We start from the raw sequence: 576,716 nt of genomic DNA, 5'->3' as shown, positions 1-576,716 counted from the left end.
GATAGAAGCATGAAATCAGTTTGTCCTAACTCCCTGGTTAATCCTTGATATTCCATATAATCCAAAATAGAGAAAATTTGGTATGGTTACTCACTAATATACATCCTGGGTAAATATTATGTGGTATACATTCTATTTACCCTTCTCTGGTGTAATAATTAGCGGGTTCAGTCCATCAGCCGTACTTGGTATATGGTGTGGAAGGAGTTTTGACGGCAAGTCAGAGGGTCATGTTCCCAGATGTATAGACTGGATGTGAGCCCATGTAGCTGCTTCTACCAACGTGTTTTGACACTCAAGCTTCATCAGGATTGTCAGGATAATTTATCCCCTCCTCCATCTCACCTTAAAGACAGAAGAAACCGGGCGCAGAGAAGGCGTTCAGCGGCTGCTGCTGTACCAGACATTTTGGTGGGGGAGCTATACATCTGATAATAGGACCCACTGTTTTGCCAATATTTACACAGGATGTATTTTAGGAAACACCCGTACCGAACTTTGGAGCACCTGGAGGATTCCTCACATACCATAAGGATATTTGTATGACAGGATGGGACTATGATTATGATTTTTATATCAAGGAATTACCCACTGTGAAGATCATCTCCCCTTCTTACCTCAATAAGAAATATATAAGGAACAATATTTCTTGGATTTTTTTTCCAAGTAGAACCTTTTTATCTTTTTCATTTTACTTTTTACTGGCTAAGGTACAGGTCACCATTTGAGAATCCCTGTGAGAATGTCACAGGGATTTTTCTCATGTGGTCTTTTGGAACTAGACTATGCCCCAGAGATGACATAATTGCAGATTGTGAATTACCAGACAGTAATAGTCACTCTTTCCCAAAATCAATAACAGATATTGACTGATACAAAATCCTTCATCAATACATGAAAATTAACTCACTGAATTTTTTTTTAAATCATAATTTTGTGATATTTTACTTCTTGCTCATGAGCTTCTATATGAGATTATAAATATATACCAAATATTTTCTAAAACATTTCTTTAAAGATTATAGTATGGGGAAACTCAATATACTACTGTAGTGCAGTGGCTCCCTGGGGTGCTGCAGGGCACTTGCAGGAGTGCCACGGGTTGGTGATCCAGGACCAAATCAAATGATTTATGGGCAATGTTATGCAGCATGCAAAACCAGTGCTGGCAGCTGCCAATCGTAAAATTTGTGGTGATATAGAAGCACGCCCCTGTCCACCACCACATAACTGCACAGTTTACTTCATTTAATATTTTTTTCTGACTTAATCAGTAGCAACCATTTGGCCTAGGGGTGCCATGGAAAAAAATGCTGATACTCTAGAGCGCCATCATTCAATAAAGTTTGAGAACCACTGCTGTAGAGGGGTCCAGTTTATGACCATTGTTCAATAGATTGAGAGGTGAATACCCAACCATTATAATAATTATAAATCCATATTGTCTTATCCCCATAATCAGTGGTACCCAAACGCAGTCCTCTAGGCACAGTCCAGATTTAAGGATATCCATGGAGGGGAGTAAGTTTATATCACCAGCCCAGAGTCAAAATAGTTGTCGCCCAGTCCTCTCCCTGCTCGTACTCATTACCAACACTCAAATCTCAGCAGCACTGAGACACATGCACTCCAGCCTGTGTCCTGACCCTTTTATGTACATTGGTGCAGTTTTCTTGCTGGAGATCTGTCCCTAGGCTGGGGCCTGACTCCAGGGTGGGGGTCCTGGTAGAGGGAGGCACATGCTTATGCCTGGTCTGAGGAGCATCAATCAGAACCTAGAGCTATGGTGGAAGTCAGGGTGCCCACTTCAGGGCTGGTACCGGAGGTGACCGCCTTCCGTTGTCTCCGGTACTTTCGCCCCTGTATCCATGGCTGAACACAGATGGTTAAATCAAATTGACTGAGGAACTAATTACTGTAAGTCACCTGTGCCCAAGCATGGATATCCTTAAAGTCTGACCTGTTAGTGTGCCTTGAGGACCGAGTTTGGGAACCTCTGCCCTAAACATTGAGGCTTGTAGAAAAGCGATTAGTAGGTAGATTTTTCTGAATACTATACAGATGTATTAATTTTAACCCTAGTACTATTTTATGATCATCTAAGATGTAACCTGAGTCATGGACTTTAGAGGAATTGTAAGTTCAGACAAAACAGCGCACATTGAAGTGATGGTGTTTCCTGACCTCATTGTTTCTGACCGGGTAGACTGTAACAAGATGAAAGCCTGTGGCACACCATTCATTTGCTTCCTCAGAAATAAAGATCTAAGAGAGAGGGGCCACATCCTTATAGCCAAAGCCAAGGGGATGAAGCTGCAACTAAATAAATTAAGAAGGCGTATAATGTAACTCCTATCCAGCAGCTTCACGCATGTATACAGCTTGTAGATTTAATGTATATAATGTGTATATATTAAATCACTGCTGAAGGCAATTTAAACAAACCACAGCTCTGCTGAACTCCACATAAACATAACAAAAAGACATTGGAGGTTGTGTACAATAATATAACATAGTAGCGGAGATAGGGACTGCAGAGAGGACTACAGGTCTGTTTGTCAGATGTATCTTGCGTGTTTTTGCACTGCGCATGCTATGGGTTCGGTATGATTTACCTGTGGCCGGGATGCCGGACATCAGTATACCGACAACAGCATCCCGGCCGCCAGTATGCCGGCAGCGAAGTGAGCATAATGAGTCCCCTTGCGGGCTTGGCGGCTTGCTGCGCTCAACACAGGTTTTGTTCCTGCGCTATGGGTGTCGTGGATGCACACAAGTAGGAATAGTTGGAATTCCGGCTGTCGGGATTCCGGCGTCAGTATCCTGAATGCCAGGACCCCGACAGCTGGCAACTTAAACGTACGCACATGCTACAGAGCTGAGTGTACACAATATGGAGCAGTAGAGGGGTGTTTGCACATAGGCAGTGTTCAGGTTGAGCGTTGTGGCAGAATTATGGGCTATGCAGAGTTCTGCATCCATGTAACCCCTGTTTTCTCACAGATATTTTGCCTCAGGTATAGAGGTGGTGGAAGTGTGAGCTGCTAATGATGACTGCTATGAAACCAAGCTTATGGATAGGGGCGACATGGCCACAGAGGTGCACATTTACCCTTCTGCTCCACGGGAGGTTTCTGTCCTCCCTGAGCTCACCTCAGTGTATGCAATACAGGAGCAATTAGGGCCAATGCATTCATCTCCAAATCAACCACATAATGCTTAGTCGTGTCAGTGCCCCTTTATAGTCAGAGCTTTCTATGGGTTCTAGAGCCGGGATGCAGTCAGTTTACCTCCAATCAAAATCCCGACGTTCAAAATCCCGACACCAATTGACCGATGGTCAAAATCCCGACAAGGTCAAAATCCCGACATGGACAAAATACCGACATTTAAAATACCGACAAGGTCAAAATACCGACATGTAAAATGCCGACAGGTCAAAATACCGACATGAGTTTTTCATGATTTTTTTCATTGAAACTGACTTGTTCATACTTTACCATCCCAGTGGACCTGGAGGGGGAATATAATAGTGTGCCAAGCGCAGCGAGGCACCGTGCCTGAAGCATGGCGAGCGCAGCGGTACACTTTATATGGTGTCCATGTTGACTTATGTCGACATACACACCAAAAAAACAACAAAAAACGCATGTCGGTATTTTGACCTGTCGACATTTTACATGTTGGTATTTTGACCTTGTTGGTATTTTAAATGTCGGTATTTTGTCCATGTCGGGATTTTGACCTTGTCATGATTTTGACCATCGGTCAATTGGTGTCGGGATTTTGAACGTCGGCATTTTGATTGGAGGTATTTCATACCGATCCCCTAGAGCCATCATAGCTATTTCACATATGTATAGGGTCACAGAGCTTACATGATTCAGTAGCTACAGTAGTTGTTATATTTTATTATAGATCATCCAGTAAGAACAGTCAGTCTGTGAGTCTGTGTGTATATGAATAGTGTTATTCTAGTTCATGTAGTCTTTATATAGTTACTTATTAATATTCCTAACTGCATACTTGGAAGCAGTCTGTAGTCTATTGTTTTATCTCAGGCTGGTACATGATCAGTCTCATGTAGCATCTTCCTCCAAGGCTTGATACATCTCCCACAGAGTCACAGATGTGCTATTGGAGAACAGGCTAATTGCATAAACAGTACTATGTTTGCTTAGGCTGGTTCCTGAAAAGCCTCATGTAGGGCCAGATGTACTAAGCCTGAAAAGTGATAAATATCACTGTGATAAAGCACCAGCCAATCGGCTCCTAACTGTCATTTTTCAAACACAGCCTGTGACATGGCAGTTAGGAGCCGATTGGCTGGTGCTTTATCACAGTAATATTTATCACTTTTCAGGCTTAGTACATCTCCCCCGTAGTGTCTTGTTGTTTTGTAGATTATATGTAGTTAGTGTCCATTATTCTGAATTCCCTCTCCTAGCTCCATGTCACATGGGCATGTACAAAGCACACTGCTGTCCACCAGTGCAACCAAATCCTGGCATTGGGGGTCATTCCCAGTTCGCTTGTTGCCATTTTTCGCTATGCTGCGATTTGTTGCTAAATGCGCATGGTACGCAGCGCGCATGCGCTAAGTTATTTAACACAAAACAGTAGATTTGCTAGTGTTCGTACGACGCTTTTCAGTCGCACTGCTGATCGGTAAATGATTGACAGGAAAGGGGCGTTTCTGGGTGGTAACTGAGCGTTTTCCGGGAGTGTGCTAAAAAACGCAGGCGTGTCAGGGAAAAACACGGGAGTGGCTGGAGAAACGGGGGAGTGGCTGTCCGAACGCAGGGCGTGTTTGTGACGTCAAACCAGGAACTAAACTGACTGAGCTGATCGCAATCTGTGAGTAGGTCTGGAGCTACTCAGAAACTGCAAGGAATTATTTAGTACCAGTTTTGCTAATCTTTCGTTCGCAATTCTGCTAAGCTAAGATACACTCCCAGAGGGCGGCGGCCTAGCGTGTACAATGCTGCTAAAAGCAGCTAGCGAGCGAACAACTCGGAATGAGGGCCATTGTATGTACTATCAAGATGGGAATTTCAGACACCTGTAATCTCCCTATGCACTTGTCTTTAATTCTAGCATTATTTCTTGTGTACATTAGACAAGTGATAATGTACAGTGTGTCCCCACAGCTGTTCAACATCATAAGTAAAACTGTTACTATAGGGATAAAATGTATTTCTTACAGGAAAATAATGTATGCAGTGGTACATATTTAAGATTTAAAATGCATAATTCGCTGAATATCCTTAATGGATGTAAAAAAGCTACGATTATAGAAAATATGCAATGTAATGCCTGTCTGAGAATAGGCTTCCCTTTGTTAAAAGAACCATCTATAGCCCTTTGGTTGCTCTCAAAGTCAGCATCTGATAAGCATGGTTATTATACTGCTGGTTTTGCAATTATTGGGTTAGTAACTTAACAATATTACATTATTCTACTCTAGTTTTTAAACTTGTTCTTACTGCACCATTACCACTTAATCTTAGAGAATTATCTGCGGCATCAAACAGCAATATACTTGTCTATGAGTTGACTATAAATTCTACACCATACTGTTGATGCCATTGTTCTCTGTATTACAGTGATGTAGATGTATGGTATCTAGCTTTCATTAAGCATTTACAGCCAATGTTAAATCGAGTTTACAAGATGTTCAGGATGCATTATTGGCCAAAGAGTGCATATAATGGGCAAACTCCATAGTAAGACCACTGACTGGGAAACATTGACACCCCCAGAGAGAGCATAGCAGTCCAGTGAAGTTTCTGTGGTGGGGGCAGCACAGACCAAATTTGAAATGGGGAAGCAACAACTGCTGCTCCCCCAATCGCTATCGGACTGGGGCCTGAATGGTGCATCGGAGGAATGATGTGTTAGGGGCCCACACTTAAGGGTGTGGCCAGCTTCCAGAGCAGGTGTGGCCAGCACCACAGACGCTTGGTTAACCATTAGAGTGTGCATGGTCTGGGCCCGTTTATAAATATATAGTACAGTAAATACTGCTAGTGAATACATGAAAATGTACCAAATTAAAACAGCAATGTACTGTAGAAAATGTAACAAAATCCTGTGCAGTATAATGCAACATATGTATAATATATAATTCAAGTGCACAGTCTGGATCTCGATCCCTAGAGGAGGGGATGGGCCCTCAGGCAGTAGGGCCCACCAGTGGTTTCCCCTGCGTCTCTGTGAGCCAGTCTGACGCTGCCCAACATCACCGTCTGGGCTGTCAGTGTGAAGCCATCAGGAACCATCTGGGAGCTGCAGCAGGGCAGACCCCCAGCCTCTGCTACCAACAGACTTCTATTGGATAACCTTCTGCCGTCCCCCAGACTGTGTCATAAATAGGGCTGGAAGAAGGTTAGTTACCCAATAGAAGTCTGTTGGCAGCAGAGGCTGGAGGCGGGCTAATCATGATCCGATGCTGGTCAGTCAGTGTCCTGTCTGCTCAGATATAACTACTGTGTAAACCCCCCTCCTGATAGGATCTATCAGTTTATCAGCAAGACTTATGGGCCCTACACATTAGGCGACCCACAGCCGAGCTGCCGACGGCCGATATAGCCGGCGGGCGACCCGACGGCGAGGGTGGAGGTGACTGAAGTTTCTTCACTCCCCCCATCACCTGGCTCCATAGCAGCGTATGCTAATATGGATGAGATTGTCCATATTGGCTTGCATGCATAAGCGACCCGGCACCAACGATGAACAAGCGCGGGGCCGCGCATCGTTCATCGTTGGTGCCTACACACTGAACAATATGAACGAGTTCTCGTTAATTAATGAACAAGGACATTTATATCTTCACTGAAATCTTTAGGTGTGTAGGGCCCATTAAGGAAATAGAAGCAAGTATGCTGTAAAAATGAGCATTAGTGGACTGAGACATTTAGTACCTGTACACTGTGCCATCAGAGATACAGCTCCAGTACTGCTCAGTACTTAAAAAATCTCTGAATAATATGATTTAATCATCACAGCTTTTATAATATTACAAGGGCAGCAGAATGCAAAGAGCAGAACATATTCAGCTGCCAAAAAAGATTTGATCAAATAACATGCAATTACATTAGGATTAGGTTTTACTCGGTTTTACTCGGTTCTCAAAACCGAATCTTATTGGCTATCCAAAACACGTGACATCAGTGAGCCAATAAGATTCGGTTTTGAGAACCGAGTAAAACCGAGTAAAACCGAATCCGCTCATCACTAATTAGGTATACTTGTAGCCTCCGTTCTCTTCCATCCCAGCGGCATTTCATGATTGCAGATGATAATTTAAATGAAAACGTTAGCTATGCAGTAAATAGTAAACATTATTAGAAGCTGATTTACAACTACACAAAGGCAAAACCTGCTGCGGAAGAGGAGTGACTGCTGCCCGTCATACCTAATGCTGAAGAAAGTGGGTGCCATCACCGAGTCCTTTAACTTCTCATGATGATTTCAGCCTAATGAAACCATGCCACGGGTGTCAAAGAAATAAGCAATACTGCCATAGACACTAGGGAAGTGTGTACAATTCTGACTCATAGGCTCATGCAGAGCGAGTACTACATTCGTTGGCGGAGTGCAAATTGCATGAAATTGCTCTGCACATGCTCGGAATGGGTCTACTACGTTAGGCAGTCAGAAACCCGGCGCCCAGCATACTGGTGCTGGGATCCCGACCGCTGGAATGCCAGAAGCAGGGAGAGCGCAAAAGAGACCCTTACGGGCTCGCTGTGCTCGCCACACTATTTATTTTCCCTCGTTGTGGACTCCCCAACAGGGAAAATAGTTGTCGGTATCCCGGCGGTCGGTATCCCGGCGCCGGTATGCTGAGCGCCGGGATCCCCACAGCCAGGATTTCGAGTGCCACCCGCTGGGAACAGTATATAAACACTCTTGCGCCCATGCAGATGATCTACCTTATCTATTTCCGCCTGACTCCTGCAGCTTGTGCCTGGATTGGCTGATCTAGTCACGGTGACTGTATTTTGAAGAAGACTAAGGGGTAAATTTACTAAGATGGGAGTTCTATTTAAGATGGGATGTTGCCAATAGCAACCAATCAGATTCTTCTTCTCATTTATCTAGCACCTTCTAGACGATGATAGCTGGAATCTGATTGGTTGCTATGGGCAACATCCCATCTTAAATAGAACTCCCATCTTAGTAAATTTACCCCTAAGTATAGTAAGGGCATGTTCACTCAATTGTTATCACATGCAGAGTTGGAACGAGATTAATCAAAGCTTGGAGAGAGATAAAGTGGAGTGAGAGAGATAAAGCACTATCCAATCAGCTTCTGTCATTTTACAGTCTGTGTTTGAAACAATTACAAGAGCTAGTTGGTTGGTACGTTCTCTCTCTCCACAGTTTGATAAATCTCCCCTGTAGAAATAGATGGAGATACGCTTAGATTTTGTTGCAGGACATAGCAAGCTGCTTGTGATTTGCTGTTTGCAAGGGATACGGTCATTAGGTCAACAACACTTAGGTCGACAGTCACTAGGTTGACATGTACTATGTCGACTTGGAAAAAGGTCGACATGAGTTTATCACAATTTTTTTCTTTTTTTAAACTTTTTCATACTTTACGATCCACGTGGACTACGAATGGGAATAGTAACCTGTGCCGAGCGCAGCTGTAGTGGAGTGAGGCACCTTGCCCGACGCTCGTCATGCGAGGGGACACGATGCACTACTTGGGGTTCCCCGTCACTTTACGAAGAAAACGACACCAAAAAAAGTAAAAAAACTCATGTCGACCTAATGAACATGTCCACCTAGTGACCATGTCGACCTATTGCATGTTGACCAATAGTGGTCGACCTAATTACTGTCAACCTAAGTGTGGTGTACCTAATGACCAATACCCGTTTGCAATTACCCCAATGACACTAATTGGTGTTTCCGTCATCACAGAATACGCTTTTGTGTGTCTAAGCAATTCATTGTTTGGGGTATTTTTTGCATATGCAAAACCATGTATGATACCGATTGGCAAATGCATTTTTTTCACCTGTGGGAAGTGGTTTAAAACATGGAAGCAACTCAGACTTAAGAGTCAGTGACATGTTTCTGCTGTACAGTAAAGCAGGCATACTGTATGTGCCTCAGTTGCAGACTGGAACCCATCTGAAACTCTGCATACAGTATGGAGGAAAATACACTATTTACAGATACAACGTCTATTTGTAATTATACTCCACATGTATGACTGCCTGCGTTTGCACTTTGTTTTGGGGCTCCTGTTCCACCCACTATCCATGGATATATACAGTATCTATGGACTAAGCCAGTGGTTCCCAAACTTATTTGAATCACTGCGCACTAGGGTATCATAAGTGTTTTTCACGACACCCTTAGGACAAAAGTTTCTTATTGAGAAATTTAGAAAGAAATATTACATTAAGTAAACTGTGTTTATATGTCATCCTTAGGGGCAGTTGTGTGGTGAGGGACAAGCTTTGCTTCTGTTTGCCCACATATTTTATGACTGGCAGCCACCAGCATTGGCTTTACCTATTACATTGACCATAAATAATTTGAATTGGTCTGGACCACCAATAAATCCAAAGACTCCCCTGCAAGTGTCCCGTGGCACCCCAGGATGCCTAGGTACACAGTTTGAGAACCACTTGGCTAAGCTAAGTGATGCTGGTTTGTGTACTTTTGACAGCACTACAGTATTTGTTGATGCTATACAGATAAAAGCATAATATTAATGCTCTAATAACAATAACCATTACTATAACAACCTTCATGCTGTATGTCCTTTCTGACGAGCCAGTCTGTAAGGCATCTAGTATGGTGAAAAGTAAATTGAATTATGATTACAGTTACTAAGTAGGACTTATAGGGTGATTGGACATAAAAATATATGATTTCACTTTTTCAGGGGTGAATCTGGTGCTGGCAAAACAGAGAACACCAAGAAAGTCATTTCGTACCTGGCTGTGGTGGCTTCTTCTCTCAAGGGAAAGAAAGATACCACCATCACTGTAAGTACAGTCTGTCAACAATTCATTACTTTGACATCAATGCAGCTGATCTATGATCCACTTAACAAACACTCTGCAAGGGAGGAGCCTGTGGATGAAACATTGCAGCACTAGTTATTTGTTCTCCTGCCAAGTAGCTGACAAGTTAAGGATACACAGCTACATTTCAATCTTCATGTTTATGGAAAGCTAAGACTTTGTTTAACATACTTCTAAGTATTGTATAGCAACCAGGGAGAATCTAGTGTGTGTCCTTTTGACATCACGGTCACTCGAGTCTTCTACCAATATATTTGTCTCAACAAGATGAACGATAGTTTTCTAAATTGTTTGAGGCTATCTTTTCATTGTTCTAGTATAAAACTGCTTTTCAATATTCCCAAATTTAGAGTTAAATGATTTAAGTTTATAAAAAAAATTGTTGAAAGTATGTGCTCTCTAGTTTATTAGCTAATTACATAGAATTTACCTTTGTGAATATACCTTTATCCACTCTAAGGGTCGGATGTAATGCTGCCCCAGTTCGGCAGCTGTTCCGGTCGAACTCAGACTTTTTTTTTAAAGGGGCAATCACTTACAGACAAAACCATGCCGTTATAAGTGTTTGCACCTTAAAAAAAAATGTCTGAGTTTGGCCGACATTTTACAGCAATAACAGATAGTGGATAGAAATACTGTTCCCAAATAATTATAAATATATTTACTTCAGGTATGAAATGGTAATTTTTTGGGTGACTGCTTCAAAATAAATTATTTGCATAGATCTACAGATATTTACCTTTTTTTTCATTTTAATGAATGAAATGATAGATTAATGCTAACATGTGACTAAAATGTCTTGTGCTCGTTTCAGTTCTGTTATGCAATATTAATAAGAAACATGGGAAGTCAACATTTAATTGACTATATGGTGTTATCTATTGATCGTAATAATCCTGCAGTCAAGCTACAGCCATCGATTTTGGGCTTCTGCAGAAACTACCTGCGGCTCAATTGTTGCTGTAGAACTACAATTCACACCATTCAAAGGTTGATAGGGTATGCTGAAATTTATAGTACCAAAACAGCTGGTGAGCCACAGATCGACTAAGTCTGAGGTAGTCTTAATTTGAATAATAATAAATATAATTAAAGCTTAATACGAGCAATTAACTGCCAACCAAGTTATCTTATCATGAGTATGTCAAAGCATGATTGCTCTTTAATTGATGTACTGTACAGTGTATTACTGCCTAGTTGATGAATAAATATCCTCATGACACTCTCTCAGTTGCCCACTCGTCTGACCAGAAGAGTACGATTGGAATTGTAGTATTATAATACCCGATTGTAAGTCATTGATTCATGGAGCTTTTCTGTTAAAATGTCTATTAAAATAGGGACAGAATGTATTTTGTATTATTCTGACATTTGTTTTACTACATTATTCAACTACAGCAAGGCCCATCTTTTGCTTACGTGAGTAATTAGATTGTGCAGTGTGTGTGTTTTAGCACTGAGTGGAAATTTGCATGCTATTGTTGCACATTCAGTACCAGTGGTGGTAGTAGACTTTGTGGTGGTGGTGATATAATAATACAATACAATGCAACAATAGCACTTGTGTTTGACACATACTGGTGTGAAATTAATGAGATATGACAAAAGTAGAACTTTGGTTGTCAACCAGATGACTGGAGCTTTCTAACAATAGGAAGTAAAAAAAAGTGTACATATTATTTAAAAAAATAAATAAAGAACAAATGTAAATACCAATAACAGTCATTAAAATTGTGCAATCCTAATAATACACTATTTTTTGGTGTATGTGCATATTCTGTACTCCAGGCTAGAATTGGTTGAGAATCATTGGTCTACAGTCAGACTCATACTATTCTTTATGTATAACTGATACTATTGGTAGACATTTTCCGACATTCCTGAAAGAGTCAACAGCCTGAATTTGGAAACCTGAAAAACTTGTTCATAATGAGGACATATGAGGTTGAACTTTTAAGGACCTGCTGTGAAATCGTAGTGGGATTGCAATCCAGTATGCATGTTCTGTACTGATGCTCTGATGTGCCCTGCATGATCGCATGTTTTCCGGCTTGCTACTGATTAATATTGTGTGCTTTTAAATATTAACATGTACAACATGCTGATAAGTAAATGTCAGCCATTTTTTAGAAGCATACAAATAGTTAAGTCTTACTTAGCAGAACAGACTACAGTGAAAAGAAATTTGCATAATTGTAAATAAGTAGCAGCTTACAATTCTCCATAATGCTTACACGTTTTGGGAATGGTTAAAAACCTAATTTTAGGTTGTATGTTTTCACATATAATGTGAATATTGCTCACAGGTTGCCGATTCTGCTCAACTTCTTGTAGAATGGAAATCACTTGCAATTCTCGCATTCTTGGCATGGGCAAGAAGATGGGTTACATTATTCTAAAACATGGCACATCACATGCCTTCAGGTCAAAGTAGCCTCTGTGGGTTACTGCTTACTACTTCATTACTGAGTTTACAGTAATGGTGTCTAAGAAAGATTTTAAAAAAAAAGTGTTTTGATTCAGGAGACCAGAACATGCTGAATGCCAAGGATGTAATATGCACCAGTCACAGGCAGCGGAGGGAGGCATTTTGTGAGTTGAACAAATATTAACGTCAGTGAAGCTCAGAAATTCAGTAGGAAGCAATTACATCACTGTGGCAAATTCTGAGTAACATTATGAGTCATGAGGCACCGTTCCTAGAGAACTGGTTGTATATTCATAAATGGTGATTCAGTCCACAAAATGGCTGCCTCAAATGTCCTTAGGCAACATGTACACTTTAAATTTACAAGTGGTGGCACACGTTATATGCAGACTGACTAGCTATTTACCTCTGTTACACGCCAGACACGTACATCTGCCTGGAGTTCTCACTGTCTGATAGCTACATGAATGTGGAAACATACTGTCTGACAGATACATACATGTGGAAGCAGACTGTCTGATAGCTACATACATGTGGGAGCACACTGGGCCTGACTCAGAAGTGCACGCAGTCTCAATGTTGGGCGCAGTTTTTGCCACTGCACTTTTGCCATAGCTGCCCTGCACACACATAGCGATTGATTAGCAGCAGCTCACTTTATGATTATTTATAAAGTGAGTGACAGGTAGTCAGAATTTGGGGGGAGGTAATGGGGGTTGGCTACATAAACTCAGGCATGTAGGTATCATTTTATAGGCATTCCCTAAGCAGCCATATTCATTTGCAGCTGGAGAGGCCACAGCATCTTAGGACAGCCGTTCAGTCTGGGATGGCATAGGGTAAGGGTTGCTTACAGGCCCGATGGGTTGACAGATATGCGTCCGATGCTTATGTACGTGAGCGGTGGATGTGAGACGCTGGCAGTGGGTGTCTCTCTGCACAAGATGGCGGCTGTGCCATTAGCATATTTTTGCTAGTCACTGTGAGTGGAACCGCAGTTGCGCATACAACTTCACATACCTCTGAATGAGGCCCACTGTCTGATAGCTATGTACATCTGGAGGCATACTGCCTGATAGCTACAAAGATGAGGAAACATACCGGATTCAGAGCGGCACACAGTGCACGATGCCAATGTTCACATAGTTGAGTGATTTTGGCAACTGCGCACGTGCAAAAAAAACCAACACCACACCCTCCACCTACAGCATATATGTAACTCAGAGCATATGCTGTTGTACAATCAGAAGGTGCCAGAAATATTGTTGAAACGTGATTGGCATCCCTTGGTGATGACTGGGAGGTGGCTAGAAATGTACATACAAATTGTCCATTCAGTGGGCATTAGGGGAATGTCTCAGGCACGTTAATGTAAGTGCAAGGCGCACATGCATAGGAATCCATGGTCAGATGGAGGAGCTGCACCTGCCATAGGGCTGGGTGCAAGTGTCCATGATGTGACCGATGGCGGTCTATAAGGAAGCACCAATCAGTATTGCAGTACGCTAAAAGTGGGCGTTTTAGACATTGCACATTCAGCTTCGTAGCGGCATTTGCATATAGCTGCAGATGGAGGGTCCGCCAATAGACACTGCTGCGTGGACTCTGCATGCGACTCAGAAGCAGACCCACTGTCTGATAGCTACATACAGTAGGGGAAATACCATCCAGCACCAGAAAATGTAAAATACTTTGCTTTATATTACAGTTACTATGACACACTACTTGCATGGCATGCTATACATTATATATATATATAAAATAACCATCCTGAGTGTTTCTTTGCATGAAAAATCCAAGATAACAGTAAACAACAATGCCTTCTTTCATTTGCAGGATAAATGTTATTGTTTGTCTGTAATGTGGAATGCAGTAGATGCATTCAGGCAATAACAGGGCTGAGCTGGGAATATGGCTGCTATTAAACTTTGTGCTGTGCATTACTGTATAACTTGACCCAATGCTATGCAGAGGTCAGAAGGTTAGTAAGTAAGTAGTCAGCAGGATCTTTGGAGCTTCACGTCTAATATTAGGTTTTGCCAAGAATACCAATCATTCACCTTTGGTTTTATGCCAAGACCAATCAGGGGTATCTCAGTAATGATACTTAGCAGGTGCTGTGCTGGGCCTTTGATCTGTGAACATTACAGTGCTGCATAATAGCTGCTGCTTCTAACTTCATGCTACAGGAGAGAACTATATGTAATTGCACCAGCACATTGAGCTGCCCATTCAAAGGAGTAACTGACCTTTGAACATCGAGTAACATACATATCTTATAGGTAAATCATGCTATGGCCTTAGTCTATGTTACAGTATGGTATAAATCATAATCATTTGTTTATTTCTCGTCATAATATTGGTTGATATGAATTCCAGGGAGAGCTGGAAAAACAGCTTCTTCAGGCCAATCCAATCCTTGAAGCTTTTGGTAACGCCAAAACCGTGAAAAATGACAACTCCTCAAGATTTGTAAGTATCAAACATGTGTCCTGACTATGTTATCTGAAATACAGCACGAACTGGAAGCAGAAAAGCTATCCAGAAATGTTCCCCATAACTATGTGATGCCATTTTTTTTTATATGAAGGTAGATGACTTATTTGGGCACAGATTATTTGCCATACTGTCATCTCTGCACAAGTGGTTACGTCACACACACATATACCCTGATACACTGACACCCAAAAAGTTCATAGCTGCACTGAAATCTCATTTGCAGTTAGTCTTCAGTCAAGTATTAATAATTAAAAATCCACTGTGTAATACAGTAGATATAGTATTCCTTTCCAAGTATGAATTAAAGTAGCATAAAAAAAATGATTTTCAATATATGCCCAAAAAATCATATAAGTGTGAACAATTAAGAAACCACCTAACTAAGCTTCAGAGGCTTCAGTTGGCCAATGAGAAGCAGCTAGCTAGTGCTGCAGGAGGGAGCATAGTGACTGACCAGATCCATTTCTTTCTACGATCCTTAAACCTCTCACGTCATCAGTTACCACACTACTTCAGCAGTGGCGGGATGGTGACCAGCGTATGAGGGAGAAGGGGTAGCAAAGTCCCCAGAGGAAAGTGGGGTGAAGGCAAGGTGAGGACATAATCTCTACAGCCCTTATGATGGTGCAGTCTGAGACATGGTTCTCATTTAAGGGTATAGGTATCAAACCTTTGAGATATTAAAAGTGGAGAACAAATCAGCTACTAGCTATCATTGATCTAGCAAAGGCTGTAAAATAACAGTTAGAAGCTGACTGGTTTCTATAGGAACTTTTCCACTCTCAAAGGTTTGCTGTTATCTAGTATCTCATGAGGGAATGACCCTCAGGCTGCTTTCAGTGCTGAAAGGGTCCTGGATCCTCCAGTTTTATCTCTATCACTGATATATACCTTATTGAGACTGTGCCACTGTGACACCCACTGAAGTTGGCATCATCATATTGTCTTGGGGTGTGACCTGTGTCTCCTTGGCAGCACAGACCACTGGACAAGCTCAGAACAGGGAACTTTGTACCCACTTCCTCCCTTCTTTGCTCCATTGTCTTCAGCCAAAACCAATATTCAGAAGTGCAACACACTAATTATACATTTTCATGAGATTAGCAAAATTTGAAAACTGATCCTTAGAATAAACACCTAATTCCTCATTTGGGCACAGAGAGTTACCTGTTTCTTGAAGATAGTATTTCCAGAAGAATATTCCACACTCAACATTCGAAAAATTCCATTGCAATGTTGCTTATCTGTAATCTTTACCAATGTGACACAGGAGCCAGCATTGTGTATACATCCATTCAGGGGCAATTTAACAGAGGAGGGGGCCATATGCAGACTCCCCTTCTCTCTACAGTGCAGTAGACTCTAGCATTGTGCCAAAGTCTACTGCTCATGCGCAGGTCTGCAGGAACATGCCCCTTCCCCCCCCCCCCCCCCGCCCCATGTTCTAGAGACTAGTCACTACTGGGCATGCACAGCAGCCATTTTGCTGGCAAGTTTTGCTGCAGCTGAAGCGCCAATGTGGGACTCCGGAAAGGTTAGTAATTAGACATGGGTGCAGTGAGTGTAGTGTGGGCCTTCTGTGTGTATCCACTATAGTTACACCAGTGCATCTATTGTATCCTCACTGATGGGAGATGTATAAAGTAGAGATGAGCGGGTTCGGTTTTACTCGTATTTACCCGAATCTCCTTATTGGCTCATGGACATCACATGTTTTGGTTAGCCAAAAAGAAAAATCCAGAAAAAAAGAACTTGCGATAATTCTGGCGTTAAGAACAGAGTAAATCCGAACCCGCTCATCTCTAGTATAAAGCCTTGTGTGCATGCCGTGGTGGAAGTGGTGATGGTGGTGATGGGGATTTATCAAGCCTCTTAAAGAGTGGAGAAATGGTCAAGTGGAGATGCTGTCCATATCTACCAATCAACCTCTATCTAGCAGTTATCAAGAACATTCTATAAAATGAGAGTAAGAAGCTGATTGGTTTCTATAGGCAACTTCTCCACTTATCTAGTGCTCCACTCTTTAGAAGGCTTGATACATCTCCCCCCCCCCCCCCCCCCCCCCCTTCCCCCCCAACTGCCAATAAGATTTTGGTCTGAATAAATCATTGTGGCACTCCATAGGCACTTGTAAGTCAAAATATTTTCCTCAGGGTCCAAATTGTCTGCTTTCTATGTAACTTTTTGTGTCAGATTTATATTAAGGCGTCAGACTGTAGCTATTACTTTTACTATTTTATGTTTATTTTTAAGCATTATTATTCTGACCATTAATACTCATTTTCTTACTTACCCAGGGAAAATTTATTCGTATCAACTTTGATGTCACTGGCTACATTGTGGGAGCAAACATCGAAACTTGTATCCTTTTCTGCCTGCTGTGGAATGCTGGCGAGTCTAGGCAGCCACTTAGATAAACAGATAGACTCTGTATGTCTAAGTAAGGCAAATATCCACCGGAGAGAGGAAGCTAAACATGCGGAACTGTGGACACTGTTTATAGAGACAGTAAATTCTCCGTTTCTAAAAATCCACATTGCAGTAAACGATCGTGTCCCAACATTTCACTTCAAGAGAGAAAATAGTTTACTCATTTGTTGTGAAATAAATATTTCAATGAGATCACAAAATAGTCTTATAAACACAGAATCCCATGTATTAACGCTTTCACAGTTAGGGCCTAATTCAGACCTGATCGTAACAGCAAATTTGTTAGCAAATGGGCAAAACCATGTGCACTGCAGCAGCCGGGGGCAGATATAACATGTGCAGAGAGAGTTAGATTTGGGGGGGGGGTTCAAATTGAAATCTAAATTGCAGTGTAACAATAAAGCAGCCAGTATTTACCCTGCACAGAAACAATATAACCCACCCAAATTTAACTATCTCTGCCCCCGCTCCCCCCATCCTGCAGTGCACATGGTTTTGCCCATCTGCTGACAAATTTGCTGCTACGATCAGGTCTGAATTAGGCCCTTAGAGCCTGAAATTAAACCCATGATACTTAACTGGAAGCCAGTGTCATTTATATTAAGATGTGTTTGATTTGGTTGATAATACTTTATTAACCATCTCCTGATCACCCATATGTCCCAGGGCCATTTTACTAACTGGATAAAGCATTCAATAGCTTTGACCTGCCAGAACAAGTTCTGTAACAAACATGAAAATAGGAGATAAGAAATTATATCTAGACCCTTGATTTTCTAGAAAGACGAGAGAGCCCTGAATAAAAATGGCCCTCCCTGCACCTCTATATTTCTCCAGAAGTTTGCAGAGCAGGATGGCAACATTTGCATAGGTGCAGATGTTTATATAGGCAGAGGGGAAAGTGGGTGGAGTGTACAGAGGAAAAGGCTACTTTTCACCGAAATACTGTCCCTTACACCATATTATGCCCCACACAGTACTGCCCCTTGCACCATATTAAGCCACCACAGTAATGCCCCGGCACCATATTAAGCCACCACATTAATGCACCTGGCACCATATTAAGCCACCACAGTAACACCCCTGGCACCAGATAGCCTGACTCGCCCAAGAAACGCCACTGAGTGTGCAGATAGAGACAGGGGAGTAACTCCCAGAGGCAGTGGAGATACCTGCCTCCGGGCTCAAAGCCCTGAAGGGGCACCTGCATGTACAGAAGCACTTGTGTGGTTCATACCTGATCCAACTATGACCGCTGCTCTTCCAACAGAGCTCTGTGGTGCAATCAATATCCGTCTAAAAAGTACAACATTTGTGGGGAGTTGGACTACGATGTGAGGTCTGCAGTTTTCCATAGTGCTCCTCCATAATCATTTTCCACCTCTCCACACATGGAGGTGCACTTTCAGTTTTTGAAGGTTGCCCACAAGTGTGGAGCTCATCATCATCATCTTCTCTGTGGTTTAGGGGCACAAGTTCTAAGCAAAAATGTCAAATAAAACTTAAGAATAACCCTAAATATAATGAAATCTGAAATAACTCCAAGTGCTTAATATACCAAACTTAGCTAAGTATAGTGTATATCCTTTTTGATCTTCTCAGAATTTATTAATATAATAAACCATTATAGCATTATTTATACATATTCTGTGTGTGAATGCTTATGGAACCTACTAATGTGATCCTTACCCCTAGCTCAAAATATAAACCTTAATGTCGAGGCCAGAAAAAAGTAAGGTGCCAACATTGCTGAGCTATGTGGGACTTGGTTGTGTAAGGAGGCTATGGCAGATGTTCCTCTTCCGAGCATCACCTGTGCACATAGTTTATATGTGAGCCAGTTGGGTTCTAGTCCTAGCAGGAGGGCTTTTATGCCTGCTCCGGTCTATGGAAATTCATATGCACTGTGGAACAAATAATGGAAGTGCAAAAGATGCATGGGCAATGGGCAAAATTTATAAGGAGCCAGGCCAAACTAAAACATCTCTTAATTAGAGTGAAACCATTGTAATGCACAAGTAGCAGAAGTATGAAACATCCAAACATAGAAGAAATTAGTCGTGTTTGCAGATGAATTCTGGAATTTACTCAGGATGAATAACAGATACCATTTTGTGTGCCTAATCGGAGTTAATTTGATATTTATTAAATATAGTGATCTTTAAAAATGGTTGTCTTTCCCAGTTTGGCTCTTTAATAATGATTTAGATTTGCTTGAAAAATCACGAGCTATCCGGCAAGCAAGGGAGGAGAGGACCTTCCACATCTTCTACTATTTGCTCCAAGGTGCTAAGCCTGCTTGGAAGGGTATGTGAGGACCATTGATGATTTAATGCACATTTAATGCTGAACATCTGTATAGTGCCTGATTTTGTGCAAGAATTAAAAAGCCTTGCATATTCAATATTTTTCCCATCATAACAGCCATGATGAACTTGAAGGTAGTGTCATCAGTCTTACAGCTTGGCACCCACCAGCCAGTCTCTAAAACTTAATGAGAACTGCATTAAGTCTAGTAAACGCCAAATACATGCCATTGTAAAGAAAAAGTTAAATTATCTAAGTTATTACCACTGGGATAATTTAAGTGTTGGCTACTTTACAACTACGGGGCCAATTCAGACGTGGATGATGCTATGGCATCAGTCGCAGACTGAAGCCCGGTGAAGTGTGCACATATATATAGTGTATTATCACCCCATACACCCACAATTGGCAGCCTTACACATAATGACCACAGTAGTTATTCTTACTCCATAATGCCCCCAGTATAGTGCCAGATACATGTAATGCCCAAGCATAGTGCCAGTTACACAAAATGCCCCAGTATAGTACCAGATACATGTAATGACCCCAGCATAGTGCCAGTTACATGTAATGCCCCCATTATAGAGCCAGATACATGTAATGCCACAAGTATAGTGCCAGATATATGTAATGCCCCACGTATAGTGCCAGATACATGTAAACCAGTATAGTGCCAGTTACAGGTAATGCCCCCAGTAGTGCCAGATACATGTAATGACCCCAGTAGGGCCAAATACATGTAATACCCCCAATAGTGCCAGATACACGTAATGACAACAGTAGAGTAGTGCCAAATACATGTAATACCCCCAGTAGCGCCAGATACACGTAATGCCCCCAGTAGTGCCAGTTACATGTAATGCCACCAGTAGTGCCAGATACACATAATGTCCCCAGTAGTGCCAGTTACACCTAAAGCCCTCAGTAGTGTCAGTTACATGTAATGCCCCCAGTAGTTGTTACCACTGCTGGGCTTCTGCTGTCACTGCTGCTGGCCTGTCGCTGCTGCTCGTGTCTGAGGAAAGGGGAGGAAAGCTCAGCGTGTGCCTCTCCTTTTCCTCACTGAAGTCCGGTCTCCGGCAACCATTTGAAATATGGTGCCGGCTTGTGAGTAAATCAAAGCTCACGGTCCAGCACCTATTCAGGAGCCAGTTTGCGAGCTCTGATTGGCTGACAGCCGGCAGCACATTAGAAATGGCCCAGTGCCCCGCACAGCTGCTCACCAGGGATTTCCTCTGTACCCACGTGGGCCACCCTGACCCTGGTTTCAGCAGTAGTCTGCGGCATGCACCTAATAAATAATCTTGTGTGTATTTCTGTGATTGTATTTTCAAGCAGGACCCAAAGTCAATAGCTGTACTATATACTGCGCTCTGTTTCTGTTTTTAGAGCAACTACTACTTGAAGGTTTTGGATATTACACATTTTTCTCCCACGGCTACGTGCCCGTCCCTTCACAGGATGATGCGGACATGTTCCAGGAGACTCTAGAAGCCATGGAGATTATGGGATTCAATGAAGAGGAACAGTTATGTGAGAGATTGTCCTAATGTACTAATCTATAGATTTCTTGTGAACCATTCACTGGATGGGTTCTGGATGATAGAGCGACAGTCAATAAGTCGACACCATGTGGTCGACATGCATTAGGTTGACGGGTACAAAAAGTTGACAGGTGCAAAAGGTTGACAGATGAAAAGTCGACAGGTACAAAAGGTTGACATGACGATGGTCGACATACATATGTTTGACACAAGTATTTTGTTTTTGTTTGTCAAATATTTCATCATTTACCATCCACGTGACTACGATTGGAAATAGTAACCTTGCCGGAAGCATAGCGAGTGCGCAAGGGTCCCTGTTTACACTAGTTTGGCTCACATTTGGTTAAACATACAAAATGACACAAAAAGAAAAAAAGTGTTGCCCATTTTCATGGCGACCTTTTCCCTCTGTTGACCTTTTCTGTGTCAACCACATGGTGTCTACCTATTGATTGTCAAACTATTTATTGTCAATGTTTTACCCCACACCCCACTGGACAGGTTTATAAAATACATCATTCTATGATTACACATTTACCTTATTGCTTAGGTGTGTTATATAATGTAATATTACACTGAGAGGTTCCTACAGTATATTTTGTTAGTCTTTATAATAATTTACATCATAGTCTAACATTAAATATGAGAATAAGCCTGTGCAATATTGGCACACTACATTATATGTGGTCAGTGTCTGACTGACCATTAGGGCAATTGTAGTTCCTCAGCAGCTGATAGAAGCTGACTGCAGAATGTATCAGAAATAGAAAGGCTGCGGCTGCTAAGGTTATACAATATTCTGAGTTAAGCTTAACATAAGAATTTCTAGCAATTATAGTCAGTTACTTCTCTTTGAAGTCTCCAAAATCAGCAATTAAACTAATCTTGTGAATTTGAATCACTCATCCTTAACATCAATGTTGGCATTTTTAATATTGTAGGCATTAACCCCTTCCCTGTCAGTGAAGCCAGTATAGGTGTGCTGGTCTGGAAAATGTGGTAAACTGTTCTGCAGACCTAAATTAGCAAAAGGGGCTCATTAGACAGATTTATTGAAAGGTCCCAAACGGCGTAAAACATAGGCAAAGCTGCCTTATGCTGGAGTATAGGGCTCTTCTGCCTATGGAGCGCCTCTTTTATTTTAACACAGGGAAATGAAACTAAAGTTGCAGCCGCAGCCCCTGTGAGGAATGCCAGGGAGGGACTGACTGTGGACCGTATTTCAGCACTGCTGCATAGGCAGAAGGGACCTATACTCCACCAGCGTACAGCTGCACATTGGGAAAGGCCTCCTTCAGTTTGTTCCCATTTTCTGCAAAAGAGAGATTGGTTGTAGTCCGTACCAGGATAAAAGTTGCTGGATTTCAGCCCTGGTCTGTAGCCCAGGCGTTTCTGTTGATTTAAGAGCGGTGTCAGCCATTCCATTGTAAAGATGGTTTGTACACGGCTGCGGAGATTTGGAGAGCAAAGATAGAGGGGAAAAGAAACCTTTACGTGTCTGCATAACAAAAGTTTACATGTAAGCAAAAGTAAGCATCCATTGCCCTTATGGATATCACAGGGTGTGATTGTTCCTATTACTAGGTACACACTACTATCAGGACTTTGGGTGGAGGAGAAATCACAGTATTCTACCTATTACATCACGGAGGAGACTGTTCTTGATTCAAAAAAAATAAATAGAGGCGATTTTACTCTGCCATTGCGATCAGTTCAGTCAGTTTCGTTCCTGGTTTGACGTCACAAACACACCCAGCGTTCGCCCAGACATTCCCCCGTTTCTCCAGCCACTCCCACGTTTTTCCCAGAAACGGTAGCGTTTTTTCACACACACCCATAAAACGGCCAGTTTCCGCCCAGAAACACCCACTTCCTGTCAATCACACTCCGATCACCAGAACGAAGAAAAAACCTCGTAATGCCGTGAGTAAAATACCTAACTGCATAGCAAATTTACTTGGCGCAGTCGCACTGCGGACGTTGCGCATGCGCGTTAGCGACTAATCGCTCCGTTGCAAAAAAAAATAACGAGCGAACAACTCGGAATGACCCCCTTTGTTCAGTTTTTGCAGGGAACGTATGCTAAGCATAGTTTTATGTTCTCTCATGTACAAGCTCTGAGCAAAGGGCCTCATATGACCTTGTATACACAAAACCAATGGTTTACGTACAAATCCAATGGTTTGGGCTCTGCGCACGTGCAAAATAGCTACTGCGTGATAGCTCGCAGTCCTTCCTTAGCCAAAGCATGACTGGCATGATGCGATGTTTGGTGGGTGGCGACCAGGACCGTGGGTCTGCGTAGATGGATGCAGACTCTCTGGACACAGCGGAGGGGTTCTGATGGCCAGTCTGAGTAAGCTTACCGAGACTGAATGAGGACTGTGAGGGTCATTCCGAGTTGATCACTCGCTAGCTATTTTTCGCAGCGCTGCAAACAGATAGTCGCTGCCTAAAGGGGAGTGTATTTTAGACTTGCAAGTGTGCAGTTTCTGAGTAGCTCTAAACTTACTCAGCCCTTGCGATTACTTCACCCTGTCCGGGGCCGGAATTGATGTCAGACGCCCTGCAAACGCTTTGACATGCCGCGTTTTTCCAAACACTCAGAGAAAACGGTCAGTTGACACTCACAAACGCCCTCTTCCTGTCAATCTCCTTGCGATCCACTGTGCGAATGGATTCTTCGTAAAATCCATCGCTCAGCAACGATCCGCTTTGTACCCGTATGACGTGCCTGCGCATTGCAGTGCATATGCATGCGCAGTTCTGATCTGATCGCAGCACAGCGAAAAATCCTAGTGTGTGATCAGGTCGGAATGATCCCCCGTGACGGGTTGCGATGGTAATTTGGTCGCAGCACTCATATCGCACATGTTGACAGGAGACATCTATTTCCTACAGACGCCTTGTGGGGAAATATTGAGCTCTTCAAGTAGACCTTAGCTTCACAAAAAAGCCAGATCAAGTTGTGGGAACATCTGTCATGTATGTGATGGTTTAACAACTGGACTATAGGGGTCAATGTGGCATGACTTCAATGTAAGCCAACCGTTGAATAGATTTCCCATTGATCATGAACTGCATGTGCAGAGCTGGCCCTGTGATCACATTGTAATAATGCAAATGTCTCTGTCTGATTAATAGGCAGAGGCGTTTGGGGGAGAGGGATGGGGGCGGCCAGCGTTGCCAGAAACAGGGGCCTGTTGCTCCCGTTTTCCGGTAGTGGAGAGGCCAAGGACTGTGTCCCAGATGCAGTTTCCATGGCCTCGCAAGTCCCACTGTGACTGCTAGTCTGTGTACGCTCAGGCTTACTCTGCCTGCAGTCGCAGGTGAACATCGAGACCATTGGTTGCGATGTTCATACAGAACTGTGATCACATCGCAGTGTACAGATCGCAAATGCAGGAAGAAAGTGCTATGTACCTCCTCCTGCATTTGGATTGCTAAGGATTGCGTTTGCAGCAGCTTTGCAAATGCAATCCTTACTGAATCAGGCCCAACATGCTGTATATCTCATTCTTCTATCACAGGCCTGGCCAACCTGTGGCTCTCCAGATGTTGTGAAACTACACATCCCAGCATGCCCTGCCACAGTTTTAGCCTTCCCTAATAGCAAAACTGCGGCAAAGCATGATGGGACTTGTAGTTTTACAACAGCTGGAGAGCCACAGGTTGGCCAGGCCTGTTCTATCACATGCTGTTAAACAGAGTATACAGTGCTTCTTAACTTCAAAAAGAAATTCTCACTCTAGATTATTGACTTAATGTTCTGAAGATAAACATAATAAATTATAAAGTTGCACCCCTCAAATGGTGCTAAGTTTTTAGAACAAAATGGCGGTGTATGTGGTGACGCACAGGTATGATTCTGTTGAAACAAAATGATTGAAATGAAATGGTGGGGTGGAATGGAAGCATTTTAGGGCCATTTCCTGTTTTGCAGAAGGGCGCAGCCATTTTCACTCCACAAATAAAACACTTGATATTTGCACCAGGTCACAGCTGACAGAGATCGGGTCTTATCCCACACTATAAGTGGATAATAAAGAGAGGTCAGCACAGGGGTGTTTTAAGAGAGGTGGAGACGTGTGCAGCCTCCTCCGTCCAGGCCCCCTCCTCTCTAGCTGCCAGCTGTAGAGTCTAGGCACCAGGGGCCTAGACTGTAATATGCATGCGCAGAACGCTGGATAAAAATGATGCGTTGGCCATTTCCCCAGCGATTTCTTTATTGCACATGCTCAAAGCGTTGGGAAAATGGCTGCCGCGACATTTTCCAGGTGATGATTTGTGCTCTCTCTGCCATCGATGGGGGACTTTGGAGAGGTGAGTATCACAGAAATTGGTGCAGCGTGTGTGGTGGGGGCCCGTGTGCACCGCACGCACTGCAACCATTATAAACATGGCAGTGGGTCAGTCGTTCCCATACTCCTATGATTTAAATGAGGCTTAACCTTTATTTTAGATGGAAAATGCAAAAACATATTTTATGTAATTAAAGGGGTGATTCTAACGTGGTAGTAGGATGGTCATTTATAAGGCTTTTGAATACGTCACCTCTTCCGAATTTTGTGTTGAAACCTTGCCGTGTGCAGCGCTGCCTCACCATCTACAATAGGTACATGAGTGCACAATGTTACAGCTTCCCGGTGTGCATACACTGTAGTTTGTAAATGAGATCCACTGTCTTTTGGTGGATTCCCGACACCTGAACTATACTGATGGAACCTGATGGTAAAATTGTGTCCTCTGATTACAACCTCTCTTTTTTCCCATCATGACAGCCATGATGAAGGTAGTGTCATCAGTCTTACAGCTTGGTAACATTGTCTTCAAGAAAGAAAGGAATACTGACCAGGCGTCTATGCCAGATGACACAGGTATGGTGATACAATCAATCCGTTCTCGTGATGGGGATTATTATTGTACTGTATCTCTTATGTAGCTTTGTTTTCCTTTTAATGAGATATAGGCAATAATTTCATTGTGGTGAATTTAACTGCACTCAAAAATGAAAGCAAAAGACATACAGTAACATTTATGTCTGCTTACAAATATGGTGTACAATGCCAAGGCCACCGGGTTTATATCCTCCACATTCGCTCGGCCTCCTCTAGCCCCAATATAAAGATATCAGTAAATCAATATAACCGAGACTGGTGGCGATATTAGGTGAAGGTAAGACTTGCGAATAGCAAACAGATGGAGCTAATTATAAGTATGGTAATGAATATTGTAAATTGGCCGCGGACATCATGGACCCCTAGTCTTACAACTGCATTTGGAAACCTATCTCATGTGCATTGTTAAAAATCCAGCTTTGTGTATATCAGATTTGTTTGAAAATACATAACCTTTTCAATTGACCTATTCACTAAACTACCTGATATGGTTCTTGGACTTTAGCTGCTCAGAAATGTTGTCATCTCATGGGGATCAATGTGACAGATTTTACAAGAGCCATCCTTACCCCTCGTATCAAAGTGGGAAGAGATCTTGTGCAGAAAGCCCAAACAAAAGAACAAGTAAGTCTGCATATATTCTTTTCATCTTTGAGTTGTATATATAGCTAATCCTCTATAATAAAAGGTTAACGCTGCTCCTCACCTCTGTGGGGGAATTCAAGTGTCGTGCACAACACAGCCGCCGCCTCTGACATTGCTGTTATCTTGTTCCGGCATTTTGACGGGCTGATAACTAGTCAGGAAAAAAATAGCGCAAGCAGAAAGTAGGACCAACTTTAAATGGATGAAGACTAACACTGAATTGGAGTAAAGTAAAGTAGAGTTGGGACAGCAAGGCATAAAGAAGTGGGAGGATGGAGTTAAATGTAGCAGATATCGATCTATGTGATCTGTGTCCCTGCTCAACCCTCTTAGCAGTGTGTCAATGATAAGAGTAATTAATGCACTGTGACAAACCGTTATTGTTAAAAGGAGGGAAAATTGAAGATCTTGGTTGTAACTTGTAAGGCACAGTGCTTATGATCCATCCATAGCCACACAATCCCTGTTGATAAATGTTTGGTCCAAAGAGAACTGTCCCAGACAACTTGGTATCTTTGGGACAGTTATCTTTGGCCTAAACTTTTATTTATTAACAGTTCTCTAATACTGAACTACTTGACTATGCCATGTCCCAAATTGCTCCCTGATTTGGATGACAGAGATCTCCTTATTGATCGTATTCACCGCCTTCCGTGGCCCAGATCCATATCCTGTCCCCTACATAGAGACCCTCTTCTCCATATTAGTTTTTTCCCACTGAAAAGAAAATATTCCAGGCTGCCCAGATGGCTGGTGGCACTCACCTTTTGGGAGGCCTTTAACGTTTTCCCAATTTCCCAGCTGTTACCATCACCAAATGTAGAGCTTTGTCTTCTATCACTGTGGTATTTCGTGCCCGAGAGATTCCTTTATGGTGCGGTTTTCCTGTGAAATTCTTTGTTCAATATATTTTCCTCTTTATTTTCCAAGTGAGCGTTAAATACTTTAAATTTAGTGTTGCTTTTTTAGTTTTTGTTTCACGATGCAGTTTCATTTCTCTGTGTTTCAACATGGTTGGAGCATGGGTAATGGCGTTAGTGCCACTCCCCCAATTTCTTTGTTTTACTGCACTGTTTCCCTGCAGTGACTACACTGGCCCAAAGTACTGGGCCATTTTGGTTCTCCTCATCCACATTCTTTTTTCTTTTGCGGCCCTTCCCTCCATCTCTTTTTCACAGGAATCTTGTACTCTTTGTTCCGTTCTTGTATTACCTTTATGCTAGTTTATTATGTTTAACATTATAGCTTATGGCATTGGTGACTTCCCTGTTTATTTACTTCTATGGTTCAGATTTTTGTATTGAATGTAATGAGTTGAACTCCCCTAAAAAGCGTAGATTAGCCCTTTCCACTTTCCATAAACATAGTGCAGATCTGAGAGTTCCGAGATTGTGTGACCTCCGTTATCCATTAGGTTATTTTGCTAACAGCCCATTTAAACACAATGGCGTTGCCATTCTTTTTCATACTAATGTGTCCTATATTTTAAAGTTGAAGATAAAACTGCTCTCTTATTCTCACTGGTCTCATGGAGGACTTGGGGGCATAGCCATTTAAATGGGAGCCCAGCTTTAGCACCAATATATCCAATCTCCGTCTCTGCTTAAAGATCTTAAGGAGTGGAATAAACTCCGTCCCTGCATAAAGAACTTTATTTCTGTCAGAAGTACATTTCAAAAACTGCTCCTGTCCTATATTAAAGTTGCTCTTAAGAAATTGTGACCGAAGTTTTAATCTGCTGGTAATAGGGAGGAAGAGGTTATTGGCATGAAAATTGAGGGTCCGCCAAGCTTGTTTTATTCTGTGTTCCGCAAGAACCAAGGGGGAGATGTATTATAATGGCATGGATCGTGATGCTATAGCACTTGATTTGCTTCTTTATTGAGGAGAAGCAGGATGCTACATTGACAAGATGACAAGATGCATTGTCTGACATACCCCATCTGAGCACACAGCGCATCAGCTTAGTGCTGATGCACTGTGTCTCCCAGCTTGGTTTGCTATGCTGGCCATGCGCAAGATCTCGTTATTATCAGGAGACTCCTGTGCAGCCCGGAGCCGGCGCCCGCAACAGTCAGGGACCTCGCTGTCCTTGCTGTGGTGTATAGACAGTGACACCTGCAGCTGTCAAAATCGATAGCAGCAGATGCCGAAACAGTCACTGCCTCCGGTGTTTTCCCCCAGAGATGCTAGAGGTTGTTACCCTCCCTAAACCATGTAAAGATCCTGGAGAATGTAAATACGATCACCCTATCGCCCGCTTGAATGGTGATATTAAGTTGTATGCTAACTTAATAGTTAATCACCTTTGTCCCTTTCCTCCTTCTTTAATTCACCCTGACCATGTGGGGTTCGTGTCAGGCCTCAGACAATACACATTAGTCTTTGACTTAATTTATTCTGTCTTGGCATCGAGGACGGTCATTGTTTGGCTCTCCCTTGACCCAGAGAAATCTTTTGATATGCTACATTAGTTATATATGAGTCATGTTCTTTCTGTTTTTGGAAGACCAAATTTTTCTTCCATATTGGAGCTATATAGCGCTCCTTCTGCTTGGGTGCTTTGGTAATGGTTTTCTCTCTAATGAGTTCCCCATTGTTAATGGTACTAGAAAGGAGTGTCCTCTCTCTCTCCCTAAATGTATGTTATTTAGCGATTTAACCCCTGACTGCTACAATTCATGTTAATGCTAGTGTTCCAGATGTGACCATTGAGACCATTCACAAAGTCTGGCTGTTTGCGGATGATGTTTTTATTGCTAAGGAGCCTCTGACCTCATTGCCATGTTTATATTAGTTGCTGGATGGTTACAGTGAGGCATCCTTCTATAAGGTGAACATCAGGTGCTTTACCTATTAATCTCCCAGAGGCTAGTCTTGCTCTGTACTAAGTATCCACATAATGGCCAAACAACTTCTGTTTTGTATTTAGCATCCAGATTCCATGTACTATTTCTATGGAATTGTTGATTAGATATTGTCTCTTGTCCAATCTTGGTATTTTATGAAGAATCTTGGCTCTTTCCCAAACAGTTCTCTTGCGTGTAAACAGACTTTGCAATTGAGGCAAAAAGATAGGTAGATAGATAGATAGATAGATAGATAGATAGATAGATGGATTTTACACTTCTTGGAACATATAAATCTTTTGTTTGTCTCAGTCTTACCGTAACACTTCTCTCGCATACAGGCTGACTTTGCAATTGAAGCTTTAGCTAAAGCCACCTATGAGCGTCTTTTCCTGTGGTTGCTGAGTCGGGTGAATAAAGCTCTCGATAAGACCAAGCGACAAGGAGCCTCTTTCCTGGGTATTCTAGACATTGCTGGATTTGAGATATTTGAGGTAGGTAAAGTAGGTAATAATAGCTGAGTTCATATTCCGCTTTGTGTATAATATGCGGACATTCCGAGTAGGTTCTGTAAATGTGCTCAGTTTCCTTCACTGAAGATTATTCAATGTTAACACACCTAATACACATGAAAGTGATTACATTAATAAGCACTGATTATAAGTAATGACATCACTAAGCAGATATTCTGTATAGGGAGATGTATCAAGCCTTGGAGGGAATAAAGTAGAGCAATTGCCTAAAGCAGCCAATCAGCTCCTGTCATTTTAAAGACTGTGCTAGACAAATGAGAGTTAGAAAGCGATTGCTTTGAGCAGCTGCTTCACTTTATCTCTCTCAAAGGTTTATGCATCTCCCCCTATTAATTATAGTTTAAAAACATGTTTTTATTCTCTTATGTATTATGACATGGGTTCGGGACTAATAAAGAACACTCTACCAGGCTTTGGCTGTTGGTAATAGGCATTCTGAAAGCAATCCAATGATATTTCATGGGATATGTAACTATATGACATCATTATTTTACCTTTACCATCTGTAACTTTATTTTCATCAATTTATAGGTTAACTCATTTGAGCAGCTGTGTATCAACTACACTAATGAAAAACTCCAGCAGCTGTTTAATCATACCATGTTTATTCTGGAGCAAGAAGAATACCAAAGAGAGGGCATTGAGTGGAACTTCATTGACTTTGGCCTGGATCTGCAGCCTTGCATAGAACTAATTGAAAGGCCTGTAAGTAATTATATCAAATATATTTAAAAAAATTAGTTTTAGGTTTAAAAGATTACAATGATGCTAATGACTGGTAAATGCTCTATCTATTCTTAGAATAACCCACCTGGTGTATTGGCTCTTCTTGATGAAGAGTGTTGGTTCCCCAAAGCCACTGATGTCTCTTTTGTGGAGAAACTGATCCAGGAACAAGGAAACCACATTAAGTTCCAAAAACCCAAGCAACTGAAGGATAAAACCATCTTCACTCTTGTTCACTATGCAGGAAAGGTGTGTAAGCTGTTTTGTTTTAGGACTGTGACAAAAAGTTTGCCTGTTACCTGTTTAAAAATATGTTTCAAAACTGGACGACTAAGTGGTTCATATACTAAAGGGTGGTTTGTCTAAACCACTTATTCTTGCCCATTTTTCTGGAGGTCTTTAAACAGCTGGATTTACTTAAGGTAAAGTCACAGGGCACATGGTTATTAACTTATTCTAAATCCTAATAGACTGTGATAGATAAGCAGTTGGATTTACTTAAGGTAAAGCAGGCGCACTTGCTGCTGAGTAGTTAATTGGCTTTACCCCAGGAGCCCTGCTGACACCTGCTGTAGGGGACAGGATGGCGCTGCAGCAAGTGACGGTGCACCCGTCGCTGCTTCTGGACTGTGAGATGGGACCCACCAGTGAACGCCGATTCTGAATGCTGCAGGTGGCTGAAACTCGTGAGTCTGACCCTGACCAACTGGCCATTGTCACACAGCATTCACTGTGGGCTCCGGTCCCTGTAGACTGGCTGGGAGCGCTATCTATAACTCTGAAAGTTGTGTGTGGTTATGGTGCCTGCCATATTCCGAAGACTAAATTACCTACTGCCCATTTTGGCTGCAATTTTTACTACGATTGCAGTGCCTGACGCTAGAATCCGCAAAGGTAAGTATTCAAATACGGGTGCAGTGTGCGCGGTGTGGGCACCCCCCGGACCACCACATTGCACCCATTAAAGAAACACCAATGTGTAAATATATATATTTATATATATATATATATATATATTCACACACACACACACACACACACACACACACACGCACCATATTTGTGTTCCTTTTTTTTTTTAATAGGGGAGCACCAAACTCCAACATGCCTCCGGGCGACTGGGATGAACTTATGCCCCTGCTCTAAGCCGCAGACAGACTACACTTATCAATAGTTTGGTCATTTGAGAGAGCAGCCTCCAAACCACTGATTAGTAGATCCACCGGTTTGGAGATCAAAACTGATAGCGATGGTGGTGATTTCAAACCGCCGCTAAACTTGACTATTAGTAAATTTCCCCTTAAGTGCAACTTCGATAAAGGAACATGTGTAGTAGATGCTTTAAACATTTACTACAGAGGTGAAACATATTCTTGCTTCCAAAAGGTGGACTATGATGCCACGTCTTGGCTAACCAAAAACATGGACCCCCTGAATGACAACGTTACATCATTACTGAACCAGTCATCAGACAAATTTGTTGGAGATCTGTGGAAAGATGGTAAAAAACTCTTGTTTTCTGTATGTTTGTAGAATGATTAGCTAATATATAATATAAAGCTGAACAGGTTGATTTTTTCGAAAGTGTTTTTCCTACTGATTTTATGATTCTTTTATCCAGTCACAGAATATTTGTGCATCTTGATGGGGCAACCACATAATAAAATTGTTTTTTGTTATAGTTCTTTAAATATTGCAATTGCATTATGTACTAAAGACCCATATAAATAATTTTGTCTTTTTAAACTACAACAACATGTATATAACATCTTTACCATGTGTTGTGTAATTCTAGTTGACCGTATTGTGGGGCTAGATCAGATGGCAAAAATGACAGAAAGTTCCCTACCAAGTGCATCAAAGACCAAAAAGGGCATGTTCCGTACTGTGGGCCAACTCTACAAGGAGCAATTAGCCAAACTGATGACAACCCTGAGGAACACAAGTCCCAACTTTGTCCGTTGTATCATTCCAAATCATGAGAAACGGGTAAAAGCCATTTATACGTGCTTTGGAAGCTGTGTGAATGAATGTATGTCTGTGTCCTTTAATTATTCATCAAACATTCAGGAAGAAAGTTGTAGGCCAGATACAGTTTAAATGTGGCACTCCAACAGGTTACCTACAGCTCTTCTGGGACCTGTAGTTCTACAGCAGTTGGTGAACTAAGTTGCCAAATATTACATCTGTTTATTCATTTTATATATGATATTAGAAACTTCAAACTTACTGTCAACATTGTGTCCTGTTACAACACTTTAGGGTTTTAATGTTGTGTGTGTAGGTTGCATAGGTTCAAATTTACACAATGTATGCAATTCCATACAGTAGCTAATTGGTTCCTGAGGGTTTTAAATGATGCTGTGCCATTTTCTTATTTGCGCCATGGTTACAAAGCAACAAGTAAACTTAATTTATTATGATGTGTAAAATGAGTAAAGTCTACAATACACATTGGGGGTAATTCAGACCTGATCGTAGCTGCAAATGTGTTAGCAGTTGGGCAAAACCATGGGCCCAATTCAGACCTGATTGCTCGCTAGCAATTTTTTGCAGCGCTGCGATCAGATAGTTGCCACCTACAGGGGTGTGTATTTTAGCTGTGCAAGTGTGCGATCGCATGTGCAGCCGGGCGGTACAAAAAATATTTGTGCAGTTTCTGAGTTGAGCAGAACTTGCTCAGCCACTGCGATCACTTCAGCCTGTCCGGGAACGGAATTGACGTCGGACTCCGTCCTGCAAACGCTTGGACGCGCCTGCATTTTTCCAACCACTCCCAGAAAATGGTCAGTTGCCACCCACAAACACCTTCTTCCTGTCAATCTCCTTGCGATCGGCTGTGCAAATGGATTCTTTGTTAAAACCATCGTACAGCAACGATCCGCTTTGTACCCGTGCGACGCGCATGCACATTGCGGTGCATATGCATGCGCAGTTCTGACCTGATCGCACTGCTGCACAAAAAGCTAGCGTGCGATCAGGTCTGAATGACCCCCCATGTGCACTGCAGGTGTGGCAGATATAACGTGCAGAGATAGTTAGACTTGGGTGGGTTATATTGTTTCTGTGCAGGGTAAATACTGGCTGCTTTATTTTTACACTGCAATTTAGATTTCAATTTGAACACACCCCACCCAAATCTAACTCTCTCTGTACATGTTATATCTGCCTTCCCTGTAGTGCACATGGGGGGTAATTCCGAGTTGATCGCGGCATCAGTTTTGTTAGCAGTTGGGCAAAACCATGTGCACTGCAGGGGGGGGCAGATATAACATCTGCCCCCCCCCCCCTGCAGTGCACATGGTTTTGCCCAACTACTAACAAATTTGCTGCTGCGATCAACTCTGAATTAGTCCCATGGTTTTGCCCAACTGCTAACAAATTTGCTGCTACGATCAGGTCTGAATTACCCCCATTGTTCCTAATTCAGAGATATACGCTATGCGGATGTTTTTGCAATCGAGCGATTATCGACAGATTGCACATGTGCTGTGATCGCACTGCGCATGCGCAAAGGTACCTTTGCGATTGCGCTCGCAATGAGCATTCAGTCGCAAAATGATCAACAGGAAATGACCGTTTGGGGGTGGTAACATGGTGTTAGTGGGCAGTGGTTGTAAAAATGCAGGCGTGTCATGGCCGTTTACGGGGCGTGTATGTGATGTCAGCTGCAATCTCCTGCATACAAAAACATGCGATTGGTGCAGAATTGAGCACAAGTGAGTTTTGAGGAAGGATGGTGCGTGTTATCACCCTGCGCATACTCTGAAGCTGAGCATACTGTATGTAAGTACCGCAGTACAGAGTCCAGCGCAGCTGAAGGGGCGTAACTGGGTGCTAACAGGCCCCTTGCATGTAGGCTAAGCTTAGCGAGGTTGTGTTGAGGACGTGTCAATGGAATGGGCTATACAGAATCATGTATACATGCACCAGCCAGAGCCTTGGTGTAAAAAATCTGTCCGAAGACAGGCGCGTACATACCAAAGCTCTGGCTGTTGCATGTGTGCACAGATAATGATATGGATAGAGGCAGTTTGGCCACAAAGATGCTTGTGAATATACTCACTGAGTAATAAAGGGGGGAATTCAGTCAATTTACAGCGGCTAATTGACAAACCCCCCCCCTCCGGGACTATTCAATTGTCCACGAAGCCGTCACTGATCGGGGATTTGTTATTCACCTGCCTGAGGCACATGAAAAAAACAACCTGATAATCACCCCAATTTGCCTCTTTTTCGCGGCTGCGATCATGAAAACACATACTGTAGGTCCGTGAACTTATCAATGTCAAAATTTTCAGGTGCAAAAAACGGGAAATTATTGAATTGTGCAGAAAAAAAATGTGAAAAATCTTAAAAATATCACAAAAAAACCTGTTTTTTTTGCGCATGGAATTTTTTGGGGGCTAGTTGAATTCCCCTCCTATGCCCACAATACTGGTGCAGTTATTTTTGACTTGCGCTCAATTCTGCATTGGCCCCAGCATGCATATCACAGCTAGAACACGTGTAGATGCCGGATTTGGGTACAGATATTTCTTGCTGAGATGTCTCAAATATTACAATGTTCTACTTGTCTCTTTAGTCAGGAAAACTTGATGCCAATCTGGTATTGGAACAGTTGAGGTGTAATGGTGTCTTGGAAGGCATAAGAATTTGCCGTCAAGGATTCCCTAACAGAATTGTTTTCCAGGAGTTCCGTCAAAGGTAATTAGTAAATCAGACTTTTTTTTTTTTTTTAACGATGAGGATATAGTTTTGAATACTAGTGTCAATAGACTAGGAAATAAAGGTATAAAAAAATAACAGACAAGACTATCAGCATGTTGGAAAGGGCACAGGATATAACTGGGGCGGCACTCGATATCCTGGCTGTCAGGATCCCGGAGCTCTGCATACCGGCACCGGAATCCCGACAACTATTCTCCCTAATGGGGTGTCCACGACACTCCTGGAGGAAGAGGGTCTCTTTTGCGTTCACCCCACTGCCGGCATTCCGGCGGTTGGGATCCCGGTGCCGGTATATCGTAGTACACCCGATATGAACAAATGAGTACATTATATACATCTGACGTTTGCAGAGGTGGCTAACAATTACTGTCTGCCAATTACAAACTTTCCTAGCCACAGTCTGGTTGGAGTTACAGTATGTTGTAGTATATACACCACCAGATACAGCACCACTGCCAGACTTCTATAATATTAATAATATATAATAAATCAGTAATAACATACTTCAGGTGTAACAGATACTTTACTAGAATACATGCAGTATTAAAATATAATTTTGTATAATTTCAGCATAGTGTTCTAGTTAACAGAAAGACTACTTATAACAGGTTAAGTATCCCATATCTAAATTGCTTGGGACCAGAGGTATTTTTGATATCAGATTTTTTCCGTATTTTGGAATAATTGCATACCATAGTGAGATATCATAGCGATGGGATCCACATCTAAGCACAGAATGTATTTATGTTTCATCTACACTTTATACGGGTGGTCTTCAGTATGCCGGCTGTCGGGATCCCGGCGCACAGTATACCGGCGCCGGAATCCCGACAGCCGGCATACCGACACTTATTCTCCCTCATGGGGGTCTACGACCCCCCTGGAGGGAGAATAAAACAGCGTGGCGCGTGTAGCGCGCCACCGTGCCCGCAGCGTGGCGAGCGCAGCGAGTCCGCAAGGAGCTCATTTGCGCTCGCCACACTGTCGGTAAGCCGACGGTCGGGCTCCCGGCGCCGGTATGCTGGTCGCCGGAAACACGACCGCAGGCCAATCATACTACACCCCTTATACACACTGCCTGAAGGTGATTTAATACAATATTTTTAATAACCTTGTGTATTAAACAAAGTTTGTGTACATTGAGCCATCCGAAAACAAAGATTCACTATCTCAGTCTCACTAAAAAAAAAATCTGTATTTCGGAATATTCCGTATTTCAGAATATTTGGATATGGGATACTCAACCTGTATTAATGTTTAATACTAGGGAGTTTCGGACTATATGTATTGAATAACTGCCACACTATGATAAAACAAATAATAGTAATATACAATGAGATGTAACATTAATTGGTTCTGCATTGCAGATATGAAATCCTTGCTGCTGGTTCTATCCCAAAAGGCTTTATGGATGGTAAACAGGCCTGTGTTATCATGGTAAGTATGAAACCTAAAGCAATAGTGCTAAAACCCCTTTTAAAATGTGCACACAGACTTTTGTGTGTGTGTGTGTAAGTATGTATGTGTATATAAATATGCAGCTGGTATATCAGTATTCAATAGAGATCTGATCTTTATTGTACAAGAAAAAAATATATAACCTACTAATAGCACACAACGTGTACTCAAGAACGCACAGAATAAGATGCGGATAGATAAGACTTTATTTTCTGTTATACAATATTTGTGATATCCAGTGATGTGCAGTCAGGTGAGGTAGAGTCTCTCCTGCCATATTCCAGAGTTTTGCCTATAAAAATTATAATAAAATACAAAGAAGATATATGTTCAACTCTGGAGTATACTGGTCTATAACAGGTGAGGCACTGCCTCCCCTGCCTACCTTGTCCGCACATCTCTGATCAAGACTCACCAAATTTCCAGCAGTATATACTGCTGTACCTGTGTATAATGCCCACATGAACCCTTGGGTTCATATATGCGTGTGTAAGTATGGCTCTGATACTAGCCAGTGCCTCCCCAGTCATTTACCTCATCGCACCTTCACACAAAGTGACTTGTTCCAGATTATATTTTTCTGTTATGCCTTTTGTGAGCAAGTGTGACACACTACTGCAGAATTATTTTGTCAAGTCCATGATACTGAAAATGGAGACTACTGTGTTATTGAGTTAAGATCGTGCCGGAGTTGATACAGAAATGCTTTATGCCATTCTTTGCTGTCACTTTGATAAAGATGGCTATTCAGATGGAAAAACTCAGTATTTGGTCATTGGTAAATATTATGACTGTAAATGTGTGTGTGTGTGTGTGTGTGTGTGTGTGTGTGTGTATATATATATATATATATATATATATATATATATGTAAATGATGATAACTATATATATATATATATATATATATATAATATGTGCAGATAGAGACATTCGGCACTCCATTAAACTGAAATAATTGCCCGGTGCCTTCTCTGCAGAGACGAATCGCAGTGCATACACAAACTGATGAGAGGCACTCCCAGGACTTTCATAATAAAGAATGGGTCCTCACCCCATGTAAAGCAACGTTTCGGTATTTATTTCAACCGTTGTCAGGCTCAATAAACATTTTTTTCTGTATATGTTTATTGAGCCTGACGACGGTTGAAATAAGTACCGAAACGTTGCTTTACATGGGGTGAGGACCCATTCTTTATTATGAAAGTCCTGGGAGTGCCGCTCATCAGTTTATATATACATATATATATATATATATATATATATATATATATTTATTACATCTGTTCCTTTTTGTGTGTTTTCAGATCAAAGCCTTGGAACTTGACCCCAATCTATACAGGGTTGGCCAAAGTAAAATATTCTTCAGAACAGGTGTCCTCGCCCATCTGGAAGAGGAAAGAGATTTAAAGATCACAGATATTATTGTTGCTTTCCAAGCTCAAAGTCGTGGTTATCTGGCAAGAAAGTACGTAACAATGTGAAATAGTAATACTAAAACCCACTGTTCCCAGCTTTACAGCTAAGGCAGGCAAAGATGATTTACTTATGTATTTACGCATTCCTCCCTTGTGTAGCCTTGCACATTTGTATATACAGTACACAGGTTTCACTTTAATGTTTGTTTATACTTACAGGGCCTTCGCCAAGAGACAACAGCAACTAACAGCAATGAGAGTCATCCAGAGAAACTGTGCTGCTTATCTGAAGCTGAGAAACTGGCAATGGTGGAGACTGTTCACTAAAGTAATTGTCTAATACCCAAGCTTTTCAGAGTTTGTTGGTCAAAGCCAATCAATGAAAACATTCCATCCATTTATATTAATATGTATGCCTGGACAGATGAACTGAGTGATCTTGTGTGGTCTGGAACCCCTTTTAAGGGCCATGCATAACCACCAGCCCAGTACTGTGAGGTGGAACAAAACAGGTCCAGTCTCAACTATAATACAATCATTTACCACATTATCATATCTGATTCCTGTTATGTTCTAAAGTGCAAAAAAAAAAAATCTTTATGCTGTAACATCCATGAATATCTTGCCCACATATGTGCGATCAGAGTTACATACTATACAAATGTAGAGGACCGAGTTGCACACACTGCATATGAGATATGAACACTCTGCTTAAGATAGTGCACCTGACTGGACACTATTAAAGTTACATCTATTGGTGCTAAATACTGACTGATAAAAACTCAGATACAATCTGGAATCATTGTAGTTTTTTTTAAATTGTGTAAAAATAATGGAATTTCTGGGATATATTTTGTTTAAAATGAATGACACAAAGACTAGAAAAAATATATTTATTGAGAGCAATATCAACCTGTGCAATACAAAGTTTCTTAGAAAAAAAGTTCTCATGGTTATCATCAACCTGTCATTAGGTGAAGCCGCTCCTGCAAGTGACACGCCAGGAGGAAGAAATGCAAGCCAAGGATGACGAACTTCAACGAGTCAATGAGAGGTTCTACAAAACAGAGGTTGAACTGAAGGAAATTTCGATGAAACATGTCCAGGTATATTTAGCAAAGAACTGGTTTATTACCCCAATGACTCAAAAACAACCATTAATTGGGGCACTTACTTGATACACTTCATGATATGTATTGGTATCGCCTGTTGTTCCTGCAAAAGAACTCAACGGATTCTTGTTTTTTCATAGTTTAAGGTAGATTGCAATATTTGTGTCATCTTTAAAGTCCGGCCCAAAATTTTGATGAAACATCTGCAATTTACTATGGCGAGTCTCACCCATTATGATTATCCTTTGTCCAATCAGTTGATGGAAGAGAAGAACCTCCTGCAGGAGCAGCTGCAGGCTGAGACAGAGCTGTTCGCTGAAGCAGAAGAGATGCGGATACGGTTACAAGCCAAGAAACAAGAGTTGGAGGAGATCCTTCATGAAATGGAAGCCAGGATAGAGGAGGAAGAGGAACGTGGACAGCAACTACAAGGAGAGAAGAAGAAGATGTTGCAGCAGATGCAGGTATTGAATCACTTGCCATCTTCCTGGTAAAAGACATTTCTATTTTAAGAAACTGCATCCATAATTAGAATTAAATAGAAAAAATATGTAAAATATCATTACTATGTTTCAGGCTTGTTGCAAATTAAGGGTAAATTTACTATGCAGCGCTCTTCAAGCAGCCACGTCTTTGGCAGTTTCGGCTATTGGATATAAAGAGACATTAATATTAAATACAAAACACGCCTGGGTTTGCATTACACATTATTGCCCATTTAAAGCCATTGGACAAAACTAATGAAGACATGGGGGCTTTAAAACTACTGCATAGTAAATTCATAGTATATCCAAGTATCTTCTTGTTTAGTTCTGGGGGACAGGAGGAATTGACTAAGATGCCCACTGCAGCTTTATATTAGGCGTACCCTATGATATAGGTTTTATTCTTAGCTAAACCATCTTAAATTGGTTTACCTGCTTTAAATTGCCCACCATGCTCTGCTCTTGTCACATGTTTGTATTTTATATTTCCATAGTTAGTATAGTAGAATTCATTACAAAAGACAAAATCTGTCAAATCAAATACCATGCAACATTTCAAGATAGCTACAAAATACTAAAATAATAACAGGAAACGGGGTGGATACTGTAATCTGTTAAGAAGCCAAATAATCACTTCTGTAAATCAATGTCCAGGTTTATCCATGATGACTTACATACAGTATCAAATGCAAAAGGTTGGTTGCAAAAGGGGCCTAAAAGGACTCACAGTTGGGTCTATGGCTCCATAAAGCAGTTCAAAAAAGAACAATAAAAAATGGCCTTTTTACTTTTGATTCTAAAGTTAAATATCAGAAGCAGTAGAGTAAACAAATTAGAATACTAATTTCCATGCTTTTGCCATTTTCTTTCAAATGAGTGCATATATGGCATGGTGCAAGGACATCTCTGTATCTGTACCGTGATGTTATGTGTTCTCTTCCAGGACTTGGAGGAGCAGTTAGAGGAAGAGGAAGCAGCCAGACAGAAGCTGCAGCTAGAAAAAGTGACAGCAGAGGCCAAGATAAAGAAGTTGGAAGATGATGTGCTTTTAATGGATGATCAGAACAACAAGTTAGTTAAGGTACATACTTATTTAGAAGTCTTTATTAAATGTATTTACTCCTTTTTCCTAGTAATAGATTAGATTTCTAAATCTTTTTGAAAACAGGAGAGAAAGATTCTAGAAGAGAGAGTGAACGACCTAACGTCAAATTTGGCAGAAGAAGAGGAAAAAGCAAAGAACTTGACTAAATTAAAAAACAAACATGAATCTATGATCTCAGAACTGGAAGGTATGACATCATCAGTCACAAGCAAGCTGTAATAATATCATTACTATGTATGAATGTGCTGCTCTTATTATTTGAAACCCACTCATTCATATTATAATATTAATATATGTTCTGTAGAAGATTACTGTAGGTTTCTCTAACGTCCTAAGTGGATGCTGGGGACTCCGTAAGGACCATGGGGAATAGCGGCTCCGCAGGAGACTGGGCACAACTAAAGAAAGCTTTAGGACTACCTGGTGTGCACTGGCTCCTCCCACTATGACCCTCCTCCAGACCTCAGTTAGAATCTTGTGCCCGGCTGAGCTGGATGCACACTAGGGGCTCTCCTGAGCTCCTAGAAAGAAAGTATATTTAGGTTTTTTATTTTCAGTGAGATCTGCTGGCAACAGACTCACTGCAGCGAGGGACTAAGGGGAGAAGAAGCGAACCTACCTAACAGGTGGTAGTTTGGGCTTCTTAGGCTACTGGACACCATTAGCTCCAGAGGGATCGACCGCAGGACCCGACCTTGGTGTTCGTTCCTGGAGCCGCGCTGCCGTCCCCCTTACAGAGCCAGAAGAGTGAAGAGGTCCGGAAAATCGGCGGCAGAAGACTTCGGTCTTCACCAAGGTAGCGCACAGCACTGCAGCTGTGCGCCATTGCTCCTCATGTACACCTCACACTCCGGTCACTGATGGGTGCAGGGCGCTGGGGGGGGCGCCCTGAGGGCAATATAAGACACCTTGGCTGGCAAATCTACATCATATATAGTCCTAGAGGCTATATAGATGTAAAAATACCCCTGCCAGTATTCCAGAAAAAGCGCGAGAAGTCCGCCGAAAAAGGGGCGGGGCTATCTCCCTCAGCACACTGGCGCCATTTTATCTTCACAGTGCAGCTGGAAGATAGCTCCCCAGGCTCTCCCCTGTAGTTTTCAGGCTCAAAGGGTTAAAAAGAGAGGGGGGGCACTAAATTTAGGCGCAATATATGTATACAAGCAGCTATTGGGGGGAAAAATCACTCAGTTATAGTGTTAATCCCTGCATTATATAGCGCTCTGGTGTGTGCTGGCATACTCTCTCTCTGTCTCCCCAAAGGACTTTGTGGGGTCCTGTCCTCAGTCAGAGCATTCCCTGTGTGTGTGCGGTGTGTCGGTACGGCTGTGTCGACATGTTGGATGAGGAAGGTTACGTGGAGGCGGAGCAGAGGCCGATAAATGGGATGTCGTCCCCTGTGGGGCCGACACCAGAGTGGATGGATAGGTGGAAGGTATTAACCGACAATGTCAACTCCTTACATAAAAGGCTGGATGACGTAACAGCTGTGGGACAGCCGGCTTCTCAGCCCGCGCCTGCCCAGGCGTCTCAAAGGCCATCAGGGGCTCAAAAAACAACAACGCCCGTTACCTCAGATGGCAGACACAGATGACGACACGGAGTCTGACTCCAGTGTCGACGAGGTTGAGATATATATACACAATCCACTAGGAACATCCGTTGCATGATCTCGGCAATGATAAATGTGTTACGCATTTCTGACATAAACCCAAGTACCACATAAAAGGGGTTTTATTTTTGGGGAGAAAAAGCAGCCAGAGTTTTGTTCCCCCATCAGATGAGTGAATGAAGTGTGTAAAGAAGCGTGGGTTCCCCCGATAAGAAACTGGTGATTTCTAATAAGTTACTGATGGCGTACCCTTTCCCGCCAGAGGATAGGTCACGTTTGGGAGATATCCCCTAGGGTGGATAAGGCGCTCACACGTTTGTCAAAAAAGGTGGCACTGCCGTCTTAGGATACGGCCACCTTGAAGGAGCCTGCTGATAAAAAGCAGGAGGCTATCCTGAAGTCTGTATATACACACTCAGGTACTATACTGAGACCTGCAATTGCCTCAGCATAAATAGTGCTGCTGCAGTGTGGTCTGATACCCTGTCACCCTAGACAGGGATAATATTTTGCTAACATAGAGCATATTAAAGACGTCGTCTTATATGAAGGATGCACAGAGGGATATTTGCCGGCTGGCATCCAGAATTAATGCAATGTCCATTCTGCCAGGAGGGTATTAGAGACCCGGCAGTGGACAGGTGATGCTGCCTTAAAAGGCACATGGAGATTCTGCCTTATAAGGGTGAGGAATTGTTTGGGGATGGTCTCTGGGACCTCGTATCCACAGCCACAGCAACAGCTGGGAAGAAAATTTTTTACCTCAGGTTTCCTCACAGCCTAAGAAAGCACCGTATTTTCAGGTACGGTCCTTTCGGCTTCAGAAAAGCAAGCGGGTCAAAGGCGCTTCCTTTCTGCACAGAGACAAGGGAAGAAGGAAAAAGCTGCACCAGACAGCCAGTTCCCAGGATCAAAAATCTTCCCTCGCATCCTCTGAGTCCACCGCATGACGCTGGGGCTCCACAGGTGGAGACAGGTGCGGTGGGGGCGCGTCTCGGGAACTTCAGGGACCAGTGGGCTTGCCCACAGGTGGATCCCTAGGTTCTGCAAGTAGTATCACAGGGATACAGGCTGGAGTTCGAGGCGACTCCCCCTCGCCGTTACCTCACATCAGCCTTGCCTGCTGCCCTCGGAGAAAGGTAGTACTGGCGGCAATTCACAAGCTGTACTTCCAGCAGTTGAAATCAAGGTACCCCTCCTTCAACAAGGCCGGGGTTACTATTCCAAAATGTTGTGGTACTGAAACCAGACGGTTCGGTGAGACCCATTCTAAAATTGAAATCCTTGAACACTTATATACGAAGGTTCAAGTTCAAAATGGAATCGCTCAGGGCGATTATTGCAAGCCTGGAGAATTTCAGGGTATCACTGGACATCAAGGATGCTTACCTGCATGTCCCTATTTACCCTCTTCACCAGGTGTACCTCAAAATTGTGGTACAGGATTGTCATTACCAATTCCAGACGTTGCCGTTGGTCTGTCCCCGGCACTGAGGGTATTTACCAAGGTAATGGCCGAAGTACTTATCCCGTACTTGGACGATCTCCTTATAAAGACGAGGTCCAGGGAGCAGTTGTTCGTCGGAGTAGCACTATCTCGGGAAGTGCTACAACAGCACGGCTGGATTCTGAATATTCCAAAGTCGCAGCTGGTTCCTACGATGCGTCTACTGTTCCTGGGTATGGTTCTGGACACAGAACAGGATAAAAAGGGTTTCTCCCGGAGGAGAAGTCCAAGGAGTTGGCGTCTCTAGACGGAGACCTCCTAATACAAATACAGGTGTCGGTGCATCAATGCACGCGAGCCTTGGGAAAGATGGTAGCTTCTTACGAAGAAATTGCATTCGCCAGGTCCCATGCAAGGATCTTCCAGTGGGATCTGTTGGACAAGTGGTCCGGGTCGCATCTTCAGATGCATCGGCGGATTACCCTGTCTCCAAGGGCCAGGGTGTCGCTGTGGTGGTGACTGCAGAGTGCTCATCTTCTAGGGGGCCGCAGATTCGGCATACAGGACTGGGTCCTGGTGACCACGGATGCCAGCCTTCAAGGCTGGGGGGCAGTCACACAGGGAAGAAACTTCCAAGGCCTATGGAAAAGTCAGGAGACTTCCCTACACATAAATGTTCTGGAACTATGGGCCATTTACAATGCCCTAAGTCAGGCTAGACCCCTGCTTCAACACCGGCCGGTGCTGATCCAGTCAGACAACATCACGGCGGTCGCTCATGTAAACCGACAGGGCGGCACAAGAAGCAGGATGGCGATGGCAGAAGCCACAAGGATTCTCTGATGGGCGGAAAATCATGTGTTAGCACTGTCAGCAGTGTTCATTCCCGGAGTGGACAACTGAGAAGCAGACTTTCTCAGCAGACACGACCTCCACCCGGGAGAGTGGGGACTTCATCCAGAAGTCTTCCAAATGATTGTACACCGTTGGGAAAGGCCACAGGTGGACATGATGGCGTCCCGCCTCAACAAAAAGCTACAAAGATATTGCGCCAGGTCAAGGGACCCTCAGGCGATAGCTGTGGACGCTCTGGTAACACCGTGGGTGTACCAGTCGGTGTATGTGTTCCCTTCTCTGCCTCTCATACCCAGGGTAATGAGAATAATAAGAAGGAGAGGAGTAAGAACTATACTCATTGTTCCGGGTTGGCCAAGAAGAGCTTGGTACCCAGAACTCCAAGAAATGATATCAGAGGACCCATGGCCTCTGCCGCTCAGACAGGACCTGCTGCAGCAGGGGGCCTGTCTGTTCCAAGACGTACCGCGGCTGCGTTTGACGGCATGGCGGTTGAACGCCGGATCCTGAAGGAAAAGGGCATTCCGGAGGAAGTTATCCCTACGCTATTTAAAGCTAGGAAAGAAGTGAACGCAAACCATTATCACCGCATATGGCGGAAATATGTTGCGTGCTGTGAGGCCAGTAAGGCCCCAAAGGAGGAATTTCAGCTAGGTCGATTTCTGCACTTCCTACAAGTCAGAGGTGACTATGGGCCTAAAATTGGGTTCCATTAAGGTCCAGATTTCGGCTCTATCGATTTTCTTCCAAAATAGAACTGGCTTCACTGCCTGAAGTTCAGACTTTTGTTAAGGGAGTGCTGCATAGTCAGCCCCCGTTTGTGCCTCCAGTGGCACCGTGGGATCTCAACGTAGTGTTGGATTTCCTGAAGTCGCATTGAGTTGAGCCACTTAAATCCGTGGAGCTACAATACCTCACGTGGAAAGTGGTCATGCTGTGGGCCTTGGCGTCGGCCAGGCGTGTATCAGAATTGGCGGCTTTGTCATGCAAAAGCCCTTATCTGTATTTTATATGGATAAGGTGGAATTGAGGACTCGTTCCCAATTCCTTCCTAAGGTGGTATCAGTTTTTCATGTGAACCAACCTATTGTGGTGCCTGCGGCTACTTGGGACTTGGAGGATTCCAAGTTTCTGGACGTAGTCAGGGCCCTGAAAAGTATATGTTTCCAGGACGGCTGGAGTCAGGAAAACTGACTCGCTATTTATCCTGTATGCACCCAACAAGCTGGGTGCTCCTGCTTCTAAGCAGACTATTGCTCACTGGATCTGTAGCACGATTCAACTTGCACATTCTGCGGCTGGACTGCCGCACCCTAAATCTGTAAAAGCCCATTCCACGAGGAAAGTGGGCTCTTCTTGGGCGGCTGCCCGAGGGGTCTCGGCTTTACAAATTTGCCGAGCTGTTACTTGGTCGGGTTCAAACACTTTTGCAAGAGTCTACAAGTTTGATACCCTGGCTGAGGAGGACCTAGAGTTTGCTCATTCGGTGCTGCAGAGTCATCCGCACTCTCCCGCCCGTTTGGGAGCTTTGGTATAATCCCCATGGTCCTTACGGAGTCCCCAGCATCCACTTAGGACGTTAGAGAAAATAAGATTTTACTCACCGGTAAATCTATTTCTCGTAGTCCGTAGTGGATGCTGGGCGCCCATCCCAAGTGCGGATTGTCTGCAATACTTGTATATAGTTATTGCCTAACTAAAGGGTTATTGTTGAGCCATCTGTTGAGAGGCTCAGTTGTTATCATACTGTTAACTGGGTATTGTATCACGAGTTATACGGTGTGATTGGTGTGGCTGGTATGAGTCTTACCCGGGATTCAAAATCCTTCCTTATTGTGTCAGCTCTTCCGGGCACAGTATCCTAACTGAGGTCTGGAGGAGGGTCATAGTGGGAGGAGCCAGTGCACACCAGGTAGTCCTAAAGCTTTCTTTAGTTGTGCCCAGTCTCCTGCGGAGCCGCTATTCCCCATGGTCCTTACGGAGTCCCCAGTATCCACTACGGACTACGAGAAATAGATTTACCGGTGAGTAAAATCTTATTTTTTCGTGACAAATACAGATTTGGACCTTAATCAATATTGTATATAACCTACATATATTATATGTAAACTACATACTTACTATGTTTCAATTACAGATCCCTAGAGCACGACATGAGCAGACAACACGTGTATGTACCATATATTCAAATGTAACCTCTGTTTGTCCTTGTTCTAGTGCGCCTAAAGAAAGAAGAGAAGAGCCGACAAGAGCTGGAGAAGGTAAAGAGAAAGCTGGAAGGAGAATCGAGTGACCTTAATGAACAAATTGCTGATCTGCTAGCACAGATTGCTGAACTCAAACTACAGCTAGCCAAAAAAGAAGAGGAACTACAGGCTGCCCTCGCCAGGTGACAAGTTATATCCTACTAGCAAAGCAAGATGGTCAATGGTTACAGGGTTGCTGGATAAATGTTTAAATACAAGAGGAGCTGATTAGGTTAGAAATGTAATATAGAGACAAACATAGAAGGCTGAAGTCATTGTTTTCAGGATGTATCCTAGAATAATAGGATATTTGTTAGCTAAATTCTCACTTTAATTGCAGAGGCTCATTATCTGTGGCTTTCGGTATTAGCGTTATAAGACAGGATGGTACTATACTGCTGTATTTGCTATTATTGACATCTGTTCACACCATATATTTATTGTATATCACCTGTAGACTTGAAGATGAAACTGCCCAGAAAAATAACGCGCTGAAAAAAATCCGTGAGTTGGAATCTCATATCTCTGACCTCCAGGAGGATTTGGAGTCAGAGAGAGCATCAAGGAACAAGGCAGAGAAGCAAAAGAGAGACTTGGGTGAAGAGTTAGAAGCCCTGAAGACAGAGCTGGAGGACACTCTAGACAGCACGGCCACACAGCAAGAGCTCCGGTGGGTATTTCTAACAATGCTGACAGTGTGCACAGGCTATGGATCCCACTGATATTCTTACAGACTTCACTTGTGATGGATGTTTGTTGTTGAGTGAGTGGAGAAACAGGACAATATCATCCAGTTTCTTTAAGAATTTGCCATGGACTCCCGTTAGGCATTGTATGACATTGCGGTTTGAAGTGTTATTTCTGGTTTTGCACATGGCATTCCAGTACCTTTTTGTGATTTGCCACCATATTCCCTCAACTCATTATGGTGGGATCCTCTGGCCTGTACTGAGACTGGGCAGTCGGACTTAATCCCCTGCTGTAATGACTTAATCCCCTGTTGTATTGTTCTCTGTACTGTATTGCAGCTGAGAACAATAGATGAAGGGTTTATGTTAATAAACCATGTTGTGCCTATCCGCAGCAAACTAGCCAAGATAACCGTGGACCCATCTGTATGTTTCTATGGTTTTACTATAATTTTCCAAGTGTTTCCCTAAACACCAACCACACACCTTCTTGCAAAGCTATTTGTCACTGAATTCTTCTGCCTCTTTTGTTTGCCACTTCATATAATTCCTGACAGGGGGTAAAAATCTAGGTTTTATATGGAATTATGCAAGCTTTCAATGATTAACCTAGATTTTTCTTTTTCCCAACACAATTCAAGTCTAATGGATAGATGCAAATGGTCAATCAGAATTATGGACAATATTCTTGAAATCATAATTTGCTCACTATAATTATGCTCATGAATCTACAATTTACTGTAGGATAGAGACACTGTTGGTCAACATGTCATTTATGTCCAGTAGATAAAGTATGAGTATTCACTAAAAATATCAAACTTGGGATGCTTTCTCTAAAACTAGCTACTCTATTCATTGAGCAGATTATGGTTGTGAAGCATAATAATTATATTTTATTATTTATTAAGTATCCTTACGTTTTCCATGTCTCTCTTCACAAACTATTAGCAATTTGTCATTTTCTCCCCAAATCAATCCTCCCCTACTCATTGATACTTAACTGAAATTTGAAGTAAAAAACAAAACAAAAACCATTTTTGAAGACTTATCAAGAACTGGTTCTTCTATACAGTATTTATGACCCTTTTTTTTTTAAAAAAAAGTCCCATCTACATCTATCAGTTACAGTCCATGGCACTTACTCTAAGGGTCAGATTTACTAAGGAGCCAGTTGTCAAGGCTGACAATCATTTGCTTCTTTGAATTGTAGATTTAAATAACAATAGCAATAAATGGTAAACCGGGCATGTTTAGCATTTATTTTATATTGCCGTTTTAAATGCATTCATCAATGGCTCCTATTATTGGCAGCTGGACAACCCACTCCTTAGTAAATCTAACCCTAAAATTCCGTTATTGTTTGTGTTGTTATAACATAATGTTTATCTATGACTGATGCGTATAGTTATAGACAATAAAAGCAATAATCGTAATAAGTTATAGGCAATAGTGTGTTTTACATAGACAGTAAGCATGAAGTTATAATTGCCTTACAGAGCAAAGAGAGAACAGGAGGTAACAGTATTGAAGAGGGCATTGGAAGAAGAGACAAGAACGCATGAAGCCCAGGTCCAAGAGATGAGACAGAAACACACTCAAGCTGTTGAAGAGATAACAGAACAACTGGAACAAGTGAAAAGGGTAAGGTGTCTTCATTTGTAGCACTAAATATGAGGCATTCATTTGCAAAGTAACTTAACATGGTCACAACTTCCTGCCCTTAGGTTAAAGTTAACTTGGAAAAAAGCAAGCAAGGTTTGGAGAAGGACAACTCTGAGCTCACAGTGGAAATCCGGTCACTAAACCAGACCAAGCAAGAGGTAGAGCACAAGAAGAAGAAACTTGAAGTCCAATTGCAAGAGCTGCAGTCTAAGTACACCGATGGGGAACGGGTCAGAAATGAGCTGACAGAAAAATCACACCGAGTACAGGTAGGAAAGTGCAAAATAAAAGGAACTGGAGCACTTCCTCGTCAGTCACCCTTATTCTCAATTATTTGTAGCTGCCAATGCTGTCTCAGTGCTTACCATAAGACAAGTGTCCTTTTATCTGTAGGTGGAACTGGAAAACGTTACTGTTCTACTCAGCGAAGCAGAGACCAAGTCCATTAAGCTTTCCAAAGATGTTGCAAGTTTGGGATCTCAGCTCCAGGACTCTCAGGCAAATTGTTTTACCTTAAATATATATCTATATCTTCTTATTGGAAATTCTTAGATATGTGCATTCTGAGTGAACTTTAATCACTGGATTTGGTTTTGTAGGAGTTGTTACAAGAAGAGACACGACAGAAGCTGAATGTGGCCACTAAGCTCCGTCAGGTAGAGGATGAGCGGAACAGTATCCAAGAACAGCTAGATGAGGAAGTGGAGGCCAAGCAGAACCTGGAACGTCATATCTCCACACTAAATATTCAGGTAATGGATTCAGTAAAATATTACAGTTCTTGTGTAAGACTGGGACTTATATATATATATATATATATATATATATATATATAGCAAAAAATGATACAGCGCCACTTGTGGGGTATGGTCTCAGTAATATATGTAAAAAGTTTGCTAAAATGCTAAAAACACACAAAACCTTATTAGAGGCGTCTGCCAACCCTTAGGATTGCAATACTGGTACAGTACTGCTGAAAGGAGTATAGAGTAGGGGGATAAGGGTACCGGCGACTAGTGTTGTTTAAAAATGCAAATGCTAAAACTTATAATTTATGAGCCAAAAAATACCAGAAGTCTGGTGTGACGTAACGCGTTGGGTTCCCCTGCATTGACCCCCTTGCCTATTTTAAGTTAAGTCAGAACTCCTTACCTTTTATATAAGACCTTTATGTTTTTATCAATATTTGGAAAACTTGTATGTTTTATCCCATTTTTTCTGTGTTATTAAAAAACTGTTTGTTCAATTTTATATATTTTTTGGCTCATAAATTATAAGTTTTAGCATTTGCATTTTTAAACAACACTAGTCGCCGGTACCCTTATCCCCCCCACTATATATATATATGTATATATATATATATCACTCATTCCATTGAATGTAGTGCATCAGTGCGTGTAAATTACTTCCAGGGCTGGATTAAGGCTTGTGGGGGCCCCCACCAACAAAATTGCACTTAGGAAATGGCCACCCATACAGCTCTGCAGTAGCCACCACAGGGACCTTTGTGCAAACATAGCACTCCCGGCAGATGATGAGGCTACTTAGCAGGGTCTGGAGTTGCAACAAGGGTGGATTGGCTGAGGGGTTTCTGGCTGGACTGTGTGACTTTCAGCTGTGTGGAAGCATGCTTTCAGGCTTCCGGCTGATCTTAATGCAGCAGCATCAGTATCATCCGGTCCCTGCACTGATGCGGGTAGGTAACTCAGCTGGTTGGTAGCAGTGACTCCGGCAACAGCCCTCTGGGTCCTAGTGCCCGCCGGCTGTAGCAGGCAAGTAGTGTGAACACAGAGCTACCTGCTACAGTCCAGGACCCGGAGCGGCTGTGAGCCAGCAAGTGAGCAGTGTCTGCGTTAGTGTGGAGGGCCTCAATGTGCGGGGCCACCGGGGCAACCGCCCTATCCACCCCCCATATAATCCGGCCCTGATGACGTTGTTCATAGACTTATCAAGTTGGCCCTGCAGCACAGCTGATGTAGATATATCTTGCTGATATATTGGCATGTCTGGCTGTGTGTACGGGTGACCTGCCCACCGCCCATATACTGGCTGGAGGGACTGACATCACAGCTGGGTGGGCAAATTCAAATGCCCACTCAGTTGAGACATCACGAAGAACACATCAACCGGCCTGTCGGTAAGTGTGTATGCTTACCAAATCAGCCACTATGTCAGCAGATAGGCCTGGGAATGTATTATTTGTAGCTCATTATGTGTAAACAGTAAACACACACTAACTTTTTATTTGAGTCCAATTACCAGAGCAATTAGAACCCAGTCATCTTACAAGTTTCTTTTATAAAATCCAGAAATAAACATGGACAGTCATCCAGATGCAGCTGCCTTAAAATACATATTGAGTGTCTGGGCTCAATAACCACTGAGGGAGTTAAGGAACTACCATGCTTTTACTAGTTTACAAAAATGATGGGCTTTATGTGTTATGGGGTTATCTATAACTGTGCCCTGTGTCTGCAACTGGTACTGCAAACAAAATAGGGTCTTTTTATACAGTGTGTCAGCTATTCCAAAAAGGCAAAAGGAAAAAAAAAATGTATTATGGGCATTATTAAATTCGTACTTGCTCTGTAACTAGTACTGCTTAAATGACACAACTGACACAACCATGTTGTACTCATACTGCCCAAATGTTGTAGAGCTAATGAAGTTAGCAAAACATTCTATAAAGTTAACACACTCTAGTAATACAAGTTCTGACCCATGTGATGTGCAAACCTGTTCATGTTTAGAATTTATTGGACTGTAGGCCGCCACAAACAAAGCATTGCTGATGACTAATTATTGGTAACAAATATATTGGTAATTAAATATACATTAATTACTTAGCTTGTCATACAAACCATACTCTCCTGTTTCAGCTCTCAGATTCCAAGAGGAAAATGCTGGAGTTTACTGCCACTATAGAGGCAATGGAAGAAGGCAAGAAGAAGTTCCAGAGAGACATTGAGGGCATGACCCAACAGTTTGAAGAAAAGGCTGCTGCTTATGACAAACTGGAAAAGACCAAGACCCGGCTACAGCAGGAGCTTGATGATCTTGTGGTGGACTTGGATAATCAACGCCAACTTGTGTCCAGCTTGGAGAAAAAGCAGAAGAAGTTTGACCAGGTGTGTTATAATAGATGGAACTGAAATTGCACTCTATATACATTTTTTGTCTTTATGAATATCTGGCTCATTTCTTTCTTACAGATGTTGGCAGAGGAGAAAAACATCTCTTCAAAATTTGCAGATGAGCGAGACAGAGCTGAGGCGGATTCTAGAGAGAAGGAAACTAGAGCATTATCCCTGGCCAGAGCTCTTGATGAAGCCTTACAATCCAAAGAAGAACTTGAGAGAGTGAATAAACTACTGAAGGCTGAGATGGAGGACTTGGTTAGCTCCAAGGATGATGTAGGCAAGAATGTAAGTAACACCTTCCTGACTACATGTTGATGAATGATGACCAGTTTATAAATAAAGCTCTTGGTCATCCTCTGGCAGTCTATTTATTTTCTATATAAAGTATTAACAAATATTAGATCAGAATTCATAGATACAAAGCTAGTGTAACCCAAGTTCTAATATGCAAATTAATGGTGGAAATGGTTTTTATGATTATTTCCCTGCAGGTCCATGATTTGGAGAAAAACAAGCGAGCCATGGAGCAACAAGTTGAAGAGATGAAGACACAGTTAGAGGAGCTAGAAGATGAGCTTCAAGCAACAGAAGACGCCAAGCTTAGGTTAGAAGTCAACATGCAGGCCCTGAAAGCACAATTTGAAAGAGATTTACAAGCTAGAGATGAGCAGAATGAGGAGAAGAGGAGACAGCTGGTTAAACAGGTAATACATTTTTATGGCTTAGTTCAGTTTGAATTACTGGACATTAGTGGATCACGGGGATTTTTTGCGATTTTTGTTAACTAGAAGATTTTTTTTTTTCATTGTATGACCGACCTGGGTGATCAACATTTTCCTTTTCCAAGGTTCATGAGTATGAAACAGAACTGGAAGATGAGCGGAAACAGAGAACCGCAGCAGCTGCAGCCAAAAAGAAGTTAGAAGTTGACCTTAAGGACTTAGAAGGACAAGTTGACTTTGCCAACAAAGGTCGGGATGAAGCTATCAAACAACTTAGAAAGTTACAGGTTAGTATAATCAGAACCGCTATAAAGTTACAATTTATAGCCATAGAATTATTGTGGATGTTTTATAGTACAAGATGAAAAGGTTCATCTTGTGATCTGTGAGCAATATGCAAATAAAATATCAATAATCACTGTAATTGAGGTAGCATTACTACTTACATAATAAATATGCAGATTTTTTATCAAATGTTTCATATATTTCAGGCTCAGACGAAAGACTTCCAAAGAGATCTTGATGATGCTCGTGCCGCCAGGGAGGAGATATTTGCCACCGCAAGAGAGAATGAGAAGAAGGCCAAGAGCTTAGAAGCTGAACTTATGCAACTACAAGAGGTGAAATATGTTGTCTTTTCTTTGAAGGAAAACTAAACAACTGTTGCATGAGAACACATTATTAATAGTTCCAGAACCTTATAGATGGCATGTATTCTCCTAGGAACTGGCTGCTGCTGAGAGAGCAAGAAAGCAGTCTGATTTGGAGAAGGAGGAACTGGCAGAAGAACTTGCAGGAAGTGCATCTGGAAAGTAAGGATAATGCCAGTGGCCTAGTTATTATAGACTTTCTGGATTAAAGTGGAACCTCTTACCATTGTATAAATTCAGGAGGTGGTTTCTTGGCAGTTAACACTCTGTATTAAGTTTCACACAAAACATTTTGTGCTGAGAAAGAGTATTCTCATATTTACTCTTGCTAATAAAACATTTCTGGTTTGGGGAATATACAGGCGCTGCACCTAGGCTTCATGGTTAAACTATTTATTAAGTTTCTACAGTTTCTCAGGTCTGGTATCCTACAATAGCCATAGTCTTAAATTTAGCCTTATGCCTCCTGGAAGGGGAGGGATTTCTAGTAGTATGTACGGAATGTATATTATAGCAGTAAGCTTTTTTGACCCACAATACAAGTGTATAACTTTTTCGTTGTCTTTGAACACAAGCAATTGGAGCACAGGTACAGTATCTTAAAGAAAATGACCTTGAAATATACACAACAGACAGTACAATATGATGTTGTAGTATACAGTCAGCCAGTCCAATCTTTCTTTAATATTTACTTTGAAAATTTTTATTAACTTTTAACTTGATAAGGCACAGAAAACAAATTATACACTTCTCGGAAAGTATATCCTGTAACGTAAAGGGTAGATATACAAATAAACCAAAGAGAAAAATAGGAAGGGAATGTAAATAGGTAATCCGTAATTTCATATAATTTAGCATAGGCACACTAGAATTCTAGTTTTATTTGACATACAGTGTTGAAGAATATCCTACAAAGTGTAAAGACCCGCCAACACAGTGTTTATAACATGAGCAATAAGATTAAGAAGATATCAGTTTAAATCTACAGAGATACCTATTATCCCCTTTACATCGCCAGTGCCGGATCCCACCAGGGAATTGGCAACGGGTCCTTTCCGGGCGGGATCCTGCATTGGACCCTAACAGCAGGCTTCCTGACTCGGCAATATGCCGAGTCGGGTTGCCATAGCAGCGGGGGGCGGAGCTGGCAGCTGGGGCGTGGCCGGCGTTGGGAGATGAGCTCATCTCCGCGCTGCCTCTCCCTGTGTCGTGAACGGGTCCCGGGTCGCATCGACCCAGGAACCTGTTCACACTGCCACTGACCCGATATTCAACCCGGGAATAACCCTTCTTATAACCCGGGTTGAATTACCAGGTCAGGCGACCTGGGAATTCTCCATGGCCCCATTCACATCACACAGTGACCTGTGTTGACCCAGCAATATAGTGGGTCGATACTGGGTTATTTATGCGATGTGAAAGGGGTATATGACAAGTGTAATATGAATTTTAATAATATGTAAGTATTTCAATAATATAATGTAATAATAATATAACAGTCATTTATAGAATCATGTCATGTGCTTAGATCCGCTCTACAGGATGACAAGCGCCGTCTGGAAGCCAGAATTTCTCAGCTCGAAGAGGAGCTGGAAGAGGAGCAGACTAACATAGAGGGCATGAGTGACAGGATGAGGAAAGCAGTGCAGCAGGTAGATACCACGACCCTGCTTTTCATTTAATTAGAAAGAAACTGGCTGCAATAGACCATGTCCATCTCTTTTGCAGGCAGAACAAGTGACGAATGAACTGGCGGCTGAGCGCAGCACTGCACAGAAGAATGAGAGTGCACGCCAGCAGCTGGAGAGACAGAACAAAGAACTCAAGAGCAAACTGCAAGAAATGGAGGGCACTGTCAAGTCCAAATTCAAATCCACCATTACTGCTCTGGAAGCTAAAATCTCTCAGTTGGAGGAACAGTTAGAGCAGGAAGCCAGGTAGGTAGTGCCATGAGGTAGCAGATATCTATGGATGACACAGTATACTTAGGGACAGTCACAATTCCAGCATCCTGTTATAAAGGCTTGGTGAAGAGACACTGGCAGTCATTTACAACTGGATGACTATATGCTAAAGTCCAGCAAGAAAAGTGTTTTTTTTAAACAATAGTGTTTATTCAGTATTGTAAAGATTCTTGGGAATGATGTGTGTGCAGGTGCTGTTACATAGTAGGCACACACCAGGGGATGACTCAAACTATGTACAGCCCAATTACTTAACCAGTGGTGATGATTTATTGAAGTATAACAGGTACAGCCGTACTCCCTGTTGTATACACAATGGTTCTCATGGATCGAAGTTTCAGTGTAGGGGGGCTCTAGAGATCACCAGCCGGTGAGTGTATGCTGCTTGCAGGTAGTGGTGCAGGATTGTTGAAACAGATTTATACCAGCATGTAATTACTGGTCTCTCTAGAGCTAAGTTGGAGACTTGAGTCTCTACCATGTCACTTCTCACACAATCTTACTGTCACTACAAGATGACTGCAGTCACATGGTGCAGCTGTACATCAAGTTGGAAGACAGACCTCTCAGGGTCCTAGGGCCTAGCATGTATGCACAGTGGGGAGATTTCTATCAATGGTAATATAGGAAAGGAGATTATCTTCTCATAGAGGGTGAGCAAAACAATAATATGAATTAAATACAATTAAGCGCTTCAAATAGTGCAGATTGGGTAAAAAGAGAGAGAGAACAAAGAAAAGAAGTACAAACGATAGAGAAAGAGATCAAGACATCTAGAGCAATACCAATGCAGAGAATAAAGTAACTAAAGCCTTGTTGGAAGTGAGATAGTCATTTGTATTGTATTTTTTTTCCATAGTGATCAGCTTGTGTATCTATCGTACACACATAGGGGTATATGCAATTCCGGGCGAATTGCGGCAATTTTTCGCCCGTTTTTTAATTCGACACATTTCGACCGTCGAATTCCGGCCGGCGGGTGCCGGAATTCGACATATTCAATAAAAAACGGATTCGACAGTCCCGCTGTCGAAAAACGGGCCAATTGTTGGATTTTGATTCGAGTTTTAAAAATGTAAAAAAACCGTGAAAAAAACCCAAAATTTTTTGGCGTGGGGTCCCCCCTCCTAAGCATAACCAGCCTCGGGCTCTTTGAGCCGGTCCTGGTTGCCAAAATACGGGAGGGGAAATGACAGGGGATCCCCCGTATTTTAACAACCAGCACCGGGCTCTGCGCCTGGTCCTGGTGCAAAAAATACGGGGGACAAAAAGAGTAGGGGTCCCCCGTATTTTTTGTACCAGCACCGGGCTCCACTAGCTGGACAGATAATGCCACAGCCAGGGGGACACTTTTATACCACTCCCTGCGGCTGTGGCATTAAGTACCCAACTAGTCACCCCTGGCCGGGGTACCCTGGAGGAGTGGGGACCCCTTCAATCAAGGGGTCCCCCCCCCAGCCACCCAAGGGCCAGGGGTGAAGCCCGAGGCTGCCCCCCCCCATCCAAGGGCTGCTTGTGCCTCCTAAATAGACAAACCAAGTACCTAATCCCTTCTAATATAAATAGATATGCTATTACCAATAAAAAAACACAAAAACAACATGTTTTTAAAATTTTTTATTAGATTCCCCCAGCAAAGTGAGGCGGATTGAAAATGACGAATTTACTGTCTAAAAGCACTGTTGTCGAATTTATAATCTTCAATTGAATATACTTTTGTCGAAATGCCGCATTTGTACCATTGCAGAAATGTCGAATTTGTCAAATGTCGAATTTCAAAAAGTCGAATTTGGAAAGTCCGTTTTTTTGACGAAAAGTACTGAATTGCATTGTCGATTTTTTTGGGGGGGCGAAAATGTCCCGTTTTTCAACATTTTCGGGAATTCGACCGCAATTGCATATACCCATAGCCTATCACACTGGCCAGGTCCCTGCACAGCTTTCTCTGCCCGCAGAGAAAACTGTGCAGGGTTACAGGATACGCAGTTAGCCCTGTGATAATGTTATCTGAAGATAGCATTATCGTCACATGGCTCACTGCAATATTTTTTTTTTACTTGTTTTTTTTTTTTAATTTTCCCAGATCACATTTCCCATTCTAAGTATGGAAAATGTGATCTGATTACTAAACTCCCTTTTTCACATTATTTTATACAAATAAATGTTAATAAATCTGCCCCAGAGAGGTAAGCAGTCATTAACCCGAGATACAGATATTCTGTCTGATAGTTATATGGTGATGAGAGTGCAAAGTAAGCTGGGTGTCTTTAGCAGAAATATTTCGGTAAAATGGGGGTGACCTGGCCATGGGTAGAGACAGCCCAGGATTGAAGGTGTTCTGATTATAAGAGACTGTATCGTTTTTAGTGACACAAGTAGCTTAGATTCTAACATCACTTTATTAGGTGCTGTTATGCTCTAATGATCAATTTCTATATTGTGTAGAGCCTGGAGCTATTCAGTTACTGCCTGTTGGTAAGTCCCTTAGGAGGTGCTTTCTACATGGTAACTGTATAGTTCCAGCAACTTAACCCTGAACCTATGCCTTACCGTGCGTTAGGCACAGTGCTTACAGCGGGATATGGAGGATGCAGGATATAATTGAATAGCTCCAGGAACTTAACCCAGTAAGACCCGCGACTAATTGAATTCCCCCCTTAATCTATCATTGTTAATTGATGGTCAAAGGATCAGTACAGAGGCAAAATACAGAGTTTAAGGTTCTAAGGGGTAAGGCTTAAAATTGATAATAGTAAATGCTGTGAGAAAACCCTTTTATTCTAGCAAGCCATGTACATTTGAGTCACGGGATAACAATATACTATAATCTTGCAGTGTCTGAGCAAAATAAAGCATGAAACTAGACCCATAGCAGTCAGCTCAGTATGGGCTATGGGTTCTTGAGCACCCTCAATATTTGTGCTGCCCCAGTCACTTACCATGTCTATGCAAGGAATTTTTCAATCATGCAGGGGATGGATATAATCTATTATCCCAATCATTTTACACAAGTTGACTCCCAAGACCATATGACATGTTAGGTGGTGTGCCACTTATAACTAAAAATGTTAATGTCACCACCATTCCACCTTCTGTGCTCTTCTACAGCAGCCATAAGCATTTAATCTCATCTCATACAGTTTACCTTAGGGATCTGTTTCCCTTATTACAGAGACAAGACGACATCAGTGAAATCTCTACGCCAAAAAGACAAAAAGCTTAAGGAGGCTCTTCTGCAAGTTGAAGATGAGAGAAAGCAGGCCGAGCAATTCAAGGAACAGGTAAACTCTGTGCAGTGTAGTGGCACTTTCATTGCAACCAGTTTAGGTGTGAGCTTCTAGGCTCTCTAGTACTAAAGGATTCCTTCAGTGTTCATCAATACATGGGTTCAGTATGATTTCCCGATGGATGGGATGCCCACGGTCAGAATACCGACAACGGCATTCCGACCATCATAATCCCGAGTGCCCCCTGTAAAGTACCCTAACCCTCCCCTGCCCCCTACCCTAACCCTCCCTTGCCCCCTACCCTAACCCTCCCTTGTGGGTGCCTAAACCTAACCCTCCCCAGTGGTGCCTAACTCTCCCTTCCCCGCTGCCTAAACCTAACCCTCCCCGCTTGGTGCCCAAACCTAACCTTCCCTTCTAAGGGCCTAAACCTAACCCTCCCTCCCGTTGCCTAACCCTAACCTTCCCCATAACTCTAACCAGCGTCCCACTGGAAGGACATTCGGGATTCCGGCTGTCCGTATTTTGATAACGGTATCCCAAGCAGCGACGGTATGTAGACACTGGGCTTGTGGTGTTCTTCGGGATCCCAGCATTGGTATATCGACCGCCGGTATCCCGTCCTTCGTGAACTTAACTGCATCCCCAATACACATGGTTTAAAGCTATAGCAATTCATATGTTAGGATAGGAGCGGAGCTACAGTATAATGTTTTTGTGAATCATATAGTTACCAGCCCATCAAAAAGATGGCACAATAGAACAGTAATGTCAGCGCCGGTGGCTGTGCCCACTCCAATAGAGCAACACTTGAATTGCTCCGTCACGTGCCATCTAGTGGCTGCTGGCACGCAAAACACTTGAATTCCCCCATAGAGGTGAGGAGCAGCGTTAGCCTTTTCTTATATAGGATGTGATCTCATACACCTAGCATATATACACTATATGGTGCAAGCCGCTCCGAGAGGAGTAGCGTACCGTCTTTGTCTTATTCCCATTGCAGACACAGCGAAATGCCACTCAGTGTATACTAGAGATGCCTGGCTGTGATTTTAACCACACAGGAATTAGTTTTAAACACGTACAAAGTCACAGATGAAGCACAACGGATCTTGGCGTGAGAAAAAACACAGCATCAGCATCGTAGCACTTCTTACACAGATTCAGAATCATTCTCATACAGATATACAAATGTTGCACATGAAATTGATAAGTGTAATCTAGCAGAGTAGTTGTGTCTCCCCCAGTGGTTTCACTCATGTGACTAAGACGCACAATTTTGGGGGGAGAATTCAAATGTTATCGTCCCCGATCTCAAGTTTAAAGTGACGGGAGATTATAGGGGGCATTATACAATTGATGTCCCCTATTGCTTTGATCGCGCCCATTAGTTTGTGTTTAGCCGTGTAAAGTGGCTAAACCCGACTAAACTAAAGAGAGCAATCGGGAAAAGTGCTGTTTGGGCGCTCAAACAGATCACTTTTCACACATTTCAGCTCGCCACCCCCGTCGGGTGCGAGCTGAAATGTAGACACTGGGAGCAGATTGTGCCTGAACGGAGCTACATTTGAATAGCTCCATTCTACGCCTTCTAGTGATACTCGCGCGACCGAGTCACCGGAGATCTTATGCTGTTTTGGCTTGACTGATGCCATATTGTATCAGGAAACATCTAAAGCCTACTGCAACAAGCAGAATAATATCAAAGAAAATGAGTGCATTGTAAAATGTATGGAGCGTACCTGGTATAGTCATAGGCTGTCACTGTTGCTAACTTTAGTGAGCTCAATAAAGGTACATTTAGAAGGTGCAAAACACTTGCTGTGCATTGTGAAACAAGCTTTGTTCTCTGCACTGCATCTCTGCCCTATCTGTCCACCGAGATGCTATCCTATCTTACAGAGACTTCTCCTGAGGATAGGTACATTCACATTGAGAGTGTAAAAGAACCTCCACTGAGGCATTGTAGTTGTGTATATGATTAGGGGAGGATATTCCTTGACCAATGTGACATGTAAATCTGGACTTATTCTGTCTGTCATCCAGGCTCTGGACAATATTTGAGTTCTGTGGACAATCATGTTTTCTTCATTTTAGGCTGAAAAGGGAAATGTAAGACAGAAACAACTGAAACGACAGCTGGAGGAGGCTGAGGAAGAAACACAACGACTCAATGCTTCCCGCAGGAAATTGCAGAGAGAGCTGGATGAAGCCACTGAGAGTAACGATGCACTGACCAGGGAGCTTGGTGGGCTTAAGAGCAAACTCAGGTGAGAGAGCCAAATTTCCTGATTTCCAAGCTTCTTTCTGCTAAAGGCTGTAGATGTTATGCTTGATATCCTATCTATCTATCTATCTATCTATCTATCTATCTATCTATCTATCTATCTATCTATCTATCTATCATTGGTACGGTGGAGGCCCTCAGGTCATAGTCAACGAGACAAAAAATAAAAAAACTTCTGTAGAAAAGGAACGCATGATTTAATGTTTTATACATTTACCTATATAAAATTTTGAAATGTCTGTTACTTACATGCAGTCATTTTTATCTAGTTACTAATATCCGGAGTGACGGCACAGTACGGAATACTGTTTTTGCAGCCATTCTATTACATGGGCAACTGTGGCTCATAAGGTTGCAATCCCTATCATACATGGGGCAGATGTGTTATGCCTGCAGAAGTGATAAAGCAGTGATAAGTACAAGGTGATAACGCACCAGCCAGTCAGCTCCTAACTGTCAATTTACATATTGGAGCTGATTGGCTGGTGCGTTATCACCTTGCACTTATTACTGCTTTATCACTTCTCCAGGCTTAATACATCTGCACCATGGTCACCTAAACACATGTTGGAACTTGTAGTTCCATAGCCGCTAAAGAAGACAAGTTGTGCTGCTATAACTACAAGAAAATTAAACAACAAAAGGCAATGAGCTAAGACTTCTAATCAGGCAACTTGCTATGAGTTCTATAGATGCCCCTGTATTTATGGTATGTAATGGTTCCTTCATCTACCTTCTGGGAGATGAAAACAAAAGACCTTTCCAAGCGTGGGAACAGGAATGGAGATGAAATGGCATTATATATCAGATGGTTAAGTTGTAAGGCATTTTAGGACATATTTGTTTATTATTCTACGCTGTGGCCACTCTAATCCCTTATTAGACCACATTATCAGGGGAATTGAGTGTGCCAGTATACTGTGCCAAAGTTCTCTAACATCTTGTCCTTTACTTTACCTTGTATGGTAGAGGACATGAAGTTTAAATAGTAACAAAGTATTTCTGTCAAGCAAAATTCTACCAAACATTATACTGTAACCACAGAGCTATTCATCTTTTTACACTTGTTAATGGAACTGAAACCCCTGGAAACTGTTATCAAGTTAGTGTGACATTGATGCGTTGGTTGGACTCACAATAGGCTTTTACATTACGATCTCTGATCAGCCATAGAATTAATAAGGTGAATCTAAAAACATTAAATAGTTTTTTAAAAATGTACCTATTGATTTTGGGAAATATTTATATTTGGTTATGAAATTCTTTAGGGTAGGTGTTTATTTTACAGGAGATCTTCAGCACATCTGAGCTGCCCACATAGGAATCTGTATGATAGTACCATCAGGGGCACAGTATATGATATATCAATCTCCTGATTCATTTTAACAAAGGATAATAAGGAGAGTTAATCAGAGATAAGAACCCCCATCTACTCCATAGTTAGAAATTGGTGCTGTACTGACTCCATGGTTAAGCTACAGTATGTCCTATACTGATTAATACTATATATCTTTATGATGCCATGTGCAAGATATATTGCCCACTTACCCGGGGGACCGGGAGCATAATCTCCTGGCCATTGTGGGAGAGTAGCCAAGTATGGTACAAGAGCATGTGATCAGGGAGTAGCGCCTGTCAGTCACTCAGTGGTGGCTGAGTCGGGTCAGTGAATGAACAGATACTGCGTATACTCTGATCAACTGCAGGCCCAGAAGTACCTTACTGGAACATATTCCTAGCACATATAGAGAACCTGGTATCACAGGGAAGGTCTACTTACTATTTTTTTATTTACTACACCTTGATAGAAATGGAAGTCACGCCTCTTTACTATGCTAATCATCCTGGGCAGAGCTCTGTCTCTCCACCCATTGGCTGCATGCTTTTGCACTTACTGGATGGCAGTGTGATCTGTGTCATGCAAGAGCTGCTAGATATCAAGGGAATCCCTCCCAGGTGACACAAGGTGGGACGGGAACATTTGCTTTATTCTCTATCAGTTTGTAATTCTATCAGAGATGTAGCTAATACAGTTGCAGCTGCGATACCATATGCAGCGGATGGGCAAATCTCTGCTAATGCTGGCGCTACCTGGAAATATACTAAGATGCCCACTGGCAGCACCGCATATCCCAGCAACTGTATACAAAGCGCAGCAGTGGTCACAGATCCTTCCATAATCAAATCCCTGAGTAATCCTGTGGTTGCGCAGAATGGTTGCAGGAAATGAGCTGCTGGCGCCATGTTTTGTACATACAAGATCCCAGTTGTAGGCTGAGATGCCCCGAAAACGGTTGCGACATTCCTGCTTTTGCTGCCACTCCCCGATACCTTCCCCAAACACTCCCTGTCAATCATTTTGCAAATAAACATCACTACGGTACCTGGGCAAGTGTGCAGTGCGAATATGAAGCATGCACAGTTGGCCGATAATTGATCAGCTCCATAAATATCGGCATTCCTTACATCTCTGAATCATGCCCTGAGGCTTGGTACACATCAAAACAATGTGGTTCCCGGACGACACTGAACGAAAAATCATTCACAGCCGCATATAGAATGCATAACATTGGCCGCCGGGTCATCACATCTAATGTGCAGAACATCAGATATGAGAACCCCAATATCGGTGGGCAGGAGCGCGCACTCACAGGTGCACATCAGGTGATGTGAATGATATTTTGCCCCGACCTGTGGGATCGGATGACATATCGTCTGATGTGCACCCAGTCTAAGATATCAAAGAATCATCTTTTCTAATTGAACTGTTGTAAGGACCGGTTATAGGACTGAATTTGATTACATTGCAGCAAGGCATACTGTGAAGGAACTGTTTGTTTTATGATGTTCATGTGTTCTTTCCCAAAGGTTGATATAAAGAGTGGCACAATGCAGCATAAAGGGCATACATACAAAAGAATGTGTACTTGAATGTAATTGTACTTACAGTATTTTGTTCTTCTTTATGATGTGCTAGTATAACAGCTGCAGACTTTCTGTTTCAGAGGGACACAGGACACTACGCAATGACTAAGCAGGTACCAACGCCTTCAATTTTGCAGCTCCTCTTGGTCGGGCAATTTCCACCTTAAGCTCTTTACTTTAAAAACACATTGTATGTCTCAAGCTCCAAGTTTGTGGACAACCACATAAAAGAGGATCGTGCTTAGAACACAGAAAGAGTACGCTCATTATGAAAACAATAAATGACTTTTCCAAACATTCTTTTAAGATACAATTGGAGTAATACGTTGGGAAATGTGAAACATGCAATGTGTCTTTAAACACCCACCCTTTCCCTGCAAAATCTGAAGGCTTGGACATCTAATTCATAAGGGAATATTTATATTATGAAGACTAACGTTCCCCACTTATATATACATACTTCAGACAGTATATGGCACGTAACTAACTTAACACACGTCAGTCTCTCCATTGTCATGTTGGAATGTCTCAATCATGCATGATGATGAGCACTATTAAGGCAGAATTAACTGTACTTAATGGGAAAACAGCAACTGTTGGGGGGAAAAAAGAGAGATTGTTGGAAGATGCATATTCTTTATATGTTAACATTATCCAGGCACCCTGGATTATTCAAAGGCCATTTTCATCCCTGGTGTTTTGACGTTATGTTTTAGAGTAGAGTTTCCCAAACTCCCCCATTACAGTCCAGGATTTAAGGATATCCATGCTTGAGTGCAGGTGACTTAATTAGTAAGTCAGTCAATTTGATTTAACCATCTGGACTCAAGCATAGATATCCTGAAAACCTGGACTGCAATGGAGTTTGGAAACTGTCTTAGACCCAAAACAAATTCTTACTTAGCAAAAGTCTAAACATTGAACAAGCTCTGAAAATGCTCGAGTTATTCGGGTTATGTCAGCATAACACAATCTATTTATGTTGACATTATCTGGGCATTCAATGTAATAGGCAGAAACTAACATTACTGTATATGAACATTCTCGGAGCGACTGCCATGCTAAATTGACTCAGGTCAGGAATGAGTAGTAGGGACTAGGTGCGATCTACCTTTTTGCTTCAGTGCAGGAACAGCTTGTTCTATCAGAGTATAGGACATTCTGTAGCAACAGTCCCCACTTACTCAGCTGGGAAATAGTCTTAACTAGCCAAATATGTCTATCGGAGGTGTGACCATAAGAATGATTTGAAGGCTGATTCTGTCTTCCTGTTTGTCTGTGGCATCACACTTCTCTAATCTGTGAGTACAGCACCGGCAAAATTGAGCAAGACAAACTTTATTTACAACATGTCCCTGCTTAAGTGCCCAAAGTTGCTGTGTCAGAGACTTTATGCAAACATCAATCAAATGAAAGGGTGATCACATTCAACCACTCCTTATCTGCAGGCAGTAGTAGTCATATGCCCAATAGTGACTTGGAGGAACAGTGCATTCCGAGTAAAATAGGGTAGAAATTAAGTTAATACTTATGCATTTTGCTTCTAAAATAATCCAGTTTCGGTAGAATTCTCCTCAATCCACGACCTGTTGGGGATACTTGATTAGGCATTAAAAAACGTGATCTGAAAAGCACCAGCTAAGATCCAAGGTGTTAACACACAAAAACATTTAGGGGCAGTGGTGAATTTCCCATTAGGCACGTGAGGCACTTGCCTAGGGGCGGCACTCATTTTGGGGCAGCACTTGGATGCTTTTGTTGGTACTGTCAGCCCAATAAGTACTAGTAACTGAAAAATATTTCCACTGTACTGTACCATATGCCATCATGAGTGTAAGTGTGTAGGACATGCACATGCTGCCCTTGTAAGCTGTCCTACTTAGTTAATATGTATACAAAATTCAAAATAAAAACAATCATAGTATTTGTTTTATTATTCTGTTAAAGTGGCTATCAAATGAGGGCTTATAACCAATAAGCATAATAAAATTAGGCAGGTGGGGAAAGGCCATTACTGTTGTGCCTAGGGGTGCTCTCACCCCTAAATCCGCCCCTGTTTAGGCGGGGAATTCAAATTGACGAGGGATGCAAATTGCTATTGTCATGTCATTTAAACCCCAGCAACGGCACCGCATCCCGCACCCTTCACTCAAAAGAGCTTGCTTCCCTATGGGGCTGTGACCACTTTTGTGCAAGATCAGAATGCCATAAAAGTGTGGCTATTGCCACACTGATTTGGCCTGTGTCTTCACCTGGAATTGAATTCCCCCCCATGTACTTTATTCAGATCTTTAGAAAATATGTTAAGTTTACTGCATTTCACATTATCCAGGGTGCCTGACTAATATGAGACTGTGAGGATATGGCCAGCATTACTGAATTCTTTATAAAATACAGTTTGCTTTAATGAATTGCTGAAAATACTAAACTTACCTCTGATTTGAAACCATGCAACTTCAATGGTAAAATATCAAACTGAAAAGTAGGGCTTTAGTTATCCACTATTTATATACAAAACCTCACAGAAACAAATGATGGAAGTAATATGCCTATCTAGTTTTCCAAGGATAAGACTTTTAGATAATACACAGCAAAAAACGATTGAAATATTGCTGATAATAAATAATGTCAGGAACACAGTCTTGTTAATCAGGTATTAGCTCATTTTAAACCTTATTATTTTACCAACAACTTTAGTTGCCATGATATGTGAGATAAGGAAACTCGTTAAGGCCCCCATCCACTAGGGAGTTTTATCTCAGCAATAAGCTGGATCCATTTTTCCTGTGATCTGGCCGGGAGCTTCCAGGAGCCCTGCGATTGCGATTTGCTACTAGAGTGTGTTGTTTACATGTGATTTATCTTCTGCAATCTAATGTTATTAAACCTATTTCTGTGTGATTGAGATACAATATAACGTGCAGCACATATGATCTGCGATTGTGATGGGAGGTATACGGGAACGCGCATTGCTTCGCAATCGCACGAAAAGGACATGCGATGTTACACTTTTCATGCAATCCGTCTCAGCAATTCGTCTCAATCGCATAAAAACAGGCCATATCGCACTAGTGGATGGGGGCCTTAAGACATCCCGCTAATACTGCATACTATTAACTGCATTGGAATACACCTTTGCATGGACAACCCAGTAACATGACTATCATCAAATACAGAGTGCATGCAGTAAATGTATCTTTTTTTTTAAACTAGGCCATAACGTAAGACTAAATATTATAACATACTGTCACTTTCAAAATGAATGTACTTCCACACTAATCCACTTCTACCTTATTACAGGGGGATCGTGTACAATATATATGCATTGTATCTGTTTTCTACTAGTTCTGAGACAGATACATATATTTAAAGGGGATTTCCACTTGAAAAAAATAAAATAGAGTCACTGATCACTAAATAATTGACATTACATTTACTGTTACGGTTTACTATTGCATACTTGGGGGTCAATTCAATTAGCCGCAGGGTTCCATACTATAAATTCAGGAAATAAAAATTAATGGGCTCCTTAGCGTCTTATGGAATAATACCCCTATGAATAGAGGACAGTCTAAGGGGCCTATGTATTAATAATCATGGCAGTACTACGATTATTAACAGTCTGTGGGCCTAATTCAGACCTGATCGCACCTCTGCGAATTTGCAGAGGTTTGCCATCGGATAGTCGCTACCCAGCCAGAGTGAAAATCCACCCCGTGCAAGTCTGCATATGCCGTGCGGAAAGCTTTGCAAACACCGGCCAGCTGCAAATCCGTTCGTAACCCACTCACCATCTAATGATTTTTTTCAGTCTGTGCATAGCCCAGGACTTACTCCAACAGTGCGTAAAAAAGGCTGATCGTGATCGGGCCGCCCTGAAAATGCTTGGGAATGCCTGCATTTTCCTGTCACTCTCAGAAAACGTCCAGTTACCACCCTCAAACGTTCTCTTTCTGTCACTCAAGCTGCGTACGCCTAGCGATAGAAAAAAAGCAGAATTTTTTCGCTGTTTGGCCTTGCACCTGCTCATTACGATCCATACGCATGCTCAGTCGTTCGATAATCAGCTGCTTTGCACGACAGCGTTCAGGTATGAATTAGGCCCTATATCTCAACAGACTTTATTTTTTTAATAAAAAATTCCCTTCTATTTTCTAAATGTAACTTGCAGGAACAGTGGCTGCGAGAACACTATATATGGGCACAGTGCCAGTTTCTGGACCCGGACGGAGGCTGTGGGACGATCCCTTTCCTGCGAGAATGCCGCCATAGGCATAAAGCAGTTTATGCCTTCTGAAGATGGCATAAACCAATGGTGGCAAACTCGGAAAATTCAGTTTGTAGCGCTAATTAGCCTTTTACACTATTAGTACATAGTAGGGAAATTACAGTTTCTACATAATTTTATGACAATAAGCTTGATAAATAAGCCTCTATGATTCAAAGCATCAGCAGCCTGATGAACTGTATGAACTGGTAATTCTGAGGAATGACCTAGACTTGTGTCTTATTGGCAGAAACAAGTCAACTAGTTTTAAAGTGCAGGGATAGCTCAATGAAAAGTCAGTCTCTCCTGGATTAGGGAATAAATGGTGTAATTCGCTGGTAAATGCGGCACATAAGAAAAATAAATAGAATGACTTGAAAAGGGCAGTTTTACTAATCTAATCATATGTATGCATCATTTTCCATCATATTCACTTTTCATACAACTTGTTATACACAGAAAGTTTATATAATTAGCCATAGAAATACAGGTTGGATGTAGAACCACCCTCTGTTATCTACACAAAAAGGTGCATATTTCACAAGATTTTAATTAAACAGATAAAAAAATAGGACAGATATTCAATTTATACTCTAAACCCTAGGATTTTCTGCTGATCAGTGAAATTAGGACGCGACAGCCATGAAAGGTCTGAGATCCCTTTAAATATTAAGGAGGGTATTTATCAAAGCATGAAGAGAGGTAAATTGGAGAGATATAAAGCACTAACCAATCAGCTTCTAACTCTCATTTTACAGGCTGTGCTTGACAAATGTCAGGAGCTGATTGGTTACTGCTTTACTTCTCTCCATTTTATCTCTCTTCAAGCTTTGATAAATATCCCCCTAAATCCTGATTGCCGGTGACAGAGATTCAGGCGTTGTAAATGTTTGTTTCCTCTGTTTTCCGGCAGCAAAGTCTAAAATAGTGTATTTGTGAATAAATGAGAGTTTAACAGTTGTTCTTATGCCTGGCAGACGGGGGAATGAACCCGCATCATTCACCCCTCCTCGACGATCCGGGGGAAACAGGAGAGCTGTAGATAACGCAGGCGATGGGTCTGAAGAGGATGTGGAAACGCGAGAAACAGATTACAACGGAACAAAAGCGAGCGAATAATGCTACTCATTGTCACATCACGTGCCTTTGGACTGTATCACAAGTTTATTTATCCCCTTCAATCCCCGAGATGCCTGCAACAGTGTTTCAGGCTGCACCGGCAATGAAGAGCATTCCTCCCAGCGCACATGCAATAAACGGTGCCAACTAACTACAGCAGCACAGAACCCATGCAGAAGGTCATGCTCCTATTAAAATTAAAAAATCTGCTCAATGCACAATAACGGTCGCCAGGCATTTGACGAGGCAGCCACAAGCACTTATGTATCAAAGAGGACAAAATGTTCAGCTCTCCAGCTTGCATCACAGGCAGTAATCGTGTGCTGAACTTTTTACCTCTTGGGCAGATTGAATCCTGTCTCTTCAATGTTCAAATCACAAGATTGTAAAGTCTGCAACAGGCCACTGATATTAGGTGTAGCATGTGGTCCATGAGATAAACACCTGTAAACTTAACAAAATGTTATATTGACCTCCCCCCCCCCCCCCCCCCCCCCTTCCCCCTTATTACACTGGCTGACACAAAGGAATTGATTCTATATTTTGAGTCTGCGTCCTTTTATGATCCAGTGTCCAAACAAGTGTCTTAATGCTCAAGATTTCTTAATTGTTGGTTTTTTTTTTTAACTTTTCATGCACTAAGTGCCTTTCTGATCACAAACATTAAAGATAATTTGTTTAAAATAAATCCAGATGTATTAACACAGTTTCCTACTGCACCCGGATTGTGCCAAAGCCACATCCACTGATACAAGTATAAAGCACCAGATTACATTGTAGTGGTCTTCTCTATTCGCTGCACATATTCTAGGGATATCATTAAAGAGGGTATTTTAAGAGTGTTTCCTTGATTTTAACTATAGTGGACTCTTAATCCAGCCCGTTGTGTTACTAATCTATTTTAAAGTGCAAGGTCTTTTGATTTGGCTTCTCTAATAAAGTTCAATTTTATTGCAAGCTCTATGAGATGTGTTCATTGATTTTTAAACCTTTGCTAATAATGACTTTAATGTACATACATTTGGGGTGTAGAAAGGGGGAAAAAAAGGGCAACATTTAATTACAAGATCATTCAACAGTACACACAACACAATTATTATCATGAATAACAATTGAGCAATAAATACATGCTATATTGTTTTATTTTGTGTCACAATTGCTTTATCCCCTTTAAACAATACAGCAGGGTCTCCAATGTGTTTTTTTTTTTTTTTTTTTTTACCAGGTGCAACATATTGATATAGAAAATATCTTTTAATCCAGTTACTAACTATAGCTAAGGCTAATGCCTTTACCTATAATGAAGCCAACTTGATCAGCTATTAAAGCTGTTTAATTATAGATATATTTCTTTATCCATTCCCTTGAACACTTTTTCCTTTCCATATCAATGTGTGAGTTTTAAATAGGATGAGAATCAATTCTATTATCACACCAATGGTGGCAGTAGACACTGATGTTCCTTTTGATTTTAATGCCATGGCTTTTTGGCATAAACAAGGGTCTCCTTCAGAGCAGTAAGTAGAAATTTTGGTGCCCTCCCCCCATATTTAAATCGAGACAGTGTGCGCCTTCGGCGCATGCAAAATATACAGGGGCAGGGCTTCATGGGGAAGGTGCGTGGTGCCAAAATAATACCAATTCATATTGTGCCACACAGTAGTCTCAATTACTAAAATTATGCCACGCAGTAGTGCTACTTATACACCTTACACTGGGTAGAGATCCTTATACACATTACTCCAGGTAGAGCCCCTTTTACACATTGTGCCAGACAGAGTCCCCTTTTACACATTACGCCAGACAAAGACCCTTTTTACATATTATGCCAGGCAGAGCCCCCTTCTTACACATTATGCCAGGCAGAGTCCCCTTTTTACACATTACGGCAGGCAGAGCCCCCTTTTACAAAGCCAGGGACGGAGGGGGAGGGAGAGAGTGAGTGCAGGGCCGTAACTAGCAGTATGCCAGTGCTTCCTGGCTCACAGTGCCAGGGCCATAACTAGGTATGGGCCAGCGGTGCGCTGCACACAGCGCACTCCCATTTTGTTCACCACTCTCGCGCTGCTCCTGAATTCCCCAATGCCGCCTAAAATACAGGCAGCACGAGCCGAGAGGAGATGGGATCAGGGACGTCTTTTCGTGTAGGCTTGGTGGGCAGTTGCCCAAGGACCCCTGGAGTATAAGGGCCCTGAGCTGATGGCTGAGGTCCACTTTTTCCAGGGTTACCAGATTTTTAAAAATCAGCCCTGGGGAGTCGGAGATATCCGACTTCAAAGCAGTGGTCCTCAGTATCTGCAGCGTTCCACTTCCCCTGTGGTTGTGATGCTGCAGCTTCTCTGCTCCATCCAGCCCCTAGACTGTCCCGCCCAGGGCCGAAACTAGGATTTTCATCACCCGGGGCAAGACAGTCATTTGGTGTCCGCCCCCCAACCCCCTCACACACACACAAAAAATAAAAGTGCAAAAAAAAAAAAAAAAAGAAATCCTGTCAGTCTAAAGTAATTAGATCATCAAAAAGTTTGAAAAAAAATAAGAATTTACTTACCGATAATTCTATTTCTCATAGTCCGTAGTGGATGCTGGGAACTCCGTAAGGACCATGGGGAATAGCGGCTCCGCAGGAGACTGGGCACAAAAAGAAAAAGCTTTAGACTAGCTGGTGTGCACTGGCTCCTCCCCCTATGACCCTCCTCCAAGCCTCAGTTAAGATACTGTGCCCGGACGAGCGTACATAATAAGGAAGGATCTTGAATCCCGGGTAAGACTCATACCAGCCACACCAATCACACCGTACAACTCGTGATCTGAACCCAGTTAACAGTATGATAACCGTAGGAGCCTCTGAAAAGATGGCTTCCAACAATAAACAACCCGATTCTTTTGTAACAATAACTATATACAAGTATTGCAGACAATCCGCACTTGGGATGGGCGCCCAGCATCCACTACGGACTATGAGAAATAGAATTATCGGTAAGTAAATTCTTATTTTCTCTGACGTCCTAGTGGATGCTGGGAACTCCGTAAGGACCATGGGGATTATACCAAAGCTCCCAAACGGGCGGGAGAGTGCGGATGACTCTGCAGCACCGAATGAGAGAACTCCAGGTCCTCCTCAGCCAGGGTATCAAATTTGTAGAATTTAGCAAACGTGTTTGCCCCTGACCAAGTAGCTGCTCGGCAAAGTTGTAAAGCCGAGACCCCTCGGGCAGCCGCCCAAGATGAGCCCACCTTCCTTGTGGAATGGGCTTTTACAGATTTTGGCTGTGGCAGGCCTGCCACAGAATGTGCAAGTTGAATTGTACTACAAATCCAACGAGCAATCGTCTGCTTAGAAGCAGGAGCACCCAGCTTGTTGGGTGCATACAGTATAAACAGCGAGTCAGATTTTCTGACTCCAGCCGTCCTGGAAACATATATTTTCAGGGCCCTGACTACGTCCAGCAACTTGGAGTCCTCCAAGTCCCTAGTAGCCACAGGTACCACAATAGGTTGATTCATGTGAAACGCTGAAACCACCTTAGGGAGAAATTGAGGACGAGTCCTCAATTCCGCCCTATCCGAATGAAATATCAGGTAAGGGCTTTTATAGGATAAAGCCGCCAATTCTGATACGCGCCTGGCTGAAGCCAGGGCCAACAGCATTACCACTTTCCATGTGAGATATTTCAAATCCACTGTGGCAAGTGGTTCAAACCAATGTGATTTTAGGAACCCTAAAACTACATTGAGATCCCAAGGTGCCACTGGAGGCACAAAAGGAGGCTGTATATGCAGTACCCCTTTGACAAACGTCTGAACTTCAGGCACTGAAGCCAGTTCTTTCTGGAAGAAGATCGACAGGGCCGAAATTTGAACCTTAATGGATCCTAATTTTAGGCCCATAGACAATCCTGCTTGCAGGAAATGTAGGAAACGACCCAGTTGAAATTCCTCCGTAGGGGCCTTCTTGGCCTCACACCACGCAACATATTTTCGCCAAATGCGATGATAATGTTTTGCAGTTACATCCTTCCTGGCCTTGATCAGGGTAGGGATGACTTCATCTGGAATGCCTTTTTCCTTCAGGATCCGGCGTTCAACCGCCATGCCGTCAAACGCAGCCGCGGTAAGTCTTGGAACAGACAAGGTCCCTGCTGGAGCAGGTCCTTCCTTAGAGGTAGAGGCCACGGGTCCTCCGTGAGCATCTCTTGCAGCTCCGGGTACCAAGTTCTTCTTGGCCAATCCGGAGCCACGAGTATCGTTCTTACTCCTCTCCTTCTTATGATTCTCAGTACTTTTGGTATGAGAGGAAGAGGAGGGAACACATATACCGACTGGAACACCCACGGAGTTACCAGAGCGTCCACCGCTATTGCCTGAGGGTCCCTTGACCTGGCGCAATATCTGTCCAGTTTCTTGTTGAGACGGGACGCCATCATGTCCACCTTTGGTTTTTCCCAACGGTTTACAATCACTTGGAAGACTTCTGGATGAAGTCCCCACTCCCCCGGGTGGAGGTCGTGTCTGCTGAGGAAGTCTGCTTCCCAGTTGTCCACTCCCGGAATGAACACTGCTGACAGTGCTATCACATGATTTTCTGCCCAGCGGAGAATCCTTGCAGCTTCTGCCATTGCCCTCCTGCTTCTTGTGCCGCCCTGTCTGTTTACGTGGGCGACCGCCGTGATGTTGTCCGACTGGATCAATACCGGTTGACCCTGAAGCAGAGGCCTTGCTTGACTTAGGGCATTGTAAATGGCCCTTAGCTCTAGGATATTTATGTGAAGAGACGTTTCCATGCTTGACCACAAGCCCTGGAAATTTCTTCCCTGTGTGACTGCTCCCCAGCCTCTCAGGCTGGCATCCGTGGTTACCAGCATCCAATCCTGAATGCCGAATCTGCGGCCCTCTAGAAGATGAGCCTTCTGTAACCACCACAGGAGAGATACCCTTGTCCTTGGAGATAGGGTTATCCGCTGATGCATCTGAAGATGCGATCCGGACCATTTGTCCAGCAGATCCCACTGAAAAGTTCTTGCATGGAATCTTCCGAATGGAATCGCTTCGTAAGAAGCCACCATTTTTCCCAGGACTCTCGTGCACTGATGCACTGACACTTGTCCTGGTTTTAGGAGGTTCCTGACTAGCTCGGATAACTCCCTGGCCTTCTCCTCCGGGAGAAACACCTTTTTCTGGACTGTGTCCAGAATTATCCCTAGGAACAGTAGACGTGTTGTTGGAATCAGCTGTGATTTTGGGATATTTAGAATCCACCCGTGCTGACGTAGCACTACCTGAGATAGTGCTACTCCGACCTCTAACTGTTCCCTGGACCTTGCCCTTATCAGGAGATCGTCCAAGTAAGGGATAATTAATACGCCTTTTCTTCGAAGAAGAATCATCATTTCGGCCATTACCTTGGTAAAGACCCGTGGTGCCGTGGACAATCCAAACGGCAGCGTCTTAAACTGATAATGACAGTTTTGTATCACAAACCTGAGGTACCCTTGGTGAGAAGGGTAGATTGGGACATGGAGATAAGCATCCTTGATGTCTAGAGATACCATATAGTCCCCTTCTTCCAGGTTCGCTATCACTGCTCTGAGTGACTCCATCTTGAATTTGAACCTTTTTATGTAAGTGTTCAAAGATTTTAGATTTAAAATTGGTCTCACCGAGCCGTCCGGCTTCGGTACCACAAACAGCGTGGAATAATACCCCTTTCCCTGTTGTAGGAGGGGTACCTTGATTATCACCTGCTGGGAATACAGCTTGTGAATAGCTTCCAATACTGCCTCCCTGTCGGAGGGAGACGTTGGTAGAGCAGACTTCAGGAACCGGCGAGGGGGAGACGTCTCGAATTCCAATTTGTACCCCTGTGATACTACCTGCAGGATCCAGGGGTCCACTTGCGAGTGAGCCCACTGCGCGCTGAAATTCTTGAGACGGCCCCCCACCGTGCCCGAGTCTGCTTGCAGAGCCCCAGCGTCATGCTGAGGACTTGGCAGAAGCGGGGGAGGGCTTCTGCTCTTGGGAAGAGGCTGCATGGTGCAGTCTTTTCCCCCTTCCTCTGCCCCGGGGCAGGAACGAGCGGCCTTTTTCCCTCTTGCCCTTATAGGGACGAAAGGACTGGGTTTGAAAAGACGGTGTCTTTTTCTGCTGAGAGGTGACCTGGGGTAAAAAGGTGGATTTTCCAGCCGTTGCCGTGGCCACCAGGTCCGATAGACCGACCCCAAATAACTCCTCCCCTTTATACGGCAATACTTCCATATGTCGTTTGGAATCCGCATCACCTGACCACTGTCGCGTCCATAACGTTCTTCTGGCAGAAATGGACATCGCACTTACTCTAGATGCCAGGGTGCAAATATCCCTCTGTGCATCTCGCATATATAGTAATGCATCCTTTAAATGCTCTATAGTTAATAATATACTGTCCCTATCCAGGGTATCAATATTTTCAGTCAGGGAATCCGACCAAGCCACTCCAGCGCTGCACATCCAGGCTGAGGCGATCGCTGGTCGCAGTATAACACCGGTATGTGTGTATATACCTTTTAAGATATTTTCCAGCCTTCTATCAGCTGGTTCCTTGAGAGCGGCCGTATCAGGAGACGGTAACGCCACTTGTTTTGATAAGCGTGTGAGCGCCTTATCTACCCTAGGGGGTGTTTCCCAACGTGCCCTAACCTCTGGCGGGAAAGGGTATAGTGCCAATAATTTATTAGAAATCAGCAGTTTTTTATCGGGGGAAACCCACGCTTTATCACACACCTCATTTAATTCATCTGACTCAGGAAAAACCACTGGTAGTTTTTTCACACCCCACATAATACCCTTTTTTGTGGTACTTGTAGTGTCAGAAATGTTCAATGCCTCCTTCATTGCCGTGATCATGTAACGTGTGGCCCTACTGGACATTACGTTTGTCTCGTCACCGTCGACACTGGATTCAGTATCCGTGTCAGGGTCTGTGTCGACCATCTGAGGTAACGGGCGTTTTAGCGCCCCTGACGGTGTCTGAGACGCCTGAACAGGCACTAATTGATTTGTCGGCTGTCTCATGTCGTCAACAGTTTTTTGCAAAGTGCTGACATTGTCACGTAATTCTTTAATTACTACCATCCAGTCAGGTGTCGACTCCCTAGGGGGTGACATCACTAACACAGGCAATTGCTCTGCTTCCACATCATTTTCCTCCTCATACATGTCGACACAATCGTACCGACACCCAGCACACACACAGGGAATGCTCTGATAGAGGACAGGACCCCACTAGCCCTTTGGGGAGACAGAGGGAGAGTTTGCCAGCACACACCAGAGCGCTATATATATACAGGGATAACCTTATATAAGTGTTACTCCCTGTTATAGCTGCTGTATTTATATATTAGCTGCCAATAGTGCCCCCCTCTCTGTTTTACCCTGTTTCTGTAGTGCAGGACTGCAGGGGAGAGTCAGGGAGCCGTCCTTCCAGCGGAGCTGTGAAAGAAAATGGCGCTTGTGTGCTGAGGAGAAAGGCTCCGCCCCCTTCACGGCGGCCTTTTCTCCCGCTTTTTTCAGGAAACTGGCAGGGGATAAATGCATCCATATAGCCCAGGAGCTATATGTGATGCATTTTTTTTAGCCATATAGGTTTTTATATCGTTTTTATTGCGTCTCAGGGCGCTCCCCCCCAGCGCCCTGCACCCTCAGTGACCGGAGTGTGAAGTGTGCTGAGAGCAATGGCGCACAGCTGCAGTGCTGTGCGCTACCTTATTTGAAGACAGGAACGTCTTCTGCCGCCGCTTTCTCCGGACCTCTTCGCTCTTCTGGCTCTGTAAGGGGGCCGGCGGCGCGGCTCCGGGACCCATCCAGGCTGAACCTGTGATCGTCCCTCTGGAGCTAATGTCCAGTAGCCAAGAAGCCCAATCCACTCTGCAGTCAGGTGAGTTCGCTTCTTCTCCCCTTAGTCCCACGATGCAGTGAGCCTGTTGCCAGCAGGACTCACTGAAAATAAAAAACCTATTTAAACTTTTACTTCTAAGCAGCTCAGGAGAGCCACCTAGCTTGCACCCTTCTCGTTCGGGCACAAAAATCTAACTGAGGCTTGGAGGAGGGTCATAGGGGGAGGAGCCAGTGCACACCAGCTAGTCTAAAGCTTTTACTTTTTGTGCCCAGTCTCCTGCGGAGCCGCTATTCCCCATGGTCCTTACGGAGTTCCCAGCATCCACTAGGACGTCAGAGAAAAGCAGATACTACTGGACAATATTCCCCTATGTGTCTCAAATGCCCTATGCGTCACATGCACCTCCAGCAGCATGTTCATATACATGCTCCTCTGTGTCCCCATACATTGCACTATATCACTGCACTATGGGCCTAATTCAGACCTGTTCGCTCGCTAGGGTTTTTTTGCAGTCCTGCATTCACATAGTCGCTGCCCATAGGGGAGTGTAGATTTGCTTTGCAAGTGTGTGTACGCATGTGTAGCAGAGCTGTACAAACTGATTTTGTCTCTGAGTAGCCCAGTACTTATTGTAGCAAAAGGAAAGATAACTCTTTTTAATGGGGCACTCTTGCAATGATTTAAAACTCAACTTTTAATATATCAACAAAGACTTACACTGACATACTCACATGTAACATTTAATTATAAAGCAATCTCTGGTGTTTTCCACTAAGCCTCAAAAATGTATCTATGTTAGATTGTAACCTTCTGACTATGTTGGAATCAGTGTATTTAGGTTGATACAAATTCCTGTCTATAAACATATGGTTACATTAATAAAAGTAGTAACTGTTACACATTCACAGCCTGCCAAAAGGGAAACAATTGCCAAATGTGCACTTCTTCCATACAGGATTCAATGGGATAGAATGTTAATTATTAGTCCCAGATTTAGATAGATGGCTAGTCTAGTGTGCTTCTTACCCCCACAACCAACTCCCTCGCTTCGTAGCCCAGGACTTACTCAGCTGCTGCGAACACTTCAGCATGTCCGGGACCGGAATTTACATCAGAAACCCTCCCTGCAAACGCATGGACACTCCTGCGCTTTTCCAAATACTCCCAGAAAACGGTCAGTTGCCACCCACAAACAGCTTCTTCCTGTCAATCTCCTTGCGAATGTCCGTGCGAACGGATCCTTCGCACAAACCCAGCGGCGATCCACTTTATACAAGTGCAACGCACCTGCGCATTGCGGTGCATACGCATGTGCAGTTTAGACCTGATCGTCCGCTGTATGAAAATGCAGCCTAGCGATCAGGTCTGAATTAGGCCCTATATCATAACATTTCATCACTGCACTAAATTACCCTATCCACTGCACTACATCACTATACTACATCCCCTACACGCTGAACTACATCACTACACTACATGCCCCTATATACTGCACTACATCCCCTTATATGCTACACTACATCAGTGCACTACATGCCCCTATATACTGCAATACATTACTACACTAAATACCCTGGCCTATAAGGTACACTACATCACTACACTACATCCCCCTATAAGTTACACCAAATCCCTCCATCTGGGAGGCAAAGCGGAGTTTGACACTGCTAACTGGGAGCACAGTGCCGATAATAAAGTCTGTCTTTAAACTCACCACGAAGTTGCTGTAGTGATACTCGGTGAGATTTGGAGGTTGTCCAGGCTCTAAGTTTCCACTGTCAAGTGGATAGCTAGCAAAGTGAGCCTTTGATTTCTGTAACATCGGTGACTGCACCTGTTAACAAGCATAAGCCTGGGGCAGTGTGTCCTCTCAATGTGGTGTAGTCTGCAGCTTGTTATCGGTTGATGCTGGGCAGACAGATGGGATCATAGCCTGCTGAAAAACACAACACCAACAGCTCGCTTCCATAGCTTGTATGGTGCACCGCACGCTAGTCGCAGCACTGCTTAGCAAAGAGCGTTTAAGACAGTAGCCGGCATAGGAGAAATCCTAGGTACTGGAGATCACCCACACAGTGGTGGAGCCAGCTCTGGGCAGACAGGTGGGTCAGAGACACTGCCCCAGGAGCCGTCTCCCGTCTCACTGGAGCAGCACAGCACTGCTGGTAAACCCCCCTCCCCCCCCAAAAAAAAAAAATAACACACAAAAAACCCTGCTCCTCTATAGCACCGCACATGCCCCCTTAGGCTCCCCCCCCCCTCCCCCTAGTTATGGCCTTGGCCCCGCCTCCCTTTCTACCAGAAGCGTGCTGGGGAAAGCAGGGTTGGCACTGCCATAAGGGAGCCGGCCACTAGGGGCCGGCTGTCTTATGCCGAGGTCGGCTGCTACAAGAATGAAAGATGTCTCTGAAAGAGACATCCTTCATCTACAACTAGAAACATAGAATTTGACTGCAGATAAGAACCACTTGGCCCAACTAGTCTGCCCTTTTTTTTTTTTACATTATTTTTTTATCTCTAACCTTGTTTGATCCTTATCACCACATGATGCTGGTGGTGGCCCCAGGAGTTATGATACGCAGCCACCACCCTCTAGTGTGAACATTACACAGACAGCACTGACATGATGTCATGTACTGCCACTCTGCCGTTACCTGTCCGGCTCCCATGCACTGCTGCTTCCTGCCCTTCCCTCCCAGCCAGGCACACACAAGCTCCGCCTCCCAGATAACAAGGAGCTAGCTGGTGTTGGGAGCTGAAACTGCAAGATGAGACGATCTTTCTCAGTGTGTATTCGGTGGGGGTTACCTGCGGCCAGGGCTCAGATATGGGGCACTTTCTGGCGTGAGCAGCCCATCCCATGCTCCTCCTGATCTGGTCTGCCCTATGAAGCTGCAGTGCTGGGGAGATCACCATGCAAAGATCTACATGTCTTGGGAGGTGTCTTGTATTTATATCTGCATCTGTCCCAGCTTGTCAGCGGGATGTGCTGGTACTTGTAGTGCCACTGCTGCAGTTTGCATAATTGCTATAGTGCCTCTGTTAGGTACAGTAAGCATAATCTGATTAAATGATACTAATTTTTAGTCCTGATTAACGCCACGTCTGTGTTTTTTCTCTCTGTCTTGTTATTTTGGATAGATATTTATTATTTTTTATGTTTGTCAGAGCATTAACTGATAATTTGATGCCAATTGTAGTTTTACACACTGGTCCTGATTCTGAGAAGCACACAATCTGCAGGCAATGTCGATACTCACATAGTGGAGAGATTTGTTGCAACTGCGCATGTGCAAATATATTTGAACTCTACAGCGCATGTGTTGGACAATGACACTACTGCGAGCTGGTCAGGTGGTCTCAGTAACAGGGAGAAAATGAGATGGATATTCGTGGGTGGTGATGAGAGGTGGCTAGAAGCAATTGTTTGTCTCATGAGCGTGTTATGGGAGGGCTGGGGGCATGTACGTGACAGTAACTGGGTTCCCAGATGCACAGCCACACCCACAGGAGGCTATGGTCAGACGGAGACACTGCATCTGATCACGGGTGGTCATTCCGAGTTGTTCACTCCTGGCTGACTTTCGCTATGCTGCAATTTGTTGCTAAATGCGCATGGTATGCGCTAAGTTATTTAACACAAAACTTAATAGATTTGCTGGTGTTCGCGTGGCGCTTTTCAGTCGCACTGCTGATCGGTGAATGAGTGACAGGAAAGGGGCGTTTCCCTTTCTAGCACAGGGCACCAAAATGTCTAGTTACGGCTCTGCACAGCACATACTGTATACACCTGGGTTGCAGGACCATTTGCAACAACTGCTTGGCAACCCCACCGCTCTGTCAGGTCGACCCAACCACCCGCATGCCGTGTACCATCACCGATCAGCTGCTTTACCCGGCCAACGCTTCTCACCGAGGTAGCCGGGCAGCACTGCAGCTCGCTCATCTACCCCCCACCTCCATTTTCTGGGAGAGATGTCTCTCCCAGCCCACCCACAGTGCCCTGTGCTGCGAAAAGCAGCAGCTTTATGGTGGAAATGGCAAAAAGGGGCTGCTGGCTAGTGGATGCTGCTACCCTGAAGCCAAACGTAAATATATTGTGCGCACACACAGTGTTGTAACTACGGTTTGTTTCCTCCCCCCCCCCACTTCGCAGGCAGCTCCTTTAACCTTTCACCTGATACCATCTCTTTTTTTCTGCCCTTCTTCCACTTTGCTTACACATTAAAAGACAACCCTGTGCCAGTTATACAGCGCACACATGTTTGTAACATGGCAGATACAAATCTAGTGATATTAATGAAATGCTACTCAATCAACAGATTCAAATAGGATATTATGGTTCTGCTTGTCCCATGTTTAAATGCGTCAGTCCTGAAATACGAGACAGAATGGCTTGAAAAAAATAGGATTTTAATTACCTACCGGTAAATTCTTTTCTCGTAGTCCATAAAGGATATTGGGGAATTAGTACAATGGGGTATAGACAGGGTCCAAAAGGAGCCAGTGCACTTTACATTATTTCAACTGGGTGTGCTGGCTCCTCCCCTCTATGCCCCCTCCCACAGGCAGTTATAGGTAAAATAGTGCCCAAAGGAGAATGGACATACTAGAAAGAACATAACAATGAGTGGTGAGATTCACACACCAACAACATAAAACGACCAGCAACAGCTGGTAACAAAACAGCAACAGCTGAACAGGTAACCATATAAGAGAAAACCTGCAGAAGTCACCGGACAGAGGCGGGCGCCCTTTATCCCTTATGAACTATGAGAAAAGGATTTACCGGTAGGTAATTAAAATCCCATTTTCTCTAGCATCCATAAGGAATATTGGGGAATTAGTATGATGGGGACGTCCTAAAGCTTCCAGAACGGGCAGGAATGTGCGGAGACGTCTACAGCACCGCCTGCCCAAACTGGGTATTCTCTTTGGCCAGGGTATCAAACCTGTAGAACTTCACAAAGGTGTTCTTCCCCGACCAGGTAGCCGCTCGGCATAGTTGCAAGGTCGAGACTCCACGGGCAGCCACCCAGGAAGACCCTACTGATCTCGTAGAGTGGGCCTTCAGAGACTGTGGAACAGGTAAAGCTGCCGACACATAGGCCTGTTGGATAGTAAGCCTAAGCCAATGAGCAATGGATTGCTTAGAAGCAGGGCAACCCTTTTTCTGCGCACCATAGAGCACAAACAAGGAATCAGTCTTTCTGATCCGAGCTGTTCTTTTGATATAGATCTTCAAGGCTCGCACAGCATCCAATGCCTCCAGAGGAGAAGTGCCAGAACCTGATGGAACCACAATAGGGTGATTTAAGTGGAACACAGAGACTACCTTCGGCAGGAACTGCTCTCTAGTCCTGAGGTCCGCTCTGTCTTCGTAAAAGACCAAGTAGAGACTTTTACATGATAATGCCCCCAATGCTGAGACACGCCTAGCAGAAGCCAAGGCCAACACTACATTCAAATCCCAGGGTGCCGTGGGCGGCACAAAAGGAGGTTGTATGTGGAGTACCCCTTGGAAGAAGGTCTGAACTTATGGCACAACTGCCAATTTCTTCTGGAAGAAAATTGAGAGAGCTGAAAGAAATCTGGACCTTAATGCTGGACCTTAATGCTTACTGCTGGACCTTAATAGACATAAGCCCTTATCCACACCAGCCTGCAGGAAACGTAAGAAACATCCCACGTGGAACTCTGCTGTCAGATACATGCGTTCCTCGCACCAAGAGACAACTTTTCCAGATATGATGAGTGTTTTGGACGGCACAGGCTTCCTGGCCTGAACCATGGTAGCAGTAACCTTTTTGGAAAGGCCTTTGTGAGCCAGGATGTTCCGCTCAACCTCCATGCCATCAAACGAAGTCGCCGTAACTCCAGGTACACAAACAACCCTTGTTGAAGAAGAGCTCTTCTCATCGGCAGAGGCCAAGGGTCTTCGACGGACATGTCCAGAAGATCCGCGTACCACGCCCTCCGAGGCCAATCCGGAGCAATTAGAATTGCCTCGACTCTTTGATTACTGATTTGCTTTAGCACCCTTGGGATCAATGGAATCGGAGGAAACAGGTAGACTAGCCGGTAAGGCCAAGGCGACATCAGTGCATGTACTGCCCTCGCCTGAAGGTCCCTGGTTCGTGAGCAATACCAGCGACGCTTCTTGTTGAGTCGAGAAGCCATCATGTCTATTTGTGGGTAGCCCCACCAGTCGATTATCTTCTGAAACACCTGATGGTGGAGCCCTCACTCTCCCGCGTGTAAATCGTGACGACTCAGGAAGTCTGCTTCCCAGTTGTCCACTCCCGGAATGAAGATTGCAGACATTGCTCTTGCATTTCATTCCGCCCAGAGGAGTATCTTTGACACCTCTCGCATGCAGGCCCTGCTCTTTGTCCCTCCTTGTCGATTTATGTACTCCCTCCCGCTGTGGCGTTGTCCGACTGAACTTGGATCGCATGATCCCTGAGTAGAGGAGAGGCCTGAACCAGAGCATTGTATATCGCCCGAAGTTCCAGAATGTTCATCAGAAGTAGGGCTTCGAGGGCTGACCATCTGCCCTGGAACTGAGCCCCCTGGGTGACAGCTGCCCATCCTCTCAGACTCTCATCTCTCGTGAGGAGGATCCAATACTGAATCCAGAAACGTTGACCTTTCAGTAGGTTTGAGGACTGTATTATCCGGTGCATCTGAAGATGTGATCCGGACCACTTGCTCAGGAGATCCAATTGAAATGTTCTGGCATGGAACCTTCCATACTGGATCGCTTCGTATGAGGCTACCATTTTCCCCAACAATCTTATGCAAAGATGGATGGATATTCGAGTAGGCGGTAGAATCAATCGGACCATCTCCTGGAGTGTTCTCGCTTTGTCCTGTGGGAAGAACACTTTCTGGGCAACAGTATCCAGCAACATTCCCAGGAACAGGAACTGCTGAGTTGGCTCCAGGTGGGACTTGTGTAAATTGAGGATCCACCCATGGTGTAATAGAAGTTGGATAGTGTGGTCTATATGGAGCAATAAAAGCTCACTGGATCTTGCCTTTATCAAGAGATTGTCCAGATAAGGGACAATATTAACCCCCTGGACCCGGAGTTGGAACATCATCTCCTCCATCACCTTTGTGAACACCCTCGGAGCTGTGGACAGGCCGAAGGGTAGCACCTAGAACTGGTAGTGATCGTTCAGCAAGGCAAACCGTAGGCAAGCCTGACGAGGTGGCCAAATCGGGATATGGAGATAGGTGTCCTTTATATCCAGCGAACGAACTCCCGCAATCACTGTTTGCAAGGATTGCTTCTTTAACTTGAAAACCTTTAGGTAAGGGTTCAAGGATTTTAGATTCAAAATGGGCCTTACCGAACCGTCCGGTTTTGGTACCACGAACAGGTTGGAATAGTATTCAAAAGGAGAAAATTTCTGTACACTCTATCAATTGGCGCAAGGGGAATGCTGCCTGATAGAAACTATTGACTCAACCGGATATCACCCCTTAATCCAAAATAAATTATACACATCTAAAAAACAGGAATAGAGTCAATAGCTTCTTTTGGCGCATGGGAAAAGCCTCAGAGATAAGGAAGTATTTGTACTTTCCAGTATGGTGTAATTATTCAGCGTACCCCCACTCACGCTGATATAGAGTAGGTTACACACATCAAGGTATCTTTTATTCTCCCATATCACACTCAAGGTATAATGGTAATCCTGGGTATCGTACCCCAACTCACACAGCAATGAAAGTCAGGACTCCTATCAAGGTTTCTTTAGATGGTTCTTCTCAGAATGGTTCATGGAAGTGTATCCTCAATGTGTAATAGCCTCATAAGCATGAAATCAAAAGAAATAATCAAATGTGTAGTAAATTCTATTAGCTTATACTACATATATGATTTATAATAATAAATCACTCCCGTGCCTAAATTGCACCCTTGCTCCTTCCACCGAATAAATATCCTTATGGTACCATGTGCAATATCGACATGTGAGCCCTTCACCGAAGTATGTATAAGGTGTGCGTACCCCTCACTCACAGAATGAATATGGGGAAGACTCATATAACGGTATCTTTATGTGAAGAGATGTGCCTAGCGGGCATACCCCAACTCACACATGGGTATGAAAGCTGAATCTCATCAAGGTATCTTTATCCAGCCCTTTCTCCCAACTGGTATCGAGTCACCAAAACCTCTATAGAACTTTAAAGGGGGGGAACACTTGACCTCCAAATTCCAAATAAAAGAGGGGGTGTTCAAAAGGATCTTTTCTTTCTCCAAAGTCAAGCAAATCCCAAACGTGAAAAGGAAATGTTCCACAAAAATTTTATTTAAAACGAGCCAATAAAACAATTCATCTAAAAAGCATGCAGATAGTTATAAGTAATTCCGTTGGAAGAATGGCTACTCACACAATGATCAGTCGAATAGTTGGAATAGTAACCCTTTCCCTGTTGTTGCAGTGGCACTGGAACAATGACTTGGGACTGGACAAACTTTAGGATGGCCTATTGCAGTGGAACACGCGTATCCTCCAAAGCTGGTAGGCTTGATTTGAAAAATCGTTGGAGAGGAGCACTATCAAACTCCAGCTTGTAGTCCTGAGAAATTAGGTCTTTTACCCAGGTTTCCTGGCAGGAGCTTTCCCAGATGCGACTGAAGTGATGCAGCCAAGCTCCCACCTCGGGATCCCCTCGGGGTGGGTGGGCACAGTCAGTGCCGAGACCTTAGTGGAAGCTGAACTGGTGCTCTGTTCCCGAGAACCTGCGGTTGCTGGTTTTCTTGTCTTACGTCTGGTGCCTCTAGCTGCATTGAAGGCACCTCTGGCTCTAGATCTAAACCTGTTAGACCAAAGGACTGGGCAGACGGCCACGGGTAGGAACGTCTAGCCGGCAGGGCCCCAGAGGGGAGAAATGCGGATTTCCCCGCAGCAACTTTAGAAATCCACGTATCCAATGAAACCCTGAAAATCCAATCCCCTGAAAAAGGAAGAGCCTCTACACTGCACTTGGACTCTGCGTCCGGTATCCACTGACGCAACCACAAAGCACTGCACGCCGACACTGCCATAGCAGTGGTCCTAGCATTAATATTGCCTATCTCCTTGAGAGAGTCACACAGGACCCGTGCAGTGTATTGAATGTGTTTTAGGAGAGTCACTGTAGTGACCAGAGACATATCCCCCGAGAGGCATTCTAGAATTTGAGTAGCCCACGTATGAATGGCATGCATCATCCAGCAACCCACTATGACCGGTCTTTGTGATATACCAGCCGCTGTGTAAATAGACTGCCGTGTAGTCTCTATTTTCCTATCCCCAGGGTCCTTTATGGTAAAGGAGGCCGGAGCTGGTAGTACCGCCTTTTTAGATAGGCGAGAGACTGTTACATTTATGGCCGGGGGTTCTTCCCAGAGTTTCCTGCCTTCATTTTGTCACTTGGTTATTTTTTTATCTGGATTTTTCCAGGCTAACGTGAACAGGCCATCCAGTTCTTCAGAATCAGGAAAGTGACACAAAGTTTGTTCTGGGTTAAGAAAAACGACTGCTGTGCTGCAGCATCCTTTAGCGGGAGTTTTAACACGTCCTGTATAGCAAGAATGAGGGGCTAAATACCCTGTGAAGAAGGGGAATCCCCAGTAACAGGATCCAAGTCCTCCCCCCTCCTCTTGTATCTCCTCATCAGATTCTAAGAGTAAAGACGGTAATCCACATTTTAGTGGCCCTGATCTAGAGAGGGGATGGGGGTCTGGAACATCTGGCCTTGCAGCTAGGTCTGCAACAGCCTGCTGCAGTTGTTGAGTTTTTTGAGTATTAGCAGTGAGCTGAAATGACATATCTGACATCATAGATTTTAATGCACCTAGCCAGGAAGGCTCTTGATCCTCCCTCCAAACCACCTCACTGAGTTGTGAGGGCTGGCTGCATTGTTCACAGGATATGGAACCAGATGTGGAGGGAGAGAATCTGGTGTGACATACACTGCATAATTGGAGTTTTACCATGTTTACAGTAGACAACACTTATATACACATAGACAAGTAATATAACAGCAAGCCTGCCCTTACTGTATGTGAGAGGGAGACACAGAGGAAGGAACAGCACACCCAAGTTAAGCAGCCCCAGTGAGACTGCAAGCTGTTTTATCACGGTGTAACACCTGAGTTTTTGTCCTTTTCAGGACATAGATCGTGTACAATAGCGGCTCTCCCCATTTGCTACACCTCTGTACCAGTTTTCATGCATATCCCGAGTGTCTGAAGGAGCTGTGTGTGCCTGCTGCTGCAGCTGTAAGCAGAGGAAGGTACCAAAACACCGCTGGCCCCGCTCTGAAGGAAGCTCCGTCCCCTGTAATGTCGCCGGAGCTATGTATATTTTTATACTGGCAATGTCTCCCACAGAGTGTAAAACGAAGTAAAGATACTTGTTTTCACTACCGCTGGCCAGTGTACGCAGGGGGCTATAGCAGATCCCCACAGGGAGGGTTCCGTATGCCGCCCCTGCATTTGCACTGCATCAAGAATTGGGGGACCCCCCCTAGCAGGCACCCCCAGTTTGTACTCAGCACTCTTCTCACCTTCAGGCATCAGTTAGGGGTGTGCGGAGTGCTGCGATTGCAACAGCTAAGGCGCAGTGCCCCGCTGTACAACAACCTCTCAGAGCCGCTTTTCCGCTGCAGGACCACCACCCTGACACCTGAAGAGACCGGTAACTGTCCCGTCCCCCCTAACACCCATGGTGCAGGTATGCTGTTGCCCAAACAGCATACTGAAAAGAATAAAGTTTTAAAATAAACTGAAGAAAACTCTCTGGAGCTCCAGGGTGTGCATCCTCTCCTGAGGGTATTTTTTCTAAACTGCCGTGGGAGGGGGCATAGAAGGGAGGAGCCAGCACACCCAGTTGAAGAAATGTAAAGTGCACTGGCTCCTTTGGACCCCATCTTACTAATTCCCCAATATCCCTTCTCCAGGCTAAATCCATCTGCCCCATTGTTTGTAGAGTTATAAAAGAGGTCAGACAGCGGTTTTCACATTGAACAGGCATTTATCCTCCTTTCTCTTACGTCCTAGTGATACCAGGGAACTGTACTGTAGTACCATGGAGTATAGATCGGGTCCACTGGAGCCTTGCACTTTAAAACCTTTAGTGTGTGTATGTGTGTGCTGGCTCCTCCCCTCTATGCCACTCCTACCAGACTCCGTCTAAGAAACTGCCTGAGGAGACGGACATACCATGAGAGAAGAAAACAGATACAACAGCGGTGAGGCACTAAGCCAACACACAACCATAACCGAAAATGGGCTAAACGGAACAGAGGATTGCAATCCCAATCATAACAAGGATAGCAAAGCTATGCCAACAATATAAGAGGACCGCAACGGTGGGCCAACCAAACACCCAGGTAAGCAGGAAATCGAAGCACTGAGGCGGGCGCCTAGTATCCACTATAGACTACGAGAAAAGGAATAACCGGTAGGTATTAAATTCTTATTTTCTCTTATGTCCTAGTGCAGCGTTTTTCAACCGCTGTGCCGCGGCACACTAGTGTGCCGCGGGCGGTTCTCAAATGTGCCGCCAGAGATGCCCATTGTCACCTCACTCAGGCAGCGCTGGGATCTCCTGAGTTGCCCCGACACAGCCCGGTTCGTGACCTGTAGAGATGCAGCGTGACTTCATAGGTCACGCACGTCTCCTTCCCCTCCGTCTGCCTCTGCCGAGTTACTTCCTGCTCATCGCTGCTGCTCCCTGGCAGACACTCGCGCTGCTGGCGTTGGAATAGCTGCTGTAGGGGGTCAGTATTTTTATTTATTTTATTACATTAGGGGCCAATATTTGTAATTGCTGTGGGGGTCAATAAGTATCATTAGTGTGGGGGCCAATGTGTGCCATTACTGTGAGGGCCAGTGCATTTGTTTTATTAATGTGGGGGCATAATGTGTAATTGCTGTGGGGGTCAATAAGTATCATTACTGTGGGGGCCAATGTGTGCCATTACTGTGGGGGCCAATGTGTGCCATTACTGTGAGGGCCAGTGCATTTGTTTTATTAATGTGGGGGCATAATGTGTAATTGCTGTGGGGGTCAATAAGTATCATTACTGTGGGGGCCAATGTGTGCCATTACTGTGGGGGCCAATGTGTGCCGTTACTGTGAGGGCCAGTGCATTTGTTTTATTAATGTGGGGGCATAATGTGTAATTACTGTGGGGACAGAGTGTTTAAATGCTGTGGGAGAAAATGTGTTTTATTACTGCAAGTGGGCCAGTGCATGTAATATATCTTGATATTTGTTATTATATATTTTTGATGGTGTGCCTCAGTATTTTGAAATCTTGTTTAGTGTGCCGCGACTTTAAAAAGGTTGAAAATCACTGTCCTAGTGGATACTGGGGAACTGTACTGTAGTACCATGGGGAAGTCCCAAAGCTCCCAAATGGGTGCGAGAGTGCCGAGACCCCTGCAAAACCGCCTTACCAAACTGAAGGTCATCCTTGGCCAAGATGTTGAACCTATAGAATTTCACAAAAAAAGTGTTCGAACCAGACCAAATAGCAGCTCGGTACAGCTGTAAGGTCGAGACACCCTGGGCAGTCGCCCAGTAAGAGCCCACAGATCTCATTGACTGGGCCTGAATAGACGTCAGCAAAGGCAGAGCCGCCGAAGTATAGGCTTGTTGGATGGTCAACCTGAGCCAACAAGCAATCGATTGCTTAGAAGCCGGACGACCAATCTTGGAGGCATCATAAAGGACAAACAGCGAATCAGTTTTCCAATGACGAGCAGTCCTTTTGACATAAACCTTCAGAGCACTCACCACATCCAAGGACTCTGGGCCAACCGAAGCGTCAAACACTGGAACCACAATGGGTTGATTCACGTGAAAAGCTGACACCACTTTCGTCAAAAACTGAGGCTGGGTCCTGAGTTCTGCCCTATCTTCATGAAAAATCAAATAAGGGCTCTTACAGGTTAAGGCCCCTAATTCAGAGACACGTCTGACAGACGCCAATGCTATTAACATCACAGTCTTCCAGGTAAGAATTTTCAATTCCACCCTATGTAAGGGTTCAAACCAGGCCGACGCATTCAGATCCCACGGAGCCATGGGAGGCACAAAAGGCGGTTGCAAATGAAGAAACCCTTTCAGGAAGGTCTGTGCTTTTAACAAGAGAGCAAGTTGCTTCTGGAAGAAAATAGAGAGCGACAAAATCTGCACTTTTATGTAGCCTAAACGTAGGCGAAATGCATCAGTTGCTCATCCATTAAGTCAGGAACACAGGAGTGGAGGACTGGACCATCCCCTGATTATTCCAAGCCACTTATCCAATCTTGGAGAACTGAATATCCAGATATTTGCATTAAGGAGGACTGCCCGTTATGCATGAGGAGCTCGTCTATAAAGATTCTGGAGCATACCACCCTCTAACGGTGAACTGCCTATCTCCCACTGGAGTTTTATCCACATTTAGAGAATCTGTTGCTTGGACAAGTACTCTTGCTACAGGGGAACATTATTGGAACGGACTCCTTCAGCTATCCACACTCAGTACCTGACCTATTGGGTAACAATACTCAAATACATGTGTATGAATTCATATACCTTTAGACTTAGTGACATGCATGCAGTTTTATGGTATAATAATTTTAGTCATTATTAAATTGTACAATTTATTGTTCTAAAAAGAAAATTTCAAATCGTAGTACCTATATCACTCTGGTATATTGTTCAATTAATTTATTGGTGTATTAATGCGCAGCCTCCTTTTTGTTTTTGCCATATCCACTCCCGCTTGCAGGAAAAGTAGAAAGTGACCAATTCTAATTCCACGGGAGACACCTTTCTACGTTCACACCACGAAACATACTTTTTCCAGAAATGATGATAATGTTTTGACGTAACCATCTTCCTGGCCTGGACCATAGTGGAAATAACCCTGTAGGGAAGAACTTTTCTGGCTAGAATCTCCCTCTCAACTTTCAAGCAGTCAAACGCAGCCATGGTAAGTCTGGATAGACGAATAGACCTTGCTGAAGAAGATCCTTTTGGAGCGGCAGAGGCCAGGAATCCTCCAGAGCCATGGTTAGGAGGTCCGAATACCACACCCGTGGAGGCCAATCCGGGGCAATCAGAATTGCTTGAACGCTTTCCCTTCTTAGTCTTTTTAGAACCCTTGGGATTAGCGGTATTGGAGGGAACAGGTACACAAACTGGTACATCCATGGCTTTGTCAGCGTGTCCACTGCTACAGCCTGCGGATCCCTCGTTCTGGAACAGTAACGGCGTAGCTTCTTGTTGAGACGAGAAGCCATCAGATCTATCTGCAGACAGCCCCACCGGTGAATCAACTGTTGAAACACCAGAGGATGTAGGCTCCACTCCCCCAGATGGAGGTCGTGTCTGCTGAGGAAGTCTGCTTCCCAGTTGTCTACTCCTGGAAAGAAAATTGCTGAGATGACCTTTGCGTTGGCCTCCGCCCAGAAGAGTATCTTTGACACTTCTTGCATTGCCGCTCTGCTTCTTGTTCCTCCTTGTCGATTTATGTATGCTACTGCAGTGGCGTTGTCCAGTTGAACCTAGATCGTTTGATACCTCAGGATATGGGAAGCTTGCAGAAGGGCACTGTAAATTGCCCTGAGTTCCAGGATGTTTATCGGCAGAGCAGATTCCTGACTTGACCATAACCCCTGGAACTGTGACCCTTGGGTCACAGCCCCCCAATCCCGGCTGGCATCCGTTGTCAGTAGAATCCATGAGTGGATATTGAAACTCCTGCCTTCCACTAGGTGGGGGACTTGTAGGCACCACACAAGAGAAATCCGGGCTTTTGGAGATAAGATCACGTCCTGATGCATGTGAAGGTGAGATCCTGACCATTTGTCTAGTAAATCCAGTTGAAATGGCCGGGTATGAAACCTGCCATATTGGATTGCCTCGTAAGCAGCTACCATCCTGCCCAGCAAGCGTATGCAAAGATTTATGGATACCTTGCGAGGGCGGAGTACAGAGCGGACCATAGCTTGGATAGCCAAAGCTATGTCCATCGGAAGAAACACCTTTTGAGACATTGTATCCAGTATCATTCCCAGGAACTGAAGTCATTGGGGCCGGTTCCAGGTGAGATTTCTGAAAATGTAAGATCCACCCATGATCTGTAAGAAGGAGAGTCGTCAGATCGATGCTGTTCCCTGGACACAGCCTTTATCAGGAGATCGTCCAAGTTTGGGACTATGTTGACTCCCATCATGCGCCGTTGCAGCATCATCTCAGCCATGACCTTGGTGAAGACCCTCGGAGCTGTGGAGAGGCGCATCCCTGACATCTAGAGATACCAGGAATTCCCTCTCCTCCAGACCAGACACCACTGCACGCAGGGATTCCATCTTGAATTTGAACACCCGTAGATATGGGTTTAGGGACTTCAGGTTCAAGATGGGTCGCACCGAACAGTCTGGTTCTGGAACGACAAAAAGACTGGAGTAAAAACTCCTGTTGTGTAACGGAGGAGTTACTGGAACCACTCCTGTCTGCAAAAGTTTTTGAATAGCATCTTGTAAGGTAACTTTTGCTGCGGGTGAAGCTGCTAAACCCAACTTGAAAAATCTGTGAGGAGGAAGTGCTTGAAGTTCCAGCCAGTATCCCTGGGAAATTAGGTCCTTTACCCAAGGATCCTAGCAGGACTTCGCCAAAGTCGCCCTGCTGTTGGGGCCAACCATCACGCGGAAGGCTTAGTGGCAGGGGATCCGGTGGTCAGGTCCAGGGATGCAGCAGCTGCAGGTTTACAGGACTTACCACAAGATCCTATAGGAGTAGTGGATACCGCTCGGCCTCTGCCTCTGAACCTCGCCACACAAAAGGACTGCAAGGAGGATCCTGAGTAAGAACGTCTGGAAGGTGGCGCAGCCGACGGCAGATAGGTAGACTTACCCGCCGTTGCCTTAGAGATCCATTTATATAACTCGTCTACAAACAAGGCATCACCTGTAAAGGGAATATTTTCTACACCCATTTTGGGATCAGTGTCCGCTGACCATTGACGTAACCACAGGAGTTCTGTGGGCCAAAACCGCCATAGCAGTAGTGCGGCCATTTATCTTACACAATTCTTTTATAGCTTCGCTCATAAAAATTTGCAGCATCCTGTATGTGTTGCAGCAAAGTAATGACCTCATCCTGGGGCAGTGTCCAATCCATTAATAATAATATCAGACCACTTGACCACTACCCTTGAAATCCAACCACAAACTATTGTAGGTGCTGCGCTACGCCCGCTGCTGTATATATTGCCTTGAGAGTGGTCTCAATCTTACAGTCAGCAGGGTCTTTTAGGGCTATAGCCCCTGCCTCCCTGGCCAGGGAGTTTAATTCCTTAGACACAGGAAACGTGGCTGAGGATTTGGGTGTTACATTAAAGTACAACTCTTCATCTGGTTCTGTCCCCTGATCAGGTACGTGAAGAACCTCTCTTACAGTATAAATGAGGGCCTCCACCCTGGGGGGGACAGAGAGCTGTCCTCATCCATATCATCAGTGTCATCTAAATCAGATTGGTCAGAATCAGACTGTAGCACCTGTGGCAGTGAGCGTTTACGTGAAACCAACAGAGGGAGCTGAGAAGCCTTTCTGGTATCTGCTGCTTTAGCCATACAATCAACAGACTGTTTTAACACCTGTCTCTCCTTCCTAGCTGCAGCTAGTTCTGAATTCACATTGTGAATCATGCTCTTAAAAGTATCTAGCCAGTTAGGTGCCTGTGAACTGTGTTCCTGTGGAGATAATGTGCACTATTCACAAATGAGGGACCCCGCAGAAGGGGTAGAGGTACAGGCAATACACATAACCTTAACAGACATGATGTACACAATGATAATGCAGCAAAAAACCCACTGAAACACCTCTACACAGACCCCAGGGAGCCCCTGGGAGTGACACAGAGAAAACGGAGACCAGCACACAAACACAGCAGCAGCAGTGTGTAGAAGTATATGTATCGCCTTAACTGCTGATGTGCTCCCCCATGCTATGACCCCCTGGTACCAGTACAGAGTCTGTAACAGCGTGGGTCCGTGAAGGAGCAGCGTGCATACAGCCTAGTGTTCCGCAGCAGTAGGAAACAGTGCCTTCCCGCCTCTGGTCCCAATTTCCATGAAGCCCCGACCCCGTAATGGCACGCGGTCCCACATAGTTTTATACTGGCTGAAAGGATTATACATAGTAAACACAATGCCTACTGACAGTGAGCACCCTGTGGAGCATAATGCCCTGCTGAGCCAGTGTAGTCCGCAGCGGGCACCGCAGCTCGTGGCCCATGACATGCCACCAAACCGCACCGGGGACCCCGGTGTTAACACTCACCGCACCTGCAACCCTTCGGCATCTGTTAGGAGGGTGGCGGCTAGCTACTGGTGTGGGCACACGCAGTATGGTGTGTGAAACAGCACCTCAGTGTCCTGTCAGCTGGGATTACGAACCATTAACCCTCAGGAGGTTGGTACGGTCCTCCCTCTAAGTCCCACGAAGCAGGTAGACTGGTTGTCAACCAGTACTACCTGAAAATAAATAACTAAAATAAAAAATCAAGGAAACTCTCTGGAGCTCCAGAGAAATGCTCTCGGCTCCTTGGGCACATTTTTCTAAACAGAGTCTGGTAGGAGGGGCATAGAGGGTAGGAGCCAGCACACACATACTAAAGGTTTTAAAGTGCCAGGCTCCAGTGGACCCGATCTATATCCCATGGTACTACAGTACAGTTCCCCAGTATCCACTAGGACGGATAAGGAGGATAAATGCCTGTTCAATGTGAACACAGCTGCCTGACCTCTTATAACTCTACAATGGGGCAGATGTATTAATCCTGGAGAAGTATAATGATTGGCTGGTGCGTTATCACCTAGCACTTATCACTGCTCAAAGCTTAATACATCTGCCCCAAGGTAAGTGCACTGGTGTAAGACTTCTGCCTTTATAACCAGATCATTACTATACCCTTCCTCCCCCAGGCCCCTGGACAATGTACTCACTTGTCTGTCTGGGGGTGTGCCTATGACAGCGGTTACGGGGGTGTGTGGGATTACAGTCTCTCCTATGGGATTTAGTATGCAATACCGGCAGTCCATACCAGACGGGGTAAGTATTTTTACCCTCCCCACTCCTAACCCTCGGGAGGGAAGGGGGTGCAGTTATGACTAACCCTTCAGGTGGGGTGGCTATGGCTAACCCCCCCATCCTCCTGGGCACTAACCCTAAGACCTTCAGGATGTCAGCTCTTGGTGTTCCGGCGCCGGTCTCCTGAGTGGTGTCTGTGTTCTGGCATCTGTCACATAACCGCCAGCATCCCATTCCGCCAGTGTGCCAAACACTCCTCCCCCTATGAAGCTGCTGTACTAAAAGAAGACGGTCAGCCCTTTTGCAGCGAGATGTAACTGCCTCCTAATCCACTGCACTCAGAGAGCAGCTAGGTGATGGCTATACAGAATAGAAGCAGTGCAGCCAACAGTAAGGGCTGTGTGAAGAGACTGTGCTGCCCACAGGAACCTACTTGGCACCACAACTCAATCACCCCTAGTTATGGCCCTGTTACTTGCATGCAGGGTAAAAACTGGCTACTTTTGCAAGCTTTATCATTACAATGCAATATAGATTTGAGTGTGGACACACTCCTCTGAAATCTGAATCTTTGTGCACATTTTATATCAGCCCCACCAGCAGCGCAATATGGTCTAACCCAGATGCATAGTTACTTACGTTATTCCCAAATCTGAATCAGACCCTGAATCCCAAGTATCTCTGCAAACTGGACTAGATAGGTTAGCGAAATATTTCAAGGAATTAACAATCACTCAGAATTATTCCCCAGTTTGTGTCACCAGCTGTGAATGGAAAGAATGCTCTCTGTCCTCCCCATGAAAATGTAACTTCTTATTCGGATTGTGATAATGACAGCAGCTTTCACAGCATGAACTCAGATAACATTATACATCAGCTACATTTGGTTCCTTCCTGCAAATGTGACTTATTGAACTGATTGATGGGAAAAGGTAGTGGCAGTGCCCTTGGACGCTGCCAGAGTCTTTGACTTCGCTGAGTGGGAGTATTTGTGGCATGGAAAGTAGTTTATAGCTCCTGTATACAATATCAACACAGGGTATAACTTGTTTAACTAGAATATTCCTGTTTGCCCAAAATGTGAAACTCTCCCAGGCACCTTTTGGCATTGGTATGTGGCTGCCCAGTAGTGCACACATTGAGAAGACATATGCAATATAATTTTATTGATGTCCACACCCCTCTTTGGAAAAGAGAAAGTTAATTTCTTCTGTCTCTCCACCCAACCCGCTCTCAATATTCCAAGAAAAACATTACATAGACATGTATTTGCTTAGTTACTACCATGGAACGGTACAGTACTTTCAGGCCACTACAAAAAATGGCTTCCAAATAGAAAAACACATAAAATGACATTCACTATTTGCTCAGTTAGGTTCAAATACAAAACAGATCACTGACCTTTACTGACCTTGACTGACAGTGTGATAAGGACAGTGAGGACACTATCAGCGGTAAAGAATAGTGGAGTAAATGGCAGTAGCTGCCACCTCTGACTATTGCAACAGGACTCATAGGGCACTTTTCTCATTACCCTATCACAGTGACAAGTCCTAATTCTAAAGTATCACTTATGATGTTTATTAGAATAAATAGTGTTTAACACTAATACATATTTCTTATGTTAGGCGTATGGTTACAAGCACTGGCTTCTTCATTGGTACAAGTGTTTCATAGGCGATAACCATTACAGCGGTCACAAGGTACTATAGTAAAATAAAAATAAAGTGGTCATTACAGCAGAGAACAATGGCTTGCACACAAGGCATATAGATTTTTCCTATACTGAATATTGGCGAATGATATATTGCATTCTGCCATGATTAAATCATTTGGATCCAATTAGTTAAGCTAACTATTTTACTCTGATTTTCAAAAGCCATGTCAGTCTGTATGATTAACTGGAAGTTTATTTTGAACCTAATAGGCTCTACACACTGGCCGATCCGCCACCGAGCTGCCCGGCGGCGAATAGGCCCTACACACTGGCCGATCCGCCGCCGAGCTGCCCGGCGGCGGGGGCAGTGAAGTTTCTTCACTCCCCCGTCACCCGGCTGCATTGAAGTGCAGGCAAATATGGACGAGATCGTCCATATTGGCCTGCATGTACAGCCGACGGGGTACCAGCGATGAACGAGCACGAGGCCGCGCATCGGTAATCGCTGGAGCCTCCACACTGCACGATATGAACGTTCATTAATGAACAAGATCGTTCATATCGTGCAGTCATGTCGGCCAGTGTGTAGGGCCCATTACCCAGAAACTTTTTTTTCATAAAAAGTTTAAAAGTTCTAAAAAAAGAAATAAGATTTTAATTACCTACCAGTAAATTCTTTTCTCGTAGTCCCTAGAGAATGCTGGGGTCCACATTAGTACCATGGGGTATAGACTGGTCCACTAGGAGCTATGGGCACTTTAAGAGTTTATAGTGTGGGCTGGCTCCTCCCTCTATGCCCCTCCTACCAGACTCAGTCTAGAAACCGTGCCCGAGGAGACGGACATACTTTGAGAGAAGGAAATACACAGATAGTGGTGAGATTCACACCAGCTCACACATAAGGCAAACCTAGCCACTAGCTTGAACAAGCCAGCAACAGCTGAACAACAGTACTGAACCAAGTAACAAGGCAGTACTGAACAAAGTAACAACTGCAGGAGAAAGAAGCGCTGAGCGGGCGCCCAGCATCCCCTATGGACTATGAGAAAAGGATTTACTGGTAGGTAATTAAAATCCTATTTTCTCTTACGTCATAGAGGATGCTGGGGTCCACATTAGTACCATGGGCCTGTACCAAAGCTCCCAGTACGGGAAGGAGAGCGCAGAGGCTCCTGCAGAACCGATTGGCCTCTGAGGACCTCAAGTTTGGTCAAAGTATCGAACTTATAGAACTTAGCAAATGTGTTCGACCTTGACCAAGTAGCCGATCGGCAAAGCTGTAAAAGCGGAGTAGAAGCATCATCCCTGCCATTACCCATTACCTTGGTGAACACCCTCGGTGCTGTGGATAGGCTGAATGGCAGTGCCTGGAACGGATAGTGACAGTCCAACAGCGCAAACCTGAGAGAAGCCTGGTGTGGCGGGCCAAATAGGAATGTGAAGGTATGCATCCTTGATATCTTAGGATACCAGGAATTCCCCCTCCTCCAGACCTGAGATCACTGCTCGCAGAGATTCCATCTTGAACTTGAATTCCCTCAAATATGGATTTAATGTTTGAGGTTCAATATTGGTCTGACCGAACCGTCCGGCCCCAGCACCACAAAAAGCTTTGAGTAGCAACCCTGGTTTTCCAGGAGAGATGGAACTGGAACAATGACATTTGCCCTTTCCAATTTTTGAATGGCTTCCTGTAAGATAGCCCTTTCTGTCAGCAAAGCTGGTAAACCTGATTTGAAAAAACTGTGAGGTGGGAGTTCTTGAAACTCCAGTCTGTACCCCTGAGATACAATATCTTGAACCCAGGGATCCAGGCCTGAAGGACGCCCAGACCTGACTGAAATTTCGTAGACGTGCTCCCACCTGTCCCACCATCATGCTGAGGATTTTGAGGAAACAGAACCCGGCTTCTGTTCTTGGGAACCTGCCGATGCAGACTTTCTGGATTTTCCCTGAACACCTCTGAAGAAGGTGGAAGGGGACCTGGACTTCTTAACCTTTGCGGTCCGAAAGGACTGCATTGTAGACGCAGAGGATTTCTTTGGCGTCGGAGTGGCTGAGGGAAGAAAGGTTGACTTACCAGCGGTTGCAAAGCTTCCCCAAACAGAGCCCGACTTGTGAAGGGTAGGTTCTCCACACTCTTCTTGGATTCCGCATCCGCAGACCACTGGCGCAGACAGAGTCCCCTGCGTGCCGAGACAGCCATGGAAGACGTCCGTGCATTTGGATTACCACCATGAAACTGCCGACTCCTGTATGCGACTTAAAAACATTTCAATGTCACCAATATCCATAGTATCTAAATCCTCTAGTAACGTGCCCGACCACTATGGCTTCAGAAATCCATGCACAAGCAATAGTGGGCCTAAGCGCCACGCCTGAAGCAGTGTATATGGATTTGAGCGTAGTCTCGATCTTGCGGTCTGCTGGCTCTTTCAAAGCGGTAGACCCAGGGACAGGTAAAACCACCTTTTTAGACAATCTAGATACAGAAGCGTCTACTATAGGAGGGGTTTCCCACTTTTTTCTATCCTCTTCAGGGAAAGGAAAACCAACCAGAACTCTCTTTGGGATCTGGAATTTTTTCTCTGGGTTTTCCCAGGATTTTTCAAATAATGTGTTTAAATTCCCTAGACGCAGGAACGGTAAGGGATACTTTCTTATAGTCTGTAAAGAAAGCCTCCTCGACCTGTTCAGGTACCTTGTCAGTAATGTGTAAAACGTCCCGAATGGCCTCAATCATTAGCTGCACCCCTTTAGCAAGGGATGCCTCCCCCCGCAGTATGTCCCCATCACTGTCACCCGTATCAGAGTCGGTATCCGTGTCGACTTGCATTACCTGGGCAAGAGCACGCTTCTTTGGGCATATACTAGTGGAGATTGTTGAGGTAGTGGGAGTAGAATACGACAAAACCTCTACAGTTTTTTTAAAACCTGTGTTTCAGTCTCATAATGAGCTATCCTAGATGAAATCTGGGATATCATACCCTTAATAGAAGCCACCCACTTGGGTTCGGGTTCAGAGGGCTGAGACAGTGTACTGCATTCCTGAGTACATGGAATAGACTCTTCTGGAGAAGATACATACTCTGCAGCACAAGATACAGAGTCCTTAGACATGGTAATGTGAGATATATAGCATACACACAGGAAAATGTCACAGTTTCCCTCAAGTACCTTCAGAGAGACACAGAGTTATGGAGCCAGCCCACACAGCGCCCCAGTAGACAGTTATATAATAAATGCCTGGCGCTGACTGTGCAACCTTAATAGACTCGCTACACAATTAATGTGAATAAACACTCCCCCCCCGCCCCCCTTCTATAACCCCTTGGTACCGCACAGGATAGTTGGAGTTATGTGAAGGGTCAGCGCTCCCTGTCAGCTTCTCTGTAGTGTGATTTGCAGGTAGAAAATGGCGCTGGTGAGTGCTGGATCCGCCCTGAGAAGCTCCGTCCCCTAAAATGGCGCATGTTCCCGCACTTCTAGAGATTATACAGGCCTGAGGTAATGGTTGCTAGCAGCAGTACAGTGTCTCCCATAGCCTCGGAGAACAGTGTAAGGGTATTGTGCTGGCCCAGGCCGCCCCTCACAGCGCCGCACACTGTGCCTCTGAGCCCTCCGGAGCACAGCCTCAGCGCTGCGCTCCCACCCCGATGCAGCCATTCTCACCGGATCCCCGCTTGTCGGGGCGCCGATGTCCAACTCCCCACGGACGTCTTCTGGCTGTTAGGGGGTGGCGGCAGTGCTGCGGGAGCGAGCGGTCACCTCGGGGGCTTGGGATCGACACCCTCAGGAGCTCAGCGGAGCTAGTGGCCATTAACCTCAGAGGGTTGGACACTACTCCCCCCCCCCCCCCCTCTAAGTTCCACGAAGCAGGTAGGCTGTTGCCAGCAGTCTCCGTGTGCCTAACTATAATAAAAACAATAAAACTAGAAAAACTCCTATGGAGCTCCCCTAGCTGTGACCGGCTCCGCCGAGCACATTTTCTAAACTGAGTCTGGTAAGAGGAGCATAGAGGGAGGAGCCAGCCCACACTATTAAACTCTTAAAGTGCCCATGGCACCTAGTGGACCTGTCTATACCCATGGTACTAATGTGGACCCCAGCAACCCCTAGGACGTAAGAGAAATTAAATGTATTTAAAAAAATAAAAATAAATTAAAAGTAGTAATAAAATAAAACCCAAACACATTACAGGTTTAGGAGTTTTTAAAAAATTGACTCGTGTTAACATTTTAATGTAACTAATTACACTAAGGCAAAACAAAGCACAGACATTAGTCGGTATAACAAAATTATGAGATGTAATCTTTGATGCCTTCATTAAATTATCTGCACATTCTTAGATTATAACACAGGTAAGTAGTAAAAAATGGCAAAACATTAACAGAGTACACGTAAAAAGGTTATAAAGCTTGAAAACATGAGGAGACCCCTCATGATTCAAGAATATAGATGTGTAATTAGCCCTGCAGATCTGCATGAGGTGGCTGAAACACGTGAAATGTAACCTGCTCTACACTTACAGCTATAGCACTGATCTAAACATTCACTAAGTACACTTTTACAGCTGTATACATAGAATGTGTGCGTGGAAAGGAATACCAACAGACATGCTGGAGGCGGCAGTGGAGGCCTCGTTTCTGTGCATATAAGTGTTTGGAAACCAGCTAAACATTCTAAAAAAAAAAGTCACAAACCTTGCTCAAACTTATTTTACCAAAATTATGGATACTGTACACAAATCAGATAAGTGTTGTAGAACAGACTCAAGAAAGAGATTAATTTGTCCAGGCATAACAGAAAAGGAGGGACGGGCGAAAAGTAAAAAAAAAAAAAAAAGTAAAATGAATCTACTCAGTGATCTCTTTCTAATGAGAACTTGTTACGGGGCTATTTAACAGTCCACTACATGATGGCTTGGGTTATTTAGTTTTTTCGACAGTTGCAACTAAATCTGTACCCAATATATTGTATTAATTCTATTTTAAATGTACAACTTTAAAGAGGAGTGCACCCAGTACCTAGATTTACAGTTTACTTTAGAAGACATTCTTATCATTTATGTGCACATACATTAACTACTAGAGCAGAGGTTCTAAAACACGGTCCTCAAGGAACCCCAACAGTCCAGGTTTTATTTTTCTCCAAGGCCCAGCACAGATGGTAAAATCATTAAGTCACCAGTGGCTAAGTGTGGATATACTTAAAACCTGGACCATTGGGGTGCCTTGAGGACCACGTTTGAGAACCTCTGTACTAGAGGTAGATCCTTTAACTAGAGTGTGACCATATTATCCCTTTTACCTGGGACGCTCAAGGATTACACAGGTTCTGTGGCTGGCTGACTTCAAGCCTACAATTCAGCTGGTTTTAATCGGCCACAGAAACTGTGTAATCCATGAGCGTCCCAGATAAAAGGGATAATATGGTCACTCTACTTTAACACCATCTTCAAAATAAGGATCTGTTATAAAAACACCACAAAGTGAAACAAATCAGTTGAAGCAACTACAGTGCATGATCACCATTATTGGTTTCTTTTGGTTCCTGCGTGGAACATTATTACAGACTAGCAAGATCCTTTCTAACATTTCCTGTGCAAGCTTCTTTCTTGACCCGATTCAATGCTACTAAAATCAATAAGTTAAGTTTATGGTCGCTAAACGTCCTACAGTATCATCTTGACTACGCCTTGAGGTGAGTGCATCCCTTGCACAGGCATATTTTGAGACACCGATCCATACTCCAGTCGTCTAATTAACCTGGGGAAAAATAGTAAGAGGAATGTTAGCATAAAATAAACACATAATGACATATTATAGTTACATACCTCCCACCAATATATATATATATATTTTTTAATTTCTAAAATAAAAAGTAACCAATTTCCACAATTTCACTTAAAGTGTGCCCAACATCTCAACTGGAGACTGCGAGGCTGTAGTTCTTTACCAAGACCCAGTCCCAAATTGCAAAAAGATGACCAGCCTCCAGATGGTCAGTATTTAACCACCAGAGAAGGAAGACGAGTTTGAGGGGAGATATGGGAACAGAACGGGAAGGACCGGACTGCCTCCCCTGTCAGCTGAGGAGGCGCCTCAGAATTTGGAGCGAAAATTGAGGGAATGCACGAACAGCGAGAAAGCCGTGGAATGCAAAAACATGGATAAGGAAGGCTAACCCCCCATAGCGAGGGTAATCATTTTGTCCAGCTCTGGGCCAAAGATGACGTTCACAGAAAACAATAGAGCCTCCGGGGTGTGTTTAGACTTCCCTGCCAGGCTCAGGCAAAAGGGGAGATAAGCCGCCACAGTCGAAGTGGAAATCCTGGAACATAACTGTCTGGCATCAAGCGCTGTGTCTCCAAGATAATTCACTGATTCCCTAATATGCTCTGCTAAAGGTATGCGTGGGATAAGCTAGAATTTAGACCTTTGACTAACTGTTCCTCCCACTTTTCTGCCACTTCGTTAACCCATGCAACCACTGGATACAAGTGTAGAAAAATTCCAACTATGGTGTAAATGGTTTTAAGAGTGGACTCCAGTTTCCTATTTGACCCATCCCGAAGGGAAGTGGATCACAGGACATGAATAGTCGTCGTCTTATACCCTTTTCAACTAGAACTGTAAATCCTGTGTCATTGCACGTGAATCCATGATTTTTGTCAGTGGAAACCGCTCCACCAGGGCCCAGTCACTCAGGAATCCTTCCCTGATCCCTTGCAGGATTTTATAAGGGAAGGTCCCGGGTAAGCTGCAGTGTAAACGGGTTACCCGGGTCGTCCCATCCTGGACCCGTTTCCATCAAGGGGAGAGCAGTATTTTGGTGCAAGGAGATGTCCTCTCCAAGTGCCAGCACTGCACCCGTGGAGGAAAAGGGGTATGTATTGGATCTGACATAGCTTGTAACGGTGTTCCAAATCTCAGGTCGGACCAGGAACCTCAGTGGAAAAGGGGTTTCTCCTTCATCCACTAGGGGCCACTGGAGCGTAGTTACAATGGGGAAATAGTAGGCAGTAGTTGGGAGCTGGCACTTTAAAATTCTCACACTGTGGCTAGCTCCTCCCCTACTATCTCCCCTCCAAGCCAGTCTTAGTTTAGTGCCCGAGGTAGCTGGTTCACTTGGGTTTAGCTGAAGAATTTTTTCTTTTTTCTTTATTATTTTATTTTTCTTTCACACACTCACAGACTGGCAGCTCTGCCACTGCCAGTCTGCACCGCGGGAGCTGCCGGCGGGGTCCCATCGCAGCTGCGTGCGGCTCGGGATGGGCCCCGGCTGAGGGAGACACTGAGCTCTCCTGAGTTGGCCGGATACCGCTGCGTACGGCGCGTGTCGGGGCCACTCCATCCAGCAGAAGATTCCGGCAGCATGTCCCCCGCTCCCCGGGCCACTGAAAGCTCCTTTCCTCGCCTGGCTGTGCAGGGAGGCTTCTTTACATGTATAAGGTATGAAGGGGGTGAAGCTTATTCCCCCCGGCGGCAGCTCCCAGCTCTCATGGTCTCTAGGCAACACACCTGTCTCTGGAGTTTGTAGCTTTTCTGTGCAGTGTGCTGCAGAAATATTGTTACATCTTGCTTTGGCTACATTCCTCCCTGCAGGGGAGTCCTCTGCCCCATTTCAGACATTTAGATCAGGGAATCTGCTCTATTACAGGAGCTGGGACTCAGCTCATTGATAATTAAAAATCTACTGTGCAGTATTTCTTTACCCTACAAATACACAGTATTTATCTACCCTATTAGGTGCACAATATTTATCTACCCTATTAGGTGCACAATATTTATCTACCCTATTAGGTGCACAATATTTATCGACCCTATTAGGTGCACAATATTTATCTACCCTATTAGGTGCACAATATTTATCTACCCTATTAGGTGCACAATATTCATCTACCCTATTAGGTGCACAATATTCATCTACCCTATTAGGTGCACAGTAATTATCTACCCTATTAGGTACACAGTATTTATCTACCCTATTAGGTGCACAGTAATTATCTACCCTATTAGGTGCACAGTATTTATCTGCCCTATTAGGTGCATGGGTTCACTGTGGTGTGTGTATATAGATAAATATTGTCGAAGTCAGAAAAAATGTCTCTATGCACGTTGCCATATTTGCACCGCACACTGGTCCGTGCTGCGCATGCGTGCGCTCTCCCGTGGAGGCGCATACCCGCAATAGCGTGCACTCGCAGGCGCGGTATGCGTATTTACGGTAGAGTTTACGTAGTCGTAGCGTGCGACCCATTCGTTACAACTGTTCACAATTAATGTAGTTTATAGATCATGGTCCCTTTGATAGATTCTGAAAGTTTGGTTAAAATAGAATGTCCCTGAGCTGAGGAGTCCCTCTTTGCATCGTACGAAGGGTCTAACAGGAATCATACAGCAGTGTTTGGTACCCATCGGAAGAGTATTTAATTAGCAATATTCCGGTGTTGGTTTGGAGCGTATTAATTGCTCGTGCGAATAGTTATGGACATAAGAAGTTATGTCCATTTATTTATTATTATTTGTTCTTACTTAGTCATGCATCTGAACAGTTGGAGACAGGCATCAGTAGGTCTCAAATGTCTCTTTGACCTCAGAGATCCCCCAAACAATAGTTTGCATGTTAAGAGGGCCTCATATCTACACATGCATAAGGTAAACACAGGAATAGTAATTGAAGATCAATTGTACTCCAAATCAGTATCTTTCCCGCAGACGGAGTACAATAGCCTTTAATTACACTGAGCTTTTGAGACTCAATAAGGAGGGCCAACACCTGTGTTTACAAATGGGGCTGGATTTGTATACAGGAGAATGAGGGCTGAGATGTCATTGTCTCAACTGAAAGTGGACATCATGAATATAGAACAAAACCCAGACAGGATTCTGTTTTGTATTCGCCAAACAATAGCTTCTCACTAGACAGGAATGTGTTGGTCATCACCCATTGTGTTACATAACCAAGGCCACTGATGCAGCTGGCTCACATGCTGGGAGGGACACACACTTCCTGTGGTTGACACCCCCCCACAGCTGGAATGCAGGTATGATATACCCACTGGAGATCACAGGGCTGACTGACACTCAGAACTAAGCTAGCATCAAGCAGCATGGCGGCTACATCCCCAGGACAGAATTCCTTCCCAAAGGCTAAGTATAGAATCACATGGCTATAGAAGGAAATATAGACATATTGCTTTCTGGTTTAAATAGGATATTGTAACTTGGCTGTGATGATTGATGGGTGTTAGTGTTGGTGCCCTGTGGAATCTGTGATGGTAGCTGGGATCTTGTTAATCATAAATACCACCATGCAGTACTTTTGAATATGTGCTGGTAGCAATGGCAGGCTGATACTTGTGAGTACCTGGTGGTCTGGTCTTGTGATAACTCATATGCTCTGGTTATAGAGATACTGTGTTTGCTTGAAATTGTGAAAGGTGATTTAGATTGTTTGGAATTGTAAAATCAGAACATATGCATTGTTTTGAGGCTTGGACATTTTGGAATAAAATGGAGTCTAGCTTCTGCCCCATGCGGCATTGTAGGGACGATTGTGTAGCTGGGTGTTGTGTATATAGGGACAGGCAGCATGGGTAAGCTCAAGTACTTTCTAAACAAAGATTCTCAGCATTGATTAACTGCGCAGCGATTGTTCCTCACATGTGTAAGCTTCGCTGCAACCATATTGTCTTTTAATGTTATTGTGAGCCAATCTCTCTCAAATCTCTCTCTCTCTCTTGTCTTCTCATCTTCTCTTATTTCTCCTTAAACTTAACTGTATTGTATTGTAGTGTGTTTCCTGTATAGTTATCTGGTTAGGTGGTTTATGTTATACTGTAGTGTATCATTTGTACTGTGATTCCTTTTTGCAAGTATATTAGTTATAATACATAGTTAATAGGCTTTGGAACCTAAACCAGTATCTGTGTATTTTCTATAGTGTTAAGTGTTCATTTGAGCGTCGGTGACGCTCAAGCAGCTTTGTAGTTAGTCAGGTTACACAAGGTTGCACTTACACCCTGTACTCACATTAAGGTATTCAGTGTATTTCATTGGTATAAGGTTTTAACATAAAGGTATAGTGTTGTGAGCGTCTGCATCGCTGGTGACCTCCTCGTGGTCTCGAGCATAGGCTACGCTACAGCGAATCATTCCCCTAGACATAACCAATAACGTGTCCTGTGATCACTGGGCCGTGAGCGAACGTGACGCTTGAGCGTCTCGCCTACGGCTTAGCGATCGTTACGCAGATAGCGTACCCATACGGTATTTCTTAAGCAAACAGCGTACAGTGTTCTTAGCTTCATAAAGGGTTGTTTATACGACAAAAGTATTTAGCATTGTCAATTGGGAACTCGTCCTATACTTCTCACATCTGCACTAGGTAGATCAGCAGACATTATCCCCCAGCAAAGGGTGGGAGATTGTCTCATAGTGCTGGCGGGATAAGCGTCTGCTTCGCTTAGATAAAGAGTGCTGAAGGAACCCGGTAACCGGAAGTAAGAACAAAACGCTTGTGTCCTTTTAAAACTGTTTATTTTTCTTTTGTCTTGCGTACGCACGCATATATCTGCATTTCTGTTTCATTTTCGTATATCACTATTCCTGTTTGCCAATTTTATAGTTGATAGAAAGTGCTAAAAAGAGATTTGCTGTTATTTCATAGTAGAGGTAATAGTTAAAGTATAGAACAACACACGGTTTGTCTGAGATACGAGGCAGTCAGTGTGGATTGCGGTAGATGATCAGGGATCATTTACATTGATAAAAATAAGAATTTACTTACCGATAATTCTATTTCTCGGAGTCCGTAGTGGATGCTGGGGTTCCTGAAAGGACCATGGGGATAGCGGCTCCGCAGGAGACAGGGCACAAAAGTAAAGCTTTTACAGGTCAGGTGGTGTGTACTGGCTCCTCCCCTATGACCCTCCTCCAGACTCCAGTTAGGTACTGTGCCCGGACGAGCGTACACAATAATGGAGGATTTTGAATCCCGGGTAAGACTCATACCAGCCACACCAATCACACCGTACAACTTGTGATCTAAACCCAGTTAACAGTATGATAACAGAGGAGCCTCTGAAAAATGGCTTCCTAAACAATAACCCGAATTAGTTAACAATAACTATGTACAAGTATTGCAGATAATCCGCACTTGGGATGGGCGCCCAGCATCCACTACGGACTCCGAGAAATAGAATTATCGGTAAGTAAATTCTTATTTTCTCTATCGTCCTAAGTGGATGCTGGGGTTCCTGAAAGGACCATGGGGATTATACCAAAGCTCCCAAACGGGCGGGAGAGTGCGGATGACTCTGCAGCACCGAATGAGAGAACTCCAGGTCCTCCTTTGCCAGGGTATCAAATTTGTAAAAATTTACAAACGTGTTCTCCCCTGACCACGTAGCTGCTCGGCAGAGTTGTAATGCCGAGACCCCTCGGGCAGCCGCCCAAGATGAGCCCACCTTCCTTGCGGAATGGGCCTTAACAGATTTAGGCTGTGGCAGGCCTGCCACAGAATGTACAAGTTGAATTTTGTTACAAAACCAACGAGCAATCGACTGCTTAGAAGCAGGTGCACCCAACTTGTTGGGTGCATACAGTATAAACAGCGAGTCAGATTTTCTGACTCCAGCCGTCCTTTAAATGTATATTTTTAAGGCTCTGACAACGTCCAACAACTTGGAGTCCTTCAAGTCGTCTGTAGCCGCAGGCACTACAATAGGCTGGTTCAGGTGAAACGCTGATACCACCTTAGGGAGAAAATGCGGACGCGTCCGCAGCTCTGCCCTATGTCGAATGGAAAATTATATAAGGGCTTTTATAAGACAAAGCCGCCAGTTCAGATACTCTCCCGGCCGAAGCCAGGGCCAGTAACATAGTCAGTTTCCATGTGAGATATTTCAAATCCACATTCTTTAGTGGTTCAAACCAATTGGATTTGAGGAAATCTAAAACTACATTTAGATCCCACGGTGCCACCTTAGGCACCACAGGAGGCTGTATATGCAGTACTCCTTTGATAAAAATCTGGACCTCAGGGACTGAGGCCAATTCTTTGTGGAAGAATATTGATAGGGCCGAAATTTGAACCTTAATAGATCCCAATTTGAGACCCATAGACAATCCTGATTGCAGGAAATGTAGGAAAACGACCCAGTTGAAATTCCTCCATCGGAGCACTCCGCTGCTCGCACCACGCAACATATTTTCGCCAAATACGGCGATAATGCTTCGCGGTGACTTCCTTCCTTGCCTTTATCAAGGTAGGAATGACTTCTTCTGGAATGCCTTTTCCTTTTAGGATCTGGCATTCAACGCCATGCCGTCAAACGCAGCCGCGGTAAGTCTTGAAAAAGACAAGGACCCTGCTGAAGCAGGTCCCTTCTCAGAAGTAGAGGCCACGGATCGTCTGTGACCATCTCTTGAAGTTCCGGGTACCAAGTCCTTCTTGGCCAATCCGGAGCCACTAGTCTTACTCCTCTTTGCCGTATAATCCTCAATACCTTTGGTATGAGAGGCAGAGGAGGAAACACATATACCGACTGGTACACCCAAGGTGTTACCAGCGCGTCCACAGCTATTGCCTGCGGATCTCTTGACCTGGCGCAATACCTGTCCAGTGTTTTGTTGAGGCGAGACGCCATCATGTCCACCATTGGTTTTACCCAACGGTTTAATAGCATGTGGAAAACTTCTGGATGAAGTCCCCACTCTCCCGGGTGAAGGTCGTGTCTGCTGAGGAAGTCTGCTTCCCAGTTGTCCACGCCCGGGATGAATACTGCTGACAGTGCTATCACGTGATTCTCCGCCCAGCGAAGGATCCTGGCAGCTTCTGCCATTGCCCTCCTGCTTCTTGTGCCGCCCTGTCTGTTTACATGGGCGACTGCCGTGATGTTGTCCGACTGGATCAACACCGGTCTTCCTTGAAGCAGAGGTTCCGCCTGGCTTAGAGCATTGTAGATTGCTCTTAGTTCCAGAATGCTTATGTGAAGAGACTTTTTCAGGCTCGACCACACTCCCTGGAAATTTCTTCCCTGTGTGACTGCTCCCCAGCCTCTCAGGCTGGCATCCGTGGTCACCAGGATCCAATCCTGCATGCCGAATCTGCGGCCCTCCAATAGATGAGCCTCCTGCAACCACCACAGAAGGGATACCCTTGTCCTCGGCGACAGGGTTATCCGCAGGTGCATCTGAAGATGCGACCCTGACCATTTGTCCAACAGATCCCTTTGCATGGAATCTGCCGAAAGGGATTGCTTCGTAAGAAGCTACCATTTTTTCCCAGGACTCTTGTGCATTGATGTACAGACACCTTTCCTGGTTTTAGGAGGTTCCTGACCAGGTCAGATAACTCCTTGGCTTTTTCTTCGGGAAGAAAAACCTTTTTCTGAACTGTGTCCAGAATCATCCCCAGGAACAGCAGACGAGTTGTCGGCATTAATTGGGATTTTGGAATATTCAGAATCCATCCGTGCTGCTTTAGCACCTCTTGAGATAGTGCTAAACCCATCTCTAGCTGTTCTCTGGACCTTGCCCTTATTAGGAGATCGTCCAAGTATGGGATAATTAATACGCCTTTTCTTCGAAGAAGAAATATTATCTCGGCCATTACCTTTGTAAAGACCCGAGGTGCCGTGGACAAACCAAACGGCAGCGTCTGAAACTGATAGTGACAGTTTTGTACAACGAACCTGAGGTACCCCTGGTGTGAGGGGTAATTGGAACGTGGAGATACGCATCCTTGATGTCCAAGGATACCATAAAGTCCCCTTCTTCCAGGTTCGCTATCACTGCTCTGAGTGACTCCATCTTGAACTTGAACTTCTTTATGTATAGGTTCAAGGACTTCAGATTTAGAATAGGCCTTACCGAGCCATCCGGCTTCGGTACCACAAATAGAGTGGAATAATACCCCTTCCCTTGTTGTAGAAGAGGTACCTTGACTATCACCTGCTGAGAATACAGCTTGTGAATGGCTTCCAAAACCGTCTCCCTTTCTGAGGGGGACGTTGGTAAAGCAGACTTCAGGAAACGGCGAGGTGGCTCTGTCTCTAATTTCAACCTGTACCCCTGAGATATTATCTGCAGGATCCAGGGATTTACCTGCGAGTGAGCCCACTGCGCGCTGTAATTTTTGAGACGACCGCCTACCGCCCCCGAGTCCGCTTGCGAAGCCCCAGCGTCATGCTGAGGCTTTTGTAGAAGCCGGGGAGGGCTTCTGTTCCTGGGAAGGAGCTGCCTGTTGCTGTCTCTTCCCTCGTCCTCTGCCTCGTGGTAGATATGAATAGCCCTTTGCTCTCTTATTTTTAAAGGAACGAAAGGGCTGCGGTTGAAAGGTCGGTGCCTTTTTCTGTTGGGGAGTGACTTGAGGTAGAAAGGTGGATTTCCCGGCCGTAGCCGTGGCCACCAAATCCGATAGACCGACCTCAAATAACTCCTCTACGCATCGCCTGTCCACTGTCGTGTCCATAAAGCTCTTCTGGCCGAAATGGACATAGCACTTACCCGTGATGCCAGTGTGCAGATATCTCTCTGTGCATCACGCATATAAAGAAATGCATCCTTTATTTGTTCTAACGACAGTAAAATATTGTCCCTGTCCAGGGTATCAATATTTTCGATCAGGGACTCTGACCAAACTACCCCAGCACTGCACATCCAGGCAGTCGCAATAGCTGGTCGTAGTATAACACCTGCATGTGTGTATATACCTTTTTGGATATTTTCCATCCTCCTATCTGATGGATCTTTAAGTGCGTCCGTCTCAGGAGAGGGTAACGCCACTTGTTTTGATAAGCGTGTTAGCGCTTTGTCCACCCTAGGAGGTGTTTCCCAGCGCTCCCTAACCTCTGGCGGGAAAGGGTATAAAGCCAATAACTTCTTTGAAATTAGCAGTTTTTTATCGGGGCACCCCACGCTTCATCACACACGTCATTTAATTCTTCTGATTCGGTAAAAACTACTGGTAGTTTTTTCACACCCCACATAATACCCTGTTTTGTGGTACCTGTAGTATCAGCTAAATGTAACATCTCCTTTATTGCCAAAATCATATAACGTGTGGCCCTACTGGAAAATACGGTTGATTCGTCACCTTCACCACCGGAATCAGTGCCTGTGTCTGGGTCTGTGTCGACCGACTGAGGCAAGGGACGTTTTACAGCCCCTGACGGTGTTTGAGGCGCCTGGACAGACACTAATTGAGTGTCCGGCCGCCTCATGTCGGCAAACGACTGCTTAAGCGAGTTGACGCTATCCCGTAATTCCACAAATAAAGGCATCCATTCTGGTGTCGACCCCCTAGGAGGTGACATCCTCATATTTGGCAATTGCTCCGCCTCCACACCAATAACGTCCTCATACATGTCGACACACACGTACCGACACACAGCAGACACACAGGGAATGCTCTATACGAAGACAGGACCCACTAGCCCTTTGGGGAGACAGAGGGAGAGTCTGCCAGCACACACCAAAAAGCGCTATATATGACAGGGATAGCCTTATGATTAAGTGCTCCCTTATAGCTGCTTTTATATTAATATATTGCCATTTATTCTGCCCCCCCTCTCTGTTATACCCTGTTTCTGTAGTGCAGTGCAGGGGAGAGACCTGGGAGCCTTCCTGACCAGCGGAGCTGTGACAGAAAATGGCGCCGTGTGCTGAGGAGATAGGCCCCGCCCCTTTTTCGGCGGGCTCGTCTCCCGCTATTTAGTACATTTAGGCAGGGGTAAATATCTCCATATAGCCTCTGGGGCTATATGTGAGGTATTTTTAGCCTTTTTAAAGGTTTTCATTTGCCTCCCAGGGCGCCCCCCCCCAGCGCCCTGCACCCTCAGTGACTGCCGTGTGAAGTGTGCTGAGAGGAAAATGGCGCACAGCTGCAGTGCTGTGCGCTACCTTAAGAAGACTGCAGGAGTCTTCAGCCGCCGATTCTGGACCTCTTCTTGCTTCAGCATCTGTGAGGGGGCCGGCGGCGTGGCTCCGGTGACCATCCAGGCTGTACCTGTGATCGTCCCTCTGGAGCTTCATGTCCAGTAGCCAAGAAGCCAATCCATCCTGCACGCAGGTGAGTTCACTTCTTCTCCCCTCTGTCCCTCGTTGCAGTGATCCTGTTGCCAGCAGGAATCACTGTAAAATAAAAAACCTAAGCTAAACTCTCTAAGCAGCTCTTTATGAGAGCCACCTAGAATTGCACCCTTCTCGGCCGGGCACAAAAATCTAACTGGAGTCTGGAGGAGGGTCATAGGGGGAGGAGCCAGTACACACCACCTGACCTGTAAAAGCTTTACTTTTGTGCCCTGTCTCCTGCGGAGCCGCTATCCCCATGGTCCTTTCAGGAACCCCAGCATCCACTTAGGACGATAGAGAAAATATATTGTGTTACGGTGGATCCTTTGCATTGCGTACACGTGTCGCTAACAAAGACTAGCGTACGCAATCCAAAAGGCAGACGCACGCAGTGTACATTACGCAACGTAGCGTCCGGTTACGCCCACGTAGCTCAAGTTGTGATAAAGTGAAGTAACGCAAAGGCGATAATTAACGCACAGCGGTAGATAACGCGAAGCGGTAAATAACGCAAATCTATTTTTGGAAAATCTGAAATTTAGTTTAACAGATCCTGCTCCTAATTGGTAACACTTTTGGCCTAAAGACAATTTCTGCGCAGAAATAGATATAGAAACAAAAGTGTACATGTGTTGAGTGAGTGTGTTTTGTATACAAAAGTTTATATAACTGTAAGGTGGAACCAAAAGGAAAGCCGGGTACTCGTCAAGGGACATACGTGTAAGTGACATATACGGTGGCTAGGGAGGCATCCCTGGTTAAATAATATTTGAGCATTAGAGTATAGCGGACCATAAGGTAACAAGACCAGGAGGTCATAAGGTAACAGACCAGGAGGTCATAAGGTAACAGACCAGGAGGTCATAAGGTAACAGGTAAAATAGACAAAGAGGTCCGCTATAAAAGTCCAGTGGCACAACGCCTGGGGTGTTGGTGCAGAACCCATATAGGCCATACAAGCTCTTGCTGAAGGAATCGCGGCCGGAAACATCGATTCCATTGATCTTTCAGTACATGACAAGTAGTGCTCGTGTACTGAACGATTGGACCGCACGTAATTGTGTGCAGTAGTTAGTAATCTGACCTAATACCATTAGAGTAAAGTGGTCACAAACGCTATTTGTACATTCTGACGTGATTTGTGTAATTTTTTATTTTTGGAAGGGAAGTTCGCTGGTCACTCAGGAACTATCCAACAACCGATACTTGCTGGGGAACGCGCCCCAGTAAATAAAGGTTCACAGGGGCCCTGGGTTGGGTACAGCAGCTCTGGTTACAGTGATTGCAGCACAGGCCAACGTGGGCGAGAAGTAAGTGGGGTACTTGATAAACCACCACCGCCGGCCTGCCCAAGGACATCTTGGTTTGTTTGTAAGGGTTCGCTGAAAACCTTGAGATAAAGATCCAAGGAGGAATAAGCAACGCCTGCAGATTATGGGGGCCAGTTGTTCAGGTAGGGGGCGATCAACCTCGGTTCGGGTTGATTCAGAGAACCGACCAGTTGGGTCGGCACGATATGTAATGTGTGAAAAATACGGTAGTCACACAGAGGTTTTAGGTGATGAATGGGAGAGAATGACTGTACAAGACAGGGACAAATTCCCAAGAATAGGTAGCTTCAGTCCAGTAGTGTTACAAAATTTAAGGAGGAGGATAAGTCTCATTGAACCAACGAAGAGACAAAATAAACATTATGAATATTTACAGTTATGGCAACAGGAAAGTGAATTACAAAAAGAGTCTATTGACTTTTCTGACTCTTATCTTGAGAGGAGAGACAGTGGCATCAGGAGAGGGGTTGATTGCGGAGAGAAAGACACAAGGGTGAACAATAAAAACGCTCTTAGCAACTGTAATATAGATTATAAGAATAAGTGTAATAAATGTAACAATGATTATTGTAATACTGTTGAATGTACAACTATTAACCTGTGCAAGCTGCACCCCATGTCAAACCTCCCTCAGGAATACAAACAAGAAAGTGAGCCCAGAACGATGTCGGCACCTCTTCCAGAAGCCATCCTACAAGACATCCAGGTGGACACGACCAAATTGGTAAAGGCAATAATCAAACCCCCTAACGGAGGGTCAGGTGAGGTCGTGTCCACAGGTACGTACAATGTTTTATATCACGCACAAACAAATGTACCCCATATTATAAGACCAAAACAAGGTGATGTAATTGAGTTTAGTCCTGTCAGGGTGATCACAGTCCCCAATGGGAAGACTGACGATCAGGGAACCATTCCCGTCAAGGACAGTGCAATGCGCCATCCCTGGTCCCGGACAGAATTGAGATCAATCATGTCTGATTACCCAGATCCTAGGAAAGATCTAACTGTATGATCAAAGATTCACAGAAGGTATATCAACTCCCTGGACAACGACATAATCATGGTATCCAAGGAATCAGGTAGGTACAGGGAAAGCGGTTGATGGTGATGAGCATCCAAGCGTTTGAGGAGGCATCAAATCAACCAAAACCCCAGGCCATTGGCACATGGAGGAACTTAAGGATTTGTGATCTGTGCAAAAGAGAAGGGCATTATGCCAGTAACTGCAGCAGCCCACATAAAATCAGACCCCCTAGACATGAAAATGAGCAAAAGTTAGGACACACCAAATTATAATCAGGGATCATATAGGAAGGATTTTGAGCCACACCCATAATATATAGTCAGGAAAGGTGATCCTTAGGACTGATGGTAAGCCTGAGGTAACGGTTAATAAATTGGGAGGTCATTCACTGAAAGACACAGGAATGACCAGGTGAAACGTTGTAAATGTATCAGTGAAATGTTTTTTTCTCTCTCTCTCTATCCCCATCTCTGACTAGTAGTGGTAAGAATTCACACATTGCATACCCACTTGGTCCTTGCAGAAGTCTACCAAACCCCAGCATGACCTCCGCCACAATGTATTTCTGGCCAGATACAGACAGTGGAGTAATGCAGGTGCTGGTGGGGAGGGACTGCTCAAGGAGACCAGTAGACACATAGATATGACAGCCTAATAAGTCTGACAATGTTTTTCTAATGCTAACAATGTTTTCTTACAATGTTTAAAAATGCTTTGTTTCTCTTTTCTTATTGATGGTTATTGTCGAGTTATGTAATGTATATATGCACATGAATTGTTCTCTATCTCTTTTGTTTTTTTTTATTTTCTCTCTCTTCTCACTCATGTTTCCATGGTTTAAAGATGCTATGTCACCCCTCAGTTGGACCAATGGTAATGCCAGATTTTTGCTCCTTACAGAAAGATCGTCGGTTAGGAAGGAATATTGCATCACCAGAATGATCGTTTTTGAAGACAGAGACAACACCTTTGAGAGGACAGCAGAACAAGAAGAACAACAAGACGAGAGAACTTATTATCGTAACGAGTTCTCTCCCCCTCAAACTGATTTTCTTATACCCCATTTACAAATTTCTTCTTTTCTCCTCCTGTAAGATGGACTTGCCCCAAGAGACTGTGATATGGATTTTTCCCGTTAACCATGATGTTGACCAGAGCAGTCTGTTTCGGTGAGAGTACCAGTGAGGTCGAGAAAGGATCCAGAAAGGTCCTGATGACTGAGACGGAGGTGTAAATTTCCAATAGCAACCCAATCACCAAGCAAAGGCGAGTACCGGGCACGATCTAACAACCATGTTATTTGTAAACAACTGTGAAGGAATGTTAGTTCAAAAAGAAAGTTGTATCTGTAGGCTCTGTAACAAAGAAATGCCAATCCAGTTTTAATATCCATATGGACCGGCATCCATTGAGTGACTATCACTCTCTAGTGGGTAACGTGTTAAACCAAACAGATTGTTGGGTATGCTCTCAAGTACCTCAGGGTCACAGCAAATCAGGGCTAGTACCATTTCCTTTAACGTTAGGGGAGGTACTTGAGCTAAGTGGTGGGAGACCGGTGGACCGGAGGTTTAATATCTCCAGCCCTCCTAGTTTGAAGCTCCACCAATACCATGTGGATAGGTCCCTATTATGTTTTAACATCTCCAATCCCCGAAAGCCGGGAAATTGGGAAGTGTCATGGAGCAACCTAACCATGACCTTTTCGCATAGAGCAGATAGAATGCCTACAGATACAGAGCTGGTACGCCACATAGCCAGTAGAGGAAAATCTTTCCGGTATCGATATACCTTAGGAAATAGGATTACTAGAGTTGGAGAGGTATCACCAGGATACTGTGCACATATCATACAAACTGATACGTGCATTAGGCAGATGGAAGAATTAGGGTCAGGAGATTTCACCTGGAAGGTTTGTAACATGGTCATGTCCTTCTCCGTCCCATATGTTCTCCCCGATGATGCATATTTCATATGCGGGAGAAAGGCGTACAAGTGGCTTGCCCCAAACTCTGAAGGATTGTGTTATATTGGAAAAGTATTGCCTGAAGTGATGACTGTTACACATGACAAAATGAAGGACATACACCGTGGTGCCCAAGCTCCTTATACTCACACTCATTACGAGCACCGAGTTAAAAGACAAACTGTCAGAAAGGTTAGAGCATCCGGCCTCCGATCTTATCCATGAATCCACCGGGATTCAGGTTCTGGTAGCGTTAGATTTCACTCGTACCGCTCGAGGAGTGATGAATTATAGATACATTTCCGCACTCGCCAATTTGTTAGATAATATCACTGAAATGTATGATGACACGTTTAGATACACTGGAAGAGAACTTCAAGCTTACAAAACAGAACTAGTTCAGCATAGGATGGTTCTTAATTATCTTACAGCAGTAACAGGCGGATATTGTGTTACATTGGCAACACAGTACGGCATAAAGTGTTGCACGTATATCACAAATAGCACCGAGGATCCGGTAGAGGTCATAGACCAAAAGATGGACGATATTCTCCAATTGAAGTGGGAATTTCGTCGAAAACACAATCTCACCCTTGCTGCTGTAGGTAATGAGCTGACTAGTTGGGTGTCATGGTTGAACCCGCGAAATTGGTTCTCCGGTTTGGGAGAATGGGCTCAAGGAGTCAAAGGATGTTGGAAAGTTTCTACTATGTATCTTGGGTGTCGTTATATCAATTGGATTGATATTTAGATGCGGGCAGGCTTTAATGAGGTGCAAACAAAGTACAAAAGTGATGAGCTTGAGGAGTGAGGAAACTGTAATTAACCTGGATTTGATTTATGACCCAATGATAGAAACCAGAATGTGATGAAAATGCGATTATACGGTCCGTTTCTTTCACCTGTTTTTCTGCTTTTCTCCAAGATACAAAGACCCCCTTGGACGAGGAAGCTGACGAGACGAGATGTATACAGACAACGGATTGACCAAAGAAGAAGATTTGACAACTTTAAATATGGACACTTGATGAACTTTGCCATGGATCCCCAGTTTCCCTAGTACTTTTAAACTCACGCTAGCCCAACATTTTTGTAAATCTGATGGCACTGACAAAGCTTGTTGCTCATGCCTAAGGAGCAAAACAGCGCAAAGAAGACGACTCTCAACAGATACCGAACACAACTTCAACAACAGATGTACATTTCCCTGACATAGAATATCATTGCATTTTTCGTAAGTGTTCTTTATCTTCATCTCTACAACCCTCAGGTAACGACACACATAGTCGATAGGGAATACAGGCACAGATATCAGCAACCACATACCTCCCCCATTCATGTATCATCAACTAAAATGTGCATCCCCATTTTGTTACAACCACAGCCGAAATGAGCTCGGTAGAGTTTGACAGCCCATCCACAGACCTGTACCACAGGATAAGAAGGAATTCAAATGTATACTTCGCAATACCTCGAAGCTTGATTTACCACACGTACGGCACGATGATACATGACCCTCCAAACATGGACTCATACACACGCTTCTACTCTCTCACTAGGTCATACCCTTTTCACACCTACTCCTCTCTTCTTCCTTACCCCACCATGGAAATCAATTAACCCCTGACTTACATTTTTCTCCTTAAACGTTTTGTGGCAGTTATTATTGACTGCCAAAGGGTGGACTGTCGAAGTCAGAAAAAATGTCTCTATGCACGTTGCCATATTTGCACCGCACACTGGTCCGTGCTGCGCATGCGTGCGCTCTCCCGTGGAGGCGCATACCCGCAATAGCGTGCACTCGCAGGCGCGGTATGCGTATTTACGGTAGAGTTTACGTAGTCGTAGCGTGCGACCCATTCGTTACAACTGTTCACAATTAATGTAGTTTATAGATCATGGTCCCTTTGATAGATTCTGAAAGTTTGGTTAAAATAGAATGTCCCTGAGCTGAGGAGTCCCTCTTTGCATCGTACGAAGGGTCTAACAGGAATCATACAGCAGTGTTTGGTACCCATCGGAAGAGTATTTAATTAGCAATATTCCGGTGTTGGTTTGGAGCGTATTAATTGCTCGTGCGAATAGTTATGGACATAAGAAGTTATGTCCATTTATTTATTATTATTTGTTCTTACTTAGTCATGCATCTGAACAGTTGGAGACAGGCATCAGTAGGTCTCAAATGTCTCTTTGACCTCAGAGATCCCCCAAACAATAGTTTGCATGTTAAGAGGGCCTCATATCTACACATGCATAAGGTAAACACAGGAATAGTAATTGAAGATCAATTGTACTCCAAATCAGTATCTTTCCCGCAGACGGAGTACAATAGCCTTTAATTACACTGAGCTTTTGAGACTCAATAAGGAGGGCCAACACCTGTGTTTACAAATGGGGCTGGATTTGTATACAGGAGAATGAGGGCTGAGATGTCATGGTCTCAACTGAAAGTGGACATCATGAATATAGAACAAAACCCAGACAGGATTCTGTTTTGTATTCGCCAAACAATAGCTTCTCACTAGACAGGAATGTGTTGGTCATCACCCATTGTGTTACATAACCAAGGCCACTGATGCAGCTGGCTCACATGCTGGGAGGGACACACACTTCCTGTGGTTGACACACCCCCACAGCTGGAATGCAGGTATGATATACCCACTGGAGATCACAGGGCTGACTGACACTCAGAACTAAGCTAGCATCAAGCAGCATGGCGGCTACATCCCCAGGACAGAATTCCTTCCCAAAGGCTAAGTATAGAATCACATGGCTATAGAAGGAAATATAGACATATTGCTTTCTGGTTTAAATAGGATATTGTAACTTGGCTGTGATGATTGATGGGTGTTAGTGTTGGTGCCCTGTGGAATCTGTGATGGTAGCTGGGATCTTGTTAATCATAAATACCACCATGCAGTACTTTTGAATATGTGCTGGTAGCAATGGCAGGCTGATACTTGTGAGTACCTGGTGGTCTGGTCTTGTGATAACTCATATGCTCTGGTTATAGAGATACTGTGTTTGCTTGAAATTGTGAAAGGTGATTTAGATTGTTTGGAATTGTAAAATCAGAACATATGCATTGTTTTGAGGCTTGGACATTTTGGAATAAAATGGAGTCTAGCTTCTGCCCCATGCGGCATTGTAGGGACGATTGTGTAGCTGGGTGTTGTGTATATAGGGACAGGCAGCATGGGTAAGCTCAAGTACTTTCTAAACAAAGATTCTCAGCATTGATTAACTGCGCAGCGATTGTTCCTCACATGTGTAAGCTTCGCTGCAACCATATTGTCTTTTAATGTTATTGTGAGCCAATCTCTCTCAAATCTCTCTCTCTCTCTTGTCTTCTCATCTTCTCTTATTTCTCCTTAAACTTAACTGTATTGTATTGTAGTGTGTTTCCTGTATAGTTATCTGGTTAGGTGGTTTATGTTATACTGTAGTGTATCATTTGTACTGTGATTCCTTTTTGCAAGTATATTAGTTATAATACATAGTTAATAGGCTTTGGAACCTAAACCAGTATCTGTGTATTTTCTATAGTGTTAAGTGTTCATTTGAGCGTCGGTGACGCTCAAGCAGCTTTGTAGTTAGTCAGGTTACACAAGGTTGCACTTACACCCTGTACTCACATTAAGGTATTCAGTGTATTTCATTGGTATAAGGTTTTAACATAAAGGTATAGTGTTGTGAGCGTCTGCATCGCTGGTGACCTCCTCGTGGTCTCGAGCATAGGCTACGCTACAGCGAATCATTCCCCTAGACATAACCAATAACGTGTCCTGTGATCACTGGGCCGTGAGCGAACGTGACGCTTGAGCGTCTCGCCTACGGCTTAGCGATCGTTACGCAGATAGCGTACCCATACGGTATTTCTTAAGCAAACAGCGTACAGTGTTCTTAGCTTCATAAAGGGTTGTTTATACGACAAAAGTATTTAGCATTGTCAATATATATATATACAAACATATCTATATATAAGTGTGTGTGGGTATGTATATAGATATATCCATACAATACCATATATAGGGGATAAAACAAACACTTCCGCAATGTTTTCTAGAAACAGAATACCCCACCTTGCCACATAACATTTCCCCCCATCTTTTCTCACAGGCTGGTCACCATTTTGAAAAGCCAGCGGAACCTCTGAGAAACATCTGGTGCACCTTAATTAGCGGTACACTACATACAGGGAGGGGTGTTGCCTTCCCTTTATTATTCCTTGGTGTCACTAGTTACTAATGCTATTTGTAATTGGGGAATGTGTGTAAGGCATCAGACAAATAGCGCTGTGGCTCAGTACGCTAGTAGCGGGTATCTGAACAGGGGTTTGAATCCAAACAAAACTTTAAGGGGAGCTCCTATAGCCTAGGGCTAAGACTCCTGTCCCACAGCGCAGCACTACTGGTTCAGGTCTCCGCTGCTCCAGAAAGTTTATTTGAATCGTGTCGGTCACACATTATAGCGCAGACCTTACATAGGGCTGTGTTTATTTAACCCACCTTTTCTCCTTTCGTTGGTCTCACCTGGGATAGTCAAAGAATTCCCTCTTAGGTGTGAAGTATGCGGTGGAGCCATCTGCTTAGCCCTCCACGAACCTGCAGGACGCTCCTGTTTGAACAGCTCAGATTATACAGGTAATGTCACTGGTAACCAGAGACCTTGTACGTCATTTCACCTCTCCAGGTTTCTAAAGGAACCTTGCTAACCTTCCATGTTACAATACTGATGATGTCTGTTTTCTGTGGAGTCTGAACCAGTGTCTCAGAATATCCAGGTGCATTATACAGCAGTTCGTCTGAGACTGCAGGTAAAGGAGGCGGACACGTCAAGTCCATCAGGGTTCGACGCCAATGACGAAATGACAGCAACTGGTCCAGTTTCGGATGAGCTGGGCAGGCTCCGGTAGACGGCCGGCAGACACCCGAATACACAATTTCAGGTATCAAACAATGTTTGTTTTCCTATCCTTTCCCCGCAGACGGCAGGAAATGGTATCAGTACCTCTCCAGGGTATACCCCTCGATGTATCACCGGTCCAACAAGCTGCCGTTTTCCTGAGGCAACCTTGCCCATCGAAGACATATACGGCAGCAGGGTTCTACCTTGTCCGGAGCAGGTAGGTTGTGGAACAATTGTCCTCTAGGTTATAGGATGTTTCGCATCCGGATCAATTGATACTTTGGTACGAGTCAGAATCACGATTCTGCTTTATGTTCTTTGGAGGTCTCCACGTCTGCAGTCTCGGAACCTGCATTTTCGCTTTGGGCTGTCTTAACCCGACGACCTCGGGGGCTGCGACAGTGACAGGTGAACATGAGATCCTACGGGGCAGATGGTTCAGGGGAAGGAACTTTCTGCAGGATTTCTTGAACCATTGGAGGCAAGTCCACTTTGCTTTCTCCTACTTCTGCCCCAGCTCCAAGACAGACCTTTACCGGTCTTTCCTTTAGATTTTTACCGTGCCCTTTCAGGCTTCCGATTCCACACGGGCGATATCTCTGTCGCCAGGGGATCTCAGAAGGAAAAAAAAAAAAAAAAAAGCTGAAGCAGAGGCTCAGCATCCTCGGTCCAGTCTGATTTTACATCATCCTATACACACACTAAAGGTCAGACTTTCCTACCACCTGGAGGGTCCCAGGGTAGGCGCAGGTCGGTGGAAGAAGGCTTGGGCAGTTACAGACTAGATTTGGGAGTACAACCGTCTCGGGAGTCCCTCGGCAGGGGTCGGCCGATTTACGATGACAAGAGAGTCATAATGCAGGCGGCGCTCCATATGCTTCTAACCGCAAAGGGTGTTGATCCCTGTTTTGTACATATCATTTGAATCGGGACAGTTCTCAGGCCTTTGTTTTCTTTTCACGTTCCGAAGCCAGTTGGCTCGGCCAGGCCTATTCTGGCCTTAGAATCCTTTCAGTCTGTGATTGCTAGTTGAACAAGAAAGGGAGTTTTACGCGTCCCTTGTCTTCAGGGATGCCTGTTTACTGATTTCCGTTGGGTTTCCTCATCGGGCTTTACTCAGTCGCATTACAGGATTCTCATTTTCACTGTAAGTCCTTTTCTTTCGGTCTCTCTTCCGCTCCCACAGGGTTCAGGAAGATCACAGAATAACTCTTTTTCAAGGGGTTGACGTTGGTTCCCTAATGGGACAATCTACTGCTACTATCCCACTCTGTAAATTACGTGGCTTCTGAAGATCTGATTTATGCTCCTCATAAACGTTTTCTCAACAGGGTCCGTCGGAGAATTTTTCCTTCCTCGGTACCAGGTACTCTTATTTCTTCAGTCAAGCTGCGACGCAATGAGTGGTCGCCTACATTCCCCTTTGAGCGGGGGACAACAATCTTCTTTCCAGATCAGGCCACCAGGTCAGACTCCTGGGTGAGGGAACATTCCCCGGAGTTTTGTCAGCTGGTCTGCTGTGGGCGGAGATTTCGAATCGACCTCAGGGGGTTCTGACTGACTCTTTAACCCTTTACTACTCACCGACGTGAGCTCTGGTGGCAGTAGCCGAGGATGCCCTCAGGGCTCCTGGGAGTTTCTGGTTATTCTATCCTGCCTCCTTTTCTATTTCTACCTCACTTTCGGTAACACAGGAGGAGAATATGCATGCTAGTCCTCTCGGTGGCTCTGGTTGGGCCACCCATGACTTGAAGATACGGCTACAACTGTTGTCGGTAGAGGAGCCTTGGCTCCTACCTCGACTGGACTGTCTACTTCAACAGGGTCCTTTTCTTTGTTCAATCTTACACTGGTTTCATTTAACCGTGTGACTGTTCACGAGCCCTCAGAAGGGAGGAGTTCCCTAGTTCGGTTAGGCCTACTAGGCCCCGATTTCAGAAGTCTGTTACCTCTTCTCGCTTTTGCCACTTTTGGAAAGCTGTATGGGACATAAGGATAAAAGGGGGTTTTCCCCTTCTTTCAGTTACCATTCAGCCGTAATCTTTGGTTTCTCTGGGAGGTTTTGCTCCGCTGCGCTTCAAACCACATTGACCTGAATTTTCGGTCCCTACCTTTTTCGGTTTTCTTCCAAAAGAAATTAGCCTGGCGCCCGTAAGTTCGGGCTCTCTTTCAGGGAGTACTCTATTAGCAACTCCCCCGGCTGAGCTTCGGCCTCAGCGGTCGTTTCTCCCAAAGGGCATGTCCGTTTTTCATATAAATCTGACACTAGTGTTTTTCAGTCCTCTTTGACTGTTGTCAGGGCTCGCTGACTTTCTCTACAGAGGTCTTAGGCTATTCGACGAAGGGTTTTTTCTTCTTTATTCTGTACGATGCTCCCGTACTAAATAGCCAGGGTCCCAGCATATGCTGGGCTGTTGGATACATCTGACCATCAGACAGTCTTCTTGGCGGTTGCTCGGGAGCCTCCGTTTTCCATTTCAGCGCACTTTACGTGCGTGGTGGGACCTTCGTGGGCAGCTGCCCGTGGGGTCTCCATGAATACTTTAGGTCGGGCGGCTACTTGGTCCGGCCGTCATACGTTTGTCAAATTCTACAAGTTTGACACTTTTGCGGCCTCTGCATCTCAGTTTGGCCGAGTGGTTTTACAGAACTCTCAGCGCTCTCCCACCCGTTCTGGGAGCTCTGGGACGTCCCCATTGTAACTACGCTCCAGTGGCCCCTAGTGGATGAAGGAGAAATCAGGATTTTGGTACTTACCGATAAATCCCTTTCTCCGATTCCACAGGGGCCACTGGACGCCCGCCCAGCGCTGTTCCTCCTTGTTTTTTGCTTAACGGTTTGCAGATCACCATATGACTGCTTGTTGAGTTCGGGCTAGCCGGTTGTTTCTTGGGTTCTGTTCCAGGTTTGGTTTGTGTTCTCCTGGTTTACAGGGCTTCATTAACCTCCTCTACCTTACGGTTTGTTTATTACAGCTCTCCTCGGGCACAGTTTTACGTAGACTGGCTTGGAGGGGAGATAGTAGGGGAGGAGCTAGCCACAGTGTGAGAATTTTAAAGTGCCAGCTCCCAACTACTGCCTACTATTTCCCCATTGTAACTACGCTCCAGTGGCCCCTGTGGAATCGGAGAAAGGGATTTATCGGTAAGTACCAAAATCCTGATATTAGATAAACGGGAGACAGATGGGTCCACCAAGGGTGGCGTCTCCCACTTTGACCGACAAAAACGGATACAGAGCAAGTAAACTTCGGAACATCTAGAACTTCTAATCCGGTTGTTTCTCGGGGGATGGCAACTGTTCCTCCAACTGAGGGGAAGAGTGAAAAGACAGCAATCGCTTATTCTTTTTCACTCTTCCTCTCAGTTGGAGGGGAATCGGAAATGCTAAGCACCTGATGGACAGCCTTATTCAAGGCTTTCACCCCCTGGGCATGAATAGGTTGCATCTCCGGTCCCTTGGTCACCCCCAGCAAAACCAGACACTTCTACTCGGTTGGAAACCTGCAGAGAGGCCACTAACTGCTGGGACAATTCCAACATCACTCCCATCAATGTGGTCACCCAGGATGCTAGATCCGCTGGCGGAGGAACAGACTCAAGAACTGACGCGGGCTGGAGTCACACACAGCCCCCCAATCTGAAAAAATTCTTACATTTAGAGCAAGCAAATACCTTCTGCACAGAAGTCCCCTTGTCAGATGGGACTGATGCTGCATATCCCTGAGCCCCAAGCCTTCTTCCCGCTGTGGCACTATTTTAATTTCTTGGCAAATAAGCAAGTTTTCCAGATTGCAGATATTGGAATTGGGCAACCTGTAAGCGCTCCCCTCCTGCTGTTCCCATATCCCAAAAGCTGGAGGCATAACACGACTTAACACCTACCCTTTGCTAGCCTAAGGGTGGGCTATACTACCACTGCTCAGCCTGCCGGTGCATGTTGGGCACGCAGTGTCTTATGACCCTTGCAGCCAGGGACCTTTACACTCTCGGCAGGTGGCCATGGCAGGTCCTCTCAGCGGCTTTCCCTGTTGCAGGCAGACTGCAGCAGCCTTCACAGCCTGCCTAGCTGATATCCTCAAGCAGGATAAACTTAAAATAAATATTAATAAAAGTAATGATGATAGGCTATAACAGCAGCCCAAAAACACACATCCACCTCCCTCAGGCACATAATCTAAACTGGGGACAGTGGGGCATAGAGGGGGAGGGACCAACTCAAATTCTTAAGAGAAATGAAGTGCCATGCTCCACTCATCACCCATCTATAACCCAGTGTAATTCCGGTGTCTTCCAGTGGATGAAGGAGAAATCCCTGTTAAGTGCAGCCTGCGGGTTGACTTCAGGGCTAATTGAACTGCTCTGTGGGATCAATTAGCTCGCAGTAAATTACCATGGCTAATTAAATCCCCCTATAATCTGCAGACTGACACCCAGCAGATATCATGGCCATACACAGATATACAGTTTCATAGTGTATAGCTATGCGATATCTGCGCTCCTTCCAAGTCGAAGAGATATTTCAGCTGTGTAGGAACAATGATTGGATCAGTTGGGCATTTTGAAAGACTGATCCCTGATTGGTTGTGGCCACAAACTATGGAGCTCCTTCAGCTTGGATCGCTAGAGACAGAAATTTTCTCAATCCTGCTTCTGCTAAAAAACGCATGTGAAGAGCCACCCAGAAAAGGTAAAAAAGACACCCACTGATACATAACTGCGATGCATACGCAGAAATTGAGCACCATCAACAGTTGAAGATAACCAGGGCTACTCTGAAAAATGAGAATGCAGTCACGCCGGCGCCATGTTTATAGTCGCAATCCACTGCAACCGATGTCAGATACACACCCTGAAAACGGCCATGATCCACCTGCATTTTTCCAACCACTCCCCACAAATGCCATATTAAACACCCACAAACAGTCACTTCCAATCAAATAGCGATGACATTTCACTAAATATGCAATCGCATTTTACACATCGCGCATGCGCAGTCTGCCGATAATCGCCCGATTCGTGATTTTGCAACCAGGTTAAGTACCTTTTAAGTAAGAAAAATTTCTCTTTGCTCTCCTACAAATGATTAACTCATTTCAAAACCACTGTAGAGGAAAACCAGGTATGACTGCCAGATACACTCAGCAAGAGATATGATGGCAGAGGAAGGATGCGACTGCAATGTGATGGACAGTGGCGGGCGTTTGCGGGGCGGCAACACTGTGTTGGAGAGGGGGACGTTGGGAGGTTCCTGCACTCGCTGCCCTGCTTAGCAGAGCAGCAGGGAATAGACGTGTGCACATGCGCAGAGTATATTCACGGAGACGAGAGAGACTGGGGGCATGCCAGCAGCTCACTGAGTGCTGTATATGCCCCCATAGTGATGAAATATGGGGTTTGGCTCTCGAACCTCCAGCGAAGACACAACCCATTTTCTATAAGCCATGCCCCTTTTCATCCGTGTGCGGCTTCACCGTACGAGGGTGTCCCACATTCCCCTCTATAGAAGTTGGGAGGTATGCTGTATCTAGCCTCCTCCATATTTGACACCATCCTGCTATAGACAATGCGGACTACATACTTATTGCCGGCGGGCAGAATGCCAGCAACTAGGAGAGCATTTCGATTCCCCTTGCGGGTTCAGTGACTCGCGATGCTTGCCACTGGTACTATTCTCATTCTATGGGTGTCGTGGACACTCACGAGTGGAAATAGCCCCTGTGCATCGGTATTCCAGCTGTCGCCTGATGGGATTCCGGCAAATTGATTGCAACCCAACAAAGAATGTGCCCATTTACTGGGGTCAATGGGGCTGTGAGAGGCCCTAGTAGGTCTTGAGATCCAAACACCCCTCACTCACCCCTGTCGGACTTCTCCTCATCGGGATCCTAGCATTGGTATTATGAATGCCGGGATCCCATCAGCCCATAGGATGTGGCTCATTCTCCTTACACTCATTATTTGGGGGAGGGGGTTCAGTGATGCACACACACATTATGAACCCAAGGGTTCATGTGGGCATTATACACAGGTGCAGCAGTATATACACGTGGGCATTATACACAGGTGCAGCAGTATATACACATGTGGGCATTATACACAGGTGCAGCAGTATATACACATGTGGGCATTATACACAGGCGCAGCAGTATATACATCTGGGCATTATACACAGGTGCAGCAGGATATACATGTGGGCATTATACACAAGTGAAGCAGTATACACATGTGGTCATTGTACACAGGTGCAGCGGTATATACACATGTGGGCATTCTACACAGGTGCAGCGGTATATATTACTGGAAATTTGGTGAATTTTGATCAATGATGTGCAGACAAGAAATGGGGATACTATTGTGTGGCCACTCCCTTGTTTGTGAAACCACACCACCTTTTTTCAATGCTTACTGTCCCTTTGTAAAATATGGGAGGGTGCAAATTTATAGTTTGCAGGGGTGGCGCCGAACACCCTAGCACCGGCCCTGGTCAGGCGGTTCCACAGAGGAGGATTTGCCCCAGCAATCCCAGGAACAGCAAGGCTCTATCTGTAATGGCCGCTGACCAGGAGTGAAAGAGAAGGAAGCAGTTCCAGGGCGGGAACATTGAATAAATGGCGCCCTGGGGCTGGAGGGAGGGGCCTCAGGTCCGGCCTGTTCCCCCTGCTGGCATCCCCACAGGGTGTGCGGACAGAACAACAAAACGTGGGAACTGGTACTAAATCCCCCTGACCTGTGCCCAAAATAATACCCTGGTGGCTAGTGGAGCAGCTGCCCAGTACTCAGTGTCCACGCCAGCGTGTGGCCCGCCTCCTACGGCCGCGCTGGATCACGGTAAAGTGCGGCACAGGAGCCCCTTACCTCCCCCTTGTCTGCGGCCCCGCGATCTGGGAGACGGCGGCGTGTGCGACTCACATTTAGGAAGAAGCCAGCGTCTCCGCTGCAGTGACCCGGCAACCCTGGCATAGGAGTACACAGTGCCGCTGGGGGTGATGGAGCTGCACGCTGGAAAGTCTCTGAGACTTTCCAGCAGCAGCCGTTGAAGTCTTCATATAATTCCTCTGTTCAGTCTTAGTAAAATAACTGTGAAAAGGCTGCTTAAGGCAACCACCTGTAAAGTGCCTGCATACTGCAAGGCACCAACTTACAAACTGAGCTCCTGTGCACGGAGGCGGGGTGATATAGGAGGCGGTGCTATGCATCTTGGGAAGAAGGTCAAAGCTATGAGCCTGTTGGTGCCTCGGATCAAGATCCTACTCTACACCCTGATGTTATTCCTTGTGGAGCCCAGTGTACCCCGCAGCAGAAACACTAATATCCAATTGATAGGAGGCACATTACTACGAACAGTATATTTCTCAATCACCTTCAGTAAATGTTGTAATAGTAATTGTGGATAAATCAATCATCAACTAGAACGTCCACCAAACAATCTGGAAATCAATCTGGCACATTTGTATTGCCCCATATTTTGTCCCCCTCTGACAGGTAAGAACAAGGTTTTTAGTTTTATGGATGGTATGGGGAAGCTTTGCCTGGGAGACGGAGGTCGGGGTATATGCTGCCACTGGAAGGTGTAATAAATTACTGGTAAATGTAATAAATCTGGTCCTTTCCGGGCATTGTCCAAACAAACTAATTAGTGGTAAGTACACAACTATCCAATGGAGCAAGGCAGCGGTTCTCAAACTGGGCACTTGCAGGGGGTGGCACGGTTTGGAGATCCAGGACCAAATCAAAATATTTGTGGCCAATGTGACAGGCAGAGCTAGTGCTGGCAGCTGCAAATCATAAAATGTGTGAACAAACACCAGCACAACCCTGTGCACCAAGGGTGACAGGCAATACAATTTACTTATCTGAATTTCTCAATAAGAAACGTCTGGCCAAGGCGTGCTGAGAATAATAATGCCGATACTCTAGGGCACCGTGATACAAGAAAGTTTGGGAACCACTGGGCAAGGAATAACTTAAGATAATTCTAGAAATTGGTATCCGCTACATGAAACTATTTATACAAACAATGGTGGCAGATTAAAAAATAGTAATAACAAAGGCAGTGATGTGCCAAAGGCTAGACATTAAAGCTTTACAACATAACTGAAGTTTGCCACATGAGGTCTGCCAAGAGCCAAGCAACAACATCAGAATAGAGAGGAAATAAACTCAGTAGAATGTTTCCCCCCACCAATATAAAATAGATTGTAAAGGACTTACCCTTTTTCCGCTGGTGACACAGACATGCTGAGCCTGTTCTCACTGCTTTCTCTTGTCTTGTTCATGCGAGCCGACAAGGGAGACACCAGTCTGTTTGGGGATTGTTCATAAACAAAGTTTCTGCACGATGCTAGCTTGGACTCCAATGCCTGTGAAGAGAGGCCTTAAATAATCAGTCACAAGTTGAAATGTATTTCGGACCAGTGTCTTAAATATTCAAATGGACGCACGTCTGGAGCGGCGGCATTTGGTTAGGTTTACACTAGAAACTGTAGTCAACTAATTACTACACAGATATAGCACTTAGGCTAAACCAAGCACTGTGTGTGTTTTGGTGAGTTATGTGCTAATAAGGATGATCAACAGATAAAAATAAATAAATATATATATATATATATATATATATATATATATATATATATATATATATATATATATATATATATATATATATATATATATATTTTTTTTTTAAAATAAATAAAAATAGGATATTAAATACCTACCGGTAAATCCTTTTCTCGTAGTCTATAAGGGATATTGGGGAGAGAATTAGTACGATGGGTATAGACGTACCATGCACTTTAAATTTCTTCAACTGGGTGTGCTGGCTCCTCCCCTCTATGCCCCCACCCACAGGCAGTTATAGGTAAAACAGTGCCCGAAGGAGAAGGGACATACTTGAGAGAAGGAAACATGATAACAAGAAGTGTGGCGAGATTTACACACCAGCACACCATAAGATAACCTGGTCAGCAACGGCTGGCAACAGAAAAACAGCAACAGCTGAACAAAAAACACATAACAGATAACCTGCAGAAGTCATCACACAGAGGCGGGCGCCCAATATCCCTTATGGACTACGAGAAAAGGATTTACCTGTAGGTATTTAAAATCCTATTTTCGTTAGCATCCATAATGGATATTGGGGACAGAATTAGTACGATGGGGATGTCCCAAAGCTTCCAGAACGGGCGGGAACGTGCAGAGACTGCTGTAGCACCACCTGTCCAAACTGGGTATCCTCTTTGGTCAGGGTATCAAATTTGTAGAATTTCACAAAAGTGTTCTTCCTCGACCAGGTAGCCGCTCTGAACAGTTGCAAGGCCAAGACTCCACGGGCAGCCACCAAGGAAGAGCCCACTGACCTTGTAGAGTGGGTCTTCAGAGACTGAGGAACAGGTAAGGCTGCCAACACATAGGCCTGTTGGATAGTAAGCCTAAGCCAACGAGCAATGGTCTGCTTTGAAGCAGGACAACCCTGTTTCTGCGCATCATAAAGCACGAACAAGGAATCAGTCTTTCTGACCCGAGCTCTGCGCCTGACATAGATCTTCACAGCACGAACTGCTGTCTAGTCCGGAGCTCCACTCTGTCCTCGTAAAATACCAAGTATGGACTTTTACACAATAGGGCCGCCAATTCTGAGATGCGTCTAGCAGAAGCAAGTGCCAATAACATCACTGTCTTCCATGTGAGGTACTTGTCTTCTACCGTCATCATAGGCTCAAACCAGGACTGTAGAAATTTCAACACTACATCCAAAGCCCAGGGTGCCGTAGGCGGCACAAAGGGAGGTTGTATGTGGAGTACCCCTTGTAAGAAGGTCTGAACTTCTGGCAACACAGCCAATGTCTTCTGAAAGAAAATTGAGAGAGCTGAAATCTGGACCTTAACGGAACCCAGGCGTAAGCCTTTATCCACACCAGCCTGCAGGAACGTCCCAAGTGAAACTCCACAGGCGGATATGTGCGCTCCTCGCACCAAGAGACATATCTCCTTCAGATATGATGATAGTGTTTTGACGTCACAGGTTTTCTGACTTGCACCATAGTGGCAATGACCTTTTTGGAAAGCCCTTTGTGAGCTAGGATGTTCTGCTCAACTTCCATGCCGTCAAACGAAGACGCCGTAAGTCCGGATAGACGAACGGTCCTTGCTGAAGAAGATCCTTTCTTAGCGGCAGAGGCCAAGGGTCTTCTATGGACATGTCCAGAAGAGTTGCATACCACGCCCTTCGGGGCCAATCCGGTGCAATCAGGATTGCTTGTACTCTGATGTACAATCCGCTGGAGCACCCTTGGGATCAACGGAATCAGAGGAAATAGGTAGACCAGCCTGTAAGGCCAATGCGATGTCAGTGCGTCCACTGCACTCGCCTGAGTGTCTCTGGTTCGCGAGCAGTAGCAGCAAGGCTTCTTGTTGAGGCGAGACGCCATCATGTCGATCTGCGGGTATCCTCACCTGTCGACAATCTGTTGAAACACCTGAGGATGTAATCCCCTGAAACACCTGAGGATGTAATCCCCACTCCCCTGGGTGGAGGTTGTGGCGACTCAGGAAGTCCGCTTCCCAGTTGTCAACACCTGGAATGAAAATTGCGGACAGCGCTCTTGCATTTCTTTCCACCCAGAGAAGTATTTTTGACACTTCTCGCATGCAGGCCCTGCTTTTTGTCCTTCCTTGTCGGTTGATGTATGCCACAGCCATGGCGTAGTCCGACTGAACCTGGATCGCCTGATCCCCGAGTAGAGGGGAGGCCTGAATCAGAGCATTGTAGATAGGCCAAGTTCCAGAATGTTGATCGGGTTTGATGTTGTTTTTTTTAATACACCCTTTGCATCACTGAAGACTCCGAGTGCAGCAGCTCTTTTCTTTCCATGACAATACCTCATTCCACACTGGGGACAATACATATACACACACACACACACACACACACACACACACACACACACACACACACTATAGCAAAGTAGCTGGCACTCCACAGTAACATCTAAGATACTTGATCTGGTACTCTCCTAGATACATAAATGGCCATATATCAAGTATGCCAGGCAGCACTCACAGGTTTTTCGAATAAAAAAAATAAGATTTTACTTACCGGTAAATCTAATTCTCGTAGTCCGTAGTGGATGCTGGGGACTCCGTAAGGACCATGGGGAATAGACAGGCTCCGCAGGAGACAGGGCACTTTAAGAAAGAATTTGGATAATGGTGTGCTCTGGCTCCTCCCTCTATGTCCCTCCTCCAGACCTCAGTTAGAGAAAATGTGCCCGGAAGAGCTGACAGTACAAGGAAAGGATTTTGGAATCCAGGGCAAGACTCATACCAGTCACACCAATCACACCGTATAACTTGTGATAAACTTACCCAGATAACAGTATGAACAACAACAGAGCATCAGATCAACCCTGATGCAACCACAACATAACCCTTATTTAAGCAATAACTATATACAAGTATTACAGAAGAAGTCCGCACTTGGGACGGGCGCCCAGCATCCACTACGAGAAATAGATTTACCGGTAAGTAAAATCTTATTTTCTCTAACGTCCTAAGTGGATGCTGGGGACTCCGTAAGGACCATGGGGATTATACCAAAGCTCCCAAACGGGCGGGAGAGTGCGGATGACTCTGCAGCACCAAATGAGCAAACACAAGGTCCTCCTCAGCCAGGGTATCAAACTTGTAAAACTTTGCAAAAGTGTTCGAACCTGACCAAGTAGCTGCTCGGCAAAGCCGTAATGCCGAGACCCCTCGGGCAGCCGCCCAAGAAGAGCCCACCTTCCTTGTGGAGTGGGCTTTTACCGATTTTGGAAGCGGCAATCCAGCCGCAGAATGAGCCTGCTGAATCGTGTTACAGATCCAGCGAGCAATAGTTTGCTTTGAAGCAGGAGCACCCAGCTTGTTGGATGCATACAGGATAAACAGCGACTCAGTTTTCCGGACTCTAGCCGTTCTGGCTACATAAACCTTCAAAGCCCTGACCACATCTAGTAACTCGGAATCCTCCAAGTCACGAGTAGCCACAGGCACCACAATAGGTTGGTTCATATGAAAAGATGACACCACTTTTGGCAGAAATTGTGGATGGGTCCGCAATTCTGCCCTGTCCATATGGAAAACCAGATAGGGGCTTTTATGTGACAAAGCCGCTAATTCTGACACACGCCTAGCTGAAGCCAAGGCCAATAGCATGACCACCTTCCACGTGAGAAATTCTAACTCTACGGTTTTGAGTGGCTCAAACTAGTGTGACTTCAGGAAACTCAACACCACGTTAAGATCCCAAGGTGCCACTGGAGGCACAAAAGGGGGCTGAATATGCAGCACTCCCCTTACAAACGTCTGAACTTCAGGTAGAGAAGCCAGTTCTTTTTGAAAGAAAATGGATAGGGCCGAAATCTGGACCTTAATGCAACCCAATTTCAGGCCCAAAGTCACTCCCGACTGTAGGAAGTGAAGGAAACGGCCCAGCTGGAATTCCTCCGTAGGGGCATTCCTGGCCTCACACCAAGCAACATATTTTCGCCATATACGGTGATAATGTTTAGCCGTCACATCCTTCCTAGCCTTTATCAGCGTAGGAATAACCTCATCCGGAATGCCTTTTTCTGCTAGGATCCGGCGTTCAACCGCCATGCCATCAAACGCAGCCGCGGCAAGTCTTGGAACAGACAGGGCCCCTGTTGCAACAAGTCCTGTCTTAGAGGCAGAGGCCATGGGTCCTCTGTGAGCATTTCTTGCAGATCTGGATACCAAGTCCTTCTTGGCCAATCCGGAACAATGAGTATTGTTCTCACTCCTCTTTTTCTTATGATTCTCAGCACCTTGGGTATGAGAGGAAGAGGAGGAAATACATAAACCGACTGGAACACCCACGGTGTCACTAGTGCGTCTACAGCTATCGCCTGAGGGTCTCTTGACCTGGCGCAATACCTCTGTAGCTTTTAGTTGAGGTGGGATGCCACCATGTCCACCTGTGGCAGTTCCCACCGACTTGCAATCTGCGTGAAGACTTCTTGATGAAGTACCCACTCTCCCGGGTGGAGGTCGTGCCTGCTGAGGAAGTCTGCTTCCCAGTTGTCCACTCCCGTAATGAACACTGCTGACAGTGCTCTTACGTGATTCTCCGCCCAGCAAAGAATTCTGGTGGCTTCCGCCATCGCCACCCTGCTCCTTGTGCCGCCTTGGCGGTTTACATGAGCCACTGCGGTGATGTTGTCTGACTGAATCAGCACCGATTGGTCGCGAAGCAGGGTCTCCGCTTGACTTAGGGCGTTGTATATGGCCCTTAGTTCCAGGATATTGATGTGAAGGCAAGTCTCCTGACTTGACCACAGCCCTTGGAAATTTCTTCCCTGTGTGACTGCCCCACACCCTCGGAGGCTTGCATCCGTGGTCACAAGGACCCAGTCCTGAATGCAGAATCTGCGGCCCTCGAGAAGGTGAGCACTCTGCAGCCACCACAGGAGAGACACCCTGGCCCTGGGGGATAGGGTGATCAGCCGATGCATCTGTAGATGTGATCCGGACCACTTGTCCAACAGATCCCATTGAAAGGTCCTCGCATGGAACCTGCCGAAGGGAATGGCCTCGTATGATGCCACCATCTTTCCCAGGACTCGCGTGCAGTGATGCACCGACACCTGTTTTGGTTTTAATAGGTCTCTGACCAGTGTCATGAGCTCCTGAGCCTTCTCCATCGAGAGATAAACCCTCTTCTGCTCTGTGTCCAGAATCATGCCCAGGAAGGGCAGACGAGTCGTAGGAATCAACTGCGACTTTGGAATATTTAGAATCCAGCCGTGCTGTTGTAACACTTCCCGAGAGCGTGCTACGCTGATCAGCAACTGCTCTCTGGACCTCGCCTTTATGAGGAGATCGTCCAAGTATGGGATAATTGTGACCCCTTGCTTTCGCAGGAGCACCATCATTTCCGCCATTACCTTGGTAAATATTCTCGGTGCCGTGGAGAGACCAAACGGCAACGTCTGGAATTGGTAATGACAATCCTGTACCACAAATCTGAGGTACGCCTGATGAGGTGGATAAATGGGGACATGAAGGTAAGCAACCTTTATGTCCAGAGACACCATAAAATCCCCCCCTTCCAGGGTTGCGATGACCGCTCTGAGCGATTCCATCTTGAACTTGAACCTTTTCAGGTATATGTTCAGGGATTTTAAATTCAATATGGGTCTGACTGAACCGTCCGGTTTCGGTACCACAAACATGGTCGAATAATAACCCTTTCCCTGTTGGAGGGAGGGGAACCTTGACCACCACCTGCTGAAGATACAATTTGTGAATTGCAGCTAACACTATTTCACTCTCTAAGGGGGAAGCTGGCAGGGCCGATTTGAGTTATCGGTGAGGGGGCATCTCTTCGAATTCCAGCTTGTATCCCTGAGACACAATCTCTAGTGCCCAGGGATCCACCTGGGAGTGAACCCATTGTGGATGAAATTTCGGAGCCGCGCCCCCACCGGGCCTAGCTTCGCCTGTGGAGCCCCAGCGTCATGCGGTGGATTTAGTGGAAGCCGGGGAGGACTTCTGTTCCTGGGAACTAGCTGTGTTGTGCAGCTTCTTTCCTCTGCCCCTGCCAAGAAAGGACGCACCTCGGACTTTCTTGCCTTTTTGTGATCGAAAGGACTGCATTTGGTAATACGGTGCTTTCTTAGGTTGTGAGGGAACATATGGCAAAAAATTTGACTTTCCAGCAGTAGCTGTGGAGACCAGGTCCGAGAGACCCTCCCCAAACAACTCCTCACCCTTGTAAGGTAAAACCTCCATGTGCCTTTTTGAGAGTCGGCATCGCCTGTCCATTGCAGAGTCCACAGGACCCTTCTGGCAGAAATCGACATTGCATTTATTCATTCTAGAGCCCAGAAGGCTAATGTCTCTTTGAGCATCTCTCATATATAGGACAGCGTCTTTTATATGCCCCAGGGTCATTAATATAGTATCCTTGTCCAAGGTATCAAGTTCCTCAGATAAGGTATCCGTCCATGCTGCTACAGCACTACACACCCAGGCCGACGCAATTGCCGGCCTTAGTAAGGTACCTGAATGTATATAAATGGACTTCAGGGTACCCTCTTGCTTTCTATCCGCAGCATCTTTTAGGGTGGCCGTATCATGTGACGGCAGGGCTACCCTCTTGGATAAGCGTGAGAGAGCTTTGTCCACCCTAGGGGAGGATTCCCAGCGTAACCTGTCCGTTGGCGGGAAAGGATACGCCATAAGCATCCGTTTGGAAATCTGCAGTTTTTTATCTGGAGATTCCCAAGCCTTTTCACATAACTCATTTAGCTCATGTGAAGGGGGAAAGTTCACCACCTGCCTTTTTTTCCCATACATATGAACCCTCTTGTCAGGGACTGGGGTTTCCTCTGTGATGTGCAACACATCCTTTATTGCTATAATCATATAACGGATGGCTTTAGCCAATTTAGGCTGTAACTTTGCATCATCGCCATCGACACTGGAGTCAGAATCCGTGTCAACAATTTGGGATAGTGGGCGCTTCTGAGACCCTGACGGCCTCTGCGACATAGGATCAGGATGGGCTGAGAACCTGACTGTCCTAAGGTTTCAGCTTTATCCAACCTTTTATGCAAGGAATTAACATTATCATTTAAAACCTTCCACATATCCATCCAATCAGGTGTCGGCGGCGACCCCACATTCATTTGCTGCCGCTCTGCTTCCACATAGCCTTCCTCGTCAAACATGTCGACACAAGCGTACCGACACACCACACACACAGGGGATGCTCTTTTTGAAGACAGTTCCACCACAAGGCCTTTTGGAGAGACAGAGAGAGAGTATGCCAGCACACACCCCATCGCTATATGTCCCAGGAATCACACAGTAACTTAGTGTTAACCCAGTAGCTGCTGTATAATAAGAATTTACTTACCGATAATTCTATTTCTCGTAGCCTGTAGTGGATGCTGGGAACTCCGTAAGGACCATGGGGAATAGCGGCTCCGCAGGAGACTGGGCACAAAAGTAAAGCTTTAGGACTACCTGGTGTGCACTGGCTCCTCCCCCTATGACCCTCCTCCAAGCCTCAGTTAGGATACTGTGCCCGGACGAGCGTACACAATAAGGAAGGATTTTGAATCCCGGGTAAGACTCATACCAGCCACACCAATCACACCGTACAACCTGTGATCTGAACCCAGTTAACAACATGATAACAGAGGAGCCTCTGAAAAGATAGCTCACATCAATAATAACCCGATTTTTGTAACAATAACTATGTACAAGTATTGCAGACAATCCGCACTTAGGATGGGCGCCCAGCATCCACTACGGACTACGAGAAATAGAATTACCGGTGAGTAAATTCTTATTTTCTCTGACGTCCTAGTGGATGCTGGGAACTCCGTAAGGACCATGGGGATTATACCAAAGCTCCCAAACGGGCGGGAGAGTGCGGATGACTCTGCAGCACCGAATGAGAGAACTCCAGGTCCTCCTCAGCCAGGGTATCAAATTTGTAGAATTTAGCAAACGTGTTTGCCCCTGACCAAGTAGCTGCTCGGCAAAGTTGTAAAGCCGAGACCCCTCGGGCAGCCGCCCAAGATGAGCCCACCTTCCTTGTGGAATGGGCTTTTACAGATTTTGGCTGTGGCAGGCCTGCCACAGAATGTGCAAGCTGAATTGTACTACAAATCCAACGAGCAATAGTCTGCTTAGAAGCAGGAGCACCCAGCTTGTTGGGTGCATACAGGATAAACAGCGAGTCAGATTTTCTGACTCCAGCCGTCCTGGAAACATATATTCTCAGGGCCCTGACTACGTCCAGCAACTTGGAGTCCTCCAAGTCCCTAGTAGCCGCAGGTACCACAATAGGCTGGTTCAAATGAAACGCTGAAACCACCTTCGGGAGAAATTGAGGACGAGTCCTCAATTCTGCCCTGTCCGTATGAAAAATTAGGTAAGGGCTTTTATAGGATAAAGCCGCCAATTCTGAGACACGCCTGGCAGAAGCCAGGGCCAACAGCATTACCACTTTCCATGTGAGATATTTTAAGTCCACAGTGGTGAGTGGTTTAAACCAATGTAATTTTAGGAACCCCAAAACTACATTGAGATCCCAAGGTGCCACTGGAGGCACAAAAGGAGGCTGTATATGCAGTACCCCCTTGACAAACGTCTGAACTTCAGGAACTGAAGCCAGTTCTTTCTGGAAGAAAATCGACAGGGCCGAAATTTGAACCTTAATGGACCCTAATTTTAGGCCCATAGACAGTCCTGTTTGCAGGAAATGCAGGAAACGACCCAGTTGAAATTCTTCTGTAGGGGCCTTCCTGGCCTCGCACCACGCAACATATTTACGCCAAATACGGTGATAATGCTGTACGGTTACATCCTTCCTGGCTTTGATCAGGGTAGGGATGACTTCATCCGGAATGCCTTTTTCCTTCAGGATCCGGCGTTCAACCGCCATGCCGTCAAACGCAGCCGCGGTAAGTCTTGGAACAGACAGGGTCCCTGCTGGAGCAGGTCCTTTCTTAGAGGTAGAGGCCACGGGTCCTCTGTGAGCATCTCTTGAAGTTCCGGGTACCAAGTCCTTCTTGGCCAATCCGGAGCCACGAGTATAGTCCTTACTCCTCTCCTTCTTATGATTCTCAGTACCTTGGGTATGAGAGGCAGAGGAGGGAACACATACACTGACTGGTACACCCACGGTGTTACCAGAGCGTCCACAGCTATTGCCTGAGGGTCCCTTGACCTGGCGCAATACCTGTCTAGTTTTTTGTTGAGGCGGGACGCCATCATGTCCACCTTTGGTTTTTCCCAACGGTTCACAATCATGTGGAAGACTTCTGGGTGAAGTCCCCACTCTCCCGGGTGGAGGTCGTGTCTGCTGAGGAAGTCTGCTTCCCAGTTGTCCACTCCCGGAATGAACACTGCTGACAGTGCTATCACATGATTTTCCGCCCAGCGAAGAATCCTTGCAACTTCTGCCATTGCCCTCCTGCTTCTTGTGCCGCCCTGTCTGTTTACGTGGGCGACTGCCGTGATGTTGTCTGACTGGATCAGCACCGGCTGACCTTGAAGCAGAGGTCTTGCTAGGCTTAGAGCATTGTAGATGGCCCTTCGCTCCAGGATATTTATGTGAAGTGACGTCTCCAGGCTTGACCACAAGCCCTGGAAATTTCTTCCCTGTGTGACTGCTCCCCAGCCTCTCAGGCTGGCATCCGTGGTCACCAGGACCCAGTCCTGAATGCCAAATCTGCGGCCCTCTAGAAGATGAGCACTCTGCAACCACCACAGGAGAGACACCCTTGTCCTTGGTGACAAGATTATCCGCTGATGCATCTGAAGATGCGACCCGGACCATTTGTCTAGCAGATCCCACTGGAAGGTTCTTGCGTGGAATCTGCCGAATGGGATTGCTTCGTAAGAAGCCACCATCTTTCCCAGGACCCTTGTGCATTGATGCACTGAGACTTGGCCTGGTTTTAGGAGATTTCTGACTAGTTCGGATAACTCCCTGGCTTTCTCCTCCGGGAGAAACACCTTTTTCTGGACTGTGTCCAGGATCATCCCTAGGAATAGAAGTCGTGTCGTCGGGATCAGCTGCGATTTTGGAATATTGAGAATCCAACCGTGCTGGCGCAGCACTATCTGAGATAGTACTACTCCGACTTCCAACTGTTCCCTGGATCTTGCCCTTATCAGGAGATCGTCCAAGTAAGGGATAACTAAAACTCCCTTCCTTCGAAGGAGTATCATCATTTCGGCCATTACCTTGGTAAAGACCCGGGGTGCCGTGGACAATCCAAACGGCAGCGTCTGAAACTGATAATGACAGTTCTGTACCACAAACCTGAGGTACCCTTGGTGAAAAGGGTAAATTGGGACATGTAGGTAAGCATCTTTGATGTCCATAGACACCATATAGTCCCCTTCTTCCAGGTTTGCAATCACTGCTCTGAGTGACTCCATCTTGAATTTGAACCTTTGTATGTAAGTGTTCAAGGATTTTAGGTTTAAAATTGGTCTCACCGAGCCGTCCGGCTTCGGTACCACAATATAGTGTGGAATAGTACCTCTTTCCCTGTTGCAGGAGGGGTACCTTGATTATCACCTGCTGGGAATACAGCTTGTGAATGGCTTCCAATACTGCCTCCCTGTCTGAGGGAGACGTCGGTAAAGCAGACTTTAGAAAACGGCGAGGGGGAGACGTCTCGAATTCCAATTTGTACCCCTGAGATACCACCTGAAGGATCCAGGGGTCCACTTGCGAGTAGGCCCACTGAACTTCTTGAGACGGGCCCCCACCGTGCCTGAGTCCACTTGTAAAGCCCCAGCGTCATGCTGAGGACTTTGCGGAGGCGGGAGAGGGCTTTTGTTCCTGGGAACTGGCTGTTTGTTGCAGCCTTTTTCCTCTCCCTCTGCCACGGGGCAGAAATGAGGCGTCTTTTGCCCGCTTGCCCTTATGGGGCCGAAAGGACTGCGCCTGATAATACGGCGTCTTCTTAGGTTGAGAAGCTACCTGGGGTAAAAATGTGGATTTTCCAGCAGTTGCCGTGGCTACCAGGTCTGATAGACCTACCCCAAATAACTCCTCCCCCTTATAAGGCAATACTTCCATGTGCCTTTTAGAATCCGCATCACCTGACCACTGCAGAGTCCATAAACCTCTTCTTGCAGAAATGGACAGCGCGCTAACTCTTGATGCCAGTCTGCAAATATCCCTCTGTGCATCACGCATATATAGAAATGCATCTTTCAAATGCTCTATAGTCAGTAATATACTGTCCCTATCTAGGGTATCAATATTTTCAGTCAGGGAATCCGACCACGCCAGGCCCGCACTGCACATCCAGGCTGAGGCGATTGCTGGTCGCAGTATAACACCCGTGTGAGTGTATATACATTTTAGGATATTCTCCAGTTTTCTATCGGCAGGTTCCTTTAGGACGGCCGTATCAGGAGAGGGTAGTGCTACCTGTTTAGACAAGCGTGTGAGCGCTTTATCCACCCTAGGGGGTGTTTCCCAACGTGCCCTATCCTCTGGCGGGAAAGGGTACGATGCCAATGACCTTTTAGGAATTATCAGTTTTTTATCGGGGGAAACCCACGCCTCATCACACACTTCATTTAATTCCTCGGATACAGGAAAAACTACAGGCAGTTTTTTCTCACCAAACATAATACCCTTTTTAGTGGTACTTGTATTATAAGAGATATGCAATACATTTTTCATTGCTTCAATCATGTAACGTGTGGCCCTAGTGGAAGTCACGTTTGTCTCCTCATCATCGACACTGGAGTCAGTATCCGTGTCTGTGTCTGCCATTTGAGGTAACGGGCATTTTAAAGCCCCTGATGGCGTTTGAGACCCCTGGACAGGCACAAGCCGAGTAGCCGGCTGTCTCATGTCGTCAACTGTCTGTCGTAAAGAGCTGACACTGTCACGCAATTCCTTCCATAAACTCATCCACTCAGGTGTCGACTCCCTAGGGGGTGACAACTCTATAATAGGCAACTGCTCCGCCTCCATCTCATTTTCCTCCTCAAACATGTCGACACAATCGTACCGACACACCGCACACACACAGGGAATGCTCTGATAGAGGACAGGACCCCACTAGCCCTTTGGGGAGACAGAGGGAGAGTATGCCAGCACACACCAGAGCGCTATATATAGACAGGAATACCACTATAAAAAGTGCTTTTCCCTTTATAGCTGCTGTTCGTATCAAAACTGCGCCAAATTAGTGCCCCCCTCTCTTTTTTACCCTTTTCTGTAGTGCAGGACTACAGGTGAGAGTCAGGGAGACGTCCTTCCAGCGGAGCTGTGATGGAAAATGGCGCCCGTGTGCTGAGGAGATAGGCTCCGCCCCCTTCTCGGCGGCCTTTTCTCCCGCTTTTTGGTGAGTTCTGGCAGGGGTTAAAATACATCCATATAGCCCTGGGGGTTATATGTGGTGTATTTATGCCAGCCAAGGTGTTTACATTGCTGCTCAGGGCGCCCCCCCCTAGCGCCCTGCACCCTCAGTGACCGAAGTGTGAAGTGTGCCTGAGTAACAATGGCGCACAGCTGCAGTGCTGTGCGCTACCTTGTTGAAGACTGATGTCTTCTGCCGCCGATTTTTTCGGACCTCTTCTTGCTTCTGGCTCTGTAAGGGGGCCGGCGGCGCGGCTCTGGGACCGAGCTCCGAGGCTGGGCCTGTGTTTGGTCCCTCTGGAGCTAATGGTGTCCAGTAGCCTAAGAAGCCCAATCCACTCTGCACACAGGTGAGTTCGCTTCTTCTCCCCTTAGTCCCTCGATGCAGTGAGCCTGTTGCCAGCAGGTCTCACTGAAAATAAAAAACCTAAAACTAAACTTTCACTAAGAAGCTCAGGAGAGCCCCTAGTGTGCACCCTTCTCGGCCGGGCACAAAAATCTAACTGAGGCTTGGAGGAGGGTCATAGGGGGAGGAGCCAGTGCACACCAGGTAGTCCTAAAGCTTTACTTTTGTGCCCAGTCTCCTGCGGAGCCGCTATTCCCCATGGTCCTTACGGAGTTCCCAGCATCCACTAGGACGTCAGAGAAATAATGTTTTTGCGCCCAATTTATGTGCCCCCCTCTCTTTTTACCCTCTTCTACCGTGAATCTGCAGGGGAGAGCCTGGGGAGCTTCCTCTTAGCGGAGTTGTGGAGAGAAAATGGCGCTGGTGAGTGCTGAGGAAGAAGCCCCGCCCCCTCAGCGGCGGGCCTCTGTCCCGCATTTCTGTGTAAAATTATGGTGGGGGCTCATGCATATATACAGTGCCCAACTGTATATATGCCCAACTTTTGCCAAGAGGTCCTAATTGCTGCCCAGGGCGCCCCCCCCTGCGCCGTGCACCCTACAGTGACCGGAGTATGTGGATTTAATGTGGGAGCAATAGCGCACAGCTGCAGTGCTGTGCGCTACCTCAGTTTGAAGACTGGAGTCTTCTGCCACCGATTTTGAAGTCTTCTTGCTTCTTTCACCCGGCTTCCGTCTTCCGGCTCTGCGGCGCGGCTCCGGGATCGGACGACAAAGGGTGAGATCCTGTGTACGATCCCTCTGGAGCTAATGGTGTCCAGTAGCCTAAGAAGCAGGACCTATCTTCAGTGAGTAGGACTGCTTCTCTCCCCTCAGTCCCACGCTGCAGAGAGTCAGTTGCCAGCAGATCTCTCTGAAAATAAAAAAACCTAACAAAATACTTTCTTATAGCAGGAGAGCTCACCAAGTAGCACCCAGCTCGTCCGGGCACAGATTCAAACTGAGGCCTGGAGGAGGGACATAGAGGGAGGAGCCAGAGCACACCAGTATCAAAATTCTTTCTTAAAGTGCCCTGTCTCCTGCGGAGCCCGTCTATTCCCCATGGTCCTTACGGAGTCCCCAGCATCCACTAGGACGTTAGAGAAATTCAGATCAACTGTTTACTTGTCAAACATTATCAGTCCCCATGACGTATATAAATAAAGTGTGAGTGCCGCTTGCAGTACCTAGATGGCGGCTGCACTGTGCCCCGCAACCCAGTACATTGAGTGGTGTACTATACAGTATAGTATTGATCTTCTACAAATAGCATAAAATTTCATATAACATGATTTGTGGATAAGAATTCTTACCCCAACTTTTTTAAGAAGATCCCCAACAATGTTCAATGCAGATATGCGTGCGGAAGGTGTTAATGGTGTGCCACTGCCACTGTACCCTTCATCCAAACCTGGAATAAAAGCCAGAAAATGGTCAGCGCAGGAAGCAGCCCAGATGAAACAAACCATTTTAGATTAATTCTGTAGGAACATATCTTGAAGCAAACTCCCCTGACTTCACTATGTCCCCTTGGAGGCCCACTTGATAGCTTCAGTAAACCTATGAAATATAAGAGATGAAAAAGACTACACTTCTCCTAGTACAGAGCACATCAATATGACATAAGAATTTACTTGTGGAAAGTGCTCCAACTTCTGTTGGGTAAACACATCTATATTGGAAGCAGCTATGAAACATGCTACAAAATAAAGAGAAAAACCACTACTAAAAAAAGAATACTTTATATTAAGCTGGTATTACTACTGCAAGAAGACTTACTTCCATACATTGTGGAACTGTAGTAGTACTCGACCCACTGATCCAATGGAAACACATGTAGCCTGTACTCCATTGTGTGAAAACATTGTGGCCGATTAGCTATAAAGGGGACATTTACGCATTGTACATGGGGCTGTTCCCAATCTTCCAACTAATAACAGTTGTGTCATTCCACGTCCATTCAACCAGCTATATCCACCACCCATCTCAAATTTTTACTAAAGTGTTTTAGTGGAGAGAATGGCAGAAAAAAAACCCTACTATTTCTTACAAATATCTTGACTGTCTGCCCATTACTTTCCAAAATATTGATTTTTCAATTTAGTAAACTATTTACAAATCGCGGCTTATTTATTCCAGTTTAATTGAAGCATCACGGGTGTTTATTAAGGAATCAGCACGAAATTTAGACACCAAGGTAACTTTTCTACCCGAACCCAAAACTGCAAAGCAAAATTATTTTCGCTACTTACGTTTCAAGTTAGAGCAAAAATGCATGCTTTTGAAACAGAATTAAAAACAGATCGATATACCATTTTTTTTAAAGGTGCTTAACAAAAGGTAAACATTACTACATTAAAAAAAAATAAAAAAATATTATTATTATTATTATTATTATAAGTAAATAAAAAAAGCAGCATGCAACTTTCTCATGTTGGAGAAAATAAATAATGAAGTTGACATTCGATTACTGATTACCGCATACATTATTTACACAAGAAACCATGAAACTTAAAAACTTAAACATAACAGAAGCCGAGTCAATCACTTTAATTTCCCCTGGTTGGTAATCTGTTGTAATGACATGTAATTTTTCTTAAAGTGACAGCGGACTGTGTAAACTGCCTTCCAGTACTTCCTTGGATAGTAGGCACTTCTTATTATACATAAAACTTGAATAATAAAAAAAAAAAAAAAAAAAAAAAAAAAAAAAAAAAAAACACACACACACACACACACACACACACACACACACACACACACTTATCTCTTGAAGGCCAGGAGAACACATTTGTTGGTTTCATTTCACGAAGTGTACCAGCACACCTTGTTCCGTCACATTACACTGAATAATATATACACAATGTACTTAATGTTATCACACACTGTTGCTATGTATGTTCCAGGTTGGCATATCTATGCCCGTTTGTTCTTTACAGTGTGACAGTTGAATTCTGCAGTTTGGCCAAAGTTTCTTTTCCTGGCTTAATAACAGCATGAAGTTGACACTCACCCTGTGCTTTGGCCCACTTTAGTGACACAACTCTTAAGATTGTTATGGCTTCTTTCTTGCAAAACAAGAAAGGTTTACAGAGGATTTTCTGAAATTCTTCATAGTATAACAGCAGTACCTTCTCATGATGGTTGCAGAATCACTGGTTACTGCATTTGAAACTTCAGTTCTTAGAATCAAGTTATTTTTCTTCATCTGTAAACGTGGACTATCGTTGTCTCCCTCTCTTTCTCTGGAAGGTTCCAGTTTGGAAACGGAATCCCCTTCCCATCAATTTATGTTAACCATCCTATACAGAAACTGAAAGTTATCTCATAGCCTTTTGCTCACTTTTTTGGTATGGATTTTAACAGCATGGTTTCTTGTGTAAGTTATGCGGTACAGTAATCGAATGTCAGCTTGATTTTTTTTCCTTCCACCATGAAATAGGAGTACCATTCTGATTTTTTTTGTGGTAGTAATGTATACCTTTGTTAAGTATCTATAAAAAAAAAAGGGATATCTAATGTTGCCTTAACCTAGTATTTTTAATTCTCTTCCAAAAGCTTGCATTTTTGCTGCAACCCAAAACAAAAAAGGCAGATACAGTAATTTTGTTTGGATTTGGGAGGAAAAGTTACCTTAGTGGTCCAAATTTTGTGGTGATTCCTTAATAAACACTGTGATACTTCAAATAAACTGGAATATATAGCTTTAATACAATGAAAAATCAATATTTCAGAAACTAACAGACAGTCGAGATATGTGGCAAAAAATGTTTTTGTTTTACATCCTCTTATTAAATAAATAAATAGTTAAAATAAAATCTGAGATGGGTGGCGGACATTTAAATTTTTTTTTTTTGGGGTGATCCGATGTGGAAAGACCCAGTTATCAGACAACCAACTAACGACAACACATTAGCATTAAACATTCACCTAATATAAGATGGGAAGCACTAGTCATAGTTTGGGCCTCACTTTTCAATTATTTCTACAGGTATTAACCATCATGAACGGTCTACTTACATGTTCTGAATTGCATTGGCAAGCTTAATCCAGATATTGACCCTCGGTGACCGACAGGTGTTGATGGAAGAGATGGAGAAGCTTGGACAGCTGTATCTATGCGTTCAGCTTCTGGGCCATCATTTGTAACAGGTTTCACTTTCTCCTGCTTATGCTGAACTGCTAGCTCTTGTCTTAAGTCTACAATTCACAAATATACAAAGTTTCAGGTAATGAAATACAGAATTAGGATAGTATTATGAAGTTTTAGAAATATAAAATGATCACCATTCAGTACTAGGCAACTTCAGGCTCAGTTAGTGGAGGGAAAGTAACAACCTCTTTAAATATGGAACTGAAACTGCAAGGGAAAATCAGAATACCACAAACTCTGGAGGGGATTCAGACCGGATCGTTGATGTGCTAAATTTGCGATCAGTTTCTCTGACATGCGGGGGGACGCCCAGTACAGGGCTAGTCAGCCCTGCATAGGTGCGAAAGCATTGCACAGCGGTGATGCTTTTGCACCCACCAAGCAGCAGCCTAGCTGGTCTGGCAGGCGGTTACATGCCATGTTCTGGGTCGCAGCGACTGCCGCGGCCCGTCCAAGCAACCGTCCGGAGACACCTGCATGTCCAGACCACGCCAATGGCGTTCTAATGCCGTTGGCATGTCCCCTCCTGCCCCATGACCACCTCTGCCTGTTATTTAGGCAGAGGCAATCGCACCAGTGACATGCTTTCGCATCTCACTGGGTGCGCACGCTCAGCACTTAGGGCTTCAGAGTGCGATTGCTGTCGGTGCAGCGTTCGGCTCTGAATTAGTCCCTCTATTCATAAGCTTCAGGGGTAACACTGATCACATGGTATATTTGTTGGCTGATGAGTCAGTAAACCACAGAAGTATAAGCCACTGTACTGCAGCCTTTATACACTCACAAGTCAATGTGTGACATACACAGTACGATGGGATGTAATGGAGTCAGGGATTGCCCGAGGGACAATTTTTTGATTGCCCGGCATCCCGCACCTCCGACGATCTCAGACTCCATTACATCCCGCGGATTGCTGTAAAAAACGGAAAAAAAAATAAAAATAAAAAAAATGGAAAAAAAATAACGCAAACCACTGCTTAAAAGGGAAAGTGAAATACCCTTTGAATCCATGGCTACCAATGCAGTTAAATAAAAGGCATGCTTCAGATTTTTGGCATGTTTAATAAAGCATGATGTAACAATTACAGTATAAACTGTGAATTACGATTGTAATAATGTGTTTAGTGAATCCTTTTTTGTTAGCAATATTTACAGCATGCCATGATCTATCTTTCTTATATGAAACTCCCTCGCAGTTTAGTTAAGCATTAAAAGCACTGGAAAGCATTAAGGCATCTTACACAAAAAATGGTTTAATACGGTCATCTATGTGACAGTACTCGGTTTTCTATTCCAAATGTGTGTCTAGGATATCATCTTACCTCGGGTTTCATCTTTCAACCTCTGGATACATTCAAGATGATTTTCCTTCTCATCAAGCTCACTTTCAAGGAATGCATTTCTTTCAATGGCCTGATTTAAACGCTGCTCAAAATCCTCCAATGACGTGATGGTAGATCTGTTAAAAGTAGATAACTGTAAGTTAGAAGTCCCTACAACATGAAAGTAGGGTAAAGCACATGCAAAGTGAAGCATACTAGTTGAGTAGAACAGGTAGGCACTGACTAGTGGTTTACATTTCCATGTACAAAAGCAGGATACATGAAACAGCAAGAATTAACAACGCCCTATAACTCTCCTGCTCCTTGCTTGGGTTTGCTCCTGAACAAAAGCGAGTACAGTTCTACTGGTCTTACATTACACCCGAATTTACAGCATTGTTCCCTCCTCTACAGAGTCTGGCTGGCTAATTGTCGATGCTCAATCCCCGCAGTGAAACTGCATGTCTGGAAGCAAAAACACTCATCAGGTGTATATTGAACTCCAATACGAAGCACCATCCTTTGAAATGGGGTCAGTCATAATTTCTTCTGATAAAAGGTCAAGTTACAGGTTTAGAATATTTGGTTAATGGCAGTTCCAGATGAAACCCTGTAACCCCACTACTTTCAGTTAAAAATATATTTTTCTGTAGCAGGGTACACTGGTATTCCACAGGGAATAACATCGGGGTGTAGAGTTGGATATTGATCCGAGGCACCAACAGGCTAAAGATTTGACTTTTCCCAGGATGCACTGCACCGCCTCCTCTATAGCCCCGCCTCCAGGCACTGGAGCTCAGTTTGTAAGTCTTCAGAGGCCAAAGTATCGAACTTGTAGAACTTAGCAAACGTGTTCGATCCTGACAAGTAGCCACTCTGCAAAGTTGTAAAGCCGAGACACCCCGGGCAACCGCCCAGGAAGAACCCACTATACGAGTAGAGTGGGCCTTAACAGATTTTGGACACGGCAAGCCCTCCGTAGAATAAACATGCTGGATAGTACACCTGATACAGCGAGAAATGGTCTGCTTAGAAGCAGGCCACCCAACCGTGTTGGGATCATAAAGTTCTCTTCACATAAATCTTCAAAGCCCTTACACCTATCCAAGGATTTTGAAGTAATTGAGGAGTCAGTAGCCACTGGCACCACAATAAGTTGGTTGATGTGAAAAACAGACACAACCTTCGGAAGAAATTGCTGACACGTCCTGAGCTCAGCTCTATCTTCATGGAAAATCAAGCAGGGGTTCTTGCATGACAATGCCCCCAATTCCGACACACAGATGCTAATGCCAACAGTGTGACACCTTCTAAGTAAGGAACTTGACATCAACCTCCTGTAAAGGTTCGAACCAATCCGACTGCAGGAACTGCAGCACCATATTAAGATCCCAAGGTGCCATAGGAGGCACAAAGGGAGGCTGGATGTGCAGAACCCCTTTCAAGAAAGTCTGAACTTCAGGGAGGGCAGCCAATTGTTTCTAGAAGAAAATGGACAAGGCTGAAATCTGGACTTTTATGGAGCCCAACCTCATGCCCACATCAACACCTGCTAGCAGAAAGAGGAGAAACCGCCCTAGTTGAAACTCCAACGTAGGAAACTTCTTGGATTCACACCAACACATACTTTTTCCAAATTCGATGGTAATGTTTAGACGTTACTCCTTTCCTAGCCTGTATCAGGGTAGGAATAACTTTGTTCGGAATGCCCTTCCGAGCCAAGATCTGGCGTTCAACCTTCATGCCGTCAAACATAGTAGTGGTAAGTCTTGATAAGTGAACAGCCCCTGTTGCAGAAGGTCCTCTCGAAGAAGAAAAGGCCTTGGATCTTCCAACAGTAACTCCAGTAGATCCGCGTATTAAGCCCGTCTTGGCCAGTCCGAAGCAATGAGGATCGCCTGAACTCTTGTTCTTTTTATTATTTTGAGAATCCTCGGGATGAGTGGAAGTGGAGGGAACACATACACCGACTTGAACACCCACGGAGTTACCAGGGCGTCCACTGCCTGTGGGTCCCTCGACCTGGAACAGTACCTCCGAAGCTTCTTGTTGAGGTGTGAGGCCATCATGTCTATTTGAGGTACGCCCCAAAGACTTATCACCTCTGCAAACACCTCCGGGTGGAGGCCCCACTCTCCTGGAAGGAGATGGACTTCCTCAGCAGACACTGCTTCCCAGTTGTCCACTCCTGGAATGAAGATTGCTGATAGCGCCACCACGTGCTTTTCCGCCCAGAGGATGATTTTGTTACCTCTGACATTGCAGCCCTGCTCTTCGTTTCGCCCTGTCAGTTGTTGTAGGCCACTGTCGTTACATTGTCCGACTGAACCTGAATGGCCTGATCTTTCAGAAGATGTGCCGCTTGCAGTAGAGCGTTGTACACGGCCCTTCGTTCCAGAATGTTTATCGGAAAGATGGATTCCAGACTTGACCACCTTCCTTGGAAGTTTTCCCCTTGGGTGACCGCTCCCCAACCTCTGAGACTTGCATCGGTGGTTAGGAGCATCCAATTCTGAATCCCGAACCTGCGGCCCTCTAGTAGGTGAGAAGTTTGCAGCCACCAGAGGAGTGATATTCTGGCTTTCGGCGACAGACGTATCCTCTGGTGCATGTGAAGATGAGATCCCGACCATTTGTCCAGGAGATCCAGCTGAAAAGACCGTGCATGAAATCTTCCGTACTGTAGAGCCTCGTAGGAGGCAACCATCTTTCCCAGAAGGCGAATGCACTGATGAACAGATACCCGGGATGGATTCAGGACATCCCGGACCACTGCTTGCATCACCAACGCTTTCTTCTACGGCAGAAACACCCTCTGTACTTCCGTGTCGAGGATCATCCCCAGGAAGGACAGTCTCCTTGTCGGCTCCAAATGCGACTTTGGAAGATTCAGGATCCACCCGTGATCCTGGAGTAGTAGAGTTGTGAGAGCAATGATCTGTATCAGCTTCTCCCTGGAAGACGCTTTTATCAGCAGATCGTCCAGATAAGGAATATTGGGGTAGATGTATTAACCTGGAGAAGGCATAAGGAAGTGATAAACCAGTGATATGTGCAAGGTGATAAAGGCACCAGCCAATCAGATCGTAACTGTTAATTTACATATTGGAGCTGATTGGCTGATGCCTTTATCACCTTGCACATATCACTGGTTTATCACTTCCTTATGCCTTCTCCAGGTTAATACATCTGCCCCTATGTTCATGCCCTGCTTTCGGAGAAGTAGCATCATCTCCGCCATGGTGAACACCCTAGTTGCCGTGGAAAGGGCAAACGGCAGTGCCTGGAACGGATAGTGACCGTCCAGCAGCACAAAATCGGAGATAAGCCTAGTGAGGCGGCCAGATCGGAATGTGAAGGTACACATCCTTGATATCCAGGGATACTAGAAATTCCCCCTCCTCCAGACCTGAGATCACCGCTCTCAGAGACTCCATCTTGAATTTGAAATCCCTCAAATAAGGGTTCAATGACTTTAGATTTAATATTGGCCTGACCGAACAGTCCGGTTTCGGTACAACAAACAGGTTTGAGTAATAACCCTGGTTCGTTAAGCGAGGTGGAACAATAACATTTGAACTTAGTAATTTTTGAATGGCTTCCTGTAGGATAGCACTTTCGGTCAGCAAAGCTGGTAAGCCTGATTTGAAGAATCTGTGAGGGGGGAGTTCTTGAAACTCCAGTCTGTACCCCTGTGCAACAATATCTTGTACCCAGGGGTCTAGGCCCGATGACGCCCAGACATGACTTAAATTTCTTAATCTTGCTTCCACCTGCCCGATCTCCAGGCTGGGAGGTACACCATCATGCCGAGGATTTTGAGGAAGCAGAACCGGGTTTCTGTTCCTGTGAACCTGTTGGTGCAGGTTTTCTGGATTTCCCCCAACCTTCTCTAAAGAAAGTGGAAGGGGGTTTAGACTTCTTAGCTTTCGTGGTCTGAAAGGACTGCGTGGTAGACGTAGGATAAGATTTCCTAGCAGGTGGTGTAGCTGAGGGAAGGAATGTTGACTTACCCGCAGTTGCCATGGAGATCCACGCATCTAACGCTTCACCAAACAGAGCCTGACCTGTGATGGGTAGGTTCTCCACACTCTTCTTGGATTCCGCGTCCGCAAACCATTGGCACAGCAGAGTCCCCTGCGTGCTGAGACAGCCATGGAAGAAGCCCTCGCATTGAGATGGCCAAGGTACTTCATGGCCTCCACCATGAAACTATGTGACTTAAGAACAATTCAATGTCACTTCTATCCATAAAATCTAATTCCTCTAGTACTGTGCCTGACCACTTTACTATGGCTTTAGAAATCCACGCACAAGTAATAGTAGGCTTTAAAGCTACGCCAGTAGCGGTGTATAAAAATTTGAGTGTAAAACCACTTTTTTAGACAACCTAGACACAGAAGCACCCAGAACAGGCGGGATTTCACACTTTTTCCTTTCCCTGAGGAGGACAGGAAAAGCAATGAGAACCTTTTTTGGAATCTGGAATTTTTTCTCCGGGTTTTCCCAGGATTTTTCAAATAATGCGTTTAATTCCTTAGACGCAGGGAATGTAACTGAGGGTTTCTTAGTATCAGTAAAGTAAGTCTCCTCTGTAGGCTCAGGTACCTTATCAGTAATGTGTAAAACATCCCTAATAGCCTCAATCATAAGTTGCACCACTTTAGCAAGGGATGCATCGCCCCATCACCGTCCCTTGTATCAGAGTCGGTATCCGTGTCAACTTGCATCATCTGGGCAAGAGCACGCTTCTTAGGGTAATTAAGTAGGGTCTTTGAAGAGGTAGTGGGAGCTGAATACGACAAAACCTCAACAGACTTTCAAAACCTGTGTTTCAGTCTCATTATGAGCTATCCAAGATAAAATCTGGGATATCATTCCCCTAATAGAATCCATCCATGGGGGTTCGGATTCAGAAGGCTGAGACAGTATAATACAGTCCTGAGTACAAGGAATAGACTCTGGAGAAGATACACACTCTGCAGCACAGGATACATAGTTTTTAGATATGTTTATGTGAGCTATACGAACAGACACACACACACAGGAAAAAGTCAGACACAGTTTCCCCCAGAGTACAAGGAGCCAGCGACACAGCGCCCCAGTAGGCAGTTTATACAGTAAACAGCCGGCGCTGACTGAATAACCTTAATAGATTAAACAGTTAATATCTCACTCCCCCTGTCTATAACACCCTGGTACCGCAGAGGTATGCTGGAGTTGTGGAGGGCAGCACTCCCTGTCAGCGTCTCTTCAGTGTGATCTGCAGGGAGAAAATGGCGCTGGGGAGTGCTGGATCCGCTCTGAGGAAGAAGCCCCGCCCCCTGTAATGGCGCATCTTCCCGCACTTAGAGATTATACTGGCCTGAGGTAAATCTGCAGCAAACAGTGTGTTAGACCTTGTAAGCTATACTTGACCAGAGTAGGGTATTGCGCAGGCCCAGGGCGCCCCACTACAGTACCGCTGAGCGCTCCGGAGCGCAGCCTGTCAGCGCTGCGCTCCTACCCCTGTGCCGCCATTTCCCGCCGGTGACTCGCTTACCGGGGCACCGGCGTCATACTCACCACTCCATCTTCTGGCTCTGTTAGGGGGTGGCGGACGTGCTGCGGGAGTGAGCAGTCGCCCCGTGGGCTTGCGATCAGCACCCTCAGGATCTCAGTGTCCTGTCAGCGGAGATAGGAGCCATTAACCTATAGGGTAGGATCCTACCACTCCCCTAAGTCCCACGAAGCAGGGAGGCTGTTGCCAGCAGCCTCCCTATACCTAACACTCTAAGAAAAAACAATAAAACTAGAAAAACTCTTAGTTCTCCTAGCTGTGACCGGCTCCACCGGGCACAGTGTCTGGTAGGAGGGGCATAGAGGGAGGAGCCAGCCCACACTATTAAACTCCTAAAGTGCCCATGGCTCCCAAAGGACCAGTCTATACCCCATGGAACTAATGTGGACCCCAGCATCCTCTAGGACGCGAGAGAAAGAAAAAAAAAATAGACAAGGCTAATATTTGTACCTTCAGCGAACCCAGACGAAAACCAGCATCCAGCCCAGCCTGCAGATAGAGAAGGCGGGAAAGCTGGAAGTAGAGGAGAACCCCCTGCCTCACACCATGCCATGTGAGACTTCCAAATGAGGTGGTAGCCTGCAGCTGTCACCAGCTTCTGGGTTCGAAGCATGGTAGGTATAATCGCTTTTGGGATACCCATGTGCCTTAAGATCGTGGCTTCAACAGCCACGCTGCTAAACACAGACATAATTTGGAGTACATGAAGGGACCCTATCAGTGAATAACCGGCTTGATCGGCAGAGGCCCATCTGCAGGAAGCAGAATGTCAGAGTACCACGCTTGACGAGGCCAATCCGGAGCCACCAGGATGACTGTGGTGGACTCGTGCTTGATGAGCTTGAGCACCAATAGCAGAAGAGTAAAGGGTGGAAACAGGTATAACAGGTGATACTGCCACAAAACGGCCAGAGCGCTCACCACCTACGCCACTGAATCCCGCATCCTGGAGCAATATCTCAGCAGCTGGCCATTCTGCGAAAAGGTCAGGAGGTTGATCAGAAGCCTGCCCTAACGTCAGACCAGCTGCTGGAATACCTCTAGATGAAGGGCCCATTCCCTGGAGTGGAGATCCTGGTGACTAAGATAGTTTACCTCCCAGTTCTCAACTCCAGGTACGAACACAGTGGATATGGCCATGGCAAGCTTTTCTGCAGGATGCAGCTGGACTCCCGTATGGATATGCGACTGCGAGTTCCACTTTACCAATTTATGTATGCCATAGACGTGACGTTGTCTGACTGCACTCGAATTGGCAGTCCCTGCAGAAGCAAGACGCTGCGAGGAGGGGAAATCAGGTCAGCTCACGGGACATTAGACCTAAGGTTCCTGACCAACTGTTCTGCCCATCTTTCTACTGCCTTATTCACCAATGCTGCAACTAACGTCAGTCTGAGTGAAATTCCCGATGCCATATAAATGGATTTTAGGGTTGCTTCCAACTTTCTATCTGATCCATCTCGCAAGGACGTGGCCCCAGACGTAGTCTTTTTGGAAAGACGGGATACAGAAGGATCCACCTGAGGTGGAGTCTCTCACTTGGCCCTGTTAACAGATGGAAAAGGGAAGAAAATGCATGGAAATGTGGAATTTATCTGGATGTTTCCAAGCTGCTGACAGCTGGTCCTCCAACTGAGGAGGAATTGCATGTTTCTTTTTCTTGCTCAACAGAGAGGCATCCTGAGACTTTGATGCGTCTGAGATCTCAAGGACTTAAATGACTGCCATGATAAGGGACTCTATCCCCTGGGCGCCTTTAGCCACCTCTAGAGGCAAGGATTCCCCCAAGTCAGAGTCCTCCAAAACATCACCATCCACCCATGAGAGGAGCAATCATAATCCGATTTGTCTCCAGATTGAAGGCCCTCAGGCAGAGGTCTTTACTGAGACAGACGCATAGCGGACCACTGTGAACATGTGGAGAAGAAGGACTACATCATTCTGTCTCCTAGCCACTGTAAAGTTGAAGAGACCTGCATTAGACTTTCCAACTGAGCGGGCTAACCCCTGAGTCCAAGCTGGCTTAGACATTTGTGAAGAAGGCAGTGAACTGGAACCTTTCTCCCTTGTGGATCCCATTTCCCAGCGGGAGACTGCTAATTCATGAGACAGCTCAGACATGTTACCTACTAATGTGCCACCCATTCCCTTGCTAATCAAGGGGGGTTGGGGCATACTTATTGCTGCCAGCCGCCGGTCTGCACACAGGGTCCCAGACACCGGCCTCAGTAAGCCGTGGCGGACCCATCCAGTGGCTAAACCGTCCAAGCAGACTGCAGCAGCTCGCAGTCTGCCTGTGCAGACTTCAGTGAAGCTCTCCATAAAGAAAAGAACGAACAAACAAAAACAAACAACCCCCCCCCCCCCCCCCCCAAAAAAAAAATAATAAAAAAAAAAAAATGCTGGAGACAGCCTAAAAAGCACCTGGCTCTCTTGGGCACATAATCTAAAATGAGTCCAGTGAGGTATAGAGAGGGAAGAGCCAACTTCAATTCTAAAGAATTTTTAAAGTGTCAGGCTCCACTCATTGGGGTCGATTCTATTCGGCAACTAATGAATAGCGCCGGGAATTAGCTCCCGACGCTATTCAATTCAGCAACTAGTTACGTCAGCGATGGCCCGTTCTCGCCGACAAAACAGGTAGTTTTGTCGGGAGAACGGGCATTCTCCGACTTAACTCCCCGGCGCGAGGCTGATTCCCGACAGAATCAGCCTCGCGCCGGCCGCGAGGCAGCACTTTTGTCGGGTTTCTCTTCTCATCCCCCGGGGATGAGAGAAGAATTCCCGACAATTGCAGGTAATTAGTTGCTGAATTGAATAGCGTCGGGAGCCAATTCCCGGCGCTATTCATTAGTTGCCGAATAGAATCGACCCCATTGTCTATACACACCAGTGTAACTCCAGTGTCCCCTAGTGGATGAAGGTGAAATATTATATGGTCATATCATTTTCATTTTGTAGCCAAAGTAAAAGTCACTGACCGCTTCGTCCTTTCCAAATCATCGTTGGCTTGCTCCAGTTCACGAACATATTTCTGCAGTTGGTTTTGGACGGCTTTGGTCTGAGAAAGATCACTTTCTAGTGTGGAGATCTGTATATAGCTGCCAGCATGCTGTTCTTCATACTTCTCCTAGTCATTGAGAGAAAAAGTAAAAAACACAAAAAACAGCTTTGTTAGGGGATGTTGTGCAAATACATATATAGGGTATATTTAATGGCAGTATAAACCTCCAAATCTTAAGCAGTACAAAATGGCAGCTTTGTTTGATACATAAATAGCTTCAGTCATGTTACTGGACTAACACTCAGGAGAATGCAGCCTATCAATTCACTAGCAGCCAGTGAAATTCCCAAAGCACTTGGCAGGGCTGATCCTGAGGGATGCAAAAGTTATTCACACAGGACAATAACCATCCGAATATCTCTGTGGTCCCACACTGAGCACAGTAATTACACAATCTGAGTAGAGCAGATTATAAAATACGCTGGCAAATGCAGTAAGAACATTATAATTGTCGGATGGAGCGCAATGAATTTGGTCAGCTAACGTTGTAAGTGATCCTATTGCTCTGGGCTGAGCAGCAGAGTGTGTATATGGTGTATTAACTAGCAACCAGTGACATTACTGCACCAATAAACACAGTCTGTGAGATTACCGAAATATTACAACTTTTGGAACAAGAGTATGAGAGATTTATCTGCTCCTTCTCCAGTCTCATATCAACTGAACAGACAATTATAAACGTGGCATATTTCCCTTCCATTAGTAGACACTAAATAGGGCAGACGGTCATTTAAAAATATAAATAAAAAAAATAAAAAAAAATAGTGAAATAAGTATTTCACTAAATAATTTGTATCACTAATGATTATATATAAATCAGAATTACTGAAGGTACTACAAACCCTTCTTCTACAGAAAATAATTACATGTATATTATAAAGTGTAATTGTAAAGTACGCCTAGCGCATCCCTGACTTGTAAAGTTAATTTGCATTACTCCTAGCCGGACTAGAACTGACTAAGCAGCTCTACCAGCTGCCGTACAGTGATCTGGCAAAGCAGACATTTATTGCTTATGATCTCAGAATGGTTGCTGTTCTGGCATGGGAACATCAGCACTTATGACAGGAGGCTAGGTTTGGACAGGAAGCAAAATTTGCCTCTAAAGTGACCAAATAATAAGATTTTACTCACCGGTAAATCTATTTCTCGTAGTCCGTAGTGGATGCTGGGAACTCCGAAAGGACCATGGGGAATAGCGGCTCCGCAGGAGACTGGGCACAACTAAAGAAAGCTTTTAGGTCACCTGGTGTGCACTGGCTCCTCCCACTATGACCCTCCTCCAAGCCTCAGTTAGGACACTGTTCCCGGACGAGCTGACATAATAAGGAAGGATTTTGAATCCCGGGTAAGACTCTTACCAGCCACACCAATCACACTGTATAACTCGTGATACAATACCCAGTTTAACAGTATGAAAACAACTGAGCCTCTCAACAGATGGCTCAACAATAACCCTTTAGTTAACAGTAACTATGTACAAGTATTGCAGACAATCCGCACTTGGGACGGGCGCCCAGCATCCACTACGGACTACGAGAAATAGATTTACCGGTGAGTAAAATCTTATTTTCTCTGACGTCCTAGTGGATGCTGGGAACTCCGAAAGGACCATGGGGATTATACCAAAGCTCCCAAACGGGCGGGAGAGTGCGGATGACTCTGCAGCACCGAATGAGAGAACTCAAGGTCCTCCTCAGCCAGGGTATCAAATCTGTAGAATTTTGCAAACGTGTTTGCCCCTGACCAAGTAGCAGCTCGGCAAAGCTGTAAAGCCGAGACCCCTCGGGCAGCCGCCCAAGATGAGCCCACCTTCCTTGTGGAATGGGCTTTTACTGATTTAGGATGCGGCAGTCCAGCCGCAGAATGCGCCTGCTGAATTGTGCTACAAATCCAGCGAGCAATAGTCTGCTTAGAAGCAGGAGCACCCAGCTTGTTGGGTGCATACAGGATAAATAGCGAGTCAGTTTTCCTGACTCCAGCCGTCCTGGAAACATAAATTTTCAAGGCCCTGACTACGTCCAGCAACTTGGAATCCTCCAAGTCCCTAGTAGCCGCAGGCACCACAATAGGCTGGTTTAAGTGAAAAGCTGATACCACCTTAGGGAGAAACTGAGGACGAGTCCTCAATTCTGCCCAATCCATATGGAAAATCAGATAAGGGCTTTTACATGACAAAGCCGCCAATTCTGACACACGCCTGGCCGAAGCCAAGGCCAATAACATGACCACTTTCCACATGAGATATTTTAGATCCACGGTTTTAAGTGGCTCAAACCAATGTGATTTTAAGAAACTCAACATCACGTTGAGATCCCAAGGTGCCACTGGAGGCACAAACGGGGGCTGAATATGCAGCACTCCCTTCACAACGTCTGAACTTCAGGCAATGAAGCCAGTTCTTTCTGGAAGAAAATCGACAGAGCCGAGATCTGTACCTTAATGGAGCCTAATTTCTGGCCCATAGTCACTCCTGCTTGTAGGAAATGCAGAAATCGACCTAGTTGAAATTCCTCTGTTGGGGCCTTTTTGGCCTCACACCAAGCAACATATTTCCGCCATATGCGGTGATAATGCTTTGCAGTTACATCTTTCCTGGCTTTAATCAGCGTAGGAATTACTCCCTCCGGAATGCCCTTTTCCTTCAGGATCCGGCGTTCAACCGCCATGCCGTCAAACGCAGCCGCGGTAAGTCTTGGAACAGACAGGGCCCCTGCTGCAGCAAGTCCTGTCTGAGCGGCAGAGGCCATGGGTCCTCTGAGATAATCTCTTGAAGTTCCGGGTACCACGCTCGTCTTGGCCAATCCGGAACCACGAGTATTGTTCTTACTCCTCGTTTTCTTATTATTCTCAGTACCCTTGGTATGAGAGGCAGAGGAGGGAACACATAAACTGACTGGTACACCCACGGTGTCACCAGCGCGTCCACAGCTATCGCCTGAGGGTCCCTTGACCTGGCGCAATATCTCTCTAGTTTTTTGTTTAGGCGGGACGCCATCATGTCCACTTGTGGACGTTCCCATCGATTTACAATCAGCGTGAAGACTTCTGGATGAAGTCCCCACTCTCCCGGGTGGAGGTCGTGCCTGCTGAGAAAGTCTGCTTCCCAGTTGTCCACTCCCGGAATGAACACTGCTGACAGTGCTAGTACGTGATTTTCCGCCCATCGGAGAATCCTTGTGGCTTCTGCCATTGCCATCCTGCTTCTTGTGCCACCCTGTCAATTTACATGGGCGACTGCCGTGATGTTGTCTGACTGGATCAGTACCGGCTGGTTTTGAAGCAGAGGCCTTGCCTGACTTAGGGCATTGTAAATGGCCCTTAGTTCCAGAATATTTATGTGTAGGGAAGTCTCCTGACTCGACCATAGTCCTTGGAAGTTTCTTCCCTGTGTGACTGCCCCCCAGCCCCGAAGGCTGGCATCCGTGATCACCAGGACCCAGTCCTGTATGCCGAATCTGCGGCCCTCTAGAAGATGGGCACTCTGCAGCCACCACAGCAGAGACACCCTGGTTCTTGGAGACCGGGTTATCAGGCGATGCATCTGAAGATGCGATCCGGACCACTGGTCCAACAGGTCCCACTGAAAGATTCTGGCATGGAACCTGCCGAAAGGAATTGCTTCGTAAGAAGCCACCATCTTTCCCAGGACCCGCGTGCAGTGATGCACCGATACCTGTTTCGGTTTCAGGAGGCCTCTGACTAGAGATGACAGCTCCTTGGCTTTCTCCTCCGGGTGAAACACTTTTTTCTGGACTGTGTCCAGGATCATAGCCAGGAACAGTAGACGTGTCGTCGGAACCAGCTGTGATTTTGGAATATTCAGAAACCAACCGTGCTGGTGTAGCACCTCCTGAGATAGTGCTACTCCCACCAACAACTGCTCCTTGGACCTCGCCTTTATTAGGAGATCGTCCAAGTACGGGATAATTAAAACTCCCTTTCTTCGAAGGAGTATCATCATTTCCGCCATTACTTTGGTAAACACCCTCGGTGCCGTGGAAAGTCCAAACGGCAGCGTCTGGAATTGGTAATGGCAATCCTGTACCACAAATCTGAGGTACTCCTGGTGAGGATAGTAAATGGGGACATGCAGGTAAGCATCCTTGATGTCCAGGGATACCATGTAATCCCCCTCGTCCAGGCTTGCAATAACCGCCCTGAGCGATTCCATCTTGAACTTGAATTTTTTTATGTATGTGTTCAAGGATTTCAAATTTAAAATGGGTCTCACCGAACCGTCCGGTTTCGGTACCACAAACAGTGTGGAATAGTAACCCCGTCCTTGTTGAAGTAGGGGCACCTTGACTATCACCTGCTGGGAATACAGCTTGTGAATTGCCTCTAGCACAGCCTCCCTGCCTGAGGGAGTTGTCGGCAAGGCAGATTTTAGGAACCGGTGGGGTGGAGACGCCTCGAATTCCAGTTTGTACCCTTGAGATACTATTTGCAGGATCCAGGGATCAACGTGTGAGCGAGCCCACTGATCGCTGAAATTTTTGAGGCGGCCCCCCACCGTACCTGACTCCGCCTGTGGAGCCCCACCGTCATGCGGCGGACTTGGAAGAAGCGGGGGAGGACTTTTGCTCCTGGGAACCTGCTGTTTGTTGCAGCCTTTTTCCCCTACCTCTGCCTCTGGACAGAAAGGACCCGCCTTTTCCACGCCTGTTTTTCTGAGTCCGAAAGGACTGTACCTGATAAAACGGCGCCTTTTTAGGCTGTGAGGGAACATGGGGTAAAAATGCTGACTTCCCAGCAGTTGCTGTGGAAACTAGGTCCGAGAGACCATCCCCGAATAACTCCTCACCCTTATAAGGCAAAACTTCCATGTGCCTTTTTGAATCTGCATCACCTGTCCACTGGCGAGTCCATAAGCCTCTCCTAGCAGAAATGGACAGTGCACTTATTTTAGATGCCAGCCGGCAGATCTCCCTCTGTGCATCTCTCATGTATAAGACTGAGTCTTTTATATGCTCTATGGTTAGCAGAATAGTGTCCCTGTCTAGGGTGTCAATATTTTCTGACAGGGAATCTGACCACGCAGCGGCAGCACTGCACATCCATGCTGACGCAATAGCAGGTCTAAGTATAATGCCTGAGTGTGTATATACAGACTTCAGGATAGCCTCCTGCTTTCTATCAGCAGGTTCCTTGGAGGCGGCCGTATCCGGAGACGGTAGTGCCACCTTTTTAGACAAACGTGTGAGCGCTTTATCCACCCTAGGTGGTGTCTCCCAACGTGACCTATCCTCTGGCGGGAAAGGGAACGCCATTAGTAACTTCTTAGAGATTACCAATCTTTTATCAGGGAAAGCCCACGCTTCTTCACACACTTCATTTAATTCTTCTGATGGGGGAAAGACTACGGGTAGTTTTTTCTCCCCAAACATAATACCCTTTTTAGTGGTACCTGGGTTTATATCAGAAATTTGTAACACCTCTTTCATTGCTTCAATCATGCAACGAATGGCCTCAGTGGACATTAGACTAGACTCATCGTCGTCGACACTGGTGTCAGTATCCGTGTCGACATCCGCGTCTGCCATCTGAGGTAGCGGGCGTTTTAGAGCCCCCGAAGGCCTTTGAGACACCTGGACAGGCACGAGCTGAGAAGCCGGCTGTCCCGCATTTGGCATGTCGTCAAATTTTTTGTGTAAGGAGTCGACGCGTGCACGCAATTCCTTCCATAAGTCCATCCACTCAGGTGTCTGCCCCACAGGGGGTGACATCCCTTCTATATGCAACTGCTCCGCCTCCACATCATTATCCTCAAATATGTCGACACAGCCGTACCGACACACCGCACAGGGAATGCTCTAACAGAGGACAGGACCCACAAAAGCCCTTTGGGGAGACAGAGTGAGAGTATGCCAGCACACACCAGAGCGCTATATAATGCAGGGACTAACTGAATTATGTCCCCTATAGCTGCTGTTATATATACTGCGCCTAAATTTAGTGCCCCCCCTCTCTTTTTTAACCTTTTCTGTAGTGTAGACTGCAGGGGAGAGTCAGGGAGCTTCCTTCCAGCGGAACTGTGAGGGAGAAATGGCGCCAGTGTGCTGAGGGAGATAGCTCCGCCCCTTTTTCGCGGACTATTCTACCGCTTTTTTCTGGATTCTGGCAGGGGTAATTATCACATATATAGCCTCTGGGGCTATATATTGTGGTATTTTTGCCAGCCAAGGTCTTTTTATTGCTGCTCAGGGCGCCCCCCCCTAGCGCCCTGCACCCTCAGTGACCGGAGTGTGAAGTGTGTATGAGGAGCAATGGCGCACAGCTGCAGTGCTGTGCGCTACCTTGGTGAAGACTGATGTCTTCTGCCGCCGATTTTCCGGACCTCTTCTTACTTCTGGCTCTGTAAGGGGGACGGCGGCGCGGCTCCGGGACCGAACACCAAGGCCAGTTCCATGCGGTCGGTCCCTCTGGAGCTAATGGTGTCCAGTAGCCTAAGAAGCCCAAGCTAGCTGCAAGCAGGTAGGTTCGCTTCTTCTCCCCTTAGTCCCTCGCTGCAGTGAGCCTGTTGCCAGCAGGTCTCACTGTAAAATAAAAAACCTAAATATATACTTTCTTTCTAGAAGCTCAGGAGAGCCCCTAGTGTGCATCCAACCTCGGCCGGGCACAAAATCTAACTGAGGCTTGGAGGAGGGTCATAGTGGGAGGAGCCAGTGCACACCAGGTGACCTAAAAGCTTTCTTTAGTTGTGCCCAGTCTCCTGCGGAGCCGCTATTCCCCATGGTCCTTTCGGAGTTCCCAGCACCCACTAGGACGTCAGAGAAAAAATAAAATAAAACAAATCTATTCATACGAGAATATTTAAAATGAAGTGCTTATAAAAAGTAATGACATGAGGCACTGTGTAGACTTATATTTGATCTGCGATACTCAACCACAAGCCTACAGCGAACTATTCTAAGGACTATTTAAGAGAAAATAAACTTTGCTGTGACAGTTCGGTTGTGCTTAGCTAATTCATTAATGTAATTTACAGCAAAGTGCTGAGAGCTTTAGATAAGAACATATAACTAGCTCATGGTTTTAAGTTCCCTGTAACAAGGATTATAATGAGTGGGAGAGAGACAAGCGATGCCATGCTATTGTTTAGTGCCATCTGGTGCTCCCCTCAATTGAACCACTGTTTCACAATGCTCTTTTGTGACATTTCTCAAGCTTCACACTACATGATTTGAGGCAAGACATGGAAAATAACTTACTTTAAGTTCTATTTAATGGCACAGAAAATGTAAATTTATTCCTAAAACAATCTGCTAATTAGTATAACAATTTTATATTATATATATATATATATTTTTTTGCAATAGTTTAGATCAATTGAGATGCTCTGTAAAACATCACATTTATATTGGTCAGAGGTATGGGATGTTAAAGCAGCATGAGCATCAGGACCTTGCACCTAAACCTCTCTGGGGAAGGGAGGAGGGGGAATTCAAATGATTTCCCCCGCAGCCGCCACTAGATGGATCAATTTAATTGTTGCTCTGTTTGGGCGCAATTAGTTATGGGGGACACATTTGAGCTTGCAGCCCCAGAAGTTGGTGACCTGAAATGTGAGAAAAGTAATCTGTTTGCACTTTCCACGTCGATTCCATTCTGCGTCAAACAGCACTTTCTGCGTCGATCCCTTTACTTTAGATCGGTTTAGCAGCTTTATGCAACATGTGCAATAAACCCATTTGTATAGCACCCTCCAAGCTGTGTTTGCTTAGGACCACCACGAGAGTTAGGCCCAGACAATAGTTCAGAAAACTATTAAAAATAGGGATTTTTGTTTATTTACCGTAAAATCTCTCTCTCCGAGTCCATCTGGGGGATGCTGCGCCATTACTTGTGGGTTAGAGGTGTGTGGTAGTGGAGTTTGGCACAGAATCTATCAAAAGCCGTCTCCTCCCCCCTCCTTCCTGCTCAGCCATCACTCAGTTAACGTTTAGCCAAGCCAAAGGAGATAGACCCGAACAAAAAAAACACCAAATAAACCAGACAAAACTACGGGAGAGATCGCAGCGTCCCCCAGATGGACTCAGAGAAAGAGATTTTACGGTAAGTAAACAAAAATCCCTATTTCTCTGTCATCCATCTGGGGGACGCTGCGCCGTTACTTGTGGGATTTCCCACAGCAAGCTAATGAGAGGAGGGAGACGTTGACGGCATAGCCATCTGTAAAATACAACGCCCAACAGAGGCAGTCTCCAAACCAAAAGTATGAAAACGGTAAAACTTTGTGAAAGTATGTACGGACGACCAGGTCGCCGCCCTGCACAGCTGCTCAATAGATGCACCACTGCGGACAGCCCAAGATGCTCCAACTGCTCTAGTCGAATGAGCCCTAATTGAGTCAGGAACCGAAACATTTGAAGACACGTAAGCCTGTCTGATGGCCGAAGTTACCCAATGGGCCACAGTGTTCTTGGAAGCCGGCCAACCTCGTTTGGGAACATCAATCAATACCAACAAGGTATCCGTACGACGGAAAGACTCCGTGTGAGACAAATAAATACGTAAGGCCCGAACAACATCCAAGAGGGCCAAATGGGAATTCTCCCCCGGAGAAGACGACGGAGTAAAAGCTGGAAGGACAATGTCCGGATTTAAATGAAATGCTGAAACAACCTTTGGAAGGAAAGAAGGCTTAGTCCGCAGAACCACCCGGTTCTCATGAAACACTAACAAGGGTGGCCTGCAAGAAAGAGCCGCCAACTCAGACACTCGTCTAGCGGAAGCAATAGCCAAAAGAAAAACAAACTTTTTGTGTCAGATAACGCAGTTCCACAGATTCCAAAGGCTCAAATGGAGATTTTTGAAGGGCCGTAAGGACCAAGTTTAAATCCCAGGGAGGAACAAAAGGTGGTTGAATTCGAAGTACTCCCTGAAGGAATGTTTGAACCTCTGGAATGATAGCTAGTTTCTTTTGAAAAAGAACAGACAAAGCTGAAACCTGACCCTTCAGTGAAGAAAGCCTCAGGCCCTTAATCGAGACCCTCCTGAAGGAAAGGGAGCAGGCGAGGAAGTCTGAACAAATGCGGAGTCAAACCCCGCTTTTCGCACCAAGCAATGTAAATACGCCATACCCTATGGTAAATGCCGGAAGTCACCGGCTTCCTAGCCCGAATCATCGTCTGTACAGCAGAACGCGAAAGACCTTTTGCTTTTAAAATCTTGGATTCAAGAACCAAGCCGTCAAAGCCAGCAGACTTAAATCTGGGTGGCGACAAGGCCCTTGAAGAAGAAGATCTGGTCACAGGGGAAGACGAAAGTGGTCTCCGCCGACCATGCTGCGCAGAAGAGTGTACCACTGTCGGCGTGGCCAATATGGAGCCCAGAATTATGGCAAGACCTTCTCGCCGAATGCGTTGAAGTAGACGTGGAAGCAGTGGAATCAGCGGAAACACGTAACCCAGTTGAAACTGCCACGGAGCTGTTAGAGCATCGATTAGAAATGCTTGAGGATCCTGAGTCCGCGAGCCGTAGTGAGGAAGTTTCTTGTTGAGTCGAGACGCCATTAGGTCTACGTTGGACAGTCCCCAGTGGTCCACTAGAGAGAGAGAGACACTTCCTGGTGAAGTTCCCATTCTCCCGGATGTATCGTGTGACGACTAAAAAAAATCTGCTTCCCAGTTCTCGACTCCTGGAATGTGAATTGCGGATATTACGGGAACCCAACGTTCCGCCCACGTGAGAATCTGAGCGACTTCTCTCATTGCGGACCAGCTGCGAGTTCCTCCCTGTTTATTGATGTAAGCCACTGCCGTGGAATTGTCGGACTGCACACGAACCGGATGACCCTGTACCATGGTCTGAATCTGAAGGAGTGCGTACCGGGTCGCCCTCAATTCCAGAATGTTGATCTGTAATTTTGACTCCTGACTGGTCCAGCGCCCCTGGAAGTGATGAGTCTGGAACACTGCTCCCCAACCGCTGAGGCTTGCGTCCGTGGTGATCATCAACCAAGACCAAACCGTAAACGGTGCTCCTTTTCTCAAATTGTGACTCTGAAGCCACCAGTGAAGCGACTGACAAGTCTTTTCCGACAAGCGGATCAACTGCAATTCGAGACGTGGATCCGGCCGAGCCCAACAGCTGAGAATTTGAGCCTGAAGAGGTCGGGCATGAAATCTGGCGTAGGGAACTGCCTCGAAGGAGGACACCATCTTGCCCAACACCTGCATGCATCTGAGGACCGACACTACCGGTAAGGGTAACAGGGTCCGGATTCTGGACTGTAGATCCTGAATCTTGTCCGTAGGAAGAAACACCTTCTGGCTGTTGGTATCGAATAGAAGTCCCAGAAAAAACATTTTCTGGGAAGGAAGTAAAGACGACTTTGGAAAGTTGATTATCCACCCGAATGACTGCAGAGTCTCTATCGTTAGACGCAGGTTCTGAGTGAGAATCTCCGCTGACGGGGCCTTGACCAACAGATGGTCCAAGTATGGAGTGATGTTGACCCCTTGACAACGGAGAACCGCGACGACATGACCCATTACCTTTGTAAAAACCCGAGGAGCCGTAGAAAGACCAAAGGGAAGAGCCTGAAATTGAAAATGCCATGGCCCGACTGCAAATCTCAGAAGAGGCTGATGACCTATCCAAATCGGGACATGTAAGTAGGCGTCTTTTATGTCTATTGAAGCCAAATATTCCCCTGGCTCCATGGCGGCGATAATTGAACGAATGGATTCCATCTTGAATTTTTGGGTTGAGAGATACGGGTTGAGGGCTTTTAGATTCAGAATGGGTCGGAACGAACCATCCGGTTTGTCCACGAGAAAAAGACCTGAGTAAAAACCCCGACCCCTCTGAGGAGAGGGCACCGGAATGATTACTCCATTTTGTAAGAGGGTTGCTGTTGCCTGAAGAAGAGCTTGATGTCTGGAGGGAGAGGTGTGACGAATAGCCGGAATGGGGCTGTCTCTTCGAGATCCAACATATATCCTCTGGATATGACCCCCATTACCCACCGATCTGGTTTCGACAGGAGCCACACTTCCCTGAACTGAAGTAACCGAGCCCCAACCTTCATCGATCCCTCCGGAAGACCTGAAGCGTCATGCCTCAGGCTTGTCGGCAGGCTTACTGGCCGGTCTGCGAGTAGCTTGAGATCCTCTACCTCTGAATGCCCCTCTTCGTGGAAATCTGGAGAAGGCACGAAATGACTGGAAACCACCTCTGCCCTGCGTACGAAAGGACCGAAACCTTGTAGGTTTCGGTTTGTGAGGAGCAGATGGAAGAAAGGGGCTCTTTCCTCCAGTAGTATCCGAAATAATCTTCTTTAACTCCGACCTAAAAAGAAACTCCCCTTCAAAAGGAACTGCCGTCAAGGTCTGCTTTGAGTCCGAATCAGCATTCCAAACCCTAAGCCAAAGAGACTGTCTTGCTGATACTGTCAAGGCAGAAACCTGGGACTGTAGCGCAACAGAATCTAACAAGGCTTCACCTACATAAGTAAGCGCCTCCGAAATCTGTTCTGCTAACTGAATGGCTTCCGACGGATCGTCCGACTGCATTCCAGATATGACCTGTGCTAGCCATTCATCCACGGCCTTAAGGACCCAGGCACCCGCCAGAACTGGACGGAGAGAGAGAGACACCTGATAAAGAAAACATAGATTTTAGTAATGCTTCTATTTTCCTATCGGTAGGGTCTTTTAATGTCACGGACTGTACCGAAGGAATAACCGTAGCTTCTGCCAAATGTGAAATAGGAGCGTCTACCTTTGGGGCTGTCTCCCAAAATTTTGTATCTTCCTCCGTAAAAGGGTATAGAAATTTTAAATTTCTTAGGAGCCTGGAAACGAGAATCCGGTTTAAGCCAGGGTTCTTTTAAAATAATCGGCAAACTGAGAGTAAGAAGGAAAGGCAATAACCTGTCTCTTCTGCCGTTTGAAGAAGGGAGAGGAAGTCTCCGCCACTGCTGCATCCTGAATATTTAGAGTCTGACGAATGGCTTCTATTAGTAATCTAACACCTGAACTAGTAGATAGCTCCTCATCTTCCCAAGGCGAAACCTCTTCCCATTCAGGATCTACCTCCCCTTCCTCCAATGGAGATGTCAGAGAATCCAACTCCTCTCCCGGAAACGCTATAGCGGGTAACGGCTGTGGTCGTTTAGTAGCAGCGGAACTGCTGGCAGAATTAACAAACTTATTTAAAGAATGGGTTAAATCAGTAAGACACTTGCCCATATTTTGGGCCCACAGAGGCTCCACCTGAGTTTGAGCAGATTCAGCCTCCGACCTAGACTGACGCAAATCTGAAATGGCATCCACCATGTTCTTGACCCATGGGGGCATAGACTGATCTGTGGAACTTCCCTGCTGATCCGCCACTGATGCACCAGAGCACGAAGTACAGAGGGTACCCGCGTCAGCACTACCCTTAGCCAGCTTTGAGCCACACTGAACAGGAAAAACAAACAACTGAGGCAGTTTTTCCCTTTGTAGCCTTGTCCGGTTTACTGGCCATTCTAATTATGTTTAATATATAAAAGCAGTAAACATGTACTATAAATCCCCAGACAAGTGACCTAGCAGTTATCTCTAGTGTCCCCAAGAAGACTAACTGCTATCTCCCACTAGGGCTAGCCCACCATATACTTGCAGTTTAGATGTGACTGTAATAAAAAACCTGTCCCTGGAGACTAATGCTTCGTGTGCGCCTGCACAGCGTCCCCCAGTCTGCAGCCGGATAAGATGGCGCCCCGGAGTCTTCAGGAAGCTGCCGAACAGTGCGCGCGCGGCAGAGCAAGGCGGGAAGCCGTCCCTGCACTGCTGACATAACCGGCGCGGCTATTCTCTGAATAGCTTCCGAAACCGGAAGTTCGGGCTCATGCGCGCCGCTACACACAGCTCTGTACTGGCTCCAGGGGGTGTAGAACACTCTCCCGGACGTTCCGCAAGTCCCCTCCTAATCAGTCATTCTCACTGCGGGGGGGGGGGGGGGGGGGGGGTGGGATAAGGCTCCGATGCGACGGATGGCTGGCCGGCTGGGGGTTTGGTGAATAAAATGAGAAAAATAACAGAGGGGACAGCCCAATACTGTCAGTGACAGATTGTGGCTGTCCTGTACCTTATTCCTGCCGTCCTGAAGTGGATAAAGGCCCCAGTGACCAAAGTGTGGTGGCCTCCTGCAGCAGCTCAGAGTGGGATGCTAAACCCACTCCAGTAGTACCTGTCACCTGTAAACAGGGACTAGGTACACTTGAGAATAACTAAAAAAAAAAATAGATAGATAGATAGATATATATATAAGGAGAAAGAAAAACTGTGTCTGTACTCCACAGGCACAAAATTAAAACTGAGTGATGGCTGAGCAGGAAGGAGATGGGAGGGGTTAGAGGGGGGAGTAGACGGCTTTTGAAAGATTCTGCGCCAAACTCCACTACCACACACCTCTAACCCACAAGTAACGGCGCAGCGTCCCCCAGATGGATGACAGAGAAAGGGCAATGCTGGGTACACGGTGCGATTTTTTGCACCATAAGGAGATTTATGGTAGTCTTCCCATAATTAAATCTCTTTTTGCGAGGTACACTGGGTTCCACAGGGAATATATCGGGGTATAGAGTTGGTTCTTGATCCAGAGGCAGCAACAGGCTAAAGCTTTGACTGTTCCCAGGATGCATTGCATGGCCTCCTCTATAACCCCGGCTCCGGACACTGGAGCTCAGTTTTGTTATTGAGTCCAATGCAGTAGCAGGTAGAGAGGATTTTGGTACTTACCGATAAATCCATTTCTCCGAATCCTCTAGGGGACACTGGAGTCCTATACAGTAGGGGTGTGAAGCTTGCAACCGAAGGTGTGGCACAATCTAAAAATTAGCATTGTCTGCACAGCCGGCTCCTCCCCCTTCACATCACTCATCCCTCAGTTTGGAAAATTTGACTGCGAGAACAGGACATGATACTATAGCACATGGCGAGGAACCGAACCGTACAACATATCAAACAGCATCCAAGAAAAAAAACGAACGCTGTTTGCACGAACTGTTTGAACAAGAACTTGTAACACAGCAGGTTAACAGCACCAAGGCGGGCGTCCAGTGTCCCTTAGAGGATTCAGAAAAATGGATTTAATCGGTAAGTACCAAAATCCTCTTTTCTCTTTCATCCACTAGGGGACACTGGAGTCCTATACAGTAGGGGACTTCCCAAAGTTATCCCCCAGGAAGGGAGTGCTGTCGGTGGCCTGCAAAACTAAACGTCCGAACTTAGAATCTTCGGACGTAAAGGTATAAACTTGAAAAAAAATTGCAAACGTGTGGGCTGAGGACCACGTCGCCGCTCTGCAAACTTGAGTAGTGGAAGCACCTCTGGCAGCCGCCCATGAGGCACCCACTGATTGGGTGGTATGAGCACCCGTCTGAACCGGAACCTGTTTACCACAGGAAATATAAGCTTGCCGAATGGCAAGTCTAATCCATCTAGACACAGACTGCTTAGATGCTGGTCAACCCTTCTTTGGCCCATCATAAAGAACAAACAAATGGTCCGACTTTCTGAAGGACGACGTAACTTGTACGTATACCTGCAATGCTCGGACAACATCCAAGGACACGTCCCCATCTGCGAGACCCTGGAAAGATGGGACCACAATTGACTGGTTTACGTGAAACCCCGAAACAACCTTAGGAAGGAAATCTGCTCTTGTACGGAGTTCTGCCCTATCTTCATGAAAAATTAAAAAGGGACTTTTACACGATAAGGCTCTCAACTCAGAAACCCGCCTGGCCGAAGCCAAGGCAAGCAATAATGTGACCTTCCAAGAGAGATATTTCAGGTCTGTTCTTGCCAACGGCTCAAAAGTTGGTGATCTCAAAAATTCCAACACCAAATTTAAGTCCCATGGCACAGTGGGAGGACGAATAGGGTGTTGTATCCTCAGAACCCCCTGTAAAAAGGTTTGAACCTCTGGCAAGGATGCTAACCGCTGTTGAAATAGGAAGGAGAGAGACGAAATTTGAACCTTCAGAGAGCCCAGCCTCAGTCCTACATCTAGACCGGCATGAAGGAAAAGTAGAAGTCTGGATAAGTGGAAGTTCGTCGAATTCCACCCACGTTCTTGACACCAGTCTATGTACCTCTTCCAAATCCTGTAGTAGTGCATGGCTGTGACTGGCTTCCTAGCAGCAATCATCGTAGGAATGGCCGTTCTTGGTATCCCTCTGTTTCTTAAGATCCAGGTTTCAATAGCCACGCCGATAAACGCAGCCTGTTCAGGTCTGGGTGTTGGAACGGTCCCTGAGATAGCAGGTCCTCTCTCTGAGGTAACCACCAAGGATCTTCCGCTAGTAACCCTCGCAGGTCTGAGTACCAACTCCTGCGGGGCCAATCTGGTGCTATTAGAATCGCCCACACTCGTTCTCGTTTCAACCTTTTCAGAACCCTGGGTATGAGTGGGAAAGGTGAAAAAATGTAAACCGTCCTGTAACACCAAGGAAGTGTTAATGTGTCCACTCCAACTGCTGCTGGATCTCTTGTCCTGGACACATATCTGTGCAGCTGATGGTTTTGCCGAGACGCCATTAGGTCGACTTGAGGTAGACCCCATCTCCTCACCACCATGTCGAAAATCCGTGGATGTAGGCACCACTCTCCCAGATGCATGTCCTGGCGACTGAGATAATCTGCTTCCCAATTCTCCACACCTGGAATGAACACTGCCGAGAGGATGATGTTTCGCCTTTTTACCCACAACAAGATCTTTGTGGCTTCCTTTAATGCCATCCTGCTCTTTGTTCCTCCTTGACGGTTTATGTAAGCCGTCGTCGTGACATTGTCCGACTGCATCTTTGTGTGTTGACACATGACTAGGTCTTCGGCTAAGAGAAGCGCATTGTAAACTGCTCTCCGTTCGAGAATGTTTATTGGTAGGCTGCTCTCCAGTAACGTCCATCTGCCTTGAAACTGATGTTCCTCTAAGACGGCACCCCAACCTCTGAGACTGGCATCCATTGTCAGGATCCTCCAATCCCAAATGCCGAATCTCTTGCCTGCTGCGAGATTCTTGTGCAACGACCACCAAATTAAGGAGGTTCGTATGCGCGGTGGAAGTCGGATTCTCCGATGTAGCAGCCAGTGTGAACCTGCTCCCTGAGCAATGAGGTTCATCTGGAATGGTCGGGAATTAAGTCTGCCGTATTGGAGAGCTTTGAACGACGCCACCATCTTTCCGAGAAGTTGCACAGAGAGGTGTAGAGAGACCGTTTGCGTCCTCAGTACCTGAGCCACTAATCTGTGTAGGTCCTAGACTTTGTTCTCTGGTAGGAATACTCTCAATTGTACCGTATCCAAGATGAGACCGAGGAATTGAATCCGCTGAGTTGGCATGAGGTTGAATTTCTGGAAATTTACAATCCACCCATGTTGAATGAGAAATTGATGAGATGTCTGAACATCATTGATCAGCTTTTCCTGAGATGCTTTGATCAGTAGATCGTCTAGATAAGGTAAAATCGTGACTCCCGACACTCTCAATCCTGCAACCATGATTGCCATGATCTTCTTAAAGATTCTTGGGGCTGATGATAGACCGAACGGCAAGGCCCTGAATTGGTAGTGATCCGTCACCAGTGCGAACCTTAAGTAAGCCTGGTGAGGAGTCCAGATTGGGATATGCATCCTTTGTGTCCATGGATACCATGAACTCGCCATGTTCTAAGCCTGCAATGACCGACTAGATTGATTCCATCTTGAATTTGTAGACCCTTAGAAACTGGTTTAAAACTTTTAAATTGAGTATCGGTCTGACCGTCCCGTCTGGCTTTGGCACGACAAAAAGATTGGAATAGAAACGCTTTCCTCTCTGAGAGGTGGGAACTGGAACAATGACCTGTGACCGTAACAATTTTTGAAATGCTGTCAGTAGTGCTTTTGCTTTCTGAGGGCACCGAGGCAATCCCGTTGTAAAAAACGGACAGTGAGGCCTCTGTTGAAAATCCAGTTTGTACCCCTGGGAGATCATGTTTATCCAAAGTTCTGGTGAGGTTTTGGCCCAGATGTCCCGAAAACCTTCCAGACGTGCGCCCACCAAGGAGGACCCCCAGGTGAGCTGGTAGGCCGTCATGCCACGGTTTTGTCAGCAGGTTTATCCTGCTTTCTGGTTGCTGCCTGTGAGCGCCCTCTACCTCTGCCCCCACGTACTTGTGTACCGAAACCTCTGACTCTGGCTCGAAAGGACTGTGATCTAAATGAATTTAACGCTGGTCCCGAATAACCTCTCCTAACCTGTGGAGTGGCTCTTGTATAAGGAGTAGGCAGAAAGTTGGGACTTCCCTGCTGTAGCTTGCGAAATCCACTTGTCCAACTCTGGACCGAAAAGCATCTCACCCCCAAAGGGGATGGATTCTACCACCTTCTTGGAGTCAGAGTCTCCTTGCCATTCTCTGAGCCATAAAATCCGTCTAGCCGATATGGCTGATGCGGAGATGCGCGATGCTATCCTGCTAATATCCTTTGAGGCTTGACACAAGTATGAAGCAGATTCTCGAATGTGTTCCGCCAGTTGGGTAATCTTTTCTAAGCTATTATCCTCCTCAACAGCCTGTACAATACATCCAGACCATGCTCCCATGGCCTTGTTGACCCAAGCACAGATGATCGTAGGTCTCTGTGCTGCACCTGCTGCTACAAAAAAAAATAGGATTTTAATACCTACTGGTAAATCCTTTTCTCCTAGTCCGTAGAGGATGCTGGGGACTTCAAAAGGACCATGGGGTATAGACGGGATCCGCAGGAGCTTGGGCACACTAAAAAGACTTTTACTGGCTGTGAACTGGCTCCTCCCTCTATGCCCCTCCCCCAGACCTCAGTTATAGGAACTGTGCCCAGGAGAGACTGACATTTCGAGGAAAGGATTTTTGTTAAACTAAGGGCGAGAAACATACCAGCCCACACTACAAACATACCGTACAACCGGAATTGCAGGAAACCAGATAACAGTATGAACTAACAACAGCAACAAGCTGAATATAACTGATACACAACCCACGTGTAACCAAAAATAACCAGTATCAATACAACTGCAAGGAACAGTCCGCACTGGGATGGGCGCCCAGCACCTCTACGGACTAAGAGAAAAGGATTTACCGGTAGGTATTAAAATCTTATTTTCTCTTACGTCCTAGAGGATGCTGGGGACTCCAAAAGGACCATGGGGTCTATACCAAAGCTCCAGACCGGGCAGGAGAGTGCGGACGACTCTGCAGCGCCGATTGAGCAAACATGAGGTCCTCATCAGCCAGGGTATCAAACTTGTAGAACTTCGCAAAAGTGTTTGAACCCGACCATGTAGCTGCTCGGCAAAGTTGAAGTGCCGAGACCCCTCGGGCAGCCGCCCAAGATGAGCCCACCTTCCTGGTAGAATGGGCCTTTACTGACTTCGGCAACGGTAGCCCAGCCGAAGAATGAGCTTGCTGAATCGTATAACAAATCCAGCGTGCAATAGTTTGCTTAGAAGCAGGATTTCCAATCTTGTTGGAAGCATACAGGACAAACACAGCCTCTGTCTTCCTAGTAAGAGCCGTTCTAGCGACATAAATTTTCAAAGGTCTTACAACGTCAAGAGATTTTGGGACCGCTACAGCATCTGTAGCCACAGGTACCACAATAGGTTGGTTTATGTGAAACGAAGAAACCACCTTCGGCAGAAATTGTTGACGAGTCCACAATTCCGTTCTATCCGAATGAAAGATCAAATATGGGCTCTTGTGAGACAAAGCTGCCAACTCGGACACTCGTCTGGCAGACGCCAGAGCCAAAAGCATGACCACTTTCCAAGTGAGAAACTTTAACTCAACCTTACGCAAAGGTTCAAACCAGTGAGACATAAGAAACTGCAACACCACTTCAAGATCCCACAGCGCCACGGGTGGCACAAATGGAGGATGGATATGCAGCACTCCCTTCACAAAAGTCTTAAGCTCAGGAAGTACGGCCAATTCTTTTTGAAAGAAAATAGATAAAGCCGAAATCTGCACTTTGATGGAACCCAATTTCAGGCCTGCATCGACGCCTGCCTGCAAAAAATTGAGAAAATTACCCAAGTGAAACTCCTCCGCAGGAGCTGCTTTGGTTTCACACCACGACACATACTTTCTCCAAATACGGTGATAATGTTTCGCCGTCACCTCTTTCCTAGCTTTAAGGAGAGTGGGGATGACCTCCCCGGGAATACCTTTCCGAGCTAAGATTTGGCGCTCAACTTCCACGCCGTCAAGCGCAGCCGCGGTAAGTCCAGAAACACGCAGGGCCCCTGCAGTAACAGGTCCTCTCAGAGAAAGCGGCCAAGGATTTTCTACAAGCAATTCCTGAAGATCCGGATACCAGGCCCTCCGTGGCCAATCTGGAACGACGAGTATTGCCTGAACCCTTGTTCGTCGTATGATCCTCAGCACCTTTGGAATGAGACGAAGCGGAGGGAACACATACACCAACTGAAACACCCACGGAGTTACAAGGGCGTCGACTGCTACTGGCTTGGGGGTCCCTTGACCTGGAACAATACCTCGGAAGCTTCTTGTTGAAGCGAGACGCCATCATGTCTATCAGAGGAATTCCCCAATGCCTTGTCACTTCTGCAAATACCTCTTGATGAAGAGCCAACTCTCCCGGATGGAGATCGTGTCTGCTGAGGAAGTCTGCTTCCCAGTTGTCCACGCTCGGGAGGAAGACTGCTGACAGAGCGCTCACGTGCTGTTCCGCCCAGCGAAGGATTCTTGTGGCCTCCGCCATAGCCGCCCTGCTCCTTGTTCCGCCTTGGCGATTTACGTACGCCACCGATTATGTTGTCCGACTGGATCAGGACAGGGAGACCCTGAAGAAGGTTCTTCGCTTGCAGCAGGCCGTTGTAAATGGCTCTTAACTCGAGAACATTTATGTTGAGACAAGCTTCCTGGCTTGACCATTTTCCCTGGAAATTTCTTCCTTGCGTGACTGCGCCCCAGCCTCGGAGACTTACATCTGTTGTCAGCAGGACCCAGTCCTGGATTCCGAATCGGCGTCCATCTAAAAAGGTGAGAGCCTTGCAGCCACCACAGGAGAGAAATCCTGGCACTGGTAGATATTTATCTTCCGGTGCATGTGCAGGTGAGACCCGGACCATTTGTTCAGCAGATCCCACTGAAACACCCGGGCATGAAACCTGCCAAACGAAATGGCTTTGTAAGCCGCAACCATCTTCCCTAGAACCCGAGTGCATTGATGAATCAACACACTTGTCGGCCTCAGAAGCTCCTTGACCATGGTCTGGATTTCCAGAGCTTTGTCCTCCGGAAGAAACACTCTCTGTAGCTCCGTGTCTAGGATCATGCACAGGAAGGGCAGCCGAGTGGCCGGGATCAACTGAGACTTTGGCAAATTTAGAATCCAACCGTGATGTCACAGAACAGACAGGGAGAGATCCACATTTCTTAACAACTGTTCCTTGGACCTCGCCTTTATCAGGACATCGTCCAAGTACGGGATAATTGTGACCCCTTGCTTGCGAAGGAGAACCATCATTTCTGCCATAACCTTCGTGAAAACCCTCGGGCCGTGGAAAGCCCAAACGGCAACGTCTGAAATTGGTAATGACAATCCTGCACCGCAAATCTCAGGAAGGCCTGATGCAGAGGATATATCGGGACGTGTAAGTAGGCATCCTTTATGTCGACTGACGCCATAAAATCCCCCCCTTCTAGGCTGGAGATCACAGCTCGAAGAGATTCCATCTTGAACTTGAAAGTTTTCAAGTATGGATTGAGGGATTTTAGGTTCAGAAACCATCCGGCTTCGGTACGACAAAGAGGCTCGAATAGAACCCTTCCCCCCGTTGGGGCGGGGGAACGGGGACAATGACCCTCTGTTGACACAACTTTTATATCGCGGCATTTACCACTTCTCTTTCTGGAAGAGAAACTGGCAAGGCCGATTTGAAAAAGCGGCGGGGGGGCATCTCCTGAAACTCCAGCTTGAACCCTTGGGACACTATGTCTAAGACCCAAGGATCCAGGGCTGATTGAAACCAGACCTGACGGAAGATTCGGAGACGGCCCCCCACCGGCACGGACTCCCTCAGGGGAGCCCCAGCGTCATGCGGTGGACTTGGTAGAGGCGGGGGAGGACTTTTCGTCCTGGGTGCCTGACACTGCAGGCGACTTCTTTCCCCTTCCTCTACCCTTTGAAGAGAGGAAGAACGAGCCCTTACCTCGTTTGTATTTATTAGGGCGAAAGGACTGCATCTGCTGATGGGGCCCCTTTTTCTATTGAGTGGGACCATAAGGAAGAAAAAATTACTTACCCGCCGTAGCGGTAGACACCGGGTCAGCAAGGCCGTCACCAAACAATACACTACCTTTGAATGGGAGAGCTTCCATATTTTTCTTGGAGTCGGCATCAGCATTCCATTGATGGATCCACAGCGCCCTCCTGGCCGAGACTGCCATGGCATTGGCTCTTGATCCCAAGAGGCCAACATCTCTCGCCGCATCCTTTAAGTAATCTGCAGCGTCCTTGATATAACCAAGAGTCAAAAGAATATTATCCTCATCAAGGGTATCCATATCAGAAGCTAAATTATCAGCCCATTTAGCAATAGCACTACTCACCCATACCGACGCCACAGCAGGTCTGAGCAATGCACCAGTATTAACAAAAATGGCCGTCAAAGATGTCTCCAGCTTGCGATCCGCCGGATCCTTGAGAGCAGCCGTGTCAGGGGACGGAAGCGCCACCTTCTTGGACAAACGGGATAGAGCCTTGTCGACATTTGGAGAGGACTCCCATTTTTCCCCGTCAGAGGGGAAAGAATACGTCATAAAAATTCTCTTGGGAATCTGCCACCTCTTGTCCGGCGACTCCCAAGCTTTTTCACAAAGAGCATTCATTTCAGGTTTTTCCCCCTTAAATAGGCAAATCCTTGTGTCCTGAACAGCAGGTTCGTCAGAAATATGTAAAACATCTTTAATAGCCACAATCATGTACTGAATACTCTTAACTACCCTTGGGTGTAAAGTAGCTTAATTAAAATCGACATCGGAATCAGAGTCCGTGTCGGCATCTGTATCTACCATCTGGGTAAATGAACGTTTTTTTGACTCTGAGGGGGTCTGTACATGAGCCAAAGCATCCTCCATGGATTTTCTCCATGTTTGTGTCTGAGAATAAGATTTATCAAGCCTCTTAGACAATAAAGCCACATTAGCATTAAGTGTACTTAACATAGTAACCCAATCAGCAGTCGGCTGTGCCGACAGAGCCATTTCTATCTCCTTTTCCGCGCCCCCAGTAACTTCCTCCGGGGAGGAACACTCAGCCTCAGACATGCCGACACGTAGTACCGACACCCCCACACTCACACTGGCCAAATAAAGGGGACAGCCTACAGCATGCATGTCCAAACTGCGGCCCTCCAGCTGTTGAGAAACTACACATCTTAGCATGCCCTGACACAGCTTTAGCATTCTCTGACAGCAAAACTGTGTCAGGGCATGCTAGGATATGTAGTTTCACAACAGCTGGAGGGCCGCAGTTTGGACATGCCTGGCCTACAGGGAAGCCTGGAGAGAGAAACACAGAGGGAGTATGCCAGCTCACACCCCAGCGCCCATATACCACACAACTATAATATATGTCAGTAGCGCTGTAAATAATAAGAAAGCAAACAAAAAGAATTTTTGTCAAATCGGCGCAAAACATCAAAAGAGTCTTACATGACAAGTATCCTAATAGGCTTAATAGGATGTAATCCTAATGAAGAAGTTTCTGTGTTCCAAAAGTCCCGTAATTCATATGCCCTTTCGTTCTGTGAGTCAATTTCCTTATCTCAAACAAAGAAAAAAGATCATGGTGCAGATCGACTTTAAAGGGGACAAAGGATTTATTTTACACAAGAAACTCACAATTTATACATATAAAACAAGCATATATCCACTGCAAGTGGAAATGCGGGGTGCTGTCGTTACTGGTAGTCAGAGGTACCCTCCCAAGATGGTCTTAAGGCTGCACTGAAGGTTCCGGATACCATAGAAGTGCAAAAGGCAGTTTTAACGTCCCAGGTCAGACCACCCTCAGTCCCAAATCACCAACTGCTCAGAGCAGTTTTGCTCCCTTTTACTTGTGAGGAGCTTGGAGGTCCGGGCCAGCGTCTCTGCAGCGGCTGTGGAAAGAAGAAAATGGCGCTGGTGAGCTGTGCGGCTAAGCACCGCCCCTTCCCGGTGCGCTTCAGTCCCGCTCAAATTTGAAATATTTATACTGGCGTGGGTATTATATACGGTGCCTGGGCACCAAATATGCCTTAAGCCAGTCCTAATGACCTCAGTAACTGCTGCCCAGGGCGCTCCCCCCCAGCGCAGTGCACCCTGTAAGTGCCGTTGGTGATGTGTGTGGGAGCATGGAGCACAGCGCTACCGCTGCGCTGTACCTCCGTTACTGAAGTCTTCAGCCGTCTGAAGTCTTCGGTTCTTCTAATACTCACCCGGCTTCTGTCTTCTGTGAGGGGGATGACGGCGCGGCTCCGGGAACAAGCAGCTAGGCGAACTAAGTGATCGAACCCTCTGGAGCTAATGGTGTCCAGTAGCCTAAGAAGCAGAGCCCTTAACTAAGAAGAAGTAGGTCTGACTTCTCTCCCCTCAGTCCCTCGATGCAGGGAGCCTGTAGCCAGCAGGTCTCCCTGAAAATAAAAAACCTAACAAAAGTCTTTCTAGAGAAACTCAGTAGAGCTCCCCTAGTGTGTGTCCAGTCACTCCTGGGCACAAAATCTAACTGATGTCTGAGGGAGGGGCCAGTTCACACCCAGTAAAAGTCTTTTTAGTGTGCCCAAGCTCCTGCGGATCCCGTCTATACCCCATGGTCCTTTTGGAGTCCCCAGCATCCTCTAGGACGTAAGAGAAATTTGACTTTAAAGCTGTGTCAACCTTACAATCTGAAGCATCCTTTAAAGTCGTTACATTAGGTATTGGTAAGATTGTCTTCCTCGACAACCTTCCTAGGGTAGCATCCACTACTGGTGGAGTCTCCCACTTATCCATCACACCCTTAGGTAGGGGATAAGTTACTTGAAACCTCTTCGGAAATTGAAAGCGTTTGTCAGGTTGTTTCCAAGCCTCCTCCATTTGAGATTGGAGGGATTTAGGAATGGGAAACTGCTGAACGCGGTTTTTGGGATTCGAACAATTCGAAATCTTCTGGCTCCTTTACCTCTTCTACCTTAAAAGTTTAGGATCTCCTTTACCGCGTCAATTAAAGAATCAAGACCCTAGATTGCCGTGTCCTCTTCCGGAAAATCGGTGTCTATGTTAGAGTCAATTAACTCACCTTCCTCTGTATCAATGAGAAGACCCTCTTCCTCCCCTGATTCCGGTATAATAGGAAGAGGTCTTTTAACCGCCTTGCGCACATTCGTTTCTGCTTGTGCGGGCGGTGTTAACCTGATGAGAAATTCATCCATCGTCTTTGAGAATCCCGCAGCCCATTCTGATTGCTGCTTGCGTGATTCTGCCATCTTCTTGGAGATTCTATTTGCAAGGTTGTCTTCCCATGACCTAGACGGAGCACTGCTCCCAGGTGGAGCGTCCTTATTTAAGCATGAGTCGCACACCCCAGAGCTGCCAACCCGCGTGCTCTTCTTGTTACATTTCATACAAACATAACAGGTCTTGGAGGTCTTGGTTGGTGCTTTAGACATGTTGTTTGAAACCCATACCAGGGTATTACGCAGCACTTTCACCCTTTAAACTAGGAAGAGAAAGACTGAGAGATGACGGAAACAAAGGTATCGGATCCGGCTGGAATGACTTTACCCTTCTTTATATAGGAAAAAAAAATACTTGAGAACGCTGCCCAAGGTGGCTCCTGATTGGCTACAGGGGCTGCCTGGGAGATGTATAGCACCCAGTACACAGACTATCAGTTAAAACTTCCCCTTCAGGTAAATCCATGGCGTAAGCACTGCATAATAACAGTCTACCTGCCATTGCAAAGCCATCCAATAAAGATTCCTAGGCAATAAGAAAATATCCCCAACACTTCTTATGCTGCCTTCACATGGATGGAGCACCTAATTCAGGATCCAAACTTGATGCAATGCAGCATTCAGGGCACAAGCTGAACAGCCACATATTTGCTGGCCTCACTGAAGCCGGTTAGCGAATTCAGAAGATGACAGCACACAGACCAAAGCAGTCACCTTACAGATGGATTTACCACGTTTAGAAAACATTGTTGATTCTGATCTACTTACAGCGCTCATTTACTGTAGGAATGAATACCCTGTCAATATCACAAAGTGTGGTCAGCTGTACAAGGATGCTGGGAAATAAAAGAAACTAAATAAAATGTCTACAACAGGTTGCTTGAATAATAAAAATAAATAAATACAGAGGTCTGTTAATTACCTTTATAGACTCCAGATCCATACGTAAACGGTTATTTTCCAAGAGGAGTTCTCTGTTCCTGCCCTCAGTTTGATGGAGTTGTGCCTCTAGCTCCGCTTCATATTCCCGACTGGCCTCTTGAAACTCATTCAGTTCTTCCTGGGCTTCTCTGGCACTAGTACAGAACAGTGTTAGTTCCACAAACCATATGTAGCGGGGACCCCCTTCTCCCTCATGGACAAGCCACAATTTCTTTAGCTGAAGCAGCAGAGGTGGTACCAGATGTCGGGAACTGAGGGATAGGAAGTAGTTTGAATATGGGATTTAAAACCCTCTCCATGAGGACATGCGTGGGCAGAAGAACACCCAAAAACTATCTCCTGCCACTGAATAAAACGTAAAAGGTGTGTGCTGGTTTGGGCTCATTTACATTTATGACTAAAGGAACTGGACTACCTGTGCATACAAACTATCTGAAGAGACCATCAAAGTCCCATGTAAAGTGTGAGTGACAGACACACAATCTTTATGTGATGTGTACAGTTCTCTAAAGAACTTTTGATGAGTACTAAACATTACTATTCCTTAGGCTTCTGCTCTACACATTGAATATGCTGCTGAAATTTAGTGACCTACAAAACCCCCCCAAAAAGGACAAAAACAAAAAGGACAAAAAATAAAAAACACTCATCCATCCCCTGACAACCCTGTTCTGAACCCAACAACATGAAGCTGGGAGTGGTAGACTATTCTATTACAGATCACCATGGTGGTGGGCAATGGGCATTTATAGCTGCCGAGTAACAGTGGGAGTGGTCTGTTAATGATGGAAAGAAGAACCTTAGACAAAATAGTAAAACAACTCCCCTGACTGGGTGGCAGTGAAAACCTATCCTTCCACTCCAGTATTCAAGCCCTCCATACAGTTAATAGTGGAATAATACCAAAACACATACCATTTCCTATAGTTTGTTGCCAGACTTTTCCAATATAGTATTTCTTCCGCCTCAGAATCAAAGGTGTTTCGTTCTAAATCATCCATAGTGACAATTCCATTAGCACTTTCATAAAGATATATCACAAATTCTGTAACGATCAAGTTTTAAACCAATTTAGAGCATACAATAGTATTTAGTTACAGTAGTGTATTATAGTACAATGCATAAAATTAAGTTACAGTAATCTGTACAGTTACATTAACAGTAGTATTCATGTAGTGTTTTATTACACCTATCCGCTGTTAATGCCTCAAAAGCACATCATAATATTATTATTAATATCACCATATCATTGTAATGATACCTATTCCATGTCCCCATGTTATACAATGAGCCATGAGGTTTGTCTTTTGCATAGTGCGTCTCTCAGATTTGCCAGCCTCCCTGCACAGCCAGGCTCAGCTGTGGTAAACATTAGGGTGCTTTGTTGAACACGAGGGCTCTTCATAAACCAAATCCACAGAATATTATGCACATAAGGGCTGACGGCAATTTAAATATATGCCCATTTGCCAGGTACTAATTCAAATGGGCTATGGAGAATCATTTTTCTTCTTCAGTCCCCCATGGCAGTCATGCATCAAGCCCATAAGTTATAATTAATTACAGTAATACTACCCAGTTTTATAGTAGTAGTAAACATAGGGTAACACCACCCTGTTTAAGGTACACAGGTACAGATATGGCAGTATGCGTCATAACATTGGCATAGAACAGTCACAGTAATACTGTAGGTAGAGCACAGTACGAATATGTAGTCATTGTAACATTAGCACGCATGTACTGTATTAGAGGTGTGCACTGCGTACCATGACAGTAATAACACTGGTATTGAACAGGATTTACAGTACTGCATTAAACTGCATAGCTAGAGCAACAACTTGCATGTACAGAACCATACGTACTCATTGTGTATTGTCATAGTAACGGCACCATGCTCTATAGCTACAGTAACTGCATTGTGATAGAACAAAGGAACGCATACTTAAGTTTTAGGAAACTACTAACAATGCAGTAATTTCTAGAAATATGTATACACTGCCAAAAAAAACCCAAATGAATTATAAGATATAAAAAACTGAAGACGTATCAACAAGAGTTGCTTGCAGACTAATACCACGTTCACACTGCCTTGAAAAATCCGGGTTATTGCATATGAACGCGCAGTAATCCGGGTTTAAGTGCAGTGTGAACGGGGGTCCTGACAAATTCCCGTGTCGTCTGACCCGGTATTTCAACCCGGAAATAAAGAAGGGTTATTCCCGGGTCAATACCGGGTCAGGCGCAAGTGTGAACGGTGTTAAGTGTCCCCGGGTCGATGCGATCCGGGACACTTCAACACTATTGGAGCTGGCGGTGCTTGTAGATCATCTGATCTCCAAGCGCCACCCCCGCATGTGACCCGGTGACGTCATCGACACGGCAATATGCCGTGTCGGGGCCGCCAGTCTGAACGGGGTCTCAAGCGGGTTGCACCTGGGAAGGTCTCGTGCACGAGTCCCGGGTGCAACCCGCTAAAGGTCATTGTGAACATGGTATAAGATGGTTATTCAGTACGGATCGCAAATTCTGCTTAAAGTAGAATCTGCAATCCTTTCTTCCGCGTGCTGGGGGACCACCCATCGCAGGGAAAGGCCGACATGTGTGCAGAATGGCCTGCACAGCAGCTGCGACCGCAATTTAATTGTGATCGCAGGAACTGTGGAAGACCCCCTGCAGCTAGGCTGCGGCCATTTTTTTTTTTACATTGGAGCGGCTGTGTGGGACATCACGCAGCTGCCCCCAAAAAACGCCACCAACCTGTCACTGCCCACTGGTCCTGCAAAAGCCTTTACCTGTCAATCAGGCAGAGGCGTTCATACTCATTGCACGCCAATCGCATTCAACGACCACACACGTGCAGGACAGTAACTGCACATACACAGTGGTGCCGCCGCCGGGGTTATTATGGTCGCAGCGCTCAGCAATGCGACTTGAATAACCCCCTAAACTCCTTCTGATGCATATAGAGGGGTGAAACTTTACTTCCAGAACCTGCTGGCTTAAAGTGCAAATAATACAGTGCACTGAAGTTGCAAAGAGTTTCCACAATTAGCAGGTATTAATCTATCTTCAGGACTGTAATTATAGGGAAGAATGTTATACACTATGCAGACAAAAGTGATTGGACACTGACAGCAAATAGATCAATTACATTTTACTTTACGTCAGTACAGTTACAATAAGGAGCACTATGAAGCAGTTATTAGTGACTATAGTATACAGTTTGTAGTAAGGAGCAATATGCGGCATAGTAGCAGTGACTACAGCATGCACTGTGTACAGCAAGGAGCACTATGCGGCACAGTAGTGGTAATTATAGTACACGGGGTGTACAGCTACAGCAAGGAGCACTGTGCGGCACAGTTGAAGGGACTAGAGCAAGCAGTGTGTACAGCAAGAAGCAATATGCAGCACAGTACGCGCAACTACAGTATACAGTGTGTGTAGTAAGGAGCAATAGTAGTAGTGACTATAGTATACAGTGTGTACAGTAAGGAGCACTATGCGGCACTGTAGTAGTTACTATAGTATACAGTAAGGAGCACTATGCGGCACAGTAGCATGAACTATAGTATACAGTGTGTACAGTAAGAACCACTATGTGGCACAGTACCAGGGACTATGGTATACAGTGTACAGTGCGTAGTTACACTAAGGAGCACTATGCAGCACAGTAGTGGTAACTATAGTACACGGGGTGTACAGTTACAACAAGGAACACTATGCGGCACAGTTGAATGGACTACAAGCAGTGTGTACAGCAAGAAGCAATATGCGACACAGTAGTAGTGACTATAGTATACAATGTGTACAGTAAGGAGCACTATGCGGCACAGTAGTCGTAACTATAGTACACAGTGTGCAGTTACAGCGAGGAAAACTATGCAGTACAGTTGAATGGACTACAACAAGCAGTGTGTACAGTAAGGAGCAATATGCGGCACAGTAGTAGTGACTATAGTATACAATGTGTACAGTAAGGAGCAATATGCGGCACAGTAGTAGTGACTATAGTATATATACAGTGTGTACAGGAGTAAGGAGCATTATGCAGCACAGTAGTAGTGACTATAGTATATATACAGTGTGTACAGGAGTAAGGAGCATTATGCAGCACAGTAGTAGTGACTATAGTATATATACAGTGTGTACAGGAGTAAGGAGCATTATGCAGCACAGTAGTAGTGACTATAGTATATATACAGTGTGTACAGGAGTAAGGAGCATTATGCAGCACAGTAGTAGTGACTATAGTATATATACAGTGTGTACAGGAGTAAGGAGCATTATGCAGCACAGTAGTAGTGACTATAGTATATATACAGTGTGTATATGAGTAAGGAGCACTATTCAGCACAGTAGTAGGGAGTACAGCATGCACGGGGTGTACAGTTACAGTAAGGAGCACTATGTTGTGTAGTGTTACCGACTACGGCAGCGCTTCCCTAAGTCGGTCTCCTAATTACTGACCAGGCTTACGGACAGGAAGAGCAGGCGGCGGCGGCCGAGCAGAGCTGATGTCACGCAGGTACCACGGCAGTAAATAAGGAAGCAGTGTGACTGATAAGCGGATATACCGGCACCGGCAGTCTCAGTCCGTGCCTCCCCCTCTTACCTCTCCTTTCCCCGTCGCGCCCTCAGTGCTGGACAGGCAGTACTCCTCCTGACACAGATCCGCCCAGCAGCCGCGGTCCCGGACCCTCACTCGCCAAAACCCAGAATCAAACTCAAACTTTCCCGAATTCCCATTGGCTAACACTTCACAGAGACGTCACAACCATCGTCCAATCCACTGAGGCGCGGGGCGGTATCATATTTAAATGTACACCTTTTTTTTGTAACAACTTTATTGACTACAATAACATTAGAAAACGAGGGAAGTTTATTATTGGACTGCGTATGACAATGTTTTCACCGCTGTAATACACATGTAGCGCACGGTAACGCTAATAGTGTAGCGGCTTCTCCCTGTGCAGCGGTCACTGAGGGAAAAGGGCCACAGTCACTGAGGGAAAAGGGCAACGCCCACAATCAAAATGGTTTGTTTGTATCACGTGACATGACGCTCTGTCCAGCAGCTTGCTGCTCTGTCCGTTATGCAGCCCTGCCAGACAGTGGCATGTTGGTGAGCCACCAGTGCGGCAGAGATATACCGAGTGACTGGCGTGCTCCTGACAGGGACTGGACGGAGCTGCAGAGACTGAGAGTACACGGCCGGCAGCCCCTCCCCCTCCCGGGGCCGCCAGTGATGGGCGGGGAGTGACGTCGCCCGGGCGTGCTGCTGCGGACAAGGAGAAAGCACAATAAGGGGAGGCGCAGAGCGGAAGTGTGCGGGCAGCACCGATACACGGAGGGAAATGTGAGCGGAGGTTGTGGGTCACAACGGGCCAGGTGAGCCGGAGAAGCCTCCGTGCGGGAGGTGGTGGTGGTCGCCCAGAGGGGTTGTGTGAGCCATCGTCCTCTGCCCCGGGCATGCAGCCTGGGGGTCTCCTATCGCTGCCCCTTCCCCAGTGGGCATACTGGTGCCCCTAGCAGTCACTGTCCTGCGGCGCTTTCACGGTGTACATGTATCAGAGATCCTTGTAGTCCATGCATTGTACGAGGAAGGGGCGTCCGGGGTTCTCATGCTTTCAGGGTGTACGGTATGATGTCCGGGTGCGCTGCCCTCCCTCTGGGAGTCCTGTACAGTGAGACCCTATGGTCTGCTGTCTTTTCAGCCTAGTGTTACCATGTCCTGGGTGTGATGATGTTTATTACATGTGTGTTTTGCACTTGCTGTATGTGGGGCTGGCAGTGTGAGGAGGGTGCACAGGTGTTTATTAGCACCCTTGACTTATTTCAGGTGCCCAGAGCGCTCAATTGATTTTATTTATTAACAGTTTTTTTTATATAGTGCAGCATATTCCATTGCGCTTTACACTTCGAACAACAATGATGGGGGTTACCTATTGCATAATGGTCCTGCTGGATTGCAAAGGTTCTTAATGGGATGTATGATATAATCACATGGCAAGGTTGGCCAAAGTCTGGGGGATATGAAAGTGAATAAAGATGAAATATGTCTGGTTATGTGTGGACTGTACAGAGAGGATGTAATGATATAGACACTGAAGGATACGTAGGGCGGTCCAAAATTTCAAAAGCTTGCCTGTAGAGGTGAGTTTTCAGGGAACGCTTGAAGGTTTGGAGACTAGATGTGAGTCTTATTGTGCGTGGGAGGGCATTTCACAGAGTGGGTACAGTCAGGAAAAAGTCCTGTAATTTTGAGTGGAAGCAAGCAATGCTTGTGTAAAGTGCCGCATACACTAGAACGATAATGCCCGATTTCATCCAATTTCGGGCATTCGGGACAATATATCGGGTGAAATCAGGCATTTTGGATGTGTTTCTGATCCGATGGTCCCCGTGAGGGTCGGTTCGGCTCCCCTAGATCGTTAGTGCTGCACTTGTGTTATGTCGGTTCCCGCAGATATGGCTGGGATTGCATACGATATCACATGCAATATGTACCAAATCGTATGAAACCGCTCCCGGGAGAGTTCAAGGGTAATCGCCTCCAACGTCAGCCTCAGACATATCGTAGTGTATGGGGCATTTAAGATATGATCGTGTTTTGGATATGTTTCTTAGATGTATTTAACATGATTTTGAGATCGATTGAATGTGGTGAACAAAAGACAGTTCAGAGTCAAGCATTGAGTTATCAACAGTGATAGAGGTATGAGGTTGGTAACTATTATTGGCTCAGGTAAACGTAATTCTGTTTTGGAATTAAGTTTGAGGTGGCAAGATGACATCCCAGATGAAATGGCGTAAATGCATTGTGACACAACCCAATACAGGGGTATATTCGGATCGTGCTGGTTTTTCCGTCAGCTGGAAAAACTGCACTTTCCGACAGTTTTAGGCCGAATTTGCATTCGACCTATTCAATGAAAGTGTCATTTTTTTCGACTGCCGAAAAACTTGTGGATCGGCGAGTTACACTCCAATCCATTTGTTTATGTCAAAAACGCAGCTGTATTCAACAGTTTCCTGCTGATGTATTCGACTTGTAATCAAGTTGAATCTGCATTTGTCGGACTGCTGGCCGGAATGGCAGTTTCCGGCCAGCATTTAATAGTGATGTCGGATCCTCTCCGACTTCAATTTTATATACCCCACAGATGATGACAAATCTGGGGAGACTAGGTAGATTTGAGTATCATTGGCATACAGATGATACTTAAATCCGAAAGAGCTGATTAATTTGCCAAGTGATGTGGTATAGATTGAGATGAGCAGAGGACTTAAGGTGCAGAGAAAGTAAACAATGGGTGGGATTCAAATCTTTTATTGCCCTCGATCTCCCGTCTAAAGTGACGGGAGATCGCGGGGCGATATTCTAATGACCCCCGTTCTCACGCTGATCATGCCCACAAGAGACTGGTTTAGCCGCATAAAGCAGCTAAACCTGACTAAAGACATGGGCGCGATCGAGAAAAGTCCCGTTTGGGCGTCCAAACGGGTCACTTTTCACGCATTTCAGCTCACCACCCCTGGGGGTAGCCAGCTGAAATGCTGATATCGCACCCATCGGCAGTAACATTTGAATACTGCCGGCGGGCGCGAGAGGGGGCAGAGAAGATTTGATTCTCACCCAATGTCTCTTATTTCACCCTTCCCGAGCGACGTCGTTTACTATATTGGCCAGTGTGTACGCCACCAAGCGATGCATGGCCCCACAGGTTAACGACCTTCGCTGTCGGCCGTGCTTGCAGCTCAATTTGGACTGTTGTCCAAAAACTGCATGCCCGGCCACTGCGCAGTGTCACTGAGCGATATGGTCATCCTATCGCTCGGTGTGTATGCACTGCCGCCGACTGTGACGGGAGGAGAAACACTAGGTGACGTCGCTCATAGAGCTCATCGCCTATTGTGTACCCACCTTTAAGACTGAGCCTTGCGGTACTCCAACTGATAGAGGTAGTGAAGAGGAGATGGATTCAGAAAAACAAAAACTGAAAGAGCGATTAGATAGGAGGGTTGAGAACCAAGAAAGGGTAGTGTCTGGAGACCTAGGGATTGTAGGTTTGTATGAGAAGAGTGGTCAACTGTGAAAAGCAGCAGAGAGAACAAGAAGAATAACAAGTGAACAATGGCCTTTAGATTTAGCAGTGACCAGATGATACACTACCTTAGTGCTATCTATGTGGAGTGTTGGGCACGAAAGCCTGACTGAAGTGGGTACAACAATTTTGTGAGGTAAGAAAGTGTGTGAGGTGAATGTAGGCAAGTCTCAAGAGGTTTGGATGGGCATGGGAGCTGAGAAATGGGACAGTAATTTCAGAGAGAGTTAGGGTCAATTTTGTTTGTTTTTCAGAATAGCAGTAATCGCTGCATGCTTGAACAGGGATGGAAAAATACCAGTCGATGGAGAGATTACAGATTTTAGTTAGGGTTGGTATGAGAACAGGAGATAGAGCTTTACTTATTTGTGAGGATATTGGATCAAGAGGAGAGGTAGAGTAGGCAGATGAGAAGAGTGTATATACTTCATTTTCATTTGTGGGATCAAATGAAGAGAAGGTGCCAGAGGGTTCAGGAAGGGAATCACTGGCTGTGGAAGAGCATACCATTTCATTTAGGATCTTCTCAAACTTGTCCTTGAAATAGGAAGCGAAATCTTGTGCACTGATAGTGGCTGATGGGATTGGTAAGGGAGGGATAAGAAGTTATTTAAATGTGTTAAAAAGTCACTTGGGGTTAGAGCAGGGGTGGGTAATTATTTCAGCTGAGGGGCCCCTTAACACTTTCCAATGAGTATTCAAGGGCTGCCATAGGCACATGCCAAAAATATAGGGGTGTGTCTTCATGGGGAAGGGGTGTGGCCACAAAATAATACAGATTCAGATTAGGCTGCACAATAGTCTATTATTCAAATTACGCTGCACAGTAGCGCCACTTACACACATTACGGCAGGCAGAGCCCCCCTGGTTCACATTCTGGACCCCTGGACCCATATAGCAGCATCTCACTCCCCCTCTCACCTTAACCCATGTAGCAGTCACTATCACCCACCCACTGCCCTGGGCCCATATAGCAGTCACTCCCCCCCCCCCCCCCCCCCCCCCCCCCAAGCTATATAGCAGTCACTATCTCCCCGCCCCCCTCCGCTGGACCCATATAGCAGTCTCTATCCTCCCCTGAACCCAATATAGCTGTCTCTACCCCCCCCATGACCTGTACAGCAGCTTTTAAACACCAGACACATCCCTTTACCAACCTTTGATGGGTTTTTTTTTTTTTTAGCAACGGCAGTTCTGCTGCCCAGATGATCCGCTGCACAGAGCCGCTGCTGTTCTCTGCACATATCCACACTCCTGCTTTACACCTGTCTTGGATGTGAGGTGTAGTGGAGGATGCAACCTACTATCATTCATAGCAAGCGTAAAACATCTGCTTTTGTGTGATTGTCATTATAGTGCTATGTTTATTTGTGATCTTATTTGTCTTTCCCTTCTGTTCCCACTTTTTATTCAGTTTTTACACCTGTATGTGCTGCAGTACAGTGCTGGGCAGCAGTTGACTGGGGGCCTACCTCATGCTGCCCTCCAAGATCTCACTCGTGGCCTCCAGCTCCTTCCTACTTTGTCATGTTTGTTATAGCTTTTAATGATAGTTTAAATTTTATTGATTAAATATAGCTTACTCCGGAGACTAAAGGGCCCCATACACTACAACGATATGTCTGAGGCTGAAGTCGGATGTAATTTCCCTTGAACTCCCCCGGGAGTGATTCCATATGATTTGGTACTTTTGTGCTATTTTTGCATAAGATATATCGCATGCGATTGATGAAGCCGCTATACATCGCATGTGATATATCGTACGGCATACAGTTGTACCATGAGATATATCTGATGGGCTGGATAGAGGGCTACCGGGGGCTTGGAGTGTCCTGAGAATGCCAGTCAAACTTCCCTGTGATACATCGCATGCGATATATCACATGCACAAAAAACACACTTTTCTCTGACGTCCTAGTGGATGCTGGGAACTCCGTAAGGACCATGGGGAATAGACGGGCTCCGCAGGCGACTGGGCACTCTAAAGAAAGATTAGGTACTATCTGGTGTGCACTGGCTCCTCCCTCTATGCCCCTCCTCCAGACCTCAGTTAGAATCTGTGCCCGGCCAGAGCTGGGTGCTCCTAATGGGCTCTCCTGAGCTTGCTAGAAAGAAAGTATTTGTTAGGTTTTTTATTTTCAGTGAGATCTGCTGGCAACAGACTCACTGCTACGTGGGACTGAGGGGAGAGAAGCAAACCTACCTGCTTGCAGCTAGCTTGCGCTTCTTAGGCTACTGGACACCATTAGCTCCAGAGGGTTCGAACACAGGGCCTGACCTCGATCGTCCGTTCCCGGAGCTGCGCCGCCGTCCCCCTTGCAGAGCCAGAAGACAGAAGAACAGATGAAATCGGCGGCAGAAGACTCCGGTCTTCATTAAGGTAGCGCACAGCACTGCAGCTGTGCGCCATTGCTCCCACAGCACACCACACACTCCGGTCACTGTAGGGTGCAGGGCGCCCTGGGCAGCAATTAGAATACTTTTTGGCACAAATTACACACATACAGTCTAGCACTGTATATGTGTGAAAACCCCCGCCATTAAGTCACACAAAACGTGGGACAGAAGCCCGCCGCTGAGGGGGCGGGGCCTTCTTCCTCAGCACACCAGCACCATTTTCCCTTCACAGCTCTGCTGGAAGCACGCTCCCCAGGCTCTCCCCTGCAGTATCCAGGTACAAGACGGGTTAAAAAGAGAGGGGGGGCACATAAATTTAGGCGCAAATCGATACAAACAAGCAGCTATTGGGAAAATCACTTATTAGCAGTGTAAATCTCTGTGTTATATAGCGCTGTGGTGTGTGCTGGCATACTCTCTCTCTCTCTCTGTCTGTCTCCCTAAAGGACTTTGTGGGGTCCTGTCCTCAGTCTGAGCATTCCCTGTGTGTGTGCGGTGTGTCGGTACGGCTGTGTCGACATGTTTGATGAGGAGGGTTACGTGGAGGCGGAGCAGGGGCAGATACATGTGGTGTCGCCCCCGACGGGGCCAACACCTGATTGGATGGATATGTGGAAGGTCTTAACCGACAGTGTCAACTCCTTACATAAAATGTTTGATGACGCAGCAGCCTTGGGACAGCCGGGGTCTCAGCCCGCGCCTGCCCAGGCGACTCAGAAGCCGTCAGGGGCTCATAAACGCCCGCTAGCTCTGATGGTAGACACAGATGTCGACACGGAGTCTGACTCCAGTGTAGATGAGGATGAGACAAATGTACAGTCTACAAAAGCCATCTGATGCATGATTACTGCAATGAAAGATGTATTGCACATTTCTGATATTAACTCGGTTACCACCAAAAGGGGTATTATGTGTGGGGAGAAAAAGCAGCCAGTGACTTTTCCCCATCTGATGAATTAAATTATTTGTGTGAAGAAGCGTGGAGTTCCCCTGATAAGAAACTAGTGATTTCTAAGAGGTTACTGATGGCGTACCCTTTCCCGCCAACGGATAGGTTACGTTGGGAAACATCCCCTAGGGTGGACAAGGCGCTAACACGCTTATCTAAAAGGGTGGCACTGCCGTCTCAGGATACGGCCGCCCTAAAGGATCCTGCGGATAGAAAGCAGGAAGCTATCCTGAAGTCTGTGTATACACACTCTGGTACTCTACTGAGACCTGCTATTGCTTCAGCCTGGATGTGTAGTGCTGCAGCAGCATGGACTGATACCCTGTCAGACAACATTGATTCCCTCGACAGGGATACTATTTTGCTAACCATCGAACATATAAAAGACGTCGTCTTATATATGCGGGATGCACAGAGGGACATTTGCCTGCTGGCATCTTGAATTAATGCAATGTCCATTTCTGCCAGGAGAGTATTATGGACTCGGCAGTGGACAGGTGATGCTGATTCTAAAAAACACATGGAGGTTTTGCCTTATAAGGGTGAGGAACTATTTGGGGACGGTCTCTCGGACCTCGTATCCACAGCAACTGCTGGGAAGTCGACTTTTTTGCCTCAGGTTCCTTCACAGCCTAAGAAAGCACCGTATTATCAAATGCAGTCCTTTCGGCCTCAGAAAGACAAGCGGGTCAGAGGAGCAACCTTTCTGGCCAGAGGCAAGGGTAGAGGAAAGAAGCTGCACCAGGCAGCCAGTTCCCAGGAACAAAAATCCTCCCCTGCTTCCACTAAGTCCACCGCATGACGTTGGGGCTCCACAGGCGGAGCCAGGTGTGGTGGGGGCGCGTCTCCGAAACTTCAGCACCCAGTGGGTTTGCTCACAAGTGGATCTATGGGCTGTACAAATTGTATCTTAGGGATACAAGCTGGAGTTCGAGGCGACTCCCCCTCGCCGTTACCTCAAATCAGCCTTGCCAGCTGGTCCCAGGGAAAGGGAGGTGATACTGGCGGCAATTTACAAGCTGTACCTCCAGCAGGTGATAATCAAGGTCCCCCTCCTTCAACAGGGCAGGGGTTACTATTCCACAATGTTTGTGGTACCGAAACCGGACGGTTCGGTGAGACCCATCCTGAATTTAAAATCCTTGAACACTTATATAAAGAAGTTCAAGTTCAAAATGGAATCGCTCAGGGCGGTTATTGCAAGCCTGGAAGAGGGGGATTTTATGGTGTCGCTGGACATCAAGGATGCTTACTTGCATGTCCCCATTTTCCCACCTCACCAGGAGTACCTCAGGTTTGTGGTACAGAACTGTCATTACCAATTCCAGACGTTGCCGTTTGGTCTCTCCACGGCTCCGAGAATATTTACCAAGGTAATGGCCGAAATGATACTCCTTCGAAGAAAGGGAGTTATAATTATCCCGTACTTGGACGATCTCCTCATAAAGGCGAGGTCCAAAGAGCAGTTGTTGGTCAGCGTAGCACTCTCTCAGGAAGTGTTGCAACAGCACGGCTGGATTCTGAATATCCCAAAGTCGCAGCTGATCCCTACGACGCGTCTGCTTTTCCTGGGAATGATTCTGGACACAGAACAGAAAAAGGTGTTTCTCCCGGAGGAGAAGGCCCAGGAATTGTCATCTCTGGTCAGGGACCTCCTGAAACCAAAACAGGTGTCAGTGCATCACTACACGCGAGTCCTGGGAAAGATGGTGGCTTCTTACGAAGCAATTCCCTTCGGCAGGTTCCATGCAAGGATCTTTCAGTGGGATCTGTTGGACAAATGGTCCGTATCGCATCTTCAGATGCATCGGTTGATCACCCTGTCCCCAAGGGCCAGGGTGTCTCTGCTGTGGTGGCTGCAGAGTGCTCATCTTCTCGAGGGACGCAGGTTCGGCATACAGGACTGGATCCTGGTGACCACGGATGCAAGCCTCCGAGGATGGGGGGCAGTCACTCAGGGAAGAAACTTCCAAGGACAGTGGTCAAGTCTGGAGACTTATCTACACATAAATATATTGGAACGAAGGGCCATCTACAACGCCCTGAGTCAAGCAGAGCCCCTGTTTCAAACCAATCTGTACTGATTCAGTCAGACAACATCACGGCGGTCGCCCATGTAAACCGCCAGGGCGGCACAAGAAGCAGGATGGCAATGGCAGAAGCCACAAGGATTCTTCGATGGGCGGAGAATCACGTGCTAGCACTGTCAGCAGTGTTCATTCCGGGAGTGGACAACTGGGAAGCAGACTTCCTCAGCAGGCACGACCTCCACCCGGGAGAGTGGGGACTTCATCAAGAAGTCTTCACACAGATTGTAAACCGTTGGGAACTGCCACAGGTGGACATGATGGCGTCCCGCCTCAACAAAAAGCTAAAAAAATATTGCGCCAGGTCACGGGACCCTCAGGCGATAGCTGTGGACGCACTAGTGACACCGTGGGTGTACCAGTCGGTTTATGTGTTCCCTCCTCTTCCTCTCATACCCAAGGTACTGAGGATAGTAAGAAAGAGAGGAGTAAGAACTATACTCATCGTTCCGGATTGGCCAAGAAGAACTTGGTACCCAGAACTACAAGAAATGATCTCAGAGGACCCATGGCCTCTGCCTCTCAGACAGGACCTGTTACAGCAGGGGCCCTGTCTGTTCCAAGACTTACCGCGGCTGCGTTTGACGGCATGGCGGTTGAACGCCGGATCCTAGCGGAAAAAGGGCATTCCGGATGAAGTTATTCCTACGCTGATAAAGGCTAGGAAAGACGTGACAGCAAAACATTATCACCGTATATGGCGAAAATATGTTGCTTGGTGTGAGGCCAGGAAGGCCCCTACAGAGGAATTCCAGCTGGGTCGATTCCTGCACTTCCTACAGTCAGGAGTGACTATGGGCCTAAAATTAGGATCCATAAAGGTCCAGATTTCGGCCCTATCTATTTTCTTTCAAAAAGAACTGGCTTCACTGCCTGAAGTTCAGACGTTTGTTAAGGGAGTGCTGCATATGCAGCCCCCTTTTGTGCCTCCAGTGGCACCTTGGGATCTTAACGTTGTGTTGGATTTCCTGAAATCACACTGGTTTGAGCCACTTAAGACCGTGGAGCTAAAGTATCTCACGTGGAAGGTGGTCATGCTGTTGGCCTTGGCTTCAGCTAGGCGTGTGTCAGAATTGGCGGCTTTGTCATGTAAAAGCCTGTATCTGATCTTCCATATGGACAGGGCAGAATTGAGGACTCGTCCCCAATTTCTCCCAAAGGTGGTATCATCAGCGTTTCATTTGAACCAACCTATTGTGGTGCCTGCGGCTACTCGGGACTTGGAGGCTTCCAAGTTGCTGGACGTAGTCAGGGCTTTGAAAATCTATGTAGCCAGGATGGCTGGAGTCAGGAAAACTGACTCGCTGTTTATCCTGCATGCACCCAACAAACTGGGTGCTCCGGCTTCAAAGCAAACTATTGCGCGCTGGATCTGTAACACGATTCAGCAAGCTCATTCTGCGGCAGGGTTACCACATTCTAAATCGGTAAAAGCCCATTCCACTAGGAAGGTGGGCTCTTCTTGGGCGGCTGCCCGTGAGGTCTCGGCTTTACAGCTTTGCCGAGCTGCTACTTGGTCGGGTTCAAACACATTTGCTAAGTTCTACAAGTTTGATACCCTGGCTGAGGAGGACCTTGCCTTTGCTCATTCGGTGCTGCAGAGTCATCCGCACTCTCCCGCCCGTTTGGGAGCTTTGGTATAATCCCCATGGTCCTTACGGAGTTCCCAGCATCCACTAGGACGTCAGAGAAAATAAGAATTTACTCACCGGTAATTCTATTTCTCGTAGTCCGTAGTGGATGCTGGGCGCCCGTCCCAAGTGCGGACTCTCTGCAATACATGTATATAGTTATTGCTTAACTAAAGGGTTATTGTTATGAGCCATCTGTTACTGAGGCTCAGTTGTTGTTCATACTGTTAACGAGGTATGGTTATCACAAGTTGTACAGTGTGATTGGTGTGGCTGGTATGAGTCTTACCCTGGATTCCAAATCCTTTCCTTGTTGTGTCAGCTCTTCCGGGCACAGTTTCCTTAACTGAGGTCTGGAGGAGGGGCATAGAGGGAGGAGCCAGTGCACACCAGATAGTACCTAATCTTTCTTTTAGAGTGCCCAGTCTCCTGCGGAGCCCGTCTATTCCCCATGGTCCTTACGGAGTTCCCAGCATCCACTACGGACTACGAGAAATAGAATTACCGGTGAGTAAATTCTTATTTTTTCATCCGATTCCATCCAATTCCGATATATCATTAGTGCGGCACCAAAGACCTAGGGGATCCTATGCAATAGCCACGGGGGCATGCATCAGATTGGATACAATCTAAAACATGACTGTACACAATTTCATACAATATATCAGACGGATATATCGGAATTGTATGAAATCGTATAAAATCATACTAGTGTATGGGGCCTTTAAGTCATATGCAGTGCTTTTAGAGGTTAGAGGGCTCCCCCGTGGCTTCAAGTTCATGGCCAAATTGCATAGACCAAATAATAGTCTGTTTGCCCAAATGGATTCTTGGGGACTTTACCTGTTGCTTCATATGTTCATCAGCTATGGGCTTTGTGTTCTGTAGTTTAAAATGGAATGTGATTAAGATTGTACAAAACAAATGTTATAAAGGCCAAACATTTGGTGTTTTGAAAGGGAAAAACAACCTGCAGAAGAATCTGATATTTACACGATGTTACAATGATATTTTACTATTCTGGTTTATTTGCAGCATTTTTATATAAACATGAGTGGTTTCCACACTTTGTTTTCTTCTGAATTATTAATTCATGTTATGATGTATGAGTAATAACTGGTAAGGACTTGGCTATAAAGGTTGAAATCATTCGCTACTTTGTCTTCGGAAGGAATGATGAGAGAAAGAAGGCCCTATAGGGTGCTCAAGTGCTTTGCGTGGCTGTATGATGGAAGGGAATGAGAAGGCAAACCTCTGTACGAAGTCTGTCGGATGGCTTCAAAGGCAAGACAAGGATGCTGAGCCCTGGGTGTGGAAACTCTCAAACTGCTTCTCAGCTGTCAATCCGGCATTACCTATTCCTGGAGAGAAATCGGTAAGGTGACGATGTACACTTATGAAAACTGCTAACCCTGCTTCCTTTCTCCTTCATCCACTAGGGGCCACTGACTACCTAAAAAAAAAAAAAAGGGAATTGATTTTTCAAATGAGAACTTGTCTTTGTTTTCTATATCCTATTTACATTTTGGTTTGAAGATCATGTTGGGAAGACCAAAGTAAATACTGTAGTTATACAGGTTGAGTATCCCATATCCAAATATTTTGAAATACGAAATATTCTGAAAATCAGTTTTTTTTTGAGTGACAGTGAAATAGTGAAACCTTTGTTTTCTGATGGCTCAATGTACACAAACTTTGTTTAATACACAGTTATTAAAAATATTTTATTAAATGACCTTCAGGCTGTGTTTGTATATAAGGTGTATATGAAACCTAAATTAATTGCGTGCTTAGACTTGGGTCCCATCGACCATGATATCTCATTATGATATGCAATTATACCAAAATATGGAATAATCCGATATCCAAAATACTTCTGGTCCCAAGCATTTTGGATAAGCGATACTCAACCTGTTTACTCTGTAATAATGAAAAATAAGTGCAATTATTTCTTCTTAGCCTGTTTGCTTGTTTTCTGGCATCGTTGAGGTTTGTGTTGTATTATTCATCTACTAGTCTAACTTTTTTTTTTGCTTCCAGAAAGATTACATGGAGGGCACTAGACCCACAATGGAATTGAAGGATGTTCCACCTCCTCCCCCACCCACCGTTCAACCACGCACCAATATCTTCCCCCTGTCCAAAATCCAGCCGCCTCGTGTAAAGTCAATCCAACTTCAAACTGCCTCCAACGTAAGCTGTTGTGCACTTTGTTCTAATGGCACCTCTTGCACGTCTGATGTTCGCTTCAGCGGGAGTGGTTTCATTCAGCCTAACCCTATTTTGGACAAAAACATTGCTGGCACTATTACCTGTCAAATAGCCCCAGGGCTATCCTTCTCTCCAGAAAGTCCCTTCAAAAAAGTGTCTGTCACAGGACCTTGCAGCAGCCACCCACCCAACTGTTCAAATGTGTGTATGGAAAACCGTCTTTCTCCCTGTCAGCTTCACCAATCTCACCCGGTTCCCTGCTGCACCAGTCTTCATTTAAACCCATTTCACGGTGATCTACATAAGTTCCAAGTCCCTGTCCATGGCACTTCTCCTGGATATTGTTCTTATTCAGACTTCACTAGTGGGGCTACACAGCATTTAAAGAAACATCTTGCACAGTCTGAAATTCTGTCACATTTTTGCACGGGTTCTTTTCATGTAAACACTGCACCTTCTGTCTTTTTCAAAGGCTCTTCCTTTTGTGAAGTCTGCTTGGAAAAGGTTTGTTCAATTAGGGTTTTTGTGTTTTTAACTGTACTAATATCTAGTGTGTGTGTTTTTTTTTGTTTTGTTTTTTTTCCGTTTGTTTTTCTTTAACCGATTTAGACATTGAATGGTATTGTAGAACGTGAGGGTTAACTCTTTGGGCACAGGGTAAATAGTAATATTCATCCCAAAGTATAGCAATGTGAGAGGTCCTTGATTGTAGGACTTTGTGTCCAAAGTGAAAGAGACTGTTCCAGCAAATGATTCATTTTGAAATAATGATGGTCCTCTTCATCACGCAGCGGTGGACACTTAGCTGGTGCTTGGCATTGCTCTGGTGCAGGTACTGCTGCTCCGAAAGGCAGCTCTCCCTGCAAACCATAACTCTGCTACTAGTGCCTGGTCTTCCCAGTACACATGGGTGACCTGAGTTTACACATGCGCACAGCCGCGGGTCACTCGCTGCAGAGGGGTCCTTCTACGTGACCCTGGCCCTCCTTCTCATAGGAAGAAGCAGGGTGCAGCAAATCTGCTACATCTGGAGATGATGGTGATTCTCACAAGCATGCTAATGAATGGGGCCAGTCACTTAAAACATGTGGAAATTTGCGTTTCTGCATGTTTTTCGGGCTCTTAAGTGATAATGAATAAGCCCCTAAATGTCTTATAATAGAGGGGTCTCCATTGATTCAGCGTGCTTTGCATGCCGCTGCCTGCTTCTCTAGATAATGGAAATGTACTGTAATTAGACATTACAGTATATACAGTATTAAACTTTGCTCTCCTCATGACACACATCCACTAGAGTGGCACCAGATCTCGAACTAAGATTATGAAGGTGTACATTCCAACTACAGTCACTACTGTACAGTATTAACATAGCACTTCAAATTGAACAAATGTGAGTGAAAGTAGCGTAATATTAGTGGAGAAGTAGTAAAGAGCATGAAGGCTAATCAACATTGCTGTCTATACAGAAGGCTGAATGAGGCTAATAACATGGTGCACTATTATATCCAACACTGGTGTGAGACGAGTATTTTGCACAATATCTTAGTAAGAACTCGTCTGTACTACACAGTATTCTTGTAAAAAGTATTAGAACAGTGTAAAAGGTCATATAAACTATAAATAATACTGTATAAAGATGTTCTGCAGGCCATATAAAAATAAGCATTAATTACATTTGTAAATTGCCAAGGGACCAAATAGGTGTTCTTAAATATAATAACATTTGTAATTTACCATGGGGTCAGCGATTATAAGACTGTCACGATTGTAATAGATTGCCATACAAAACATATAATACTGCATGGCATTGATCTAGAGGCAAATTTATCATGTAAAACATGCTAAACTCACTACATAAAATAGCCTCTAATATAAAAGGATTGCACATTTTAACAGGTAGTATATTATGATGGTAAAACTTTGAAAAACTCACAAATTATGTTGAAGACCCACCGAAACCCTAAGGGTTACCTAAATACAAACTGATGGTAAAATTCAGAATAGCCTTGCATGCCACCCTAATTCTCATATCCAAGTGTTACTGGTGTGATGCGCCTCCCCCATTTTTAGAACAGTGGGGCAGATGTATTAACCTGGAGAAGGCATAAGGAAGTGATAAACCAGTGATAAGTGCAAGGTGATAAACACACCAGCCATTCAACAACTGTTAATTTACATATTGGAGCTGATTGGCTGGTACGTTTATCACCTTGTATTTATCACTTCCTTATGTCTTCAGGTTAATACATCTACCCCAATGTCTGATAGCTTCAGCTTTGTGACCCCATATGAGATCTGTAGTTATCAAATCATTGGCACACTGTCTATGCATGAATCTGCAAATCTACACTCAGATTTTCTGCAGATACAAGCTTGCCTTCCTCATTGCATTGTTAGGGAAGCACTTTTCTTCTGTGACCAATATCAGGTGCGGAGATTAGCTCAGAATCTCTTTTGCTCCGCTTTTGCCCCACTGCTAGTTATAGAAGGGATGTGTTCAGCATCCTGATGGATGGGATGCCGGCGATCATTTTATCAATGCCGGAATCCCGATACCACTCAGGAGACCGGCACTGGTGGAGCGTCAGCCAACATTCCTATAGCAAGTATCGGGGACACTGTTATGGTTAGGGCCCGACTGCAACGATAGTATTCAAGAACACCTCTGTATGCATGCAGGGAAGATTAGCTGGGCAGCTGGTATTGTTTGCCCTGTGAGCACAAGGGTTGATCTTCGCTTGCAGCTGATTTAGGATGATAAATGACTTGTTCTCTCTGCAGAGGCTTTTAGAGGTATGTATGACCACATCGCCTCATTAGGGGCCTTATTCAGACCTGATGCAGCAGCAAATTTGTTAGCTAATGGACAAAACCATGTGCACTGCGGGGGGAGGCAGATATAACGTGCAGAGAGTTAGATTTGGGTGGGTTATTTTGTTACTGTGCAGGGTAAATACTGGCTGCTTTATTTTTACACTTCAATTTAGATTTCAGTTTGAACACACCCACCCAAATTTGACTCTCTCTGCACATGTTATATCTACCCCCCTGCAGTGCACATGGTTTTACCCATTGGCTAATAAATTTGCTCCTGCAATCAGTTCCGTCTTAGGCCCTAGGTCCGATAACCACATCTGCAATCCTTTCTGCTTGTTTCCGAATTGTAAGCTTTGACTTTCTACTGTTTCGCTTTGCTTATACAGTCCCATGGTGATGGTGTAATTGATGCAAACAAAATATGGCCTAATATTCCTCCTCCAAGCACCCAGACTGTGGCTCTCCCAATGTGCAATGGCTGTGGAACACAAGGAAACATGAAGGATACGACCATTGTACTCGCTAAGAATTTCTGTAATGCATCGCAAAAATATGGTAAGAACCTTTCACTACTTTCATTGGGCCACAGTCTTGATATTTCAGATTTTGTTCAATTAATTTTACCCATAGTGTCAAAAATGTTTTATTTGCAGCTTTTAATAATGGGTGTGCTATGTATTGTAGGTTCCCCAGATTTGTCAGCGGCTGGCCAGGTACAGGAAAATTTGCCTCCCATTGGTGTGTTTTGGGACATTGAGAATTGCTCTGTTCCCAGTGGCCGCTCAGCTGTAAGTGTAGTAAAGCGGATTCGTGAGCGGCTTTTCAAAGGTCGCAGAGAGGCAGAGTTCATTTGTGTCTGTGACATCAGTAAAGAAAACAAGGAAGTTATTGAGGAGCTCAATAATTGTCAGGTACATTTTTATAGGCGTGTGTATGATGCAAATTGTGATTCTACCTATATTTTAAACTTCTGCACGCCACACATCCTTTCTTTATTGTGGGGTATTTTCGGTCTTTTCCCCTTGGCCAATCCAAAGTAGCTGTTGCTTACGCTACACTGACAAAACAGTAACTTGCCCATATGCGGTTGCTTCTTAATATCTTATCGCATTTGCTCCCATTTAAGACTAACGCAAGTTAGTCAGACCAGAGTTGCAGAAGTAAACTGAAGAAAAATCCAGTTACAAGTTAAATGTATCTTAGAACCTTATTCTGTATAGACTTACTTTTCTCCTTCATCCATGGGGACACTGAAATTACACTGGGGTATCACAACAATTCAAGGGGATGTAGACTTGTATCACTATGCTTAATCCATAGGTTCCCAAACACGGTCCTGAAGGCACCCCAACAATCCAGGTTTTAGGTATATCCATGGCTCAGCACAGATGGTTAAATCAAATTGACTAAGGTGCTAATTAAGGCACCTGTGGCCAAGCATAGATACATTTAAAACCAGGATCGTTGGGGTGCCTTGAGGACCGCGTTTGGGAACATCTGGCTTAATACCTAGTTTTCTCTAACGTCCTAGTGGATGCTGGGAACTCCGTAAGGACCATGGGGAATAGCGGGCTCCGAAGGAGGCTGGGCACTCTAGAAAGATTTATGACTACCTGGTGTGCACTGGCTCCTCCCACTATGACCCTCCTCCAAGCCTCAGTTAGATTTCGTGCCCGGCCGAGGTTGGATGCACACTAGGGGCTCTCCTGAGCCCTTAGAAAGAAAGTATAGTTTAGGTTTTTTATTTTCAGTGAGACCTGCTGGCAACAGGCTCACTGCAGCGAGGGTCTAAGGGGAGAAGAAGCGAACTCGCCTGCTTGCAGCCGGATTGGGCTTCTTAGGCTACTGGACACCATTAGCTCCAGAGGGATCGACCGCAGGCCCAGTCCTTGGTGTTCGGTCCCGGAGCCGCGCCGCCGTCCCCCTTACAGAGCCAGAAGCAAGAAGAGGTCCGGAAAAACGGCTGCAGAAGACATCAGTCTTCACCAAGGTAGCGCACAGCATTGCAGCTGTGCGCCATTGCTCCTCATACACACTTCATACTCCGGTCACTGAGGGTGCAGGGGGGGGGCGCACTGAGAAGCAATAATAACACCTTGGCTGGCAAAAATCTCCACAATATATAGCCCCAGAGGCTGTATATGTGGAAAATACCCCTGCCAGAATATGGAAAAAAGCGGGAGAATAGTCCGCGGAAAAGGGGCGGAGCTATCTCCCTCAGACACACTGGCGCCGTTTTCTCTTCACAGTGCAGCTGGAAGAAAGCTCCCCAGGCTCTCCCCTGTAGTTTTCAGGCTCAAAGGGTTAAAAAGAGAGGGGGGGCACTAAATTTAGGCGCAATATTGTATATACAAGCAGCTATGGGGGAAAATTCACTCAGTTATAGTGTTAATCCCCACATTATATAGCGCTCTGGTGTGTGCTGGCATACTCTCTCTCTGTCTCCCCAAAGGGCTTTGTGGGGTCCTGTCCTCAGTCAGAGCATTCCCTGTGTGTGTGCGGTGTGTCGGTACAGCTGTGTCGACATGTTTGAGGAGGAGGCTTATATAGTGACGGAGCAGATGCCGATAAATGTGATGTCGCCCCCTGTGGGGCCGACACCAGAGTGGATGGTTAGGTGAAAGGTATTAACCGACAGTGTCAACTCCTTACATAAAAGGGTGGATGACGTAACAGCTGTGGGACAGCCGGCTTCTCAGCCCGCGCCTGCCCAGGCGTCTCAAAGGCCATCAGGGGCTCAAAAACGCCCGCTCATTCAGATGGCAGACACAGATGTCGACACGGAGTCTGACTCCAGTGTCGACAAGGTTGAGACATATACACAATCCACTAGGAACATCCGTGACTTGATACCGGCAATAAAAAATGTGTTACACATTTCTGACATTAACCTCTAAAAATGGGTTTTTATGTTTGGGGAGAAAAAGCTGGCAGTGTTTTGTTCCCCCATCAGATGAATGAATGAAGTGTGTGAGAAGCGTGGGTTCCCCCTGATAAGAAACTGGTAATTTCTAAAAAGTTACTGATGGCGTACCTTTTCCCGTCAGAGGATAAGTTACGCTGGGAGATATCCCCTAGGGTGGATAAGGCGCTCACACGGTTGTCAAAATAGGTGGCACTGCCGTTTTAGGAACGGCCACTTTGAAGGTACCTGTTGATAAAAAGCAGGAGACTATCCTGAAGTCTGTTTTTACACACTCAGGTACTAGACTGAAACCTGCAGAGCGTGCTGCTGCAGCGTGGTCGGTGACCCTGTCAAACATACTAGTTTGCTAACATGAGAACATATTAAAGACGTCGTCTTATATATGAGGGATGCACAGAGGGATATTTTGCCGGCTGGCATCCAAAATGAATGTAATGTCCATTCTGTCAGGAGGGTATTAGAGACCTGTCACTGGACAGGTGATGCTGACTTTAAAAGGCGCATAGAGATTCTGCCTTATAAAGGTGAGGAATTATTTGGGGATGGTCTCTGGGACCTCGTATCCGCAGCAACAGCTGGGAAGAAATATTTTTACCTCAGTTTTCCTCACAGACTAAGAAAGCACTGTATTATCAGGTACAGTCCTTTCGGCTTCAGAAAAGCAAGCGGGTCAAAGGCGCTTCCTTTCTGTACAGAGACAAGGGAAGAGGGAAAAAGCTGCACCAGTCAGCCTGTTCCCAGAATCATAATTCTTCTCTCGCTTCCTCTGAGTCCACAGCATGACGCGGGGGCTCCACAGGTGTAGCCAGGTACGGTGGGGGGCCGTCTCAAAAATTTCAGCGATCAGTGGGCTCGCTCACAGGTGGATCCCTGTTTCATTCAAGTAGTATTTCAAGGGTACAAGCTGGAATTCGAGATGTCTTCCCCCCGCCGTTTCCTCAAATATGCCTTGCCGACAACTCCCTCAGGCAGGGAGGCTGTGCTAGAGGCAATTAATAAGCTGTATTCCCATCAGGTAATACTTAAGGTGCCCCTACTTCAACAAGGACGGGGTTACTATTCCACACGGTTTGGGGTACCGAAACCGCATGGTTCGGTGTGACCCTTCTTTATATTTAAAATCCTTGAACACATACATAAAAAAATTCAAGTTCAAGATGGAATCGCTCAGGGCGGTTATTGCAAGCCTGGACGAGGGGGATTACATGGTATCCCGGGACATCAAGGATGCTTACCTGCATATCCCCATTTACTATCCTCGCCAGGAGTACCTCAGATTTGTGGTACAGGATTACCATTACCAAGTCCAGACTCTGCCGTTTGGACTGTACATGGCACCGAGGGTGTTACCAAGGTAATGGCCGGAATGATGATACTCCTTCGAAAAAGGGGAGTTTTTAATGATCCCGTAGTTGGACAATCTCCTTATAAGGGCGAGGTCCAAGGAGCAGTTGCTAGTCGGGGTAGCACTATTTTGGAAAGTGCTACAACAGCACGGTTGGATTCTAAACAGTCCAAAGACACAGCTGTTTCCTACGACACGTCTACTGTTCCTGGGGATGGTTCTGGACACAGACCAGAAATAAGTGTTTCTCCCGGAGGAGAAAGCCAAGGAGCTGTCATCTCTAGTCAGAGACCTCCTGAAGCCAAAACAGTTATCGGTGCATCATTGCACGCGAGTCCTGGGAAAAATGATAGCTTCCTACAAAGCAATCTCATTCGGCAGGTTCCATACAAGAACTTTTCAGGGGGACCTGTTAGACAAGTGGTCCGGATCACATCTTCAGATGCATCGGCTGATAACCCTGTCTCCAAGGACCAGGGTATCTCTACTGTAGTGGCTGCAGAGTGCCCATCTTCAAGAGGGCCGCAGGTTCGACATACAGGACTAGGTCCTAGTGACCATGGATGCCAGCCTTTGAGGCTGGGGGGCAGTCACACAGGGAAGAAGCTTCCAGGGACTTTGGTCAAGTCAGGTGACTTCCCTACATAAATATTCTGGAACTGAGGGCCATTTACAATGCCCTGAGTCAGGCAAGGCCTCTGCTTCAAAAGGCCGGTCCTGATCCAATCAGACAACATCACGGCAGTCGCCCATGTAAACCAACAGGGCGGCACAAGATGGCAGAAGCCACAAGGATTCTCCGATGGGCGGAAAATCATGTGTTAGCACTGTCAGCAGTGTTCATTCCCGGAGTGGACAACTGGGAAGCAGATCTTCTCAGCAGACACGACTTCCACCCGAGAGAGTGGGGACTTCATCCAGAAGTCTTCCAAAGGATTGTACACCATTGGGAAAGGCCACAGGTGGACATGAAGGCGTCCCGCCTCAACAAAAAGCTATAAAAGATATTGCGCCAGGTCAAGGGACCTTCAGGCGATAGCTGTGGACGCTCTGGTAACACTGTGGGTGTACTAGTCGGTTTATGTGTTCCCCCCTCTGCCTCTCATACCAAAGGTACTGAGAATAATAAGAAGGCGAGGAGTAAGAACGATACTCGTGGTTCCGGATTGGCCAAGAAGAGCCTGGTACCCAGAACTTCAAGAAATTATATCAGAGGACCCATGGCCTCTGTCGCTCAGACAGGACCTGCTGCAGCAGGGGCCCTGTCTGTTCCAAGACTTACCGCGGCTACGTTTTGATGGCATGGCGGTTGAACGCCGGATCCTAAAGGAAAAGGGCATTCCGGAGGAAGTCATTCCTACGCTGATTCAAGCCAGGAAAGATGTAACTGCAAAATATTATCACCGCATATGGCGGAAATATGTTGCTTGGTGTGAGGCCACAAAAGGCCCCAACAGAGGAATTTCAACTAGGTCGATTTCTGCATTTCCTACAAGCAGGAGTGTCTATGGGCCTAAAATTAGGCTCCATTAAGATACAGATCTCGGCTCTGTCTATTTTCTTCCAGAAAGAATTAACTTCAGTACCTGAAGTTCAAACATTGTAAAAGGAGTGCTGCATATTCAGCCCCCGGTTGTGCCTCCAGTGGCACCTTGGGATCTCAACGTGGTGTTGAGTTTCTTAAAATCACATTGGTTTGAACCACTAAAAACCGTGGATCTAAAATATCTCACGCGGAAAGTGGCCATGTTATTGACCTTGGCTTCGGCCAGGCGTGTATCAGAATTGGCGGCTTTGTCATATAAAAGTCCTTATCTGATTTTCCATATGGAGAGGGCAGAATTGAGGACTCGTCCCCAGTTCTCCCTAAGGTGGTGTCAGTTTTTCACTTGAACCAACCTATTGTGGTGCCTGCGGCTACTAGGGACTTGGAGGATTCCAAGTTACTGGACGTAGTCAGGGCCTTGAAAAATTATGTTTCCAGGACGGCTAGAGTCAAGAAAATTGACTCGCTATTTATCCTGTATGCACCCAACAGGCTGGGTGCTCCTGCTTCTAAGCAGACTATCGCTCGCTGGATCTGTGACACGATTCAGCAGGTGCATTCTGCGGCTGGACTGCCGCATCCTAAATCAGTAGATGCCCATTCCACAAGGAAGGTGGGCTCATCTTGGGCGGCTGCCCGAGGGGTCTCGGCTTCACAACTTTGCCGAGCAGCTACTTGGTCAGGGGCAAACACATTTGCAAAATTCTACAAATTTGATACCCTGGCTGAGGAGGACCTGGAGTTCTCTCATTCGGTGCTACAGAGTCATCCGCACTCTCCCGCCCGTTTGGGAGCTTTGGTATAATCCCCATGGTCCTTACGGAGTTCCCAGCATCCACTAGGACGTTAGAGAAAATAAGAATTTACTCACCGGTAATTCTATTTCTCGTAGTCCGTAGTGGATGCTGGGCGCCCATCCCAAGTGCGGATTGTCTGCAATACTTGTAAATAGTTATTGTTAACTAAAGGGTTATTGTTGAGCCATCTGTTGAGAGGCTCAGTTGTTTTCATACTGTCAAACTGGATATAGTATCACGAGTTGTACGGTGTGGCTGGTAAGAGTCTTACCCGGGATTCTAAATCCTTCCTTATTATGTCTGCTCGTCCGGGCACGGTGTCCTAACTGAGGCTTGGAGGAGGGTCATAGTGGGAGGAGCCAGTGCACACCAGGTAGTCATAAATCTTTCTAGAGTGCCCAGCCTCCTTCGGAGCCCGCTATTCCCCATGGTCCTTACGGAGTTCCCAGCATCCACTACGGACTACAAGAAATAGAATTACCGGTGAGTAAATTCTTATTTTCCATAGGCTGAACATGTTACTCTATATAATAATATAGTTCTGCTTAAGGTGGAGAGCACCAGATGGAAGACCTGCGTACTTGAGTACACTTAACCATTTTACCTTTGAAAACCGTTCATATAGGTTTTTATTTATTTATTATACAGGTTGAGTCTCCCTTATCCAAAATGCTTGGGACCAGAGGTATTTTGGATATGGGATTTTTCCGTATTTTGGAATAATTGCCTACCATAATGAGATATCATGGTGATGGGACCTAAATCTAAGCACAGAATGCATTTATGTTTCATATACACCTTATACACAAAGCCTGAAGGTAATTTTAGCCAATATGTTTTATAACTTTGTGCATTAAACAATGTGTGTGTACATTCACACAATTCATTTATGTTTCATATACACCTTATACACATAGCCTGAAGGACATTTAATACAATATTTTTAATAACTGTGTGTATTAAACAAAGTTTGTGTACATTGAGCCATCAAAAAACAAAGGTTTCACTATCTCACTCTCACTCAAAAAAGTCCGTATTTCGGAATATTCCGTATTTCGGAATATTTGGATATGGGATACTCAACCTGTAGTAGTATTTTTAATCTAAAATATTTTTTTATAAGTTATATTATGCACCTCTGCAAAATGGATATCCTTGTTATGGATATACTGGGGTGAATGGCAGAGTCACGTGATCTGACCATGCCAGTTAAGTGGTTCAGTAATGCACCTCCTCAAACTTGTTTAGACTTCTACTGTTTCTATTGTCTCCACAGGTTACAGTTGCTCACATTAATGCCACAGCGAAGAACGCTGCAGATGACAAACTCAGACAGAGCTTGAGGAGGTTTGCAGACACACACACTTCTCCAGCAACTGTGGTTTTGGTTTCTAGTAAGTGTTTTATTTTAGTTCATTTTACGTTTTGCGGAGAAAATGTAGATTTTAGTTATATCACATAATTAGGTTTAGCTAATGGTTCCCCTTTCTGGCTAAAGGCCATTACTCACCAGCCGATGCGGGAGAGATGTGTGCTCAGGGAACAGCTCAGCACACATTCTCCCGCCACTCAGCACAGCGCGATGTGTGCTGAGCGTGCGGGGGGAGACAGGGGGGCTGCTCATTTCACCCAATCTAGCACCAGCGATAGCGATGCGCAGCCCATCGCTGTGGGGGCTACACACGGAGCGATCCTGCTTAAAATCCAAGCAATCTAGTCAGATTGCTTAGATTTTAAGCAGCGATCGCTCCTTGGGTACCCCCCTTAAAGCACCCTGCACGAGTTTGAAAGTGCTCAACCTGAAACATGTTTAGCTTAGCTCTTGTATTACTTCAGCTGCTTGTACATATAGGTCTAGCCATACGTATTGCCAATATTAAATGAGTTTGTTTCCCACATGATACATTTTGTCTTAATAAATGTAGTGTGAATTACAGGCACTTCTTCACAATTGATTGTATTAAAAAAAAAAAAAATTTTTTTTTTATTGTAGCTGATGTCAACTTCGCTCTGGAGCTCAGTGATCTCCGCCATCGGCATGGTTTCCATATCATACTTGTACACAAGAACCAGGCATCAGAAGCATTACTTCACCACGCACACGAGCTCATCTGCTTTGAGGAGTTTATTTCAGATCTTCCTCCTAGATTACCCCTAAAGCCCCAGGTATAATATTCCTCTGTACAAAAACTGCCAGAACATCAATGTAATTTCTCTGACGTCCTAGTGGATGCTGGGAACTCCGTAAGGACCATGGGGAATAGACGGGCTCCACAGAAGACTGGGCACTCTAAAAGAAAGATTAGGTACTATCTGGTGTGCACTGGCTCCTCCCTCTATGCCCCTCCTCCAGACCTCAGTTAGAATCTGTGCCCGGCCAGAGCTGGGTGCTCCTAGTGGGCTCTTCTGAGCTTGCTAGAAAAGAAAGTATTTGTTAGGTTTTTTATTTTCAGTGAGATCTGCTGGCAACAGACTCACTGCTACGTGGGACTGAGGGGAGAGAAGCGAACCTACCTGCTTGCAGCTAGCTTGTGCTTCTTAGGCTACTGGACACCATTAGCTCCAGAGGGTTCGAACACAGGGCCTGACCTTGATCGTTCGGAGCCGCGCCGCCGTCCCCCTTGCAGAGCCAGAAGACAGAAGAGAAGCGATGAAATCGGCGGCAGAAGACTCCTGTCTTCATTAAGGTAGAGCACAGCACCGCAGCTGTGCGCCATTGCTCCCACAGCACACCACACACTCCGGTCACTGTAGGGTGCAGGGCGCTGGGGGGGGCGCCCTGGGCAGCAATTATAATACCTTTTGGCACTTAAAATACACATAATACAGTCTGAAAACTGTATATGTGTAAAAAAAAAAAACTCCATTAAGTTACATAAAACGCGGGACAGAAGCCCGCCGCTGAGGGGGCGGGGCCTTCTTCCTCAGCACACCAGCGCCATTTTCCCTTCACAGCTCCGCTGGAAGCAGCTCCCCAGGCTCTCCCCTGCAGTATCCTGATACAAGAAGGGTAAAAAAGAGGGGGGCACATAAATTTAGGCGCAAATAAGATATTTAAGCAGCTATTGGGTAAATCACTTTTTATAGTGTAAATCCCTGTGTTATATAGCGCTGTGGTGTGTGCTGGCATACTCTCTCTCTCTGTCTCCCCAAAGGACTTTGTGGGGTCCTGTCCTCAGTCTGAGCATTCCCTGTGTGTGTGCGGTGTGTCGGTACGGCTGTGTCGACATGTTTGATGAGGAGGGTTACGTGGAGGCGGAGCAGGGGCAGATACATGTGGTGTCGCCCCCGACGGGGCCGACACTGGATTGGATGGATATGTAGAAGGTCTTAACCGACCGTGTCAACTCCTTACATAAAAGGTTCGATGACGCAGCAGCCTTGGGACAGCCGGGGTCTCAGCCCGCGCCTGCCCAGGCGACTCAGAAGCCGTCAGGGGCTCATAAACGCCCGCTAGCTCAGATGGTAGACACAGAGTCTGACTCCAGTGTAGATGAGGATGAGACAAATGTACAGTCTACAAAAGCCATCCGATGCATGATTACTGCAATGAAAGATGTATTGCACATTTCTGATATTAACCCGGTTACCACCAAGAAGGGTATTATGTTTGGGGAGAAAAAGCAGCCAGTGACTTTTCCCCCATCTGATGAATTAAATGATTTGTGTGAAGAAGCGTGGAGTTCCCCTGATAAGAAACTAGTGATTTCTAAGAGGTTACTGATGGCGTACCCTTTCCCGCCAACGGATAGGTTACGTTGGGAAACATCCCCTAGGGTGGACAAGGCGCTAACACGCTTATCTAAAAGGGTGGCACTGCCGTCTCAGGATACGGCCGCCCTAAAGGATCCTGCGGATAGAAAGCAGGAAGCTATCCTGAAGTCTGTGTATACACACTCTGGTACTCTACTGAGACCTGCTATTGCTTCAGCCTGGATGTGTAGTGCTGCAGCAGCATGGACTGGTACCCTGTCAGACAACATTGATTCCCTCGACAGGGATACTGTTTTGCTAACCATCGAACATATAAAAGACGTCGTCTTATATATGCGGGATGCCCAGAGGGACATTTGCCTGTTGGCATCTAGAATTAATGCAATGTCCATTTCTGCCAGGAGAGTATTATGGACTCGGCAGTGGACAGGTGATGCTGATTCTAAAAAACACATGGAAGTTTTGCCTTATAAGGGTGAGGAATTGTTTGGGGACGGTCTCTCGGACCTTGTATCCACAGCAACTGCTGGGAAGTCGACTTTTTTACCTCAGGTTCCCTCACAGCCTAAGAAAGCACCGTATTATCAAGTGCAGTCCTTTCGGCCTCAGAAAGGCAAGCGGGTCAGAGGAGCATCCTTTCTGGCCAGAGGCAAGGGTAGAGGAAAGAAGCTGCACCAGGCAGCCAGTTCCCAGGAACAAAAATCCTCCCCTGCTTCCACTAAGTCCACCGCATGACGTTGGGGCTCCACAGGCGGAGCCAGGTGCGGTGGGGGCGCGTCTCCGAAACTTCAGCAACCAGTGGATTCGCTCACAAGTGGATCTCTGGGCTGTACAAATTGTATCTCAGGGATACAAGCTGGAGTTCGAGGCGACTCCCCCTCGCCGTTACCTCAAATCAGCCTTGCCAGCTGCTCCCAGGGAAAGGGAGGTAGTACTGGCGGCAATTCACAAGCTGTACCTCCAGCAGGTGATAATCAAGGTCCCCCTCCTTCAACAGGGCAGGGGTTACTATTCCACAATGTTTGTGGTACCGAAACCGGACGGTTCGGTGAGACCCATTCTGAATTTAAAATCCTTGAACACTTATATAAAGAAGTTCAAGTTCAAAATGGAATCGCTCAGGGCGGTTATTGCAAGCCTGGAAGAGGGGGATTTTATGGTGTCGCTGGACATCAAGGATGCTTACTTGCATGTCCCCATTTACCCATCTCACCAGGAATACCTCCGGTTTGTGGTACAGGACTGTCATTACCAATTCCAGACGTTGCCGTTTGGTCTCTCCACGACACCGAGAATATTTACCAAGGTAATGGCCGAAATGATGATACTCCTTCGGAAGAAGGGAGTTATAATTATCCCGTACTTGGACGATCTCCTCATAAAGGCGAGGTCCAGAGAGCAGTTGTTGGTCAGCGTAGCACTCTCTCAGGAAGTGTTGCAACAGCACGGCTGGATTCTGAATATCCCAAAGTCGCAGCTGATTCCTGCGACGCGTCTGCTTTTCCTGGGCATGATTCTGGACACAGAACAGAAGAAGGTGTTTCTCCCGGTGGAGAAGGCCCAGGAATTGTCATCTCTGGTCAGGGACCTCCTGAAACCAAAACAGGTGTCGGTGCATCACTGCACGCGAGTCCTGGGAAAGATGGTGGCTTTTTACGAAGCAATTCCCTTCGGCAGGTTCCATGCAAGGATCTTTCAGTGGGATCTGTTGGACAAATGGTCCGGATCGCATCTTCAGATGCATCAGTTGATCACCCTGTCCCCAAGGGCCAGGGTGTCTCTGCTGTGGTGGCTGCAGAGTGCTCATCTTCTCGAGGGCCGCAGGTTCGGCATACAGGACTGGGTCCTGGTGACCACGGATGCAAGCCTCCGAGGATGGGGGGCAGTCACTCAGGGAAGAAACTTCCAAGGACAGTGGTCAAGTCTGGAGACTTCACTACACATAAATATACTGGAACTAAGGGCCATTTACAACGCCCTGAGTCAAGCAGAGCCCCTGCTTCAAAACCAATCTGTACTGATTCAGTCAGACAACATCACGGCGGTCGCCCATGTAAACCGCCAGGGCGGCACGAGAAGCAGGATGGCAATGGCAGAAGCCACAAGGATTCTTCGATGGGCGGAGAATCACGTGCTAGCACTGTCAGCAGTGTTCATTCCGGGAGTGGACAACTGGGAAGCAGACTTCCTCAGCAGGCACGACCTCCACCCGGGAGAGTGGGGACTTCATCAAGAAGTCTTCACACAGATTGTAAATCGCTGGGAACTGCCACGGGTGGACATGATGGCGTCCCGCCTCAACAAAAAGCTAAAAAAATATTGCGCCAGGTCAAGGGACCCTCAGACGATAGCTGTGGACGCACTAGTGACACCGTGGGTGTACCAGTCGGTTTATGTGTTCCCTCCTCTTCCTCTCATAACCAAGGTACTGAGGATAGTAAGAAAGAGGAGTAAGAACTATACTCATCGTTCCGGATTGGCCAAGAAGAACTTGGTACCCAGAACAACAAGAGATGATCTCAGAGGACCCATGGCCTCTGCCTCTCAGACAGGACCTGTTACAGCAGGGGCCCTGTCTGTTCCAAGACTTACCGCGGCTGCGTTTGACGGCATGGCGGTTGAATGCCGGATCCTAACGGAAAAGGGCATTCCAGATGAAGTGATTCCTACGCTGATAAAAGCTAGGAAGGATGTGACAGCAAAGCATTATCACCGCATATGGCGGAAATATGTCGCTTGGTGTGAGGCCAGGAAGGCCCCAACAGAGGAATTCCAGCTGGGTCGATTTCTGCACTTCCTACAGTCAGGGGTGACTATGGGCCTAAAATTGGGGTCCATAAAGGTCCAGATTTCGGCCCTATCTATTTTCTTTCAAAAAGAACTGGCTTCACTGCCTGAAGTTCAGACGTTTGTAAAGGGAGTGCTGCATATTCTGCCCCCTTTTGTTCCTCCAGTGGCACCTTGGGATCTTAACGTTGTGTTGGATTTCCTGAAATCACACTGGTTTGAGCCACTTAGGACCGTGGAGCTAAAGTATCTCACGTGGAAGGTGGTCATGCTGTTGGCCTTAGCTTCAGCTAGGCGTGTGTCAGAATTGGCGGCTTTGTCATGTAAAAGCCTGTATCTGATCTTCCATATGGACAGGGCAGGTGGTATCAGCGTTTCATTTGAACCAACCTATTGTGGTGCCTGCGGCTACTCTGGACTTGGAGGATTCCAAGTTGCTGGACGTAGTCCGGGCTTTGAAAATTTATGTTTTCAGGACGGCTGGAGTCAGGAAAACTGACTCGCTATTTATCCTGCATACACCCAACAAGCTGGGTGCTCCTGCTTCAAAGCAAACTATTGCTCGCTGGATCTGTTGCACGATTCAGCTGGCACATTCTGCGGCTGGACTGCCGCATCCTAAATCAGTGAAAGCCCATTCCACAAGGAAGGTGGGCTCTTCTTGGGCGGCTGCCCGAGGGGTCTCGACTTTACAGCTTTGCCGAGCTGCTACTTGGTCGGGTTCAAACACATTTGCTAAATTCTACAAGTTTGATACCCTGGCTGAGGAGGACCTTGAGTTTGCTCATTCGGTGCTGCAGAGTCCTCCGCACTCTCCCGCCCGTTTGGGAGCTTTGGTATAATCCCCATGGTCCTTACAGAGTTCCCAGCATCCACTAGGACGTCAGAGAAAATAAGAATTTACACCGGTAATTCTATTTCTCGTAGTCCGTAGTGGATGCTGGGCGCCCGTCCCAAGTGCGGACTTTCTGCAATACATGTATATAGTTATTGCTTCACTAAAGGGTTATTGTTATGAGCCATCCGTAAAAGGAGGCTCAGTTGTTGTTCATACTGTTAACTGGGTATGGTTATCACAAGTTGTACGGTGTGATTGGTGTGGCTGGTATGAGTCTTACCCTGGATTCTAAATCCTTTCCTTGTTGTGTCGGCTCTTCCGGGCACAGTTTCCCTAACTGAGGTCTGGAGGAGGGGCATAGAGGGAGGAGCCAGTGCACACCAGATAGTACCTAATCTTTCTTTTAGAGTGCCCAGTCTCCTGCGGAGCCCGTCTATTCCCCATGGTCCTTATGGAGTTCCCAGCATCCACTACGGACTATGAGAAATAGAATTACCGGTGAGTAAATTCTTATTTCTCTTTCATCCATCTGGGGGACGCTGCGCAGTTACTTGTGGGTTAGAGGTGTGTGGTTGTGGAGTTTGGCACAGAACTATTAAGAACTGACCCCTCCCCCCTCTAACCCCTCCCATCTCCTTCCTGCCCAGCCAGCACCTCAGTTTTAGTTTTGTGCCTGTGGAGTACAGACACAGATTTTTCTCTCATGAAGATTTTAGTTAGGTATTTTATTATTTTATCACTTGGAGTGCCTAGTCCCTGTATACAGGTGACAGGTGCTACTAGAGTGGGGTTAGCTAGAGATTCCCACTCTGTTCTGCCGCTGAAAGCCACCACACTTCGGTCACTGGGGCTGGATTCCTGTTCCTAAGAAGTCGGCAGTGAGGAGGTACAGGATAGACACAATCTGTCTCTGACAGTATTGGTCTATCCTTCCCTATATAATATAGAATATATAATATAGAATATTTGTATTTATACTTGTGTGCCTCTTCTCCCCCCCCCCTCCTCCCCCTCCGCTCTCTCTCCGGAGGTGAGCGTTGGAGTGCAGTACCATATTCCACTGTGTTTTGACCAGACATTCTATAGACTAGAGGGCCAGTGCTCCTTCCCTAGCTATAAGTAGACTGTCACTGGCTGTAACTGCTGGTTCACAAAGTCTGGGCAATGTTACATTTAACTGAAGGAAAGGGGAAGAGAGTGGTGAGTCACTCTCCGGGGGATCGCTAGAGGCTGCCCGCACAGAGCCGCTGTATGTAGCGGTGCGCGGGAGCAGCTGCCCGAACAAAGCCGCTACCCGAACACAGCCGCTGTATATAGCGGTGTGCGGGTGCCACTGCCCGATCAGAGCCGCTGGGGAGCCGCTGGATGTAGCAGTGAGCAGGAGACGCAGGCTTCCGGCTATAGCAGGGGGACGCGGCGCTTACTTCAAAAGGACGGATTCCCGCCCTGCACTGCCTTGCGCGCCCTCCCGGCCAGCGTCTGCAAAGCACCGGGCGCCATCTTCTACGGAGACAGTACAAGGGGCGCTGTGCAGCAAACACCTAACAGCAAGTATACTTTGGGGGCATAGTGTTACTCTACACTTGTAATGAGAGTTAACAGATTTAATTTTTGCACAAATTACTCTACTGAGCTTATAGTTCGTTTGTAGTGCACTTGTTTAAAGAAAATAAATAAATAAATAAATAAAATAAAGTTTAATTATGTCAATACGTCAGAAGGATCTACAAAGAGGAAAGACATCCTCGGTGGTTATTTTTCTGCTTTCAATGTGAGTCAAGGCTAGCTAAGGGTAAAGCGGATGCTGATACCCTCTGTGCTTCATGCTCTGGTGCATCTGTGGTGATCCAACAGGGAGTTTCCGCGGATCAGTCTATGTCTGCTTGGATCAGAGACATCTGGTGTGGGCTTAAAATATGGGCAGATGTCTTGCTAATTTAATTCAATCCCAAAACAAGTTTGTAAACTCTGCCGGCAGTTCTTCTGCTACAAAACGGCCATAGCCGTTGCCGCTATAACTTTCTGGGGGGTTCTGATTGACACAGCGCATGTGCTGTCTGCATGCACCTAGAACAATGTTCAGGTGTAGTTTTTATAAAAAGGGGAAGTAGACCCAGAGTGGGGCGAGATTTTGGTCTGGGAAGATGACTTTTCTACTAGCTCAGCTGTTAGATTGCTGATAGACTCCATCCGTCACCTTAATAACAGGGATATTTTAAAGGAGCCTGACTTAAGCCGGATTCTCGTTTCCAATCCCCTACGGCATAACAAATTTCTATATCCTTTTACAGAGAGGATATCAGATTTTGGGAAACAGGCCAAAAGGTAGACGTTCCCATTTCAAATTTAGCAGGAACTACGGTTATTCCTTCTGTACAGTCTGTGACGTTGAAAGATCAGATGGAAGCAATGCCTAAATCTGTTTTCTTTATCTGTTTCTCTTCAACCACTTTTAGCTGGCGCTTGGGTCCTCAAGGCCGCGGATGACTGACTAGCACAGGTCATCTCTGGAAGGTAGTCTGACGATCCATCGGAAGCCATTCAATTAACAGAACAGATTTCAGAAGGTTCTTATGTGGGTGAGGCCTTGGTTGATCCTGCTGCACCACAATTCCGTATTTCTGCCTTGACCGTGACAACAAGACGGTCTCTTTGGTCTCGGGTTTGGAAGGCCGATTTTGACCCCAAACAGACCTTGTCGGCGGTACCCTTTGAAGGTGAGTACTCTTTAGGTCGGAATCAAAGAAGATTATCTCACATTCTACAGAAGGAACCCCTTTCTTCCAGTTGCTCCTCCGAAAACCGAATTCTACAAGGTTCCGGTACTTTCATATACAGGGGATACCCACGAAGGGAGGCATTCAGAGGTAGACGTAAACCTGCCAACAAACCTACTGCATGACGGTTCACGATCCTCGGAGGAGTCAGTGACGGTTGAGACTCGGTTACTACAGTTCAAAGAAGGGTGGTTCCTATCGAAACGAGGACCCAGTCCCATATCGGGTGTTCATCACACCTCTTTCAAATGGTTCCTTCGGACGTCGAGCTCTTCATCATGCAACAGCCATTTTGCTTACGAAATGAAGTAATTCTTCTAGGTCCCGCTCGGCAGAGAGGTCGGGATTTTACTCGTGGACAAACTGGAGGGTTCATTTCAACCCAAAAGTTCAAAATGGAATCCATCCTCTCGGTTATTGTCGCCAAGGAAACGGGGATATTTGGCCTAATTGGACGTAAGACGCCTTTCTGCTTGTTTCTATTTGGACGGGTCATCAATCTCTTCTGAGATTCGCGGTCGGCCTTGACATTTTCAGTTTCAGGCAGGGAATCAACATTATTCTGTATTTGGGTAATCTGTTGATCAAGGCAGGGTGGATTCTTCATCAGAACTTGCGTCTCGCTATGGAGTCTCTGCGGTCATTCGGATGAATAATTTATTGTCTGAAGTCATCTTTGCTTCCTTCCCGGAAGATGATGTTTCTGGGACTTTTATTCGACACCAACAACCAGAAAAGTGGTTCTTCCTCAGGACAAGATTCAGGACATACAGTCCAGAATTCGAACACTGCTACATTTACCGGTGGTTTCGGTTCTCCGTTGCATGCAAGTGAGACAAGATGGTGGCAACCTTCAAGGCAGTTCCATATGCCACGTTTCAGACTCGACCCTTTTCAGACTCGACCCTTTTCAGACTCAGATTCTCAACTGTTGGACTCGGACAGGGCCTCATCTTGAATTACTGTTGGTCCGCGTGTCTGTACAGACTCGTCAGTCGCTTCGCTGGGGGTTTCACAGATACAATTTGACCAAAGTAGTTCCGTTCACAATTTGGTCTTGGGTGATGGTCACCACAAACACCGGCCTCAGAGGTTGGGGGGCGGTGTTTCAGACTCATCACTTTCAGGGACTCTGGACCAGTCAAGAGTTAAAGTTGCAGATCAGCATCTTGGAGTTACGGACAATCCGGTATGCACTACTTCGGATTCAAACCATGGTTCAAGGTCATCCAGTGCGGATTCAGTCTGACAGCGCCTCAGCAGTTGCTTACATAAACAAGGAAGTAGGTACTCGAAGCTGATCCGCAATGAAAGAAGTCGCTCAGACTCTCACATGGGCGGAACATTGGTTCCTGGCCATATTCGCGATTCATATTCCAGAAATCGAGAACTGGGAAGCGGATTGCTTAAGCCGTCACACGATGCATCCGGGAGATTGGGAGTTTCACCAGGAGGTGTTTCTGACTCTAGTAGCCCGGTGGGGGTTGCCCGATGTAGATCTGATGGCGTCTCGTCTCAATAATAATCTTCCTCTCTACGGGTCGCGTACTCAGGACCCTCAAGCAATTCTAATCGATGCACTGACAGCACCGTGGCACTTTCAACTGGGATATGTGTTTCCACCATTTCCACTGATTCCACGTCTGCTTAAACGCATTCAGTAAGAAGGTCTCCCAATCATTTGGGTAGCCTCAGCTTGGCCACGCTGACAGTGGTACATTCTGCGTCACAATATGGTCGTCAAGGAACCATTCCGACTCCCTCTGTGTCCGGATCTTCTGATTCAAGGACCAGGTCACCGCCCAGATTGGGTCGGCTGGCTTTGACGATTTGGTTCTTGAACCCAACCTTTTAAGGGAAAAGGGTTTTTTTCTCGTCTTGTTGTGTAGACAATGTCTCCGGCTAAAAAAAACAAAACAAAAAAAAAACGGTGACTTCTAGAGTATACCACCGAGTATAGCGTATTTACATTGATTGGTGTCAAAAGCGTGGTTTAACACCAGATTTGTTTCGTATTCCTCGTCGGTTTATACTTCCTTCAGGAGGGTCTCAATAAGGGTCTGAGACTTCTTCACTGAAGGGTCAAGTTTCTGACTTATCGGTTCTTTCTTTCAAAAGAGACTGGCTATCTTTCCAGAAGTTCAGACGTTCCTTCAGGGAGTTCTTCGGATTCAGCCACCTTTTGTTCCTCTGGTTCCCCCTTGGGACTGTAACTTAGTCTTTACGGCTCTTCAGTATTCTCCATTTGAGCTATTTGGAATCTGTAAAATTGCGGTATCTAACGTTCAAAAGTTGTCTTCCTATTGACAATTGCCTCCGCAGGGCGAGTGTCTGCATGGACAGCTCTTTCTTGCAGACCACCCTTGTTGAGGTTTCATGATAGCCGGGTGATTCTGCGAACAAAAACCTTCCTTCCTTACGAAAGTTGTGTCAGCGTTTCATCTAAATTAGGACATTGTCCTTCCAGCGTTTACTCCTTCTCCTTCCGGGGAGGATTCCCATTTGGCTCTCTTAGATATGCTCAGGGCCTTACGGATTTATTTATCTTGTCCAAATCCTGTCGGTCGTACGGCTGCATTGTTAGTTTTTAATTGATGCGCCCAAACGAGATTGGCCGGCTTCCAAGAACACAGTGGCTCGTTGGGTGATTTCGCCATAAAAACAGTTTTCTGATATTTCAATTTCTGAATCGATTCCAGCTCATTCGAGTTGGAGCTTCTTGGGCTGCTCGCGGGAATGCATCTATTGAGCAGCTATGTAGGGCGGCGACTTGGTCGCCTGTGCATACGGTTCAAAAAGGGTTTACCGTTTTTTTCATATTTTCAATTTGGAAACTGCCTCTGTTGGGCGTCAAATTTTACAGACGGCTATGCCGTCTACTTCTCCCTCCTCTCATTAGCTTGCTTTGGGAAATCCCACAAGTAACTGCGCAGCGTCCCCCAGATGGATGAAAGAGAAATAGGGATTTTTGTTTACTTACCGTAAAATCTTTCTCTGATTCCATCTGGGGGACGCTGCGATCCCTCCCATATGGTTGTCTGGTTTAACCAGTAAAAATTTTTCGGTCTATCTCCTTTGGCTTGGCTAAACGTTAACTGAGGTGCTGGCTGGGCAGGAAGGAGATGGGAGGGGTTAGAGGGGGGAGGGGTCAGTTCTTAATAGTTCTGTGCCAAACTCCACAACCACACACCTCTAACCCACAAGTAACTGCGCAGCGTCCCCCAGATGGAATCAGAGAAAGAGATTTTACGGTAAGTAAACAAAAATCCCTATTTTTTATCTTTCTCATTAGAACAAAAAACAAAAACATTAACAGCATCTTTAAAACAGTCCTAATGAACATTTTGAGTTATGTTGGGACAAACTTTTAAAAGCTGTATGAATGATTTGCATCATGGGCATAACTAAGACTTTGTGGCTCCAATGACACACTTTGTAGTGTTCCCCAATGTTCTGAGATCCCTCTCCCAAGCCCCCCCAACCCCCCATATGTTTGTTCATTTTATGCCCCTCTGTAGTGCCCCAGGTTGATATTGGTGGCCTACTGCTTGTGACAATGTGTGATCCCCCTAGGCCTCTTGGTCCCATAGCACCACGCCTGTATAAACTAGTTACTCCCCTGGCTTTCATCACCCCTACTAGTTTCTTTACACATGTGCTTCTCATTATTTTTTTTATTTGTTTAACTTGAAATAACTGAGCTTTTTCTATTTTTCCTACACTTGCAGCAGTGCCACACTCTGTTATATGTTTATAACTTGCCAACAAACAGAGATGCAAAAAGTATCACCAACCGCCTGCGACGCCTCTCTGATAACTGTGGAGGAAAAGTGATGAGTCTTTCGGGCAGCAGTGCCATTCTTCGCTTTATCAATCAGGAAAGTGCAGAGCGGTCACAAAAGCGCATGGAGAACGAAGATGTGTTTGGCAACCGGATCATAGTTTCTTTTGCGCCTAAAAATCGAGAGGTTACTGAAGCAAAAAACACAAATTGCGCCAGTGGGGACAAATCAAAGTCTCCCAAAAAAGTGAACAAGAACACCAAACTGTGCCTTGCAGCTAAAGAGCAATGTGACCAGTCAGCCAATGCCAAAGGTGCTGCAAGCAAGGCCGCTCACAGCTCCGCTATCAAAAACTCAATTGTGAAAAGTCTGCAGGTAAACCATGCTCCGTGATTAACACATTTAGAAACTAAACTTTCTTACTATTCAGGTTATTTTTAATATTATAATATGGATGACAGGTGTGCAACAGTTTCTGAGGAGCAGAGTCACAGGCCAGCAGGGGTATTGAAACTTACACTGCCAGTTCCATCTACAGATCAGAGTTGACAAAACATATCATATAGCACACACTCCCTGTATATCAAATTAAGGTGGTCTTTGTACTTGATATATTAACGCCCCCCTTTCCAGTATACAATCTTACCAGATAGACTTGTACAGTAACTTAATTGCACTTCTTTCTTTTCTCACTCTTCTTATTGCAGGAGCTGTGTCAAATGCAGTCTGAAGCCAGTAATCGGGCAAATGCAAAACCTCAAGATAAAGACAAAAAGAAAACTGGCGATAAAATCAATTCTCTCTGTGAAAGCAACACTTCGGTTTCCAGCCAGGTGTCCACGAAGAATGTTCGTACAGAAGAAATTGTTTTTAAAAATATTCAGAGGTATGTTGAACCACATCCTTTTCCTTATTTCTGCCCCCTCTCTCTATTTTGTCAGAAGTCGGTGTTCCGCTTCTATAGGGTTTTGTGTTGGTCTAAAGTATGTCCCCCTCTCACATACAGTAAGGGCAGGCTTGATCATTTTTACTGCCTGTGTGTATGTCATTGTGATTTATTGTGAACGTGGGTAAACACAGACTATGCAATGTGTATTACACCGGATTCCCTTACCTGATTCTCTTTCATGTGAACAATGCAGCCAATCTTCACAACTTGGTTAGGGGGCTGGGGGAGAGGGTCCAGAGCCCTCCTGGCTGGGGGCCCTTAAGAATATGATGTCTGATATGTCGTCACAACTGAAAAGAAGAAAGAGGGAGATGCCCAAAGGGGGCAAACACTAGAACTCTATAGGTGGTCAAGCACTCATTTTTTGGAGAGATAGGAGTAAGATAAAACTTAGCTTTTAATAATACCAATCTTAAAATTCCCTGGAATAGTGTGTATGAAAATAGGCGAAATACAGACAGTTGACATAGAGAAACATGTATATAATGAAAAAATGGTTTGCTTTTTCATTACTCACTTAAAAAAAAAAAAAGAGAGAGCATAGACAGGACTACTCGGGTGCGTTCGGAATTCTGCTTCTCCCCCATTTGCCTAGGCATTGAATGAGGGGTGAGAGATCCCTATTGTATTGATACCAGTCCTTAGAAAAATTAGTTGACGTAAGAAAGAGGGGGACGTTTTCTTTCTGCTTTTGGCTGATTATAATTATCAGTGCAGCCAATAAGAGAGAATTACTAAGTCACCCCTTGTTTCCTACTGAAATTAGAATAATGGCAAGACAGTCAGGTAAACAGGTTCTGGATATTCTCAAAATGCATATAGCTTTTTTTCATACATTTATACAATAATTGTGTATGATTTACTTCTGGTTTTAAAGACTTAATAGTTGTATCCAAATGTCTCTATTTAAGGAATAAATTCTCAATTAAATAAAACAAGCATAACAGAGGGTTTTTTAAATGTCTCAATATGTTCTATAATCTTATTGCCAGTTGCAAGCATGTAGTGACCAGACATTAGAAGTCATATACAGTTTGTTATAGTGTAGTAAGCTTGCTAATTTGTATCACAGTATTCTCAAAGTAACATATCAAATACACTTCCAAAATTACAAGTAAAACGAAGATTTCTAAGTTATGTGGACACCACAGTATATAATGTAGTCTTATCGGCTATAAGCATATAGTGCCCAGACACAGAGCAAGCAACACCAATTTCTTTTGTAGGCATAGACTTAACCCGCTGTTGCCAATGGATCTGGCTATTGGTAAATACTGAAAGTCCGTTTGAAATGGCTTAAATTAGCGGCGACATTGGCAAAAAGCTTACTGGACCTGAAGGCTGGGGTAGTCCGCTATGTGCAGATCGCGGACATACATGTTCCTGGACGTATGTTTTGCCGAGTGACAGGGCTTTTTCGACAGGAAAGAGCTCACTCTGTGGAAACGCCACCACCAATTTAATTACTCTGTGGAAGCACCACCACCAATTTAATGAATAATTTCGTTTTTTACGATTGGTATAGTACTTCTCTATAATTCACTTTATTAGAAGTGCCTGTGCAGTGTAAATTTCTTTTGTCATCACAACTCACTGCTAATGTTCAGAAAACTCAGCTACTACAACAGTCTGTTGCAGACTTAGCTGCTAGGGCAGATGTTACACAGCCCCCCTCTCTAACTCAGGGCCACAAAAGCGTGGTTTACCTGCTCTACTCTCGGATTCAGATGAACATATACAGGATGGGGAGGACTTGGATCCAGTTAGTGGGAATTCCGCTTCTGCTCAGGGTATTGAACCCCTCATTCTGGCTATACGGGACGGGTTAAAGCTCCCTCTAGAGGACGCTGCGTCACAGCAGTCGTTTTTCTTTACACAAAACAAGCCTAAAGTCACTTTCCCTGATTCTGCAGTTACATGACCTATTTAAGTTAGCCTGGAAAAATCCAGACAAAAAATACTAAGTGTCAAAAAGATTTTTGCACACTTTCCCATTTGCTCCTGAAGGTAGAAAATTTTAGGAAGAACCCCCGGGAGTTGATGCATCAGTCTCTCGACTGTCAAAAAAGGAGGTGCTGCCTGCCCCGGGCTCCATTACCATAAAGGACCCTTGGGACAGAAAAATAGAGACTACACTAAAGTCTATCTATACAGCAGCAGGTGTATCGCAAAGGCCGGTCATAGCGGGTTGCTGGATGCCATTCACGCGTGGGCTTCTCAAATTCAGGAGTGCCTCTCCAGGGATATGTCTCTGGTCTCTACGGTGACTCTCCTGAAGCACATTCAGGACACTGTACACATCCTGTGTCACTCGCTCAAGGAGATGGGCAATATTAATGCTAGGATTTCTGCCATGGCAGTGTCGGCGCGCAGGGCTTTGTGGTTGAGTCAGTGGATAGCGGACTCAGAATCCAAGCGCAGTGTGGAATCTCTTCCCTTTTGTTATGGGGAATGGTTCTTTGGGCGGGATACGTGGATTTCCAAAATCACTGCAGGGAAATCCACGTTTCTTCCCTCTGGGGCCCCGACGGCTAGGCGTTCCTACCCGGGGCCATCTCTTCAGTCCTTTTGGTCTAACAGATTTCGATCTAGAGCCAGAGGTGCCCCCAATGCAGTTAGAGGCACCAGAGGTAAGACCAGAAGACCTGCAAACACCGGTTCTCAGGAACAGAGCACCAGTTCTGCTTCCGCTAAGTCCTCAGCATGACAGTGCCCACCCATCCCGAGGGGATCTCGAGGTGGGAGCTCGACTGCGTCACTTCAGCCGCGTCTGGAATGCTTCCTGCCAGGATACCTGGGTCAGGGACCTCATTTCTAAGGGCTACAAGCTGGAGTTTGACTGTGCTCCTCCCCAACAATTTTTAAAATCAAGCTTACCAGCTTTGGAGGATACGCAAGTTACGTTGGAACAGGCCATCCAAAAGTTGGTCTAGTCCCACGTCATTGTTCCAGTACCAATACCACAACGAGGAAAGGGTTATTACTCAATCCTGTTTGTGGTACCGAAGCTGGACGGTTCGTTAAGACCCATTTTGAATTTAAAGTCCTTGAACCCTTACCTAAAGGTTTTCAAGTTCAAAATGCAATCCTTGAGAGCAGTGATTGTGGACCTGAAAAAACAGGAATTCATGGTTTCCTTGGATATCAAGGACGCCTACCTTCATATTCCAATTAGGCCACCTCATCAGGCATATCTGAGAGGTTTGCCCTACTGGACGATCACTACCAGTTCCAGGCACTGCCCTTTGGCCTGTCCACAGCTCCAAGGGTATTAACACAGGTAATGGTGGAGATGATGTTTCAGCTTCAGGTCCAGGGGGTCAATGTTGTCCCTAACCTGGACAATCTCTTGATAAAACCAAGATTCAGGGAGCTTTTTATTGTGCGGTCGATATGGAGCAATCTAACTTCTGTCACACCATGTGTGGATTCTCAATTTACAGAAGTCCCAACTGGAGCCAACTCAGCGGCTCCTGTTCCTGGGGATGTTGCTGGATACTGTGGCCCAGAAGGTGTTCCTCCAGGAGGACAAAGCGAGAACACTTCAGGAGATGGTCAGCATGGTGCTCTGACCCGCTCGAGTATCCATCCATCTTTGCATAAGATTGTTGGGGAAGATGGTTGCCTCATACGAGGCGATCCAATATGGGAGGTTCCATGCCAGAACATTTCAATTGGATCTCCTGAGAAAGTGGTCTGGATTACATCTACAGATGCACCGGATAATACGGCTGTCACCTCAGGCCAGGATTTCCCTCCCGTGATGGCTGCAGTCCTCCAATCTCCTGGAAAGCTGGAGTTTTGGGATTCAGGATTGGACTCTCCTCACGACGGATGCAAGTTTGAGAGGATGGGGAGCTGTCACCCAGGTGGCTCCGTTCCAGGGCAGGTGGTCAGCCCACGAAGCCCTCCTTCCGATCAACATTCTGGAACTTCGGGCGATCTACAATGCTCTGCTAGAGGCCTCTCCTCTGCTCAAGGATCACGCTATCCAAGTACAGTCTGACAATGCCGCAGCAGTGGCGTACATCAGTCGGCAAGGAGGGACAAAAAGCAGAGCCTGCATATGTAAGAGGTGTCAGATACTCCTCTGGGCAGAAAGAAATGCAAGAGCAATGTCTGCAATCTTCATTCCAGGAGTGGACAACTGGGAAGCGGACTTCCTGAGTGGTCACGATCTCCTCCACCAGGGGGAGTGGGGATTCCACCATCAGGTGTTTCAGCGGATCATGGACTGGTGGGGCTGCCCACAAATAGACATGATGGCATCTCGACTCAAAAAGAAGCTTCACTGGTATTGCTCACGAACCAGGGACCCTCAGGCATGGGTAGTAGATGCACTGACATTGCCATGGCCTTACCGGCTGATCTACCTGTTTCATCAGATTCCGTTGCTCAAGCGAATCAGAAATCCGGGAGTCCATGCAATTCTGATGGCCCCGGATTGGCCTTGGAGAGCGTGGTACGCGGGTCTTCTGGACATGTCCGTCGAAGACCCTTGGCCTGTACCACTAAGAAGAGATCTTCTTCTTCAACAAGGGCCGTTAGTCTACCCGGTCTTACATAGACTTTGTTTGACGGCATGGAGGTTGAGCGGAACATCCTAGCTCGCAAGGGCCTTCCCAAGGAGGTTATTGCTACCATAGTTCAGGCCCGGAAACCTGTGACGTCAAAACACTATCATATCTTGAGTAGCTATGCCTCTTGGTGCGAGGAACGCACGTATCTGCCTGCAGAGTTCCACTTGGGACGTTAATTGCATTTCCTGCAGGCTGGTGTGAATAAGGTCTTGCGTCTGGGTTCCGTTAAGGTCCAGATTAAAGCTCTCCGTTTTCTTTCTGAAGAAATTGGCAGTGTTGCCAGAATTTCAGACATTCTTGCAAGGGGTGCTCCACATACAACCTCCTTTTGTGCTGCCTACAGCACCCTGGGATTTGAATGTGGTATTACAATTTCTACAGTCCTCCTGGTTTGAACCTCTGACGGTAGACGTGGAAGACTGATATTACTGGCCCTGGCTTCTGCTTGACGTGTCTCGGAACTGGGGTCCTTTTATCGTGTAAAAGTCCCTACTTGGTCTTTTACGAGGACAGAGCGGCGCTCGGGACTAGGCAGCAGTTCCTGCCGAAGGTTGTCTCTGCGTTCCACTTGAATCAAGCTATTGTGGTTCCGTACAGTTCTGGCACTTCTGCGCCTCCAGAGGCATTGGATGCTGTGTGAGCCTTGAAGATCTATGTCAAGAGAACTGCTCTGATCAGGAAGACCTATTCTTTTTTCGTGCTCTATGATACGCAGAAAAAGGGTGGCTCTGCTTCAAAGCAGTCCATTGCTCGTTGGGTTAGACTTACTATCCAACAGGTCTATATGTCGGCAGCCTTACCTGTTCCTAGGTCTCTGTAGGCTCTTCCTGGGTGGCTGCCCGTGGAGTCTTGGCCTTGCAACTATGCTGAGCTGCTACCTGGTCGAGGAAGAACACTCTCTTGTTACGTTCTACCAGTTTGATACCCTGAACACAGAGGATACCCAGTTTGGTCAGGCGGTGCTGCAGCAGTCTCCGCACGTTCTCGTCCGTTCTGGAAGCTTTGGGACGTCCCCATCGTACTAATTCCCCAATATCCATTATGAATGCTAGAGAAAATAGGATTTTAATTGCCTACCGGTAAATCCTTTTTCTCTGACGTCCTAGTGGATGCTGGGAACTCCATAAGGACCATGGGGAATAGACTGGCTCCGCAGGAGACTGGGCACTCTAAGAAAGAATTAGGACTACTGGTGTGCACTGGCTCCTCCCTCTATGCCCCTCCTCCAGACCTCAGTTAGAATCTGTGCCCGGCTCGAGCTGGTTGCACACTAGGGGCTCTCCTGAGCTCCTAGAAAAGAAAGTATTTATTAGGTTTTTTATTTTCAGTGAGATCTGCTGGCAACAGACTCACTGCTACGAGGGACTTAGGGGAGAGAAGCGAACCTACCTGCTTGCAGCTAGCTTGGGCTTCTAGGCTACTGGACACAATTAGCTCCAGAGGGATCGAACACAGGCCCAGCCTCGGTCGTCCGGTCCCGGAGCCGTGCCGCCGTCCCCCTTGCAGAGCCAGAAGACAGAAGATACCGAGGAGAAAATCGGCGGCTGAAGACTCCGGTCTTCATTAAGGTAGCGCACAGCACTGCAGCTGTGCGCCATTGCTCCCCATGCACACCACATACTCCGGTCACTGATGGGTGCAGGGCGCTGGGGGGGGTGCCCTGGGCTGCAATTAGATTACCTTTAAAAATGGCAAAAAAACACATATAGTTTATTAGACTATATTATATGTGTAAAAATCCCCTGCCATAATATTAATATAAAGAGCGGGAGAAGCCCGCCGAAAAAGGGGCGGGGCTATCTCCCTCAGCACACTGGCGCCATTTCCTCTTCACAGCTCCGCTGGAAGGAAGCTCCCCAGGCTCTCCCCTGCAGTTTCCAGGCTCAATAGGGTAAAAAAGAGAGAGGGGGCACTAAATTTAGGCGCAATACTGTGTATTATAGCTGCTATAGGGAAAATCACTTTGTGTAGTGTAAATCCCTGTTTATATAGCGCTGTGGTGTGTGCTGGCATACTCTCTCTCTGTCTCCCCAAAGGACTTTGTGGGGTCCTATCCTCAGTCAGAGCATTCCCTGTGTGTGTGTGTGTGTGTGTGTGTGGTGTGTCGGTACGGCTGTGTCGACATGTTTGATGAGGAGGCTTATGTGGAGGCGGAGCAGGTGCCGATAAATGTGATGTCACCCCCTGTGGGGTCGACACCAGAGTGGATGGATATGTGGAAGGTATTAACCGACAGTGTCAACTCCTTACATAAAAGGCTGGATGACGTAACAGCCGTGGGACAGCCGGCTTCTCAGCCAGTGCCTGCCCAGGCGTCTCAAAGGCCATCAGGGGCTCAAAAACGCCCGCTACCTCAGATGGCAGACACAGATGTCGACACGGAGTCTGACTTCAGTGTCGACGAGGACGAGACATATACACAATCCACAAGGGGCATCCGTTGCATGATTACGGCAATAAAAAATGTGTTGCACATTTCTGACATTAACCCAGGTACCACTAAAAAGGGTATTATGTTTGGGGAGAAAAAGCAACCAGTGGTTTTTCCCCCATCAGATGAGTTGAATGAAGTGTGTGAAGAAGCGTGGGCTTCCCCCGATAAAAAACTAGTGATTTCTAAAAAGTTACTGATGGCGTACCCTTTCCCGCCAGAGGACAGGTTACGCTGGGAGACATCCCAGAGGGTGGATAAAGCGCTCACACGCTTGTCAAAAAGGGTGGCACTGCCGTCTCAGGATACGGCCGCCTGAAAGGAGCCTGCGGATAGAAAGCAGGAGGCTATCCTGAAGTCTGTATATACACACTCAGGTACTATACTGAGACCTGCTATTGCTTCAGCATGGATGTGCAGTGCTGCAGCAGCGTGGTCTGATTCACTGTCTGATAACATTGATTCCCTTGACAGGGACACTAGATTGCTAACCATAGAGCATATTAAAGACGTAGTCTTATCTATGAGAGATGCACAGAGGGATATTTGCCAGCTGGCATCTAGAATAAATGCAATGTCCATCTCTGCCAGGAGAGTATTATGGACTCGGCAGTGGACAGGTGATGCGGATTCTAAAAGGCACATGGAGGTTTTGCCTTACAAGGGTGAGGAATTGTTTGGGGATGGTCTCTTGGACCTCGTTTCCACAGCGACAGCTGGGAAGGCGACATTTTTACCTCAGGTTCCCTCACAGCCTAAGAAAGCACCGTATTATCAGGTACAGTCCTTTCGGCCCCAGAAAGGCAAGCGGGTTAGAGGCGCGTCCTTTCTGCCCAGAGGCAGGGGTAGAGGGAAAAAGCTGCACCATACAGCCAGTTCCCAAGAACAAAAATCCTCCCCTGCTTCCACTAAATCCACCGCATGACGCTGGGGCTCCACTGGTGGAGCCAGGTGCGGTGGGGGCCCGTCTCCGGAACTGCAGCAACCGGTGGGTTCGCTCACAGGTGGATCCCTGGGTTCTACAAGTGGTATCTCAGGGATATAAGCTGGAATTCGAGACGTCTCCCCCTCGCCGTTACCTCAAATCAGCCTTGCCAGCCACTCCCCTGGACAGGGAGGTAGTGCTGTACCTCCAGCAGGTGATAATAAAAGTTCCCCTCCAACAGGGACGGGGTTACTATTCCACAATGTTGTGGTACCGAAACCAGACTGTTCGGTGAGACCCATTTTAAATTTGAAATCCTTGAACACTTATATAAGGAGGTTCAAGTTCAAAATGGAATCGCTCAGGGCGGTTATTGCTCCCCCCTGGAAGAAGGGGATTACATGGTATCACTGGACATCAAGGATGCTTACCTGCATGTCCCCATTTACCCACCTCACCAGGTGTACCTCCGTTTTGTGGTACAAGACTGCCATTACCAATTCCAGACGTTGCCGTTTGGTCTGTCCACGGCACCGAGGGTATTTACCAAAGTAATGGCCGAAATGATGATACTCCTTCGAAAGAAGGGAGTTATAATTATCCCATACTTGGATGATCTCCTTATAAAGGCGAGGTCCAGGGAGCAGTTGTTGGTCGGAGTGGCACTATCTCAGGAAGTGCTACAACAGCACGGCTGGATTCTGAATATTCCAAAGTCGCAGCTGGTTCCTACGACGCGTCTGCTGTTCCTGGGTATGATTCTTGACACAGAACAGAAGAAGGTGTTTCTCCCGGAGGAGAAGGCCAAGGAGTTGTCATCTCTGGTCAGAGACCTCCAGAAACCAAAACAGGTGTCTGTGCATCACTGCACGCGAGTCCTGGAAAAGATGGTAGCTTCTAACGAGGCAATTCCATTCGGCAGGTTCCATGCAAGGATCTTTCAGTGGGATTTGTTAGACAAGTGGTCCGGATCGCATCTTCAGATGCATCGGCTGATCACCCTGTCCCCGAGGGCCAGGGTGTCTCTGCTGTGGTAGCTGCAGAGTGCTCATCTTCTAGAGGGCCGCAGATTCGGCATACAGGACTGGGTCTTGGTGACCACGGATGCAAGCCTCCGAGGTTGGGGGGGCAGTCACGCAGGGAAGAAACTTCCAAGGACAATGGTCGAGTCAGGAGGCTTCCCTACACATAAATATTCTGGAACTAAGGGCCATTTACAATGCCTTAAGTCAGGCAAGACCCCTGCTTCAAAACCAGCCGGTGCTGATTCAGTCATACAACATCACGGCGGTCGCCCATGTAAACCGACAGGGCGGCACAAGAAGCAGGATGGCGATGGCAGAAGCCACAAGGATTCTCCGATGGGCGGAAAATCACGTGATAGCACTGTCAGCAGTGTTCATTCCGGGAGTGGACAACTGGGAAGCAGACTTCCTCAGCAGGCACGACCTCCACCCGGGAGAGTGGGGACTTCATCCAGAAGTCTTCCAACTGATTGTACACCGTTGGGAAAGGCCACAGGTGGACATGATGGCGTCCCGCCTAAACAAAAAGCTAAAAAGATATTGCGCCAGGTCGAGGGACCCTCAGGCGATAGCTGTGGACGCTCTAGTGACACCGTGGGTGTACCAGTCTGTTTGTGTTCCCTCCTCTTCCTCTCATACCAAAGGTGCTGAGGATAATGAGAGAGTGGAGTAAGAACTATACTCATCGTTCCGGATTGGCTAAGAAGGACTTGGTACCCGGAACTACAAGAAATGATCTCAGAGGACCCTTGGCCTCTGCCTCTCAGACTAGACCTGCTACAGCAGGGGCCCTGTCTGTTCCAAGACTTACCGCGGCTGCGTTTGACGGCATGGCGGTTGAACGCCGGATCCTGATGGAAAAGGGCATTCCGGATGAAGTCATTCCTACGCTGATAAAAGTTAGGAAAGATGTGACAGCAAAGCATTATCACCGCATGTGGCGAAAATATGTTGCTTGGTGTGAGGCTGTGAAGGCCCCCACTGAAGAATTTCAGCTGGGTCGATTTCTGCACTTCCTACAGTCAGGAGTTGCTATGGGCCTAAAATTGGGATCCATTAAAGTCCAGATTTCGGCCCTGTCTATTTTCTTTCAAAAAGAACTGGCTTCACTGCCTGAAGTTCAGACGTTTGTTAAGGGAGTGCTGCATATTCAGCCCCCTTTTGTGCCCCCAGTGGCACCTTGGGATCTCAACGTTGTGTTGGATTTCCTAAAATCACATTGGTTTGAGCCACTTCAGACCGTGGAATTAAAATATCTCATGTGGAAAGTGGTCATGCTTTTGGCTTTGGCTTCAGCTAGGCGGGTGTCAGAATTGGCGGCTTTGTCCTGTAAAAGCCCCTATCTGATTTTCCATATGGACAGAGCAGAATTGAGGACGCGTCCCCAATTCCTCCCTAAGGTGGTATCAGCGTTTCATTTGAACCAACCTATTGTGGTGCCTGTGGCTACTCGGGACTTGGAGGCCTCCAAGTTGCTGGATGTAGTCTGGGCCCTGAAAATCTATGTTTCCAGGACGGCTAGAGTCAGAAAGACTGACTCGCTATTTATCCTGCATGCACCCAACAAGCTGGGTGCTCCTGCTTCGTTCTAAGCAGACTATTGCTCGCTGGATCTGCTCCACGATTCAACTTGCACATTCTGCGGCTGGACTGCCGCATCCTAAATCAGTCAAAGCCCATTCCACGAGGAAGGTGGGCTCTTCTTGGGCGGCTGCCCGAGGGGTCTCGGCTTTACAACTTTGCAGAGCTGCTACCTGGTCGGGATCAAACACGTTTGCAAAATTCTACAAGTTTGATACCCTGGCTGAGGAGGACCTTGAGTTTGCTCATTCGGTGCTGCAGAGTCATCCGCACTCTCCCGCCCGTTTGGGAGCTTTGGTATAATCCCCATGGTCCTTACGGAGTTCCCAGCATCCACTAGGACGTCAGAGAAAATAAGAATTTACTCACCGGTAATTCTATTTCTCGTAGTCCGTAGTGGATGCTGGGCGCCCATCCCAAGTGCGGATTGTCTGCAATACTTGTGTATATATAACTAAAGGGTTATTGTTATGAGCCATCTGTTAGTGAGGCTCAGTTGTTGTTCATAGTGTTAACTGGGTATAGTATCACGAGTTGTACGGTGTGATTGGTGTGGCTGGTATGAGTCTTACCCGGGATTCCAAATCCTTTCCTTATTGTGTCAGCTCTTCCGGGCACAGTTTCCCTAACTGAGGTCTGGAGGAGGGGCATAGAGGGAGGAGCCAGTGCACACCAGTAGTCCTAATTCTTTCTTAGAGTGCCCAGTCTCCTGCGGAGCCCGTCTATTCCCCATGGTCCTTACGGAGTTCCCAGCATCCACTACGGACTACGAGAAATAGAATTACCGGTGAGTAAATTCTTATTTTTCATAGTCCATAAGGGATATTGGGCGCCTGCCTCAGTGCATTGACTGTTCTGCAGTTTCTCTTTTCTATGGTTACCCGTTCAGCTGTTGCTGTTACCAGCCGTTGCTGGTTGTTGTATGTTAGTGGTGCGCTGGTGTGTAAATCTCACCACTCATGTTCTTTCTCTCATATATGTCCTTCCTCCTTCGGGCACAGTTTTTCCTATAACTGCCTGTGGGAGGGGGCATAGAGGGGAGGAGCCAGTACATCCAGTGAAGAAATTTGAAGTTCACCGCCTCCTTTGGACCCCGTTTATACCCCATCGTACTAAGTCTCCCCAATATCCCTTATGGACTACGAGAAAAGGATTTACCGGTAGGTAATTAAATCCTATTTTTATTAATGCATGGTGAGGACGCTCATGGTTATACAGTTAATGCTCTATAACCAATACTGTTGCTAACTACACATGACCTACATTGTATACTATTTCTTTTTAATCCACTAGGGGTCACTGGAGTACTCTTAGGATATGGATGGTGTGTTAGCAGGAATAGGCACATTTAAATATTTAAATGTGTAACCCTCCTACCCCTCCATACTCCCCCAGAGACCTCCGTGTATTTTATGTGCCTCGTGATGGCACATACTGGACTCAGGTTCCAGATATTTTAATTTTTTAATTTTTTTCATTTTTAACCACAGCCCTTCCCAGCTTATTAAGAAGCTTGGGTCTGGGTCTGTGTGTACTGCTATGAGCAGAAGAGGCTTGTCGGCACTCAGGCAGAGGAATCCCGTCATAGACCTAAATCCGCTTTAGCTGATTCATCCTCAGGCTGCAGGAGCTGGACGACGTTTGGATGTAGAAGCCCCGTCAGAGCCTCCACTAACTTTTCCAGATGCAGGTACGAAGCGGGCAGGAAGTTCACACTGCCGTCGCTCCGTTTTACATTGTGCAAGGTTTACTGGGGAGCGAGGCGGTCAGCTCCTGCTACCGCCCTGCCATGCTGCTACATTGCTATACGTTACAGTGCTCGCGGTCAGCCACGCCGCCTGCCGCTCCCCTCACTACTCACCCCGCTGGGCGCCCGCCTAACAAGCCGCAGACATCATCACAACTGCCGCAGCTAGCCCTCATGCTCCGGCCGCGGACAGCACAGCTCACTCTGCTGCTGGCCGCTGTCACTCTCTCACAGGCCCGCAACGTCACGGCAGCTCAGGGGGAAGCGGCCGCAGGCAGCTCCACGGCTGCAGCGGCTCGTCTCTCCCTGCTATACCACTCGCTGTCCTCGGATGCGGATATCTCTCTGTGCTGCGGCCCGTCGGCTCCATTCCTGGCATCGCTGAGGGGGGAGATCGAGGTTCTAATAGCCGAGGTGGAGGCTTATAGCCGCAGCGTATAGGGGATAAGTGGCGGGGAGGTATGATCCCTAGCGACGGTATCTAAAGTTTATATGGAGAAATATCTCTAAAACACTGCTTATCTGAATAAGGGAGTGTTTGTATATGGGCAAAAGTACTTCTATAAAAATATTTTTTACATCTGTGCTCTATTATACATAAAAATGTGTACATACATGAAAACTGTGCTTTTATTATACATAGAGATGTGTAAATACATGAAAATTGTGCTTTTATTATACATAGTGTGTGTGTGTGTGTGTGTGTGTGTGTGTGTGTGTGTATAGATATAGTATGTATGTGTATTTATTTATTTATAGGTAGCACATGGCTGCAGGCCATTTTAACACAACTTCCTGGTTCTTCTTCCAGGAATTTAGTGTCGCCTACAACACTTGGCCACTGGAGGTGCAGGGGTGTTGGCAGAATTTCTGTAAAGCACATGGTTCATAGATTTTAGTGTGTGCCAGGGGCAGAGCACTTCTGGCTTATACATGACTGTACTTAAACATGGGGATTGGTCTTTCACAGTATACCGGTCTCTGTGCAAAATGAGCGCCTTGTTGGCAATGCCGGTGCAAGTGTAATCTAATTGATCCACTTTCACAGTGTGTCTTGAAAATACAAGTCCAAATGCGGACATCTACCCTGATCCTCCTTGGCCGATGCTGACAAGTGTGGTGACTAAGTTTTAAAGTTGGCTGCTGCGCGGAAAGTTCGTAATGTGGCTACATCTGATTCTAGGTTATACCGTCTGAGCTGCCTGAGTGAGCTCAGCAGATGTCAAGGACTTTGTAAGGTTACAAAAGTCCAGGTCTAGATCAATTCCTAACAGTAGTGATCGTTGCATGGTTTACCAGTTTTCAGTGGTGTTGCATTCTAAAATCCAAGGCCAGCATTCGGATAGTCAAGTTATTGTTGACCCGGCCATTAATAATCTCATCAGTACGCCGGGTTCTAAATTTTACTAAGACACCTGTGTTTGTGGGTGTGTGGTTTCTTTATTCAGAGTCTCTTAAGCGGTTTTCTATGCCTAGACGTTTCTGTCCAGCAACCCATTCCCAAAGTCTAGGGCAAGTAAATGGGAGAATCCACTAAACAGTGGATTCCCCTGTGTCAAAACTTTTAAAGAAGTTATCCATTCCAGTCCCAGCTGCAAGTACGCTTAAAGACCTGTCAAAAGCGTAAGCTAGAAGCTATGCTAAAGTCACTGTATACAGCAGTAGGGGTGTTGCTTAGACCTGCTTTCGTTGATGTTTGGAAGGCTGTAGTTGCATAGGAAATGCCGCTTAAGTGGGCCTACTGGAGTTTCTACTTCTTGCTGATCACATCTGTGAATCTGCTGAGTATTTAGGTACGGCTTCTATGGAAGCTTCACTATTTGCGGCTTGCCGACATTCTTGGCAGGCAGAGTCAAAATGAAGAATATAAGCATTGCCTTACACTGGCAATATCTTATTTAGTCCTACATTGGAAACGGGTTTCTCAGGCTACTGGGGGAAAAGTCTGTTTACTGCCATTGCCGCACCAGTTCCTAAAAGGAAACGTGCTATACCAGCGTTCAAATCCTTTAGACATCAGTCCTTTTGTGGCCGTGCTACAGGAACAACTATACAGAGTAGACGTAGTACAGAACGTGGCTTTTCAATAAACCACTAACCGTCGTCAGGACACACAGGCCGCTGACAAGCCTGTGGCATGACTGGCTTCCAGCCCATCTCTGATCTTCAGTGGTGGGAGCACGCCTTCAGAGGTTTCACTTGGTGTGTTTCAGACATTCACAGATCGGTGGATCCGCAATTTACTGTTCAAAGGTTACAACATATAGTTGGAGTGGACAACTGGAAAGCAGATTATTTCAGCAGTCAGAATTTTCATCCAGGAGAATGGGCTTTGAAGCCAGAGGTGTTCCATATGTTAGTCAAGCGGTGATGTTCCCACAGGTTGATCTAAGGGCATTTTGCCAAAATCATCAAACACCCCAGTAGGTGTCAAGAACAAGAGATCCAGGGGCAGCGGCTTTGGATGCTCTCACAATAGCGTGGCCGTACAGCCTTGTGTATCTGTTTCCACCATTTCCGCTGCTTCCTCGGTTGTTAAAGCAAATAAAAAGAGAGAATTCTCGACTGTCATACTAGTGGCGTCTCATTGGCCTCGGAGAGCGTAGTTCTCAGATCTACGTGGGCTACTCGCAGAGCATCCATGGCCGCTTCCGCTACGTCCAGACCTACTATAACAGTGTCCATTCCTTTGCCCCGTTTTAGCGCAGCTGCGTTTTGACGGGGTGGCTGACGAAAACGATCTTATGACGAGAGGGCATGTCAGAGTCTGTTATACCAACCATGTTACGTGTTAGGAAGCCAGTTACAGCAGCTCATTATCACAGGATTTGGCGTGCTCATATAGGTTGGTATAAAGCTCGGAGGTTTCCGAAATCTTCTTCCCAGTTATCCGTCTCTTGCTAGTTTTAAAGACGGGGTTAGATGGAGGACTACGTTTAGCAACACTAAAGGTGCAGGTCTCCGCCTTATCAATTTTCTTTCAAAGGCGTCACCCTTTCCTGCAAGGTGTCCTCAGAGTTCACCCTCCATTTATACCACCTACAGCGCCATGGAACTTGAATCTAGTTTCTCTTTCATCCACTAGGGGACACTGGAGTCCTATACAGTAGGAGTGTGAAGCTTGCAACCGGAGGTGTGGCACAATCTAAAAATTAGCATTGTCTGCACAGCCGGCTCCTCCCCCTTCACATCCCTCCTCCCTCAGTTTGAAAAATTATGCTGGGTGTACAGCACGTGGAGCACAGAGCTCCTGACTAAAATCTAAAACAAGTGTGCTGCGTCCACCTAATAAAAGGGAGACCAAGCCTGATAATACTGAGAGACAAAGATCCCTTTTGAAAGGACCTGCATCTCTCACAGGAGATCCTCTTTCAACAAGACTGTGAGTACTGGTTGCTATAAAATAGAAAGAAATGCTACGTCTCCCTAATGAAAAGGAGGACAAAGCCTGATATTATGTGAGAGACAGAGATCCCTTTTAAAGGGATCTGCATCTTTCTACAGGAGACAAATAGCTTTAGGTTTTTTCTTATTTTCCTACAGGGTTTTATTAGAAAGACTCCCTCTGCTCTTACTAACATGACAGGCGCCACTATAGTTAATACCTAAACAGATACCCACAGCGGCGCGCCGGCCAGCAGTCAGTGTGGGGCGGGCCGGTATCCCCTGTCAGCAGGCGCCGCAACGGGACCTGGAAGAGAGTGGTCCCAGCGCACTCCGGCCAGCGGTCGCAGTGTGGGGCGGTCCGGTATCCCCTGTCAGCAGGCGCTGCTACGGGACCTGAGGAGAGCGCCCCCTGCGCGCGCCGAACAGCAGAGACCAGAGCAGTGAGGTAGTGCCGCGCGGCTGAGGAGATCCCCCAGCCGCGTGTGAAGGCGGGGATCGGGAGCGCACAGTAGAGAGTGCGCTCAGTGACAGAATAGGAGGGAGCGTGGCCATTAGCGCCAGGGCTCACTTTTACATAGCAGCACATTATATTACAGCCAGGAAGTGTCCATGATATTTTAGGGGCGGCCATCTTAGTGTTTCCAGACAGGCGCCAGATCTAAGGGGTATGGATGAGCCCTCCCCCTCTTAGATGAGAATTTTTAGTGTGGTGACAGCTCCCTCTGCTGGGGAAACTTAGATATCAGAGGGATTTTTATTTTAGTAAAAGACTCTCCCTCTGCTGGTGAAGTTTATATATGTGCTATGAGGATCTCCTGATAATTGATTATTTATATTTTTAAAGGAATTCTATTGCAAAGATCCTAAAGAAAATACGAGGAAGCGAGTGAATACCAACTTTACCATCGTAACTGACTTACAGTTGGATGTATGAGGTTTGCAAGTCGGCTGGTGTTAAAAATAATTTTTTATTTAAATTTTTTCTCTTTCTTTCTCTTTCTATTCTATTTAAGAGACGGAAAAGTAACCAGCCAGGCAATCCGATACTTTTAGCTTCCGCCATCTGTCAGTCTTTCTCTTCCTAATTTAAAGGGTGAAAGCGCTGCAATATAGTCTCGTACGGGCTTTAGTCAACATGTCTAAATCAACCAAGACCTCCAAGACCTATTACGTTTGCAGGTGTGCGATTCCTGCTTAGACAAGGACGCTCCACCTGGGAGCAGTGCTCCGTCTAAGTCATGAAAAAAAAAAAAAAAAAAAGAGAAACCTTGCAGATAGAATCTCCAAGGAGATGGCAGAATCACGCAAGCAGCAATCAAAATGGGCTGCTGGAAATAGGTGGATCCAGTGTACCTTTAATCCCATCACCCGTTACGGTCTTTCTGTTCCCATTATAAAGGGGGAAAGCACGGTGGAGCGCTCTATGGGGTGCGGCTTCAAAAGTCAAAAGCGCTTACCAAGAACACTAGAACTTATTATGTATACAAACTGTAATAAGATGAGCGTTAGTTTGGGTGACCCCCGGGTATGCGTTCCCTGTTTAGTTAAGGGCGCTCAACCCGGGAGCAAGGCTCCGCCAAGATCATGGGAGCAAGCCCTGACTAATATTTCAAAGGAAATGTCAGAATCCCGCAGCAGTCAGTAAGGGCTGAGGGATTCTCCAAGACCATGGAGGAATTTCTAATTTAAATTAATCCCTCCTGCGCAAGCATTAAGCAAGGTGAGAAAGGCGGTTAATAGAATCCTTCCCATCTTACACGATGGAGGAAGAGTGTCTTATTATAGATGAAAAGGCGAGATAATTAAGTCTGCCTTAGATCAGGAGTTTTATGGTGATCCTATGCTTCAAGAAGTAAGGAGTTAAGGAACCAGAGAGTTTTCCATTTATTCGTATCAGGAGAAGACAATGTCTATGCCTCAAACTCTCCAGACTGATAAACGTTTAAACACACAGCGGGGCGCTTAGGAAGCGGGGAGAAGACATTGTCCCCTATGCCTAGCGTGAACATTTTAAAGGATATGTCATGTCGCGAAGGTAGACACTGCATTAAAATAAATTTTTGTAGCAGCACATTGTCGCATGGGCTGGGCGTAAGAAAATAGCCTGGAGGAAAATTTTCAGCGGAGCATATTCGAGAATCGGCGACTTGTATGTGCCAGGCTCCAAAGGACGCTAGTAAAATAGCGTCCCACATCTCGGTTTCGCCCATTTCGGATAGAGGAATTTTATGGCTCAGAGAAGGGTGAGTGGACTCCTTTCCCAAGAATAGAGACTATTACATTTGGAGGTTAGATGTTATTGGTCCTCAGTTAGACGAGTGGATTTCGCAGACAACTACAGTGAAATCTACCTTTCTACCTACTTCTTACTCGAGAGGTAGAGGTCGTTCACAGTTGACACAGAAGGCAGGACAAACCTGCTGACAAACCCGTGGCATGACAGTCTCCCTGCTCACCTGGGGCCCCCCTTGGTGGGCGCAGAGTTGGAAGGTTTTCGGGACGCTTGGGCCAAAACCTCACCAGACGTTTAGGTCAAGGATACAGTTTCAAAAACGTCCACACAGTCCGTTTCTTTACAGCTTGAGGTCCTAGGTGCCCGTTGCGAGCAGGAGCATTACAGACGGCAAATTCAAAGACTCCTGCATACAAGGGGTTATGTCACCAGTCCCGGATTCTTAAAGAGGAACGGGATTTTATTCAAATCTTTTGGTAGTGCAAAATACCTTCATATCCTGATTTGGACCCCCCGCCATGCTTACTTAAGGTTGCACGGGTGAAGGATCACTACCAATTCAGGGCCCTGAATCTTTACAAAGATCATACCAATAATGGTGACAGGATTGAGACAGTTAAGGGTCACGATCATACCTTATCTAGACTATATACTGATCAAGGCCTCATCTCCGGAACAGCTGATAAAGGATGCTCAAACATCTCATCAATTTTTCATTCAATATGGGTGGATTGTGAACTTCCAAACAATCCAACCTCATGCCAACTGGACACGGTACAATTGAGAGTATTCCTACCAGAGAACAAGATCCAGGACCCACAGAGGTTAGTGGCTCAGGTACTAAAGACACAGACTGTTTCTCTACACCTCTGTAGGCAACTTCTAGGGAAGATAGTGGCGTCGTTTGAAGCTATCCAATACGACAGACTTCATTCCCGACCATTCCAGATGAACCGCATTGCTCAGAAGAGCAGGTTCGCACTGGCTTCTACATCGAAGAATCCGACTGCCACTACGCATACGAACCTCCTTGATTTGGTGGTCGTTGCACAAGAATCTCGCAGCAGGCAAAGAGATTCAGCATTTGGGATTGGAGGATCCTGACAACGGATGCCAGTCTCAGAGGTTGGGGTGCCGTCCTGGAGGAACAAATTCCTCAAGGTTTGCAGATTCAGGATGGACTAAATCCAGTCAGCTATTGCAGGTTTGGAACCAGGAGAGTTCATGGTATCCATGGACATAAAGGTTGGAGGTTACAGGAGAGCAGCCTACCCATAAACATTCTCGAACTGAGAGCAGTTTACAATGCGCTTTTCATAGCCGATGACCTAGTCATGGGTCAAGACTAAAACATACAGCCGGACAATGTCACGACGATGGCTTACATAAACCGTCAAGGAGGAACAAACAGCAGGATGGCGTTAAGGGTAGCCACAAAGATCTTGTTGTGGGCAGAAAGGCGAAACATCATCCTCTCGGCAGTGTTCATTCCAGGTGTGGAGAACTGGGAAGCAGATTATCTCAGTCGCCAGGACATGCAGACGGGAAAGTGGTGCCTACTTCCACAGATTTTCGACATGGTGGTGAGGAGATGGGGTCTACCTCAAGTGGACCTAATGGCGTCTCGGCACAACCATCAGCTGCCCAGATATGTGTCCAGGACAAGAGATCCAGCAGCAGAAGGAGTGAACGCATTAACACTTCCTTGGTGTTACAGAAGGGTTTACATATTTATACCTTTCCCACTCATGCCGAGAGTTTTAAAAAGAGGTAAAACAAGAATGAGTGTGGGCGATTCTAATAGCACCAGATTGGCTCCGCTGGAGTTGGTACTCAGACTTGCGGGAGTTTCTAGCGGAAGATCCTTGGCGGTTACCTCTGAGAGAGGACCTGCTATCTTAGGGACCGTTCCTATACTGACCAAGCTGCGCTTAACGGCGTGGCTATTGAAACCCGGAAATTAAGAAACCGAGGGATTCTGAGAACGGCTATTCCTACGAGGTTTGCTGTTAGGAAGCCTGTTACAGCCATGCACTACTACAGAATTTGGAAGAAGTACATGGACTGGTGTCAGGAAGGTGGATGGAATTCGACGAACTTCCACTTACCGAAATTCTACTTTTTCTTCAAGCTGGTCTAGGTGGAGGACTAAGACTAGGTTCCTTTGAAGGTTCAGGTTTCAGCTCTCTCCATACGTTTTCAACAGCGGTTAGCATCCTTACAGGAGGTTCAAACCTTTTTACAGGGGGTTCTGAGGATACAAGCTCCTTTCCATCCTCCCACTACGCCGTGGGACTTAAATTTGGTGTTGGAATTTTTTCTGATCACCAACTTTTGAGCCGTTGGAAAGAACAGACCTGAAATATTTCTTTTGGAAGGTCCAGTTATTACTTGCCTGGGCTTCGGCCAGGAGAGTTTCTGAGTTTGTAGCCTTATCATGTTAGACTCCGTTTTTAATTTTCCATGAGGATAGGGCAGAACCCCGTACAAGAGCAGATTTCCTTCCTAAGGTCGTTTCGGTTTTCATGTAAACCAGCTGATTGTAGTCCCATCTTTTCAGGGATTCGCAGATGGGGGAGTGTCTTTGGATGTTGTCCGAGCTTTACGAATATGCGTACAAGTTACGTTGTCCTTCAGAAGGTCAGACCATGTGTTTGTTCTCTGATGGTCCACAGAAGGTTGGGCCAGCATCTAAGCAGTCTTTGTCTAGATGGATTAGACTTGCTATTCGACAAGCTTATATTTCCTGTGGTAACCAGGTTCCGGTTCCGACTAGTGCTCATACCACCAGATCAGTGGGTGCCTCATGGGCGGCTGCCAGAGGTGCTTCCACTACTCAATTTTGCAGAGCGGCGACGTGGTCCTCAGCCCACGCGTTTCGCGAAATTTTACAAGTTTGGTGCTCTTGCGTCCGGAGACTCTAAGTTCGGACGTTTAGTTTTGCAGACCACCGACGGCACTCCCTCCCTGGGGGATAACTTTGGGACGTCCCCTACTGTATAGGACTCCAGTGTCCCCTAGTGGATGAAAGAGAAAAGAGGATTTTGGTACTTACCGATAAATCCATTTCTCTGAATCCTCTAGGGGACACTGGACGCCCGCCTCGGTGCTGTCAGCCTGCTGTGTTCAAAGTTCTTGTTCAAACAGTTCGTGCAAACAGCGTTAGTTATTCGATTTAAGAGTTCTTGGATGCTGTTTGATATGTTGTACGGTTCGGTTCCTCGCCATGTGCTATAGTATCATGTCCTATTCTCTCAGTCAAATTTTTCAAACTGAGGGAGGAGGGATGTGAAGGGGGAGGAGCCGGCCGTGCAGACAATGCTAATTTTTAGATTGTGCCACACCTCCGGTTGCAAGCTTCACACCCCTACTGTATAGGACTCCAGTGTCCCCTAGAGGATTCAGAGAAATGGATTTATCGGTAAGTACCAAAATCCTCTTTTTACATTTTTATTTGCAGTCTTCAAATTTTGAACCCTTACAACAAGTGGATGTTAAGTTATAACTTGGAAAACCGTTTTCTTCTAGCCTTAGCTTCAGGAAGGCGTGTTTCACTATTGGGTGCCTTGTCATGCAAGCCACCGTATCTGGTATTTAATGATGACAGAGCGGAACTTCGGACAAATTTGTTTTTTTCTACCTAAGGTAGTAACTGCTTTTCACATCAATCAACCATTCGTAGTTCCTGTTTTTCAGAAAATTCAGAAACTCCAGCTACTTTGGATGTGGTACGCGCACTTCACGTTTATGAAGCCCGAACATCAGCAGTATGTAAAACAGATACATTCATTGTTCTCTTTGATGCAGTCAAAATAGGTTAGCCAGCTTCCAAGCAGACCGTGGCCAGATGGATTAAGCGGACCATACGTCAGGCTTACTTTTCATTCTAGTCTACAGCCGCCTGCATCCATTTCAGCCCATTCCACACGTTCTGTGGGACCGTCATGGGCAGCAGGTCGTGGAGCTTCTACGGCGCAGCTTTGTGAAGCAACTACATGGTCATCAGTGCACACATTTGTGCGCTTTTACAAGTTTGATACGTTTGCGGCATCAGCATCTAGCTTTGGCCATCTAGTGTTACAGGTGCCAAACAGCTCTCCCGCTCAAGTGGGAAACTTTGGTACGTCCCAAGAGTACCCCAGTGGACCCTAGTGGATGAAAAAGAAAATAGGATTTTGGTACTTACCAGATAAATCCTTTTCTTTGAATCCACAAGGGGGCACTGGATGCCCACCCATAGCACTTTCACCTGGCTTGTGATAAGTTCAGTATATGTTATGGTAACACATTCTCACCGATTTTATTAAAACGTTAAGGTGATTGTTATCTATTGTCGTGTCAACTGTTTAGTTGTCCGTTATGTGTCAACTTTATGGTTGTCCGTTATACTATAATGTTATATGTAATTCTCCATTGTTCATCCTCTTTCACTCCTATTCGGCTTAGTAAAAAACACTGAGGTCTCTGGGGGAGTATGGAGGGGTAGGAGGGTTACACATTTAAATATTTAAATATGCCTATCCCTGCTAACGCCCATCCATATCCTAAGAGTACTCCAGTGCACCCTGTGGATTCAAAGAAAAGGATTTATCTGGTAAGTACCAAAATCTTATATTTGCTTGTATGGTGCAGATTATATAAATGGGAAATGTATACTTAATATAATACAATGAGCCTAATCCCAGCACAGGTGCGGAAACATCGCACGGTGGCGATGCTTTCGCACTCGGCGAGTAGCTCCCTGCCTGCGCAGCCTAGCTGTGCTGGCAGCAGGCGGCTACCCAACATGTTTTGGGTCGCAGTGGCGTCATGCAGCCTCTGCGGCCCTCCACAGCACCGGTCTGCACACGCCTATGTTGTCTGGACTGCGTGTCCCCCCAACGGCATTGTAATGCCGTTTGCACCCCCCCCCCCCCCGTCCCACCCCTCGACTGCCTCTGCCTGTCAATCTGGCAGAGGTGATCGCACCATTGAGATGCTTTTGCATTTCACTGGGTGCGCACGCTGCGCGAGCGCAATCCAGAAGGGGCTTCAGACTGCGATTGCTGCCCTGGCAGCTATCTGGTCTGAATTAGGCCCTGAGAGTGTAATATACAGAATCTAGGAATGTATGGTGTATATCAAGAAACCTAGGATGTAATACACAAAGATTTGGGGAACATATAATTTATAAAATATAGTTTTGTATATTCATCAAATATTCTACTTTCTCCTCATTGTATACACATAATCAGCAACTCTAATGCAATGAGCTTCTAAAATAATTATAAAGCCTGTAACCGTGACAGAGTAAATAACATTTACTGATATAAAAGGTTGACTCAATACAGGAGACAATCTTTAGATTTGCAGATATGATTAGAGAACCCTAAAGCTCAGTACCCACGGGCCGATGCAGGAGAGATGTGTGCTGAGCGAATCGCTCAGCACACATCTCTCCTGCCGCTCAGCACAGCGCGATCTGTGCTGAGCGTGCGGGGGGAGACGGGGGAAGGGGGGCGCTCATTTTCACCCAGCGGGTGAAGTGAGCGACCCGCTAGATTGGCCTGCATGCAGGCCAATCTAGCAGCAGCGATAGCGATGTGCGGAGCCGCGCATCGCTATCGCTGAGGGGGCTACACACGGAGCGATCATGCGGATATTGCTCCGTGAGTACCCCCCTTTACACCACTCCTCCATACACCTGGAATGACAGTAACTTGAATCTAATAAAAATACTATTGCATTCAATGAAATAATTAACAACCTAAGATTGGATATTTTTGTAACAGTCTTTAGAATAACTAAGCATCTTGGTAGTCTAATAAGTACTTAAAAAAAAAAAAAAAAACCCCCGTAAGTCTTATAGGTTATAATACGATGCAATTCTGGTACCTGTTTTTAAGAAATAAATTAATAAAGTAATTTAGTGCACCCAACCATATCCAGTTCCCCTTTTCCACTATTTGATTCAGTCTGCATTTTGAACTGGAGGGTAGCAACTAATTCGATTGGCCACATACAGGAATACATGTACAAGTGTCTATTGAAAGACTTAGAACTGTATATTATTTTCAGTGATATTTCTTGGTGAGGGAACTCTACATATGAAATCTTTTTTACGTTATCCACTCTAGGCGGGAGGAACCCAGCATTGAAAGTGTTTCCAGATCCCCTGTTGAGAAACTTGAAAATGAGACTACTTTTCAAATTAGTAACCCATCTGCCTTCAGCAAACTTGCAGGATCTAGTCCTCTTCGTTCATGCCCGAGTGGATGGACTTCCAGGTAAAACCTATTTTTCATGTTCATATAAGCAAGTCTTTAGCTTTGCTGTGTGTTTGTTTTTTATTGCTTTTTTCTCTAACATCTATATGGGATACTGGGGTCATTCATTAATACGATGGGGTATAGAGGGTCTCCACAGGAGGCAGGGCACAAAGTCTTCAGCAGGGTGTGCTGGCTCCTCCCCTCTATGCCCCCACCCACCAGGCAGTTTAGAAATATGTGCCCTCAGAGGATGCACACTCTGGCGCTCCAGAGTTTTCTTCAGTTTCTTGTAAACTTTTATTATTTTGGGTATGCTGTCTGGACAACAACATACCTGCATCGAGGGAGCCCAATGGAGGGGGGCGGTTACTGGCCTTTTAAGGTGCAAATCCTATCACCGCTGCAGGACCACTGTCCTGAGGGGGTGTTTGTTATCACTGGGCATTGCGCTCAGTGAGCTCACCGGCAGCACGCCCCAAGCCTGTGGGACATGTCTGAAGATGCGTCGAGTGGTGAGTACACACCGGGCCCGCCGGTGAGGTGCGTAAAAATGGCAGGTGGCGGTGGAGGACTTCCCGGAGTGGGTCCCCCGGCCTCCCCGCTTCACTGGCATGTAGGTGGTAGCCACTGGACCACCAGGGGGACTTTCACACAGTAAAAAGCTGGAAATAGCCAGTATAATCATATACAGAAGCTCCTGCCGCCATTAGGGGGCGGAGCTTAACTCGGAGATCAGAAGCTCTGCTGGCGCCTCCCTGTTTCTTCTCATTCAGCAAGGATGCCGAGCTCCTCCACAGGCACTACAGACAAGCTGAGTACAGGGTGTTGAGCGGTTAAGCAGCGTTGGCCGCATATAAACAGCGCTGATAACTGCTCTTTATATAATTTAGAGCTCTCATAAACAAACACAGCAGCCAGCATTCACACTGGGGGTGCTAGGTTTTCTTGGTGTGCTGGTCTCCATTCATCTGGGTTCCCATACACATACCACTGAGGTGTTACAGTGCCTGCATAAAGTGTGTTTGTGTGGGTGTACACTTTTTGCAACATGGTCAAAAAGCTTACTTGCATGGTTTGCAGTCCAAAATTCTCCCCCATGTCTACCTCACAGGTCACATGTGAGCAATGCATGTCCCCTCCGCTTAGTGGGATTTCCAATGCATGTCCCCTCCGCTTAGTGGGATTTCTGCAGGGGAGTCGCAAGAACCACCATGGGTTAATATTATAAAATCCATGATAGACAAAATGTCCTCACAGTGTGGATAAATTTACCCCTTCCCCGGGACAAACACGTAAGCGTGGTTTGTCAGCCATTACCTCAGATTCTGAGGAAGTAGTGCTGGAAGAAGGGGAGGGGGAACCTGACTCGCTTGCGGAGTCCCAGTCCTTGTCACGGCATGGAGCCCTTAATTACGGCTATAAGAGAGGTATTGGAAATACCATCAGCAGACCCTGTGGTAGAGGACCCCTGTTTTATGTTACAGAAAAGTGCCAAAATATATTTTTCTGAGTCAAAGGCTTTAGAGCACACATTTAAGATAGCCTGGCAAAACCCTGAGAAATTTCAGGTGTCAAAACAGTTCATATCTGCTTTCCCCATTGAACCGTCAGGGAGGAAGGTGTGGTAGAGCCCCCCGGGAGTGGATGACTCAGTCGCACGCCTGTCAAAGAAGGTGGTGCTCCCTGTCCCAGGTACATCGACGCTAAAAGATATAGGGGATAGAAAAATAGAGGCTACGCTTAAGTCTATGTACACAGCGAGCAGGGCATCTCAGTGCCCAGTCCAAGCTACTTGCTAGATGTCTTAGGCTATATATACCTGGGCAACGCAGGTTCAGGAGGGCTTTTTAGGTGACATGTCTGTCGCGAGCGGGCGTATTGCTCAAACAAATCCAGGATACCTCTCGGGTCCTGTGCGAAGCGCAGAAAGAGCTAGGAGCTATTAATGCAAGAAATACTACCATAGCGGTGTCATCCCGTAGGGCACTATGGCTGCGTCAGTGGATCGCGGACGCAGATTCAAAGCGCAGCGTGGAATCTCTTCCCTTCTCTGGTGAAAGGTTGTTTGGAAGTGAGTTGGATGACTGGATTTCCAAGGCTATGGCAGGGAAATCCACTTTCCTTCCATCTGGAACCCCACATGTTAGGCGTTCTTTTCCAGGACCGTCGCAGCAGTCCTTTCGGTCTGTCAGGTTTCGGTCAAGAGCGAGGTAGCCTCCAATGCAGTTAGAGGCACCAGAGGAAAGCTTAAGTCAGCAACTACAGGATCTCGGGAGCAGCTGCTTCCAAGATCTCAGCATGACTGTGTTCCCCCACCCCGAGAGATACTCGAGGTGGGAGTGCGTTTACTTCACTTCAGCCAAGTGTGGGAAGACTCTTGCCAAGATTCCAGGGTCAGGGATCTTATTTTTCACGATTACAGGCTGGAGTTCGACACAGCTCCTCCCCAACGATTTTTCCAATCGGGCTTACCAGCCTCGGAAGACTCTCAGATTGTCCTACAACAGGGCCATAAAGAAATTGGTCCAGTTCCAAGTGATTGCTCCAGTACCAATCCAACAACAGGGTCAGGGTTATTATTCCAACCTGTTTGTGGTAAGACCCAACCTTAATTTAAAATCACTAAACCCTTACCTAAGGGTTTTCAAGTTCAAGATGGAAACCCAAAAAGCAGTGATCCTCGGTTTAGAAAAAAAAGTTTCTGGCGTCCTTGGATGTAAAGGACGCGTATCTCCACATACCAGTTTGTCTGCCTCATCAGGCATACCTAAGATTCGCTTTACAAGACTACCACTATCCGTTCCGGGTGTTGCCATTCGGACTATCCACGGCTCCGCGGGTATTCACAAAGGTGATGGCGGAGATGATACTCCTACTCAGGACTCAGGGAGTCAATGTGGTTCCTTATCTGGACAACCCCCTGATAAAGGTGAGATCAGAGGAGCTTTTAGTGCTCTGAGTCAACCGCACTATTCAGAATCCATCCGTGATGCGAAAGCACCTGAATTTACAGAAGTCTCATTTGTTACAGTCTCAACGACTCCAGCTTCTGGGAATGATCCTGGATACAGTGGAACCAAAGGTGTTCCTCCCGAAGGAAAAGGTGACAACACTCCAGGACTTGGTCAAAGATGTTCTGCGACCAACTCTAATTTCGGTCTTTGCATCCGCTTGCTGGCCAAGATGGTGGCCTCGTACGAGGTGATACAATACAGAAGGTTTCATGCCAGGACCTTTCAGCTGGATGTATTGAACAAGTGGTCAGGATCACTCCTACATATGCATCGAATCATACGTCTGTCACCACAAGCGAGGATCACACTCCTGTGGTGGTTGCATTCTCCAAACCTTCTAGCCGGCCGGAGCTTTGGGATTCAGGATTGCATACTCCTCACCACAGACGCAAGTCTGAAGGGATGGGGAGCAGTGACCCAAGAAGTCCAGTTCCAGGGCCGGTGGACTTCGCTAGAAGCCTGACTTCCTATCAACATTCTGGAGTTGCGGGCTGTGTACAATGCTCTGCTTCAGGCCTATTCTCTACTTCGGAACCAGGCCATCCAGGTCCAGTCGGACAACGCAATGACGGTGGCATACATCAATCGTCAAGGTGGAACAAAAAGCAGAGCTTGCATGAGAGAAGTATCCAAGATACTCTCCTGGACGGAAAAACACGCAAGGACTGTTTCAGCCATCTTCATTCCGGGAGTGGAGAACTGGGAAGCGGACTTCCTCAGTCGTCATGACCTGCATCCCGGGGAATGGGGACTCAATGAACAAGTGTTCAATCAGATTGTGGCTCTGTGGGGTCGTCCATAGATCGACCTAATGGCGTCTCGGATCAACAAGAAGCTCAGCCGATATTGCTCGAGAACCAGGGACCCTCAGGCAGTGGCAGTGGATGCACTGACAACCAGGTGGTCCTAATGACTGGTGTATCTGTTCCCTCCAATTCCATTAATCCCAAGGCTGTCAAAGAGCAGAGGCGATCCTGGTGGCCCCAGATTGGCCTTGAAGGACGTGGTTCGCGGATCTTCTGGACATGTTGGTCGAGGATCCTTGGCCTCTACCTCTAAGAGAGGATCTACTTCAACAAGGACAGTTTGTCTACCCGGACTTACGGCGTCTTCGTTTGACGGCTTGGTGGTTGAGCAGCAGATCCTAGCTCAAAAGGGCCTGGACAATGAAGTAATATCCACTGTGCTCCAGGCGCGGAAACCGGTGACATCGTCACATTACTATCCTATCTGGAGGAGATATATATCCTGGTGTGAGGAGAGACTTCCACCTGCAGACTTTAAACTAGGACGCTTCCTGTGTTTTCTGCAGACTGGCGTGGATTTGGGCCTGCGTCTGGGATCTCTTAAAGTTCAGATTTTGACCTTTATCACTATTCTTCCAGAAGAAATTGGCAGTTCTACCTGAAGTGCAGTCCTTTCTCCAAAGGGTTCTACATATACAACTTCCCTTTGTGCCTCCGACAGCACCATGGGAGCTGGATGTTGTGTTGAAGTTCCTACAGTCATCATGGTTCAAACCTCTGACGTCAGTGGAAGACCAGTACCTTACGTGGAAGACTGTGTAATGTTGCTGGCCCTGGCACCTGCCAGGCGTGTTTCAGAATTGGGGGCCTTGTCGTGTAAGAGTCTTTAGTTGATTTTCCATGAGGATAGAGCAGAGCTCAGAACGCGGCAACAGTTCCTGCCGAAGGTGGTCTCGGCATTCCACCTTAATCAAGCTATCTAGTTCAGGGTACCCTGACATCCCAGAATCGCTGAATGCTGTTAGAGCCTTGAAGACCTACATCAAAAGAACTGTTCAGGCTAGGAAGACTGATTGCCTCTGTGCTTTTACGATGAGCAAAAGGGTTACCCTGCATCAAAGCAGTCTAATGCTCGTTGAATTAGGATGACCATTCAACAAGCGTATGTGTCGGCAGCGTTACCGCTGCTTAAGTCTCTGAAAGCCCACTCTACAAAAGCGATGGAATCTTCCTGGGCAGCTGCCAGAGGAGTCTCGACCTTACAACTGTGCCGAGCGGCTACCTGGTCGGGGAAGAATACGTTTGTAAAGTTCTACAAGTTTGATACCCTGGCCAAAGAGGATACCCAGTTTGAGCAGACGGTGTTGCCGAAGTCTCCGCACGTTCCCGCCCGTTCTGGAAGCTTTGGGACATCCCCATCGTATTAAGGAATGACCCCAGTATCCCATATGGATGTTAGAGAAAATAGTATTTTAATTACCTAACTGTAAATCCTTTTCTCGTAGTCCATATGGGATACTGGGCGACCGTCTCGGTGCAGAGTTTTCTGCAGGTTCTTGTTCAAGTTATCCTGTTCAGTATTACTGTTTGGTAGACTAGTTGCCACATGTTATGGCCAATGTGTTAAAAATGTATTTCCAGTTGTTTTGGTTTGTGTTATGGTGTGCTGGTATGAATCTCACCACATATTGCACATATGTTCCTTCTCTCAAGTATGTCCATCCTCCTACGGGCACAGTTTTACCTTACCTGGCTTGTGGGTGGGGGCATAGAGGGGAGGAGCCAGCACACCCTGCTGAAGACTTTGTGCCTTGCCTCCTGTGGAGACCCTCTATACCCCATTGTATTAAGGAATGACCCCAGTATCCCATATGGACTACGAGAAAAGGTTTTACCGGTAGGTAATTAAAATCCTAGTTTTGTTTTTTCCTATTAAGGAATGCTTCTGTGAGTCTTTCGAACGGTTCATCTCCCTTAACAACTGACGATGTTCCTGATTTATCCGTTGATCCATTTGCAAATGGTACTGATATTCAGATTGGAAATCTGGATTATAGGAGGTCTAGAAAGGAGCTTCAACAAACATTATGGGAAATATTTACCAGACATGGGAAGGTACATATTTTATTTCTCGAATGTTTTACTTTCATCATAGGGTCTGTGTTGTAAATGTCTCACACAGAGAACATGTATTAAGAGTTTGAAAATCTGAGGGGGGGTGGGGGCTTTAGTGCCTCCAGAAAAGGGCAAAGGCTCTTGGTGACAAGCATCTTTGCTGATTTGGTGAATATTTTCTGCCATAATAGGCTGTAATGTGCGCAGCCAATGGATTCCTCATGAGGTTGTACAATATAATACAGCGAGTGTTTGAAATATTAATTTTTTTCTGGGTTCCATAGGGATCCACAGGGATAACATTGGGGTTATAGGTGGTAGGATTAGGGCACCATACAGTTGAGTCTTGCAGATATCCCAGGATGCTCCTGTTCCTCTCACTATAACCCCCGCCCCCATGCTCGGGCAAGTACGTTTTTTGTATGGTGCGCCAGTACCAAAGAGTTTTCTACTTTTTTATTTTATTTTTTTTCTATTTTTACACTGAGCCTGTTAGCGCTGGATGTGCAGCTGCTGTAGCTTAGCAAACAACCCTGGACTGCACCCTGGAGTACAGGGAGACGGGATAGGCGGGTTCTCGCTTGCATGAACCAGCGTCTTTCATGCAGTCCTACCTCTGTTCTTGGGAGACAGACCAGAGGTGCTGATGTTAGCCTGGGAACCCACTAGACCACCAGGGCTAATGTGCTGGAGCAGAGTTTCCTCACTTGAGGCCAGGGAACATGTGGTTGTTTTTCAGTATAGCTGCGGTCAGCTCTCTCCTTGCTTCCCCCTCCCCAAGCTCAGGGTGCCATTCCATTGCGATCTTCCTGCCTCTGATCTGCTCCTCCCTCCACTCAGAGACCCACGGCAGCCATTTTCTTTAAGCAGCAACATGTCTCTGGGAATGCTGGTTCCAGTCTCCCTGTATACCTCTACTAGGATCCAGGTTATACAGTGCCATATCCTACAAGCTACTGCAGTTTGTGTGGTCTATTTAGTGCCCATTGCAGTCATTTTATCTTGTATTGTGCATTGTCGGTGACTTGTGATAGTTCTGTCTTATATTTTTCTACAGTCTGCTTTATACCTGTCCCTTTTTTTTCTTTTCTTTTTTTCTTAAGTAACAGGTGTTTAGGGGTTTAACCTACTCCACTGCTACCAGTGTTTGAAGATTGTCATGGTACTGTAATTGTTGCACACTGCCTAGTGCCATATTTTGTGTTATACTATTCTTGCAGCTATGTCTAGCAAAGACAATGGTCACAAGGAGTCTGCTGCTCCTATGCTGGTCTCGTGCAAGTCCTGTTTGGCGGGAATCGCCCCTCAGGACGTTGTACAGGATGGTTTGTGTGCATCTTGCTATATTTCACCTAACCAGCCAGCCCCTCCAGCTCCTGTGCAGGAATCCTCCTGAACTTCTTTTTCACAGATACTAGCACAGATAGCTGACCGCCTAGCAATGCCCGCTAGTGGCTCCCCCTGTAGGATTCCCCCAGTAGGTGCACCCTGCTGTACCAGTCACAGCTATGCCACTTCCCTGGGTGGATGTGCTTTCCACCGCAGTACAGAGTCTAGCTACTACCTCTACTGCATTTCAACAGATGTTACAGCGTGACAGCCACTAGGCGTGCTGTGCCACCCTCAGTCTACACAGCTTTCAGATTCTGAGGTGTCATCTGGAGAGGTAGAGGAAGCAGACTCACTGAGTCCCCCTCAGGGGAGGAGGAACATCAGTCTACCTTAGATATGTCTGCTTGAAAGGGCAGTCAAATCTATTCTTCAAATAGAAAAGGAGGAAGCCCGCTCCTCCACCAAAAAAGTGCCCACTGTTGAAGCGCCAGAAGGTAGTTAAGGCTGAATTTCCTCGCTCTGAGCAACCTGCTGAACTCCTCTGTGAAGGGCGATAGGTTTGCCCAGATCCATGATTCGGACTATGCTTCAGGCCAGAAAACTGAAAGGTGACTTCCAAATTTTATCACCACGTTTAGAGGTTGTATCTCCTGGCGTGAATGTCTAGGCCTTCTGGCTGAAGTTTTTTCGGCTGTCGCGCATCTAATCTTTTCTTCAAGACTGCCTGAACAAGGGCCTTCATCTTTCTTCTCTGAAAGGTACGTTTTCGGCTTTATCCTTTTTCAGAAGAAATTAGCCACCTTTGCAGTAAAGTTGAGCATGGCTACATCTGTTATTCATATAGAGGTTGAGTATCCCATATTCAAACAATATAGGAACCAGCGCTGGCTGTAAAAAATTTAGACAATCTGGACGGTTTGTTGTAAAATTAAATATTAGACAATTTTAGTTATCAATACACATTCAAAAGAGTATATATAAAAGGGTATACGTTTGGACTAAAAACTTTTAGTAAAATAGACAATGCCAGCAAATTGATAAAATAAATAATGCCATCAGATTGGAATATTTGATTCTCAGCCACTCCACTATATTGGCTCCTAAAAGTAAATTCTCATTAGGCTAGGACCTCCTCCAAAGGATCACAGTCAGCATATAAGCAATGGATATTACCAGAAATTGGTTATGGTCATCCCTTGAGGTGCTGTCAGCCTTAAGAATTGTCCATTTGTGGTCAGAAGGGAATCCAGATGAAAAGTGCTTAGCTGCTTATCCAGATGGTGGAGCACAATGTCCAATTGATGCCAGAGATTGATGACAGGAGTCCGTGATAGTTTGTTGTGGTATCGGCTCACAGATTCAGGCTCTACGCGTTTCGCTGGTTAAGACATCCAGCTTTATCAGGAGCATATCCAAAATGCTTGGGACCAGAAGTATTTTGGATATTGGATTATTCCGTATTTTGGAATAATTGCATACCATAATGTGATCATGGTGACAGGACCCAAGTATAAGCACAGAATGCATTTGTTTCATATACACCTTATACACAGCCTGAAGGTCATTTTAGCCAATATTTTTAATAACTTTGTGCATTAAACAAAGTTTGTGTACATAAACACAATTCATTTATGCTTCAAATGCACCTTATACACACAGCCTGAAGGTCATTAAATACAATTTCTCTGACGTCCTAGTGGATGCTGGGAACTCCATAAGGACCATGGGGAATAGCGGCTCCGCAGGAGACTGGGCACAAAAGTAAAGCTTTAGGACTACCTGGTGTGCACTGGCTCCTCCCCCTATGACCCTCCTCCAAGCCTCAGTTAGATTTTTGTGCCCGGCCGAGAAGGGTGCACACTAGGGGCTCTCCTGAGCTTCTTAGTGAAAGTTTAGTTTTAGGTTTTTTATTTTCAGTGAGACCTGCTGGCAACAGGCTCACTGCATCGAGGGACTAAGGGGAGAAGAAGCGAACCTGCCTGCTTGCAGCCAGCTTGGGCTTCTTAGGCTACTGGACACCATTAGCTCCAGAGGGACCGAACACCGGCCCAGCCTCAGAGCTCGGTCCCGGAGCCGCGCCGCCGGCCCCCTTACAGAGCCAGAAGCAAGAAGAGGTCCGGAAAAATCGGCGGCAGAAGACATCCGTCTTCAACAAGGTAGCGCACAGCACTGCAGCTGTGCGCCATTGTTACTCAGGCACACTTCACACTTCGGTCACTGAGGGTGCAGGGCGCTAGGGGGGGGCGCCCTGAGCAGCAATGTAAACACCTTGGCTGGCATAAATACACCACATATAACCCCCAGGGCTATATGGATGTATTTTAACCCCTGCCAAAACTCACCAAATGCGGGAGAAAAGGCCGCCGAGAAGGGGGCGGAGCCTATCTCCTCAGCACACGGGCGCCATTTTCCATCACAGCTCCGCTGGAAGGACGTCTCCCTGACTCTCCCCTGCAGTCCTGCACTACAGAAAAGGGTAAAAAAGAGAGGGGGGCACTAATTTGGCGCAGTTTTAATACTAACAGCAGCTATAAAGGGAAAAGCACATTTTTATAGTGGTATTCCTGTCTATATATAGCGCTCTGGTGTGTGCTGGCATACTCTCCCTCTGTCTCCCCAAAGGGCTAGTGGGGTCCTGTCCTCTATCAGAGCATTCCCTGTGTGTGTGCGGTGTGTCGGTACGATTGTGTCGACATGTTTGAGGAGGAAAATGAGATGGAGGCGGAGCAATTGCCTATTATAGAGTTGTCACCCCCTGGGGAGTCGACACCTGAGTGGATGAGCTTATGGAAGGAATTGCGTGACAGTGTCGGCTCTTTACGACAGACAGTTGACGACATGAGACAGCCGGCTACTCAGCTTGTGCCTGTCCAGGGGTCTCAAACGCCATCAGGGGCTTTAAAACGCCCGTTACCTCAAATGGCAGACAGACACGGATACTGACTCCAGTGTCGATGATGAGGAGACAAACGTGACTTCCACTAGGGCCACACGTTACATGATTGAAGCAATAAAAAATGTATTGCATATCTCTGATAATACAAGTACCACTAAAAAAAAGTATTATGTTTGGTGAGAAAAAACTGCCTGTAGTTTTTCCTGTATCCGAGGAATTAAATGAAGTGTGTGATGAGGCGTGGGTTTCCCCCGATAAAAAAACTGATAATTCCTAAAAGGTTATTGGCATCGTACCCTTTCCCGCCAGAGGATAGGGCACGTTGGGAAACACCCCCTAGGGTGGATAAAGCGCTCACACGCTTGTCTAAACAGGTAGCACTACCTTCTCCTGATACGGCCGCCCTAAAGGAACCTGCCGATAGAAAGCTGGAGAATATCCTAAAATGTATATACACTCACACGGGTGTTATACTGCGACCAGCAATCGCCTCAGCCTGGATGTGCAGTGCGGGCCTGGCGTGGTCGGATCCCCTGACTGAAAATATTGATACCCTAGATAGGGACAGTATATTACTGACTATAGAGCATTTGAAGGATGCATTTCTATATATGCGTGATGCACAGAGGGATATTTGCCGACTGGCATCAAGAGTTAGCGCGCTGTCCATTTCTGCAAGAAGAGGTTTATGGACGCGGCAGTGGTCAGGTGATGCGGATTCTAAAAGGCACATGGAAGTATTGCCTTTTCTCCTTCATCCACTAGAGGCCACTGGAGTGTAGTTACAATGGGGAGATAGTTGGTAGTATTGGGAGCTGGCACTTTAAAAATTCTCACACTGTGGTTAGCTCCTCCCCTACTATCTCCCCTCCAAGCCAGTCTTAGTTTAGTGCCCGAGGGAGCTGGTTCACTTGGGTTTAGCTGAAGAAATTTTTATTTTTTCTTTATTATTTTATTTTTCTAACTTACACTCACAGACTGGCAGCTCTGCCACTGCCAGTCTGCACCGCGGGAGCTGCCGGCGGGGTCCCATCGCAGCTGCGTGCGGCTAGGGATGGGCCCCGGCCGAGGGAGACACTGAGCTCTCCTGAGTTGGCGGACACCGCTGCGTGCGGCGCGTGTCGCGGCCACTCCATCCAGCAGAAGATTCCGGCAGCATGGCAGCGGTGAGTATAAAAAATGGTCGGACACCGCTGCGTGCGGCTTGTGTCGGGACCACTCCATCACAGAAGATTCCGGCCGGACACCGCTGCGTGTCGGATCCACTCCATCAGAAGGACAGCGGTGAGTACAATCTCCCCCCCCCCCCCCCCCCCTCCAGACTGATGGGTGATTTTACAGAGTGAGACTCTTAGATGTGATGGTCTTTACTGTGTTTCTAATCCACCCAGGATTTAGCCTGGTGGTGAGAGCCTCTGACTTACAACCAGTTGTCCTGGGTTCAAGTCCCACTCTATCTTAAAGAACAGTGTTTGAAATCTATATGGCTGCGGTAGCTCAGGGAATAGATGACCAGACTGCAGCAGAAAGAGCCACACTTGGCGCCATTATGTGGGGGGCGGAGCTTCAGCCCGCTCTGTAAGCGGGCTCAGTGCTCTTCAATCCCCGGCTGCAGCAGACAGGCAGCCGGGTGATACATTTACACGGCCGCACAGACAAGCTTACAGGCAGCCGGGTCATAAACTGATTAAAGTTATAAGTGGCGCCGGAGCAGAGGGGCGGAGCTAACTCCCGCTCCGTCCGGCGGGCTCAGACTCTCAGCACCGATCCCCGGCCGCAGCATATATTACAATATGCAGACGGCAGCAACAAACAGTGGGTTACATTTACTCCGACCGCAGCAAGGCGGCCGGGGGATAACATTTGCGCGCCGAGGCAGGGGGGGCGGAGCTAACTCCCGCTCTGTACGGCGGGCTCTCTCCGCTCCCCGCGCCGCTGCAGCACGCCGCTCCAGTGTGTGCTCACACTGAAGGCTCATTCCTCTCCTGGCTGTGCAGGGAGGATTTCTTTGCAAAGAGGGGTGAGTAAAGGCTTATAACCCGCTTTACTCAGCGGGCTCCCAGGTCTCACTGTCGCTAGGCAACAGACCCTGGCTCTGGAGTTTGTAACTTTTCGATACTTCATGCTGCTGAAATATAGCTACATTCCTCCTGCAGTAGAGTCCTCTACCCAGCATTTCCCTACTTGCAAATCAGGAAATCTGCTCTATTACAGGAGCTGGGACTCAGCTCATTAATAATTTAATAATCTACTGTGCAGTATTTATTTACCTACAAATACACAGTATTTATCTACCCTATTGGGTTCACATAGATAGTATTTATCTACCCGGTGGGTTTCACGGTGGTGTGTGTGTGTATATATACATATATAATTATGTTTGTATGTGTGTAAGTATGTGTGTGTGTGTGTGTGTGTATATATATATATATATATATATATATATATATATATATATATATATATATATATATATATATATATAATATATATATTTATATATATATTATTATTATTATTATTATTATTATTATTATTATTATTATTATTTATTTTTTTTTTTTTAAGTGTGTGTGGGTATGTATATAGATATATCCATACAATACCATATATAGGGGATAAAAAACACTTCCGCAATGTTTTCTAATAACAGAATACCCCACCTTACCACATAACATATTCCCCCATCTTTTCTCACAGGCTGGTCACCATTTTGAAAAGCCAGCGGAACCTCCGAGAAACATCTGGTGCACCTTAATTAGCGGTACACTAAATACAGGGCGGGGTGTTGCCTTCCCTTTATTATTCCTTGGTGTCACTAGTTACTAATGCTATTTGTAATTGGGGAATGTGTGTAAAGCATCAGACAAATAGCGCTGTGGCTCAATACGCTAGTAGGGGTATCTGAACAGGGGTTTGAATCCAAACAAAACTTTAAGGAGAGCTCCTAAAGCCTAGGGCTAAGACTCATGTCCCACTGCGCAGCGCTACTGGTTCAGGTCTCCGCTGCTCCAGAAAGTTTATTTGAATCGGGTCGGTCACACATTATAGTGCAGACCTTGCATAGGGCTGTGTTTATTTAACCCACCTTTTCTCCTTTCGTTTGTCTCACCTGGGATAGTCGAAGAATTCCCTCTTAGGTGTGAAGTATGCGGTGGAGCCATCTGCTTAGCCCTCCGCACACCTGCAGGACACTCCTGTTTGAACAGCTCAGATTATACAGGTAATGTCACTGTTAACCAGATTGTACGTCATTTCACCTTTCCAAAAGGGAACCTTGCTAACATTCCATGCATTACTGATGTCTGTTTTCTGTGGATCTGAACCAGTGTCTCAGAATATCCAGGTACATTATACAGCAGTTCATCTGATACTGCAGGTAAAGGAGGAGGACACGTCAAGTCCATCAGGGTTCCACGCCAATGACGAAATGACAGCGACTGGTCCAGTTTCGGATGAGCTGGGCAGGCTCCGGTAGGCGGCCGACAGACACCCGAATACACAGTATCAGGTATCAAACAATGTTTGTTTTCCTATCCTTTCCCCGCAGATGGCAGGAGATGGTATCAGAACCTCTCTAGGTTATACCCCTCGATGTATCGTCAGTCCAACAAGCCGCCGTTTTCCTGAGGCAACCTTGCTCAGGGATCCATCGACATATGCGGCAGCGCGGTTATACCGTGTCCGGAGCAGGTAGGTTGGGGAACAATTGTCCTCTAGGTTACAGGATGCTTCGCATCAGGATCAATTGATACTTTGGTACAGGTCAGAATCACGATTCTGCTTTATGTTCTTTGGAGGTCTCCAGGTCTGCAGACTCGGACCCTACATCTTCGCTTGGGCTGTCTTAACCCGACGACCTCTGGGGCTGCGACAGTGACAGGGGAACAGGAAATCCTACGGGGCAGATGGTTCTGGGGAAGGAACTTTCTGCAGGATTTCTTGAACCATTGGAGGTAGGTCCATTTTGCTTTCTCCTACTACTGCCCCAGTTCCAAGACAGACCTTTACTGGTCTTTCCTTTAGTTTTTTCCGTGCCCTTTCAGGCTTTCGACTCCACACGGGTGATATCTTCGTCGCCAGGGGTTCTCGGGGTAAAAAGGCTGAAGCAGAGGTTCAACATCCTCGGTCCAGTCTGATTTAATGTCATCCTATACACCCATTACACAGACTTTCCTACCACCTGGAGGGTCCCAGGGTAGGCGCAGGTCGATGGGAGAAGGCTTGGGCGGTTACAACCGTCTCAGGAGTCCCTCGGCATGGGTCGGCCGATTTACGATGACAAAGTCATACTGCAGGCTGCGCTCCATAGGTTTCTAACCGCAAAGGGTGTTGAGCCCTGTTTTTCACATATCATTTGAATTAGGACAGTTCTCAGGCCTTCGTTTTCTTTTCACGTTACAAAGCCAAGTGGCTCGGACAGGCCTATTCTGGCCTTACAATCCTTTTAGTCTGTGATTGCTAGTTGGAACAAGAAAGGGAGTTTTACGTGTCCCTTGTCTTCAGAAGGGAGGAGTTCCCTAGTTCGGTTAGGCCTACTGGGCCCCGACTTCAGAGCCTACGGCCACACCACCCTGAACACGCCCGATCTCGTCTGATCTTGGAAGCTAAGCAGGGTCAGGCCTGGTTAGTACTTGGATGGGAGACCGCCTGGGAATACCAGGTGCTGTAGGCTAAAAGTCTGTTACCTCTTCTCGATTTTGCCACTTTTGGAAAACTTTATAGGACATAATAAGGAAAAAAGGGGTTTTTCCCCCTTCTTCCAGTTACCATTCATCTTTGGTTTCTCTGGGAGGTTTTTGCTCCGCTGCGCTTCAAACCACACTGACCGGAATTTTAGGTCTCTGCCTTTTTCGCTTTTCTTCCAAATGAGATTAGCCTAGCGGCCGTATGTTCGGCCTCTTTTTCAGGGAGTACTCTACTGGCAACTACCCTGGCTATGCTTCGGCCTCAGCGGTTGTTTCTTCCAGAGGGGATGTCCATTTTTCATATAAATCTGGCACTAGTGTTTTTCAATCCTCTCTGAATGTTGTCAGGGCTCGCCAACTCTCTCTACAGAGGTCTCAGGCTATTCGATGAAGTGTTTTTCTTCTTTGCTCTGTACGATGCTCCCGTACTAAATAGCCGGGGTCCCAGCATAGGCTGGACAGTGGGATACATCTGATCATCAGACAGTCTTCTTGGCGGTTACTAGGGAGCCTCCGTTTTCCATTTCAGCGCGCTTTACGCGCATTGTAAGACCTTCATGGGCAGCCGCCCGCGGGGTCTCCATGAATATTTTGTCGGGCGGATACTTGGTCAAACCGACATTCGTTTTGTCAAATTCTACAAGTTTGACACTTTTACGGCCTCTGCATCACTGTTTGGCCGAGCAGTCTTTACAGGACTCTCAGCGCTTTCCCACCCGTTTTTGGGAGCTCTGGGACGTCCCCATTGTAACTACACTCCAGTGGCCCCTAGTGGATGAAGGAGAAATCAGGATTTTGGTACTTACCGATAAATCCCTTTCTCCGATTCCACAGGGGCCACTGGACGCCCGCCCAGCGCTGTTTCTCCTGATTTTTGTTTGATTAACGGTTTGCAGATCACCATATGACTGCTTGTTGGGTTCAGGCTAGCCTGGTTTTTGTCAGGTTCCGTTCTAGGTTTAGTTTGTGTTCGCCTGGTTTACAGGGCGTCGCTAACCTCCTCTGCCTTACGGTTTGGTTACTACAGCTCTCCTCGGGCACAGTTTAACGTAGACTGGCTTGGAGGGGAGATAGTAGGGGAGGAGCTAACCACAGTGTGAGAATTTTTAAAGTGCCAGCTCCCAATACTACCAACTATCTCCCCATTGTAACTACACTCCAGTGGCCCCTGTGGAATCGGAGAAAGGTATTTATCGGTAAGTACCAAAATCCTGATATAAGGGGGAGGAGTTATTTGGGGTAGGTCTATCAGACCTGGTAGCCACGGCAACTGCTGGAAAATCCACATTTTTACCCCAGGTAGCTTCTCAACCTAAGAAGACGCCGTATTATCAGGCGCAGTCCTTTCGGCCCCATAAGGGCAAGCGGGCAAAAGGCGCCTCATTTCTGCCCCGTGGCAGAGGGAGAGGAAAAAGGCTGCAACAAACAGCCAGTTCCCAGGAACAAAAGCCCTCTCCCGCCTCCGCAAAGTCCTCAGCATGACGCTGGGGCTTTACAAGCGGACTCAGGCACGGTGGGGGCCCGTCTCAAGAAGTTCAGTGCGCAGTGGGCCCACTCGCAAGTGGACCCCTGGATCCTTCAGGTGGTATCTCAGGGGTACAAAATGGAATTCGAGACGTCTCCCCCTCGCCGTTTTCTAAAGTCTGCTTTACCGACGTCTCCCTCAGACAGGGAGGCAGTATTGGAAGCCATTCACAAGCTATATTCCCAGCAGGTGATAATCAAGGTACCCCTCCTACAACAGGGAAAGGGGTACTATTCCACACTATTTGTGGTACCGAAGCCGGACGGCTCGGTGAGACCAATTTTAAACCTAAAATCCTTGAACACTTACATACAAAGGTTCAAATTCAAGATGGAGTCACTCAGAGCAGTGATTGCAAACCTGGAAGAAGGGGACTATATGGTGTCTCTGGACATCAAAGATGCTTACCTACATGTCCCAATTTACCCTTCTCACCAAGGGTACCTCAGGTTTGTGGTACAGAACTGTCACTATCAGTTTCAGACGATGCCGTTTGGATTGTCCACGGCACCCCGGGTCTTTACCAAGGTAATGGCCGAAATGATGATACTCCTTCGAAGGAAGGGAGTTTTAGTTATCCCTTACTTGGACGATCTCCTGATAAGGGCAAGATCCAGGGAACAGTTGGAAGTCGGAGTAGCACTATCTCAGATAGTGCTGCGCCAGCACGGTTGGATTCTCAATATTCCAAAATCGCAGCTGATCCCGACGACACGACTTCTATTCCTAGGGATGATCCTGGACACAGTCCAGAAAAAGGTGTTTCTCCCGGAGGAGAAAGCCAGGGAGTTATCCGAACTAGTCAGAAATCTCCTAAAACCAGGCCAAGTCTCAGTGCATCAATGCACAAGGGTCCTGGGAAAGATGGTGGCTTCTTACGAAGCAATCCCATTCGGCAGATTCCACGCAAGAACCTTCCAGTGGGATCTGCTAGACAAATGGTCCGGGTCGCATCTTCAGATGCATCAGCGGATAATCTTGTCACCAAGGACAAGGGTGTCTCTCCTGTGGTGGTTGCAGAGTGCTCATCTTCTAGAGGGCCGCAGATTCGGCATTCAGGACTGGGTCCTGGTGACCACGGATGCCAGCCTGAGAGGCTGGGGAGCAGTCACACAGGGAAGAAATTTCCAGGGCTTGTGGTCAAGCCTGGAGACATCACTTCACATAAATATCCTGGAGCTAAGGGCCATCTACAATGCTCTAAGCCTAGCAAGACCTCTGCTTCAAGGTCAGCCGGTGCTGATCCAGTCAGACAACATCACGGCAGTCGCCCACGTAAACAGACAGGGCGGCACAAGAAGCAGGAGGGCAATGGCAGAAGTTGCAAGGATTCTTCGCTGGGCGGAAAATCATGTGATAGCACTGTCAGCAGTGTTCATTCCGGGAGTGGACAACTGGGAAGCAGACTTCCTCAGCAGACACGACCTCCACCCGGGAGAGTGGGGACTTCACCCAGAAGTCTTCCACATGATTGTGAACCGTTGGGAAAAACCAAAGGTGGACATGATGGCGTCCCGCCTCAACAAAAAACTAGACCGATATTGCGCCAGGTCACGGGACCCTCAGGCAATAGCTGTGGACGCTCTGGTAACACCGTGGGTGTACCAGTCAGTGTATGTGTTCCCTCCTCTGCCTCTCATACCCAAGGTACTGAGAATCATAAGAAGGAGAGGAGTAAGGACTATACTCGTGGCTCCGGATTGGCCAAGAAGGACTTGGTACCCGGAACTTCAAGAGATGCTCACAGAGGACCCGTGGCCTCTACCTCTAAGAAGGGACCTGCTCCAGCAGGGACCCTGTCTGTTCCAAGACTTACCGCGGCTGCGTTTGACGGCATGGCGGTTGAACGCCGGATCCTGAAGGAAAAAGGCATTCCGGATGAAGTCATCCCTACCCTGATCAAAGCCAGGAAGGATGTAACCGTACAGCATTATCACCGTATTTGGCGTAAATATGTTGCGTGGTGCGAGGCCAGGAAGGCCCCTACAGAGGAATTTCAACTGGGTCGTTTCCTGCATTTCCTGCAAACAGGACTGTCTATGGGCCTAAAATTAGGGTCCATTAAGGTTCAAATTTCGGCCCTGTCGATTTTCTTCCAGAAAGAACTGGCTTCAGTTCCTGAAGTTCAGACGTTTGTCAAGGGGGTACTGCATATACAGCCTTCTTTTGTGCCTCCAGTGGCACCTTGGGATCTCAATGTAGTTTTGGGGTTCCTAAAATCACATTGGTTTGAACCACTCACCACTGTGGACTTAAAATATCTCACATGGAAAGTGGTAATGCTGTTGGCCCTGGCTTCAGCCAGGCGTGTCTCAGAATTGGCGGCTTTATCCTATAAAAGCCCTTACCTAATTTTTCATACAGACAGGGCAGAATTGAGGATTCGTCCTCAATTTCTCCCTAAGGTGGTTTCGGCGTTTCACTTGAACCAGCCTATTGTGGTACCTGCGGCTACTAGGGACTTGGAGGACTCCAAGTTGCTGGACGTAGTCAGGGCCCTGAAAATATATGTTTCCAGGACGGCTGGAGTCAGAAAATCTGACTCGCTGTTTATCCTGTATGCACCCAACAAGCTGGGTGCTCCTGCTTCTAAGCAGACTATTGCTCGTTGGATTTGTAGTACAATTCAGCTTGCACATTCTGTGGCAGGCCTGCCACAGCCAAAATCTGTAAAAGCCCATTCCACAAGGAAGGTGGGCTCATCTTGGGCGGCTGCCCGAGGGGTCTCGGCTTTACAACTTTGCCGAGCAGCTTCTTGGTCAGGGGCAAACACGTTTGCTAAATTCTACAAATTTGATACCCTGGCTGAGGAGGACCTGGAGTTCTCTCATTCGGTGCTGCAGAGTCATCCGCACTCTCCCGCCCGTTTGGGAACTTTGGTATAATCCCCATGGTCCTTACGGAGTTCCCAGCATCCACTAGGACGTCAGGGAAAATAAGAATTTACTTACCGATAATTCTATTTCTCGTAGTCCGTAGTGGATGCTGGGCGCCCATCCCAAGTGCGGATTGTCTGCAATACTTGTACATAGTTATTGTTACAAAAATCGGGTTATTATTGTTGTGAGCCATCTTTTCAGAGGCTCCTCTGTTATCATGCTGTTAACTGGGTTCAGATCACAGGTTGTACGGTGTGATTGGTGTGGCTGGTATGAGTCTTACCCGGGATTCAAAATCCTTCCTTATTGTGTACGCTCGTCCGGGCACAGTATCCTAACTGAGGCTTGGAGGAGGGTCATAGGGGGAGGAGCCAGTGCACACCAGGTAGTCCTAAAGCTTTACTTTTGTGCCCAGTCTCCTGCGGAGCCGCTATTCCCCATGGTCCTTACGGAGTTCTCAGCATCCACTACGGACTACGAGAAATAGAATTATCGGTAAGTAAATTCTTATTATTTTTTAATAACTTTGTGTATTAAACAAAGTTTGTGTACATTGAGCCATCAGAAAACAAAGGTTTCACTATGTATCTCGGTCCTACTAAAAAAAAATTGTATTTCGGAATATTCCGTATTTCGGAATATTTGGATATGGGATACTCAACTTGTATTTCTAATATCCTTGAGTGGACTACAAACATTAATAGTGTTGACCATTATCCTGACCTATGTACCGAAGGTAGAATCTTTCCACTTAAAACAAGAGATCACCTTAGTTTTGTTCTCCAACCTAAGAGCAAAAGGGAAGCGAAGCTACGTACGCTGGACCTTGTAAGAGCCACCTCAATTTATCTGTCAAGACTCACTCTGAGGTCCCGAAAGGCTTGGGCATCGGTGAAGGATCTTTGCAGAGTCACAACAGGGTCCTCTGTTCCCACACTTAGAAGTTGTTATGCTCTATATAGTTTGGCCTTACTGAGACATGAAGAGAACAGTAGTAGCTGCCCTATATAGGGGAAGTGTGAAGTTTGATCTTTTCCCTGTCTCTATCCTAAGGTTCCTAACCTATAGTTTGGCTGTCATGGATTAAGTTAAAGAAATGGAATTACCGGTAATAAAAATCCACTTTTCTGTATGGTTTAAGGCCATGTTCCATGCATGAAAACCAGTTTAATGAAATAAAGGGGTTTCCACCTTTTTGTTTCACTGTGGAGGATTGTGTTCCATACACCCCTTCAATAGATCCTTGGGATCTCTACCTGGTTCTGGCATCACCCTCCTTTCGGATGGTGGCATTGATGGTCCTCACTGAGGTCTTGGCGGTACGGGCACTCCTCCTGTTGGTCTTTCTTCTCTTCCATGCTGATGTGGCTGTGCTTAGAGGTTCACTTCTTTTCAGCAAAAAGCGGTTTCTGTGCGTCATTTGAACCAGGAAATGATGATCCTGATCTTAGACAGGGATGTGTTTCTGGACAACAAGGGCACTACATTTTTATTTATTTTTCTTGTTAATTTAGTGACCAGGATCCCTAAATCACACCTATACCCATATTTATAGTGGACTATTAGGAAAGGATTTAGCCAAAGTACAAAAATGATCAGGGGGGGGTTAATCTTTTTTTATGGCCTGTTTTTTATACTGTTGTCTTGTTCTTGTTTTAGGTAAAACAAGTTGAGCTCAGCCCTCACACAGATTATCAGCTAAAGGCCACCATTCAGATGGAAAACCTCCAAGAAGCCATTTGTGCAGTCAACAATCTACATAGATACAAGATTGGAAGCAAAAGGATCCAAGTGTCCCTGGCCACGGGGGCAGCAAATAAATCCCTCTCTCTATTAAGGTAAGTTTCATAATTAATGGACTAGCCCTGCACAATATTTCACACCTTAGTAATAACATGCCGAGTGATACTTTGTCATAGTCCATGCTTTAAAACTAACAAAATCTATATTTCGATTTCTTTCCCAAACAGCTTTGGCACCATTTCTATCCTTCAAGATGCTCCAGCTTGCTGTTTACCTTTGTTTAAACTTACAGAAATCTATGAGAAAAAGTAGGTGTCCTAAAACTGCAGTTTTTAAATCCGGTTTTCTTTCCCCAAATGTCCTCCATTGTGTTAGAGGCACTAATGCATGCATTAAACCAAGAGTTGGTACAGTAGTGTTTCACTTCTGGCTCTGCTCTTAGGATTCCTGGGTTATTCCACACCAAATCAACACAGGTTTCAGACTGACCGTTTCAGATTGTGATGAAATTTGGTTTTATAAATGCTGCCGTGATCCCCAAATTTTAGGCAGATATGTTCAATGGTCTTGAAGTTATATGCCTTTTTTGTAAATTTATTTTTATAAGGCTGCATTTTTATTTTTTTCACGATAAAGTAGCTATTAACATTTTATTTTTTTAAATTGCACTTACAAGCTCACCTTATTGAGATATAGAGTTGGGCAAAGTCTAATTTTAAACCTCTCTTTATGGGCTTTCATATGATATAACACAACCGTATGTTTTCATAACAGTTTAAAAATGCAAACTTTTTTTTTTATTTTTTTTAGAGTTTCTCAATAAGTCACTTAAAAAAAAAAAAAAAAAACTCAAACATTGTTCATACTGTTAATGAATCCCCAAAGTTTTTTATTTTGGGATCACATGCTAAAGAGCTTTCATTTTTAAGGGATTCATGAAAATTGTATTTAAAAATCAACAAACAATATTTTATCCAGTTCACTACATTAGAGTAATGCTTGTTCCTCTTCAGGTATGTTTGGGGACGAGATTCTACAGACAGCGCCTGCTCCCACTTCTGTGCAGGCGCTCAAAATCGGGTGGAAAGATATACATGTGGAAACACTCTTCAATTGTGTTGAATGGGCCCACCTGTTACATTTTCCTGGACCACTACAAGTGGTCCAGGGACAGGATAGGTTTGGGTGGGCTTTAAATAGTGAAGTAAGCCCACTGGTCACTAAGTTAAGTCCACCCATACCTAACCTGTCCCTGGACCATTTGTGTTAAATTACAGAGGAGTATCAGACTGGGAGAATGTGTTCTGGGAGCAGGAAGGAATAGCAACTTGGAGAATGGTTGCTGGGTGGAGGGACATGGCAGACTGGGAGCAATACTGTACTCACAAGAAGCCTCAGTCCACCGGCTATCATTGAACCAGTGCTCAAGCTGCTGTACAATTCTCCCATTTGTGGTGTATTACAAGGGAAAATAACAACTGCGCATGACTTGAGTTTTTTTTTTTTTAATTTTTTTTTTTTAAACATTTTAAATATTGGCTTTTTTGAGAAAATAAAGTGTTTTTGAGAAAAAAATTTATTGTCAGTTTTGCTGTGTTATGTCATATTGAAGCCCATAAAAATGTTTAAAATGATACCTTCTCCAGCTCTCTAGCTAAATTTAAGTGAGCTGGAAGTGCAATTTTAAAAAACGTTAATAGAACTTCAAAACCGTTGAACATATCAGTCTAAGAATTGGGGGTTTTCATTACACCCATGGCAGCATTTAGTATACCAAATTTGTTTACAATTTAAAACGGTCAGTCTGAAACCTTTGTTCATTTGGTGTGGAATAACCCTCTTCCATTGATGTGCCAATTGTGATCTAACCAATTGTATCAGATATAGGGTATAGATCAGAGGTTCTCAAACTCTGTCCTCGGGGGCCCACACAGTGCATGTTTTGCAGGTCTCCTCACAGAATCGCAAGTGAAATAATTAGCTCCACCTGTGGACCTTTTAAAATGTGTCAGTGAGTAATTAATACACCTGTGCACCTGCTGGGTTACCTGCAAAACATGCACTGTGTGGGCCCCCGAGGACCGAGTTTGAGAACCTCTGGTATAGATATTTCAGAATGAGTAATGGTCCACTAAACACTTTCTCCATGTTTTTAGGTTTGGACACAAGCTGATTGTGTCAGATCTGTACAGGTTAACAGACGCTCTTACTATCCGTGACCAGGCGAATGGTAGGTTAGTGTGTCTGTTGCCAAGCTTTCAGACAAGGCAGAGTCCACTGGGATCTTCCCAGTCACATGATGGCTCCTCAACAACTTGTAGTCCTGTGGTGTTTGAAGAGTTGGAGTATCATGAACCTGTCTGTAGACAACATTGCACCAATAAGAAATTCAGGTATGGTGCACTTGACTCTGTTACCTCAATCACATGTTCAAGTTTATAGTGTCACCTTTATTAACATCTATTTCTCTAACGTCCTAAGTGGATGCTGGGGACTCCGTCAGGACCATGGGGTTTAGCGGCTCCGCAGGAGACAGGGCACAAAAATAAAAGCTTTAGGATCAGGTGGTGTGCACTGGCTCCTCCCCCTATGACCCTCCTCCAAGCCTCAGTTAGATTTTTGTGCCCGGCCGAGAAGGGTGCAATCTAGGTGGCTCTCCTGAGCTGCTTAGAATAAAAGTTTAAGTTAGGTTTTTTTCTTTCAGTGAGACCTGCTGGCAACAGGCTCACTGCTACGAGGGACTTAGGGGAGAGAAGTAAACTCACCTGCGTGCAGGATGGATTTGCTTCTTAGGCTACTGGACACCATTAGCTCCAGAGGGAGTCGGAACACAGGTCTCACCCTGGGGTTCGTCCCGGAGCCGTGCCGCCGACCCCCCTTGCAGATGCCGAAGTTGAAGAGGTCCAGAAACAGGCGGCAGAAGACTTTCAGTCTTCATAAGGTAGCGCACAGCACTGCAGCTGTGCGCCATTGTTGTCAGCACACTTCACCAACAGTCACCAACTGTCACTGAGGGTGCAGGGCGCTGGGGGGGGCGCCCTGGGCAGCAATGTATAATACCTTTTTATGGCTAAAATACATCACATATAGCCCTTGAGGCTATATGGATGTATTTAACCCCTGCCAGATCTCACAAACTCCGGGAGAAGAGCCCGCCGAAAAGGGGGCGGGGCCTATTCTCCTCAGCACACGGCGCCATTTTCCTGCTCAGCTCTGCTGTGAGGAAGGCTCCCAGGCTCTCCCCTGCACTGCACTACAGAAACAGGGTTAAAACAGAGAGGGGGGGCACTTATTTGGCGATATGATTACATATATGAAAATGCTATAAGGGAAAGGGGTTGTCCCTGTATAATTATAGCGTTTTTGGTGTGTGCTGGCAAACTCTCCCTCTGTCTCCCCAAAGGGCTAGTGGGGTCCTGTCCTCTATCAGAGCATTCCCTGTGTGTGTGCTGTGTGTCGGTACGTGTGTGTCGACATGTAGGAGGACGATGTTGGTGAGGAGGCGGAGCAAATTGCCTGTATTGGTGATGTCACTCTCTAGGGAGTCGACACCGGAATGGATGGCTTATTTAGGAATTACGTGATAATGTCAACACGATGCAAGGTCGGTTGACGACATGAGACGGCCGGCAAACAAATTAGTACCTGTCCAGGCGTCTCAGACACCGTCAGGGGCTTGTAAAAACGCCCATTTACCTCAGTTGGTCGACACAGACACGGACACTGACTTCAGTGTCGACGGTGAAGAAACAAACGTATTTTCCTTTAGGGCCACACGTTACATGTTAAGGGCAATGAAGGAGGTGTTATATATTTCTGATACTACAAGTACCACAAATAAGGGTATTATGTAGGGTGGGAATAATCTACTTGTAGTTTTTCCTGAATCAGATAAATTAAAGTGTGTGATGATACGTGGGTTTCCTCCGATAGAAAATTATTGGAGGTATACCCTTTCCCGCCAGAAGTGAGGGCGAGTTGGGAAACACACCTTAGGGTGGATAAGGCGCTCACACGCTTATAAAAACAAGTGCCGTTACCGTCTCCAGATACGGCCGCCCTCAAGGAGCCAGCTGATAGGAAGCTGAAAAATATCCTAAAAAGTATATACACACATACTGGTGTTATACTACGACCAGCAATCGCCTCAGCCTGGATGTGCAGCGCTGGGGGGGCTTGGTCGGATTTCCTGACTGAAAATATTGATACCCTTGACAGGAACAATATTTTATTGACTATAGAGCATTTTAAGGATGCATTTCTATATATGCGAGATGCGCAGAGGGATATTTGCATTCTGGCATCAAGAGTAGATGTGATGTCCATATCTGCCAGACGATGTTTATAGACACGACAGTGGTCAGGTGATGCAGATTCCAGACGGCACATGGAAGTATTGCCGTATAAAGGGGCGGTCCATCGGACCTGGTGGCCATGGCAACAGCTGGAAAATCCACTTTTGTTACCCCAAGTCACATCTCAGCAGAAAAGGACAGTCTTTTCAGTCTCAGTCCTTTCGTACCCATAAAGGCAGGCGGGCAAAAGGCCAGTCATATCTGCCCAGGGTTAGAGGAAAGGGAAGAAGACTGCAGCAGGCAGCCCATTCCCAGGAACAGAAGTCCTCCACAGCTTCTGCCAAGTCCGCAGCATGACGCTGGGGCCATACAAGCGGACTCAGGTGCGGTGGGGGGTCATCTCAAGAGTTTCAGCACGCAGTGGGCTCACTCGCAAGTGGACTCCTGGATCCTACACGTAGTATCCCAGGTGTACATTGGAAATTCGAGACGTCTTCCCCTCACAAGTTCCTGAAGTCTGCTTTACCAACGTCTCCCTCCGACAGGGAGGCAGTATTGGGAAAAAATTCACAGGCTGTATTCCCAGCAGGTGATAATCAAAGTACCCCTCCTACAACAAGGGAAGGGGTATTATTCCACACTATATTGTGGTACTGAAGCCAAACGGCTCGGTGAGATCTAAAAGATTTGAACAATTACATACAAGGGTTCAAATCAAGATGGAGTCACTCAGAGCAGTGATAGCGAACCAGGACGATATGGTGTCACTGGATATCAGGGACGCTTACCTACATGTCCAAATTTTGCCCTTCTCACCAAGGGTATCTCAGGTTCGTGGTACAGAACTGTCACTATCAGTTCAGACGCTGCCGTTTGGATTGTCCACGGCACCCCGGGTCTTTACCATGGTAATGGCCGAAATGATGATTCTTCCTAAAAGAAATATGGACGCTTTCCTGATAAGGGCAAGGTCCAGAGAACAGTTGGCGGTCGGAGTAGCACTATCTCAAGTAGTTCTACGACAGCACGAGTGGATTCTAAATATTCCAAAATCGCAGCTTTTTCCGACGACACGTCTAATGTTCCTAGGAATGATTCTGGACACAGTCCAGAAAAGGATGTTTTCTCCTGGAGAAGAAGGCCAGGGAGTTATCCGAGCTAGTCAGGAACCTCCTAAAACCAGGAAAAGTATCAGTGCATCATTGCACAAGGGTCCTGTGAAAAATGGTGGTTTCTTACAAAGCGATCCCATTCGGTAGATTTCACGCAAGAACCTTTCAGTGGAATCTGCTGGGAAAATGGTCCGGATCGCATCTTCAGATGCATCAGCGGATAACCCTGTCTCCAAGGACAAGGGTGTTTTCTTCTGCGGTGGCTGCAGAGTGCTCATCTATGAAAGGGCCGCAGATTCGACATTCAGGACTGGGTCCTGGTGACCACGGATGCCAGCCTGAGTGGCTGGGGAGCAGTCACACAAGGAAAAAAATTTCCAGGGAGTGTGATCAAGTCTGGAGACTTCTCTCCACATAAATATACTGGAGCTAAGGGCAATTTACAAGGCTCTAAGCTTAGCAAGACCTCTGCTTCAAGGTCAGCCGGTATTGATCCAGTGGGACAACATCACGGCAGTCGCCCACGTAAACAGACAGGGCGGCACATGAAGCAGGAGGGAAATGGCAGAAACTGCAAGGATTCTTCGCTGGGCGAAAAATCATGTGATAACACTCTCAGCAGTGTTAATTCCGGGAGTGGAAAACTGGGAAGCAGACTTCCTCAGCAGGCATAACCTCCACCCGGGAGAGTGGGGACTTCAGCGGGAAGTCTTCCACATGATTGTAAACCATTGGGAAAAACCAAAGGTGGACATGATGGCGTCCCGCCTGAACAAAAAACTAGACAGATATTGCGCCAGGTCAAGGGACCCTCAGGCAATAGCGGTGGACGCTCTGGTAACACTGTGGGTGTACCAGTCAGGGTATGTGTTCCCTCCTATGCATCTCATACCAAAAGTACTGAGAATCATAAGAAGGAGATGAGTAAGAACGATACTCGTGATTCCGGATGGGTCAAGAAGGACTTGGTACCCGGAACTTCAAGAGATGCTCACGGAAGAACCGTGGCCTCTACCTTTAAGAGAGGACCTGCTCCAGCAGGGGCCTTGTCTGTTCCAAGACTTACCGCGGCTGCGTTTGACGGCATGGCAGTTGAACGCCGGATCCTGAAAGGGCATTCCAGATGAAGTCATCCCTACCCTGGTCGAAGCCAGGAAGGATGTAACCGCAAAACATTTTCACCGCATTTGGCGAAAATATGTTGCGTGGTGTGAGGCCAAGAAGGTCCCTACAGAGGAATTCCAACTGGGTCGTTTCCTACATTTCCTGAAAACAGGACTGTCTATGGGCCTAAAATTAGGGTCCATTAAGGTTCAAATTTCGACCCTGTCGAATTTCTTCCAGAAAGAACTGGCTTCAGTGCCTGAAGTTCAGACGTTTGTAAAAGGGGTACTGCATATACAGCCTCCTTTTGTGCCCCCAGTGGCACCTTGGGATCTCAATGTTGTTTTGAGTTTCCTAAAGTCACATTGGTTTGATCCACTCACCACTGTGGAATTAAAATATTTCACATGGAAGGTGAAGATTCTATTAGCCCTGGCTTCAGCCAGGCGTGTGTCAGAATGGGCGGCTTTATCATATAAAAGCCCTTACTTAATTTTTCATTCTGACAGGGCAGAATTGAGGACTCGTCCTCAATTTCTCCTTAAGGTGTTTTCTGTTTTTCACGTGAACCAACCTATTGTGGTACCTGCGGCTACTAGGGACTTGGAGGACTCCAAGTTACTTGACGTTGTCAGGGCCCTGAAAATATATGTTTCCAGGACGACTGGAGTCAGAAAATCTGACTCGCTGTTTAGCCTGTATGCACCCAACAAGATGGGTGTTCCTGCTTCTAAGCAGACGATTGCTCGCTGGATTTGTAGTACAATTCAGCTTGCACATTCTGTGGCAGGCTTGCCACAGCCAAAATCAGTAAAAGCCCATTCCACAAGGAAGTGGGCTCATCTTGGGCGGCTGCCCGAGGGGTCTCGGCTTTACAACTTTGCCGAGCTGCTACTTGGTCAGGGGCACACCCTGACTGAGGAGGACCTGGAGTTCTCTCATTCGGTGCTGCAGAGTCATCCGCACTCTCCCGCCCGTTTGGGAGCTTTGGTATAATCCCCATGGTCCTGACGGAGTCCCCAGCATCCACTTAGGACGTTAGAGAAAATAAGAATTTACTTACCGATAATTCTATTTCTCGTAGTCCGTAGTGGATGCTGGGCGCCCATCCCAAGTGCGGATTGTCTGCAATACTTGTACATAGTTATTGTTACAAAAATCGGGTTATTCTTGTTGTGAGCCATCTTTTCAGAGGCTCCTTCGTTGTTATCATACTGTTAACTGGGTTCAGATCACAGGTTGTACGGTGTGATTGGTGTGGCTGGTATGAGTCTTACCCGGGATTCAATATCCTTCCTTATTATGCACGCTCGTCCGGGCACAGTATCCTAACTGAGGCTTGGAGGAGGGTCATAGGGGGAGGAGCCAGTGCACACCACCTGATCCTAAAGCTTTTATTATTGTGCCCTGTCTCCTGCGGAGCCGCTAAACCCCATGGTCCTGACGGAGTCCCCAGCATCCACTACGGACTACGAGAAATAGAATTATCGGTAAGTAAATTCTTATTTTTGCGCCAGCGTATTCTGTTGTGCTTTACTATTGTGTACACAGTGATAAAACAGTACTAGTTGTTAACAAAGGTAAGCTTGCAAGTTTATAATATATCGGTGAAAAAATAAGATTTTAAACTTACCGGTAAATCTTTTTCTCCTAGTCCGTAGAGGATGCTGGGGACTCCGTAAGGACCATGGGGAATAGACAGGCTCCGCAGGAGACATGGGCACTAAAAAGAACTTTAGATATGGGTGTGCACTGGCTCCTCCCTCTATGCCCCTCCTCCAGACCTTAGTTAGAGAAACTGTGCCCAGAGGAGACGGCAGTACGAGGAAAGGATTTTTGTTAATCTAAGGGCAAGATTCATACCAGCCCACACCATCCACACCGTATAACATGGATATACGAACCAGTCAACAGTATGAAACAAAACCGCATCAGCCCGAGACTGATCAAAACTGTAACATAACCCTTATGTAAGCAGAAACTATATACAAGTCTTGCAGAATTTAGTCCGCACTGGGACGGGCGCCCAGCATCCTCTACGGACTAGGAGAAAAAGATTTACCGGTAGGTTTAAAATCTTATTTTCTCTTACATCCTAGAGGATGCTGGGGACTCCGTAAGGACCATGGGGATTATACCACAGCTCCAAAACGGGCGGGAGAGTGCCGATGACACTGCAGCACCGATTGAGCAAACATGAGGTCCTCATCAGCCAGGGTATCAAACTTGTAGAAGTTTGCAAAGGTGCTGAACCCGACCAAGTCGCCGCTCGGCAAAGCTGTAATGCCGAGACACCTCGGGCAGCTGCCCAAGACGAGCCCACCTTCCTAGTGGAATGGGCCTTTACAGAATTTGGTAACGGCAATCCAGCCGTAGAATGAGCCTGCTGAATCGTGTTACAGATCCAGCGAGCAATAGTATGCTTAGAAGCAGGAGCGCCAACCTTGTTGGCTGCATACAGGACAAACAGTGCCTCTGTTTTCCTAACCCGAGCCGTTCTGGCCACATAAATTTTAAATGCCCTGACCACATCAAGGGACTCGGAATCCTCCAAGTCCTGCGTAGCCACAGGCACCACAATAGGTTGGTTCATATGAAAAGATGAAACCACCTTGGGCAAAAATTGAGGCCGAGTCCGCAACTCCGCTCTATCCACATGGAAAACCAGATAGGGGCTTTTGTGAGATAAAGCCGCCAATTCCGACACTCTCCTTGCCGATGCCAAGGCCATCAACATGACCACTTTCCAAGTGAGATACTTTAATTCCACCGTTTTAAGAGGCTGAAACCAGTGAGACTTAAGGAACTGCAACACCACGTTAAGGTCCCAGGGTGCCACTGGAGGTACAAAAGGAGGCTGGATATGCAGCACTCCCTTCACAAAAGTCTGGACTTCCGGAAGAGAAGCCAATTCCTTCTGAAAGAAAATGGTTAGGGCTGAAATCTGAACCTTAATGGAGCTTAATTTTAGGCCCAAATTCACTCCAGTCTGTAGGAAGTGAAGGAAACGGCCCAGATGGAATTCTTCCAGAGGAGCATTCCTGGACTCACACCAAGATACATACTTCCGCCATATACGGTGATAATGTTTTGCTGTCACGTCCTTCCTAGCCTTTATCAGAGTAGGAATGACCTCATCCGGAATGCCCTTTTCCGCTAGGATCAGGCGTTGAACCGCCATGCCGTCAAACGCAGCCGCGGTAAGTCTTGGAACAGACAGGACGCCTGTTGTAACAGGTGCTCTCTGAGAGGAAGAGGCCACGGATCTTCTGTGAGCATTTCCTGCAGGTCCGGATACCAGGCCCTTCGAGGCCAATCTGGAACAATGAGAATTGTCTGTACTCCTCTTCGTCTTATGATTCTCAGTATCTTGGAGATGAGAGGAAGAGGAGGAAACACATAGACCGACTGGAACACCCACGGTGTCACCAGGGCGTCCACTGCTACCGCCTGAGGGTCCCGTGACCTGGCGCAATACCTCTGTAGTTTTTTGTTGAGGCGTGACGCCAACATGTCTATCTGAGGCAGTCCCCACTGACTTGCAATTTCTGCGAAGACTTCCTGATGAAGTCCCCACTCTCCTGGATGTAGTGTCTGCTGAGGAAGTCTGCTTCCCAGTTGTCCACTCCCGGAATGAAGACTGCTGTCTGAGCGCTTACATGATTTTCCGCCCAGCGAAGAATCCTGGTGGCTTCTGCCATTGCCACTCTGCTCTTTGTTCTGCCTTGGCGGTTTACATGAGCCACTGCGGTGATGTTGTCTGACTGAATCAGAACCGGTAGGTCGCGAAGCAAAGTCTCCGCTTGACGAAGGCCGTTGTATATGGCCCTTAATTCCAGTACGTTGATGTGAAGACCAGCCTCCTGGCTTGACCAGAGACCTTGGAAGTTTCTTCCCTGTGTGACTGCTCCCCAACCTCGGAGGCTCGCGTCCGTGGTTATCAGAACCCAGTCCTGAATGCCGAACCTGCGACCCTCTAGAAGGTGAGCACTCTGCAGCCACCACAGGAGAAGATACCCTGGCCCTGGGGGACAGGCTGATCATCTGATGAATTTGTAGATGTGACCCGGACCACTTGTCCAGAAGGTTCCACTGAAAAGTCCTCGCATGGAACCTGCCGAACGGAATGGCCTCGTAAGACGCCACCATCTTTCCCAGGACTCGAATGCAGTGATGCACCGACACCCTTTTTGGCTTCAAGAGGTCCCTGACTGAGTTCTTGGGCCTTTTCCATTGGGAAATAAACCCTTTTCTGGTCTGTATCCAGAATCATGCCTAAGAAAGGTAAACGGGTCGTCGGAACCAACCGTGACTTCGGGATATTGAGAATCCAGCCGTGCTGCTGCAACACCCTCAGGGAAAGTGATACGCTGTTCAGCAACTGCTCTCTTGATCTCGCTTTTATTAGGATATCGTCCAAGTACGGGATAATTGTGACACCCTGTTTGCGCAGGAGCACCATCATTTCCGCCATTACCTTGGTGAAAATCCTCGGGGCCGTGGAAAGCCCAAACGGCAACGTCTGAAATTGATAATGACAATCCTGTACAGCAAATCTCAGGAACGCCTGATGATGCTGATATATGGGGGACATGAAGGTATGCATCCTTTATGTCCAGGGACACCATATAATCCCCCCCCCCCCTTCCAGGCTGGCTATGACCGCTCTGAGTGGTTCCATCTTGAACTTGAACCTTTTTAAGTATAGGTTTAAGGATTTTAAATTTAAAATGGGTTTGACCGAACCGTCCGGTTTCGGAACCACAAACAGGGTTGAGTAATACCCCATCCCCTGCTGAAGCAGGGGAACCTTGACCACCACTTGTTGAAGACACCAATTTTTGAATTGCATTTAAAACTATCTCCCTCTCTGGGGAAGTAGCCTGTAGGGCCGATTTGAAAAACCGGCGAGGAGGCACCTCTTCGAATTCCAGCTTGTAACCCTGGGAAACAATTTCTATTGCCCAGGTATCTACCTGTGAGTGAACCCAGACGTGGCTGAAAAGTCGGAGACGTGCCCCCACTGGGGCGGACTCCCTCAGCGGAGCCCCAGCGTCATGCGGTGGATTTTGTAGAGGCCGGAGAGGACTTCTGTTCCTGGGAACTAGCTGTAGTTGGCAGCTTTTTCCCCCTGCCCTTACCTCTGGCAAGAAAGGAAGATCCCCGTACTCTTGGGTTTATGCGAACGAAAGGACTGCATCTGATAATGTGGCGTTTTCTTAGGTTGTGAGGAAACATAAGGCAAAAAAGTTGATTTACTTGTAGTAGCTGTGGAAACCAGGTCCGTGAGACCTTCCCCAAACAATTCCTCACCCTTGTAAGGCAAAACCTCCATATGCCTCTTCGAGTCGGCATCACCCGTCCATTGTCTGGTCCATAGGGCTCGTCTAGCAGAAATCGCCATAGCATTGGCTCTGGACCCCAGTAGGCCAACGTCTCTCTGAGCATCTCTCATATATAGGACAGCATCTTTAATATGACCCAGGGTCAATAAAATGGTTTCCTTATCCAGCGTATCTATATCGGCAGATAAGGTATCTGTCCACGCTGCTACAGCGCTACAAACCCAAGCCGACGCTATCGCCGGTCTGAGTAATGTACCAGTATGTGTGTAAATTGACTTCAAGGTAGTCTCCTGCCTGCGATCAGCAGGATCCTTGAGGGTTGCGGTATCTTGAGATGGCAGCGCTATCTTTTTGGATAAGCGTGTCAACGCTTTGTCCACCCTTGGAGGATTCCCACCGTATCCTGTCCTTAGCCGGGAAAGGATACGCCATAAGAATCCTTTTGGGAATCTGCAGTTTTTTGTCTGAAGTTTCCCAAGCCCTTTCAAATAACTCGTTCAGCTCATGAGATGGGGGAAAGGTTACCTCAGGTTTATTTTCCTTATACATGCGCACCCTCGTGTCAGGGACAGAGGGGTATCTGTGATATGCAACACCTCTTTTATTGCAATAATCATATAATGAATACTTTTTAGCCAATTTTGGCTGCAACTTCGCATCATCATAGTCGACACTGGAGTCAGAATCCGTGTCGGTATCCGTGTCTACAACCTGGGATAGTGGGCGCTTTTAAAACCCAGAAGGCCCCTGCGACATAGTAAAAGGCAGGGCTAGACTCCCTGTACATTCCCTGGACTCTGCTTTGTCCAACCTCTTGTGTAATAAATTTGCATTTAAAACATTCCACATATCCACCCAGTCAGGTGTCGGCGTTGCCGACGGAGACACCACACTCATTTGCTCCACCTCCTCCCTAGAAGAGCCTTCCGCTTCAGACATGCCGACACACGCGTACCGACACCCCACACACAGGGAATCTCTAATCTGGAGACCGTTCCCCCACAAGGCCCTCAGGAGAGACAGAGAGAGAAGAGAGTATGCCAGCACACACCCAGCGCCAATGACTTTGGAAAAAATTCCCAGGTTTCACTTTCTCACTCTCACTAAAAAAATTCCGTAATTCGGAATATTTTGTATTTCGGAATATTTGGATATGGGATACTCAACATGTATGTATGTATGTATGTATGTGTGTGTGTGTGTGTGTATCCTGATTGCGCCAAATTATGTGCCCCCCCCCTTCTTTAAAACCCTCTGTCACCGTTTTCAGTAGGAGAGTCCGGGGAGCCAGCTTCTCAGCGTGTGCTGTGGAGAAAAATGGCGCTGGTGAGTGCTGAGGGATCAAGCTCCGCCCCCTCAGCGGCGGGCTTCGGTCCCGCTCGAATCCATTCAAAAACTGGCGGGGGATAACTCTTATACAGCCCACAGAGCCGATATATCTATTTTTACCAGTCCTAGAGGTGTAAATTGCTGCCCAGGGTGCCCCCCCCCTGCGCCCTCAGTGCCTGCCGTGTGTGTTCTGTGTGGGAGCAATGGCGTGCAGCGTTACCTCAGTGAAGATCTGTAAGTCTTCTGCCGCCTCTGAAGTCTTCTTATACTCACGCGGCTTCTATCTTCCGGCTCTGTGAGGAGGACGGCGGCGCGGCTCCGGGACGAACAGCGAGGAGAGACCTGCGTTCCGACTCCCTCTGGAGCTAATGGTGTCCAGTAGCCTAAGAAGCAGAGCCTAGCATTTAAGTAGGTCTGCTTCTCTCTCCTCAGTCCCTCGATGCAGGGAGCCTGTTGCCAGCAGGCTCCCTGGAAATAAAAAACGTAACAAAATACTTTCTTTCAGGAAACTCAGGAGAGCTCCCTGTAGTGCACCCAGTCGCCTCTGGGCACAGTATCAAACTGAGGTCTGGAGGAGGGGCATAGAGGGAGGAGCCAGTGCACACCCATATCTAAAGTTCTTTTTAGTGCCCATGTCTCCTGCGGAGCCCGTCTATTCCCCATGGTCCTTAAGGAGTCCCCAGCATCCTCTAGGACGTAAGAGAAAGGAGGTTCATGCTAAGTGTTACATATTGCACATTAGTCCAGCCAGAGTACAGGATGGTATGTGCCTATTGGGCTGTCTGATTCATTCATACAGTCATGCTAGCCTGGGATCAATGGTATGTTTGATCATTGGGCAGAATTCAATTATCCGCAGGGTTTACCCTGAGGCTAATTGCTATGCCGGAGGTATTCAATTATTGAGAATTACCTCACAAGCAAGACGTAAAGTTTGCGGGAAAAACGCAATCTGGTTCACACGTGGGAGAAAAACATTAATTTCTAAGTTTACGCGGAATCTTTGTTTCCACGTCCTGCATCATGATTTTTTTTCAGAGTGGGAAAAAGGCTATTTAATTGAATAGTCTTTCCCAGCACAGCAAGGAGTTTTTACGGCACAAATTCCCCCCCTACCCCCGTAGAAAGCAATCCCTTATAACGTCTGTGTATACTGTTTAGAACGGTTACATTTGTCTTGCGTAGCTTAGGGTGGTTAAGTGTGTAGCTCTGAAATTTCATAGACTGGCTGGTATCCGTTCAGATGGTTGACAGTCTTAAGGTCGATACTCAGTAGGTCGCCCACTATTGGTCGACATTGACATGGACAGATGAGCGACACATGGAAGGTCGACACATGAAACGGTCGACATGGCTTTAAAAAAAAAAAAAGTATATATTTTTTTTCTCCATACTTTACCGTCCACGTGGACTACGATTGGGAATACTAACCTGTGCCGAGCACAGTGGTAGCAGAGCGAGGCACCTTGCATGCAAGGGGACGTGGTACACTAATTGGGGTTTCTGGTCATTTACGGGGAAAAATGACACCAAAAACAGTTCAAAAAATCAATGTCGGCCTTTCATGTGTCGACCATTTGTCCATGTCGACCATATCAATGTTGACAGATAGTGGTCCGACTATCAACCTTAACATTGTTGACCATTCATACTGGAATTGGACAGGCTACAGGAAAGTCTTGAGTGAAGGAGGGAATGCCACAATGTGGGTGCAGCATAAAGAGGGTTCTGTAACTGGTAAAGTGAACCGTTAATGAGTTGGGATAAATGCAGCTCTAATGGAGAGCAGATGGGTCATGATGGGAGATTTTGTGAAACAAGTGCAGTCTTATTTATGGCCTTGTACTGTATGTTGTAAGTATTATGTTAGATTTGGTAAAATGCAGGCAATCTGTATAACTGACTTAGAATAACCATAGCGAGAACTTTTTGAGAGATCTGTCTTTTTTTTTTTTCTTCTACATTCAAAATATATTGTATGGGTAAATGTCTGGTATGAGGAAGGCCAGTAAGATGGCAATACTTTTATGTGGGAGACAAGTGCGTGAATTTAAAATTTTGCATGTTCATTTGTGAAAGGTGCTTATTAGTAAAATAGTATTTGCATTGTTGTACAGATGTGTCCTGCCTCAATACACCATGCAGAGCGAGATGCCTGGTGTGAGTGATCAGCCAGGTTGGGTTCGGTATGAATAACTGATTGCTGGGATGCCAGCCGTTCGTATGCGGACAGCGGCATCCCGGCCACCAGTATGGCGGCAGAGGGGTGGGCTCGCTGCGCTCTCCACATGAACACCCATAGAGGGAGAAGCACCGGTATTCCTGCGCTGGCATTGTACCGCTGTGCGGGATTCCGGCATCTGCATTGTGATTGACTGGATCCCATGTGGCAGTATGTTAACCGCTTCCCGCCAGGTCCCATGCAACGCGAATGTCAGACCAAAGAGGATTTTGGTACTTACCCGATACATCTATTTCTCTGAATCCACTCTGGGATACTAGAACTTTAGACAGCTGTTGGTGTGAAGAATGGAGACCTGAGGTGACACAATATATGTAAAATAATTGCAGTGCACAGCTGGCTCTTCCCCCTTCATGCCCCCCAGCCCTCCAGTTTGAAAAATTGACGGAAAACTTTAACCAATTATCGATCAAACTGTTATCTGACAAAAAATTAGTTTGAACCAAATAACAAGAACACACAGGCTGGCAGCACCGAGGTGGGCGTCCAGTGTCCCCGAGTGGATTCAGAGAAATAGATTTATCGGTAAGTACCAAAATCCTCTTTTCTCTGTCATCCACTAGGGGACACTGGAACTTTAGACAGCTGGGGACGTCCCAAAGATACTCCCACGAGTGGGAGTGCTGTCCGAAGCCTGCAGAACCAAACAGCCAAAATGTGAATCCTTAGCTACAAAAGTATCAAATAAAAAAATAAAAAAAAGAGTGAATGTGTGTGCGGAGGACCACGTTGCAGCTCTACAAAGTTGGACCGTAGAAGCTCCTCTAGCAGCCGCCCAAGAAGCTCCTACTGACCTGGTGTTATGAGCGCCCACCTGAAACGGGACTTTCTTACCACTAGACACACATGCCTGTCTAATGGCGAGTCTCGTCAATCTGAACAAAGTTTTTTTCGTAGCCAGCCAACCCCATTTTGGTCCATTATACAGTACAAACAAAACTTCCAACTTTCTAAGGGAACTCGTAGTTTGTATGTAAACCCTTAATGCCCAGACGACGTCCAGAGAACTGTTACCATCCGATATCTGAAAGGATGGGACCACAATAGGTTGGTTAATGTGAAAACTCGAAACCACCTTAGGTAGGAACTCCGCCCTAGTATGGAGTTCTGCTCTATCATTGTGGAATTCCAGAAAAAGACTTACAGGATAGGGCTCCTAATTCCGATACCCTCCCTGCCGAAGCAGATCCCAGTAGCAAGATTGTCTTCCAGGACACGTACTTAAGGTCTGCCATCTCTAAAGGTTCGAAAAAGTCAGATCTTAAAAATTCTAGCACCATGTTTGAATCCCACGGAGCCGTGGTAGGGCGAAATAGAAGTTGTAGCCTCAACACTTCCTGTAAAAATGTGTAACTCCTGTAAGGACGCCAGACGTTGGAAGAAAATTGAAAGGGCAGAGACTTAAACTTTTAAGGACCCTAACCTCAAACCTCCATCTAAACCAGCTTGTAGAAAGCGCAACAATCTGGTAAGACAAAGCTGTCTAGGGCTCCAACCCCTAGGCTGGCACCAATCCATGTATCTTTTCCAAATTCTATGATAGTGTGCTGCAGTAACCGGCTTTCTTGCCGCTAACATTGTAGGGATAGCTGCACTGGAAATTCCCCTTTCTCTAACGTCCTAAGTGGATGCTGGGACTCCGTAAGGACCATGGGGAATAGCGGCTCCGCAGGAGACTGGGCACAACTATAAAGAAAGCTTTAGACTACTGGTGTGCACTGGCTCCTCCCACCATGACCCTCCTCCAGACTTCAGTTAGATTCTTGTGCCCGGCTGAGCTGGATGCACACTAGGGGCTCTCCTGAGCTCCTAGAAAGAAAGTATATTTAGGTTTTTTATTTTACAGTGAGATCTGCTGGCAACAGACTCACTGCAGCGAGGGACTAAGGGGAGAAGAAGCGAACCTACCTAACAGGTGGTAGTTTGGGCTTCTTAGGCTACTGGACACCATTAGCTCCAGAGGGATCGACCGTAGGACCCGACCTTGATGTTCGTTCCCGGAGCCGCGCCGCCGTCCCCCTTATAGAGCCAGAAGCATGAAGAAGTCCGGAAAATCGGCGGCAGAAGACTTCGGTCTTCACCAAGGTAGCGCACAGCACTGCAGCTGTGCGCCATTGCTCCTCATGTACACCTCACACTCCGGTCACTGATGGGTGCAGGGCGCTGGGGGGGGGCGCCCTGAGGGCAATATTACACACCTTGGCTGGCAAATATACACCATATATAGTCCCAGAGGCTATATAGGTGTAAATTAATACCCCTGCCAGAGTTTCAAAAACGCGGGAGAAGTCCGCCGAAAAAGGGGCGTGGCTAACTCCCTCAGCACACTGGCGCCATTTTTCCCTCACCGCTCCGCTGGAAGGAAGCTCCCTGGCTCTCCCCTGCAGTCTACAACTACAGAAGGGTAAAAAAGAGAGGGGGGGCACTAAATTTAGGCGCTATATATATCAGCTATAAGGGGATATAATTCAGTTAGTCCCTGTATTATATAGCGCTTTGGTGTGTGCTGGCATACTCTCCCTCTGTCTCCCCAAAGGGCTTTGTGGGGTCCTGTCCTCTGTCAGAGCATTCCCTGTGTGTATGCGGCGTGTCGGTACGGCTGTGTTGACATGTTTGATGAGGAGGCTTATGTGGAGGCGGAGCAAATGCCTGTAAATGTGATGTCACCCCCTGCCGGGTCGACACCTGAGTGGATGGTTCTGTGGAAGGAATTACGCGACCGTGTCGACTCCTTGCATAAAAGGTTTGACGACATACCTACTATGGGACAGCCGGCTTCTCAGCCTGTGCCTGCCCAGGCGTCTCAAAAGCCATCAGGGGCTCTAAAACGCCCGCTACCTCAGATGACCGACACAGATGTCGACACGGATACTGACTCCAGTGTCGACGACGATGAGACTAATGTAACTTCCAATAGGGCCACACGTTACATGATTGAGGCAATGAAAAATGTGTTGCACATTTCTGATGTTACCCCCGGTACCACAAAAAAGGGTATTATGTTTGGAGAGAAAAAACTACCAGTAGCTTTTCCTCCACCTGAGGAGTTAAATGACGTGTGTGAAGAAGCGTGGGCTTCTCCTGATAAGAAACTGGTAATTTCTAAGAGGTTACTAATGGCGTACCCTTTCCCGCCAGAGGATAGGTCACGCTGGGAAACATCCCCTAGGGTGGATAAAGCGCTCACACGCTTGTCAAAGAAGGTGGCACTACCGTCTCCGGATACGGCCGCCCTGAAGGAATCTGCGGATAGAAAGCAGGAGGCTATCCTGAAGTCTATATATACACACACAGGTGTTCTACTGAGACCAGCTATTGCGTCAGCATGGATGTGCAGTGCTGCAGCTGCGTGGTCAGATTCCCTGTCGGAAAATATTGATACCCTAGACAGGGACACTATATTGCTAACCGTAGAGCATATTAAAGACGCACTTTTATACATGAGGGATGCACAGAGGGATATTTGCCAGCTGGCATCCAAAATTAGTGCAATGTCCATTTCTGCCAGGAGAGGGTTATGGACTCGGCAGTGGACAGGAGATGCAGATTCCAAAAGGCACATGGAAGTTCTGCCTTATAAGGGTGAGGAGTTGTTCGGGGATGGACTCTCGGACCTCGTTTCCACAGCAACAGCTGGGAAGTCTACATTTTTACCCCATGTTCCCTCACAGCCAAAGAAAGCACCGTATTATCAGGTACAGTCCTTTCGGCCCAATAGGGGCAAGCGGGTTAAGGGCGCGTCCTTTCTGCCCAGAGGCAGAGGTAGGGGGATATAAACTGCAGCATACAGCCAGTTCCCAGGAGCAAAAGTCCTCCCCCGCTTCCTCTAAGTCCACAGCATGACACTGGGGCTCCACAGGCGGAGCCAGGTACGGTGGGGGCCCGTCTCAAATATTTCAGCAATCAGTGGGCTCGCTCACGGGTGGATCCCTGGATCTTTCAAATAGTATCTCAGGGGTACAAGCTGGAATTCGAGACGTCTCCCCCCCGCCGTTTCCTCAAATCTGCCTTACCAACCACTCCCTCAGGCAGGGAAGCAGTGTTACAGGCAATTCACAAGCTGTATTCACAACAGGTGATAGTAAAGGTGCCCCTACTTCAACAAGGACGGGGTTACTATTCCACAATGTTTGTGGTACCGAAACCGGACGGTTCGGTGAGACCCATTTTAAATTTGAAATCCTTGAACACATACATAAAAAAATTCAAGTTCAAGATGGAATCGCTCAGGGCGATTTATTGCAAGCCTGTACGAGGGGGATTACATGGTATCACTGGACATCAAGGATGCTTACCTGCATGTCCCCATTTACCATCCTCACCAGGAGTACCTCAGATTTGTGGTACAGGATTGTCATTACCAATTCCAGACGTTGCCGTTCGGTCTATCCACGGCTCCGAGGGTCTTTACCAAGGTAATGGCCGAAATGATGATACTCCTTCGAAAGAAGGGAGTTTTAATTATCCCGTACTTGGACGATCTCCTGATAAAGGCGAGGTCCAGGGAGCAGTTGTTGGTCGGGGTAGCACTATCTCGGGAGGTGCTACAACAGCACGGCTGGGTTCTAAATATTCCAAAGTCACAGCTGATCCCTACGACACATCTACTGTTCCTGGGGATGGTTCTGGACACAGAACAGAAAAAAGTGTTTCTCCCGGAGAAGGCCAAGGAGCTGTCATCTCTAGTCAGAGGCCTCCTAAAACCAAAACAGGTGTCGGTGCATCACTGCACGCGGATCCTGGGAAAGATGGTAGCTTCCTACGAAGCAATTCCATTCGGCAGGTTCCATGCAAGAACCTTTCAGTGGGACCTATTGGACAAGTGGTCCGGATCGCATCTTCAGATGCATCGGCTGATAACCCTGTCTCCAAGGACCAGGGTGTCTCTGCTGTGGTGGCTGCAGAGTGCTCATCTTCAAGAGGGCCGCAGATTCGGCATACAGGACTGGGTCCTGGTGACCACGGATGCCAGCCTTCGAGGCTGGGGGGCAGTCACACAGGGAAGAAACTTCCAAGGACTATGGTCAAGTCAGGAGACTTCCCTGCACATAAATATTCTGAAACTGAGGGCCATTTACAATGCCCTAAGTCAGGCAAAACCCCTGCTTCAAAACCAGCCGGTACTGATCCAGTCAGACAACATCACGGCTGTCGCTCATGTAAACCGGCAGGGCGGCACGAGAAGCAGGACGGCGATGGCAGAAGCCACAAGGATTCTCCGATGGGCGGAAAATCACGTGTTAGCACTGTCAGCAGTGTTCATTCCGGGAGTGGACAACTGGGAAGCAGACTTCCTCAGCAGGCACGACCTCCACCCGGGAGAGTGGGGACTTCATCCAGAAGTCTTCCAAATGATTGTAAACCGTTGGGAAAGGCCACAGGTGGACATGATGGCGTCCCGCCTAAACAAAAAGCTAGAAAGATATTGCGCCAGGTCGAGAGACCCTCAGGCGATAGCTGTGGACGCTCTAGTGACACCGTGGGTGTACCGGTCGGTTTATGTGTTCCCTCCTCTTCCTCTCATACCAAAGGTACTGAGGATAATAAGGAGAAGAGGAGTAAGGACTATACTCATTGTTCCGGATTGGCCAAGAAGAGCTTGGTACCCGGAACTTCAAGAAATGATCTCACAGGACCCATGGCCTCTGCCGCTCAGACAGGACCTGCTGCAGCAGGGGCCCGGTCTGTTCCAAGACTTACCGCGGCTGCGTTTGACGGCATGGCGGTTGAACACCGGATCCTGAAGGAAAAGGGCATTCCGGAGGAAGTCATTCCTACGCTGATTAAAGCTAGGAAAAAAGTAACCGCAAACCATTATCACCGCATATGGCGAAAATATGTTGCGTGGTATGAGGCCAGGAAGGCCCCAACGGAGGAATTTCAGCTGGGCCGTTTCCTGCACTTCCTACAGTCAGTGGTGACTATGGGCCTAAAATTGGGTTCCATTAAGGTCCAGATTTCGGCTCTATCGATTTTCTTCCAGAGAGAACTGGCTTCTCTACCTGAAGTTCAAACTTTTGTTAAGGGAGTGCTGCATATTCAGCCCCCTTTTGTGCCTCCAGTGGCACCTTGGGATCTCAACGTGGTGTTGAATTTCCTAAAATCACATTGGTTTGAGCCACTGAAAACCGTGGAATTGAAATATCTCACGTGGAAAGTGGTCATGTTGTTGGCCTTTGCTTCGGCCAGGCGTGTATCAGAATTGGCAGCTTTGTCTTGTAAAAGCCCTTATCTGATTTTCCATATGGATAGGGCAGAATTGAGGACTCGTCCCCAATTTCTCCCTAAGGTGGTATCAGCCTTTCATCTGAACCAACCTATCATGGTGCCTGCGGCTTCTAATGACTTGGAGGCTTCCAAGTTGGTGGACGTAGTCAGGGCCCTGAAAATGTATGTTTCCAGGACGGCGGGAGTCAGAAAGACTGACTCGCTGTTTATCCTGTATGCGCCCAACAAGTTGGGTGCACCTGCTTCAAAGCAGACTATTGCTCGCTGGATCAGTAGTACGATTCAGCTTGCACATTCTGCGGCTGGACTTCCGCATCCTAAATCGGTAAAAGCCCATTCCACGAGGAAGGTGGGCTCTTCTTGGGCGGCTGCCCGAGGGGTCTCTGCTCTACAACTTTGCCGAGCAGCTACTTGGTCGGGGTCAAACACGTTTGCTAAATTCTTCAAGTTTGATACCCTGGCTGAGGAGGACCTTGAGTTTGCTCATTCGGTGCTGCAGAGTCATCCGCACTCTCCCGCCCGTTTGGGAGCTTTGGTATAATCCCCATGGTCCTTACGGAGTTCCCAGCATCCACTTAGGACGTTAGAGAAAATAAGAATTTACTCACCGGTAATTCTATTTCTCGTAGTCCGTAGTGGATGCTGGGCGCCCATCCCAAGTGCGGATTGTCTGCAATACTTGTATATAATTATTGCCTAACTAAAGGGTTATTGTTGAGCCATCTGTTGAGAGGCTCAGTTGTTATCATACTGTTAACTGGGTATTGTATCACGAGTTATACGGTGTGATTGGTGTGGCTGGTATGAGTCTTACCCGGGATTCAAAATCCTTCCTTCTTGTGTCAGCTCTTCCGGGCACAGTATCCTAACTGAAGTCTGGAGGAGGGTCATGGTGGGAGGAGCCAGTGCACACCAGTAGTCTAAAGCTTTCTTTATAGTTGTGCCCAGTCTCCTGCGGAGCTGCTATTCCCCATGGTCCTTACGGAGTCCCAGCATCCACTACGGACTACGAGAAATAGAATTACCGGTGAGTAAATTCTTATTTTCCCTCGGTATCCTGGTTTCAAGAACAAAGGGAATGGCTTCTACAGCCTTCTTTGAGTTCAAGTCCACCTGCCAATCTCTAAGCCATAAAATTTGCTTTGCTGACACTACTGAAGTACTTGACGCTGTCCTACTAGCACCCTTTGCGGCTTGGCAAAGGTAAGTGGTCGACTCACAGATATGCTCTGCTAAGCGAGATAATCTCTTCCTGGTTATTATATTCTGTTATTGCACTGACTATCTGACCAGCCCAAGACACATTGGTCTTACTTACCCAGCCACCCACCAGCGTTGGTCTGTGGGATGCCCCAGCTGCTACAAAGATGGACTTAAGCGCCGTGTCCATCTTGCGGCCCAAAGCGTCTTTTAATGTAGTTACATTTGGTATAGGTAAGATCGTCTTTTTTGACAATCTAGCTAAGGACGCATCCACTTTAGGTAGGACCTCCCATTTCTCCGGCAGGGTCCGCAGGTTATCAACAGGATAACAATGGGATATGATGAAGCAACAGCGGATTTGCACCAATCGGTCAAAGCTTTCCGGCCTCCCAGCATGCAACGGGCCTGTCCATATAGCCCCTTCTCCTGGCTCAGGCAAATCAGTTTTTGTTTGGTGCGGCAGGAGCCGGACCATGGTCAGAGGGCTGCTGGTTTTTAGCAGCCCTAAGCTTTCTTATTATATTTTTGTAGTCTTACTATTTTTCTGAGCAATCTTTCTAAACAGCATCTTATACGTACCTTAGAGTTGCTCCAACAACTCTCCGCTTGGTCGCGGCAACGCTTACCCACGAGTACAGTGCTGTTTCGGCAGGCGTCTGTGTCGGATATACTAGCAGGTTCAGCAGACGTTACCAGGCTGTGGCCGGAGCACGGGGAGAAGGTAAGGCATCTGCTCAGCTTAGATGGGGAATACGTATACAGCCGCTCTGTTTTGGGAGGAGACTACCAAACAGTCGCTGACGCGGCTACCACCTCTGTTGCACCAGCGCTAGGCCTTAGGGATCATAGGCTCCATAAATAGTATGAGGCTGCGATCCCTAGGGTTGATGGCAGCAGTGGGGAGTCAGACGCTCTCCTGATCACTCTTCTCCCCCCCCCCCCCCCCCCCCGGTTCATGAGCAGTTACCTCCGAGTCTCCTGCCATGAACTTTCCCCCACTTCCATCTCAGATGCTGTACACAAAGGGGACCCAGTCGCAGCATAGGCGGCTGTGTGACTGGTGCGTTTGTGTTCACTATAGGTTCATGGAGCGGCAGTGTACACTAGTAGCGTCTGGATCCACTCAGAATTCGCTAACTTATTGATCGGTCCTGGAAGTGAGGCGAGTCTCCCTGTATCCCACTCTGAGTACGGGTAATACAGCACTAAGTCTCTATCTACCTTTTTGAGTATTAATATTTAGATAATATGCCTTTTGCATATGAGTCTATATACATTTACTGCTTTCGCAATGCATCTGAATATGGTAGATCTGTTTAAACATGATTCAGTAATATGTTCTACTACATACTTGAACTATAGTTGATGATGTGCTCATATTGTTATTATACTAATGTATAACATGTGACTGACTGCTAGTGGGATTGCTGACTTTACTATATTCTGTTCTATTACGATCCTCAATGCTGGTGCATGGATAGGGTTGGATTATATATCACTTTAAAAAGCTTAAAGTGATTACAGTCACAGATTGTGTAGTACACTGTGGTAGTGTTGATTATTTATCATGTCTAAGAGTGGCAAAGGTGAGGAAGATACTCACAACAACACCCATCATGTTTGTCTTGCAAAGCTGTGTTATCCTCTCAGGATCTGGTTCAGGATGGTTTGTGTGCAAATTGTTTTAGCTTTCACCAGGGGTTCTTGAAAAATACAAAGAAGATTCAGGTGCAGGTTGATCCACCTTGGGCTATGTTTGCACAGACTTTATCCAGTATAGTTGAAAGGATAATTCCTCCAACTCCTGTACCAGGGATAGGTTACACGATTAACCCTTACATGCAGCTTACCACCTGTGGTGCATCACTTCCAGCAGCTGCCTCTCAAAAGAAACAAGCTGATAAGCCTGTGGTAAGTAAATCTTAATCCTCACAGGCTACACATTGTTCAGATGAGGATTCATCGGAGGGTGAAAGCTGAATTCTACTTCGGCATAACAAGAGGAGGAGGACGGTCTCGGCTCAGTGGATATAGCTGAGTTAATTAAAGCAATGAAAGCCATTCTATCCTTAGAGGATTCAGCCGAGCCTGTGTTAAAAACCAAGGCCCCTGTGTTTAAACGTCCCAAAACAGTTAAGACTGCGTTTCCGGGATCAGATCAGCTGGCGGAAATCATGCAAGAGGCTTGGGCTATGCCTAATAAGTTTAGAATTCCTAAGAAATGGAATTCCAATTATCCTCTTCCAGCTGGGGATTGTTTAAAAAGGGAGGGTGCTCCTAAAGTAGATGCGCATGTGATTCGATTAGTGCGAAAATCTACATTACCTTTGCCTTCAACATCATTAAATGATGTCACGGATAGGAGAGTGGATGGTTTTCTAAAAAACATTTTTCCCCCTGTCTCGGGCAATCATAAGGCCAACATGGCTTCAGCTTGAATTGCAAAGGCAGTGGCTGCCTGGGCTGATGCATTGGAGGGGGATTTTTCAATGGCATCTAGAGAGCAAAAATCCCATATAGCACATATAAAACAGGCTGCAATGTTCTTGGAAGAAGCAGCATTGGATATGGGTACTATTGCCTCCAGGGCATCGGCTTCAACAATAGCTGCTCGTAGAGCAGTTTGGCTACGTATGTGGAAAGCTGATTCAGAATCTAAGAAGGTTTTGGAATCTTGGCCCTTTTCTGGAGATATTCTTTTTGGTAAAGAATTGACAAATATTTGAGTCAGAAGCAGGTTCCAAGAAAGTAAAGTTTCCTTCCACATACAATTTCAAACCTAAAGTTCCGGCTTTTTGGCCTTTTCGGTCTCAAGGAAAAGCTAAAGGTAAAAGTGATAGCAGGCAGTCCCAATACAAGAAGTCTGATAAGACTAAAAAGCATTGGGCTACCAGAGGACTGGTTGGTAAAACAGATGAGCCATCAGCCTGATGGTGCGGGCCTCCACCTGGGGGATACCAGGGTGGGGGGCTGACTTCTTCCGTTTGCACAGATCTGGCAGCAGTCTACAACAGATGCCTGGGTGCAGGAAGCTGTATCTTTAGGTTATGCTTTTGCCTTCAAGAAGCACCCTCCTCAAAGGTTTTTTTTGCACCAGCCCATCTCTGGTAGAGACTAAGGCCAGGGCTTTGCAAGAGGCAGTTCAGAAATTGCTTCAGTCAGGAGTAGTCATTCCAGTTCCTCATGCACAACGAGGACAGGGGATTTACTCCACTCTGTTTTTAGTTCAGAAGCCAAATGGGTAATTTCAGCCCAATCTCTTTCTGAAAGTGCTGAACAAATACATTTGGGTACCTTGATTTCACATGAAGACTTTACGTTCCATCATTTTGGCCATGGAGCCAGGGGATTGTATGGTATCCCTGGATATACAGGATGCTTGCCTACATGTTCCTATAGCACTGTCCCATCAGTGCTATTTCAGGTTCGCTATCCTCCAACAGCATTTTCAGTTCCAGGCCCTACATTTCTTTATCATCCACTAGGGGTCACTGGAGTACTCTTGGGATATGGACGGGCGTAGCCGAACAAAGGCACTGAATATTTAAATTTAGGACTCTCCCCCCCCTCCATATCCCCGAGTACCTCAGTGTACTCTCTGTGTTTTTTCGGTGCTCACAGCATGAACATCGGCTTGTGGGAATGCCCACATTTGAGAAGATTTTATTAAATTTTTCATTTTACTTTTTATTTTTAATTTTTACACTTCCCGTCCCAGTTTCTTGAAAAACTTGGGTCCGGGATGGTGCCGCTGCAAGGCAGCGTATGGCGTGTCGGTCCTCACAAAGAGCACCCTCACAGCCACAGGCGCTGCAAGGCAGCGCATGGCGTGTCGGTCCTCACAAAGAGCACCCTCACAGCCACAGGCAGCCACTGTCTCCTGCAAGCTGGACGGAGCTTACAGAAAACCCCGTCACAGCCAAGAAGAGACAAAGAGCTGGAGGGAAGCCCCGTCACAGCCAAGATGAGACGGAGCTTACAAGAAAGAAGCCCCGTCACAGCCAGGAAAGCCCGTCAAACTGAAACAAGGTATGGTGGGGTGTAAGGACGGTCAGCTCACGCTGCCGCCCTGCTGTGTGGGGAAAAGGTATTACTTTACTGCGCTGATTACATGAGAGAGCCGTTAGTACAGGCACTCGCCGCCGCTGATTAGACACGCTGTAACCAGCCGAGCCAGCCACTTTACGAGATCGCGGGGACACAGCTCTAGGCGGCCGCACGTCACTCAAAGACGCCGGCCGCTCTCCCAGCGGCCGCACGTCACTCAAAGACGCCGGCCGCTCTCCCAGCGCCACCGCAGCCGCCGCTGATTACCCGGCCACTGCTGTAGGATGAAAGGCGCTACCGGGGACACAGCTCTGAGCGGCCGCTCTCCCAGCGCCACCGCAGCCGCCGCTGATTACCCGGCCACTGCTGTAGGATGAAAGGCGCTACCGGGGACACAGCTCTGAGCGGCCGCACGTCACTCAAAGACGCCGGCCGCTCTCCCAGCGCCACCGCAGCCGCCGCTGATTACCCGGCCACTGCTGTAGGATGAAGGGCGCTGCCGTTCGTCCGGACCACAGCTCCCCGGCACTTTACAGCAGCGCTTCCCTGCTTCATCTTGGCTCCCTGCACCCGCTCCCGTCCGCTGCAGGTAACACAAGCAGCGCAGCTGCAAGGGTGAGGGGGAGTAAATGCCATAGCAGCAGCACCATAAAGGCTGCATGGATAATAAGATAGGCTGTTCACTTTTAAGCTAATAACCTAAACTATGTTTCTGATGTAAACACAGGCATTTTTAACATGCTTCCTGTTTTTTCTGTTATGGTTACCATATAATGTTAATACAACAGTGTTTCTATTAACTGGGAAGCTAAAATGATTATCACAGTTTAATAGGCTATTAAGCCTATATTAACTGTATAATAGGCTATTAAGCATATATATTAACACTGCAGCAGGAATCCTGTCGTGATTTTCAGTGTATGCATGGCATGGAGGGCCAGTTTAATCATTACTGTTTCTTCCAGTTTATAATTCCAGAACATTCCGGCCATACGCCTCTACTCCACAAGGAGGCGCAGGGGTGTTAGTGGGAATTTTTTGTTCAGGTTTTCACATAATTCTGGAACATTCCTGCCCTACATCTCTAAGCCACTAGAGGCGAAGGGGTGTTAGTGGGAATTTGGTTCGGATTGCACATGGCCATGTGAACTTTTCACATAAAGAATACTCTGGTTTCTCTTCAGAGAGAATAAATCTTTCGCCTTTTACTAAAGATTTCCGTAGAGAGAAACAACCATGAGTTTCATATAATTTTTTGATGCCTGGCTACGGCTGCCTTTAATATGCTTTTCAGCAATAAAAATATATATATGACACAAAAGAACTTCAATAAGTCGTGCAAGTGTCTGTTCGTTGCCTATTTTGGGGTCTGTCTGCATAGCGAGTAAGGCTCTAGCGCAGACTAAAAATCATTTTAAAGATCCTATGTTAACATTGGCAATTCAAATTTAAAGAGCGGTAAAAATCCGAGTCTCGGATACTCCGCCTGCTCTAACTAAAGACAGTCGTTTCAAAGGGCCAATTCCCTTTGGGTACCAGGGTGTTTATTTAACTGGTCTTATAATTTAATGCACGATTCTATGTCAGATCTCACACCAATAACTACGAGTGAGAAGGGTGCATTACACAGCACGCATATAGTAGGGTTTTTTTGACAACATACATTGCTAAATCCCAGTGCGTCACTGTCTTTATTTGTACAGAGACTGAGTACACTCTAAGCTCTATTTAATCGTTTCCAAAATGACGCGATCCGCCATTGGTAAATGCGTCTGTGTCAAAGAATACATTTCAGTTACTAGACTATATGTATGGAAACAGGGACGATCACGGTTTAAAGAAGCTGCAGAGTATAGCTGTAAAGCTTCTGCTAACGCCGGTCACTTTCATCGTCGCTAGTTTAACCATGACAAGGCCATAGCTTGTTGGTCTTAAATTTGACATTACTGCAGCCAGTATCAAAACGGAAATACTTGTGCCGGCGTTTAATTCCTTTAGACTTCAGTTTTTTAAAACAAAAACAGTCACGCCTTGTAAAGACGCTATAGTCTGCAAGCCAGTGGCTTGATGACCTCTTAGGCCATCTACATGTTCCTATTGTGGAGCGCGTCTTTACACGTTACATTGCGGGAAACATCAACTCATGAGGTCTCAGCTATTTACAGATTTGGCAGGTTGCCATTTAGTCTCTGCTGGTTTTCAGCTGTTTTATATCCAGTCAGTAGTACACCAGCAGAGTCAGGGTTACTTATTCCCCTCTGTTTGGGGGAACAAACAGCAAGTCACTTAATGCAGTTTGAAAATGGATTTTCTGCGGTTAGCATTTGCATATTGGAGCCACAACATTGCATAATTGCATTTGATCTTCACAATGCGTATTTACCCATTCTGGTTGTTAATAGGTTCTAACCTTGGCAAAACGCCACAACTATTAACCATTTCAGGTCTACCGTTTGGTTTCTGGTCAACGCCTCGGGTATTTACCAGAGTGATGTTGGTGGTAGCTCATCTCAGAGTCCTGACAGTGACAATCTTTCCATACTTAGACTATCTGCTCGTTAGAACTCTGTATCACCAGAGTGCCTCTAACTTAGATGATCTGCTCATAAAAACTCTGTCTCAACACAGTTCCTCTAATTTGCGCTACTAATGTATACTGCGGTGGCAGATCATGTTCAAAGCGATTCCTAGGTAAGATTATAAATACGGTAAATCAAAGACATTTACCTACTACACATCTAGTAATTAGTGCTAAACACGCACACTAGCGATACATTGGTGTATTCGCCTGTTAAAAATAATGATGTGTTTCAAAGCGCTTTAAGTTCGCCGGCCTTCACTCGCGTTTCCCACAGAGGGCCGAGGGTGTATATACTCTGGACGACAGTCTCAGAGGTTCAGGAGTTGTAGTTAAAAAAGAGGTTCTAAAAGCACGACAGATTGCTGTCGATAAAAGTCCTGGAACTCCGTGCATTTTACAATGCACTACATGCTTCGTTTTCAGTCTGACCAAGGCAGTCAGACAAGGCAACGGGAGTTGCATACACAACAACAGGGAGAACCAAGAAGCCGCATGGCAATGCGGCAGGTAACTCAAATCCTCAATGGCTCAGAACACCATTATGTGAAAATGTCAAGAGATCATTCCGTGACTGCACATCTGTTAGACAGATGATCTCACCCGTCAGGATTGGGATCCTGAAAACTGGACATTAAATCCAGAGGTGTTTCATATGCGAGTCCACAGAAGGGGGTTACCCTCAGGTATACATGATGGCATCTCGCCAAATTACAAAAGCTCAGTATGTGTACAAAACAACAGATCACAAGGGCAGTGGCAGTGGAGTGTTTCACATTCATGTGGTCATTCAGCATCGTGTATCTGGCTCCACCATTTTCCGCTGCTTTTTCCGTTGCCAAAACGGATCATAAGACAGTTCGTCACAGTCATACTGGTGATATCTCATGGGTTTCGGAGAGCTTGCTTCTCGAATCTCCAAGGAATACTGGCACACGATCTTGGGCCGCTCATAATACGTCCAACCTGTTACATCAGGGAACGTTCTTTTAACCATAGTTACAATGTACCTATTACCCATGTACCGCAGCTGCGGTTGACGGAGTGAGGGTTCAGACCGCCCTCTTAAGAAATAGAGCGTTACAGTATCGGTTATACCAACCAGGTTACGAGCTAGTAAGCCGCTTTAGGCAGCTCATTATTACAAAATTTCGTGTGGTAGACCTCGGAAGTTTCCGACATCATCCTTCAAGTTACCCGTATTCTGTTAAACGGGGTGGAATGGAAAACTGCGTTTATCTGCACTAAGGGTGCAGGTATCTGTGTGGTAAACTTATTTTCAAAGACGTTTGCCTCTATTACGTCTGTACACACTTTTCTACAAGGTGTCATCAAAGTTCAAGACTCTATTTATCCCACCTACAGCGCCAGGTGGCCAGGTGGCTTGAAGTTGGGTTCAGATTTCTTATAGTTTTCATATTTTGAACCCTTACAACAAAGGGGGATTAAGTTTCTCACTTTGGAAAACATTTTCCTTCTAGCCTTGGCTTCGGCAAGGGTTTTGCTTTCATATTTGAGTGCCTTGTTTTCCAAGCCACCGTATTTGAGTTTTCTCATGATAAAGCAGATCTTCGGACGAATTCCGCTTTCGTATTCTTCACATCAATATACCAATAGTGGTTCATGTGTGGACAGCACATTCTAGAATTCTGAATGTGCTACACGCATTACGCGTTTATATATGTCCCGAACGTCTACAGTACGTGAGATGAATACGTTGTTTGTTCTCTATGATACTGCCAACTGGGGTTAGCCAGTTTTTCAGCAGACATTATCCAGTTGGATAATAATAATGACTACAAGTCAGGCTTACTTTAAGGCTAAGTTACAATCGTCTACGTCAGTAATAGCTCATCCCACAGGTTCTGTGGGAATGTCAGACCCAGCGGGTCGTGGAGTGTCTACGACGCGGCTACATAGCCTTCAGTGCACCACGTTTGTGCACGTTTACACGTTATGAATGGTGGCGCCATCAGCATCTAGCTTTGGCCTGCCTACTGTTACAAGTATCAAACAGCTCTCCCGCCCACGAGGGAAGCTTTGGTACGTCCCAAGAGTACTCCAGTGACCCCTAGTGGATGATGAAGAAAATAGGATTTTGGTACTTACCAGGTAAATCCTTTTCTTTGAATCCATAGGGGGCACTGGACGCCCACCCAGAGCAGTTTTACCTGGGTTGTTTTAAGCTCAAGGGAGCTTAGGGTAACAAGTTTTACTTGATTGATATTAAGCTCAGAGGAGCTTATGGTAACACATTTTCACCGATTGGTTCAAATTATAAAGTTCTATCGGTTATGGTGTCAACTGTTTAGTTGACAGTAAGGTTATGGGTCAACATTGTTGTTGTCCGTTATGTTATAGGTATTCTCCATTGTCAACCTCTCTATATAGTTCCTGTTCGCTCAGTAAAAAACACTGAGAGAGTACACTGAGGTACTCGGGGATATGGAGGGGGGGGAGAGTCCTAAATTTAAATATTCAGTGCCTTTGTTCGGCTACGCCCGTCCATATCCCAAGAGTACTCCAGTGCCCCCTATGGATTCAAAGAAAAGGATTTACCTGGTAAGTACCAAAATCCTATTTTTGGGATTGCCACAGCCCCCAGAGTATTTACCAAAATTATGGTGGTAATAGCAGCTTATCTCCGCCAGCAGGGGATAAATAATTTTTCCATACCTCGACAATCTTTTTAATCCTGGCACAGTCGCAGAAATTGCTCCTATGTCATCTGCAACAGACAATAACGTGTCTGCAGAAGCACGGGTGGCTCATAAATTGGGCAAAATAGTCTCTGGTTCCGTCACAGCGGATGATTCACTGGGAGCTGTACTGGATTCAAGTCTTCAGAGTAATGTTACCTCTGAACAAGATATCAAAGGTTTAGTCAAGGATTCAGGACTTGCTACACAGTCAAAAGGTATCCATTCACGCAGCAATGCGTGTGATGGGATTGATGGTGTCAACATTCGACATGGGGGAGTATGCACAATTCCACTCTGCCTCTGCAGCGTCTGAGTCTTGCCAAATGGAATGGGTTGCATCAGACGATTAAAACAGACTGGTTCTTACAATAGAAGTAAGAAGGTCATTAGCCTGGTGGCTGCAGACATCCCACCTGGACAAGGGGAGATCCTTTTGGGAAATTCTGGCGACAGATGCCAGTCTCCGGGGCTGGGGAGCAGTGTCGGGAAGGTTGTGTTTTCAGGGGCAATGGAGCAAGGAAGAAGGTTGTCTGCCAATAAAATATATTGGAACTTCGGGTCATATACATGGCACTGATTCAGGCAAAGGACATTCTTCAGGGAAAACCAGTCCAGATCCGCTCGGACAATGCAACGGCAGTAGCGTACCTCAACCATCAGGAAGGAACTCGCAGCCGAAAAGCGATGAAGGAGGTAAGTCGTATACTAAAGAGGGCAGAACTTAATCATCCAGCCTTGTCCGCAGTGTTTATTCCGGGAGTCCTAAACTGGGAAGCGGACTTTCTCAGTCGACACGCCATTCAGGCAAGTGAATGGGCTCTACACCCGGAGGTCTTCCAGGCTCTAGTAGATAAGTGGGGGTTGCCAGAGAGAGATCTCATGGCGTCCCGTCTAAACAACAAAGTTCTCACATACGGGTTACGAACAAAGTATCCCAGAGCGATCTTTGTGGATGCCCTGTCGGTGAGATGGGACTTTCATCTGGCTTATGTATTTCCTATTACCCAGGGTGGTGAGAAAGATAAAACAAGGGAAAGGTACCGTGATACTAATGGCTCCAGCTTGGCCCAGAAGGCATTGGTACACGGATCTTCAGAGGATGTCGATGGATGCTCCACTTCTGCTCCCTCAACGTCCAGATCTACTGATGCAGGGTCCTTGTTATCACGGACATCTGGATCGACCGTCTTTGATGGCTTGGCTCTTGAAACCTCCTATCCTGAAGTCAAGAGGATTCTCGCAACAGGAAACCTTCCTCCGCTTGCATTTATCACTGAATATGGCAAACCTATATTCATTGGTGCAGTGAACGGAAAAAAATGAACCCTAAATCTTTCAGAGTTTCCAGGGACTTAGCATTCCTTCAGGCAGGAATGGATAAAGGTTTGAAGGTGTCTTCCTTGAGAGTGCAAGTGTCGGCATTAACTGCGTGGTTCCAAAAGAAAATTGCCAACTTACAGGATGTGCATACTTTTTTCCAGGGACTGCTGTGCATTCAACCTGCTTTTGTTCCTCCTACAGTGCCTTGGGACTTAAGTCTAGTCCTGAAAACCCTTCATGTTGCCCCATTTGAACCACTTAATAAAGTGGATCTTAAATGGTTGACAGCTAAAGTTCTCTTTCTACTGGCTATGGCATCAGCTAGAGTATCAGATTTAGGGGCATTATCATGTCGTTCTCCATTTCTGATTTCTTTTCTTTTTTTTTAATCCCGATAAAGCAGTTCTCAGAACTAGATCTGGGTATCTTCTGAAGGTGGTGTCTAAATTCCACCTTAATGAAGAAATTGTAGTCCCGGCTTTCCAGGTACCGGGCCTTTCTGCGGGAGATGCATCGCTAGACGTGGTCCGTGCATTAAGGATCTACGTGGATCATACCAGTGTCATCAGAAAGACATTCTTTTTTCATTCTCTACAGATTTCACATGAGAGGATGGCCTGCCGATAAGCAAACACTGGCAAGATGGCTTCGGATGACTATTTCAGAAGTATATTCTCAAGCTGATCTCCTTGTTCCTGCTAATGTCTCAACTCGCTCTACTCGTAAGGTAGGTCCATCATGGGCAGCACAACGTGGTGCTTCAGCAGAACAGATATGTAAGGCAGCCGCATGGTCTTCCATTAACACATTTATTAGACATTATGTCCAATCAGGAGCGTCCCCACCACTAAATTGCTTTGGGAAATCCCATTGTTATCCTGTGGATAACCTGTGGATCCTGCCAGAGAACTATACGTTATGGTAAGAACTTACCGTTGATAACGGTATTTCTCCTAAGTTCACAGTATCCACAGGGATCCCACCCTGACGATCCTGATTTGAGGATCCTTTTACTCACTAACCTCTTCCTTCTTGTACGGAAGGGTGTGTTCTTATCGGCTGATTAGGGCTATCTATGATGCTCCTGCCTTGAGCTTTGGAATACAACTGATTTGCCTGAGCCAGGAGGCGAGGATATATGGACTGGCCCATTGCATGCTGCGAGGCCAGAAATCTTTGACCGATTGGTGCAAATCTGCTGTCGCTTCATCATATCCCATTGTTATCCTGTGGACTTAGGAGAAATACCGTTATCAACGGTAGGTTCTTACCATAACGTATATTTTGTCATGTCTCCTCTATCTAGGCAAGGGATAATTGACAGTATATTTCTTGGGTAATTGGAAACGCTTATCTGGCTGTTTACAGGCTTCACCCATCTGTTCCTGGAGTGTCTTAGGAATGAGGAATACTGCCGTACGTGGCTTTTAAGACTCAAATAGGTCGAAAACTTCAGGGTCCTTGATTTCTTCCTCCTTGAAGTTAAGGACCTGTTTTACTGCTTCAATAAGTGACTCCAAGTCCTTGACATCCGAATCTTCCTCTGGAGGGGAAATCTCAAATACCTCCTCCACAGATTCCCTGTCCTCGTCATCTACCAAGAGACCCTCTTCTTCCTCTTACTCTTCTTGCAGAACATGAAGGGGTCACTTTACTTATTTCTTGACAGATTTCTCTACCTGTGTTGGCGTAGTAAGCCTAATCAGGAATTCCTCCATAGTTTTAGAAAAACCCGCAGCCCATTCTAAATGTTGCTTGCAAGATGCCACCATTTCTCTGGAGATATCTGCTAAGGCATTTTCCCGTGATCCTGATTGACCACTACTCCCGGCCTGTGCGTCCATTCCTAAACATGTCGCACACCCCGGAGCTGCCAACGCTTGTGCTCTTTTTCTCAAATTTTGAACACACTTTAGTAGCCATGTTTTTAGTACACATACACACACCGCAAACAGCAGTCCTGTCAGTCTATTATAATAGAAGGAGACAGACTAGGGATAAGGGAGCAATAAACAGGGGAGATGTTCAGCTAGTTTTTTCTTTTTCAAAAATAAAACTATTTTACCAAAAAAGTAAAAAAAATTAATTAAAAAAAAATTAGTACCAGCCCTAGGTTACAAACCCCACACCACCAACTGTTATGCAGGTTGCTTCAGGTTTGTTTGCCTCTGATGCTCCCCTCCTCAGGGCCTGTCAGCAGTGTCCCTTAGGAGATAATATATATGAGTATTAGTGAGGCTGTGGTAACTAGGGCCTGCCTTGCTCCATCCCCCTCCTATTCCAGCCTGCTCTCTAAGCGCGCCTATTTACTACCTAAAATGGCCGCAGCTGCAAATTTTTGTTCACCTCGCTGCCTTTGCTATAATGGCCAGAGTGGGCGCTGTAAACTGTGCCCTTCCGGAGCTCCCTCCGGCTGTATAAACTCAAACACCGCTGAGCTCCCCTTGGCTGTGCTCTGTACCGGAGCTCCGTGCTGAGGCTGTAAACCAAACCGATGAGCTCCCCCCTGCGCCTCACCTGTCAGCGGCGTCCCTTGCTCTCCGCTGTCCCCGTCTGGTTACCCCAGTGCGCTGGATGTCTGATCCTGACTGCCGCATCTCTGTGATCCCTGCGTCTCCGCCGGTTACCACCTGACCGAAGACACTGTGCGCTGGCGCCTGCTTTCACTATCCCCTGTCAGGAGATAAGGACTCGGTGAGGTAATGCTGTTAGCGGCACAAGTTCTGGACGCCCTCGCCCACTGCGTGCCCGCTGTGGGGAAGGAGTGGGGGGGGGGGGGGGGGGGCTTAGTACTCACTGTGCTAGATTCTCTGAGTGAGCAGCGGATCCCTTCCACCGTGATCTTGTTCACAAGTACTCCAGAGAGTAAAATATCTTAACTGGAGCAAGAGCTTCCTGGTGTGCTTCTACCTCCTAAGCACAATTTTTCAAACTGGAGGGCGGGCGGGGGGGGGGGGGGGGCGTGAAGGTGGAGGAGCCAGCTGTGCACTGCAATTATTTTACATATATTGTGCCACCTCCAGTCTCCATTCTTCACACCCCCAGCTGTCTAAAGTTCCAGTGTCCCCTAGTGGATGACAGAGAAAATGTGTCTTAGTTGCAACACAGTGTGACTAGAATGCACGAGGAGACTTATTAATTTGATATGACCTTTGTATATTATGTGTGTGAGTCTGTATACAGAGCACAATAGAGCTTGTATTGGAAAAAAGCTGCAGCTGCTTCATTGTAGCACTTCCTATACAGATTCAGAGTCACACACAGATATAAAAGTGTAATGTATCAACAGCGCTAAGATGCATTTTCAGCAACAAAGACGTCTGACGCTAAAAGATTCTCACGTGACCTGGCATGCCATGAGGGACTGTTTGGCGTGAATGCAGCAAGATAAATGAGGACTTATTTGTTGCAGGATTTTATAGGAGACTGTTAAATAGTAGTGCTAGGCCCCCAAGCTTGGCAGTCAAGTAGTTTCTTGTGGTTTTCTTCCTTGAACAAGCTTTGTTTTTGGGAAGTCTCGCCAGTGCATTATCGGCCTTGATCTCTGGGGTGCTCACTTGTACATAACAGATGTGTGATTTCATAATTTGTAAATAAAAATATCCCTTTCTCTAGAACAGTGATTTTCAACCTTTTTCAACTCACGGCACACCGAACAATATTTTTAAATTGCCAAGGCACACCACCAGTCCTCCATGGGGAAAAACACACACATTGGCCCCCACGGTAATAAAAGAAACACACGGGCACTCACAGTAATAAAATAAATACATTCGCCCCCACAGAAAAACCCCACACACACATTTGGCCCCCTCAGAATAAAAAAACAAACACTGGCCAAATCAGAATTAAAAAAACAAACACTGGCCCCTCAGAATATAAAAACAAACACTTGCCCTCTCAGAATAAAAAGACAAACACTTGCGCCCTCAGAAATAAAAACAAACACTGGCCCCCTCAGAATATAAAAACAATACATTGGTTGCTACCTCCTGGTAGAAGAGAAAGGAGCTCAGGTCCCTCATCGGCTCACAGTGCAGAGCTGTGAGCGGTAGACAGGCATGCATGCTGGCTGGCTAGCTGGCGAGTGGGGCCGACGTGCGGGCTGTACGTCAGACGGTTGTACGGCCTGGCGGATGGTCATGCTGCCAGCCATGCTATGTGGCGTGCATGACCTATGATGTCACGCAGCTGCGTTGCTAAAGGGCACGGGTCAGGCGCTCTCAGAAGAGCCCAGCGCTGCCCGCGTGTCCGCTGTCCGGGTCCACAGTTAGTGAAGGCAGCTCTGACTCTGCGGCACACTTGTCAACCAGCTGCGGCACACTAGTGTGCCGCGGCACATGGGTTGAAAAACGCTGCTCTAGAAGTACAATGTAAGTGGGGTTTCTAGACTAGTCTTGAGTTTTTTTATTGTAATTTATATGTAACCTAATTATTACAATTTTATTTGTATTCCAGTACACATGATTTTGACCCAGACTCTTACATAATCCCATATGTCATCCAGTCTTTGAAAATCTTTGCTCCTCAAGTTCACAGCCTCTTGCAGACACATGAGGGCACAGTTCCTCTTTTAAGGCAAGTACTCGGTTCTTTTTTTTTTTTTTTTTTTTTTCTCTTCTCTAATCCTGGTCTTCTGATAAATATGTTCAAACCCAGTATTCCTCATGTGTCATCACTGTCACCTTCATTACTGCAGAAGTGTACATTGGAAAAGGTAGTATTTCTGATAGACCGGGAAGACTGTTGGTTGCCTGACACAAGTACTGTTCTGTGTGTTTAATAGAACAACATTTCCACAATTGGTAACTACCGAAGGAATTTTTTTTTTCTCTGACGTCCTAGTGGATGCTGGGGACTCCGTAAGGACCATGGGGAATAGACGGGCTCCGCAGGAGACTGGGCACTCTAAAGAAAGATTTAGGACTATCTGGTGTGCACTGGCTCCTCCCCCTATGACCCTCCTCCAGACCTCAGTTAGATTTCTGTGCCCGGCTGAGCTGGATGCACACTAGGGGCTCTCCTGAGCTCCTAGGAAGAAAGTGTTTGTTAGGTTTTTTATTTTCAGTGAGACCTGCTGGCAACAGGCTCACTGCATCGAGGGACTAAGGGGAGAAGAAGCGAACCTACCTAAGTGGTGGTAGCTTGGGCTTCTTAGGCTACTGGACACCATTAGCTCCAGAGGGATCGAACACAGGACCCGACCTCGTCGTCCGTTCCCGGAGCCGCGCCGCCGTCCCTCTTACAGAGCCAGAAGCAAGAAGGTGGTCCGGAAAATCGGCGGCTGAAGACTTCTGTCTTCTCCAAGGTAGCGCACAGCACTGCAGCTGTGCGCCATTGCTCCTCATGCACACCTCACACTCCGGTCACTGATGGGTGCAGGGCGCTGGGGGGGGGGCGCCCTGAGCAGCAATACTGACACCTTGGCTGGCAAAACTAACACCATATATAGCCCCAGAGGCTATATAGGTGCTTTTTAACCCCTGCCAGAATCCATAAAAATGCGGGAGAAAGTCTGCGAAAAAGGGGCGGAGCTATCTCCTTCAGCACACTGGCGCCATTTTTCCCTCACAGCTCCGTTGGAGGGAAGCTCCCTGGCTCTCCCCTGCAATCAATACACTACAGAAAGGGTTAAAAAGAGAGGGGGCGCACAATTTAGGCGCAGTATACAATATATATAGGCAGCTATAAGGGAAAACACTCTTTATATGTGATATCCCTGTGATATATAGCGCCCTGGTGTGTGCTGGCATACTCTCCCTCTGTCTCCCCAAAGGGCTTTGTGGGGTCCTGTCCTCTGTCAGAGCATTCCCTGTGTGTGTGCTGTGTGTCCGTACGGCTGTGTCGACATGTATGAGGAGGATAATGATGTGGAGGCGGAGCGAATGCCTGTAAATGTGATGTCACCCCCTGCGGGATCGACACCGGTGTGGTTGGACTTATGGAAGGATTACGTGAAAGTGTCAACTCCTTACACAAAAGGTCGACGACACAGAACAGCCGGCTACTCAGCTTGTGCCTGTTCCAGCGTCTCAAATGTCATGGGGGGGCTCTAAAAACGCCCGCTACTTCAGAGAAACAGATGTCGACACGGATACCGACTCCAGTGTCGACGACGATGAGACTAGTGTACCCTCCAAATAGGTCCACCCGTTACATGATTGAGGCAATGAAAAATGTATTACACATTTATGATAATACCCCAGGTACCACATAAAAGGGTATTATGTTTGGTGAGAGAAAACTACCAGTAGTTTTTCCTGCATCTGAGAAATTAAATGAGGTGTGTGAGGAAGCGTGGTCTTCCCCCGGTAAGAAATTGATAATTTCTAAACGGTTATTGGCAGCGTACCCTTTCCCGCCAGAGGATAGGTCACGTTGGGAAACACCCCATAGGGTAGATACAGCGATTACACGCTTATCAGAAAAGGTGGCACTACCGTCTCCGGATACGGCCGCCCTGAAGGAACCTGCTGATAAAAAGCAGGGGGTTACCCTGAAAGATATAGTCACACACTCGGGCATTATATTGCGACCAGCCATTGCTTCGGCATGGATGTGCAGTGCTCCCGCTGCGTGGTCAGATTCCCTGTCGGAAAATAACTATGGATAGGGACAATATTTTGCTGACAATAGAGCATATAAAAGACGTGGTCTTATACATGCGTGATGCACAGAGGGATATTTGCCGGCTGGCATCAAAAATAAGCGCTAGGTCCATTGCCGCCAGACGGGGGTTATGGACTCGGCAATGGTCAGGCGATGCCGACTCGAATCGGCACATGGAAGTTTTGCCCTATAAGGGGGTAAAACTGTTTGGGGATGGTCTTTCAGACCTCGTTTCCACAGCTACTGCTGGGAAATCGACTTTTTTGCCACAGGCTACCCCACAACAAAAGAAAGCACCGTATCATCAAGTACAGTCCTTTCGGCCCCAGAAAAGCAAGAGGGCTAGAGGCTCATCCTTTCTGCCGAGAGGCAAAGGTAGAGGAAAAAGCTGCAGCACACAGCTAGTTCCCAAGAGCAGAAGTCCTCCCTGCGTCCGGTAAGTCCACAGCATGACGCTGGGGCTGCTCAGGCGGACCCGGGTACGGTGGGGGCCCGTCTCAGAAATTTCAGCGCCCAGTGGGCTCTCTCACACGGATCCCTGGGTCCTTCAAGTAGTATTTCAGGGGTACAGGCTGGAGTTCGAGACGTTCTTCCCCCCGCCGTTTCCTAAAATCTGCCTTACCGGCACCTCCCTCTGCCAGGGAGGCGGTGTTGGTGGCTATTCAACACTATAATCACAACAAGTGATTGTCAAGGTGCCCCTCCTTCAGCAAGGAAGGGGTTACTATTCCACAATGGTTGTGGTACCGAAACAGAACGGTTCGGTGAGACCCATCTTAAAATTAAAATACTTGAACTTTTATATCAGAAGATTCAAGTTCAAGATGGAATCGCTCAGGGCGGTTATTACGAGCCTGGACGAGGGGGATTACAGGGTCTCCCTGGACATCAAGGATGCGTACCTGCATGTCCCCATTTACCCTCCTCACCAGGAGTACCTCAGATGTGTGGTACAGGACTGTCACTATCTGTTCCAGACGCTGCCGTTGGAGTTGTCCACGGCACCGAAGGTCTTTATCAAGGTAATGGCCGAAATGATGATACTCCTTCGCAAGAAGGAAGTTTTTATTATCCCGTACTTGGACGATCTCCTGATAAAGGCGAGGTCCAAAGAACAGTTGGTAGTGGGGGGTAGCACTCTCTCGGGAAGTGCTACAACAGCACGACTGGATTCTCAATATTCCAAAGTCACAGCTGGTCCCGACGACACGTCTTCTGTTCCTGGGAATGATTCTGGACACAGACCAGAAAAGAGTGTTTCTTCCAGTGGAAGCACACGAGTCCTGGAAAAAATGGTAGCTTCGTACGAAGCATAATTCCATTCGGAAGGTTCCACGCAAGGACGTTCCAGTGGGACCTGTGGGACAAATGGTCCGGGTCCCATCTACAGATACAACAGCGGATAACCCTGTCGGCAAGAAACAGGGTGTCGCTGCTGTGGTGGCTGCAGAGGGCTCATCTACTAGAGGGCCGCAGATTCGGAATACAGGACTGGGTCCTGGTGACCACGGAGGCCAGCCTTCGGGGCTGGGGTGCAGTCACACAGGGAAGAAATTTCCAAGGAGATTTCGCTTCACATAAATATTCTGGAGCTAAGGGCCATTTACAATGCCCTAAGCCAAGCAAGGCCCCTGCTTCAGAACCAGCCGATACTGATCCAATCAGACAACATCACGGCGGTCGCCCATGTAAACAGACAGGGCGGCACAAGAAGCAGGATGGCGATGGCAGAAGCCACAAGGATTCTCCGATGGGCGACCTACACCCGGGAGAATGGGGACTTCTTCCAGAAGTTTTCCAAATGCGGGTAAACCGTTGGGAATGACCACGGGTGGACATGTTGACGTCCCGCCTCAACAAAAAGTTGAAAAGATATTGCGCCAGGTCAAGGGACCCTCAGGCGATCGCTGTGGACGCTCTAGTGACACCGTGGGTGTACCAGTCGGTTTATGGGTTTCCTCCTCTACCTCTCATACCCAAGGTACTGAGAATAATAAGAATGCGAGGAGTGAAAACCATACTCGTGGTTCCGGATTGGCCAAGAAGAGCTTGGTACCCGGAACTTCAAGAGATGCTGGCAGAGGACCCTTGGCCTCTGCCGCTCAGACAAGACCTGCTGCAGCAGGACCCTGTCTGTTACAAGACTTACCGCGGCTGCGTTTGACGGCATGGCGGTTGAACACCGGATCCTAAAGGAAAAGGGTATTCCGGAGGAAGTCATCCCTACCCTGATCAAAGCCAGGAAGGATGTCACCGCAAGACATTATTACCGCATTTGGCGGAAATATGTTGCTTGGTGTGAGGCCATGAAGGCCCCGAAGGAGGAATTTCAACTGGGTCGATTCCTACACTTCCTGCAAGCAGGGGTGACGCTGGGCCTCAAATTGGGGTCCATCAAGGTCCAGATTTCGGCTCTGTCGATTTTCTTCCAGAAAGAACTGGCTTCACTGCCTGAAGTTCAGACTTTTGTCAAAGGAGTTCTGCATGTTCAGCCTCCTTTTGTGCCCCCAGTGGCACCTTGGGATCTCAATGTGGTTTTGGCATTCCTGAAATCACATTGGTTCGAACCACTTAAGACTGTGGAATTAAAATATCTCACGTGGAAAGTGGTCATACTGTTGGCCCTGGCTTCGGCCAGGCGGGTTTCAGAATTGGCGGCTTTGTCTTGTAAAAGCCCTTATCTGATTTTCCAGATGGATAGGGCAGAATTGAGGACTCGTCCTCAGTTTCTCCCGAAGGTGGTCTCAGCTTTTCACTTGAACCAACCTATTGTGGTGCCTGCGGCTACTAGGGACTTGGAGGATTCCAAGTTGCTGGACGTAGTCAGGGCCCTGAAAATTTATGTTTCCAGGATGGCTGGAGTCAGAAAAACTGACTCGCTGTTTATCCTGTATGCACCCAACAAGCTGGGTGCTCCTGCTTCTATGCAGTCTATTGCGCGCTGGATTTGTAGCACTATTCAGCTGGCGCATTCTGCGGTGGGATTACCGCAGCCTAAATCAATAAAAGCCCATTCCACAAGGAAGGTGGGCTCATCTTGGGCGGCTGCCCGAGGGGTCTCGGCTTTACAACTTTGCCGAGCAGCTACTTGGTCAGGGGCAAACACGTTTGCTAAATTCTACAAATTTGATTCCCTGGCTGAGGAGGACCTGGAGTTCTCTCATTCGGTGCTGCAGAGTCATCCGCACTCTCCCGCCCGTTTGGGAGCTTTGGTATAATCCCCATGGTCCTTACGGAGTCCCCAGCATCCACTAGGACGTCAGAGAAAATAAGATTTTACTCACCGGTAAATCTATTTCTCGTAGTCCGTAGTGGATGCTGGGCGCCCATCCCAAGTGCGGATTGTCTGCAATACTTGTACATAGTTATTGTTACAAAAATCGGGTTTTGTTGTGAGCCATCTCTTCAGAGGCTCCAATTGTTATCATACTGTTAACCGGGGTTCCTATCACGTGTTATATGGTGTGATTGGTGTGGCTGGTATGAGTCTTACCCGGGATTCAAAATCCTTCCTTATTGTGTCAGCTCTTCCGGGCACAGTTCCTAACTGAGGTCTGGAGGAGGGTCATAGGGGGAGAAGCCAGTGCACACCAGATAGTCCTAAATCTTTCTTTAGAGTGCCCAGTCTCCTGCGGAGCCCGTCTATTCCCCATGGTCCTTACGGAGTCCCCAGCATCCACTACGGACTACGAGAAATACATTTACCGGTGAGTAAAATCTTATTTATTTTATTTTTTTTTTGTGTACCCCTCAAAGATGCAAACAAAAACAAAGGAGTTTTTCTGCCCATCAGAATTTGTAATACATGAACCGAAGTGATTTTTTTTTTTTTTAGGTGGTTTGTATAGAATCAGGGCTGGTCAACATGCAGCCCTCAAGCTGTGGTGGAACTACATATCCCGGCACGCCCTGCCACAGTTTTACTATTGGAGAATACTGTGGCAGGTCGTTTTACTATTGGGATTTCGAGCATGTCCTCAAGAACTTAATGTACTTGCTGAGCTTTGCCATGGGACTCCTATGTGGTTGGGCAGGGGCACACTGATGGTGTAATACGTTTATGGGTAATGGAGTATAAAGCTGGATAGTCACTGCGTATTTGAATTAAGTGCATAGGTTCCATTTGGTCCAGATTGTATTGTCACTAATGGGTCCAAAGACCCCAAAGATTTCCAAGCTTTTATATGTATCTAATTTTTCTCTTACGTCCTAGAGAATGCTGGGGACTCCGTAAGGATCATGGGGTATAGACGTCCTCCGCAGGAGACATGGGCACTATAAAGAACTTTAGATGGGTGTGCACTGGCTCCTCCCTCTATGCCCCTCCTCCAGACCTCAGTTAGATCCTGTGCCCAGATGAGACTGGGTGCACTACAGGGGAGCTCTCCTGAGTTTCTCTAAAAAATAATTTTGTTAGGTTTTTTTATTTTCAGGGAGCACTGCTGGCAACAGGCTCCCTGCATCGAGGGACTGAGGGGAGAGAAGCAGACCTACTTAAATGATAGGCTCTGCTTCTTAGGCTACTGGACACCATTAGCTCCAGAGGGTTGGAACGCAGGTCTCACCCTCGCCGTTCGTCCCGGAGCCGCGCCGCCGTCCTCCTCACAGAGCCAGAAGATAGAAGCCGGGTAAGTATAAGAAGAAAGAAGACTTCAAAGGCGGCAGAAGACTTCAGATCTTCTCTGAGGTAACGCGCCCTGCACCCTTCAGTGCCCGCTGTGTGTGCATGTGGGAGCAATGGCGCGCAGCGGTAACGCTGCGCGCCATTGCTCCCACACGCACACACAGCGGGCACTGAAGGGCGCAGGGGGGGCGCCCTGGGCATCAATAATAAACCTCTAGGGACTGGCTTTTATATTTATATATATATATATATATATATATATATATATATAGATAGATAGATATACACACATACAAACAAAGAACCCAGCACTCACCAAAGTAAACTCACTTATCCTCAACAATTCAATAAATAAATGATGGGGGTTTAGTTGGTGGATTGGCCAATGCACGGAAGCCTGCATACCGATTTTCAAGGTACCCCACCTTCATGCAGGTCCTACACTATCACAGAGTCTTAAAACCTGACCACTTCACTGCTGTTACACATATCATCTGCCTGCTAGATTTAATGTGTACCTGCCACAGACTTCATGGCTTTTAAAGGCACACTAGTCACCTATTGCACTGGCTCTAAGACTCTGTGATAGTGTAGGACCTGCATGAAGGTGGGGTACCTTGAAAATCGGTATGCAGGCTTCCGTGCATTGGCCAATCCACCAACTAAACCCCACCTTCGAGGTTCCCCTAGTTCAACAGGGGAAGGGGTACTATTCAACCCTATTTGTGGTCCCGAACCCGGATGGCTCGATCAGACCCATTCTAAATTTAAAATCCCTAAACCTGTATTTGAAAAAGTTCAAATTCAAGATGGAATCGCTCCGGGCAGTTATCTCCAGCCTGGAAGGGGTGGATTTTATGTTGTCACTGGACATAAAGGACGCATACCTTCATGTCCCCATATATCCCCCTCATCAGGCGTACCTGAGATTCGCTGTACAGGACTGCAATTACCAGTTTCAGACGTTGCCGTTTGGGCTTTCCGCGGGCCCGAGGATTTTCACCAAGGTAATGGCGGAAATGGTGCTCCTGCGCCGACAGGGAGTCACAATTATCCCGTACTTGGACGATCCCCTGATAAAAGCGAGATCGAGAGATCAGTTGCTGAAAAGCGTGGCGCTCTCCCTGAGAGTGCTGCAGCAACATGGCTGGATTCTGAATCTACCAAAGTCACAGTTGGTTCCAACAACTCTGCTATCTTTCTTAGGCATGATTCTGGACACTGAACAAAAGAGGCTTTTTCTCCCAATGGAAAAAGCCCAGGAACTCCAGAACATGGTCAGAGACCTGTTAAAACCAAAAAGAGTGTCAGTCCATCAATGCACTCGAGTACTGGGGAAAATGGTGGCGACCTACGAGGCCATCCCCTTCGGCAGGTTTCATGCGAGGACGTTTCAGTGGGACCTTCTGGACAAGTGGTCCGGGTCCCATCTTCAAATTCATCAGAAAATAAGCCTGTCCCCCAGGGCCAGGGTGTCTCTCCTGTGGTGGCTACGGAGTGCTCACTTTCTAGAGGGTCGCAGGTTCGGCATTCAGGACTGGGTTCTGGTGACCATGGACGCGAGCCTCCGAGGATGAGGAGCAGTTGCACAAGGAAAAAACTTTCAGGGACTATGGTCAAGCCAGGAGGCTTGTCTGCACATCAACGTACTGAAATTGACATCTACAACGGCCTACGTCAAGCGGAGAATCTTCTTCGCGACCTACCGGTTCTGATTCAATCAGACAACGTCTCAGCCGTGGCTCATGTAAACCGCCAAGGCGGGACGAGGAGCAGAGCAGCAATGGCGGAAGCCACCAGGATTCTTCGCTGGGCGGAAAATCACATAAGCGCTTTGGCAGCAGTCTTCATTCCGGGAGTGGACAACTGGGAAGCAGACTTCCTCAGCAGACACGATCTCCATCCAGGAGAGTGGGGACTTCATCAAGAAGTTTTTGCAGAGATAACAAGTCATTGGGGACTTCCTCATATATAGACATGATGGCGTCACGCCTCAACAAGAAGCTTCGGAGGTATTGTGCCAGGTCAAGTGACCCTCAGGCAGTAGCAGTAGACGCCCTGGTGACACCGTGGGTGTTTCAGTCGGTCTATGTGTTCCCTCCTCTTCCACTCATCTCAAAGATATTGAGAATCATAAGACGAAAAAGCGTGCGGACAATACTCATTGTTCCAGATTGGCCTCGAAGGGCCTGGTATTCAGATCTTCAGGAAATGCTCACAGAAGATCCGTGGCCTCTTCCTCTCAGAGAGGACCTGTTGCAACAGGGGCCCTGCGTGTTCCAAGACTTACCACGGTTACATTTGACGGCATGGCGGTTGAACACCGAATCCTAGCTGGGAAAGGCATTCCGGAAGAAGTCATCCCTACTCTGATAAAGGCTAGGAAGGAGGTGACGGCGAAACATAATCACCGTATCTGGAGAAAGTATGTATCTTGGTATGAAGCCAAGAATGCTCCTGCTGAGGAGTTCCATCTGGGGCGTTTTCTCCACTTTCTACAGACAGGAGTGGATATGGGCCTAACATTAGGCTCCATTAAGGTACAGATTTCGGCCCTATCAATTTTCTTTCAGAAGGAATTTGCTTCTCTCCCAGAAGTCCAGACTTTTGTAAAGGGAGTGCTGTAGATACAGCCTCCTTTTGTGCCTCCAGTGGCACCATGGGACCTTAACGTGGTGTTACAGTTCCTAAAATCTCACTGGTTTGAACATCTTCAAACGGTTGAATTAAAATTTCTCACTTGGAAGGTGGTCATGTTGTTGGCCTTGGCATCTGCAAGGCGGGTGTCCGAATTGGCGGCTTTGTCTCACAAAAGCCCCTATCTGATTTTCCATGTGGATAGAGCGGAATTAAGGACTCAATTTTTGCCTAAAGTGGTTTCATATGAACCAACCTATTGTGGTACCTGTGGCTACGGATGACTTGGAGGATTCCAAGTCCCTTGATGTAGTCAGGGCTTTAAAAATTTATGTAGCCAAGACGGCTCGAGTTAGGAAAACAGAGGCACTGTTTATCCTGTATGCAGCCAACAAGGTTGGTGCTCCTGCTTCTAAGCAGACTATTGCTCGCTGGATCTGTAACATGATTCAGCAGGCTCATTCTACGGCTGGATTGCCGTTCCCAAATTCGGTAAAGGCCCATTCCACTAGGAAGGTGGTCTCTTCGTGGGCGGCTGCCCGAGGCGTCTCGGCATTACAGCTTTGCCGAGCGGCGACTTGGTCGGGTTCATACACTTTTGCAAAATTCTACAAGTTTGATACCCTGGCTGATGAGGACCTCATGTTTGCTCAATCGGTGCTGCAGAGTCATCCGCACTCTCCCGCCCGGTCTGGAGCTTTGGTATAATCCCCATGGTCCTTACGGAGTCCCCAGCATCCTCTAGGATAGGGGTGGGCAAAATGCGGCCCGCAAACCGATCCTGCCCGGCCCACTGCCTCCCACCAGCGAGCAATGACAAGCGGCCCGAGCGGCTGAGCTGCTTGTCATTGCTCTGCACTGCAGTACCTCCAAGCTGCCAGCGGCGCCTATCTCCCCTGCTGCTCCTGCTGCTGCGTTGTAGCAGCCTCCTCCAGAGTCCCCAGTGACAACGGCTGTGTTCAGCCGATGAGGGGGTGGGGCTACACGGGACCTCAGGGGGCGGGGCTACACGGGACAAGAGCCAGACTGCTACAGATCCATCCTTCCTGCCACTGCCAGCCAGATCAGTAAGTTATTGGGAAAAGTGAAAGAGTGTGTGTGTGATAGTGTGCATATATTTGTGTGTGCGGGCAGTGGCGTCAGACTGTTTTTAGGTTTGGGGGAGAGATCTTTAGCTCTCGCTGTACCAACCCCTCCCGTGTTCTGTCACCATGTCACCCCCATGTTCTGTCACTGTCACCCCCTCCCCGTGTTCTGTCACTGTCACCTCCCCGTGTTCTGTCAGTCACCCCCCCCCTCCCCCCCGTGTTCTGTCACTGTCACCCCCCCGTGTTCTGTCACTGTCACCCCCCCGTGTTCTGTCACTGTCACCCCCCCGTGTTCTGTCACTGTCACCCCCCCCCCCCCCGTGTTCTGTCACTGTGTCACACCCCCCCCCCGTGTTCTGTCACTGTGTCACCCCCCCCCCCGTGTTCTGTCACTGTGTCACCCCCCCCCCGTGTTCTGTCACTGTGTCACCCCCCCCCCCCCCCGTGTTCTGTCACTGTGTCACCCCCCCCCCCCGTGTTCTGTCACTGTGTCACCCCCCCCGTGTTCTGTCACTGTGTCACACCCCCCGTGTTCTGTCACTGTGTCACACCCCCCGTGTTCTGCCACTGTCACACCCCCCGTGTTCTGCCACTGTGTCACACCCCCCGTGTACTGTCACTGTCACCCCCCCTCCCCATGTTCGGTCACTGTGTCACCCCCACCGTGTTCTGTCACTGTGTCACCCCCACCGTGTTCTGTCACTGTCACCCCCCCTCCCCGTATTCTTTCACCGTGTCACACATCCGTGTTCTGTCACTGTCACCCCCCCTCCCTGTGTTCTGTCACTGTGTCACACACCCATGTTCTGTTACTGTCACCCCCCCTCCCCGTGTTCTGTCACCGTGTCACACCCCCCGTGTTCTGTCACCCCCACCGTGTTCTGTCACCGTGTCACCCCCACCGTGTTCTGTCATCGTGTCACCCCCACCGTGTTCTGTCATCGTGTCACACCTTTCCCCAGGGGCCATAAGACACTGGATAATTTGCTTGCTGCACAATAATTATCCTAAATAAAATGTTAATGTGTAAAAAGGCTCTCTACCTGCCGTAATGTGTGTAAAAGGGGCTCTACCTGGTGTAATGTGTGTAAGTGGCGCTGTGTGGCGCAATTTGAATAATGGAGACTATTGTGCAGCCTAATATGAATCTGTATTATTTTTTGCCCACACCCCTTCCACATGAAGCCACGTCCCTATATTTTTGGCAAGTGGGGCGAGCTGCTATTTTGTATGTGGCCCTCGGATACTGACAGGAAATGTAAAGTGGCCCCTCAGCTGAAATAATTGCCCACCCCTTCTCTAGGACGTAAGAGAAAATAAGATTTTAAACCTACCGGTCAATCTTTTTCTCCTAGTCCGTAGAGTATGCTGGGCGCCCGTCCCAGTGCGGACGTATTTCTACAAGGCTTGTATATAGTTATTGCTTACATAAGGGTTATGTTACAGTTGAGATCAGTCTTTGGCTGATGCTTTTTTTGTTCATACTGTTGACTGGTTGCGCATATTCCAGGTTATACGGTGTGGATAGTGTGTGGGCTGGTATGAATCTTGCCCTTAGATTAACAAAAATCCTTTCCTTGTACTGTCCGTCTCCTCTGGGCACAGTTCTCTAACTGAGGTCTGGAGGAGGGGCATAGAGGGAGGAGCCAGTGCACACCCATCTAAAGTTCTTTATAGTGCCCATGTCTCCTGCGGAGCCAGTCTATACCCCATGGTCCTTACATAGTCCCCAGCATCCTCTACAGACTAGGAGAAAAAGATTTACCGGTAGGTTTAAAATCTTATTTTTAGCTTTGACATCTTGCGGACTGAGGATTTAAAAAAGTGATAGCAGCTGGGCGTTTTCTTAAGACCTTATTGCACTTTATAGACCAGGCATTCCCAACCACGGTCCTCAAGGCACACTAACAGTGCAGGCTTTAGTGATATCCAGGCTTCAGCACAGGTAACTTAATTAGTAGCTCAGTTATTTTGATTTAACCATCTGTGCTGCAGCCTGGATATCACTAAAATCTGAACTGTTGGTGTGCATTGAGGACCGTGGTCGGGAATGCCTGTTATAGACTAATGTATAAAAAAATAAGTAGTTTCGCTATATATTATCTTGGCACTGTTTCTGCAAGACACACACGTAGGAGTGTTGTGTGTATGCGATTTGTTTCTAATTTGTGTTGATCAGTAAAGTACACTTACTAGACTGTTCAAACAATATTAATACCACGTGTTTTAACAATAAGTCAAGTAGGAAACTGAATATTCATCATTTTGGTTAATATGAATTTATAAAAGTTGATATTTACACCAAGTACTCTGCATTTTTTATTTCTTAAGATCCCTAAGTATCATCATCCCCACCCCCTTTTTTAATTATTGGTGTATGTGGTTTTATTTTATTTTTTTCTAACGTTTCTTGCAGCTTCCCTGATTGTTATGCAGCAGAATTCAGTGCTTTGCATGAGGTGAATGAGTCACAGGGAGGCGTGCCATTGGAGCATTTGATCACCTGTGTTCCAGGGGTTAATATTGCAACTGCTCAAAATGGCATAAAGGTTGTCAAATGGATACACAACAAGCCACCACCTCCAAATTCTGGTTAGTTTAATGTGTGGTTTTTATGCGGGAAATCGTAATTCTCTCTCCATGTCAAACTAGCATAACAACATTATGGATGTTTGTTTCCTGTCCTGCATTCTTAATTACTAAGGGCACAAGTTCATTTGGTAACCAGTTTGGTCTTTCTAGATCCCTGGATGTTGCGGTCCAAAAGTCCTGTTGGTAATCCTCAGCTGATACAGTTCAGCCGAGAAGTCATCGATCTACTAAAAAATCAGCCATCATGCATTATGCCGGTTACAAAATTCATTCCAACATATCATCATCATTTTGCAAAGCAATGTCGTGTCTCTGATTATGGGTACTCTAAACTGATGGAACTTCTAGAGGCTGTGCCACATGTTCTGCAGGTATGTGTCTAGTTATTTGCTGATAGAAAATACCTAACATCCATTTTTTTTTCTTTTTCTTTGTTTCTGAAAAACTGCCAACATATTTATCCATTGTTAAACCTAGGCTACTTATTTGGAGCTTAGGTTTGAGCGTATGAACACTCATTTCTTTCCTGTAACGGTCTGTACTGGGCCATGGATATACTTCAAACCTGGACCATTAGTGTGCCTTGAGGACCGCGTTTAGGAACCTGTGTAAGGTTTAATTAAAACCAAATATTCGGTGGTGAAATGCAGGCTGGTTGTACTGGCTAACCAGGATGATCTTATGACTTGTAGATGACCTAAAACACCCTTTTAGTATAAAATGCAATCCTTGGTAAAGAGCAGTTGATTATTACCAGGTACAATGTAATTAAGCTGCTAATGTTTTTAGTGTGTTTATTATTATGCTCACTAAATGTATTTTTTTCAGTCGGACACTGGCACAACTTCAAGACTGTGGGGGTGATGCTGGTGGCTTACAGGGAGCTGGCACTTTAATCTAAGAAGTGAATCAGACTCCTCCTCCTCTATCCCCCATCATCCCTCGGTTTTGAATTTGTACCAAGGGAGCCGGTCACTGCTGCCTGAGCTCCTGCTCCGTTACTTTAACTTTGTTTTTGTTTTGTTTTTCATATTTATTTATTTAATTTATTTCAAATATTATCTAGGGACTTAAGGTCCATACACACTTAACGATAAAATGAGCGACGTCGCTCATTTTCCCCCTCCTTGAGCGACGTCGCTCATTTTATCGTCAAGTGTGTATGCCGCCAGCGACGACCGATGCGCGGCCCCGCGGGTCGGCTATGATCGTCGCTGTCTGTAGGGCATGCATGAAGATGTGGACTGTCGTCCACGACCTTCATGCAGGGCTGGCGGGGGCGTGACGTCACTGAGCGATATGAGCGGTCATATCGCTCAGTGCGTACAGGCGGCCGCCGACCGGGGAAACGTTAGACGATGTCGCTCACAGAGCGACATCGTCTAATGTGTATGGGCCTTTAGTTCCCTTTGTTGTCTCAGGAACCCTTCGCCACTTATGATAGAGAAGTGGGGTCCGGGTCATACACCAGCAACGTTCAGCTGCAATAGGAACAGCACTAAAAGAGAAGTGCTGTTCCTCCCAAGTAAGACGCATCCTGAGGCATCTGGTGGGTGAATTAGCCTCCTTCAGGGAAATGTGTACACCCGCGTACAGTGCATCGGCACCTACCCTCCGCTGACCGTGGTAACGTTATCCCTTCAGCGCCATCGCGTTGGCAGGTGTTCGGCGAGGCAGCGTGGGGGACTTAAGCGGCGGGCGAGCCTCGTCATCTGAGAGCAGCCGCTATGTGTTCTAGCTGCGGCGCGGAGAGGTTCACCTGCACTGCCGCACTGCATGATTGAGGTGGCGGCATGAGGGGGGCGGTGTTTTTTGTTTCCCTAATTGTGCTGCAGCCGCGTCCAGAACGGTGCGGGCGCCCACCCATCCTCTCTCCGCTGGTCTTTCTCCCTGTGCTGCCGCACTTACAGTGCAGTGTCAGCGCTACAGCAAATGCATAACAGGGGCACATTGTGATGTATATACTGTAACTACTGATTACAGCTTATTGATCTTAGGTACCCACTCAAGATGGCATTAGACTTAGGAGATGGGTGCCTCTGCATGGGAGGGGGGCGGAGTTTCGCTTTTTTTTTTTTTTTTTTTTAATAACCTGTCAATCAAAATGGGGCACCTTTTTTCTCAGCTAAGACAGCTCATTCAAGGCAACATTGTTTTCTTTTCTCAGGAATCTACACTGTAAACCAGATACTGGTGCACATTGCTACAGGCGGTCAGATACCAAAGAGCCTGCACAAATACAGACTGGTGGCTAAGGGGGTTTAGAGTAGGGGAGTCATTCCAATATTATAACTCCCTCTATCCTTCTGATATTTTTCTCTTCCCTTCTCTCTGTCTAGATTGAGTGTTGGTGTCATTTGTCTGTGTCTCCACACTGTCCGTCACAATGGCAGGCAAGGGACCAGCGAATAAGGCGTCACCAAAATTATTCGTCTGTGCAAAGTGTAGCAAAAAAGCTCACACAGACTATTCTTCCCTCAGTGATACATGTGCTGGAGAGAGGTTACATAGTAATTGAGGTTGAAAGAGGCAAAATGTCCATCGTGTTCAACCTGTATTCTGTGTTAAGTTGAGTTGATTTTACTGTACCTGCTGAAGAATGTTTTTATGACTAGTTAACAACTATAGTCATGTTACACCCAGATTAACAACGTCAATACTTTAAATGTTGTAACCTTGGATATCCTTTTTCAATCAGAAATTCATCCAATCCTTTTTTTAAATGCATTTACAGAGTCCGCCATTACCACTTTCTCTGGCAAGGAATTACAAATCCTGATTGCCCTAACAGTAAAGAACCCTTTCCTCCGTTGTGTACGGAATTTTTTTTTCCCCTCCAGCCTCCACAAGTGCCCACGTGTCCTAAACAGAATTCTTTTAATAAATAATTCCTCTGATAACTCTTTGTAGTGCCCCTTTACATATTTGAAGACATTAATAATGTCTCCTCTAAGACGCCTCTTTTCCAGTGTGTACATGTTCAACCTAGTAAGCCTTTCATCGTAATCCAGTCCCTCTAGCCCTTTAATCAAATTAGTATCTCGCCTTTGAACCCTTTCAAGTTCCCCGATATTTTTTTTTTTTTTTTTTTAATACAGTGGTGCCCAAAACTGAACACCATATTCCAGGTGCGGACGTACGAATGATTTGTACAATGGCAGAATTACATCCTCGTCTCTTGTCTCAATTCCCCATTTTGTGCAAGCTAGCAGCTTACTTGCCTTCTTTAATGCTACATTGTATACGGTTAAGCTTATTATCAAGGAGTACCCCCAAATCTTTTTCCAAAACTGTTACCCCATTTAATATGTAGGATGCAAGTTTGTTTTTAGTCCCGAAGTGCATAACCTTGCATTTTTCTATATTGAACCTCATTCCCCATTTAGATGCCCAGATTTCAAGTTTAGATAAGTCATGCTGCAGAGACTTCACATTTATTTCTGAATTATGCTGCCATACGTGTTCCCTCCAGTGTTGCTCCTGCCCAGGGTACTGCGGAAGTTCAAACAAGAAGGAGGAATACTACTTCTAGTCGCTCCAGCGTGGCCAAGACGGCATTGGTTCTCAGACCCTGCAGGATCTATCGATAGAGCGTCCTCTTCTACTTCCTCAATGCCCAGACCTCCTCGTTCAGGGCCCTTGTGTCTACCCTGAACTGGCCAGACTGGCTTTGGCGGCGTGGCTCTTGAAGCTCCTGAGGGCAAAAGGATTTTCCAAGGCGGTTATCCAAACTATGCTGAAGGCCTGCAAACCGGCATCTGCGCTGATTTATTATAGGGTCTGGCATTCTTACTACACCTGGTGTGCTGCTGAATTACGATGCATACACATTCAGAACTTCCAGACCCCTGGCTTTTTTGCAACAAGGCCTGGACTTAGGCCTTCGTCTGGCCTCCCTCAAGGTTCATATTTCTGCCTTGTCGATGTGGTTTCAGAGAAAAATTGCATCTATTCCTGACGTTCATACTTTCACTCAGGGTGTGTTAAGGATTCAGCCTCCCCATGTCCCTCCTGTGGCTTCATGGGATCTGTCTGTTATCCTGAATGCAAAAGTCTCCATTAGAACCTCTTGAGTCAGTGGACCTTAAATGGCTTACAGTCAACGTCCTGTTCCTACTGGCTATCGCCTCTGCTAGGAAAGTGTCAGACCTAGGTGCTTTGTCCTGTCGTCCACCCTTTCTGCTATTTCACCATGACCGGGCTGTTCTTAGAACTCGCCCGAGTTATTTACCTAAGGTGGTGTCATCTTTTCACCTTAACCAAGAGATTGTGGTTCCGGCTTTCATCTCTTCTGGTTTGTCCTCCAAAGAGCGGTCTTTGGATGTGGTACGGGCTCTCCGTATTTATGTGGAGAGGACTGCCTTTATCAGGAGGTCAGATACCCTTTTTGTACTTTTTGGCTTTCACAAACGTGGCTGGCCTGCAAATAAGCAAACCTTGGCCAGATGGATTAGAATAGTGATTGCACAAGCCTATACGCAGGCTGGACTCCCAGCTACTGCTGCTATTAAAGCCCATTCTACTCTGTATGTTGGACCTTCTTGGGCGGCCCGCCAAGGCGCGTCCACTGAACAATTGTGCAAGGTGGCTACGTGGTCCTTAGTGAACACGTACGTGGTCCTCAGTGAACACGTTCATTAGGTACTATGCCTTCAATACTTCCGCCTCCCAGGATGCTTCCTTTGGACGTCGGGATCTCATACCCTCTATGGCGCATCCCCTCCCATGAGGTACTGCTTTAGGACATCCCCGCTGTTTCCCTGTGGAAACCAGTGTACCCCACTGCAGAAAAGGAGATTTATGGTAGACTTACCATTGTTAAATCTTTCTGCGAGGTACACTGGATTCCATAGGACGCCCACCCTGACACATCTAGTTTCTATGGGTTTGTATGGCATTAGCCACTGCTCCCTTCTCCTGTCATGAGAATGTGGTTCTATGGGGGTAATTCAGAACTGATCGCTTGCTAGCAGTTTTTTGCAGTGCTGCAATCAGATAGTCGCCGCCTACAGGGGAGTTTATTTTAGCTGTGCAAGTGTGCGAACGCATGTGCAGCCGAGCAGTACAAAAATCTTTTGCGGTTTCTGAGTTGCCCAGGACTTACTCAGCTGCTGCGATCACTTCAGTCTGTCCAGGACCGGAATTGACATCAGACACCCGCCCTGCAAACGCTTGGACGCGCCTGCATTTTTCCAACCACTCCCAGAAAACTATCAGTTGACACCGACAAACGCCTGCTTTCTGTCAATCTTCTTGCGATCGGTTGTGTGAATGGATTCTTCGTAAAACCCATCGCACAGCAACAATCTGCTTTGTACCCGAACACACCGCGCCTGCACATTGCGGTGCATGCGCAGTTCTCACCTGAACGCAGGGCAGCGAAAAAGCTAGCGTGCAATCAGGTCTGGATTACCCCCTATGTGACTAACATCTGCCTTCTCTTTTACCTGCTCCTGCATTGGACAGGTTAACGAAACTGAGCTCACAGTGCCTGGAGGCGGGGTTATAGAGGAGGCCCCAATGCATCCTGGGACAGTCTAGCTTTAGCGGCTAAAGATGGCTCTTGATCCAGGCACCATCGGGCTAAAGTTTAGCCTGATGGTGCCTGGATCAAGAGCCATCTCTACACCCCGATGTTTCCCTGTGGTACCAATGTACCTCGCAGAAAGATTTAACAACTGTAAGTCTACCATAAATCTCCTTATTTATTTTATTTATTTATTTTCTCCGTGTTTATTCACATTTAGGACTGGGTAGTCTATTAAGGTTACTCGGTCAGCGCCAGGCTTTTATTATATAACTGCCAACAGGGGTGCTATGAGTGCTGGCTCCTTAACTCTGTGTCTCTCTGAAGGTACTTGGGGGAAACTGTGTCTGACATTTTCCTGTGTGTGTTTGTGTGAAATATCTCACATTGCCATGTCTAGGGACTCTGCAGCAAAAGACAGAGTATGGATCTTCTCCAGAAGAGTCTATATTGCATTCCTGAGTACAAGGAATACTGTCTCAGCCTTCTGAATCCGAACCCCAGTGGGTGGCTTCTATTAAGGGAAGGTTATCCCAGATTTCTTCTAGGATAGCTCATAATGAGAACGGAACACAGGTTTTAAAAAAAAAATCTGTACAGGTTTTGTCGTATTCTGCTCCCAATTCTTCCTCAAAATCCCCTGGTATATGCTAAAAAAAAAAGCATGCTCTTGCCCAGATAATGCAAGTCAACACTGATACCGACTCTGATACCTGAGACGGTGATGGAGATATATTGGGAGGGGGAGGCATCCCTTGCTAAGGGTGTGCAACTCATGATTGAGGCCATTCGGGGTGTTTTACACATTGCTGACAAGGTACCTGAACAGGCAGAGGAGGCTTACTTTACAGACCATAAGAAAGCCTCCCTTTCCCTGCTTCTACGGAATTAAACGCATTATTTGAAAAAATCCTGGGAAGACCCGGAGAAAAAATTCCAAATCCCAAAGAGTTCTTGTTGCTTTTCCTTTTCCTGAAGAGGATAGGAGAAAGTGAGAACCCCCCTATTGTAGACTCTTCTGTATCTAGATTGTCTAAAAAGGTGGTTTTGCCTGTCCCTGGGTCTACCGCTTTGAAAGAACCGGCAGACCGCAAGATCGAGACTACGCTCAACCTTTCTTCCCTCAGCCACTCCGCCGACGAGGAAATCTTATCCTACGTCTACTATGCAGTCCTTTCGGACCGCAAAGGTTAAGTCCCAGCCCAATTCCACTTTCTTCAGAGGTGGTCGGGAAAAATCCAGAAAATTTGCACCATCAGGTTTGCAGGAACAGAAGCCTGGTTCTGTTTCCTCAAAATCCTCAGCATGACTGTGGACCTCCCAGCCTGGAGATTGGGCAGGTGGGAGCACGTCTAAGAAATTTATTTTCGGCCTGGGCGTCATCAGACCTGGACCCCTGGGTACAAGATATTGTGTCCCAGGGGTACAGACTGGAGTTTCAAGGACTCCAACCTCACAGATTTTTCAAATCTGGCTTACCAGCTTTGCTGACAGAAAGGTCTGTCCTACAGGAAGCCATTCAAAAATTGGAAGAGGCAAATGTCATTGTCCCCAGTTCCACCTCATCTGGAAAACATGGGTTACTACTCAAACCTGTTTGTGGTACCGAAACCGGGCGGTTCGGTCAGACCGATATTGAACATGAAATCTTTAAACCCCTACTTGAGGGAATTCAAGTTTAAGATGGAGTCTCTGAGAGCGGTGATCTCGGGTCTGGAGGAGGGGTAATTTCTGGTATCCCTGGATATCAAGGATGCGTATTTCCACATTCTGATTTGGCCGCCTCACCAGGCTTATCTCAGATTTGCGCTGACAGACTGTCACTACCAGTCACTGCCATTTTGGCCTATACACGGTTTTGAGGGTGTTCACCAAGGTCATGACCGAGATGATGCTACTCCTACGCAAGCAGGGAGTGAACATGATTCCATATCTGGACGATCTGCTGATAAAAGCATCTTCCAGGCAGAAGTTGGTGCAGATCATTGCTCTCACAACTAGACTACTCCGGGATCACGGGTGGCTCCTGAATCTTCCAAAGTCACATTTGGAGCCGACAAGGAGATTCTTTTCTAGGGATGATCCTCAACACGGAAGTGCAGACGGTGTCTCTACCGGTGGAAAAAGCGTTGGTGATACAATCAATGGTCCGGGATGTCTTGAAGCCTGCCCGGGTATCGGTTCATCAGTACATTTGCCTTCTGGGGAAGATGGTTGCCTCCTACGAGGCTCTACAGTATGGAAGATTTCATGCTCGGTCCTTCCAACTGGATCTCCTAGACAAGTGGTCAGGATCTCGCCTGTACATGCACCAGAGGATATGTCTGTCGCCGAAAGACAGGATTTCACTCCTATGGTGGCTACAAATGCCTCACCTTCTCGAGGACCGCAGCTTCGGGATTCAGAACTGGCTCCTTCTAACTATGGGTGCAAGTCTGAGGTTGGGGAGCAGTCACCCAAGGGGAAAACTTCCAAGGAAAGTGGTCAAATCTGGAATCCATCATTCCGATAAACATTCTGGAACTAAGAGCCGTGTACAACGGACTTCGACCAATGGCACATCTTCTACAACTGGGAAGCGGACTACCTCAGCAGACACGATCTCCATCCAGGAGAGTGTGGCCTCCACCCCGAGGTGTTTGCAGAGGTGATAAGTCTTTGGGGCGTACCTCAAATAGACATGATGGCCTCCCGCCTCAACAAGAAGCTTCGCAGGTACTATTCCAGGTCGAGAGACCCACAGGCAGTGGCAGTGGACGCACTAGTGACTTTGTGGTTCTTCCAGTCGGGATGAGTGGAAGTGGAGGGAACACATACACCAAGGATTTTCATACTTATGAAAAGAACGAGTTCAGGCGATCCTCATTGCTCTGGACTGGCCAAGAAGAGCTTGGTACGCGGGTCTTCTGGAATTACTGCTGGAAGATCCGAGACCTCTTCCTCTTCGAGAGGACGTTCTGCAACAGGGGCCGTTTGCTTATCAAGACTTCTCACGGCTATGTTTGACAGCATGGAGGTGAACGCCAGATCTTAGCTCAGAAGGGCATTCCAAACAAGGTTATTCCTGCCCTGATCCAGGCTAGGAAATGAGTAACGTCTAACCATTACCATCGCATTTGGAAAAAGTATGTGTCTTAGTGTGAATCCAAGCAGTTTCCTACGGTGGAGTTTCAACTTGGGCGGTTTCTCCTCTTCCTGCAAGCAGGTGTGGATGTGGGCCTACGTTTGGACTCCATAAGGGTCCAGATTTCGGCCTTGTCCATTTTCTTCCAGAAACAATTGGCTTTCCTCCCTGAGGTTCAGACTTTTTTAAAAGGGGTTCTGCACATCCAACCTCCCTTTGTGCCTCCTACGGCACCTTGGGATCTTAACGTGGTGTTGCAGTTCCTGCAGTCAGATTGGTTCGAGTCTTTACAGGAGGTTGAAGTCAAGTTTATCACTTGGAAAGCAGTCACACTGTTGGCATTGGCTTCTGCTAGACGCGTGTCTGAATTGGGGGCTTTGTCCTGCAAAAGCCCCTACTTGATTTTCCATGAAGGTAGAGCTGAGCTCAGGACGCGTCACCAGTTTCTTCCAAAGGTTGTCGGCTTTTCATATCAACCAACTTATCGTGGTGCCAGTGGCTACTGACTCCTCAATTACCTCAAAGTCCTTGGATGCTGTGAGGATTTATGTGAAGAGAACTTCTCGTCCCAGAAAGTCAGACTCTCTCTTTGTCCTTTATGATCCCAACAAGATTGGGTGTCCTGCTTCTAAGTAGACTATGTCTTGCTGGATCAGGTTCACGATCTAGCATGCTTATTCTACGGCAGGATTGCCGTGTCCAAAATCTTTTAGGCCCACTCTACTCGTAAGGTGGGTTCTTCCTGGGCGGCTGCCCGGGGTGTCTCAGCTTTACAGCTTTGCCGAGCGGCTACTTGGTCATGGTCGAGCACGTTTGCGGAGTTGTACAGGTTCGATACTTTGGCCTTTTGAGGACCTAAAATTTGGTCTATCGGTTCTGCAGGAGCCTCCGTGCTCTCCCTCCCGTACTGGGAGCTTTGGTACATCCCCATGGTACTAATCTGGACCCCAGCATCCTCTAGGACGTAAGAGAAAATAGGATTTTAATTACCTACCGCTAAATCCTTTTCTCGTAGTCCGTAGAGGATGCTGGGCACCCACCCAGTGCTTCGTTATCCTGCAATTGTTACTTGGTGAAGTACTGCATTGTTACTTGGTTAAGTACTGTTCAGCTGTTGCTGAACTGTTCAAGCTGGTTAGCTTGGTTTGCCTTGTTATGTGTGAGCTGGTGTGAATCTCACCACTGTCTGTATTTCCTTCTCTCTAAGTATGTCAGTCTCCTCGGGCACCGTTTCTAGACTGTATGGTAGGAGGGGCATAGAGGGAGGAGCCAGCCCACACTATTAAACTCTTAAAGTACCCATGGCTCCCAAGGGACCCATCTATACCTCATGGCACTAATGTGGACCCCAGCATCATCTACGGACTGCGAGAAAAGGATTTACCGGTAGGTAATTAAAATCCTATTTTCAGGTTTTTTGCCTGTACTAGTGCCTTGGGACTTAAATGTTGTGTTTTTTTTAAGGGGTTACAGCAAATTCCCTTTTGAACCACTTGACTCTTTTGACTTCAGCAGCTTGACGATCAGCCATGTTGTCTTTGATTCCTACTTTTGCAATGTTTTAGGTTTCTTTTGTGATTTTCAAATTAGTATCTAACTGTACTGGTTTTTCTATGACACTGACTAGAAGAGTAGAGCCAGGTACACATTATGCATAGCAGTCGGATCCACAGATTATGGTGGATCACTCAGATAATCACAGGAGCGATGATTGGACGATCAGGCATGCAAGACCTTACAACAATGTAATCACTCCTGTGGCCAACCGCACCACACATCCCCTCTTCCTTCACTGTGGAGCAGCGAGGAAATGTCTCCTCCCCATGGGAAGAACCCAGATATTGTGTGTCCATACACTGAAATATCTATGCATTACATGATATCTGTTCTGTCCAGGCTGTCGGCTAAAATGTCTAACAGACATTTTATCTGACACTGTATGCCTGGCATAAGGCAAGTATGCATGACGGGTGAAGAATTTCTACAAGTGTACAATGGCTCGTGGGAGCAGATGGGAGAAATAGAGATGGGTGGGGGACAATGATAGAAAACAATCAAGGAGTTTGCAGTGACATGTGGGATGTATGACACAGATTTCTGCTCACAGTCCATGGAGTCACCAGCAGAATTGGCTGGACATAATGGCTCTGCGCACAACACCAGCTGCCGGGTAATTGAGTTTGCCCTATAGACAGGTAAACAAAATTCTGAATTTAGTAACACAATGGGGGTGACAGACCTACAAAGGGAGCAGAGATACCTAAAGAGGAAGGTAACATTGGAGGTATTTAGGTTAAGGATGGGTGGGGACAATACATTTAAATGTATTCTGGTGGGAGCCTGGTACTTGGCAGGAAGCAACACTGGGGAGAGTAATGAAGAGGGAGGATACCTACAGACATACACCAAACACTGCATATTCTGTAATTGTTTGTGTGCTGACTATTTAAGGCTATGGGTTGAGCGCTGCCCAGCCTAGGAAGATAATTGGTTTTGGACTGGACCATCAAGCTATGGCACTCTTATTTTCATGTAAATATCTACATCAAAACTGTTTCATTCTTATTTGAGGAAGTCTCTGTACATATTCATAACTGGGAAAATTAACTACCCCTAACACATCAAACACTGCCTTTCCAAGCCTCCTCAGGGGAAGGGGACTGTGGGCTCAAAGAAATGTGGTAAAAATATCCTGCAGGAAAATGTTATTTTTTTATCTTTATTTTTTTAACGCATGAAGCTTGGCTGTTTGGTTTTTCCCCATCCTATTTGAATACAATTTAAAAATGTTCTGCTTTTGGTCTTAATGGATTCCCATTTTAGTTGGCTTTGCCATTTATAAATGGCAGGGGATTGGTTGGTATATAAGTACAGGGGATTGGTTGGTACATAAGTAATTTTATAGTGTGCTGTCAGTCAAAGGGTAACCTAAAGCTGGGTACACACTTGAACAATATATTGTTCAAGTGATGAACAAGAAATCTGTTGTGGTCCGGCTGGTGTGTACACAGTGTCTGTGAACATTGTTGTTTTTCAGACATATCGCTTTAGCCATGCAGCACAGCCAATGACTATATATCTATGCATCTGTAGGTGTGTACAGGTGACTCGCCAACCGCATGTACACTGACTGCAGGGACCACTGACATCCCAACTGAGGGGGCAAATTTAAATGCTTGTGGTGCCTGGCCGGACGTATAGCGTAGCCGATTGGTAAATGTATATGTTTAACAAATGGGCCCCTCTATTGACAGACAAGTCGGGCAGGTGTGTACCCAGCATAAGAGTGCCTGTAAAAGTTGGGCATGAATTATTTGAGGTTGTGTGTGGTTTTTTTTTTTTTTTTTTTGGTGTTTTTTTTTAATGACCTGCTGCTGAGGTAATCAGTCCCTTGTCACATACTTGTCCAGTGTTATATGCCATAGGAAGCATAACCATTCAGTTCCATCATTCATATAGAAATATATCCGTATTCGCATGGATTGTAAAGCTTGCTTTTCTGCTGTACTTAGTGGCAGATGGGTTTGTCCCCTGATCCCTGCCTAGGAAATTTGGGCATTGAAGTCAAATCCCACAAGGTTCATTATATATTTGTTTACTTTTATATAGATTTCTCTAATATATTTGACTACATACATGTGTTGCTCTGCATGAGCATTATAGTACAGTGGGAACATTAATTACAGCAAAATGATTTCCACTGTGGTGTCACACAAGGTTCTAAGATGTTCCCCCATTTAGATAGTGCAGCATTTCTACTTGTAGACTAATCATGGGTGTAGTTATGTCTTATAAAATGTATATTAATTGCTGCTGTAACTTCATTTTTAGATCCTTGGTATGGGCTCCAAACGCTTTTTAACTCTGACTCACAGAGCACAGGTAAAGCGATTTACCCAGGATCTTTTAAAGCTCCTCAAGTCCCAAGCCAGCAAACAGGTCATTGTAAGAGAATTCTTACAAGCTTACCACTGGTAAGTATTGCAGTAGTACATTTTGCATGTGCTTCCCTGGCTTACATTTTCTGTTGTAACTGGATTATGACCATTTTACAGTCTCTCAGAAATACGGTTAATAAAGATCTCTGCAAAAAGTTTTTGCTGCTGTATCTTAACCAAGTGGTCGGTTATTTCACAGGTGCTTTTCAAGAGACTGGGATGTAACCGAATATGGAGTGTGTGAGTTGGTTGACATTGTATCAGAGATCCCTGATACCACAATATGTGTTTCCCAGCAAGATAATGAGATTGTGATTTCAATTCCTAAACGAGGTATGGAGGAAAAAAAATTATTTCTTGTTAGCACTTGTGTCTTGGGGGGTGGGGTTGCTGTAATAAGACCTAAAATGTAAATAATTTTGCAGCATCCGCTGTTCTGTCATAGACTTCTTTTAACTTCTGGCATATTTATTATTCCAAATGTGTTCAAAGTAAGCTTTCCTTGATTAAACAGTAGCTCCCATTTTCACTCTGTAGTCTTTACAAGTTATTACAGAAATCTTACCCCCATAAGTGGTAATGTGCCACTATGCATTAACCCCTTAATATGTAGATATGACAAATACAGAAAGAATGTCTATAAACTTGGTTTAGCTTTAAATGGAAGACCTTTTACCTTACATTGACCTGTCCTTACACGTAGTAGATGCTTATCTCGTTCTGTTTTTACTTCTAAAATGTCTAAAACAATCGTTTTGTTTTGTTTTTGTTTTTTTTATTTCCTACATCGTTAATTTGTCTCGATAACCAGCTTCATATATAATTTTTCATCTTAGAACGTACTCCTGAAGAGATTGAACGGACAAAGCAGTTCTCAAAGGAAGTGGTTGACTTGTTGCGCCACCAGCCTAATTTCAGAATGCAGTTTAATAAGTTTATTCCGTCCTATCACCACCACTTTGGCCGCCAGTGTAAACTGACATACTACGGGTTCACTAAATTGCTAGACCTCTTTGAAGCCATACCAGATGTTTTGCAAGTAAGTCTCTTATGTGGTTTCAGGGTGCTTTTTCTGTTGGAACAAGTGTGGCACAATTCTGTATTGTGTGCTCGCTGCCTGTTGGTGTTTTCACCATTTGTTTCAAAACTTTGTTAGCCACACCAGATCGATCCTTTTATCTTTCTTTTAGGCTGACCTGTAGACCATATGATGTACAGTTGGTTGGCTGTCATCATTTTAGGTGCAGCCTATTACTTCAACAATCCTTTTGGGTGCAGCACAATGTCTGTTTGTATATACCCTGATTAGCAGTCAGAATTGATGTGTATGTGCACCTTCTTGGGGTTTGTCCACATCTATGTAGGATAGTTCTTCTCAAATTAGAAATTGCTTGTGATCTATATAGAAAGACTTTGGACACCACCTGCGAGAGTACAAATTGTGTTGTGATGGTCCTGTAGCAAAAAGAGTCTCCCACTGCTGTATGTAGATCCTGCATGCAATACTGATTATAGTCTTGGGCTCGCAAGTTATATGTAGGTGCCCTACCAACCCCCCCTTCACGCCGATGCATTACTTGGTATGTGGTATGTCGGATGCTAAGATAACAATTCATTAAGAGTCATGTTGCTAGTTGCATGGCGTTCAGCTGGTACTCTTGGCCCCTCTCCCTTTGAGTGCAGGAGCTGAAATCTCTGCATTGCTCACTTTTGTAGGTCTTAGAGTGTGGTGAGGAAAAGATTTTGACCTTGACAGAAATGGAGCGTATTAAAGCTTTAGCTTCCCAGCTTGTTAAACTTCTGCGCTCCCAGAAAGACTCCTCTTTAATGATGCCTGGCTTGCTTACTGAATATAGCAAGACGTTTGGCTACAGTTTGAGGCTCCACGACTATGATACCAGCACTGTACCAGCATTGATGCAGAAATTATGCCATGTTGTTAAGGTAACCCTGTTGAAAGAAATGATGCTGTTCTTTACAACACACCATAAAGTTTCCTTGGCTTTCCTTAGTTTTCACAGGATAAAGGCTGGGATAACTTCACTCTCACAGTTGTGCTTCAACCTTGCCAGTCTGACTGGAAATTTGTCACTTGCCTTGTCACGTGGTGTTTGTGTGGAAATAGTCACTGATCTAAACCAGACTTGCTCTGGTATATTTGTATGTCCTACACTTTGTTTGCTGCTAGTTCATGCATCAAAAGACTGTCACTTTCCATCTCATCTGCAATTATTCAGTAGGAATGAGCGGAGGCTGGTTCTGAATCTTCTTTCTTCAGATTACAGACACCGCCTCCGGCAAGCAGATTCAGCTCATAAACAGAAAGTCACTGCGCTCACTAACTGCACAGCTCCTGATTTTGCTCATGTCATGGGACGAGTACTCCTTACTTAATGTTAACCAGCTGCGCCAGATATATCAAAGTGTCCATGGAGTTCCTCTTAATCCATGTGAATATGGGTTTGTGTCCTTGACTGAACTATTAAAAAGCCTTCCTTACTTGGTTGAGGTACGGTGATGTTGCAGTTTTTGTTATTTTCTTTCTTTACATCAGTTTACCTTATCTAGCACAATGTAAGTCTAGTGCTCCTCTTACAGGTGTTTACAAATGATGTGAATGAGGACTGCATCCAACTGACACCCTTGTACATGTTTGCAAAGAATGTACGGTCGTTGCTGCATACTTACCACTACCAACAGATCTTCCTACATGAGTTCCCAACTGCATACAGCAAATATGTAGGGGAAGTGCTTCAACCCAAGCAATATGGCTATAACAGCCTGGAGGAGATACTTGGAGCAATTCCACAGGTATAGATGCACCCTGAGTTATGCCAGATAGTCACTTGGGTCTTTGCTCATTTGTGCAGGAGGAATAGGGAACAGAAAGCGCTCTCAAAAAACAAACCAAAAAAAGTGTCATTTTTACCGGTGACTTTCCTAATCCTAATCTAACCCCTAACCCCCCATCCTCCTCGTCAAACCCCCCCCCCCCCGGTCTCTTCCCGCAGCCTAACCCCAACCCCCTGTGTCCTGCAGCCTAAACCTAACCCTACCTCTTTAGTGCCTAAACCTAACCATCTGTCTGTCCCCCCCACCGCTGGTGATTAACCCTATCCCCAACCCCCCCTGGACCCATCCTAAACCTACATATATGTAGGAGATTTAGATGTGTTGTGTTGAACATGGCTACAAATGAATGAAATGGTGACAAAGCTCTGCAGGCATTGTCCTGTAATAAAAAATAGTGTTTGTGTACAGTTGTGCTCATAAGTTTACATACCCTAGCAGAATTTGATTTTCTGGCCATTTGTCAGAGAATATGAATGATAACTCACAAACATTTCTTTCACTCATGGTTAGTGGTTGGGTGAAGCCATTTATTGTCCTACAACTGTGTTTACTCTCTTTAAATCATAATGACAACAGAAACTACCCAAATGACCCTGATCAAAAGTTTACATACCCTGGAGATTTTGGCCTGATAGCATGCACACAAGTTGACACAAACGGGTTTGAATGGCTACTAAAGGTAACATCCTCACCTGTGATCTATTTGCTTGTAATCGGTGTGTGTATAAAAGGTCAGTGAGTTTCTGGACTCCTGAAAGACCCTTGCATCTTTCATCCAGTGCTGCACTGACATTTCTGGATTCTGAGTCATGGGGAAAGCAAAAGATTTGTCAAAGGATCTGCGGGAAAAGGTAATTGAACTGTATAAAACAGGAAAGGGATATAAAAAGATATTCAAGCAATTGAGAATGCCAATCAGCAGTGTTCAAACTCTAAGAAGTGAAAAATTAGGGATTCTGTGGAAACCAAATCACGGTCAGGTAGACCAACAAAAATTTCAGCCACAACTGCCAGGAAAATTGTTTGTGATGCAAAGAAAAATCCACAAATAACTTCAGCTGAAATACAGGACTCTCTGAAGAAAAAAAAGTGGTGTGGTTGTTTCAAGATGCGCAATAAGGAGGCGTTTGAAGAAAAATGGGCTGCATGGTCGAGTCCCCAGAAGAAAGCCATTACTACGCAAATGCCACAAAGCATCCCGCTTACAATATTCCAAACAGCACAGAGACCAGCCTCAAAACTTCTGGAACAAAGTCATTTGGATGAATGAGACCAAAATTGAACTTTTTGGCCACAACCATAAATGTTACATTTGGAGAGGAGTCAACAAGGCCTATAATGAAAGATGCACCATTCCTACTGTGAAACACGGAGGTGGATCGCTGATGTTTTGGGGATGTGTGAGCTACAAAGGCACTGGAAACTTGGTCAAAATTGATGGCAAGATGAATGCAGCATGTTATCAGAAAATACTGGAGGAAAATTTGCACTCATCAGCCCGGAAGCTGCGCATAGGACGTACTTGGACGTTCCAACATGACAATGATCCAAAACACAAGGCCAAGTCAACCTGTCATTGGCTACAGCAGAATGAAGTGAAGGTTCTGGGGTGGCCATCTCAGTCTCCTGACCTCAATATCATTGAGCCACTCTGGGGAGATCTCAAACGTGCAGTTCATGCAAGACAGCCCAAGAATTTACAGGAACTGGAGGCTTTTTGCCAAGAAGAATGGGCAGCTTTACTATCTGAGAAAATAAAGAGCCTCATCCACAACTACCACAAAAGACTTCAAGCTGTCATTGATGTTAAAGGGGCCAATACACGGTATTAAGAACTGGGGCATGTCAACTTTTGATCAGGGTCATTTGGGTAGTTTCTGTTGTCATTATGATTTAAAAAGAGTAAACACAGTTGTTTGACAATAAATGGCTTCACCCAACCACTAACCCTGAGTGAAAGAGAAAAGTTTGTGAGTTATCATTCATATTCTCCAACAAATGGCCAGAAAATCACAAATTCTGCTAGGGTATGTAAACTTATGAGCACGTGTGTGTGTGTGTGTGTGTGTGTGTGTGTATAGATTCTTTGTTCATATCTTGTCCTGAAATCTGTCTGTGTAGGTGGTTTGGATCAAGGGACACGGCCATAAGAGAATTGTCGTACTGAAGAATGACATGAAGAGTAAGTAGATTTAAAAAGCCGCTTCCCTGCTACTCCTTCATTCCTTCTCCAAGGACTACACTCTGTCTTATTTGTTGGATGTTTTTGTTTTAAATCCTTTTATGTATTCCTACCATAGTGTTTGTAAGCTTACAACATGGCTTTAACATATTTGCAGAATATTACAAGCCTCTTTTGGCCAAATCTAAATTTGTACTTGATCTCCCTTTTTCTGTTTTAAGTTTGTCACCAGACTGACAAAGAACTCCTGTGCCTCACTTCACCTGTTGATCTCTTGTGTGGTCCAGTTCCTTCCTGCCTTCCATCTCCTCAATTACACCCAGATCCTGTCACCCAAGAGTCTGGAGACCTCATACAGTTTGAGGAACATTTCTCCGGTAAGACAGCCAGTATGGGCTTTGTTTTCATGTTAGGAGTCTGTGGTAAAACTATAAAAGATTACACGCTCCCTTGGTACAAGTTCTGTTAACTTACCAGCTGTGTCAAAATGTATAGTAAATTCATGCTCGCCACTACACTGTAAACATGCTTCCAAAAATGTCTGTTCTTGTAGTGTGATCAGTCACAAGATGTTATTGTAAATCTCTAATTTGATAAATCCCAATCTGGCATATTTAATTTGTGTTCAGTATGCTAGCTCTGTCCTGCATGCAACTGGCCTGTCGATAAGCAGCTTGTTTGTATCTGTGTGTTGTGGCTGAGTTATCCGGTTTCTTCACACAGGCTTGATAATTAATGAATGCCAGAACCATCCACCACCTTCCTGCCATGGTGAACGTACAGCTAACCATGTAGACAAGACTGCTGAGCACTCTGTTCCTGACGCAGACCCACAGGAGTCCACTCTTTCAAAGGAATTGTTGGAAAGCCCAGTAAAGAAACAGAACCGAAATAGAGTCAGACTGGCAGCAAACTTTTCATTTGCACCTGTAACTAAACTGTAACGTTTGCTGTTTTCAGTGAGTTTAGAGTAGGGCACACATGGGTACCAGATATCAGCGGCAAAACTTTACCAAGCTTCGGGCCCTTCTGGTCCTTGGTACTATTGGTCCTATACCTTTTTTATATTTATTATGCTGCTTCAAAAGTTATTATTTTTGAATATTAGGGTATGGTTTTGAGACCTCATTTTACAGGTTTCAGTTCATGAAATGTTCTGTGTAAAACAACACAACTTTTGTTTCCTCAAAGCCTCATCATTGATATAATCCCAAATCTCATTGTGACTTGTGTATAGTAGATCAATTACAGATTGCTACTGCCTGAAACAGTGGCTGTAATTAATCTTAAAACAGTCTGTCTGCTTGGCATCTGATCACTTTTTACCCTTAACGCTGTGTAACTTGTCACTGTCAATTCATAAAACCTTCCCAGATATTAAGGTGCCGGTTTCTTTGTTTTTCCTCTTCTCTTTATGGCACTCCAATATTCGAGGATTAGGGTTTGTCATGCAGTTCTATAAAAGTTCAGTTTTCTTGTGCAAGATTATATATATGGACTTTGTTTTGTTCCCAAGGGCTGTTTCAGGTGACTTGTAAGGACTGTAAATCTATCTGTACAGGAAGATATCAAAGTGTGGGTTTCTCTGTCCATATAGTGTTTGAGATTTGAAAAGGTTACTATATTTTCCTTCTGCACTGAACTGTTTTGTCCATCCCCGTGAAGCAGCTTGCCTTCGGTCGTGTAACCCACAGATCAGTTCAAAAAGCGAAATGTGTATTGAGTAGTTTTGCGTTAGAAACTGAAAAAAAGAAAAACTTATTTCATTATACCTTAATATGCATCAAATGCATAAATCATGGAGGAAGGCGCTATAGCATATGTAGCACAGTCAGCTTCTGTAGATGTTGCCATTTCCACTGAAAAGGAAGGTTCATCTACAAGTGGAAAGGTCAAGGTTTTTCTGCTTTAACCTTGATTTAGCTTGGTATATTTTTAAGACATGAGGGGGGACAAGTAATGATTTGATGGGATGGCATATTTTGTCTTTTTAACGGTCTGTAAATGTTTTTATTCAGATTTTGTGTCTTGGGTTTTGGAAACTTTTTGGTCAGTTTAGAAGACTTGCTGGATGGCTTTAGGAAAAAGGCCACACTTTCAGTAAAGCCAGTGGACTTGTTTGACTGTCGTGTCAGAAGGCTTCCGACTCCTTCTAGGCTAACCTGGCCCTTACAATGGGTTGTATCTGCCAGGCGAGAGATGGTTTCTTGTAGAATCTATTACAAAAGGTTCTACACTCGTTGTGTTGGGTTCTTTGCAATATGCTTGAAAGTGAAGGATAATTTCTGAATCCATAGCCATCTAAATAAAAATGCTTTTACATAATGGCTATTTAAGTTATTTTACCTTCTGGATTTTGCACAAGAATCTTTTAATTGTGGCCACTTCCAACTGAAAGTTGTAGCTACTGTGTAGACATAAGAATGAATTAAAGGTTTGTTTGTTTGTTTTTTTTTTTTTCTTCTGCACTTCTAAACTTGAGTCCTTAACAAAGGCACTTCCTCTGTTTAACGTGGTGGTGGGTTCAAAACGTGAAGTCCAGAATAGTTTTTGTTTTAGACTGCTTTTAAATTGAGTTCAGTGTGTGTAAACACCCAGTGTAACCTTATGCATGGATTTCATTTTTCGTACAGTGGACACAAAACCATGTTAAAACGTGTAGTGTGACTCTCTTCATAGCATGTCACTACAAGTCACCTGAAATACTTTATTGTAGTACAGTGTAGTTCTACAACATAATCTAAAGCTCTTCGCAGCATACAAGTCATTATACTTGTGATGAAAACTGCTATGGATTTTACTTTTTCCTCCAATAATTCTTTACTGGTAACCATATCATTTGAGAGCAAAAATAATAAAATGACCGTTAAAATCTACTTTGGTATGGGTGATAACATGCATACTAGCAAATGGACAAAAAGTCTTATCTATTTAATTTTTTTTTAACTCTTACATTAAATAATTCATTTATGAGGCTGAAGTAATACTTTATCTGGAAGAAAAAATGTTTAGTTTGTAACAAAAAATAAATGTTTACCACCTTGTGGAGGCTTTTGAAGCTGCCAGGGCTTAAAATTATGCACTGCTTCTATTGTTTTTTTGTTTTGTTTTTTTCATTTAATTCTGAGTCTCAATGCGTAATTGTGTGTTTTGGGACCAAGTTCTTGTGTGTCAATAAACTATTTGCAAGCATTCTGATGTCTTTATTCTTTGCTTTTATGTTGCTCAACGCATCTTCCACATGTTACACTGCCACCCTTAATAGTGCGACAAGATTTGCCCGCTGTTGTGGATAAGTTGGCATAACAGATTTCCAAAGATTCTAGGAGGGACTGGATAATACAGTATATGTCAAGCAAAAGCTTATAATGTAGAGTCTACTAAACAAAGTTCTAATTTTAAGGAGGCCCCATGCTATTTTTGCTTCAGCCATCTGAGAATGGACATCCCTAGTTGTTACAAATCACCCATAACAGGTAGTACATGTATTCTTAAGCACAGTTTGTTCTCAACTTTGGTCCTGAAGTATAATCAACAGGTCATATTTTCGGTATTTCAATCAGTGGAAGCAGGTGAGATAATTACGGACTCTGCAAAATAGATTAACTCAGAGCCGTAAGTAGGTGTGTGCAGAAGGTGCATTGCCCACAGCACATTTGCCCTGTGGGCACACCTTCTACATACACAACGAGTGGCCGCTCATTTCCCCCTGCTGACGGACGCTCCTCCTGCAGCTGCTTGCCTGGCGCCCGCAGCCCCAAGCTCCTGGTCTCCGCCTCCGCTCCGGACAGGCACAGGGGGAGGCCAGTCACTGCACTTCAAGTACCGTCCGGGACCGCCACTCAGGGTGGGCTGCGCCTGTCATACCTGACCACCGGTGTTTGCCGCAGCGGCTGCCGCTTCCCCGCTGAATCTGCCTCCGTCAGGAGCAGGAGGTAAACACTGGGGCTGGTGGGGAGACACGAGTTACTTGAGCCTGTCAGCGCTGCAATAACTCGCGGCGCCTTCTTTCAACAGATCACCTTAGCGCTGGCTTTGCTCACACTGCCACCAATGTCTCGTAGCCTGGGGCAGCAGTATAAGCTGCATATTGTAAACAATAAACGAAGGTCTCTTTCTGTTTAACCCCCTCCTCTCCTGGACCAGGGTAAATTAGGCTGTTTAGGGGGTAATTATAACACTGGGGCACCACATCTCCTTTTCAGGAATCACCTGGAGGGGAGGCAGAACGTGTGTACACACTACACTATACTACACTTCAGTCCAGTACTCTACACTATGCTACACCCTAAGACTAGGGAGGGGGATGTAAGGTACTCTACCTGGCTGCTGTAATGTGTAAAAAGGGGACACTACCTACCGTAATGTGTAGAAAGGGATACTGTGCCCTGCCGTAAGGTGTAAAAGCGGACTCGATCTGCCATAATGTGCAAAAAGGGAGACTCTGCCTGCCGTAGTGCGTAAAAAGGGGACTCTGCCTGCCGTAGTGCGTAAAAAGGGGACTCTGCCTGCCGTAGTGCGTGAAAAGGGGACTCTACCTGCCGTAATGTGTAAAACAGGCTCTACCTGGTGTAGTGGTGCTACTGTGCAGCGTAATTTGAATAATGGAGACTACTGTGCAGCGTAATTTGAATAATGGAGACTACTGTGCAGCGTAATATGAATTGGCATTATTTTGTGCCCTATCCCCATGAAGCCACGCCCCATATTTTTTTGGGGCACGCCTACAGCATGCACTTATTTTAAATAAGAGGAGGGGGGGCGCCGATGCTGTTTCTTGCACACAGTGCTAAAATGTCTAGTTACGGCACTGGATTAACTCACCTGTGTATGATTTGAAGAAATCCACAAAACATGACCAGTTAGGGTTACTTGAGGACAGGAGTTGAGTGCTTCAGCCAGTTTTGCTGTCTACATTGGGTTAAGATCTATCCTTTAGAAGCAGACCGACACTCTGTAAACTTTGTTTCTCTTGCATCCTAGAGGATGCTGTGGTCCACATTAGTACCATGGGGTATAGACTGGTCCCTTGGGAGCCATGGGCACTTTAAGAGTTTAATGGTGTGGGCTAGCTCCTCCCTCTATGCCCCTCCTACCAGACTCCGTTTAGAAAATGTGCCCAGTGGAGCCGGTCACAACTAGGGGAGCTGCTAGGGGCTTTTCTAGTTTTATTATTTTTTAAGAGCGGTTAGGTAAGGGAGGCTGCTGGCAATAGCCTCCCTGCTTCGTGGGACTTAGGGAGGGGGGGGGGGGGGAGTAGGATCCAACCCTTGAGGTTAATGGCTCCTGTCTCTGCTGACAGGACACTGAGCTCCTGAGGGTGTCTATCGCTAGCCCCCGAGGCAACCGCTCGCTCCCACAGCACTGCCGCCACCCCCTAACAGAGCCAGAAGATGTGGTGGTGAGTATGACGCCGGTGCCCCGGTTAGCCAGCAGGAATGGTGGATGCTGCGCTCCGGAGGGCTCAGTGGTTCAGTTGTGCGGCGCTGTGAGGGGCGCCCTGGGCCAATGCAATACTTTAACACTGGTCATCTGAGCTAACTGGCTAATCCCACTGTTGGCGACAAGCAACCTCTGGACAGTATAAAATAACATAGGTGGCTTCTATTAAGGGAATGATATCCCGGATTTCATCTAGGATAGCTCATGAGACTGAAACACAGGTTTTGAAAAGATCTGTAGAAGCTTTGTCGTATTCTGCTCCCGCTACCTCATACAAAACCCCTGATATATATCCTAAAAAGCGTGCTCTTGCCCAAATAATGCAAGTCGACACGGATACCGACTGATACAGGAGACGGCGAGGGGGATATCCTGGGGGGGTGAAGCATCCCTTGCTCAGGGGATGCAACTTATGATTGAGGCTTTTGGGGACATTTTACACATTACTGATAAGGTACCTGAGAAGGTAGAGGAGGCTTACTTGACTGACACACTAAGAAATCCTCACTTACATTCCCTGCATCTAAGGAATTAAACGCATTGTTTGAAAAATCTTGGGAAAACCCAGAGAAAAAATTCCAGATCCCTAAAAGTGTTCTCATTGCTACTCCTTTCCCTGAGGAGGATAGGAAAAGTGTGAAAACCCGCCGGTAGTAGACACTTCTGCTTTTAGATTGTCTAAAAGTGGTTTTGCCTGTCCCGGGGGGACAACAGCTTTAAAAGAGCTGGCCAATCGCAAGATTGAGACTACACTCAAATCTTTATACTCGGCAAATGGCGTAGCTTTAAGACCTACTATTGCTTGTGCATGGATTTCTAAAGCCATAGTAAAGTGGTCAGGCACTTTACTAGAGGATTTACACTAGATTCTATCAATTAGAAGTGACATTGAATTGTTAAGTCACATACAGGATTCTGCAGGTTTCATGGTGGAAGCCATGAAAGACCTTGGACATCTGAATGCGAGAGCTTCTTCAATGGCTGTCTCCGCACACAGAGGACTCTGGCTGCGCCAATGGTCTGCGGATGCGGAATCCAAGAAAAGTGTGGAGAACCTACCATTCACAGGTCAGGCTCTGTTTGGGGAGGCATTGGTTGCGTGGATCTCCATGGCAACTGCAGGTAAGTCATCTTTTCCCTCTGCTACACCGACTAGGAAATCATATCCTACGTCTGCAATGCAGTCCTTTCGGACCGCTAAAGTTAAAGTCCAAATCCCCCTCCACTTTCTTTAGAGGTGGTTGGGGGGAAATCCCGAAAACCTGCACCCACAGGTTCCCAGGAACAGAAACCTGGTTTTGCTTCCTCTAAATCCTCGGCATGACTGTGGACCTCCCAGCTTGGAGATCGGGCAAGTGAGAGCAAGACTTAGAAATTTCAGTCATGTCTGGGCATCATCATCCCTGGGTACAGGATATTGTTACCTAGGGGTACAGACTGGAGTTTCAAAAACTCCCACCTCAAAGATTCTTCAAATCAGTCTTGCCAGCTTCGCTGACAAAGTGCTATCCTACAGGAAGCCATCAAAAAATTAAGGTCAAATGTCATTGTTCCAGTTGACCCTCACCTACAACACAAAGGTTATTATCCAAACCTGTTTGCGGTACTGAAACCGGATGGTTCGGGAAGACAGATATTAAACCTAAAGTCATTAAATCCCTACTAGAGGGAATTCAAGATGGAATCTCTGAGAGCGGTGATCTCGGGTCTGGAGGATGGGGAATTCCTGGTATCCCTGGATATCAAGGATGCGTACCTTCACATCCTGATCTGGCCGCCTCACCAGGCTTATCTCAGATTTGCGCTGCTGGACTATCACTATCAGTTCCAGGTGCTCCAGTTTGGCCTCTCCACGGCACCAAGAGTGTTCACCAAGGTGATGGCGGAGATGATGCTGCTCCTCCGCAAGCAGGGTGTGAACATAATTCCTTAACTGGACTATCTGCTGATAAAGGCGTCTTCCAGGGAGAAGCTGTTGCAGAGCATTGCGCTCTCGACTCAACTACTCCAGGATCATTGATAGATCCTGAATCTTCAAAAGTCGCATCTGGAGCCGACAAGGAGACATTCCTTCCTGGGGATGATCCTCAACACGGAAATACAGAGGGCGTTTCTGCCGGAGGAGAAAGCATTGGTGATACAAACAATAGTCCGGGATGTCCTGAAGCCAACCTGGGAATCGGTTCATCAGTGCGTTCACTTTCTGGGGAAGATGGTTGCCTCCTACGAGGCTCTATAGTATGGAAGATTTCATGCACTGTCTTTCCAACTGGATCTCCTGAACAAATGGTCGGGATCTCATCTTCACATGCACCAGAGGATATGTCTGTCATCGAAAGCCAGAATATCGCTCCTCTGGTGGCTGCAAATCTCTCACCTACTAGAGGACGCGGTTTCGGGTTTCAGAATTGGATTCTCCTAACCACAGATGCAAGTCTCAGAGGTTGGGGCGCAGTCACCCAAGGGGAAAACTTCCAAGGAAGGTGGTCAAATCTGGAATCCATCCTTCTGATAAACATTCTGGAACTAAGCCATGTGCAACGGTCTTCTACAAGCGGCACAGCTTTGAAAGATCAGGCCATTCAGGTTCAGTCGGACAATGTAACAGTAGCCTACATAAACCAACAAGGCGGAGCGAAGAGCAGAGCTGCAATGTCAGAGGTAACAAGAATCTTCCTCTGGGCGGTTAAAGCACGTGGTGGCGCTGTCAGCTATCTTCATTCCGGGAGTGGACAACTGGGAAGCGGACTTCCTCAGCAGACACGATCTCCATCCGGGAGAGTGGGGCCTCCACCCAGAGGTGTTCGCAGAGGTGACAAGTCTTTAGGGTGTACCTCAAATAGACATGATGGCCTCACGCCTCAACAAGAAGCTTCGGAGGTATTGTTCCAGGTCGAGGGATCCACAGGCAGTGGCTGTGGACGCCTTGGTAACTCCATGGGTGTTCAAGTCAGTGTATGTGTTCCCTCCACTTCCACTCATCCCAAGGATTCTCAAAATAATCAAAAGAACAAGAGTTCAGGTGATTCTCATATCTCCGGACTGGCCAAGAAGGGCTTGGTACGCAGATCTTCTGGAGTTACTGCTGGAAGATCTGAGGCCTCTTCCTCTTCGAGAGGACCTTCTGCAACAGGGGCCATTCGCTTATCGTGACTTACCACGGCTGTGTTTGATGGCATGGAGGTTGAACGCCAGATCTTAGCTCGAAAGGGCATTCCGAACAAAGTTATTCCTACCCTGATACAGGTTAGGAAAGGAGTGACGTCAAAACATTTGCCATCGGATTTGGAAAAAGTACGTGTCTTGGTGTGAATCCAAGAAGTTTCCTATGGTGGAGTTTCAACTTGAACGGTTTCTGCTCTTCCTGCAAGCAGGTGTGGATGTGGGTCTATGCCTGGGCTCCATAAGTCCAGATTTTGGCCTTGTCCATTTTCTTCCAGAAACAATTGCCAGCCCTCCCTGAGGTTCAGACTTTCTTGAAAGGGGTTCTGCACATCCAACCTCCCTTTGTGCCTCCTACGGCACATTTGGATCTTAACGTGGTGCTGCAGTTCCTGCAATCTGATTGGTTCGAGCATTTACAGGAGGTTGAGGTTAAGTTTCTTACCTGGAAGACTGTCACACTGTTGGCATTGGCATCTGCTAGACGTGTGTCAGAATTGGGGGCATTGTCCTACAAGAGCCCCTACTTGCTTTTCTATGAAGATAGAGCTCGGCTCAGGACGCGTCGGCAATTTCTTCCGAAGGTTGTCTGCTTTTCATATCAACCAGCCTATTGTGCTGCCAGTGGCTACTGACTCCTCCATTACTTCAAAATCCCTGGATGTTGTAAGGGCTTTGAAGATTTATGTGAGGAGAACTTCTTGCAGAAAGTCTGATGCTCTGTTTGTCCTTTATGATCCCAACAAAGTTGGGTGGCCTGCTTCTAAGCAGATGATGGCTCGCTAGATCAGGTTTACTATCCAGCATGCTTATTCTACGGCAGGATTGGCGTGTCCAAAATCCGTTAAGGCCCACTCTACTCGTAAAGTGGGTTCTTCCTGGGCGGCTGCTCGGGGTGTCATGGTCGAACACGTTTGCTAAGTTCTACAAGTTTGATACTTTGGCCTCTGAGGACCTAAGGTTTGGTCCATCGGTTCTGCAGGAGCCTCCACGCTCTCCCTCTCGGAATGGGATATTTGGTACATCCCCAAGGTACTAATATGGACACCAGCATCCTCTAGGATGTAAGAGAAAAAAGGATTTTAATTACCTACCGGTAAATCTTTTTCTCGTAGTCCGTAGAGGATGCTGGGCGCCCGCCCAGTGCTTCGTTTTTCCTGCAGTTGTTGCTTGGTTTAGTATTGCCTTGTTACTTGGTTGAGTACATCTATACCCCATGGTACCAACGTGGACACCAGCATCCTCTACAGACTACGAGAAAAGGATTTGACGGTAGGTAATTAAAATCCTATTTTTTTTCTTCTAGAAACCTCTGTAGCCTCTGTTCTTTCTTCAGTAGCTATGTCTTGTTTATGAATAGCTGTCCTATACTCAAGAGGCTATTGCTGGTATCTTATTAGCCCCGATTAACACGGCCGTATATTGCATTGTATGACTGATTGTCATTATCGCGGTTCCCAATTAGAGGCCGTTTTGATCAGCTGAATTTGGACCTGCAATCACAGGAAAACGCATGGTATCAGGGATAAGTCCCCGATCACATGTGTTATTGCGGGTCCGGTTATGCCACTTATCCCTGATAAGTGGCAGCATCGGGAGAAAAGGATGCTGGCATTGGGGCTAACCATAAAATACCACTGCTATTAGGATACCGCCCTATGTATCCTCACTGCCCCTGGTTTTTTATTTTTTATTTTCCATCCCCTCTTTCTCTATGACTGGACTAATAATGTGGCAGTTCTGTGATCTGCATTACTGAGAGTAATTTTCTTGTGTAGCTATAGATCTGTCTTTGATTAGTTATTTGTGCTGTATATTTGACTGTAGATCTATTGAAATACCCAGTTTTTACATTGAGGGATAATCTGTGCTAGTATCACTTGGACGTAATTGGACAGGCCTACATTATGACCCCTACCTCCCCATTTGGTAATATGACCGTTATATTACACGTTTGTTATTGGGCTCTTGTATCAATGCGAGTCCTGCTGTCAGCTGGTGTTTGAATTGTATGTCATCAGCCGACTAATGTTTTAGGTGAATATCTCAGTTTGTAATAATTCATTGAGACCCAATAGGCATAGTGTTTTTAAGCTTGGGACCTAATTGCCCTCTTGAATGCAGATCTTTTTGTATCTTTGAGCACTGAAAACCATAGATATTAATAAAAAGACTAGGGCAGTTTCTTCTTCCATCCACTAGGGGGGCAGAGGGAACATTGGGTATTGCCTGGAGAGGAGGTCTGGGCACCAAACTGTTACAAATTCTTTCCCAGCATGCTCAGGCTCTCTTCAGCATACTTCGTGCCCATCCACTGGCTAGCCAGTTTTAAGTTTTTGGTGATTGCAGGATCTGGCACCATTTGAGGCTGGGCTGCTCTTCAGTGCCCCCCAGGTTACTTTATTAATTTATTTATAAATTCAACTTGAGTGGTCTGTTAGGCGTCCTATAAGACGCTCATACAGACACTTCAACACCCGGCGGTGGCAGCACCGGCAACTGAGTCGGTGACTTTCACTGCGGGACTCTGTACCGGCACACACTCACCGCTTCCAGACTTCCTGCAGCAACTGGATGCACAGGGACAGGTAAGCACAGCTTGCAGGGAGCCGCATCCTTGTGGCTGTTCTCTGCTGGTGCAGGAGATCACCGGCTGTGTGGGGCAGTGTCGCTAAGTAGGTCTGTCTGCACAATACACACAGGACGGTTTATTTTACAGGACACTGAAGCAGCGGTAAGGCCATTTGTCCCTGGTGGGGGGGGGGGGGGTTCCCCTAGAGTGGAGAAAGGCATGTCTTGTTGGCCCCTCCCCAACCCTGAGCCAGCTTCCAACTGAGTGGATAGCCCGCCTCAGGCTTAGTCCTCTCCCTACTTCCATAGTGTTGGGCAGCAATTTTACAGCAATTTGCTGCCTCAGCAGTCAGAGAGAATCTTGGGCTTCTATCTCCTCCATACCTTGCTCCCTGCACCCTGTTTATTGCACAGAACTCATTCCTGCTATACCGTAGCTGGATTGTTGGGTATTGCTGCCCACTTATTGCATTGAGTGTATCGGTTTGTATGTATTTGTGAGGCTGTGATTACAGTGTGCCCTATGGTTTCCTGGTCACAGTGGGGACCCCCTGAGCCTGTGCTTCTGTAGTGGCTCCACAAATCTAGTCTTCCAAGACCATTACATACTTGTGCTGTAGCAGGCTATTGTGGTTACTTTACATACCTTACAATGTCCAAAAATAAAGCTGCTAAGGAGGTTATTGATCTTGTACCACACTTGTAGAGTTTGTGTTTACATTCTCTTTCCTCAATGATGACATCTGTCTGTTGCTCCTTGACTACTCTAAGGGGTGCCCCTTCAGCCACTCCATCCTCTTAGGAGCCAGCTTTAACTTTAACACAGATAATGTCGTCATTGGTAGATGGGTTTGCAGCTCCAGCACCTGTACTTCCGGATGCGGTGCCGGTCCCCACGCCTCATTTGCAATCCTCTAGCACAGATGATCCCACTGGCTATAGTGGAGCCTCCGTGAATGCATTTACTTTGCACAGTCCATACAGGCGCAGGTTTTCGGCCTCTGTTCAACGGCTTCTGGACAAAGATAGGTCAGTGAAACGTTGGCTGTCCAGCTGAGAGACCACACCCTATTATCAGAAGAGGACTTTTTCCTCTGATCAGGATTTGGGGGCTTCAGAGGTTGATCACTCCTCCATGCCACATGAGTCTGTCTCAGGTGGAGGCACTAGTCAAGGCGGTCATATTAGTTCTAGTGGAAGATTTGGAACAAACTACTAGGTGTCAGCTGAGTTTCCTCCTTCAACACAGTTAGAGGACCTCCTAAAAGCAGCTTGGGCTCAGCTGACTAGAAAATTTCAGTTATCCAAGCTCATACCTTCTTTTTATCCACTGCCAGCTAAGGATAAAACCTCAGTGGATGCCCATGTTGCATGCCTAGTCAGGATACATCATCACTTAAAGACCCAACTTCTAGGAAATTGGAAATGTTTCTTAAATCGACTTAATCTAACACATGTACTATACCTTGCGTCTGCTTGGGTAGCTGAAGCAGCTAGCCGTTGGGCGGAAGATTTAGAGGAGGGCCTCTCTTCGGTTGCTAACTGTATGGACATGTTACCCTTAGCACATATTAAATCTGCAATGTCTTATCTTGAGAAAGCGGCTGTGGACTCGGGGGTCTTGGCCTCCAAGACCTCTGCATCGATGGTTGCAGCTGGAAGGGCTATTTGGCTACGCAATTAGGTGGTCCTTCCGAGTTGATCGCAGCAGCAATTTTGTTAGCAGTTGGGCAAAACCATGTGCACTGCAGGAGGGGCAGATATAACATGTGCCGAGAGAGTTAGATTTGGGTGGGGTGTGTTCAAACTGGAATCTAGATTGCAGTGTAAGAATAAAGCAGCCAGTATTTACCCTGCACAGAAACAAAATAACCCACCCAAATCTAACTCTCTCTGCAAATGTTATATCTGCCCCCCCTGCAGTGCACATGGTTTTGCCCAATTGCTAACAAACTTGCTGCTACGATCAACTCAGAATTACCCCCTTAGTGTGCTGATGGTAATTCCAAAAAGGAGTTAGAGGCTCTCCTATACTCGAGTGAAATACTCTTTGGACAGAAGTTGGCCAAGATTGTTGCCACTCTAGCAGCGTCCAAGACTGCTTTCCTCCCATCGGCAGCTTTTCCTAGAGCCAGGACTAGTTTTTCGCTCCTTTCGGCCTCAAAGAAAAGCCTGGGGTCAGGTGCCCTCAAGATATCAGAGTTCCTCTACAAAAGGGATTTAAGCCCTGGAATAAACATCTCTGGGCTTACAGAAAGCCCCATCCACGCCGGCCGACAAGCCTACTTCCTGACAGGGTGGCCTCCATCCTGGGGGAACCCAGGGTTGGAGCCCACTTCTGTCGGTCACCAAAGTTTGGTCTCCGTTCACTCCCTTGTGCCTTCCAAGGTTATTGTTCTGCTACCTTGTCTCAACGGGATATGAGGTTCTATGCCAACCTTTTTCTTGTACAGTAGCCGGACAGCTCTTTCTGAGTCTCTGCATTTAACCGATATCTTCGGGTTTCCAGGTTTTGTACGGAATCTCTACGTTCTTTTATCCTGTCTCTGGAGCCAGGGGATTATATGGAATCTTTGGACATACAGGTTGCCTGACTATCAGACATCCCTATCAGACTCTTGCCAATGCTTCCTCAGGTTTGCGATACGCAGTGATCATTACCAATTTCAGGTGTTACCCTTTGGCCTGTCCACTGCTCCCCGTGTTTTCACAAAGATAGAAACATAGAATTTGACGGCAGATAAGAACCACTTGGCCCATCTAGTCTGCCCCTTTTTTATTTTATCCTTTAGGCAATCTCAACCCTTTTTTAACCTTAATTCTTTGTAAGGATATTCATATGCCTGTCCCAAGCATGTTTAAATTGCCCTACCGTCTTAGCCTCTACCACCTCTGATGGGAGGCTATTCCACTTATCCACTACCCTTTCTGTGAAGTAATTTTTCCTTAAATTTCCCCTGAACCTCCCCCCCTCCAGTCTCAATGTATGCCCTCGAGTTCTAATACTTTTTTTCCTTTGAAGAATGTTTCCCTCCTGAACTTTGTTAAGACCCTTGATATATTTGAAAGTTTCTATCATGTCCCCCCTTTCCCTTCTCTCCTCCAAACTATACATGTTAAGATCTTTTAGCCTTTCCGGGTAAGTTTTGTGATGTAGGCCATGCACCATTTTAGTTGCCCTTCTTTGTACACTCTCTAATGTATTTATATCCTTCTGGAGATAGGGTCTCCAGAACTGGACACAGTATTCCAGATGGGGCCGTACCAATGACCTATACAGTGGCATTATCACTTCTTTTTTCCTGCTACTGATTCCTCTCCCTATGCAACCAAGCATCTGACTTGCCTTTCTCATTGCTTTGTTGCATTGCTTTCCTGCCTTCAAGTCACTTGAAATAGTGACTCCTAAATCTCTTTCCTCCTCAGTAGTTTCCATTATAGTACCCTTGATACTATACTTAGCCTTTGGGTTTTTGAGACCCAAGTGCATGATTTTGCATTTTTTAGCATTAAACTGTAGTTGCCACGTTCTTGACCATTTCTCAAGCCTACCTAGGTCATTAATCATTTGTTTGACCCCTCCCTGTGTGTCTACCCTGTTGCATATCTTTGTATCATCTGCAAAAAGGCATATCTTCCCTTCAATACCATCTGCAATGTCACCAACAACGATATTAAAGAGAACTGGACCAAGTACAGATCCCTGGGGTACTCCACTGGTAACATTTCCCTCCATAGATTGCACTCCATTAACTACAACTGTCTGTTTCCTATCCTGCAACCAGGTTCTTATCCATTTAACTGATTAATAATCCACCCCCAGGCTTTCAAGTTTATTTAGCAGTCTGCGATGTGGGACAGTGTCAAATGCCTTACTAAAGTCTAGATATGCTACATCTACAGCTCCCCCTTTATCTATTATTTTCATCACAGAGTCAAAAAAGTCAATAAGATTTGTTTGGCATGATCTCCCACCAGTAAATCCGTGCTGTTTTGGATCCTGTAAGTTGTTTGATTTAAGATATTCCACTACTCTTTCTTTTAATAGTTTTTCCATTACTTTCCCTACTACTGATGTAAGGCTTACTGGTCTGTAGTTACTTGCTTCCACTTTTGTGCAGTGGAACTACATTTGCTCTTTTCCAGTCCTCTGGAATAGCACCTGTATTTAGTGACTGGTTAAATAATTCTGTTAAAGGTGTAACCAGCACATCTTTTAGCTCTTTGAGTATCCTTGGGTGTATCCCATCTGGTCCCATTGATTTTTCCACTTTTAGTTTTGAAAGTTCTGTTAGGACCTTCTCCTCTGTAAATGTATTTTCATCTACCTTATTTTTATGAATGTCCTTGCAACTTAACTGTGGCCCCATCCCTTCTTCTGTAGTAAATACTGAGCAAAAATAATTATTTAGGTGATCTGCTATTGCCTTGTCTCCCTCCACCAAATGCCCACTCTCTGTCTTAAGTCTTATTATTCCTCCATTTGATTTTCTCCTTTCACTTATATACTTAAAAAAAGTTTTGCCCCCTTTATCTACTGACTGGGCCATTTTCTCCTCAGCTTCTGCCTTTGCACGTCTGATCACTTTCTTAGCATCCTTCCGTCTGTCCAGATACACCTCTTTGTCGTTATTATTTTGAGTCTGTTTATTTCCTAAAAGCCATCTTTTTTGCTTTCACACTAGTTGATACTTCTTTTGTGAACCACACTGGCTTCCTTTTCCTGGTGCTTTTCCTAACCATTTTGATACAAAGGTCTGTTGCACTTAGCATTGCACTTTTCAGTTTTTTCCACCTCTCCTGCACTCCTTCCAAGTTCCTCCAGTCTGCCAATGAATCACTTAAACATCTCCCCATTTTTGCAAAGTCAGCATTTCTAAAATCCAACACCTTTGTTTTTGTGTGACAGGAGTTGGTTCCTGTCTTTATACTAAACCATACTGCTTGATGATCACTGGATCCCAGGTGCTCACCCACATATATATCAGATATCCTATCACCATTTGTAAGAATTAGATCTAATATTGAGTCTTTGCGAGTGGGCTCCCTCACCAATTGCTTGAGAGATGCTCCCTGTAAGGAATGTAGAAATTTGCCACTTGTAGCTGAACTTGCAAAAGACCCCTCCCAATTTACATCAGGTAAATTAAAGTCTCCCATGATTATGACTTCTCCCTTAAAAGCCATTTTAGAGATGTCCAACAATAGGTTCCTGTCCAAATCCTGCCCCTGGCCTGGTGGTCTATAGATCACCCCAATGCGAATAATGTCCTTCTTCCCAGTTTCTATGGTGACCCAAAGGGCCTCAGTTTTGGCTTCAATATTTTGTATTAAAGTAGCATTTATGCTTTTTTTTTACATACATTGCTACCCCTCCTCCTATTCTTCCTATTCTATCTTTCCTAAATAAATCGTATCCTGGTATAACTAAGTCCCAGTCATGATTCTCATTGCACCAAGACTCTGTAATTGCCACAAAATCCAGGTTATCTCTTGTCATTATTGCAATTGGCTCTGGAATTTTGTCTCCTAAGCTCCTAGCATTTGCACACATAGCTTTAAGAATTTTGTCTGTGCATTTGTTATTAGTAGCCATGTCCAGAGCGTACAAAATAAATGACAAGTTTAAAGTTGAAATTACCTGTTTGGGGATGTTGCTCAGTATTTGTTTTCTTCTACTAATCGGTAATCATACTCTATATTTAGTAAGGTGTAGTCATGGTGTAAAGGACAAAGATATAGTACACCTGACCACAATGGTAAATGTTCAAAGTCAGTATGCAATAATAAAATGTTTCACCGAGCAACTTCCCCACACATGCAATGACATTTACAAGAAATCATTACATCAAGAAACATACATAAGTTTGCCTAAGAGAGAACTGTAGTGAGCAGATTGGGGATGCCTTTTCATAGGTTTTTAAAAACGGATAATATGCATAAGATGAATTATATACTTTTGAGGCATTAAAGCAGTCCTTTTGTAGTAGTGTTGGTGTGTTGATGTTTCCCTTCTGTTTTCCTTTGGCTTAACGCAGGTATAACGCTATTTTTATAATAACACTTTTATGTCAGCACTTCTATGGAAGCACGACCAGCCGATGGCTATCCAGCCGTATACTAGACTTCAAATAGGAACAATATCCATGTGAATGCAATGATTGCAAACTCCACCCAATACAACCCCCCCTTTAAGCTAAGGCCATAAATTAGCTTAGAAAAACAGACATTACATACCAATAAGGCAGCCAACTATATCTTTACAAAGAGAAAAACAAACCAAAAAAAAAAAAACTCGCTTTTTCAATAAACCTAGACTATTCAATCATGATATTCATTTGACATAATCAGCAAATGCAGTACAACTTGCTGGGATGTGTAGTTCCACGAATCATACCTAGACTATTCAATCATGATATTCATTTGACATAATCAGCAAATGCAGTACAACTTGCTGGGATCTGTAGTTCCACGAATCATACCTAGACTATTCAATCATGATATTCATTTGACATAATCGGCAAATGCAGTACAACTTGCTGGGATGTGTAGTTCCACGAATCATACCTAGACTATTTAATCATGATATTCATTTGACATAATCAGCAAATGCAGTACAACTTGCTGGGATGTGTAGTTCCACGAATCATACCTAGACTATTCAATCATGATATTCATTTGACATAATCAGCAAATGCAGTACAACTTGCTGGGATGTGTAGTTCCACGAATCATACCTAGACTATTCAATCATGATATTCATTTGACATAATCAGCAAATGCAGTACAACTTGCTGGGATGTGTAGTTCCACGAATCATACCTAGACTATTCAATCATGATATTCATTTGACATAATCAGCAAATGCAGTACAACTTGCTGGGATGTGTAGTTCATGAATCATACCTAGACTATTCAATCATGATATTCATTTGACATAATCAGCAAATGCAGTACAACTTGCTGGGATGTGTAGTTCCACGAATCATACCTAGACTATTCAATCATGATATTCATTTGACATAATCAGCAAATGCAGTACAACTTGCTGGGATGTGTAGTTCCACGAATCATACCTAGACTATTCAATCATGATATTCATTTGACATAATCAGCAAATGCAGTACAACTTGCTGGGATGTGTAGTTCATGAATCATACCTAGACTATTCAATCATGATATTCATTTGACATAATCAGCAAATGCAGTACAACTTGCTGGGATGTGTAGTTCCACGAATCATACCTAGACTATTCAATCATGATATTCATTTGACATAATCAGCAAATGCAGTACAACTTGCTGGGATGTGTAGTTCCACGAATCATACCTAGACTATTCAATCATGATATTCATTTGACATAATCAGCAAATGCAGTACAACTTGCTGGGATGTGTAGTTCATGAATCATACCTAGACTATTCAATCATGATATTCATTTGACATAATCAGCAAATGCAGTACAACTTGCTGGGATGTGTAGTTCCACGAATCATACCTAGACTATTCAATCATGATATTCATTTGACATAATCAGCAAATGCAGTACAACTTGCTGGGATGTGTAGTTCCACGAATCATACCTAGACTATTCAATCATGATATTCATTTGATCATGGTGGTGATGTCAGTTCAACTACGTTGCAAGGGGAACATTTTTTTATTTTATTTTTTTTCCCCTACATCGACGACTTGCTCCCCCTGGCCCAGTCGCCGGAAGTGTTGTCGAATTATCTTTGCGTAACGGTTGATCATCTTCAGTCCAATGGCTGGTTGATCAATTGGGACAAGTACTCCTTAACACCATCTCAGGAAATGCTGCATTTAGGAGCTCGGCTGGATTCTCACTCAATGAGTTCCCAGCAGGACAAATACCAAGCTTTGCAGTACAAGATTCATGCCTTTTTAGACCTTCGAAGGGTGTCTGTCCATTCCTGTATGAAGATCCTGGTGTCCATTGTTTCGACATGCTGGAATACGCCCATTTCCATTTACGACCTCTTCAGTTGGACATTCTGGCCCGATGGGACAAATCACACATCAACTTTTAAGGCTCAGACTTTCATCCTCTTGCTGCAAGTTCAGCATTCTCTCTTATGGTGGCTTCTCAGTTTCAAAATGGCCAAGGGCCTCCCCTTCTGGATTCAAGACTGGATCCTACTCGCCATACATGCAAGTCTGCGGGGGTGGGGAGCGATCTCTTGTTAGCAGACATTTCAGGGTTGGTTGTCGGCTTGCGTGCGCCTGCTCCTGATCAATGTGCTTGAACTCCAGGCAGTATACAAGACCTTCTGACTAGTAAGCCTCTTCTACAGGGACATCTGGTGAAAGTACATTGACAATATAACTGCAATTGTGTTCATCTGACATGTCCAAACTGCGGCCCTCCAGCTGCTGTGAAACTACATATCCCAGCATGCCCTGACACAGTTTTCCTGTCAGAGAATGATAAAGCTGTCTCAGGGCATTCTGGGATGTGTAGTTTCTCAACAGCTGGTGGGCCACAGTTTGGACTTGCTTGGTGTACATCAATCACCAGGACGGCAATTACAGCCGAGGTGCCGTGACAGAAGCCAGATGCATCCTCGGTCATTTGAAGTCCCCGGTCGTTTCGAGTCTATCGACTTCTTGTTTTTTTTTACAGTCAATGTTGGACTTGGGACTCCAAGTTTTAGGTCTCCTTAAAGTTTTAGGTCTCTGCCCTGTCTCTCCTTTTTCAACATCAGCTTACCATGTCAAATGTGCAGGCATTCTTGCAGGGTGTCCTTCACCTACAACCTTCCTTTTTGTTCTACCAGTGGCTCCTTGGAACTTGTCTATTCGTTCTTCAGGCATTACATTCTGCTCCCTTTGAACATTTGGAAACTGTGAACCTTCATTGGGTCACGTGGAAGGCTCCTTTTCTTACCCTTTTTTTTTCTCTCTTACACCTGGAGGGTGTCCCAACTTGAGTGCCTTATCTTGGCGTTCTTTTCTAATTTTTCATGAAGATCAATCAGTTTTCTGCACTCATGTGCGTTACTTACACAAGGTGGTAGGCCGGTTCCACGTTAACCAGGAGATTGTGGTTCCTTCCTTCACTGCTCAGTCCACTTTTCCAGAGGAGGCATCTCTCAATGTAGTTCAAACTCTCCACACTTTTATGTGGACAGGACCAAGGATGTCCGTAAGTTGGACTCTTTGTTCTGAGATTTCCAAAAGCTGTTGGCCAACTGCGTTAGCCAGATGACTGCGCATCACTATTAGCCACGTATATTCAATGGCTTCTGTTCCTCCACCTGGGTTGTTGACTGCTCATTCCAACAGATCTGTGGGGTCCTCTTGGGCGGCTCAATATGGTGTTTTGGCGGATGAAGTAATCTACCAGAATGTTCTTTCGCTTTCAGGCTTTTGATTCATTTGAGTCCTATGATGCATCCTTTGGGTGTACTGTTCTCCACACAGCTCAGAAGCGTCTACCCCAGGCATGTCAAACTCAAAATCCCAAATGGGCTGAATAATCAAGGTCTAAGTCTTGTATTGGCTGCATGAAAAAGAAAGTCTTGCATGCAATTTTGAAAGGTTTAGTAGAAAAACCAAACAAAGTATAATCTAACAGATGTCAAGTATTGGGAAGAAAACAATTTTAATAGTATGAGCTGGGACCTGTGCTATTCCCCATCATATATAATACTGTTCGGTCCCCCCTCCTCTGTATATTAATAATACCACATATCAGTGGGAGCGGTATTCTTTCCCATCATATCTCACTGTATGGTCCCCTCTCCCCTTTATAATAATACCACATATCCGTATGAGTTGTGTTCTTCCTCCTCATATCTCACTGTATGGTCCACTCTCCCCTTTATAATAATACCACATATCCGTATGAGCTGTGTTCTTCCTCCTCATATCTCACTGTATGGTCCCCTCTCCCCTTTATAATAATACCACATATCCGTATGAGCTGTGTTCTTCCTCCTCATATCTCACTGTATGGTCCCCTCTCCCCTTTATAATAATACCACATATCCGTATGAGCTGTGTTCTTCCTCCTCATATCTCACTGTATGGTCCCCTCTCCCCTTTATAATAATACCACATATCCGTATGAGCTGTGTTCTTCCTCCTCATATCTCACTGTATGGTCCCCTCTCCCCTTTATAATAATACCACAGATCAGTGTGAGCTGGAAGCTGTGTTCTCACTCATATATCACTGTGTGGTCTTTCTCTATATAGTAATACCACATATCGGTGCAGGGGCGTTTCTAGAAAGGAGTCCTGTGTGCAGACTGTCTGGACCCCTTTCTAGCAGGCAGTGCTGTAGCTCTGGGCACTAGGATCTCTAGGGGATCCTAGAGCGCATGCGCAGATCTCCTTGAAAATGGCGTGATGGCCATTTTCCCAGTGATTTTTCTACTGCGCATGCGCGAAACACTGGCATAATGGAGTGGCACCATTTTCCCAGATATTTCTGCAGCGAGGGTAAGTATTAAAAAATAATGGGTGTGTACTGCACCCATTATAAATATGTCAGTGTATCAGTGTGAGTTGGGAGCTGAGTTATTCACCCTCCTATATCATTGTGTTGTCCCCTCTCATCTATAATACATAGTGAGCAAGTAAAAATGTGTCCTCTCCAGACCACCCTCTGTCCCTCCAGTCCTGCCACATGCCCCTTGATATCACCTCTTGCCTCTTGTGTCCCTTTCAGCCACAAGTCCTCTGTGCCTCCAACCCCTGTGCCGGACCCCTCCAATTTACCTTCTTCAATGAGAGACTTTTTTTTCTATCCAGATTTCAGAAGAACCCTCCTGCAATTAGTGCAGCTGGGTACACAGGGCAGTTGGGGGGACACATACAGGGCGTAGCTGCCTCAGTGCTAATGGCACTGAGCATGCACAATGCGGTAGGGGGCAGAGCTTTGCAAAGGCAGCCAGGCATACTTAGCAGCTCCCCCCATGGACATTTCCCCATCTCTATCACTATCTTCTTGCACATGTGCAGAACGGTGAATGCTGCCCGATCGGCAATAAACTCCAATCACGGCAGATGGGCCATATTCCATTGTTTAAAAAAAAAAAAAACACAGTAAACTTGGGCCGCAAAAATGTGCTGTGGACTGCAAGTTTAACATGTCTGGTCTGCGGCCATGAGGGGAGCACTTTAGAACTCCCTGTGCAGCTAGTAGACTGAAGAAGAAAGGCATTTATGGTCTTAACTTGTTAAGTCCTTTTCTTTGCGTCCACAGGGGCACAGGGAGCCCACCCTGATGCACCTGGCTTTCGGGGGTAGTTCCTATATGCCAGTATCTGGGTCACTCCTTGGTGGTTGTGTTTGCAGGTCTTTCATCTTCTCATTGCTCCTACTGTGGGAGTTGCTACTTAACTGGCTGGCCTGATAGGTATGCTAGAGAGGGAGCATGAGCACGCTGGGAAAGAATTTTTAACTGTTTGGTACCTAGACCTCGCCAGAAACTACCCAGTGTTTTCCTGTGTCCTTATCGATGTGAAGAAAAGGACTGAACAAGGCATGACCATAGTATAGAGCAGGCATGTCCAAACTGCGGCACTCCAGCTGTTGATAAACTACACATCCCAGCATGCCCTGACACAGCTTTAGCATTCTCTGACAGCAAAACTGTGTCAGGGCATGCTGGAATGTGTAGTTTCACAACAGCTGGAGGGCCGCAGTTTGGACATGCCTGGTATAGAGTATGAGGAGATAAAAAATAGACCATAGTGCAACACATTTTAAAAGATCCACAGGTTGAGCTACTTATTTCACTTGTGAGTCTGGGAGGAGACCTGTAAAACGTGAACTGATGGGGGTGCTTGAGGACCGAGTTTGGGAGCTACTTTTCTAGAAGGTGCTAGATAAATAGAATAGAATCTGGTTGTTATGGGGGAACAGCTGCACTTCTGTAAACCCATACTTTAGTAAATGTACCTCCTGAGAATGCTTTTGACATAGTGGGTTGGCAGCCACTGGAGGATGACACTGAGCCATGAGTCATAACTGACTTACAGATCTTATCAGGTTGCCACTCCGCTTGAATACAGATATGTCCTCAAACATCTTTCTGCAGTTGCTCCAAACAGGCCCTCTTGGCATGCAAGGCCGAGTGAGAACCTTTTAATGCCTGGCATCTTATTTGCTTCTTTCTTTGCCAAAAATGCGTCTTAGTCTCAGTGCAATGCGAGTAGGGCTCAAGAGACTGCTGCTTAATTTGATATGACACTTAAATATATGTTTGCTGCTGAGTTTCTGGAAACGATATACGAAGTGCTGCAATGTAGCAGTTGCAGCTTTTTTCCAATGCAAGTTATTGTCTTTTGTATACAGACTCCATCACACTGATACAGGATTCATGTATATCTCAATCGGCACAGTCTCCTCATGTGTTGTAGTCACATTGCGACTTTAAGCTTTTTTTTTTTTTCCAGTAAAAGAAAAAAAAAAAAAAAGATACCTGACAGAGTTGCACGGCATCTTGCGCTGCATGGTGTATTGAGGGTAGATGTATGAGAACTCATCTGTATGTAATTTTAAGCATCTTTGATTTACTCCTCTGTACCTTGACGATATTCACTCCCCTCTGTGTAGAGCACCAGTCCTCCTGTATATATTGGAAGCAGTTACAGCTCGTTTCTCCAATGGCCGCATGGCATGGAGAGCATGTGAATACCGGAAGTTATTGTCACACCACAACTCTTTCATTATGAAAGAGCTCTTCGCCATTAGTTTTTAGATCTCCGTAACAAAAAGGGCATCCTCCTTGTTAGTGGCATTACATTTTGTATACTCCATCACTATTCTGTAGTCCTGTATTATTTAGCTAGTCCAACAATGCAATGCTAATTTCTCTTATGTCCTAGAGCATGCTGGGGACTCCGTAAGGACCATGGGGTATAGACGGGCTCCGCAGAAGATAGGGCACCTAAAAAGAACTTTGACTATGGGTGTGCACTGGCTCCTCCCTCTATGCCCCTCCTCCAGACCTCAGTTAGATCTTGTGCCCAGAGCAGAATGGGTGCACTGCAGAGAGCTCTCCAGAGTTTTCTGTTGAAGAAGAATTTTGTAAGGTTTTTTATTTTCAGGGAGTCCTGTTGGCAACAGGCTCCCTGCATCGTGGGACCGAGGAGAGAGAAGCAGAGCTGGCTTGTCAAGTTGGGCACTGCTTCTAAGGCTACTGGACACCATTAGCTCCAGAGGGAGTCGGAACACAGGTCTCACCTGGGGTTCGTCCCGGAGCCGAGCCGCCGTCCTCCTCACAGATGCCGAAGATAGAAGCCGGATCGAGAAGGCAGAAGACATCAGATCTTCATGAGGTAAGGGGCGCGCCATTGCTCCCAGTCACACACACACAGAGCAGCACTGAAGGGCGCAGGGGGGGGCGCCCTGGGCAGCAATAAACCTCACATTTGGGCAAATACAGTTTGATTAGGCTGCGGAGGCTTTGGGAATCACCCCCCACTGTGGACAAGGCCCTGACGCACTTGTCCAAGAAAGTGGCGCTACCGTCTCCTGACACAGCAGCCCTTAAGGACCCTGCAGATCGCAGTCAAGAAACTACCTTAAAGTGTATTTATTCTCATACGGGTGCTGTGCTAAGACCGACAATTGCGTCGGCATGGGTGTGTAGCGCAATTGCAGCTTGGACAGATGAGCTGACAGATCAATTTGATAATATGGATAAGGATACTATATTCCTAACTCTAGCCCATATTAAAGATGCAGTCTTATTTATGAGGGATGCTCAAAGGGACATTGGATTGCTAGCTTCTAGGGCCAATGCCATGTCTGTCTCAGCGAGAAGATCCTTATGGACTCGCCAATGGACGGGTGATGCGGATTCCAAAAAACATATGGAAGTACTACCCTATAAGGGTGATGTATTGTTTGGGGATGGGCTGACAGACCTGGTTTCCACAGCTACAGCAGGTAAATCAAATTTTTTACCATATATTCCACAACCGCAAAGGAAAGTAACACCCTATCAGATGCAGTCTTTTCGGTCGCACAAGTCCAAAAGAGGTCGGGGATCCTCTTTCCTCGCCAGAGGTAAGGGCAGAGGCAAGAGAGCACCTGCTTCGGCAGGTGCCCAGGAACAAAAGTCCTCCCCGGCTGCTCCAAAACCCACAGCATGACGCTGGGGCTCCCCTGAGGGAGTCCGCACCTGTGGGGGCACGTCTTCGACTTTTCAGTCAGGCCTGGGTCAGTTCGGACCTGAATCCCTGGGTGTTGGAAATAGTTTCCCAGGGTTACAAATTGGAATTCGAGGAGGTGCCCCCGCGCCGATTTTTCAAATCGGCCCTACCAGCTTCCACATCGGAAAGGGATATAGTGTTAGCTGCAATTCAAACGCTGTGTATACAGCAAGTGATAATCAAGGTTCCCCTGCACCAGCAGGGAAGAGGTTACTACTCAACCCTATTTGTGGTCCCGAAACCGGACGGTTCGGTCAGACCTATTTTGAATCTGAAATCCCTAAACCTGTACATAAAAAGATTCAAATTCAAAATGGAATCTCTCAGAGCGATAATAGCCAACATGGAGGAGGGGGAGTTTATGGTGTCTCTGGACATAAAGGATGCGTACCTTCATGTCCCCATATATGCCCCCCATCAGGAATACCTGAGATTTGCTGTACAGGATTGTCATTACCAATTTCAGACGTTGCCGTTTGGACTCTCCATGGCCCTGAGGATTTTCACCAAGATTGCTCCAGCAACACGGTTGGATTCTAAATCTACCGAAGTCACAGTTGATTCCGACAACTCGACTACCGTTCCTAGGTATGATACTGGATACGGAACAAATGAAGGTCTTCCTCCCAATAGAGAAAGCCCAAGACATCCAGAACATGGTCAGAGACCTGCTAAAACCGAAAAGGGTGTCAGTTCACCAATGCACTCGAGTTCTGGGGAAAATGGTGGCGGCCTACGAGGCAATTCCCATCGGAAGGTTCCATGCAAGGACTTTTCAATGAGACCTTCTGGACAAGTGGTCCGGGTCCCATCTGCACTTACATCGGAAAATAACTCTGTCCCCAGGGACCAGAGTGTCCCTCCTGTGGTGGTTGCAAAGTGCTCACCTCCTGGAGGGTCGCAGGTTCGGAATTCAGGATTGGATCCTGGTCACCACGGACGCGAGCCTCCGAGGATGGGGAGCGGTCCCACAGGGAAAAAAAATTCAGGATCTTTGGTCAGACCAGGAGTCCTGTCTACACATCAATGTGATGGAACTCAGGGCCATTTACAACGGCCTTCGACAAGCGGAGAGTTTTCTTCGAAACCTACCGGTTCTGATTCAATCAGACAATGTCACAGCAGTGGCTCATGTGAACCGCGAAGGCGGGACAAGAAGCAGAGTCGCGATGGCGGAAGCCACAAGGATCCTTCGCTGGGCGGAAAATCATGTAAGCGCTCTGTCGGCAGTCTTCATTCCGGGAGTGGACAACTGGGAAGCAGACTTCCTCAGCAGACACGATCTCCATCCAGGAGAGTGGGGACTTCATCAAGAAGTCTTTGCAGACGTAACACGTCTTTGGGGAACTCCTCAAATAGACATGATGGCGCCACGCCTCAACAAAAAACTTTTGAGGTATTGCGCCAGGTCTCGGGACCCTCAGGCAGTAGCAGTAGACGCTCTGGTAACACCGTGGGTGTTCAAATCGGTCTACGTGTTTCCTCCTTTTCCTCTCATCACAAAAGTGTTGAGGATCATAAGACGAAGAAGAGTACAGACGATACTCGTTGTCCCAGACTGGCCTCGAAGGGCCTGGTACTCGGATCTTCAAGAGATGCTCACAGGAGATCCCTGGCCTCTTCCTCTGAGGGAAGACCTGTTGCAGCAGGGGCCCTGTGTATTTCAGGACTTACCGTGGTTACTTTTGACGGCATGGCGGTTGAACGCCGAATCCTAGCGAAAAAGGGGATTCCGGAAGAGGTCATCCCTACTTTCATAAAAGCTAGGAAGGAGGTGACGATAAAACATTATCACCGTATCTGGCGAAAGTATGTGTCTTGGTGTGAGACCAAGAATGCACCTACGGAAGATTTTCATCTGGGTCGTCTTCTCCACTTCCTACAGACAGGAGTGGATATGGGCCTGAAATTAGGCTCTGTTAAGGTACAGATTTCGGCCCTCTCGATTTTCTTTCAGAAGGAATTGGCTTCTCTTCCAGAAGTCCAGACGTTTGTAAAGGGAGTGCTGCACATCCAGCCCCCTTTTGTGCCTCCAGTGGCACCATGGGACCTGAACGTGGTGTTGCAGTTCCTAAAATCACACTGGTTTGAACCGCTTAACAAGGTTGAGTTGAAATTTCTTACCTGGAAGGTGGTCATGTTGTTGGCCTTAGCATCAGCAAGGCGAGTGTCAGAATTGGCGGATGTCACACAAGAGCCCCTACTTGATTTTTCATGTGGTTCGAGCTGAATTGAGGACACGTCCGCAATTTTTGCCTAAAGTGGTTTCTTCGTTCCATATGAGTCAACCTATTGTGGTGCCTGTGGCTACAAGTGACCTGGAGGATTCCAGATCCCTGGATGTAGTCAGGGCCTTAAAAATTTATGTAGCCAGGACGGCTAGAATTAGGAAAACAGAGGCTCTGTTTGTCCTGTATGCGGCCAATAAGATTGGCGCTCCTGCTTCGAAGCAGACTATTGCTCGCTGGATCTGTAATATGATTCAGCAGGCTCACTCTACGGCTGGATTGCCGGTACCAAATTCAGTTAAGGCCCATTCCACTAGGAAGGTGGGCTCTTCTTGGGCGGCTGCCCGAGGCGTCTCGGCATTACAACTTTGCCGAGCGGCGACTTGGTCGGGGTCAAACACTTTTGCTAAATTCTACAAGTTTGATACCCTGGCTGATGAGGACCTAGCGTTTGCTCAGTCGGTGCTGCAGAGTCATACGCACTCTCCCGCCCGATTGGATGCTTTGGTATAAACCCCATGGTCCTTACGGAGTCCCCAGCATCCTCTAGGACGTAAGAGAAAATAAGATTTTAAACCTACCGGTAAATCTATTTCTCCTAGTGCGTAGAGGATGCTGGGCACCCGTCCCAGTGCGAAAACTCTGCAAGACTTGTATATAGTTGTTGCTTACATAAGGGTTATGTTACAGTTGACATCGGTCTTGGACCGTTACTGTCGTTTGTTCATACTGTTAACTGGTTATGTATGTTCCAGGTTACATGGTATGATTGATGTGGGCTGGTATGAATCTTGTCCTTGGATTGCTAAATCCTGCCTTGTATTGTCTATCTCCTCTGGGCACAGTTCTCTAACTGAGGTCTGGAGGAGGGGCATAGAGGGAGGATCCAGTGCACACCCATAGTCAAAGTTCTTTTTAAGTGCCCTATCTCCTGCGGAGCCCGTCTATACCCCATGGTCCTTACGGAGTCCCCAGCATCCTCTACGGACTAGGAGAAATAGATTTACGGGTAGGTTTAAAATCTTATTTTTTCAAACAAGCATGGGGGTATATTTACTAAGCTCCCGATTTTGACCGATTTGGTGTTTTTTCTTCAAAGTGTCATCTCGGGAATTTACTAAACTCAAATCTTGGCAGTGATCAGGGCATTCGTATTTTTTTGGAAGGCAAAGAAAAAAAAAATACGAATGAATACACCATCGGTCAAATACGCCTGTTATTTGATACAACTCGGTAATTTACTAAAAATTCGAACTCAGAAACACTGCTGGCAATAGCCAAACACTGCAGTGAAAAAATACAAATCGTAAAAAAAAAGCAGTTTTAAAATAGACCTGCTTTTTTTTACTGTGTTCTGATAAACATGCACGAATCAGTGAGATCCGTGCATGTTTATCAGTGGGAAGGGGTGTGAAATAGTTAAAAATCAGGGGGAAAAATTGCGTGGGGTCCCCCCTCCTAACCATAACCAGCCTCGGGCTCTTTGAGCTGGTCCTGGTTGTAAAAATATGGGGGGAAAATGACTGGGGATCCCTCATATTTTAACAACCAGCACCGGGCTCTGCGCCTGGTCCTGGTGCAAAAAATACAGGGGACAAAAAGTGTAGGGGTCCCCCGTATTTTTTGAACCAGCACTGGGCTCCTCTAGTCAGAGAGATAATGCTACAGCCGGGGGACACTTTTATCTTGGTCCCTGCGGCCCTGGCATTAAATCACTAACTAGTCATCCCTGGCCGGGATACCTTGGAGGAGTGGGAACCCTTTAAATCAAGGGGTCCACCCCTCCAGCCACCCAAGGGCCAGGGGTGAAGCCCGAGGCTGTCCCCCCCATCCAAGGGCGGCGGATGGGGGGCTGATAGCCAGAGTGTAAAAAAAAAGAATATTGTTTTTTGTAGCAGTACTACAAGTCCCAGCAAGCCTCCCCCGCAAGCTGGTACTTGGAGAACCACAAGTACCAGCATGCGGTGGAAAAACGGGCCCACTTGTACCTGTAGTTCTACTACAAAAAAATACCCAACAAAAAACAGAACACAGCTCGGTCCACTTCTCCACGTAGAATCCTGGGGTACCTGTAAATAAAATTATACTCACACAATCCAGTGTAGCTCCGTCCTCTTTGTAATACAAGTACTTGGCAAAAAAACAAACCGAAAAACCCGAACCACGCACTGAAAGGGGTCCTATGTTTACACATGGGATCCCTTTCCCCGACTGCTGGGACCCCCCTTGACTCCTGTCAAAGAGGTCCCTTCAGCCAATCAGGGAGCGCCACGTCATGGCACTCTCCTAAATGGCTGTGCGCTCCTGAGCTGTCAGGCAGCGCACGGCAGAGATACAATGTAGTGTATAGGCGCTACATTGTATCCAATGGTGGGAACTTTGCGGTCAGCGGTTGAGGTTACTTGCGGTCAACCGCTGCCTGCAAAGTGGCGCTCCCTGATTGGCTGAAGGGACCCTCTTTGATAGGAGTCACGGGGGGGTCCCGGCAGTCGGGGAAAGGGGATTATTACTTGTACACCTTTTTCACACTCTTGCTCTCTTTATCACAGATGCCTTGTACCTCCTGCATAGGATCCAATGTGCCCTTTGTCCTCGGTCACAAAATCCCATGTGGAGACATGGCATAGGCCTGTACACAAACTGTCATAAAATAAGTGATAACCAAACTTGATGAGTTTTTCTTCTTTAGCAACTCCCATTCCAATAAAACACAATGGGTTTGTTGTTACTCTGTTGGCCACAGGACTTTCGCTCAAAGTTGGTATAAAACTTGTCAGGTGCAGTGTCTCATGAGAGCGTGCTAGTATAAACCATAAACTGACCTGCAAGTACCCCTCCAAGATACTATTGGAGAGATGTCAACAAGAGAAACTAATGGAAATAAGTAAACACTGTCAGTATTGGTAAGCAGCAGGTAGCCAGTCAATATAAAAACAAATAAAAGAAAATCCAACCGTATAGTTGCATGCAGAATGTAGTCCTTGAATATAGCCAGTAACAATTTGGCAGTACATAGCCAAATCACTGATAAGTTTGAGCAGCAGGTAAAATTTGGTAGTAGGCTGTTGGAAAGCATTTATGAGATGTACTGTACAAGTGATGAAGTGGTAGTCCGTAGTGAATAGCATCAAGCAGAGGTATATAATTCAATTCAAACTTCTCACTTACAAAGCCCTCACCCACTTCTCTCTTTACATCTCTGACCTTATCATCCATAAAACTCCTGTCCGTCCTCTTAGCTCCGCTAGTGCACACCACCTCCTGCCTACTGGTTAACTCCCATCTTAGTAAATTGACCCCAACATTGTCTCCAGGTATAAAATACTTCCAAGCACCCAAGACTTCTTTTTATAATATTCCTTTGCCTCAGCAAGACCTGTGTGTTCATGATTGCTCTCCGTTGAATGCCCGCTCCCCAGCTTATAGTTGTTTAGATTTGTACACACACCCAACCTACTGTAGACTTGTCAAATATGTTCATAGTGCTCAGATCTGAGTCTTCCTTACTTAGTATGTCATTATCTTTTATAGTGAATATAAGGAATTGTCACCATTATTTCCAGACTATATGATTTTTCTTTTTTTTGTACTTTACACTTTTTAAAAGGTAAGATGTAGGTGCACCCTCCAAACATCAAGAACACTGGCAATCAGAAAAAATAGGATTTTAATACCTACCGGTAAATCCTTTTCTCCTAGTCCGTAGAGGATGCTGGGGACTCCAAAAGGACCATGGGGTATAGACTGGATCCGCAAGAGCTTGGGCACACTAAAAAGACTTTGACTGGGTGTGAACTGGCTCCTCCCTCTATGCCCCTCCCCCAGACCTCAGTTATAGGAACTGTGCCCAGGAGAGACGGACATTTCGAGGAAAGGATTTTTGTTAAACTAAGGGCAAAAAACATACCAGCCCACACCACAAACATACCGTACAACTGGAGTAGCATGAAACCAGATAACAGTATGAACTAACAACAGTAACAAGCTGAATATAACTGATACACAAACCACGTGTAACCAAAAATAACCAGTATCAATACAACTGCAAGGAACAGTCCGCACTGGGATGGGCGCCCAGTATCCTCTACGGACTAGGAGAAAAGGATTTACCGGTAGGTATTAAAATCCTATTTTCTCTTGCGTCCTAGAGGATGCTGGGGACTCCAAAAGGACCATGGGGTCTATACCAAAGCTCCAGAGCTGGCGGGAGAGTGCGGACGACTCTGCAGCACCGACTGAGCAAACATGAGGTCCTCATCAGCCAGGGTATCAAACTTGTAGAACTTAGCAAAAGTGTTTGAACCCGACCACGTAGCTGCTCGGCAAAGTTGAAGTGCCGAGAACCCTCGGGCAGCCGCCCAAGATGAGCCCACCTTCCTGGTAGAATGGGCCTTTACTGACTACGGCAACGGTAGCCCAGCCGAAGAATGAGCTTGCTGAATCGTATTACAAATCCAGCGTGCAATAGTTTGCTTAGAAGCAGGATTACCAATCTTGTTGGAAGCATACAGGACAAACAGAGCCTCTGTCTTCCTAGTAAGAGCCGTTCTGGCGACATAAATTTTCAAAGCTCTTACAACATCAAGAGATTTTGGGACCGCCACAGCATCCGTAGCCACAGGTACCACAATAGGTTGGTTTATGTGAAACGAAGAAACCACCTTCGGCAGAAATTGTTGACGAGTCCTCAATTCTGCTCTATCCTAATGAAAGATCAAATATGGGCTCTTGTGAGACAAAGCCGCCAACTCGAACACTCGTCTGGCAGACGCCAGAGCCAAAAGCATGACCACTTTCGAAGTGAGAAACTTTAACTCAACCTTACGCAAAGGCTCAAACCAGTGAGACATAAGAAACTGCAACCCCACTTCAAGATCCCACGGCGCCAAGGGTGGCACAAATGGAGGATGGATATGCAGCACTCCCTTCACGAAAGTCTGAACCTCAGGAAGGACGGACAATTCCTTTTGAAAGAAAATAGATAAAGCTGAAATCTGCACTTTGTTGGAACCCAATTTTGGGTCTGCATCCACGCCTGCCTGCAAAAAATGGAGGAAACGACCCAAGTGAAACTCCTCCGCAGGAGCTGCTTTGGTTTCACACCACGACACATACTTTCTCCAAATACGGTGATAATGTTTCGCCGTGACCTTCTTCCTAGCCTTAAGGAGAGTGGGGATGACCTCCCCGGGAATACCCTTCCGAGCTTAAATTTTGCGTTCAACTTCCACGCCGTCAAACGCAGCCGCGGTAAGTCCAGAAACAGGCAGGGCCCCTGCAGTAACAGGTCCTCTCTTAGATTCCTGAAGATCCGGATACCAGGCCCTCCGTGGCCAATCTGGAGCGACGAGTATTGCCTGAACCCTTGTTCGCCTTATGATCCTCAACACCTTTGGAATGAGAGGAAGCGGAGGGAAAACATACACCGACTGAAACACCCACGAAGTCACCAGGGAGTCCACCGCACAGGCCTTGGGGGTCCCTTGACCTGGAACAATACTTCGGAAGCTTCTTGTTGAGGCGAGACGCCATCATGTCTATCAGAGGAGTTCCCCAACGTCTTGTCACTTCTGCAAAAACCTCTTGATGAAGAGCCCACTGTCCTGGATGGAGATCGTGTCTGCTGAGAAAGTCTGCTTCCCAGTTGTCCACGCCCGGGAGGAAAACTGCTGACAGAGCGCTCACGTGCTGTTCTGCCCAGCGGAGAATTCTTGTGGCTTCCGCCATTGCCGCCCTGCTCCTTGTTCCGCCTTGGCGGTTTACGTACGCCACCGCTGTTATGTTGTCCGACTGGATCAGGACACGGAGACCCTGAAGAAAGCTCTTCACTTGCAGGAGGCCGTTGTAAATGGCTCTTAACTCGAGAACATTTATGTGGAGAGAAGATTCCTGGCTTGACCATTTTCCCTGGAAACTTCTTCCCTGCGCTACTGCGCCCCAGCCTCGGAGACTTGCATCTGTGGTCAGCAGGACCCAGTCCTGGATTCCGAACTGGCATCCCTCTGGAAGGTGAGAGCCTTGCAGCCACCACAGGAGAGAGATCCTGGCCCTGGAAGATAGACTTATTTTCCGGTGCATGTGTAGGTGAGATCCGGACCATTTGTCCAGCAGGTCCCACTGAAACACCCTGGCATGAAACCTGCCAAACGGAATGGCTTCGTAAGCCGCCACCATCTTCCCTAGCACTCGAGTGCATTGATGAATCGACACTCTTGTCGGTCTCAAAAGCTCCTTGACCATGGTCTGTATTTCTAGAGCTTTGTCCTCCGGAAGAAACACTCTCTGAAGCGCCGTGTCTAGAATCATGCCCAGGAAGGGCAGCCGAGTCGTCTGTATCAACTGAGACTTTGGCAAATTTAAAATCCAACCGTGATGTTGCAGAACCGTCAGGGAGAGTTCCACATTCTTTAACAATTGTTCCTTTGACCTCGCCTTTATCAGGAGATCGTACAAGTACGGGATAATTGTGACCCCTCGCTTGCGAAGGAGTACCATCATTTCTGCCATAACCTTGGTGAAAACCCTTGGGGCCGTGGAAAGCCCAAACGGCAACGTCTGAAATTGGTAATGACAATCCTGCACCGCAAATCTCAGGAAGGCCTGATGCGGAGGATATATCGGGACGTGTAAGTAGGCATCCTTTATGTCGACTGATGCCATAAAATCCCCCCCTTCTAGGCTGGAGATCACAGCTCGAAAAGATTCCATCTTGAACTTGAAAGTTTTCAAGTATGGAATGAGGGATTTCAGGTTCAGAATCGGTCTGACCGAACCGTCCGGCTTCGGTACGACAAAGAGGCCCGAATAGAACCCTTCCCCCCGCTGGGATGGGGGAATGGGGACAATGACCCTCTGTTGACACAACTTTTATATCGCAGCATTTACCACTTCTCCTTTCTGGAAGAGAAACTGGCAAGGACGATTTGAAAAAGTGGCAGGGGGGCATCTCCTGAAACTCCAGCTTTTACCCTTGGGACACTATGTCTAAGACCCAAGGATCCAGGGCTGATTGAAACCAGACCTGACTGAAGATTCGGAGACGGCCCCCCACCGGCACGGACTTCCGCAGGGGAGCCCCAGCGTCATGCGGTGGACTTGGTAGAGGCGGGGGAGGACTTTAGGTCCTGGGTGCCTGACACTGCAGGTGACTTCTTTCCCCTTCCTCTACCCTTTGAAGCGAGGAAGGATGAGCCCTTGCCTCTTCTGTATTTATTAGGCCAAAAGGACTGCATCTGCTGATGGGGCACCTTTTTCTGTTGAGTGGGAACATAAGGAAGAAAAGATGACTTACCCGCAGTAGCGGTAGACACCAGGTCAGCAAGGCCGTCACCAAACAAGACACTACCTTTGAAGGGGAGAGCTTCCATATTTTTCTTGGAGTCGGCATCAGCATTCCATTGATGGATCCACAGTGCCCTCCTGGCTGAGACCGCCATGGCATTGGCTCTTAATCCCAAGAGGCCAACATCCCTCGTCACATCCTTTAGGTAATCTGCAGCGTCCTTGATATAACCAAGAGTCAAAAGAATGTTATCCTTATCAAGGGTATCCATATCAGAAGCTAAATTATCAGCCCATTTAGCAATAGCACTACTCGCCCATACCGACGCCACAGCAGGTCTGAGCAATGCACCAGTATTAACAAAAATGGCCTTCAAAGACGTCTCCAGCTTGCGATCCGCCGGATCCTTGAGAGCAGCCGTGTCGGGGGACGGAAGCGCCACCTTCTTGGACAAACGGGATAGAGCCTTGTCGACATTTGGAGACTACTCCCATTTTTCCCTGTCATCAGAGGGGAAAGGATACGCCATAAAAATTCTCTTGGGAATCTGCCACCTCTTGTCCGGCGACTCCCAAGCTTTTTCACAAAGAGCATTCATTTCAGGAGAGGGGGGAAATTTCACCTCAGGTTTTTTCCCTTTAAATAGCCACAATCATGTACTGGGTGTAAAGTAGCCTCATTAAAATCGACATCGGAATCAGAGTCCGTGTCGGCATCCGTATCTACCATCTGGGTAAATTAACATTTTTGTGACCCTGAGGGGGTCTGTACCTGAGCCAAAGCATCCTCCATGGATTTTCTCCATGCTTGTGTCTGAGAATCAGATTTATCCAGCCTCTTAGACAATAAAGCCACATTAGCATTAAGTGTACTTAACATAGTAACCCAATCAGCCGACAGAGCCATTTCCAGCTCCTTTTCTGCGCCCCCAGTAACTCCCTCCAGGGAGGAACACTCAGCCTCAGATATGCCGACACGTAGTACCGACACCCCCACACTCACACTGGCCAAATAAAGGGGACAGCCTACAGGGAAGCCTGGAGAGAGAAACACAGAGGGAGTATGCCAGCTCACACCCCATCGCCCATATACCACACAACTATAATATATGATAGTAGCACTGTTAATAATAAGAACCCCCCCCCCCCCCCCGTTTTGCTCCCTTTTACTTGTGAGGCGCTTGGAGGCCCGGGCCAGCATCTCTGCAGCGGCTGTGGAGAGAAGAAAAAAATGGCGCTGGTGAGCTGTGCGCTTCAGTCCTGCTCAAATTTGAAATTTTTATACTGGCGGGGGTATTATATACGGTGCCCGGGCACCGAATATGCCTTTAGCCAGTCCTATTGGCCCCAGTAACTGCTGCCCAGGGCGCTCCCCCCTAGCGCCCTGCACCCTGTGAGTGCCGTTGGTGTGTGGGAGCATGGAGCACAGCGCGAACGCTGCGCTGTACCTCTGTTACTGAAGTCTTCTGCCGTCACTGAAGTCTTCTGATCTTCACATACTCACCCGGCTTCTTTCTTCTGGCTTCTGTGAGGGGGGTGACGGCGTGGCTCCGGGAACAAGCAGCTAGGCGAACCAAGTGATCGAACCCTCTGCAGCTAATAGTGTCCAGTAGCCTAAGAAGCAGAGCCCTTAACTAAGAAGAAGTAGGTCTGACTTCTCTCCCCTCAGTCCCACGATGCAGGGAGCCTGTAGCCAGCAGGTCTCCCTGAAAATAAAAAAACCTAACAAAAGTCTTTCTAGAGAAACTCGGTAGAGCTCCCCTAGTGTGTGTCCAGTCACTCCTGGGCACAAAGTCTAACTGAGGTCTGGGGGAGGGGCATAGAGGGAGGAGCCAGTTCACACCCAGTCAAAGTCTTTTTAGTGTGCCCAAGCTCCTGCGGATCCCGTCTATACCCCCATGGTCCTTTTGGAGTCCCCAGCATCCTCTAGGACGTAAGAGAAATTATAATAAACTCTGATATTTAACATAGAGTAAAATTGAGGTTCCAGGTATTATTTTTGCGCAAAAAATTGGTCCCGCTTACTGTGATCAGGTGCATCCCTAACATTCCTAAGCTTCAAGTTCAGAACACGGGACCCCCCAGGCCAGCACATCCCAACTGCCCCAAGTAGCAGTGTAAATGTTACAAAGTATTACATTAATAACAGGCCAATTGTGTTACATAGGTGAGATGTAGCAACTAAAGCGTTAAATGGTATTTGTATTAATGTAGCACTTTTTAAGTGCTGAAAAGTGTTACAATAATGATGCCCCAAAGCAGCCCAGCCACACCAACCCAGGGAACCCTGCGCCCCAAACCCATTGCTAACACTGACATGTAAATTTATACAGTATAAATTTACAGTATACAGTATACAGAAATAGTACCTATTTCAATAAGCAGACTGAAAAGGCAAGGACCCATACTAATCAAAACACCCAAGGACAGGTGGGAGGGGTGTAAGCCCAGAGTGAAGGAGTATCGGTCTTCAAGTGCACATACATGCACACAAAATAGAGTATATATGTGGGGTTTGTTCTGCAAACTAATTCTAAACATAATAAGAAGTGCTACCATGCTGAGACTTGTAGTTTTTACAAACTGGCAAGCATTATGAAACAGTAACATATAACATGACTGGTCTGTTATTTTAACAGGTCTCCCCTAATTGCTTGGCCTATACCCACTTTTCTTCTGTAAAGCCTAGAACTCCTAAATTAATCCTAAAATGATACAATACATAAAAATAATTTTTTTCTACTTAATAGGTGAACACAAAAAGATCCTCTTGACCCTATACCCGATGTTCATTTGTCTTTTCCTCCCCCTGTATGTCTTGTCTCTTTTTTTCTATAATAGTGTTTGTGTTTATGGGATAACACAGGCTGATATTTTTGACAGGCCCTGCACTATAATTGAATTGTACAAGAAAATATCTTTCAGACCACTTGGTTCAGCTTGATTTGAATGTTCTACTGTTCTTCTTTCATGGGCCATAACCCGTATTCAGAATTGAGTTGTATTGCATGCATTTACTTTTGTATGTTTGCAAAACTTAATAAAGACATATTGGGGGAAAAAAAAAAGATCATCTTGTTTTATTTTGTTTAACATCATTTAAGTATTAGAGATGAAATATCAATGTGTAAATTGAAATTACAACTATATTTTGAAAGCCACAAAGATACAATAATTTATTTACTTACAAGCTGTAATTCACAGTATAATACGTCCTAAGACATACATATTCTACTGTTTTCACATACAGTGATTTTTTAATATGCAAGGAAAATACTTAACAAATTCAACAAATTGCTGGATTTTTTTATATTCTTTATTTTACACAGACTTGGTAAAATACATTGTGTCCCATATTCTCTTCAGTGGAGTAATGAAATGTATTTAAGCTTACATTTTTTTTTTGTTGTTGAAACAAATAGAAAATTGACTGAAGGCAATATCACCCATTGTTATGTTGTTTTCCATGGTATTTGTCAAAATACCGGCATCTTCTCAAACACATGATATGATGGGATGTAGTCAGATCCTGGCAGTCGGGATCCCGACGCTCACAATGCTAACGGATGTTTTAGGGTTAGTTTTTGGGTTAGGGTTAGGCACTAGGGGTTCGGTTAGGGTTAGGCTGCGAGCTGGGATGGTTAGGGTTGGGCTTGTGAGAGGGGTGAGTCAGGTGAAGGGTTAGGGTTAAAATACTTACCGGGATCCATGGGGATTCCTACAGCCGGTATTTCGATACCAAACCGATATGACCAATTTGACTATTTTAGTTGGGCGATAACTACAATATACAGCAAGCCTTTTATGGTAAAGAGCATACTAACATTTTAGTGCATTTGACATAATTATGACAAAATACAGTACATTTATATGCATGTACTTTCATGTTTTGCATGTTTTATGTAGCATTCCAATTAAGATTTTCAGCCAAAGCCAAGAATGTAGAATTAGCACTCGGCAACAGAACATACAAGCAACACAAAGCACTACAACGAGCACCATGGATTAAATCATGTTGTGGGCCTGTGTATTTTGGGTGTTTCATGTGCTTTAAAATGCACAGGACATTGATGACGTAAGTCTAGTGTATCTTGTAACCATCTAGTAGCAAAATTATTTTTCAGAAATTGGCGTTAAAAACTATATTATTATTATTATTATTATTATTATTATTATTATTTTACTTATAAATATTTTCCAACATTTTGTCCTTCCATTTTTGAGAATAAGGTGTGTCAAAGCAATTTTATTTTACAGAAGGTGGGAGTGGTGATTTGCACAAATGTCCGTACAGACATTTTTCTACTATTTCTTTTTAAATTTCACAGTATTGTGCCTGCTCATTCTAGATTTAGTGCATATGCATATTACAAGAACACAATTATCTAGAAAAGAATCAGTACATAGGTAGCCTCAGTAGGATGGAAGGAACTTGTAGACTGAACACTTCTGGTTCCGCAGTGGGTAATAAGTAAGAATTTATATGAGCATATTAGTGACCATGGTATTATACATGCAATGGATGGTGTAATATAAAACAATTACGTAAATAACATTACCACTTGCATTTTAAACTTACAGGCTTATGTCACAGTATGGGAAAGATATCAGAAATTTGCTGTAGCCCACGCAATTCCATTAGACCTTTGTTTTCATCAATCTAGAGCAGGGGTGAACAACGGAGATCATACTCATTGACGGGGCCACAATAAAACTCTACTTACTTAAAACTTGTCAAATATATAAGGGGAGATTCATCAATGCTTGGAGAGAAAAAGTACCACCCAATCAGCACCTGTAATTTTACTAGCATAGCCTGTAAAATGTCAAAAGCTGAGTAGTTGGTACTTTACCGCTCTCCACTTTATATCTCTCTCCAAACTTTGCTAAATCTCCCCCATATAATTTAGTAGTGGAAAAGTCCTTGCAGCAATGTTAAAAGGTTCCTATGGAGACAAGTGTGTACAATGGTCCAAAGCAGGATGCCCTGCTTCCAGGGATGTGGCCTCCGCAGTAGCAACACATTCCCCTTTCCCCTGTAGTAACACACTCTCACATTCTTCTTTCTCCTGTAGCAACAAGGTCCCCTTTCCCCTCTAGCAACACATTCCCCTCTCCCATGTCTCAACACATTCCTCTTTCCCGTCGCAACACACTCTATTTTACACCGTAGCAACACATTCCCTTTTTCCCTGTAGCAACATACTCTCTTTTACACTGTAGCAACACATGCTCCTTTCCCTTGTAGTAACACATTCTCATTTCCCCCTAGCAATAAGTTCCCTTTTTCCCTGTAGCAACACACTCTTTTTTTCCCCCTGTAGCAACAACATTCCCCTATAGCAACACATTTCCTCACATCTGCAGCAACACCATCACAACACATCTCCCTGCAGTGTTACTGTGCTCTCTCCATTTGACTCCCACTTTGTAGGTGGCGGTGACATCAAACAGATGCAATCCTGAGATCCCGAGGCTCGTACAGAATGTGCTCCCTACAGTAGGCCATTTATTTTAGGGGATTTTTTTTTTTTTTTTTTTGCTTCAGACATGTAAATAAATGTGGACTTGTGTGCTTTGCATGCAAAAGTTTGCTTAAAAGTCCCAGTCTGGCTTTGACTTTGGGAATGATAATAAATTATAGAGAACTCTCTAAAATACAATAGACACCAAGACATTTGTTTTTTCAGTAGGGATTTAAATAACTATAATTCCATTACTTTCTATTAAAAGAAACAAAACAAAACATTGCTAGATTCATTGTCTGAACATGTTGGCGTATTCCATACTATGGAGTATAATAACTTTAATAATGATGAAGTGTGGCGATCCATAAAAAAAATATACTTACCTGGTCTAGAAATTGTGGCTCAGTCTGCCTGTCAGAGTAGAATTGGAGCATCGAGTCATAAAAGCGCTTAGTGGCAGTCTTGTGATAATAATGATTACATTATCGAGACTGAGAGCCCTGCGGCCACTTCTCTGCAAAAACAGATGCATGGCAGCTAATTTGATTGGCTGTCAGGCTGCCTGTCACAGGCATGTCTGCGTCTAGTCCCGCACCGGTGAGTAATTCTCAACCCTCTCCCCAGTATTGGGTGCAGAAAAATAAAAGGTACAGAAATATCACTGAGAAAGAGAAAAACAATAAACAGCACCGGGGTGGTGGCTCTCTCTGGAGCGCTCACCAGAGTGCAGCATAAGGGGAGAGATGTATCAAGACTTGGAGAGAGATAAAGTAGAGAAGTTGAACAAAGCACCCAATGGCTTTCTAACTGTTATTTATCTAGCACAGCCTTTAAAATGACTTCGGCAATGACTCCGCTTTATCTATCTCCAAGGTTTGATACACTTCCCCCATAAGGAGGTCAAGGGACGCATGCAGACCTCATGCCACAGGTTGTTCATGACTGGTCTAGAGCAAGTCAGATATATTACATGTCTGTTGGACTGCTTCAGTACTGTATGTGCTATAGCATATTTACTAAGCTTTTATACTTTCCAGGGGGTTGTAGAATGAAATTGTAAGGCAGTAAAAAGAAATACTTGATTTGTGATTTATTTACCCTGTTGGATAATATTTTGTGTTACCATTTGTTTTGAGATGTGGAATGTACCTCGTTCCTGTCATGTCATCCTGGCAGATAAACAGCATTTTAAATATCGCAAAAGACACAAGTTGTCTGGGCCTTAGGCAGGTCACTGGTATTGGTTACTCACAGTCATACTTCATACAGCATGTTAATTTCCCATAGGAGACCAGAACACAGACTGCTATTTCTACTAAGTAATCACTCGTACAAATCAGTACTATTTGCTGGCCACCCTGTATACATATATATGTAAGGTATCTTGGTACATACACTCTCCTCTTAAACATGCTCATTGAGTGATCCATGCGACAGCGAGGGATTCACTATTGATACACTATTGTATAAATGCGTCACTGTAATATCTACAGCACGTACAGTTCTTGGTAGCAGGATTCTGGGTGCACTGATCCCTCTGTTAAGGAACCCATCATTGCGTAGGAGCCTTCATGTGACTATACAGAGGCTGTGGGTTACATGACGCTGCACTGGGTGGTCCCGCAGCAATCTTTGAGGATGGCCATTCCTGTTTTTGTTATAGAAGGTTTCGTTGGTGGGAGTTCCATTTTCTTTTCGGGAATGGCACCTGCAACATTTAAGAAGTTGTAGCTATTAACGCCATGATAAAATACAAGTTTATAAAAAAAATAAATAAAAAAAAAGGTATCCAGTCACATGGTTGACAGTCAAAATGTCGACACCACAACGTTGACATTAGAATGTCAACATGGTCAAACTGTCAACAGCACTATGTTGGGGAAAGTTATGGTTAGGCTGCGGGAAGGGGAAAGTTATGGTTAGGCTGCGGGTGGAGAGGTTTCGGTTAGGCTGCAGGTGGAGAGGTTACGGTTAGGCTGCAGGTGGAGAAGGTTATGGTTAGGCAGTAAATGGGGAGGTTAGGCACTAGGGGGAGGGGGAAGTATAAGGGTTAGAGATAGTGGAGAAATAAAAACACTAATAACATTCACAAATAACCCTGTAAAATTGCATGAGTCAGGACTATTGTATATATTCATTTTTCGAATTTGAAGCCATTATGTAAAATATATTTTACATGAAAATGCAACTTTCCACCATTCCTATATTTTACAATCAAGTGTGCCAAAAAATGGGTGCTAGGGCCTTATTTAGCATCCTAACCCAGAAGCTCCGTAAAACCTCTTCACAATAATGTATTTTGTATTTGACGATTAAGGGCCTTATTCAGACCTGATCACTGTTGTGCGATTTCACATGACGGGAGATTATCGAACATATCGCAATTCACGGACACAAGGCCAAACTGCAAAAGAATTGTGTGAACATTTCGATCGCTAGGCATATGCACGTTGATTGACAGGAAGCAGGCGTTTGGGGGTGGTAACTGGATGTTTTCTGGGAGTGTCAGGTAAAACCCAGGCATTCCCAAGCATTTTCATGGCGGGTGTGTGACGTCAGCTCCAGCCCCGATCACCTGTTTGTATCGCACTGTAGGAGTAAATCCTGGGCTACGCACAGACTGGAAAAATCATTAGATGGTGAGTGAGTTGCGAATGGATTTGCAGATGTCCGCTGTCGCACGGCATACGCATGCATTCGCACACTTGCACGGGGCGGATTTTCACTCTCTATGGGCGGCAGCTATCTGATCGCAAACCTCTGTAAAAACACAGAGGAGCGTTCAGGTCTGAATTAGGCCCTAAATCCATTTAAAGTATGGTGCTACTGAAATCTTCTGATATAGTTTAATAAAGTAATAATGAGCCAATTAAAAACTGTAAATAATAACCTGCAGCTGTTCTAGGTACTCTATGCATTATCTAAAACATGGCCTGAGAATGACCTGGTCTTACATTATATAACTACTGTATATACCATAGTGCAAGGGTGTATGACTATGGTGGGTATGGTATATGATGACATGTAACAAGCATGTTATCTGTTCTATTCATTTAGTGAAAAAAGTGCAAATAAGTCAAATAAGTTGTAAAAGTGATCCAACCCGGGATTTGGAACATGGTTCCAACCTGTTCACACAGTGGCTCTGACCCGGGTTATTCCCGGGTTGACTTTACACTGCACATGGGTACAGTATTAACTATTTTGCCTGCGCCTGGGGTATCCAGCTCTTCCTATTCTATAAACAGGACCCTCAGTCTGATTACCCAGGTCACCCGTTCACACTGCCACCATCCCGTGTCCAACTCTGCTTCCTACCAGGGTTGGATTCCTAGGTCAATGGACCCAGGTTATTTTGGCAATGTGAAAGGGATAAGAGTGAGTAGCTGCTTCCAGTTAAGGGAATATCATATGGGTAACTAATGATGCAGCGGAGTTAGTGATTGCTATGCCCACGTAACGCCTTCACATTTTACTGTAGACCCTGATTCCTCCAGCAGTATCAACGTATAGGACTTCAGGAGAATGACTGACTACAGTACAAAAGGGTTACTTCTGATAAGCAGGAAGTGAAGGGCATAATCGGTGCATTGGTAGAGAAAGCGGCAGGCGATACGGCTTGTTAGAGTTGATGAATTTCCTACTGCACTTTTGGGTTAGAGGCATAGTTTTACTATAATATTTACTAAAAATATGTAAAGTAATCCCACAAATACCCCAATGTTTCTGCTGTTAGACTCACTTCAAATATCATCTGTTACTGTCAAAATTGACAACACAACCTGTGCAGTAAGAGATGAGTGAGAGAAAGACTGGCTGGTAAGTTAAGCAATGACTTGATGGAAATGTCTATTAAATCACCAAATTTGAAGAGAGGCAATGATGTCTGCAACATGTATGATATTTTACACACAAGTTACACGTTGCCATGACCGTTATGGGCAGAACATGGACTAGTTAAACATGAACCTATATTTCCCAGTATGCAATGCACTCAGTCATATTTGTGAAGGATTTCTCTGTGCTTAGCATGAGCAATAAACACTTACTGGTAGCTGGCCTTGTGGTTTTGTCCAGGGGCTTTAATTTGATCCGGAGAAAATCTGCAATCTCCTTGTCTTCCTCTTTTTCTCTGGGAGCAGAAAATGAACAATATATAAGTTGGTTATGCTTTTGTGGAGACAGTACTTGTGTACAGGTGTTATGTACAATAGTTCAGAGGTGGGCGCAAGGCTGGTGTTCACAACGTATGCAACTGCGCATGAGCAAAGATTCCTACTCCTACCGCGTATGCGTCCTATGGTGTCTACGCAGAAAGGTGCAGTTGCAATTGATAGTAATGGTATCAGAAATGTGGAAAAGTTCTGGCCAGTCGCTGGGTGTGTTATGGAAGTGCCACGGGTGTGTTAGTGAAAGTGATACAAAGCCACAGGTAGCGGTTGCAGTTGCGATCGCGGTTTGTGTTGAGACAGAGACACAGTTGTATCCGTCTCTGAAAATAAGAATTTGGCCCATCAGGGGGGATTTCTTGGTAACCAAAACCCCCCTGCGTGCGCTACTGCCCTTCTATTTCCACCCATTCCCTCAGTTCCTCAATTTCGATGTCTAGGCCTCACTTTGCATATAAAACTTCTCTTCGCTTGTCGTTAAAAGACCATTGCGGCACATGCACAGTGTGACGATAATTGCGCAGTCGGATAATAATTGCTAAACTGTGAAAATATCGGGTTTGTGTACAATGCTGAATCAGGCCCCTATCTAGTTACTTTTCTGCAAACTCCTGCATAGAAAAGTAAGAGCAAGACAAAGTAATCAAAAGCAAATATCACTACATGCCTAAAATGATAAAGCGCTATCACACTGCATCAGCCTGAAATCGTCATCCCTTACAGAACAACCACTGGGCACAGCATGACCAGCTCTTCCCGCCAGCAAGCCACAGAACCTCACCTTAATCGCTCAACTTCTGCATCATCTACAAGGAAGTCCCTCTTCTGTACCAGCTTTTGAATCTTCTGGATCAGTTCATCTTCTCTCTTCTTCTGCTGATTAGTTTTCTCTTTCTCTGCATCACAGTTAAGGGAAATTAGAAATTGAATAAGGTGTATTTTTGTAATCACATTTTAGCTGCAATGTTTAATACTGAAAATGCTTAATCCTCTTACATAATGTGCTTCCTAAAAACAAATTTACATACTGACATTAATCTTATGAAATGGATTGCTCCTGTAGGCAATACCTTTGTGTATTAATAACAGGGAATTCTTAATTTGATGCATCCTGTAGGCGGCGACTATCTGATCGCAGCAGTGCAAAAATTGCTTGCTAGCGATCAGGTCTGAATTAGGCCCTTTGTCGCCTTCAACATACCCACTGCTTCAGCTCTAGCCTTACAATCTCCTTTTTATTTTTTTTTAGTAGTTATTTAAGGAATATTTAGTCACCGTTTTACCTAGAATTGTTTCCATTTAGCACACTTTGTGTTTGTTTGTTTATTTTCTTTTAGACAACTTTTTATACTCTTTTATCCTACTCTGATTGGATCTGCGTATATTTCTTTAATTCAAATTTCTTACCACTTACTACAAGATGGAGGAAATTCTTCCTTTCTCTTGCAGGGTCCACAGGTTATCCACAGGTTATCCACAGGATAACATTGGGATATGATGAAGCAACAGCGGATTTGCACAAAACGGTCAAAGCTTTTCGGCCTCCCAGCATGCAACGGGCCCATCCATATATCCCCGCCTCCTGGCTTAGGCAAATCAGTTTTTTGTTTGGTGTGCTAGGAGTCGGACCTTGGTCAAGAGGACTGCTGTTTTAGCAGCCCTAAGATTTCTTATTTTATTGTCTTACTATTTTTTTCTTGAGTGATCTTTCTAAACAACGTCTTACAACTCCAACAACTCTCCGCCGGGTCGTGACATTACTTACCCATGAGTACAGTGCTGTTTCGGCGGGCATCTGTGTCGGATATACTAGCAGTCCAGCAGATGTTACCAAGCGGTGGCCGGAGCATGGGGAGAAGGTAAGGCATCAGTTCCACTTAGAGGGAGAACGCGGACACAGCCGCACTGTTTTGGAAGGAGACTACCAAACAGTCGCTGACGCGGCTGCCATCTAGGGTGCACCAGCGCTAGGCCTTAGGCTCCACGGGTAGTATGAGGCTGTGATCCCTAGGGTAAGATGTCAGCAGACGCTCCCCTGGTCGCTCCTCCCCTCCAGTTCATGACCAGTTTCCTCCGAGTCTCCCGCCGTGAACTGTTTTTCCCGCTTCCGTCTGAGACGCTGTGTATCTAGGGGACCCAGTCGCAGCATTGGTGACTGTGTGGCTGGTGCGTCAGTGTACACTTGGGCGTCTTTGTTCACTGTAGGTTCACGGAGCAGTGGTGTACACTATTAGCGTCTGGATCCACTCAGCGTTCGCTAAAGTATTGATTGGTCTTGGAAGCGGGGTGACTCTCCCTGTATCCCACTCTACTGAGCACGGGCAATACAGCACTAAGTCTCTATCTACCTTTTGAGTACGAATAGTTGGATAAGTGCCTAATGCATATGAGTCTGATAATTATTACTGTTGTTTTCTTTTACTATGCATCTGAATATGGTTAAAATCTTATATAAGGTAATGCAGTAATATGTTTCTCCTACATACTTGAAATGTATTTGTAGTTGATTATGTGCTCATATTGCTTATTATACTAATGTATAACCTGTGACTGATTACTAGTGTGATTGCAGACTTTACTATAATTCTGTCAGTTTTTCTGTCTATTCCCATCCTCAATGCTGGTGCAAAGCAGGGTGGGGTCGGATTGTATGTCACTTTAACAAACTTAAAGTGATTACAGTCGCAAATTGTGTAGTACACTGTGCAAGTGTTTGATTATTTATCATATCTAAGAGCGGCAAAGGTGAGGAAAATACACTCACAGCAGCACCAACACTCATATCATATTTGTTGTGCAAGGCCGGGTTAGCCTCTTAGGATCTGGTTCAGGATGGTTTGTGTGCAAACATTTTTAGCTTTCACCAAGGTCTCTTGAAAAATACAAGGCAGACACAGGTGCAAGTTGATCCCCCATGGACTATGTTTGCACAGACATTATCCAGTATACAGTAGCTGAGCGGATAATTCCAACTTCTGTTCCAGGGATAGGTTACACTATTAACCCTTACATACAGCATTCCACCTGCAGTTTATCACTACCAGCAAGGAAAGCAGCAGCCTCTCAACAGAAACAGACTGAAAAGCCAGTGGTAAGTAAATCACATAGACATGAAACAACATCTTCACAGTCTACACATGTTTCAAATGAGGATTCGTCGGAGGATGAAGACTCATTACACTCTGGTTCTGCATACGAAGATGAGGAAGAAGGTCTCAGCTCAGTGGACATATCTGAGTTAATTAATGCAATGAAAGCCATTCTATCCTTAGAAGAATCAGCAGAGCCTGTGTTAAAATCCAAGGTACATGTGTTTAAACATCCCAAAACAGTTAAGAATGCGTTTCCTGGGTCAGAGCAGCTGACGGAAATTATGGAAGAGGCTTGGGCTACGCCCAGTAAGAAATTTAGAATTTCAAGGACATGGAATTACAATTATCCTCTTCCAGCTGGGGACTGTTTAAAGAGAGAGGCAAAAATCTACATTACCTCTGCCTTTAACATCTTTAAATGATGTGGATGGTTTTCTAAAAAACATTTTTTCCCTGTCTGGGGCAATCATTAGACTAGTCATGGCTTCAGCCTGGATGGCAAAATCAGTGGCTGCCTGGGCTCGATGCATTGGAAGGGGATCTTTCAATGGCATCTAGAGAGCAAAAATCCTATGTTGCACATATCAAACAGGCTGCAATGTTTTTGGAAGAAGCAGCCTTCGATATGGGTACAATTGCCTCTCAGGTATCAGCTTCAGCAGTAGCCGCTCTCAGAGCAGTTTGGCTACATACAGGAAAAGCTGATTCAGAATCCAAAAAGGTTTTGGAGTCTTTACCTTTTACTGGAGATATTCTTTTTGGTAAAGAATTAAACAGTATTTTGGAGTCAGAAGCACAGTCCAAGAAAGTGAAGTTTCCTTCCACATACAAATTCAACCCTAAAATTCCAGGCCGACTTCTTCAATTTGTACAGATCTGGCAGCAGTCTACCACAGATGCCTGGGTGCAAGAAGCGGTATCTCACGGTTATGCGTTTGCTTTCAAGTAAAACCCTCCTCAAAGATTTTTTTGTACCAGCCCGTCTTTGGTAGAGACGAAGGCCAAGGCTTTGCAAGAGGCTGTTCAGAAATTGCTTCAGTCAGGAGTAATCATTCCAGTTCCTCCTGCACAACGAGGACAGGGTTTCTACTCCAACCTGTTTCTAGTACAGAAGCCAAATGGGTCGTTCCAGCCCATACTCAATTTAAAAGTGCTGAACAAGTACATTTGGGTAACTCGGTTTTATATGGAGACTTTACGTTCCATCATTTTGTCCATGGAGCCAGGGGATTTTATGGTGTCCCTGGATATCCAGGAAGCTTACCTACATGTTCCTATAGCCCTGTCCCATCAGCGCTATCTCAGGTTCGCTATCCTCCAACAGCATTTTCAATTCCAGGCTCCGCCAATCTGATTGGCCACAGCCCCAAGAGTATTAACCAAGATTATGGTGGTAATGGCAGCTTATCTCCACCAGCAGGGGATAAGAATTTTTCCACACCTCGATGATCTTTTAATCCTGGCACAGTCTCAGAAGTTGCTTCTGTGTCATCTGCAACAGACAATAGAGTGTCTGCAGAAGCACGGTTGGCTCATAAATTGGGCGAAATCATCTCTGGTTCCGTCACAGAGGATTACTCACTTGGGGGCTGTATTGGATTCGAGCCCTCAGAGAGTAATTTTACCTCTGAACAAAATATCCAAAGTTCAGTCAAGGATCAGGAGCTGCTACACAGGTATCCATTCACGCAGCAATACATGGATGGGATTGATGGTGTCAACATTCGACATGGTAGAGTATGCTCAGTTCCATTTTAGACCTCTGCAACATCTGATCCTAAATGGAATGGTTTTCATCAGACAATAAAAACGCGGACTATGGTCCTTATTCTGGAAGTAAGGATGTCATTAGCCTGGTGACTACAGACATCCCATCAGGGACAAAGGGAGACCCTTTTGGATATCAGATTGGGAAATTCTGACAACGGATGCCAGTCTTCAGGGCTGGGGAGCGGTGTCAGGAAGGATTTATTTCCAGGGGCAGTGGACCAAGGAAAAAAGTTGCCTGCCAATAAATATGTTTGAACTCCGGGCGATATATATGGCACTTATTCAGGCAAAGGACATCCTTCAGGGGAAACCAGTTTAGAGCCACTCGGACAATGCGATGGCAGTAGTGTACCTCAACCATCAGAGAGGAACTTGCAGCCAGAAAGCAAAGGAGGAGGTAAGTCACATGTTAAAGTGGGCATAACTTCATCATCCAGCATTGTCTGCAGCGTTCTTTCCGGGAGTCCTAAACTGGGAAGCGGATTTTCTCAGTCGACACACTATTCTTGCAAACTAATGGGCTCTACACCCAGGGGTTCTTCTAGACAGATGAGGGTTGCCAGAGATAGATCTCATGGCGTCCCGTCAGAACAACAAAGTTCCCGCATACGGGTCAAGAACAAAGGATCCCAAAGCAATCTTTTTGGATGCCCTGTCGGTAAGATGGGACTTTCATCTGTCCTATAGTATCCACCAATAGCCTTATTACCCAGGATGGGGAGAAAGGTGAAACAAGGAAAGGATGCCGTGATACTAATAGCTCCGGCTTGGCCCAGAAGACATTGGTACACAGATCTGCAGAGGATGTCAATGGATGCTCCATTCCTACTCCCTCAACGTCCAGATCTACTGACTCAAGGTCCTTGTTATCACAGACACCTGGATCGACTGTCTTTGACGGCGTGGCTCTTGAGACCTCTATCCTGAAGTCAAGAGGATTGTCACAACAGGTAAATCAAACAATGCTGAGAGCACGGAAACCTTCCTCAGCTCGCATTTGTCACCGAATATGGTAAGTTTCCAGAGTCCTAGCATTTTTACAGGCAGGAATGGATAAAGGTTTGAAGGTGGCTTCCTTGAGAGTGCAAATTGCCAACCTACAGGATGTGCGCACTTTTTTTCCAGGGAATGCTGCGCATTCAACCTCCTTTTGTTCCTCCTACAGTGCCTTGGGATCTAAGTTTAGTTGTAAAGGCCCTTCAAGTTGCCCCATTTAAACCACTCAAAAGGGTTAATCTTAAATGGTTGACAGCTAAAGTTCTCTTTCTACTTTCCATGGCTTCAGCTAGAAGAGTTTCAGATTTAGGGGAATTGTTATGTCGTCCTCCATTTCTGATTTTTTATCTAGATAGAGCAGTTCTCAGAACTAAATCTGGGTATCTTGCTAAGGTGGTGCCTAAATTCCACTTTATCAAAGAAATTGTAGTCCCGGCTTTCCAAGGGCCGGACCTTTCTGCAGGAGATACATCATTGGACGTGGTCCATGTCTTAAGGATCTACGTAGATCATACCAGTGCTATCAGAAAGACAGATTCTCTCTTTGTTCCCTACGGGTTTCACAAGAGAGGATGGCCTGCTGATAAGCAGACACTGGCAAGGTGGCTTTGGACGATGATTTCAGAAGCATATTCTCAAGCTGACCTCCCTGTTCTGGATAATGTCTCTTCTACCTCTACTCGGAAGGTAGGTCCATTATGGGCAGCACAACGTGGTGCTTCAGCAAAACAGATATGTAAGGCAGCCACATGGTCTTCCATTAACACATTCATTAGACATTATGCCTTTGATACCTTTGCTTCTCAGAACGCTGAATTCGGGCGAAGGATTCTCCTGTCCAATCAGGAGCGTCCCCACCACTATATTGCTTTGGGACATCCCAATGTTATTCTGTGGATAACCTGTGGACCCTGCTGGAGAAATATACGTTATGGTAAGAACAGGGATCCCACCCTGACGCTCCTGATTTGAGGATCCTTTTACTCACTAACCTCTTCCTTCTTGTACGGAAGGGTGTGCATGTGTGTTCTTCTCACCTGATTAGGGCTCTCTATGATGCTCGTGCCTTGAGTTTTGGAAAAACAACTGATTTACCTGAGCCAGTAGGCGGGGATATATGGACGGGCCTGTTGCATGCTGGAAAGCCAAAAAAGCTTCGACCGTTTGGTGCAAATCCGCTGTCGTTTCATCATATCCCATCAGATCTCCATCGGGGTCCACAGTAGATCCACAGGATATATATTGGGTTGTTAGTGTTGTTAGAGGATCAGCACTAAACAGTTAAAGCTTTTGGTCTCCCAGGAAATTCTGGTGCAGCCTCCTGGCCCGAAGTCAGTGTTTTGTTTGGTGCGGCAGGAGCTGGGCAACTGTAGACGGTACGGTTGTGTTCAGTGGTCATGTGATTATCGGGTCTGGGACTCAGGGTCGACAACAAAAATGTCGACACACCTTAGGTCGACACCAATTGGTCGACACACCTTAGGTCGACATGGACAAAAGGTCAACATGGAAAAAAGGGTCGACAGGAACAAGGTCGACATGAGTTTTTTTGGTGTCATTTTCTTCGTAGAGTGACCGGGAACCCCAATTAGTGCACCGCGTCCCCTCGCATGGTGCCTTCGCTCCGCTACCGCTTCGCTCGGCACAGGTTACCGTTCCAATCGTAGTCCACGTAGATCGTTAAGTATGAAAAGGTTCCAAAAAAGAAAAAAATCGTGAAAAAATCATGTCGACCTTTTTCCATGTCGACCTTGTTCCTGTCGACCTTTTGTCCATGTCGAACTAAGGTGTGTCGACCTAAGGTGTGTCGACCTTTTTGTTGTCGACCTGGAGTCCGGATACCGTGATTATCAGAGTCTCTGAAATGTCTATATATGTTTCACAAGATGCTGCTTCCTCAGGGCCCTGACGAAGAAGTCTCTTGTGAAACGAGACTGTGATGTTCACATGACCGCTGAAATGTGTTACTGAATTGTGCTGTTGTCTAATTAAAAAATGAAATAGCGCTCCGGTCACTTGCTCTGTGTGTGTGCGCAACGGCGGTGAGAGCGCCGGAGGGACTGCTAGCCGCACCACACAAACTATCCCGGAGTGGCTACACATGGGCCCTCATTCCGAGTCGTTCGCTCTGTATTTTTCATCGCATCGCAGTGAAATTCCGCTTAGTGCGCATGCGCAATATTCGCACTGCGACTGCGCCAAGTATCTTTGCTATGAAGATAGTATTTTTACTCACGGCTTTTTCATCGCTCCGGCGATCGTAATGTGATTGACAGGAAATGGGTGTTACTGGGCGGAAACATGGCGTTTTATGGGCGTGTGGCTGAAAACGCTACCGTTTCCGGAAAAAACGCAGGAGTGGCCGGAGAAACGGGGGAGTGGTTGGGCGAACGCTGGGTGTGTTTGTGACGTCAAACCAGGAACGACAAGCACTGAACTGATCGCACAGGCAGAGTAAGTGTGGAGCTACTCTAAAACTGCTAAGTAGTTTGTGATCGCAATATTGCGAATACATCGGTCGCAATTTTAAGATGCTAAGATACACTCCCAGTAGGCGGCGGCTTAGCGTGTGTAACTCTGCTAAATTCGCCTTGCGACCGATCAACTCGGAATGAGGGCCATGGTCCGGTTTTCATAGGGTTCAAGAGGCTCAGCACAGACACTGCCAGACAAGCTGCCGGCACCTGAAACAGAACACTGCACACGGGATGTGTCTAATAACATAAATGGGGTGATCTTATTCTTTAATACACATTAAGGGATAATAAATATACTGAGCGGGGTATGTCCAGCTATAGGATCAAACATTTACGTACAAGATCTTTATAAGATCAATATCCGTGTTTAGGACCAAACATTTATGTATAAAATCTGCATTAACATACTGCCCTCATAATAAAGTGATCGGACACACAGTTCATTGTGACTGAGTGCAACGTGTTCAAATTTCACAAGGTGCAGTGTCACAGGCGGACCCGCAGGACACTAGCACGGAGAATGAAGCGTGATTAAACACTTGTGTATCACAATGCAAATCCCATTACATCTTTAATAATGAAAGGGTAATATATTTACACAATGTATTCACTATAGGACCACTATAAAATAAAGGAGACAACATAGGCACTTAAGGATACTGTTTATTGTAACAGAAAAAGAGCAACAAATAATACAATTATCTAAGGATAATGTTTATTGTAATAGAATAAGAGTAACATTGTATCTTAATGAGACATCTATAGCTCCTATAGACCTATTCAACATCTGATTCTCTGCATATGGAATGGACAGCATGAGATGATAAAAAAAAAACAGACAATGACATTTCCGCAGGAAGTACATTGGTCATTACCCTGGTGGCTACAGATGTCTCACTTAAACAAAGGTCGACCCTTTTGGCTTCCAGACTGGGAGCTGCTGACAACCGATGCCAGCGTCAGAGGCTGGGGAGCCGTAACAAGACAGTTCTCTCTTCCAGGCCAATGGACCAGGGAAGAGAGTTGTCTGCCAATCAATGTTCTGGAACTTCGGGCTGTCTACAGTATATGACCCTCATCCAGGCAAAAAAAATGCTTCAGGGCAAACCGATTTAGATATAATCAGACAATGCAACTGCAATAGCGTACCTCAACCACCAGGGAGGCACTCGCAGTCGGATGGCAATGAAGGAAGTAAGCTACACATTAGAGTGGGCAGAACTTCGTCACCCGGCCATATCAGCAATATTCATACTAGGAGTACTAAATTGGTAAGCAGACTTCCTCAGCCAGCAGGACATTCAGGCAGGCGAATGAGTTCTGCACCAAGAAGTCTTTCAGATTCTGGAAAACCTATTGGGACTTCTGGTAGTGGACCTTATGTATTCACAACAGAACAACAAGGTATCAGTATACGGGTCACGAACAAGGGATCCCGAAGCAATCTTCATAGATGCGCTGTCAATAAATGGAAATTCCAGCTGGCTTATGTCTTTCCACCAGTCACTCTGTTGCCCAGGGTGATTCGGAAATTCAAGCAGGAAGGGAGCACCATGATACTAATAGCTGCGGCGTGGCCCAGATGAAATTGGCACACAGATCTGCGGAGGCTCTCCGTGGGCATTCTGTTCCTTCTGCCTCAATGACCAGATCTACTGGCTCAGGGTCCCTGTCTCTACGCACACCTGGATCGGCTGTCTTTGATGGCGTAGTGCTTGAAACATCCTTACTAAAAGCTAAGGGTTTTTTACAGGAGGTAATTCAAATGATGCTTAAAGCAAGGAAACCATCCTCAGCTCGCATCTATTACCAAATATTGCATGCTTATTTTCATTGGTGTTCCATTAGAAAGTATGACCCAAGGTCTTTCAGAGTTAAAAGAGTCTTAGCATACCTTCAAGCTGGAATGGACCGAGGCCTCTGCCTAACCTCCCTGAAGGTACAAGTGTCAGCATTGACCATATGGTTCCAAAGGAAGTGTGTGATCGCACTTTTTTCCAGGGAATGGTTCACATTCAGCCTCCATTTGTACCTCCAACTGCTCCTTGGGACCTGGGATTAGTCCTCAAAGCACTTCAGGATGCTCCATTTGAACCCATGAAAAAGGTGGACCTCAAATGGTTGACAGCAAAAGTTATCTTTCTACTGGCAATTGCTTCAGCTAGAAGAGTTATCAGATTTAGGGGCACTATCGTGTTGCTCTCCATTTCTACTATTCCATCCAGACAGAGCGGTTCTCCATACCAAGGGGGTAATTCAGACCTGATAGCTGGACAGCGATTTTTGCAACCCTGCGATCAGATAGTCACCGCCTACAGGGGGAGTGTATTTTAGCTGTGCAAGTGTGCTATCGCATGTGTAGCAGAGCTGTACAAACTGATTTTGTGCAGTCTCTGCGCAGCCCAGGACTTACTCAGCGCTGTGATAACTTCAGCCTGCCCGGGACCGGATTTGATGTCAGACACCCTCCCTTACAACGCTTGGACACGCCTGTGTTTTTCTAGACACTTCTTGTAAACGGTCAGTTTCTACCCACAAACGCCCTCTTCCTGTCAATCTCCTTGTGATCACCGGTGCGTTCTGAATTTTAGCACCATCCCGTCGCTGACAGGCGGTCCCCGTTGCTGCGGTCCATCGCGCCTGTACATTGTGGTGCATACACTTGCACAGTTCAGATCTGATCGCAGGCTGTGAGAAAATGCAGCCTAGCGATCAGGTCTGAATCGGCCCCCAAGTCTGGATATCTTCGTAAGTTGGTCTCAAAATTCCATTTTAATGAAGAAATAACAGTTCTGGCTTTCCAACTGCCGGATCTTTCTGAGGGAGATGCAACATTGGTATTGAACCCCATGGGGGGAAAAAACACAATAGCCTCCGCAGGGGGGGGGGGGGGGGAAGAAAAGCACTCTGTAGTAGTGATGCTTACACACGTAACACCCCCTGTACCAGTAACGCTTACACATGTAACACCCCCTGTACCAGTGACGTTTACACATCAAGCCTCCTGTACCAGTGACGCCTACACACGTAATTCCCCTTGTACCAGTGATGCTTACATGTAATGCCCCCTGTAGCAGTGATGCTTACACACATAACGCCCTCTGTAGCAGTGACGCTTACACGTAACGCCCTCTGTACCAGTTACACTTACTCCCGTAACGCCCCCTGTAGCAGTGATGCTAACATGCGTAACGGCCCCTGTAGCAGTGATGCTTACACGCGCAACGCCCCCTGTAGCAGTGATGCTTACACGCGTAACAGCCCCTGTAGCAGTGCTGCTTACACGTGTAACGTCCCTTGTAACAGTGACACTTACACCCATAATGCCTCCTGTAGCAGTGACGCTTACACATGTAATGCCCCCTGTACCAGTGACGCTTACACGTAACGACCCCTGTAGCATTGACGCTTACACATGTAATGCCGCCTGTACCAGTGATGCTTACACATAACGCCCCCTGTACCAGTGACACTTACACGTAACACCCTCTGTAGCAGTGACGCTTACACGCATAATGCCCCCTGTACCAGTGATGCTTACACACGTATCACCCCCTGTAGCAGTGATGCTTACATGCATAACGCCCCCTGTAGCAGCGATGCTTACACGCGTAACGCCCCCTGTAGCAGTGACACTTACACGCGTAATGCCCCCTGTAGCAGTGATGCTTACACATGTAACACCCCCGGTATCAGTGACGCTTACACGTAATGCCCCCTGTAGCAGTGATGCTTACACATGTAACACCCCCGGTATCAGTGACGCTTACACGTAATGCCCCCTGTAGCAGTGATGCTTCCACATGTAACGCCCCCTGTACTAGTTACGCCTACACGTAGCGCCCCCTGTACTAGTTACGCCTACACGTAGCGCCCCCTGTACCAGTGATGCTTACATGTAACGCCCCCTGTAGCAGTGACGCTTACACACTTAATGCCCCCTGTACCAGTGACACACGTAACGCCCCCTGTGCCAGTGACGCTTACATGTAACGCCCCCTGTAGCAGTGATGCTTACATACGTAGCATCCTCTGTATCAGTGACGCTTACACACATTATGCCGCAGTCATACGTACACACACACCACATACACACACATACATACTGTACATACATTACACACAAACACAGTTACACATACATATACAGTACACAGATACTGTATATACACACACCGTTTCACTCACTCAATCTCCATTCACTTACCTAAGGAAGGCAGGTGGCGGGAGCTGCAGCATGTCATCCTCCTGCAGGCTGCAGTCTGGTCCCGTGTAGCTCCACCCATTTTCCTGTGTATCTCCGCCCCTTTTAGATCCTCAGTGCGTGCGCACACACATTGCACTGTGACAGGGGAGGAGGAGAGGAGGCCTCATGTTGCCGGGTCGGCGCCGCTGCCAGACGCCCTCTGAAGTTTCCGGCACCTGGAGCTTGTGCTCCACCGGAACCGCCCTCCCTACACCCCTGAACATTGAATGTAGTTCTTGCTCTTAGGATCTACGTGAATCGTACCAGTGCCATCAGAAGAACAGACACTCTCTTTGTCTTCTATGGATTTCACAAGAGAGGATGGCCTGGCAATAAGCAAACATTGGCTAGATGGCTTCGGATGACTATGACGGAAGCATATTCTCGAGTCAATCTTCCCATCCCGGATACTGTCTCTGCCCATTCTTCCCATTCAGTAGATCTTTCATGAGCAGCTCATCGTGGTGCCTCAGCTGAGCAACTCTGTAAGGTAGCCACGTGGTCTTCCATAAATATGTTTATCAGACATTATGCCTTTGATACCTTTGCCTCTCAGGATGCTGCATTTGGGCGTGGGATTCTCCTTAAATACTGCTTTGGGACATCCCAATGTATATCCTGTGGATCTACTGTGGACCCCGATGGAGAAAACTAGAGTTATGGTAGACTTACCACGGTTAACTCTGTTTCTCCGAGGTCCACAGTATCCACAGGGAACCCACCCTAACGCACTTGATTTGAGAATCTTTACACTTACTAATTACTTCCCTTCCTCTGGCATGGAAGTGTGTGTATGTTTTTCTCATCTGAATAGGTCTTCATCCTCGATATAATTCTGCTCCCTCCTTAAGCTTTGTGACAAACTGACTTCATGGGCCAGGAGGTGGGGTTATAAGGAGGCTGGACCGGAACTTCCCAGGAGTCCAAAAGCTTTAATCGTTTGGTGCCGATCCTCTAACGCCACTAACAACCCAATGTATATCCTGTGGACCTCTGAGAAACAGAGTTAACCATGGTAAGTCTACCATAACTCTAGATATTTATTTATTACCAGTTATTTATATAGCGCACACATATTCCACAGCGCTTTTCAGAGAACATTTGCCCATTCACATCAGTCCCTGCCCCAGTGGAGCTTACAATCTATATTACCTACCACATGTACACACAGACACATTCATTAGGGTTACTTTTGTTGGGAGCCAATTAACCTACCATTATATTTTTGCATTGTGGGAGGAAACCGGAGAACCCGGAGGAAACCCACGCAAGTACGGGGAGAATATACAAACTCCACTCAGTTAGGGCCATGGTAGGAATCGAACCCATGATCCTGAGAGGCAGTAATGCTAACCATTACACCATCCGTGCTGCCCCATATACACTGCAACCCGGGAAATTGCTGGGTTTACAAACCTGCCAATTTCCCCAGTCTCGGCTCCATGACCCTAGCCGGGAGCAGGGTCGAGGACCCGGGAGTTAGTCCCATCTAGGTTTTGTTTACACTGACCAAAATCCCGGGTGTAAAAACCTGGGATTTTGAAGTCAGTGGAAAAGGGGTATGAGTAAATGATTGAGAGATGTCCCAATTTGGAATAACAATGCTCCAAACTAATTTAGTAACTGGCATATTCCAATCCGCATAAGGCATACTGAATTATACTGTAATTATAACCGCACCTTTCATTAACATGTCAGCAAATTCCTTTATCAATAATCTATTCATCCATCCCATTCCTCATCTTGTATGGTTGTCTCCTCTTCATCTTTCTCAACTTACTTTCTCCTCCTGATAGTTTACTTTCACCCCACACCCCCACCACCTTCTCTTTCCCCTTCCCTCGCCTTCTCCAAATCATTTACCCCCCTTCCACTCTTTAGCTGTCTCTCTGCCCCTCCTCAGTTGTTTTTAACCAAATACTTGAAATCCTATATGAAGTTCTATTATCTGATTCTTTTCAAATAAAATAACTGTACGTCACAGTTTTCCTGTGCTGTCTTTTCTAAATTGGGTATGATTTGGATTTGCTATGTCCAATTTTTAGTCATTATCATAGTATGCCTTAATAATCGCTGTAATATTTAAACTGTTCCTTGTCATGATTAAAAGCAGCTGAAGCAGATTATTTGCTAAAATGCAAGCATCCGTACACATAGCATTTAAACATATACTTTTATAGCCACCCCTTGTAGCTAGTTTAAATAACCAATAATGTAACACTTGGTCCCCTGTTCCTCTAGTATAGGATGCAAGCAGTCTTATACCACTTTTCCACTGGCTAAACAATCTGGGTAATTGCCGTGTCTACCCAGGATGCGGCTCAGCGAAAACGGCTACAAGGAAAAAATCCCAGGTCTACTGACCAAGGATTTTTTGCCCGGGTATTGAGCAGGGTTTTTAGCAGGTAAAACCCAAGAACACTGCAGTGGAAACAGCTCTTACCTGGGTTTTTCGACCCGAGTAATTGCAAAAGTCGCTGATTGGTCCTTCCGCGGGCACTGGCTGCTGAGGTAATCACCCAAAGAAGCACTGGGAGAGGCAGTTTATGTGCGCACATAGATGTGGCCTGGAAGGAGAGCTGGGCACAGAGCAGGCCTGAAAGGAAAACTGGGCACACTCAGACTGGGCACAGAGCGGGCCTGGAAGGAGACCTGGTCGCTGAGTACAGAGTGGTCCTGGAAGGAGACCACTACTCCCTTTTGTTCCCTTTTCTGTGACCTCATCTTTGTGAGCCTGAATAAAGTCCATTTTTTATGACATCCACAGACTTTGCTATGATTACCCGGGTTCAGTGGAAACGGAGACAACCTGGGAAAACCCAGGATGATGCTGCAGTGGAAATGGGGTAAAAGCTGGGTACGACCCGGCAAAATGCCAGGTAAAAAAATCCCAGGACAGACCCAGGATTTTGGTGGAAAAGGGGTATTATTTAAGCAATGTCTTCCCTGGCTAATATTTGTTATCAAGAATGGCAAATCCAAACTCTTGCTCTTGCCACTATTTCTTTATCCACATAAATAAATAAGGTAAATAAATAATAAAATTAAATAATAAATTAAATAAAGTGTCTGATGCAGAGAATTAGTTTCCTCCATCCCATGAACAAGTAGAGCTTCTGTGAAGCTCCTTTCCCAATAGCCAAAAAGGAGTTGGGTAGGGGATCCCGGTGGTCGAGATCCCGGCGGTCAGAATACCGACTCCGGGATCTAAACTGCCAGAATGCCGGCAGGGGTGCAAGCGCAACGAAGCCCTTGTGGGCTCGCTGCGCTCACAATGCTGTGGGCTCAGTGGCTCGCTATGCTCACCACAGGTTCTATTCCCACTCCATGGGTGTCGTGGACACCCAGGAGTGGGAATAGCTGTGGCGGCGCTGCCGGCATTCTGGTGGCCAGGATCCTGACTACTTCCCACCAAAAAGCATTGGTAGATAAAGCATTAAAACCAACTTGAACCTTCCCACCTTGGGTGACTGATTCAACAATCTCTCTCTTTAGGTCCGGACAGGGAAGTAACATCTGAATTTCCTCTATAACCCTGCTACATCAATACAATATAATCCTCTGGGAAGTCTCCTACATTCTATGGACTATTCCTGGGGCACATGGCATTTTGCTGAACCATCAGCAGCCTAGCTGGGTGTGTGCTCTGCCTCCTCTACTGGAACCACAACTTCAAAATAACTGAGAAATGAAAATGAATTATGTAAGGGGACAAACTGCTGGGATGAATTATGTAAGGGGACAAACTGCTGGGATTCTTGTTGGTACATGACTATGCACCACAGTGAATAGAGGATCTTGTGTGTTTTCACAATAGACATGCTCTGGAACCACGGCTACACAAGTATGGGCGCTGCAAAGTAGAGATATGCACCGGAAATTTTTCGGGTTTTGTGTTTTGGTTTTGTATTCGGTTCCGTGGCTGTGTTTTGGATTCGGACGCGTTTTGGCAAAACCTCCCTGACATTTTTTTGTCGGATTCGGGTGTTTTTTTCAAAAACAGCTTAAATCATAGAATTTGGGGGTAATTTTGATCCTATAGTATTATTAACCTCAATAACCACAATTTCCACTCATTCCCAGTCTATTCTGAACACCTCACAATACTATTTTTAGTCCTAAAATTTGCACCGAGGTCGCTGGATGACTAAGCTAAGCGACCCAAGAGGGCGGCACAAACACCTGGCCCATCTAGGAGTGGCACTGCAGTGTCAGACAGGATGGCACTTAAAAAAAATTGGCCCCAAACAGCACATGATGCAAAGAAAAGAGAAAAAGAGGTGCACTGTGGTTGCTGGACGGCTAAGCTAAGCGACACAAACACCTCAATATCACAGGAATTATTCATTCTAATCAATGGTATTATTGGTCCAAATCACTGGAAGAAAATGACAAAATCACAGGAATTATTCATTCTAATCAATGGTATTATTGGTACAAATCACTGGAAGAAAATAACAAAATCACAGGAATTATTCGTTCTAATCAATGGTATTATTGGTCCAAATCACTGGAAGAAAATTACAAAATCACTGGAATCATTTGGCAAGATCACTGTAATTAATAATTAATTATAAATCACTGATATTAATTGGTAAAATCTCGCTATCGCCTGCCTAGTGAAGTGGAATCTAGATGGGATTTTGTACCGGGGACACAATAACTTCATCAATTGTCTAAATCCCACTGCACTAATGGCAGAAAACGGGCGCACGTCTAACAGCGCACTGATTATACTGAGAACTGATTATACTGATCAATCACTGATTATACTGAGCACTGATTTTACTGAGCACTGATGATACTATGGAGAACTGACACTGAGCAGCGAGAACAGCACTGGACTATTGTACTGTAGTATACTGGTCACCACAATGCTGCACTGTACTACTATATACTGCTCACAAAAATGCAGCACAGATATGGATACTTGAAGTGACATGGAGCTGCAAGATACAGCAATGGCCTACTGTACTGTACAACTATATACTGTTGGTCACCAAAATGCTGCACTGTACTACTATATATATTGCTCACAAAAATACAGCACATATATGGAATGGATACTTGCAGTGACATGGAGCTGCAAGATACAGCAATGGTCTACTGTACTGTACAACTATATACTGTTGGTCACCAAAATGCTGCACTGTACTACTATATATATTGCTCACAAAAATACAGCACATATATGGAATGGATACTTGCAGTGACATGGAGCTGCAAGATACAGCAATGGTCTACTGTACTGTACAACTATATACTATTGGTCACCAAAATGCTGCACTGTACTACTATATATACTGCTCACAAAAATGCAGCACAGATATGGAATGGATACTTGAAGTGACACAGAGCTGCAAGATACAGCAATGGCCTACTGTACTGTACAACTATATACTGTTGGTCACCAAAATGCTGCACTGTACTACTATATATATTGCTCACAAAAATACAGCACATATATGGAATGGATACTTGCAGTGACACAGAGCTGCAAGATACAGCAATGGTCTACTGTACTGTACAACTATATACTGTTGGTCACCAAAATGCTTCACTGTACTACTATATATACTGCTCACAAAAATGCAGCACAGATATGGAATGGATACTTGAAGTGACACAGAGCTGCAAGATACAGCAATGGCCTACTGTACTGTACAACTATATACTGCTGGTCACCAAAATGCTGCACTGTACTACTATATACACTGCTCACAAAAATGCAGCACAGATATGGAATGGGTACTTGCAGTGACACAGAGCTGCAAGATACAGCAATGGCCTACTGTACTGTACAACTATATACTGTTGGTCACCAAAATGCTGCACTGTACTACTATATATACTGCTCACAAAAATGCAGCACAGATATGGAATGGATACTTGCAGTGACACAGAGCTGCAAGATACAGCAATGGCCTACTGTACTGTACAACTATATACTGTTGGTCACCAATATGCTGCACTGTACTACTATATATACTGCTCACAAAAATGCAGCACAGATATGGAATGGATACTTGCAGTGACACGGAGCTGCAAGATACAGCAATGGCCTACTGTACTGTACAACTATATACTGTTGGTCACCAAAATGCAGCACACTGAGCACAGATATTTGCAGCATACTGAGCACAGATATGGAACTTTTCAGGCAGAGAACGTAGATATTTTCAGCACACTGAGCACAGATATTTGCAGCACACTGAGCACAGATATTTGCAGCACACTGAGAACAGATATTTGCAGCACACTGAGCACAGATATGGAGCTTTTTAGGCAGAGAACGTAGCCACATCCTCTCCGTTCAATCTCCAATGCACGAGTGAAAATGGCGGCGACGTGCGGCTCTTTATATAGAATACGAATCTCACGAGAATCCGACAGCGGGATGATGACGTTCGGCCGCGTTCGGGTTAACCGAGCAAGGCGAGAAGATCCGAAGCTGCCTCGGAACCGTGTAAAATAGGTGAAGTTCCGGGGGGGTTCGGATCTCGACGAACCAAACCCGCTCATCTCTACTGCAAAGTCAGTATATCTCCACTTGCAACTGAAGTGGCAAAATGGGGATGTAATGTAACATTATCACGCAGACAAGGTTCAGAGAGGATGTGTAGATAGAAATGAGGGCGATACAGAGTTGGACAGTAGTGTAAATACTAAAGGGACAGAAATAGTTATTCTGTATTGAGACCTGTTCAAACATAGCTTTTATTAAATTGATAAGTGGGGTTGGGTATGGTGACCGACGCCCGGGGATTATAATGCCGGGGGGGGGGGGGGGGGCAGTGCAATGAAGCCCCTTGCGGGCTCGGTGGTGAGCTGCAGTCGCCACAGGTTCTATTCCCACTCTGGGTGTTGTGGACACTCACGAGTGGGAATAGTCCCTGTTAGTCGGCATGGTTTGTGAGGGGGCTGGATGTAGTCATCGGTATTGTGACTGGCAGTCTCCTGACCGCCGGTCACATAACTACATCCCGATAAAAGAGTGAATGATAACGCCCTTATTGCGGTGTAGTGTATACAGAAGTGAAAGAATTATTTAAAAAAAGGGACTTATATGCTCCTGGAATTTGATCTAAACTGGCCTATCTTTCAAACTGGAAACTACTCTCTAGATCAATTATATTAAATTACCACCAATAATTAGTATCAGATATTGAAGAGAATAATTAACACAAACTTGTGAAAAATGTATAACGGTAAGACGTCTGTTTTCAGATGGATATTATGCACCATAGGCTGGTGCAATTGTACACTGATGATAATGACACCGCAAAGATGTGTCCAACTCCGCACACCAGCGAATACTTGCAGTTTTTTCTATGAATGCCACGCGGAGCAACTGTTTCCGCTTTGCCCCAACCCCATGATTTTTAAAAACTGGTTATAATGAATCACGATTTGTGAACTGGTATCTCCAATTTAAGTGAATCAGAGCTGATAGTCCCATTCTTCTCTAGTTATAATGGAGAAGTACAACTGCTAGCTGCACTTAGAGCCTAATTCAGCATGGAAAGCATCTACGATGCGTTCGCACGCTGAAGCCCTTCTGGAGAGTGCACATGCGCAAAAGCCGTACTGCGTGTGCGCAAACAGTGAGATGTGATGGCATCTCACATAGGCGAACGCCGCTGCCAGATTGACTGGCAGAGGTGTTCGCGGGGCGGCGACATTACATTTTTTTGTGCGGAGTTGGGGGGGAGCGGTCCGGACAACGCAGGCGTGTCGGGACCATTTGCAGGGAGGGTTGCGGCGACTGCTTGATGTAGCACGCTGCCGCTGTGAGTCTAAACATGGTGGGAAGCCATCTGCCTTAGTAAGTAGGCTGCGCAGGCAGAGGGCTACCCTTAACATGCACTGCTGAGTGAAGTGTTCATATGTTAGTGGGGGGAGGGGGAGGGCCTGGCATGCGGGGCGGACTTGCCCTGTGCTGGGAGTCCCCCTGCATGCTAGTGTAAAGGGTTATAGTTGTGCGATTTTTTGCACAACTACAACCCATGCTGAATTAGGCCCTAAGTACCCAACGGGAGGCGTTGAGAAAAGTCATGTTACTAGATTTCTTCTTTGAAAACTGACCAAACAGTGTATAAGTAATATACAGATCCAACACTGATCCAACACTGCCATTAGCCAAACCTAGACAGTTGCCAAGGGTGCCAATGGTTAGGGGGCACCTCTAACACTGAGTACTGATTCTGATTTAGTGCCTTGGCATAACCATGCTGCACTGCAGGTAGGCAGATGTAAAATGAGCAGAGACATTTAGATTTTGGAGCGGCATGTACAAATCAAAATTGCAGTGTAAAAATAAAGCTGTCTAACATGTGTGGGCTACATGCAGAAGCAGACAATATTTAACCTACATGCAAAAAATAAATACATGTATTTGCACCCCCTGCAGTACTTGATTTTTTTTTCTCTGTTCCCAAAACAAAAGCAGCCTCATCATGTCATCCATCCTCTTATTCATTTAACTGCCAGGTGCTGCTCTGGCATGTCTGTGATGGGGTGATAGTGTGGTGCCTCACTATGATGTCACAGCCAAATACCACACTTCCACTATAAGGAGCAAGAATGTTACCCCATCTCCCATTTCCGAAATGGAGAGGGGATGGTAGGCTGCCATACCTGAGGGAGTGTGCCTCCGCCTAGGGTAGGTTATGGTGCATTTGTGATGTTGTGTTGCCATCCTCCGCTATACAATGTTGCCATTACCACTGACATAGAGAAGCGGTGTGTGTGTGTGTGTGTGTGTGTGTGTGTGTGTGTGTGTGTGTGTGTGTGTGTGTGTGGGGGGGGTTGTTTGATGCGCCTCAGCACAAACATGACATCAGCCTCTGGCTAGCAGCCAGCCTCCGGGAGACTTGCCCACTCTAAGAGCTCTGGGGTGACTCTCCCGGACTTTCCTGGAGAGCAGGCATATTGCTGCATTGCACACTCCTGAGAAATGCAAGATTTCAGTAGAAATGTTTAATATGAGCATTGTGGCAATGTTGTGTGATTTTTCTACAAAATGCAGCCTTGGAGATGTGCATGAAAAAGTGGGGAAATACCCTGAACCTCAAAACAATGGCAGCTAACCATATAGAAGGCTGCTAGTGGCTATAAGAAAAGTATTGGAGATTCAGAAATGGTGTCAATGGTTGATTTTTGTTTTATTTTTTTTATTAATAGGGAAAAATTATGGGCACTTTATAGTATTTTGGGGTACGTTGAAATGTGTTTTTACAGTGTTTTTATACAAGTTAGTGACATCTTGAAAAAACAAAACAATTTTAGCTCCTATCAGCAAGTTCTAAAACCCTTTCCCTATTAATACAACACCTCCATGTATCTGCCCCACGTCATTTAACCCATTATTGAGATATTTACAGAAATTCACCTGAAAACTGAAATATCTTTATTGGCCATATATACTAGTTATACTCCTCCAAGTGCGTGATTATTCATTAGGAGGGTCATTATTCATTAGGAGGGATGTACCAGAGTTTCTGCACTGCGTCCCATCATTTTTACTATAAAATAATGATTTCCTGACCTTTTCACCTGCTTAAGGGGTGCGCACAAAAAAATAAGACGGATTTCAAGACCAAATTTGCTCCCAATTCGCTCCGTCCTAACTGAATCAACCCCATAGTGTGTTGTCATCGTTTGTGATATTTGTCCTTTAAAGTTATACAAAATGCTATTGCATAGCCTAAAAATGGCAGCTCTGAGCTGGTTCTCTGTTCTAGATAACCCATCCCTTTCTAGCACTTGATGTGAAATTGATTCAGCAGCTTTCATTTATGTATTTTAGCTTTAATAAATGAGTGGTTATTTAATACAAGCACATTACACTTTATTATAACTGTATTCCTGTCTATTTCAAGAATTTTGCCATGGTTCTGAGACACTTGTAAATTTAGGCCAGTGGGAAGCCTTTTGGGACATCTAGAGGCAATAATTGTTCTGTGCTTCATGAACCTTTAACACATACACAATTATAGTGTTCTACAGTACATGAAACAAAATCCTGACATGCTAGTTTTATTTCTCAGCTTGACATTGTGAGAAGTATTGGGAATGTGTGGGATGAGATTTGGCTCTGGCTCCCTCATCCTTCTTCCATTAGGCTTCACTGCAGTTGTTTTCTAGATGATGGCCTTCGTAATCCTAAGAAACTTGGAGCAACCTCTGTCAGAAGCCAAGCATTCTCTATGGAGGATAGAATTTGCTAATCACAGGCAGATTGCTGCAAATATGGAACATTAATTCCTTCATTTGTTTGGTAGCGGTTGGAGGCTCAATGTACTCAAGAGGTTTAAACGTCTTAGAAAATGTGAACATTTCTGCCTGTTAAAGGACTACCAAACAAAAGAAAAAAACAAAATGTTGCTGTATAAAACAAAGCTACAGAATTATCAATTTTATCCAATATATAAGTGAAAGTTTTATGAACATATCCAAACTGATGACATTTGAGAGATGTGATTTTGGAAAAGATGTACTTTCTTTGCATATCAGATCAATGTGTTCCTCCTAGAGTACAAATAGAAAAAGTTGTTTTAAAAGGGTCATACCAGACACACAGATATTCTCTTGTTAATCTCACAGTGAAAGGGGACTTATCTGGTATTTAAAGATCTGTCCATGTTTCAGCCAACACCAGAGTTAAGTAAAGCACAGAAGATGCATAATCATGTCAGTAAGAAGTATGCACACAGTTGCTACACCCATGCTGGGGTTTATCAAACTGGGATTTATCAAAGTAAAAGGTGCAGAGAATTATATCGCATGGAAGTTGCTATGGAAATGCAACTAAAGTGTGAAAGGTGTGAAAATTACGGTTGATTCTTGTGACAGTCCAAACCCAGATGATAAAGAGAGAGACATTGGTATGATTACTTTGAGCGTTGAACAAAATGTGTACTTCATTAAACATGGGAAAGTGTCAGAAAAAGACATGTGAACAGCGCTGCAGGCAACCTACGAGGATGAAGGTCTAATGAGAAGAATTAATCTGAGGTGTGTATTTTATAATACAAAGCTAATAATACCAAGCTATGTGAATGCAGCAGTATGGGTGAATACATTGGCAGAATGATGTCCATGTTATGATTCCAGCACTCCTGACCGGAGGAGATTTTATGACAAGGACCAGAGCGCTGGAATGGAATGCAGGTAACGGGAGCAGGGAAGACTAGTTGCCCCTGGCGCCCTAACTCTATTGTCTCACCCGTGCTATCGGAAATCCCCTGCGAGACTATGGTTTCTTGAGCCCCTGGCAGCCACGTTTGAAGGGCGGATTATGTCTGCCCAACTCCGGTGCCCCCCGGTCTTAGTGAGAGACAAAGGGAAATCCGAGGCAGGATGATAACAAGAGGACCTCTGACTGACAACAGGCCAGGGGCAACAAGCTAACTAACAAAAACAGAAGTATGTGCGGAAACCCGCCAGGGAAAAGGACAACCAAAATCCACTTGTCCAATACTCCTACCCAGCACCGCCGGATACCAGAGTGGACCTGTGGAAGCGGAACCCTCCGCAAAATGCTCCAAAACACAAATAATAAATAATAAAGCGGACAAGCCGCAACACACGGCAAGGCCGCGACTCACGAACACCACTGGATGTTATATGGTGATTAGTCAGGACTCCAGGAATAAGATGACAAACTTCCGAGTTCAGGACTTCCGAATACTGGAATGACCGGATACAGCAAGACTGGAACAGACTCTCAGCAAACAGAAACAGCATGCAGGAAGCTATTACCGGCGTCTGTGAGAAGCCCTGGGAGTGTATTTAACAAGGAGTCCTCCAATCAGCTGCCAAAAGGCTGATTAGAATAAATGCCGTGCAGCTGCCTTGCTGCATGGCCAGAGAGCAGGAGAATACATTAACTCTTAAAGCCTAGCAACGAGGAACACGGTCCGCCAGTGGCGTCCCCGTTGCTAGGGTCCGTGTGGCTCAGCGCGCCCGGCGTCCAGCGTTGCCAGGGAGCCGGCGGCTGTCCGCGAACGGCGTCCCTGGTTGCTAGGCGCCGCGCCGCTCCGACGAGCGGACCCTGGCGCCTAACAGTACCCCCCCCTTGAGGAGGGGTCAAGGAACCCCTAAAGCCAGGCTTCCAAGGAAACTCCCGAAAAAATGCCCTCTTGAGCCTTGGGGCATGAAGATCCTTATCCAGGACCCAGGACCTTTCCTCTGGACCATAACCTCTCCAGTGAACCAGAAAATAAAGCCGGCCCCTGGACAACTTGGAATCGAGAACCTTCTCCACCAGGAACTCCTGTTGTCCCTGTACATCCACTGGAGATCTTCCCTGAGAGATCTTCCGAGGAAATTTATTGGAAGAAATGTATGGCTTAAACAGGGAGCAATGAAACGTATTACCAATCCGAAGAGATTTTGGTAAACGTAACCGGAAAGCAACTGGGTTAACTTTTTTAATGATATGAAATGGTCCAATAAATTTGGGTCCCAACCTAGCTGAAGATTGTCGAAGTCTAATGTTACGAGTCGACAACCATACCCTATCTCCCACCTTAAAATTGCAAGGACGTCGGAGCCGGTCAGAAAAATTTTTCTCCCGAAAGGCCGCTTTTCTGAGAGCAAGGTGCACTTTTTTCCAAATGGCTCTGAGATGGGAGGTTAAGGTTAGCGAGGAAACTGAGGAATGTTGAAAAAAAGAATTAGCTCTGGGGTGAAAACCAAAAACTGAAAAGAATGGAGACACGTTGGTGGAGGAATGACAAGAATTATTGTAAGCAAACTCCGCCAATGGAAGAAACTCGGACCAATCATTCTGGAGTTTGGCTGAGTACAAACGCAAATACTGTTTCAATGATTGGTTAACTCGCTCGGTTTGCCCGTTGGACTGTGGGTGGTAACCAGATGTTAATGACAATCTCATCTTTAATGAAGCACAAAAACACTTCCAGAATTGTGCAACGAATTGTGGACCCCGATCAGAAACAATATCAGTGGGCAACCCATGAAGTCTGAAAACATGGCGGAGAAACAGCACTGCCAATCCTTGGGCAGATGGCAGTCGGGGAAGGGCAATGAAATGAGCCATCTTGCTAAAACGGTCTACTACCACCCAAATGACTCTGCATCCAACTGAAAGGGGAAGGTCCACCACAAAATCCATGGAAATATGAGACCATGGCCTGAGAGGGACATTCAAGGGCATAAGTTGCCCGATAGGCAAGGAACGGGGAACCTTATGCTGTGCACAAACCTGACATGAAGAAACAAACTCCTTAACGTCTTTAGAAAGACCAGGCCACCATACTGAGCGGGAGACTAACTCCAATGTCTTAGAGATCCCTGGATGCCCGGAAACTTTGTTATCATGGAACTCAGTCAAAACATTAGCTCTCAGGAACTCAGGGACGTAAAGACGATCAGCAGGAGAATTTCCAGGAGCTTGGTGTTGAAGCTGTTTTAACTGGGTAAATAAATCTTGTGTGAGGCCTGCCCAAATGACTGAAGATGGAAGTATGGGAGTAACAGGACTGTTATCATGAACCGGAAGAAAACTGCGTGACAGAGCATCTGCCTTGGTATTCTTGGAACCTGGCCTGAAAGTTATAATAAACTTGAAACAAGTAAAGAACAAAGCCCAACGAGCCTGCCGGGCATTCAGCCGCTTAGCTGATTCGATGTATTGCAGATTCTTATGGTCAGTCAATACTGAAATGGTATGTGTTGCTCCCTCCAGCCAATGCCTCCACTCCTCGAAAGCCCATTTTATTGCCAGTAGTTCCCGGTTACCAACGTCATAGTTGGATTCAGCGGAGGAGAATTTCCTAGACATAAAGGCACAAGGATGTAGTTCCTGAGACTCTGGATCCTTTTGAGATAGTATAGCCCCTACTCCAACCTCCGAGGCATCAACCTCCACAACGAAGGGCAATCCTGGATTGGGATGTCTAAGGACTGGAGCCGAGACAAAAGCTTGTTTCAAGGCCCGAAAGGACAACTCCGCTTCACGCGACCAGTTGGTAGGATCCGCTCCTTTCTTTGTCAGGGCCACAATGGGAGCAACCAGGTCGGAGAAGGAATGAATGAACCTCCTGTAATAATTCGCAAACCCTAAAAAGCGCTGAATTGCTTTTAAATTGGTGGGTTGCGCCCAACTAAGGATGGCCTGAAGCTTCTTTGGTTCCATGAAAAATCCCCGAGGGGAAATAATGTATCCTAAAAAAGATACCTCCGTGACATGAAACTCGCATTTCTCCAGTTTGGCATATAGATGATTCTCACGTAACTTTTGAAGAACCTGACGCACCTAGGTAACATGTTGTTCAATAGAGTCAGAATAAATCAGGATGTCGTCTAAGTAAACGACCACGAATTTCCCTAGGAAGTCACGGAGCACATCGTTAATGAGGTCCTGGAAAACTGCTGGAGCGTTAGACAAGCCGAACGGCATCACTAGGTACTCGCAGTGACCCGACTGAGTACTGAAGGCTGTCTTCCACTCATCTCCGGACCTGATTCGGATGAGGTTATACGCTCCTCTTAGATCGATTTTGGAGAAAATCACAGCCGAACGCAGCTGATCAAAGAGAACAGAAATCAGCGGCAGAGGATAAGTATTTTTAACTGATATTTTATTTAAGGCTCTATAGTCAATGCAAGGTCTGAGCGAGCCATCCTTTTTCTCCACAAAGAAGAAGCCTGCACTTAAAGGAGATTTAGATGACCTAATAAATCCTTTCCCTAGGCTCTCTTTAACATAGTCATTCATGGCCGCCGTTTCTGGCCCGGATAAAGCATATAACCTTCCCTTTGGCAATGCGGCACCAGGAATTAGCTCAATGGTGCAATCATAAGGCCGATGGGGAGGCAGAATGTCTGCATTGCCCTTGGAGAACACATCAGCAAACTCCTGGTACTCCACGGGAATGAGTTCAGGAATTGCAGCAGCTATTCTGACTGGAAACGAAATACATTCCTTATCACAGAAGGCACCCCATTGAGAAATCTCCCCTGACCGCCAATCAATGGTGGGATTGTGAAAGGCCAGCCAAGGGTGACCCAGAACCACTGGAACTGCTGGGCAATGGGTAAGGAAGAACTCGATCTTTTCAGAATGAAGAGCTCCTACCGTAAGTAGTACAGGGGGTGTACAGAGGGAAATAACCCCATTGGACAGTGGACTCCCATCTAAACCATGCATGGTGACACTCCTACCCAAAGATAACTGAGGAATGCCTAAGGCCTTGGCCCAAGTTAAATCCATAAAGTTTCCTGCGGCTCCACTGTCGACAAAAGCCGACACCGAGGAACTGAGGCTGCCAAAGGAAACCTTAGCTGGGACTAAAAGGGAGTTATGCGAGGAGATAAGCTGCAGACCTAGGTGAACCCCCTCACAATTCACCTGGTCAAGGCGTTTCCCAACTTATTCGGACAATTACGAGCAAAATGTCCCTTACCCCCACAGTACAAACAAAGACCAGAGTTTTGCCTTCTGGCTCTCTCTTCAGGAGACAACCGGGAGAGACCCATCTGCATGGGCTCCTCTATGTCCTCAGGGATGGAATATACACACGGAGATGACCTGACCGATGCTCCTTTTTCAGCCTTCCGCTCTCTGAGACGACGATCAATCTTAATAGAAAGCTCCATGAGTTTATCGAGAGTCTCAGGAGCGGGATACTGAAGGAGACTGTCTTTAATAGATTCTGATAAGCCGAGGCAAAACTGACTGCGCAGGGCTGGGTCATTCCAGCCACAGTCGTTCGACCACCGGCGAAACTCCGTACAATAAACCTCTGCGGGATTCCTACCCTGTCTGAGAGCACGCAACTGACCTTCAGCGGATGCCTCTCTATCAGGGTCGTCATATAACAGTCCTAAAGACCCAAAAAAAGCGTCTACTGACAACAACACCGGATCATCTGCTTTTAAACCAAATGCCCAAGTCTGGGGATCCCCCTGGAGCAAAGAAATAATAATCCCGACCCGCTGAGATTCAGTACCCGAGGAGATCGGTCTTAAACGAAAATAAAGTTTACAGGATTCTTTCAAATTAAAAAACTCTTTTCTATTCCCAGAAAAACGGTCAGGCAAATGCATTTTTGGTTCAGGAACTACCCTCGGGGAAGTTCGTAAAAGATCTTCCTGCGACTTCACCCGAAGGGAAAGATCCTGAACCATCTGAGTAAGTTCTTGAATCTGACTGACTAAGAGCTGACCAGGATTTGGTCCTAACCCTGTTGGATTCATGAGGCCGACAATTTCTTACAAAAACTGAATAAGAAAAAATTAAACTCCGTTTAATTTTAAGTTTTGGTTTGGCCGGTAATAATGTTATGATTCCAGCACTCCTGACCGGAGGAGATTTTATGACAAGGACCAGAGCGCTGGAATGGAATGCAGGTAACGGGAGCAGGGAAGACTAGTTGCCCCTGGCGCCCTAACTCTATTGTCTCACCCGTGCTATCGGAAATCCCCTGCGAGACTATGGTTTCTTGAGCCCCTGGCAGCCACGTTTGAAGGGCGGATTATGTCTGCCCAACTCCGGTGCCCCCCGGTCTTAGTGAGAGACAAAGGGAAATCCGAGGCAGGATGATAACAAGAGGACCTCTGACTGACAACAGGCCAGGGGCAACAAGCTAACTAACAAAAACAGAAGTATGTGCGGAAACCCGCCAGGGAAAAGGACAACCAAAATCCACTTGTCCAATACTCCTACCCAGCACCGCCGGATACCAGAGTGGACCTGTGGAAGCGGAACCCTCCGCAAAATGCTCCAAAACACAAATAATAAATAATAAAGCGGACAAGCCGCAACACACGGCAAGGCCGCGACTCACGAACACCACTGGATGTTATATGGTGATTAGTCAGGACTCCAGGAATAAGATGACAAACTTCCGAGTTCAGGACTTCCGAATACTGGAATGACCGGATACAGCAAGACTGGAACAGACTCTCAGCAAACAGAAACAGCATGCAGGAAGCTATTACCGGCGTCTGTGAGAAGCCCTGGGAGTGTATTTAACAAGGAGTCCTCCAATCAGCTGCCAAAAGGCTGATTAGAATAAATGCCGTGCAGCTGCCTTGCTGCATGGCCAGAGAGCAGGAGAATACATTAACTCTTAAAGCCTAGCAACGGGGAACACGGTCCGCCAGTGGCGTCCCCGTTGCTAGGGTCCGTGTGGCTCAGCGCGCCCGGCGTCCAGCGTTGCCAGGGAGCCGGCGGCTGTCCGCGTACGGCGTCCCTGGTTGCTAGGCGCCGCACCGACGAGCGGACCCCGGCGCCTAACAGTCCATAGCTCAGCAACTAATGTCTGTAGGACTTCAAGTAGATGATGAAGAGATTGCCAAGGTGATGTGCAGAACTTATTAACTGAGTTTGACTTTTTAGTAGTGATGTTGAAAGCAAACACATCCAAGTTAACTACAGGCACAGTCAGAGCAAAGCTGCTACAGTTCCAAGAACCAGTTGAACCGAACAGTGAGAGTACTGAATTAAACACTAAGAAAGAGAAGTTCAGGTGTTATATATGTCACAAAATAGGTTACAAAGTGTTTGAATGTAAGCAGAAAAATGTAAATGCTATGCAGAATAAGAAGTGCAACAGCAACATGAGTCATCACTGAGTGTCAGAGACAGCCACAGAAGAGATTGTTGGTATATCAACTCAGGTGCTACCAGGCATTTCAGATTAAATTAAAAATGGCTCAATATGTTTGTCGCAATCAAACAATCAAAGAAAATTGGAAATTAAGTGTTTACATCTACAAAAGTTGGAACAGTCACTACCTGCTTGAAAATTCATCCAAGATGTGTACCAGAGATGAGAACAAAACTCATAGCCATCACTGTCCTACAGCAAAGATATCACAGACTCACAGAGTTAATTTCACAAGAGAAAAGTGCATTGTATGGAATAAAAAAAGAGTTCCCCAGTTTTGTTCTATTACTGTTGTACTAATTGTAAAGCGCAATGGAATATGCTGCGCTGTATAAGAAACTGTTAAATAAATAATAAATAAGAGCAACAGGTACCTGGTGCCGGCAATTATACATCCTTGACACACAACAGTATATGCAATGTAGTTGCAGTCTATGGAACTTTGGCACAAAAGATTTGGTCATCTTGGAAATGACAGTGTTTCAAATTACTGAAAGGGATGGTTACAAGGATAAAAGTGACTGATACAGAGAAACTCATATGTGAAAGCGGAATAACAGGAAAACAAAGCTGTCATCCATTTCCAAAGTCATTGAGCAGAGATGAAGCTCCACTAGAGTTAGTACATACAGATGTGTGTAGTCCAGTGGAAATCAAGTCAATAAGTGGTTACAGATACTTCATAACATTCATTGATGATGCTCATATATTTCATCAAACAGAAGTCTGAAGTGAAAAGTGTAGACTACAAGAGACTTGTTAAAAGAAACAAGTCACAGATTAAATACCCTAAGATCTGACAATGGTAGAGAATAGCTAGACAAAGATGTGGGATTCTTCCTAAAGAAATTTGGAATTGAACATCAATTGACCATCTCCTAGGCTCCTGAACAAAACGGTGTATGTTAGCAAACAAACCACACACTAGTGGAAAAAGGCAGATATATAGTAAATGATGCAAGGCTAAACATGCAATTTGATGCAAAAGTAGTGTCCAAAGTGGTTTACCTGAAAAATTGTTCTCCCACAGTTGTCTTAAAAGCCACTACACCAACTGAAGCATGGTCAGGCAGAAAATCAAAAGTAAAGTATTGCAGAACTTTTGCGATTACTGCCTTTGTACCAAAAGAGAGAGCAGACAAGCAAACAAACAAGTTGGATTGAAAGTCCATCAAGTGTATCATGCTTGGTTATTGCCATGAAAGTAAAGAGCACAGACTCTGGAATCCAAGTAGCAGAAATCTTTTCAAGTCAAGAGGAGATGTCTTATTTAAAGAAACAGCACACATTAAAGAATAGCTAGAATTTTAAATGAAGAGTATGTTTGTGTCACTGGATATGCCAGCAGCTGTAGACATATCTGAACCAGAGGCTGCCAGCATGGACATCCAACCACAGAAAAGAGCTTCTGCGAGATTAAATACTGGAAAACCACCGAAAAAATATAATCAGGAATTTGCATATATTGTGTTTCGTGAACCTCAAGACATCCAGAAACCAAACTCAAGAGCTAACTGGTGTGAGTGGAAGTCCAAAATAGTCAATCAGACTGCATAAGTTGAATTTTACTATACATTGACAACATTGAGAGAAACAGAAGTCGTGAGTTTGTGAAGAAATAGACTGAGAGAGAAGTCTTGATGATTTCTCTTTCAATGAATGTGGACTAGAACTCATTTGAAATACTGGTGATTTCTTACTTGACTAAACCTCATGTTTTTTTACATGTTGATACAAGAAGGCTTAAAGTAAATGTTTATGTAACATGGGGGTTTATTGAAGCTGAAAAGCACTGCTGTGCATGCTCCATATTGGCTCCTTTAGGGAAGCTTCAATCCAAAGCTTCACGCTGTCTGTATTTCTGCGCATGCACTGTGCCATCTTGTCACTGTGTAAAGCACCACAGTGGGACACGGACAGGTTCCACTTAGCTCCACAAGCTCCACTTGTTCCATCCTGTCCCAACCGCCGATACCGCTTGCATACTGCTCCGCTACCCACATACAGTCACCAGCTGGTGACCTGTATGCTCCGCTCAAGCTCTTCTCCATGCTGAGAGCCTATATATGCATAACTGTAAGTATGGCTGTACAAATCACATTACTGCTGAATAAACCACCCCAATGGTTAAGTTCTTGTCTGTTCACTGACTGGGCATCCACTGGTGTGTACAATTACTTTGCCATACTAACACCACCAGTACACACATATTCCAACAGTTATGAGCTGATTGGTTAGTACTTTATCTCTCTCAACTTTAACTCTTTCCAAGCTTTGCTAAATCTCCCCATCTATCACATACTTAACATCATCAGGTTTACACTGAGTAACGAGTAGTTATAAAATGCTACTGGTGGGGTACAGAAGGAGAAAGCAGACTGTGCATGCATGGTCCCCAAAGGAGTTTATTCAGTGAAAGTAGATACAGCGCTACTGTATCTGAATTACCGCAGCTGCACTGGCTCAGCGCAGACTGATTGTTTTTGGTTTAGTCCTTTCTATAACTATCAACTTTATTCAAAGTAGTTTTGCAGGCTTTCTGGAATCCCTCTCCATGTACATTATATTGGCTGCATACACAGGGTTGTTTTGTTTTTTATACTACAAAACCACTTGTTTAGATTGTTTCTCTTACTTGTCTTCTGAATTTGATACTCTTTTCTCCACTTCCAGAAATCTATAAATCTATTATGAATAGTTAAATGTAGTCTATTCCAACACCTTCTACAGTCTTTTCATAGATAGACTGAATTTTCCCACTACATGTGTATATATATATATATATATATAAATCTTATATATATATATATATATATATATATATACATATGTATATATATATAGTCTATATTATAGGGCGGTATTCAAATGATTTATCACGCCCAGTCTCCTTTTTAAAGTTATCCCTGTTAAAGTACATATCGCACCCATAGTAATCAGGTTTAGCTGCGTAACGGGTTGTGTGCCCTCGCTACCACAGGGGTAGTGAGCTGAAATGATTATACCACGCCTACCAGCAGAAACAGAATGGGTGCGGAAGGGGGTGAAAAGAATTGAATACCGCCCATTAAGTCTGTTAATTTCTTTCCATTTCTAAAACAGCCAAAGTTACGTGTGGAGTTTAGCTATTTATATTTCATGCTGGGTACAGAAAATAAAATTCAAACAAAATAGAAGTACAGATGTAGCCACCTTTATCTTGACTGTTTCTCCGCCGAGACGGGCGTTTAGCCACGCTAAGGCGATAGCTGAGTTTAATCACAGGCAGGCGCGTTGAGACGATCTAGATACTCATCATGCATTACACATCTCCACCACTGTGTGGCTAATGCTCCACTAATCCAGTACTTTCGATCGTACAGTATAGCGGCGGATTGATCTACAGCTCTGGCAATACTGTAGGCGTAACGGGAGGCGGTGGAAAAAGTATGGAGTACAGTACTGTATGTGTATGGAGACGCAACTACAGTAATTGTGTAAAAGGAAGAATGTACAGTACAATGTATAAACACCGTGCTTTTAAAATATATGAGCGTCTGAGTTCGCTAATGCATAATGGGAATGGAGGACTAGCAGAAGGCGGAGGAAAACACCGTGCTTTACAAATGCGAGCGTCCGAGTCCTCTAAGGCATAAACCAACAGCAATGGGGCGGGGGCCGGGCGCTGTTTGCAGTACTTTCACACATGAAATTAGAAATCTCTCATGAGGCGTCGTGGGCTAGGGGTGAAGGCTCCCACCTCCCTCACTGGGGGTCCAGGGTTCGAGACATGATGTGCTTTCTTTCTTTTTTTTTTTTTTTCTGTAATAATGCACTGTATTATTTTATTTACATTGTAAGACAGTCAATGGAAGGATGCACACAGGTTTCACATAAATCAAAGTACATCTGCAGGAGCGATTCTTTACGCTAAATGCACCCAAACAGCGTGAATGAAATGAGTGTATTCTGACGCTACCAACTAAGCAAAACAGTACTGTAGATCTTCAGCGTTTGTGCATTGCACAGGACCTGAATTTCCTCCCTGTGCAGGCCCCCAGGGGGGAAGGGCGATGGGGGTAGGGGGGAGACGATGGAAAATACTGTGCCTTTGAAATGCAATTACAGTACATGAGCGTCCGAGTACACTACGGCATACTGTAAACCAACACCAATGGGAAGGAAGTGCCAACCTTATTTTTAATGTGTTCCCGTGACATTCACTTTAACATTTTTTTTTTTCTCTCCAATACAGTACATCCAATGGAAGGATGCACACAGGTTTCACATAAATCAAAGTACATCTGCAGGAGCGATTCTTTACGCTAAATGCAACCTACAGTACGGTACTGTAAGTGAGCAAAATAGTACTACAGTGGGCGTTTGTGTATTGCACATGACCTGCATTCCCTCCCTGTCTACTGCATGATCTGTGCAGGCTCCCATGGGGGAAGGGCAACAGGCTAGCAGGAGGCGGAGGAAAACACCGTGCTTTACAAATGCGAGCGTCCGAGTCCTCTAAGGCATAAACCAACAGCAATGGGGCGAGGGCCGGGCGCTGTTTGCAGTACTTTCACACATGAAATTAGAAATCTCTCATGAGGCATCGTGGGCTAGGGGTGAAGGCTCCCACCTCCCTCACTGGGGGTCCAGGGTTCGAGACATGATGTGCTTTCTTTCTTTTTTTTTTTTTTTTCTGTAATAATGCACTGTATTATTTTATTTACATTGTAAGACAGTCAATGGAAGGATGCACACAGGTTTCACATAAATCAAAGTACATCTGCAGGAGCGATTCTTTACGCTAAATGCACCCAAACAGCGTGAATGAAATGAGTGTATTCTGACGCTACCAACTAAGCAAAACAGTACTGTAGATCTTCAGCGTTTGTGCATTGCACAGGACCTGAATTTCCTCCCTGTGCAGGCCCCCAGGGGGGAAGGGCGATGGGGGTAGGGGGGAGACGATGGAAAATACTGTGCCTTTGAAATGCAATTACAGTACATGAGCGTCCGAGTACACTACGGCATACTGTAAACCAACACCAATGGGAAGGAAGTGCCAACCTTATTTTTAATGTGTTCCCGTGACATTCACTTTAACATTTTTTTTTTTCTCTCCAATACAGTACATCCAATGGAAGGATGCACACAGGTTTCACATAAATCAAAGTACATCTGCAGGAGCGATTCTTTACGCTAAATGCAACCTACAGTACGGTACTGTAAGTGAGCAAAATAGTACTACAGTGGGCGTTTGTGTATTGCACATGACCTGCATTCCCTCCCTGTCTACTGCATGATCTGTGCAGGCTCCCATGGGGGAAGGGCAACAGGCTAGCAGAAGGCGGAGGAAAACACCGTGCTTTACAAATGCGAGCGTCCGAGTCCTCTAAGGCATAAACCAACAGCAATGGGGCGGGGGCCGGGCGCTGTTTGCAGTACTTTCATACATGAAATTAGAAATCTCTCATGAGGCGTCGTGGGCTAGGGGTGAAGGCTCCCACCTCCCTCACTGGGGGTCCAGGGTTCGAGACATGATGTGCTTTCTTTCTTTTTTTTTTTTTTCTGTAATAATGCACTGTATTATTTTATTTACATTGTAAGACAGTCAATGGAAGGATGCACACAGGTTTCACATAAATCAAAGTACATCTGCAGGAGCGATTCTTTACGCTAAATGCACCCAAACAGCGTGAATGAAATGAGTGTATTCTGACGCTACCAACTAAGCAAAACAGTACTGTAGATCTTCAGCGTTTGTGCATTGCACAGGACCTGAATTTCCTCCCTGTGCAGGCCCCCAGGGGGGAAGGGCGATGGGGGTAGGGGGGAGACGATGGAAAATACTGTGCCTTTGAAATGCAATTACAGTACATGAGCGTCCGAGTACACTACGGCATACTGTAAACCAACACCAATGGGAAGGAAGTGCCAACCTTATTTTTAATGTGTTCCCGTGACATTCACTTTAACATTTTTTTTTTTCTCTCCAATACAGTACATCCAATGGAAGGATGCACACAGGTTTCACATAAATCAAAGTACATCTGCAGGAGCGATTCTTTACGCTAAATGCAACCTACAGTACGGTACTGTAAGTGAGCAAAATAGTACTACAGTGGGCGTTTGTGTATTGCACATGACCTGCATTCCCTCCCTGTCTACTGCATGATCTGTGCAGGCTCCCATGGGGGAAGGGCAACAGGCTAGCAGGAGGCGGAGGAAAACACCGTGCTTTACAAATGCGAGCGTCCGAGTCCTCTAAGGCATAAACCAACAGCAATGGGGCGAGGGCCGGGCGCTGTTTGCAGTACTTTCACACATGAAATTAGAAATCTCTCATGAGGCATCGTGGGCTAGGGGTGAAGGCTCCCACCTCCCTCACTGGGGGTCCAGGGTTCGAGACATGATGTGCTTTCTTTCTTTTTTTTTTTTTTTTCTGTAATAATGCACTGTATTATTTTATTTACATTGTAAGACAGTCAATGGAAGGATGCACACAGGTTTCACATAAATCAAAGTACATCTGCAGGAGCGATTCTTTACGCTAAATGCACCCAAACAGCGTGAATGAAATGAGTGTATTCTGACGCTACCAACTAAGCAAAACAGTACTGTAGATCTTCAGCGTTTGTGCATTGCACAGGACCTGAATTTCCTCCCTGTGCAGGCCCCCAGGGGGGAAGGGCGATGGGGGTAGGGGGGAGACGATGGAAAATACTGTGCCTTTGAAATGCAATTACAGTACATGAGCGTCCGAGTACACTACGGCATACTGTAAACCAACACCAATGGGAAGGAAGTGCCAACCTTATTTTTAATGTGTTCCCGTGACATTCACTTTAACATTTTTTTTTTCTCTCCAATACAGTACATCCAATGGAAGGATGCACACAGGTTTCACATAAATCAAAGTACATCTGCAGGAGCGATTCTTTACGCTAAATGCAACCTACAGTACGGTACTGTAAGTGAGCAAAATAGTACTACAGTGGGCGTTTGTGTATTACACATGACCTGCATTCCCTCCCTGTCTACTGCATGATCTGTGCAGGCTCCCATGGGGGAAGGGCAACAGGCTAGCAGGAGGCGGAGGAAAACACCGTGCTTTACAAATGCGAGCGTCCGAGTCCTCTAAGGCATAAACCAACAGCAATGGGGCGAGGGCCGGGCGCTGTTTGCAGTACTTTCACACATGAAATTAGAAATCTCTCATGAGGCATCGTGGGCTAGGGGTGAAGGCTCCCACCTCCCTCACTGGGGGTCCAGGGTTCGAGACATGATGTGCTTTCTTTCTTTTTTTTTTTTTTTTCTGTAATAATGCACTGTATTATTTTATTTACATTGTAAGACAGTCAATGGAAGGATGCACACAGGTTTCACATAAATCAAAGTACATCTGCAGGAGCGATTCTTTACGCTAAATGCACCCAAACAGCGTGAATGAAATGAGTGTATTCTGACGGACTGTGCATCTTCGGTATTTGTGTATAGCATAAGACCTGTGAAGGCTCCCAGGAGGGAAGGGCGTAGGGCAAGACAGTGGAAAATACTGTGGTCAAAGAAAGGGCATATTTAAAACTAAGGGAAACTGTCACAAAGTACAGTAACTACAGTACTGTACGTTGAATGCCTGGAACGCACGACGTCTGAGACGCACGACGTCTGAGACGCACGACGTCTGGATCGCTCATTGAGCATAAGCATGGCTGCTGTACGTGACCGTCCCTATGCTCTGGGTGAGCTGCGTCTCCTCGTTCGCTGGCGGGACAGAACTCTCGCCAGCAACGAGGAGAAAGTTAGAGCATATAGGAGGGCAAGTAGGGCTATCCTCCAGACCTACAACCGGAGGAGAACGGTGAGGTCTCTCCAGAGGAGATGGAGCGACCTCGTGAGGAGGACCCCACGACGCCTGCAGGCCATAAGGGATTGTAAGTACAGTACATTACTGTAGATTACTGTACTTTAAGTTACTGTAGTTACAGGTACAGTACATTATAGCAGGGGCTGCTGTAGCAGCAGGTATCCGGTCTATACAGCACTGTACAGTATTTGTGGTAAACAAATGGTTAAACAAGGACCAAACATTAACCCGGGTCAAAAGGTCAATTTGTTTTTTTGCGTCGACCTAGATGGTGCGGCTTTTGAAATTGGTTGACACCAGTTACTGTAGGTTGACATGGTCGTTAAGTTGACATGGAAAAAGATCGACATGCGTTTTACAAAAACAATTGTTATTTTTTTAAACTTGTGTATATACAGTAGTTCTTTACAATCCAGGTGGTCTACGATTGTGCAGTGTACAGTATCATGCAGTGTACAGTATATGCAATGTATCACAGTGTATCGTGCTGCGTAATTGCAGCGTGTCATGCAGTGTACATTCAGTATATGGTATTGTGCAGTGAGTGTAATACATAGTGAATCACATCGTGCAGCAGAGCCGGCCTTAGGCATAGGCAAACTACAGTAGGCAAATGCCTAGGGCATTTGCTATGCTTAGGGGCACCAGCAGCTTCTGCTGATTAAAATGATATGCGGCATGCCTATATTTTGCGTGACTGCGGCTGTATCTGTACCTGGCTAGGGCCAGCACTGTCGTGCAGTGTACTGTATACACATGTGGTAATTGCAGTTTTTTGTGTAGTGTACATTGTATCATATTTTGCAGGGAAATGTGCAGTTTGTCATATCACGCAGTGCATACACTATGCAGTCGTGCAGTGCATTGTGTGGTTTAATTGCAGTGTGTCGTGCAGTGTGCCGAAATTTGTGTTTCAGATAGTACAGTGTTCTAAGGGATGTTACTTTGGCAGAAATTATTCTAAGGGATGTTACAGTGGCCTAATGTGTTCTGACGTGCATTACTCTTGCATAAGGTTCATGACTGGCAGATCTCTACTTTGTGACGTAATGTGGATATACTACTGCACTACTGTGACGTACAGTACAGTAACGTGAATAAGGTGCTCTACTGTGTGACACAACGTGAATCAAGGACAGTACTGTGACGTGAATACGGTGCTCTACTGTGTGACACAACGTGAATCAAGGACAGTACTGTGACGTGAATACGGTGCTCTACTGTGTGACACAACGTGAATCAAGGACAGTACTGTGACGTGAATACGGTGCTCTACTGTGTGACAGAACGTGAATCAAGGACAGTACTGTGACGTGAATAAACTGCACTACTGTGACATGACGTGAATAAGATGAATTCAGGTGAGTACTGCATCATCTGTCATGAAATCAATTTGTAATGTAATGAACAGTACTGAGATGGTTAAGGGTGGGAGGGCTGCATGCTGATGTGTGTCATAATGTTTATAAGGGCAATGCTTATGTGTGTTACAATGTCTACAGTATAAAGGTAGTGTTCTGTCTAATACCCTGGACCTACTGTACTGTAGCGATACTGTAAGTGTACTATATGTCACATTTAGAAATGTGCCCCTTAAGTTTTGAAGACAGTACAGTACACTATGCCCTCCTGAGTGATTAGGTGCAGGGTACTAGAATGAACAATTCCATTTATTGTGATGTCATAAAGATGCTGTCAATGTTGAATTTCATTGGCTGTACAGTATGCTGCCATTATACTGTATATATATTTTTACAGGGCTGGTAGCACGACGTCACAGGAGGCGGGACAGGCGCCGCCAAGCTGGTAAGTATTGTCAAATACAGTAGTGTACAGTACATAGTGATTTCTATAGTCCCAACCCCCTGTCCTGACCATCACAGATAACTCGCTGCAATCCGTTAATGTTAAGAATGTCTGTTTACAAAACTAAATGTAAATATTAAACACAAAGTATAAATAACATTGTAGATAGCTGAATACCCGTGCTTCGCTACGGGATGAGGATGGTAAATTCCAGTGATAGTTGTTTGTTAATTTACGTTTGTTGGCGATCTAGTATATAGTACTGTATACTTTAAGCATACTGTATCTTGCTTCTCTGATGCAGATTGTTTATTGGCCGGACCCCTTTTTGGTCCTGGATACTGTACAGTACATGTTTCAAATTGACAGCTTCACTTACAGTACTGTTATTTTTTTTCCCACAGTACCACCACCACCACCACCACCACCACCACCACCACCACCACCTGCTGCGCTGCCAGGTATTGTGTAACGAGAATTCTGGTGCTACTGTCATCGTTGTTACACTACTGTACATGTGTCCTGGATACTGTACAGTACATGTTTCAAATTGACAGCTTCACTTACAGTACTGTTATTTTTTTTCCCACAGTACCAACAACACCACCACCACCACCACCACCTGCTGCGCTGCCAGGTATTGTGTAACGAGAATTCTGGTGTGACTGTCATCGTTACACTACTGTACATGTGTCCTGGATACTGTACAGTACATGTTTCCAATTGACAGCTTCACTTACAGTACTGTTATTTTTTTTCCCACAGTACCAACACCACCACCACCACCACCACCACCACCTGCTGCGCTGCCAGGTATTGTGTAACGAGAATTCTGGTGCTACTGTCATCGTTGTTACACTACTGTACATGTGTCCTGGATACTGTACAGTACATGTTTCAAATTGACAGCTTCACTTACAGTACTGTTATTTTTTTTCCCACAGTACCAACAACACCACCACCACCACCACCTGCTGCGCTGCCAGGTATTGTGTAACGAGAATTCTGGTGTGACTGTCATCGTTACACTACTGTACATGTGTCCTGGATACTGTACAGTACATGTTTCCAATTGACAGCTTCACTTACAGTACTGTTATTTTTTTTCCCACAGTACCAACAACACCACCACCACCACCACCACCACCTGCTGCGCTGCCAGGTATTGTGTAACGAGAATTCTGGTGTGACTGTCATCGTTACACTACTGTACATGTGTCCTGGATACTGTACAGTACATGTTTCCAATTGACAGCTTCACTTACAGTACTGTTATTTTTTTTCCCACAGTACCAACACCACCACCACCACCACCACCACCACCACCTGCTGCGCTGCCAGGTATTGTGTAACGAGAATTCTGGTGTGACTGTCATCGTTACACTACTGTACATGTGTCCTGGATACTGTACAGTACATGTTTCAAATTGACAGCTTCACTTACAGTACTGTTATTTTTTTTCCCACAGTACCAACAACACCACCACCACCACCACCTGCTGCGCTGCCAGGTATTGTGTAACGAGAATTCTGGTGTGACTGTCATCGTTACACTACTGTACATGTGTCCTGGATACTGTACAGTACATGTTTCCAATTGACAGCTTCACTTACAGTACTGTTATTTTTTTTCCCACAGTACCAACAACACCACCACCACCACCACCACCACCTGCTGCGCTGCCAGGTATTGTGTAACGAGAATTCTGGTGTGACTGTCATCGTTGTTACACTACTGTACATGTGTCCTGGATACTGTATAGTACATGTTACAAATTGACAGCTTCACTTACAGCACTGTTGTTTTTTCTCACAGTACCACCACCACCACCACCACCACCACCAACACCGTCTGACCAGCAGAGCTCTGGAAGTGGTAATCATTATTTTTGTTACAGACACACTAGTTTCCTACAGTATTACTGTAATTTTTTTATTTTACAATACTTGTTATCTTGTACACACAGACCGCCTCGTTATTGATACCGAGGAGGAGGAAATGGGGGAGCCTTCAGGCCAGCCTGGTAAGAATTGTAATCTACTGTACAGTACTCTACATTCTACATTCATTGATTTATTAACAGTACCAATGGCTTGGGTTTGCGTGACCAGTGGTCAGGATTCCAGCAGTCAAGTGACCGACAGCGGTATCCTGATTGCAGAAATCCCATTGACTTTTCTTTTTGTTTTTTTTATATTCAACACAGATGTCACTTACGTGGACTCTGAGTCGTCGGAGGAGCCGCCACAGTATAGTAAGTACAGTAGGATTTTCTCAAGCCCATTCTTAAAAGTATTGACCAAGTCCACTTTTATTACTTTTCAGGCAGGGAATTCCAAACATGTACTGTACAGTATTTCCCTCACTGTGAAGACCCCTTTTCGCCTCTGTGTGCGAAATCGCCTCTCCTCCAACACGAGTTAAATACAGGCACAGTACAGTACTGTATGTCCCCTACCACTGGACAGTCATTCTGCTCCTACTGTATTATGAATATATCTCTGCCTCCTGTAGCACTGTACTACTGTGCAATTTTGTAGTAACTGTACTCTACTGTATTTTGTTTATAATATTTTTTTATTTTCCACTCAGTAATTATTGACAGTGATGAGGAAGGGGAGAAAAAGCCCTCTCCCCAACTTGGTAAGTAAACTAAAGTATTGTACTGTACTGTACATTGTGTTAAACCAATGGGTTGGGTTTGCATGACCAGCAGGGTGATCCTGATGCATCCTGATTGCAGCAATCCCAACAGGGTGAGGTACGGTATCCTAACCCTCCTCCACTACCCCCTAATTCTGGCCTCGACATTCTCGTCTCTGTGTGCGAAATCTACTCTCCTCCTCCAATTCCTGACTGAATTTTTGCTTTACTGTATTCAACACAGAATACAAAAGTATATTTCATGGAATTTTTGCTTTCACAGGCCCTACACTGTCACAGGCGGTGGCGGAGGACTCTATGTCCATCACCTCACTGCACCCATTAAGTAAGTCCAGTCCGGTACATCTTGCCTCTGTAGAGCCAGTTTGAGCAAGGAGAGATTGATTGCTTCTTTTTTTGGTGGGGGCCCAAACCAACCAGTCATTTCAGCCACAGTCGTGTGGCAGACCCTGTTTATATAACATAAGGGTGGTTGGGAGGGCCCAATCACAATTCCATCTTGCACCTCTTTTTTTATTTATTTATCTTTGCATCATGTGATGTTTGGGGAAAATTGTTATAAGTGACATCCTGTCTGCCACTGCACTGCCACTCCTAAATGGGCCAGGTGTTTGTGCCGGCCACTTGGGTCGCTTAGCTTAGTCATCCAGTGACCTCGGTGAAAATTTTAGGACTACAAATAATATTGTGAGGTGTTCAGAATAGACTGGAAATGAGTGGAAATTATGGTCATTGAGGTTAATAACACTATACAGTAGGATCAAAAATACCCCCAAATTCTACGATTTAAGCTGTTTTTGAGAGGTTTTTGAAAAAAAGCACCAGGATCCAAAACAAGTCCGAATCCAAAAGCAAACACAATAGGACACGAGGATGTGCACGGAGACTGGAGGGGGGCGAGGTTCAGGGGGAATTTTAAGAAAAATTACTTCACAGAAAGTGCAGTGGACAAGTGGAATAGCCTCCCATCAGAGGTGATAGAGCCTAAAACAGTAGAGCTACAGTATTTAAACATGCATGGAAGAGACATACATAAGGATATCCTTACAAAGAAATAAGGATCAAATAAGGTTTGATGTAAAAAAAAGGTTAAAAAAAAGAGGCAGATTAGATGGCCAAAGTGGTTCTTACAGTATTTGTCATCAAATTCTATGTTTCTGTATGCAGACCCTCCAACATGACCCGCCGCACTGCTCTGTTTCTAGACTTCCCTCTTAATTTATGATTTCCATCACCTGTGTTGAACTAGTTATATGATAAGAAAGCTGTTTCTTCACAGGTGATGGCAATAATAAATTAAGAGGGAAGTCCAGAACCAGAGCATTTTGTACCTAGTGGGGCGGGTCATGTTGGAGGGTATGTGTATTTCCTGGAATGAACCTTTTTTTTTTTCACATTAATGTTTTTTTTCACAGGCCCTACACTGGAACAGGCCATGGAGGAGGAGGAGGAAGATGATGATGATGATGCTGCTGCATTTAGTGGTAAGAATTATTACTGACATTGATCTGATGCCATCAGAGTAGCACTTTTCATCAGATTTTTCTGGCAAATGCGTAGAAATCGGATGAAAATTGTTTTTGTTTGAACTGGTGATATTGCCCATACAGTAGCAACCGATCACATCCCACATTAACATTTACAGTATCTAGTTACACTTACAGACGATAATACAGTACAGTAGGTAATATTTGATTGGTTGCTACTGTATGGACAACATCCTGTTCTAAAAAAAACACCCATCTTACTCAATTTCTCTCTCTCTCTCTCTCTCTCTCTCTCTCTCTCTCTCTCTCACCCCTTGTCACTGTCTCTCCATTCATCTCTCTAGATACTGTCAGTGATGAATTTCCCATTAGGCACGAGAGGCACGTACTGTACCTAGTGGCGGCATCTGTTTGGGGGCCTCAGTTGGATGCTTACAGTATGCTAATACTGTCATCCCAAAAATGACCACTACAGTAACTGCTAAATATTTTAAGTGTACGGTACAATATGCACATACAGTACTGTACAGTATACATAATTCAAAAGAAAAAAGAGTTGCTACCTTATTCTAGTCATAATCACCGGCATACGGGTCACTCACAAATTTTCTGATGGTCTCGGTGGGGTCCCTTGGAATCACCATGCCTGTCACAAGCATACCTTTTTTTACCCACCTGACACTGGGCCTGGACACTAGTGTACTATTACTATACTTTTTACTGTATACTGTATCTTATAATATTCTTCTCTTTTACCCACAGACGACGAGCCAGAATACATTTTTGGTAAATATACTGTACAGTAGCAATAGTTGGTACTGTAATTGCAGTATTTTTTTTCTCCAACATTATTTTAAGTCAAACTGATATGACTAACTGTATTTTATCTTTTTACAGTCCGTCGCCAACCAGTGGAGGAGACACCTGGTAATAAAATATAAATACATAATGCACTGTACTGTATTCTAACTTACTGTAACATGTATAACACTGAGCTGATCATCTTCACACCCTCTGACATAACCTTACAGTACATACTGTACTTTCTCTCTTTTTTCACCCTCTTCACTCCACAAATGCATGCTGCCTTTCCTGACTACTGATATAATAGTGTGCAGAGCGTAGCGAGGCACCGTGCCCACCGCATGGCGAGCGAAGCAAGCATAACGAGAATAAGAGACACTATTGCATTATATGTTGTGAATAAAGTTGCAGTACTGTGTGGCGTCATTTCAGATTGGGGAATTACTGTGTGTCCATGCCCCTTCCCAGCAAGAACATGCACCGTTTTGGGATGCACACCGAATGTGCACACTGTTGCTATTTTAAACATACAGTACTGTAGGTTGGAGGAGCACCAAAATGAGGACTGCTATGGTTGAGGGGTGATGGTGCTGGGAAAGGGGTACAGGATCAGAGGCGGAAATAGCGTCTGTGCAAGGGGGCAGCATCCAAAAACTTGACTAGGGAATCATAATATTTATGGCTGGCTCTGAGTACAGTCCACTATTATTGATAGTACTCCCTACAACACCACCTACAGTACTGTAACCCTCTTTTTTCTGAAGCGGTCATGAAATGTCATGACTGCTAATACATACAGTAAATGTCTACAGTATTTGTACTGTGGTGTTTTATTCCTTTGACAATTTGTTTATGACCTATTGAAGCTAAACTCTTGTACAGTACTTTATATTTTGAATACCAGCAATACAGTATAATACTGTACCTACAGTATACAGTAATAATTGTATAGTATTTGAATGTGACTAAATGTTTTTTTTTCTCCAATATAGTGCCAATGATTTATGGGGGCCCCAGACAGGGGCAAGATAGGTGGGCTGGCCCAGAAGCGGGCAGGCAGCAGCCCACTTATACAAGAGGTAAACTAAAGCAATGTTTAAATTACCTCGACAGCATACAGTAGTGTTTGATTTACTGTACTGACAATACAGTACTGTACATTGTAAATAACAAGATTGTCTAATATAGAGTAAAGTACTGTATTGCCATTACTACACTGTAAAGTATTCAGTATTTGTTTTGTAATACTGTCCTTTTTTTCCCACAGAACAGTTGCAGCGTGCCGTTCTGCTCCTGCGGGTGGTGGTCCACCTCTTAGTGGACCACTTTTTTAATTTGTTGTTAAGATCATTTTTAATTTATTTTTTTTTTTTAATAAATGTTTGTTATTGTACTCCATTGTATAGTATCTTTTTCTACTGTATAAGATAGGCATACTGTACACCATACAATTATCTGGCAGATAATCTGCAAGATCTGGCTGTTTGTAATGAAATTCTCTCGTAATTTAGCTGTGGTGTACCTCCTGAGTGTGCTGGCGTGCTTTCTGTCCAGTTTGGGGTGATTTGGAGCAAGTTTGGTCGGCCATCTGGCCGACATGTGCTGTCGACTGTTTGGCAAACATGTGTTTTCCCTCCAGCATGTGTGTGTCAGGCATTTTGTGTGTGTCAGGCATTTTGTGTGTGTCAGGCATTTTATGTGTGTCAGGCATTGCTGTGTGGTTCCACAAATGTTAGTGTGTCAAAGTGCTGACCACTGACACCACTATTTCACTTTGGACCGCATGCCTTTTGTGGAACCACACAGCCCAGCATGACTTATTGCTGGGCTGTGTGGTTCCACAAATGTTAGCGTGTCAAAGTGCTGACCACTGACACCACTATTTCACTTTGGACCGCATGCCTTTTGTGGAACCACACAGCCCAGCATGACTTATTGCTGGGCTGTGTGGTTCCACAAATGTTAGCGTGTCAAAGTGCTGACCACTGACACCACTATTTCACTTTGGACCGCATGCCTTTTGTGGAACCACACAGCCCAGCATGACTTATTGCTGGGCTGTGTGGTTCCACAAATTTTCTTGGAAAACAAATGAACATGAGTGTCTTTACTTTAATACTTTTTTTTTTTTTTTCCCCACAGATATCTATATACACAAGAAAAGAATGTAACGCAGAACAAACTACTTTTTTGTTTTAATTAACTTTCAAACTTTATTTAAAAAAAAACACCTTTTTTTTCTTCAATAAACTTTTAAAAATAGAAGTTTCCTGTGGTTTTTATTAAAATATGAAATGCAAGATGCCTAACCAAGTTGTTTTACATACAGTATACCACTCTTAATTGAATTCCCATCATACAGTACAGTAGTACTAATTTATACAGTACAGGAAGTTGGGAATACAAACATTGGAAACCACGTCATGTTTATTTTAAGAAACACTTTATTTACGGACAAAATCATTTGGAACATGTAACATCACACATACTGTACTGTATTGTAATAAAGCCAACATCACACATACTGTACGGTACTTTAATCAAAAGGTAACAGCACAAATACAGTAACAATATCAACTTTAACATTTTTATAATTTATTTTTTTGTGGTGGTGGTGCGGGGTAATGGTTTTTGTACTTTATTTTTAGGTTTTGCTTTTTTGAATTATTTTTCGTTTTTGTCTTTTGCTTTTTAACACTGTCGCATACGGACACCAGAATAGAGGACTGACAACAGCAGCCCCTGGATGGAAACGCAGCCCAAGGCCCCAGATGGACACAGCACAATGGACTCGGCTGCTACTGGATAGATACAGCAGCGCCCAAAAAATCAACAGGAATAAAAGGGGCAACTTGTAACAGGCCCTTACATTACCAGGAATGTGGTGAGCCAAGTTCATGCACTCCCCTTTGAGTAACCAAGCTGCTCCAAGTGGATTCAGCACAGTGCATGCAGCCCCAGAAAATGTACAGGTCATACAGGTACATTGACACAATTTTTTAGCTTCAGCTGTGTGAAGCTGATGTGCTGAAGCTAGGAGGTAGGTAATGATCTGGTTTCATCATAGTCGAGCTTCCAAGTCATTTTCCTCTTCGTTCTCAGCACAGAGTTTATGGTATCCCTTATCTTCCTCTTTTCTGGATCACCAATCCTCACGCGGCGTTCACACCTAGCCATGATGTCATGTACCAGATTTTTGGGCAGCGGAAGTTTGCCCTTGGAACCATCAAAGTTCACACGATTGGCCCACGTCAAGTATTTGTCGTACCGTACATGGTGCTGGAACAGAGAATATGCATATTTCTGAATATGTCCATTTGAAGCTCTGTACAGATGGTCGTCCAGGGAAGTTGAGATGACAGCCAGGGCAATATTGTTCAGAGAGCCTCCGAATGTATTGCGAAGTGGCCTGTGAGCAGGTGTGCTGGTCATCATTGGTGTTCCTGGCAACAGCACACTTGAATCCAGGCCTCTGCGGTCGTCCAGCCCTCTGCGGTCGTCCAGGCCTCCTCTGCGGTCCTCCAGGCCTCCTCTGCGGTCCTCCAGGCCTCCTCTGCGGTCCTCCAGGTCTCTTCTGCGGTCCTCCAGGTCTCTTCTGCGGTCCTCCAGGTCTCTTCTGCGGTCCTCCAGGCCTCCTCTGCGGTCGTCCAAGTCGCTGACTTCGTCCAGTCCGCTGCTGTGGTCCAGGCCTCCTCTGCGGTCCTCCAGGCCTCCTCTGCGGTCCTCCAGGCCTCCTCTGCGGTCCTCCAGGCCTCCTCTGCGGTCCTCCAGGTCTCTTCTGCGGTCCTCCAGGCCTCCTCTGCGGTCCTCCAGGCCTCCTCTGCGGTCCTCCAGGCCTCCTCTGCGGTCCTCCAGGCCTCCTCTGCGGTCCTCCAGGTCTCTTCTGCGGTCCTCCAGGCCTCCTCTGCGGTCCTCCAGGCCTCCTCTGCGGTCCTCCAGGTTTCCTCTGCGGTCCTCCAGGCCTCTGTGGTCGTCCAGGCCTCCTCTGCGGTCGCCCAAGTCGCTGACTTCGTCCAGTCCGCTGCTGTGGTCCAGGCCTCTGCGGTCCTCCAGGTCTCTTCTGCGGTCCTCCAGGCCTCCTCTGCGGTCGTCCAAGTCGCTGACTTCGTCCAGTCCGCTGCTGCGGTCCCCCAGGCCTCCTCTACGGTCGTCCAGGCCTCCTCTGCGGTCGTCCAGGCCTCCTCTGCGGTCGTCCAGGCCTCCTCTGCAGTCGTCCAGGCCTCCTCTGCGGTCGCCCAAGTCGCTGACTTCGCCCAGTCCGCTGCTGTGGTCCAGGCCTCTGCGGTCCTCCAGGCCTCCTCTGTGGTCGTCCAAGTCGCTGACTTCGTCCAGTCCGCTGCTGCGGTCCCCCAGGCCTCCTCTACGGTCCCCCAGGCCTCCTCTGCGGTCGTCCAGGCCTCCTCTGCGGTCCTCCAGGCCTCCTCTGCGGTCCTCCAGGCCTCCTCTGCGGTCCTCCAGGCCTCCTCTGCGGTCGTCCAAGTCGCTGACTTCGTCCAGTCCACTGCTGCGGTCCCCCAGGCCTCCTCTACGGTCGTCCAGGCCTCCTCTGCGGTCGTCCAGGCCTCCTCTGCGGTCGTCCAGGCCTCCTCTGCGGTCGTCCAGGCCTCCTCTGTGGTCGTCCAGGCCTCCTCTGCGGTCGTCCAGGTCTCTTCTGCGGTCCTCCAGGCCTCCTCTGCGGTCGTCCAAGTCGCTGACTTCGTCCAGTCCGCTGCTGCGGTCCCCCAGGCCTCCTCTGCGGTCGTCCAGGCCTCCTCTGCGGTCGTCCAGGCCTCCTCTGCGGTCGTCCAGGCCTCCTCTGCGGTCCTCCAGGTCTCTTCTGCGGTCCTCCAGGCCTCCTCTGCGGTCGTCCAAGTCGCTGACTTCGTCCAGTCCGCTGCTGCGGTCCCCCAGGCCTCCTCTGCGGTCGTCCAGGCCTCCTCTGCGGTCGTCCAGGCCTCCTCTGCGGTCGTCCAGGCCTCCTCTGCGGTCCTCCAGGCCTCCTCTGTGGTCGTCCATGCCGCTGACTTCGTCCAGTCCGCTGCGGTCCTCCAGGCCTCCTCTGCGGTCCTCCAGGCCTCCTCTGCGGTCCTCCAGGCCTCCTCTGCGGTCCTCCAGGCCTCGGTCGTCCAGGCCGCTGACTTGAACCGCTTGGTGGTGTGTTGCAATGATGGTGCGGCAAACTCCAACTTGCCATTCTTCCCTCGTTTGTTCAATGACTTTCTTCATGGCTTCTACCATCTGTTCCTTTATGCCTTCTTTAAGGCCAGCCACATCGGTCTGCAGCTGATTGACCTGTCCACCAACTTCTGACTCCATATTAGTCACCTTACTGAGTAGCTCCTTTAGTAAAACAGGACAGGTACACTGGCAGTCCTGCACTTTGGTGTTCACATCTGTGAAATGCAACCTTCTTCGTGGTGAATGTGTCATGTCTTCTTGTCCAGGGGTGGCTACATGGTCCAAAAAAGAAGCTTCCTGATGCAGCGTGTTTGTCACGTCCTCTAGCACCGGTATTTCCAGATTCATTGGCTGAACACTGTGATCTGCAGGAGATGGAACAATTACATCATTTGCCACACCACATATCATCTCCAACGTATTATTCTTTGCCTTGGCATTTTTTCGTGGTTTCACCACATTTTCTTTCTGAGCCGCCTTGGCAGTTTTCTTCTTCTTTTGTGGGACTAATGCAGCAAGTTTCTGTGCCACTGATGGGTGGGTTTTGGCACTCCCGTAAAATCTGGTAGTCTGCATTCTATGTGGATAAGCGAGTTCTATGCACACTAAAAATGGCCACCGACCGTGAACCCCCAGCACGTGGCAGCGCTCGTATATGTAGTGAGATACAGTATGGCATACATTTCACAGTTCAGGGGGCAATGCTGAAGGAGCGTCACAATCCCCTAGCTCAATTACATTGGGATAAGCGAGGTCTATGCACATTACGGTATACCGAGCTGGATCGCTTAGCAACCTGACAACATGGCCGCCGACCGTGAACTCCCAGCACGTGGCAGCGCTCGGATATGTAGTGAGATACAATATGGCATACATTTCACAGTTCAGGGGGCAATGCTGAAGGAGCGTCACAATCCCCTAGCTCAATTACATTGGGATAAGCGAGGTCTATGCACATTACGGTATACCGAGCTGGATCGCTTAGCAACCTGACAAAATGGCCGCCGACCGTGAACTCCCAGCACGTGGCAGCGCTCGGATATGGAGTGAGATACAATATGGCATACATTTCACAGTTCAGGGGGCAATGCTGAAGGAGCGTCACAATCCCCTAGCTCAATTACATTGGGATAAGCGAGGTCTATGCACATTACGGTATACCGAGCTGGATCGCTTAGCAACCTGACAAAGAGCGTCTCAGTCACCGCCCCGCTACCCACTTTGCAAAGCTGTTTCCTCGTAAGCAGACTTGCTGTGTGGATCTTCTCCGACCTTTCAGAAATCTCCTGATAATTTGCTCTCCGTTTCTGCCTTCGAAAACTTCTTCACAGGCCATACTGTTCCAGCTCATTGACACAGTTTCGTCATACAGTATTTGACCGGTAATTCTTTCATTTACGGTTTACAATTATTTATATACTGTACGTAAATGATGAATGTCCCTGTGCATTGCTCCATGGCCTATACAACTTATCCCGGTGTATTTTAAAATGTATACCATCTCTCACTCCATATCCGAGCGCTGCCACGTGCTGGGAGTTCACGGTCGGCGGCCATTTTGTCAGGTTGCTAAGCGATCCAGCTCGGTATACCGTAATGTGCATAGACCTCGCTTATCCCAATGTAATTGAGCTAGGGGATTGTGACGCTCCTTCAGCATTGCCCCCTGAACTGTGAAATGTATGCCATATTGTATCTCACTACATATCCGAGCGCTGCCACGTGCTGGGAGTTCACGGTCGGCGGCCATGTTGTCAGGTTGCTAAGCGATCCAGCTCGGTATACCGTAATGTGCATAGACCTCGCTTATCCCAATGTAATTGAGCTAGGGGATTGTGACGCTCCTTCAGCATTGCCCCCTGAACTGTGAAATGTATGCCATATTGTATCTCACTACATATCCGAGCGCTGCCACGTGCTGGGAGTTCACGGTCGGCGGCCATTTTGTCAGGTTGCTAAGCGATCCAGCTCGGTATACCGTAATGTGCATAGACCTCGCTTATCCCAATGTAATTGAGCTAGGGGATTGTGACGCTCCTTCAGCATTGCCCCCTGAACTGTGAAATGTATGCCATACTGTATCTCACTACATATACGAGCGCTGCCACGTGCTGGGGGTTCACGGTCGGTGGCCATTTTTAGTGTGCATAGAACTCGCTTATCCACATAGGCCCCTGTGTTTTTAACTACTATATTGAGATGCACATTTCTAGGCCTACAGTATTTAATATACAGTAAGCAGCATTGTTGTTAGGCAATAATTGAAGAATTTACATACAGTACTGACATGTACTGTATGTAATGCTTGTACATCATGTCAGTCGACCCTTATGCTGTACACTACTGTAAGTCTCACAGGGCCCATGCACTTCCAAGGAGGGTTATTTACTGTACTGTATCTGTTTCATACAGGAAACTAATTGCAGTCCATAACACTGAAGTTGTATTTTCAGTACTGTACAGTATACAATACTTAAATTTGAACATCAGGTACTGGATAGTAAACATGTACAGTATTAACTTCTATCATAAAACTCTTATGCATTTTCAGATGTGTAAATTTTAGACTACAGTATTCACAAATGTTTTCTCTCCATACAGGAATTATAGTTGGACAACATGCCAGTAACTATCAACAAAACGATGAGCAAGATAATCGCCAACATGAAAAAAGAAAATAAAACCATCAAAGAGATCCATGCATGGCTCAAGGAAAGTGGCATTATAGTCACTTTAGAAACGGTGCGCTATCATGCATTCGAGAGAACAACGCCCAGATTTGTATTTCCTACAAAATGCACATGGTACGTACTGTACACTACTGTAATGTTTAAATGACTTGCTTTATACCATAAACAATTTTTTTGAAATAAAATAAAAACTTCATCAATTGTAACTGTGATTGTGCTGTTCATGAATTCATATTTTTCATACTGTATTGTACTGTAGGAGAGTGCAACAAATTGTGGAGGAACTAACTCGTGAGGATGATGAGCGTACTGCTCTGCAAATAAAACGAATTCTCCATTCCAAGTATGACCTGGACATATCGGCCACCAGCATCAGAAGGATGCGACGGAAAATGGGATGGACCTTTGGCGCAACAAGGTAAAATACTGAAAGCAGTATAAACCATACAGTAAATGCACTGTTAATAATCCCTTGATACGTGATATAATAATGCCATAAATCATTATACAGAGTGTGTACTTTATACTATATACAGTATGTGTGTGTGTATATACTGTATATATTCTATCCCAAAAGAGATACCTACTGTATAGGCACTCAGAGACAGCAATGAAGCATTGCCGGCTTATTGTGATGATTACATACTGTATACTGTGTGTGTGTGTTTGTGTGTATGTACAGTATGTATATATATATTACTCTGTATGTAACTTAATGTACTGTATGTACAGTTTAATGTATACAGTAGGTATATAATACAGTATACTGCACATACAGTCTACTGTATATACAGTAATCTGTAAATCTGTAATTTCATAACTGTATCTGATTTCATTATTTTTGGCTCTTCACAGGATATCTCCAATGATAAGAGATGTGAATAAAGAAAAGAGAGTGGAACAGGCACGGCGATGGATTGAGAGTGGTGAAACATTTGATGATGTCATTTTCACAGATGAATCGTCTGTTGCCCTTGAGCGGTTCTCCAGAATGTCATTCAGGAAACGTAACCATATCTCTTTAAAACCACGCCCAAAGCATCCATTGAAAGTCCATGTATGGGGAGGCATATCACGATTAGGAGCTGGTCCCCTATTATTTTTCGAAGGTACAGTACTATACTTTATTCTGTGCCTGTGTTCTGTAAAAATACATGTTGTACTGTAGAGTACGTGTAACTGCACAATAAAAGGAGTTGCTTATTAATGAACAACATTTTTTGATTTCTGTAGGAATCATGGATAAGAAATATTTCCAAGAAACAATAGTAGAGAAATGTATGGTGCCATTTGTGAATAAATATTACCCAACTCACCATAGGATATTCCAAGACAATGATCCTAAACACTCCGCCTCAGCCAAATTTATGGAAGAGAAAGGTATGAATTGGGAACGCACACCACCAGAGTGAGTATTCTTTCAACAGTGTACAAGTAAAATTTTGGATAGCACTCTAGTACTGTAAAAAAAATTTTTGTTTAATAAACAGTACAATATTGTATGTTTAATTTTCTCTATTTACTGTAATGTAATTAATTTTTTCTATACGCTTTTTTTTTATTTTTATATAGATCACCAGACATGAACCCAATCGAATTAGTGTGGGCTCAATTGAAGAGGTACGTTAGGAGTGTTGCAAAGCCAACAACAAAACAGCAACTGGTGGATGGGATAAAGAAATTTTGGCTAGAAGTACTCACACCTGAACATTGTAATAATTATATAAATCACCTGTATAAAGTATTACCTGTTGTAGTTGAAAGAAATGGTCAAGCCACAAATATGTAGTTCTGTATTTTCTGTTTAAAATTTTAAATTGGTGCATTATTAAAAAAAATGATAAAATTGCCTTTGTCTGATTATTGCATAAACTAATGTAGAATATTATACAGTAGTAATGTTATTGATGTGTACTGTATGAACAGTTATTTTCAGTTTTATAAGTCCTGAATAAGAGTACTGTACATTTTGATCAGTGCAGTACATGGAATCGGATGTTGTAATACTTTATTTTTACATTAATATTGATGTTTTTCCAATAAATATTCAATTTTACAGTATGGTACGGTACAGTACATGAGGGTACCTGTACAGTATGATACGTCATTATGGGGGAGAAATACTGTATCCACTAAATGTACAGTAAAATGTTTTTTTCTTATTACAAACACACAAATGCATCTCAGATGGAAATATGCTATACACAGCAGACAGCTTATGGTGACAGAACTTCCCTACTGTATCCCCACCCATAGTCGTGGTATATTTTAGATTGCCTAATGAGACACTCCTGCAGCATTGCCAATGATTCATGTAAAACCTGTGTGCAAACAGTATCTGTATTGAATGCAAAGTACAGTAAGAGTACAGTATACAGTATTATCAGAGCCAAACCTGACCAACATGATGCCCTAGGCTAGATTTTGGCTGATGCCCTCTTGCACAGATGCTACGTAGTTCCGCCTCTAACCCTGCACCCCTTTCCCAGCACCATCACCCATTTTGGCGCTCCTACCCCCTATAATCTAAATAAGAACAATGTGCACATTTAGTGCCAGCCCAAAACAGTGTACAGTATGTTCTTGCTGGGAAGGGGCATGGTAACACAATAATACCCGAAGATGAAATGACACAACACAGTACTGCAACTTTATTCACATTATATCATGCAGTGGTGTCTCTTATTCTCATGACATCATATCATAGTACCACATTACTCCTAACAGTAATGCCCCTTATTCACATTACACCCCACCACATTCATCTTTATTTACATTAGACCACAGGTTCTCAAACTCAGTCCTCAGGACCCCACACAGTGCAGGTTTTGCAGGTCTCACAGAATCACAAGTGAAAAAATTAGCTCCACCTACTGTATGGACCTTCTAAAATGTGTCAGTTAGTAATGAATACATCTGTGCACTTGCTGGTTTACCTGCAAAACATGCACTGTGTGGGGTCCTGAGGACCAAGTTTGAGAACCACTGCATTAGACCATGCAGTAGTGCCCTTTCCTTATGTTACACCAGAAAATATTGTAGTACACCTTATACACATACAGTACAGTAATGCCACACATTAGTAATGCATTTCATATTTAAATTTTCTGATTTAATTTCATAGAGCCGCAGTCACTCACAGAATATAGGCATGTACTGTAGCATCTCATTTTATTCTGCAGAAGCTGATTATTCCCGTTTGGCTAGTTTGCCGCCTCTGTACAGTATATCACAATAGAAAAAAGTTATAGTGTCAGTGAAAAAAGCACCTCATGACAGATACTGTACACAAGCTCATGTCTAAATACTGTATACTGTAAGCAGTGACATTAAGGGGTACAGTACTGTATATGCAATTGCAGTCGAATTCCGGAAGGAATACGGAAAAAATGGACACGGGATCCCCCATCTTTTTAGAACCAGCACCGGGCTCTGCGCCTGGTCCTGGTGCAAAAAATAAGGGGGACAAAAAAAGCGTAGGGGTTCCCCATATTTTTTGAATCAGCACTGGGCTCCACTAGCTGGACAGATAATGCACAGCCGGGGGAGACTTTTATACCGGTCCCTGCGGCCATGGAATTAAATACCCAACTAGTCACACCTGGCCGGAGTACCCTGGAGGAGTGGGGGCCACTTAAATCAAGGGGACCCCCCTCCAGCCACTCGATTATCTCTATCACCCCTGTGTATTGTAGCTAGGGGATTGTGACGCTCCTTCAGCATTGCCCCGTAGCCTGCAAAATCTGTGCTGTTATTTGCTCCATAGCTGAGTGCCTCCTAGGAGCTACTGTAGGAGTCACAGGCGGTAGCCATTTCAATTGAGTCTGCCCTGCTATAGAATTGTACAGGTATGTGTACATTACCGTACGGTGCATAGAACCTTTACAGTAGAAACTCTCCTGCAGCTTTGGCCTGCTTTACTGTATGTACTGTAAAACTTGTGTTTTGTCAGTTTGCTATGCGACCGAGCCCGGTGTAACGTACAGTACTGTAATGTGCATAGACCTCGCTTACAGTATCTCTGTGTATTTTGGCTAGGGGATTGTGACGCTCCTTCAGCATCGCCCCGTAGCCTGCACAGCTTATGCCATTTCTCATTCCATACCCAACTGCTGCATGCCACGAGGTGGGGGTTCAGGAGGTGGGGGTTCATGGGTAGTGGTCGTTTTGACAGTGTGCTATGCGATTGAGTCCGGTGTACCGTAATACTGTATGCAATCCTACAGTGGCTTATCCCTCCCCTGTGTATTTTGGCTAGGGGATTGTGACGCTCCTTCAGCATTGCCCCATAACCTGCACAAGGGTTCAGGGGCGGTGGCCATTTTGCCAGTGTGCTACAGTATGTCATCGAGTCCGGTGTACCATAATATGCATACTGTGTATTTTAGCTAGGGGATTGTGACGCTCCTTCAGCATTGCCCCATAGTCTGTACAATCTGGACTATTACTTGCTCCGTAGCCTAGGGCCTCTGTGGGGCAAGGAGTCATAGGTGGTAGCCATTTCTATTCAGTCTGCCCAGCTACAGAATTGTATGTGTACTGTGTACGGAGCATAGTACCTTAACCTGCATAGAACCTGCACATTATGGTACACCGGACTCGATCGCATAGAACCGCTCATGCAGCTACTGTATGCCCTGGTTTACAGTATGTGAATAAAAAAAATAATAAAGTGTCTGAAAAAAACTACAGTAACATGCATTCGTACTTAAGGAATCGAACCCTGGACTCTGAGTATAGGAAGCGAAACACTTCACCACTTCGCCGCAGACAAATGTATAAATCCGTTGGTTTTGATTATGCTGTAATGGCTACGGGATTAGGACGATAACATACTGTAGAAAATTCCTAATCTTGAGAGGCAATAGTGAACTTGTAACACACATCCATTTGCGACAGTGTACACTACTGGTTTTACAGTACTGTGTTTTGTCTGCGGGACTTGGACGCTCACATACAGTATTCATAAAGTATTGTAGATGGATCATATACTGTATGCTGTACTACTGTATTTGCGTCGGTGTCGTACTGTATATACAGTACTGTATTAAATAATGCAGCGTAATGAGTACAGTATTTGCTGTATGCAGCGTAATGAGACGCCTTAGTAAAGTAGTCCTTATTATGTATGTCAGTATTGTATTTTACGGGAGACCACACGCATGCGCAGTGGTGATTGTAAAAAGCGACATCTGGTGGCTGATCGCAGGTATTACACGTAAAGGTAACGCCAAACGTCAAATGTCTGTCTCCGTGCGATTAGATAGCCTCTCTGTGGCTAGGCGCGCCTCGCTACGCCACAGTACGCTGCGTATGGTCGAACGGGACAACCGCCGCGGCCACTCAAGATAAAGGTGGCTACATCTGTAGTAAATTCAAGTTGAGAGGCAAACCACCTTGTGGGGTTAACACAGAGCGTACTTGCCTACTTTTGAAAAGGCATTTCAGGGAGATTGTGAAAGTAACACCTATCAGCGCGGACGTGTACTGCTACATCCGAGAGGCATGTCATAAAAATGGCTTACTTCCAAATGTAAATGAGCCCCAAAGTTAGTTAGATCTACTTGTTAAAGAAAAGACTCTTATATTTTGCAGAATTTGTTTGTGTATTGTGCTTTACAAGAGGTTCCATATTGTAAGTGACCATGAGAAACCTTATTTAAAATGCATGTAGCCATAGGGATCATTGTTCCTTATTCCCAATGCAGGGAAATGGCACTGATGATCCCATTTGAATGTATATATCGGATTTATTTTTTCCCCCCAAGAATGTAAAAGCTATGTAATGGGTTAACATGCAATCAGGGAGATTGCTGGTCTATTGAGGGAGTCAGGGAGATTGCTTCTATTTCAGGGAGTCTCCTGCAGAATGAGGGAGGGTAGGCAACTATGACACAGAGGGGATAATTCGGATCCTGAAGGATCTGAGTCGTGATGCGCAGAGTACTGTTGTTTGGTACCTTGCGAATGCACAGGACCCGTACTGCGCATGTACGAATGGGTCCTGCGATGTAGGAAGCAGACTGGCATCAGACTGTCAGTGATTGGAAGTAGAGGAAGAGGAAGTTTGTCATAAAACATACTGGTAACACTGTTGTCAGCCAGAGTCTGGGATTAGCACATCTATCCAGACATACTGGGCGATATTCAATTGTTTTGCACCCTGGATCTCCCGTCTAAAGTGAGTAAAATTAAAATGGGAGATCACAGGGCGCAATTCAATATATTTTTCTCTTAAGTCCTAGAGGATACTGGGGTTCCATTTAGTACCATGGGGTAACAGCGGACTCAGTCAACACTTTTAAGAATGGGTTAGATAAATTCCTTTTGGATAAGGATATTCAGGGTTATGGTGCATAGTCACGCACTATAGTTATTAAAACACAACGGCTGACATCAGCATCAGGCAAAATTAGTCCTAAAATAAAACTGCATAGGAGACCACAAATAGGTTGAACTCGATTGACAAATTGTCTTTTTTCAACCTTAGATACTATGTTACTATGTATAGACAGGTCCACTAGGAGCCATGGGCACTTTAACAATTTGATAGTGTGGGCTGGCTCCTCTCTCTATGCCCCTCCTACCAGACTCAGTTTAGAAAATGTGCCCGAAGGAGCTAGTCACGCTTATGGAAGCTCCTAAAGAGTTTTCTGCATTTATTTTATATGTTTGTTATTTTCAGGCAGGGTGGGTTGGCACCAGTTTGCCTGCTTCGTGGGACTTAGGGGGGGGAACGGCCCAACCTCTAGAAGGGTTAATGGTCCTGTTCCCTGCTGACAGGACACTGAGCTCCTGAGGGAACTATTCGCAAGCCCCACCACGGCGAGCGTACATTCCCGAAGCACGCCACCACCCCTAACAGAGCCAGAAGAAAGAAGAGTGGCGAGTACTAAGCCGGTGTCCCGGTTAGCGGGTTGCCGGCCATTATGGCAGCATGAGGGTACGGAGATGCACGGCTTCCAACTGGGGCAGAATGCATCTCCAGACACAGTACACAACTGCGTCTCATTACACTGTACACAGTACCCATACTGGCAAAACAGCCTTAAAACGGTTTCTCTCCATTTTAAGCAACAGATTACCTCAGCCAGTATAAAAAAAGCGGGAAGACCGGACACCATTGAGGGGCGGGGCTTCACTATGAGAGGATCCTGCAACTCACCAGTGCCAATTTTCCTCTGCAGTGGACACAGATGCTGACTGACAGGGACGCGCAGCTCCTCCAGTGTGACTCCAGATTACCTCAGCGGTACCAGGGGATCATAGCAGGGGGGGAGCAATTATTAGTGTCAGGGTACTTAGTCTGTGACCCGGCTAAGCTTTGCATTAGTGATAAGGGCGCGGTGGGGGCTGGATCAAAATTACTCAGTGTCTCCCTGAAGGGCTCTTTGTGGGTTAATTGTGCTTAACCTTTTCGTGTGTGTGTGTGTGCTGTCACATTTACATTATGTCAGGCAAAGAGTGTGATTCTTGTACAGTGGAGTGTTCCTCTTCACCAGGGGTCTCACTACTGGGTACTCAGGGCAGTGCACCTTCCCACAATAGCGGGGCTGAACCGGAATGGGTTAATTCCATTATAGGAATGATCTCAAATATTTCTACAAAGCTATCCCGCAATGAGAAAGAGACGCAATACTTAAGACAGACTGTGGATGAGTTTATGAATAGAAACTCAGTCCCCAAACCAGCGTCTTAATCCCCTCTCATTTGTCCGCAAAAACGATATCTGGCCCATATCCTGCAGTCTGACGCTGACGGGTCAGACATGGGGGAGGGTGAGGTTGATTTGGGGGGGGGTACTCTGTCACAGGGAATAGAGGCTCTTATAGAGGCTATCAGAGATGTTCTGCAAATTCCTGATAAGAGGAGTGTGAAGAATCTTATTTTAATGTAAAAAAGAAGTCCTCAGTCACTTTTCCTGCGTCAAAAGAATTGAATACCCTGTTTGAAGAACTGTGGGTTAATCCTGATAAGAAATTTAAAATCCCTAAAAAGTTTCTCTCATCTTTTCATTTTCCTCTTGAGGATAGGAAAAAATGGGAAAATCCACCGATTGTGGACGCATCAGTCTCTAGGCTGTCACGTAAAATTGTATTGCCTGTCCCTGGTGCAGCCTTCCCTAAGAGATATGGCTGATTGTAAAATTGAGACTACACTCAAATCATTGTTCACAGCTGCTGGGGTGGCCCAAAGACCCACTATTGCATGTGCGTGAATCACTAAAGCCATTGCTAAATGGTCAGGTAACCTAATTGAGGGGTTAGATTCCTTGTCTAGGGGGGATGTTGTTTTACTCCAGCAGCATATACAGGATTCTGCAAACTTTATGGTGGAAGCAATAAAAGAGATTGGTTTTCTTAATGCACGTACCACCGCTATGGCAGTGTCAGCACGCAGGGGCTTGTGGCTATGCCAGTGGACTGCTGATGTGGACTCCAGGAAAGGCGTGGAAGGTCTACCATTCACAGGAGAGGCCTTGTTTGGAGACAACTAGACAAATTGATCTCCACAGCTACTGCATGTAAGTCTACGTATCTTCCTTCCACAGCTCCCCCAGCCAGGAAAGCTTATTCAGCTTCAAATTTACAGTCCTTTCGGATAGCCAAGTTTAAGGGAAAATCCAGAGGTGCTTCTACGGCCTCCAGAGGTGCAAGAGGTAAACCACGCAAACCAGCAACTGCAGGTGTTCAGGAACAGAGCTCAGGCTCTGCTTCCTCAAAGCCTTCAGCATGACGGTGGACCACGAGGCCTGGAGGTTTGTCAGGTGGGAGCCCGACTACAACTCTTCAGTCACATCTGGACAAGTTCATGCCGGGATCCCTGGGTAATTGATCTTATTTCCCAGGGCTACAGACTGGAGTTCCAAGAGCTCCCACCTCACATATTCTTCAAATCAGGCTTGCCAGCTTCACAAGAAGCAAGTATAACTTTACAGCAGGCCATCCAAAAACTGGTACAGACTCAAGTCATAGTTCCAGTTCCACCTCATCTACACAACAAGGGGTACTATTCCAACTTATTTGTAGTGCCGAAACCGGACGGTTCGGTACGACCAATTCTGAACCTCAAGTCCTTGAACCCATTTTTAAAAGTGTTCAAGTTCAAGATGGAGTCTCTGAGAGCGGTGATCTCAGGTCTGGAGGAAGGGAAATTCCTTGTGTCTATGGATGTCAAGGATGCATACCTTCACATTCCAATCTGGCTGCTCATCAGGCTTATCTACTGTTTGCACTACGTGACTGTCACTACCAGTTCCAGGCCCTGCCATTTGGTCTCTCCACGGCACCGAGGGTGTTTACCAAAGTGATGGCAGAGATGATGTTTATACTCCGCAAGCAGGGAGTGAACATAATTCCGTACCTGGACGATCTTCTGATAAAGGCGCCATCCAGGGAGAGGCTGCTGGAGAGTATTGGCCTCTCAACTTAACTTCTCCAGGATCACAGGTGGATTCTGAACCTTCCGAAATCTCACCTAGAGCCAACACGGAGGCTCTAATTCCTGGGAATGATATTGGACACGGAGTCGCAGAAAGTGTTCCTTCCGTTGGAAAAGGCATTGGTAATCCAGTCGATGGTTTGGGATGTCCTGAAGCCAGCCCGGGTATAGGTGCATCTATGCATTCGCCTTCTGGGGAAAATGGTGGCCTCTTACGAGGTGCTTCAATATGGAAGGTTTCACGCAAGACCCTTCCAGCTCGATCTGTTGAACAAATGTTCCGGATTGCATCTTCACATGCACCAGAGGATTCGTCTGTCACCAAAAGTAAGGATCTCCCTTCTGTGGTGGTTACAGACCTCTCACCTCGTCGAGGGTCGGAGGTTTGGAATTCAGGACTGGATCCTGTTAACCACGGACGCCAGCCTCCGAGGTTGGGGAGCAGTCACCCAGGGGGTGCAGTTTCAAGGAAGATGGTCAAGTCAGGAAGTTGTCCTTCCAATCAACATTCTGGAACTCAGGGCCATATACAACGCCCTTCTGCAGGCCTCACATCTTCTTCAGGCTCAGGCCATTCAAGTCCAGTCGATCAATGTAATGGTAGTGACGTGCATATACCAACAGGGCGAAACGAAAGCAGAGCAGCCGTGTTAGAGGTGTCAAGAATTCTCCTATGGGCAGAAAAACACGCTGTGGTGTTGTCAGTGGTCTTCATTCCGGAAGAAGACAACTGGAAAGCATATTTCCTCAGCAGACATGACCTGCACCCGGGGGAGTGAAGGCCCCCTTCACCCGGAAGTGTCCAGGTGCTTGACATCTCGGTGGGGATATCCACAGATCGACATGATGGCCTCTGGTCTCAACAAGAAGCTCAAGCGGTATTGTTCCAGGTCGAGAGACCCACAGGCAGTGGCAGTAGACACTCTAATGACTCCATGTTTCCTCCACTTCCTCTGATTCCCAAGAATTCTCAAAAGAATAAAAAGGGAAAAGGTTCAAGCAATCCTCATTGCTCTGGACTGGCCAAGAAGGGCCTGGTACGCGGACCTTCTAGAGATGTTTCTCAAGGATCCGTGGCCTCTACCTCTTCGCGAGGATCTTCTGCAACAGGGCCCGATTTACCACGGATACGTTTGACGGCATGGAAGTTGAATGGCTGATTCTAGCCTGAAGAGGGATCCCTAATAAAGTTATCCCGACTATGATCCAAGCCAGGAAGGGGGTAACGTCTAAACATTACCACCGTATTTGGAAGAAATCCGTCTCTTGGTGTGAGAGCAGAAATTATTCTGCGGTGGAATCTTACCTGGGACGTTTCCTTCTTTTTCTGCAGGCAGGTGTGGATGAGGGCTTAAGTTTGGGCTCCATAAAAGTCCAGATTTCGGCCTTGTCCATTTTTTTCCAAAAACAATTGGCTTCTCTCCCTGAGATCCAGATGTTTTTGAAAGGTGTTCTGCACATACAACCTCCCTTTGTGCCTCCCACAGCACCTTGGGATCTCAATTTGGTGCTGCACATCCTCCAATCCGACTGGTTTGAACCATTATAGGAGGTAGACGTAAAATATCTTACGTGGAAGACTGTCACACTGTTGGCATTGGCTTCAGTAAGACGTGTGTCGGAGCTGGGGGCTTTGTCTCACAAGAGCCCCAATTTAATTTTCCATGAGGACAGAGCTTAACTCAGAACTCGTCAGCAATTTCTCCCGAAAGTGGTGTCTGCGTTTCACATCAACCAACCTATTGTGGTTCCGGTTATCACCAACACTTCCGCTACTTCAAAGTTGTGATGTTGTGAGGGTTTTGAAGGTATACGTAAAGAGGACAGCTTGTCACAGGAAATCCGACTCGCTCTTCGTTCTATATGATCCCAATAAAATTGGGTGCCCTGCTTCAAAGGCTCACTATCCAGCATACTTATTCCACAGCAGGTTTGCCAGTTCCAAAATCTGTACAGGCCCACTCTACTAGGTCGGTGGGTTCTTCCTGGGCGGCTGCCCGGGGTGTCTCGGCTTTACAGCTCTGCCGAGTGGCTACTTGGTCTGGTTCGAACACGTTTGCTAAATTCTACACGTTCGATACTTTGGCCTCTGAGGACCTTCAGTTTGGTCAATCAGTTCTGCAGGAACCTCAGCACTCTCCCGCCTGGTTTGGGAGCTTTAGTACATCCCCATGGTACTATAGGGAACCCTAGTATCCTCTAGGACATAAGAGAAAATAGGATTTTAATTACCTACCGGTAAATCCTCGTAGTCCGTAGAGGATACTGGGCGCCCGCCCAGTGCTTCGTTCTTCCTGCACTGTTACTTGGTTAAGTATTGTTGGTTCAGCTGTTGCTGTTCCTGTTTAAAGTTGGGTTAGCATAGCTTTCCTCTGTTTGTGTGTGCTGGTTCGGAATCTCACCACTATCTTTATCTATCCTTCTCTCAAAGTATGTCCGTCTCCTCGGGCACAGTTTCCTAGACTGAGTTCTGGTAGGAGGGGCATAGAGGGAGGAGCAAGCCCACACTATCAAATTCTTAAAGTGCCCATGGCTCCTAGTGGACCTGTCTATACCCCTTGGTACTAAATGGAACCCCAGTATCGTCTATGGACTACGAGAAAAGGATTTACCGGTAGGTAATTAAAATCCTATTTTCCGCCTGATTGCACCCAGAAAGGTTGGGTTTAGCCACGTAAAGCAGCTGAACCTGACCACAGTGCTCTGCGCAATTGCGAAAAACTGTCATTTGGTCACTCAAATGGGTAACTTTTCGTGCATTTCAGCTCACCACCCCTGGGGGTGGCGAGCTGAAATAAAGTCGCGGGCAGCCATTGCGCCCGAATACAGCTACAACTGAATAGCTCCGTTTGGACACCATCTAGTGGGCAAACATTTGAATTTCGCCCACTATGTTTAGCTTGAACTATTGTAAAGGTTAAATGATTAATATAAATTCTATATTTATTTTGCCTCTTTAAATGTTAACTAAGAATAACAAGTAAGGGTGAATTCTGTAAACCTATCCAAGGAGGTCAGGCAGCATCACCCATGTGCATATAATACTCTCTTCTAATGAACCCACTGGTTATTGGAGAGGTTGACTTCCATTTAACTGCTATCACCGCCTTGTTTACAGTCATTTTATTAAACTGTGAAATTGGGGTTTCGGCAATATTTAATAGCCAAAAACCAGGGTGTGCTGGTACCTCCCCTGTCAAAGGGTCACAACTTCTCTCCAGCACAGTAAAGGGTAAGGACACGCCCACCAGATATGACGCAAAGTATCTAACTCCCACAAGTTTCAGAGACTCCATGAAACAAACTATGAAATCTAGAACACCTTGTCACAATTTTATATTACGTTTCTATGAAAGAGTAACTGAGACCATGTATCTTGGTACATTGATCTGCTTTCAAGTCTCTCTCCCATGCCCCAGTAAATCTTGATAAAGTAACATATTTACCCTCAATCAGGAACTTGGTAAATTGCGTGCGTGTCTCAGAACTGATTGAGCAGAACAAAAAAATTCAAATGGTGTTTGATCTTTTTCTAATGACCCATTCCTATTACATTTCTGGAGATAATGGCATATCTGTAGCTAGGGTTAGTATTCAGTATTAGGCAAAGCAAGAGTCTTTTGAATTGCATTAAAAGAACAACACCAAAGAACTAGTGATGAGCGGGTTCGGTTTCTCGGAAACCGAACCCCCCCGAACTTCACGCTTTTTACACGGGTCCGAGGCAGACTCGGATCTTCCCGCCTTGCTCGGCTAACCCGAGCGCGCCCGAACGTCATCATCCCGCTGTCGGATTCTCGCGAGGCTCGTATTCTATCGCGAGACTCGGATTCTATATAAGGAGCCGCGCGTCGCCGCCATTTTCACACGTGCATTGAGATTGATAGGGAGAGGACGTGGCTGGCGTCCTCTCCGTTTAGATAGAGAGTGAGACACTTGATTTACTGGAGCATTAGGAGTACTCAGAGAGTGCAGAGTTTTGCTGATAGTTATACTAGTGACCACCAGTTTTATTTATTATTTAATATAATCCGTTCTCTGCCTGAAAAAAAACGATACACAGTCACATACCATATCTGTGCTCAGCCTCAGTGTGCTGCATGATAATATCATCTATGTATATCTGACTGTGCTGAGTAGTGCTCACTGCTCACACAGCTTAATTGTGGGGGAGACTGGGGAGCAGTTATAGTAGGAGTACATATTTAACAGTGCACACTTTTGCTGCCAGAGTGCCAGTGTGACTGACCAGCAGTGACCACCAGTATATTGTCTGCCTGAAAAAGTTAAACACTCGTGTGGTGTTTTTTTTTTTAATTCTATAAACGCATTCTGCTGACAGTGTCCAGCAGGTCCGTCATTCATTATATTTCTATCTTCTTCATACTAGTAGTTTAGGAGTCTGCAGTGCTGACAGTGTCCAGCAGGTCCGTCATTATATAATATATACCTGTCCTGCAGTAGTGATATATATATATTTTTTATATCATTATCATCCAGTCTATACTAGCAGACGCAGTACGGTAGTCCACGGCTGTAGCTACCTCTGTGTCGGCAGTCGCTCGTCCATAATTGTATACCTACCTGTGGTGGTTTTTTTTTTTTCTATCTTCTTCATACTAGTAGTTTAGGAGTCTGCAGTGCTGACAGTGTCCAGCAGGTCCGTCATTATATAATATATACCTGTCCTGCAGTAGTGATATATATATATTTTTTATATCATTATCATCCAGTCTATACTAGCAGACGCAGTACGGTAGTCCACGGCTGTAGCTACCTCTGTGTCGGCACTGGCAGTCGCTCGTCCATAATTGTATACCTACCTGTGGTGGTTTTTTTTTTTTCTATCTTCTTCATACTAGTAGTTTAGGAGTCTGCAGTGCTGACAGTGTCCAGCAGGTCCGTCATTATATAATATATACCTGTCCTGCAGTAGTGATATATATATATTTTTTATATCATTATCATCCAGTCTATACTAGCAGACGCAGTACGGTAGTCCACGGCTGTAGCTACCTCTGTGTCGGCACTGGCAGTCGCTCGTCCATAATTGTATACCTACCTGTGGTGGGGTTTTTTTTCTATCTTCTTCATACTAGTAGTTTAGGAGTCTGCAGTGCTGACAGTGTCCAGCAGGTCCGTCATTATACAATATATACCTGTCCTGCAGTAGTGATATATATATATTTTTTATATCATTATCATCCAGTCTATACTAGCAGACGCAGTACGGTAGTCCACGGCTGTAGCTACCTCTGTGTCGGCAGTCGCTCGTCCATAATTGTATACCTACCTGTGGTGGTTTTTTTTTTCTATCTTCTTCATACTAGTAGTTTAGGAGTCTGCAGTGCTGACAGTGTCCAGCAGGTCCGTCATTATACAATATATACCTGTCCTGCAGTAGTGATATATATATATTTTTTATATCATTATCATCCAGTCTATACTAGCAGACGCAGTACGGTAGTCCATGGCTGTAGCTACCTCTGTGTCGGCAGTCGCTCGTCATCCATAAGTATACTAGTATCCATCCATCTCCATTGTTTACCTGAGGTGCCTTTTAGTTGTGCCTATTAAAATATGGAGAACAAAAATGTTGAGGTTCCAAAAATAGGGAAAGATCAAGATCCACTTCCACCTCGTGCTGAAGCTGCTGCCACTAGTCATGGCCGAGACGATGAAATGCCATCAACGTCGTCTGCCAAGGCCGATGCCCAATGTCATAGTACAGAGCATGTAAAATCCAAAACACCAAATATCAGTAAAAAAAGGACTAAAAAATCTAAAATGAAATCGTCGGAGGAGAAGCGTAAACTTGCCAATATGCCATTTACCACACGGAGTGGCAAGGAACGGCTGAGGCCCTGGCCTATGTTCATGGCTAGTGGTTCAGCTTCACATGAGGATGGAAGCACTCAGCCTCTCGCTAGAAAAATGAAAAGACTTAAGCTGGCAAAAGCACAGCAAAGAACTGTGCGTTCTTCGAAATCACAAATCCACAAGGAGAGTCCAATTGTGTCGGTTGCGATGCCTGACCTTCCCAACACTGGACGTGAAGAGCATGCGCCTTCCACCATTTGCACGCCCCCTGCAAGTGCTGGAAGGAGCACCCGCAGTCCAGTTCCTGATAGTCAGATTGAAGATGTCAGTGTTGAAGTACACCAGGATGAGGAGGATATGGGTGTTGCTGGCGCTGGGGAGGAAATTGACCAGGAGGATTCTGATGGTGAGGTGGTTTGTTTAAGTCAGGCACCCGGGGAGACACCTGTTGTCCGTGGGAGGAATATGGCCATTGACATGCCTGGTGAAAATACCAAAAAAATCAGCTCTTCAGTGTGGAAGTATTTCAACAGAAATGCGGACAACATTTGTCAAGCCGTGTGTTGCCTTTGTCAAGCTGTAATAAGTAGGGGTAAGGACGTTAACCACCTCGGAATATCCTCCCTTATACGTCACCTGCAGCGCATTCATCATAAGTCAGTGACAAGTTCAAAAACTTTGGGCGACAGCGGAAGCAGTCCACTGACCAGTAAATCCCTTCCTCTTGTAACCAAGCTCACGCAAGCCACCCCACCAACTCCCTCAGTGTCAATTTCCTCCTTCCCCAGGAATGCCAATAGTCCTGCAGGCCATGTCACTGGCAATTCTGACGAGTCCTCTCCTGCCTGGGATTCCTCCGATGCATCCTTGCGTGTAACGCCTACTGCTGCTGGCGCTGCTGTTGTTGCTGCTGGGAGTCGATGGTCATCCCAGAGGGGAAGTCGTAAGACCACTTTTACTACTTCCACCAAGCAATTGACTGTCCAACAGTCCTTTGCGAGGAAGATGAAATATCACAGCAGTCATCCTGCTGCAAAGCGGATAACTGAGGCCTTGGCATCCTGGGCGGTGAGAAACGTGGTTCCGGTATCCATCATTACTGCAGAGCCAACTAGAGACTTGTTGGAGGTACTGTGTCCCCGGTACCAAATACCATCTAGGTTCCATTTCTCTAGGCAGGCGATACCGAAAATGTACACAGACCTCAGAAAAAGACTCACCAGTGTCCTAAAAAATGCAGTTGTACCCAATGTCCACTTAACCACGGACATGTGGACAAGTGGACAAGTGGAGCAGGGCAGACTCAGGACTATATGACTGTGACAGCCCACTGGGTAGATGTATTGACTCCCACCGCAAGAACAGCAGCGGCGGCACCAGTAGCAGCATCTCGCAAACGCCAACTCTTTCCTAGGCAGGCTACGCTTTGTATCACCGCTTTCCAGAATACGCACACAGCTGAAAACCTCTTACGGCAACTGAGGAAGATCATCGCAGAATGGCTTACCCCAATTGGACTCTCCTGTGGATTTGTGGCATCGGACAACGCCAGCAATATTGTGTGTGCATTAAATCTGGGCAAATTCCAGCACGTCCCATGTTTTGCACATACCTTGAATTTGGTGGTGCAGAATTATTTAAAAAACGACAGGGGCGTGCAAGAGATGCTGTCGGTGGCCAGAAGAATTGCGGCACACTTTCGGCGTACAGGCACCACGTACAGAAGACTGGAGCACCACCAAAAACGCCTGAACCTGCCCTGCCATCATCTGAAGCAAGAAGTGGTAACGAGGTGGAATTCAACCCTCTATATGCTTCAGAGGCTGGAGGAGCAGCAAAAGGCCATTCAAGCCTATACAACTGAGCACGATATAGGAGGTGGAATGCACCTGTCTCAAGCGCAGTGGAGAATGATTTCAACGTTGTGCAAGGTTCTGCAACCTTTTGAACTTGCCACACGTGAAGTCAGTTCAGACAATGCCAGCCTGAGTCAGGTCATTCCCCTCATCAGGCTTTTGCAGAAGAAGCTGGAGACATTGAAGGAGGAGCTAACACAGAGCGATTCCGCTAGGCATGTGGGACTTGTGGATGGAGCCCTTAATTCGCTTAACAAGGATTCACGGGTGGTCAATCTGTTGAAATCAGAGCACTACATTTTGGCCACCGTGCTCGATCCTAGATTTAAAACCTACCTTGGATCTCTCTTTCCGGCAGACACAAATCTGCTGGGGTTCAAAGAACTGCTGGTGAGAAAATTGTCAAGTCAAGCGGAACGCGACCTGTCAACATCTCCTCCTTCACATTCTCCCGCAACTGGGGGTGCGATGAAAAGGCTCAGAATTCCGAGCCCACCCGCTGGCGGTGATGCAGGGCAGTCTGGAGCGACTGCTGATGCTGACATCTGGTCCGGACTGAAGGACCTGACAACGATTACGGACATGTCGTCTACTGTCACTGCATATGATTCTCTCCCCATTGAAAGAATGGTGGAGGATTATATGAGTGACCGCATCCAAGTAGGCACGTCAGACAGTCCGTACTTATACTGGCAGGAAAAAGAGGCAATTTGGAGGCCCTTGCACAAACTGGCTTTATTCTACCTAAGTTGCCCTCCCACAAGTGTGTACTCCGAAAGAGTGTTTAGTGCCGCCGCTCACCTTGTCAGCAATCGGCGTACGAGGTTACATCCAGAAAATGTGGAGAAGATGATGTTCATTAAAATGAATTATAATCAATTCCTCCGTGGAGACATTCACCAGCAGCAATTGCCTCCACAAAGTACACAGGGAGCTGAGATGGTGGATTCCAGTGGGGACGAATTGATAATCTGTGAGGAGGGGGATGTACACGGTGATATATCGGAGGATGATGATGAGGTGGACATCTTGCCTCTGTAGAGCCAGTTTGTGCAAGGAGAGATTAATTGCTTCTTTTTTGGTGGGGGTCCAAACCAACCCGTCATTTCAGTCACAGTCGTGTGGCAGACCCTGTCACTGAAATGATGGGTTGGTTAAAGTGTGCATGTCCTGTTTATACAACATAAGGGTGGGTGGGAGGGCCCAAGGACAATTCCATCTTGCACCTCTTTTTTCTTTCATTTTTCTTTGCGTCATGTGCTGTTTGGGGAGTAGTTTTTGGAAGGGCCATCCTGCATGACACTGCAGTGCCACTCCTAGATGGGCCAGGTGTTTGTGTCGGCCACTTGGGTCGCTTATCTTAGTCACACAGCTACCTCATTGCGCCTCTTTTTTTCTTTGCGTCATGTGCTGTTTGGGGGGGGGGGGTTTGGAAGGGCCATCCTGCGTGACACTGCAGTGCCACTCCTAGATGGGCCAGGTGTTTGTGTCGGCCACTAGGGTCGCTTAGCTTACTCACACAGCTACCTCATTGCGCCTCTTTTTTTTCTTCTTTGCGTCATGTGCTGTTTGGGGGGTGTTTTTTGGAAGGGCCATCCTGCGTGACACTGCAGTGACACTCCTAGATGGGCCAGGAGTTTGTGTCGGCCACTTGGGTCGCTGAGCTTAGTCATCCAGCGACCTCGGTGCAAATTTTAGGACTAAAAATAATATTGTGAGGTGTGAGGTGTTCAGAATAGACTGAAAATGAGTGGAAATTATGGTTATTGAGGTTAATAATACTTTGGGATCAAAATGACCCCCAAATTCTATGATTTAAGCTGTTTTTTAGGGTTTTTTGAAAAAAACACCCGAATCCCAAACACACCCGAATCCGACAAAAAAAATTCGGTGAGGTTTTGCCAAAACGCGTTCGAACCCAAAACACGGCCGCGGAACCGAACCCAAAACCAAAACACAAAACCCGAAAAATTTACGGTGCTCATCACTACAAAGAACTAGGCTATTGGAGTCCTGCAAGATACAGTATTTCCTCCTGTATAAAATATCCTGTCTAAACCTTGGCTTGTTTCCCCCCACACATAGGGAGGTATACCTGCAAAAAGTAGCTCCTGGACTTTTTTTTGCAAAAGAGCTCCCATAGGTAGGTTTCTATGTTGAGTAGGGCCTCACATTACCACGGGAAGGGGTAGAAAGTGAAACCTATACATGGTATTTCCACCTCAATACTCCCACTATTATCTCTGATACCAGGACAGACTCAGACACACTCCAGATCGGATGCCTCCTCCAGTTACCAAGGAGATGAGTGTGGAAGTAGCAACTTAGCAGAGGCCACCAACCTTAGCAGGTACAAGAGAGAAAAAATAAGAGGGGATGCGGGGGGTGGGGGGGGGGGGGGGAAGTAAGATTACAGAGAAAGAGAGGGGGAGGTGGGGAGAGAAAAATTGAGGGAGAGATGGAGAGATAACAAGGAAGACAGGAGACATGGACAGAGAAATAAAGAGATGGGGGAGGGTGCATGCGTGTGTGTGGGTGTGCTATGTATGTCTTCTAATATAGCTATATTACTTGTTAACAGTTTGTACTCATTACAGTAAGATCTATCACAAGAACATAACCCAGAGATCTCCAGCAGAGAGCATCAAGTTTATTTTTAATTAAAATTTCTTTTAGAGTGTGTTTTTAATGTTAAACTGGGTATAATATTGTTTAATTTATACAACTCCTTTAATCAAGATATAGCCATGAGTCACTTGTAGTCATTAAACCAATCTAGAGTTAATTTTAATAGAAAACTTAATCTATTACTTTAAATAACATATTACAATAAACACTTTATATGACCCAATGACCGGCAGCCCTCACCGGCGCACTGATCCCTGGCCCCTGGCACTGGTAAGTACATTTTTTTATTTTACCTTTTTTGTTTTTTTTACTGTGATCAGCTTGTGTATCCATCGAACACACGTAGCTGATCACCGGAGCCGGGTCACTGCACAGATTTATTTTTTTCCCAAAAACTGCTCCAAAAGCCCTTTAATGCATCTGAGTGATAATAAAATAAGGTGAAACGGGTGTAAAAACACCCTTTTTCACATTTAATTTTTTTGGTGAAAAAAAGGTTCATAAATCTGCCCCTTGAGCTCTAGGGAGGAAATTTACTAAAGGTCGATTTTGAACTATTTAAAATCAATGAAAATCGATGTGGTACTTCTATGGCCCAAACACACATTTATTAATATTTGAAAATTAATATTTAAAAAATCACCTATTAGTAAATGTGTGTTTCAGCCCTTGAAACCCAACATCGAGTGAGATAATTTTTCCCCCCAGATTTTAAGCCTATTAAAATCGACCTTAGGTAAATTTCCCTCTTAGGTTTCCAGGGCATAAATGTCCTAGAATTATAGAAGTACTATTAAAAGTATTCCAGCTCTGTACTGACATATTAATCCTTGTGAGCTCTTCAGTAGAGAAGGAGACTTGCAGCACCAATGAGAAATACATTACGTGCTTAACATAAGTTAGATTAATAAATGCTGGCTTTCCATACAGACAAAAATGAGAGGATAATGTTTAATATTATAATTGAACTGAATCTCTATTAGTTCTCCAAATATAAGGATGACCTAAATCAGGTAATCATAGTACAGTGGAATGGAAAAATAAATGTATATTATATTTATATGCCTATGGGTTACATATTTTCGAGTGTGAACAAATCTTACTTTGCCACAATTATGTGTAATCTATGTTGTGAGCAACAGAATTTTTGTACAACACACAATTACTTTATTTTATTCATCAGAGCAATAACACAGTACAAAGCAATATACATTTTTTTATTTTTAAATATATTTTTTATTTTTTTATGTACAAGAACACAGGGCCTGTTTCAGAGCTGTACGCGATGGTGACATTTACGTAGGTGAGCGATCATGGGTGATGGCGCATGTGTCACATTCGCACTGCGCGTCCTCCAAGGTATCATGGGAATGTCGCTTGTAGTGAGGATTTACTTGCAAAGTGACTGACCCTCGGAGCATTGGGGGAGCTAACAGGGAGTGGCGGCAAAAGCAGGCATGTCTTGACCATTTTCGGTACATCTCTCAGCATACAACTGTGATCCTGTCAGCTCAAAACATGGCGCCAGCGTCTCAATTCCTGCAGCCACTCTGCATGACTACAGGGTTAACCAGGAGGTGATATTAAAGGATCTGCGATCGCCGCTGCGTACAGTATTTGTACACAGTTGCTTGGATAAGCATATGTTAGCACATCCACTGCGTATGGGATCATAGCTGCGAACCCGTTAGTGTACAACTATGAAAAAGGCCTATAATCTATGGCGGCTCCTACCTGTGTTCTTGAGGAAGTCTGCCGTCACCTACTGCTGCACTACCCGCTGAGCATTGTAGCACCGTGAGGGTAGGTGAATGAAGAAAATAAGTCCAAGGCTGGTGCACAAGCTGCACTCACTCATGTTTAGGGGAAGAAGGGGAAAAAAACAGAGACTCGCGCATGCACACTGGCCTCTAGGGGACTGCAAAAGCTGAATCCCCCAGAAGCACATTATGGCTGGAAGGGGAATTTGCGATCCCCACCCCTTCTATCCCATGGCGTCTAGGGACTAATCGTCTATAGCCCCAGAAGAAAACTAGAGCTGGCTGAAAGGCTTCCCATTGGAAGCACTATCTGCTCATCATAGTGCAGCATATTAGCAGATAGTGCTTCCAATGGGAAGTCACTGCAATCACTGGTGGCAGCATCTTTTTTCCTGGGGGAGGGCTGCAGTCCATGTGGATTTTCGGATATAGGAAAAAACTGAACGGAAATTCAAAGAGGTCATGTCGCTGCACTGATCGTCCATACACTCAGCTTTAAATACTGTATGGGCTCCAGTGAGCAGCCAGTGGTGCAGCATTTTATTGATAGTGGTCATAATCTTGCAAGGCCAAGTATAGGATGATTGATCATATATCCCCTTTGCGTCAAGAAGGGGATTGTGCTAAATTACTGCTGCAATATAAAATACGCTGGATTCAGCATTTGAATGTATTGCACTCTCGTGACCTTGATGAGTATTTAGATCTGGTCTGTTTTATATAATGTCTTAAACTTTTGCTATATATACAGTATTTACATTATATTTACATTGTCCTTTATGATCTTCTTATGTAGTATATATAAAATATCTAATAAATGTAACCCTTTAGTCCATATATAACCTTTTCTAATATTATATATGAGCCTTATATATAGTTTACTTAAGCATATGCCTTTGCTGCTTTGTGACAGCACCTATGCCTTTATAGAGATGTGTCCTCATACATCTTGCCTCAATACGCCATGTAGCTGGAGATGCCTGGCGTAAGTCAGCTAACAGGTCATGTGCAACTCTGCTAGTGTTGGGCATCTTTTTTATTTCCAAAAATGTGTCTTATTCACATCGCTATGTGCATAAGATGCACAAGCAGTCTCTACTGATTAACATGATATGTGGCATGCCTATTTTCTGCATGCGACTGCAGCTGTATCTGCATACGAAATGCTACGTTACACTGTAGTGTAACATTTCATATGCAGTTACAGCTGCGGTCGCACACAGAATATAGGCATGCCGCATATAATTTCTCTAACGTCCTAGTGGATGCTGGGAACTCCGAAAGGACCATGGGGAATAGCGGCTCCGCAGGAGTCTGGGCACAACTAAAAGAAAGCTTTTAGACTACCTGGTGTGCACTGGCTCCTCCCACTATGACCCTCCTCCAAGCCTCAGTTAGATTTTTGTGCCCGGCCGAGCTGGATGCACACTAGGGGCTCTCCTGAGCTCTTAGAAGAAAGTATATTTTAGGTTTTTTATTTTACAGTGAGACCTGCTGGCAACAGGCTCACTGCAACGAGGGACTAAGGGGAGAAGAAGCGAACCTACCTGCTTGCAGCTAGCTTGGGCTTCTTAGGCTACTGGACACCATTAGCTCCAGAGGGACCGACCGCATGGAACTGGCCTTGGTGTTCGGTCCCGGAGCCGCGCCGCCGTCCCCTTTACAGAGCCAGAAGCAAGAAGAAGTCCGGAAAATCGGCGGCATGAAGACCTCTGTCTTCTCCAAGGTAGCGCACAGCACTGCAGCTGTGCGCCATTGCTTCTCATACACACTTCACACTCCGGTCACTGAGGGTGCAGGGCGCTGGGGGGGGGGGGGGGGGGGGCGCCCTGAGCAGCAATAAAAACACCTTGGCTGTGTCAAAGTCAGAAAAATATCACGCTGCACATTGCCATATATGCACCTCATGCGTGTGCCCGTTGCACGAGCATGAGCTCTCCTGTGCGTGCGTATACTCGCGGTCGCGTGCACTCGCGGGCGCGCGGTATGTGCATTTACGGTAGAGTTTGTGTGCGTCTAGCGGGCGACTCAATCGTAACATATTTTAGTCATATACTGTATTTTGTAGATTATGGTCCCTTTGATAGAATCTGAAAGTTTAGTTAATATAGCATGTTCGGGGACAGAGAGATTCCTCTTTGTTTGATACGAAGGGTCAGACAGGGGTTACACAGTGGTGTTTAGTATCCATCGGAAGAGAATATAATTAGCAATATTCCGGTGTTGGTTTGAAGCGGATTACTCGCTCGTGCGTATAGTTATGGACATAAGAAGTTTATGGACATTTACTATATTTGCACTTTATTACCCATGCGGCGGGAAACCCAGTTTCCCTCCCACCTGAGCAGTTTGAAATAGTCACAGCCCACCTGTATGAACCAACCTATGACCTTTTGTTATAATGCAGAGACGAATTCCTGTGTCCAATGAACAATAAGAATGTAGGGACCATTGTACTGTACTGTGTGTAAGTGTATATAAAGACAAGCCGACCTGGGCCAGCTCTCTACTCTTTTCAACGGTTCTCATCACTGATAATCGGGAGCTGGATATCCAGAAAGGCGCTTGCGATTGTTCCCCTTGTGCGTAAGTTCTCTGCAACCATATTTATCTCCTATTTTGTTGTTAGCCATTCTCTCTCTCCTTCCCCCTTAAATGTAATTGTGTCTTTGTTGTATTTTAACGTGTAGTAACTCGGTTAGGTATTTTATGTTAGTTTGGTAGTGTATAACTTGTATTGTGTATTCTTTTGCGATTGAACGTTCATTCATTCCCTTAAAAGGTGTTAGACCCTTAGACCGGTATTTGAGTGTTTATTATATTGCTAAAGGGTTCTCAGAGCGTAAGAATCGCTCATACAGCTTTCTAACTAACAAGGTTACACTGTGTTGCATTTACACCTTATCACTGCACAAAGGTTTACAATTTAAGTACATTGTTTATGGTATTGTTATAAAGGTTTAACTCTGTGAGCGTCAGCGCCGCTCGTGATCTCCTCGTGGTCTCGAGCGTCCGCTACGCTGATAGCGTATCATTACGGTAATCGGCAGCCTATAGCGTGCTTGCCTTTACGCATTAAGCCGTGAGCGAACGTGCCGCTCGTGCGTCTCGTCCACGGCTAAGCGTCCGCTACGCTGAGTACGTACCCTTACGGTACCACTTACTCCAATAGCGTACTGAGTCTCTTAACCTCTTAGTGTGTTTAATATAGGATATATATTAGGCTTTATCAATTGGGGACTCGCCCGCTCTTCACATATCTGCACTAGGTAATTTCAGCAGACATTATCGGTCAGCAAAAGGCGGGAGGTAATATTCCTCGTAGTGCTGACCAGATAAGCGTCTGCTTCGCTTAGTAAGGAGTGCTGAAGGAATCCGGAACTGGAAGGTAGGAACAGTACGTTATTGTCTTTTAAAACCTGTTTAGTTTCTGTTTTGCGAACGTACGCATAAGCACAAACACCTGTATTTCGTGTTTAGCATTATTTGTCCGTACCTCATGCTCCTGATTGCCACACACTAGTGATAACGTGTTGAGACATTTGTTGTTATTAATAGTTAGAAGATGAATATTTAAGGGAATAATTGTAAAAGGCACGCACACAGTCTCGCCTAGAATACAAGGGAGATTTGAGCGGTGTTCAGTGAAGGATTACAGTTAAAGATCATTCACATTGATAAGCGTGTAGTGTGTCTGTGGACGTACTTGGTTTGCGTACACGTGTCCTTACAAGGGCAGGGCGTACGCAACACAAGGGTCGACGCACGGAGCGTATATTACGCAACGGAGCGTACGGATACGCCCACATAATACAAACCGCACGATAGTATCGTTTTAATAGGCGATAAGGAAGTAACGCGAAAATAACGCAAATCTATCTCAAATCCAAAAGTTTAAAGTTAAAAGAAAAAAGACTTTCTCTGTTGTAATTCTTCTGGGTTAGACTATTACTGAATGAAAGGAATTCTGTACAGAAATAAGAGTGTTCGAATGTAAAAGTGTGTATATATAAGATTTCTTTTTTATTACGGAAGTGGGAACCATAGGCCAGTAGAAAGAGGTACACCAGCGAGAGTGATAGCGTGGGGTGGCTTGGGAGGCATCCCTTGTTAATCTCGACATATTTATGAGCAGTAGAGTCTGCTGTACATAACAGACCAGGAGGTCAAGGACCAGGAGGTTCAGGTACAGCAGACTAAAAGTAGAGAGCACAACCGAAGAAGGTTGGTGCGAGACCCATATAGGCCAAAGAAGCTCATTGCTGAAGGAATTCGCAGCCGAAATTTTCGATTCCACTGATCGTTCCGCACATAAGATTAGTTGCTTGTGTGCAGATACGATTGTACCGCATGTGATTGTGTGCATTAGCGTGTCTTGAATTCAGAAGAACGCTACTTGCACATTGTTAACGTGATTTGTGTAATTTTTTTTATTTTAAGGGAAGTAGCCTGATCACTCAGGGACATTCCAGCGACTGATACTTGCTGGGGAGGGTAAGACACTCCCACACGCCCGAGCAAGTAGACGTACTTAGGTGCCCTAGGTTGGGTACGGAACCTCTGGGAACTTTGGTCGCCGTATTGGCCAGCGTGGGCGGAGTTAAGTGGGCGGACCTCGTTGCAAAACCCCCACCGCAGCTTTACCCCGAGCATCTTGGTTTTTGTAAGGGTTGCCGAAGACCCTGATTTGAAGTCAGAGGTAGTGAAAGCAGCACCTGCAGAGATGGGGGCCAGTTGTTCAGGTAAGGGGCGATCAACCCAGGTTCAGGTTGATTTGGTAAACCGACCAATCGGGTCGGCAAGGTATATCATGTGTGAGAAATATGGTCATCACACAGAAATGTTGTGCAATGAATGGGAAAGGATGACTGTGCATGACGGGGAAAAGTTTCCCCGGGTAGGTAGTTTTAACCCAGAAGTATTACAGAATTTAAGGAGAAGAGTTTGCCTGATTAAATCTTCAAAAAGGCGTATTAGACATTATGATTATTTAACATTGTGGCAACAGGAAGGTGAAATACAAAGGGGGTTGGCGCAAGCCACTGGATCTAACCCTATCAGGAAACTGATAGCCACTGCACCCCCACCACCGTACATACCTGGAGAGAAATTGGTTGCAGAGAATGGCACTCAGGGTTATGTTAAATGTGTAGAAGTTAAGGATAATGTAACCAAAGTAATTAATGCTAACACTAATCCGTGCAAGTTGTACCCTGTTTTGAACTTTCCCCAGGATTGTGACCAAGAGGATGAGCCCACAACAATATCAGCACTCTCCCTAGCAGCCACCATATCAGAAACAGCAGTGGGCACGACCCAACCCGTAAGATTAGTAGCAAAGGCCCCTAGCGGAGGGACAGGTGAGGTCGTATCGACTGGTAAGTACGGCACCATACACTATGCTGAAACCATTTCACCACATGTTGTAGAATCTACTCAAAATGATGTTATTGGACTTAATCCCGTTAGGGTAATAGCAGTGCCAAATGGGAAAACCGAAGCTTCAGGAGCAACTCCTGTCAGAAACATCGCCATGCACTGTCCCTTTTCCCGAGCAGAATTAAGATCAATGATGTCTGAATTCCCTGATCCTAGGAAAGACTTAGTTGCATGTCAAAAGTATATTAGGGAGCTAGGAAATTCTGCAGAGGAAAATAACAAAGATTGGAGGACAGTTTTGAGGGCATGTTTACCCCCCAGTGTTGATCCGTTAAAGTTTATCGCTGATTGCAAGTTAGATGAGGAAGTACCACTAACAGACGAGTATAATCAGGATAATGTAAAAAGAATCAACTTACAGTTAGGGGTATATTTTCCTGCAGTAGTAAAGTGGAATAAAATCTTTACAATAAAACAAAAAGAAGGTGAATCCACACCAGAGTATTTTCACCGGGCTCTGCAGGATATGGCTAGGTACACTGGTATAGATGACATTAAAACTAATGTACACCACAGGGAAGTAGCTGTTTCAGTATTAATGGACGGTCTAAAGGAGGTTTTAAGGAATAGAATACAAACCACTAGGCCTGATTGGAGAGGTATGTCAGTGGATGCATTGGGAGAGGCTGCTGCAGGGCATGATCGGAATATCATCAGACACAGGGAGTCACAGAGTGATAAGTTAATGGCTGTAAGCATACAGGCCCTCACTACCCGGCCACCTCAGCCCAGAACTGTGACCCCTGTGGGTAAGTCAAGAGGTATAAAATGTTATAGTTGTCACAGAGAGGGACACATGTCACGTGATTGTAAAGCAAGACAAATACAAAATTCATATCAATCCCCTAGACAACGACCTGATACGAGACATTGGGATCAAGGACCGAAAGGGAGGAGCTATGAGCCACATGCAGGGGAAACAAAAAGGTATCCCCCAAGAAGAGACTGGCAAATCTCTGATAGTTCCCATCTACCCCCACCACAAGTAATTGCTGCCAGCGCGATTCAGGGAGGTCACCATACCCAATAGGGGTGTGGCCACACCTGTAATCTGCAGCCAGTGAAATTGATTGCAAGTCTTGGAAGTGAACCCGAGATCACAATTGATGTAGCTGGGAAATCATTAAATTTCCTTGTAGATACGGGGGCGGCCAAATCAGTGATAAATTCGACAGTGGGCATGAGAACCACTGGTAAGACAATCCCAGCCATGGGAGTAACGGGAGTAGTACAGCACTACCCTGTTAGCAAACCAGCAGAGATTACAATAGGGCCCTTGCATACCAAGCATTCCTTTTTGCTGGCTACATCGGCACCGACTAATCTCCTGGGAAGAGATTTATTGTGTAAAATGGGGTGTGTCATTTATTGTACTCCTGAAGGTGTATTCTTAGACATACCTGAGAATCACGCTCAGGAAGTACGAGACATGCTAGACTCCCCATCAAAATTAATGTCACATACCATTATGATAAATAGGAGTTCATCCCAGGTAGAAGAAATGACATCCCAAATACCAGAGTCACTTTGGACTAAAGATGGACAAGACACTGGATTAATGGCAAACGTAGCTCCAGTAGTTGTGCAAGTAAAAGATGGTAGGATAGCTCCAAAAATCCCACAATACCCTCTGAAGCCAGAGGTGGAGTTAGGAGTATACCCCGTAATAGAGCGCTTGCTACAACAGGGCATTCTGGTAAGAACATCCAGCACTGCCAATAGTCCCATCTTCCCTGTGAAAAAGAGTGGGGGGAGGGGTTACAGGCTAGTGCAGGATCTAAGGGGGATTAACAAAATAGTTGAGAGTCAGTTCCCCGTAGTGCCAAATCCAGCTGTCATCCTTATGCAAATCCCTCCCACTGCGAAATTTTTCACTGTTATTGACCTCTGCTCCGCCTTCTTCTCTGTACCTCTGCACCCTGACAGCCAATATTTGTTTGCATTCACATACAGAGGAGTCCAATACACATGGACTCGATTACCACAAGGTTTCATAGACAGTCCAAGTATATTTTCACAGGCTTTGCATGATTGTTTACAGTCTTTCCAACCAGGGAGTGGATCAGTATTGATCCAGTATGTGGATGATTTACTACTATGTTCAGATTCACTGGAAGCGTCCCTGAAGGATACGAAACAGCTCCTGTTTCATCTTTCAGACACAGGACACAAGGTTTCCAAAGACAAGTTGCAATTATGCCAGACTAAAGTAAAATATCTGGGACACTGTCTGACACAAGGACTGAGACAGCTGACCGCTGATAGAATTCAAGCAATTCGAGACATGACTCTGCCACAAACCCAGCAACAGATCAGAACGTTTCTAGGAATGTGTGGGTATTGCCGTAACTGGATCCCAGGTTTTTCCATTCTAGCATTACCTTTGCAGGAGATGGTCTCATCAAATAAACCTGATCGGATTTCGCATACAGACGAATCCGAGATGGCATTTGAGAGACTTAAACAGTGCCTAACGCAGGCACCAGCATTAGGTATGCCAGACTATGGGAAACCCTTTGAGCTGTACGGAACAGAAAGTGCTGGTTGCGCGGCAGGCGTCCTAACCCAAAAGCACGGTGATGCCAGCAGGCCGGTAGCATACTACAGCGCTCAGCTAGATACGGTAGCGCGATCCCTCCCCACATGCTTGCGAAGTGTCGCTGCGATAGCATTGCTAGTAACGAAAAGCGAAGATGTAGTGCTAGGACACAACCTCACAATCCATACACCTCATGCAGTGTCAGCCTTACTAAATTCTGCCCAAACCAGACATGTCTCATCCGCACGGTTTACAAGGTGGGAATTAGCACTAATGGCCCCTGTAAACATCACCATAAAGAGATGCAGTGCACTAAATCCAGCAATGTATCTCCCAGGTGTGCCTGGACAGGCACAAAGGGTGGGGGATGAGAGTGAGGGTGAAGGAGGATTTAGTACAGATACTGACTCACATGATTGTATGGAATATTTGACCCAAAATTTCACGGCAAGGCCTGACATCAGTGACAACCCACTGGAAGATGTAGATCTTACTTTCTACACTGACGGTAGTTGTCACAGACAGACGGACTCGGGAGACTTGTGTACTGGATACGCAGTCGTAGATGACCAAGGCACCATAGAAGCAGAACCGCTAGGCCCACCTCACTCAGCCCAGGTTGCTGAACTGGTTGCCTTAACCAGAGCATGTTAATTGGCTAAGGGCAAAACAGCCAATATCTATACCGACTCTAGATACGCCTTCGGGGTAGTCCATGATTTCGGAGCCCTATGGCGCCTCAGAAATTTCATGACGGCAGCTGGTACACCGGTAGCGCATGCAGCTCACATCAAAAGGCCTTTAACAGCGATACAGGAACCTGACAGAGTGGCTGTTATCAAGTGTAAAGCACATACATATAGCCAAGACCCGGTATCACTTGGTAACAGCCGAGCAGACGAAGCTGCTAAGTTAGCAGCTGGTACCCCCAGACAGACAGACACCACACAACTGATGGTATTTAATACCGTCAACACACAGAAATTGTGTGAAATGCAAAATTTGTGTTCCACACAGGAAAAGGCAGTTTGGAGGGCAAAAGGATATGGCCAGGAGTCCTCAGGACTCTGGACAGATGGGCAGGGTAAACCAGTGGCACCCAGAGCATACCTTCCAAGTTTAGCGGAGGCAGCACATGGGCTGACTCATCTAGGCAAGGAAGGGATGTGCAAGTTGGTAAGAGCATATTGGTGCGCCCCAGGATTTTCTTCCCATGCGGGAAAGAGGGCAATGACATGCTTCACCTGCTTGAGGAAGAATATCGGAAAGGCAATACCAATAGAACCATCTCATATCCCACCTACAGGCGGCCCTTTTCAGGTGATACAAATTGATTTCATACAATTACCCCCTTGTCGAAATTTGAAGTATGTACTAGTTTGTATAGATGTGTTTTCAAATTGGGTCGAAGCATTTCCTGCGGCCACAAATACCGCAATGTTTACTGCTAAGAAAATTGTACAGGAATTTGTGTGTAGATACGGTATCCCTAGAATAATTGAAAGTGATAGGGGTACCCATTTTACAGGTGATGTCTTTCAAGGAATGTGTAAGTTGATGGGAATTGATAGTAAGCTGCACACTCCGTACCGCCCCCAGGCGAGTGCGAAGGTAGAAAGAGTGAACAGCACTATTAAAAATAAATTGAGCAAAGTTATGGCAGAAACAGGATTGACATGGCCAGAAGCTTTGCCCATTGTATTATACAGCATCAGAACCACTCCCAGATCCCCTCTTAATCTGTCCCCTTTTGAAATTCTGTTCGGTCGACAACCGCATGTTATGATTAACCCTCAGGATGATTTGAAGTGTAACAATGAAGTGACTGTAAAGTATTTGGTTAAGATGAGTAAACAGCTAAGGAATCAGAATGATAATTTGAAGCTAGTGATTCCTGATCTGCCAGATAGTAATTGTCATGACATTGAACCTGGGGATTATGTAATGATACGGAATTTTCTACGCTCAGGTTGCCTTATTGACAGATGGGAAGGACCATACCAAGTCTTATTGATTAGCACGACAGCATTGAAGGTTGCCGAGAGAGAGACTTGGGTTCATTCGTCCCATTGTAAGAAGGTTGCTGATCCAGAGAGGTCCCGTGATAAAGAACAGACGGTAGAGGAAGTTGTATCACTGGAGTGTCTGTTTCAGGAGGACTGAGACGGCACCTGAGCATTGAGAATAATAAGATCGGAGGCAGTTGTCGATTCCCTGTTCCCTTTTATTGTTTTTCTCCACTTCCCATCCCATCTCCCTCAATTATTTCTTTCCCCCTTCTCATTCTTCTCCATTTCCTCCTATAAGATGGACTTGCCCCAAGAGACTGTGATCCGGATTTTCCTGTTGACCATGATGTTGACCAGAGCAGTCTGTTCCGGCGAGAGTACCATGGAGGTCGAGAGAGGTTCTGGAATGGGTTCTGATGACAGAGATGGAGGCGTAGATTTCCAAGAACAACATAATCACCGAGTAAAGGCGAGTATCAGAAAACGATCTGGTAGCATTGACAATAGAAGGAATTGTGAAGGATTGTTAGCGGAAGAGAACTGTATCTGTAGACGCTGTGACAGTGTAGTTGAGGATGGGTGTATCAAGAAATGCCAATCCAGTTTTAATATCCACATGGACCGGCATCCATTGAGTGACTATCACTCCTTAGTGGGTAAAGTGTTAAACCAGACAGATTGTTGGGTATGCTCTCAAGTACCTCAAGGCCATAGCAAATCAGGGTTAGTACCATTCCCTCTAACTATAGGGGAGGTACTTGAGCTAAGTGGTGGGAGGCCGGTGGACAGGAGGTTTAATATCTCCAGTCCTCCTAGTTTGAAGCTCCACCAATACCATGTGGATAGATCCCTAGTATGTTTTAACATTTCCAATCCCCGAAAGCCGGGAAATTGGGAAGTGTCATGGAACAACCAAACCATGACCTTTTCATACAGAGCCGATAGAATGCCTACAGATACAGAACTTATACGCCACATAGCCGGTAGTGGAAAATATTTCCGATATAGGTATACCTTAGGAAGTAGGATCATGAGAGTTGGAGAAGTATCATCAGGATACTGTGCACATATCGTACAAACAGATACGTGTACTAAACAGATGGGAGAATTAGGGTTAGGAGATTTCATATGGAAAATTTGTAATATGGTAATGTCCTATTCCGTCCCATATGTTCTCCCCGATGATGCATACTTCATATGCGGGAGGAAGGCGTATAAGTGGCTTGCCCCAAACTCAGAAGGGTTATGTTATATTGGAAAAGTACTGCCTGAGGTAATGACCGTATCCCACACTAAAATGAAGGATATTCACCGCAGTGCCCAAGCTCCTTATACTCACACTCATTACGAGCACATCGTTAAACGGCACCTGATAGAAAGAACAGAGCATCCGGCCTCTGACCTGATCCATGAATCCACCGGGATTCAATTCCTAATCGCGTTAGATATCACTCGTACCGCCAGAGGAGTGATAAATTATAAATATATATCTGCGCTTGCAAATTTATTAGACAATATCACTGAAATGTATGATGACACATTCAGGTATACCGGAAGGGAGCTCCAAGCTTATAAAACAGAACTGGTTCAGCATAGGATGATTCTCAATTATCTCACAGCTGTGACAGGCGGGTATTGTGTTACCCTAGCGACTCAGTATGGAATAAAGTGCTGCACGTATATTACAAACAGCACAGAGGACCCGGCCGAGGTCATAGATCAAAAGATGGATGACATTTTGCAATTAAAATGGGAGTTCCGAAGGAAACACAATCTCACCCTTGCCGCTGTGGGTAATGAGCTGACCGGTTGGGTGACATGGTTGAACCCACGAAATTGGTTCTCTGGTTTAGGAGAATGGACTCAAGGAATTATCATGGATGTAGGGAAATTTCTTTTGTGTATTCTGGGTGTCATCATATTGGTCGGCCTGATATTTAGATGCGTTCGGGTTTTAACAAAGTGTAAACGTAGTGCCCGAGTGATGAGTTTAAGAAGTGAAGATACTGTAATAACAACGACTGATTTGATTTACGACCCAACCATTGAGACAATGTTGTGATGAAAATGTGATTCCACGGTCCGTTTCTTTCACCCGTTTCTCCTTTGTTTTCCTCCAAGGTACAAAGACATCCGCTTGGAAGAAGAATTTGACAACCTTTTACACAGACAACTGATGGACTATGCCATAGACCCCCATACACCTAGTAACTTTAACTTTACGCTAGCCCAACACTTTTTGTAAGTCTATGGACATTAAAAAAGCTTTTTGCACACCGTTTATAGCAAAAGCATCGGGAGACTACAGTCAACATGTACATCGAGACAAGACAAGACAAGACAAGACCTCAATCGGCAAATGTATATTAAACTCACATAGTTTATGACTGCATTTACCATAATTGCTCTTTATCTTCATTTCTACAACCTTCAGGTAATAACACACATAGTCGATAGGGAATATAGGCACAGATATCAGCACTCACATATCCCCCCATTCATGTATCATCAACTAAAATGTGCTCCCCCATTTTGTTGCAACCAAAAGCCGAAAAGAGCTCGGTAAAGTTTGACAGCCCATCCACAGACCCTTAATACGGGATAAGAAGGAATTCAAATGTATACTTCGCAATACCTCGAAGCTTGATTTAAAACACGTACGGCACGATGATACATGACCCCCCAAACATGGATTCATACACACATGCTTCTGCTATCTCACTAGGTCATACCGTTTTCCCACCTTCTCCTCTTCTCCCCTACCCAATCATAGAAATGTATTATACATGACATATATTTTTCTCTTTTTGAACTGTTTTAGGAAGTGGCAGTTATTGGTGACTGCCAAAGGGTGGACTGTCAAAGTCAGAAAAATATCACGCTGCACATTGCCATATATGCACCTCATGCGTGTGCCCGTTGCACGAGCATGAGCTCTCCCGTGCGTGCGTATACTCGCGGTCACGTGCACTCGCGGGCGCGCGGTATGCGCATTTACGGTAGAGTTTGTGTGCGTCTAGCGGGCGACTCAATCGTAACATATTTTAGTCATATACTGTATTTTGTAGATTATGGTCCCTTTGATAGAATCTGAAAGTTTAGTTAATATAGCATGTTCGGGGACAGAGAGATTCCTCTTTGTTTGATACGAAGGGTCAGACAGGGGTTACACAGTGGTGTTTAGTATCCATCGGAAGAGAATATAATTAGCAATATTCCGGTGTTGGTTTGAAGCGGATTACTCGCTCGTGCGTATAGTTATGGACATAAGAAGTTTACGGACATTTACTATATTTGCACTTTATTACCCATGCGGCGGGAAACCCAATTTCCCTCCCACCTGAGCAGTTTGAAATAGTCACAGCCCACCTGTATGAACCAACCTATGACCTTTTGTTATAATGCAGAGACGAATTCCTGTGTCCAATGAACAATAAGAATGTAGGGACCATTGTACTGTACTGTGTGTAAGTGTATATAAAGACAAGCCGACCTGGGCCAGCTCTCTACTCTTTTTAATGGTTCTCATCACTGATAATCGGGAGCTGGATATCCAGAAAGGCGCTTGCGATTGTTCCCCTTGTGCGTAAGTTCTCTGCAACCATATTTATCTCCTATTTTGTTGTAAGCCATTCTCTCTCTCCTTCCCCCTTAAATGTAATTGTGTCTTTGTTGTATTTTAACGTGTAGTAACTCGGTTAGGTATTTTATGTTAGTTTGGTAGTGTATAACTTGTATTGTGTATTCTTTTGCGATTGAACGTTCATTCATTCCCTTAAAAGGTGTTAGACCCTTAGACCGGTATTTGAGTGTTTATTATATTGCTAAAGGGTTCTCAGAGCGTAAGAATCGCTCATACAGCTTTCTAACTAACAAGGTTACACTGTGTTGCATTTACACCTTATCACTGCACAAAGGTTTACAATTTAAGTACATTGTTTATGGTATTGTTATAAAGGTTTAACTCTGTGAGCATCAGCGCCGCTCGTGATCTCCTCGTGGTCTCGAGCGTCTGCTATGCTGATAGCGTATCATTACGGTAATCGGCAGCCTATAGCGTGCTTGCCTTTACGCATTAAGACGTGAGCGAACGTGCCGCTCGTGCGTCTCGTCCACGGCTAAGCGTCCGCTACGCTGAGTACGTACCCTTACGGTACCACTTACTCCAATAGCGTACTGAGTCTCTTAACCTCTTAGTGTGTTTAGTATAGGATATATATTAGGCTTTATCAGCTGGCAAAACAATCACAATATATAGCCCCAGAGGCTATATATGTGATAATTACCCCTGCCAGAATCCTTAAAAAAGCGGGAGAATAGTCCGCCAAAAAGGGGCGGAGCTATCTCCCTCAGCACACTGGCGCCATTTTTCCCTCACAGTTCCGCTGGAAGGAAGCTCCCTGGCTCTCCCCTGCAGTCTACACTACAGAAAAAGGGTAAAAAAGAGAGGGGGGGCACTAAATTTAGGCGCAGTAAATATTATAGCAGCTATAGGGGACATAATTCAGTTGGTCCCTGCAGTATATAGCACTCTGGTGTGTGCTGGCATACTCTCTCTCTGTCTCCCCAAAGGGCTTCTGTGGGGTCCTGTCCTCTGTTTAGAGCATTCCCGGTGTGTGTGCGGTGTGTCGGTACGGCTGTGTCGACATGTTTGAGGAGGAAAATTATGTGGAGGCGGAGCAGATGCCTGTAGAAGTGATGTCACCCCCTGCGGGGCAGACACCTGAGTGGATGGTTTTATGGAAGGAATTACGTGCAAGTGTCGACTCCTTACACAAAAAATTTGACGACATGCCAAATGCGGGACAGCCGGCTTCTCAGCTTGTGCCTGCCCAGGTGTCTCAAAGGCCATCAGGGGCTCTAAAACGCCCGCTACCTCAGATGGCAGACCCAGATGTCGACACGGATACTGATACCAGTGTCGACGACGATGAGTCTAATCTAATGTCCACTAAGGCCATTCGCTGCATGATTGAGGCAATGAAAGAGGTGTTACACATTTCAGATTTAAACCCAGGTACCACAAAAAAGGGTATTATGTTTAGGGAGAAAAAACTACCCGTAGTTTTCCCCCCATCTGAAGAATTAAATGAAGTGTGTGAAGAAGCGTGGGCTTTCCCTGATAAAAGATTGATAATCTCCAAAAAATTACTAATGGCGTTCCCTTTCCCGCCAGAGGATAGGGCACGTTGGGAAACACCTCACACGTTTGTCTAAAAAGGTGGCACTTCCGTCTCCGGATACGGCCGCCCTGAAGGAGCCTGCGGATAGAAAACAGGAGGCGATCCTGAAGTCTATATATACACACACAGGCATTATACTTAGACCAGCTATTGCGTCAGCATGGATGTGCAGTGCTGCCGCTGCGTGGTCAGATTCCCTGTCAGAAAATATTGACACCCTAGACAGGGACACTATTCTGCTAACCATAGAGCATATAAAAGACTCAGTCTTATACATGAGAGATGCACAGAGGGAGATCTGCCGGCTGGCATCTAAAATAAGTGCATTGTCCATTTCTGCTAGGAGAGGCTTATGGACCCGGCAGTGGACAGGGGATGCAGATTCCAAAAGGCACATGGAAGTTTTGCCTTATAAGGGTGAGGAGTTATTCGGGGATGGTCTCTCGTACCTCGTTTCCACAGCGACAGCTGGGAAGTCAGCATTTTTACCCCATGTTCCCTCACAGCCTAAAAAAGCGCCGTTTTATCAGGTACAGTCCTTTCGGACCCAGAAAAACAGGCGAGGAAAAGGCGGGTCTTTTCTGTCCAGAGGCAGAGGTAGGGGAAAAAGGCTGCAACAAACAGCTAGTTCCCAGGCGCAAAAGTCCTCCCCCGCTTCTTCCAAGTCCGCCGCATGACGGTGGGGCTCCACAGGCGGAGCCAGGTACGGTGGGGGGCCGCCTCAAAAATTTCAGCGATCAGTGGGCTCGCTCACAGGTGGATCCCTGGATCTTTCAAGTAGTATCTCAGGGGTACAAGCTGGAATTCGAGGCGTCTCCCCCCCGCCGTTTCCTCAAATCAGCCTTGCCAGCAACTCCCTCGGACAGGGAGGCTGTGCTAGAGGCAATTCACAAGCTGTATTCCCAGCGCGTGATAGTCAAGGTGCCCCTACTTCAACAAGGACGGGGTTACTATTCCACACTGTTTGTGGTACCGAAACCGGACGGTTCGGTGAGACCCATTTTAAATTTGAAATCCTTGAACACATACATAAAAAAATTCAAGTTCAAGATGGAATCGCTCAGGGCGGTTATTGCAAGTCTAGACGAGGGGGATTACATGGTATCCCTGGACATCAAGGATGCTTACCTGCATGTCCCCATTTACCATCCTCACCAGGAGTACCTCAGATTTGCGGTACAGAATTGCCATTACCAATTCCAGACGCTGCCGTTTGGTCTGTCCACGGCACCGGGGGTGTTTACCAAGGTAATGTCGGAAATGATGATACTCCTTCGAAAAAAGGGAGTTTTAATTATCCCATACTTGGACGATCTCCTAATAAAGGCGAGATCCAAGGAGCAGTTGTTGGTAGGAGTAGCACTATCTCAGGAGGTGCTACACCAGCACGGTTGGATTCTAAATATTCCAAAGTCACAGCTGGTTCCGACGACACGTCTACTGTTCCTGGGAATGATTCTGGACACAGTCCAGAAAAAAGTGTTTCTCCCAGAGGAAAAAGCCATGGAGCTGTCGTCTCTAGTCAGAAACCTCCTGAAACCAAAACAGGTGTCGGTGCATCACTGCACGCGAGTCCTGGGAAAGATGGTGGCTTCTTACGAAGCAATTCCTTTCGGCAGGTTCCATGCCAGAAGCTTTCAGTGGGACCTGTTGGACCAATGGTCCGGATCGCATCTTCAGATGCATCGGCTAATAACCCTGTCTCCATGAACCAGGGTGTCTCTACTGTGGTGGCTGCAGAGTGCTCATCTTCTAGAGGGCCGCAGATTCGGCATACAGGACTGGGTCCTGGTGACCACGGACGCCAGCCTTCGAGGCTGGGGGGCAGTCACACAGGGAAGAAACTTCCAAGGACTATGGTCGAGTCAGGAGACTTCCCTACACATAAATATTCTAGAACTGAGGGCCATTTACAATGCCCTAAGTCAGGCAAAATCCCTGCTTCAAAACCAGCCGGTACTGATCCAATCAGACAACATCACGGCAGTCGCCCATGTAAACCGACAGGGCGGCACAAGAAGCAGGACGGCGATGGCAGAAGCCACAAGGATTCTCCGATGGGCGGAAAATCACGTGTTAGCACTGTCAGCAGTGTTCATTCCGGAAGTGGACAACTGGGAAGCAGACTTCCTCAGCAGACACAATCTCCACCCGGGAGAGTGGGGACTTCATCCAGAAGTCTTCACACTGATTGTAAATCATTGGGAACGGCCACAGGTGGACATGGTGGCGTCCCGCCTAAACAAAAAACTAGAGAGATATTGCGCCAGGTCAAGGGACCCTCAGGCGATAGCGGTGGACGCTCTAGTGACACCGTGGGTGTACCAGTCGGTTTATGTGTTCCCTCCTCTGCCTCTCATACCAAAGGTACTGAGAATAATAAGAAAACGAGGAGTAAGGACAATACTCGTGGTTCCGGATTGGCCAAGAAGAGCGTGGTACCCGGAACTTCAAGAGATGATCTCAGAGGACCCATGGCCTCTGCCGCTCAGACAGGACCTGCTGCAGCAGGGGCCCTGTCTGTTCCAAGACTTACCGCGGCTGCGTTTGACGGCATGGCGGTTGAACACCGGATCCTAAAGGAGAAGGGCATTCCGGAGGATGTCATTCCTACGCTGATTAAAGCCAGGAAAGATGTAACTGTAAAACATTATCACCGCATATGGCGGAAATATGTTGCTTGGTGTGAGGCCAATAAGGCCCCAACAGAGGAATTTCAGCTGGGTCGATTTCTGCACTTCCTACAGGCAGGAGTGTCTATGGGCCTAAAATTAGGCTCCATTAAGGTGCAGATATCGGCTCTGTCGATTTTCTTCCAAAAAGAACTAGCTTCACTACCTGAAGTTCAGACATTTGTAAAAGGAGTGCTGCATATTCAGCCCCCTTTTGTGCCTCCAGTGGCACCCTGGGATCTCAACGTGGTGTTGAATTTCCTAAAATCACATTGGTTTGAACCACTGAAGACCGTGGATCTTAAATATCTCACGTGGAAAGTGGTCATGTTATTGGCCTTGGCTTCGGCCAGGCGTGTTTCAGAATTGGCGGCTTTGTCATGCAAAAGCCCTTATCTGATTTTTCATATGGATAGGGCAGAATTGAGGACTCGTCCCAAGTTTCTCCCTAAGGTGGTATCAGCTTTTCACTTGAACCAACCTATTGTAGTGCCTGCGGCTACTAGTGACGTGGAGGATTCCAAGTTGCTGGACGTAGTCAGGGCCTTGAAAATGTATGTTTCCAGGACGGCTGGAGTCAGGAAAACTGACTCGCTATTTATCCTGTATGCACCCAACAAACTGGGTGCTCCTGCTTCTAAGCAGACTATTGCTCGCTGGATTTGTAGCACAATTCAGCTGGCGCATTCTGCGGTTGGACTGCCGCGTCCTAAATCAGTTAAAGCCCATTCTACAAGGAAGGTGGGCTCATCTTGGGCGGCTGCCCGAGGGGTCTCGGCTTTACAACTTTGCCGAGCTGCTACTTCGTCAGCGGCAAACACGTTTGCAAAATTCTACAAATTTGATACCCTGGCTGAGGAGGACCTTATGTTCTCTCATTCGGTGCTGCAGAGTCATCCGCACTCTCCCGCCCGTTTGGGAGCTTTGGTATAATCCCCATGGTCCTTTCGGAGTTCCCAGCATCCACTAGGACGTTAGAGAAAATAAGATTTTACTCACCGGTAAATCTATTTCTCGTAGTCCGTAGTGGATGCTGGGCGCCCGTCCCTAGTGCGGATTGTCTGCAATAATTGTACTTAGTTATTGTTTAATAACGGGTTCTTGTTATGAGCCATCTGTTGAGAGGCTCAGTTTTGTTTCATACTGTTAACTGGATATGGTATCACGTGTTGTACGGTGTGATTGGTGTGGCTGGTATGAGTCTTACCCGGGATTCAAAATCCTTCCTTATTGTGTCAGCTCTTCCGGGCACAGTATCCTAACTGAGGCTTGGAGGAGGGTCATAGTGGGAGGAGCCAGTGCACACCAGGTAGTCTAAAAGCTTTCTTTTAGTTGTGCCCAGACTCCTGCGGAGCCGCTATTCCCCATGGTCCTTTCGGAGTTCCCAGCATCCACTACGGACTACGAGAAATAGATTTACCGGTGAGTAAAATCTTATTTTTAATCAGCAAACGCTGCTTGTGCATCATATTGACATTATTGCGAATAAGACACATTTTAATGGAAAAAGTTGCACACAAACAAAATGCTCGGCGCTACCAAGAAGAGTTGTTTCAGATGATGTCATTAAACAGCGACGCCATCTGGGTACAAAGTTCTGCCTTCGTAATGCTGGATGCACATAGGGTGTTCAGTTGGTATATAAGGTAAGAGTGCTGTGTTTATTTCATAATCCTGAAGACAGTAACGGGGACATGTACTAAGCAGTGATAAAAGTGGAGAAGTGAGCCAGTGGAGAAGTTGCCCATGGCAACCAATCAGCTGCTCTGTATACTTTTATAGTATGCCAATTATTAATGTTACGTCAATGCTGATTGATTGCCATGGGCAACTTCTCCACTGGCTCACTTCTCCACTCTTTTCACTGCTTAGTACGTCTCCCCCTAAATCACTAAAAAATTTGATTGCAATAGCTGCTGTAACCATTTCAAGGCCTGAGTGCCGCACTACAGCTCTTTCTCTCTCTGGGGTATATGCAATTCACAGCGAATCGCGGCAAATTATCGCCGTTTTTTAATTCGACACAATTCGACAGGTGAATTCCGGCAGGTGGCTGCCGGAATTCACCATATTCAATGAAAAACAGATTCGACATTCCCGCGGGCGAAAAACGTCCGATTTGCCGTATTTTGCCGCAAATTAAAAAAACGGGTAAAAACGGGAAAAACCCGGAAAAAAATGGCGTGGGGTCACCCCTCCAAAGCATAACCAGCCTCGGGCTCTTCGAGCTGGTCCTGGTTCTAAAAATGCGGGGACAAAATTGACATGGGATCCCCCGTATTTTTAAAACCAGCACCGGGCTCTGCGCCTGATACTGGTGCAAAAAATACGGGGGACAAAAAGAGTAGGGACAGAGCTTGCGGTCAAGCTCTGTCCCTGCAATGACAGAAAATACACCCCGATGTTATGCTGCGCATGCGTCGCCCCCGCCGACATCGTCGCTACCGCCGCCGCCTGGTCACCCCCCCCATCACCACTAACCCAGTGCTCCGCGGACTACCCTCCTCCAAGCAGAATAATATACTCACCTGTCCAGGGAGCGGTTCCGCGCTTCTCCTGTTGGGCTGTCGGGCGCCGGATCCTGTGTGCTGCGGTTACCCCCGGTGCTTTGCAGCATCACTTTACTGCAACAGGGTCACATTGCAGCATATGGTGGACCCGGCGCCCGGCAGCGCTCAGCGGAGCAGCGGACACCGGCTCCCTGGACAGGTGAGTATGGTTTTTTTTTTTACTGTTTTTTTTTTCATCTTTTACACAGTGATTAGCTTGTGTGTCCATTGGACACACATAACTGATCACACTGCCGGGTCCCCGCTCAGCTTTCTCTGGGCAGAAATACTGTAGCTGGGCAAATACCTGCATATCGCAGATGTGCCCTGTGATCTCGCCAGCCTGAGCTGGCGAGATTATCACGGGGCACGCTGCAGTATTTTTTCACATTTTTAGTAAATTTGGCCACATCAAATTTTCCATTATAAGTATGGGGAATGCGATGTGGGTTACTAAAAAAAAGTGAATTAAAGGGTTTGGAGCAGTTTTTCATGAAAACTGCTCCAAATGCCCTTTAATACATTCAGGTTATACTAAAATAATGTGAAAAGGGTGTAAAAATAATGTTAATAAATAGACCCCTATAAATGTTAAGCTCTGTGAATAATACTAATACATTTATAAAGATTCTTTATTTTTTTTTTCAAACAGTACAAAACTTTGCTTCAAATTTTATGGAATTTAGCTTTTATAAGTGTCTCTTATATAGTTGCGGAACTAGAGGCAAAAGTGAGCAGCTCAGCCTCAGCTGCTGCCTCCCAGCTACTCCCCACTCCCCTCTCCCTATTGCTCCGACCACAGCTTTCTCTCTCCCCAGCAAGGTCTTTCTCTCTACACAGAGACTGATCGTGACAGTCCTCAGTGTAAAGCCCTAGGATGAGACGCACTGCAGTTGTGGGCCAGGTACAGTGTCAGTCACCCATTGTCAGTCACTCTCTCCCTGGCATCATTTACTGCCTCTCTCCGTCACCTGCTGTCTGTCACCCACTGCTAGTCACCGTCTCTTTCCGGCGTCACTGCCTCTCTCCATCCCCCGCTGTCACCCTCTCCCTGTCACCCACTGCCAGTAATACACTCCTTCATGGTTGGACTGGCCCACAGGGGTACAGGGGAACCCTCGGTTGCTCCACTGCCTGGGGGCCCACCCCCACCTCAAGGGATCAGATTCCAGACTGTGCACGAATTATACAATATACATATGTTACATTATACTGCACAGGACTATGGTATATTTTATACAGTTTATTGATGTTACCTCGTAATATGGTACATTATCCTGCATGTACTAGCAGTAATTACCCAGACCATGCACTTGCTAATGATTAGCCAAGCCTAAAAGCATGGGCCCCTACCACTGCATTCCCCCGGTGGGCCCTTCATGCCTCAGTCCAACACTGCTCTCCTTGGCATGACCCACTGCCTCTCTCTGTCATCCGCTGCTTGTCACCCACTGCCAGTCACCATGTTTCTCGCCAGTCACCCACTGCTTCTCTCTGTCCCCCTCTCCCCGTCACCCACTTCCAGTCACCCTGCTTCTCTCAGTCCCTCTCTCCCTGTAACCCACTACCAGTCACCAGTCATCTCACCTGGCATCACCTAATGCCAGTCACCATTTCACTCACCCACTGCCTGTCAAGCTCTCCCTGACACCCACTGTCAGTCACCCTTTCCCTGGGATCACCCACTGCCTCTCTCTATGACCTTCTCAATGTCATGTCCCTTTTACCCTTTTCCTGTCACTCACTGCCTCTCCTCGGCACCCTCTCCCTGTCAACCACTGCCTCTACTTGTCACTCTCTGCATCTCCCTGTCACCCACTGCTTCTCCCTGTTGCCTGTCACCCTCTGCCATGTTGCATATTATGAACTTGGGGTGGAGCAGAGGAGGGTGACCCAAAGCATATTTTGCACCTAGGCCCACCACTCACAGGTTCCACCACTGTATAGAGCACAGAACAAATTGAGTATTATTGTACTAAGCAACATTAATTGTTACCTATATTGTCACCATTATTAACGCCTTTACGTACTAACAAATGATAGATATTCTATAATTATCACTACTTAAATTTTATGGCAAATTGTTATAATTACCCAGAACATCTACTATGCTCTGCAGTTCTTGTTTCAGGCTCATAATTTCCTTGCACAGTTGAATGTCATCAATCCTGCAGGAGAAAGCAGAAATAGGAGCATAATTTAAGTACAAATTAACTTAAAGATTTAGTTTACAGACTAGATTAACAAAGTATTATGAGACAACAAATGACATTCATGATCTTGGTGCATAATCAAGAACTGTACAAATTACTACCCATAAATCAAAGCCAATGACAATACAATAATATATTAGGATACATATTGTAGAAATTGCTGGATTTGCTTATGATACTGCTCCAATAACATTACAAATCATAGAACATACACTTGCAGTTCTATAACTAGGGATGTGCTAGCAGTGTTGTCACTTGCCACCCAGGGTGCATAGTCTGGAGTTGTACCTTGCAGCCTGGGAAATGACCCAGTGCTTAGCTTCCCGATCTGGGCTCCCTCTTCGTAATGTCACATTTGCGGAGGAGCTCACACTGCCATGGCACTTTGTAGTGGAGCAGGGAATCTACATTTCTATACGTAGACCTACTTTTATAGGTGCAAATATTTATAATCCATCAATTACAATCTAACAATAATAAAACAGTGAGGCACATGCCTAGGCGTGACACCTGCTGGGGGGATGGCACAGCATGCTCAATTGCATGAGAGCCCTTCTAGGGCAATGGACTGATAAGGTCAGGTGTTTGTTTTTTGTTTTTTGTCAATACAACTTATTTTTATTATATTGTAACTGGTAAGGGAGAAGGGGGCAATGGTCAGTAAATTGTGGTGGTGGTGGTGGTGGTGAAGGAGGAGGAGGGAGGTTGGTGTTGCTTTAGCAGTTGGGAGGCCCCAACATGAAGGGGGCAGTGACATGATGGGAGGCGACCCATGATGTTGTGCCTAGGGGCAGTCTGACCCACTAAATTCGTCCCGGGCCAAGGTACATCTAAACTAAAGTTCCAGGCATTCTAATTCTTCTAACCCAGCAGTGCCTCCACCTCTAACCTGCACATGCGGCACCAGTCATACTAAGCACACAAATACATTTATTAACATTTACTTATATAGAACCAGCAAATTCCATTGCACTTTATATTTGAGAACAAAACAGTAATAAAACTAGACTAGGTAAAAACTGATAAAGAGGTAAGAGGACCTTGCTTACAAGCTTACAATCTATAGAGATATTAATATACATTTTAAAAACTTTTTAGTATAATATTTATTTTATTTGTTAACATCTGCAGTCATCTTCCTAATGCAAAGAGGGCAGAAATGGCCATCCTGGTGGCCTGGACACTTAAGCATAGGGTTTCCCAAATAAATGATAACCAAGGATAACATTGCTATAAAGATATTATAAATACACATTTTGAAATACCAAAAACTAAATTAAAAAACCCAAACCACCCCCCACCACTACCACCAAAAAGTAACTAATTCTATATTATCCTAAATTTTATACATATTTTTCTAACACAGTGGGGGTAATTCTGAGTTGATCGCAGCAGGAACTTTGTTAGCAGTTGGGCAAAACCATGTGCACTGCAGGGGAGGCAGATATAACATGTGCAGAGAGAGAGAGATTTGGGTGTGGTGAGTTCAATCTGCAATCTAAATTGCAGTGTAAAAATAAAGCAGCCAGTATTTACCCTGCACAGAAACAAAATAACCCACCCAAATCTAACTCTCTCTGCCCATGTTATATCTGCCTCCCCTGCAGTGCACATGGTTTTGCCCAACTGCTAAAAAATTTCCTGCTGCGATCAACTTGGAATTAGCCCCTGTAAAAGATATAAACTGCAGACCAATAGCAGACAAATATTTGCGCATTTTACCCTCGTTGGATACTGCACATGTGCCAACACATTTGGAGAAGTGAGCCAGTGGAGAAGTTGCCTATGGCAACCAATCAGCATTGACGTAACATTCATAGTTAGCATACTAATTAAAAATATATTAGCATACTAATTATAAATTAGCAATGCAGCTGATTGGTTGTCATGGCCAACTTCTCCACTGGCTAACTTATCCACTATTATCACTGTTTAGTACATGTGCCCCTAACAGCCCTGGATCCTTGCCTAGGATACAGGAGAGTGTCTGAGGCTTTAGAAACTCTACCAGATTCATCAAAACTACTACAATCGCTGCGCTCGCTACGCTGTGGGCTCGGTGGCGACCTGCGGTCGCCACGGGTTCTATTCCCACTCTATGGGTGTCGTGGACACCCACGAGTGGAAATAGTCCCTGTTGGTCGGCATGCCGACCATCGGGATAGTGAGCCGTCGGGCTCGTGGAGGAGGTCATGTGACTGTCGGTCAGCTGACCGGCGGTCACATGAATACCACCCATCTCTGACTATAGATCCTTTCATATGCTGGACAATGTGATAATGAGTCCTACTGCAATAAGGCTATTCATGCATAGATAACACTAATATACTTTTTAGGCAGAAATGTTTGAAAATCCCAACTTTTATAAGAAATTTGAGTGTCTGGTTGTTTTGCCGGTTTCTACCTTTTACACAGACAAGCAAATTACCAGGTAAAGAATTTCTACCAGGTAATTTGCGGATCAACACGGGTATTTTGTCTGTGTGAAAGGGTCAACTTGGGTCTCCAACCCTGGTAAATTCCTGGTTCGAAGTCCCAGGAATGTCAACTCGGACTGACCCTTTCATACAGAATCGGCAAATTACCGGGTAGAACTTCTTCATCAGTGATCTGACTTTCTGTGTGAAAGGTGTATTAGCGGAGGAGAGGAATATATAACATATGAGGGATGCAGTCTGAATATTATTAGAGGCCTTAATGAAGTAGTTGATCTTTAATAAAAAAAATATAGGTGTATGTTTCTTAAATTTTATTGCATTCTATTGACTTGCCAGCTATTGGTGGAATGCACTAATGTGGATAATGATCTGTCCATATTAAGTGCCTTGTACCAAAGCTACATAGATTAATTTTTAAATACAATTTTAATAATAATAATAATAATAATAATAATTTCATTTATATAGCGCTCTTTCTCCAATAGGACTCAAGGCGCTTAACAGATACATAGCATAATATAGTACAGAAAATAATGAAGTACATTTTCATAAAATACAGAAGCATGAAGATACTAAAAGGGACATAATTTTAATTGATTGTAAGTTGATTGTTTACTTATATTTATAAGTTGCGTATTGTGCTGTTGGTGCAATTAGTTGGACAAGAACTAAGAATGTGTAAGATTAATTATATGATTTTAAAAATATCACTCAGCTTACTCATTATGAGATACTTAGTATCTCTAATGTATTGTAATATTTATTTAAACGTTCCAAAGCATGTAATATACAGTATATAATATACAGTCTATATTTTAAACTGTATTTTATTTTAACAGATATTCCTCATTGGATGCATTGTGAGTGAAGCATTCTATATCATGAATGAATATTCTTTTTAAAATGTTTTTAATACTGTTTTATGCTTTACAGACCGACTATACAATATATCACATCACATTAGTTTATTATGTTGCAGGAGCAGTACTGAGACTGAGTTTTGATATGTCCTGATTTTGATAAGATGTCCTATAATATTACTGGGTAAATTTATTTAGGATTAACGTGTTCATGATTTTATGCAATTCCAATGTTTACGCAACTGAGCAATTATCATCAGCCTGTACATGTGCCCGATCACACTGCGCACGTGCCAAGGTCTTCTGGGTGGCAGCTTCATATGCGCCGATTAGCAATTTCCGTAGCCTGAAAAATCGGTGCTGCATAGGCATGTGCGTACAAAGATGAATTAGACCCACAGTTTCAACAATATAATATTCATTCAAGATCTACAAAGCTTTATTTAAAACTTAGAGCAATCAGTCTTTGTATATTTTTTCCACTATACAGTATGTTATATGTGTAGAACCAACATGTTGTGTATAACAAGTGTTTATTACAGAAATGTCTCCAATGTAAAGATTAAACTTTATTTAGATGATAATTTAGCTATTGTATTATTGCTGTGTACTAGCCAATGAAAACTAAAGTGGCTTTTAAACTATACTCCAATGTGATTCCTTCTAATATAACGTTCTTTTTAAGTCTGCATATGACTGACTGCTTTTATTAATAAATTGCAGTTGACAGTCATAAATAAATAGCTTGTTTTAATTTTTAAATTGGTGATTCTATTTTTATTACAGTTATTTGTATTATTTTCAATTATTTGTGGTGTTTTGTATTTCTAAATTATTTTATGAAATATTTGTCCCACACGTGCCAATCAAACAGAATAAAACATATGATGTGATTGGTCAAACCCCGCCCCCCACCCCTTCCCCACCCTCCCGCAAGCACAATGATATGCTACAGCAGCAGACACCTGTTTCTGAAGGTATAAAACTAGTAGAGGGGCGCTGATTGGATCATTTGCTGATGAAATGGCTTGCCGGAAGGAGAAAAGGGGATTATCCTAGGCTGCTTGTCTCTAGGGTGATGCTGGACTGGTATACAGGAAAATCCATAACCTAGATGGGTTGGCCAGCTCAGAGTTCAGATCTTAACCCCATTGAGAACCTCTGGGATGATTCAGAGTGACAGGTGAATTCTAGGCAGACTCGACCTTCTTCAGTGTTGCAGTTGGTGACTGTACTTAAGATGGAATGGCAAAACATACCGCCTGCTGTTGTCCAGGAACTTTGTCCAGGAACTTGTGAACAGTTTGCCAAGAAGGGTGTCTGCAGTAATCAATGCATGTGGTGGATGTACAAAGTACTGATGTCAATAAATTCTCTTTGCTGTCAGTGTCCAATCACTTTTGTCTAAATACTGTATATAAACACTACTGCCAGTAAGCAATTCACAGGGTTAGTACCAGAGGGAGATAGAATAAAATAGAGATGTGCGGGTTCTGATTTACTCGGTTCTTAGTGACAAAATTAATGCGAGTTTGGATTTATCCAGATTTTTCTTATTGGCTATCCAAAACACGTGACATCCTAGGGCCAATAAGATGCCGTTTTGAGATCTTAGCAAATCAGAACTCGCACATCTCTAGAATAAAATTATATAACCTGAAGCTCTGCTCAAAGGTCAGGACTGCCATGATCCCAGGAACACTCCTTCTCCTCTGATACACAAGTCCCGATGAGTGGCAGCTCATACTTTCTCTGTCTGATATCAATTTATTAATAACCACAAACACAGAAAATTAAAATATACAAATACACATAAGAAACACTAATAGGTTATGTGTTTTCTTATTTTCTGTGTTTGTGGATATTCATAAATTGATTCATGCCTGTTTTTTACATGAGAGAATTTGAGTTTATGAACACCAAAATATTATTACCTAGATTGCGGTGCACTCCTTATTATAGGAATGTGGGTTCTCTATTCATTATTTACTCATAGGGGAGAATCCTGTTAGATAATTACCTGTGCTGACCAGGGTTTGCCCCGCGCATTATGTCATCATCAGTGGTTTAATGCGCAGGGAAATCCATTAATTCCACATTTTCCATATAAGTAATGTGTGAGCTTAGCATGTGTTAACCAAGGGTTTACCGCAATGTGAAAAGGCAATTTTATTGCATAGCTTTTATCCCTGCGGAAAACCCTGTTTGTATTTGTATTCCCCCATAGTCTACTAACACTGCTTCATTTAATTCTGTTGGGATTTAGACACATTCTGATTAGGAGCAGTAATTAATTCACATTGTTGTTTTTTAGGACTTATTATATTATTATTGCGTCTTATGGGTTTTCTATATTTTCTACATATCCTCAACCACAATGACCTATAATTCGCCATCTGTACATTATTTGGATTTGGATATTCAGCACTGTAATAAAATGCTTTATTACACCATGCCAATATGGCTCATTTGTTCTCTAAAATCTCTATTACACATTTTCAATCTATACAACATCCAGACAGTCATAAATGGAGCTATACTGTACATGTCACTTTTACTCTCCTTTCTGATCAATCTCATCACAGTATAGCTTAAATTAATATTACTTCAACATCCGGACTCTCAAATCCTCCTTTCAGTTTCTCTTTCATGACAATCCCACTTCTCATACTCTTCATCACCACCACACACTTTATTTTCTGCAAAGACTGCAGAAGACAGAGGGCACACATTCCCTATATACAACAACACGAAAAAAAAAGACAATTCCCCTAACCCCCACAAATCCAACTTTCCTGCACATTTATTTCTAACATTTTCTTTTGTTCAAGCTTGTCACATGTGTTACACTCTGTAGAGATTATGGGACTATCAGGGTTTATTGCAAATTAGGATCCTTTGAGGTTCCATTAAAATTCTGCCCACAAAGATAAATAGGAGTTATAATTAGAGATGTGCACCGGACACTTTTCGGGTTTGTGTTTTGGATCTGGATCTCCTTTTGTGTTTTGGATGTGGATTGGTTTTGCCAAAACCACCCTTTCGGGTTTTGGTTGTGGATCTGGATTTAAAAAAAAACAACAACATAAAAACAGCTAAACTGACAGAATTTGGGGGTATATTTGATCCTACAGTATTATTAACCTCAATAATATTAATTTCCACTCATTTCCAGTCTATTCTGAACACCTCACATGCATAATATTGTTTTTAGGCCAAAAGGTTGCATCGAGGTAGCTGGATGACTAAGCTAAGAGACACAAGTGGGCGGCACAAACATGTGGCCCATCTAGGAGTGGCCCTGCAGTGGCAGACAGGATGGCAGTTTTTAAAACTAGGACCCAAAGAGCACATAATGCAATGGAAAAAAAAATGTGCAAGATGGAAATGTCCTTGTGTGAGGCGGCGGGCGGCAGCGCGCCGGAGTACGGAGGAACGAGGATCCGAGAGGATCCAAGTTCCTCCAATCAGCGGCTCCAGATTTGAAAAGGGCGCCGGACGCGAGCCAATCGTTGCTCGCGGCCTGGCGCCCAATGAGGGGTCGCCGTGGCGGACCAATAGGAGTCCACGGTGGCAGACCAATGGGAGCCCGCCGCGTCATGGCCCCGCCTCCTCCCAGCGTCTTATATCAGGCGCTGGGCGGCGGCGGCAGTCAGTCGCGAGTCGGAGACGGAGCGGAGAAGAGCTCCAGAAGACGCCGGGAAGAGAGGAGCGGCAGCGGAGGAAGCGGCGCCGGAGAAGACCGGAGCCAGGACTGAAGAAGGCCACAGAAGACGGGACGGTGCCGGAAGAGGCGGAAGCGGCGGCCCAGCAGCAGAACATCGGCGGAGAGTGCTGTGGAGAGAGGGAAGCAAAAGAGCTGACGAAGCTCCCCTCCCCAGCCTCTCCCACCGGTCCGGGTAAGAGGCCTTGGGCCTGCACCACTCTCTTGTAGGGCCTCCTCCCTAGACCACCAGGCGTTCGGGCACTAGGCCCGTGGGCACATTCAGGCCCTCCCGGCCTGTGGGCATTTAGTCGGGCCCTTCCGGCCCGTGGGCACCAGTGGTCGGCTCGTCTGGGTCTGGGGCCACGCGCAGTCGGGGTCCCACTCGGCCCATGGCCTGAAGGCCCAGACCCGACCGCTCTACCACCTGGGGGTTCGGGCGTTAGGCCCGAGCCACCCTCCGCCACACAGTAGGCGGGCACTAGGCCCGGGGGGTACACTCAGGCAATAGGCCTGTGGGAATATTAGAGGGCATTAGGCCCTAGTGTATTTCGGCCGCCAGAGGTATCAATAAGGTGACCCTGGGTATTAGGCCCAGGTCACCCAACTGGATAGTTAGGCGGGCACTAGGCCCGTGGGTGAAGTCAGGCCTCCGGCCTGTGTGCAGCCAGGGGCACTAGGCCCCGGGAATAAGTCCCAGAGGTGAATAAAAGTGGCACTGGGCGCTAGGCCCAGCGCCTGAGGTATTTAGATAGTTAGGCCTGAGGCCCGTATGAGGGAAGGCGCTGGAGGTGGGTAGGCCGTGCGGTGCCCACCCCCCCTCCTTCCCCCTGCGGGTAGGGATTTCAAGAGACAGCACCGTGTTATGTTGTATTCCGATGTGTGTTGTTACCGTGCAGGGCAAATTGTTGTTATAGAGTTTATGTATAGTTGTGTTGCACCACTTACACTTAGGCCAGTTTGAGGGCCTGGTTATGGAGTTAGTGTAGCGGACGCACACTAGATTAGAGTTAGGCCCTGCACGGCTGTTTTCTTCTTGCCTCCTTACAGGGACCTGTACTGGAGAAGATCGGAGTACAAGACGTAAGACGGTGAGCAACAACGGTCTGAGTGTTTGTCTGTGTGTGTTACTTTCTATCTCCCTTCCTTCAGGGCAACGGTGAGCCTTGCACGGCTGTGCAAGGCGGAATTTCCACCTGGTGCGAAAGTGCCGATAGGTGAAATTCGGGCTCTGAGGCGGACGCCTGTGATGACCCCCACCTAGCCCGAAGGAGCTATTTTCTTCAGCCACATAGGGTGTTGCGGTCCACGGTTTGGGGGACGGTATTCAACGGTCTTCTTCCTCTTAGGTTTTTGTGCCCGGGTCGTCCAGAAGAGTTTCCAGGACTGTCGAGGGTTCCGGCACCTGAGAGTGAGAGCGTGCGGCGTCCGGTAAGTGGTACGCCTACACCTGCACGGCAGCAGGCACTATACGCCCCGGCGTTGCCCTCTCACATTTGGCGTAGTCGGCAGGATGTCGAACGCAGAGAACGTCGCTCCTCCTGGAGCGGGGAACGACGCCCCTCCGGGAGTAGAGAGGAAATTCAATTTTGGACCGGCCTTGACACATACCCCTCGGTATGATGGTCAGAACATGCCGTTGGCAGACTGGAAGAAAAGACTGGAGGGGATCATCCAGCTGTATGGGGTGCCTCCAGGAATGCAGCTACACTTGGCCTTGAATACGCTGGATGGAGATGCCTGGCGATCGGTGATCCTTGTTCCTGAAGAGGAGCGTAAGACGTTGGACGAGGTACTCTCGATCCTCGAAGGTACCTATGGGAACACTGCGTCGGCGGGAACCTTGCGTCAGCAACTGTTCAATCGATTTCAGAGGGAGGACGAATCCATACCCCAATTTGCTAACGCGCTGCAGGACATGCTGAGCGAAATTACACGGCGTGATCCGGAAGGTCTGGGGTCCTTGGTCAACCCCAGCCTGATGCTGAGGGACCAGTTTGCGTTGGGCCTCCGGAGTATTCCCATCCGACAGATTCTGTTGGATAAAATCACCAGCGATAAGACAATGACCTTCCGTCAGGTCCAAGTGGAGGCAGTCGCTAGGGACCGTAATGCTAATTTCGGACCTTATGCCATGGCCCCACAATGGTTGGCACCGGTGTCCGCGGTGGCCAGCCAAGAACCCAGTCCCATGGAAGCCTGTGTCCAAGATCTGAAGGCGGCATTCGCCAAAGTCACTTTGGAAATGAAGGCAGAAATCTCCCAGTTGCGGGATGAGGTGCACAGGCAGAGAGGTTCGGAGGATCGGGCGCCGCACCGGCTGCCCAGGGAATCACGGTCCAATGTAGGAGGCGCCCGCCCTAGGGAAGGAAGGGGTCCCCGTTGTTACCGCTGCAATCGGTTTGGACACATTGCCCGGGAATGTAGCGAGCCTAGGCAAGATCCTTCGTTAAACTAGAGTCCCTCGCGGTAGCGGGACCACCCGCGGGGGGGGTGGTCGGGGGAGAAACCACTATAGTGGATTCCGCCGACGTAGTGGGGGAGTGTCCCGTTGTGATTGGGTGTCTTGGGGGAAAGGAGCAGAAATGCCTGCTGGATACTGGCTCGCAGGTCACCACCATGTCTGAGGTTTGTTTCCTGGAACATTATTCTCATTTGAAGGATTCCGTGTTGGAAAGCTGGGTCACCCTCACGGCGGCCAACAACCTCCCTATTCCGGTTGTCGGAGTTGTGTGGATGGAGATCTCGATCTGCGGGCAGGCGTTGGGAAAGAAAGGAATACTGGTCGTGGGGAGCTTGGGCTTGAGTCACGGGCCCGTGATTGTGGGCATGAACGTCCTCCAGGATCTCAATCAGCTTTTGTTTCGGGAGAAGGGTCCGCAATACTGGAAGGAGATGGGTGTTCAGCGGCCGGTACAACAGGCATTTCAGCAGGTAGGGAGAATATGTGAAGCTGAACATCGAGAGGAGTCCCTGGGAACAATTCGGACCGGTGGTCGGCAACAGATCGAGTTACCTCCCCGCCAGGAGATGGTCCTCCCCCTCGAGGTGCGGACTCACCAACATCTGGAGGGGTTAGAAGTCATGGTGGAACCCAATGGATACTTCGGAATGGACTCGGGGGTCATCCTAGCCCGAACCCTGGCGATAGTGAGGGACGGCCGGGTGTTGGTTCGGCTGTGCAATCTTCTGGACGAAAGAAAAAAAATCCCGGCGGGAGCAACTATTGCCAACATAACGGCTGTCACCAGGGACGGAGTGTCCGGGGGGCAGCAGGTCTTGCTGCATACGGACGAACCAGGGTCCTGGTCCATGGCGGTGAGCCTGGATAAGGAGGAAGAACCCAGTACGGATTAGTGCGGTCGGGTTATTAGGGAGCAGATGGATGTCTGTCTGGACGAATGTAGCCCCAGTATGGGGCTGAAGTTGGAGCATATGCTGTGGGAACGACGGAAGGCGTTCTCCCGATATGAAGAGGATTTCGGATATACGGAAGATGTGAAACATGAGATACGCACTGGAGAGAGCCCTCCAATCCGTGAGAGATATCGTCCCATCCCACCCAAACTCTACCAGGAAGTCAAGAAAATGTTGCGGCAGATGTTGGATAATCAGGTCATTCGTGAGAGCAAAAGTCCATGGGCTGCGCCCATCGTGTTGGTGCGGAAGAAGGATGGTTCCATTCGGTTCTGCGTGGATTATCGGCGGTTGAATAGCAGTACCGTGAGAGATGCGTACCCGTTGCCTAGAATAGAGGAGTCTTTGGCGGCCCTGGGGAATGCTCGGTATTTCTCCACGCTGGACTTGGCCAGTGGGTATTGGCAAGTGGCGGTTAGCCCGTCGGATCAAGAGAAGACCGCCTTCACAACTCCTATGGGACTGTTTGAATTCCTGCGCATGCCCTTCGGGCTCACCAATGCCCCGGCTACATTCCAACGGATGATGGAGAGATGTTTGGGAGATTTGAACTTCGAAGCCCTGCTGATATACCTGGACGATATCATAGTATTCGCCCCCACTCTGGAGGAACATTTGGCGCGCCTGGATGTGGTGTTGCAGCGCCTGGAGAAATATGGGCTCAAGCTCAAGCCCCGCAAGTGTCATCTTTTGCAGCCAAGCTTGGAATACCTGGGACATGTAGTGTCCCGAGAAGGAATCTGCCCGACGCCGGGCAAGATTTCAGCAGTCCAGGACTGGGAGACACCCACCACTACCACCGAACTGCGCGCGTTTCTGGGGTTGGTTGGATACTATCGGCGGTTTATCAAGGACTTCGCAAAAATCGCGGAACCCTTGCATGCCCTGCTGCGAGGGTTACCCACTACTAAGAAATCGCAGGTAGTGGCCTGGGGTGAGGCACAGGAGAAGGCATTTCGGCGCCTGAAAGAGATGCTCACGGAGGCTCCGGTTCTGGGATATGCGGATTTTGAGAAGCCATTCCTGCTCTATACCGATGGCAGCCTACAGGGATTGGGAGCAGTTCTCTCCCAAATACAGGATGGCCGAGAACGAGTGATCGCCTATGGGAGTCGAAGTTTGAGGGAAACCGAGCGGAACCCGGACAACTACAGTTCCTTCAAGTTGGAGTTGCTGGCTGTAGTCTGGGCCGTGACTGAGAAGTTTGCCGAGTATCTGACCGCTACCCATGTGGAAATATACACGGATAACAACCCCCTGGCCTATCTGGAGACTGCGAAACTGGGCGCCCTGGAGCAGCGTTGGGTAGCCCGGTTGGCAAAATTCAGCTATAAAATACACTATCGCCCAGGGAAGAGTAACGGGAATGCAGATGCGCTGTCGCGACACCCTGTGTCCATGTCCCCGACTCCGAGGTACCGCGAGGACGAGGATACGGAGGTCCCAGACTTGACCAGGATTGAGTGCCCAGGTACACTGGAAGGATCACGAGTGCTTGAATGCGCTGCCCTGCTCCAGAATACTGAACTAGAGTGGGCTTCCCTACAGCAGAGTGACCCAGGGCTGAGCGTCATTCGGCGATGGAAGCAGAAAGAACATTGGCCTAGCCAGTGGGAGAGGAGTCGGCTGACCCCCTACTGCCGGAAGGTCCTGCGGAGTTGGGACCGATTACTCATCCGCGGCGGAACACTGCGTCGACAGGTGTATCTCCGACATGAACTCAGGAGGGTGGAACAGATTGTGGTGCCGGAAGTATCCCTCCAGGCACTGGTGACGGAGGCGCACGATGGCGGAGCCCATTTAGGGGTAGCAAAGACCTTTCAGTGGATACAGCGCCAGTTTTTCGCCCCTCAGCTATGGACATTGGTGGAGAAAGTGTGCAGGGAATGTCGGAGGTGCAGGGTGGTCAAACCGAACGAACAGCACGCGCCAGTACATACCGTTCAGACGAGTCGTCCCCTGGAGTTGTTGATGATTGATTACGTTCTGATTGGGGAGTCCGTTAGTGGCCATCAATATGCCCTGGTCATGACTGATCATTTCACTAAGTTCACGGTAGTGGTCCCCACCAGGGATCAGACGGCGGAGTCCGCAACCAAATCCATTGTTGAGCATTTTGTCTGGCAGTTTGGGTGCCCGGAGAGGATTCATTCCGATCAAGGGGCTTGCTTCCAGGGGAAGTTGATGGAACAGCTTTGTCGACTTTACGGGATGCAGAAGTCCCGTACTACGCCGTATCATCCTCAGGGAAATGGTGCCTGCGAACGTTTCAATCGGACTTTGCTCCAAATGTTGCGGGTCTTGGAGGACACCAAAAGACGGAGGTGGCCCGAGCATGTAGCCGAGCTGGTATGGGCCTATAACAACCGGGTCCACAGCACCACTGGATACTCCCCCTTCTTTTTGATGTTTGGTCGTCCAGGGCGGGAAGCACAGGATTTGCACTTGACCGAGTTTCGGGAGGAAGGAGGATTGCTGCCAACCGATTGGGTCGCCGAACATCAGCAGCGGTTAAAGGTGGCTCACGAAGTGACTCGGAAGAGGATAGCCGACCACACTCATACACCCCATAGGACTCGAGAAGCAGAGCCTTTTGACGTGGGACAGCGGGTGCTGGTCCGCATGACGCGGCCGGGCGGCAAGCTAGCGGAGAAGTGGGAGGTGCGACCTTATATTGTCCGGAGGCGCCTCACCGAGGAGGAAGTAACAGATGGGTCTGGTCGGTTGAGAACCCTTCACCGGGATATGCTGCGTCCTTGTAGGTTCCCAGAAGACGTGGGGGTTGAAGGTGCCCCCGGTGTGAACACGGCTCCGTTGCCTGGGGATGACACCGTATTGGCGTCTTTACCCAGAGTGACTGGCCTAGACGAAGATTGGTGGATCCCAGTGGTTCCGTCCCATGACAATAGCCTCCTGGATGCTGGGGCCCCCAGGCCTGAGTTGTCTCCTTTACCTCGGCGATCGCAGCGTTCCACCCGCGGTGTGCCTGGTCCTCGGTATGCTGACCCGGAGTATATCTGGTCTCAGTCTTCCTTTGTCGGGACTACAAAGGACAAACGGGGGGGAAATGTGAGGCGGCGGGCGGCAGCGCGCCGGAGTACGGAGGAACGAGGATCCGAGAGGATCCAAGTTCCTCCAATCAGCGGCTCCAGATTTGAAAAGGGCGCCGGACGCGAGCCAATCGTTGCTCGCGGCCTGGCGCCCAATGAGGGGTCGCCGCGGCGGACCAATAGGAGTCCGCCGCGGCGGACCAATGGGAGCCCGCCGCGTCATGGCCCCGCCTCCTCCCAGCGTCTTATATCAGGCGCTGGGCGGCGACGGCAGTCAGTCGCGAGTCGGAGACGGAGCGGAGAAGAGCTCCAGAAGACGCCGGGAAGAGAGGAGCGGCAGCGGAGGAAGCGGCGCCGGAGAAGACCGGAGCCAGGACTGAAGAAGGCCACAGAAGACGGGACGGTGCCGGAAGAGGCGGAAGCGGCGGCCCAGCAGCAGAACATCGGCGGAGAGTGCTGTGGAGAGAGGGAAGCAAAAGAGCTGACGAAGCTCCCCTCCCCAGCCTCTCCCACCGGTCCGGGTAAGAGGCCTTGGGCCTGCACCACTCTCTTGTAGGGCCTCCTCCCTAGACCACCAGGCGTTCGGGCACTAGGCCCGTGGGCACATTCAGGCCCTCCCGGCCTGTGGGCATTTAGTCGGGCCCTTCCGGCCCGTGGGCACCAGTGGTCGGCTCGTCTGGGTCTGGGGCCACGCGCAGTCGGGGTCCCACTCGGCCCGTGGCCTGAAGGCCCAGACCCGACCGCTCTACCACCTGGGGGTTCGGGCGTTAGGCCCGAGCCACCCTCCGCCACACAGTAGGCGGGCACTAGGCCCGGGGGGTACACTCAGGCAATAGGCCTGTGGGAATATTAGAGGGCATTAGGCCCTAGTGTATTTCGGCCGCCAGAGGTATCAATAAGGTGACCCTGGGTATTAGGCCCAGGTCACCCAACTGGATAGTTAGGCGGGCACTAGGCCCGTGGGTGAAGTCAGGCCTCCGGCCTGTGTGCAGCCAGGGGCACTAGGCCCCGGGAATAAGTCCCAGAGGTGAATAAAAGTGGCACTGGGCGCTAGGCCCAGCGCCTGAGGTATTTAGATAGTTAGGCCTGAGGCCCGTATGAGGTAAGGCGCTGGAGGTGGGTAGGCCGTGCGGTGCCCACCCCCCCTCCTTCCCCCTGCGGGTAGGGATTTCAAGAGACAGCACCGTGTTATGTTGTATTCCGATGTGTGTTGTTACCGTGCAGGGCAAATTGTTGTTATAGAGTTTATGTATAGTTGTGTTGCACCACTTACACTTAGGCCAGTTTGAGTGCCTGGTTATGGAGTTAGTGTAGCGGACGCACACTAGATTAGAGTTAGGCCCTGCACGGCTGTTTTCTTCTTGCCTCCTTACAGGGACCTGTACTGGAGAAGATCGGTGTACAAGACGTAAGACGGTGAGCAACAACGGTCTGAGTGTTTGTCTGTGTGTGTTACTTTCTATCTCCCTTCCTTCAGGGCAACGGTGAGCCTTGCACGGCTGTGCAAGGCGGAATTTCCACCTGGTGCGAAAGTGCCGATAGGTGAAATTCGGGCTCTGAGGCGGACGCCTGTGATGACCCCCACCTAGCCCGAAGGAGCTATTTTCTTCAGCCACATAGGGTGTTGCGGTCCACGGTTTGGGGGACGGTATTCAACGGTCTTCTTCCTCTTAGGTTTTTGTGCCCGGGTCGTCCAGAAGAGTTTCCAGGACTGTCGAGGGTTCCGGCACCTGAGAGTGAGAGCGTGCGGCGTCCGGTAAGTGGTACGCCTACACCTGCACGGCAGCAGGCACTATACGCCCCGGCGTTGCCCTCTCACACTTGGGCCCTACCACCCACCCTTATGTTGTTTAAACAGGACATGCCCAGTTTAATAAACCCACCATTTCAGCGACAGGTGGTCCCCCTGGAAAAAGCTTGCCAAGTTCTCCGAATAATAGCTAGCTACAAACATACCACCTCCATATTTGAAGACTTTTCACATTATCAGAAGAGGCAAGAGGAAGAGAACAGTGACAAGAAGGTGATTAAAAATTAGAGAGTTACATGCAATCAGGAACAGCACACAGGCTTTCACCTCCACTCCTATCTTGGTGTGGAACAGAAAGGACTTTAACCAAGCAAATTTACAATTACCACATTACTGGACAAACTGAACAACTTGGGGCCAAAGCCTCCGAATTTGTACCCCCTTCTCCATTTTCAGGGATTACGATAATCTCGGATTTAATGCTGGGATGCAAATAAACTGATTTATGCCACAGAATCAAGATTGGATATTTTCCCCTCCACGGAGTCTGGAGACTTATTTTGTGAAAATCTTGTGGGTTTCTTTTTTCCCATTTTATATTGCATTTTTTATTTACATATTCTGTGGCAGATGCCTTATTTTTTCACAGCTCCTAGTTACACGTATTTGAGCATAGCTGTGTGTCCCAGTTACACGCATGTCAGCATACCTGTGTGTCCCAGTTACACGCTTGTGAGCATACCTGTGTGTCCCAGTTACATGCATGTGAGCATACCTGTGTGTCTTGTTTATTTTATTCATATTTTATTTTTAAATAATGCAGCCCCTTAGATGTTTTAGCAGCCCCTTGTGAGCCCCCACAGCAGCCCCGGATTGGACAAGTTGAGTTCGGGTGGGTTCGGGACAGAACTAAGCATGACTGTGCAGTGAATTTTTTGTTATTGAGCCCCTGCCCTAGTAGAGCTTACCACTCTAGTCCAAACTAATTTCATATTACAAGTAGAACTGTGGGAGGAAGCAATACTAACCCGCATGCCTCAGCCTGGAAAGCCTGACAGCTTCCTGGCTGTAAGCCACCATGAAACTCCATACTGGGCCCTTATCCAGTAACTGTTGTGCCTCACAGGAGCTCCTGGTCCATCTAGTGCTGCAGTGCAATGGAAAGCTAGGGCAATCAAGATAACTGAAACTCTCTTCTTCTAACACTGCGAGGTCTTGTGATAACCCTATGCAGCCCTTATATTGTACAAATATTAAGGAGTAAACATTTACAAAATAAAGAAAAAGAACCCTGTACAACAAAATGTGCATCTTGAAAATAATCTTAAAGTGTGGAACATTAATAAATTTCTCTAATGCTGAGTACAAAGTGCACACTAGAAGATATATCTACTAGAGATGAGCAGGTTCAGACTTCAGACAGGGCAACCCTGGAATTATATGGAAGACATATAGACATAGGTGTGTTTGGAAAATCTAGTTTTCTCCAGCAGTTGCCAGAGAAAATGAAGTAGGAGATGTTTCTATGTCACGTTCCACTGGATTATGAATCTATCTCTTCTTAGTCTGACTGACTTTGGCCACAAATGTGGTCTCTCCCCACTTTATTGGAAAACACTTTGTCAAACTTGGAATTTCCATTTCCACCTTTGCGGCTATATGTTTTCACAAATCTGGTTGTGATGTTGAAGCTTGTTTCATATTCTGATCTAGGCTTTAGTTTAAACCTAGGATCAAGTACAGCAGCACCCCTGGATTTATACGGCAGCGCCTCTGGATTTATACAGCAGATAGGTAGCACCCAAGGACTTATACAGCAGATAGGCAACACCCCTGGACTTATACAGCATAGGCAGCACCCCTGGAGAATTACACAGCACAGTAGACAGGCAGCAGAAACCCCCCCCCCCCCCCCCCGGACTTGAACAGCAGTGGGGAAGCACACCTGGGCTGATAGGGCAGAGGGGCAGCACCCCATATAGGGCAGCTATGATGTGGCAGACAAAAGAAGTGGAAGATGGAATTGTCCTTGGGCAAGTAATCTGTCCTTGCACAAACTGGCTCTACAAAGGCAAGATGTCATCCTCATCCTCCGATTCCTCACCCCCTTCAGTATTTACATCCTCATCCTCACAGAGAAATAATTCCACACCAAAGAGGTGGATTTTTTGGTATCTTGCACAGGCATGACAATGGGCTTTTTCATTCCATTGCCAACTACTGTCTACACTGGTTCCTTATTCAAACAAACCACATCACTATCAGAATCCTCATAGTTAACTTCCTCCTCAGTGTCAGCTACACCAATATCCTCCTCATCCTAGTTGTCAGCGTCCGGAGTCTTACCGGTACGCTGGGGCCGCAGGGCTGGCTTCCTTGGCGTAGTGCGGGCAGCGGCGGAGGTGGGCTGCTGCGCCGGATCCGTGGGCAGCAGTAGCGGATGTAAGGGGGTCCGTTCGTGGCGGCGGGACGCCGCTACAACGGGTCGCTCTTGCTCAACCGTTGCTTGGAGACCAGGGGCAGTAAGCAATGTGGCTTTGCAAAAAGGTCTGCATTACTGGGCGCCGCCATGTTGGAGACCAAGTTTTAAGCATAGTTCCTGTTTCCTGTTTCTTCCAGCCAATCCAGGGGAAGCTCTCCCTATAAAAGGGGGCTGGTTTAGGACAGGGATGCCAGTGCTTCAAGTTACAACCCTGTTGTAGGTGCTTTAGCCTGTGCTCCCAGGATTCCTGCTGTATCTTGGTTCCTCCTGATCCTGCTTGGTCGGTTCTCTGTTGCTGCTGCAGCCCTGCCGTTTCTTGCCTGCTACTGCCTGTGGAAGCGCTCCTGGAAAACCCGGTCCAGTAAGACTCTTTGGGCACAGTCGGCCCCGGGTCTTCTGCCTCGTCTTTCAAGCCACACTCCACAGATCTCCTTCACCAGCCACGCCTTTGTACCACTGACCACAGCCTGCAGATTATTATCTTCAAGCCTCGTTTTCCAAACCACAGTCCACAGTCCTGGTTTCCAGCCACGTTTTCAACTACCATCCACAGTTCCACAGTTCATCATCTACAGTCTCGTCTTTCAAATCACAGTCCGCAGTTCTTCACCTCCAGCCACGTCTTTAACCATTGTGCTTCAGCCTCAGTTCCCTACCTAAGCTCTGTACATAATAAATACTTTCCATTGACTCTCAAACCCCGCCTACGTTCTTCATTGCTCCGTGTCCCATGCGAAGGAACTATATCCAGTCCCCTCATCTGGTTCATTCACAGCCTGCTACCTCCTCGGGCAAATCTCAGCTGCCGGATCCTCAAACCCTGCCAGACGTGACAGTAAGCACTGGCCCAATGGATTTGACGGGTGATCAGGCCTCAGGAGGGGATTCAATTGCAGATATCTGGTCTCACTTAAGTAAGCAGGAGGCCACACAATCTCAAATCATGCAGTTCATGCAGAGTATGTCCGAACGTCTCGATTCTCTCTGTGTTGCCATGACGGCACCTCAAGTATCTACAGCTGCTCCCACATTGGCACCTCCGGTCCTGATTCCTCCTGTACCAGTACCACTTCCACGTTTGCATTTGCCACCTCCCAGTAAATTTGATGGGAATCCTAAACAATGCCGTGGGTTTCTTAACCAGTGTGAAATCCAGTTCGAACTACAGTCGGCCAACTTCCCATCAGCACGAACCAAAGTAGCCTATATAATTTCTTTACTTACCGGGCAAGCGTTGGAATGGGCTTCACCTTTGTGGGAGAGGATGGATCCCATCTTATCTAACTATCCGGAATTCATGGCCACCTTTCGAAGAATCTTCGACGAACCGGGCAGGACTTCTGCCGCCTCATTGGAGATCCTGCGCCTGCGTGAGGGCACGCGTACGGTCAGTCAGTACGTGATCCAGTTTCGCACCCTTTCCTCAGAACTGAACTGGAACGAGGAGGCTCTCATTGCAGCTTTCTGGAGCGGTCTCTCCGAAAAGATCAAAGATGACCTCGCAACTCAGGACGTACCTGATAAGTTGGATAAGCTAATTTCTTTATGCAATAAGTTAGATCTGAGGTACAGAGAACGCTGTATGGAGAGGTTGCGGTCAGATCGCCCTAAGCCTAGAGTTGTTCTTCCACCAACACCATCATCACCAACTGTGGAAGAACCCATGCAGATTAATCGCTCCCACCTCTCCAATGAAGAACGTCAGAGACGGCGACAAGGGAACCTCTGCCTGTATTGTGGTGCATCTGATCACTTTGTTAAAACTTGCAGTCTACGTCCGGGAAACGCCCGCTCCTAGTTTGTGCTGGAGAGGTCAAGCTAGGAGAATTCTCAGAATTACATACCAAGAAAGAGTCTGTCCTGTTAACCCAATTGGAGCTCCCTTCTTCTTCTCTTCTCATCCCTGCACTACTCTACTCCGGAGCCGCCGAAAGCTTCATTACGTCAGCTCTGATCAAACGATCTGGAATACAAACGGTTCCTTTGGATCGTACCATTTCTGTTACCGCAGTGGATGGAAGTTATATCCCAGAGGGTATTATATCCTTTCGTACTATTCCTCTCAAGATGAAGGTCGGAGTTCTCTATTCAGAAAAAATCTCTTTCCTTGTAATTCCTAAAGCCTCTCATGAATTAATCCTAGGGTTTCCATGGTTAATCAGACACAATCCCCACATAGATTGGCAAACTATGGATGTTCTCTCTTGGGGACAAGACTGCTTTCAGAACTGTTTACCTTCAGTTAGACCTCTCTGTTCTTCCAACCCCTCCAGCCTTCCTGTGGAGTACCAATCTTTTCAAGATGTTTTCAGTAAGCATGGGGCGGACACCTTGCCTCTGCATCGTACTTGGGATTGTCCCATTGAGCTAGTACCCGGTAAGACTCCTCCCCGAGGTCGAATTTACCCTCTCTCACTTCCCGAGACACAGGCCATGTCGGAGTATATACGGGAGAACTTGGAGAAAGGGTTCATCAGGTCTTCTACATCTCCGGCCGAAGCAGGGTTTTTCTTTGTCAAAAAGAAGGATGGGGGGTTGCGGCCCTGTATTGACTATAGAGGTCTCAATGACATAACAATTAAGAACAGATATCCGTTACCTCTGATTCCAGAACTGTTCGACCGTGTTAAAGGAGCTACTGTATTTACTAAGTTGGACTTACGGGGGGCCTACAATCTTATACGTATTCGCCCAGGGGATGAATGGAAGACGGCATTTAATACCCGCTACGGCTATTACGAATACCTGGTAATGCCTTTTGGCCTATGCAACGCCCCAGCCGTCTTTCAAGAGTTCGTTAACGAAATCTTCAGAGATCTCCTCTATGACTGCTTGGTAGTGTATCTGGATGACATCCTCATTTTTTCTAGGGATCTGAAGACCCACCGGGAGCAAGTCAAAGAAGTGTTAACTCGTTTACGAAGGAATCAGTTATTCTGTAAGTTAGAGAAGTGCACCTTTGAAGTACCCACGATTCCATTCCTTGGTTACATTCTTTCAGGGCAGAGGTTACAGATGGACCCCGCTAAAGTCCAGGCGATTCAGGATTGGGCACTTCCAGCTACCCTTAAAGGAATTCAACGTTTCCTGGGGTTTGCTAACTTCTACCGAAGATTCATTCAAAATTATTCTTCTGTCATAGCTCCTATAACCGCATTAACTAGGAAGGGAGCTGATCCTGCCAAGTGGTCTCCGGAAGCTTTTTCATCTTTAAAGGAGGCCTTCACGACTACTCCAGTTCTTCGACAACCCGATCTCAGCCGTCCGTTCTTGGTGGAGGTTGATGCCTCTACTGTAGGAGTAGGAGCAGTATTATCCCAGCTTTTTGAGGACAAGAAGGTCCATCCTTGTGCATTCTTCTCGCGAAGATTCTCCCCCGCTGAACAGAATTACGCTATTGGGGAACAGGAATTACTGGCAATTAAGTTGGCCTTTGAGGAGTGGAGGTATTTGTTGGAGGGAGCTCAGCATCCAATTTCGGTGACCACGGATCACAAGAACCTCCTGTATCTACAGTCAGCCCGATGTCTGAACCCACGCCAAGCAAGATGGGCACTCATCTTTACCCGTTTTAATTTTAAACTCAGTTACAGACCAGGTTCCCTCAACAAAAAGGCAGATGCATTATCTCGCTCCATAAGTTCAGAAGAACCCTCTGACCGTTCAAAAGAGCAATTTATCCTGGAATCCACCTCTTTTTCTGCAACTAATGCCTCTCCGCTTCCTCCTCCAGGGAACACCTTCGTTGCACCAAATCTTCGCAAAAAACTTCTTACATGGGCTCACTCCTCCTCCTTCATGGGCCATGCGGGCGGTCTTAAGACACTTAAATTCATTCAACGCTCCTACTGGTGGTCTCATCTCAGGACTGACGTTCAGGAATTCGTAGCTGCCTGTCCAAAATGTGCCCAGCATAAAAGTCCCAAAGGTCCACCAGCCGGGTTACTCCATCCTTTGCCGGTACCACTAAGACAATGGACGCATATTTCTATGGACTTTATTACAGATTTACCTATGTCTGGTGGGCGGAACACCATATGGGTCATAGTTGACAGATTCTCTAAAATGGCACACTTTGTTCCTCTGGCTAATCTTCCATCTGCATCCCAGTTGGCAAAATTGTTTATAGCAGAGATCTTTTGACTCCATGGTCTACCCCAGGAGATCGTTTCTGATAGAGGTCCTCAATTCGTGGCCAGGTTTTGGAGATCCCTATGTTCTGCTCTTGGTGTGAAATTAAACTTCTCAGGATATCATCCTCAAACGGATGGTCAAACAGAGAGAGAGTGAACCAGGATCTGGAGACTTTTCTGCGTTTATTCATGTCCTCCTCACAAGACGACTGGCTGGACTTCCTCCCGTTCGCAGAATTCGCCCATAATAATCTTTATCACGCTGCCACAAAATCTTCTCCATTCTTCATTAATTATGGTTACCATCCAAGAGTTACTGACTTCCAACTTCTGCCTACGCTCGAGGTTCCGGCCGCAGAGTCAACACTTTGTCAATTTACTGAAACCTGGAAACAAGTTCACAAGACTTTGCTCAAGGCATCCAAGAGATATAAGACCTATGCAGATCTGAGACAAAAAGCTGTACCAAGCCTTAAGGTAGGAGATCGGGTTTGGATTTCCACACGTAACCTAAGATTAAAGGTTCCTACAAAAAAGTTTGCTCCCAGATTTATTGGGCCTTACCCAATCGAAAGAGTGTTGAATCCTGTGGCTTACAAAGTGAAATTACCTCCGCAGTTAAGAATTCCTAATGCATTTCATATTTCTCTCTTAAAACCACTGGTACTTAATCGGTTCAGAGCCGCTCTGCCTAAATCACCCAAGATCCAATCAGCACATGGAGATGAATTTGAGATTCACAAGATCCTCGATTCTCGCAGACGTTATGGTCGCATCCAGTACCTTGTCGATTGGAAAGGGTATGGGCCAGAGGAGAGATCTTGGGTAGATGCAGAGGCTGTCCATGCTCCAAGACTTCTTCGGACATTTCATGCCAAGTTTCCAACTAAACCACATAGGTGTCCGGAGTCCACCCGCAAAAGGGGGGGTACTGTCAGCATCCGGAGTCTTACCGGTACGCTGGGGCCGCGGGGCTGGCTTCCTTGGCGTTGTGCGGGCAGCGGCGGAGGTGGGCTGCTGCGCCAGATCCGTGGGCAGCAGTAGCGGAGGTGAGGGGGTCCGTTCGTGGCGGCGGGACGCCGCTACAGCGGGTCGCTCTTGCTCAACCGTTGCTTGGAGACCAGGGGCAGTAAGCAATGTGGCTTTGCAAAAAGGTCTGCATTACTGGGCACCGCCATGTTGGAGACCAAGTTTTAAGCATAGTTCCTGTTTCCTGTTTCTTCTAGCCAATCCAGGGGAAGCTCTCCCTATAAAAGGGGGCTGGTTTAGGACAGGGATGCCAGTGCTTCAAGTTACAACCCTGTTGTAGGTGCTTTAGCCTGTGCTGCCAGGATTCCTGCTGTATCTTGGTTCCTCCTGATCCTGCTTGGTCGGTTCTCTGTTGCTGCTGCAGCCCTGCTGTTTCTTGCCTGCTACTGCCTGTGGAAGCGCTCCTAGAAAACCCGGTCCAGTAAGACTCTTTGGGCACAGTCGGCCCAGGGTCTTCTGCCTCGTCTTTCAAGCCACACTCCACAGATCTCCTTCACCAGCCACGCCTTTGTACCACTGACCACAGCCTGCAGATTATTATCTTCAAGCCTAGTTTTCCAAACCACAGTCCACAGTCCTTGTTTCCAGCCACGTTTTCAACTACCATCCACAGTTCCACAGTTCATCATCTACAGTCTCGTCTTTCAAATCACAGTCCGCAGTTCTTCACCTCCAGCCACGTCTTTAACCATTGTGCTTCAGCCTCAGTTCCCTACCTAACCTCTGTACATAATAAATACTTTCCATTGACTCTCAAACCCCGCCTACGTTCTTCATTGCTCCGTGTCCCATGCGAAGGAACTATATCCAGCCCCCTCATCTGGTTCATTCACAGCCTGCTACCTCCTCGGGCAAATCTCAGCTGCCAGATCCTCAAACCCTGCCAGACGTGACACTAGTGTACTTCTACAGTGACACCCTCAATCTCAATATCAGCAACTGGGCTGGCAGCGCTCCTGCCAGCACTTGCAGACGGTGTGCAAATGGTGGAAGGAGCCTCCTCTTCCCATACAGTGTTGTGAAGGTCAGTCCTAGACATCGCAACCGCGGATACACTTGGACTCTCCTTAGGGATTTGTGATATCTCTGAGTCTGAACGCACTGTTGTTTTTTTTCCTGTGCTTTAACAAGCTTTATTTTTTTCATTTTTTGAGAGGGAGGAGAGCTTTCATCTTCATGAGAATCTGTACCACCAGTCATGAACATAGGCCAAGGCCTTAGCCTTTTCCTGCCACTTCGTGTCGTGAATGGCTTATTGCCAATTTTACGTTTCTCATCAGATCTTTTTTTTATTTTTTTTTTGGTTATTAATTTTTGCTTCTTGGATTTTACATGCCCTCTATGACACAGGGCATCGGCCTTAGCAGACGACGTTGATGGAATTGCATCGTCAATGTCATGACTGGTGGCAGCAGCTTCAGCACTAGTACTAGGGAGTGGTTCCTGATCTTTCACTATTTTTTCCTCCAAATTTTGTTTTCCATTTCACAGGACAGCGCCAATTTATTATTACAGCACACAGAACAGTGCCCCTTTATTTTTACAGAAAACAGAACAGTGCCCCTTTAATTTTACAGCACCCCTGTATTTTTACAGCATACAGGACAGGGCCACAGCGCTCCTTTATTTTTACAGCACCCCTGTACTTTTACAGCATACAGAACAAGGCCACAGCGTTCCTTTATTTTTAAAGCACCCCTGTACTTTTACAGCATACAGAACAGGGCCACAGCATTCCTTTATTTTTACAGCACCAAACAGGGCCACAGGGCTCCTTTATTTTTACAGCACTCCTGTATTTTTAAATTTTTTACAGCATATAGGACAGGGCCACAGCGCTCCATTACTTTTACAGCACCCCTGTATTTTTACAGCATACAGGACGGGGCCACAGTGGCTGTTTATTTTTACAGCACCCCTGTATTTATTTTTTTACAGCATACAGGACAGAGCCACAGCACTCCTTTATTTTTACAGCACCCCTGTATTTTTACAGCATACAGGACAGGGCCACAGCACTCCTTTATTTTTACAGAACCCCTATATTTTTAATATCATACAGGGCAGGGCCACAGTGCTCCTTTATTTTGACAGCACACCTGTATTTTTACAGCATACAGGACAGGGCCACAGCACTCCTTTTTTTTACAGCACACAGAACAGTGCCTCTTTATTTTTACAGGACACAGAACAGTGTCCCTTTATTTTTACAGCACACAGAACAGTGTCCCTTTATTTTTACAGCACACAGGACAGTGCCCCTTTATTTTTACAGCACACAGAACAGTGCCCATTAATTTTTACAGCACATGGAACAGTGCCCCTGTACAGCACAGGACACCCCAGAACAGCATGTCTGTACAGCACAGGACAGCAGCACCCCTAACAGCACAGGACAGCACCCCAGAACAGCACCCCTGTACAGCCCAGGACAGCAGCACCCCTAACAGCACAATACAGCACCCCAGAACAGCACTCCTGTACAGCACAGCACACCAGCAGAGGACACCACCTCACAACAGCACAGGACACCAGCACCCCCAACAGCACAGTACAACAGTACAGGACACCACCCCAGAACAGCACAGGACAGTAGCACCCCTGTACAGAGGTCTGTCTCCCTCACTCTCCAAGTCAGGAGTGAAAATAGTGGCTCCTTATATAGAACCCAAAACCTGTGAGATTCATCAGTAGGATGATGACGTTTTGCCTCGATCTGGGATCCAAGGAAGGCTGGGTGAAGGGGGTGGATTGTGTAGTGTCTATTAGTCTGTTTTCATATATGCTACAGAACCCAGCCTTTGAAAAAGCTATTATTATAAGGTTACGCTATAACTATTATTTATTGCTTGAAGCAGGGGGAGACCAACTAACTATTAATTTGTGTTACAGAGACTGTGCAATTGTGTTTGGGGAACTGTGGCCCATTTTATTTCCATGGGTGGTGGCAAGCAAGAGAGGTGTATGGTATAATGGGCAGAGTGATAGAATATTAATTGTGAGTATTGTATTAGGCTCTGCCCTCGCTGCACAAGGACAAGGACTTGGGAATTTGCGTGATTGCAGTCCTGGTGCAAGTGTAGTGCCAGTCAGGGTGATATGGTAATGAGCTCTGAACTATTCCAAGCCAAACATGGATACTTACAGATGAGTCCATGGTTATCTTGGCTAGTTTGCTGCGCCTAGCCACAACATGATTTATTAACATAAACCCTTCATCTATTGTTCTCAGCTGCAATACAATACAGAGAACAATACAGCAGGAGATTAAGACCGACTGCCCAGTCTCAGTTTACCCTATTAAAGGTCAAGCTAAACATGGAAACATATGTATAGGGGGGATGTAGTTCATATGCCAGCACTCGGGATCCTGGCATTCCCCCCACGCCAGCATTCTGCTGCCGGGATTCCGGTGTCGGTATATACTAACCGCGGGGATCCTGGAAGCCGGCATACCATACCCAACCCTAATAAGGATCCCTGACACACTCAATACAATTATCCCAACTCTTAGACATTCATCCTCATCATAGGGGTGTGGCTCATTAGATCGACAGTGTCTAGGTCGACAATGTTTAGGTCGACCACTATAGGTCGACAGTCACTAGGTCGACAGGGTTGGATGGTCGACATGTGCTAGGTCGACAGGTCAAAATGTCGACATAAGTTGTTGTTTTTTTGTGTTGTTTTCTTCGTAGAGTTACCGGGAACCCCAATTAGTGCACCGTGTCCCGTCGCATGGGTCGCTTTGCTCGCCATGCTTCAGGCAAGGTGCCTTGCTCCGCTACCACTTGGTTTGGCACAGATTATCATTCCAATCGTAGTCCACGTGGATCGTTGAGTATGAAAAAGTTCAAAAAAAGAAAAAAAAATTGAAAAACTCATGTCGACCTTTTGACCTGTCGAACTAGTACAGGTCGACCTAGAAACCCTGTCGACCTTCCAATTCTGTTGACCTATAGTGGTCGACCTAAACATTGTCGACCTAGACAGTGTCGATATTCAGACCGGATCCCCATTATAGTGTGCATGAAATTATTTTCTTATTGTTAAAAAAGAAAGGTACTCAATCTGGATAAAAAGGCAAATGACAGAGGTCCCATACGAGTGACACACATTGTTATCCTTAATCTGGCTACTTTATAACAATTTACTGCAGTTAACTGAATCTCACCCCAACCCCTTAGCACACAATTAGCAAATGAAGATCCAAAATTCGTCTAAATTGCACAATGCAAATTGCTTCATATAGTGCAAAAAATTAAATAAATAGGTACTGTATATTAGGACACATCTGTATATTAGACTGAGGCATACAAGAACAAGAAACTCTGTCCATGGAAGTAAGTCCACACAGTCGTCTTGATTTGCCAACACATGGATTCTCTACAGTTGTCATCCCGTGATGTAGATGTCAAATTAATTACAAACAACAGCTGCTGCACAGAAAGTTCTCACTCAGTTTATCTGTTTGATTGGCTGATAGGCTGATGTACAATTTAGGTAGATATTAAAATCTTTACAGAGTTGTATTGCGTGTGTTTCGTTCGTCTGACCAAACAAAATAATTTAACAAACACTTTATTCCAAAAGTAACAAATAAACAAACAACAAGAGTAATAGTCAACTTTTGTCTAAATTATCAGACAACACTGATGATTTATTTTCTCAACACGAGATGTTCTCTGAGGAGCCCACAAAAGATACTTTGTCTATCTTGCCTTATGTACTATAGTCTGGGCATTGCTGTCAGATATTAACCCATGTTAACATGTACTACTCACTGGCTAGTACTCAGGGCCGCATTAGGACGAGTGGGGGCCCCTGTTACAGCCTGGCTAGGCTTCAGTACAAGTCTCTGATGGGGGCAGGCACTTCACAGCATTAGGCCTCGCCCCTTTCGAAACCACGAATCGCAGCACTGCAGTGCCCAGCTGCAGGGAAGCAGGGGACCAGTCAGGTAGGGTGGAATGGGCTAGTGCAGGCACTGGACGATTGTCCCGTCCGCCCTGCCTATAATCCGGCCCTGCTAGTACCAGCACTTATCTCTCAAACACACACACACACACACTAAATTCTAACATACAGTATATCCAAGACACACTGCATGAAGCAACACCATCAGTTACTAAAGCCCTTTGTCTAGAATTGATCCATAATGCTTAGCCTCTCTAATGGTGATTCTTGGAATGTAGCTAAATGTCTACTGGTAATACCATATAGGGATGGCCATCAACCATCGATGAAACCATCAATGGTTTGCCATAGATGGTTTAAGAGCCATTGATGGTTATCACCGATGGCACCATCGATGAACAGCCCACCAATGGCCATCCCTAATACCATATAAGGTACAACTCACTGGATACCCACAAATGCCAATGACAGGTACAATTAGGCCTCTCAATTTATGTTGTGTATGACCCTAAAGGTTAGAGCTTGAATACAATCTACCTAGGTACCCAAGGGGACATACAGAGGTATTAATATATATGTTATGTTGAAATCGAATTATTAACCCCATGGTTACAAGAGTGTATGCCAGAATAGGGAAAAAATTGCACTCCACTATCAGACACAATTTCTCATGAACATCAATAGAGACAGAAGATCTCTTTAATAAAGTAAAGTGTAATTTTGGTGTGGAAGGCAGCCCCTTTAGAGGAGCAAAATGTGCCGAATTGGAAACACAATCCAAAAATACCCAAATTATGTGAAGTCCTCGAGGGGGTCAATCAGTTGTGAAACCTATTTAAAACGTGAGCCCATCGACTGCTTGGAATGGAAAGGGGAAATAAGGGCCCTATAATCATGGGACTTATATCTTGCATATACTGAACAGGCTGAAATGTATATTTTCACATCTCTGCACAATGAAGGCAGTGTAGAAGGACAGCACAAGTAACAATAGTAACAAGTACCAAGATCCAATGTCCTGGTTACGGCAGCATGTCTAGAGAATTAAACGGCATAATTCTGTTAGGATCTCCTGCTCTGTGCTGCCACGTCGCCATGGCAACCGGGAGGCAAGTGTTAGCGAAGTAACCTGAGCGCAGCTGATACTCCGGTCCAGGTTTTTACTGTGCAGTGGTTACAGGCTTTGTGCACGGCAGGGAATCCGGCGCTGGTTTTGTGCTCACAATCTGTGAGGTCTGAGTGGGGCGTGGACAGCACCTGCTATATAAACCATCCTCTCAGGCTAGGCAAATGCTGCTGAATCTTTGTTTGTTAGTCAGTTCCAGAGAGTTAGCTAGTACTGTGTGACCTTGAATTTACTTGTTGCTTACTGCAACTAGGCCTTGGGATTCGGTACTTCATTCTGCCAATCCGGACCTAGCAGTAAGACTGGAGTCAGTTGTTTAACCTGCTCGGGTTCTTTTGCTATTATGTGAACCCAGCAGGTTTGCGGCTGTACTCTCAGACCTGCTTGCTTAATCCTCCCTCACTGTGCAGGGCGTCCAGGTGTCAGTTTAGTGGCAGTAAGCTGAACCTGTGCCCTGCAAGTGGGGTTTAGGATTGTGGATACTCTCCTTGTGTCTATATTTCTATCTCTGACCAGGGAGTTTATTCCCACACCCGTTGGTAACCCTTTGGGGTTTTTCCTGTTGCTTTTAGCAACATCATTTCGGGTGCTCCACATGTTAAATCACTACATCTCGCTTCATTGTCCGCTCTATTCCATCTGAGCATTCCTGACACTAGGGAGACACCCAGTTCCTGAGCCTTTGGGCTTCTCCGTTCACTTTGTGTTTATTAGTTAACCCATCACCTTCTGTGTATGTTATGTTATACTGTCTGTGAGTTCGTTTGCTTCGCATCCCTCTCTGTTCATACACCGGTATACTCCTGTTAGCACTGGTGTGCGTAACATATTCAGCAGCCTTACTCCTGTTGAAATTTTGTGGGAATATGGAGCATACCCCTCAAAATACTTTGCAACAGGTGGTCGATCAGGTGCAGGTCCTGACTCGACAATTTAATGAGATGTTCATTAAAATGAACACCCCGCAGGCCGCTAGCGGAGCTCCCGCAGCAGCAGCAGCAAGCTCAGGGGTTAAGGAGCCGAAAGTAAATCTCCCGGATCGTTTTTCTGGAGATCGCTCGCAGTTCTTTTATTTCAAAGAGAGCTGTAAGCTATATTTCAGGCTTAGGCCCCAGTCTTCTGGGTCGGAGATTCAGCGGGTGGGCATGGTGATTTCCTTGCTACAAGGAGACCCACAGGTCTGGGCATATGGGTTGCAGCCTGACTGTCCGTCGCTTAAAAGTGTTGATGCTTTTTTTACGGCACTGGGCATTTTGTATGATGACCCTGACAAGATGGCTTCAGCCGAGGCTCAGATTACGGTCCTTAAGCAAGGGCGACGGCAAGCTGAGGTTTATAGTACGGAGTTTCGGAGGTTGGCTCATGATACCCAGTGGAATGACCCAGCCCTGAGAAACCAGTACCGAAGGGGCCTTTCTGACCAGATAAAGGACCAACTGGTACAATATCCCTCGCCTGATAGCTTAGATCAGCTCATGCAGTTATCCATCCGGGTGGATAGACGGCTGAGAGAGCGTAGGCTTGAAAGGGAGACTGCAGTTTCCTTTTTTCCTAAGGGAACCTCAGACTCTGAGGAATATTCCGAGGAGCCTATGCAGATTGGGGCTACCCGCCTCTCCTCGCGTGAGAAGACGCGGAGGAGACAGCAGGGTTTGTGTTTGTACTGTGGGAATAAAGGTCATGTTGTAGTATCATGCCCAGAAAAGCCGGAAAACTTCAGGGCCTGAGGGTGATGGGAAATATCCTGTCAGGTCAGAAGTCGGAATTTCCCAAAAAGACTTTTCTCATTCCGGTGACTTTAGAGATCCTCGGCCAAACTGTCAAGACTGAGGCCTTTGTTGACAGTGGGGCCGATGGGTTTTCATGGACCGTCAATTCGCCCTGGAACACTCTGTTCCCTCAGTACCTTTGGCATCAGAGATTGAGATCTGTGGGTTAAACGGGGAACCATTGTCCCAGGGTAAAATTACCTCCTGCACCAGCCAGATTCCTTTGTTTATTGGAGCCACACACTCTGAAAAATTGTCTTTCTATGTGACTGTCTGTTCTTTTGCCCCATTGGTTTTGGGGTTACCCTGGTTAAGGGCCTATAACCCTCAATTTGACTGGGTCTCTGGGGAGATTCTTAGTTGGGGTAGTGATTGTTTCAGGAGTTGCTTGAGCCTTCCAGTCAGGCTCTCGCAGCTAAGTTTGCCAGGATTGCCAGGATGTTATGCAGATTTTGCGGATGTGTTCTCCAAAAAAGTTGCGGAGGTACTGCCTCCCTATCGCCCCTATGACTGTGCCATTGATTTGTTGCCAGATGTTAAGCTTCCCAAGAGCAGGTTGTACTCCCTGTCACGTCCTGAGACTCAGGCTATGGCAGAGTACATTCAGGAGAACTTAGCTAAGGGATTTATCAGACCCTCACAGTCCCCAGTTGGGTCGGGGTTCTTCTTCGTGGGTAAAAAGGACGGTTCGTTGCGAACCTGCATCGACTTCAGGGAATTGAATCGTATCACGATTAAAAACTCGTACCCACTGCCTCTCATTTCGGTTTTGTTTGACCAGCTTCGCACTGCCACCATTTTTTCTAAGATTGACCTACGCGGTGCCTACAATCTAATCCGAATAAGAGAGGGGGATGAATGGAAGACTGCCTTTAATACCCACTCAGGGCATTATGAATATTTGGTGATGCCTTTTGGGCTCTCTAATGCCCCGGCAGTCTTCCAGGAATTCATGAACGATGTGCTCAGGGAATATTTGGATAGATTCTTAGTTGTTTATCTAGATGACATCCTAATCTTCTCCCATTCCCTGGAGGAACATCGGAAGCATGTACGCTTAGTCCTCCAGAAACTCAGAGACCACCAGCTTGGGGCGAAGCTGGAGAAGTGCGAATTTGAAGTCCAGCAAATCGCATTTCTAGGGTATATTATCTCCTCAGAAGGTTTCCAAATGGAGGGTTCTAAGGTACAGGCAGTCCTGGATTGGGTGCAGCCCACTAGTTTGAAGGCGCTTCAGCGTTTTCTGGGCTTTGCAAATTTTTATAGACGATTTATCGCTGGATTTTCGTCTATAGTGGCCCCCTTGGTGGCACTCACTAAGAAAGGGGCGGATGTTGCTCACTGGTCTTGTGAGGCCAAAGCGGCATTTGCCCGTCTCAAAAGGGCATTTGTCTCGGCCAAAGTGCTGCGACACCCAGATCCAGAGCGTCCTTTTGTGGTAGAAATGGATGCCTCTGAGATAGGTATTGGGGCAGTGCTCTCTCAGATGGGGGTGTCTGATAATCGCCTTCATCCCTGTGCTTACTTTTCCCGTAAATTTTCGTCTGCCGAGATGAATTATGATGTGGGTAACCGGGAATTGTTGGCTATAAAGGATGCACTCGGGGAGTGGAGACACTGGCTTGAGGGGGCTAAGTTTGTGGTCTCAATTCTCACCGACCATAAGAATCTGGCATATTTAGAGTCAGCGAAGCGGCTCAATGCCAGGCAGGCACGATGGGCTTTGTTTTTTGCTCGCTTTAATTTTTTGATAACATATCGCCCTGGGTCAAAAAACATCAAGGCTGATGCGCTCTCGCTGAGTTTTGCTCCAGTCCAAGAGACCACCGAGGAGCCATTGCCCATTGTGTCCCCATCATGTATTAAAGAGGGCATTACCCAGGACCTCTTGTCATTAGTCCTTAGAGCACAGGAGCAGTCTCCTCCAGACCTTCCGGTAGGTCTCTTGTTTGTGCCTCCTAGGTTAAGACAGCGAGTGTTCCTGGAATTCCATGCCAAGAGGTCGGCAGGGCATCCGGGTATTGCCAGAACTCGGGAGTTGCTGTCTAGGGCGGTGTGGTGGCCCTCGGTGGCTAGGGATGTGGATCAGTGGGTTCGGGCATGTGACGTTTGTGCCCGAAATAAAACTCCTAGAGGGGTTCCTGTCGGCCCATTACATCCACTCTCTATTCCATCTAAGCCATGGACCCACATTTCCATGGATTTTGTGGTGGACTTGCCCAAATCCTCGGGGATGACAGCCATTTGGGTTGTCGCTGACAGGTTTTCGAAGATGGCGCATTTCGTTCCACTGGTTGGGTTGCCATCGGCCAGACGCCTGTCTGAGTTATTTATGCAGCATGTTGTGCGCCTCCACGGGTTGCCACTTGATGTGGTCTCTGACCGTGGATCCCAGTTTGTGGCCAAATTCTGGAGGGCATTTTGTTCTGATCTCCAGATTTCTGTGAGCTTGTCGTCAGGCTACCATCCACAGTCTAATGGGCAGACTGAGAGGGTGAACCAGTCTTTGGAGCAGTTCCTCAGGTGTTATGTCTCCAAGTGTCATACTGACTGGGTTGCTCATCTGTCCATGGCGGAGTTTGCCTATAACAACGCGGCTCACTCTGCTACAGGGATCTCTCCCTTCCTTTGTGTGTATGGGCATCATCCTAAGGCCAATTCTTTTGACCCCCTGGACTCCACGCCTGGTGGTTCCTCTGTGGTTTCGGCCCTTAGGGGTATTTGGAGGAAAGTGAAGAAAGCCCTTGTATCTGTGTCATTAGTGACCAAAAGGGTTTTTGATAAGCGGAGAAGACCCTGCAGCTTCAAATTAGGAGACTTCGTCTGGTTGTCCACCAAGAATTTGAAGTTGAGACAGCCATCTCATAAGTTAGGCCCCCGGTTCATCGGCCCTTATAAGATCACCAGGGTTATCAATCCGGTGGCATTTCAGTTAGATCTGCCCCGTTCATTGGGTATCAATAAAACATTTCATTGTTCCCTTTTAAAACTGGCGGTTAGTAATCCTTCTTCCAGTGGAAGACCTTCTCCTCTTCTGATACGGGGTCAGAGGGAGTTTGTGGATGAAAGGGTTCTTGACTCCAAGATGGTTCGGGGTCGGCTGTCATTTTTGGTGCACTGGAAGGGGTATGGCCCGGAAGAACGGTCGTGGGTGCGCAGTTGTGATCTTCATGCCCCCAGACTGATACGCTCTTTCTTCTCGCAGTTCCCCGATAAACCCGGTGGTAGGGGTTCTTTGACCCCTCGTCAGAGAGGGGGTACTGTTAAGATCTCCTGCTCTGTGCTGCCACATCGCCATGGCAACCGGGAGGCAAGTGTTAGCGAAGTAACCTGAGCGCAGCTGATACTCCGGTCCGGGTTTTTACTGTGCAGTGGTTACAGGCTTTGTGCACGGCAGGGAATCCGGCGCTGGTTTTGTGCTCACAGTCTGTGAGGTCTGAGTGGGGCGTGGACAGCACCTGCTATATAAACCATCCTCTCAGGCTAGGCAAATGCTGCTGAATCTTTGTTTGTTAGTCAGTTCCAGAGAGTTAGCTAGTACTGTGTGACCTTGAATTTACTTGTTGCTTACTGCAAATAGGCCTTGGGATTCGGTACTTCATTCTGCCAATCCGGACCTAGCAGTAAGACTGGAGTCAGTTGTTTAACCTGCTCGGGTTCTTTTGCTATTCTGTGAACCCAGCAGGTTTGCGGCTGTACTCTCAGACCTGCTTGCTTAATCCTCCCTCACTGTGCAGGGCGTCCAGGTGTCAGTTTAGTGGCAGTAAGCTGAACCTGTGCCCTGCAAGTGGGGTTTAGGATTGTGGATACTCTCCTTGTGTCTATATTTCTATCTCTGACCAGGGAGTTTATTCCCACACCCGTTGGTAACCCTTTGGGGTTTTTCCTGTTGCTCTTAGCAACATCATTTCGGGTGCTCCACATGTTAAATCACTACATCTCGCTTCATTGTCCGCTCTATTCCATCTGAGCATTCCTGACACTAGGGAGACACCCAGTTCCTGAGCCTTTGGGCTTCTCCGTTCACTTTGTGTTTATTAGTTATCCCATCACCTTCTGTGTATGTTATGTTATACTGTCTGTGAGTTCGTTTGCTTCGCATCCCTCTCTGTTCATACACCGGTATACTCCTGTTAGCACTGGTGTGCGTAACAAATTCTGAAGACATTACAGTTTTTACAGAGCGGTGAATTTTGACAAGTGGAAATAAGTGAAACTGTCACAGTCAGGTAGGAATATCCTTCTCCTGCTATAAGAACCCCAGCGGCAGCAATCACTTATTAACAATGGGGGTCATTCCGAGTTGTTCGCTCGTTATTTTTTTGTCGCAACGAAGCGATTAGTCGCTGATGCGCATGCGCAATGTCCGCAGTGCGACTGCGCCAAGTAAATTTGCTATGCAGTTAGGAATTTTACTCACGGCATTACGAGGTTTTTTCTTTGTTCTGGTGATCGTAATGTGATTGACAGGAAGTGGGTGTTTCTGGGCGGAAACTGGCCGTTTTATGGGAGTGTGTGAAAAAACGCTACCGTTTCTGGGAAAAACGCGGGAGTGGCTGGAGAAACGGAGGAGTGTCTGGCCGAACGCTGGGTGTGTTTGTGACATCAAACCAGGAACGACAAGCACTGAACTGATCGCACTGGCAGAGTAAGTCTCGAGCTACTCAGAAACTGCACAGAGATGTCTTTTCGCAATATTGCGAATCTTTCGGTCGCAATTTTGATAAGCTAAGATTCACTCCCAGTAGGCGGCGGCTTAGCTTGTGCAATGCTGCTAAAAGCAGCTTGCGAGCGAACAACTCGGAATGAGGGCCAATGTGTGAACAATATGAGTAATATACAGTATTGATTAACTGTTTCAGAGGCTGATTAAGAACTCATGTGGTTAGGCACTCTCGATCTGGCAGAACTGGTGAAGCCGAATAACATTAATAATCATTAATAACATTAATATGTAAACAATCCAGATTTAGTACCCAGATAAACAGTTCTCTCAGAATCCAAATATCAACCCAGGTCAGAACAAAGGTAATCAGTCCTCTCAGAATCCAAATGCAAGCCAGTTCAGACCAGAAGAAATTAATCAGGTAGGAGCTAGTTCCAGTGCAATTTCAGGGAATATACCTTAGTGCCAGGTGAGTACCCTCTTTAAAGGCAAAAGGGGTGTGCCAAAATCCAGACAGGTCTCCTTGTTCTGCACATGCGGGCTCTGCAGATCATAATGTCGGGATCTGCAACTCCGGGTAATTCTGCGAAATGCTTGAGACCCATATCGCCAGTCCAGTAAAGAAAACGTTTATGACAAGTATCGTATGACAGGACACAGAATGTGACATAATGCTCACAAGTGGATTTTTGCTTTTGCAAGTCAACAGATCAGGATACAGCATCTGCTTTTTTATATTTAGATCTAGAATGATATGTAAATATTAAATCAAAATAAGATGAGAAAAGTTCTAAAAGATAGATACAAAAGATTATCTTTGCATACCATCACTGGGGAGAGCGTTAATCTGGATTTTGTTTACAGAAGACACCAAAAAAGAATTGTATGGGGATGGATTAGCAGGCTTGATGAAAATAGAATACACCACATATGATTTTGCTGGGAGGCAATCACGAGACCGCCTGTTGGGATTCCGGCGGTAACAATGCCGATGCCGGAATCCCGACAGGCGGTGAAATGCTGCCACCGGAATACCGGTGCGACAGGCTTTTTTCCCTCTATGGGTGTCCACAACACCCATAGAGGGAGAATATAACCTTTCTAGCGCTCACTTCGCTGCTGGCATACTGGTGGTTGGGATCCCGCTGTCAGGATCATGACAGCCGGGATCCCGGCCGCCGGTAAAACGTATGTATTCCATTTTGCTGGACTCACTTACAGCAAGAAGAGTGACAGTAAGCACCTAAGACAGAATTGAGCATTCAGAATTTTACTGCACTCAATTGCAATATGGCTAAGGAGTACGTAACCACAGGAAGAGTCCGTTCAGGTACTTTATTAGAGATGATGACTTACAGTAAGCTATTTCTTGGCTTTTAGAGAAGGTAGCAAGAAGATGCTGCTTCTGTAGAGTACAAACATAATGTGTTTTCATTCTCTTCTCATTATCTCCTGGTGAAATGCATGATCGCCCAACTTGCATCAACTATTCCGGAGGTTGTAATGGTGAAGTAAAAATGTGTAAAAAAAAACTAATATTCGAGTGTCTTGACTGCACCCTTTCCTGAGCCTTTCATTGAAGCAGATTTCAATTTTCACATACAGAGCTATCATATTATCCAGGTTATGATAGGAACAACTCTCTTGAAACCAGTTCCTCCTTTACCCACTGAAAGAGACCTTGCCAGAAAGTAACTGCCAATGCTCCATTATTCCAGCAAAATACTGACGCAAGAGTCCTAAACACTTTGCCTTGTCTAAGCCGAAGAACTCCAAAAGCACCAGGGAATCCCACAAGGAGGTTTAAACTTCACTGCACAGTTCACATTTCACTGCACCTTGGCCCTCATTCCGAGTTGTTCGCTCGGTAAAAATCTTCGCATCGCAGCGATTTTCCGCTTAATGCGCATGCGCAATTTCCGCACTGCGACTGCGCCAAGTAAATTTGCTATGCAGTTAGGATTTTTACTCACGGCTTTTTCATCGTTCTGGCGATCGTAATGTGATTGACAGGAAATGGGTGTTACTGGGCGGAAACAGGTCGTTTTATGGGCGTGTGGGAAAAAACGCTACCGTTTCCGGAAAAAACGCAGGAGTGGCCGGAGAAACGGAGGAGTGTCTGGGCGAACGCTGGGTGTGTTTGTGACGTCAAACCAGGAACGACAAGCAGTAAAATGATCGCAGATGCCGAGTAAGTCTGGAGCTACTCAGAAACTGCTACGAGGTGTGTAATCGCAATATTGCTAATACATCGTTCGCAATTTTAAGATGCTAAGATTCACTCCCAGTAGGCGGCGGCTTAGCATGAGCAAATCTGCTAAAATCCGCTTGCGAGCGAACAACTCGGAATGACCCCCCTTATCTTGGTTCCTAATACAATACACAGATAGGGTATGCAAGTAGAAGATGTACAGATGTGTCCAACTACAGTTTTGCAGCATATAGCAGCGTGCTGTAGCCGGACCGCAATATATACTCATCGTGGCATGCTGCGTGTGTACACATCGCAGCGTGCTCCCATTTAAGTTATATACTCATCGTGGCATGCTGCGTGTGTACACATCGCAGCGAGCTCCCATTTAAGTGAATGCATAGCAGATGTGTACGCATACCGTATGTGCCGCTATGCTGAATGTTGTATGCGTATGCATCGCGGCAACACAAACAGACACATCTGTACACGGGGGTTAACCAATTGGCCACATAGTTTAAACAAAGAATAGTCTCAATACAAGCCAAGGTCATATACACAATGAGGTCTAGGGAATGCCACAGGGAGTAAACAAAGAGACGTCAGGCATCAAGGCAGGTCATACACTGGAGAGCTATAAGAATATAAGAGACAGGTGCTGGAGCTAGGTTACAAGCCTTATACTATAGCAGCTTGCTAGCTGCAGCCAGAGTGAGATTTAAGTAGGAAAGGCAACCTGAAAATGCTGCCCTGTGACATCAGAGATCACATGACCACAAATACAAATCTGCCAAAGTACCGCTTGTCTGTCCCTTTAGGGAGAGGAGGACGGTGCCAATACTGTCATTCACATTGGAGCACAAGTTGGTTACATGGGGAAGTCAGTAGACTGTCACTGATACTATAAGTGAAAGCAGGGTGCCATTCACGGTATATTCATGTTCAGGTAATTGTAGGGAGTTATTGGGAAGGTGTGAGTAAATGAAAATAGAAAAAATAACCAGGTCTGCTGCTTTAAAATATATTTATCTTTGTTAGTAAAGAACATGAGCATTTTATATGCCCCCCCACCCAAAAAAAAAAAAAACACACCCCCCCCCCCCCAAAAAAAAAAAAAAACACACCAAAGCACCACCTTCTTTTCTAAATACAGGCATGTCTTACCTATAATACCTATAGCACTGGTAGCTTGCATTATCACATGAGAAATAGGCCAAATTCTAGCATTTGAAAAACACTGCACAATGTTGGGAACAAGCTCATAAAACATAAATTGTCCTAGTGACTTTCCTGTGTTTAATAGCACCTGAGACAGAGGAGTTACTACCATTGGTGCAGCAGATGCATTGCACCAGGGCCCCTGAGGACTAAGGGGTCCGCTGCTGCTCAGTCCAGCAACGAGTTATCCCCATTTTGAGCAATGTCAGATGAATAGCCCAGTGCAGAGTGCAGGGTGGGCATCACTGCCTGAGGGGCCTGCCCATTACCATAGGGAGGCAGGGCTGACCTTGTGTGTGTCGGACTGATAGAGGAGCTCTGCCACCTATCAGCACTGATGATCACAGCCACTTACTGCCTCTAATTAACAGACAGATGTACATTTATTCAGACTTACTGCTGTCTGTGAAATAAAGGCAGCTCACATCTGGTGCAACTGGCACTGCCAGATTCTGCCTGACCGAGGGCCACACTGAGGAAAGCACAAGGGGTGGCGGCCCATGTCAAAGACACAGCAGAAGCCGCTGTGTTCCTGTCCCCCCAAGGTACATGCCCCCTGTGCTCTGCACCATGCAGGATATTGTGCTTGTATCCTTGTCACACACTACCTCTCCCTGTCACTCACTGTCTCCCTCTGCCTTCTGCTGTCACCCTCTGCCTCCCCTTTCCTTCCGTTGTCACCTTCTGTCTCTTCATGTTAACCTCTGACACCCCCTGCCTTACGCTGTCACCATCTGTCTCTCCCTGTCACCCATTGCCGTGTGGCATATTGTGAACTTGGGTTGGGGTGGAAGAGGGGGGCCCAAATTATATTTTTGCACCTGGACCCACCACTCACAAGTTCCACCACAGACCTGAGAAGTGCATGGGATCAGAGGTGGATTTAGACCTCCCGGGGCCCTAAGCAATATACCGATTTAGGGCCCCCCTCCCACAAACAATAAATAGCCCTATATTTTCATTCCTGATTTATGCCTCTTACATTATTTGTTATTTTTCCTCCTTTTATTCTATTACAATATATCACTTCCCCCGTCACTGATTGCACCATGTCCCCTCGCCTCTAATTTCCATTATTACACCACTCAGTTACCGCATTTTAGATCTGTGTTTCCCTCACTGAATGTAGCAAGTCCCTATACCCCATTATTACACCCTCACTCACTGACCGCATTGTATATGAGTGATTGAGGCTTACAACACTGCAGGACTGGATAGACGGAGTGTGCTGGAACCGGCATCCAACAGCTGTCTAATCACTGACAGCCTGCTAGGAGTACTCAGCCAGCCCAGTGCTCCAACAATTTTGACAGCAGTTGCGGTACGCCAGAAATGCCCTCCATACAACCTTATCGGTGGGGCCCCCTGAGACCCACAGGGCCCTAAGCAGCTGTCTTGGTTGCCTTGTGGTAAATCCTCCTCTGCATGGGATAGGTGTGATCAAGCCCTAAATCACATTGGGATTTCATACAATCTATGTCTCAGTCCTCAAGTGCTTCCCATATATGACATTACCATTGCCAGGTACAACTATATAATGGAAACATAGCAAAAGGACAAGTAGACAGCCTGGCTTCTATCACTCTATATTATACTCTTCTAAGATTATTTGACACTAGTAACAGTAAGTAAGGAAGGAAGAACTCAGCCCAGATGGTGTGGGGGCGAAGCGTGTGACGCATAGGTCACCACCAGACATGTGCCTCAAGAAATGTTGTGTTCCTTCTGAAATGACACATATGGCGGGTGTTTCTCTGAGTCACAGCATAAACTGAGTCGTATAAACATAACTCTGTACTAGCAGTTATCAAGAGAGATTTTCTGGATTTACTGTATTTGGCACATGATTAGAGGAACACTCAGCGACAGCGCCTCAGGGAAATACAAATTGCTTAATGATACTTTTATTTGCACATTTTTTTTATGTATCATTTTTTTTACCTTTTGGTATTTTCAAACCATTTGTTTTCACCAGGAACAATAAAACAGGAGAAGAAAAATCGCTCCACTGCGTCCAACTCACAGTCAGACACATTTGGGTCTTGTTTGCACACCTTAATAATAGGACTTGTGTAAACATTTCCTGGGGAATTCAATTGAAGACAAAACGATCTTGCCCAGACGAATCAGCATGGCAGACGCCACACTTTACGGCAGTGGAGATCTGCACTTTTGTGCGAATTTCGGATTTAGATGGGGAGGCGAAGGGTTTGAAATAGAGTGCTGTTGCTGGCTTTTAAACGCTGCAGCAACGGCAATTCGCACCCTTCACTTGTAATTGAATTCTCCCCATAGAGATGTATCGAGTTTTGACTTAGAAGTCTTTGTAAGATACACATTGTAATTTACCCCTTTGTTCTTTCCATAAGATGCTTCACTCTTGCATGCTATAGATGGCGTGAACGGTGCAGGGACAAAGCTTACAGCTGTTTGTTAAATACTGAAAGGACATACAGTATATCTTATTGTTAAATGGGGCCTTAAGTCCAGGAGAAATCATATATGAATTTTGGTCGGGGATACCAATAAGAAATCCATGATGCAAAGGTATGCAGCTGAGAATGCTTCTTCTGTCAACGCGTTTCGTTCTCTCTCAGAACTTTAGCAAGACACGTCAGTGAAAGCCCCTCTTGGGCTATCAGTTCTGAAACAAATTTTATGCAAAGGGGCTCATGGTATGAAGCATTGTGCCCCAATTTAATAGTATAAAAAAGAGGGTCTCTTTATCTAGCTACATGAACATGGCTACAGCATCATAACGAGCCAAATAGTATTCTGTGCATTATGACATTTTGCTGAGTGAAATTTATTGTAATATTCAAGTATATTTAATTTAATTCTAAATATATTACATTTCATCTGTCTAACAATGAGGAAAGTTTTCTTTTGATGCCAGCGTTTCTATGGTGAAATCTCTATCATTGCTTAGAAAATGAATGCTCTCCATAATAAGTTACCGCTGGCAGTGAAGGTAATCTGTGTAAACTATGCATGAATCCAGGATATTAAAGTCAGATGAGCAGAGATAGTCTAGGCTTCAACATTATCAGACGGTTACAATGGATTCATATTTTATGTATTATTAATTCAGTCACTGGTGTCAGATCTCCTTGTTGAGATTAAAGAGAATATACCTCCAGGGTATGAGGGGAATTTACATTCCACTCCCAACTAACAACCAGTTTATGGATCTCCCGACCAGGAAGAAAGAATGCCGAGAGTCAGTCATATGTGCTACACCCTAATACTTGCACAATACTGCAGGCTCGGAGGCCCAGGGAAGGCAGCGCTCAGGGGTCCTATAGCAGATTTACCATCTGCTCAGAGGCGGAACTACCGCCAGTGCAACCAGTGCGTTGCACTGGGGCCCGCCACTGTCCAGAGACCCAAAGCATGTAATGAGTCAAACTGACTCATTACATGCCGCTGTGTTCTGCGGGCAGCCACCCGGAGAGAGAGGAGAGGAGCGCAGCGGACACGGGGGAGAAGGAGGAGGAGGGAGGTGGAGGAGGGAGCCACAGCAGCGTTGTGTTATTGGTTGAGGCGCTGCTACTGCTGCTGTCCCTCTGCTTCACTATAGGCTGTTCTCCGCCGCTGTGAAGCGCATCCCAGCATTCACAGTGTCGGAGAGCAGCCTATAATGAAGGAAAGGGACAGCAGCAGCAGCGCCTCCACCAATTACACAGCGCTGCTGCGGCTCCCTCCTCCACCTCCCTCCTCCTCCTTCTCTCCTGCCCGGGATCTGCCAGAAGCTGCACCGAGGAGCCTGAGCCAGCGGAGAGGGTAAGTATAATTCTTTCTTTCTTTCTTTCTTTCTTTCTTTCTTTCTTTCTTTCTTTCTTTCTTTCTTTCTTTCTTTCTTTCTGTGCAAAAAGGGGGACTGTCTGCCGTAATGTGTAAAAAACGGGGAATCTGCCTGACGTAATGTGTAAAAAGGGGGAATCTGCCTGCCGTAATGTGTAAAAAGGGGAATGCTGTCTGCCGCAATGTGTAAAAAGGGGGATGCTGTCTGCCGTAATGTGTAAAAAGGGGGACGCTGTCTGCCGTAATGTGTAACAAGGGCACGCTGTCTGCCGTAATGTGTAAAAAGGGCACGCTGTCTGCCGTAATGTGTAAAAAGGGCACGCTGTCTGCCGTAATGTGTAAAAAGGGCACGCTGTCTGCCGTAATGTGTAACAAGGGCACGCTGTCTGCCGTAATGTGTAACAAGGGCACGCTGTCTGCCGTTATGTGTAAAAAGGGCACGCTGTCTGCCGTTATGTGTAAAAAGTGTACGCTGTCTGCCGCTATGTGTAACAAGGGCACGCTGTCTGCCGTTATGTGTAAAAAGGGGACGCTGTCTGCCGTTATGTGTAAAAAGTGCACGTTGTCTGCCGCTATGTGTAAAAAGGGCATGCTGTCTGCCGTTATGTGTAAAAAGGGGGACGCTGTCTGCCGGTCTGCCGTAATGTGTAAAAAGGGGACGCTGTCTGCCGTAATGTGTAAAAAGGGGAATCTGTCCGCCGTAAGGTGTAAAAGGGTCTCTACCTGGTGTAGTGGTGCTACTGTGCGGCGTAATTTGAATAATGGAGACTACTGTGCACCGTTTTATGAATTGGTATTATTTTGTGGCCGCACCCCTTCCCCATGAAGCCACGCCCCTATGTATGTTTGCGCGCGCCTACTGCCCCTGTTTTGCATGCAGGGGGGGGGCTCCGATGCCGTTTCTTACACACAGTGCTAAAATGTCTAGTTACGGCACTGTTGCTAGGTATCCATTTCTCTGGCCCTGAGCAGGTCCCCCTCACCAGATCCTCTCCAGGGGTGAGGGGGTGGACTTGGATGGGATGAGGGGGGGGGGGGGGTTCAAAGCATTTTGTCGCACCTGGGCCCACCGCTCGCTAGTTCCGCCACTGCATCTGCTAATTGTTCTATTACTAATATACTTGCAATCCCCCAATATAATGCCTAAAGTAGACATTATACTCTTATTTCAAGTATTATTTAAACCCTATGAACATCTTCTTAGTCCATGAAACTCTGGCCAAACACAAATTATATTTTGACAATGACCTAAATCCCTGTCAACACGGTAATTGGATGATAATGTAAATGTATTGGTCGACAGTCAATAGGTCGACACCATATGGTCAATATGCATTAGGTCAACAGGTACAAAAAGTCGACAGTGCTTAAGGTCGACAGGTACAAATGACTGACCATAACAAAGTCAATCTCATATACCACCCCTGCCAACACACAGGGACTGATTCCACTGAGGCAGTGAATATAGTTATTCAGTAAGTTATTTACATACCATGTACCTATTATGCAGCGCTTACAGGGAGATATTTAATTCATTTACATCAGATCCAACCCCACTGAAGCACACACTCTATTGCCCTTATTTATCAATGAGTGATAAATTGCACCAGCCAATCCGCTCCTAACTTTCATTTTTCAAACACAGTCTGTAACATGGTAGTTAGGAGCTGATTGGCTGGTGCAATTTATCACTCACAGTGAAATTTATCAATTATTGATAAATAAAGGCATATATTTCCTACCATGTGAACACACATACACACTAGGATTCCTTTTATTGTCAGAAGCCACTTAACCTATCAATATGTTTTTGGAGTGTGGGTGGAAACTAGAGCACCTCCATGCAAACATTGGGAGAGCATCCAAACTCCACATATATAATGCCTTGATCAGGAATTCATGACCTCAGGGCAGTGAGTCAGTAATGGTAACCACTAAGCCAACTGTGCTGCAACTGGTCTTTTTACCACTTATACACAGTAATGTAAAAAAAAAAATTGCAGTAAATATTATTTTTGTAGAAATATGGAGTTCCCCTTAACTACTTGGGAGAAGGAAAAAATAAAAATAATACAGGTTGGGTATCCCATATCCAAATATTCCGAAATACGGAATATTCCGAAATACAGAATTTTTTGACTGAGATAGTGAAACCTTTGTTTTCTGATGGCTCAATGTACATAAACTTTGTTTAATACACAAAGCTATTAAAAATATTGCATTAAATGACCTTCAGGCTGTGTGTATAAGTTGTATATGAAACATAAATGACGTGTATGTACACAAACTTTGTTTAGTGCACAAAGGTATTAAAAATATTGTATAGGACTTCCGGTGGGCGGAGCATCGTGATGGCCGCATTTTACAGATGTCTCTGGCTCCCTGTGATTAAATCTGCCTCCATCCTGCAACAGATCTCACACAAACGAGACAACAGCTGTCAAGAAGTACAGTGGATGCTCTACACTACCTAACGATCTGAACTTCGGGAAGTTCGGGGCAGTTATCCACCGGAATCCAGCCTGCTAGATCTGAGGCCTACCTGTCTCCCAGTGGCGTGGCCCGGCGCCATTACCAGCCCCACTACCTTGCTGGTACTGGGCCTGCTTCTCCTTCCTGAGGCCCACCTAACTCGGGAAACCTTGCCGGGAGGACTCTACCGACCATCCTATGCACTGAGGGGGCCGAGAAGAGGATCGCTGAAGAGAGAGCCGGTATCTTGTTAAATATAGGGCGCGCCGCTGGAGTCGTGCTCAGCTCCTACGGCCGTGAAGATGCTGACTGGTCTGGCTCACATTGCTGACTGTCCCGGGCACTGAGACTGGGACGATTGTGAACTCCACCTGGACGAACGCGGATTGTAGCTACTGACACACCGCGTGGAAGGGGGATCGGAGCTGCGGGTGCGAGCGCCGGAGCTGGGCCTGCCTTCCCTCCTTGAGCCCCACCTCGCTCTGCAAACCTTACCGTGACCATCCTGTAGACGGCGGAGACCGAGGAGAAGATCCCCGAGGAGAAAGCCGGGTCCTTGTTGAGTGCGGGGCTTCCCATTGAGGACATACCCAGTTCCTGCTGCAGTGGATGCCCTGGTCAGACGGACTTGACCTGCAGGACAGCCTGGCGTCCGAGCCTGGGGCGTAGAGGTAACGGAGATCGGCCTGACGGAGATCCGAAACCGCGGGGGAGGACACAGTGTTTCCGACGAATGGTTACATTATCACAGTGGTGGTGTGGCCGTGGACAGCGGTGTTAAGTCTCACCGGGGAGAGGGAGAGAGGAGACTACACTCACTGCTTTGGTCTCCATCGCTCCCGCCACCCTCTCTGGTGTTGATTCCTACTTTCTTCAGACTATCTCTCCTCTCTCTTTCTATATCTCTCCTTTCTAGCTCACCTTACACTCTCTGCCATATTTCCTGATATATCCAGCACCAATTACAGTGCTAGTTACTGGAGCTGGCTGCAGGGATACAACGTACAGCCCCCTTTGGCATAGTGGCGGCTATGATGGACTTTTCTGCATATTAATGTATACTTCCTAATGAATAGCTTATTCATATACATGTTTTGAGATGTATATATGTGTACGGTTTGACTTCATATACATATATCTATATTTATATATTTCTTCTTAGATTTTTTTTTTTCCTTCTTTTCTTATCAGTTTGTTTCTTATGATAACACAGTGCACATTTACCATCTAGTGGCGATTACGGTGCATCACAAGATAACTTTACTGTAGCTTGTACTTTTGATTACTCAAGGGAGATAAAATACATGAAAAGCAAAAACATAGCTTAAAGGAGCTCACTATTTAAGGTTTATTTCGATATACTTCAGTACTTGGTATAATATAAGACACTTGATCTGTTATACCCTTTTTTTATTATTATTATTATTATTATTATTATTATTATTATTATTTAACTTACTGCAATCCCCTGTCTCATAACTGTTTGATACTTATTTCTGCCAACTGTAGAATTGAAAGGCAGTGGCTGCCATCTTGTGGTACAAGTCTGTAACTACGTACTCCCTACAAAAGGGTATCGTGTATCTGACAGCTGCTGCATTTATCATTTTTTTTTTCTTTTCTCTCTCTTTGTAAATTCTTATGAGAGCCCTCTTACGGTGATAGGGGTATAATATCACTTTTTAGGAGATCTTAGTTTTTGCCAATGGGACCTCTGAGAACCACTTGATTGAGATTGTACTTTAGGCAAACTGGAATTCTCTTGGCACTAATAGCAGCATCAGTCACGGTGCATAGGACCCTACAAGTCCATGGCGTCATAGATTCTGCAGGGGGTTTGACATCCACTTTGGCACAATGATGTGATTCAGTAGTTTCATGGGTCGCTAGCCTAATTATTGTACTATGTGATATTTTATTTATTCCTTTATTTTCCTTCTTTGGGGGCACACTCAATATCTGGCCTAGTACAGTCATTCATAGCATGGACAAATTTCTAGACAGGTATCAAATGTCAACCATGAAAAACAGGAACAAGGGTAAGAACACTCAACCCTTAAGCTCCACTACACGTGGCTCGGTTAGCTCTTCCCCATCCATTACACCTCAAGAAAGCCCCCCTTTGGGAGGAACAGGTGGTACCTCTAATTTGCTGAATCCAGCGCAAACAACACAAATTGAACAAAAACTAGATGCTATTCAGGCCTCTATTAACACTATCCTAATGCATCTAGAAACAAACACTAAACGCTTGGTTGAGGTGGAACAACGTACCAGTACCAATGAAGATGCCATTTCTGAACTCAAACAATTTGCTGAGGCACAAGTTCAGCTTAACATCAAACTAGAATCTAAATTAGAAGATTTAGAGAATAGAACCATACGGAGTAATCTAAGGTTCTTAGGCATCCCGGAATCCGTTAAGGGAACAGACCTAATGGATCTCCTTAGCACTGACATTATATCCATACTAAATGTTCCCACCACATCAGGCGCAGTTATGATTGAAAGAGCACATCGTATAGGGCCTGAAAGAGAGAACCGAGATGCACGACCAAGACCGGTCATAGCAAAATTTTTGAATTATAGGGATAAAGAAAACGTTCTAATGGCCTACCCCAAACGACGTACTCTTATAGTGCGTGATTCTCAAATCCTGATTTTTCAGGATTTTTCTAATGCAGTTACTCAGAAACGCAGAGAATTTACACCTATCTGTAAACATCTTTTTGAAAACAACATCAAATTTGCCCTTTTATATCCTGCTAAACTCAGAGTAACCACTGATGGCAAAACACATATGTTTGATGACCCTACTCAGGCCAGGAATTGTCTTAAACTCGCTCCACCCACCCCAGCCAACAATCCGCCCCCAAATGGGTGATAGCTTAGACTATTATAAGTTACTAAGGTTACTAAGGTTAGTGATACCGCACTATTGAATCAGTTCTGGTATAATTCTGGATGTCTCACCCTGCAACAATGGGTGTTACACCTGATCCAACTGTACTATTGTTGTTGTTGATGTTAATTTGGTTGTTCTTCTTTTTTTTTTCTTTCCTCCTTGCTTTACCCCCTCTTCGTGGGCCGTGCACGTCCGGGTCTCGCTCTCAATCTGGTAAGATATTTCACATGTGCTCTGCTAGCTGGGATGGAGCAGGTGTGCTGTACTTTCGAATCAACCTACACACAAGTCTTGTTAGAATTGGCATAGGATGACACAAACACAGTCACCTAATATGCAGTTTCCGCAGGTCACCTCAAATTCCTTTAGACTTTTATCATGGAATGTAGCGGGCCTGAATTCGGCTATCAAAAGGCGTAGAGTATTAACACACTTAAAACGAGCTCACCCAGACATAATATTCCTACAAGAAACCCACTGGCTGAAAAACTTAAACCCCACTTTAAAGAGCCCCTGGATAGGGGATTGTATTTTGGCCTCTTATTGTAAGAAAAAAAAGAGGGGTAGCAATTTTATTTGCCAGGAACCTCAATTTTGAAGTGACCAAAACTATTGCTGATTCAGAAGGCAGGTACCTCTTGCTAAATGTACTAATACACGGTGAACAATTTACACTACTAAACATCTATGCACCAAATTCGCCTAATTTTACATTCTTTCAGGCAATATCTAATTTGTTAATGCAACACGCCACACCTAACTTAATCATTGGAGGCGACATGAACTCACTACATGATACTGCCCTAGACCATTCTAAATCTCAGGTTAATCCGTCTCCTCATAGTAAAGAAGGCATTTCCCTTTTATGCTCTCAACATTCCTTGTTGGATGTCTGGAGGCTCCAAAATGGCTTAAGCAGAGAATATACATACCACTCACGAGTACATAACACCTTTACGAGATTGGACTATATTCTCCTAAAAGAATCCTTATTTCCACGAGTTACCCACACTTTTATAGATAACATCATCATTTCAGACCATGCCCCAATACTGTGTGACATAGAGAGGAGAAATCCACTGCATACCTCTAAATTATGGCGCTTCCCGATATACCTGTCACAAAATGAGGATTTCCAAAAATATCTTAAAACTAATTGGCAGGCTAATGTGGATGACAACATACAACATTGGGACAATATAGTTCTATTTTGGGAAGCTTCCAAAGCAGTAATGCGAGGTCACATCATATCATATGTAGCTAAACGTAACAAAGATAAGAAAGAACAATTACACTCTTTAACTAATAGACTACGTCAATCACACCAACAATATATCCTTTATGCTACGGAGGAAAATAAATCCATATATCTACAGGAGAAGGGTTTACTGGAAGCCTTTCTCTTACAGGAAGCAAAACTTAAGACTGAATATATGAAAAATCAATATCATCGCTGGGGTGGCAAGTCTGGTCGACTCCTGGCCTTTATAGCAAGACAGCAAAAGAAAAAATGTTATATAACTAAATTACTAGACCAGGGTTCCGGAGCAACCATCACCTCTCATCCAGGCATACTAAATCTACTAGAGTCATACTATACTGACTTGTATACATCTAGCGAGCCCAATCAACAGACCATAGATGTCTTTCTAGAGAAAGTAGGGTTACCTAAACTAACAACAGAACAGAAGGAAGGCCTTAATAGCTCAATCACAGAGCAGGAAATTCTTGCAGCCATTGATTCTCTGAAATTAAACAAAGCACCAGGCCCAGACGGATTAAATGCAAATTATTACAAAATCCTAAAAACTGAAATGGTCCCAACACTTTCCACTTTATTTCAGCAGATTTTTGATAATAAGGTTCCTTACCCATCGTTCAACGAAGCCATAACATTATTATTACCTAAACCAGGAAAGGATGTCTCTCTAATGGAATCTTACAGGCCGATCGCATTGTTAAACCAAGATTACAAGATTCTAGCTAGAATATTATCTACCAGACTGCAAAGCTTAATGCCATTTCTCCTAACTCCACACCAATTGGGCTTCACAACAGGTCGACACTCTGTCTTAGGGATTCGTTCTGCTATAGCGCTATTAGCTGCTTCACCAGCAAACAAAGCTTCATCAAATATAATATTGAGCTTGGATACCGAGAAGGCCTTTGACAAAATCCTATGGGAATACCTGTTCAAAGTGCTGGACTGCAGAAGCTTTGGAACTCTCTTTGTGGAGATGATTAAATATTTCTATTTAGAACCCAGTACCAGATTGTTGATCAATGGCCTTCTCGGCAAGCCATTACTGATGCAGCGAGGGACGCGCCAGGGTTGTCCATTATCACCTCTGCTGTTTAACCTGGCATTGGACCCTCATTTACGCCATTTACAACATTGGCCAATACTTCAGGGGGCAAAAATTGGCGACCAAGAATTAAAATTGCAGGCTTTTGCCGATGATTTAATGCTTTTTATCTCTAATCCTGAAGTGAGTTTGGACCCTTTGTTTAATGCTCTCAATCATTTTGGCTCAATTTCGGGATTTCAGATTAACTTATCTAAGTCAAAGGCAATGGCTCTAGGCAATCGCCCCTACACTCCATCTAATCCCTTTGGAGGATTGCAGTGGACCTCTTCTCAGATACAATACTTGGGGATATACCTAACCAAAAATATCCATAATTTGTACTACGCAAACATAACCCCACTTATTGCAAAAATTGAAGCAGTACTAGAGGGATGGCAACACCTACAATTGTCGTATCTGGGAAGAGCCAATTTAATCAAACTTGTCATTTTTCCAAAATTACTATACCCGTTGCAAGTTCTACCACTCATACTTACTCTGTCTGATGAAAAAAAAATTGTAGAATTATTCCGAAAATTTATCTGGGCCAAAAAGAGGCCAAGAATTAGTCTAAAGATATTACAAAAGACTAGAGAAGAGGGTGGAATAAACTTCCCTAATGTCAAATTGTATAACCAAGCGGCCACCTGTAGATATATTAAGGACTGGCTTAATGGGAGAGATCAATAAGCAAATTATACACTTGAAAAGCTATTTCTTTCTAATCTAGACTTGACCTGCTTTTTACATTTACCTAAACATGAGATTCCTACACATATACTAGAAAACCCCTTGCTAATGTCGACATGGTCAACATGGCACACAATACGCAATAAAGCTAAACTTCACACTTTGTATTCCTTGCATCTTCCCTTTTTGGGCAACATCAACTTCCAACATGGATTGGCAACACAACCATTTAGATCGTGGCATGAACAGGGAATACGTTCAGTCAAACACCTTGCAAATTTGGAAACAAAAAAACCTCTTACTTATGCACAAGCAAAATCTCGATATGATTTTTTGCCAATATGCAATTTGGCCTTTCTCCAGGCACAGCATTACACTAATAAAGTGTTAACGTTTTTAAGCGAGGAGGACTGGTGTAATCCGCTTGATGACGCCTTTCTAAATGTGAGTTACTCCACGAAAGCCATAACTTATTTCTACAGAATATTAAGGCTGCCTTATCATACTGGCCAGTTCCAGACGGGTTTCACAAAATGGCGAACACACTTTCCCAATTTGACGGAAGAGGATATTTTGAAAAGTTTATTGTATTCTATAAAAACAATTTCAGCCACATCCTACAAGGACATGTTTTTTAAGATATTCTATAGAGGATACCTATCTCCCCACCGATGTAACTTAATTGGTATGAGCACTACATCTGTTTGTCTTAAATGTGCTTGCCTGGAAGCAACCCTATACCATTGTTTGTGGGAATGTCCTATGATTCAGCGCTTCTGGCTGGCGATAAGACAATTTGCAATTAATCATCTGGTGAACTTTCTATTATTGACCCCGGAGTCGGCAATCTTCGGACTTTTGCCAAACTCTCCAAAAATTTCAGTTGGTTGCAAAAAATTGCTGCTGTTTGTCTCCTCGGTAGCCAGAAAATGCATACTACAGCAATGGATTTCTCCCACACCCCTGTCCCTTATCATGTTTAAAGAAAAATTATTTCAAATGTTTAAACTTGAATGGACTGAAACCACGCTTCATAAAGACTCCCAAATTGAGAACTTCTTCTCGGTGTGGGAAAGTTATATAGACACTTCACCCATTGAAACTAGAAGGCAGATACACAAATGTTTCAGTATGACCATTTGATATGAGACTAGATTATTCATACAAGACCCACCAATTACTTTGAGTTGAGACGTGGCGAGGGACTCGGACGCGCGTGGCTCTACCCCCTCCCCCTTGTTCCCCCTTCTTTACTCCCCCCCTTTCTTTCTCTCTCTGTTTCTCCAATTTCTATTTAATCAGAGGTTGAACTACTATTATCCATTGTATGCAGATAAATCATAGCAAAATAATCAAGAGACTGTAATAGTAAAACAAGACTAGTTACTTTATTGATCACTGCTGTCAATAACGTACTTTTACAGCATAAAATTCGCTAAGTATATCGATGTTGTTACACCAAGAAGCTGAAAAAGTTAGAAAATATGTGCAATGGACAACTATGTTCACCTTTATTGATATTTCTAGTCAAATTTGCAATAAAAACATTTAAAAAAAAAATATTGTATAAAATGACCTTCAGGCTGTGTGTATAAGGTGTATATGAAACATAAATGTATTCTGTGCTTAGACTTAGGTCCCATCGCCACAATATCTCATTATGGTATGCAATTATTTCAAAATACGGAAAAATCCGATATCCAAAATACTTCTGGTCCCAAGCATTTTGGATAAGGGACACTCAACCTGTAATAAGTATAGCACGGTTCTTCTCTACCACGCTTTGCTCCCAAATATGTCCATGTGGGGATCAGTACCATGGGGAAGGATGAGTACAATGTAAAAAAATTTCCTAAGCATCTGATTGGTTTGCTCCTGCCATCCAATCAGGGTTAGTCAATGAGATTACCAGCTTGTATCATTCGTTCTAGTGAGTGAGAAGCAGGATCTACACGTCAGTTGCTGAGAGTTATCCACAGAGGGATAGAGACAAAGGGGTAGATGTCTAAAGCAGTGTAAAGAGTGGAGAAGTGGACCAGCGGAAACATTGCCCATAGCAACCAATCAGCTGCTACCTATAATTTTATAGAATGTACTTGATAAATGCTAAATAAAAGTTGATTGGTTGCTATGGGCAACTTCTCCACTGGTCTACTTCTCAACTCTTTTCACTGCTTGATACATCAACCCCAATGGGTCTGATGCTGAGCTAAACATATACCTAAATGAAAATGATTAATGGAATGTTAGTTAATTTGATTATTACAACTGCAGTGGTGGAACTTGTGAGTTGTGGGCCCAGGTGAAAAAATATACTATAGGCCTAACTCCTCTGACCCACCCCAAGTTCCTAATATGCCAGACACCAGGGGGTGACAGGGAGAGGTAACAGGTAACAGGGAGAGGCAGTGGATGACAGGGAGAGGTTGACATGAGTACAATCAAACAGTCCTGCATACAGTCCTGTGCTGTGTGGAGAAAGAGAGCGGATGTACCTTAGTGGGTGTGGGTGTTGGAAGAAGAGTATACTACATCACAGATTTTAGTTTTCCTGTCCTCTAGGGAAGCCTCATAACCTATCCCGAGATGGCCAAGATCACTATTGAACATGTGCCGCGGCCATTTTATTTCTTTACTGTATAAGACTGTGTAGTGACATAGTAGGAGGCAGAAGTTTCCTACTTAGCTCCTATGGAAAATCTGGCTAACACCAGCCATAAAGCTGTTCCAGCATTTCTGCACAGCTACCCATTTGCAGTATATACTCATCGTCTGGTGAGCTGTATAAAAACCCTGATCCACTCCATTACCAGTGTATATGTAGCAGTGGGAATAGCTGTACATGTTATCTCTCAATAAACCAACACTGCTGTTTAAGTAACTGGACTGTTAATTTGAGTCATCCTCCTGCATACCTCCCAACATTCTTGACATTGAAATCGGAAGTCCTGCTTCATTATACCCGCTACAGTTCACCAAGTAATGAGTGTATGTAAATTACCTAGTCAAAGCAAAAATTGAAAGAACAATAAAACTACAAATTAAGAGAGTAATTAAGCACAGAAATTGTGTACAATTCTCCTATTGTTATAAGGGTGCAATTTTATTTAGTATCTTGTGATGTTGCTTGTGCCAATTTCAAAATAACTTAAAAAAAAAAAAAATTCCAGGCTAAATCTCTCTATGAATAGATATACAAAATAATGAGGCAATATGTTCTTGCGCCAATCCTGTTTCAGAAATATGGATCTGTATTTCTGAGTCCATGATTACTTCACACATATATATCAACTTTGTCTCCACATGGATCAGTTGTTTGCAATGGGAATAGTATGCAACAAAATGAAAATATGACAAGTTTGGGTGACTTGTCATAGGCAAATGCAGGGGGGGAGTTCCAGTTGCCAGGAAATCCCCCGTCCTTCACAGCCTGCCCAGTAGCAACTACATGCAGTATAAAGGGCAGAATATAGCTGCTACACATGCCCAGTGACAGCAAATTTTCCTGCCAAATCTGCTATGCGTGTCTGTGGATCTGAGTACTCAACCATCGCACCAGAGAGAGAATCTGGTAAATGGCTTACCGTCATCACTGGACCTGCATATGTCGTAAGTACTGTACTACATAAAATGCACTTTGTTTGGGGCAAACAAACTATAGCTTGCTACATGCTAAATATGCATCCTTAATGGGATGGTGACGATTGCGCTAAAATCAAACATTTAGAACCCCCCTCCAGAAATCCTGCATTTGCCACTGCTTGTGTTGGGGTGATTTCATGCTGATTTCTGGTAGTGCCCAGGTTTGGTTTCATTTTCTTTTTAATGTTCTCTATGAATAGCTCTAGCAACTATGACACTGAATTTATTGAGATATTTTGCTTTATTCCCTTTTTCAATATAACCAGCTATAGGTTAATGTAATTTGTCAGTACAGTATTTTAATTTACGTATGTGTCTAGCAAATTTTTGTCTGAATAAAAAGAAAATGGACCACATCTGGTAATATTTGTCTGCATTCTTGTAGTTTGCCAAGGGGATAATAATACTCATTTGTCATGCCTGGTTAATTTAAATCAACCTCATGGATAAATGAGGAAAAATGGAAAATGAAAAAGTTTTGCATGAAGAGTGTTTGTGTTTATAGCTATAGTACAAACTAAGGGGTAAATGTATTACCCATCGTTATGGGGGAGAAGCGCTATCAGCACACGTTATGTGCGCTATAGCGCTTCTCCCCCATGTATGAAGGCAGCGGTATCTGCAGATAGCAGGCCGATAAGTGTGGGTAATGTATGAATGGTCACCATTCCGACACCTGCAGGTGATATTACGCCACAGTAGAGCCTCTGTCTGTCACACTCCCAGCCTCTTTCAGCCGCTTCCAGCATCTCTTTCGGTCACACTTCCAGCCACTCTCTCACCCACACTCCCAGTCTCTCTATCAGCCACACTCCCAGCCTTTCTCTCTCTCTCTCTCTCTCTCTCTCAGCCACACTCCCAGCCTCTCTCTCAGCCACGCTCCCAGCCTCTCTCTCACCCACACTCCCAGTCTCTCTGTCAGCCACACTTCCAGCCTCTCTCTCTCTCTCTCTCTCTCTCTCTGTCACACTCCCAGACCCCTCCTCCCTCTCTCTCTCTCTCTCTCTCTCTCTCTCTCTCTCTCTCTCTCTCTCAGCCACACTCCCAGCCTCTCTCTCAGCCACACTCCCAGCCTCTCTCAGTCACACTCCCAGCCTCTCTCTCAGCCATACTCTCAGCCTCTCTTTCTCTCTCAGCCATGATTCCACCCTCTCTCTCTCAGCCACTTCCAGCCTCTCTCAGTCACACTCCCAGCCATACCTCCCGCAGTTGGGCCATGTACTCCAAAAAAGTTCCTGGGCCGGTCAGACTCTCTACTGCCCTGCATACATGAATATATTTAAACTGAGAGCTAACTCACCTGGAGTCATCCCTAAGCACTACAAGGACCAGCATGCTCCCCAAATGCTGGTCTCATCTAAGCAATATAAAATGGTAGCTGCTCAATCAATTTAGTAATCCTTCTCAGTAGTGATGAGCGGATTCGGTTTTACTCGGTTTTACTCGGTTTTACTCGGTTCTCAAAACGCCATCTAATTGGCTCACGGATGTCACGTGTTTTGGATAGCCAATAAGATGCCGTTTTGAGAACCGAGTAAAACCGAGTAAAACCGAGTAAAACCGAACCTCGCTCATCACTACTTCTCAGGTGCATGAAAGAAAGGGGTTACTCTAAACCAGAAAATATAGGAAACATTTCCCCTAGCACACTGAAAAGTGTCAGCAATTATATTTGTACATATAATAGAAATACAGAGATCGTCATTGCATATATTTGCAAAGATATGATTCAGCTGCCAGGCCATGTCAAGGCATGTCTGTTACTGCAGTACTTAACGCTATGTGATAATAACACCCACTAGGTCCTGTCAGCACACACTCACTGAATATTGCCCATTTCAGCCCAGATTTGCCACTTTGGTCATCAGTGTAGATGTGTTAGAAAATGCGTACGTTTCAGTCAATGGAGTTTTAAGAGAGGCAGAGGCCCGTGTGCAGACTCCTCCGTTTGGGCCCCCTCCTCTCTGCTGGCAGTGCTGAGAGTCTGAGCACTAGAGGGCTCAGATTCTACTACGCATGCGCAGATGTCTGAGAAAAATGGTGCAGCGGCCATTTTCCCAGTGATGTCTCTAATGTTCATGCACAGAACTCTGTAAAAATGGCTGCTGAGCCATTTTCACGGTGTTATAACTGCTGACATCGGCGCAGGACTCTGGAGGGGTGACTATTAAAAAAATGGGTGCAGCATGTGTGGTGTGGGCCCGCCTGGACTCAGGGGCCGGTGTGCACCGCACACAATGCACCCATTATAAATACGCCAGTGGACTCAGGGCTTAATTCAGATCTGATCACAGCAGCAAATTTGTTAGTCAATGGGCAAAACCATGTGCACTGCAGGAGGGGGGCAGATATAACATGTGCAGTTAGAGTTAGGTGGGGTCTGTTCAAACTGAAATCTAAATTGCAGTGTAAAAATAAAGCAGACAGTATTTACCCTGCACATAAACAATATAACCCACCCAAATCTGACTCTCTCTGTACATGTTATATCTGCCCCCCCCCTGCAGTGCACATGGTTTTGCCCATTAGCTAACAAATTTGCTGCTGCGATCAGATTTGAATTACCCCTTCAGTGTAATAGCATGCACAACTGGAAAACACACAGGATAAACTATGCAAACAGGTCAGAGGCGGAACTACCGCCAGTGCAACCAGTGCGTTGCACTGGGGCCCGCCTCTGTCCAGGGGCTCAAAGCATGTAATGAGTCAAAACTGACTCATTACATGCCGCTGTGTGCTGCGGGCAACCGCTGCCCGCAGCACACAGCCGCCCGGAGAGGAGAGGAGCGCACTGCAGCGGCCACGGGGGAAAAGGAGAAGGAGGGAGGTGGAGGAGGGAGCCGCAGCAGCGCTTTGTTACTGGTGGAGGCGCTGCTGCTGCTGTCCCTCTGCTTCACTATAGGCTGTCTTCCGAGAACAGCCTATAGTGAAGCAAAGGGGCAGCAGCAGCAGCGCCTCAACCAATAACACAGCGCTGCTGCGGCTCCCTCCTCCACCTCCCTCCTCCTCCTTCTCTCCTGCCCGGGAATCGTCAGAAGCTGCACTGAGGAGCCTGACCCAGCAGAGAGGGTAAGTATAATTCTTCTTTCTTTCTTTCTTTCTTTCTTTCTTTCTTTCTTTCTTTCTTTCTTTCTTTCTTTCTTTCTTTCTTTCTTTCTTTCTTTCTTGGGACTGTCTGCCGTAATGTGTAAAAATGGGGAATCTGCCTGCCGCAGTGTGTAAAAATGGGGAATCTGCCTGCCGCAATGTGTAAAAATGGGGAATCTGCCTGCCGCAATGTGTAAAAAGGGGGAATCTGCCTGCCGCAATGTGTAAAAATGGGGAATCTGCCTGCCGCAATGTGTAAAAATGGGGAATCTTGCCTGCCGCAATGTGTAAAAAGGGGGAATCTGCTTGCCGCAATGTTTAAAAAGGGGGATGCTGTCTGCCGTAATGTGTAACAAGGGCACGCTGTCTGCCGTAATGTGTAAAAAGGGACGCTGTCTGCCGTTATGTGTAAAAAGGGCACGCTGTCTGCCGTTATGTGTAAAAAGGGCACGCTGTCTGCCGCTATGTGTAAAAAGTGTACGCTGTCTGACGCTATGTGTAACAAGGGCACGCTGTCTGCCATTATGTGTAAAAAGGGCACGCTGTCTGCCGTTATGTGTAAAAAGGGCACGCTGTCTGCCGTAATGTGTAAAAAGGGGGACGCTGTCTGCCGTAATGTGTAAAAAGGGGACGCTGTCTGCTGTAATGTGTAAAAAGAGGAATCTGTCCGCCGTAAGGTGTAAATGGGTCTCTACCTGGTGTAGTGGTGCTACTGTGCGGCTGTTAGGCGCCGGGGTCCGCTCGTCGGTGCGGCCCGGCGCCTAGCAACCAGGGACGCCGTGCGCGTACAGCCGCCGGCTCCCTGGCAACGCTAGACGCCGGGCGCACGGAGCCGCACGGACCCTAGCTACGGGGACGCCACTGGCGGACCGCGTTCCCCGTTGCTGGGTCCATTTAAATTAGTAAGGGCACCTGTTTCCTGGCCGTGCAGCAAGGCAGCTGCACGGCATTCATGCAATCAGCACTGGCAGCAGTTGATTGGAGGGCTTCGGTTTATATGCTCTTGCAGTGCCTCACACAGACGCCGGTAATAGCTTCCTGCATGCTGTATCTGTTTGCTGAGAGTGTTTCCAGTCCTGCTGTATCCGGTCGTTCCTGTCCTCAGTTGTCCTGCACTCGGAAGTCGTCATCTGTTCCTAGAGTCCTGACTGAGCACCGTTAAACATCCAGTGGTGTTCGTGAGTCGTGGCGTAGCCGTGTGTTGCGGCTTGGCCGCTTTATTACTTATTATTTATTATTTGTGTTTCGGAGCTTTTGCGGAGGATTCCGCTCCCACAGATCCACTCTGGTATCCAGCGGTGCTGGGCAGGAGTAATGGACTAGTGGATTTTGGTTGTCCTTTTATCTGGCGGTTTTTCCGCGCATACTTCAAGTTTGGTTAGTTAGCTTGTTGCCCTTGGCCTGTTGTAGTCAGAGGTCCTCTTGTCATCATCCTGCCTCGGATTTCCCTTTGTCTCTCACTAAGACCGGGGGGCACCGGAGTTGGGCAGACATAATCCGCCTTTCAAACGTGGCTGCCAGGGGCTCAAGAAACCATAGTCTCGCAAGGGATTTCCGATAGCACGGGTGAGACAATAGAGTTAGGGCGCCAGGGGCAACTGGTCTTTCCTGCTCCCGTAACCAGCATTCCCTTCCAGTACTCTGGCCATTGTCATAAGATCTCCTCCGGTCAGGAGTACTGGAATCATAACATTATTACCGGCCAATACCAAAACTTAAAATTAAAACAGGGTTTAATTTTTTCCTTATTCAGTTTTGTAAGAGTTATCGGCCTCATGAATCCCACAGGTTTAGGGCCAAATCCTGGTCAGCTCCTAGTCAGCCAGATTCAAGAACTTACTCAGATGGTTCAGGATCTTTCCCTTCGGGTGAAGTCGCAGGAAGATCTTTTACGAACTTCCCCGAGGGTAGTCCCTGAACCAAAAATGCACTTGCCTGACCGTTTTTCTGGTGATAGGAAAGAGTTTTTTAATTTTAAAGAATCCTGTAAACTTTATTTTCGTTTAAGACCGATCTCCTCAGGTACTGAATCTCAGCGGGTCGGGATTATTATTTCTTTGCTCCAGGGGGATCCTCAGACCTGGGCATTTGGTTTAAAAGCAGAGGATCCGGCGTTGTTGTCAGTAGACGCTTTTTTTGGGTCTTTAGGGCTTTTGTATGATGACCCTGATAGAGAGGCATCCGCTGAGAGTCAGTTGCGCGCTTTCAGACAGGGTAGAAATCCTGCAGAGGTTTATTGTACGGAGTTTCGCCGTTGGTCGAACGACTGTGGCTGGAATGACCCAGCCCTGCGCAGTCAGTTTCGCCTCGGCTTATCAGAGTCTATAAAAGACAGTCTCCTTCAGTATCCCGCTCCTGAGACTCTCGATAAACTCATGGAGCTTTCTATTAAGATTGATCGTCGTCTCAGAGAGCGGAGGGCTGAAAAAAGAGCACCTGTCAGGTCTACTCCATGTGTATATTCCATTCCTGAGGACGTAGAGGAGCCCATGCAGATGGGTCTCTCCCGGCTGTCTCCAGAAGAAAGAGCCAGAAGGCAAAACTCTGGTCTTTGTCTGTACTGTGGGGGTAAGGGACATTTTGCCCGTAATTGTCCGAACAAGTCGGGAAACGCCTCGACCAAGTGAATTGTGAGGGGGTTCACTTCGGTCAGCAGCTTATCTCCTCGAATAACTCCCTTTTAGTCCCAGCTAAAGTTTCCTTTGGCAGCCTCAGTTCTTCGGTGTCGGCTTTTGTTGACAGTGGAGCTGCAGGGAACTTTATGGACTTAACTTGGGCCAAGGCCTTAGGCATTCCTCAGTTAGCCTTGGGTAGGTGTGTCACCATGCATGGTTTAGATGGGAGTCCTTTGTCCAATGGGGTTATTTCCCTCTGTACACCCCCTGTACTACTTACGGTAGGAGCTCTTCATTCCGAAAAGATCGAGTTCTTCCTTACCCATTGCCCAGCAGTTCCAGTGGTTCTGGGTCACCCTTGGCTGGCTTTTCATAATCCCACCATTGATTGGCGGTCGGGGGAGATTTCACAATGGGGTACCATCTGTAATAAGGAATGTATTACGTTTCCCGTCAGAATAGCAACTGCCATTCCTGAACCCATTCCCGTGGAATACCAGGACTTTGTTGATGTGTTTTCCAAGGGCAATGCAGACATTCTGCCTCCCCATCGGCCTTATGATTGTGCTATTGAGCTAATTCCTGGTGCCACATTGCCAAAGGGAAGGTTATATGCTTTATCCGGGCCAGAAACTGCGGCCATGAATGAGTATGTTAAGGAGAGCCTAGGGAAAGGATTTATTAGGCCATCTAAATCCCCTTTAAGTGCAGGCTTCTTCTTTGTGGAAAAAAAAGATGGATCACTCAGACCTTGCATTGACTTTAGAGCCCTGAATAAGATCTCAGTTAAAAATACTTATCCTCTGCCGCTGATTTCGGTCCTCTTTGATCAGCTGCGTTCGGCTGTGATTTTTTCTAAGATTGACCTAAGGGGAGCGTATAACCTCATCCGAATCAAGTCTGGAGATGAGTGGAAGACGGCTTTCAGTACTCAGTCGGGTCACTACGAGTATCTGGTGATGCCGTTCGGCTTGTCTAACGCTCCGGCAGTTTTCCAGGATCTCATTAACGATGTGCTCTGTGACTTTCTAGGAAGATTCGTGGTCGTTTACTTAGACGACATCCTGATCTATTCTGACTCAATTGAACAACATGTTACCCAGGTGCGTCAGGTTCTTCAAAAATTACGTGAAAATCATCTATATGCCAAGCTGGAGAAGTGTGAGTTTCATGTCACGGAGGTATCCTTTTTAGGGTACATTATTTCCCCTCGGGGATTCTGCATGGAACCTAAGAAGCTCCAAGCCATCCTTAGTTGGGCGCAACCCACCAACTTAAAAGCAATTCAGCGCTTTTTAGGGTTTGCGAATTATTATAGAAGATTTATTCATTCTTTTTCCGACCTGGTTGCTCCCATGGTGGCACTGACTAAGAAGGGAGCGGATCCTACCAACTGGTCACGTGAAGCTGAGTTATCCTTTCAGGCCTTGAAACAAGCTTTTGTCTCAGCTCCAGTCCTCAGACATCCCAACCCAGAATTGCCCTTCATTGTTGAGGTTGATGCCTCGGAGGTTGGAGTGGGGGCTATCCTATCTCAAAAGGATCCGGAGTCTCTGGAACTACATCCTTGTGCCTTCATGTCCAGGAAATTCTCATCCGCTGAATCCAACTACGATGTTGGTAACCGGGAGTTACTGGCTATTAAATGGGCTTTCGAGGAGTGGAGACATTGGCTTGAGGGAGCAACACATACCATTTCAGTATTGACTGACCACAAAAATCTTCAGTACATCGAATCAGCTAAGCGGCTGAATGCCCGGCAGGCTCGTTGGGCTTTATTTTTTACTCGTTTCAAGTTTATTATCACCTTTAGGCCAGGTTCCAAGAATACCAAGGCGGATGCCCTGTCACGCAGTTTTCTTCCAGTTCATAATAACAGTCCTGTTACTCCCATACTTCCGTCTTCAGTCATTTGGGCAGGTCTCACACAAGATTTATTTACCCAGTTAAAGCAGCTTCAACATCAAGCTCCTGGAAATACTCCTGCTGGTCGTCTTTACGTCCCTGAGTTTTTGAGAGCTACTGTTTTGACTGAATTTCATGATAGCAAAGTTGCCGGGCATCCGGGGATCTCTAAGACTTTGGAATTAGTCTCCCGCTCAGTATGGTGGCCTGGTCTTTCTAAAGACATTAAGGAGTTTGTTTTTTCTTGTCAGGTCTGTGCACAGCATAAGGTTCCCCGTTCCTTGCCTATCGGGCAACTTATGCCCTTAAATGTTCCTCTCAGGCCATGGTCTCATATTTCCATGGATTTTGTGGTAGACCTCCCTCTGTCAGCCGGATTCCGAGTCATATGGGTGGTAGTGGACCGTTTTAGCAAGATGGCTCATTTCATTGCTCTTCCCCGACTGCCATCTGCCCAGGGATTGGTTGTTTTGTTTCTCCGCCATGTTTTCAGACTTCATGGGTTGCCCACTGATATTGTTTCTGATCGGGGTCCACAATTCATTGCACAATTCTGGAAGTCCTTTTGTGCCTCATTAAAGATTAAATTGTCTTTAACATCCGGTTACCATCCCCAATCCAACGGGCAGACCGAGCGAGTTAATCAATCATTAAAACAGTATTTGCGTTTGTACTCAGCCAAACTCCAGAATGATTGGTCCGAGTTTCTTCCTTTGGCGGAGTTTGCTTACAATAATTCTTGTCATTCCTCCACTAATGTGTCTCCATTCTTTTCAGTTTTTGGTTTTCACCCCAGAGCTAATTCTTTTTTTTCAACATTCTTCTGTTTCCTCGCTAACCTTAACCTCTCATCTCAGAGTCATTTGGAAAAAAGTGCACCTTGCCCTCAGAAAAGCGGCATTTCGAGAGAAAATTTTTTCGGACAGGCTCCGACGTCCTTGCACTTTTAAGGTGGGAGACAGGGTATGGTTGTCGACTCGTAACATTAGACTTCGACAAACCTCAGCTAGATTGGGCCCCAAATTTATTGGACCATTTCATATTATTAAAAAAATCAACCCAGTTGCTTTCCGGTTACGTTTACCAAGAGCTCTCCGGATCGGAAATACGTTCCATTGCTCCCTGTTGAAACCATACGTTTCTTCCAGTAGATTTCCTCGGAAGATCTCTCAGGGGAAATCACCAGTAGATGTACAGGGACAACAGGAGTTCTTGGTGGAGAAGGTTCTCGATTCCAAATTGTCCCGGGGTCGGCTTTATTTTCTGGTGCACTGGAGAGGCTATGGTCCAGAGGAATGGTCTTGGGTCCTGGATAAGGATCTCCATGCCCCGAGGCTCAAGAGGGCATTTTTTCGGGAATTTCCTCGGAAACCTGGCTTTAGGGGTTCCTTGACCCCTCCTCAAGGGGGGGGTACTGTTAGGCGCCGGGGTCCGCTCGTCGGTGCGGCCCGGCGCCTAGCAACCAGGGACGCCATGCGCGTACAGCCGCCGGCTCCCTGGCAACGCCAGACGCCGGGCGCACGGAGCCGCACGGACCCTAGCAACGGGGACGCCACTGGCGGACCGCGTTCCCCGTTGCTGGGTCCATTTAAATTAGTAAGGGCACCTGTTTCCTGGCCGTGCAGCAAGGCAGCTGCACGGCATTCATGCAATCAGCACTGGCAGCAGTTGATTGGAGGGCTTCGGTTTATATGCTCTTGCAGTGCCTCACACAGACGCCGGTAATAGCTTCCTGCATGCTGTATCTGTTTGCTGAGAGTGTTTCCAGTCCTGCTGTATCCGGTCATTCCTGTCCTCAGTTGTCCTGCACTCGGAAGTCGTCATCTGTTCCTAGAGTCCTGACTGAGCACCGTTAAACATCCAGTGGTGTTCGTGAGTCGCGGCGTAGCCGTGTGTTGCGGCTTGGCCGCTTTATTACTTATTATTTATTATTTGTGTTTCGGAGCTTTTGCGGAGGATTCCGCTCCCACAGATCCACTCTGGTATCCAGCGGTGCTGGGTAGGAGTAATGGACTAGTGGGTTTTGGTTGTCCTTTTATCTGGCGGTTTTTCCGCGCATACTTCAAGTTTGGTTAGTTAGCTTGTTGCCCTTGGCCTGTTGTAGTCAGAGGTCCTCTTGTCATCATCCTGCCTCGGATTTCCCTTTGTCTCTCACTAAGACCGGGGGGCACCGGAGTTGGGCAGACATAATCCGCCTTTCAAACGTGGCTGCCAGGGGCTCAAGAAACCATAGTCTCGCAAGGGATTTCCGATAGCACGGGTGAGACAATAGAGTTAGGGCGCCAGGGGCAACTAGTCTTTCCTGCTCCCATAAACAGCATTCCCTTCCAGTACTCTGGCCATTGTCATAAGATCTCCTCCGGTCAGGAGTACTGGAATCATAACAGCGGCGTAATTTGAATAATGGAGACTATTGTGCACCGTTTTATGAATTGGTATTATTTTGTGGCCACACCTCTTCCCCACGAAGCCACGCCACTATGTATTTTTGCACGCGCCTACGGCGTGCACTGCCCCTGTTTTGCATGCAGGGGTGGGGCTCCGATGCCGTTTCTTGCACACAGTGCTAAAATGACTAGTTACGGCACTGTTGCTAGGTATCCATTTCTCTGGCCCTGAGCAGGTCCCCCTCACCAGATCCTCTCCAGGGGTGAGGGGGTGGACTTGGATGGGATGGGGGGGCCCAAAGCATTTTGTCGCACCTGGGCCCACCGCTCGCTAGTTCCGCCACTGAAACAGGTATATGCTTTTTTTATATATAATTTATTGAAAGGGTCAAATAAATAATAACAGACTTTGGGGGGAGATGTACTAAGCCTTGGAAATAGATAAAGTACAAGCCAATCAGCTCCTAACTGCCATGTCATAACTGAGTTTGAAAAATGACAGGAGCTGACGGGCTGGTTCTTTATCTGTCTCCACTATATCTCTTTCGAAGGATTAGTACATCTGCACCATAATCACAATTTCCAAGAATAAAACTGTCATTATGCACATTATAAAATATCAATGTGTCATACAGTATTAAGGAGATGTACATAGGTATGCTAGTTATACTGAGGCGGAGTAACCATTGGTGTAGTAGGTGGCTCAGCAGGGTTGGCCCACTGCCTAAGGAACCTGCCCCTTACCTCAGCGAGGTGGGGTTGACCTTAAGTGTGTGCAGCTTCTTAAGTTTGCGATCTGAGCCGGACTGATAGGGGAATCCTGCTGCCTGTCAGTGCTGATGATCACAGGTGCGCACTGCCTCTAACTCACAGAGTGTGATTTCTTCCTGAATCACAGCTGTCTGTGAAGTAAAGGCAGTTGCTAGAGCAGGCCTGGCCAACCTGTGGCTCTCCAGCTGTGTAAAACTACAAGTCCCATCATGCTTTGCCACAGTTTTGCTATTAGGGAAGGCTAAAACCGTGGAAGGGCATGCTGGGATGTGTAGTTTCACAACATCTGGAGAGCCACAGGTTGGCCAGGCCTGTGCTAGAGCCTTCTTGTGCTGAACTAAGGAAAGCACAGGGGATGGGGCCCCCTCTCACAGTCAGGGCAGTGGCCGCTGTGTTCTCACTGCTGGAAATTATGGGGGTAATTCAGACCTGATTACTAGGGTGCTTTTTCTGCATACCTGTGATCAGGTAGTCGCTGTCTACAGGGGGGGTATTTGCTGTGCAGGTGTGCGATCGCAATTGTTGGAGAGCTGCACATACATGAGTTTGTGCAGTCTCTTCTCAACCCAGGACTTACTCTGCTGCTGCGATGATCAGGGCCGGAGCTAACGTCAGACACCCTCCCTCCAAACACCTGGTCCCTCCTGCGTTTTCCCTGACACTCCTACAAAACGGTCAGTTGCCACCCACAAACGGCCTCTTCCGGAGATTGCTTTTTTTGCACCATCCTGTCGCTATGCACTGATGTCCGGTGCAGTCGTCTGACGCACCGGCACATTGCGATGCATACGCATGCGCAGTACAGCCCTGATCGCCCGCTGTGCGGAAACGCACAGCAGTAATCAGGTCTGAATTACCCCCGATGTGTGTACAGGTGTTGATATTGCAGAGTCATATAGGCACACACCTGTGCATAGTCCAGGGAAGTGTGGTGAGCTAAATAGCTCAGGAGGCTCTGGCTAGCACCAGAGCCAGATTTACACGCAATTAAACCTCCTAATGATAATGTGTGGACCCCTTATTCAAAAGTAAAGCATTCAGTACCTTTAATACCAAGAAATAATGACACGGACACTTGAATTTGGCAGAAAATTGTTAGCTATTTATTGTACCCTAACCATTAGAAAACCTGTAAAATGAAAATTTTAGTTAACATGCCGATTCAGCCGGCATATGGTGGCAGAAAAAAGAACGGCTATATATCAACTGACGATAACCTCAAAACATTAAATTTCCAAACGATCCTAATTTAACACAAACTATAAAATAGGTAATAGGTGCCCGACTCAGACCCCCACGGTGACTACCCACCCTGATGGGTGATGACGCTGCCCCCGGACGGGTGGTCAAGCAGCCTTAAAAGTCAATGGCGGTGAGTGCACCTAAACCACACCAAAACTGTAAATAACTGCAACTAACAAGACAAACTACAACCTGCCGTTCTTTTCCGCCAACAAATAGCCAACGATAAAACCACACTAACAATTCAAAGCCAAGGCACTCCGTGCCAGAACCTCTACCAAACAGGGTGGGAGGGCGGGAAGGCAATTCAGCAGCAAGAGAGACCAAGCTGGCCTAGCAGTCCCTATATATACTGAACCCTCCCCTCTCTACCATGGGCTGTACTTTTCCTCACAGTTAGGTGCACCCCTCACAGGAGGTTTAACTCTCTCTATTCCTATGCAGTCAATTCGCTCTCCTAAACCTCCTAATGATAATGTGTGGACCCCTTATTCAAAAGTAAAGCATTCAGTACCTTTGATACCAAGAAATAATGACACGGAGACTTGAATTTGGCAGAAAATTGTTAGCTATTTATTGTACCCTAACCATTAGAAAACCTGTAAAATGAAAATTTTAGTTAACATGCCGATTCAGCCGGCATATGGTGGCAGAAAAAAGAACGGCTATATATCAACTGACGATAACCTCAAAACAGTAAATTTCCAAATGATCCTAATTTAACACAAACTATAAAATAGGTAATAGGTGCCTGACTCAGACCCCCACGGTGACTACCCACCCTGATGGGTGATGACGCTGCCCCCGGACGGGTGGTCAAGCGGCCTTAAAAGTCAATGGAGGTGAGTGCACCTAAACCACACCAAAACTGTAAATCACTGCAACTAACAAGACAAACTACAACCTGCCGTTCTTTTCCGCCAACAGCGAAAGACTCCTCCCCAGAGTCTTCGCACCGCCACCATACCCTCAACCTAACTCCTGCAGCACCAGAAACAGATCCTCCAGGAAAAGCATCATCCCCTCCTTGGACAGATGCACACCATCAGGCCGAAAAAGGTGACTGTCACGAAACCGAATCCTAGGGTGGCGAACCACTTTGCCTCCGGTGGCCAACACCCACTTCACCACCGCCCCATTCACCTTTTGCCTGGCCTCATCAATCAGGCGACCGTCCGCCACACCTCGCCAACTCAACCTTGGCAGCATCATAGAGAACACCAAGACACAATTGGTCCATGCTGCGGCCACACTGGCCAGATCCTTCATCATGGCCCACCGCAGCTCCAAAGATGTCCTCTTCCCCAGGTCGTTGCCACCTAAATGGACAACCAGCACCCTAGGGACTCCATGCTCGCTGACCTGACTGACCAATCTACTCTTCAGATCTTTCCACATCATCCCCCGCCAACCAAGCCAACGAACGCCATGAGCCCTAGGAAACATCTGTGCCCCCTCCGAGGCCAAAAACCTGGCTGCCCAGTACACATAAGAGTGGCCAACCACCCAGATTGCCAAATCATCTTCTACCCAACCTGAAGAGAAGGAAAGGTGTAAAAAATCGGTTAATAAGAATCTAAAGCAGAGTTTATTAAACGCATTAACCTGAAGGATCTGCCAAAAGAAAAAATGGGGTTTTCGTGTCTTGCAGAAGTCACGGCCTAGCCGATCTGCACAAGCTTCCAGCCAATTGAAGCAGAACATAAACACACAACGGGAAAAATCAAAATAATATAATGAAAATAAACGGGGGGGGGGGGGGGGGTATAAAAAGGGAAAAAACATGTAAGAACTCAGCTGGAGGTGAAAGCGTAAAAACCTGCTGAGGGACTTTGATTAGAAATGATCAGCCGAATTGTAGATTAGAATTCAGTCCGTCAAGTCAGGCAAAAAATCGCAAAAGAACTCCAGACCCCCGCTGCCAGCAGCGGCGAGTAGCTTATCCCTGAGTAGGATAAACAGGGGAGACAAACAGACACACTACACAAGGACGTACTGAACTTCATAACATGAACTTATACAACTACAAATAACAGAACCGTTAGCCAAACAAACAAATCATGCAACGGGGCGAATATATCGTCTGTAACTCGACGACTTCCATCGCCCCACTGCCTGGATTTCCGCCACGGAAAACCCTGCCGACGCAGCCGACGTCGCAGCCCCGATGCGGAAGGAATGCGTCCCGAAAGCAGCGGGTGGAAGGCCCAAGCTCGCCAGACAGCGACCCAGCATCCAACGAAACTGACATTTCGTCAAGGGTAAACCGTCATAATGTAGCAACCATGACCCCCGCCCACCGGGCCGAACTGCCGCATATTTCGATGCCAACCTCACCGGGCAAATGCTCTCCTCCAGCGACGAAACCAAGGTGACCCATTGACCTCTACCTACTTGGTCCATCTTAGAGCGACGCAATCTGCACAGCAAGGACCTCTCACCCACCACCACGTCCTCGAGAAGCATGCGCGAATCCGCCCGCTTAGATGGCGCTACCAGCTCCGAAACCCGAAAGGCTCCGTGGTAAGCCATGGAGAACGCCAACCGGAACAGAAGCGACTCAAAAATAGACGACGCGATACCGCCAACCGCCTTGATGACAGCCGGCAGCAAGGCCGCGTCGATGGGCCGCCGCCTATCAGGCGGCGTTGGCGCCACGCGTGCCCACCCCTTCATCGCCTTAAGCAGAAGCCCGCTCTTTGTCACGTCAGGGACACCCTTGATTTTATTAAAGAACGAAATTCCAGCTAAGTACCGGGACACCACCGTTCTGGACCTACCCGTAACAAACAGCTGCCAAATAAAAGAAAGCATCATCCGATGCCCGCTCTTACCTTCTTGACTTCGTCCTCGGACAAACTCCTCCCACTCGCTCCAAGCTTGTCCGTAAGCCTTGAGCGTGTTCGGAGCCACTGACCGCATCGCTAGACCCTCCAGTCCGGCCCGATCACCTGCCAGACATAACCGGGACATTGAAACCCCTGCTCATCGGCCTCGGGTGCCAACAAACGAAATCTCTCCCACTGACCTCGGGACAACGCGTCGGCAATTCCGTTCTCCAGCCCAGGCACATGCTGCGCGCAGAACCATACATTCTCACGCAAGCATGTCAGCAGCAACCGCCCCAGCACCCTCAGGACCACCAGCGACTTCGCCCTCTGGATATTGATCGCATGCACCACGCCCAGATTGTCACATCTAAACAAGATGCTGCAATGAGCCAAACGATCGCCCCAAACCTCCAGCGCCACCATAATGCGGAAAAGCTCCAGCAGCAAAAGGTCCTTAGTTAAACCCTCGCGATGCCATTCCTCCGGCCACGAGGCCACGCACCAAGATCCCTCAAGGTAGCAACCGAACCCAGAGGAACCCGCTGCGTCGGTAAACAGCTGCAGCCGAGCACTGTCGACCGTTGGGGCCTGCCAGATACGCACCCAGTTGAAGTCCCCCAGGAACGAGGCCCATACGGCCAAATCCCTCTTAATCTCGGAGGACAAGCGGATGAAATGATGCGGCCTGGCACACCCCGCAGTCGCCCTCTCCAGCTTCCGGCAGAAAACCCTGCCCATCGGGATTACCCGACAAGCAAAGTTCAAAAGGCCCAGCAAGGACTGCGCCTGCCGCAGCGTGACTTTGCGCGACCTAACGAACTGGCAGATAGCTTCGCGGAGCTTCACAACCTTGGCCTGAGGCAGGCGACACGATCCCGCTACCGTGTCGATTTCGATCCCCAAGAATGACAAACAGGAAACCGGCCCCTCCGTTTTATCCTCGGCCACAGGAACGCCAAAGTGAAAAAACAGAGCTCGGATGCTGAACAGCAAGTCGCCGCAGCGTGGCGAATTCGCCGGACCCACACACAGGAAGTCATCGAGGTAATGTGCAACTCCATGACCCCCTGACGAAGACTCCATGCACCAATGTAAAAATGTGCTAAAACGTTCAAAAAACGAGCAGGAAACGGAACATCCCATCGGCAAACATTTGTCGATGAAATACTCCGCTCCGATCCGAAAACCCATAAAACGTAATGAGTCCGGATGCAACGGTACAACCGAAACGCGGATTCCACATCGATCTTAGCCATCAGGGCCCCAGGGCCGTAACTACGGACCAACTCTAGCGCCTCATCAAACGACTGGTACACCATCGAGCAATGAGCCGGTGGTATCGCGTCGTTGACCGATGACCCCGACGGGTAAGAAAGATGCTAAATGAGCCGAAAAGCACCTGGAGTCTTCTTGGGAACTACCCCCACTGGGGAGATGACCAAGTCATCCACCGGGGGTGAGCTAAACCGTCCCTCCATCCTACCCAGCCGTAACTCCTTATCAACTTTCTCTCGCAGAACCGACGTCAAGGCGCGAGCAGACTGGAGGTTCCGGTGAGCCCGGACTGATACCTCGCTCGCAACAGGCAAGCGAAACCCAAACTGAAAACCCTGAAACAAAAACTGAGCGTCTGCACTATTTGGATACCAATCCAACCATTTGGCCATTGCATCCAAATTAATTGGCGTTGGTGCCCTGCGGAGCGCTCCCGCTCGCGCCGGGTCTTGCGTAACTTTGCTTACCCCGCGCACCCTGGCGACTGCCTTTAAAACAGGTAGAGGCTGGGTGGGAGCCGCCACATTGCAAGCACAAATGTCGAAACCGACACTGCTTGCCGAAGGAACAGGACGCATTGTTAAATGCGAAGCACTTCCCTTTCGCGGCGGCCTGCCCCCCCCCCATGGACGGCCAATCGACCTGTCTTGCCCGATCCGCCGTCCGCGCCGGTCCCTTGGGCGGACGACCCTGCGCGGTGCCCGTCCGCCCCCGGATTCCGGGGCTCCCTAGCGGGTTGAGAAGTCCGGGTGACCTGGAGCCAGACTTCCATGTCCTTGCAACCAAAGTCAATCACCTGCAAGCAGTCCTGTTTCTCCCGGAATTTCTCGTCATACATCCGCCATTCGATGCCTGACGATGTGCGCTGCATATCGTGTATTAAGTGCAGGTATCTTATGACGTTCATATGTTCGCCAGGCCTATCTTCTAGGTATCCAACAACAAGAACTAGGAAAAAAGATCTGCACTCTCAAATTTCATATTAAGAAATAGTAAAGTGAAATAAATCACTTCTAATAACCCCAATACAAAAATTAAAGATTTAATATACATCAATCTTGGGGGAGCTACCTAAGACAACCAATGAGCAACACATGATATGGAAGAAAGAGAATGGGGTTGTACTGGTAAGGTGCACAGGGGATAAATTAAAACATAACTTTTATTGTCACATTAAGAGGCCGTAAACCGGTCAGCATAGCGAAATATATGGTTAAAATTACGTATAGAAAAAGAATAAGGTGCTCTAAGATAGAAAAATAGTGAAATTAAAAATATCTCCACTTCGATGATTGCAAAAACTATCGATGGAAGTTGATTGGAATACTAATGAATTCACAAATAAATCTGTAATGTATACTATGAATAAATCAAGCCCACAATTGATGGCTACAGAAAACTTCCAAATCCCAGTGTCCGCTATGGTATGTGTATATTCTTATAGATCCTTTGTATGTCTCACACACACTACGACCAACAGCCCATATGTGTCAATAAATTATTTCCTTTTCTCAACTTTGTAGTAGAACAAGGAGTTGGTGTTTAAACGGATTTGTATGCCCTGGATTTGCTATCCTATACCGCTCGAGCGTTCACTCCTAATGTATACACACAGCCGTATCGCCAGTGGTGTAAAGTGAATAAGATGTATTGATCAATGAAACTGAGCGATGTTTCATAAGGCGTGTGTCATTATGCTCATTGGGAATTAAAGAGACAACTTTATTGCGAAATTGACTAAATTGCGAGTGTGTTCTTCTATCACATAAACACTTCAATCACAAAAGTTACTTGTTTCTACCCCACTGTAACAGCAAAATAACTGTATCTGGATGGGGTTAATTAGAATGCTGATATTAAATGTGCGAGCAAGGGTTGGCACATTCGTTTGTGCCGTCAGATTAGATACCCTCAGTATTGATATTCATTATGATCCTGAATTGGCTACATTATAGTTTATCTGCTCCCCGTGACCACAGGTGAAAAATATATAAATGGTAATAGAGGCACTTGTAGGAGTGATTTATAAAAAGAATTATAGTCCGATTATAAGGTACTTCCTCAATTAGCAGTGTGCTAGCATGGTTTACTATCGTGAACACACTACCATGACTAATTGATTAATTATAATCCGATTGTAAAGTACTTCCTCAATTAGCAGTGTGCTGATATGGTTTACTATTGTATATACACTTAATACTGACTGATTTAGAGGATATTTCTAGCTGTAAAATCCAGGAACAAACGTGCTGCTACGGCATATATTCAATCAGCATTAATCCATTTATCGGGCATTCCCGTGCATGTCACTTAGCCCGGTATCAAACCCTGTAAGTACGTGCTATAACGATGGTACTCAAAACATTATGTGGGTGAACATGCTGCATGTTCACCCACATAATGTTTTGAGTACCATCGTTATAGCACGTACTTACAGGGTTTGATACCGGGCTAAGTGACATGCACGGGAATGCCCGATAAGTGGATTAATGCTGATTGAATATATGCCGTAGCAGCACGTTTGTTCCTGGATTTTACAGCTAGAAATATCCTCTAAATCAGTCAGTATTAAGTGTATATACAATAGTAAACCATATCAGCACACTGCTAATTGAGGAAGTACTTTACAATCGGATTATAATTAATCAATTAGTCATGGTAGTGTGTTCACGATAGTAAACCATGCTAGCACACTGCTAATTGAGGAAGTACCTTATAATCGGACTATAATTCTTTTTATAAATCACTCCTACAAGTGCCTCTATTACCATTTATATATTTTTCACCTGTGGTCACGGGGAGCAGATAAACTATAATGTAGCCAATTCAGGATCATAATGAATATCAATACTGAGGGTATCTAATCTGACGGCACAAACGAATGTGCCAACCCTTGCTCGCACATTTAATATCAGCATTCTAATTAACCCCATCCAGATACAGTTATTTTGCTGTTACAGTGGGGTAGAAACAAGTAACTTTTGTGATTGAAGTGTTTATGTGATAGAAGAACACACTCGCAATTTAGTCAATTTCGCAATAAAGTTGTCTCTTTAATTCCCAATGAGCATAATGACACACGCCTTATGAAACATCGCTCAGTTTCATTGATCAATACACCTTATTCACTTTACACCACTGGCGATACGGCTGTGTGTATACATTAGGAGTGAACGCTCGAGCGGTATAGGATAGCAAATCCAGGGCATACAAATCCGTTTAAACACCAACTCCTTGTTCTACTACAAAGTTGAGAAAAGGAAATAATTTATTGACACATATGGGCTGTTGGTCGTAGTGTGTGTGAGACATACAAAGGATCTATAAGAATATACACATACCATAGCGGACACTGGGATTTGGAAGTTTTCTGTAGCCATCAATTGTGGGCTTGATTTATTCATAGTATACATTACAGATTTATTTGTGAATTCATTAGTATTCCAATCAACTTCCATCGATAGTTTTTGCAATCATCGAAGTGGAGATATTTTTAATTTCACTATTTTTCTATCTTAGAGCACCTTATTCTTTTTCTATACGTAATTTTAACCATATATTTCGCTATGCTGACCGGTTTACGGCCTCTTAATGTGACAATAAAAGTTATGTTTTAATTTATCCCCTGTGCACCTTACCAGTACAACCCATTCTCTTTCTTCCATATCATGTGTTGCTCATTGGTTGTCTTAGGTAGCACCCCCAAGATTGATGTATATTAAATCTTTAATTTTTGTATTGGGGTTATTAGAAGTGATTTATTTCACTTTACTATTTCTTAATATGAAATTTGAGAGGGCAGATCTTTTTTCCTAGTTCTTGTTGTTGGATATCTGCCTACTGAGTGATCAGTTTCTTTAGATCTAGCACCTCATACCATTATTGAATTGACTCATAACAAGTGTGTATATTACATTATTTAGTAAATAAGCTTATACTATTTGGAATTAACCTGAGTGTCAACTGACAGGATGGCCACTTTCAGTTTGTCCCGTGACTTGGAAAACAGACGTGATAAATTGAGAAATGACATGGAAACCATGTTTGGCGGAGATACAAATAGATTGGACACTGAAACAACAGATTGGACAGATGATTTATTCTCCCTGAAATTAGCACTGATGAAACAGAGCAAAACAGGGTGGAATAGATCCACTTTTGACAATTACCTAAAAAATCACCTTATTCCCAGAGGTTTGAGACCAAAACTATTCCCGGCATATGAGTTGGCTAATAATGAGTTAAAAATGGAATGGGAGAAAGTCTTGACTCAATGCTCTAGGGATCTAATTAAAATCCTAATGAAACATGATGAAATAATTTTGAATCAATTGAACCAGGAGATAGTTCAATTAGGTGAGAAATTAAAGAATTTTGAATCTCTTGAGAAATTCCAACAACGTTATGAACAATACAAAAAAGAAATAGAGGATTATGAGAATGAAATCATAGAAAGAAAGAGAAGGAAATATCAAAGAGATAAAACTGATTACTCATTAAACAAGGTTTTTAGATGGAACATCCCCACAGTTAAAAATGTCAAGATCAGGAATACACAGTCCTCCAATTATTCCACATCTGAACTTGATTCCTCTGAAGGAGAAAATCCCAGGAGTGGTAACAGATTTCAGAGGAGGGATTTTTTAGGCAAATCCCCCAGAGAGGTATGGGACGACACTGGGAAAGATGGAGAAAAATCAGGAGGGGCCAAGGGGGCAAGAAGAAAGAGGGACACATTAGACTGGAGAGAAGAACCGAGAGAGAGAAGGAGATACAGAAAGTAAGAGATTCAGTAATTACAGAAGAAGTAGTTACATCAGACTCCCTTAGAATTATTAACCTTACAGACCGAAATCTAACAGAACCACAAATTTCTATACTTAGCAAAGGTCTCTCCTTCTCACCCATACATAAAATGGACAGGTTTGAATGTGAGAAGGATCTAAACCTTTTTACACGTAAGCTCCTTCTCAAAAAGTTCTTCTGCAATATTACATCTAACAATCCAGAAACCCCCGCCACGGTGGAAGTCCCTGTGGAATTAGGTTCTGACGATGAGATAGCCTTGGGGATATTAGAGGATCTTGATCAGAATAATAGATCAGACCAAATTCATCCGGTCCCTTTCAACTCAGACAAAATAAAGAAAAAATCTACATTCTATCCTGATGGCAAGATATGCCCACAGGTACAAATATTTCAAAAACTGGTATCAAGAGACCTGGATGCATTATTTCAACACAATAGACATCCTCCAGATAATATCAGTAAAGGGGAAAGGGAGGCACTACATGAACTCTCAGAATGGCGGGATGTTATAATCAAACCATCCGATAAAGGGGGGAATGTAGTGTTGTGGCCTAGGGAGTTATATATAGAAGAACTGGAAAAACAACTAAATGATACCAGTTGTTACAAGAAATTGATTTTCAGTCCCATGCAGAAATTTCTCAGGGAATATAACAACTTGATCACTGATGCATTCAGGAATGGGATCATCCTTAAAAAAGATCTTGATTTTCTTAAAGTCACCAACCCAAAGACACCCACGCTATACCTCCTCCCTAAAGTCCACAAAAATGACAAGAAGCCCCCTGGTAGGCCGATTGTGTCTGGTAAGGGCAGCCTTACCGAAAAAGCCAGTGTCTACGTGGATCAATTCCTCAGAAAGCATGTTGTCACCTTACCATCATACCTGCGAGATACGATGGATATCTTGAATAAATTACTCAATTTACGAGTCAATCCTGGTGTATGGCTTGTGTCATGTGACGTGGAAAGCCTGTACACCAGTATACAACATACACAAGGCATCTTAGCAGCAAAGTTCTTCCTGGATATGGAAGTACATTGTGACTTCAATAATTTCATCATCAATCTATTACAGTTTATTCTTACCAGGAACTACTTTGTTTGCAATGAATCCCACTACCTCCAGGTGAGAGGAACGGCAATGGGGACCGCATGTGCCCCCACATATGCCAACCTCTACCTGGGGTGGTGGGAAAAGGAATTTGTGTTCCATGAATCGATGGAGAAATACACAGCGAACATTCTCATCTACTGCAGATATATTGATGACATTTTCTTTCTATGGGAAGGCCAACTTCGGGATCTCAAACAATTCATTTCCATCTTAAACAGCAATAACCTGAATCTCAAGTTGACTTGTGAAATGAGCCAGGAACAGATCAATTTTTTAGATCTAACCATAAGAATTGATGAAGAAGGCTACATTCTTACAGATAATTTTAGGAAGAAAACTGCTACGAACAGCATTCTTCATGCCAAGAGCGCACATTTCCCGTCAACCATTCATGCCATTCCAAAAGGTGAATTCTTGCGAATTAAGAGAAATTGTTCCGATGAAGAAACCTTTGGGATTAGAAGACAGGAACAAAGTAGGAGATTCAGGGAAAGAGGTTACAGTGGGAGGAATATTAAACGAGCTATCAGAGAAACAGAACTACACTCTAGGGAGTCCCTCCTCAAACCAAAATTGAGATCCCAGAACGAAGATTCCATCCGTTTCATTGGAACCTTTAACGCCCAATGGCGTAACATAGATTCGATCTTACAAAGACACTGGCATGTGTTGAAAACAGACAGTGATTTGAATAAAATCTTACCAGACAAGGCCAAATGTAGCTGGAGGAGGTCTCCCAATGTACGGGACAAACTGGTTCACAGTCACATGTCAAGGGTAGATCCTAAGTCAACATCAATAGGATCAACACGATGTGGACGTTGTAAAGCCTGTAAATATATGGTCCCTAAGAAATTTTATTTGGATAAATTTAATAAAAAATGGACCATACCAGGCTTAATTACGTGCACCACGGTAGGTACAATCTACCACCTTGAATGTTCCTGCAACAAAGCATACATTGGGAAAACAACGAGACCCCTCAAAGTAAGAATATTAGAACACGTAGGCAACATACGCAATGCCGATAGGGACCTTGCGAATTTCAGAGTCATCTCACCGGTAGCGAGACATTTTCATCAATTCCACAATGCAGACCCCAGCGGACTCAGGGCCTTTGGGATGAAGCATATCAAACTAGGAATACGTGGAGGGGATCTTGATCAGGAATTGTTAAAAACGGAGACCAGGATGATTTTTCTCATGAACACAATGCATCCAAGAGGCCTCAATGAAACCAACAGTTATAGTCCATTTTTATGTTAGTTCACCTGTACACCACCGTCTAAATCAGACAGAATCAACTGATTAAAGTTGTCTGTATTTGAGGGACCTTAAGAAATTAAGTACTGGAACCTTTGTGTGAACTACTCTAACCTTGTTTCTTTTCTTTTATTGTTAATTTCACACCATCAATATCTCACTACATTCATATTTTCATTTTAATTAAGACAAAATGAACCAGCCCAAGCTGTTTACATCTTAGGGACTTCAAAAAATCAATTATCATGTGTATTATCTCAATTATACTTTTGTCTTTACTCCTGTTCATTAATGCTAGAACCAGAATTATATCAGATCAATACTCCTTTTATGGAGACACTAATAATAATAAGCCCATGGGTTATTGGCAAGATTAATTATTAGAAGAATACCGCACATCCCCTTTCAATCACTTTGGGGCTTGGATTAAGGCAGTTGGTCGAACATCCTGCATATCACTTGTGTCTGTTTGTCTGTGGTTCCATGATTCTTTCATGAGGACAACATTCTTTGATGTAGGGTTTCATAGACAGCTATTATGTGTCTTATGACCCAACCAATATTACCTCTTATACACATGTTGTATTACCTATGTCACAGCAGTTTTGTGTTAGGAGAGCGATTTCACATATAAAAATAAATTTTTTTCTTCACGAGTTTGAGCACTTTCACTTGTTTATTTTTTTCACTGTACACAAACTTTTTAATTTTTTATTTTCTGCACATTCCACTTCACCACATTTTGCACTTTGATATATCTTCATGTAGAAATCTATGGGGAGGATTATACAATGCATTCACGACATACTCATAATTAAATAAAATAAAAAATAAAAAATGTTATCTTATCTTTTCACACTGCAACTTAATTAGCACACGTAATTCTGCACATGCACATGAAAAAATTGTTTCTTAATTAATTTTTCTCTTATCCATTCAGCTTAGACATCAAACGTAGAATATCACTTAATGAATATTTACAATACATCGGTAACAAGTTATTACTATTTTTTGATTGTGGATTACCACTTTAAAGAAATCTGCATATCCGAATAATGTAGAATACAGGTTTCTCCGATATAGGAACATGGATATCTTGGACCCATAGTCATACACAGATTATTTCAGCATTCATCAGTGATTTAGAAGTTATAATGATTCCAGTAACCGGAGACATACAGAAGGGATGTCTGTTAATATAATTTTGAGTTGCAGTTATTTGCAAGAAATTCTGGCCACGTCAATCTTAATAACTGTGATACAGGAGTATCTGTTCATATTTATCTGTATATTTTCTGATTTTATTATCTTCATTGAACCCAGTCCTTAGTACAAGTGGCCCGTTAATGTATAGCAGTTTATATTTGATTACATTTCATCTGGACATAAAACACTTGGGCATAGACATTAGAAATCAGGAGAGGTTAAATTCCAGATTTAATTAAAAAACTTCAATGTGGGCCCTAAGCATGTGGGGATTTACCGAAGGAAAGATATACCTTATACGCACTCATGGCAATACATTGTGTAAATGATATATTGCAGTAACCCTATCATACAGGTATTGAGGTCATTAATACCTCACTCGATCCTGTAGTATAATGAATCAAGGATAACCTAAGTATGGTCTTAAACATCACCTGGGAGTAGCGGGCTGAGATTAGTTACCGTGGCCATGTGATCACAGAATTTGGTGTGATTGGTTTACCCATATGAATAAATGTCTTGTCAGGAGTGACAGTCGGGTTAAGCCTCGACAAAGCTATATGCGAAATGCGCGCATCGGCATCTTTCTCCACGCTGATGCTCTTGCAATAACTACCTTATCTGTTAACTTTCATAATTGGGGGTTGTACTGCTGCACGGTAAAACGGGAATACCCGTTAATCAGACAAATGCTGATTCATTATGTACCGCTGCAGCATGTTCACCCTCATAATCTCAAGTGTATAATGTTTGTCTCCACAGTTTATGCATATAAGATCTGATATTATGCTACACAGCAGGCACGGGAATGCCCGACAAACGGACGAATGCTGATTGAATATGTGCCTTTGCAGCATACCTACCTGTACAGTTTACAACTCCACGTGTCTTTTAGGATATCTATTATATTAGATGTTCACTATAGCAAAAACACCACTACACGACCAATAGAGGAAGCACCTGACAGCTAGATTAATGCTGATTTAACATATGCCGTTACAGCAAAATTAAGTGCCTCCAGCATTATTGGGTTGGTGTGGGTTTTAACATTTGGGTGGGACTGCTGCACGACGGGAATACCCGTTAAATAGATAAATGCCAACTTATTAGATATCAATGCAGCATGTTCACCCATAGAATGTTTTGAGTACCATCGTCTCAGCACGTACTTACAGGGTTTGATACCGGGCTAAGTGACATACACGGGAATGCCCGAGAAGCGGATTAATGCTGATTGAATGTATGCCGTAGCAGCACGTTTGTTCCTGGATTTACAGCTATAAATATCTTCCAAATCAGTCAGTATTTAATGTACATACGATGGTTAACCATATCAACACACTGCCAATTGAGGAGGTACTTTACAATCGGATTATAATCAATCAATTAGTCATGGTAGTGTGTTCACGATAGTGAACTACTTTAGCACACTGCTAATTGACAACTCCACGTGTTTCTTAGGATATCTACTATATTAGATGTTCACTATAGCAAAAACACCACTACACGATTAATAGAGGAAGCACCTGACAGTTAGATTAATGCTGATTTAACATATGCCGTTACAGCAAAACTAAGTGCCTCCAGTATTATTGGGTTGGTGTGGGTTTTAACATTTGGGTGGGACTGCTGCACGACGGGAATACCCGTTAATTAGACAAATGCTAACTCATTAGATATCAATGCAGCATGTTCACCCACATAATGTTTTGAGTACCATCGTTATAGCACGTACTTACAGGGTTTGATACCGGGCTAAGTGACATGCACGGGAATGCCCGATAAGTGGATTAATGCTGATTGAATATATGCCGTAGCAGCACGTTTGTTCCTGGATTTTACAGCTAGAAATATCCTCTAAATCAGTCAGTATTAAGTGTATATACAATAGTAAACCATATCAGCACACTGCTAATTGAGGAAGTACTTTACAATCGGATTATAATTAATCAATTAGTCATGGTAGTGTGTTCACGATAGTAAACCATGCTAGCACACTGCTAATTGAGGAAGTACCTTATAATCGGACTATAATTCTTTTTATAAATCACTCCTACAAGTGCCTCTATTACCATTTATATATTTTTCACCTGTGGTCACGGGGAGCAGATAAACTATAATGTAGCCAATTCAGGATCATAATGAATATCAATACTGAGGGTATCTAATCTGACGGCACAAACGAATGTGCCAACCCTTGCTCGCACATTTAATATCAGCATTCTAATTAACCCCATCCAGATACAGTTATTTTGCTGTTACAGTGGGGTAGAAACAAGTAACTTTTGTGATTGAAGTGTTTATGTGATAGAAGAACACACTCGCAATTTAGTCAATTTCGCAATAAAGTTGTCTCTTTAATTCCCAATGAGCATAATGACACACGCCTTATGAAACATCGCTCAGTTTCATTGATCAATACACCTTATTCACTTTACACCACTGGCGATACGGCTGTGTGTATACATTAGGAGTGAACGCTCGAGCGGTATAGGATAGCAAATCCAGGGCATACAAATCCGTTTAAACACCAACTCCTTGTTCTACTACAAAGTTGAGAAAAGGAAATAATTTATTGACACATATGGGCTGTTGGTCGTAGTGTGTGTGAGACATACAAAGGATCTATAAGAATATACACATACCATAGCGGACACTGGGATTTGGAAGTTTTCTGTAGCCATCAATTGTGGGCTTGATTTATTCATAGTATACATTACAGATTTATTTATGAATTCATTAGTATTCCAATCAACTTCCATCGATAGTTTTTGCAATCATCGAAGTGGAGATATTTTTAATTTCACTATTTTTCTATCTTAGAGCACCTTATTCTTTTTCTATACGTAATTTTAACCATATATTTCGCTATGCTGACCGGTTTACGGCCTCTTAATGTGACAATAAAAGTTATGTTTTAATTTATCCCCTGTGCACCTTACCAGTACTATCTTCTAGGTAACAAGCAGCAAAGACGCAAAAACCGGCCAGCCAGTTGTCGAAAGTACGGAAAGCCTCAGCTCCGATGCCCTTCTTAGCTGCCGCTGACTTATAGTCCTTCCCCGCAGCACGGCCGTATAATCGCAGTGGACTACCCCAGGCAAATCGCGGCGCTTCTTGGCCGCTAAGCCGCTTACGTCTCTTCCGCCTCTCCTGCTGCCCCGCCTCCTTCTTGGCGTATTTTGTTGCGCGCTTTTTCGCCCTAGTTGTGCTACTGACTTCGGACGCCGGCGACGACAGGGAAGAAGAAGAGGAAGAACTGAGAGAACTGGAGCGCGCAAGGCAATTCAGCAGCAAGAGAGACCAAGCTGGCCTAGCAGTCCCTATATATACTGAACCCTCCCCTCTCTACCATGGGCTGTACTTTTCCTCACAGTTAGGTCCACCCCTCACAGGAGGTTTAACTCTCTCTATTCCTATGCAGTCATTTCGCTCTCCATATGAGCCAAAAGGTACATGGGGACATTATACACAGGTGCAGCAGTATAAACTCCTGAAAATTTTGTGAGTTTTGATTAGACATGTGTGGAAAGGATACACAGGTGAGGCACTGCCTCACCTGCCATAGACTTTTTACTCCAGAGTTTTGGCTATAAAAATGAATAGAATAATACAAAGAAGATATTTCAAACATATTTTTTGTATTTTTCATATACTTAATACAGTAAAAACTCTGGCACAAACGTTAGTATGACAGGAAAGGCTCTGCCTCACCTGCCTCACCCCACCGCACGTCACTGGTGCATACCTCCCCACGGTCCCGATATTTGCAGGACAGTCCTATTTTTGGGGCACTGTCTCACTGTCCCACCTGCTTAGCAGAGCAGCGGTGAATAGATGTGGCATGCGCACAGTGGGCTAGATGCATCATCGCTTAGAGAGTGATAAAATGGAGAAAGAAAAAGTGCCAGCCAATCAGGGCCTAACTACCATGTCACATGCTGTGTTTGAAAAATGACAGGAGGTGATTGGCTGGTACTTTTTCACTGTCCATTTTATCACTTTCCAAGCAATGATGCATCTGGCCCATTGTCTATTCACAAGAAAGAGGGAGAGGGGGCATGATTCATATGATTAATATGGAAATGTTATAACATTTTTGAAATCTCTAAAAATAAGTATTGTACTAGAGAAATGCATATCCGTAATTATGCCAGATACTGAGCATTGCTCTATGTCTACATTTTATAAGTTATCTGAATTATTCCTCTCATTTCCATAAAGGCTGATAAAAATGTGATTCCTGTTGTCATTTAAAAGACAAAAGAATCTGCTTTGAAATTTCTACAGCAATGGAACTTTAATCTTCTACAGAACTCTATGCTTTAAAGAGATTTCAATATTAGCATCTGTACAAAGAACATACATTTAAATGTTTTTATTCTAACGCATTTGGCTTCCACAAAATCAGAAAGGTTTGTGTGATACATGTATTTGCAATTCATGATATAGCTTTGAATAATTACTGTGGCTATACAAGTGGATGTACAGTACATCAGCAACACAAGAAAACGCTGACAACTGCAGTTATACAAGCTTGTAAACAACAGGCTATAAATTTAATACTGTGCAATAAAAATATTAATTTCACAAGCTGTGCTACACTGCAAAAAAACAAAAAAAAAAAAAAAAAACAACAGCAAAAAGAGATAACATTACCTAGACATTCTAAAACTATAAGATAGTGAATAGGTTCACACAGCAACATTGCAAAGAAAGAAATGCAAACTTCCAAAGACAAATGTTCTTAAAATTAAACTTACGAAAACTACACAGTAATAAACACATATTAATAGCATCCATGTTGGATGCCATAACATACTTGCCTACCCTCCCCGGAATGGTCGGGAGGCTCCTGAAAATCAGGTGACCCTCCTGGCCCCTCGGAAAGGTGAGCAAGTCTCCTGCAGAGCCGCAGCTCCACCGCCACCCCCTTGGCCACCCACTTACAGAGAACAAGTGGGCGGTCCGAAGGGGCCCAATGACGCAATTCATGCTGAATTGTGTCATCGCAGCCCCGCCCCCCGCTGTACAATCCCTGTAATAGCAGCACTGTATAACGGTGGCCTGGCCATTGTGACACGATCGCAAGTGCCAATTTTATATTCTATGTGTATAAGAGTTGGTAATGATAATAATATTTATCTCTCCACTGTAAATTCACTTTATATAAGGTTTATTTACTGCAGAATAATACATTAACATGTGTAAAACGGGATAATAAATGAAGACAAGAGCGCCTCCTAGTGCAATAAGCCTTAATACCACAACATTTTAGAGTGCATGAAAGGGCCATGAGTGAACTAGTACCATGTGTATAAAGTAAGACAGCTTATCTCATATTTCGCAATGAAGGTCCTTAGTAAGGTCACCTCACTTCAAGACCGCATTTAGTGATTAATTAGCACCATCAATCTGCACTATTGGGAGAGTCCGCCAGAGACTGGAGAGTACCTCTCGCTAGGCAGGGGGGGCACCTGACTGGGCGGGCGTTGCTGGGGCTGGCGCAAAGAGGGTACTGGAAATAAGGACTTGGTAGGCAGGTTTTCTGGTGAAACACAGTGTCTTGACTGGCAGCAGACATTGTGCATACACAGGCTTGGGCCTGGTCACAGAGGTACATTACTTAAAATAAACAAACATAAAGTTCCCAGCACTACTTTTAGAACTGCACCCTACTTGCTGGCCCCTAATGGGCGTCAGTGTGCATTGGGTGAATGGGACTTTCAAGCTCCTCTCCTACTTCTGATTTCCTGCTTTCTCTGAGTCATAGTTGCCTACCCTCCCTCATTCTGCAGGAGACTCCCTGAAATAGTAGTAATCTCCCTCACTCCCTGAACAGTCCCTCAATCTCCCTGAAAAAAAGAGAAATCAGAGATACATACATTCAAATGGGATCATCCGTGCCATTTCCCTGTATTGGTTATAAGACACAATGATCCCTATGACTACATGCATTGTAAAGGTTTCTTGTGGCCACTTACAGTATATGGAACCTCTTGTAAAAAAACAATACTCAAAAAAATCCTGCAAAATATCAGTCTTTTCTTCAACAAGTAGATCTTACTAACTTTGGGGATCATTTACATGTGGATGTAAGTCATTTTCATGACACGCCTCTCAAATGTAGCGATACGCGCCGCGCTGATAGGTGTTACTTTCACAATCTCCCTGAAATGCTTTTTCAAAAGTAGGCAAGTATGATCTGAGTGAGCTGGAAAACCTGTACTTCTGTTTTCCACTTGCAGCTGTGCAATCCAGAAAGCCTGGAATCATAAATCTCCACTACAGGTGCAGAATGTGCAGGTCTTGTTTTCTTCTCCCTTGGAGGGAGCTGATTCCACCAGAATGTGGACAATTGTGGTGCGATCCAAGCCCTCTCACCACACATTATCTATTGTGTCAATGCAACAGCGTTGGAAAACCAGCATCGGAACCTTAAATTGCACCGATTTTGCACCAGAATTCTCACACAAATGAGCATTTTTGTTCACATCCCCATAGGCGTGTGTGAGAAAATATGTTTTAGGGTTTACTGTATGTGCAACATACTGTAGGAGCACCCTGAATTTTGGACATCACCCCCAATTGAACTGTCACCTATATGTTACCTACTTATAATGTAAACATTTCTATAATGAACAGATCTTACTGTATATAGCCTAATATATGTCAAAACAGTTTTTTTTAGTACTGTCAAGACATGGGAACTTGTACAGTACACTTATATTTGTCAGTTGAGTTTGCTCCATAATGTTATTTTTCTTATGTGTACAATAAGTACAAGATAGTGTCCAGGCTTTTTATTATGTATATATTTGTTATGCAAAGTTTCACTTTTGCACACATAGCTTTACAAATTGTCTTACAATGTAACAAATACTCACATGAACTTGAGCTCTGATTCTCTTCTCACCAAGACTTCTCGAAGTCGCTGGATTTTCGTCATTTCCATCTCAATTTCCTCTGGCGTCATGGTCGTTTCAGCCATAGACACAATGTCAAGTTGATCTGCTTGTGCAAGAAAATATATGTCATTAGATTAATTACAAGTAAGTAAGTCAGTCTTAAAATGACAGTAACATTTAAATGACAACTGTAGTAAACCCTGCCCTTGTTTCTAATGATCTACGTTACTTTGCCCAGTTATATATCGTTCATCCCTTCAAATCTGGGTGTTTTCACAATAATCTTAATATTCATATGTTTTTAAATTCCTAATGGTGCAACAGTACTACGTTAAAGTAATTCTGCATCAGTATCAGCACATATCCTAAATAATAAAAGGCTAACTCTGCTCCTCACCTCTCTGGGGGGGGGGATTCAAGTGTTTTGTGCACCGCCGGCTACTAGATGGCACCCGATGGAGCAATGCAAGTGTCACTCCGTTCAGGCATGCACAGCCACCTGCACTGACATTACTGTTATGTTGTTCCATTATTTTGATGAGTTGGTAACTAGTATGTACTATAGTTCAATCACTTATGTGTCAGAATGGAAAAGATAGATAGATAGATAGATAGATAGATAGACAGACAGACAGACAGACAGACAGACAGACAGACAGATAGATAGATAGATAGATAGATAGATGTGTGCAAATATATTTTTTATTTCTTTTTGCATGCAGGGTAAATAGTACTGTCTGCTTTTGCATGTAGCCCACAAATGCTGGACAGCTTTATTTTTTACACTGCAATTTAGATATTAGTTTGGACATGTTCCTCCTGCAGTGCGCCATTGTTTCCCCAAGGTCCAAAGTTACTTGCTATATTTGCTTTGCTTCCAACACTGAATTAGCCCCATTAACTTTATTTTTATTTTTTTGATCTGTAGATTTTTCATTCCCGCCCCCATAATTTGTGATCTACAGTATGTAGTGGGGTGTTATAAGTAAAAGGACTGTGTGGATATATTTGAAATGATTCATGTTTGTAAGTAAAGCAAAAAAGCATGCAACCGGACAAAACCATGTTGTACTGCAGGTGGCGCATATGTAACATGTGCAGAGAGATTTAGATTTGGGTGGGTTACATTTTTTTCTATGCAGGGTAAATAGTGGCTGCTTTTGCATGTAGCCCACAAATGTTAGCTTTAGTTTTATACTGCAATTTCAGTTTGAACACATGCCACCCAAATCTAACTCTCTCTGTACATGTGACAACATAGTTTTTCCCAGTTGCTTGATACTTTGCTTTACTTACAAACATGAATCAGGCCCAGTATCTTTGGTTGTTTTTGCACTGAAATGTTTCGGCAGAAAGCTCAGGCAAAATAACCATAGTGTTGCATGTTTGTGCTGCATTTGTGTAATATCTATCTATACAGCAAATTGTGTTGTAATTAAAAATGTTACAATCATTTTCAGTTTTCTTGATAGACCTAGTGCAGTACACACATACAATTTCATCAAACACACTGGTTTTATAGTTACTCTTTTATCTACTGTAGAATAATACAATCAGAGTCTGAAATACTATCTTTAAGTTTGTCTAGTTTCTGATTCTCTGCAGAAGATAGATGTCAGGGGCAAGCTGGGTTATACACAGACAAACACAGTGGAATGTACAAGAGTCAGGTTAGCAAAGGTGCATTGCAGGAAATGACTGTGCTATATATAACACCAGTATAGGAGAGGAGGTCACCATCAACTGTTTCTTGAATGACACCTGCAGAGTCCTCTTTTCTACAAATCACTCTTTCCTATCAGAATGTTGTAATCTAAATGATCAGTTGGATTTTGCAGTATAAACTATATAAAATAAAATTAAAATAAATAAAGGTGCCACAATTTCAGCAGGACAGTCCCACTATTTGGTCGCTATACTACTGTCCCACCTGCGGGCCACGCTGCCTTTGGCACTCTCACCAATAGTTAAATATTAAAAGGTATGTATGACCATTTTTATTTTTTACTATGAATAATCCACAGTACCTGATTCTCTAGGGTTCCGGTATGAATGGTCGACCATGTTATGGTCGACAGTCATTAGGTCGACCACTATTGGTCGACATTGACATGGTCGACATGGACACATGGTCGACACATGAAAATGGTCGACACATGAAAGGTCGACATATGAAAAGGTCGACATGCGTTTTTTAACTTTTTTGGGTGTCGTTTTTTGCGTAAAGTGACTGGGAACCCCAATTAGTGCACCGCGTCCCCTCGCATGGCTCGCCATGCTTCGGGCATGGTGCCTTCGCTCCGCTACCGCTTCACTCGGCACACTTTACCGTTCCAATCGTAGTCCATGTGGATCGTAAAGTATGGAAAAGTTCCCCAAAAGAAAATTTAAAGTTAAAAAACTCATGTCGACCTTTTCATGTGTCGACCTTTCATGTGTCGACCATTTTCATGTGTCGACCATGTGTCCATGTCGACCATGTCAATGTCGATCAATAGAGGTCGACCTAATGACTGTCGACCATAACATGGTCGACCATGTGAACGGATACCATTCTGGTTCCGGTATGAATGGTCGACCATTTTCATGTGTCGACCATGTGTCCATGTCGACCATGTCAATGTCGACCATTAGTGGTCGACCTAATGACTGTCGACCATAACATGTTTGACCATGTGAACGGATACCATTCTCTAGTGGGGTGGGTGGCGTGTTTGATGATTCACAGGTAGGGGTGAGTGGGTGCATCCCATGGCTGCTGATTTTCGAGGGAGGAAGGAAGGATGGGCTTTGGAGTTATGCTGTGTGGGGTGATCCCTGTATGGGTCCCTGTATGGGTATTAATCCCAATATGATATCAGGACCACTGTCCTGTGCTGATGGTCCTGTTCAGTGGCAAAACAGCAGCGGATACTGATACTACAGAGTGTTGGAAAGGTAATTGACTGTGTAACTGCCAATTTATTCCTATTCAGTTGATAACATGCTCAGCCAGTGGGATTCAGGCATATCCGCAGATACTGTGCACGTACGTATCTAGCAAATTTCCGCATACTGTGCATGCATGCACCAGAGAAAGAACCTGGTGACTTTGCACTTGCCGATTGAGATAAGTACCGCAAATGGATTGATCAACCCGTTAATAGACCACACTTTTTGTGAAATAGGCATTTGTGGGTGGTAACCACATGGGCAGTGGGTGGGGCTTGGGGTAAGGGATGAGACAAAGGGGTGGGGGCCCTGTCTGTTTCATGTGTACTGGGCCCCACCTATTCATATGGGATTTTATGCTGTAAATAGCAAGTAACAACACTGTGCACCTTTGTACGTGTGAGACTTTAAATTGGCTGAGATATTTTGCAGTATTTCTCAACTAAAGTTTTTTGATTGATGATGATAGCAATTGTATTATGCATGTTCTTGTATACAATGGGGCGATTCAATTGTATTAGCTCGCCCCGTCATGCCATATCACCAGTCTCTTTAGAATGGGCGATAAGAAATTGCTTTCCCGGAGCTGGGCGCCCATTCCGTTTTTGCGCTGACCATGCCCAGATAGACAGGGATTAGCCACTTAAGCAGCTAAAATCATCTCCGCTATTGGTTGTGACAGGGAAAATGCACAAAAAGACCCAATGCCGGAGGGTTGAGCAGAAATAATAGGTGCCCACGGAATTTGCGCCCAAATGAAGCAACAATTTAACTGGTCCATCACAAGGAAGGTGCCTAAAAGGGCACCTAAAAATAATTGAATTCCCCCCCAATAAGTCAAAGAAAATAGTTGACTTGATAAAAAAAATAAAACTTCTGATCCATAAACCCAAGTTGTGTTACGTTGTACTAAGCACATGCTCTAGGTGGCAGCATATTACCTCTGAATATATATTTTATAGGGATGGTGTAGATCAGGGCTGGCCAAACCAGTCCTCGAGATCTACCAACAGTTCACATTTTCCAGACCACCTAGCTGGTGCACAGGTGTAGTCATTACTAATTAAGATGTGCTGCATTCATTCCTAACTGACAATTCTACAGATCTCCAGGAGGCCTGGAAAACATGAACGGTTGGTAGATCTCGAGGACCGGTTTGGCCAGCCCTGGTGTAGATAAACTGAGCTATTTTATACCAATGAAGCTTACATCTAGAGGTGTTTTAGTACTGTATGTACATGGTTCCTTTGGTGTACACATCATACTCTAAAGCCATAGTTCTCAGTCTTCTCACCATATCTCAACAATAAACCATGGCCGTGAGATGTATAAAGCTGCGTTATGGGGATTACTTGTATCAGCGCATGTTATGTGCAGCTGATATCACTTCTACCCTGTGTATTAATGAGGAGATGTGCACTCGTCTTTATTGGCACTGCTAGCTACAAGATAGCGCGGGCAAATGTATGAATGGCCAGTGGCACTGACCGTTCCAACAGCTGCAGCTATTGATTTTGACAGCTGCAGCTGTCATTGCCCATACACCACAGCAGTGAGATCAACATCCCTGGCTATGGCGGCTGCTGGGCCCCCCGGGCTGTGCATGGGAAATCTTGCAATGCTTGTGAGATCTAGTGTAATCCCAGTAGTGCCGGCCGGGAGGAGAGACACAGCGCATCAGCACTAGGCTGATGCACTGTGGGGTCTGGCAGGGATCGCTGGAGGGGAGCGTTTTCACTCCCCCACTCCAGCAGACGGTACTGCTTCCCACTTTGCCTCGATAAAGAGGTGAAGCAAGAAGAGCTAAAGTGGGACGAGCTACAGTATAGCAGCATGATCCTATAGATTAATCAGGGTACTTCAGTCATTAATGTAACCACAAACAACATTCCATTTATTAGTAAATAAAAAAACAATGCAAAAAGTTGTGAGGTATTTAAAGTATTGAAATACTTAAGGAGTGGTATGGTATAAACTTATTTATGTCAGGGTATACACACTGGCGTCACAAGGTGGGTGCTGGGGGGGGGTGCGGCCCGCACCTAGGTGACACCCGCCGAGGGGTGACACCAAAGTGCCAGCTCCTGCTCAGTGACAGGAGTCAGGTGCTGCAATGTAACATTACGTGCAGCAACCCAGCTTCTATCACCGTGCAGGAGCAGGCAACAGAGACACGCTGATCTCAGGGAGCACCCCGGACCCCCGAAGTGACGAAAATGCGGGTCAGGGTGCTTAGCCATGCCCCCCCTGCGAAGCCACACACCTCCCAAGGATCGCTGCTTAGCCCCTTCCCTTCCCGTGAAGCCAAGCCCCTACCGCAACCGCACCGGGTGCAAATGAGGTGAGTGACGCCTCTGGGTATACATTAGAGGTTACTCAGCATAAAATAATATACTTAAGTAAAGTTAAACTACATGCTAAGAAAAGCTGTTGAATGCTATAAAGGAGTACAGGAGGATTAATCACTAGTTTACACGATGTTATACTACTACAGTGGCATTGTACTTACTTTCATATGCTTATGCGTCAATCATCGAAAAGTAAGTAGCAAATCTGTGCGTCTTAAAGTGAAAGCCTATCCCACTCACTGTTCTAGCATCTGGAGATACAATAGTCATTACTAACACTGGCATTTGTGTCAGTCCCATGCTAAGTGCAAGACATTTGTCTGAAACAGGTTTCCTTTACCTGTACACATGACTCAGAATGCTGGAAGGGTTAGATACACACTCACATCAGAAACAGCCGCTCTGTGCATCTTGATACTCGCTGCCCAGAAATGCTATTTTGCATTAGTCTCTGTTCACACAAGATGCAACGCACACACTTTCTTGCAACTTTGTACACATAGGGGGTCATTCCGAGTTGTTCGCTCGTTGCCGATTTTCGCTATATTGCGATTAGTCGCTTACTGCGCATGCGCAAGGTTTGCAGAGCGCATGCGCTTAGTTATTTTACACAAAAGTTAGGCATTTTACTCACGGCATAACCAGGATTTTTCATCGTTCTGGTGATCGTACTGTGATCGACAGGAAGTGGGTGGGTGTTTCTGGGCGGAAACTTGCCGTTTTCAGGGCGTGTGCGAAAAAACGCTGGCGTTTCTGGGAAAACGCGGGAGTGGCTGGAGAAACGGGGGAGTGTCTGGGTGAACGCTGGGTGTGTTTGTGACGTCAAACCAGGAACAAAACTGACTGAACTGATCGCAGTGGCTGAGTAAGTCTGGAGCTACTCAGAAACTGCTAAGAAATTTCTATTCGCAATTCTGCGAATCTTTCGTTCGCAATTCTGCTAAGCTAAGATACACTCCCAGAGGGCGGCGGCTTAGCGTGTGCAATGCTGCTAAAAGCAGCTAGCGAGCGAACAACTCGGAATGAGGGCCATAATGTGGTGCACATGCATACCATGTTTTGCGATTCAGATAATACTTGCCTACTCTCCCGGAACCTGTGGAAGACACCCGATCCCTTGGGCAGTCCCCCGCACTCCCAGGATAGTAGCTACCCCTCCCACATTCCGCCCACTCTTTAGTGAAGTGAGCAGAATTGGAAGAATAATACCGGGAGTCTGTGGTCAGCGTGGAGGGGGTGGGGCCTAACGATGCCATTATATTCTAATTACATCATTTTTGCCTATTCAAAAATGCAGAATTTGCAGCATTTTGCCTAATGACACAAATAGTCCATCCCCTCCACCTGCATCTACTCTCTGGGCTTCTCGTGGAGAGGAAGCTACAGAAGTATTTAATTATTATTTATTAACAGCTTCTTATATAGCGCAGCATATTCCGTTGCGTTTTACAATTGGAACAACAGTACTAGAACAAAACTGGGTAAAAAGAGACAGACATAGAGGTAGGAAGGCCCTGCTCGCAAGCTTACAATCTATAGAGAAATAGGCATTGATACACAATGATAGATGCTACCTACTGTATAATGGTTCACCAGATTGCTAGGTTCTTAATGGGTTGTATGATATGATCACCCAGCAATGTTGGCCAAGGGTCAGGAGGGTGTGAGAGTAAAGAAAGACAAGATATGTGATGTTATGTGTACTGTACAGAGAGGATGTAATTAGATAGAGAAGCTCTGAAGGTTATGTGGGTGGGTCTGGAATTTGATAGGCTTGATTTGAAGAGGTGAGTTTTTAGGGAACGTTTAAAGTTTTGGAGACTAGAGGTGAGTCTTATTGTGCTTGGGATGAGGTGAGTTTTCAGGGAACGTTTAAAGGTTTGGAGACTAGAGGTGAGTCTTATTGTGCTTGGGATGAGGTGAGTTTTCAGGGAACGTTTAAAGGTTTGGAGACTAGAGGTGAGTCTTATTGTGCGTGGGAGGGCATTCCATAGAGTGGGTGAAGCCCGGGTAAAGTCCTGGAATTTTGAGTGTGAACAAGTAATGCTTGTGGATGAGAGATGCAGATCTTGTGCAGAGCAGAGAGGACGGGCAGGGAGATATATTGAGATGAGTGAAGAGATCAATAGCATGTTGGTGCAATTTGGTTAATAAGTAGGTAAGTATGATTCAGATGCATGAGTAGCCGGATCACAATCGGGAGATGCAGCCGTTTTCACAGATGCATCCGACTCAGACCCTGTGTGTGCACCAGCAACACTTTTTATTTGAAGTGTGTGTGTGTGTGTGTGTGTGTGTGTGTGTGTGTGTGTATCATATGCCTTATATAGCATACTACCATTGCTGCAAAGACAAACATAAGTGGAATGACAATCAATACCAGTGTTCTTTACAGCTATCTACAGAATAAGATTAATAAATGTATTTATTTATTATCAGTTATTTATATAGCACACACATATTCCGCAGCGCTTTTACAGAGAATATTTGCCCATTCACATCAGTCCCTGCCCCAGCAGAGCTTACAATCTACATGCCCTACCTTCACGCTAGGGTTAATTTTTTGTTGGGAGCCAATTAACCTGTCAGTATATTTTTGGAAAGTGTGAGGAAACTGGAGTACCCGAAGTACATGGAGAATATATAAACTCCACACAGTTAGGGCAATGGTGGGAATCGAACCCATGACCTCAGTGCTGTGAGGCAGTAATGCTAACCATTACACCATCCATACTGCCCCAAATACAATTACATGTGTATGTATTACGTACTCCATTGTGATAAGATAATGAAGGAAAGAAACAATGATTGCGTTGATGGCTTAAATGTTCAAAAGAATAGTGAATTATACTGCCGGCACAAAGAAAGCTCAGCATGCATCTGTTTATAGGAATCTGTGATTATTTCCATATGTACAAATCATGCATATAATATGCTTATTAGTACTAAGTGCCTAATGAAATGCTGAAGCAGAGCTGACAATAAACCACCATGTCTGTGAACGTGCTATGTCCAGCACCGGAAATTAATGTCTGCCACAATTCCATCTCCATTCCACGCAAAGCAAAAACTTAATAGAAGACTGCAACTGTAGCCTCCAAATGGAACACGACTGGGCAGAAGAGCGCTCATCAATTATCCTCAGAATGAAAAGGCCGATTGAAATTCAGCATGTCACTTTCCTCATAGCAGCTGTCATTTTCTGTCAGCTTTAGCCTTTATAAAATTATTCATTAAAATAATCACTGTAAAGTACAATAGCTATTAACTATATTTTTAAGTAAACTTGTAATAATAAAAACGCTTGTTAGAAAACAGGAGCCAAGGAAACAAGACAGTAACTGTCAGCACAATTTTGGGGAGCATACATATATACTCACAGTATGTGAGAGATCCTAAAAAGTTACTCACATCCATATTCCATATTTTTTAAATAATCTTATTGCAAGGTGTTCCGTATGATTTTTTAGCATTCTATGCATAAAGGGTATGAACAGCGGTCGGAAGGGGACAGCATATGGCGAGATGCCATACACTCACTTCCAGGGACGGATCGAGGCACATTTCATAGGAGCGGCTGCGCAGGGCACCCAACTCCTAAGCATCAGTTATGTAGAAAATGACACCGGTTCATCAGCCAATCAGCTCGCGGACCGGTGGTGGCTCCTGATTGGCTGTTGGACCGCAAGCTATGATTGGCTCATGAACCGGCGCCTTACTTGACTTACCCGCTGGAGACCGGGCCCTCACAGCATGCTGGGACCAGTGGAGACAGCAGTGGTGAGTATCTGACACTGGGGACATATTTGTACATGGCGCTGGGGGCATATGTGTAACAGGCACTGGGGGTATATGTGTATCTGGTGCTGGGGACATATGTGTAACTGGTATTGGGGGTATATGTGTATCTGGTACTGGGGGCATATGTGTAACTGGCACTGGGGGTATATGTGTATCTGGCACTGGAAGCATATGTGTATCTGGCACTGGGGGTGTATGTGTATCTGGCACTGGGGGCATATGTGTAACTGGCACTGGGAGTATATGTGTATCTGGCAGTGGGGGCATATGTGTAACTGGCACGGGGGGTGTATGTGTATCTGGCACTGGGAGTATATGTGTAACTAGCGCTGGGGGCATATGTGTATCTGGCGCTGGCTAATATGTGTAATCGGCGCTGGGGGCATAAGTGTATCTGGTGCTGGGGGCATATGTGTATCTGGTGCTGTGGGCATATAATGTGTAGCTGGCACTGTGGGGGCATATAATGTGTATCTGGTGCTGTGGGGGAATATAATGTGTATCCGGCGCTGTTGGGGCATATAATGTATATCAGGCATTGCACTGTGGAGGCATATAATATGTATCTGGCATTGCACTGTGGGGGCATATAATGTGTATCTGGCATTGCACTGTGGGGGCACATAATGTGTATCTGGCATTGCATTGTGGGGCATATAATGTGTATTTGGCGTATTTGGCACTGTGGGGGCATATTATGTGTATCTGGCACTGTGGGGGCATATTATGTGTGTGTGGCATTGCACTACTGGGGGTATATGTGTATCTGCCACTGTTTGGGGCATATTATGATATTATGTGTATCTGGCATTGAACTGTGGGGGCATATTATGTGTATCTGGCATTGCACTTCGGAGGCATATTATGTGTATCTGGCATTGCACTACTGGGGGCATATGTGTATCTGACACTGCTGGTGGCATATGTGTATCTGACACTGCTGGTGGCATATGTGTATCTGGCACTGCTGGTGGCATATGTGTATCTGGCACTGCTGGTGGCATATGTGTATCTGGCACTGCTGGGGGCATATGTGTTTCTGGCACTGCTGGGGGCATATGTTTATCTGGCACTGCACTATTGGGGCATATGTGCATCTGA

General features: G+C 45.7%; 4 protein-coding genes, 1 non-coding gene and 1 pseudogene across 17 annotated transcripts in view; 4 read left to right on the top strand and 2 right to left on the bottom strand.

Moving 5' to 3' along the window:
- Nucleotides 1-70,995, top strand: part of MYH11 (myosin heavy chain 11) — a 281,015-nt gene extending 210,020 nt beyond the window's left edge. For 5 of the 7 annotated variants that reach the window (XM_063934369.1, XM_063934371.1, XM_063934372.1 and 2 more), the window contains 38 exons: nt 9,914-10,016; nt 11,454-11,474; nt 14,863-14,955; nt 17,280-17,343; nt 19,621-19,719; nt 21,109-21,252; nt 26,045-26,140; nt 26,667-26,785; nt 29,997-30,149; nt 30,720-30,893; nt 30,990-31,163; nt 32,301-32,415; nt 32,710-32,903; nt 35,500-35,621; nt 37,013-37,082; nt 38,410-38,570; nt 38,740-38,848; nt 39,495-39,626; nt 39,890-40,096; nt 41,061-41,198; nt 41,286-41,409; nt 47,354-47,525; nt 47,840-48,052; nt 49,568-49,712; nt 49,796-50,002; nt 50,127-50,231; nt 50,333-50,485; nt 52,613-52,861; nt 52,946-53,158; nt 53,365-53,577; nt 53,721-53,882; nt 54,087-54,215; nt 54,319-54,407; nt 55,774-55,897; nt 55,974-56,182; nt 59,382-59,490; nt 61,534-61,706; nt 69,893-70,995. In XM_063934369.1, coding sequence (XP_063790439.1) covers nt 9,914-10,016; nt 11,454-11,474; nt 14,863-14,955; nt 17,280-17,343; nt 19,621-19,719; nt 21,109-21,252; nt 26,045-26,140; nt 26,667-26,785; nt 29,997-30,149; nt 30,720-30,893; nt 30,990-31,163; nt 32,301-32,415; nt 32,710-32,903; nt 35,500-35,621; nt 37,013-37,082; nt 38,410-38,570; nt 38,740-38,848; nt 39,495-39,626; nt 39,890-40,096; nt 41,061-41,198; nt 41,286-41,409; nt 47,354-47,525; nt 47,840-48,052; nt 49,568-49,712; nt 49,796-50,002; nt 50,127-50,231; nt 50,333-50,485; nt 52,613-52,861; nt 52,946-53,158; nt 53,365-53,577; nt 53,721-53,882; nt 54,087-54,215; nt 54,319-54,407; nt 55,774-55,897; nt 55,974-56,182; nt 59,382-59,490; nt 61,534-61,706; nt 69,893-70,034 — 5,419 coding nt within the window. In that variant the 3' untranslated portion in view covers nt 70,035-70,995. Of the gene's footprint in view, nt 1-9,913; nt 10,017-11,453; nt 11,475-14,862; nt 14,956-17,279; nt 17,344-19,620; nt 19,720-21,108; nt 21,253-26,044; nt 26,141-26,666; nt 26,786-29,996; nt 30,150-30,719; nt 30,894-30,989; nt 31,164-32,300; nt 32,416-32,709; nt 32,904-35,499; nt 35,622-37,012; nt 37,083-38,409; nt 38,571-38,739; nt 38,849-39,494; nt 39,627-39,889; nt 40,097-41,060; nt 41,199-41,285; nt 41,410-47,353; nt 47,526-47,839; nt 48,053-49,567; nt 49,713-49,795; nt 50,003-50,126; nt 50,232-50,332; nt 50,486-52,612; nt 52,862-52,945; nt 53,159-53,364; nt 53,578-53,720; nt 53,883-54,086; nt 54,216-54,318; nt 54,408-55,773; nt 55,898-55,973; nt 56,183-59,381; nt 59,491-61,533; nt 61,707-64,728; nt 64,762-69,892 lie in introns of all 7 variants that reach the window. The other 2 variants (XM_063934375.1, XM_063934374.1) reach the window with 2 other exon arrangements.
- Nucleotides 70,996-101,946: 30,951 nt separating this feature from the next.
- NDE1 (nudE neurodevelopment protein 1) lies at nt 101,947-188,550 on the bottom strand. Its single transcript, XM_063934368.1, has 9 exons — nt 188,389-188,550; nt 184,689-184,818; nt 183,754-183,907; nt 158,287-158,435; nt 149,746-149,882; nt 148,291-148,470; nt 145,584-145,681; nt 131,184-131,332; nt 101,947-103,424 (listed from the first exon to the last, which is right to left on the bottom strand). The coding sequence occupies exons 2-9, from the start codon at nt 184,772-184,774 to the stop codon at nt 103,331-103,333; spliced, it is 1,047 nt and encodes a 348-aa protein (XP_063790438.1). The 5' UTR covers nt 184,775-184,818; nt 188,389-188,550; the 3' UTR covers nt 101,947-103,330.
- Nucleotides 188,551-188,854: 304 nt separating this feature from the next.
- On the top strand, nt 188,855-342,401 carry MARF1 (meiosis regulator and mRNA stability factor 1). Of its 6 annotated transcripts, none has more exons than XM_063934364.1 (27): nt 188,855-189,164; nt 193,066-193,163; nt 200,118-200,321; nt 200,987-201,661; nt 204,361-204,529; nt 204,659-204,885; nt 211,865-211,982; nt 212,582-212,754; nt 224,433-224,861; nt 225,194-225,372; nt 249,461-249,610; nt 255,290-255,467; nt 270,447-270,625; nt 270,758-270,838; nt 272,687-272,923; nt 308,494-308,613; nt 321,410-321,585; nt 321,736-321,956; nt 334,068-334,210; nt 334,374-334,507; nt 335,011-335,213; nt 335,891-336,118; nt 336,453-336,683; nt 336,773-336,985; nt 339,149-339,209; nt 339,431-339,586; nt 339,933-342,401. In XM_063934364.1, exons 3-27 carry the CDS (start codon nt 200,172-200,174, stop codon nt 340,151-340,153), a joined length of 5,052 nt encoding a protein of 1,683 aa, XP_063790434.1. In that variant the 5' UTR covers nt 188,855-189,164; nt 193,066-193,163; nt 200,118-200,171; the 3' UTR covers nt 340,154-342,401. The 6 variants fall into 6 exon arrangements, with proteins under 6 accessions (XP_063790434.1, XP_063790433.1, XP_063790432.1 ...); XM_063934363.1 differs by having other exon boundaries at nt 193,066-193,203; XM_063934362.1 differs by lacking the exon at nt 193,066-193,163.
- Nucleotides 264,252-264,370, top strand: LOC134945940 (5S ribosomal RNA). Its single transcript, XR_010182158.1, has one exon. It is a non-coding gene; the product is annotated as a 5S ribosomal RNA (ribosomal RNA).
- On the top strand, nt 298,600-298,709 carry LOC134946863 (U5 spliceosomal RNA; annotated as a pseudogene).
- A 34,748-nt stretch (nt 342,402-377,149) lies between the features above and the next one.
- The window catches only part of BMERB1 (bMERB domain containing 1), a 501,937-nt gene continuing 302,370 nt past the window's right edge, over nt 377,150-576,716 (bottom strand). Inside the window, exons 2-6 of one of the 2 annotated variants that reach the window (XM_063934360.1) lie at nt 566,515-566,641; nt 480,391-480,464; nt 384,504-384,618; nt 383,603-383,685; nt 377,150-381,261 (exon numbers count right to left, since the gene is read on the bottom strand). In XM_063934360.1, the coding sequence (XP_063790430.1) occupies nt 381,149-381,261; nt 383,603-383,685; nt 384,504-384,618; nt 480,391-480,464; nt 566,515-566,641 (512 nt within the window). In that variant the 3' untranslated portion in view covers nt 377,150-381,148. The remainder of the gene's footprint in view (nt 381,262-383,602; nt 383,686-384,503; nt 384,619-480,390; nt 480,465-566,514; nt 566,642-576,716) is intronic. The other variant, XM_063934361.1, reaches the window with a different exon arrangement.

Source organism: Pseudophryne corroboree, chromosome 7 (assembly GCF_028390025.1).
Source record: "Pseudophryne corroboree isolate aPseCor3 chromosome 7, aPseCor3.hap2, whole genome shotgun sequence".
NCBI lineage: Eukaryota > Metazoa > Chordata > Amphibia > Anura > Myobatrachidae > Pseudophryne > Pseudophryne corroboree.
Note: the sequence above shows the minus strand (reverse complement) of the source record. Positions and strands in the feature narration are given on the sequence as shown.

What these genes read in the sequence shown, in the direction of transcription:
- NDE1 (XM_063934368.1), bottom strand. Translation starts at nt 184,774, where the DNA reads ATGGATGATTTAGAACGAAACACCTTTGATTCTGAGGCGGAAGAAATA. An exon ending in ATCTTCTTAAAAAAGTTGGG is followed by an intron (nt 131,333 to 145,583) that starts GTAAGAATTCTT and finishes CTCTCTTCACAG; the next exon opens with GCATTGGAGTCCAAGCTAGC. An exon ending in GTGTCACCAGCGGAAAAAGG is followed by an intron (nt 103,425 to 131,183) that starts GTAAGTCCTTTA and finishes ATTTTTCCCCAG; the next exon opens with GTTAATTAGACGACTGGAGT.
- MARF1 (XM_063934362.1), top strand. Translation starts at nt 200,172, where the DNA reads ATGATGGAAGGGAATGAGAAGGCAAACCTCTGTACGAAGTCTGTCGGA. An exon ending in TTCTTACAAGCTTACCACTG is followed by an intron (nt 334,211 to 334,373) that starts GTAAGTATTGCA and finishes GTTATTTCACAG; the next exon opens with GTGCTTTTCAAGAGACTGGG. An exon ending in GTTTGAGGAACATTTCTCCG is followed by an intron (nt 339,587 to 339,932) that starts GTAAGACAGCCA and finishes TTCTTCACACAG; the next exon opens with GCTTGATAATTAATGAATGC.